Source organism: Sarcophilus harrisii, chromosome 5 (genome assembly GCF_902635505.1).
Source record: "Sarcophilus harrisii chromosome 5, mSarHar1.11, whole genome shotgun sequence".
NCBI classification, from domain to species: Eukaryota; Metazoa; Chordata; class Mammalia; order Dasyuromorphia; family Dasyuridae; genus Sarcophilus; species Sarcophilus harrisii.
The window spans coordinates 124260144-124836859 of record NC_045430.1 but is presented as its reverse complement, the minus strand read 5'-3'; the positions used below and the strand labels follow the sequence as shown (position 1 = coordinate 124836859).

Sequence of the window (576716 nt, the reverse complement as noted above, 5' to 3'; positions counted from 1 at the left end):
GAGCTGTTTTAGTTTTAATTTCTCTAATCAATAGATTTTAAAGCATCTTTTTAATGTAACTATAAATAGCTTTCATTTCCTTGACTGAAAACTGCCTATTCATGTCCTATGACCACTTGTCAATTGGGGGATGACATATTTTTATAAATCTGATTCAGTTCTCTATATATTTGACAAATGAGGCTTTTATCAGAGACACTTGTAAATTTTTTCCTCTGATTTTCTGCTTTTCTTTTACTGGTTCTGTTTGTGCAAAAACTTAAATTTTATATAATAAAAATTATTCATTTTATATTTCATAATGTTCTCTATATCTTCTTTCATCCTAAATTCTTCCCTTAGACCCACATGTATAAAAATGTTTGTGGAACCCTTTTTGTAGTGGCAAGAAACTGGAAACTGATTAGACGTCCATCAGTTGGAGAATGGCTGAATAAGTTTTAGTATATGAATGCTATGGAATATTATTGTTCTATAAGAAATGAACAGCAGGATGATTTCAGAGAGGCCTGGAGAGACTTATATGAACTGATCCTAAATGAAGTAAGCAGATGAGGAAATCATTATATATATATAGCAACAGCAAGATTACATGATGATCATTTCTGATGGACATGGTTCTTTTCAACAATGAGATGATTCAGGCTAGTTCCAATGGTCTTGTGATAAAGAGAGCCATCTGCATCTAGAGGAATATGGGACAGGACTGTGGAAACTGAGTGTGGATCACAACATAGTATTTTCACTCTTTTTGTTGTTGTTTGCTAGCATTTTGTTTTTGTTCTCATTTTTTTCTTTTTTGATCTGATTTTTCTTGTGCAGCATGATAATTGTGGAAATGTGTATAGAAGAATTAGACATGTTTAACATATTGGATTACTTACCATCTAGGGATGGGGGGAAAGGAGGGAAAAAATTTGGAACACAAGGTTTTGCAAGGGTGAATGTCAAAAATTAGCCATGCACATATTTTGAAAATAAGAAGCTTTTAAAATAATAATAATAAATATATAAATTCTTCCTTTATTCATGGATCATAAAAATATTTTTATAAAATATATAAATATATCTATATAGTCCAATATAGAGAACTCAGTCAGATTTATAAAAATACAAGTCATTTTCCAGTTGACAATATATATATGTATATATATATATATAATACATAAATATACAAAAATAAATAATCATATCCATGGCCATAAAATAGCTAAGTTATTCCATATTCTCCTGATTTGCTTATGGTACAATCCTTTATGTATAAGTCATGTACCAATTTTGACCTTATCTTGTTACACAATGTAAGATGTTGATCTTATACCTAGTTTCTACTATAGTGTTTTCCAGTTTTCTCAGCAGCTTTTTGTCAAATAATAAATTTTTGTTCCAAAGATTGGATTTTTGTGCTTATAAAACACTAGATTACTACAATCATTTATTATATAGTATACTATGATATATACTATAGTCATATACAATACTATGGTATTATGTACCAAATCTATTTTCTTGACACACGACTCTATTTCTTAGCCATTACCAGACTGTTTTATATTACTTAAATTCTTAATTATGTTACTAAGTTCTATGGTACCCGGAATGAAGCAGGTCCCACCATAAAGTATGCAGAACTGGTAACAGGAAAAGCTCGGTTTGAACTGTTTTACAAACTGTGTAACTTCTGGAAACTCTCTGGGTTTCAATTTCCTCATCCATAAAAAAAATTAGATGGCTTCCCAAATCCCTGACAACTTTAAGTCTATGAAGCTATAACCAGGAGCAAGTCCAGTGCTTTCTTTTCTGCAAAACAGGGATTATAAATCCTGTCCTATTTACTTCAAATGGTTGTTATGAAAGCCAAATGAGATATCATACATAAAGCACTTTCCAAACACAAAGCGCCATAAAAATGCCCTTTTTGCTGTTGTATCAATATTCCAATATTTGGGGTGTAAATGTGTTCGGAGAGGAATAGCACCTCTAGTGTGATGTGATACCAAGTTCTTTTCAGGGTTGCTCATCTCACTTTGATATCCACCTGATTCATTCACTTCTTACCTGTGGATCCAAGAAACTATGCCATGTACAGTGGCCACACCCCAGTCAAAACTATATTTGCAGATGAACTTAACAAGGTTAAGGGGTATTGAGAGCTCTCAAGCCCTTCCATGAGCTAAAGGGTGTCTCCCTCAAGTAGGTGAAGATTTCTCTCCCCCACTCCAAGTGGACAAATGAGAATAGATTGTTCCAATGACCATGAAGATGGTGAAAGCATGTATTCTGGATAGGTTAGAGTTTTATTACACATTGAAGACACCAAGGTCATCCATTCCATTTTGGACCATCACCAGACTTTTGTTGACTTTTGTCTTGACACTGAAATTTGGCAACTCTGGAGGTGCGATGAGGCTGATGACTTTCCACAACTCTGACTCACTTAAATCCAATTTATATTCAAATCAAAAGATATTATTAAAATATGTATAAACATTGGGTTGTAATATATCCTCCTTGAGGATAGAGACTGTATCACCAGGGCTTAGTACTGTGCTTGAAACATAATAAGCCCTTAATAAATACTTGTTGATTGATTAATTTATAATTTGAGTTGAGTTTCAAATATCTGAAGCTGCTACAGCCTTTGTGGGGGAAAAAAAGAAGACAAAAAAAGAAAAGAAAAGAAAAAATGAAAGAAAAGAAAAGCCCCAGTGTATATAGTAAGTAAAAATACAAAAGAAGTATTATATGTGAATAACATGTAACAAAATTGTTTTCCTGGATTAGAAATCATATAATAAATTCAATGATTTCAGTATTTTTCCCAACTGGATATTGTGGACCACCTTGATACAGTATTGTGGTGGGCTGTTTTTTTTATCTGCATTTTTATATATAAAAATTCAAATTCCAACTTTTATTCATCATATAGTGTGGGTCCACTCATCCTGCTGGGCTGTGAGTCAACACTGGTACTCTCTACATCCCATCCCACAAAGTTCTGAACAACTGTAAGGATCAGGATAGAATCAAACAAACTGTTGTGCCTTCATGGCTAAATAAGTAATAGTAAAAGGGGAAATTGTTCAGCTACCTAAATACACAGAGTAGGAGTCTATACCAATTTAAGACTTTGAGTGGGCAAATGGACTATTGTTGAATATCCAACAAATGAGAAAATTAAGATATTGAAAACTGAAAAACTGATGTCATTATCATAATCTCTATTATCATCATGTTCACTGAATAGTGGTATCATAATAAGAATTTAGCGTTGCAAAACCAAAAGAATATGATACCTCACTCCAAGGAGTGATCTACTAGAGACTAGAAAGATTCAATAAATGTCTGAATTATTGACAACTTTTCTATGGAAAAAAAATCAGAATATAGGAAGGATATCAGAAGATGTCCAAATCATATTTTTATTATTATTAATAGAATTTATAGAGTGCTTTAAAGTTTACAAAATGCTTTACAAATATTCTCTCATTTTATCACCAAAATAGTTCTGGTAGGTAGGTGCTATTTTTGTTGTCATTGCATTCATGTCCAACTCTTCGTGACCCCATTTTGGCATTTTCTTGGCAAAGATTCTGAAATGGGTTGCCATTTCCTTCTCTCATTTTTCACATGAGAAACTGAGGCAAAAAAAAAAAAGTCACAGAGCTAATAAATTTCTAAGGTCAAATTTGAATTCAAGAACATGAGTTTTCCTTATTTCTAGCACATTGCTCTATTTAGTGTTGAGCCACTTCGCTGACCCTTGGGGTTCAGCAGAGCACTTTTTAAAAGTCCCTTCCAGTTTAAGAAGGATGAATTCCCTTAACCTTACATATTCAGAGATTAGACATGCTGAAGAGCCATACTTTTCTAGCACAAGTTGTTATTTTTAAAATAAATAATCAAGAATTCACTGGACTCTAGAGTGCAGTCCTAACGTTATCATGACACCATCATTATTGTTATTATTATTATTATTATTATTTTAACAATTACCTCCAATATGATGGGAAAATTAGCGGCAGTGGATATTAAGGAAGTCATGAGTTGACTGCAGCCTAAAACTTATTCGCTAGCAAGAAAAGAGGAAAAATAGAAGTGTCCAGCTTCCCATTGCTGGGTGAACAGCCCACATGGCTCCTGTCCCACTGTGCACTGGAAGAGCTGCATGCTGCTCACCGGGCTGTGGTTTGGCCACCGTTCAGTGTGGGACAAGGAGGCCAAAACCAGATGAACTGCTTAAAGGGACAGCCTGAGTCCCGAGCCAAGCTGGGACCTTCTCCCGCTGTAGAGCAGCACCCACACAGCAAGACCCGGCCCTTTCGGCCGCAGAATACATGATAACTGGGGAGGCTTTGAAAAGAACAAAGGACACAAGAATAACAAATGAACCTAAAGAAACCAGCACAATATAGAAAGAATGTTATTGCACATTTGCTGACAGAGACTGGAAGAAATTTCCAACATAAACAAGGAAATTTAATCTCTAATTTGCAAAAGCCTCTCCAGTGCTAATTTGTTAACTGCTCATATAGAAACACAGAAGCAAAAGTGTTTTTATCGAGCTTCTTTTCAGGCATTTCTTAAACCAAAGGATATCAGTGAACAGTGTTGACCTGCTCAGCCAGAGTGAACAGAAAGGCCAGGCAGAGCTCGTGCTTCTATAGAGCTCACAGCAGGAGCCCTTGTCTTGACTGGACTGACTGGCCACGTCGGTCAGGAAACATCCATCAAAGGACCTGGGTTCAAGTCCCAGCTCTAACACTCCTTGCGGGATTTGGGCCAAGTTTGTTCCCCTCCTCTGAGTCTCAGTTTCTTTACCAGTAAAACGAGAGGGTTGGATTAAATGATCACAGAGGACCGTTCCAGATGTGATTGGTTGCTGGCTCCATTAATCAATCTAAAAGTATTTATTAAGTAATACTGTGCGTTGGGCACTATGCTAGTTGCTGGGGATTAGAGGACAGAAATTGAAACAGTCTCTGCCCCCAAGGAGCTTACCTCCTACCAGGAAATCAACAGTGACAAGGGAATATATACAAAAGGAATAAAAGACAATGGGGGAGGTGTGGCTTTAGAAAGTGACTAACTATGATGATCTACAATCAAAAACTGTGAAAGAGCAGTTACCCTCTAACCTAAAGTGAATTTAAATCTAAGAGCTATTTGTTTGCTTGCTTATTTATGTATTCATTTATTTTTTAATCCTTCAGTCTGATTCTCTACTATCTAGGTGAAAGGGACAATTGTCACAAACCCACAGAGGAAAACTGTCACCCAACTTCTATGGGGGCGGAGGCGGAAGGGGTAGGGGTGTTCCCCTTCTCTCCGGCTGAAGGAGGAGAAAAAAGAGGCTCTTGCCCTCTGCAGCATCAGAGGGCCTGTCATCACATCCAGCTGAGTCAGAAGGAGAGGCTGAAGCTGAGTGTTCATATGAAAATAATAATTTTGATACCAAGGCTGTCCTGAACACCAAATATGGCCTGCCTGCTGTACCACACAGGGCAATAAGCTTAACCCCAGCCCAGTCAGTCTAAATACTCACTACCCAAACAAACAGGCCCCAGTGATGAGGAAAGACAAATGGTAAAGTGGCAGGTAGGAGGGAGAAACCAGAAAGCTAGCAATCCCTTCGAATTTTTTTTTTTAATTCCCCATATAGTGATTTAATTTTCAAGATCTTCCCTTAAAAACCTTAGGGCTCTTAAACTTCCCCAGCTTTGAATGACCAGTAGCTGTCTGGGGAAAATTGAATAACAATGACAAACTGAGGAGCAAAGGGCCCCTTAGAGCTAAATCCACACCAGTTGCTAGCAGAGGTCTTTAAGGAGGCTTAAGCTAGGCTCCCAGAAAGAAGTCTGTCTGTCTAGAATCTAGATAAAGGAATTAAATTTGGTTTCAAGTGCTGATGCTCTGGGACTCTTGACATGTGGGTCCACAAGCAGAAGGGTCCTGGTGACTGGCGGAGCCTACAAGAAATCTGACGTCTAGCAAGTCAGGGTTTTAATTTGAAATTTAAAATACCTCTGCTGTCCCTAACAGTTCTAAAACTGCTTACCCTAAACATTTTAAAGGAGGGTTAAACAATTCATCTGAAAGATAATTTGGGGCAACTATAAACTATTGAGGCTGATGGGTTTTTTCCTTCTCATTTTTAAATCAAATGTACTATTAGTATAAGTAGTACTATATATTTATGTATATACATATATATTTGTAGTAGTATATATATTTGATATGTATATAGATATATATACATATCAAAATCAGTGCTGTTTTTCAAAGCAGTCACTTAGCCTTATGGCTGGCTCATTGGGAAAATATTTTTTTATTTTATTCAAAATATATGGATAGATATTTGGGGGGATAAAAATTTTTCAATATTAATTATAATCTCATTCTATATTGTAGGTATAAACTAGAAAAATATCATATTTATATTTGTAAATATAAATTATAAATATATAACATTTAAAAGATATATATACACATAAACATACTTATAAGTTTTAGATATATTAGAAATCTATCCTATTTATAAGATTTCTAGAAATTATAAATATCTCATCTTTATAATATAAGTATAACTTATAAAGCTATAATATATATAGAATTAAATTATATATATTTTACATACATATTTTTATACACTTATTCATCCCAGTAAACCAGTCATAGTTCAAAACATTGACAGTTTTTTTAAAAATACGAGAAAATCTCCCCAAAATAACACTATTTGCCATCTCTATTATATTCTATGTAATAGATTAGTGTTCTTCCATTAGACAGATATAAAGAATTCAGGGAAACTCAGAGGGTTCATGAAAACTGATGCAGAACAAAAATGAACAGAAACGGGAGAACATTTCCATAGAGACTCCAATAATATAAAGTAAGACAACATTGAAACATATCTGAACTCTGATCTATGCCATGACTGATTATGATGTTAGTGAGAGAATCTCAGAAAAGGTAGGATAAGCTGAAGAAAGAATGAGGCATACATTACCAGACATTAGAACTGTGATGATATTTGCTGCTTGTCTGTACTTTGTACTTTGTTTTTAAGAAAGGTTCCATGGGGGGGGGGGGGGGGGGGGGGGGGGGGGGGGGTTTTGGTTTGGGAAATGAAAGTGAGACAAAAAAAAAAAAAATCAAAAGAAAATTTACTTTATATTTTTAAATTCCATCAATAAACATTTATTAAACTTCTGCTATGGAAGACCTTCCTCTAAAAAGAAAAGTGGGGACTACTGATATAGAATGCTATATACAAGGTTAGATAAAGTTGCTGACTCAGTTGGTTCTATGTTCTAAGAAAAGAGTCTGGAAGCCAGGTATGTGAAATGAATATGGGGTTTTCTTCATTCCTTGGCTGCACTCTGGACATTATAGACTTTCTCCAAATATGAAATCTCTTCACCTTGGAAACTTATGATTTTTCACATCGGAAGTACCCTCCACTTTGGCCACTTTCTCTGATCCTAGTTCTTCTTAGAATGTCCATCCAAGGAGAGCATCCAACCTAGCTGAGTCTTGATCCTCTCCAAGTAAGCACTCTGGACTTTCTCTCCAACCTCAACCCCCTTTATTCCCCCAAATACCTTCATCACTTCCCAGCTTTTTAGCTTCCTTTTAGGTGTTATCTTCTTGCCAACAATATAGCCCAGCACAAATCCCACCTGATCATTGTTTGGACCCTGATTTCACTGAGAGAATGTAAATAGCAATTATTTGGGCTTTGATCAGAAACTCTGTAGGTCTTAACCCTCCCAGATTGTTGTTCATTTGTTTGTTTGTTTTGATTAAGTAAGAGAAATCTTTCTTTACCTCATTTCTCTTACCTGGCCTTAATCACTGTATGAGTTTTGCCTCAGTCAAACTAAGATCTGGATAAGAACTCAGCTTAAAAAGGTCAAGATTTCCCACTACATCTAAGTATGGCCCTGGAGGGGAAAGTGAGGCAAGTGACCTTACACGGCCCTCCCTCACTTAAATTGAATTCATTTGAATGTCATAGCATCTTCTCCCTGATGTCATGGTAATAGTCTTGGAGAACAAGGACAAACAGTAACAACAGCAAGCTCTCTAAGAACTATCTTTCTGATTCTGATTTATAGTACAAGTAGATAGCCATTAATAAGTGTTTGTAGATTTGATTCACTTGATAATGGTATTTTTTAAATTTAAAAATGAAAAGACTATTAATAGAACTTTTCATATTAAATCAAAAAGTTCCTTGGGGGCTCAGTGGATAAAGTCTGGACCTGAAGTGAGGAAGATCTGAATTCCTATTTCAAACTCTGGCCAAGTCATTCCATGTCTGTTTGCCTCAATTTCTCCATTGGTTAAAATGGGGATAAATTAAAGCACCCACACCCTACAGTTGTTGTGAGGATCAAATGAGATAATATTTATGAACAATACTTGCCACATAGTAGGAGCTACAAACTATTAGCTATAATTATTAACCTTAAAAATGAAGATTTTATAGCACTGAAGATATTGAAAAGAATTTGCCACAGACTCCGAGAGCAAATCCAGAAAAGGTTCTTCACACATGTTTTGAATAATCGTAGCATCACTGGAGTAAATATAATATAAATATACTACCAATAATAACGGCTAGCATTCATATAGCACTTTGAGACTTACAAATCACTTAACATATCATCTCATTAGTTTCCCCAGATTAATATTTTGAAGATTAAAAAGATTATTATTTGGATACATAAATCTGTTTCTCAAAAATCACTTTTTATTAGGCAAGTCTTTTAATATAACTGTCATTCCCTTCCCTGACCTTCTCTTCCCCATGTCAATTCTTGCCAGTTCTTCACTTGTTAAATGAATACATGCTATTTAAAGGTCCTTCTAGCTTCCAAATGCTATGATTCCATTATATGCTACTTGAAAAACGCATGATTTAGAAATTGTTGTGGGTATAGGGAAGTGAAGTCAGAGAAACATTTTTGTGGGACTTAAGTAATGATATTACCAGTGAGTGATGTTGAAACTCACAATTTAATAGAATATGATCTCAGGAAATCAATAAACACAAATTCATGAAGCACATACTATGTGCCAGACATAATGCTAGCGATTTTAGATACAAACACAAAAGTAGAACAATCCCTGTCCTCAAGAAGCTTACATTGTATTTTTAAACTTTTCTGTTATCTTCCAAATAATGCTTGATGATTATCAATCTTGTTGTTATTGAATGATTCAAAAGCATTAAATCAAAGGGACTAATCAGATGGATATATATATATATATATATATATATATATATATATATATATAATACTTTTTTCTTTTCTTTTCCTACATGAAGATGTTAGAGAACATCATTTCCAGGAGTGGAGGGGATCTAAGAGACCATTTGGGAATAAGAATAGGCAATGAGGAAACCAAATTATCACTCTTTGCTGATGACATGATGGTATATTTAGAGAACCCCAGAGATTCTACTAAAAAAAAAGTTATTAGAGACCTTTTGGTTCAACTGCTTGATTTTACAGATGAGGAAACTGAGATCCAGAAAGGTTTAAATGATTTACCCAACATCACCCAGGCAGTAAGTGACATAGTTAGAATTCAGTCTCAATCCAACAGGTCCCAAATCTAGTACTTTCTCCATGTATTAAACTCAGCATTTCCCCTAAATCTATTGATATGCAAACAATAATGATGCCTCTGAAAACACATTATGATGAGGGCACTGAAAATAGAGAAATATAGCACAAGCTAGAGTGGTGGGGTTTTGTTTTTGTTTTTATTAAATGATTGATGTTCTTTATTAAAATCCTTGATAATCTATAGTTATCAGTGGCAAGAGGAGAAATTCTTTGCTCCAGGAATTTAAACTGTATTCCTTCTTTAATCTGCCAAATGATTTTTGTGTTTAGGGTCTGAGTCATCAAAGTTTCTCTCTGTCTTTGTCTCTGTCTGCCTCTCTCTTGCTCCCTCTGACTCTGTCTCTCTGTCTTTCTCCCTCCCTCTGTGTGTGTGTCTCTATCTCTGTCTTTATCTCTATCTCTCTTTCTCCTAAAAGGAAGTTGTGTCACTGTTCAGGGAACAGCAAAGACAGAAGCACAAAACATAGATTTCTTTTTTATTAATTCCTGCACTTCCATCATAACCCTCAACAATCCAGTCTGCCCTCCCCTGACTTAGTTGATGCTAAGGAACCTATTTCTCCACATACAGGATGATAAATTAAGATGGAAGTAAAAAAAAGTCCACCTGAGCACTCTAAAACAGTGTGAAGTCACTGGCTATGAGCAATATCTTAGATTTTAACAAACAGGGTCACTAAAAATGGCAAGAGAAAAGTGATTCAGGTATTTTAGAGTTTTTAAATTCTTAGTGCAAAGAGATTCACAGCAAATAATTTACTGTAGTGAAAAAGGATGGGAACTGTTCCTCAGCAGTATGTCATGGTAGAATGATCCTAGAAACTATGCCCCAGAAGCTACCAAAAAAAGCACATCTTTTGATGCAGCAATATCATTACTAGGTCTATAGCCCTAAAGAGATCAAAGAGAAAAAGTACTCTATGTACAAAAATACTTATAACAATTTCTGTTGTGGAAGCTAAAAAAAAAAAAAAAAAAAGAAAAAAAAAAAAAAAAAAGAAAAGCAAAATGAAGTGTTGTCCATCCATTGGGGAATGGCTTAACAAATTGTGTTGTATGGGGCAGCTAGCTGGTGTAGTGGATAGAGCACCAGCCCTGAAGTCAATAGGACCTGAGTTCAAATTTGACCTCAGACACTTAACACTTCCTAGCTGTGTGACCCTGGGCAAGTCACTTAACCCCAATTGCCGCAGCAAGAAAAATTTTTTAAAAAGAAAAAAATTGTGGTATATGAAAATAAAGGAATATTATTGTGCTATAAGGAATGATGAAGGGAATGATTTCAGGGAAATCTAGGTAGAAAGACATATATGAACTCTTGAAGAATAAAGTGAGCAGAAACAGAAGAGCAATTTATATAATAACAAAAATATTGTAAAGACAACTTTGAAAGGATAACTCCAGAGGGCCAGTGATAAAGTAGGCTGCCTGACAGAGAGGAAATGAACTAAATATGCAGAATCAGACATACATTATTAGACATGGTCAATATAGGGATTTGTTTTGTTTACTTACACATTTTTTTGGTTTTCTTTTCACCCCTTCTATTCTTCCTCTCTCCCTTCTCCCCCGTCCCAGTGAAAGGGGAGAGGGGAAAGAGAGAAATTACTTATTAATTGGAAAAAAATTTAATTTTGTTTCTTTTTTTTTTTTTTAAAGAAATATTCTTTCCCCAACTCCTGGACTTGCCACTAATGGCCTGGGGCTTGAGTCTTAGTTAGTAGTATGACCTTAGACTTGAAGTTTTGTTTTCAGTTTCCTCAACTGTATAAGTTGATGACATATTCAATAAGAGCATATGCAGTCATTACATTATTCCAGATGACATAATTATATTATGGTGCATTCACATATCATATTTTTCAGCCATTTCCCAATTGATGAGTTTCTATTTTGCTTCCAATTCACAAAAATGCAAGAATTGTTTATAAAGAAAGCATTTTGTAAACTGTAAAGTAAAAACTACATTTTAGTTATTGTTATTTATTGTTCTCTTTCTGCAAAGAGTTACATAACACTAGAAATTCAAAGTGGAGGAAGCCAGAAGCAGGCATAGAATCTTCATGGCCCTATAAAATATAATATTTTAAAGTTTTCTTGAGATTTGCCACACCCTAACTTCATGGTCACGCATAATAACTATAATAATAATAACTTTTATATAGCATTTATTATATGCCTGTGTTAAGCACTTTACAATTATTATCTCATTTGAGTTTTTACAACCACCCTAGGAGATAAATGCTATTATTACTTCATTTTACAGATGAGCAAACTGAGGCAAACAGATATTAAGTCACTTGTTCTGGGTCAAAGAGCAAGTATGTGTCTGAATAAAATTTTGAATTTAGGATTTCTTGACTCTAGGTCTAGTGTTCTATTCACTATACCATTTAGTTGCTTCAAGAATATGTTCTTTCCCCATATACAGAAAATATTTCTGGATCTATCCAATTAGCTTTAATTCTTTTATGCCTTTAAAACACTAAATATCAATTTATTTATCAATATCAATAAATATCAAGTATTACTTGGAAGTGAAAAGATAAATTAAAAGCAGAACATCTGACCTTATCTCTAAGGGAAAGGGTACATCCAACTGAAGTGTTATCTTCAGAAATATAGGAAAACTTCTGGGTTTCAGTTCCCAACTATAATCATTTAGTACTTTAGCTAAGAGGTACATTTGATGTAATGCTTGGCCTGAAGTCAAATCCAGCCTCTGACACTTTAATATGTGACTGTCTGCCTCAGTTTTCTCAGCTGTAAAATGGGAATAATAATAGCATTTTTCTTCATCAGGTTGTTGTAAGAATTAAATGAGATCATATCTGACTTATCTTGTGCAGCAAAATTATTGTATATGTATACATATATTGAATTTAGCATATATTTAACATGTTTAATATATATTGGATTACTTGCCATCTAAGGGAGGGGGTGGGGCGGAAGGAGGGAAAAATTTGGAAAACAAGTTTTGTAAGGTTCACTGTTGAAAAACTATCCATGCATATGTTTTGAAAATAAAAATCTTTAATTAAAAAATGAGATCATATTTGTAAAGCACATAGCACAGTGCCTGGTACATAGTAGGTGCTATATAAAAGCTAATTATCATCATTATCATATTATTAATTAATTTAATTAATTGATTGAACAGTGAACCTTAGCACATGGTGTCATGAGAATAAGTTTCCATGTTGAGTCTCCATATGAGCTAGTGAATTCCACAAAAGAAATGAAGAATTCTGTTCCCCATTATAAATTATATCCCCAGCCATAACCAACAATAGGGCACATCTGCATCCCACCATTCCCTGAAACTTTCCCTGACTACCAGGATCTCCCCCTTCCTTGAGTTCCTAGAGTGTTTCTCAACTACATGTCTCATTTACCAATGAATGAAATCCGATCCCTCATCTTACCTCCTACATTATAGTTAGTTTACTGAGGCTATTTAAGTGATATACTCTCTTATGTTCTGATTCCCCAACTAAACTGTAAGTTCCTTTCTGTCTTCTTCTTCAGATCCTACACAATATCTGACACCATAATATGCATATAATGGAAGTTCAATAAATATCTATGGAAATGAATGGATATGCAAGTTACTAGAAGGACTAGGTAAGAGACTGGAAACACCTCAATGAAAAGCTTCCATCAGAACTAAAAAAAAAAAATTCAAAGGTTCATTGTACCACTGGTAGGAGGCCAGTAGCACCTTTGTATGTAGAGCAAAGGGATCATACTAAAAAACTGCCATTCTCTGTTTAGCAGTCAAGCTTCAAAGACTTATTCTATTTTCTGTCAATGAACTTGTGTATTGAGAGAGGCTATTCAGTAATCAGTGTCTCACATGTTAACAGAGAGAATAATAATCTTTCCATCTATCTACCTCATACAGGTGTGTGGGGAGTAATGAGTCTTGTACTTACAAGTGCTTTGAGATCCTTGGATGAAAGGCATCACATAAAAACAGCTCCTTATCTAATGTAGACATAGCAGGACATAAATAACAATCATACTAATAACCTGGGGTATATTTATGAACCAAGCTGGGTTGCTTTGATTTTCTGCCCATTTCAGAAAATGGGAATGGCTAATGAATGAAAAGTGCCACCTCAGTACACATCAGAATGTAGAAAAATTTCAGTGCAGAAAAAGACTTTGAGTCATCTCTGGCTACTGTTGCCCCAAGAAGTAACTTCAACACCTTCCCATCATTATGTGTTTGTTTTTACATATTCTGAATTTACTTATATGTGAACATTTTTGTATCTTCTTAGTAAAGTATAAACTTTTTGAAAACAGATACTATTTTATCTTTATACTTGTATCCCTAGCGCCTAGGACAGTGCCTGGAGTATCATTTGTGTCTAAAAAAATGCTTGTTCATTGATTGAAGAAACTACTGGAATTGATTCAGATTTAACTCAAATGGACACAAGTTGAAACAATTTCTTTTTATATTATATATTATATTCTATTATAGAATAAAAAATGAACTGCATGATTTCTCAAGATCCTTTCTGTTCTAAGAAGTTGAGTTTTCAATATTTTTCTACCCCAACTGGTCTCAAATATAGAGTACAGTATTCCAAAAGCCTTAGTGCACTTTATTTGGAACTCAAAACTTTAGCAAAAGATGAATGTTAAAAATTATTTTAACATGTAATTTGGAGAAAATAATAAAATTTTAAACCTACAATTGCATTAATAGATAGATGCATATTGAACATAATGAAGATATTAGTCCATTTTACTCTCTACTAATTAGGTCACATGAGTATTGAGTACAGTTCTGGACACCATATTTTAGGAAGAAAATTAACTAATTTGAGTACAATGAGAGAACAGAATAATGAGGGCCTTGGAAATCATATCAAATGGAGTAGGAGATATTACTCAGGAGGGGAAATTATAGTAGTCTTCAAGTATTTACATATTGGTCCTATAGAAAAGGAATTACATTTATTCTCTTTGGTATCAGAAGACAAAAGTTAGGACTAATGAGGTCAAGTAAGGAATAATTTGCCAACAGTTAGAGTTATCTCAAGGTGGAAAAGACTACTTTAGGAGAAATTAGATAATCATATGAAGTTCTTCAAATGGAAATTTTGATGGTCAACATCTGGGGATATCCAGGGGAATTCATTCTTCAACTAAGACTTTTTTATTACACTATTTTGCGAAAATTCCTGTTTTATTCCATAAATTTACAATAAAATAAATTAAATTTAAATTTCAAAAGAGTTGGACTATATCACCTCTGAAATCTTCTAACTCTTAGATTATTGGACTCATAGACTGGGATAATTGTTAATAATTCATAATAAGATGGTACTTCATACTTATAGAATTCTTTCTTTACAACAAACCTGTGAGATAGATAGTTCAAAATGTTATTATCACCATCTTTCATATGAGGAAACAAAAGTTCAGCTGGGACATACATCTATCCAGTACTTGGTATAGACCCAATCTTTGATATCTTACTATATCACTTAGGACTCTTGAACACAAAAGTAGTAATGGGAAAGAAAAAAAAATTACTTGAAAACCTGGTGACTTCCAAGAGATGATTCCATCCTTAGGAACCAATAGAAAACTCTGCTTTTGGAAAAAAATTTTTTTTTTTAAGATCTCTGGTTGATTTCACAGCTAACAGAATCAACTGAATTGAACAGAAAACTTGAGATGTCCACAACTCTTCCTTCAAATCAGTCATTCCCAAATTCTAACTCAAGGAAAGCAGTGGGTTCCAGAAGAAATCCCTTGCCTTTGGGAATTCTCCCTTGACCTTTTTGCCAAGAAATTACATGGAGGTTGAGGTCTCATTCCCTTAAAATGTCGCCATCTACTCCCTCTCCCCAACAAATTAGATTGTTACAGTTGCAAACTATTTCCAAACTTGGTAGACACTGGAGCACATAAATGTTAAGAATGTTAAGGAATCTTAACATAAATGTTAAGAATGTTAAGGAATCTTTTGGAAATTTTTCTGTGGAGATAATAAGAGATAGTTCTGAGAAGTCAGTAGTGCTAAATTCAAACCTATTGGAAACTCACTGTGTGTTTGTGTGTGTGTGTGTGTGTGTGTGTGTGTGTATGTATATGTATATATGCATATATATTAATATATGTAATAAAAATATATATTAAAAGAGGAGGTAGCTTTAATTAATTTTTTTTAAAAAGAAAAAACTGTCAATGTGACTTTGATATGGAAATAGGTGAAAGTTCAAGGGTGGGGGTGGGGGGTGGGAGAGAGCATTTTTTCTAAACTAGTTTGCCCATCCCTAGTTGCAACACTCATCTGCTTCTCCCTTAAAAACATTGCAACACTCCACCTCTGAAACTGACCTACTTTGCCCCTCTTGCCAAAAGATAGCCTTGGTTTAGTCCAGGTACAATGAGAAAAAGGGGGAGGGGGAATGTGGGACAGGTGATCAGTACCTACTCCCTGACCTCACAGCCCACAGACAGAAGCCAAACCCCTAATAGGACAAAGTGAAAACCTGGCACTTCTTTGCAAAGTCCCAGAGACAAATGAGAAGATTCTGCATCCTTCCCAGCTGGCGTTGGCAGATGGTTTCCTGGGTCAGAGCTTTATTCTTTGGGGACTCTTCGGTTCTCTTCTCACCTGCACTAAAAGCAGTCTGTCCTCCCTTGGCCTCTGCTTTTTGGCTGGTTCCATCATCTGATACCAGTACAGTGGCATTTTATCTAATCAGTCTGGGCATAGTTACGGTGTGTGAGTGGGAAGGGTATAGTCACACTGTGCCATAGATAGGAATAGACCGTTGTGTTTAGGAAGGTTTTTTGGTACTTTGTGTGTTTGTCTGTGTGTGTGTGTGTGTGTGTGCTTTTTTTTTTTTTTTTTTTTTTTTTTTTTTTAAGTCTAACTCAAGGCTTCATTGGATTAGTTTTGGCTTTTTGTTTTTATCACTTGGCCTCTCCTTTTCCCTTAACCCTCCTCAAAATGCCCCTAGAACCCACCAGGAAGCTGTCAGAAAGCTGCCCTGCCGCAACTGCCTAATATCTTATTAGCTTCAGTTTTCAATCTCACCTCTCCCACCCCCACCCCTGGGGGCTTTTCTCCATACTGTGCAGCCTGAGGAACAACTAAGGCCCCACCCTTTTGTGGATTTTCTCTGCCAGCATCCCCTCCTCCCAGTACACACCTACAGCCTCCCACATCTCCTTTCTTGAAATGACCTGGTTACCCAGGCACCCCTCTGTTTCCAAAATGGGGACTCAGCTTTGACCACTCTTCTAAGTTCGCACTGCAACCACTTCCTCAAATCATAGCTTCTCCAAAAAAGCTACCCAGAGCCCCAGCAATAAATTCCTCCCCACCCACCCATCCATCCCACCACTCTCTTTCCTCTCCTTTGCCAGGCTGACACATGATTCCTCTCAGTAAGCTTATCTAGGTTATATGATTGCCTGAGGCCCCAGCGTCTCTCTGAGTACAGCAACTGGCATAATTCAGGACCTTCCCAGCTCCCACAGAAGAAACTTTCTGTTCCTTACATTACACACAAGAGCCCGGATTCCTGGGCAATTTTCTACCGAAACAATTTTCCCTCTGGGGACACCATCAGTTCTTCAGCCCCCTCCCCCAACTTCGATGCCAACCAGTTGGCAGAATTTTCACTAGGGAGGGATTTTTATTTGCCAAACTTATGTAGGCACCCAAGGAACCACTAATGATCACATCTTTATTTCACTGCCCAAGCAGTGTCCAGTTCAATTGGGCCTGGTTGGCTGTGAAACAAATTGCATTCCAAATGTCCCAGAGATCAAAGAACCATTAGTGTTTTCTCTACCTGGTCCCCATCTCTCCTTTCAAGTCAACCCACTTCTTATATTCATCCAGCCTGGAATGTTCTAAAAAAGAAAAAAAAAATGTTTCATGTAAAGATTCTTACCCTGGGTAGATTTCAGGAGGCTATGAACTTGGATAGGAAAAAATATATCTTTATTTCAATATAATTGGCTTCCTATATATTTTATTTTATGCATTTAAAAACGTAATTATGAGTAAGGGGCCAAAGACTTCCCCTGACTGATAAAAGGTTCCATGATACCAAAAAGGATTTTTTTTTTTTTAATCCTGCTTATAAAGAGAAGAGAGGAATCAGCTGAGAATGCAGGCTCAGGCCCAGGGAGCTCCAGAAGGAGGTGGCTGAGATACCTTGTGCCAACCAGGTCTTTCCCACAAAAAATGGGCATTTCTGATGGCCTCCCTAGATGTCCTAGCCAGTTCTGAGGGTTTCACTACTTCCATTCTTCAATCTCCCCATCCCCACCCCCAGCCAATAAAGAGGCAATTTGTTATCTAAAAGAAAGAGACAGAAGCAGAGAGAGAGAGAGAGAGACAGAGACAGACAGAGCGACAGAGACAGAGAGAAAGAGAGAGAGAGAGAGAGAGAGAGAGAGAGAGAGAGAGAGAGAGAGAGAGAGAGAGAGAGAGAGAGAGAGGAGAAAGGGATCAGCTTCTTGTAGGCAGGTATTTTGTCTTCAATTTTTTTGTGATCCTAGAAGTGAACGCCCTGCCTTATTGTAGGCATTGGTAATGATTTGTTTCTTCTCTAAAGGAAGGATTTGGGAAATGTAGCACAGTATCTGGCACTTGTAGAATTTCTTGGTCAGTGCTTTTTCATTCATCCATTCAGGTGGATATTACAAATGTTTTCTTTATGATCTAAAACAAATCCCCAGAGAAAATCAGCATTCAGGCTCAGTGAGTGTGCCCTGGTAGGCCTGTACATCAGCTCATACTTTGGTATACCTGTTCTTGAGATCTTTCCAGTCATCCATTTCCAAATCAACAGAATGGGGCTCACTTTACTATCACTGGGAGGAATTGATACTAAAAATGATTGTAAAGCTCTTTGTAAACACACACTCTTCTCTATTCCAGTGGTATTAAAGGCATTCTGCTAATTGGCAGATGTTCTGTCATCCCAGATCCATCTGCAGGCCAAGGCTTGGGATATATCTCTGAAACCACTCAGGTTACTGGCCCGTTCCAGTCAGGAAGAGAATCCTTCTCCAACCTGATTAAATCAGCCGTCAAGAGCTAAGTAAGGAAAATAAAAACCAACACTTCCCTCTCCAATTGTTTATTTTTCTTGGATCTCAGCAAGAGAATATTGGTCAGAAAAGGAATGGACCTTGGTGCAACTAGAGCAAAAAGATCTGTAATAAATGGAGAACAGTGAATTATAAGGTCTTTTAAACATAAAGTAACACTAATGAACAAAGAAAGTGGGAGGGGTGGGAAAGTAGGGGAAGAGACTTAAATTTGGTGATGACAGAACTCTAAAGCTAATCTAGGCAAGTCAACCCTATTTCAATTTAACTAACTTGGTTGACTTAGTATGGGGATGAGATGTAGACCCCTGGCTTTTTTCCTGAATTAGCCACTTATCAATTAAACTGCTTAATCCGCTATTTATCAGTTACTCAGAAAGGTTATACTGAGATACCATGACTATCTAACAAGATGTTTAATTCTACAGCAGATAGATGAAGGATAGTGGACTCTGCTCCTTTGAAACCTCACGGTACAATTTTATTCCCACTTGTTAAATGAGGGTACCCCTTTTCCCTTCCTTTTTTCTGATTCCTAATCAATATCCAATCATCTATTTGGGACAGGTAGGAAGAAGAATACTTACCATCCTCAGTGATGCCTTTCCCTTTTTCCTTCCCCCTTCAATTGGGTGACTTCACTGCTTATACAACTTGCTTAAGACGGAATCCAGAAATCAATTCCTTCCATTGAGATGAAGGAAGGGTCTTACCACTTGCCCCACTTCTATGTTGGTACCACCCTAGAACACTGTCATTTGACCTATTGTTTATATAACCTTGGGACCCCTAGGATTACCCACCTTACCCCTGCATCTGCATCCTTAGGACTTCTAGACTTTTTCATTCACTTATGATTGCTGAACTTTCTCTTAGATATTTTCTTCCCCATTACAGGATGAGATCTTTGAGAGAAGGTACTGTCTTGTTTTTTCTGTTTGTGTTCCCCTGGGGATTAGCACAGTGTTTGGCACATAGTAAGTTCTTAATGAATGTGGTTTTTTTTTTTCCTTTGGTTCAAAAGGCATAGAGATTATGGGATCAATAAATAAATCAACAAGCATTTGTATTTAAGCAACTACCACCTGCCAGGCACTGTGCTAGTCACTGGAGATATAATGCCAAAAGAGAGACAGTCCCTACTCTCAAGAAGCTTGGATTCTACTGGGGTGAATACAACATGTTCTCAAATAAATAAATACAGCATATATACAAAATAAATACAATGTGACTGTAATAGGAGAAAAGGTATTATCAATTAGGAAAATCCTGAAAGGTCTCTAAACAAAGCCTAGAAGAGAGAAAAGGATTCTAAGTGAAGGACAGGGACTGAATTTTGACTCTTTTTTGTATCCCCAGCGTAGTACCTGGCACACAGTAAATGCTTGATAAATGTTCATTGATTGATTGAAGCAGCACAGAGAGATGAAAAAACAAGATTCCAGACATTGAGGGGGAGGGGACTGGGAACAAATCAAATATTTCATACAGGTTACAAACAAATAGCAAAATGTGAAGGGGAGGAATGTGCAATCTGGAAGATGCAAGGAAAGAGAATAAGGGCACAGCACTTATTCCGGAAGAGAGAACAGGTTTAAAATTACATAGCTGACGTGGTTTACTTTGTCTTGACGATGTACACAATCTCCAACAGTGGGTGAAATGTGCACAATGAGCCTTGAGCCTTAATCAATTATATTTTGCAGTTACCCAGAGCTTCCCCACCTTATATAAGGAACAAACTTTTCATTCTCCCTGAAACCAGACCTCATGAGACCTTTATTGATGATTCACTGGGTCTGGATCCTTGAGAAGGTAGATCATATGCTCATACTCCCCGACTTATTCTTCTATTTCTGTAAATTATTGGAAAAGGCATGGTACTTTAGCAAAGGAGAGCAAGGGGTGAGAAAGGAGTATGTGTGTATGTGCGCGTGGGGAGGTTGGAAGGTGCCTTGCTATTTCAGGTTAATATAACAAAGAAGTCCAAAGCTCAGGTACCATTGCATGCCAATCTGCCGACACACTATTCAATTAACTTATTGTTTACCCCTGAAACACCAGCACAGTGTGTCTGGAGGAGGAGGAAGTCCCCAGTGCCAAAGTGACAGCCAGGAAGCTATGGGCAAAGATGAAGAGGCTGGTTGTTCCATTTGTTCCTGCATTTGAGGAATGCAGACTTTCTCTTTCTTTCTCTTCCTTTCTCATTTCTCTTCTTGTTCATGCCTTCTTCTTTTCTTGTCACCCTCTAGAACACTAGAGGAGAGGAAATGCTGCCTGCTGAATCATGCTCTCCATTCTCCAGTCACCCTGACAGGTTGGACACTGGTGATGTAGGAATGAACTCTCTTCAGAGACTAGTTGACTCCAAGAAAGGAGAACAACAACCATCTTCTCTACCTGTGATTGTCTCCAAATGATTTCCTATCCTAACCCACCATGAGAGTGATTTTTCTTTTCTTTCTCCCTCACCACTATAAATCATTTCTGTTTCCTTCTCAAGTGGTAAAGTAGCCCAAAAGATAGGGAGAATAAACATCCCAGGGACAGGGGAAAGCATATTCAAGGATAGCTTACATTTCAAATTTAGGAAAAACACACAGCCTGGGCACTCTGGGATCACTTGAATGACAAATTGTTGGAAATTTGAGGCTACTGGGATGGTTTGAACTGATATTCTTTGAAAAAAGGTATAATTCAATATTCCATCTTGCACTATAATGAAGTGGGCTTAATGGTCTTGGATCTAGAACATAAAAACTTAAGCACTAGCTCTCATGCGCACTAGCTCTCATGCACACTAGCTAAGCAACTCATCTGATCTCCCTAAACTTCGGTATCTTTCTCTATAAAATGAGGCCGATAATAAATAATATTCGTACTGCTTGCTTTATAGAATTGTTGGTGAAGAAAGTGTTTTGCCAGATCTGAAGCAATGTAAAAATGTAAGTGATTTTTATCAGCTTTGAAATTCATTCAAAACTGGGTAGTGAAATATTAAACAGCACATAGTAGGGTGTAATATAATTAGCTGAATTGGATTGAAATGACTGCATAAGATATTAAATGTTTTTAATTTATAATGAGGCCATAAATATAAATACAAAGAGAGAGAGAGAGAGAGAGAGAGAGAGAGAGAGAGACAGAGAGAGAGACAGAGACAGAGAGACAGAGAGACAGAGACAGATATATATATCTTTCCTATTTGTATCTCCAGAGCTGAGGACAGTACTTAATAAATTCTTTTTCCCCCAGTCATGTATTTACTCATCCGTTTTTCTCCAAGTAGCCATGTCATTTCAATCTGACCTAGAATGTAAGCTTCAAGAACACTGGGCCTAGAATCCAGAAAACTTGAATTGAAATTTGTCTTTAAATACTAACTAGCAGCAGCATGATTCTAAGCAAGTCATTTGACCTTTCCTTGCCTCCCTATTTTCAACTGTAATAGTAAGGGTAATAACAGTACCTAATTCTCAGGGTTGTCATGAGGATAAAATGAAATAATATTTATAAAGCACTTAGCACAGTCCCTGATATAAAGTAGGCATTATGTAAATGTTAGCTATTGTTATCATCATCTATAACCATAAGACATTTATAGATGACAATACATTGTAGTTTAGTGGAAAATCACTAATCTGGAAGTAAGATAGGCTACATCCCAGGCTTAGCTCTATCAATTACTTGTGATGTAACCTTAGAGGAATAATTAATCTCATTGAACTTCACTTTCTCCCTTAGTTATAAAGTGGGGAATCAATATATGTCCTTTCTACTATTTAAAAAATCAAGTGAAATAACATAAGTGAAAGTGATTTTTAAATTCTAAAGCACTCCGCAAATGTTGTTTATATCATTATTATCACTAGCATTTCTAGAACACTTTAGAGGTAAAATAGTTGGAGAACTAACTTTCTTCAGTTATGAAGTCTGGGTTCAAGTTCACTTGTTACACATATGACTATGTGACCCAGAGTCACAATTTCTCTGTGCCTCAGTTCCCCCATCTATAAAATGAAGGTAGCTCAAATTCAATGGTCTCTCGAATCCTTTCCACCTCTTATCTATGATTCTAGGAACTTACTTAATTTCTTAGTGCTACAGACAACTAAGTCTAAAATTAAAAGTTATAGAGAAGGTACCAATGTAAAGGAAGCTTCTTCATTCAAGAATTCCCTGTTTCAATGAAATCAAACTCCTAAGCCTGTAAAATACTTTCAGGTTTATAGAGCACTTATTTATGCTAACTTGGATGGGAAGGCAATAATATATTATTTATCTCAGGAAGTGTATGAGGTGATCAAAGAGGACAATTAGTACCTCTTGTGTGAGGGCTTGCTGAGCCTTTTCAGGGCTGTTCATCTACCTCTGGTGTCTACTTGGTTCTCTGCTCTCATCTGGGGTTCCAAGAAGCTATAGGATGTGCAGCAGCCACACCAGCAAAACCATCTTGAGAGATCAACTAAACCAGGGCATCATCAAATCCATCAGAGTTAGGAGACATCTACTCCAAGCATGTGAAGACTTCCCCTGGCAGAATGGACAGATGACAACAATTTCTTCCAACAGCCATGAAAAAGGCTGAAGCAGGCACTGTGGAGCACTGAGAGCCTGGTCAACCATCAAAGACATCAAGGTGATCCACTGCATCCTGGGCCATCACCAATCTTCTTGACTTTCATCTTGCCATTGAACTTCCAATGACTCTGGAAGAAAGAGTAAGGCTGAGAACTTTGTGCAACTCTGCTTCACTTTAAATCTACTTCATGCATAAGTCAAAACATCACCCCTTATGGTCAATGGTTCTCTTCAAAAATGAAGGACAAACAACATTGCAAGAAGTTATCTCAGGTCCCTAAAGATCCATTGCCACTTTATGCACCCATTATTCACAGTCAATAGTCAACATCTGAGGGTCCACCTTACTTCCAATCATTCAAAAGAAGTCTCAAATGAATTTTCTTTGACATCCTACTTTTGTTTTCTGCTGATATTTTTGTAACATGATCCATAATTTGTGAATACATATCCTCTCTTTTACCCCAATAAGAGCATCTGAGACTTGAGCATTCTATTTCTGAGATTAGACCATTCTATTTCCATACCATTTTCCATCTAGAGCTCCTTGGTCACTTCCCCTCTTTAAAAGTATCTTGGTACTTTGACAAACCTCAGTAGCCTAGTAACCTGCTGATTACCTTCACATTTCAAACCCCATGTTCCCAAAACATTGGATAAATTCCTTCAGAAAACATGTACTACTCAATTTTTTTATGGTCTTTCTTCAAAGAAAGATATTTTTATTTTTGGTCAGGGCTATTATTTCATTAGCATGAAGAATTTCTAGTAAGGAAATTTCCTCCACCAATACATATCTGCCCTCTACAATTTATCGTTTTGAAAGTCGTCTCAGGCACTGAGATGAGAAGCAGTTTGCCTAATTGTCACAAGACCACTGATGTCAGAGATGGGACCTGAGCCTGAGTTTTTCTGATTCTAAGACTGACTAGAACTCTATTCATTATGTCACTTGTCAATCAGTAAGAAAATGTACTAACACTGTACTAACCACCAGAATGTCAAGAATGATTTCTACTATCAAGAAGCCTCCTTCAAATGAGGGAGACACCTAATTAAGTATATGGAAAGTATATACAAGTAACTAGATATATACAAGTGATGTATAATATTAATGGAAGTGATCTCAGAAGGCAAGATGCAGCAAGGGCTCCGAATGGAACAGAGACCTAGAAAGGCCTCAAGCAAAGATAGGATTTGAGCTGAGACTTGAAAGAAAAAGGGAAAGTGGGAGACCAAGGAGAGGTAAATAAAGCATTCCAGGCCTAGGGGGCAACTGGTTAAAAGATGCAGGATGAGGATATGCAGTGTGGTTTGTGAGGAACAGAAAGTAGGGCAATACAGCTTGTTGGAGAAGGATATATGAGAAAATAAATCAAAGTTAAATTCGTGGCATTCAGTACATGGAATCATAGGATTTTAAAATAGAATAGAAAGAAATTACATTTTCGGGGTTATATTAGAATTTTAGAATAGGAAGAAATAACTTAATCATTTACAATAACTAAATGATTAAGTAAGTAACTTAATTTATTTCACTTTTCAATCATAAGTAAAAATCCCTGAAGAACAGTAAGCCTTATTTCTTAACAGTAAAACCTTATTTCTAGATCAGTTATGTAAAATGTTTGCAAGTTTTTAGATCAATCCTTTAATTCCACTGTTATATTTACAAATTTCTACTCCTCAAATCAAAGAGTATTCAAAAACAAGCAAACCTTAAAGGAACTATGTCTTAGTGTTCACAGCTGTGACTTTTTCAAGGAAATCTATCAGAAATATTATAATTTTGGTATCATAAACAAATGGTAGCAGGGGGTGTTATTCTACCCAGATTGAAAATGTGTCTAAATTAACTTGTGTGGGAATACATAGAGTATATGTACAAAAACAGTCACAGCCTCTCTTTTTTTATTCTTTTTTGGGGTAACAAAAATAAAAAATAAAGAGAGCTCCTATTAAGTAGGGAATGGCTATACATAATATTTCATATGAATGAAATGGAATACTATTGCATTGTAAGAAGTGACAAAAAGGATGGTGTCAAAGAAATCTGGGAAGACATCTACAAAACACTTAGAAGAAAAGTGAATAGAGCAAGGGAAACAATTTATACAATAAACATAGCAATGTAAAAACAACTCTGAAAGGTTTTAAAATTCTGATCAACCGTGAAGCCAGAGAATCCATGATGAAGCCTGTTTCCCACCTCCTGAAAGATGGACTCAAGGTACAGAATAAAACAAACAGTTTTTGGATATGACCGATGTGGCAATGTGTTTTGCTTGACAATACATGTTTATTATAAAGGTTTTGATTTTCTTTTTTTCCATCCCAGTAGGATAAGGGAGGTGGGAGAGAAGAAAAGAATATTTTATTAATTGAAAAACTAAACATTTTAAAAATGTAGTAAATTATGTAAGAAGGCTGTTTACAGTACCTTATTGTAAATTTTGGATTAAGTATTTGGTCAAAGGCTCTGAGTCATCTCCTGGCCCTTGAGTATCTTCTTTAGCTTCCATAAAACTCCCCAAAAATTCCCATTTATTTTCTTATGCTAATCTGTGATATATCAGAAACTGTGTCAAGATGTGAAAGAGATCGCTGTATTCCTGATCTCACATGTTTTTTAACAAATAAAAGAATTAGACCCAATGATGATAATAATACCAAAAATAGTCCATTTAAAGGTTGGAAGATTTAAGATACTTTATAATACACAATAACTATCTAATGGACTCTTCTCTGGACTTGATGTCAAACATAACTGCTCCAATGAGGAAATTGAGAATAAAATTTTATGGTAGGGATGTATCAACACTATTAAGATTTTGGACTACAGGAACTCAATTTATTTAATCCATAACTAAGGTTAAGTCTACCCTAGAGTCCCAAAGACCATTCTAACTCATAACGGTTCCAATTCAGGTGATAATGACCAGCAGAGACCAGTAAATTCTTGTCACACCAAGTGTACTACTGGGTAGATAAATTTTTAATGGATTTAGTTGAAAGTCATGGTCAGAATGTTTCTTGGAGCTCTCAAGCCACTGTGAAAGTATATTTGGCCTTAATACTCCCAGAGTGTTTCTAGATTGAGGTTACTGGAGTTTCCATTCGTGGTTTGCATGAAGACGGTCTGGTTATGTTTCATGTCTGCTTAGAGTTTGAAGTAGGAAGAAAAAAAGGAACTGGAATGTTTCTCACCTCATCAACCCTAACCACATCCCCCTTGCCAATCACCCTGTGGGAAAGAGAAAGAGGAAGAAGACAGAAGGAGAATAAATGATAGACGAAAGAAGAGAAAGTTAGGGAAGAGACAGGAAAGAGAAAGAGAAGAGAAAAAGGTCAGGAAGTGAAATCCAAAAAGGTTGATGTCTTTTTAGATCATTATCATTAATATAATTAATATTATATCATTAATCTTTTCCCCAAATCAGTCTTAAGCCTAGACAATCATCAAAACAATAAATCAAGTCCTGATTTGTAGTGTTTGCCATTTTCCAAAATATAAAGCCATCACACTGAAATGTTAATATTAAGCCCTCAGGATTTATTAAAAGTTGCTTTCAGCATGCCCCTGTAACATTTCAAGTGGAAGGACATCCTTAAAACCTTGAAAAGATCTAGAATGACATCCTCACAGACTTAATCAACACTCATACTCTTAAATTCAACTGTACATAATTTTACAAAGGGAAAAATGGATACTTTGGCAAAAAAGTTGACTCACCATGGATACAGAAATAGTATATGAAAAGTAGATGGGAAAGAAACTACTTTTCTGAATCTTCCATTCTTTCTTCCGGCCATCCAGACTTCAAATTATGATTGATTTCCTAATAGCACCATAAAACTCTATTAGATAGAACACTTTTTATACAAAATGCATATTTTAACACTTTCCCATTTTAATAGTAGCTTCATTGACCCAGATTCGGGTGATTATTACATTGGGGAGTGGCATGGGTAGGAAGAGAGAGTAAAGAAGAAGAATGAATCATAAGCAAAGGAGGAAAAAAAGGCAAAAGCAAGACTAGGACATTCACTTTCATTGTACTTAAAATTTCAAAGTATTTTGCCATATTCCCACATGACCAGTACCTATTATGTTCATCCTCTGCCACAAGTTCTCAGAATGATCACTCTTATCCCAACCATTTATTTCCCTTTTTTATTTCAGGAAACAACGGAGACAGGGAAAAGTTGCAAAATTTGCCTAAGGCCACTCTAGTGGTTGAGTTGGATTTACAGCCCACACTTCCTCATCTTTTATTCTGACCATTCGCCAAGAACATCTTTTCTGATACCACATGAAGACATTTAGCCTGAATCTCTAGGATATTGAAAAAACCAGTTGAAAAAGAAACTGTTTGGTTCACCAAGCAGTTACTTAAGCTATATGATACCACTGATTCAACTGATTTTTTACCTTGAATTGACTGATTTTTTTTCAACTGAAGGAATTGCATAAAACAATTCCTTTGCCATCATATAGGCAATAGCCATGGTGATGTATTAGGGCATCAATCATAGAACAGCTATTCAAAATGGCAACTGGTCAGGACTAGACTCTACTAAGTGTTCTCTGGGCATGGATCTGGTTCCCTGTGGGATTCATGGCAAGAAGACAGAAATGTAGCTCATAAATTATTTCAGCAGCATGTCCCAGAAAGTGAGTAACAATACATGATCAGATTTTCAAACACAAGAGACTGGAAATTCAGAAACGCGGAGACCTCTGAGATCAAGGATAACAAGAATAACCCACAGAAATAAGTCAGGCCAGTGAATTCTCTTGCAGATAAAGGAGAAAGCACAATGAAACAAACATTTATCAGTACCTGCCATGCTATGTGCCAAGCACTTTCAGAGTGTTTTAAAAATATTATCTCATTTGATCCTCATAGCATCTCTAGGAGGTGGGTGCTATGATGAGCCTCATTTTACATTAGTTTCCTAAGGCAGATAGTGTTAAGTGTTTAATACAGGATCATACAGCTAGTGAGTATCCAAGGTAAAATCTGAACTCAGGATTTCCTGATCCTGGGCAGTTAGGTGGTGTAGTGGATAAAGTGCCAAGCCTAAAGTCAGGAAAACTCATTTTTTCCAAATTCAAGACTGGTCTCAAACACTAAAACCCTATTGTATATGATCTTATTCAATCACTTAACCCTGTTTATCTCCATTTTCTCTTTTATAAAATAAGCTGGAGAAAAAAATGTCAAACCACTCTAGTATCCTTGCCAAGAAAACTCCATTTAGGGTCACAAAGAGTCAGTCCCAACTAAAACTACTGAAGAACAACAACTTGCTGACTCCAGGCCTGGCACTCTATTGACCACCTGATTACAAGAGCTAGGGAAGAAGAAGATTTGAAATCTTATAAAGCCAGGCTTTCTTCAGAAAAGGAGCCCCCTTATGAGTTTCATCTATGCGATTCATCTCCTGGGCACTGCTCTCCAATACTTTGTTCTTTCCCACCTATTCCATTGTAGTCTCAGACCTAGAAAATGGGACATATGAGAAGGAAAATTAAAACTTACCCATAATCCAAGATAATAAACTGACTTAAACCCACAAAAGAAAAGACCCACATCTATCGATTCATTTGAAGACAAGGAAATTCACCTCCTTCCCACTAAAGCAGTGAAAAAATGATGGGCTCTCTCTTGTAAATGGCTTTTAAGAATGCATTCTTGTAAAATTTAGACAGAGAAGGAGAGAATAGCATGAATATGCCAAGAAAGATCTGAACAGCATACCAAAACAGAGACGACAAAATTATTTAGAGAGCAGCCCTGGAAACAACCCAAATCATGATTACCCAAGTCCCAAAAGAACCAAAAAAATTCAAGTCTCACTTGGCACCTGTGCATAGGCCACACCTTATACTGCACATACCTAGACCTCACCATACTTGCACAAGGGAGTTTCAGAATGTTTAATAAACCATTTCAAAATAAAATTCCTTAAGCTTCAAAGATTATTTTAGAAGTCTCTTGAACAAAAGTATTTACTAACTTTTTAAAAAATTAGTATAGATCAATAATTGATTGAGTTGAGATACCATTCCAAAAGAAATATTAAACAGGTGGATTTCTATAATATATCTTATGTACAAGGTCCTTATTGCAAGAAAATTTTGCCAAAAGAATGATGACTAATCAAAGAACTATGAAGATGCAAGGGATGCCTAGAGACCAAGCTTGATCATCCTCCTACCTCTAAATTAGATCTCATGATACTCAAAAATCATTCTTTTCTGACATCATTTGAGTCAAAATGGTTCACCATCCTTTCCTCTATCATGATACATGGAAGATCCATGGTCAATCTCATGAACATATACTTTCTTCTTCTGTGCAACTCATTCAAGGCTTAAAGGCATTTATGTCCAAGCCCATACTATAAGTAATTCAACTGGAAAATAAATATCACCTAAGGCAATGAGCCAAATCCTTTAAAAAAAAACAAATGTAAAAATACTGTCTAATGGAAAAAGACAAGTGAAAATATGTTTTTAGGGAAAAAGTTCACTTGTGATTGCTTTGTTAGTAAGATACTCTAAAGAGAATCCAAATGTCTCGATGGTTAAAACATGGAACTGAGTGAAATGTTTTTACTTCTAGCTATATCACTTAGCTGCTGTATGAAACTGAGCCAATCATTTAATAGCTCAATGTATCCATTTCCTCATCTGTAAAAATAAGGATAATAACAGTTGCTCTCTATTTACCCCACAGAAAAGTCTGCAGGAATAGCAAGATAGTGTCTGTAAAGTACTTTGATCTCTTCTGAGATAAATGCTGTGTAAATTCACAGTGCAGTGTTATTATCAGCTTACGACACAAAACCTGAATGGGCACAGATCACAAAAAAGGACTGGTCAACACAAAGTGAATTCAGAAACCAAGAGAGGGGATTAAATGCAATCAAAGAGACATAAATACAAGATATTTTTCTTCCCACACTTTGCACTTCTGACAGTCTGATGGTCTGATCAGAACAAGGTAATGAAGAAAAAATCTATATTTTTTTCAAGGGGGAAAGGGCATAGAGCAAATGAATAAAAAATGGCAGCAGAGCTTCATAGTAGCAAGTTTGGGAAATCTGAAATCAAGATTCCAGAATATAATATATAGAATATCAGAGCTGACAGAAACCTCAGATAGCATCTTTTCTAAGACCCTCTGAGGAAACTGAGGTCCTGAGAGAGGAAGTATCATTATACAGCTAGGAAATGACAAAGTAATGACAAGAGCTTATCAAGCCTGCCATCTTCCAGTCCTATGCCCATTCTACTATATCATGCTAAATCTGCCCAAGTGAACCCAATACGTTTTCAAATAATAAAAATAAGTGATGTGTAGATAGAACATTAAGGCTTGAAAAGCATTTTGCATGTGATATCTCTTTTGTTCTTTGCAACAAAGTGAAATCAATTTCCCTGACCATAGTATGTGGCTTTCCAAGCTACATTATTATATCCCCTACGCCTTATTCCATGTCACATTTGACCCACTGCTTAGAAATAATCACCAGCTCAAAACAAATAATAATAAGAAAGGAATTTACGTGAAAGTAGACCCTAAAATCTTACCTTATCCAGAAAGCCTCCCCTGACTCATTAGCCAAGAAGTAATGAATTTCTCTTGATCACACCCTATGTAATCACATAACTTCCATGACTCTTTCCCTGGTTCACCATTACACAATATGCACTTACTTATTTGCTTCTACATAATATGAATAATTTCCTAATATATTTGTCTTAGATGTACTTGCCTACATTTGCCCTGCTGTGTGTACATGTTCTTCATGTCTATCTTAACCAATATTGACTATCTCAGATGATAAACTCTATTGGGTAGAACAATTTAAATTCAATCTATATATCTGCTCCTGATAAGCAGATAACTACTTAGCAGACATATCATTTTTGAACTACAGTAATTGTCATGAGGATATAATTCACTAAACTTTGTATAAAGTCAAAATATTCCATGTTCACTTGCCAATAAGAGAAAGTCCATTGTGCTGATGCCATACTTCTATGGTACATCAGAATTAGATGTTCCTGGAGGTTCAAAAAGTTAAAATTCACCTATATTCCCTAAGGTGGTTTTATGATTAGTGAGACAGATATTCTGAAACCTCACAAATTGTATATACAGGTTCATCATCAAAAGATGGTGTTGTTCTGGTGACCATAATTCCTTAAACAATCTACTAAGGTATGGAGGATTCCTGATTGCACAGATGGAGAAATTATGCATATCTATAAAATGAAGAATCTTTTGAAATTTTGAAATAAAAAGAGACAAAGTCTAAAACACATTTATTTACCCTCTCAAAGAATTCTAGATGGCATGCTATCAAGTTTTCAAATGATAGACACAAAGCTAGGAGAAATGGCCAATTCTTAAGATTCAAAAACTTCCTGACAGACTAGAAGTTGGGGCAATCTTGTGTAATTAGATTTAATGAGTATAAACTTAAAGTCTTACATGGGTAAAAATCAATAAATAAATCAGCCTCACAAGTACAAGATGGTGTTGGGAGCTGGGGATGGCAGTGTAGCTAGTCAACAATTAGTCTGAAAAATCTGGGGACTTTCAATACAAGTCAACAGTGTAATATGGCAGCCAGAAAAGAGAACAAAATTTCAGGCTACATTAAGAGACCCATCGTATAAAAAAACTTAAAAGGTCTTTTTATCTTCTGTACTGGTCAGACCACATCTGGAGTGTTTTGTGGGTCTAAATTACAGAATCTCTCAATCTCAGAGTTGGAAAGAACTCCATTTGCAATTTAGTTCCTAATCATATAGCTCTCAGTTCAATTCTGGGTACCACAATTTAGAAAGGACATACATAAGCTGGAGATTGGACAGAAAAAGCCAGCCAGGTTGGGGAAAAGCCTTGAGATTGTGGTATAAGAGGATCAATTGAAGAACCCGAGCATGTCTAGCCTGTATAAGAAAAGATTCCAAGGAGACAAAACAACTGAATTCAAATATGTGATACAAGAAGGATAAGATTTGTTCTTCTTAGTCCTGGAACTTAGAATTCGAATAAGAATTTAGAATTAGGAGCAACTTTGGCTTGATATGAAGGAAAACTTCCCTGCCATCAATGTTATTCATGAGTTGTCTTAATAAATGGTGAGATTTCACTTAATGAAGGTCTTCAAATAGAAACTGGTTGAACACAGGCCAAGCATAAGAGTAAAGAGATTCTTATTCCTGCTGAAGTCCCTTCCAAATCTGAAATTCTGTTGTTCAAGCAAAAACAAAACAGAGCCCACTGGCCTGGAGTATTCAGAAAATGGAGATCAATGAGAGGATTTGTCTTAATTTTCTAGATAGTTGCTGTCCACTTCATAGAAAATAGTGGAAACAAATGATAAATCCAGCTGCAAAAAAATAGGCAAAAATCATAAGCCAAAAGAAAAAAAATTCTAACATCTCCAATGTAAGAATAGCATAAGGTTTACAAAGCATTTTTATAACAACACTCCCATGAGATAGATGTAGTATTAAAATGCCCATTTCATTGAGACTTACAGAGATAAAATCATTAAACTAAAGCCCTATACATGTGAAAAGCATTCTACCAAGCTCAAGAATTAATGAACACTCGAGAATTAATACTGGGGAATATGATTGCCATGAATATGGGGAAGTAGTCAACTGAAAGTCAACCTTTATTTCTCATCACAGAATAAATATTGAGGAGAAGACCCATAAGGAAGCCCTTGAGCCTAAGCAGAAATTTATCAGAGAATTCCTTCTGAAACAAAACCTTATAAATGAAAATGCTAAAACTACCAGCAGTCATGTCTTTCTTTAAAAAAAAAAAAAAAAAAGACCATAATAGAAACAAAAAAGATTGTTGCAAATATCTAGGTCTTTTTAAAACAGCTATAAGCTTTCAAAACCTTTTTGGCTCTTCATACACAAACTTACTCATTCACACACTTCAAACACATAATTTTTATGTAAATGTCTATTGATGTTTTTAAATTTTTTTTACATCTATATCATTTCTCAATAATTTCCCCAGAGAAAAGTTCTTCTCTTGTTCTAAAGAAATATTTTCCAAAGAAGTTAAGCAAAACCAGCGTGAATTATATATTAAATACCTGACAATGTAGGCCTTCTTCCACATCAGTAGCACACCACCTCTCTACCTATAGGGTGAGAAGTCAGTTTACTAGAGGCAAGAATCATTATTATCTTGATCAAAATTCTGATATCTTTAAGTTTTCTTTTCTTTCCTTTTATTGTAATCATTGTCGGTATTGTTTTCTTGTTTCTCTCTAATTTGCTATACCATCAATTCAAATAAATCCACCCAATTTTCTCTTTATTCCTTATGTCCATCATTGCTTAGAGCATAATAATATTTCATGACATTCACAGACCATGATATACTTAGCTATACTCCAAATCAATGGCACTTGATGATGATGATGATGATGATGATGAAAATAACTAGCATTATATGAAGACATAAGGTTTGTGAAACACTTTACCAATATTGTGTCATTTTATTCTCATAGCAATTCTGGAAGGTAAGTATTATCTGGAAAGTAAATATAAAACTCCATTTTACAAAGAAGGTAATTAAAGCAAAAAAAAAAAAAAAAAAAAAAAAAAAAAAAAAAAAAAAAAAAAAAAAGGTTAAATGACTAGTAAATGTCTAAGACCAGATTTGAATATAGGTCTTCCTAACTCCTGATCTAGCACACCATTCACCAGTTGCTTCTAATTTTGATTTTAGATGATTATGCTTGATATTGCGAATCTGAAAACAATATTTGAAAACTTCTACGTGGTGTTTCTTGAAAAATAAGACATAAAAATCAACTTTAACACTCTGATTTGTGTACAAGAATTCAAAATACAGCATTCTTTTTGTGTGCCCATTTTTGTGGCCCTAGTACATACTTATCATTGGATTAAGCATTCCAAGTCCATATCCATTCTATCTATACAAGCAAATCAACCATTTTCAGATCAGTAATCAATCAAACAATTATATCTTACATGCTTGATTGGTCTATCAATACAAGTGAATCTACAATTTACTGAAATAAATCAAACACTGGCTGTTCAAACCATCATTCTATGACCAGCCTGAAGGAACCATGGTGTACGAATTTACCACATCAGATTCTACAGATTTAAGTGCATATTACACTTAAGGGGAAGTAGTTCTATCAGAGTTATCAACTTATAGTCTTGTTTTTAAGCAACTTATACAAATAATAAATTAAAGAAGTTTTTCCTATACTTTTTTATGATGCATCAACATTTGGATGGCATAATAGATAAAGAGTTGGCCTGACATCAAGAACACCTTGATCCAAATCTAGGCTCAAACATTAACTGTGTAATCATGGACAAATCACTTATCTTCTGTTTGCTTCAGTTTTCTTAACCGAAAATGGACATAATAATATAGTACCTATTTTTAAAAGATTGTTGCAAGGAATAAATTAAATAATAGTGAGAAAACTCCTGGCACATAGTAGGCATTTAACAAACATAATAGGCATTAACAAAATTTTGTTGCTATTATTCAGTCCTATCTGACTCTTCATAACCCCATGGAACATACTGTCTATGTAGTTTTCTTGGCAGAGATACTGGAGCTGTTTACAATGAATTAGGCAATGGATTCTCCAATGGATTTAGACAAACACAGGTTAAGTGGCAAGTCCAAGGTCACAAAGCTAGTAAGTGTATCTAAGGCTACATTTGAATTTGAATTCTTTCTTTCTCTAAGCCTAGCATTCCATCTATGAACTACCTAACTCTCTGACTTCAAATATAAAAGGAATGGCTTTGTTTGAAATAATATCAGGAGAAAAATAGTACAAGTAGTATTATCCCCATTTTTCCAGATGAGAAAAATGACACTAAGAGAGTGTAAGTGATTTGCCATTGTCCCATATAGGACAAGTGACAGAGAAAGAATTCAAACTCTGACCCTTTGACTCCCAAGTAAGTTTTCCTTCTACTACTGTATCACATTCCCTTTCAATAATCTTTCCTCCTGGCTGAATATTTGGATATAAGCACATCAGCCACCCTATCACTTTGTGTTAAAACACATTAACTAAAGGATGTGCTACTAAAAATTCTTCTTAGCTAACTGAGCATTAAGTGTACTCACATCTGTGGAAATATGAGAAAGTGTTGCCTGACCTCCTAGTGAGTGCCATTGATTTAAAAGCATTTAGAGTGAAAGGATGGCTGATTTGAGTGTGTTGAGGAGTTTGAATAGGAGCTTTGGAAGGCTAGGAAACAGAAGGATCAGTACTGGGGAAACAACTTTAGATAGAGTAGAAATACTATCAAGATGGTTTCCACTTTAAAAATTCACATATATTTAATAGGGTGTTTATATATATATATATATATATACGCATATATATATATAAACACCCTATATAAATATATATAAATATACACATTATATATATATATATACACATTGTATATATATAAATATATATACATATACACATTGTATATATATGGTGTATATGTAAATATATATACATTGTATTCACATATAGTTAAGAGGGTGTTTATATATCTATCTATATATACATTGTATATGTATGTACAATTTAGGAATCTCAGTGACCACAAAAACATTACAAAAGCTGAGGAGGAAGAAGGATATTTTAGGATTAGAGTGTACTCTCAATAGAAGTATGAAACTACTATAGTTTAATCAAATAAGGAAATAATGCCTAAAAGGATCAAGGACTAAAACATGGAGGAATGTTGTTGTTATCATTATTATTATATGAGATCACAGATTCCCTGACTTAAATCTTATCAGCAGAAATTTCTGAAGCCACTTCCCATCAGAATGTAAGCTTCCTGAGGATAGAAACTGCTTGATTTTGCTTTTCTTTTATATCCCCAGCACCTAGAATGGGTTTGAAACATATTAAGTACTTAATAGATGCTTGTTTGTTAATTGATTGATGGACTGAGTAATACTAAGACTGGAAAAAATTCTTTCACAGAAAAAATATTTGTCAACTTTGAAGGTGCAGAATGTTCTCAGAGTTGAGATGCCATATTCCCCAATGCATAGCATATGGAAATCAAGCTGAACAAATCCCTTTATGTTAGGTACACAGAGGAAATATCAACCATTAAGAGAGCACCAACCATGACATAAACTCTCTCAACCAAAAATTACATATGTCTGATTCAGTAATACATGCCATACCCTGAAGAGGTGATACTACGCGTCTCCAGGCTCCTTGTCTGACTCACATTTTGAATTCTTTTGAGATGTTCCTCACCACTGCTTGTAATACCAAGGAATTCATCTGGTTCCACTATGCTCAATGTACTGAATCTCCCTAATTTTAATTCTCTAGAAGATGAGTCATGATTTTGAGATGAAAATCTTCAGACAAAAAAAGAGATTTTGAGAAGAAAAGTTCATGGCACCTCCATTGCCTTCTGTGTGGGAATTTGAGAAGAAGAAATAAATGTGTATATAAACAAACAAATTAATTAATAAGGCAACCTGGGGATAAAAGATTTCATATAATCCCAGGATATAATTGCTATTTGTTATTCTGACTGCTCCCAATGGAATAAACTAAGTAACCATTTATTGGGTTTGGGGAAGAATACAGGTGGGGCTTAAACAATGAGATGCTGAGACTTCAAGAATCTGAAGGGTAGACTGCTACTAAAGCTGTTTTTTTTTTCTTTTTCTTTTTATTATTGTGAACTTGACAGTCAATAACAAACAAACATTTCCTTTAACAAAGAAAAACCAAAAAAGAGAACTGCATATGAAACCATGACTATCTACTTTGGACAGCTTGAGGCTTTTTTTGTGAATTTCAAATTTAACATGGTAATTTCAATAATACCCTTCTTATTTGTGTCCCTTTGTGAACTTCCTGTGGGCTCTCTTCTCTTTATTTTAAAAATGATTTATTGATGCTCTTTTCTTTATTTTCTCCCTTTTTTATGTATCACTATCACTACTTTTCAATTCTTCCTTAATTTTTCAATTATTTTTGAGTTTGTTTGGATTGAGACCAAAACAATCATTTAATTCAGTCATTCCACTTTTAAAAAAATAGCTCAGGTCAATTTAGTAACATCTTGTAAACAAAAACAATCCAACTTAATTTTTTTAACTTGAGCTGCATCATGCAGTATGAGATTTGACTTGAGTCTTCAAAGAAACCAGGAATTCGAAGAGACAGAAGTGAAGAGAGAGCCCATTCCAGGCAATTAGGCATGAAGGACAGCCAATCCAGATACACAGAGAGTGGAGATGGGAATCCTAAATTTCACCTATCTTTCCAAACTTTGCATTTATCATTTGCAATAAGCATTTATTAAACATCTACTATGTATTAGGTGCTGTGGTAGGTGCTAGAAACATAAAGAAAGAAATAATCCTTATGGTAAGGAGTATTTATTCAGCATGTGTGAAAAACAACAAGATATAAATATACTGAATATACAGTACAAGGAGAAGAATGGGTATAGGATGGAAAGGTAGGATAAGTACAACTTGTAAAAAGCTTTAAATGACAAACACTATGTACAAAATTTCTCTCTTGTTTCCTTTATCCTACCTTCAGCTATGAGATTAAATACCTGAATGATGGAATTATTTTGTTTTCATTTTTCATTGAGTTTTAGCATCCTAGATGCACTGCCTTCATAGAAAATCAGAAGTCTGTGTATTCGAGTATCAGAATATTAATGTAGTTGTCAGAAGAATAACAGTCTCTTAGACGTTTTCTCAAATGCCTTTCCCACACAAATGTCTTACAAAAGTAGGGAGCCAAAAAACCTGAATATCACACTTCAGATCACAAAAGGGAAAGATATTGAATCCAATAGAAAGTTTTTTTTTCAAATTTTCAAATGTTAAGTTGCTGTGTGATAATGTAATGAGAATATTGGTCCTAAAGGTAAAGACCTGAGTTCAAATGCCATCTCTGGTATTTACTACTTATGGAGCCTTTGACAAATAATTTCAATTTCCCTAGGCCTCTGTTTCCTTTTTTTTTTAAATAAAATGCTGGTTTTAGCATTCAGCATAGTACCTAGCATATAGAAGGACTTCACCAAGGTTTATTGACTCATTAACTAGATGGTCCCTTAGGTCTCTTTCAGCTTTTCATTTATTTATTTTTCCTTTCCATATCAGCTAATATAACATTTCCCCTCCATATTTTTTCTCCTTCCATTTTTTCATTTTATGAAAATCCCTACTCTTTGAGATCAAAGAAGACTGTGTTCCATGTCTGAAGGCATGCTCCCTTTGTCAAGCAACAGGATAACAGAATGACATTGTAGATTCCTAAAAAAGCTAAGGTTTTTTTCCCCTTTTGGGTTAATAAATGTGTTTTAAAAGACATTGATTACCACAAAAGTGTACTTTTTCAGACCCCCCCAATAACGCTAATAAAAAAATGACAGGATGCTATAAAAAAATACAATGACTTCCCTCCTAGGAGTCTAGCACTTCCTCATCTGATACTGAGACATCATCAAGTCTTCCAAAGGCTGAAGAACTATATATCTAAAAGAAATTATTATATAGAAAAAGCATTCCAATAATTTCAAGTCTCTATTGGACTCTGGAGATTCTATCCAAGGTTAGGGATAGGGCACCCATCTAGGGTTAGATGGATACCCAGATTATGGAAGGCCAATCTGCTGAGAAGACAGATGGGCAATGGCCTGGGAAGTCATAAACTGGAGGAAAAAGATGTTGGGGGGAAGAGATCATCCACCTGTTTCAATATTTTAAAAGATCCTTGATTTCTTCTCTAAAGATACTCCCTCTTTTCATCTGTTAGTTCACATTTATTCAGGACTTGACATAATTATCTCATTTTATCTGCACAACTCTTTGAAGGACACATTATCATCCCCATTCTACACATAAGGTGTAGACATAGTGTTAATATCTTGCCCAAGATCTCACAAGCAGATACAGAACAAAGCTTTTTTTGACTCCAAATCTTGTTCTCTTTCCACTATTCCATAACTGCTTCTATACTCAACAGGCTCATTTTTCACCATTATGGATTATAATTCATGAAAACACCTCATGGCCAGTCTTCTGCTGATGAGGCTTTCTGCTCTTAACTAAACTGTTCCTCAGAAAACAGCTACTTCCTTTACCATTGGGATTGTCTGATTTAAAGCCTCTGTAGCTTGCCAAGACTTGTTAGAATTTGAAACCTGCTGACATAGGCACTGAAAACTCAAGGTCTCCAACTGCTCCAGAATGATGGAAAAGAGTGATGAAACTTTCCATACTCTTTGAACCAGCAATTACTGGGTAGTGTATTAATCCTAGAACATCAAAGATAGAAATAAAAGTCCAATATATGCCAATTGATATTATTCATACTATATTATATATAATGAATGTTATTATATTAAAATATTATTCATAATACATAGTATATCCATATTCATAATAGTGGGGTTTTTGTGATAACAAACCTGGAAACAAAGTGGGTACCCATTGCTGGGGAAATTACTTAAAAATATTGTATATGAATATAATGAAATGCTTTTGTGCAGCAAGAAATTATGGACCCCATACTAATAAAACCATAAAGGAAGAAAGTGAGGAAGGGAGGGAGGGAAGGAATCCAGAATTAGGTCAACTTGACTCTGGTCAATTTACTTGAATTTGGCTACTTTTTATAAAACTGAGATATTATGTATTGGAGTGAGAGAATTCTGGATTTGGAATTCCATAAAACTGGAATTTTGATCCAGAGGAGAGTCGTGGTTTTGCCCTTTGACTTTAGGAAGTGAAGTTAGAAGATTCAGCATTGTGAAGACAAGTATTCCCAATGTCACGAAATCAATGAATCACAGAAGTAATGGGGATTTGTCAGAGGTTGTCATAATATAGAGTAACTTTCTTGAACTGTTTTTCCTTATTAAAAGAGATTGTGAAGTTTTTCTTCCTTCCCAGTAATAATTGTGATACAAAATCAAAAAGAATCAGTGAAGTCTATTTCTAAAAACTTATTTTTTTTCAAAACATCAAGTCATCTCCCACAAAGAAGTATCAGAATAAGAATTTTGTGGAGGGTTTCTACTAGCTAGCATAAAGATTGATTTTCATCTCTTACACTTATAATCAGTCCCTTAATCCCAACCTCTCTCCATCACCAGGCAAAGGGTAAAGTTACCTTTTCCTTCCCCCTTTCACACACTTCCCTCAGGCTCAAGCTACCCTTCTTTGATTTCTTTTCCTGTTCAAGCCTTCCTTGATATTTATTTTAACCTTATTTCACCTCTCCATGCTCTGCTTCCCTATAAGGAGGGCTCTGAGTCATAAACTTGAATTCAACTGAAAGGACATTTTACTCTGGTCTGGAGAACATTTGATCCATAACTTACAGTATAATGTAGACAGGCTGTGGGTGCTTAAGAAACTCAGACAGCAAATACAAAGCTTTATCCTAAAGTAGTATTTTCTTAAATGAAAAACAAAGCAATGATGGTATGTAGTAAAACATGTTCATGACAGTGAAAGCTTTACTATTTGGCCTGCATGGTAGGTTCAGTTGCTGGACAAACTCAAATTCTGGTTAATTGTATGTTTATTTAAATTACCCTCCGTGTTCTCCCTCTTATTTCTTCTCTTATTCTCCTTCATCTGAGCTAAATGTGAAAAAAAAAAATCAATTGACTGACAAAACACAATTCCAGTCAGAAAAAAAAAAAGAATATTTATCCCCCTGAAAACAACTTCTTTACTTAACCATTCAAAAACTCCATAATTATATCTATCAATAAGCATTTTATTAAAGACATACTAGTATGACATATATATCTCCATCCATATATAACTTAGTAAAATGTTTCATGTATAAGCCTGAGGATTTAGAGGAGGTTTTTCATTAGCCACCTATGATTTCATCTAGGTAAGGAGAGGACTTCTGAAGTGGGGAACTCCCTTCACCGATTGACCAGCAACTTCTGTTTCCAAAGAGTTACCCTAGGACATTGGGAGATTAAATGACTAGCACCAACATAGAATTATATGACTTGAACCCAAGTCTTCCTGACTCCAAGACTGACCATCTATCTGTTATACCATGCTCAATGTCTTCATTCAACTCTTCTTATAGAATTTCTCTCTGCCCACTGGCCCTCAATAGCTTCCAAGGCCATTGGACCCGCTTCCAGCTTAGCTACTGCAGCTATTATTGAGAGAAATGCAGAAAAGTTTATGTTCCAGCTTTTGTTTCTCTCTCTTCCTCAGTTCACCATTTTAGGATCATTAGGATCATTCAATTTCTGCCAAAATCAAACTTAAACTCTCAGATATAATGAAAAAGTCTCAGATTTACTTCTGCCATTGGGAAACTCTGACATTCTGGGTATCTCACAACACATTCACTTTGGTAACTAGAAAAGCTAAATGATATGGAGTCTGCAATCAGAAAGTCAATATCTATATGTATATAGGTCTTTGTTGTCTACCTTACTAGAATGTACACTTCCTTAAGGTGAGCATTGTTTTATTCCTTGTATCCCTGGTAGTTAATATTCTTGCTCTGATACAGAGCAAGAATAAATGCTTGTTGATTAGTTGATCTTGTTCTGCTATTATGTCTGAAGCCTCTAAACTAGCACTATCTGGCCAAAGAGATTCAGGAAAGAGCTTTTCAAGGGTCATTTCAACACCCATAAAAAGGATCTTTCAATAGTTCACCCAATTGAGCAAGGAATAGCGATTGGAAGTCAACACAATGCTCTCCGACAGAACAAATGTCTTAGAAAATACTTGTCATTCAAAGCTGCCTAACAAGCAATTATTAGTAACCTCCCATATATGATTTGGTAAAGTCATTAAGCATTTATCAAGCACCTACCATGTTCCAGACACAGTACAAAATTCTGGGTATATATACAAAGAACAGCAAAAAAATTTTAAAGTCCCTGATTCATTCAGCGTGCTAAAAGTTGATGATAAAAAGAAAGGCAAAAATGTTCCCTGCCATCAAAGATCTTATCTTCTGCCCACCAGATCATGAGAAGAATGCTATCAGATTGCTAGTTGGAATATTGTTCATAGTCAGAACTACAATGGTATCTATTGTCTTCAAACCTTCAACTTTAATTCTTCTTATCTGTAAACATTCTCAGTACATGTTATTGCCCTGGTCCATATGGACTGCAATACTCTTATCTTTCCTTCTTTAATGCAAATGGGGGACTCTGATTAATTTACTTGGGGTTTTGGCTACTTTTCAGAAAATTTGAATACTACATATTGGAATGAGAGAATTCTGTATTTGGAATGCCATAAAACTGGAATACTGGTTCAGAGGAGAGTCCTGGTTTTGCCCTTTGACTTTAGGAAGTGGAGGTAGAAGGTTCAGCATTGTGAATGTAAGCATTCCCAATGTCATCAAAGAGAAGAAAAGCATCCTTGTACGTAAAATAAGGAGGGTAAACCAAATGATCCTTTTCAACTCTTACATTCTAGGATTCAATCCTGCTCTTCCACATATAATAAGTAGCAATGGAAGGACTTGTATTCCAGAGTGGACTGTATGAGCACTAGAAAATATTGGCAGGCAATGATCTTGCAATGGCCAAAGGAGAAATTACCTCAGAAGTCTTTTCTTTATGAGTTCAGGAAGGGATTACTACTCCTCAAGGACCTTAAAGGGGTAAAATGGAGCACAGTTCTGTTTGTGTGGGGCCTGAAACAGAGCCACAGCTGGCAAAAGGGATGGGAAAGGAAAAATTGCAAAGCAGGCAAACCCAGTAAAGAAGAAAATTAACTCAGGAAGTGATATGGCCAGCCTTCCAAGCTGCTGATACCAATGACAAGGAAAGGAAAAGGAAAGTTGAAGGGAAAGGGAAAAGGGGAGAGGAGAGAAGATAGGACAGGACAGGATAGGACATGGTACCAAGAAGGCTCCAATTTTAGAGAAGCAGGAACTGGTCCTTTCCTATGCAATGTTCTGTCTTTCTTTGAAAAAAAAAGAGAGAGATCAAAGTAAATAGAAATACAATACAATTGTGTGATGACTAGAACTAGTCAAAAGAATGGGATTTTTTAAAAGACTGGAATTTTCCATTACTAGTCAGTGTTAGATCTTCTACTTCTTAGAGGTCAATCAATAAACATTGATTAAGTGTCTATTATGTGCTAGATACTGTGCTAAGTACTAATGATATTAACTAAGTAATTTCATCTTAGCCTCATTTTCCTTATATGGAAAATGGTTGTATCAAATGATCTCTAAGATCTGTTCCATTTTTAATTCAGTTTCATCCTCCCAGACCTAGGTCTGCTACATCTTCTCTTCCTCACTCCACCAAGGATGCAGATGATAACTCTTAGGGTATTGAGGTGAATCTGTTTTTACTAGTTTTAGGCCCCCACTGACTGTGCTCTTCACCATTTGTTAGGGATCAGTTAGTGGCACTCCAGTTCCCTTTAACTTCTTGACAAAATTTAGCTTCTATAAAGAAGTATTTTTTAAAGATATAAGAAGTACAAAATATAAATATTTTCCTCTTCTCCTTGGAGATGGATTCTTCCCTATACCACTGTAGTCTCTGAATTTAGTTCTTACTGGTCCCATCAAATTAATATCTGAAGATATCATCTCTACCATTATGAATTCTTGTTATCATCTAACACTGAACTGGGATCCTGAAGACAACTTCTCAAGGTTGCTCATTACTCTTTGGACCAAGAATGCTACAATGGTTGCAAACCCATTCCAAGGTCTACCTCCCAGATTTCTATGGCTCCTTCTCCTGATATTCTCAATTCTCAAGATAGAAGATTTCATTTTTTCACCTAAAAGAGAAAAAGAATAAAGGACTGATACTTTTTTCTTGAAGCTATACAGCTTCAGAGAGAGAAAAGAATTGAAGGCCTTTTGCTTCACAGCATGTTCTCTTATCTGATGCTAAGGAGTCACCAAAATCCCACAAGAGCATATGAGAGAAAAGAGCCAATAGATGATACTGAAAGGCTTTTTTGAATATGTGGACAATTTCAGCTATGCAGCTAACTAACTGAAAAAAGTTCCTCTCACCCACATGAAACCAGTTTCACAATGTCTATACCAGCTACAAAGTCTCTCCAAGGAATTTTTTTTACTCTCCTGGAATTCTCCTAAAAATAAATTCTTTTATGTCCCTGTAGAGAGGTCACATTAGTCCAGCAAGTTGATGGATCCACCATGTCTCCATTAAAAATAGTTTTATATCAGACCAGAACTAGAGAATTGATACTTTCAAGGGTCTTTGGGTTACTCTAGGATACCTTTCACAAAAAATCCCTGACTTGTCTGACCTGAGTGGAAACATTCAAATGCATTGACATTAAATTATAAGGGTAATCTTTAACTTCCATAAAGAAAACCAAGAAATTTCCAGTAATAATTCCATGATATATTTGTGTCTATATTACCTGCCTTCAGGTCCATATCTACTTTAATTAATGTCCCATTCATCTGAATTTCTTCCACATGACCATCTACTGTATGATATTACATTATTGGAGTAGAAAAGAACAGTTTAGTTAAATAGAAACTTCACTTCAGAGACATCCCTGATCTATCTATCTTTGCAGAGGCTACCTGATCTTGCTCCTTGTCTTGAAACAGGCAGTCTCTGGTCCTTAAGGAGAATTAAGTAGATCTTGTGAATTCTTCTTGTGACATGAGGTCACTAGAAAATTGTCAGAGATAGTTTCTGTTCCATTTCTAAAAGGACAAAAGGTATATCAGATTCCTCCATAAACCACTAGGCAAGTACTTACCACTTTTCTTAGTAGTCCCCTCCTTTCAGGGAATGTGAAATGGACAATAGCATTGTTTGCTGACAGACAAAACATGTTTTATGATATAATATGTGGTTGTTCCAACCAGAATTTAATTTAGGGTTGAAGTGGAGCAGGATTCTCAAGGAGTTCAGAACCATTACTTTTTCTCTACAACCCAAGTTTGCTTAAATGCCACACAGAATGGTAGTTCAGTTTTCTATATCATTAAAGTCCTGAGAAAAGATTCTCACATTTTTCAAGGTGAGCACAAGGGGAATCAAAGAACAAATTTCTTTGTTGATTTGGAATTAAGATCCTGCTGTTGTTTTGTCATTTTTCTGATTGTTCTAATGTAATACCTGTGTCCAAACCTTCTTCTATATGACTATCATTTGTATTACTGTCATTTTAATAGCCAACTGAAATCTATAAATCTTTGGTTTTAACTATTGGTTTGGAGAAGCTGGTAAAAATAATGTTTTCAAAGAAGCTAAAGATATTTTCCTGCCATGCCAAGAAAAAAACTAGAGAAGACAGAGAAAACAAGTTTGAAGGATTTTTTTTGTTGTTGATAGAATGATTTTATCTTATTTTTGCAGAGAGGATGAATTCTTTTTTTTTTTTTTTGACCTAAATATTCTTTTTTTTTTAATTTAATAGCCTTTTATTTACAGGATATATACATGGGTAACTTTACAGCATTAACAATTGCCAAACCTCTTGTTCCAATTTTTCACCTCTTACCCCCCCCCACCCCCTCCCCTAGATGGCAGGATGACCAGTAGATGCTAAATATATTAAAATATAAATTAGATACACAATAAGTATACATGACCAAAACGTTATTTTGCTGTAGAAAAAGAATCAGATTCTGAAATATTGTACAATTAGCTTGTGAAGGAAATCAAAAATGCAGGTGTGCATAAATATAGGGAATGGGAATTCAATGTAATAGTTTTTAGTCATCTCCCAGAGTTCTTTTTCTGGGCATAGCTAGTTCAGTTCATTACTGCTCCATTAGAAATGATTTGGTTGATCTCGTTGCTGAGGATGGCCTGATCCATCAGAACTGGTCATCATATAGTATTGTTGTTGAAGTATATAATGATCTCCTGGTCCTGCTCATTTCACTCAGCATCAGTTCATGTAAGTCTCTCCAGGCCTTTCTGAAATTATCCTGTTGGTCATTTCTTACAGAACAGTAATATTCCATAATTTTCATATACCACAATTTATTCAACCATTCTCCAACTGATGGACATCCATTCAGTTTCCAGTTTTTAGCCACTACAAAAAGGGCTGCCACAAACATTCGTGCACATACAGGTCCCTTTCCCTTCTTTATAATCTCTTTGGGATATAATCCCAGTAGTAACACTGCTGGATCAAAGGGTATGCACAACTTGATAACTTTTTGAGCATAGTTCCAAACTACTCTCCAAAATGGTTGGATTCATTCACAACTCCACCAACAATGCATCAATGTCCCAGTTTTCCCGCATCCCCTCCAACAATGGATGAATTCTTTTTTAAAAAATATTTCATTTTCCCCAATTACATATGTAAAAGCAAATTTTAATGTTTGTTTGTTTCTTTGAGTTCCAAATTCTTTTCCTTTCCCCATCATCCTTCCTGAGAAAATAAGCAATTTTATATAGGTTAGATATGTGTAATCATATAAAACACATTTCCACATTAGTCAAGTTGTGAAAGAAAATAGAAAGCAAAAACAAAAAACATGGTTTAAAAAAAGTTGAAAATAGCATGCTTTGAACTGCATTCAGACTCTAGCAGTTCTTTCTCTAGAAATAGATAGCATTTTTCTTTTTGTATCCTTTGGATCATTGTTTGTTTTTATTTTTTTTTATTTTGTTTTGTTTTTATTGTTGTTGTTGTTTGGGTTAAACGTGTACAATCTTTTTAAACATTTATCATGTTGTACAAGAAAAATCAGACCAAAAGTGAAAAAACCATGAGAAAAAAAAGCAAGCAGTCAAAGGTAAAAATGCTATGCTTTGATCCACATTCAAACTCAAAAGTTTTCTCTCTGTATGTGAATGGTATTTTTGGATCATTGTATTGATGAGAATATCCAAGTTATTCACAGTTGAACATTGTATAGCATTGCTGGTGCAGTGTATAATGTTCTGGTTCTGCTAACTTTGCCTTGCATCAATTCATGTAAGTCTTTCCAGGTTTTGCTGAAATCATCCTATTCATCACTTCTTATAGAATTATAGTATTTCATTACAATCCCATGCCACAGCTTGAGGTGAAATCAATGATGAGATTTCATTGTCCTAAGTGAAATAAATGATATAGAACTGTGTTCTCAGGAATGAAGCCATTTGCCATTACAGTGAGTCTTTGAGGTAACTCTACTTGTGATGATTCTTACAAATATATTATAAATATCATGGTATATAATCATAATTATTTTATGTATTATATCATAAATTATTATATTATAAAATGTCATGAATAATCATTTATGCTTTTTATTCTTGTAACATTAATGTTTACTTAATCCTAGGAAATTAAGGAACTTATTATATAAAAAGATGCTCATACATAGGGAAATATGAGTAACCACTATTTGGAAAGGAAATTTTCCAGTTTATCATATACATATTTGATAAACTGGTAGTGAACCTAAGCTTAGTTTACCCATTCATACTTAATATTTACATAGTGTTTGCAAGCACCTCACATATCATATTTTACCCCCATGATAATCCTAAGGAATGGATGATATTATTATCCTTATTTTACAGATGAGGAAACTGAGGCAGATAGCAGTTAAGTGATTTCCCTAGTAAACATCTGAGGTAGGATTAAGAGATATGTTAAAATTTTACTAATGAATGATGAAATATACAAACATACCCTTAGATTATTTCAAGTTGATAAGATTAGATATAGAAACAAATCAGATAGGAGGCTGAATGGTAATCTACAAGTGAAGCTGGTAAATACAGACTCTTTAAACTTTGCTAAACTGGCCATCTAGCCTTTTTGTCCACTGCTTCTTATTCACAATTTGGCCCAATTTGTATAAATCTAGCCTCTGTTACAAAACATACAAAACTGGCCAGCATGTACACAAACAAGCTAGCAAAGCTACATCCTAAGGAGGGAAGAGAAAGTGAAGAATGAATAGCACTAGACCTGTTCATACCTCTTGGGTTTGTTGACATGCCTGGTGATAATACCTCTCCAGCTTTGACTTTGCTGTTTTTGCAGGGACTTTGCTGTTTTCTAAATAGAAAAATAAACTCTTAAGAGCAAGTATTTTTTAACCTTCACTAATTTATGTCATTATATATCATTAGAGGTAATTAATTAAAAATCATATAATTAAGATGGACAGAGCAATCATCAGCTGAAAAACATTGCATATTTTAAAAGACATAGACAAAAAGAGAGAAACCAGTACTCAAAGGAAATAGCTTGTCAGTTTTTGTTGCCTCAGTTGTACTATGAATTCATGAAACCTTTCCCAATGTGCCTAATGCCAGTAACTTCCTGCTCTTGATTATTTGAAATTTATCCTTTAAGGAGCTTGTTTGTTTGCTATCTCTCCCACTAGATTGTGACCTCCTTAAGGGAAAGCCCTAACTTTTACTTTCTTTGAACCTCTGGTGCTTAGCACAGTGTCTAGTGCATAGCAGGCACTTAAATGCTTATTGGCTGAGAGTCTTGTTCCTACATACACATATGGAGCCGAACTTGTAAACTCTGACCCTAACACAGATAGTAGATTATCAAATGTCATATATTTCTATCATATGAATTCTTCCTGAATTCAAATCTGGCCTCAGACACTTAGTAGATATATGACCGTGGGCAAGTCAGTTAACCCTGTTTGTCTCAGTTTCCTCATCTGTAAAATGAGATAGAGAATGAAATGGTAAACCATGCTAAAGTCTTTGCTAAAAAGAAACAGAGCCCAAAACAGGGCCATAAGGAATCAGATACAACTGAACAATAACACAGCTACATATCGACAGGAATCTTCTATGTTCTATTGTGTCTCTTTTGTTTTGTTAAATCTTCCCAAATACATTTTAAGCTAGATCAGAGGGTACCCAGTAGAGAGGCATTTTTGATACCTCTGGATAGTGGATGGTAATGCTATAGTATATTCATATACTAACCTATTTACTAGCTATGTGACCCCAAATCTTGTTTGCTTCATCAGTAAAAAAGGAATGATCTTAGTTGCTACCCCACATCTGACTTAAAGTACTACATAAATGTGAACTATTATTAAATAATAAGGATTTATTTTCTTTTGTGTTTCTGAGTAGTGAACACTAATCTTCTTCTGAAGTTAATCCCCAAGTTTGGCTTTATTCAAAACCGGAAGGAAGGACTAGGTACTGGGGTGCTAATCAGTGCAAGCTGGAGAAAGAAATCATGGATGTTTCTTTGTTTTTTAAATGCAGTGTCTTTAAGTCTTCTGAAATGGGGTCTGGGTAGGAAATGAGCACAAGGATATAATGGTTCTAAGGATAGAGAGCAATGAGTTCAGTTCTCCAGGAGATGGTGATGGGAAATTGAGGAGTGCTGGAACAGTTACTTACCAGAGCAGAGAGAGATCTGTTTCATAGAGGGTTCAGGATGGGGAAGGAAAGTAGTAAGAAGCAATGGCAACCCAGCTGGGATGCTAGGCTATTGTTTCCTTTATAGGATAGTTACCTCCTATGCCCTATTTTTTAAAAAAATAGGTGCCGAGTTAAAGGGGAATAAACTTAGTACAAAGGGACTTTTCTTAAGGTAGGTTACTCCCCTACAAGCAAGGATTCCTGGTGTATTTGTACAATACCAAGGATACTGTTTGGGCAAATATTCATTTCATTTCATCATTGCAGACAGTCAAACTGGAAAATTTCTAAGTTTGAAGCCTTAAAGTGAGGGTAGCAAGTAATGCATTTACTGAATTGAATAGTATTGAAATGAATTTTAAAAGTAGGTTCCAGCTTGCTGCTTACTAGATCTGTGTAACTATGGGAAAGTCCCTTAGTGTCCTTGGGATTCCTTTTCCTCAACAGTAAAATGACAGATTTTGAGTAGATGGCCTCTGAGTATTGTTCCTGTTCTTGGCTGCCAGTGCTTAGCAAGTGAACCGTAGAATTGCTCTACTTCACATTGTTCTGTATACACTCTATTTGAATCTTTGAAGGAACATGGCTTCTGATTTTCCATGTGCATCTGGACTAGTTACTTCTGTTTCCTTTACATTGATTTCCTCATCACAACAAAGTTATATCTAAGATTGTCAGGGGTCAATACTCCCTACAATGAAAAGACAGAAGGAAGTGTGCCAAATTAAATATAGCAAAACTTTTGTGGAAGCAAAAACTGGAAATGAAATGCTGATTGCAGAATGGCAGAATAAATTGTCTTATATGAATGTCAAGAAATATTATTTAGTTGTAAGGAATGAGAAATATTAGGTATTAGAAGGGGGTGAACAATAATAACTAACATTTACATGCATTTACTCTGTGCTAGGTATTGTGCTAAGAACTTTATAATTATTATCTCATTTTATTTTCACAACAACCCTGGGAAATAGGTACTGTTATGATCCCCATTTTACAAATGAGGCAAACAGGAATAAGAGTCTGAGGCTATATTTGAACTCAGATCTTCCTAACTCCAAGCCCCAAACTCTATCCAGTACATCACCTAGTTGCTCAGATTTGATGAAAAAGTGGGGAAGGAAAAAGCACAAAGAATAATATATACAATGAACACAATAATAAAAAGGAAAATCATATTAAATGGCATCAGAATTCATGCCATTGGTCAATCTTGGTCCTAGCAGACTGATAAAGGAATAGAATTCCCTCCTCTAGATAGCAAGGTAGTGGACTATAGGTGCAGAATGCTACATAGTTTTCTTTTTTATTAGAAGGAGATATTTCTGGGGCAGGAGTGGAAAAGAAATAAGAAAGGAAAGGAAGGATAGAAGAGTAGCAATATTGGAAAACAATGATGAAAAATCAATAAATATTTCAATTAAAAAGTAAACAAAAATTGGGCAAAAAAGCATAAGTTTTTGTGGGCTTCATTGGATAGAATATCCAAAGAGAGAAGATCACAGCTCTAGTTGAGCCGAAAACTCAGTTCATGGGGATGATTCTAAAACTAACACTAATAGATAAATATAAAGAGCTCTAGTAGAACTAGAAAGCAATTGGAGTATTGGAGGTTAATCTATTGAAAAACTCAGTTTGGAAGATATAAGAGCTCCCCTTAATATTATGTACATATCCTTTAATCTTCATGGTAGGAGATTCTGCTGATAGTTGTATAGTCAGTTCAAGGGTGGATTTACTTTAGAAAATAGATATGAAGCTTTTACTCATTTTTAAAAATACATCTGCCATAAATGATCACACAACTTAGGAAGTGTGCTGATGAATATTTAACAGCCATATCTCTAAGAGGAAAATATGCCTAAGACATACTTTTAAACTTAATATACATTATTAATATTTTCTCCACTTTTATAAGTCTAGATAATCACCATAACAATAAAGCAAGCCTTGAGTTAGAGTATTTGCTGATTTTCTGAGGAGTAAACACTCATGTTGAAACTTTAACAATCAGCTCATGAGTCAGTTTGAGCTGGCTTTAGCACAATTCTGTCCTGTCCAAGTAGTTAAGTGGCTTAGTTTTCCCCAAAATCAAAAATATATATAATAAACATCTCCTATGGGTCTGTCAAGAACTGGGGAAACAAAGACAAAAATGAAACTGGGAGAAAGACCATGCACACAGAAAAGTCTGGAGATCCTCTCTGGGAGTACCATGTCTCTTCATCCCCACATTTGAGGTACAGAATTGTGCTAGAAGTTGAGGAGATACAAAGAAGGAAGGCATAGAACTTGCCTTCAAGAAGTTTACATTCTAAAGGGAAAAAGTACACTTAACAGAAACAAACAAATTAGCAAAGCAATGACCTCTTATAGATTCTAGAAATGTCTTTGAAAAATCTTACTCCCCACAAGCTGACCTAATATATTAATAGAAGTGCTAAGCATTTGAAAAGAATGAAGAAAGAAGAGGAAGGATTCTCTAAAAAGAAAAGTTTGAAAGAGGAAAGGGAATTGGAAGAGAAGGTTGGAAGGATAGTCCAAACAATAGAAAACTTATGTGGGAGAAGTCAGGAGGTAAAGGGTATGTAAAAGGCATGGGATCTATAATATGCCAAGAATAGAATGGAAATCATGATCCCTAAATCTTCATCTCATCTCCTACCAGCATTTGAAAAAGGAATATATGACAAATACATTCAGGAAAATGTCCAGAATGCCATGACTTCCAAAGGATCGCCAGCAATAATGACTCCTCACCCTACCTTCTTTCTCTAAGTTCACAAGGTCCAGGTTGCCTCCACTTCCTCACTTGGAAGTTTGTTCATTGTCCTCTAGGATAGTCAAGCCTTCTCAGAAATGATCATAGAGTCATAGATTTAGTGTCAAAAGGGACCTGAGAGATCATCATTACCAAATATAGCCTCAGACATTTACTAGCTGCATGACTGACAAATCGTTAATTTCTATTAAACTATTTTTATATCCATATCCCAGAGTTGTTGTAAGAATAAAACAAAATAATATTTGTAAGTAATTGGAAAACTTTAAAGTATTATGTAAATGTTGGAGTAGTAATGTAGTAGTGGCAGTAGCTATGATAGTATCAATAGAAAGAGTATCTTTAATAGTAGTTATAGTAGTAGTAGCCACAGTAGCAGTGATAAAAGTAGTACCTATAGTAGTAATAGTAGTAGTAGCAAAGAAGTAGTATCTATAGCAATAATAGTAGCTGTAGAAATAGCAATAGAAGTAGTACCTGTAGTGGTAATAGTAGTAATAGCAAAGAAGTAGTATCTATAGCAGTAGGAGTAGCAATAGAAGTAATACCCCATAGTAGTAATAGTAGTAGTAGTAGCAAAGAAATAGTATATCTATAGTAGTAGTAGTAGATGTAGGAGTAGCAATAGAAGTAGTACCTGTAGTAGTAATAGCAAAGAAGTAGTATCTATAGCAGTAGTAATAGCTGTAGGAGTAGCAATAGAAGTAGTACCTGTAGTAGTAATAGTAGCAGTAGCAGAAGTAGTATCTATAGCAGTAGTAGTAGCTGTGGAAGTAGCAATAAAAATAGTATTTATAGTGGTAGCTATAGTAGTAGTATTAGCAATGGTAGTAGTATTTTTAAAGCAGTAATAGTAGCTGTAGAAGTAGCAATAAAAGTAGTATTTATAGTGGTAGCTATAGTAGTAGTAGCTTTAGTAGTAGCAATAGAAGTAGTAGCTATAGTAGATATAGTAGTATCTATAATAGTAGTAGTAACTATAGTAGCAGTTATAGTAGTAGCAGCAGCGTAGTATAGTAGCAATAATAGCAGCAATAGTAGCAGTATTAGTAGGAGCAGTACAATAGCAGTAACTATAGTAGCAGTTCTAATAGTAGTAGCAGCATCAGTAGTATAGTAGCAATAGTAGCAGCAGCAGTAGCAGCAGTGACGGTAGTAGTATAGTAATAGTAGTAGTAACTATAGTAGTAACTGTAGTAGTAGTATCTAGTTTAAATCCTGTCATCTTACAGATGAGAAAACTGGGTTATAAATGATTCACACAGCTGAGTCAGATTTAAACTTTTGTGCTCTGCCTCCAAATCCATGCTCTTTTTCTACTATGTGGTGAGAGGCTTAGAGTAAGGAAAGGCTGGAGAGAGACTGGTAACCAAAGAAGCTTTTGCCATGATTGTCTAGGATTGTCTAGGAAAAACCTGTCACTCTGGAATTGGAAAGCAAACATCCTTACTGTTTAATATCTATAGCTCTCAGAGCTCTCATTCTTCCCTTCTCAGGCTGGTAATTCAAAACTAATTATTCTTTAAGTTGTAAATGAAATCACCTCACCAGTGTAACACATTAAAAAAAGAGTGAAAGCAGAGGAAAGCTTCCTGTTATGTTCCTATTCCATCAGTCTTTGTGTCGTTGCTGGCCTCCTTACCTGGTCTTGAAACCACAGGTCCCTCCAACCTTCCTAGAGATCCACAGTGAGTAGTCTAGAGAAGGCAAGGGAGATTAAGATATTAAAAAGTGAGAGGTTTTCATGAAACCCTCCAAAATCTTCCTTCCTTATTTAGTCCCACAGAACCTACCCCAACAACCATTGGCCCTTGTTTTCCTCCCTAATGCCCTTGAACTTGCTAGGATCAGGTGCTATTTTTCATCATTCTTGGAAAGAAAATGAAATACATTTTGTTGGGTTTTAACATTTAATACTATCATGTGTCACTCTTTCCAGAGCTTTCAACTCTTAGAAAAGTCTTTTGAAACCTTACCTTTGTAAATAAAATAAAATAAAATAAAATAAAAATCCATTGTTATTCTCCTCTGGGGTGGCAGCCTAGTGTTGTGGTCAATTTAATAATAATAATTAACACTTTAACAGCTGCTTTTATGAGGCTCATCAAAGCCCTTTATGATCATTAACTAATTAAGTCACACCCCCGCCTTGGTGACTGCTGTTATTATTTCCCACTTTATAGATGGGGAAACTGAGGCATAAGTTAAATGATTTGCCTCAGGACACAGACAGAGTCACTCTCTGAGCCAGGACTAGGAGTTGCAGGTGCCAGATTCTAGGTTCTGGCCACTAAGCCCCATACTCATCTCCTTTCTAAATAAATGGTTCCTGGGTGGGTGGGTGGGTGCATTTCACAACTGAAGAGCTCTTTTTGAGGAGTGAGTGAGTCCAGTTCTCCCATCAAGTCTAGCCTGCTCTTCCTGAGCATGCTGTTGGCCACAGTCGAGGTAAGCTTGGATTCTAAAAGGAATAATTAGCACCAAAAAAATAGAACTAAAAATGAATGTTTTCAATGAATTTTGACTCCTGAAAAGCAGTTCTTCCCACATGCATTTTCCATGTGATAGAAACTCCTACTCACAATATGGGAAGACATTACCCATGAGAAGACCAAGCTATCTCCAAGTCCAGATTAGCCTATATGATTGACCCTTCCCTCCTTCCCACAAGCTGCCAGCTACCCTGAGACCTTGATTGCTCCCATTTCCTTTTCTACCACAACTTCTTGGTCATCTAGAGGCATTAAAAAGTTCCAGAAACCTGAGGGGTTAGGCCCTTGGACTTGGTGAATTTCTGAAGCCCATACAAGTAACTTTTCCTTGTCCTGTGCCAGGCATATTTGCATATAAAGACAGGAGAGACCTCAAAGGAGCTTATGTACCTTTGTCTCCTTGTTTACATCTCTGTTGAATTAGGGCAAAGTAAATCTCCTCGTATTAAAGTGTTCAATGATTTTGAAAGGGCTTTCTTTTTGTCTCAATAGGGAACCCTATATGGGAAGGGGCTGATTTTAGAATCACACCTGTGTCATCCTAGAATCTGACATTTATTTTGTAGTTAAGAAAATATCCTTTTCTACATCTGTACCTTTCTCATTTCTGCTTCTGAATACAAAAGATCCCTGTTCTAATTAAATCGTCAATTGGGCTATGTCCATGATGTAGTAAAATTATAAAGTAGTAAAACTGCTCAAATAACATTTTGGCCATAAATTTTAGTCAAAAATAACCAGTGCTAGTCTTCCTGGTAGTGTCCTCATGAGAACAGACACTTTGGAATCTCTACTGACAGTGTGACTTTATAAAAAACCATAGCTAAATGGTTGGGCAGGAAGTTCCAGGGTGTGTTAGCAGTGGTCAAGTAACTTGTCTGATCAAGAAGGAAAATCAGCACAGTAATCACTGAACACAGAGCCCATGTCATAATGCATAGTAAGACTATCCTCTATAGCCAACAAGAGAATTTTTTTTTGTTTACTCAAACCGAACTGACAAATGTTTGGGAAATAATTTTATTTATATATCTCTTGCTCTTCTGTGGTGTTTTACTTCTTTGGTATTTAGACTGGGTGACCTCTAAGATTATTGGGTAAACTCATTTCCAGATCTATCACTTATTTTTAAAAAAAAAAACACATTAAGTGCCCTACTGTGTGTGTATGGATTTAATGATAAGAAGAGGACTGGATTTGTGATTTTATTATTATAAATATATAATATATATATATTATAATAAATATATAATATAATAATAATATTATTATTATTATAGGGAGGGCAGCTAAGTGTCACAGTGAATAGGGAGCTGAGCTTGAAATCAGGAAGATTCATATTTCTGAGTTCAAATCTGGCCCCAAACACTTAGAAGCTATGGTACACTAAGTCACTTAATCCTATTTGCCTCAGTTTACTCATTTGTTTAAAAAAATGAACTGGAGAAGGAAATGGCAATCCACTCTAGTGTCTTTACCAAGAAAACCCCAAATAGGGTCACAAAGAGTTGGACATGACTTAACAACAACATCATTAATGGGGAACTCCCAATGTAGAAAGTCCCTCTGTTAATACAGATTGGCATCTTCTGTGCAGTATACAATTTTAAAAGAGTTGCCTGGAGGCTCAAAGAGATTAAGTGACTGATTTAGGATCATATAGCCACTATTTATCACTGGCATGAGTTGAATCCCAGTCTTCTCCTCTGTGAGATAAGAATGTTTATCTGAGACTTTATTCATCTTTAGTGGATTTGAATTTTATGGAAGATGATCAATTTCAAATTCAAATTTACCATGATTATCAAAGAGTGGGAATGCTCAGGAAAATCCTACAATTTTTTGTGTGACTGAAAGCAAGTTTAGGAGTTCAATTGATAGGAGAGAGAATTTCAAAGCAGGGAAACAGAAGAAAAGATGGGGAGACAAGAACAAACAGGAGGGACGAAGGAAGGGAGGGAGGAGGGAGGAAGAAAGGGAGGGAGAAAGGGAGAGAAGAGGGAGGGAGGAAGGGAGAAAGGGAGGAAGAGAAGAAGGAGGAAGGAGGGAGAGAGGGAGAAAGGGAGGGAAGGAGGGAGAAAGGGAGAGAGGGAGGGAGGGAAAGAGGAAGGAAGGAAGGAAGGTAGGAAAGGAGGAAGGAAGAAAGAAAGGGAGGAAGGGTGAAAGGGAAGAAGGAAAGGAAAGAGGGGGGGGAGAAAGGAAGGGAAGGAGGGAAGGAGGGAGGGAGGAGGAACGAAAGTTCTGAAACCTAAGTATCCTTTATTCCAAGACCCATTGGCTAATTAACCATTCTACCATGCTGCTTCTTACACAGTTATTCTCCTCAAATATCTTACTTAGATGGCTGATATGGTAGCAAGGTAGCCCTGGCCCTCAAAGGCTTTGCCCATGAAGCCTAACACCTGGCACATTATTGTCCCATTCAGTGTGAACAATTCTTTGGGCCTCTGTGAACCATGCTGTCCATGGGATTTTTTTCAGCAAAAATACTGGAGTGGTTTACTATTTCCTTCTCCAGTGAATAAAGGGTAACAAATTGAGTTATCCAGGGTCACACAGTTAGTGTGTAAATCCAGATTTGAACACGTCTTCCTGACTCCTAACCCAGCACTCAATCCACTGAGTCACCTAGTTGCTTCTCCTCAGACTTAATAATTGTTGTTTGAATTGAATTCATAGGTTCTACCCAGCTGGAAAAGCTCTGAGTACCGCAGACCAGGTAACAGTTAGGAAAAGTTCATTAGCTGATGTTGGCTAACAAAAGATGATTTTTTTCCTGCCATGACAATTCATGAAACATCTACTAAGGCATGGAGGGGATGCAATCTGTTTCAGAGGATATATGAAATTATAGTTATTTGAAGTTTAGCAGCCTACTCACAGTCAAAAGATGAATACTTCTATTTACATCTCCCCCAGAGGATATAGCAAAAAATCAAATTAGATGTTCAGCAATATGGTTACTATAATCTCAGAGGAGAGGAAAAAACTCTGCGGCAAAGTTAGTGTTATTCTATGGGTTAGAGTTTAACTTTTTTTCCTGAGATGAATACCAAGTAATAAATATTAAACTGCCAATCCAATTCTCTCATTGAGTGGAGGTGAAAGATGACCATATTTCAACAAGGAACTAAGTTTAGCCTTCTCATGAAGTCAGGCACTGAGAATGAAATAACAAAATGTCTTTAGATTAAGAAGTTTAGTCATTTTGAAGAACTCTTTTCAATGCACTATCTAACCGAGATTCCAGAGGACTAATGGTGAAGAATGCCAGCTACCTCCTGCCACAAGAGTGATGGACTCAGGGTACAGAATGAGACAAACATCTTTAGACATAGTCAATGTAGTAGTTTCTTTTTGCTTGCTATACATATTTGCCACAAGAAAGAAAAGGAAAGGGAAGGGAAGGGGAGACAAGGAAAAGGGAAAAAAGGGAAGATAAGGGGAAGCAAGGGAAGAGAACAAAGGAAGGAAAGAGAAGGGGGGAGGGAAGGAAGGAAAGGAAAGGGAAGGAAGGAAGGGAAGACAAGACAAGGCAAGGAAAGAAAGGAAGGAAAGGCAAGGAAAAGGGAGGCAAGGGAAGGAAAGAAGGCAAGGCAAGGGAATAGAAGGGAACAGAAGAGAAGATAGCAAGGGAAAGCAAGAGAAGAAAAAGTCAGTCTACCAGTTAGTCCTTTTCCCAATCCTCTCACTTCGCACTTAACACTCTTGTGCCATTTTCTGCTCTACATCTTGTTAAACTAACTCTGGCTGAACATAGCCCTCCCACCGGCTGAGGCAGTGGCTCTCAGGGGTATGGTTGATGCCAAAAGAGGCAGAAATCGGGCATGATGTTGGATGTGCATCCAAGGTCCAACCCAACTTGGATTCATAATCACTCCTGGGCATCAGATTTAGGCTATAACAAAGGGCCACTAAACATTTACCTCAAAGTTTATGACATAACCTGCCTGCCTTATATTTTTAGGATAGCGGAGAGAACAGGATAATATAAATTGGTCTTTGAAAGAAAAATGTTAACTGTTATTTCCCACACACACCCCAACACACATACACTCATATATTCTTCCCTCCCTCTCCCACCCTGTGACTTTTTTGAAAGACAATCAAACTAAGAATATACTAGTCTCTCTCAACTCTGAAAACCCCACAAGGGACCCATTCCAATGATCCCTCACCTAATAATGAAAAAATTTCATCTTGAGGGAAAATATAGAAGAAAAAGGTTATATTATATTAGGGCAACTCCCTCACCCTGAGATCTGAGCATTCTACTCCAAAAGGAAACCCATAACATTCGATAATTCAAGACTGCAGCTCAGCCAGAACAAATTCATTGTGCCTGAAAAGAAATTGAGCACTGTAACAAAAACAGATTCTAAGTCACATCAACATGATATGTTCCCAGACATGTAGGAAAAAAGAGTCCACACAAAAATGCTGTAAAGAGCCTGATTCAGCTTAATGACCTAGCATCACAACAGTTTGTCTGATACATTTTCAAACAGATAATGTGGAAACTTATTTTACTTGACTATACATATTTGTTGCAATGATTTTTATTTTTATTTCCCCCCCAGTGATGTGAAGGGTGAAATGGAGAGAAAAATAGATTTGTTGATTTAAAAAGCAACTAAGTCAATATATTTTTTCAGTATAGTACACCTAGTAAATATTAGAAACAGGATTTGAATTCAAGTCTTTTGGACTTTTGAAGTACAGCACTCTATCCACCACATCACAGCCTCTCAAATGAAAGCTACCTCTCATTGTGAACATTGGTAGAAAGACTAGTAATAGGGCTTAGTGGCCCCTGAGAGAATCTTGAACCATAAGGCCCCACCTCAGAGCATCTATAAAACACAGACCTTAGAAACCCCACCCAATAAGCCTATTTAAGCCATCCTTAAGTGACCTTATTCCACCTCTATGCTTTTCTTCCCATCAGGGAATACATCTTGCTGACCAACTCCATTGCTTTAGAAGCCCAGTTGCCATTCCATGCCAGAAAGTGAAGGAACACATTGTTGGCCATATTTTTTTTTCATATCTGGGGTACTCCAAAAAAAAAGCCTAGGGCATCCAAAGATATTGATATTGAAACACTGACGCTCAAAGGCTGTCATTCAAACCAACATCTCTTGTCTTAACTTTGATTCCTTTCAAGCCACACCTAAATATGAAGAACACATTATCTCACCCAGATCAGAGTTTTGGGGAATTGTCAACGTTTTGCTTCCTTCCTCTTTGTTGGCTCAGATAGCAGGGTGCAGGAGAGAGAACCTTATTATTACTCTTCTTGTTGTTGTTATTCTTAATCATCAAGATTATTATTATTGAGGGCCCAAATGCATGATCAGCATAGGCTTGTAACACACAGGAAGACATAGTGTCTACCCCCAAGGTCATTCTCAGGGAGTTTCAACTTGGTCTCCTCTTCTGAAACATCAGATATGGTAGTTAAGATAAGTACCAGCTGCCCCTGGCTGGCACCTCTTCCCATATTTGATCCACTTAAGAGATGTGATTCCCTTCTAATATGGGTTCTCTTTGATGTCCCAGATCCCACTGGGATAAGGGTGGGACCTTGAACATTAGTAGTTTCTATTTTGTCTGAACACCTACCAAACAGAATCTCACACATCTTTTGGCTCTCTTAAATTTCTCAGACTAGCCTTTGACCAGATTTCTTTGGATGACTGAGACATTTCTTCCATCTTTGAGTCCCAGACCACTCATCATGCTAAATAACAGTGAACAAGTTTAATAATTATTCTTTTAATAAAACTCAATAACTAACTTCTACCTACTATGTATGATATGAAAGAGAGAGAGAATAAAATGCATTTTAAGAGACTAAATCTTATAAAATATGGTACATCAGACTTGGTTGAGGTGTTAGTTCATTTTACTGAACTTTTTTTTTCATTTTTTAATTATAAAAGATAGATGACTCACCAGGTAGGGGATGATGGAGGGTTTCATTATGAAAGATGTAAAAACTATATCCATTTAAAAATTAAAAACTAAAAAGAGGAACAAATTGAATACTATAAAATCCTAATTGGTAGATTTGTGAGATCTATAGCTCCTTCATCTTTCCCTTTCTCTCCCTTCCCTCCATGTCTCCCTTTTCCAAAGTGGTCTCTAAATCATTTTGCATCTCTTCTCACTCCCACATTAGGCTGTCTGAATAAAAGCAACAGGTTTTTGGCATAATCAGGAAGAGTGTTATTTGTGTGTGATTTCAAAAAGCAAAGGTTGGAAGTAGCTAATATACTCTTTAGGGATTTGGTATGTAATGGTCAATATTCTGTATCTGATATTTATAAGCTAGGATGTCTGTATTATTCGCTTTTTCAAGTAACTTATTTTAATTTACTTAAATTTGGTTTTGCAAGGGTGAATGTTGAAAACTATCTTTGCATATATTTTGAAAAATAAGAAGCTATTTTTAAAAAATTTTAAGTTAAATTTTAATTTTAATTAAAAGATTCTCCAAGGGGCTGATCACATAGTATAAGCTCATAATATAACTAGGACCAGACTACTAAACCATCAGTTTATTCACTTAAACCCTTGACCGGGACTATGGTACGGTAGAGAGAGAGAGACAATCAGGTGAGAGGAAACCTGGACATACACCCCTCCACCTCTGTCACTTGCAAGCTTCCTGATCCTGGACAGGTCACTTTATGTCTGCATCTGGACTGGACTACAGAGCCTAGAAGTATAAGGAGGGAGCAACATGCTGGAAAAGAATCTCTGCCCCGCCCTTCAAAATTAAAGGCAGCCTTAAAGTCCTGAGAAACTCTGGGGAAGAGCCTCAAAGGAACCTTCGTTTCCCCCCTACATCTCCCCCTACCCCACCCCAACAAAGACCTTCAAAAGTAACTCAGCAACCAGCCTATACCCGCTCCCCTTCCACCTCCACATTTCCTTATTCCCCTAGGGCAGGTAGCAAGCTGGAGATGTCAACTCCGGTCCCTCTTCCCAGGGAAGGGAGGGAGGCTACAGCGGCAGCAGGTGTCTCTGCCTCACCCTTTCTCCTGGGGGCAGGAGGCAGGAGGCAGGTGCCTCCTGCCCCTCCCTCTTACCTCCGAGTGGGCGGCAAGGGAGGTGCCTCAGCCCCTCCCTTTAGCCCCGGGGCTGGTGGTGGTAGTGGGAAGTACCTCAGATTCCAACTCTTCTTTCTCGGAGCAGGAATATGAAGCAGATATCCCCAAACCACACCCTTCTCCTTTTCTCTCCTCTCCCTTCCTAATGGGGTCATCATACACCTTCTCCAAAGGTACTTGGAGTGGGCAAATTAATCGTCCACAACAAATATTTAGGCTGCATGTACTAAAAATAAAGCATAGAAATAGTCATTCTAGACCAGTGGTTCTCAAACTCTTTTTCTCAGTATCTTTACGGTATTAACAACTATTGAGAATATGTCCAAAGAGTTTTTGTTTATATGGATTACATAATAGATATTTATCATAAATAGAAAAAAAATTTTTTGAATTTGTAGACCCTCTGAAAGGATTTCAGAGACCCTCCAGGATTCACTGCACCACACTTTGAGAACCACTGTTCTAGACCATGACCACCTAGGGAAAATCCTGAAAATACTTAGAAACCAGTAAAAAAAAAAAAAAAAAAAAAAAAAAAATCCTGAAGAAGACTTAGATTCAGAGTTAGAGATAGAAGAATGGGGAAATTTGATTTCAAGGTTTTTGTTTTCTGCACTTATTTATTCTTAAATGCATTTATTGATTTATTCATTCTTGCGATTAACTCAGTACATGGCATATAGCAGGTGCTTAATAAATGCTAGTTGGTTAACTAACTAGCCACCTTATGGCATTGTGCTAGACATATCATCTGCCCTGAAGAAGTTTGCAATCTAACTGAAAACCTCACGCTCCATTTGAAAGCACTGTGGTGGAATGCATGATGGAACTGGAGTCCTGGTTTCAAAGCTTCAATTCTGTACTTACTTGTGGAATCTTGGACGAATCGTTTCACTAAAGATGTTTCCTCATTTGTAATTCAGGGATAATAATACTACCAACCTCAGAGTTCTTTTGAGGAAAACACTTTGTAAAGCATGTGAGCTATTATTGTTACTGGTAGATTTACAACCTACCTTAGCATTGATAATATCTAGAAATCCCAGTGACACAACAAGACCTTATGAAGACATACTTCTCTACTGTTAGTTACTCCAGTGGGGGGAGGGAGGGAAGGAAAAAACACAATTATTCAAGGATATATTGAGAACAGGAATCAGCTATTCTCTATTAATACTAAAGGCAAGGCAAGTGTTGTTAAGACTATGATAGATATAATTAGAAAGTATTCCAAATAACTACAAAGGCATAAAATATTTGGGGATCAGATTTGCCAAAGCACACAAAATATTTGTATTAACACAATTACAAAATGTTCCATACAGAAAATTTTAAAACCAACTAAAAAAGCTAGAAAAATATTCAGTGCTCATGACTAGGCTGGGCCTACATGATAAAATGACAATTCCAGCAAAGTTAATTTAATCTTTAAAAGCTATAACAATAATAACAATAAAAGTTTTAAATATGAAAGATCTAGAATATCAAGGAAAAATATAAAAAGAGAGAGGGATAAAGGGAATATAGTGCTTCCAGACCTCAAATGTTATAAAGTTATAACATTAATTGAAATCATTTGTTTTAAAAATAAAAAAGTAGATCACTGGAACAGACTAGATAGTAGGGAATAAAAAAAGTGGAACTCAATAACCTACTGTTAGATAAATTAGAAAACATAAATTACTTAAGAAAGAACAACATATATATATATATACAAAGTTCCCATCATTTTGGGAATAACTGAAGAAATTATAGTACATGAAAGAAATTGCTGTGCTATAAGGAATAACGACGTGATGAATACAGGAAATTATGGAAAGAACTACTTGAATTGATGCAAGGTAAAATAAAGCCATGAAAATCACATATGGCATGACTATCACAATGTACATTTAAAAAGTCAAAAGTCAATATACAAAATTATTAAGGAGAAATATAGTTCAAAGGAAGAGATATGAAAGAAAATTTCACCTCGATGTTTTGAAGAGGAGGTAGTCCACAATTATTATACATGGCTCATATTTTCAGCCTTTTTTTTTTCTGTATCGATCAGTTAAACTGATTTTTTTCCCTGATCTTTTTATTTTGTCTTTAAAAAAATTCTTTTTGTTATATGGGATGGCTCTCTAGAAAAGATAGAGAGCTAATGGGGGGAAATTATGATGATTTTATAAAATATAGCAATCAAAACTCTTTTTTCTAAGAATAGGATAGATAGACAGCCATATCTCTGGAGTAACTTTATTTTTTTCTAATTTGGGGGATAATTTTTTCTTAGAAAGGAGAATGGAGTAAACAACCTGCAGGTGCTTCTTATATCTCCATAATTCTATGAGATGTATTTGTGGATTGTTCTGGTTTCCTAGAAATGGCTGCGATTTGTCTCTGGTCACAGAAATTACTTCTGGGCTGCTCAAGTTCAATCTCCTATTTGCACTGGGTTGACCCATTGTAAAAGAACCCTAATGATGTCGAAGTAAATTCTGGGCTACCTAGAGAAATCCTAAATAAATTGAGATGATGACTGGTCCATGAAAGTACTCATTTTATAATTCTACTTGTGAAAGGACCAGTTCTGCATACCTAATGACTTCCTGTATTTAGAAAAGATGTTTTCAAGACTGGAAAACAAAGCACATAAAGTTAGTGAGCTAGGGTCTGAGATCTTTTTTATATTTTGATAACTGTATTTCAAGATTTTGTTCTCTTTGTGATGCTATTTATCTTATTTATTTAAAAATATCATTCTGAGAAGAGATTTCACTAGGCTGCTGAAGAGATTCATAAGACAAAAAAGTTTAAGAACCCCTGTTCTGTAGGTTCAAAAAAGGATTCCAGGAAATCAATTCTGTTGGAAAAAAGTATCTTTATTCCACCTTCAGGAGGAACTCTACAAAGAAAAGGACATGGGAGGTATCCCAGTCCAGAAAATCAGTAGTTCCCCTAATCATCCCTGCTGGTCAGTTGGATGACACAATAGATACAGTATTAGACTTTAAGGCAGGAAGATATGACTTCAAATCCTGCCTCAGACCCCAATTAGTGTTAGACCACCAACAAGTTATTTAATGTCTTTAAACTTCTCTTTCTTCAATGTAAAAGGAGGGTAATAATAGCACCTATCTCTCAGGGTTGTTGTGAAAATCAACAGTGCTTTGCAAAGTGCTTTGCAATCCAAAGAGCTATATAAATACTACCTCTTCTACCTATTACAAACATAATTACCGCAATATTATAAACGGGAAAACAAGCAAACAAAAAATCCACTGAGCACTGTTTAATTATAAAGACTAAGGTTGGCCCCAAAAAAGCAATGAAGCACTACACTTTCCTCCTTTCTTTGCAGAGATAGGAGATTACAAATCTAGAAATTACATAAATTCTTCAATCAGACTCAGTTTATTTATTAAACTTTGCTAAACTTTTTTTCTTTTTCTTTTTAAGAGGGAAATTATGTTCAAGTAAGATAGATGTGTTCACATGGGTTGCCTAATTGTAAAGACTTGGTCTTAAGTCACATGGATAGATGTGATCTGAGGCCTGGCCTTTCTTTGTGAAGAGGAGGAAAAGCAAGGACAGAACCTATACAACCAGCAAACTAGCTGAAGGAAATGGCAGGTCTCAGAAACCCTATTCTTTTACTAGTCTCTAAGAAGGTTATTCTACTAGAACTATATGTATCTGGAACATCTCAAATATTTGTCTGGTCTAGGAGTAAAAGTCTAGTTCAGAAATAATGTCATATCTCTGATTGATCTTTTCTTAAATTTTGAAATAAAACAAGCATTTCCATAACAGTATAATTTTTTTTAAGATAAGTATACATGAAACTGCAAATCTATTATGCACAACTTGGTATTTCTTTTAAATATATAATAAAAATATTTTGTAAATTTCTTTTATTTCTTCCTTCTCCCTCCCTATACTCTAGAGATGGCTACCAGTAGACACAAATATGTGTGTGTATATGCAAAATCATTCTATACATACTTTTATTTATCAGTTCTTTCTCTGGATGAAGATAGCATCCTTTTCCATATGTTCTTTGGAGTTAATTTGGAGTTGATCATAAGAGGGAAGATAGCCCTTAGTTTATATTCAACAGCTTAGCTATTTCCCAATAAACTGATTACACAAAAGATCGTCACAAATAGTGAATAAGGAGTAAACTTACTTATCTAAGAAAACAGCAATCAGAAAGAGGAACAATCAACCTAATATAATGTACCAAAAAATAAATGAGAGATCAGTTCTTCAATTAGAAGCAAGGGGGAAAGAACACTTTTCAACATAAAAGAGATCATCCTAACAGTTTCCAGAATTTCAAGCACACCTTGAGACATAATAGCAGCTTCTCCTGTTGGTGTGCTACTTCTCTCTACCTTCCTACAAAGTCCTTTATAGATATGTGTGTGTGTGTGTGTGTGTGTGTGTGTGTGTGTGTGTTCCCTAAAGTCTCTAGAACCAACTCCTTAACTCCCTTACTACAGGTAGGTACACTGCCTCAATATTATCTCCATCAATTGAAAGAATCACATTGCCTTCTATGTATACAACAGTAAAACACACCTGACTTCAGTAGAAGCCCAGGTACATTTGTTCCAGGGTTTAACTTTCTAGGTAGGTAAGGTAGAAGACAGTATGTTAAAATGAAGGTGATTTAAAAAAAAAAAAGTTTTAATAATAATTTTAAAAATAAGGTGGCCAATCAGAAGATTGAGTCTCTTTGTCTTTTATTTTAATCAGTGAACTCAAGTGCTTCAGTAAGCCCAAGAAATATCTCATCCCTCCTCACATTCCCTTGTGACATCAATTGGAGATAAATTAAGTCCCATTTTCTGGAAGGAAAAATTGAGGGAAGTAAGGCTTGAAGAAGTGTTTAAAAAGAAAATGTCAACCCAGCAAGTTGGGGGCCTATTTATAGATCTGTTTATAGAATTCTAGAGCTGAAAATTACCTTAAAAATCATCTAGAAGAAAAATATGTAACCTGGGGTAATTATGAATAGATTTCCAAGGTCTATGAACTTAAAAAAAAAAAAAAAAGACCATCTAGAACTAATGTCAGAAAAAGTAATCAAGTCATCCTGTCCTCACTGACTTGCCTTCACATAAGACCCTTAAATTGAATGGCATTCTTTGATGGCAGCTACATGTTCTCTTTAAGTGGGCCTCCTTGCTGGAAGGATGGAAATGCCTTTAATTTTACAACTCACAAGTTAGGTCATTCAAGGGTAAAACCCTCAAAACTGAATGTCCACAGTTGACTTTCTTTAAAGTATCACAATAAAACTGTTCTGTCTCCCCCCACCCCAGTATTATGTTTTTTTATTTCTCTTCTTTCCCCATAGAGGTCCTTAGACTAGCTCTCCCTGGATAGGATAATATCAATGTCCCACATTTTCTCTCTAGAACTCCCCTGAACTCTCTGGCTTTCTCTCTGCACATCTGGACATGATTAGTTACCAGTCACTGAACAACATGTTAGGCATAGGACCAAAGTTAGCTTGGAGGGATGCCTTCTTCATTCATGCCCCACCAGCCTGCACCACTGGACCCTGTAAGCAATATCATCCTTAGGTGGAAAAAACAACAATCCTGAAAGGCCCTGAGCAAATGGGCCTGACCCTAGAGAACAACTCCTTGCCCCAATTCCACCTGGCCCTCCCTTCTTCATCCTGGGTGAGACATCCTGGGGAAGGATGGGCTACTCCACCTACTGACAAATAGGAAAGCATCACCCTGGGGCACCAGCTACTTCTAAACTGATCTTTCCATTCAGGGGGTAAAAAAGACTGGGGGTGAGTCCAAGAGAGGAATTTTCCATTGCTCTACTAGTCATCAGAGAATCTGGCTCTTGGTCAGGAAGAACTAACATAGGGAAAACTGAGCTGAGGTGTTACAGGCAAATTAATAATCTCAGCTCCACCTCCCAGCACTCACCTTCAGCAGCTTTTTGTATCATGGGGATGAAATCTTCCAGCTCCTTTGATGTACGAATTAGAGTATGTGACACATAAACACACCATTCTGTGTGCGGTTTTATAATAAGAAGAATGATAATAATAATCATTGGAATTTACATGGTGCCTTAAAGGTTCACAAAGCACTTTTCTCACAACTCTGTGTGAGACATTACTATGTCTTGTATCTAACATACAATGAAAATGGCAGGCAATCCTGAAGTAGGATGAGAAACATAGAGATCTCCCATCAAAATATCACTACTTTCAAGTACCAGAATATCAGCAATTTAACCATTCCAGATTCATCCCTTTGAAAAGGACACTTTCTTCAACTTGTATGTCTTTTTAAAAATATTCCTTGATGGATAATAATATCAATAGTTGGTAATGAAATAAAAAGCTTCCAAAGTACTCTATAGCCATCACCTTGTTTAATCTTCACAATCACTGAGTGAATTAGACATTATAGATATAATAGACCCTATTTTTACAGATGGGGAAATAGAGGCAGAAAACCGCCAAGTGACTTCCACAGAAATATATAGTTAGGAGGTGATAAAATCAGAATTTGAGCCCAGATGTGCCAACACATGTGCACGATATGGTAGGTCTCCACTACTTTCCAGACTGTTTTCCTTAGTGATAGAAAGGACTAGGACAATATAAGAACACCAGACAGCTATGACTATGTGGGGGAAGAGACAGGAGTTTTAAAAAAAAGTCCAAATTTTGCTTACTTCATAGTTTTTCTTAGGACCAGCCCTAATAGCTCGCGGTATTTATAATTGGGACTTGGATGAACAAGAGATGTTCTTGTGTCTTTGAAGACAGCTTAGGTTTATGATTCTTCTTCTGGAGAAAATAGAAGGATGAAGAGAAAAAAGCTACAAGATATGGCTAATTTTCTCCTCCTAAATGAAAACAAGAACAAAAGGGAAGCCAGAAGGAGATCACAGACAACATGACAATTTTGAAAGTTAAATTTGAATTTATTCCATATTTAAAAAAAAACAACTTTATATAATAGAGAATCACAAGTTAATTTAATTCATATCTGTTCTACTTAGAGGAAGTGCTCATTATTTTTGGAATTTGTTAAGAATTATAAAAAAGAGTAAAGGAAACAACTGAAGGGGGAGGGTTCATGAGAAGAACTTAATTCAGATATGTTATAAATACTAAGGAGAAGAAAAGGAAAAAGAGATTTTCTTAGCACCTACTATGTACCAGGCACCATGCCATTCATTCTACAAATATTATCTCATTGGTGATTCAGGCCAATTCCAATAGACTTGTGATGAAGAGAGCTATCTGTATCTGGAGAGAGGACTATTTTCACCATTTTTGTTGTTATTTGCTTGGTTTTTTTTTTTCACATTTTTTCCCTTTTGATCTGATTTTTCTTGTGCAGCATGATAAATGTAGAAATATGTTTAGAAGAATTGCACATGTTCAACCTACATTGGATCACTTGCTGTCTAAAGGAGGGAGGAGAAAGGGAGGAGGGAGAGAGAAAAATTTGAAACACAAGGTTTGGCAATGATAAATGTTGAAAATTACCTTTGTATGTACTTCGAAAAATAAAAAGCTATTATAAAAAAATAAAATTCTATTTAGTTTAAGAAAACAAATATCTCATTTTAGCCTCATAACCTTGGAAAGTAGGTACTATTATTATTCCTCCTTTACAGTTGAAGAAACTAAGGCAAACAGATTAAATGACTTGCCTATAGTCACAATAGTAAGTGTCTGAGACTGAATATGAACTCAGCTCTTTCAAATTTTAGGCCCAACTATCTATCAAGTGTGCCACGTAACTTCTTCTAGAAGGACTATTTTTAGTGACCAATGAAAAAGGTCAATCTTAAAATCAACTGAAAGGGAAAATATAGATTTGTCATGGAGCTAGATAAATGGATTATGGACCAAAAATAAGGTCAACAGGGAAAGTTGGGCAGAGGTATACATATAGCAAAAATCTTCCCGGTGGTCTATAAAATTGGACAACTCTGTAGTTATCCTATATATGTGAGATGATTGTACTTCTAAATAGACTGTAACTATTTCAAACCCAGTGTCTTACATTATCACACTAAAGACAGGTTTGGTATGTTGCTTACTAATAAAAAGAGTGCCAGGTACTTCATCGGCACATTTCTTAGCCCCTTTAGGCATCAAACTAAATATTTATCTATAAAATGATGGAGTTGAATTAAATGGCTTCTGAGGTTCCTCCCAATTATTGAGATAATATTCCTCTGATTTTCTGAATGGGATCCTCTCAGGTCACAAGATGGAAATGGAATCCCCAGCCTTCCACTGGAGCCTGAGCTAGACCCCTACTTAAGTCCTGATACCTACCCTGGCAATAGACCTAACCTGTAACACAGTCCACGTCTACACTGCTCAGGAAAATGATGGAGATTGGGATATTTATCTTCTCTGCCAGCAAGCAGAAAATAACTGCAGTAGAGTGAGAGAACCTGCATTTGAATCCCAGTTTTGTCATTTAACTCTTCTGGGATTCATTTTCCTCTTCTGTGACATGAAAGAATTAGAATAGACCATCTCTCAGCTTCCTTCCATCTTAAATGGCTCAATCAGAAAGGCCTCTTGGAAAAGATGGGGAGGAAGGGGACCTGAGAGATAGTGTGAGTGAGTTATTTGCACTCAGGGGGTGGGGAGGGAAATGGCTCAGCATCTGAGCTCTCTGAGGCACCTTTTTAAATACCCAAGGACAGAGCTGACATCCAAGAATGCTGTTCTCTTGGGTCTCAGCCGGCACCCAGAGTCCACCTGATTAGCATGGGGCCTTTCTGAGAAATGTGAGTAGAGAGAGGAAGTGGAAAAGGAGGCCAGCTTCTACAGTTGGGGCTGAACACACCTAGACGGAGCTCAACCTGAGGGAGGGGTGGGTACTGGCAGCGTGGGAGGACTTCCACCAAGCTCTCTGGGCAAATTCCCCTGATACCAAGCCGCTAGTCAGAGTTTCCAGGGCAAAAGACCACTTAAATTCCCTCCCCCATCTTTCAAAGGGCCAAGAATACAGGTTTTATCTCAGGACATTGGGCAAATGCCCAGTTATCCTCTGAGACTGGTGCAACCCAGAACACTGAATAAAAAGCCCAGGATGAGACAATCTTTGTGCATTTACCCACTAAGTAATTTCCCAAGCTGACACAAAAGAATATCCACTAATTTGGGGGGGTTTTCCCATAGAGAATGCAGATACTTTTTCACAATAGGATTGTAGTTATGAACCTAATGAGGGGAAAAATATTATTCTTGAAGTGAGAAACATGGGTTCAAATCCATTCCTCAGCAATTTCAAGTTACTTAACTTCTTTTAGCCTCAGTTTCTTCATTTGTAAAACAGGGATAATAATATTTATATTAACCAGCTCACAGATTTCTCAAAAAAGAATTTTGCAAACTGAAAGGGCTATGTAAATCTGAGCTACTAGTAAATCCTATATTGTGTATTTTATTATATTCACGCTGGTACATCACAGCAAAGCTATAAAACTGCACTTGGCCACCCCTCTTGCAGAAAGCTGTCCTTCATTCCTATGCTGATTAAACATCACCTATTAAAGGAACCATAAAGCACTCAGCCTGCTCTGAAATAAAGGAAAGAGAAAAACAAACAATGGGCCAGATTTTCCTCCGTCTCTTGGGAGCCCCACTCTCTCATCTTTCAGAGAAGAAAATTTCATGGAATAAGAACTTGGCACAGTCCTTCAAGTGGGGGGCTACATACAGTCAGAAAAAGTGTTAGAGGAAAGAGAGATGTCTAGAATATAACTCAGGCCTGCAATTTGTCTACTCCAACTCCCACAATAAGCAAGAGAGAAATGAAAAGCAACTCCTTTGCTTCTAAACTCCTGTAATAATTATTATCTGTACTACTCTTCTGGCATGGCGCCATTCATTTTCCACCATACTTCATCAGAATAACTCTCCCTTTTGACCTTCTGCAATGCCAAAAATGATCTGGGTTTTTATAAGCATATGATGGAGTATTGTTGGAGAAAGTTATGAAAATGGATCCATCTTAAGAATTCTGATCAATGCAATGATTAAGTATGATTCCAGGGGACTGATGATGATGTAGAATGGGACATAATGTTGGATTTTATCAAAGTGGGAATTTGCTTTGCTTGACTATTCTTAATAGTTTTGTTTTTCTTTTTTTTTTCAATGAAAGGAGAAAGGCAGGAGAGAGAATAAATGCTTATTAATAGAAAATAAGATCAATTTTAAGTAGATTCATTGCCATAATATTAATGATTAGTTGTGCTCATGTACTGCAATTAGTCTTTTTATTTATCTCTTATTTATCTCTTTTTATCCCTTTACACACAATTTCAAAATTTTTCCACATTCCTGAAACCTCTGACCCAATCTCTATTTCTCTGAATCTCGATTCATCCTGTTTTGCTAAGAATATGAATCTTCTTGGGATTCTTTCAACTTTGCTTCTCTCCATTTCAGTCACCTTCCTCCTACCTTAAACTTAATCTGATTTCACCCATCCTCTCCTCCTCTCCTCCTGTTTCTGAGGAAGAATGGGTTATCATCCTTGCCAAGACTTACATCTCTCCCACTATCCTTAGTCTCATTCCCTTCCATCTTCTCCAGGCATTTTTCCCAGCAGTCATCCCTACTTTCTCTTGTACTTTCAATTTCTCTTCCTGGGCTCTTTCTCCTTGGTCTACAAATATTCTCAGTTTCCTCCCTCCTCAAAAATGTTCTTTCTATGAAATCTGGCTACCATTCTCTCTCTTACTTCTTCCTTTCACCAACAAACTTCTCAAAAGAATAGTCTACATGCCTCCACTTCTTTACTAGCCATTCATTTGCACATTGTAATCTAATAATCTGGTTTCCAACAGCACCACTAAGCTGAAATTGTCCTTTCTAAGATTACCAATGGTTTCCTAATGATGAGCTCCAAAGGTTTTTTTTTTTTTTTTAGCTCTCATCACTAATAACCTTTCAGTAGCATTTTAATGCTGTTGACTACTCCCTCCCTCTTTCTCAGAACATTATCCTTGCTCGTTTTTCATTACATATCCTTATCCTGATTCTCTTCCAACCTCTTTGCTCTACTCTTTTGCCTCCTTTAGTAGCTCTTCCTCCTTCTACACTAGAAATTTGAGTTGTAACCAAAGTTCTGTCCTTTGTCTTCTCTTTTTTTTGTCACACTTTCTTTTGGCAGACTTCCATGGCTATGATGATTATTTCTTTGAATATCATCCCCAAATCTCTATCTCTTGCAACAAGCTTTTTCCAAGACCCTAAATCCCATCATCCCAAATACTTAGTAAATATTTCTAGATGCACTAATCTTTCAGACTTTATAATCTAACATTAAACTCATTATCTTCTCCCCAAACTCAGCCTTCTATCTGACTTCCCTTTTTCTGTTCATGGTACCATTATTTTCCTAATCCCTTAGATTCAAAACATCAATTCCTTCATTCTACCTTGCCCATTCCACCTAATTTTCATATGATCATTGCCAGTCCCTCCACAATCCAAGTCATTTCCATTTGGAAATTCCAGATTTTTTTAATATCCTCCCTAACGTATCGAGAACTTAACATAATATTATGGATGTAATCTGAACATAGTACAGTAGAGAAGGACTTTCATTTGTATAATTTTTATACCTCTTATAATGCAATATAGGACTGAATTGGATTTTTTTTGGTTGTAATGGCACTCCATTCATGTAAACTGAGCATGAAGTCCAATCAAAAAGACAGGATTTTTTTTCAAGAAAATATCTCCTTCCTTCTATAATTGTGAAAATGATTTTTTTAACCCAAGTATACAACTTCATACTTTTCTCCATTGAATTTCATCTAATTATTTTAGATCATAATTGTATAGCCATAATTCTAGATCCTGATACATTAGGTATTCCTCTGAGCTTCCTTCTATTTGCATATTTAATAAGTATGCTAACTATGTCTTCATTCAAGTCATCGATTTTAAAAAAAAACATTTTTTAAAAAGCACAAGGTCAAGGACAGATTACTGGACATTCTTCCCTACTTGATCTTAGTCTCAAAAAGCCATGAAATGATAAGAGCACTCAACTTCAAGTTAACATCAACCCATTTATTAATGACTATACTTTGAATCCAGTCATTCATTGATTTCCAAATCTATTCAGGTGTAGTATTTTTTGACCCACATTTCTATTTTACCCACAAGGATATCACTAGATACTTTTCTTAAATTCTTTGCAGGAACCCCAGGAATACTTTGTCTGCAGCATTCCCCAGATTTACCAACCTAAACTAACCCTGTCAATAAAGAAAATGAGGCTATTCTGGCATGACCTGTTCTTCAGGAAGCCATTCTTGCTCTTGGTGATCACTGCTTCCCTTTCTAAATGTTCTCACACACTATCCTGTTAATAAAACATTCTAGAATTTTTGCCAGGAATGGAAGTCAAGCTCATTAATCCAATTTGTAGAATCTACCTTCTTCCCTTTTTTTGGAAAATTGAGAAGATATTTGCCCTTCTCCATTATTGTAGAATCTTACAGGTATCACTGACAAGAACTCATACTTGCCATATCTGCAATCGTATCTGCCAATTCTTCCAGTAACTCTGTGTGTAATTCGTCTGGACTTGATAACTTGAAAGCAGGACAGTGAGTTGCTCTCTCACCATCTCCTCTATGATCTTAGGTTTCAATTTCCTTTTAACTATTTTTCTTTTATTCTTCCCAATCCAAAGAATGAGAAAATAAAAACAAAATGAGTTGCTTCTGTTTTCTCTTGGTTATCCTTTTCTCATTATCTCTTTCACTCTATCCTTTTTTTGAAATTTATTCTTTCACCCAATTTATGAGAGAGAGGGGGGAGGACCCTTTTTGTTATTTTTAGCATTCATTGGGAACTTTAAGTCATTATCACCTTTAGCACTTCTATTATTATTCTTATAGGACCCATGCTACTCTTTTTCTATTTATCCTCAATTAATTCACTTCCATTTTCTTTACATGTCTTTCTAAAATCTAAGTTGATTGATGAGTTCCCTCTCTACCCACATTGGTCTCTTTAGTCAGCTTCTCCTTTTATTCCTCATAAGAATCTTTTCTATTTATGTCTCCTGAATTCCTTTCTGGGGAATTTAAGAATAAATAGGAAATTCTTCTCTGGGATTTTAGGGCATGGTATTCTATCTACCCTTTTTCTGAACCCATTGAAATCTGTTCTTTCAAAATATAGGTGGAGAGAGGTGTCAGACTATACTCAGCTTTCCTCTCCTTATTTGTCATATATTCTAAGATAAAGGTGTCACTTCTTTCCAAGGATCCTATCATTGTCTTCAGCAGTTAGTCCCTTTAGTAACTATGAAAGTAGCAAGGTGCCCTGAAGGAGAGATATGAGGTAGTAAATGCCACTTGGGTCAAATCACCACCACCTTAAATGCCATCTTTCTTCAGACACAGATGGACATAGTCCAGTACCCTGAACCGAAGAGCCTTGAGAATAGCAGCATGTCCCAAACTGCCAGACCTGCATCCCATAAGTCTCTCAGTTATCATCTGAAAAAGCAACTCCTTTGTAAAAGAGGTTAGTTATCCCCATCAACGTCCAGCTCCTCCTCCTTGGCCAGCATCTCCCCTGGGTCCCAGTAGAGAAAACCTAGGACTCTGAACCTAAGAATCCTTGAAATAGTAATGAAATAGGCAGTTAAGTGTTACAATGGCTAGAGCTCTAGGTCTGGAGATCAGAAGACCCGAGTTCAAATCCACCTTTAGCCTCTTAATTATTAGCTACATGATCCTGGACAAATCACTTCTGTTAACTATAAAATGGAGATAGCACCTATCTTACAATATTTTTGTGAAGATCAAATGAAATAAAAATTGTGTAGTGTCTAGAATATAATAAGTGCTTAATAAATGCTGGTTTCCTTCCCTCCATCTCATTGTCAGTAGCCATCATCCTAGGAAGCAATCCCTATAGAGACATACCCTGTCAATTGCTCCTATAGATGCTATAGTCACCTCTGTTGAAGACTTAAGAAAATTCATAACAACAAAGTCCTAGACATTGTCAAATGATTCAACATTAGAAACTCATAAGATTTTTAGCAGTGAAAGTGACAGTAAAGAAGAGGCATTAACTGCTGCTTTGTTGCTGCCCTTTAGCCACCATGGGACTTTCCATCAGACTTACACCTGAAATCTTCCATCTATGTTATCTCCTTCGATTCAATCTCCTTGAGAAAGTGGACTACCTTTCTTTTCTATTTGAATCAGCAACATTTAGCACAGTGTTTGTACCTAGAAAGTGTTCAATACTTTATTCATTCATCTCTTCATCTGTTAGAATCTATTCCAAAATAATGACTTCCCTTTATTGTTTTTTCCATCTTTTGAAGAATGAAGTGATCATAAAGATAAGAAAGTATCTAAGAATCAGCAGGAAGAGGAGAAGAGTTATATCATGTAATAAAGCCTTGCTGGTAATCAGACCCTCACACAGAAACCAGGCAGGGGCAGTTTCTGTTTGCATTAAAACTTGACAGGAATCTGCTAACTGCCAATTAAATTGGACAGCCCATCGTAAATCAATTAAACCTTGCTCAGAAACCTTCAGCAACTGAGCCTTTTAGAGTAAGGACAGGCATAGTAACTTGTGATAGTTGTTTGCCAGTAGAGTTGGCCAAAGTAACTACCAACAAGAATGGCAAAAGTCTGAGTATCTTTCTTCCAACAAGTCAAATCAATAAGTATTTATTAAGTACCTTCTATGTACCAGGCACTGGGCTAAACAGTGGGAAGACAAAGAAATTCAAAAAACATTCCCAGATTTCAAGAAGCTCATTGTTTGATGGAAGAGACAGCATACAAATAAGTATGTACACAATAAGATATGTAGAGAATAAACTGGAGATAATCAACAAGTACAAGAATAGGACAGATTGTGCAATAACCTTCAGAAATACTCTGTACGATCCTGCCTGCATCAACTCAAAAAATTAATTTGTTAAACATTTAATATTTTTTTACACCAGGAAAGTTAACCTTCTTCATAAATTCGATATCTCTGAAAGAACTGGTCCTCTTTTTACCTAATCAATTCTATTATCTTAACCAATGGACGAGATGAGACAGATAATACAAAAGATGAACAGTGCAAAAATCCCTTACATTTGTCTTTGTAATACAATAAAAAAAATAATCCTCAAGTATACAGACATACTTCCTTAGCCACACACTCAGCCATTCATATTCCTTTTAGACTTTTCTCTCAGATACACATGAATAACATGCAAACAACTAATGCCCATTTCTGCCTCCAGTCTCAACCTTTTTTTGATTTGGTACTACTTTTGGAGTCCCAAGGAGGGGCTGGGCCAGATATTCATCAGTTTGGGGCAGTAATGTACCTCTTTAAACAGCAGGATCTATCTGGGCAATGGGGAAAGAAAAGTCCAGTCACCATAGATAATTCATAATTCACATTGCCAATATATACAGTTATCCCTTCCATATCACTGAGGATTAAGGGAGTGGCACCCTCATAATCTGGAAAATTTGCATAAACTTTTTTGGCTCTTCTTTCAGATCAGAGAAGAAGTTTGAATGTTTTCTTTTTTCTTTTATAGGGTATTTACAGTACCTTATTGTAATATTGTAATATTTAGATTAAGTATGTAATTTGTAATATTTAGATTAAGTATTTAGTCATAGGCTCTGTCTGCTGGCCTCTGAGTCTTGCCTGAAGCTTCTGGAAAACTTCCCCAAAATCCCATTTAACATTTTATGGCTTACCTGTGAAATACTGAAACCGTGATGGCAAAAGTCAAAATGTGGAAGGGATAAATAACTACGCACATATGCTACATAACATTGCCTTTACTAATGTTAATATATTGTAACCAATCCCTAAACTGATGTTTCAACACTCCACTGTCAAATAAAATCTAATGAGATAATATTTGTGAAGCACTTAGCACAATGCTTGGCACAGAACAGGTACCTAGTAACTACTTATTCCCTTCTCCTTAAGTGTCTCATCTGACTGCCCAAGACTCACTTTGGATACTAACACTTGCACTCCAGACACTTTAACTCTATTCTACTTAGAATAGACATACAAGGCACTGTTTGTGTATTCTTCCTATGGAACTAATAATTAGTGATATTAGCAATGATTTAAAGTTAGCAAAGTGTTTTTAGTACATTGTCCCATTTGATCCTTTCAACTTAGAGGTTATTTTTCTGCTCATTTCACAAATGAAGAAACTGAGGTTAGGGGGAAAAAAAGTTACTTCCTCAGGATCCAACACTAATATGTGTCCCAGGCAGAACCCAGATCTTCAAGGTCCACAGATGCTTCTTTATCCATTATGTCACAACTACTCTCATCATATGTTTCCCTTCTCACTGAAAGTCTTGGGCCCTTCCTTTCTAACCCTGATGCCAAAAAGCTCTGGGTATCCCCTCCCAGCATACAGCACTACTCCTTGAAATACTGGGAAAAGGAGGTTTAGGCTAACGAAGTTTAGGTGGTTTGATTTTGCAGTTAGTTATTAGTGGGTAGATGGTTCCACATTCCTACTTGTGACAACGGCGGATATTACCATCCAGCTAGCAACTTCCCTGCTCCACTCCCAGCCACTATTTAAAGACCAACAACCTTCTCCCAGAAGCAGTTGTTTTGATTTCCATTTAGCTTTGGTTTCTTGTGAATTAAGTCCCACCCTCCCCTGATGAATATCATCTGTAGAACTTCGTTATGGATCTACCCATTTGATGCAACATGTAATTGTTGAGGGAGCTCAAGAGTTTCTCTGGTAATTCCCAGGAATGAATCAAAATACCCGCCTTCGCCTTGGGCTTCACTACCAGTAAATAATTAGTTTCAATACCAACCCTGAGAAGGATAGAATTTAGGATGAAAGACCCCTAGTTTGGTCTATGTCTCCCTAAATCCAGACACCTTTTATTCCCCTTTCACTCCTGGCATTATCAGCTTATCCCAGACATTCCATAAGAGATGGTATGGTGCAAAAAGAAAGAATGTTGAATTTGGCATCGGAGGGACTAGGTTCAAATCCCAGCATATTGTGGGAACTCAACCAGCACTCAGATACAAAAAAGTTCTTTGTGTTGATAATGGTTCAAAACAGATGATTTTCATTTCTATTCTGAGTATGGTATAAGGATAGGGATGTGAAGCTGGAGTGGTTAGGAAATACGTGAGAAGAAAGTGGATTCAGATGAAAATGTTGGGAAATAAAGGAACGGAGATGGGGAAGTATGCTAGCAGTTTTCTTTTATCTCTAATTCTATCATAGTTCTATAGTGGGAAGCAACCTGAAAGGTCATCCAGGTCAGCCTCCTTATTGTATAGATGAGGAACTGGAGTCCAAAAATAACTTGCCAAAAGTCACACAGGTAATAAATGTCAGAGTTCACATAATCATGGAAGATGATTTTGAGTGGAATTACTAAGGTTAATTCTCAACAAAATTCAAAATGCTTTGTAAATTTTAAAAAGGCATATAAATGGGCTGCTATTGTTATCACCATTTTTATAAAGGATAAGAAGTTTGTATTAGATGCCCTCCTCCATTAGAATGTTCCTTTCTGCTCTCCAAGAATTCCTCTGGGCATTTGTCCATTCTTGCCCTCAACTAGCTGTCAATTAATCCCTGGCTAATGGCTTAATTAATAATTAAGATATTGGCAAATAAAATCCTACATATCCACAACTCTCAGAGGTATGTGCATGTTGGGAGAATCTTCATTATTCAAAAAAATAAAATTATAATGATGGAAATGAGATCATAATTAACATGATTAAATCACCTGTTCAGTTGGTGGGGCATGGACACTCAAGTGGAACCTTTATTGTTATTCAGTCTCTTTTCAATCATGTCTGGTTCTTTGTGACCCCATTTGGGGTTTTCTTGGCAAAAAATACTAGTGTATGATGCATTGTTGGTGAAATTGTGAACGAATCCAACCATTCTGGAGAGCAATCTGGAATTATGCCCAAAAAGTTATCAAATTGTGCATACCCTTTGATCCAGCAGTGCTACTGCTGGGCTTGTATCCCAAAGAGATACTAAAGAAAGGGAAGGGACCTGTATGAGCCAAAATCTTTGTGGCAGCCCTGTCTGTAGTGGCTAGAAACTGGAAGATGAATGGATGCCCATCAATTGGAGAATGGTTGGGTAAATTGTGGTATATGAATATTATGGAATATTATTGTTCGGTAAGAAATGACCAGCAGGAGGAATACAGAGACGCTTGGAGAGACTTACATGAACTGATGCTGAGTGAAATGAGCAGAACCAGGAGATCATTATATACCCCAACAACGATATTGTATGAGAATGTATTCTGATAGAAGTGGATTTCTTCGACAAAGAGAAGATCTAACTCACTTTCAATTGATGAAGGATGGACAAAAGCAGCTACACCCAAAGAAAGAACACTGGGAAATGAATGTACTGTTTGCATTTTTGTTTTTCTTCCCAGGTTATTTTTGCCTTCTGAATCCAATTCTCCCTGTGCAACAAGAAAACTGTTCGTTTCTGCACACATATATTGTATCTAGGATATACTGTGACATATTTAACATGTATAAGACTGCTTGCCATTTGGGGGAGGGGATTGAGGGAGGGGGGGAGGGGAAAAGTCGGAACAGAAGTGAGTGCAAGGGATAATGTTGTTAAAAAAAAATTACCCTGGCATGGGTTCTGGCAATGAAAAGTTATAATTATTAAAAAAAAAAAAACAAACACTAGTGTAGTTTGCCATTTTCTTCTCCAGCTCATTTTATAGAGGAGGAAACTGAGATAGACAGAGCTAAGTGACTTGTTCAGGCTTACACAACTACTAAGTGTCTGAGGACAGATTTTAACTCAGGAAGGTGAATCTTCGTGACTCCAGGTCTGGATCTCAATCCATTGGACCACACTTTAGCCAAGGTCAAAGAGGAAATGTTGTGATCCCACCTCTCGTTCTGACCCACCAAAAGGAAGCGCCTATAGATTCTTGCATGATGAAAGAGGGAGTTCTCTTGCCCCAGAGAAGTCAACTTTTATTACCTCTTCCAAGTTTTTGCAAATTTTCTCAAATGTGACATTGTCTCTACTGTCAAGGATCCAAATTTTAGGAAGTTCTTCATTGATTTCTCAGAATTAAAAAAAAAAAAAAAAAAAACAGCCTCCATATCACAGTAGCTTCTAAAGGATGCATATTTACCTATAGGAAACAAATAACCTTCTCCTCCAACCTTCACATAAAATACCCCTCCGAAACACACACACATGCACCCCACTAACAGAAAGTGGCACACTATCTCTGAACAATTGCCTCCCCAATTTCACACCGTGCTTACTCTGGTTCCATCTTCCAGGCCACTCTACTGGCAGCAATATCAATGATGGTGAAACTGCCCATTTCAACCAATAGTCCTATCTCAATTCACAGGTGGTCTCCCTAGTCTACTTTGATTCTGTCCCATCATAGTGGTGGGTCAGAATATGGACACATCTATTTAAGTTAAGTTTTCTATCTTAAAAATGTCTGACACATGTTAAGGGCTTAATAAATACTTGTGGATTGATGGGAATATAGGAAATTGCTGTGGTGTAATGGAAAGAGTACTGAATTTTTATACAAATTTATTTGTTGCTAATATTAAGAAAAGCATTTTTTAAAAATATTTTTAATTTCAGAGGACCCGGTTCAAAGTCTGTATCTACCACTTAGTAGACTGTGATAAATGCCTCAGTTTTCCTATCTATAAAATGGAATTAATGGTAAGACTATTTTGAGGACAGAATGATTTAAGAGAGCTATATACATAGCAGCTATCATCATCATCATCATTATTTTTACTGATCTTTCCTCCCCAAAGAAATAAAATTCTCATTTACTCTGCCTATCCCACCAAAGGGAAACTCTAGTTTCTTTCATGCCTTCTGTGAAGATGGAAGTGACAGGACTGAGCCCGGTGGTCAGAGGAAGACGGTCATGGAGGAGACTAGAATTTCTGAGAGTCAAGAAGTCCAGAGTTGGACACTAACTCTTTGGAAAGACTGAATCAAAATTCACTCTTGGACCTTGGTTGAAATACTGCAGGCCTTCCACTCCCAACTTCATTAAGAATAAGCCCCTGAGCATCAAAGCAAAAACAAAAACAAACAAACAAAAAAAGATGAGTTTCCATTTTGAAGATTTCTACTTCTAGCACTTCTGATTTTCTCCAACTTGAGACTGAGAGCCATGTTAATTAGCATTTGCCCATCACCCTCAGATCTCAGATCAAAGGCAGGAGGCTGAATACAAAGTGCCACTATTAATATTATGATTATTACAATAATTACATTTTATGGCAGTTCCTCTCACCTCTACTACTCAGCACTGGTTAATTTTTCCATTGTAAAAAGTGGGTTCCTTTGTTAGACAGAGTATTCTGTGATTAGTCCAGTGGAATTTTACCAGCCTAGACATAATTAAGGGGGGGCAAGTCTCCAAGTAATGTCTAAGCAACAAATAACTTATTTAGAGGATTGACAAGCAAATGATTTGGAAGAGAATGGCTGCCCATCTAAATCTGACATTAATAGATTTCTAATCCTATCAGTCCCAGATTCAAGGTGAGATTCTAAAACTCAAATTTTCTTGCTAAGGCTCACTATGGACTCCTGAAGAAAACCTGGGACCAACAAGCAAGGAATTGCAAAGACAGCCTGCCTCTCTTCAGGAATATTCTCCTAAGAGACATTCAGTTCTGAGTCTCAAGCTGTAAGTTTTCAACTCTGTAGGATTCTGGGCTAGTGACAAACCTCTATGTATTAGCAGGAGGGTAATAGAAATACAAAAAGGTCAAGAATGGTCAATGGGCTGAGCTCAAAGAGCTCTTCAATTCTATTGCAAACACAAAAGTTTTGTTTTGCTTAAACCAGAATATACACATACGTCCTTTATTTCACTATTCTATTTTGTGACCAAAGCTAATTCTGCAAATCAAAAGACATATCAATTAATGCAGAGTGAAACAAACAGAACCAAGAGAACAACTTTTACAATAACAATATCAGGGAGACAAATAACTTTGGAAGACGAATTGGGATCAATATAATCACCAGCCAAGATTCCAAAGGACCAGTGATGAAATATGTTTTCCATATCCTGATATAGAAGTGATGCAGAATTATAAAGAATAACATATATTTTGGGGAATAGTCATCAGGTGAGGGGTGGTTTTTTTTTTTTTGTTTATTTATGCAAAATTGTTACCAAAACATTTTTTCTTTTGTTGGTGGTGTTTTAATTGGGAAGGGACAGAAAAGATTTTCTTGTTCATTAAAAAATAATTTTAAATAAAAAAAAGTAAATATAATCTGACAGATCAGGAAGGCTCCCACAAACTACGAATTTGTCTTCAATTGGCCTTGCCTTAATGCCTCACACTGCCCCATTGCTCAATTCTTCAGTGCCTCTGTTAAAATACAAATGTTGACAAGGCTAATATTAAGCCATTCTCAACAATTATTATTGCCATTCAAATACATTTATCTTATCAGCCCTGGCAGATATCAGGACTCTCATTGAATGGTACACAGGACAAATATAAGATTGTATATTTAAAGCTAGAAATGACCTTGAAAGGTCATCTGATTCAACCCCCTGATTTTACGAATAAGAAAACTAAAGCTGAAGGTCATACATGTAATAAATGAAAACTAGGATTTGAACCCACATCCTCTGATGCCTATTCACAGGCTATACACTGGGAGGTCAAATCCTAAAGCTGAGTTTTAAATACTTTGGCCACATAATGAGAAGATGAGACTAGAAAAGACCCTGACTTTGGAGAAGACTGAAGGCAAAAGGAGAAAGGGATGGCAGAGGGTGAGATGGATTGATAGTGTCATGGAAACAATGAACATGAACCTGGAGAAACTTTGAGAGATAGTGGAGGACAGAAGAGTCTGGTATGCTGTGTTCCATGGGGTCATGAAAAGTCAAACACGACCGAATATCTGAATAACAACCTCTGATACAAAATCCATTATTTTTCTTTTAGCTGCTTCTCAATTAAAAAAATAATAATAATAATGTTCAGGATCCACCAGGAGGGTCTTGTCCAGACAGGGTAAGAGGGAGAAGGATTAAGAACCAGTCAGACCTAATAGAACATTATAATGAGGGATAGGGGTGTATGAAGGGAAGTAGAGGGTGGTACTGTGTTTTAATGGGCATCCAGAGGAAGATGGTCTGGGTCTGAGTCCCTAATCTGCCACCTAATTAGCTGTGTGACTTTGGACAAATCCCTTATTCTGTTGCCTAAAAAATAGTTTTTAGAGTCAGAAGAGAGACCTTAAGAGTTGTCTGGTCCAAATCCTTCATTTGATAGATGAGGAAACTGAGTTGCAACAAAGTGACTTGTTCGCAGTAACACATGTTGCAAGCACCAGACATGTTCACATCCCAATTCCAGTGCTTTTCCCACCACACTGTATAGTCACTCTTTAAGATAATGGTAATTTCACTGCTTATCTCACTAAGCTGCTATGGACAGAACTTTAACTAGGAGTTCTGGTGCCTGAGGTAAGATCTGGGGCTGTGGTGGGAGGAGGGGTGGCAAATCTGGAGGGAGACTTAAGTATAGGGAAGAAGACTCCTGAGGAAGAAGAGAGCCTGGGGCATCACCCAAGGCCAAGGAATGAAATATCACAGATGTGCTACTATGGGCACAGATTCTGGGACACACTCCTGAGGAGAGAGAGGGAGCAGGACGAAGAAAGACCATGATTCTACCTCAGCTGTCACTCCTAGACAAGGTCCCAAAATGTTCACTGTTTGCTCTTCTCTCCACCCATCAAAAAGTTTGACTATGCAGAAAACAGTCCTCTCAGTTGTTCACAGTTGCATTCAGGAAAGGGATAGCCCATTCCCTAGAAAATTTGGTCTGGGGCCCATTTGCGGGGCCAATGACCTCAACTCCTTCCATTCCTCAAATCTCCCTTTCTTTAGCCCCAGAAAGAGGTAGTAAGAGACAAACTTTGGGAAAGGGACACCCTAGATTGCCTCTGAGGAAAAGGGCTGGTGGGCCTGGGACAAAGCCACAGTTACCCCATATTTATTACTGTTCTGGTTGTGAGAATCAAATGAGGAAATATAGATAAAACGTAAACTGGAATGTATTACATAAATAAGAGCTGTTATTGTCATCTCAAAGGCCCAAGAGAAAGTTTGCAGGGAGAGATTGTAGGAGAGTTAGGGGTTTAGTTTAGCTTCCCTAAAACTCACCATTTGCCATTGAAATTTCCAAAAAACTATTTAATTTTCTACAACTCTTGTCCTCAAGACTCCCTAAGAACTCCTCTGCAAATTCCAGTGGGAATCCCTGGTTTTTGAAAAACAAGTCTCATTGTAGATTGCAAATGTATTGGGCAGGGGTCAGACCCATTTTAGTGTTGTATATGAGCATCCAAAAGTTTGTAAAACTCAAGCAATGTTAATGATAGGGCAAAAGGGTTGAGCTGGAGGGTGGATATGGCCTGTGTCTTAAACATTCCATATTTCATGTGGACTAGCTTGATCCATTAAACCTTCAAAATACCCAGAGGGTAAATTGTCAGCACGGTGCACAAGAATTTTGCCCTGAACAGAATGACCTCTGAGTTCTTAACTGGTTTCATATTTTTCAGGGCTACACATACATCTTTTTCAATGGTCACTGCCTAGTGTCTTAAATGTATTTGATGGAGTTCGACCTCTTTGGCTCTCTGCGGCCGATTAACATCTAGTCTGAAAAACATGTAGAAATGTAATCCTGAATAAAATGGGGAAGCTCAGAGCAATCTCACAAGTTGTATCTATTTGCGAATTTTAGTCTGGCCTCCTTGCTCGCCATATTACATTTATCATCAGAGGGAATTCATCTTAAGTATTCAAGTGGTATAAACTCGAGCTAGACAGTCTTCTTGTCTCATCATCATCACATATTAAGTGAATGTCCACTGGGTACATGGCAATGTCCTAAGAAATCTATGCCATCTTTCCCCCTCTTTTACCCTTCACATCTAATTACTTACTTAATCCTGTAGGTTCCACTTCTGAAATATTTTCATGTTTGTTCTCTCCTCTCTATTCCTATAATATCACTTTACTATCATTACCTCACATCATTGTGTTTTGCCGAGTTTTCAGTTGTGTACAATTCTTCATGAGCCCCTTTGAGGGTTTTTTTTTTTTTTTTTTGTAGAAATACCGGAATGGTTTACCATTTCCTTCTCTAGATCATTTTTACAGATGAGGAAACTGAGGCAAAAATTAAGTAACTTGCCCAGGTTCACACTGCTAGTAAGTGTCTGAGACTGGATTTGCACTCAGGTCTTCTTGCTTCCAGGTCCAGCGCTCTATCTACTGTACCATCTAGCAGCTACCCCTACAACTTCCATAGATTGTCACATTAATCCACCATGTCTGCCTTTCTCCATTTTCTCCTTACTCCAATCCATCCATTATTCCACTGTCAAGATAAATCTTTCTTAAGTATAGATCTGACCATGTCACTTCTCTACTAAAAAACCTTCGGGGGTTGTCTTAATGAGTAAAATTCAAACTCGTCTCTAGCACAAATCCTATCACAACCTGCTGTCCCTCTACCTTTCCAAGTTCATCTCCTATAACTGTACTCTGTAAATCCCATGCAAAATGAACTACTCTGACACCTCATTCCACCACTCCCAAGACAAAAGGTTACACAGTGGTTTAGAGTACTGGGCCGCAAAGCAGTGAGACCTGAGTTTAAATCTAGCCTCAGACATTTACTAGCTATGTGACTCTGGGTAAATCATTTAACCTTTCTCAGTTTTCTCAATTATAAGTCGGAGATAATAATAGTACCTGCCTTACCAGATTTGTAAAGTGTTTGGCACAATGCCTGGTATATACTAGATACACTATAAGTGCTTATTTCCTTCCTTTGTCCAGTTTTTTGTTTATATGCTTCTCTATATCTGTAATAGCCTCCTTGTCTTAGCTTTGTTGAATTCCTGTTGTTTTTTAAAGCCTAACTCACATGCTATCATACGGACTTCCCCTATTCCTCCAACCTCCCCTAAAACATTTTGTTTTGTAATGTTTTAATGTACTTCTTTTGTGGCCTGAACCTGTGAGTTCATTAGTATAGATTAAGAACTCCCTGTGAGAAAATTCTTTCTCTCAATGCAGATCACCTGCAACTTATAATTTTAACATTGCCTGGGGAACTCAGCCTTGCCTGAGTGTCACACAATCTTTAAGGTCAGTTCTCTGTCCACTACCCCAGCCTGCCTCTCAAAATGCAATTACTGGTCTGTGCATACCTGTTGGCTCAGCAACTTATAACCCAAAGAGATCAAAGAAAGAAGTAATGAATCTATAGATGCAAACATTTTATAGAACCCTCTTTATTATGGCAAAGAATTTAGATTAGATTATTAATTAGATTAGAAATCAATTTGGGAAAAATTATAAGATATGGAATGTAATGGAATATTATTGTGCTGTAAGAGATGATAAAAGGGATAGTTCCAGAAATACTTTGAAAGACTCCAGACAGAATGAAGTGAGTAAAACCAGGAGAACAATTGGGACAATAACAACATTGCAAAGACATTTTGAAAGACTTAAGAACTCTGATCAAAGCAATGGCTAAACATGACTTAAGAGGATCAATGATAAAACCTACTACTCATTCCTGCACAGAGTGGTGATGTAGAAAGAGATACACATTTTTTGGATATGACCAATGTGCAAATTTGTTTTGATTGATTAAGCATATCTGTTACAAGGATTTTGTTTATCTTTTTTCCTGATAGGAAAGAGGTAGAAATGGGGGAAGGGAACAAATGCTTGTTGCTTGAAAAATAAAATCAAAATTACAGTGAAATATGTCCTTATAACTTTCTATGTTGGTTCATAGACATGTACTCTCCTAATAGCAGGTACTCTAGAACCCAAATTTTGTATCTTTTCTGACATCTAATACAATCCTCTGCATAAAGTAGGCAGTTGATAGTCATTAATATCCATGACTCTAGCCAATTAAAAATAACTTCACACAGACAACACCTCTAGACAAGACTTTATTTTCTATGCTTAAGCAGGGTAGCAAAATATTAAGACTTGAGTATGTTCCCAGCTCTTTATGTGTCCTGTCAACTTCTTTGTGTTTCAATTTCCTAAGGTGTAACAGAGAAAATGCAAGTGATCAGCCTCAACACTAATACATGGAGATAGGAGAAGCTGATTGATGTATCCGTCTTTCCTTCCTCCTCTCCTTTCATCTTTAGTCAGCCAGCTGGCTAGGAAGGGAGACATTCAGTCCACTATCTCCTATCTGTGGTAATGGAGACCCAAGACACCTAATCCGCAAACTTTGTTTTAGCCATGGCTGTAGTTTAAAATACTCATCAGAAGACTACCTTGAAAATAGCCTTCTTTCTGATTCTGTTTTTTTTTTTTCCTATTTTGAAATGCAAGTAGATTTTCAGGTGGGAGCCATGAGTGATTCATTGAATCCTAACTCTTTTATTTACTGTATGACCTTCCACTTTGCAATAACACAGATCCAGCCCGAGATGGCCCTAGAGATCATTCAGATCAACTCCCTTATTTTATTACTGAGGTTCAGGCCCATGGAGCTTAAATGAATTGCTTATGGTCACATAGCTAGGGATGAAAGCACTAACATTCAAACTCATATTTTTATTCCAAATTTGACATTTTTTCCCACTATACTCTTTTTGCTTTACTAGAAACAAAACTCAATGACCAAATGATAATGAATCAGTAGTAGAAGCTGGGCAGCTAAGTGTTGGATAGATAGTCAGACCTGAATCAGAAAAACCTGAATTGAAATCCAATTTCAGATACTTTCTTGCTGATGGGCAAGTCACTAACTCAGTTTGTCTCAGTTTCCTCATTGTAAAAATGAGCTAAAGAAGGAAATGGGAAACTATTCTTGCATTTTTGCCAAGAAAACATAAATTAGGATTATGAAGTTCGAACATGACTGAAACTGACTAAATAACAAAAACAAAGTAGAAGTTTCTTGAAGGCAGAGACTTGCCTAATTCATTGCTTTGCTCCTCTAATAACTAATAGAATGAATTGCATATAATAGACTTTTAATAATTGTTTGATGAATGAATGGACATCTGTATGATGGGCAGCTATTAGTACTGCTAAAAACAGAGAATGATTCATTTCTGCATGAAGTGTACATCTCACTGCAGATCTGGATTAGTCACCTACTCTGTATGACCATAGATTTGTCCTATCTCTGTCTTACATTCTCTTCCTGTAAAATAGAGATAATAATTCCTGCTTCCAACTTCCCCCCATAGAGATGTTGTCAGATTGAAGGCAATCATTACTAATTGATGTTTTCTGTGTCTCCTCTGAGGAAGGGACCTATACATGTTCAAGTTACAAAGATTATCTTATTAGGTAGACACATAAGAATTAAACGTGATGTGGGATTTTTCTTATTATTTCCTGTGGACAGCATAAAGAAAACCCTCCAGACCAGTGGTTTAGCCTGATTTATTCCATAATCCTCTAGTTGGACCCTGAGGGATGGATAGAATAAACACAGGCTTCCCTGTCCTTCTCTGACACATTCATTGTCCCTAACAGCTTCTTAGTGTTAGGAAACCATTTGTTGTGAGTCATTCCATCTTCAGGGGGTGATCCCATTTATCCAGTGGGACCCTTAGAAACCCTCAGAGAGAAGCTCTCCTTGGTGGTCACTTCTAATTTACCTGCTATGGTATGGGGGTGCAGCAAATTTTCATAGCAAAGCTTTGATGAACACATACCTAGGATTTATGAGGGAAAGGTGACTTTTAGATACCAGACTAATGAAGGGTTTGTTGTCACTTTGGTGAGCAAAAAGAGAGCTTCGGGCTTAAGACTAGAAAATAGTCACGTAAGAAAAGTGCAAGGAGCTGTCTAGGGACAGTGAGGGTACCTCATGCCTAAGGCTCTCCACATACTGCACACTGAATTCAGTTTATTGTTAGTGTCGCTTTCTTGCTAAAATCTTACTGTGATTCTTCATTGTAGTGTAGAGCAAAGCCTCTTAAAATGTAGTTTGTGACCCCATATGGGGTTGCATAACTGGATGTAGAGTTTTTGAAATTGTTTTATTATCAGTAAATATTTGATTTGTATACCTATTTATATACCTCTGTATCCTGAGTTGTATAAAAATTTCTTGGACAAAATGGGGTCACAAGTAGAAAACATTTAAGAAACCCTGGTATAGAGATGACCTTGGATTCCAGGGAAATGGAAGTTCTTGCAAATGCTACCAAGATGAAAAAACTTCAAGAACAGAATCTATGTCTGTCATCTAAGAGCCATGTTCAAGTTGCCAGGGTCCTGTACTCCAGCTTTCACCTATGATCCAGAACTCCAAGCTCCTACCTTGAGAGGCTAAGCTTCTGATTAGTGAGAATTCAAATTTTCTAGACCAGCCTCACATCCACCAAGCTATTTCCTTGCACAACTTCATGCCAGTTTATCCTTCTTTCCTTGTATATCTTCCCCATTCATTTCCAACTCCATCCCTGAGAACTGTAATCAACCCAACATTACCACTCCTGAAAGAGAATATTAATCAATCACTTTATGACCATAAATACTATCTCTGTGACTTCCCTGTACAAAACTCTTCTTCCCTGCCAATGCTTTCCTATGAATGTTGCCTTTTCCTGTTTATAGATAAGATTCTTGAGGACAGGGACTGTTTTTTCTGAATTGTATTTAAATCACCAGGACTTCACACAGTAAATAAAGGTTTTTTTCATCCATTCATTCATCACCAGGAAGTTTAACACCAAGTAATGCATGATCACATGTCCCAGAGACCATATATAAAGGTATAGCAGAGTTCCCAGCCTCAAAGTGTGGTTGAACCATGTATTAGAGCTATGGTAATTTAAAAGTCAGCTAGTTATAGGATCATGGGATCAGAGAAGAAGGCACCTCAGAAGCTATCCTTAAAGCCATTATTAAATGTGAACAGACAGAATTCGAATCCAGATTTATGGCTCCAAATATAATGAGGACCCTCATCAGTGTAAGTACTAGACATAGATAAAATCATAGATTTTTGAAGTATTACGATTCCCACCAGAAAGTAAGTTTCTTGAGAATAGGGATCATTTCCCTCAAATTTATGTCCCCACTACATAGAACAGTGCCTGGCACATAGTAGATACTTAATAAATATTTGTCAAGCAATGAATAGGAAGGGTAATTGGCCTAGCCCCGCCAATTAGTTGGAAGTCAGTTGGTTTCTTATTTCATTACTTCCTTGCACTAAATCACATCTTAGTAGCTGTACTATAGTGATTGCAAGAGATCCTCTGACCAATATGATCATGGCAAGTAGCCAAATATAGTCAAGTTCATCCATTATAATTTTCAAAATAAATTAGCCAATAAACTGTGCATGAATATAAGAATAGTTCAAAACTAGCCAATTATTATCTGGATATTAAATGTATACATAGGCTTACATTTAGTTTGCCTGACTTTTTGATCCAACTACCCAAGTATTTTGGTGTGTGTTTCTACAGAACATCCCCTCTCAGACAGTTTCAGTCTATGGTCACATTACAATGAATGGGCCATGTTTTTAAAATTATTCCCCAACTATTCCTTATATTTCCACCCACTAATTTGTGGCCAAAGAAGAACCAAAGATCATTACTGATCACAAAATTTTGCTTATATTAAGTTAAAAAGTTTTGTACAAACAAAACTAATGCAGACAAGATTACAAGGGAAGCAGTAAACTGGGAAAACATTTTTACATTCAAATTTACACTCATTTACATTTACATTTATACTCATTACTCATTTCTAAAATAAAAAAGAATTAACTCAAATTTATAAGAATTCAAGCCATTCTCCAATTGATAAATGGTCAAAGGATATAAATAGATTTTCAGATGAAGAAATTGAAACCATTTGTAGTCATATGAAAAGGTGGTCCAAATCACTATTGATCAGAGAAATGCAAATTAAGACAACTCTGAGATACCATACACACCTGTCAGATTGGTTAAGATGACAGGAAAAGATAATGACAAATGTTAGAGGTGATGTAGGAAAACTAGGACACTGATGCATTGTAATCCAACCATTCTGGAGAGCAATTTGGAACTACGCTCAAAAAGTTATCAAAATATATTTACCCTTTGATCTAGCTGTGTTTTTACTGGTTTTATATCCCAAAGAGATCTTAAAGGAGGGAAAGGGATCCACATGTGCAAGAATGTTTGTGGCAGCCCTCTTTGTAGTGGCAAGAAACTGGAAACTGAATGGTTGCCCATCAGTTGGAGAATGACTGAATAAATTATGGTATACGAATGTTATGGAATATTGTTCTATAAGAAACAACCAACAGGATGATTTCAGAGTGGCCTGAAGAGATGTACATGAATTGATGCTAAGTGAAGTGAGTAGAACCAGGAGATCATCATACATGGCAACAAAAAGATTATACGATAATCAATTCTGATGGACATGACTTTCTTCAACAGTGAGGTGGTTCAAATCAGTTCCATTTGTTCAGTGATGAAGAGAGCCATCTACACCCAGAGAGAGGACTGTAGGAACTGAATGTGAACTACAACATAGCATTCTCACTTTTTTCTGTTGATGTTTGCTTATAATTCAGGGGTCCTCAAACTTTTTAAATAGGGGGCCAGTCACTGTCCCTCAGACTGTTGGAGGACTGGACTATAGTAAAAACAAAAACTTTGTTTTGTGGTTCTTTAAATAAAGAAACTTCATAGCCCTGGGTGAGGGGGATAAATGTCCTCAGCTGTTGCATCTGGCTGCGGGCCATAGTTTGAGGACCCCTGGTTACATTATGTTTTCTTTCTCAGGGTTTTTTTTTTCCTTCTTGATCCAATTTTTCTTGTGCAGCAAGATAACTGTATAAATATGTATACATATATTGGATTTAACACATATTTTTAACATATTTAACATGTATTGGACTACTTGCCATCTAGGGCAGGGGTTGGGAGAAGGAAGGAAAAATTTGGAACAGAAAGTTTTGTAAGGGTCAATGTTGAAAAATTACCCAAGCATATGTTTTGTAAATAAGAAAAAATATTTCCATCCACTATGTTTCTAAGGGACCTAATTCCAAGCCCCAAATTCTAAGCCCAGAGTATTCTTTCTGTCTCCCCATATCCTCACAGAAAATCAAGTACCTAGAATAAGAGCAGGACAGTAGAATATATTACAATGCATGCCTTTTGTTCAGTTTAAGACCAGTAGGAGAGGCCTGGGATCACTGTCCAAATCCTCACTCCAGTGTGCAGTCTGCCAAACTGTGCACACAGACATGACAGGGGATTTTAAAAATGCACCAGAGACAATGTACCTAATGGACCAGAGGTTCCCTGTTGAGGAAATCTGGGGAGAGATAGAAAGATCTCTGAATCTGAACAAAGTGCTGTGGGAGGAAGCATCTCATTGAGTGGGAATCTACTTTTTTCCATTTTTTGCTTTCTTCCAGAAAAGGAGGAGGAGGAAGAAGAAGAAGAAAAAAGGAGGAGAAGGAGCAAGGAGGAGGAGGAAGAAGAAAAAGGAAGGAGGAGAGATGAGGATGGAGAAGGAAGAGGAAGAGAAGGAGGAGAAGGAGAAAAGAATGAAAAGAAAAAAGGATGAAAGAACAAAAGAAGGAAGGAAGGAAAGAAGGGAAGGAAGGAAGAAGGAAAAGAGGAAGGAAGGAAGGGAGGAAGGAAGGGAGGGAGGGAGGAAGAAGAGAAAGAAAGAAAGAAAGAAAGAAAGAAAGAAAGAAAGAAAGAAAGAAAGAAAGAAAGAAAGAAAGAAAGAAAGAAAGAAAGAAAGAAAGAAACTGTGTAGTCTGGCTCTATCCCTAGAAAAGCCTGTAAGCAATTCAGGTAGTATTTCTTTACACAATGGATGAGTGAAATATGAGCCATGGTGCCAAAATCAGCAAGAGGAGCAAGTGATGCGCATTCATCTCAGAAGGAGTCTGGATACCTTTCAGAAAGAACAGGGGATCTAAAAACAGAGACACCAGCTCCCATTCTGGGATGACAGTCATAAAATACAAGTTAATTTGTGTTTCACAAGATAATGTTAAGGACAGATGTTCATGGAATTTACCCCTGGCCTAGTTGTAAGCCTGTGAACTACCATCACTCTAGGCATATAATAGTGTCCTGGTCAAAATTCTGACAGAGGAAAGTTCTAATCTGTCAAGGGTTGAAAACTCCCTTCCCTTCCCCCCCTCAAAAAAAAAAAAAAAAATCCAGTAGAGTCCTGAATTTCTTAGACCTGGCCACTTAAGTGATCATCAGTTCTACTTTTATCAACAGATCCCAAAAGTACTGAGTGAATTACCTAAGGCCCTTGAACCAAGAATAGAACCTATGACCCCTGACTCCCACATCAGTGTTTCTTGTTCTATATCACATGAAAGTGCCCCAGGACTTGAAGTTTGAGGACCTGAGTTTCCCTCTTGTAATCTGCCAGGATATGTGACTCAGATCAGAGTCTGAGTCCCACACTCCTCATCTATAAAGAGGAAGGAAGAGAGGAAGGAGGAAGGAATAATCCATGTGCTAATTAGTGACCAGAGTTGTTTTGAGGATCAATGAAATAATGTTGTGAATCATAAAAAATAGCTATTTTAGTCATTATTAATAATAATAATCAATTAAAGATTTTTGATTTCTTGGTTTCTCTTTGCCATTGTCTTAGGGAAAAAAAACCTAGTCAAATTCAATTCAAGGATTTATCCATGCTCTTTTCGGTGATCTCCCCAATAAGACAGGCAAAAAGCTTGCTAAAAGAAAATCTTATTTGATCATACTCCCAAATGTAGAAATGTAAGAATGATATAATCTTGGAAACAGGCTACTGGTTCATCATATACTTCCATTTTAGGGTAATTTTTACTCTCAGAAAACATGTTCCAAGAGGAAATTATAAATAACCTCCTTACTTTAAAATACACCATAATTCAGATGTCTTGCCTCTTTTTTTATTTTATTTTTTTAAAGATGAGATATCCCTCTCTCTCCCAGTCAATCTTGGGCTGAGTCACTGCTGATCAGCAGAGAAGTTTTAACTTCCTTCATTTTCAATCTGGATCAGTTTGCCCTTCTCAGAGGGGCTCTGGGCCACTCCACCCCCACCCTTCTGGCACCAATATGGTGCCAGACACTGCAGATACCTGATCATATTGTATTTCTCAGAAATCCCAAGCTCAAGCAATTAACAATCCATACATAACCTTCTCAGTACAATGGACTCCCTTCAGACAGGCTCCCACCATATCCAGAGCCACATAATATTTTAACCCCATTATTATTCTTTCTTAGCAATTAAATTGTAAAAAAATTATTTGGGGAAGATGATAATTAAATAAGCAAGTGTAAGATCCACCAAAACCAAAACCACTTTGGTTTGTTGTTTATTTTTGTTTGTTTTTGTGGAACATGGAAGGGATGAGGGATTTAAGATGATATTTTTCTGTCCTAGGGAAGTAGCATAATGTGGTGCTGAACACAGCAGGCTTAGAGTAAGAATGACCTGGGATGAATTCCCTCCTCAGACAATCAATAGTTCCATGATCCTAAGCAAGTCAACCTCAGTTTATTCATCTGTTAAAATGGGATATGAATAGCACCTATCTCACTGTTTGAAGGATCAAATGAGATAGTACATGTAATTCACTTTGCAAACTTTGAAGTGATTTAAATGTAAAATAGTGTAATCTTGAAAATAATCCTTTTTAAGGAAATTTCAGTGGTGTGGGGAAAACATGAACAATCTACAGTTTTGTTCAGGGCATGTCAGAATTCAGGTGTTTCACCACAAACCTTCTGGTCTGTCAAGCCTCGAGATATTAAAGAGCACTCCTTGTTCTCAGTTTCAGGCTCACGAAAGACGGGCCAAAATGAAGGCTAACGATGAGAAGCACGTTAAACTGAAACCAATCCAAACTTTGGGAACTTTTCCAAGAGGTTGATTGATTTGGGGATGTAGGTTCTGGGAGTTCCTACTTCCTCTCCTCAAGTTTATCCAACTGCTAGCTACTTTTCTGAAGGTGGAATATGAGCATTATCAAAATGCTTAAAACCATTTTTAAAAATCCAAAATGTCAATAAGAGCCAAGGTCTATTGATTTCTCCATTTCTTATTCAGTCATAAAAATGTGTCTGAGGGGTCATAAGCTAAAGTCAAAATCCTGAATATATGAATTCATTATTAAAAGAGTTTAGAAATCTTAATACTATGCAGTAATTCCCCCATGTGTTTTTTCCCTATGGTTTGGACTTTAAAAGAAAAAAATAGATAAATAAACCACCCATCCCCGGTTACACTTTTTGCTTCTCAGTTATTTCCCCTGAATATAAATATAACTGATATTTCAAAAATGAGACAAGACAGACAGAAAATTAATTAGGGATACAGTTTACTCAGAAACATTGTAGCAATACATTGGTCAACAGCACTTAGTCTGGCTTTTTTCTGGATTAAACCCCTCTCTAGTATTGCTCTCTGAGGTGCTTTATCGAAAACAGAAAAACTGAAAATGTTAAGATAATATTCTAAAGAACAAGCTGACTCATTGTCACCATGATCTTTATATTAAAAATAAAAACCAACCCTTTGCATCATCTAGAAACACCTTAGTATGTTAACACAATATACAGAATGATGAAATGACGTTTTTCTGAGGAAGGAATATGGTCAAATGCGTCAATACAGCTATATTATTTAAGACTCAAAGTTGTTGGGGTGTTGCTGTGTTGGGTTTTTTTTTCCCAAAGAATGTAAAGAATTTGAACTCCCTGTTCTCAAGGTGAAAGGGCATTTACTCAAATCTACTCATGAAGAAAAGAGGTGGCAAGTCCTGAGACATTGTGACTATGACAAAATTTACCAAGTTTAATATGGCAAAAGGTGAGATTATTCCTTTGGTGCTTCAAAAGTAATCAAAAACAACATTGTAGATGGTTAATTAGGAGCCAATAAGATCTCCTTTTGCATCTCAGCAATTCTCTACTCCTTTATTTCAACATTGAGTTTTAGGTTTAAGATATTTAAGAAAGCAGAGAGGTGATTAACATAGATTTTTCAATGTGCACCATAGTTACACATTCTGTCAACAGAGTAAAAGGGAAATATACAGCTTTACAAAATGCTTATTTCATGTCTCGCAAACATTCCAATAAATCCTTCACTGCGGTGTTATTCCATTCAACAGTAGAAAAGCAAAACAGAAATGAAACCCAAGAGCCAGCCCAGTTCATTTACATCTTGAACATTACCACAAGGAATCCATCTGCAGCAGTCTCATCTTGTGGGTTTTAGACAGGGAAAGGTCCCATTTTCTCCTGTGGGAACTTTGCCTACCCAGGTCCCACAGGGATTTAAAAGGAAAAAAAAGGGAAAAAAAAGGAGGCAAGTCAAGGAAACTCAAGCTTGGTGGCCATGAGAGTTGCCTCAGCCACAAAATAAACTCTTCTGGGACAAACTCAGACCCCCACATACACCCAAACAATTCCCCGTAGGAATAGATCATGAATGTGGAGGGTTAAAATTACCTCCTTGTGGATACAACTTACATTAGTTTTTTCAAAAAGCTTCATATATTTAAATAAGCTACAGCTACCATATTCTATGAGAGCTTGGCCATCGCTTCGATGACATGTTATCTTGTGGTTTAAAAAAAAAAAAAAAAAACAACTTGCAGCTTTTTTTTTTCCCCAACAGACTGTATTAAGGCAGTGACAACTAGCACAGAACACAAAGGGATCTAATAAATCAGCCAGGCTGCTCTCAGAAGGACTTGGGCCAATGAAGGCCTCAGTGGCTAACATGCATGTTGGTAGCTCATACACTGCTACCCGCATTAGCACAGGCCGCAAGAGGAGTGAGTGAAAAGACAGATGCCGCTGTACCCGTGGAAGCTATTTAATAAATATCAACAAAAAACAAAATGGAAAATAAACCCTCTAGAGCACAACCACCTTAGGTCAACTGAATGTAATCTAGTTTATTCAACCAAAAAATAGAGAGAGGAAAAAAATATTAAAACAAAAAAAGCAGTTCTTAACACTAGCAGTAAATAAATTTATACAATTCAGTCTGTATAATATGATGAAATAAATCTACATCTTTTCTTATTTTGGTACTTTGAATTATACATACAAACAACAATTACAGGGACTTGTTCACAATGCATATAGGTCTGGAGAATGGCTATCTGAAAACCCTCCGTGGCAATATCGGAATGTTAACACTGATTGCCTGGAATTGATTGTGTTTCTTCCTATGCAGAGGCCCACAGCCTTGAATGAATGATCTGCCTATGACTTATTGTTTTTCTTCTTTTTTTTAATGTATCAAACAACTGTGGCCAGTAAAAGAAAACACAACTGGCAGTTTGTCCATGTGGGTATTAGACCTAGTTTCTTCTTACTTCCGCACTTTTTTCTCCCCATATTCTTTAAATTTCTCGGTGTCCTTCATGCCCTTCTTACAGCTACCCAGATGCAATAAAGTCTTCCTCAAATGTACAGTATTTCTTACAATATAAGTTATATGCAATGTTCAGCATTTTTTTTTCACAGCACTAGAGACCCTGTTAAATAGGGAATATGAGTCTGAATGGCTTATTCACAAATGGGATCCAGATTCAGTGGTTGAGAACATAGACACCACAGTGAGCTCCTTTTAAAAAGTGGCAAACATCACTTTGCTTTCTGCCTTCAAATAACATATTTCCATCATTTTTAGGCTTCATGATACTGCTCCTGCAAAAATGCAAGTATAAAGGGGAGGGGGAGAAATCTCACTTTGAGACCTTTAAGCATTGAACAGGAAGTCTAACCCATGGCAGTGACCATGCTGGATGGATGGTGAGGTCCAAAAGAGAGGCTGGATGGTGGGTGCATCGGTGTTGGAGTAGTCAGCATGTGACTGGAGTGGCTAAAAGGTGAAATATGACTGAGAGAAGACATATGTCTGGAGAGGGCGGCCGGATTAAACGAGCTGCTTTTGGGGAAGTCCTCCAGGCTGTCGTGAACCTTTTTGCATTTTTTGGATTTGCTAGACATTTTTCGGTTTCTGGTCTGGATGCCTTCCTTCTTCATAGTCAGGGGTCTGTTAATCTAAACAAAGATTAATTATATATATTTTTTTGCTTTCATACTAGCTCCAAAATGGCCAAAGGCTCTCATACATCATCACTACCACCACCGTGCTATAGATCTCTCTATGCTATGCTCTTCCCCTCCTTCCTTCCCACTTCTCACCCTTCCCCTTTCTTCAGGAAACTCTGGGGATATACAATTCCATTCTCATTCTCAGGGACCAAGAGTTACAAGTTATTATACATGAAGTAGAGTTTTTCAGTCAGTTTTGTTAGTATTATTTTAGGGAAATTTCCTCAAGAAACCGGGGTTCCAAAAGAGCTCATTTTAGGGACCTAATCACGATGGCTTCATATCTATAGTTTTTTTCCTTAATTCTTCTTTTTGACATTTCACCCAATGCCATTTTGCTTATATGATGATCAAAACAGAATCATAATTTGTGACATCAAAAGATAAATCCATTCTTACTCTGAGCTGACCCAGGCAAGTACTGATGAAGAAAGAGTAGTTATCTCAGAAACTCTGGTATTGAGTCACTCTTAAGCAATTTTTGGTTCCGTCCTGACCTTTTCAGAATGAGCCTTACACTAAAATGTCCCTTTGGCATGTACATTTTCCTCATTTTATAGGTTGTTTTCAGCTCTACAGACTTTTTTTAGAAAGGAATTGCTCCCCTCATACTCTCCACTAAAACTAAAACCCTTACAAGTTGTTAATTTGGCCTTGTATCCACTAGTCTTCGGATCTGCTGATCCTAATAAATAGTCAACAATCAATCAATCTACCTAAGCCAAGCCCCATTTGGTCCATGTTTGGGAACTGGTAGACTCAGATTAAATGTAAATAGCAATCATTTCTGCTTTGGTAGAAATTCTGAGGGTCTTCCCCTCGCAGATTTATTTATTTATTCATTTGTTTATATTTTTTTTGGACTAAATAAAAGAGGAGATCCTTTGCCTCAATTGCTAACTACCCTTAATCACTGAATGGGTGCAGCCTCAGTCAAACAGACCAGTTGAAGCCCTTAGCTTAAAAAGTCCAAGGTCTCCCATTACATACAGGGTCAGCTCTAGTCATCCTGATCCATATCTTGCCACTGGACCCAGATGGCTCTGGAGGGGAAACTGGGGCAGGTGACCTTAAATAACCCTCCCTGACTTAAATCCAAGTCACTAGCATGTCATGGCATCAGCTCCCTGATACTTATACTTATATACTTAGAATTTTTTGTTGAAAGTTGAGGACAAACAACAATCTATAAGTAAAGAATAAATGACTTAAAAGACAATTTGTTAGATACCGAAATAATCCCAGACTAAGGATGAAAGGTCAAGCATGGCAGGTATTGAAAGTCTATAGCAAAGCAAGGTAAACCTCAGTTACTGCTCCCCCCACACTACCCTGCTCTGAGAAGCATGCTACATTTTAGCCTCAGAGACTTCCATCTCTTCTGAACTCATCTCATTTCTTCTTTAAAAGAGATTTAAGTATATATAAGATATATATATCTTAGTATATATAAGATATATAAGTATATATGACATATATGTATATATAAGATATATATATATCTGTATATATAATATATATATAAGATAATGCCAGGAGAGAAATATAATTCTTTGACTGTTATTTCCCATACCTGGTCAAGGTCAGGTGAATACAAATCATGGTCAAGCATATATCCATCAACCTGTAGGGCCTGAACTTAGGCAAGTCACTTAATAATTGCAGCTCAATCCATTTTGTATTATTTCCAAGGAAAAGGAGGTGAAAAGGAGTAAGGAGTTAATGGTAAAGTTTGAATCTGAAGCTTTGGTATCCCAAGAACCTGCTCAATCTTCCTAATGTACCTTGGGGCAGAAACTGCCCTTTCCAATTCTGCTTCTTGTGTCAGAAGAGATGATATCTTCCAAAGCTCAAGGATATCCCCAGTTCCTTTTACAACTAGAAAATGGACACTGAGGAAAATAATCATTAAATACCAAACAGGTTCCTAGAACTAGCACTATTTCAGCTGGTAGCATTAAGGACAAAAATTCCTAAGAGGATCTCGGAGTTAAGATTTGAAAAATAAACAGGAATCTAGATCCAAAAGTTGGTATGACCTCCAGGATATAGGACATAGAGCTCATTTTCTCGTTGCTTTGGAAGGGCTAGGACACTTGCAGCAGCATAAATAAAAAGGCCATTCCCAAAATTAAATCTATGCGCTCTCTTTCATCAGCTTTTATATCATGGTCAACCCTGAAGTCTCCAAAGATGACAGCTCCCTCCTATTCCTTCTATCATCTATTGTCATCTCTAGCTAGGTAAGAAACTAGGTGTACAGTGATATCCAGAGAGTAAAATCTACAAAGGCACATCTCCATATGCTGATATCTTGATATTCAAGCAACAGTACATAGCCAGAATCTAAGTACAATATCAAGATCCCCAGATAACATAAACCTAGATAACTAACTACAATGTCACCTTGATCCAGTGATGTAGATATGCAGGTAGCTGAACACCTAGATAACTAACTAGCAAGAAACTCATTGCTGCTATTCACAGGTATCTAGATGGGCAGGAGAAACATCAAAGACCATGAAAAGGAGAACTGATTATTTTCTCTAGTTGCTAACTTGTATACCAACAGTTATCTCAGGATGGATTCTTTTTATCACTACACAAAGTAAAAAAGCTAGTCATAGTCATAAATTCCACAGCGGCTAAACTTCCCCCATTGAGAGGATTCTTCTGTTAAGAATGGAATGGGAATAAAGAGAGAAGTTCCCTGGGAAGTGTCAAAAATGGCCAACTTTTTTCAAACCAAAAAGCACTATTTTAAGGTCACCTACTACTATTACTATTACTACTACTACTACTACTACTTATCTTTGTGACAATCTTTCTCTGTTTTCTCAGCTATAAAATGAGAGAATTAGATTGAATGGCTTCTGGGTCCCTTTTAGTTCTAAGTCTAAGACGCTATGATTTTTACATTTATTCTACAGGAAAGTTACTTTGTTGAAAGTTGAAATTTGTGTGGTTAACTTCATATAACTGTTAAATCTCAATCTGTATGGGAAAGAAACATATTTACATAATAATGAAATATCAGACTCCAGCAAAAAAAAAAAAAAAAAAAACTTAGTGAACATCTAATCCAAGCTTTCTGTTAAGTCTGAATATTTTAGTGATTTGCTCAGACCAGAGCTGGAACCCAAATGGAACTTTTAGTTTTCCCACCTTTCTGAGCTACCTTTGAGAAAATCAAATAACTTAAAAAAAAAAAAAAAAAAAAAAAAAAAAGGAGATAGTTTTCTTGTACATCTCCTATTGGTCCTGATCCTACTAACTTTAGACAAGCAAGCTTTGAGTCCAAATTGGTAGAGAGCCAGATCATATAACAATTGAGAAGTGACATCTCTGAGTCAAACAGGGAACAAGAGCAAAATGAAATCTACTTTTCTGTCTGAGATAGAAGTGCCCATCTTATACCCAATACCCTGGATTCCTGATTTGTCGAGGAGTGTCAATTAAAATCTGACAATTGTTTTTGAAAGATTTTTCTTTTAATTGGCATTATATATATGGCAGACTGAAAGTATGTGTGCATATACCCAGAGATACATATTTTTGTCCTCTGAATAATTCTGAAGGAGAAAAAAAACCTGGAAACCACTCCGGCAGGGCCTAGAATTACCAAGACAGCCCAAGATGATATCATAGATTCATCAAATGGGGCTCCCTAAAGCCTTACCCTCAGGGCAGCATTTCCCCCAACTGAATTCCATGAAACTGGCAATCTGTATGATGTGAACAGAAGTGCCAAGAGAACAATTTGATTTTATTAATCCCTTCTCATTTGAAATATTAAGTCTGAAATAATATATGTAAATAAAACACTATACTTAGAATTTTTCAATATGAAAGCAAGCTTAATTTCCTTTCTTTTGTTAAAAATTTTTCCTAGGTTCTTTTTTATCCCAGGGGCATTCTATAACCCCAGATTCCATAGAAGAGCATTTAAGGGTTCCATCAATTTATTACAAGCCCAAAAATGTCTCACAGCCAAATCAGTTTAGGAAATGCTGCCCTGGGCAAATACCAAAGGAATGGGCTGAGCATTCCTCACAGAATATTCTGCATTTCTTCATCTCCTTGCTTCTATTAGGCAGGGATTGGTCCACTGGCAAATTGTGAAACAACTGAGAGAACTGAGAGGGTAGAGACCTTCTCCAGAAGTCTTTACAAGGACGTCTACCTCTCCCACAGAAAACTAAAGTCACTACTAATCGTGCCTTTGCCTCTCCTCCTTTCTCACTTTTCTCTTTTTATTCCATGGAAATCCTCAACATAAATGCTCATCCCCACTCTGCCAAACCCTGAAGAAGGGAGCTCTTACCAGTGGTATCAATAATAAAGATAGCAATAAATCTATCTACATTGAACCTCCCAGAAATTAAGCACGCATCTTTAGCTCTCTCTCCACTCAATGGGCAACAGAATTCCCCTCAAGTTAAAAAAAAGGGGGGCCTTCTTCTAAATTGCTTAAAAATGAGCACCCATTTACACTTGAGTACAATAACAAATGGGAACCATATGAAGAGAGCAAAAATCACAGGTTTTACAAAAAGAATCTGAAAATACTTAAAAATTCCTTCCTAAATGGAGAGTAGTTCTTTCGGCAGAGGGAAGGTCCATGAAGGCTGGGGTGTTTTCATTATCCTTGAACAATGTCAGAAGAACCCAAGATATTTTGCAGGAAAAAACTAAGGAGAAGGACTTTCCTCTCCAAATCCCAAGTTTTCTTGGTTGAGGTGGAGATTTTGCCAGAAGAGCCCTTGGGCAAAAAAAAAAAAAAAATTGTCTTTCCTTTCCTTCCCACCAGATTTAGACAAGGTCAGAGTGGTCAAGAATCTTGAGGGGGAGGGATGAGAGAGACTAAAATGTCTTCATTCCAAAGCTTGGTTTTTTAAAAGATTTACTTTACTAAGGTGGTCCATGGCACTAAAGTAAAGGTCATGGCCCTGAGGGAAAAAAAATGGAAATAGATTTTAAAAAAGAAGAAGGGAAAAACAGTGGGAAATATAGGAGAAGCCAATAATAAAAATGAAAATAAACACAGCTATCCCCCGGAAGAAAAAAAAAAGTGGAAATTATGAGTATTGTGAATATTATTATTAGTGATTCTTCTGTCAATAAGATTTGAGAAAGCACTTGAGTCTTTCTTTTGCTGCCTTCCTCAGGGTTTCTATGCATGTGCAAGCTAGTTAGAACAAAAACATAAATGAAATTTCTAAGACATTTCATTTCAGATCTCATAGATGGACTCCATTGAAAATATGAAGCAAATAGTTAGCCATGTCTTTTTCTAACACCTTCCCACCACTAGCCCCCTTCACTCCTCAGTCATATAACCTTTCCTCTTGGCTTTAGAGATTGAAGCCATACATTATAATTCTACTTCTCTTTTCCTCTCTTTGGAGGAAGGGGGGGGGGGGGGGGGGGAAGGAAGGAAGGAAGGAAGGAAGAGAGAGAGAGAGAGAGAGAGAGAGAGAGAGAGAGAGAGAAGGAAAGAAAAAAAGAAACAGAAAAGGAAAAAAAAGGAAAAACAAGGAAATATCAAAAATATAATTGCTGACTTCTTTTTTGTTTTCTAAATTTTTTTTTCTTGTAAAACCAAACCAGGAATACTTAGCCATATCACATTTCAACATTGCATGTTGTGTTTTCCAAATCAGGTTAAGCGGATAATGTTGTTCTGTGTGTTTAAATCTCTCTCAACTTAGCACTTATATGGCTAAACTATATTGCTACTAATACAAGGATCTTAAAAAAAAATTAGTAAAAACAGGAATGCTCCAAAGTGACTCCTGGTACATTCATTATATTTTTAAATATTTGAAATATCTATGATGTCATTCACATGAGAACGCCTACTGATGCAGTTCATGGCCCCTCCACCCCCAGTAGATGATATTCATGAGTTGCTACGACCTCAAAAATCATAACCTAGTGACTGCCCTTCTTTGGACATTAATTATAATTAAACAGTGACCTGGGGCCAATACTTGCCCAAATAAAGTCAGTTCCATTAACTGGGAAGTCAGAAAAGAAGCAAGAAAGCTTTAAGTGTAGAATCACGGCTGCCCTAGTAGATTCTTTGAAGCTACATTTACACTTACATTGTGTAGCTTGTAGTAGAGTCCACAGGCGTTACACACGGGATCTCCATTGGCATTTCTCCTCCACAGAGTTGTAGTGGTGGTCTGACAGTTTGCACAGGACGTACCAGCTCTTCTGGCTGCAGACTGGGGTGGAGGGAGTGGGTAGAGAAAGGAGAGAAAAGAGGTAAAAATACGTTAAGACTTTGAAAAAAAAAAGAAAGGAAGAAAGAAATCGTCATTGAAATCAAAACTAGCAAGTAGCCCACATGAAAGTGATGATCCCCAAAATCGGCTTAGACAAACCTAAGCAGAGCTAATTCATACATATTAGAATACATGGGTCTGACTATTTTAACTTTAACCTCATATTTGGTCTGAGGTAAGTGAGTGGGGGCTGGGGATTGAAGGAGTAACCTTACAGGGGAAATAAAAAGCTATCCTTAACACTTGGAGGATAGCCACTCTCCCTCCAGACACCCCCAGAACACACTGGGAAATTACTTTTTTGAGGCCTACAGGCCACAGCATGAAGTTTCACATCCCCCCCAGGCTAGTAGTTCCACTTCTTGGGTCCCGGCCTAAAGAGCTGCTTTCACGGCAGAGTTTCCAGTTAAAATCAATATAAACAAATGCTACTAAGCAAATGGGAACAGTGACAATGAGAGAAACCTAAAGCCACAATTCCATCAAACTTGGGATATACAAAATAAAGGAACAGAAATGGAAAAAGTCCAAGTAACAAAAGGACACAATTACCCAAAACAAACAAACAAAATACAAGATGCAAATAATATATGAAAGAATATCGGATGTATTTGGATGAAAGTAGTTTATCCTTCAATAACTTGTCAGTTAAAATTCAGAATATTTTGAGATCACTGTTGAAAGAGGTATATCATGCAGCCTATGCTTCCAAACTTTATTCCTTGCTACTCAGGAAAAACAACCAACTCTCTCATACCTCAATTGCTTCAAGCCAACGACACAAACTAAAAACAAGGAAATTTGTTACTCAATTAAAACATTAGATCTTCGTCAGCCAAATAATCTGATTTTTTTTCCTCTTCCTCCCCTTCTTCCCATATTTCTTCCCTTTTCTCCTTCCTCCTCAGCCCTCCCCCCATTCCCAAACACCTTGACATACGCTTAATCGTGCCAAAACATTAAGTAAACCAATCGAACCATCCCCTACTCCACAGAGTGGTAAAGTATCAGAGGCAATGCCCATGTTATCTATTTGTCTGTATCAAATGAGATATCTGTAATGCATTGAAGCACAATGCTTGGCACATAGTAGGAGTTTAATAAATGCTTGTTACCTTTCCTGGACTTCCTGATTATGTCATTACATTTATCTTTCTTTAAAAGGATAGAGTGCTGGATCTAGAGTCAGGAAGTCTCATTTTTCTGAGTTCAAATTTGGCCCTAAACATTTAGAGCCTGTATGCCTCAGTTTCCAAATCAATAAAATTAGCTGGAGAAGGAAATGACAAACTACTCTGGTATCTTTGTCAAAAAAAATCCCCAAATGGGGTCATGAAGAGGTGGACATGGCTGAAAAATATGACTGAACAGCAACCATTATTTCAACCATTTTTTAAGTTCCTAAAACTATTTATCTGCTTTATTTTTCATTTCTAACTCCTTAATAGTACTGGAAAATTATTATTTTCTCTCTGTGGCAAAATTTTATTTCTTTACAATTTTCATCACTTTCTGCATCTTTAAAAGAAATTGTGGGGGGGGGAGAAACTAAACTATACACTTGAAAAAAAAATCTATTATATATTCAATGTCTCCCTCTCACTTAAAGATGCTACCACCTTTCTCCTAAAAAAAAAAAAAAAAAAAAAAAAAAAAAGGCAGGGAAAAGACATGGAACATAACCATTAATCAAGTAGCTTGTGTTTCAGGAAAATCAAATACGATATAATAACCAGAAAGTGAAGTTAGATTGGCTCTGTTTAATATTACACTAGGAGAAAAATTAAACCAAGCATATGAAATTGCCTCCTCAAAATTGATAAATCAGTAACAATAATGTTTCAGACTCACTAAATTCCTTAATTCCCAAATATCAATCACACAATTTTTAGAAATGTGATTTTGCTCTCTAGACAATACTGATTTAGAAATTAAGTTTAAAAAATACCATCCCTGAGGAACCTTGGTGATCTATTGCTAACCAACTTGTGGACTATTTATCACATCCAACAGCACTAATACCTAATTCTACATAACTTGAAGTCTTTTAAAACTGTCACCTCATAAAGGACCACAGTTAACAGTGAAATTCCCAAGAAATCATTTCATATATACATTCTTAAAACGAAAGCTACTAAACAAATCAAAAGTATTATTTTTCATAATTACTATAAACTTCCCTTGATTATTTTAAATAATCAGTATTTATCAATATCAATAAACTTGATTATTTTAAAAATGATTCTCAGATGTTATTACTTTTCCCAAACCACCATATATTATATACTCTTATATGGATGTAAGTATTATATTTTGTAAAAATATAATGCTAGTTCAAAAAACCCAAAAGTTTTGTTATTATGGTATGGATATAAATATTTTATTTTACAGATATATAGAGCTACCTCAAAAAAACCACAAAAGTTTTACTATATTTTATCATAGGAATATAAGTATTATATTTTACATATGCATAAAGCCAGCTCAAAGCAACAAACACAAAATAAAACAAACTTCAAACCCAAACCAAGGCTAATGTGAATAATGGCATGAATTCAAACAGACTGCAAAAATGTCTTCTGTCTTGCAGGCTTTACACTATTTATGTAGAATCTCTTTCAAAAGCCATATTCTTCAGCCTATTGACAGGAGGCAAACTGCAATAATATTGCAAGTAGTTCAACTACTTTCTGGTTATAAGAAATTCTGAAAACCCTGATGGCATTAAGAAGGGGAAAAAAAAACACTACTTTTCTCCCTTAAGAGATTATTTATATGTCCTGTATTAGTTTATTTAATGGTAGATACATATCTTTCAGAAATGCTCTATTATAAACTCACGTATATTTCTCCAAATCTCAAATTATCTGAGGCAGGAAGAGAAAATAGTAAGCTAAGGACACTATAGAGTTGGAGGAAAGAGCTTTATGGAAGAGAAGAAAACAGAGGTTCCATAACTCTAGCAGTTAAAATGTCACTGAAAGATAAGTAAAATCTGAATAGATTTCAAGTATATTTCATTTCTAAGGAACTAAAGGTATACATTTCTCCAGAAAGGATGATTAAGAAATGAATGACAGATGAAAATGCAATAACAACTGAACTTTAAAATGAAAATCATTTATTACTCAGAGTTCCTGTGCTTTCTTGGGAAAGCTGAGTCAAGGCATAATGGTTAAAAAAAAAAAAAAAAAAAAAAAAAAAAAAGTGTCTTCCCTATCTGCAGTTGGTACAGACAATAAGTCAAGAAAAAACATATCATTTGCAGGTAGCCCCTGTATGTGTGTATACGAAATCCCCCTATAGTTACATACATGCACCCGTGTGCACCAGCACACATGCATGCACACACACACAATGTTTTCTTCCTTTTTTCTTACTTTCTGCACCTTAAGGGCATTAAAACATTTTAGGACAAGAGGGTTTTTTTTAAACCAAGACCAGGTTTTGGGTGATTCAAAACATTCTTCTATGGTGTGATCACCCTCATTTTAAGCTAACACCTCCAGCTGCTTTTTTCAAGTCCTTCTAGTTTTGATCCGTTCTAACATCTTAATGTTTGAGTTGGGGAAGCAGAGCTGTTGTTTATGAGTTATCTCCAGTGCTCAGATATCCGGCAGCTTTTTCCTAGGAAGTTAGCTTTGCACATAAGAGAAAGGAAAAAAAACAACAAACCTGTATGTGGGGGGTTGAAAGAGTTGAAGAGAAGACTGACAGAAAAGAGAAAAAAGCATGGAGATCTATGACTTGCCAAACAATCAAAGCCTTGTGAGCACTTCCATCCCTAGAAAGTTTTTCCTTCTTCTAGAGAGGATGTGAAAGGTGTTGGTTGATGGGAAGTGCAACTACTTCTTTAAAAAACATTACTGAAACCATTTTTCCCTTAGATTTTGGTGGATGCTAATTCATCTATTGCTCTACAAGGGGAAATTCCTCCTCCTCCTCCCTTTTTGAGTCTTCAGTGTTCATTGAATGTCATCATCACTACACCCATAAAAAAAAAAAAAATGGTCCCTCGTCTATCTATTTTTCTGTGGCTAAAGTTTATCATTTGCTAAGCCATCTTTATCTTTCCTATATGGATCTAATCAATTTTGTCTTTAGATTCAGTCAGCACTACAAACAAACATCCCTGAGATATTTTTCTGGGTCATGTGTCTCAGTTTCAACACTTACAAATGGTGACTCTGGACAAATTACTCAACCTACATAATCCTCTGTCTTTTTATAGGAAAGGATTTTATAAATCTAAACAGAACATAGAAATGAAAACTATTATTAATTAGGGGTGGGAAGGATATTGGCACAGGTCTACTTTCTGTAATATTCCTAATGGGCAAGAAGTTAAAACAGAAGAAGAACCAACATATTAATGATCCTTTAAATTTCTCCACTTTTCCTAGTCATGAAAGTTCGGGGGGAAGTAATAAAATTTCTCTCAGAGGAATTTCTCCAGTGAAGAATCTTCAATTCTTAGTTCCAAAGAGGAAGAAAGAGACCATTTCGGTTTTGATAACCCGTTGATTATTTACTTACAATCCAACTAACAGACAAATTGACTTTGAATTCATTACATTTATGACTATGATTAAGTATTATCTTTGGGATTTCTAACTCAAAATTATTCTACTTGCTATTCTTTCAGTAACGAAACCCTCTTTGGAAGAAATACACCTTATAAAGAATTCTTCCCAGTGGGGAAAAGCATAATATTGAGTTTCTAGTATATTTTAAAATCAACCAGTTTGGTGGTGTAAAAGCAATCCTCCTAATAAGGCACAGACCCAAATTTAGTATCCTGTCAGACACATTCTTAATAAATCTGATGTGGGGATCTAAAGAGAAAAAAAACAAAAAGACGGAGAAACCCTTCTCCTGAACAATCTGACATGATTTGGGGTTGTCCTGCCAATTTCCTGGAAAAAAAAAAAAAACCTCCCCTTTCCTGAAGGGAGGAAATTAAAAACACAGAAAGGTTAGTGATTGGATCAGTGCTTCTCAAGAACTTACCAGCCTTCGCTTGGGTTTAATGAGGGGTCGGTTCTGTCCATTCATTTTGTGGTAGAGTCCACACGCATTACACAGGTAGTGACCAGTACCATCTCTCCTCCACAATGGGGTTGAGGTTGCCCCGCAGTTTACACACTCCCTGCCTTCTGGAAACAAGATTACATATAAGTCACTTATGGAAAACACACATGAAGGCTGAGTAAACTAGGGTGTGGGCTGTAAAGGGAAAATTGGAAAAAAGGAAGGGTTTTTTTCCCCCTCTTACGGAGGGAATTTCCCCCAATTCTTGTTGAAAATATTGATTATCTGTTCCTTCCTTGTATAACTCCTATTTCACTCACACGTACAAATACTTCTCAAACTTACATATGGCTAAAAAAGTAACAAAATTTTGCCCTCTTTGGGGGGGAGAGGAAGGTGTTAAGGAACTTGATGGGGAAAAATTGAGTCTCTACAAAGAGCAAAGCTGATTTCAAACTTAAACTATTTCTCTGAGAAAATATTAAATCCAAGGAAAATTTAAAAACTTAGCTGCAATGTCTCAAAATAAAAGGAAGAGAAAACGGGATGACCTATTTTCATTTCTTGTTTTCAGATTAGTGTAAATGTTTCTACATATTGATTAGACAGCACATATTAAGAGAAAATATAAAGATGGATGCATAGATAAATGGATAATAGATTTATCTATTGATTGATCAGTTGGAGTAGTTGAGAGAAATTAAATAGACCTTTAGATTCATATTCCAACTAAATTGTAAATTCCATTGGATAGGGGTCAGTAAATTAAGAGACTATCCCATCCCTAGTAATATTATTTATCTATAGACATTCCAGTGTTAAGATTTTCACTGGTTTTTATTTAACTGGACTCAGAAATAGCTGGACTTTAACTCAAAATCAAATAGGAAAAAGACAAATTTTGATTAAGGGGGACAGAGAAGTTTCAAAATGGAGTTAATGAAGAAGAAAAAGAAAACTCATGAGAAAAAGGGAATGCTAAGAGAGAAATCCAAAAGGAAGGAGATGAAAACCAGAAAAATTGTTGTCAGAGCAAACTGCTGAAGGGGAAGAAGGGCCATAGGAGTAACTGGTTAATTGTAGTAGGCTAAAGGGGCAAAGACTTCTTTGTTGTTGTTGTTTGTGGAAAACTAAGCCAAGCAAAGCCATGTTTTCATTGTTGACCGAATGAGAGCCCAGAAGAGAGACAAGAACATGGAGACCGGTGTAATAGGAGAGTTTGTAGAGCAATTTCTTTCTAGCTAAGTTGCAACATGACCTTTTAAATTATTTTTACTAGAGTGACTCTAGCACTTTGCTCTCTTGGTGACTTTGGTGAATTTTCCTGCCCATTTCTCTCACCCCTTCTTGTTGACCTCTCTGACCCTATTCCTATCCTTGCCCTGGGTTCTTCTTGTTCCCTTTGGATATCTGACCCTGGCAGCCAATTCCCTTATAGGACTTGAGGATTAATCATCAGTGATCCCAAGTGTCTTCAAAGGTCAAGATGATTAAACTTGAATTATTTGGAAGAAAGGGAAGTAGGGAGAACCTCCGAGGGTCAAAAGGTTTTGTTTCAAGAAAGAAATAAACAAATTGAAGAAAAAAGTACATCAGGAAAGTATGAAGTAGAAGCTAAAGGAAAATTTAGGAAAACTGGATCCCTGAAAGAGGAGAAAAGATGATTTGGCTTCTGCTCTTTGGAAAGAGCACAGTCCGAACCTGGGGAAAAAGGGAGAATGTACCTGTGAGGGTTTCTATTTCATTCACTTTCAATTCCAGTTCCAAACTGATGGGGGAAGGGACAAACGTATAGAAAACTAAAAACCATTTGTCCTTTTTTAATCAGCTTAAAAGGATTTTATTGTTAACTGTTGTGTTGTTTGCTTGTGTTTATACTTTTTTGCATTGACTGGTTTAAGAGGGATTGGACTGTAGGAGGTAGCTGAGTTTGTTGAAGACTTCATTTCTAAGCTTCTTTCTATATCTAAAATTCTACACTCAGCAAGTCTTTGGGTGAGTGGGTGGGAGTTGTGAGGAGTTCCCCCTTTGGATGTTATATCCTAAAGTTTCTAAAGAATGTTTGAGTTAGGCATTTTATTTTGGGTCCTATCTAAAAGGAATGGAAAAAATAGATTTGTATAAAGAAAAAAAAAAAAAAGGAGGAATGGAAAGAGTTAGAGTACAATGAGTCCTGGAGCTACCCCAATAGTCCCCTGAGAGGCAAGGGACCTTCCTGAGCCTACAACACAACCTAGATCCCTTTGGCTTTTTCTTGTGGTCTGTCCCTGGACCATTAAGTCTTCTGGCACAGAAAAGACCCGATACAAGTATCTGTCTCTGCAGACAATCTCTCTACAATTTAACTCACTAAAGTAGTGGTCAAGGAGATGATTGTTGCAAAGACCCACTTAATTTCTGGTCCTGTGATAGGAAGTAAAAGGCTAAGTCTAGCCTATCACCTCCTCACGTCTTCAAGTTTGAGCCCACCCCCAACTCAGCCCCAATAGGAGTCTGTGATCTCTGAAAATCCAAGTTTACCAGGCAGAATGGTTCCGTGAAAGGAATCTCTGACAGGTTTTGTCTGTTTTACTTTATTTTCCCGGAAAAGGAAAGATGACAGCTTCCTTTTCAGGGGGAACTGCTGAGTGTTAAATCAGGGGAGCAGCTGATTACTTGTACCACATTAAGCCTGGGTCTAGGCACTAGCGGGCAATTCATTCTTAATTCATTAGGGGTACAGGGTGTGTTGGGGTTTTTCTGGTTGCTGTTGCTTATTTCAAGTCTGTGGCTTCTTGCAAGTTATCAACTTTTTTTTTTTTTTAATAGATGATGAGACTCTCTGGCATTCTCTCTCTCTCTCTCTTTTTCCCTCTTTCTCTGTTTCTTTTTTCCTGTGCTTTGGGTGAGCAGCTCACAATGACACCTCCCTTTAGGTGTCAGAACCACAGAGCTGTGAGGCCTCTTGACATTCAACAGCCAGTTTCAAACACCACTTGCTTCTTGGTTTGGTTGTTCGGGAGCCAGCGGCCATCAAACCAAAATCAGAGAGGACTGGAAATAGAGCTGGGATGGGGGTGGGGTTGGAGATGGAGGGAACCGCAGGCTGCTTTGCCCAGGGAGAGGGATACTAGAAATGACCCTATACAAAAGGGTTTAGTTCTTTTTCCCCTTAAAGGTGTATTTGAGCACAAACACCCAGGCGTTAAAAAAAAAAAAAAAAAAAAAAAAAAAAAAGCCATAGCCACTCTAACCACAACTTCAACCGTTCTTCCAAAATGCTTCAGCCCCTCTTTCTCTTCTCTTCATTTAGTAATCAAATTGACTTTATGGTGATATTTTTTAATGATAATAACAGCAACACTAAAGCTGCATGAATTCCCTTCCCACTTGCCTCAGAGGACCTTCCTTTCCACCAAATCGTCCTTTTGAAACAACCTTTCTCTCCAACATTGTCCCCTAACACCCACATGCCCAGGGTTGTTATTGGGGGGGAGGGAGAAAAGGGGGAGTTGTGATGTGGAAATGGGAGAAAGGGGGAGGGAGTAAGGAGTAAAAAAAATCAGGTTGAAATTGAACCAGGATACCAAAAAAAAAAAAAAAAAAGTAGGTGTTCCTAGTTTTGGTTTATGTTAACCACAGCCTTCTTTTCTACATAATCAGATAGTCCTTAGACAGGCATACACAAAAATGAGGTGGGGGTGGGGAACAAAACTAGGGAGAAGAGATCAGGAAGAAAAAGGGTGTTTTTTGGAAATGTTTCTCTCCCCAGTCTTTTCCTCCAACCACCACCACGACCATCACCACCACCACCACCACCAAGGTAGGCTGGGGCACTACCTACAATTATCTATCTCTCCTTCTTCCCTCTAGAGTGAGGACTTCTATATCACTCCCTAAAATACAAGAACCTTGCTATCATTAAAAATCAGCTCACAAACTTAGCTCCTCTTCCTCACGATTTCTAGTATCCCAAATTAAAATTTCTTCTAATAAGCTCCCTCCCCTCCCAACAACCTGACCTCAAAAATAGCCCTTTTCCAAAGCACAATAGGTCTCTCTCTCTCTCTCTCTCTCTCTCTCTCTCTCTCTCTCTCTCTCTCTTTTCTGTCTCTCTGTCTCTCCCCTCCTTTCTCTTGCTTTTTGTCTGTCTCCATCTACCCTCCCTCCCTTTTCTCCCTCTCATCTACTTTCATGTACAGAACATGCAGGTCTGAGTTTTTTTGTCAGCCTAACCGCATCCGGACTCTATTAAAGTTCCTGGCGCGGGATAAACAATGCAACTGTCGCGTGCAGCAGTCTGAAAATAATTGGATTAGCTAAAACATATCAACTAAATAGAGACAGTCCTGCTCAGACAGTCGGAGTAAATGTCACCCTGGAAAAAGCCCTGAAAACTGATCTCATGGTTCCTGGGCTCCCAAGCCCCTACCTACACAGTAGGGGGAGGAAAACCACCAGAGGCCTTGGAAACTCTGGTTTGAGGCTGCTCTTCTCACCCACACAAGGCAGTGGGATTTCACTTTTTCTTTTTTTACAGAGAACCCACTCAGGTTGCAAAGTCAAGAAATGTAGGCTTTTCTGAAGAAGAATCTAGCCTTAAACAGCAGAATCTAAAGGCAATATCACACACTTCACAAAAATCAATCAATAAATAGAACTTGAAAAACCTTTCTCCAGAATTCTCTCTGACTCAAATTGCTCTGATGGGAGACAAAATTGGTGAGGCTTTTATTTTATTACTTTGAGGCAAAATTCCTAATTCAATTGTTTATTTTTACTTTTTATAATTTGGCTTTGGTTCAATCAGGTGGCTGCACCAATAAAATAAATATGCCCTATTTTCGCCTTAGACTTGATTTGTGTGAATGAGAAAATGTATGAGAGAAGATCACACCTGAAAAATCTTTCTATGTTCTTTTCTATTCTTTAAGACTTGCATGTCAAACTTAAGGCATTTTCCCTCTTACTAAATTGAGAGGACAGGGAGAAAGAAGGCACAGAAAGAGTGTAAGAAATTAATAATAAGATATAGCTTTTGATTTCAAATTCAATATTGTCTTCCCCTTGCTATCCTGGTCATTCCTCCTTTATTCTCACATGGAGCCCTATCAGGCAAGGTTTTTCCTCCTATTTTATGAATTTATTATTTTCATTAGGGTCTTCCTCCCTGCCCCCCCCCCAAGAGTTAAGACTCTCCTGCTATAGACTCAATCTATCTTTTTTTAAACTGGGATGAAGTCAGGAAACCAAACTAAACAGATAGTACCCGGTATTACAGGGTAATTCGAGTTTTACATTCAGGAGTTTTAATTTTTATATTAGACATTAAAGATTTTTCTTTTGGACTCCCATTTCAGCTTGGAAAGTGATTAAATGTCATTTTCAGCATACAAAAATTCTGGTTTTTGAAGAACAGGAGTATTATTTCGGCTTTAGATTTCTTCTTTTCCCATCTACTCTTTAATTGCAAAGGCCTTACACTGAATCAGTTTTTCTCTTAGATTTTAAAGACCAGAGGGATAAGATCGGACATGTTTCAAAAGTAGTCCCTGGTTTGGAAGAAAGAGAGACTAAAGCAGTAATACTTAGAAGAGTTTAAAAAAAAAACCAAACCCTCTGCTGTTTTTCCCATGCAAGGTAGTGAGCCCTCTAATCACTTCCCTAATCTAAAGGGAAAGACACGAAGATTAGGTTCCAGGGCAGAGGAGAGAAAAGAGGGGGGAAAAAGAGGTCCGGCAGAGACCAAGACAGATCCTACCTGTGCTGGATCTTGCTTTTGGCCTCGACTTACATCCGAACCCTGTGGGCGATCCTCCCAGCAGGGTACTGGGAGGGAAGAGTCCAGGGCTATATTCGGGGACGTAGGGAGGATAAGTGGTGATGGGATGATGGGCAGATGAGGAGGCTCCCCCAAGTGTAGCCATGCTGCTCCGAGAGTGAGATGACTCCAGCTTCATGGTGTCAGGAAGGGACACCTGGTATTTAATGCACTCCTTCTCATCCTGCCGAGCTGAACCGGCTGAGCCTGGTGTGGAAAGGGACGGGTCCGGGGAAACATCCTTAGGAGGGGTGGGTGGGAAGGTGAAGAGATGTGGGCTAGAGTGACCGCCGGACAGTGAAGAAGATGAAGCCGGCGGGTAGACCGAGAGGGGTCCCGGGGAGCCGTGGTGGATGGAGGTCTTGGAAAAGGGACTGAGGTTCCAGGGCGAAGCACTGTGGTGACTCCCCAGGGCCTTGCCACCGTCCAGCCAGGGCAGGGATCCGTGAAGAAGAGGAGGGCGGCAAACTTGACTCCCTGCAGTGAAGGGGAATGGGGGGACAGATGAAGAAAAAAAGGGCAAAAAAGAGAAGCGGGATTGAAATCACACTGCTGCAATATAGTGAAGGACTCAAACATATCAGGGCTGCTCTGAAACTTCCTCCACCTCTCTACAAAGAGCGGCACAATCTATGCTAACAAGTGTGAAAGCAAGGTGGGATTTCCTTCCACGTTTTGAATGGTACCTAGGGGGTGGATCCCGACCCAAGATTTCTTTAGAAAAGGTGAAAGAGATCCTTGCTGCTGTTTCCTAGTCTTTATTCGTGGACATTTGGGCCTATAATTTCGTGGATAGACAGGGTCTCATACTTTACTTAATGTGTCCTAAAGTCCTTCCTAAATCACATCCCCTCTTATCTTTTCCCTAAAATCTAGTTTGTTTCTTTTTAATAGATTTCTCCGCTAATCCCAGATTCTTTAATATCTTCTTATACCACTCTGATCCCATGATTGATCAGGTATGAGTACTGGAAACAACCAAGTTACATAGGGACAAGAATTTCCCTCCAAGTCCTTCCTTCTCTTTACCTCCTTCCTTCCTTCCTTCCTTCCTTCCTTCCTTCCTTCCTTCCTTCCTTCCTTTCTTCCTTCCTTCTTTCCTTCCTTCCTTCCTTCCTTCCTTCCTTCTTTCCTTCTTTCTTCCCTCCCTCCCTTTCCCCCCTTCCTTTCTTCCATTTTAAAATGGAAGTATTTTCAGTACATTTAAATTCTTTAACATCACAATCACACCTCACTCTGCCTGTATATAAGCCCCTGGCTGAGAACTGTAGAAACAGGAAGGGGAAAAAATGGTTTTGGAAATAGGATAGGGGAAATTTGAGGGTTATTTCTTGGCTAGCTGAATGCCATACTTGCTGATGGCAACCTGGCTACTTCCAAAAGGACTTGGATGTCTTTTGCTAAAAGCTTTAAAATGTTCTATCAGAGAAAGTGTCCGAGGAGGTAAGCTGGGGATAGCAGGCTCTCTGCTTTGCTCCCCCTTCCAAGACAGGTCAGATGAAAATAAAATGAGCCCCAGATGGACTCTCAAAACAAAGACTGAATTGTAACTTGGAATAAGTATTAGATATTTATCACCTAGGATGACTTTGGGGTAACACATATCTCACTTTAAATACACATAAACCTGAGTTAGATATAGCTGAACTCAAAGTGAAATGTACACATTAGAATTGTACCTACATCGATCGACACATCTATTAATCTTTTAATCCAACATTCACATTAATGTTTACTATTCTAATAACCATTAAAAACAATACTGAAACTAAAATCAGAGAGAGGAAGGGGAGGGGATGTGGAAAGGGAGTTCTTTGAACATAAAGGGTCAAGATTCATTATTATCCAGGAAGTAGTATAGTAAATAACATTAAGTCTGCATCGATTGTATTTCCACTTAACTGCTGATATGCACTGAGTAAGGGCAAAGAGCGCCCCATCGGCAGAAACAATTGTTTTAAAATCTGGTAACTGCAGACCCCAGAAGTCTGGTACTGAGGAACTCTGTCAACAATATATAGAAGGAATCTGGGGGTAGAAGGTGGGGAACCATTCTTGGCATAGAAACCCCATGTTTTGGTCTGTCTCCGTTTTGCTTCTTTCTTTTACAGAAATCGATTTGTTTTAAAATCTTAGAGTTTTTATTTAGAGACTGTTATGTCCAGGTTGTTTTTTTTTAAATATACTTCTAAACTTCTCAGAGGAAGAAAAAACAGTGTAGCAACTTGAATTTTTCCCTAAATTAAAAAAAAATGGAAATTTAATTCTTAATCTTTAAAGGGACTTCAGTGAATAATAGTAGGCCTTAAAGAGGGAATTAGGAAAGTATATCTTCAAAGAAAGATTGAGAGTGAAAGCGATTCCCAAGAATTCTGAAGCAAAGTTGTCAGGAAAATTCCATGGAGCCGGGAATCTAAGAAACCTTGAATCCTTAAAAGTAATATTCAGTCTTTCTATAAAATGTCTTGCTTGCTTTCCAGTCTACAAATATGAATTATATTTCCCTAATACCAAGGAATCAAGAAAGCTGCAGGGATCTGAATATTCTGCCTTTTAGGCAAAGGCCAGAAGAGTCATACATAATAAATAAATTTCTTGGACTGCTGAAAGTTTGCCTGAAGTTGCAAATACAGAGATGCTTCCACAAATCAGTTGCCCCTACTCAGAAAGAATTTCCAAAATATAAAAGTGCCAGAAAAAAGTTCTCTTAGATAGTTCCCTCTCTTTCAGTTCTCACCCATGCTTGAAATACAAGCTGTCTGGGATCCTCAGCTACGGAGACATTCACAGTTGGGGGTGTCACAGCCTAGCTGAGGCAAACTAGGTGGTCCCCCTAAATCCCTGCCCCTTCCTCTACTCTGAGTTTCCAAGATGCCCAAATCTAGAACTCAGCCTGAAGAAAATCAACTCTGGCCAGGTAGAGGGCTTGCTAGACCCCTATTGTGTATTCCTAGTAGAACCTACACCTTTGGATCAAAGGACCACTCATTGCAAAGCCTACATCGTTGGATCAGAGGGCAAATCATTAGCCCTTTTACTGTTATTCACACCACTCAGGTAAAGTTTTTTTTGTTTTGTTTTGTTTTTTTACAAAATAGATGGCCTTTGCCCTTTCTGTTCTGAAGATTCTATTTAGCCCCTAACCAGAAGGAGCAAAGGAAATCAAATTTACTTATCCTTCTCCCCAACCCCTCCAACGTTCCTACGCTTCCTTCATGTGAAACTGTCTCTTCATCAAAGCTTAGGAGAGGTAGGGAGGATAGGCTGGGGTGTCTAGAAATTTGGGCCCAAGGAAGGAAAAGAGAAAAGAAAGAGATCAAACGTACTCACCATGATGGGTCGGAGGATATCTCTGAACGGTGGCCCTTACAGAGTTTCCGTAGTAAGACGGGACGTGGTTGCCTTGTCCGTCGATGTTAAAAAGTACATCCACTTCCTCTGGCAGAGGGTACTGTGAGGGGTCCATGTAAGAGTGGCTGAGCCCCGGGTGATGAGTGTCTGGATGCTGGCCATTCAGAACTGCCGGGTGATGGTGACTGACCCAGCGAGGTTGGTCCGTAGTCACCTCCATCTCCTCAATCACGCTCTTGCGCACGGTCTTCCCCGGAAAGACAGCTCAAAATTTTGGAGGTGTTCGGATTTTAGTTAGGGGCTGAATTTGGGGGTGGGTGGTGGTGGGTTTTTTTTTTCAGTTGCTCTTGTCGGTGGTGGGGGATTTGTCTTGTGTTTCAGCGAGGAAGTTGTGGGGAATAGGGAGAATGGAAAAGAAGAGGAAGGGAATTGGTTTTTGTCTTTTGGAATTGTTTCAGAGAAGGGAGAAAGGGAAAAATAATAAATTCCAAATAAATGGGGGAAAGGGGAAGGAAGGAATTTTTATGGTGATGATTTAAATTTTTAGAAATAAAATTCTCCACGGATTTTCCTCAGCTCTTCCAAGATGAGTCTCTCTTCGAGTCACCTGCAATGGAAAGAAAGGGAGAAAACTGGATGAGCCCTTAAGTACTTTAGCGCCTGAGTTTTATGAATTGGCAACACCTCCCATACAGACAGATCACAAGCATGCACACACACGGGCACATACATAGAACAGAGGCGTTTATAGCTTGCAAAACTCGGCATAGATACACACGCATGACTTCTAAGACATTAGCTGCAAACTATATCAACAATGGTTTTTCTTTCCTTTTAACACACACACACCCCACCGCCACCCCCCGCCACCCAAGTCCAGTGGATTCCTGCCTCCGAAAAAAAAAAGTCAGTTTTTTTTTTGTTTTTTTTTTGTTTTAAAGAGCTCAAAGGGACAAAAATTTATCCCAGGCATATTACAAGAGCCCCTGGTCTGTGAAACTCTAACACAGCAGTGTAAATGTTCAAGCCTGTAAAAATCCACTCCTTAAAGAAACCTTTCAACAGAAGAATGAAGAGAGGAGTAGGGAGGAGAGCAGAAGAAAGGAAAGGAGAGATCCTTCCACATATAGAAAAATAAGAAACTTTGAAAAAAATGCAGATACAGTACCAACCTCGGTAGTGGGGAGCAGAAAAGTGTGACCCGAGAGAGAAGCAGAAACTGCTTGATCAGATTCTCTCTCTCTCTCTCTCTCTCTCTCTCTCTCTCTCTCTCTTTCTCTCTCTCTCTCTCTCCCCTTTCTTTTCTTTTCTTTTTTTTTTTTTTTTTTTTTTTCTTTTTTTTTTTTTACAGGGAATGCATTCTTTCTGAAAGTATCAGGACGGCGCCAGGCAGCTCAGTGTTCTCAGACAGCTGTGGCGCGACGCAACTTAAGGAGGTTCTAGTGTCATCAGCGCTGGAGGGGAGGAGCCTGTCATTGGATAAGGAGGGGACAGGATACTGAATACAAGGAAACTGCAACTCAAACCTACTCCTTTACTTTGCCACCATCCCCTCCCCCCACCACCCCCGCACCACCCTTCTCCAAAATTCCCTCCTCCCCACTCCGGTGACCGGAAAGTATAAACTGAATAGAATCCACAAACTGAAAGTACACGGTAAAGAGTTTTTAATCTACGTTAATGTTGTAAGGGTGAGAGACGGGGTGTGTGGGGGGGGGGGTGGTAAAAAAAATTGGTGCTCTGGCTCTTTAAATGTATGGCATCGGATCCTGCTAATCCAAAAGTGGGTTGTTAGTTTTATTAGTACCAGTGAAACCTGCCTATCCCATTCATAAAGTTAACTTATTTGAGAAAGGGCGAGATGTAGTTAAATTTGGGGTGATTCACTACTGGAAATGTATATTCACGTAAAATTGATGAGGAAATTAAAATTTTCAGTACGTTTTGGTTTGCAATTCCTAAAGTATCCAGATATCATCAAATGTGTTCTTCTACTTCTATTTTCCTAATCTTCGTGTTACAAAAGATATTTTCAGTAAGAAGCCCTTCAAATTAGCACCGGATCAGTTGTTGCAGATATACTCTCCAAACTTTGTGTTTATAATAAATGTTTTCGTTTGCTTTACCTAACAATATACCTGGATACAAACAGTGCGCAGGAGTAGAAATATTTCCTTTATTCAATAGAATTGATGTGTGTGGGTGTGTGGGTGTGTTGTGTGTGTGTGTGTGCAAGTGCAAAACAGCTGAGGGAGTACGGTTCCTGACATTTGTTACAGAACTTTCCCCATTTTTTGCAGTATTGTTTGTACCTAAACTGCTCCTAATGCCTGCATATCTAACCAAAAGTAGGAAGAGAGATGAGAAAGATCTCCCCCCCCAAAAAAATAATACTCCGCAACTTGATCCTCCAGCTGTAAGACTGTCAGTGGAGTGAGGATCGGTCAGCCACACAGCGCAGCAAACTTTGAAGGCTTTTAGCTACTGGTCTAAGAGCTAGCGAACGAGAGGGAGGCGCGGGTGGGACAGTGTTAGGAGTTGGGGGTGGGGCGAGGAGAAGAGCGGAGGGCAGGGGCGGAGTGAAGGGGAGAAAGGGAGGCCGAGGCCAATAGAGAAAATGCAAGCTGAGGGGACTGGAGATAGATTCCAGTGATTGGCTGGAAGGGAAGAGTTCGAACCACCTTTGCCTCTACTCAGTCCATTGAGCCACTGCATCCCCTAGTGGTACTAAAACACCAGCCCAGAGCTCAAATTGAGTAAAATGATGCTTAAGTTTAAAAGCTAAGAGGGGATTGGGGGGGGGGGGGGCCCCCTTCAGAAAACTACAGGAGTAGTATAAAAAAGTTAAAAGAAAAAAAAAAGTTTCCTAGTCTTCTTACTTCCGAAAGAGATGTTTATATATATAAACTCCAAATACACACAAAAATGTATATTTATCAATTGAGTAAGAGATAAAAATAATTACACATACTTCATATGTGAAATAGATGAGAGTGAAAGTAAATTCAGAAAGAATGACTTTCTGCTAGACTACAGAAAGGTCTATTTGGGAGAGGGAAACACCAATTTTCAGCTTTTATATTATGTTTCAAACTTTCCTGTAGTTTTCTGAAGGGGGAAGTTTAAAAGTGGGTCAGCCAGATCTAGAGATTTGGTGTTTCTTTGCCTTACATCTATAATTCTCCAATCAAATTCCTGCTTAAAACTGGGATTCAATTTTAGCCCGACACAGAAGAAGGTCTTTAAAATTAATTAGCAAAGCAAAGGACCCTCTAGGTTTCTCCCGAGTCCAGTTACCGCCTCTGTTTTATAACATTGGCCCAGTAAAGGAACATCGATTTTCCTCTCATTCTTTGACTCGTTCTCTCTAGGGCCAGTCAAGTTGCCAGCATCTCCTGTTCACTGCGTTCTCCGAAGCGTTTAATTATTTAGTATATGTCTAACATACACCGGAAATCATTCCATAAACAAGAGGAGAAGTATAGACCCACATCCATTCCGTTAGTATTTAAAATTAGAAATGTAGGGGGAAGTACCAAAGTTTCAAAAACAGTTTCTGGACATAAATTCACTGGACGTAGGGTGGGGGTGGGAGATGCTGGTATCTCATCGTAGCACAAAACCACTCAAAAAATAAACAAACAAACAAACCCAGGCATGGAAATTCTGTCCCCTTTAGAGACGATCTGCAGCTTCTCAAAAATGCACAAACACTATCCAGGAGATTGCTCCGGGGAAGAAAAGTGCTGAATCACAGATTTTAAAAAATGTTTAATCCTAATACGGGATATATTATAAAATTTCATTCAGGTGATGGTGTGGGAGAACCTGGCTAACAGGAGAAACCAGAGTATCCGGAAGTTTCTCCGCTCTCCCACCCCCCACCCCCAGCCTTGATGAGGGGAAAATGTAGAAAATGCATGCTGAGGGAACTGGCTCCGTCCTTTCGTCGTGCTTTAATAGCACGCCTCAGATGGATACCCAACCCACAAAATGTGGCCCTAAGTCTCCCGCTTTACATCCAGGTAGATAGGCTACAAATTGGTTGGGGCGGCTGGAGAAGGAGTGGGGGAAGTGGGAGGTAGATGCTCTCGGTAATGGAGCCAGCCTGTAGGGGGGTATTTAACATCGAATTCCCAGCCTGTCCGCCCCCTGTTCCCGGACTGACAGTGGGTAATTGGGGAAGAGGACGTTGCTCTTTTGATGGCCCGCGCCGGCCAGTCTAGCCGACGCCACACTGAGTTTGACGTCACAGGCCCAACCCCAGAGCCAGGAGCAAGGGGCAGGGTGGGAAGGGGAGAAGCTGGGTGGATAAAGAGAAGGAAGGCCGAAGTCTGGGACGGGTCGGGGAGGTGGGGGTTGGAAGAGGGGAGGGGGGAAGGGAGGTAATGAGCAGGGGCCAAAGGGAGGACTACAGAGCGTGGCCTGAGGCTGGGAGCGGGGTTGAGGGGGTCTGGGCTACGCCAGGCGCCGGCCTGGCACGCTTCAGCTGCTGCGGCAGGCCCTAGTTTCCTTAAGGGAGGGGGGAGGTGAAAGACGGAGAAGAAGGGGGAACGGGAATCCAGAGGCAGAAGGGTGGTCTTAGCTTTGCTTTTTTATTTATTTTTTTTTTTTAACCAGATTCAATTTCTAGAACTTCCATATATACGCGCGCCCCCACCCATCCCCAAAAGGTTGATACTTCTCAGCGTTGCGTGCTCTGCTCCCTCTCACTCAGGCCAGGCGTCCCCACCTCCAACCGCCCCCCTCCTCCCAGCCACCCAGGCTGTCTCAGGCTAGACTCGCCTTTTCCCTAGCAGCAGCCTGCATGGGGGAAGGAGCAGCACCGGGGAAGGAGGATGCTACTGCTGTTGCCGCTTTGCCTCGGCTCTTGGGAACCAGGCCTTTCAGCTAGGGTAAGGGGGCTTTGCCGTGGGAATAAGATTCACTGGACGCTTTGCCTAAACCCACATCGGAAACACAGGGTTCCAGAGGGAGGGAGCTTCACGTTGTCTTTGCTAGAAAGACAGTATGAAGATCCGGACATCTGACGAGCAAGAGAAATTAGGTGTACTCCTCCTAAAGTGTATTTGCAAGGGCCAAACGTGTCCTTTCGGGAAAAGGAGTTGAATAATTCTTTTGAAGACCAGCTTTATTTTTTGGGTGGGGATGAAGTGAAATATTCCCCCTTTCCACTACTCTCCCCACGGCTTCTGATCCAGAACAAGGGAGCGGAGAAGGGTCGGAAGGATGTAGGGGTTTTGCAGAGAAACCCGACCTGAAGAGGAAGAGGGAGAGAAAAGCATCTCTCTATTTAGGAGGCTGGACCGGGAAAGAGGAGATAACCATTGGCGGAATTGCTCAGCCCGAGTGGGCCAAATAAGTCATTCGAACTTTGGTTTGGTGCAGGACATACTGGGAAAGGGTTAAGGGATGGGCCGGGCTGGTGAACTCGGAAAGCTGGAGTCTCCCAGTCGAAAGTAAAAAAGTTACAGTTAGAGAAAGAGGGGAATTATGGTAGCCTCAGACTGCCTGGGGCTATCATTGAAAGTGTTTACCTAAGGACTCAGGAAGGGGAGAAAGCACGAGAAATATTTCGATTTTTTTCAAAACAGCAAAAATGTAAGTGAGAGAAAAAAATTAAGCCGGGCAATTTGGCTTTTGTGTCACTCCTATCTCTCCACTCGCAACCTCACCATCTGCGCCTGGAGGGCGTTCTTTTTAAAAAGAAAAGAAAAAAAAAAAAAAAAAAACCAAGGTTGGGAGCAAGCCCCAAAGAGAGCTTAAGAGTGAAGTAAGATCAAAAGCAGAAATTGGGGGAAGCGGCAAAAGGAAAAGGCCGAAATGAGGCTGGGGAGAGGAGCTGAGGAAATAGGGGAAGTCCCTTTAAGGGTTTAAATCAATCATCATTTACTGTTACCCATCAATAAAAATGGTGTGAACTGTCCTCTGTGGTTGTCTTAGAAGAAAACGGTTTTCAACCAGTCTCTGGTGCCCTATGCTGCCCCGATATGGCCAGGTTCGGTTCCTATACTCTCCCCTCTACTCCTTCGGCTCCCTTTTCTTGCTACTTAAGTGAGCCGGAGTCAAGCCACCTCGGCTTCTAATTGAGCATCTAGGGTTTTAATAGAGGCCATTGTTGAAGCAATTAGCTAGAGACAATAACCTGAGAAGAGCGTTTAATTCGATTTTAAGGCGTGCTAAGGCCTCGGTCCCTACCAGGGTTGTTCGAGAGTTGGTTAAGCAAACTGAGTAAGCATATAGAAAGAAGGGTGGGAGCGTTGGAAACACGTATACTTTGACTTCCATGGACTTTCAATAATTTCTAGGTCAGCCGAAGGCCTTTTTCATTGATTTCAGACCCCTCTTCTCATCTTTTTTCATTGGGAGTTTGGGAGGTGAGGGAATGGAACAACTCTTATCCTTGGGAATTTGAAGGAGGCGGGGGGTGGGGTGGGGAGGAAGACGAGATAGACTCAAACTTTGGGGGAAGAAGGGAAAAATCGGTCCCAGTGGAGAATGCGATGGGTTATTGTAGTTCAGGGAACCATTCTATCCTGCTTGGAAACGGGGCTTGTCACTCTGTCGTGGAAGTGATTTACACTCACTCTACTTGGAGGGGGAGGAGATGGATACTGCTGTCCTGGATAGCTCGGTGTTACTAAGATGGTCACCCGCACCTGGTCTGAATTTCGTTCAGTCCCGAGGGGTTGAGAAGAGAAACCCCTTTCTGGCACACACCCCTACTCTCTCCGTTCCAAGCCTTAACTCCCTACCCCCATCCGCAACGAGCGGATTAGGTTACGGTTGCCCGGCTGGGATTTTTTACAGGGTACTAGAATAGTACAGGTAAAGCTGTATAAACAGCCTCCGGGCTGTCGAGCAGGAGGGTTATACAGGGGACACGGCCCAGAGCACCGACGGACGCGGCTTCTGCAAGGTCGGGCGCGCGCATACGAAGCTAATACGCGTCTGTATGGAGAGTGGCCGCCCAGTTCAACTCGGAGGGGGACAATAAAGGGAGACCAAATTTTTGAGGCGTCTTTCCCTTTTTTTCTTTCCCGGTTAAGCAGCAGACACCCGACTGGAGGAGTTAAATCAAGGGGACACAGCTCGCTGCGTATGGGTGGGTAACAGTGGCTTGGAGATTTTAAATAGAACCAGGCAGCTTTATTATATTTCTATCCGAGGGGGTCGCGGAGATGACTTTTAAAAAGTGGTGGAAAATGGAAGATGATCTCGTGTGTCTATGTGTGAGCGCGTGAGTCAAATGGAACCGAGACCAGGAGAGGAAAAAAATTACCAAGTACACTAGTTTCTGCTTCCCCAAAACTACTCCCGTATCCTTCCTCGCTCTGAAATTAGCTATTGGTTTGGGGCGGTGTGCGGTTTTATTTACTCTACTTTTTGCTTATTCATCTATCGCTGTTTGAAACTCGGAAGGAAACCCACCAGTGTAAGGAGGGGCGGCAAGAGGCGGGGAGATTCAGAGAGAAGATGCGCTCCGAGATTACTTCGCTCACCACCCACCAGCACCTACCTCCTCCCTCCCCCGCGCCCCAGCTAACTCCCGGGATGTCGTTCTTTCTAGCCTTCCCTCCTCCTTCCTCAACCGAGAAAGCCCATAACTTAAGAAGATAAATACGAAGTCGGGGTGTAGCAGAAAAGTGTGGAAAGAAGAGGGGCAGAAAGGTTCTGCTTCAGGTTTGATAATGCACATTTAAAGAGGGAGAAAAGAAACGAAGCAGAAGAGGTCATTGAAGCTGGACCACGAGCGAAAAAAATTTCCCTTGTGTAGGTTAGCGGGAGAGATCCGAACGTTTCCACTAACCCCCAAACCTTCCGTCTTGGTGAAGATAGCTTGGAACAAGTCGGAGCGGATGAGAAAGCAGCTGCAGGGAAAGGCCGAGTGAGGCAGAGTTGGATTTCGTTCAGAGCAAGCCCTAGGTTAGTGGGTAGGGGGTCATTCTCCTTTGGTTCCAACAGCAACACTTGTAACCACCAGAGATTGATGTGAAGAAAGCGAAAGCCCTGGATAGTCTATCACCCAACTTCTTCGTCGCCCTCTTTCTAGTGGGAGCTTTAATACCAAAACTGACCTCCAGAACAATCGGCTGACAGAGAAGGGACCGATCCGCGTGTTTTATTAATTACCCTCCCAAAATGACACCTATATCACAGTTTCCCTCATTTTCTTTCCTCGCTTTCTTTCCGCACTTCCAGACCGATATTTGGAGATATCAGGAAAAGGAAAAAAATCGACCCCTGCTTTTTTTATATTCTTTTCCCCTATGTCTCTTCACCACCACCACCATCAAAAAACAAAACATAACAAAACAAAAAACCGCCAGCGGTCTTCCGACAATGAAGTCAGAGAACTCTTCTATCCTCATCCCCATCATTTTCCCCTGTCTATTCTCCTCTACTCCACACCTCTCACCCTCTCCATTCCTGCTCCAGAGAAAAATGGGCTAAATTAAACTGCCATATGACCAGCACATCTCTGGGATCACTGGTAAAATGGGGGGGGGGGGGAGTGGGGAGTCGGGACAGAGAAGGTGAAGTGTTATTTCTTTAGAGTCATTTAGGAGAAAAATGTTCTTACCAGGATGATAAAAAGTCAAATATCTTTCAAATACAAAGGAGATTTCAGTTTGGATTTTTTAAAATATATTTTTTTAAAATTTCAGAATGGTTATATATCCCTTCCCTGAATCCTCTGCGAGGATGTCTATTTATGTGTGTCCATGTAGAAGAGTACAGGTGGTATGTTTGTCTAAGCTAGAACATATGACCACCAAGTGCTTCATCATCATCATTATCATCTTTTTCTTCTTCTCCTCTTCCTCTTCCTCCACCTTCTTTTTCTTCTCTTTTCTCCTATTGCTGCCTGACACCATTCAGCTGTATGGCCAGTTTTCACAGCCAGGGGCTGAAGGTTCTAAGACAGTGGCTAATCTGTGTCTTCAGCTACCACCTCAGAATAATAGAGACCCCCACCCCAGCAATTTGTTTTTTTTTTTTTTTTAAACTGTTGGCTCTTCTTGGGAACTCCAGGCAGGACTTCAGTCCACTATCCAAGCGAAGCCCAATTTCCTTCTTTTCAAATGGCTCTCCAAAAATCCCACCAAACCCCAGACCACCTCTAACCCATTGTCTCCGTCACAGAAGCTCCTGGAAGAAGACTAGATGCAGAGAACGAGCCACAGTATGTGGGCAAGAGAAATCATCCACAGAGAAGGGGAAAAAAAAGAGAACTGAAATTACCTTCATTTAGCCACCTTTATTTGCTCTCAGCACAGCAGTTGACCTTAAAACTACTTAAACTGTTCAAGAAAACAGTTTCAATGATGTGTACTTCGTGAAATAAGCATTGCTAGAATAATAGTGTATTAATCAATATGCATGCAAATTTGACACCTGGTATAATACTCTGACTGGAGCAGAGCTTAAATTTCTGCCTTTTTGTAGTTACCTGGGTTGCTCCATCCTTCCCATTTATTGAACCAGTTGGCCTATAGGTTCCTACATTCCAGAGGTCAAAATTTTGCTTTGTATTAGTTTCTCTTGAGATTTTCCATTAAGAAGTACCTGAGGAGTTTAATAGTTCTCTAATCACTTCTCCTTCTGTGCTTCCCCTCGCTTTTTCCCTATATTTTCAATATCTCACGTTTCAGGAGGATACATAGCTTGAATGACCTGAACACGGATCCATCCTGGTTGTCAGAGTCTATAACTGGTAGCACTGAGATTAGGGAAGAAAAAAAGGCATGTGTGTGGAAGGAAAAACTATAAAGTATGAGTGGTGCTTCTGTCACAGGCATTTCTAAACTCCCTCAATGAATTTGAAGTCTAAATCTCAACAAGATCCAGTCCCACACAAACATTCACACAGAAAACCTAATGTCTGTCTTCATTCAGTTTACTTCCATTTGTCTCTCCTCCTGACCTGATTTGGCTTGAGTTACCCTAACTGGCCCTATCCTTCACAGACACATTCACCTCCACAATTTTATTCACAACTTCTAATACCAAGAACCACACCCAATATGAATCCTCAACCATCCGATCCCTTCACAGTCCAGCAGAGACACATATATAAAACAGAAGGTTCCAATGAATATACCTTGAGATTGAACTCAGAAACAGAATGCTAGGTCACACCCACTTTTAGTTATGCCCCTATTCACTCCCCCTTCAAACTTCTTCTAATAAAGTGGCCCAAACTCCTACCCTCAGGCTGACCAGCTGCTGTCCATCAGTAAGTTGACAGAGCTGGGGGTGGTGATAGGTAATTGTCCCGTTAAATGTTTATAACCTGGAGCCAACAAACCAGGCTCCCTGGTGCGTGTATGTATATATGTGTTTGGAAAGGGGTGGATTAGGAGGGATCTTATTTCTTCGCCAAGTTGAGAGAAAACTAGTCATATATTTTGACAGCAGTTTTGTCTAGTTTAGTTGTCATCCTGTTCTCAAAGGTAATCACTTTTGGAGGCAGGAGTTTTGTGTGTAAGAGTATGTAAAAAATAATGCCATCCTCAAATAAACTGGAATTAGGTTAAATATCTTGAAATCATCTACACTCCTCTAGAATACTAGCCTGGTATCACTCCACTTTTCTAAGGGTTAGTTCAAGTCACATCTGTCTCAGGAGAAAGAAGCAACCTTGAGCCCTTGCTCCACTAAGGCTGTAATCTTTTTACACACTCTCCCCCAAACTGTTTTTTTCTCACTAGTGGTTGTTTTGTCCTGGGTTTGTAACTGGTAATTTGTGCCTTAAAAAATCTTCCTAATGCCCTTGTACCTGACAGAATACAGATGCCAACACATCTAAGGATCAAAGATTTTCTTCTTAATACGTATCTTTTTCTTGTATCACATACCAAGGAAATGTGTCTAAAGTTACCCCATATAGGCTTAACACAGAACACTAAAATACATACACGCAAGTGAAAAATAGATGCACCAGCTCCATGGTTTTACAACAAGCAAAATTTTGTGAGCTCTTTCAAATCCAGTCTTAGTGGTAAGAAAGCTGTGATACTCCCAGGGGAACAGATTATCATTTCCCTTCTCTTCTCTCTCTCTCCCACCTATCACCTCCTTCTTCCCTGATAATTCCGTCTACTTCGAAGGCAAATACATACATAGAAGGAAAATTCCCTTCCAAAAGTAGCAATGTATCCTCGGGTTTAGCTCAGGACTTTAAGGCTGTCTTCTTCCCCCATTACACACACACACACACACACACACACACACACACACACACACACAAGGTCATCATAGAAAGTCGGAGATCCAGAATGTTTAAAAAGAACAATAAGAATTAGGAGTAGGGTAGAGTTTCCTCCAAAGACAGCTGCCCCTTTGAATTCAGAATCTCCTTCTAATTTTCTCCACGTGGAGAAGGGAAAGAGAACGCGATGTTAGAAAGCAGGGGATTGCGGTATTCACTGACCTGGACAGCTTCCTCAGACTGGCCAGCTGCTTTTTATTTTTTCTTGATTCGCTGGAGACCTGAAGATAGAAATGACAGATTTTGCTGCTGCTGCTGCCGCTGCTGCCACCACAGTCGCCTCCTCCTTCTATACTGCCGCTGCTGCTCACGGCATCTCACAGGGGCTCCCAGTGAAAAGTAAAACCTCGGTGATCTGCATCCTTCCTAGCAACCCATTCTCCTCCTCTTTCTCCTCCTCCTCCTTCTCCTCGTCCTCCTCCTCCTCCTCGCTGTAGAGATCTGAGTTCTTCCGGGTTGAAAAAGGGGAACGGGGGAAGGAGAGAGGGGAAGAGAAGAGGAGAGAGAGAGAGAGAGAGAGAGAGAGAGAGTCATTTAATTACACCCCTCTTCATGCAAACCACAGGACGTGAGGGGGTGAGGGGAGTGTGAAGCTGACAGCAACTGGGGAACTAAAGACAGTACTGTAATGTGACCTAATCCACACCACATGCCTAAAGAGTTTGTAATTTTTATAGTAGGATTGGAATTAGAACTAGACGTATTGTCATTTTTGTTAACGAGGTTATTATTATAAATGCATTTTCCCCCGTGTCAGAGAAGTGAGCATCAAGTTGAAGCCATCCAGCTGTGCCCCACAGTGTCAATTCCAAGACCAATTCTCTCTCTCTCTCTCTCTCTCTCTCTCTCTCTCTCTCTCTCTCCCCCCCCCCCCCTCCCTCCCCCCCTCCCCCCCTCTCTCTCCCCCCCCCCCCCGTGTATGTGTCTCTCTCTGTCTGTCTCTGTGTGTCTCTCTGTCTCTTTCTCTTTTCCTTCCTTTCTCTTCCCCTCCCTCCCTCCCTGTGTATGTGTGTCTTCTACACATACATATCCCTTTATGTGGCTTTTTCTCTTCTTTCTTATTATACTATTGTTTGTGACTTATGCTGGGTATTGAAAAGTCCGAGTATATTTATTCAGCTAAAGCTGGAGGACAAAAAAGTTGTGAGGAGCTGATATTCAGCTCTGTGTATTGGTTGTCAAGCTCCTGGCACATTTCATGGTTGGAATCAAATCTTTGGAGACACATACATACATTAGAAGCTTCTTTGAATATGGAAAACATTGGGCTCAGCAACTGTGGACAAGGGCTACCGCAAGAGGATAACTGAGGAAAAGTTGCTTTCAAAGGATGCGCTCTGATGAAATATCTACAGAGGAAAAAGAAAACAAAAAGAAAAGGTTTTCCTACCCCCTTTCTCACCTCTTTAAGTTTTCCTCTTCCTTCTTTCCCCAGACCTAGAAAAGCTCAAACATAATTCTAGTAAGAGGATGTCACGAATATATTTCTGCAAAAGTAAATCGAAACTTTATAAACCCTCCAGTGAAAGGGTCAGGGTCCCATTGTTTTGACAGATATGGTCCTCGCCCCTAGAATATTTATACAACAAAAATATGGTCACTGAGTACTTTAAAAAATAGTATGGAGGCGGGGATAAGAAAATGCATTTTTTAAAATTAGGAAGTGAAATGCCTCTGAGAGTGTTTCTAATCACTTGCGGAGTAAAATGAGGATAAAGCGCTACACCATCCAGTAGTCCATTCAGCCTGGAAAGATCATGGTTGTTTATGCCAAGGTCATTTTGATTTGAAGAAGAGTATTGATGAGTGGGGGCGGGAGGAGCGGGACCGTGAGAGAGCAATTGCTTGGTCTGTTTATGAGCAAACCCAAAGGCTCTCATAGAGCGAATAGACTTGTTATCAACTTGAAGGACGAAACCTGTAACTCCGAGTTTTATTCCTATATGATAAATGAGCTATTTAAAACTGCCTTCCAGGTAGATTTGATTTTCCCTTCTCATTCCTATTTCTCTATATACTCTCCCCCTTCCCAACATTTTAAGTCATTCTCCTTGTCGTCCCCAAAGATTAAACGCTGAACTCTGTCCTGACTCAAACATTTGCCTCTCTTTTTCTACATTTGGATGTTGGTTTAAATCGAGTGTTTTCTTTGAAAGGGACCTAGCGGTTGCAACCCACTCCCAGAAACTCATGCTTTCTTCCTATGGGTCTCCTTTCTTAGTTCGCCTTAGATCTCATTCTGAAGCTGATTCTACCAAGAGAAGTTCACTTGGAGTTAGAGGCTAGTTTCTGAAGAAGTTAAGTTGAGAGAGGTTTTTTTGGAAGGAGAAGGGTTTAAAGGTCAGTCATTTCACAGAGTTTACCCTCAACCTGTTGACCTAACACTGCTGGTATTTCTTCTCTGCTGCCCCTGGCTCTGGACATTACAGTTTAGCTACTGTCTTCTCTCAAGGGCCGAGAAAACAACAGTGGTCTCCAAGCTTCCCAGGAGAGGGGAGCAGGTTAGCCTCCCCCTATATCCAGGACTCGGGAGCTGGGTCAGCGCAACCTAGATCTTGGTAGTTCTACAGGAAACGTAGGCCAATGGATCAACTAGAGAGACTCATAGACCTCACCTCTAATTTTTTATCCTACTACATGAATGCCAATTTATTTGCTCCTTCTGTCTTATTTCTCCCCAACATCTTACTTCTCAACCCTTTATCTCTCTTCTCTTTTTTTTTCTGTCTGTCGATATCAGACATTAAACTCATTCCCCTTCCAGGAATCAATGTTGTTTCATACGTGTCACATATTTCCATTTCTTTATTCACTTTTTTTTCTCTCTCCCTTCCTATTCTCTATCCCTACTTCCTATGCAGAGTTCTTACTGGCGACCCTCTAGTGGATTCTGTCGAGTCTGACTGACTTTCTCTCTTCCTTTTCTGCTGACTCTGGGGAGTTTGGATATCTCCGGGTTTAGTGTAACTTCTTGTTAAAGTGATGGAGAAATTTGATCTTTCCTTCTTCCTCCTTCCTTCCATCATCTCAATTTTTTTCTTTAGCAAACAAAGCCAATTCAGGTAAGAAGGAAAGTAAGCTGTCAGAGACTCGACTTTTTTTTTTCTTCCAGAAAACTCCCACACAAATGAATTAAAATCTAGTTATTTTAAATTTTTAAAGGACGTCACATTAAAGACTTTTTATTCCAACCGGGTATGTGAATTCTATTTCTTTGCACCCACACTGGCCTTTAGGGCTTAGAAAGCTGCTACTTTGAAACAAATAAAAGAGTAGAAATAGTCCCAGGTTATTCCGATCTTTAGATTTATTTGCTGGTCCAGAGAAGCCAAGATGGAGTGGCATGAAAAAGGAGAATTTATAAGGAATAAGCAAAACGAAATAGGTGATAAGAAGGAGAAATAACGAAGTCACTCAGTCTCTTTCCTAGAGGAACTGTAGAAATACAAAAGGGTTATTCCTGATCAATACACGTGTTGGCGAACGCACCCAAACCCTTAAATATGACTTTAATGAAGCCACAAGTCATTCTATGAATGTTAAAAGCTTTTTGTCTCACTCTGATTCGAAGTTTTGGTCAAGTTGTGCGCCTGGGTATGGCAGGCATTTGTGACAGAGAGATAGAAACACAAGTAGAGAGGGGAAAGGGTGGGAGTGAGGGGGGAGAATACCCAACACTCCGTTATTTGGAGTCGATGTTTGTATATATTTCAAACTTTACTGAAAGAATCTTATATCCAGTTGGCTAGAGCCCATTTTGCCTTACTCGTGGGGAGAGAGCCACTTGTAAAGTTTTAGGAATACCCTTCAAGAAGGATGCTGACCATACACATACACACAACACACATTCTCAAACGAATTATTTTCTCATGTCTTCTCACAATTACTGCAGTGGTTACCCTGGCTTTTTCACATCACTGAATGGATGTGGTCTCCTCTATTAACCTCAGGAATAGCTGATATTAGGAGTGGGGATCCTGCTGTTGAATGAGTGGTAACAAATGTGGTCATAAATGGGATAAATTGGAGGGCCCTTCTCAACGGGGTTGTGCCGGGAAAGGAGTGTATTTTCTGAACATCACTATAGTTGATTGCTTATATTTTTTAATACATTCAGTTAAATTTCAGAACCCACAATCCTCCGAAATCAGATGGATTTAAATAAAAGAAACCCATCTTTATGTAGTGGTTTTTTAAAAAGGGATTGATTGGTAGAAAAATAATACATCATATCAGAGTCTCTTTTATTTCTGCATAGATATGAAATTCATATGTTGCAGAGAGTCAAAAAGGGACATATAGCTAGAAATGATCGCTTTCAGAATTGTAATCTAATCTATCAATGAATATAGTAGTTGGGGGAACATTTGTTTATTCACGGTTGTTCACAACTTCTCTATTTTTATTTCATTCAAACGCTAACTGAAATTTCTTTACTTTTTTTGTTTGTTTTGTTTTTTTGGTTTTTTAAGAGGGCTCTAGTGGGCAGGCGAGTACATTTAATTGGATTCGTATAAGAGTTCAAATCTTCAGGTCAGATTCAGTGAGTTATTTATTTTTTGGATCGAGGAAGGAAAATGTGTGTATTTGGGGAAACCTAGTCTATCACTACCCTCCCCCCATAAAAAAAAAAAAAAGGCAGAACATTTCTATTAAATTCAACTTTTAGGTCAGTGATTTCAACTATGTATCACTGACAAAGCTACAAGGATGAAGGGGGGTAGCGGTGAGCGGATGAGCATCTCAAATGAAGGTTTCAAAAATCAACTACTCGAAATGAAAAATACAGTCGGACCTATTCCACCCGGGCGCCCTAAACAAATAGCCCCGTTTGCAAATTCCTATCAATTATTACGTGATGGGAAAAAACCTTATATGAAAATAAAGCACGTGAACGGGGAGAATTTTAATTAAATCTTACTGTGGATATAATAACATGGAAGTGATTTTTCATTCGGCGCTTGCCTGCTCACCAGTGTTTTATGGCGTTTTCTTGCCTCTGACTTTATTTTAAAATATTAGACGAGGTGGAGAATTATAAACGACTCCCTCCTTATCTGTGCTGCTCACATATCCAGGATCAGAGGAGCTGATTAAGAAAGAAGTCAGAGGCAACGTTGGATTCATAATGATTTGGAATAATGAATCCTTATCTCTGCTTTCCAGATTATCTGCCTTTCAGCTCCCAATGTTTTGTTACATGGGATAATTTATTGCATCTAATACATCACAATGAATCTGATGGTAGAAAGTGATGGCCGACGTTGTGAAAAGGGGGCCCTTATTTTTTATCCCGGGGCAATGAAACTGCTTTTTGCAGTTTTTAATTGGGAAAATATAAGGTAGATCTGATAATAATAAAAAAAAAAAAGAGGGGGGTATAATCTTGCCTGCTCGTGCTTTACCACGCTGCTCTTTAATTAGTGTGTCAATTTCAGGCTGAAATTAACAAGATCGACCTGAAACCGGTGCTTATTTTCTCTCAAGCTCCGAGATCCTAATTTTTAACATGATTTATTTTTATGAAAAAGGAGATAATTAATCATAAACACTGACTAAAGCACAGAGCCAAGTTAAGATAAAATGCCATTTGCATCTTTATATAAAAAGATACCAATAATGTTAATTTTCTCTGCAGCCTCCTCCCTCTTTCCTCTTCTTTCCCCTCCTGTGCATTTTCCTCTCCAGTTCTACTCTCTTTTCAAACAAACTAGAAAGAAATCATTTCGATGTTCTTGTTCTCTCTCTCTCTCTCTCTCTCTCTCTCTCTCTCTCTCTCTCTCTCTCTCTCTCTCTCTTTCTCTCCACCCCTTACCCCCTGCGTCCCAAGCGACATTTATCATTCACTGTATTGAAGAAATTGTATTCGTGCCTTTGTTTGAACATGCATGACTTTAATACACTCCCTTCTCTCCAAGGATAGGTTCCCCAGCCTAGAGCTTCAGCTTCATCTCTCTCTCAAACTTCACCTAGACCCCTGTGCACTGATTACAGTATTTCAGTGAGAGGTAGGTATGGGATATGGGGGAAGTGGGAGAACCTACTTTAGGTATTTAATGAATTACAAGTAATCCTTTTCAGTAATGAGAAGCCAGGAGAGCAAATTCTCATTAGTGGGAGGAAGAGCTGAGTTCAAATTCGGTCTCTTATCCAAACTCATCATTTAACTTCTCAATACTTATAGACAATTCTTTAAAATTAGAAAGCTCAAAATAGCATTGATAGAGAGAGTTTTCCTGTCTGGATTTACTAACTGCACACAGAATCTCCTTGGATTATTTATTTTCTAAGAAAATTTTCCATTCTAAAGACAGTAGACATATAATTAGAATAGTTTACCAATCTAGATTATTCTGGATTCTGGAAGCAGAAATCTGTAAATCTGTGGTCTCCCTGTTGATTGGTTACATTCTGCTTTGTACTAAATGATCAATGCAAAGTGCTCTCTCTCTCTCTCTCTCTCTCTCCCTCGATCCTTCTTTCCTCTTCTTTCCCTTCCTTCCTCTTTCCCCCATCCTCTCCTTGCCCTTTCTTTTCTTCCCTCCTTCTTGTTCATCCTTACATCAATTCACAATTTCCTGTAAATTGGCCGAGTTTCATCAAAATTATCAGAAATCCCCTCCCCCCCCTTTCCCCAGATTGCAATTGAACTTGGACTTTGAAAAAGATTTGATGTTTTCTTCTCCCTTTCCTATTCAAGGTGCCTGTTCAATACCTCTCTGTACTGGTATCTACGCATTTGAACATATCTACAGGGGTGTGAGGATATGACTTATTTTAGAGGAAAGAAAATCTCCACCTTTTGATAATCTATCTCTTGAAGGATACTGGAGTATCATTGTGGTTGTAGTTGTGATATGATTGAAGAGGGACCTAATTTGGTGAGAAGGTTGCCTCTTGGGTCATTTCTACCTCACTCTCATCCCAGGAAACAAAATTTCAGACTATACTTTCATTCCTTTTTCCAGATCTATATCTCATTCCTTATCATGTAATTTCAGAGAATACATCAAGAGCCACCCCTCTCCATCTTGAGATCCCAATTTCAGGCCAATCCAGGAAGTGCAAACAATAAAACAAATAGTTGTAATGGAAAATTAAAGACCCTTGACTCAGTTATGAACACATGCCATATTATATCATAGTAGATACTCAATAAATGGTTTATGAATATTTCAAGTGATTGGAGAAGGAATAATGGTGGTGGAACAAATAATCTGGATAAATTTCCTGACTATTTCACCCTACTTTTGGCATTCGTGGTCTCAAGGGTTCTGGTTCCATTGATGTAATTTCATTCTTTTCTCAATCTCTCTTCCTCTTTCTCTCCCTCCCTCCCTTCCTCCTCCTCCTCCTCCTTCTTCTTCTTCTCCTTCTCTCTCTCTCTCTCTCTCTCTCTCTCTCTCTCTCTCTCTCCCTCTCTCTCTCTTTCTCTCTTTCCTCCCTCTTTCTCCACCTCCTCCCTTTCTTTTAACAGCTTCCCTCTCTTTATGATATACTGCTCTAGGAATTTCAAGTATCAATTATAAGAAATATTAATTTCCCAGCCCCCAACCAGTGAAGTACAGATGATCTGATAGGAATATAAAAATGGTGCTTCCCTAGATGAAACAGACCAGTGGAGCTTATTGGGCCGTTTCCCATGCCCAGATGAACATTCAATTTTCCGGCATTATCTCCATACTTAAACTCGCTTTCTCCATTTCGGTGCCAAGATAAATTTGCATAATATTTGCAGCTGTAATTAGCTGATGAGCATCTCCCAGACTCCCCCTTTTGTTTCTTCATGCATTTGGTCTTCCATTGATGCCATTTTTGATCTTTAATATTACAGGATTCCCGATAGAGAATTTCATATCTTATCTGTCCTGCTCCAAAAATCTGTTAGAAACAGAGAGGGATGGAGGGGAGGGGGAAGAAAGGGGAGAAAAGTAAGGGTGGGGGAGAGATGGAGACTGGATGGAGAGGCAGAGGCAAGGAGGGATAGCGAAAAATGAAGCTTCACTAATCAGAGTTTGAAAAGGTTACATTGGAAACGGCATCTGTAGTAACAGAGCAAATAAGATAAATGGAAAAATTTGAGAAAGATGGTTATTTTTATGGACCACAATGAAGGACAGTATTTCCATTTATTATATATAATAATCCATTATTATTGAGGATTGGGGGAAGGGGGAGATCGTGAAAAGTAAGTTGAGCAAATAGTTGTCACCAACATCACACCTTCTTCTTCTTCTCTTCCTCCTCCTCCTCCTCCTCTTTCTCCTCCTCTTCCTCCTCCTCTCCTTCCTCCTCCTCCTCCTCCTTCTTTTCCTCCTCCTTCTCTTCCTCCTCTTCCTTTTTCTTCTTCTCCTTCTCTCCTTCCAACTCCTCCTTTTTCTCCTCCTCTTCCTCCTCCTTCTCCTCTTCCCCTCTTTTCTCCTTTACCTCTTCTCTTCCTTCCCCTCCCCCCTCCTTTTTCCTCCTTCCCCCCTTCCTCCTCTTCTTCTTCACCCTCCTCCTCCACTTCTTCCCTCTTCTGTTCCTGCTCCTCCTCCTTTTCCTCCTCAGATAGTGGTGGAGAATGGCTGGCAATTACAGCTGTTTTAAGTGGCACATATTTGTTCTTTAGGGTCCCTAAGCGGAAGCTGGAACTTTTAAAACCAGTTGACTCCTCTTTATCTGTGGATCTGTTTGCGTCTTGTTAATAAGGAACATCAAATTCCCCGAATCTTGAAAATGCTACAGACATTCCTCATTCAGTCTAAAGACATTTCGGTGTTTAAGAAAGAGAGAGAGATAGGGACAAGGACAGAGACAGACAAACGGCAGAGAGAGATTTAGATCACTTTTAGTGAGAGACTTAGCGAAATAAGAAAAAGTTTTAGTTCCTGGGTTCTTCGATTCTGTTATTATAATTTCTTTCGAAATCGAGTGTTTGATGATTTTAGACAGAAGGAAGTGTTAGAAAATATTCCATGAGAAGGAATATTTGTGAGAATATGAAGAACTAAGAAAGAGGGAGAAGGGGAGGCGGGGGTGGGGAAAATGAGGGGAGAGACGAGAAAGACTTGATTTTCATGCCAATCACTGGAACAAATAGCTAACATTTAACGTTTACACCCTAACTGGCGGCGCCCTGGCGCTCCAAGGACTCGTGAGCCGGGCTAAAATGTCCAGAAAGCCTTTGGAGAAAGCGAGTTTCCAGCTATCAGGTTCTCCTGATCTCCCCCCTTTCACAGGGCTTCGGTTTCAGGCTGGACTTGGCCAATGTCTGCTTTACTGCTGTGAGCTCCTAAATGAGTGTCAAGGAGGCAAATATCAAATAGCACTGAGGTCAAGGCGATTTGGTTAAACCATTCGGGACGCTTAGGATTTTAAACCTGTGTGGGACTGGGGGGGGGGGGGGGGGGGGGGGGGGGGGGGGGGGGGGGGGGGGGGGGGGGGGGGGGGGGGGGGGGGGGGGGGGGTGTGTGTGAAGAGGTGGAGGAGCAAGCAGAGGATGAATGAAGCCTGGCTGGGGAAGGATGAAAACCATTCCAAAGCCTGAGACAGAGACAGTGAGAGATTCAAACTCTCCCCACCCCCACACATTACACTAGAGCAGGGGGTGGGGTTGATTTTAAAGTTCCTAGATCCAAAATAAAAAGTTCCTGAAAAACTTAAAATGTAATCAGTTTCCTTAATCCTAGAGCCAAGATGGGTCTTGGGGAGCCTTCTGTAGATTTGAGGGGGTGGGGAACTGGGATTGAGGATGATTCCTCGATGACCCTTCCCCCACTCTTCACTTTCTCCCAAATCCAGGTGTTAAAGCCCAGCAGATTCTCAGAAGAAATCCGAAAAGATTCCTTCATCATCACTGAAACTAGAAATCCTTTATCTCACATTTTAAGAACCACTAGTGCTGCGATCCACTTGGTGGAGAGCTGGTTAGGTAATCTGAGGTAAATGTCCTGACTCCTTATTTAAGCGTGATTTATCTCCTGCTGAGGCAGTCATAGTACACAACTAACCAAACTTCTCCCAAACTTTAGTTCTCACTCTTCAGGTCACTATCCTTCCTTCCTTCATTTATTCATCTGTGTATTTATTCATTCATTCATTCAAGAAAGGTGACATTTGGTTTTTTTTTTTTTTTTTTTTTTTTTTTTTTTTTTTTTTTTTTTTTTTTGTCTTTTTTAAGACTCCCAAGGAATGTAAAAGCAACTTTTATCCAAAGAGATGGAGACTTTTTTTTAGAGTCAAAGTGTTAAAGATAGGGAAGAGATTGACGTCAATTAATGAAACAAAACGCTTTGGGGTTTGTTGGTTTGTTTAGTTTTTAAAGTTCAAGAGTAGGCACATGTACAGCAATTCATCCCAAGACGGTTTGTTTCATCCTGTATGAATCTATGTGAGAGATTAAGGTATGTGACTAGATGTAATTGCGTGTATGATAGTCTGTGTGAGTATACGTGGATGTATTATTGGGTTTACTTTCTCCAAATTGCTTTAAGGACAGGATCAAGCCAGGAAACCATGGTCCTGAAGAACAGGAAAAAAGCCCCCCCCCTTTTTTCCCCTAGTTCATCTCATGTCTTTTAACTGTTTGGATCCATTTTCTCATTTGCCCACCCCAAGAGCAGCCCGTGTTCTCCGCACAGCCCCTAATTCTCAGGGAGAGTTGTGCTTCGTGCTGAAATAAACCCTCACCTCCCCCACTGCTTTAGAGACTGGCACCTGCGAAGCTCAGGGGTCAGTATAGACGCTAGTGTCAGAAATAAAGAGGGAGGGAGCAGGGATCCCCCCCAAAGACCAAGGGACCAAGTGACTGGAGAGGTTGTTCAGGGTGTGTTTTCTTCAATAAATGCGATTTTTCCCCACCCCATGGTGTTCTTAATGATAGTGGGAAAGAATAATCATGATGTGATTTTATTTTTCTTCCCCTCTCAAATTAAAAAAAAATTGGGGGGGGGGGGAACCACCCAAACCCCACCACCGTTTGGTTTCCGGAGAAATTCTCAAATAGAGCAGTGTAATTTCTCAGTTGATTTTGATTGACATACTGTCCCTGGGATCATGTGTTAATCCCTTCTTCACTCAAGCCTTTTCATAACTCATTTCTCTCTTGCTAGATGGGGACTCTGATGGTTACCGAGGCAACGATGATAGCACTAAGCTATTTCCCTCTCTGCAAGGAGACCATTATTCCGCATGCATAGGCCATTTGCAACAAAGGTCGTCACAAAGTCATCCACAACACAGCACACGTTTATTAAACTTTTATTCTTCTTTTTCTTTCTCTCTTTCCCCTCTTCCTTTCTCTTTTTTCTTTTCTTTATTTCCTTCCTTTTTTTCTTTCATTTTTTTGTTGCTTCACACAAAATCTGGTTCTTGTATAGCATACTTGTAGAAGCAGGGGTATCATTGTTCTGTACTGATTCAATAATAACTGTATTACAGAACATTATCCGCATCCACCCACCACCTCATGTAAGAGCATCTCCCCATTTTATCCCATCTTTGGGATAGGTGGTATATTCATCCCCATCTTCCATTTGTCTTTGGGGTTTTTTGATGATTTGGACATAGGTGAAACTGATTATTTTGGAAAAGGACATGCCATGGCAACAAAAGGTGAGAGTTCTATTACTATGGATTATGGAGAACCCAACATCAATCACATTTCTGCTAATGGGAGCTTTTTGACAGACTCATCTTCTTCAAAAGTCCTCAAAAATAAAATTCTAAATCCCACCCCCACCCCTTTGTCCCAATGCTCCTAGATTCTATTCCTATTTCTTCTCTTAATCTTATCCCTCTATCCCAATCCCATGCCTCCAACTCCCACTCCAAGGTCTGCTCTCACTAGGTCCAAGATATAGAATACAGTATCCCCTCCCTTTCCCTTCTCTCTTTTTAATTGTATTGCACTATCCAGGCAGCAGTAGCTAGAACTACCGTGCCTTCAGATTCAGGGGTCCAGAAAAAGTCATCAAATAGGCAAAGTTTACTCAAGTCAATTTAACTCCTCCTTCCAACTTTCCTCCTTCCCCCAAATTTGTCCAAAAATCATGCCTTCTTAGAATCTACTTTTACACAATTTATGTTATTGTCTATATTCACCATCAATCATCACTTATCATAGTTTTAAAGTGAACTATGTCCAATGTCCAATGAAAAAGAGGATTTTCCCAATCTCCAATTCCATCGAAAGAAAAGATAAAACTGATGGAATCCTATACGCCATCCTCTATTGGTTTAGTTTTTATTAGGTTTTTGTTTTGTTTTGTTTTTTGCGACGAAGGAGGAAATATTTCATCTATTTTGGTTGCTTACTGACCAGGTTTTTCCTGAGAACTTCTGAATAGCTCCTGTTTGAGCATATCTTGGGCAGTAAGACTGAGGGAGGAATCAGACCACCACAGCAATCCAAGTGGTCTAGGTGCCTCTTCACAACTCCCTTCCTTTCATTTGCCTTGACAAAGTATACAGTTAAATGTCCTTCCTTTGCTTCTTAATACTTGTATGGCTTTGGTTGGACTAACTTTGCTTCTAGGATAAAATGTTAATTCCACTGCTTAGCTTTCCCTAACCTATCTTTTCAGATTGATAGACCATTACTTCTCCTTCCTGAATTCTGCAGTACAAACAAATCAATCTCTTTCTGTTCCCCAAACAGGACACTCTAGCCTTAAATCTTTTGGTGGACAACTCTCATCCCTGGATAACACTTTTTTGCCACCATCTCACAGTGTCCCTCTGTTACTATAGTATTCAGCTTAGGCACCAAATGCTACTTCTATCAAGCCTTTCCTGATTCCCTAACCATTCATTCTCTCCCAATCAATCTTCCTGGAATATATTTCCATCAATTCATCTTATATTTATGTTGTATATATATTGTATGTGTATTTGTCTCCTCAATTAAAATGCAAGCTCATTGTGGATAGGAAGTTTCATTCTCTCTACTTGAATTCACTGCATAGTGGATATAGCACCAGGCCTGGGGTCAAAAAGATCTGAGTTAAAGGCCAGCCTCATATACTTAGAATAGTTCTGTGACCCTGAGCAAGTCACTTAACCTTTTTGCCTCAATTTCTTCATCTATAAAATTAACTGGAGAAGAAAATGACAAACTACTCCAATATCTTTGCCAAGAAACCCCCAAAAGGTCTTTGAAATAATTGAACAACAAAAGTAAAAAGCCCTATATGTAATGTAATGTAATATAATAGGTTAATAGTTTTTGATCGGTTGATCAAATGGCCTTGGAGGTCTCTTTCAGTTCTAAATCTATTATTCCAAGATATTCATCTTCCAGGTATGCTGATCTTCAAATTTCAGACTGATGAAGTGGTAAGCAGTAGCAGTAATTATAATAGCTCACATTTATTTTAGGATTTGTAAAGCACTTTCCTCATACTTAACCTAAGAATTATTGCAAAGATTATTATCCTAATTTTGCTCAGAGGTGATATGATTTGCTTGTTTCACCACTAAACACATCAAAGCTAAACTTGACTCCTATTTTCCTATCTACAAGTCCAGTTATACCAAATTCAGTTAGGCATGCCCACAGATCCTTGCTATTTACTGGTTCCTGGAGCAATCTGCTCTGAAAACCATCTTGCCTGGAGCTAGGCTAGTCAGACTGCCTAAGGATATTTCCCAAGTCTTTAAAGAAGGGCACTTTTAAAAGTAATCTTATTCAGCACTTAGCCCAAAGCCACCTACTAAGCTAGTCCGGTCTGGGAAACTGCCACTTTTTTCCCCTAATAAGGGAGGACTTTTTTCAGATGGGGTTGGGGGTGGGGGAGAAAATGAGAAGCTGGAAAGGGATAGAGGAGGGGGTGTCAGTATTAAGAGAATAAGTTTTCAGGTCAGCAGGTGTAATATGGCCTAGAGAGAGCTCTCAGGCTAAAACGTTCCTGCCCTGATAATGGGCACCCGGCTCCTGGAGAAGAGCAATCTAAACCCCCGGATCATCTGTCAGCACTGGGTAGTAACGGCGCCCTTAGGGAACACCGGAGGCCACTAAGGACTGGTTTGTCACTTGCAGATTCCAATTTCCCCCATCCCTGGTCCCAGTGAGACAGTGGGAGGGCTCTTTGTTCAACTGCTGAGTAAGCAGCTCTGTCTTAATCGGAGCACTTCGTACTCTGGGCAACCAGCAGCAGCACTGGCCCTCATGATTTAAGGCATCCTGTTGGGTGATCCCAGTGTGAGGTACAGCCCAAGGGAGATGTAGACCCTCACAACGCAGGTGTATGTTCTTAGGATGAGAAAAGAGAAATCCTTCTTAAAGAAATTAGCTAGGGCTTTGCTTACAACTTTTTAGCTACCCAGCTTTTTCTTGGGTCTCATGCAAATTGGGATAAAACTGAGAGAGTAGGAAAAGACGGGGAAAAGAAGAGAAGAATGAGTCAATCTTTTTCTTTTTTCATTTTTTTAGTACCTATAGTACCCTATAGGGAATTTTTCTGTTGGTAAAAGGAAGGGAATAGGAGGGGGCCAGGGGGGAAAAATATTGGCATCAAACCCAGTCAATTTGTGGTACAAAATATAATTTTTCCCACAATGACTGAGGTAGGTGATGCAAGTGTATTGTCTTTATTTTATAGATAGGTAAAACTACTTCCCAGGAGGAGTGATTTTTTTTTTCCCATTGTCACACTAGGGATGTTAAGAATGGGGATTTGAATGTGGGGTCATCTAAATAATTCCTAGACTTTTTTTTAACTTCTTGGTATATCTAGGGTGAACCAATCAGAAATCTGGTTCTAGAGATTCATGCACAGTAATCCCAGGAAATGTGCTCTTCCTGACTCTCAAAGCACAGGAAATATAGAGAAAATGAAAGAAAAAATAAATGGAGGGAGGCAATGGGAGCTGGCAGATGCCACAGTACAGAGTAAGGAAGGAGGGAATTGGATGAATGTGGATTTCTCTAAAAGTTTAAATAAGTTTTTATTAACATCTTTGGTTTTTTGCCTCATCTAAATTTCTCCCACTATCCTCCTCTCCCTAGCCACCCCATATAATAAAGAATATTTTTAAAAGAGAAAAAAAGGAAGAGAAAAATAAACAAAACCAATCTATACATTGAAAAAAAAATGTTAAATATGTGCAATGTTCCACATCCATGGACCTTCCATCTTCGCAAAGGAGTGAGAGGTGAAGGGAGAAGGGGAATATCTCAACTCTCTTTTTTGGGGCCATCTTGTTCTTTGTAATTCTGCAGCATTTGCTTTCAATTGTTTTGTGGTTAATTTTTCAAATGGGGGTATGTGTTTGTTTTTGTTTTTTAAAAAAGGGAAACTGACTTTACCTAAATCAGGAGGACACTCTGGAATTGTCCAGGGAAAGGGAAGGAATAAGTTGCAGTATTCCATTTTTTCAGAGTAATTATTGTAGCATATCAGACTCTCAGGAAAATAGAACAGATCTTTAATATATTACTTCTATTACCTAAGGTCTTACCTAAGCCTTTCTCCTGACTATTCCTTTTTCCAAAGCACGCAGAGAAGTTCTCTTTCAGCAGATACAAGTATATTCTATAGAAAGTTCTACCAAAAGAAAGGAGGAAGAGTTCCTGCTGAGGTCTCAATCCTTTACAGAAGAGTTAGAGGATCTAAGAAAAAGGGAAAGTCATTGACTATGAAGATTGGTTATTTTATAAGGCAGGAGAGGGGAGCTTTAGAGCCTGAGGTCTCAATCCTTTACAGAAAAGTTAGAGGATCTAAGAAAAGGGAAAGTCATTGACTATGAAGATTGGTTATTTTATAAGGCAGGAGAGGGGAGCTTTTAGAGCCTACAGAAATTGGGGGCCTTAAAAATCATATTAAGCTTGGGAGGATAACAGTATCTCATCTGAGATAACAGGGATTGATAGGTGAAAGGGGCTGAATGGTTTGTGGTGAAATGGAGAAAATAGAGTAAAAGAAGAATCGGGGAAAGGTTCTGACTCAGGATCAAATTTAGACCTGAAAGAGAAGCTTAAAACTCATCTAGTCCAAGTTTTTACAGAAGAGGAAACCGAGGCCTAAGAGATAAAGTGACTCACCTAAAACTCACACAGAAGCAGAGTTCCTGAAATACAAATCCAGATCTTGCTTAATTATACATCCAATGTTTTTTAGGGACTTAGTTGGGGGGCACAGTGGATATAGAACTGGAGTTAGAGTCAAGAAAATCTGAGTTCAGAATAAGCTTCAGGTGCTAATTAGCATTGTGGACTTGGACAAATCCTTAACCTCAGTTTCTTTCATGTGTAAAATAGGAATAATAGTAGCATTTATCTCCCAGAGTTATTGAGAGGATCAAATGAGAATAAATTTGTAAAATGTATTTAGCACAGTACCTGGCTATAGAGTAGGTGCTAAATAGCTATCATCATCATTATTAGCAAGTGACTGGTCCATATCTGGAAGTATTTGGGGGGCCCTGTAGCACTTTGTAGTTTTGGATATTTTCTACTCTGAGCCAGTTTTAGCTCTATCAAATCTGACCATAAGATACATACTGTAGGGTCCCTTCCAGTTAGGGCTGTGTTGGTAAATCATATCTTTGAGGGGGGGAAATGTACACAGAACACACTTTTAAATTTAATCTGTACTATTAACATTTTCTATATTTCTCATGTCTAGACAATCAATAAAAGAGTATATTGAACCCTAATTTGTAGGGTTTTTTTTTTTCTGACTTAAGAGGTATAAAGGCTCAGTCTGCAAATTTAAAAATCGACTTGGTACAAGCTGGCTCCAGCTCATCTTACAGAGTTCCAAAATAGGGTGATGGTGGGAAAACAAACCTGAAGAATGTTTTTCTGAAGGAGAAAAGCCTTCTAGAAATTATTTGAAACTACATAAACCATGCTGCCTTGAATTACAGTATATAATACTGAGATGAAAGGAAAGCAATGGAAGAAGCAATGGAGTAAGCAATAGTAGAAAACTGGATTCTAAATCTTATTCGAATCTACAACCCCAACCAATGTGTTTGGTCTTAGTTTCCTCTCACAAAAAGGGTAGATAATATTGTTGACTTACAAGTTCTTAATTGAAAGGCACCAATGTTCTGGTTAAGTATCTGATTAGGCATGTGGCAGCTACTTTGAAAATTTCTTGAAACCACAGAAGTCCTGAATTTTAGTGTTTCTGTATGGGAACTTAATTTTTTAATATGATTTGGTAGGAAATGCTGAACCCTGTCCCTATCTCCCACTCCCACCTCAAAGAAAACAATCCAACAAAACAAAGAACAGAGTTTTACCCAAAGTCAGAGCTTTGCTTGTCCAGAATATGTTCTTCTGGTGTACAAATGAACTAAATTCAGATATGCTGTGATGCTACTTTAAAAAAACTTGAAATGCTTTTGTAACATGAAAGAGAAAGAACATCCCTATGAATGAATATATGGCAGGTATCTAAAAACTCTTTACACTAATTGATGGATCCTCTATATATCAACCTAGATAAAGGGCTCAGAGTAGTAAATGCTGATATTTAGAACATCCTGATAATGCTTTGTTAACAAGAAGATAACAGAAGAGCAAGATATGCTTGTTTAGCTGCCTATAGATAAACCCAATAGGTCTTTGTTAACTTTTCTTGACTGATGGCAACCACTAACCATGATAAATAACACTGGAGCCCAGAACTTTACTTTCAGTACAAGGAGTATGAATGAATTGCAATTTTCAGTTTATGAAAAGGAATGGATTTTTTTTGGAGTGTGATCATATTTTTAAAATCTTAAAAAGCAGGGCATATTATGTCAACAATGGCTGGCCTGTAAATATTTTAAATCATCAGCCAAACCTGTGAAACAACCTAACTTTTGCTGCTTTTTTGAAAGGGTATGTTATGCCCACTCATGACACCCAAGTAAGCTTAAATTCTGGAGCTTTCACAAAAATCTGACAAACATCTTGATAAATCAATACAAATTGATTAGTAGCTGGAAATCAGAAAAAAAAAAATGTCCTCCAATAACCAATAAAGTATATGTATGGCTGCCAAGGAAGTCAGTTAACATCGAGACACATTTTTTACCCCCTTCTTCAATTTTCCTAGCCTCTCCTTGATCTCCCTCCTCCCAATCCATCCTAATAGTTGTAAAGTCAATTTCCAAGATAATTAGAATTGTTCTTAAAGGTGAATTTGCTTTTGAAAGTTCAATAGGTGATGATTACATTATGCTTTAAAATTTATCTGCCATATGTGTGTGCAAATCAACTCTGGGCACTTTATTATTCTAAATATATGGGGGAAAGAACATATGAACCTATAAAATCAAGAAGTGGTGCTATGTGGTACTATGTCCCAAACCTATGAAAATTTATAAACACAAAGTATATTGCTGAAGGCAACTTCCTAAATCCAGTTGAAGACTAACCTCTTTAAGCTGTTAAAAGAAACTTTTACTGCAGTATTATCTTTAATGCAATCTTTAAAATAAAGCAGTCATTTTTTTTTTTTTTTTTTTTACTGAAAACATCATTTGAATTTTTATCATGCTGAAAGGCAAAAATGGAGAAGAGTTTGACCTGATCATACAGTCTTTCTTAACCTCCAGACTAATCAATTTTGATGGAAGAAGTGATATCGGGCTTATAAAGCTAACCAGATTTGCCAACAGTAATGGAGGTGTCCTGGGTGAAATGATATTTGAGTCAGTTTTTCAAAATGAAAAAGAATACAATTTTAATATGTAAAAATTATTATTTTCAAAAGTCACAGGTTAAATGTATTTTAATAGAGAGCTAGATTTTTTTTCCCTTTTCTTTCAAGACACAAAATTACGAGGTACCATTTTTTAGTTTTACTTTTTGGTTCTAAGAGAAAATATTTTAGCTCTTATAGATGGTAGCTTAGTACTGAATTCATCAAATTTGGTTATATGGATTTCTTGGAACCAAAAGTTCACATCCCAAAAGAATTAGGTTCAACCAGAGATTTCCCCTAGACTTAAAAGAGCACAAGTACTTGCAAAAACAGGAGGAGTTTATTCTAGTAATAGCTTAACTCCTGGTATAAACTGTTGGCATCTAAATGTCTTGAGAAATATTTAAACATTGATAGTCGAATAGTTCATTTATGGGCTTCTGAAAGATTGCATAAGGAAATTTCAGTTATATAAAATCATTATGTAGTTCTATTACCTTAGCTAGGGAAGGTTCAGAAAATTTGATATATATATTTTCATATTCAGCATTATTTATCACCTCTCACTTGGACTATTACAACAGATTGCTAGTTGGGCTTTCTGATTCTCCCCACTCCTTACACTGCCAAGTTAGTTATTTTCTTAATGCATAGGTCTAACCACATCACATCTAGACTCAATACATTTCAGTGCTGCTCATTTACCCCTAGGATCAATATAAATTCCTGTTTGGCATTTAAAGCCCTCACAACCTGGTCTCAACCAACCATAAGCATTTCAAACTTATTTGAAACTTCATTCACCAAACTAAACACACTGTCCCCCTTACACTCTACTTCATCTTGCCACTTTCTTCGAATTTCGACTTTCCTTCAAAACTTGGTTACTGTCTACACGAAACTTTTCCTGATCTACATCACCCTTAGATGCTAGTACCTGCCTCTGTTCCTCCCTCCCAATTGTCTTGTATTTGTGTGTATATATGTTCATGCTGTTTCTATTAATTAAATTATAAATCCTTAGGAAAAACCTTTCACTTTTGTCTTTGCATCCCCATTATGTAGCACAGACTAGCACTTGTAGTCACTGAATAAATGCTTGTGATTTAATGCACATAGCTAAGACAAAAATAGGATGGATTAACTACAATGTGGATGAATCGGTCTCTCCTCTTCTTCCCCCCCCTCCCCCACCCCCCCCCTCCCCCCCCCTCCTCCCATCTTTAACTGGGACTTCATTTATTTGGGGAACTTCTCTTGGAAAAAAAAAAAACAAAAAACAAAAAAACTTTTCTTTTCCAAGGCAGATCAGCTATTGTTATGCACCTTGAGTTTTAGAGCATAGCTTAGGGAACTGAGAATTAAATGTCTTGCCAGAGGCACACAAGCAGGCTAAAGCTAACTAAACCCAAGTCTTCTGCATTTTTTTTTTTTTTTTTTTTGTGAGCTCTCAATCTTCTATTCAAGGCAGCAGAGATAAATATGAATTCACACATATGTGGATATACAAATGCATATGAATGATATAAACACATGCACAGATATCTTAGCAGATATCAGAAATCTAGATAAAAGCCACATAATTGAAATACTATACAGGTTTTTTAAATCTTCCACACTTTTTAAATAAGGTCAACTGTTTCTTGAGACTTCACATATATTGCATATATAATTTCTGATATTTCTCCATTTAACATGAAGGAGCCGTTTCTCTTGTAGTGAAAAAAAGATTAGCCAATGGCAACCAAGACAAGGAAACCTTTGCATTAGGATTTATTTATTTTAATGATGTGATCATGATCACATCTAAACAGATGCTGAAGAGAGGAGGGAAGAGAAAGAAGGCAGGGAAAGGAGGGGTGTTTTCCAATTGTTTCAATGCTTTTCACTTCTCTCTTGTTCTACATTTCTTATTGGATAGCATTCGACAACTTAATGCAAAAAAAAAAAAAAATTGCAATCTTCCAATCATGATATTTTGTGAGGTATATAACATAGAAAAATCTATTACTAATGTTATGTTCTGTAAATTACAACGTGTACAGATTATATATGAGTATATACATATAAACATGAGAGTGTGGGGGAAGTTTGTATAAACCACAGATTAGTTTTAATGTTTATTTGAACCTTCATGCACAAACTCAAAGATCATTTCTGAAAGCAGTGGCAACTGTTCATTGTTTGGGGAGAAAACTGAATAAATTCCACATCTTTTCCCCCACAATCACAATGTTCTTGGATTCTTCCCCCATAAAAGACAATTGCATTTAATTAGAACATTATCTATGATTACTAATTGGGGGAACAAATGGGAGGACTAAGATTTTGCACTCAAGCAGATTTCTGCAACTTGCAATCACTGAGCATATCTTTCATTATATTTATTTTTTCCGAACTGGTTTAAGAACAAAGTAATGATTTGGGTACAAAGTCTTCCCCTTCGTCCCTCCTCCCCCAAAGAAAATCCTCAGCATTGAGTTCCAGTTGTTAGCATTTCCATCAGTGTATTTACTTTTCTGTGAGTATAAGGCATTCTCTTTAACAGAATATAAGCTTCTTGACAGTAAAGGACTTTATCACTTTGATATTTGTATCATGAATGCTTAGCACAATGCCTCATAGATAGAAAGTGCTTAATAAGTATTTACTGATCAATTGATAGTGCCAAGAGTTATACAAGAGGAATTCAATGTAGAAAAGATATTTTAAAAAGTAATTATCTTATTTTGGTTTATTTCTATATAGATTCTTTATGCAATATTTATAAGCCGTTGTCATTTTATTTCATGAACCTAATGATAGCATCTTTCTGATTGTTCTATGTATGATGATTAAAGAACTTCCCTCTTCCATTCACTAATTTTGTCCGTTGGATTTGGAAGGAACTGATTCACTAGTTTGACCCTCTCGTTTTACATATGAAATAACTTAGTGATTTGTCCAATGTTATGTAGCTAGTTAGTGGCAGCACCAGTTAAAAGGGGCAGCTAGGTGGCACAGTGGATAGAGCACCAGCCCTGAAGTTAGGAGGATCCGAGTTCAAATATGACTTCAGACACCTAACATCTAATTGTGTGGTCCGAGTTCAAATCAGACTTCAGACACTTGACATCTAATTGTGTGGTCCGAGTTCAAATTTGGCTTCAAACACTTAACATCTAGTTGTGTGGTCCTGGGCAAGGACTTATAAACTTATAAAATCTCTTACATTTTTACTTTCACAGAAATGTGGAAGTTGCTATCATATTCTAATGGGAAAAGATGTGAATGTAAGTTACAAAGCTACAAGATGGCATAATTTGAAGGTCTGGAAACATACTATAAGGGAAAAACACAATTCAGAACATTCAGTTCAAGCTCTGGCATTGATGCTATATAACTATGAACAAGACACTTCACCTTGATGAGTTTTGTTTTCTCACTTGTTATTTAGTTGTTCTTTAGACCTTTCCATCTCTTTGTGACCTCTTTTGGATTTCCTTGGCTAAGACACTGGAGTGGTTTGCCATTTCTTTCTCCAGTTCATTTTACAGATGAGGAAACTGAGGCAAGCAAGGTTCAGTGACTTTCCCAGGGTCACACAGCTAGTGTCTGAGGCCAGATCTGAACTTAGAAAGTGTCTTCCTGAATGCAGATCTGGCAGTCTGTCCACTGACACATAGCTGCCCCTTCCTCATCTACAAGATCCCTTTTAGCACTAACATTTTCTGATTCTAGGTAGATGCTATTAATTTTATGATTCTTGAATTTCCACTAGGGGATGCTCTGTAGCAATAAGTCAACCCATCCCTAGAGCAAAAAGCTCTTAGGAAAGATAAGAGCTTTAGCACCATTTATCTATGGTTTGTTCACATAATAGAATGTTATTGCTGAACATGGAGGACTGTCAGCAGGGCTCACCTTAGCTGTTTATTCTTAGAATAAACACTGGGTCCTTAGTTCCAGATTACTTTTAGATCTTGTTTCTCCTTAGTTATCAGTGCCATATCTTTACTCTTCTAACAAATTTTAGGTAGCACTTAGGTGTGCTATCCACTGAAAGGAAAAGAAGGGAGAATAGGGAGAAAATTTTTATTCTAATGAAACCCTATGAGAAAAGATGATAAAACATCTTGTTAGTAAACACCAGTTACTTTTTTGCAATGACTGTGAAAGCCTTTATTATATGACTAGAATTCTTGTCGTTGCAGTATGCTTAAATGTTTTAGATGGGTGTTGACATCCAGAACCTAGGATCCATACAAACTACAAAGTCAGAGAAACACTATTTCCTCATCTATCCAAAAAATATGTATAGGACTGAATTGAGCAAAATGATAGAATCCTTAAGGTCACAGAATATAAAAACAGAATATAATAGATGAGCAAGAAACTTAAAACACGAAGAATGTCAGTGTATGAAGTCCTATCCTTTCATCAGTCTGTAGTGTAGGTCTAAGCAATACTGTTGTATCAGTTATAAGAGAGTTGTGATTTTATCAGTATGGGAATTTTTCATTTATGCAAATAATAACTCTTCCATATTATACTGGTACTGCTAACAATTCAATACCTAGAAACCAACCTTATGAAATGTACTTTAGATAGGTTGCTTTTTTATTCACAATTAAGTTATCATCATCATCATCACTACCTCCACCACCATCATTACTATCTCACATTTACATTGTACTTTAAGGTTTATGTAGCATTTTAAGGTTTACAAAACATTTCCCCATAACAACCTTGTGGATTAGAAAATACTAAAGTGTCCTAATTTAGTAGATAAGAAAACAAACTCAAGAGAGGTTTGTTGACTTGCTTATTTATGATTGCACAACTAGAAAATCTGGAACCTTACTTCCTAATTCTCAGAACTGTCTTATTTCTGTTATACCAAAGCCATGCCCATCTTATAAGAAATAATAAGAGCTTGTGGCCTAACTGGCATGACTTTTTGGAGCCCATAATCACTTTCAAAACATATTGAAGCATCAGGATATTCCTGGTCAATATAAATTGTTAGTACTTTTAATAAGTGGTAGACTTTTAGCAATAGATATCTTGACTCAAAAAAAAAAAAGTCCCATATTCAAGTATATTACTCTGATATTATTACTACTATCATCATAATCCCATTTATGTCTACAATTTAGAGGGTTAATTCCTATAATCCTGTTACCAAAGGAATGCCATTCAAAGTATAGCTCATATATAATTAGCTGAACCTCAGCCAAATGTTTCCTTTCTCTAAAATCCAGTAGCAACAGACTAATACTAGAATACAAGTTATTTCCCTTAAACCATTTGTCTTGACAATAGTTAACTTACTAAGGGCAATAATCTTATCGATGCCATTTTTTTTTTGATGTTCCCACTATAAATTTTTTTAACCTAATAAAATAATTTTAATAGACTAATGCTGACTAGGATTCAAGGATAGAGCAGTAAATTATTGCCTAGGGCTGAAGCAGTTTGTAAATTATGCTTTTATTGTTAAACTTAACTATTTTAACTACTGAATAGGCTGCAGTAACTATCTTTAATAATTTACATGCTTATAAAGTTACTCTCATGGGTTAATGAAAACATTTTAATCTAGTGCATGATTTAAACAAACAAACATTTCAAATCACAGTCATAGCAAAACCACTGCAATATGAGGTCACCAGACTGTTTTAAAGTCAAAAAAGGAAGAAATATGTACATGAAACATACACCCTGACTAAATTATGAAGCTAAATGTTCTTTATATATTCATTTTAAGAAAAGAATCATAACACTGGGATTTAGAAGACAAATTACTGAGAAAGATTAATGTCCAGGAGCCCTCAGAGATCAGGTCATCATAAAAATTTATCTAAAAACCAAGTTCCAAAGATTGGATTACAATATCTGGGTTGTTCATGGTGAAAAGAGCCTAAAAGTTGCTCACAATACTTTATATTTAAATTAAACCCTTATGCTTAAATCAAATTGGGAACAAGCTGTTCAGCTGTTCCTCCTACTCTCCTGTTACAACACTTTCTATTGGACTATACACACGGATTAATAGTTGCTTTATGCTTTTTAGGTTACAAGTGATCCAAGATTCCCAACGAAATAGATAGTTTCCTAACAATGTCTGATACAATTGTGGAGAGAGACTTTATTCAGAACATTATCTAATTCATTCTACAGGCAAGGAAACTCATCTACTTTTAGACTTAAACTTCTAAAGAAAATTGCTATGATCTAAAGAGATTGGCTATAAAACTATTTATATTGAAAACTTAGCCAGCATGCCTTTAGTGAACTTCATTCATTAGCATTCTTACTGGCAAGGTTTCCATATCTCAGTGTTCATTTTATACTTTAATTTGGTTACTAGGTCTTTGTTTAATCGTCCTATTGAAAGGAGAACAAAGGCGGTTTAGGTGATACAGTGGAGTAATGCACTATATTTTATCTCTGAAAAAGCCAGACAAAGTCAGAATACTCAGATACCCTCTGATTTTTTTTCAGGACATTTGGAATCACAAATCATTTGGAGGATAAAGATCCTCGCTGTACTTAACTGCAGACACCTTTAGAAGAGAAACACCTTGTCAACCATAGAAATTATGCTTTGTGAGCTACACATGGTTCTGAAGACAGATTATCTCACTGAAAGAGCTTCTCAGTTACCTGTAAATGAGGGTTTCTCTTTGAGTTTCTTAAATCCCCTCCAATAAGAGCACTAGCCAGGACAATTTCTTTCCCAACTTTATACTGGCTTCGGTCTTGCTAAAGTCACCTGATTTCCCGGAATGCAGAAGCCACTGAAACATTTCATAATTCATGATTTTTTGCTATATCTGGGAAACTATTAACCACCTGTGGATGGGGGTGAGAGTGGGGGCAAGGCAGGAGTGGAGATATTTTCATTTCAACGCTACAGAAACATCTATCATTAAATAATAAGTGGTGGATTCAACTAAACATATTCACTGGGATTTCGATTGCCACTGTGGTTCCCCTAATTCTTCTCTACTCCCTCTTTCTTTCAAAAGCCAACAATCTTTCTTTTGCTGTGAGATTTCTGGTCTGACCCCAGTAAAGTTTCCTGCAATAAGTGTATCTTTTTTTTTTTTTTTAAATGTAACATAAGCTTTCTTTTTCTTGTTCTGTTCTTCACTAAATAGGGTAAATTAGTACATACTTTTTTTTTTTTTTTTTTTTTAAAGCATGCTTTAGAATTTCTATATTACTAATTTTTTTAAGCGGTCTTAAACGAGAGATGCCCAACTTTTCCAACTTAGCCTTATACTGGTAGTGTTTCATTCTCTTAAACCCATTTTCTTTGCATTTTCCTGAATTCTTTGGTTAGTGATATGGACAGTTGTCCACTAGAGACTGAGACTGAGCTCATTTCACACAGGCCACTGCACTGCATAGGATGTTAACGGCTTTTGGTCTCTAGTGACCTGGGCTGGATTCAACTCAGTGACCTAGAGGTGAAAGGCTCCGTATTCCATTACTAATCCCTTGAGCTATCCAGCCCCCTGAAAATGATTCTTTGGTTTTATTACTGCAAAGACCATTTATAAAATCATGAACTGGATTTAGGAAAGCAACCATGAAATAGCAAGGGACAACAAACTGATTGAAATTCCTTAAATGTAGTAATGTAGTATGGACTAAAGTCTCTCAGTCAGTATGATTGGCAAAAAAAAAAAAAGTTATATAGATACTAGCATGACCTGTTTCCTTAAATATGGCAACTTGGAGTCCACTATCCATGTCTCAGGGAACAAACTCCTAAAGGAAATAGAAAAGCAAACTAAGAAACAGCCAGCAATCTTTATTTGACCTCCCTCCCCCACACACGAAAAAAAAAAAAAAAAGGCCTAATATGTGAATTTGCATATGTGTGAAAATGTTACAAAAAGAAGTAATAAAACACAGAAAGATCCCAAATAATAAAAAACAAAACACATTCTCATGAACAAGATTAGTTGGGTATTTGCAGGGATGGAACAATCTTTAGGAGCAGCATTAAACAAAGAGAGAAATGCAATATTACTCTCTAAATTAACCAACTCTATCTCTACTAATTTGCAATTTAACAGTCATGAGAGAAAAAAGGTATTTTTCTAGATAGATTTTATGTTTTAAAAATAAAATAAATTCACATCCTAATATCAATTAACTTGACCTTTAAAAGGTTTATTATATTTGTGTAACAGGTTGAAATCCCGTTTGCTAGAATTCAAGATATATATCACTTCACAGCCCAAAGATTATTTCAAAATTAAATAACAAAGCCTGCCTTTATTCCAAAGTCTCCAAAACATAAATACTATTCAAATTAAGTTCAATGTTCTATATTAAATTACTTGCTTTACTGCCAAGATATTCAAATATTACCCCATAATCAATGCTATAATAAAGTTTTGACATCCTGCAATTTGATTTTCTTCTTTAAAAATATTCATAGGATACTTTATTTTAGTCTCAAATTATAAAACCAGTTAACAGGTTTGCAGAAACAAAACAGTAGAAACACAAACTGCTACAGCATTGGTTTTCTGACCTTTAATAAATCTACATGTTCTTTTTCATAAAATTAAGTAAAAACATTGGATAGTAACAAAAGTTGACAAATAAAACAATTTTAAAGCATATGCTAGAGATTTAGATCTCCTTGCTATTCTTCCAACTGCTAGGGCTTTCCTCCTTCACAATGCTATTATAGGGTGGCTGCTCAGTTACTTCTTAACCTAAATTGTTTTGAAAAATAGTTCTTTCCTCTTCTGGGTTCATGGAAAACAGTAATTAGAGACATGGCTGAAATCACAGTGGATTTCAAAGACAGCTAGAATTAAACACGATAAAAAAATTTAAAAATAAGTACTTCATAAATATTCAATATTTACATTAAGGGAAGTCTTTTAATTTGAAGTATTTTTATACAAATTGATGAAATGTACAAGCAATGAGAAGAGACACCAGCAGCTTAAAGATCAACAAAATTATGAAACAACCAAAAATATAAAATATATTACAATTAACATAAAACAATCTGCACAAAAGAAAACTGGTCACAATAGAAACCTTTCTTTTAAAAAAATAAGATATTTCACAAAAAGCACGAACATGTTTACATGTAAGTACTAAAAACTGTGTGTGTGTGGGGAAAATCATATATTCTTATCACAAAAATATTTACCAGCATCCCAACTGGAATTTTCTTTCATGTTATTACGATTATTTGACTATGCAGAAAAAAAGGCAGAAAACTATATTCAGACTAATGAAATCACTCCTTAAATTACAGTCAAAGCCATTTACACATTATCCTCTCATCTAACACCTTAATGAAAAGGCTCTGGAGAGAAAAAAAAGAAAATCAAAAGGGAAGAAAGATGATTTTTTTATTTACAACACTTGTCACTGCTACTGTAGAAATGTAAGAGTGGAAGTTGGATCATCAACTCATTTAGCCCTCATGCCACTCTATTTGAGTTTATCTTCAGGAGATGAAAACTTGAGATCATACGAAAAATGTATCCCATGGGGGCCAAATGCATTCAGAAGATAACAGTCCAAGGTGGACCGTTTATTCTTGTTACTGAATCTTTCAAGATTCACAATCTCTGTAACATAAAGGCGGCATGAGACAGAAGAACTGCACCAAAATCTCTCTTAAAGACATCAGAGAAGCCCAAATGTGACACTCAGCAGCTGAGACCATGCCCATCATGGAAACTTCAGTGTGCTCGGTGCTTCCTCTTCTTATGCTTTTTGTCTTTCTTTTTGTTGGCACACATGGGACAGAACCATTGCATTTCTTCTGGGGGTGCAGCCATTATTCCAACACAGGGCCTAAATTTTTACAGACAACCCACAAAATCTCAGTTAAACAATTTACTACTAAGTCAAAATTCCTTTTCTACATTCTTAAGGATGATATATTTCTAACTTATAATTCAAGTTACAAAATTTTAAAAAGTCAAATGGTTGTTTATATGTAATTTTATAGCCAAGACTATTATTTTGTTCTTTTCTTAGTATATACAGAAAAGAGCTGACCAAATGTTTTTCCTAACAAATTATTTTTTTCTATAAGGATTTTTGAGATGTTATATTAATATTTGCATATTTTTTTAGAATAAAAATACTTCAAAGTTCAATCCTACTTTTTAAGATCTTCAGCTATGACTCCTTCAAGAACAATGAGATATTTTGGCAAGATTTCTATCACAATCTTAATAATTTATAGCATTTGTTAAATTAGTTATAAGATGCCTAATTATTATTTAGTAAATGACTACAATAGTAAGGAGACAATTTTTCTAGGAAACACAACAAATATTTATTCCAGTAATTCTCTCTTTTTTTTTGGTGAAGAAAATGTCAGGATTCTTTCCATAAATTTTAAACTCTGAACTCTGAATGATGGAACTTATAAGTTCCTTTTTAGTAGTCTTGGTAACATCAAAAACTATATGAACAGTGGAACAGTAGTTAAATTAAAAAAAAAATAAGCAAATAAAGTCACTCAAGCACCTTCAAGTGCTTTTTTAAAAATTAAATTTCTTATGAAAATTTTAGTTCATATCACACAAACATTAAAATTTCTAAGAAAAAATATTCTTTGTATGGGGAGTGAAGCTGGGATAGGGAGGAGAATTAGGAGATGAAATAGAATAAAAACTGTATATTTCCTTCTTTACCAAAAGATCCATTTTGGTAAACAGAATATGCCATAAGCTGTTCAAGAAATATCTGTAACAATTCAAAGTCCCATTTCTGACATTTACTTCATGTGTAACTTTTAGTAAGTCATGCCCCTCCCTCCACCCTGGCCTCAATTTTTCTTCTGTAAAATGAGGGGAATGGACAAGAAAGCCTCTGAGTTTCCTTCCACTTCTATATCAATGAATCTCTGAGCTTTCTGTAATTCAGTAGAGGAATTTCAGTAAGACTATGTAATTATACAGCACCTTCATTTATTAATCTCCAGGAGGTACTCAGAAATAATCTTAACAGCTGTTATTTCTACTGAGCTTTACACTCTTCATGATATAATTTGACAATACCTTGGCATAATATCTGGGAACACTTAAGTTCAGGTTTATATGACTTGGTAGGAGAGATGGGCACAAATCTAGGCTTGTTAATTCCTGTTACTGTAAGGGAATTTATAGACATTATGGTTTTTTCCCGTATGATATTATGCTAGTCATTTTGGACCTCATTTTTTTGTGAGAAGATGATAGTAATATTTGTTGTGTTTCAATGGTGAGGGGCATGTCTGATGAGAATATTCTCTGTCTCATTGTGGATCATTACCTGTTGTATAACTTGTATTCAATTTTTAAAAACAAAATTTTTTGAACATCCATTTTAAAAAAACTTTTGAGTTCCAAATGCCCTCTCTATCTCCTGACTCTCTTCTTTATCCCTTGAAAACAAAATTTATATTCTTAAAAAGTTGCCTGGATACTGAAAGATCACATCACTTGGTCCAGAGCTTTCTAAATCTCTGTCAAATGTGGGATTTGAGACCACGACTAACTCTCAAGTCACTCTACCACACACACTTCTCAAGTAATCATTGATAGGCAATATCTTTCAAATGGGAAGGGGATGCTAGAAGGAGTTTTCTTTTTCTCTTTAAAAATGTGAAGGGGCAACTTACCAATGGTACCAGTCATCACAGTCATCACAGCCAATCATTGGACTGCCGTCATCTGGCTTGTTACACCCAGGACAGATCCAGATCTGATTGCCCCATTCATCTCTGATCTGGTGTTTTTTCAATAAGGAAGAGTGAGAACAAAAGTACAAAAAGGAACAAAGAGAATAATCATTATTTTATATCTTAAATCAAATGGAGAGAAAAATAAAACTGAAACCAAAAATAAGACATTTTTAATTAAAAGCATGACCCTTCTCACTCTTCTTGTGCTAGACAGAAAATAACTAATAGGTGCTTAAATGTTATTACCATTCAAAACGAATCCTGCCTTTCTAAAGGCATAAAGCAAAACAATATTTAAAACAGTATTTGGCACTTAATAAAATGTTTGTTGGTTCTCTTTCTCTCTCTCCACGTGAATATACCTGTGAACAATAACATCTGAAATTGACTTCATCCTAGAGAACATTTTAACATATATACAGGCCTTTGGATTACAACCTTTACAGCCATTACAGCTAACAAAGCTATGTAGCTCAACTAATATAGAATTTTCTGCATGAGATACATGGATTTAATATACATAGAGAAACATGCATGTATTACTTTATTACTTATTAGCCAAACCCTTCTCCTGAACTGGCTGATAAGATCAAGGATATAAAAGAGTTGTTACTAAGTAACTTTCCATTCCCATTATGACATTTATAGTACAGTACAATCTACTAAAGGCCAAATGAAAAAATGCTAAGGAGGCCAAACATTTACCCATTCAAACACTGGTTTGCTATATCTATCATATCCTCTCAATTTTATTTTAATCAACTTTACAGTTCTAAACAGTTTATTTTTATTAGGAATTTCTCAGAGCTCCACAGAATGAAACCATTTTTAGGAAATAGTTCTATGTTCCTTTCAAAAAGACACAAAAAAGCAAGAGGAAAGATTTATAATTTTTATAATGGGATAGCTTATAATTTCATCTAGTTAATTTTGCAAGAATTTATCTATTCTTCTAACAATATTCTATTTTTATAGGAGCTTCATATATCAAAAGGGGGAAGTTCTCTTCTTTTTCTGACCTGTTAACATGTTTTTCACATAAGGTTTATTTAAAACTCATCAGTTTTGAAGAACTTGGAAAGCTGGGTTTTTTTTTGCACAGTATATAAAGGCACATCGTGCTGTCATTAAATATTTTTGTAGGCTCTTTTATGATTTTACCTCACTTAGTGATTTCAAAGGAAGACATAAAGTAAGATTACAATTGCCAATCTCTGAAACAGTACTAAGTTTAACTCTTGCTGCCTAGCTATCATGAAGTTCCTGGGTACATCTCATTGTAAGTTAGCTATTCTATTGATCTGTTCCCAAATGCATTTATAATAAAATATTTTGAATTTTAGTTTCGCACTTGTATTTTATTTCCTTACTACAGTATAATTTCTGTAACAACAAGGATAGACAATGAGCTATTTCTAATTATTTGCAATTTGCAAAAAATGCTGCTTGAAATATTTTAATTTATTTGGAGCCTTTCTTTTTGTCACTAATTTTCTAGCAGTATCAATCTAGCACTGGAATCTGTTGATTCAGATATGAAGTGTTAGGAAAACATTTTATTGGCATAATTTCAAATTATTTTCCAGAATGGCTATATTAATCCACAGATCCAATAGGCATGATAATACATGCCTATTTTTCATAATTCCTCCAAAATAAAGTATTCTTATCTTTTGTCATCTCTGTCAATTTATTGAGTGTTAGATGAACTTTTAAGGTTTTAAAAAAAAAATTCACTCCTCTTATTAGTGATTTAAAACATTTTATTATATGGCTGCTAGTTTGCAATTCTCTTTTGAAAACTGCTTATTCAACTTTTGCTCATTTACTTAAAGGAAGCTGGTGATAAGAGCACTAGGCCTGGAATCAGGAAGACCCTGAGTTTAAATCTAGTCTCAGACATCTACTAGCTGTATGAATTTCGGCAAGTCACTATGTTTGCCTCAATATCCTCAAAGAGGGATAATAATAGCACATACCTCCCAAGATTATTGTAAGGATAAAATAAGATTGTGCTTAAACAGTGACTTGCACCTAATATATGTTATATTAATGCTCACTCCCTTCGTTTCTCTTTATTTACTGAGGAGTGGGCTTTTTTCTCTACATTTGTGGATATCAGATTCTCATCACAGATATTTGATACAAGGATTTTTCCTCATTATTCTAGATGCATTAATGTTGTCTGTATAAAAGTTTTTCAAATTCATTATATATTTTCATTTTTTATAATGTTCTCTATTTCTTGCTTGGTTAAGAAATTATACCCCATTTGTAATTATAGAAGGCATATGACTTGCTTCAATTCTTTTTTAAAAATGTTATATTTAACATTCAAATCATATATATTTTTAAACTTATTAAGGAATATATTATAAGACATTGCTATAAATATAGTTTCTGAAAACATGCCTGAATAGCTAGATAGCTGTGGTTTTTAGAGGGCATATTTCCATTTAGTTATGCAAATGCTTTTATAGTGGTACTTAGCTAATGGAGTGAAGTCAAATCAAGTAGTATTGTTAAGTGCTTACTGTATGCCAGGCACTGTGCTAACCACTGGTGTTACAAAGATTGTTAAAAACAACCCTTGCACTCCAGGAGCTCACATTCTAAGAAGGAAAATACGCAAACAATTACACAATACTATACACACATGTGAGTACACATGAACATGCATGTATATGTATATATATATATACATACACACACACATACATACATAGAGAGAGAGAAAGAGAGGAAGGAAGGGGGAGGAGAGGGGGGGGGAGAGAGGGAGAGAGAGAGAGAGAGAGAGAGAGAGAGAGAGAGAGAGAAGGAGAATGAATATGCATGGATGTAAAGAGAGACAGTGCATTTACTTATTCATTCATTCATTAATGGGCTTTGTGAAGCTTGTATTCTATTGTCCTCCCCTTCAAAACTCATGCACTCTAAGATGAAGAATTGGTAAATAAATGCTTGTGTATTGATTTCACCAGTAATATCTGGTAGCCAAAAATCTACCTGCAAAAGAAAATCAGCAATAACAAAAACAGAAACAAAAACAAACCCTGCCTAGAAGTCATAATGGTATTAGTGTGACCACAAAGAATTGTTTATAATGGTAAAAGTCAACATCAGGGCACGTGAAAAGCAGTTAAACCAAATCTTTAAAGACCTGATATTCTACTTTTTGTTCTAGTGATTTCCAAAAGGTGCCAAATAACTGGGCCAAACTGCTTTTTGATCCCCTGCTTGTTCTTTCTCTGTAGAAAAATCATTTAGAGGCTTTTGCTATATAATGACATCATTTCCCCTGTAAATCTTAATTATGAACACCAAATATCAGAAATGTGGTTTAGCTTTTAACACTTTTCAGAAATGACATTGTGATGGTGTTTCTGTTTCCTCAGGTTTTGTTCTCACTCTGCTGTGTCCTACTTGGCAGAGGCTTGGCAGAATAGGCATTTGTCAATCAACAGCTTTCCACCAATGATTTCTAGCTTATCTAATACCTTCAGTAGTTTCTTCTTCTGTTCTTCCAATGTCTTCCCCTAAATACAGTGAAATCATTTAGATAAAGCAACAATTCCAAGTAATTCATGCCACTAACCATGAGCTACTAAAGAGTAGGAAGGTGGATCCCCCCCCCCCCCTTTTGTGACATGTTTAAATTGATAGACTCATACTGGACAAAAAACTTCAGATATTTAAGCTTTATTAGCTTAAAACTGCATTAAGATTTTTGGGACACCTGTACAGGACAAGTGACTAAAGTGTCCATTCCTTTTTTTCCTAGTAATCTCAATTTGGTCAAATACTTCAAAGTCAAAGAGAAATAAAAATCAAAAGTATGCCAAAATATTCACAGCAACACTCTTTATAGTAGCAAAACAACCAAAGCAAAACTTTCTTTGGTAAAGAAATCAAATGGCATCAAATGATGAAAGGCAGGGAGAAAAACTGTCATGCAATTATGCGATATCTCTGTACACTAAGGTATAACAAACATGAAAAATTCAGAGACATATGGGAAAATTAGCATGAACTGATACAGAGCAAAATAAACAGACCAAGCAAACAATACGCACAACTATAACAAAGTAAATGGAAGGAAAAAAAAAATCACTAAAACATTAGGTCTTGAGGAACTTAAAAAAAAAAAAAAAAACCACAATTAAGAGACCTGGAGAATAGATAATGACATGTTCTTCTCCTTCCTGGCAAGAAAAGAGGAAATAATTAGAACAGAAATGCTGCACGTGCTGTCCTAAGAGGTTCCTGGATCAAATGTTTTTATGCATTGTCCTTTGTCGTCACAAAGGATGGTTTAGAGGTAGGAGAAGAAATGGTTGTGATGTAACAACAAAAAGATTCAACGAAACATTGAACATAACATCTAGACTTCCTCTTTGCCTTTCTCATCAGAATAATTTCTTGTTTCTTTAGAATTTCATTCTTGAAAGCCATCTGTTGTTTTAAAATATGACCAATGCATTTATTTTTGTTTTTTTACTATATATCTTTGTTATAACAGAGTTTTCTATAGGAGAAGAATTGCAGAGTCAATGGGAAGGTATTTTAATAAACATACATACATATCCATACAGGGTGTTCCTAAAGTCTGAGTGCAGTTTTAACATGTAAAAGTTTGAACTTTTAATCAGATCTTAATGGTGGCCTAGATGATGGTAAAATTAGGTGAATTAAGCACTTGCCTTGTCAAAACTAAAGAATTGTCATTAATATTTATGCCAACTTGGATAAAGGCACAGAGAGCTTGATTAACAAATTTTCAGGGGAAGTTGGTGGGGAAAATAGGCATTATTTTTTTCCTAGCTCTTAGTCTAACTGACATAGTATTGAATAAATTAACTTATGATTTATGTGGGAATAATTTAAGTAACACTTTCAATTTTATTAAATTAGTATGGTCCAAATAAGAACATTTAATAACACCCCTATTGTTCTGACAATGTGAGGGTATTCAGATTTCATCAGTTCTGTCTCTAAAAGTGGATGGCATTTTTTATCATGGGTGCTTTAGAAATGTCTTTAAAGGGATATCATTATGTACAGTGACAAGTCTTTCACAGTTGGCCATCCTTACAATAGTGTTGTTACTGTGTACAATGTTCTCTTGGTTCCGTTTACTTCATTTGGCCTCAGTTTATATAAATCTTCCCAGGTTTTTCTAAAATCATCCTTTTATACCACAATAAAATTCCATTACAATCATATATCATAATTTGTTCAGCCACTCCCTAGTTCATTGATATCCCTTCAATTTTAATTCTTTGACACTACAAAAAAGAGATGCTATGAATATTTGTGTAAAAATCTTTGTATAGGGGGTAGCCAGGTGGCGCAATAGATAGAACACCAGCCCCAAGTCAGGAAGACCCGAGTTCAGTCTGGTCTCAGACACTTAACACTTCCTAGTTGTGTGACCCGGGGAAGTCACTTAACCGCAATTATCTCAGGAAAAAAAAAAATCTTTTCATAAAATTTTTTTTTCATATTTATGGAAAACACACCTAGTGCTGGTATTGGTGGGTCAAAAGGTAAGCCCAATTTGATAGCCCCTAGTGAATAGTTATACATTGTTCTCCAGAATAGCTATATTACTTCACCCACTCCATCAACAATGCATTAGCATCCCCCTTTTCCCACAGCTCTTCTAACATTTGTCTTTTCCTTTTCTATTATATTAGCAAATCTGATAAAAGGTATCTATTTGCATTTTTTCATGTGACTTGATAGTTTTAATTCTTCTTTTAAAAAAATGAACATTTATATCCTTTGACCATTTATCGAATGGGAAATGACTCCCTACATATTTAAGAAACGAGACCATAATCAGAGAAAATTGCTATAAAATTTACCATTGCTTTCCCTCTAATTTTCACTGCATTATCTTTGTGTAAAGCTTTATAATTTATGCAATCAAAATGTTCTGTTTTACTTTTCATGATCCTCTCTTATCTAGTCATAAATTCTTCACTTATCCATAAACCTGATAGTTACATTTTTCCATACTGCCCTAATTTACTTACTAATGATATCACTCTATATGTCTAAATCACTGATTCGTTTTATTTAATTTATTATTTATTTATTCATTTAGACCTTATCTTGGTACATGGTGTGAGATGCTGGTATATGCTGAGTTTTTGCCAAATTGCTTTTCAGGGTTGCCAGAAATTTTTGTCAAAAGTTGAATTCACATCCCAAAATCTTGGATTTCTGGATTTATTAAACTAGACTACTATGTCATTTACTACTGTGTATCAAATATCTAATCTATTTTATATATCAACCACTCTATTTCTTAACCAGTAAGAATACTGCTTTGTAATATAGTCTGAAATCTGGAACTGCTAGACTGTTTTTTAAAAAATTTTGTTTTCATTGATTCCCTTACTATTTTTTATCTTTTGTTCTAATAGATGAATTGATACTATTTTTTCCTAGCTCTCTAAACAATTCTTTGGCAGTTCAGTATAGTTTTGAATGTGTTAGATAAAATTGTTATTTTAATTATATTGGCTCAGCCTAGCTAAAAGTAATAAATATTTCTTCAGGTGTTAGGTCTGTCTTTATTGTAGGAAAAGTATTTTGTAATTGTGTTCATATGATTGAACTTTTCTTGGCAGGAAGACTCACAATATTTTAAAGAGAAATCTTACTGCTGGGTTTTGATAATAGTATATAGAAATGTTGATTCATATGGTGTTGTTTTATATTCTGCAATTCTGATACATTTGTATATGTTTCAACTAATTTTTTAGATGATTCTCTAGCTGGTATCATATCATAAGCACATCATCTGCAGAGTGATAGTTTTGTTTTCATTTTCCATTTTTATTCCTTCAATTTCTTTTTTCTTGTCTTACTGCTATTGCTACCATTTCTCATACAATATTAAGTAACGGTGATAATAATACATTCTTACTTCATTCCTGATCTTATTAGGAAGGCTTCAAACTTAATTGTGTTACAGATAATGTTTATTTTCAGATATATAATACTTATTGTAAGCAATACCTGTTATTTTTATTCTTTTTGGTATTTTTAATGGGAATGGCTATTACAGTTTTTCAATGGCCTTTTTTCTATCTTTTGATATAATTATAAAATTTTTTGGTTACTAATATAGTCAATTTTTGCCAATTATTGTTCTAATATGATCTTTGTAATATATTGCTGTAATTTCCTTAGTAGTATTTAATTTAAAATTTTTGCACTGATTTTCACTACAAAATTAGTTAGCTCAAAGTTTTTTTTCTCTTTCTGTTCTCCCTAATTAAGGTATCAAACCCATATCTATGTCATAAAAGGAATTTAGTAGAACATCTTTATTTTTTCAAATACCTTATTGTTAGCTGATTAAATAATCAAAGAATTGATTGTTTCTTACATTTTTTTTTAGAATTCACTTGTAAATCCATCTGGTCCTAAGGATTTTTTCTTAGGGAGCTCACTAATAATTTGTTTAATTTCTTTTTCTAAGATAGGGTTAAGTATTCTATTTTTCTCTTCTGTTAATCTAAGCAATTTATATTTTTGTAAATATTCATTCATTTCACTTAGATTGTCAATTTTACTAGCACATAACTGGGTAAAATCACTCTTTATGTGTAATGTTCTCTTCTCTAAAATACAATGTTCTCTGGGAGCAGGTTTCTTGAGAGGCTTCTTAAGGCAGCCTTAGTTTCAGTTCTAAATAATAATCATCTCAAATGCAGCCAGCTGTTAAAGTCCAGTTCCTTTATTTTCTCTTTCCTTTACTTGGAGCTCAGCTAGCTTTATGGAAGACTTTCGGTTCTTGGTTTCAATGTTCTCCACAGGACAGCCTGCCACCTGTTCTCTGTCTTCCTTCGTTCTGCCCAACTGAATCCTGGCTTCTCAATCTCCCAGAAGTGCTCTTTGGACCCTGAGAGCTTCTTGCTTATATGCTGCACACTAAGTATACTCCAATCATTACATCACTAGGAAATCATTATTTGTTGTAGGATTAAATCAATGCTAAATTAGATTTAACCATTGTCTCCTCAATTCCACTAATATAGCACCTTGTAAGAATTCTAACATCTGCTTTCTTTTGATTTAGAACATAGGTGGTCATGACCTCCCTGACTTCTCAAGAGGGTGAGAACCCCAAAAAAGAAGGTGATCATGCCCTCCCTGACTGTTCAGGAAGGGAGATGAAAACACCAAAGGAAAGGGGAAATCAAACCAGATTAGAGGGTTTCTAAAGGGGCTCACTCTTAAAACAGGTATACACAAATCCATCAATATGGAAGGTATTACACATAATTACATAAATTACATAAACACATAGTAACATAACACAGGTAGAAGTGATATAATAAATAACATGAATCAACATGAGAATTTATACATGTCCATAAGTCCTAGAAATAGTCCAAAAGAAATCTACTGTCCATTAGTTCATGTGCCAGGAATCCAATAATTCCTGCAAGCTTTAAAGTCCTGCAATAGTTTCATCAACAACTTTTCATCTCAAGGAATCCAATGATTCCTGCTGGTTTTCAAGTCCTGAAACAGTCTTATCCTTGTGTTGGGGAATCCAATAATTCCTGCAGATTTTGTTCTTAGGTCTTCTCCTTTGTTTTCAGATTTTTCTCTTTTCTGTCTCTCTCCAGGTGCTCGTTGCCACCCATCTGTTTCCTTCTCCATCTGTAGGAATTCAAGCAAACCCTCTCTCCCAGCCAGTTAACCTATCTAATTTCCTTCTATTTACCACTTTCTAAATCTCTCCTCATCATCTGGCAATTACAATGGAGTTGTTTGCACTGGACACTGCCCTGTTTAAAAAGCCTGGATTCTCCCTAGTTGTAATCCCTTTCTGCCATCTGATGCTTTTTGGCTGATAGATCGATAGTCAGATACATCAGAGTCCTGACCTTCTAAAGACTCTCTGGGTGTAACCTCAGATGCCATCATGCCCCATTTGTATTTTGTATGATATCTTGGAGCTGGGCCCTCCCTCTCATTTCTCTGGGTCAATCTACATTCAGAGGCCCAGTGGAAGCCCTTGTGGCATTTTGGAAATGGGGTTTTGGGTTTTCTCTCATTCTGTCCTCTCACTATCTCTGTATCTACACTGGACTCTTAGATGTCCAACTTTTCCACACTGAAAACATCAGTGAGTTTCTCTAGAAGTCCCTTGCCAAGAGGGACCCTGTCTTCCCAGGTTCATCATAGTCTGTGTATAATAAGCATTTGTGCCCACTGTGGCACAGCGTCTTATGATCTCCTCTAAAGGAGCATCTTTGTCTAGTTCGCATATAATTCTTTTGCAAACCTCATTGACATTTTCCTTAGCCAGATATCTGGTCATTATTTCTGTAGCTGCATTATCTCCAATGGTTCTTGTGACAGCTGTTTGCAAACGTCCCACAAAATCCGCAAAGAGTTCATTGGGACCTTGCTCTATTTTTGTGAAGGCTTCCCCTCGATCATTTTGTCTGGGGAGGGAACCCCAAGCTTTTATTGCTGCAGTTGCGATCTGCTCATAAGCTGTTGTGGGATAATTAATCTGTTCTGAATTCTCTCCATACTGACCTTCACCAACTAGCTGGTCAAAAGTGACTTGTATGTTAACTCCTGTTTGCCTATTGCATCTGGCTTGAATCCTACATAATTCATGATACTCTGAAAGCCACAACAAGTTTTGTCCAGGTTCTAAACATGTCCTTGCTATGGATTTCCAATCACTTGGGGTTAAGATTTCATAAGCCAAACTATGTAGTAACATTTTAACATGAGGACGTAGCCCCATAAAGAGTGCAACCCTTTCTCAAATCCTTAATTTTTTCCAAATCAAAAGGAGTGTATCTTCTCCTTTGTTTACCTGAAGAGTCAATCTCTTCAATCACAGAGTATGCATTTATAAAATCAGATATATCCTGTCCTTCATTTTTTGCCTTAACTAATGCCTTTTCTAATCTTGTCACAGGCTGCTTCATAGGTGGTGCTGAATGTGTTTCTGCCTCTCCCCGTCCTCTTTCTCCCTCCACCCATGAAGGGTTAATTGAGGGAAGTAGGTGAGGGGATTGAGAATGATCTGATTTCTCCTGCTGTGAATTATCTGATTTTTTAATCTTTTTCACCTAGTTTAGTTGGCACCTCCCCCTCCTGCTTTTTCTTCTTTTTCCTTATTCTAACACTTATATAATTTCCTAAAGCCAGTTGTATTAAATTATATGTATTAAGTGTGTCTTTGGAAATTGAGTCAGGTCCATTTTTATTGTAGAATTGACAAAGTTCCTCTCCTACTAACTTCCACTTGTTTAGATCCAATTCTTTTTCCATAGAGAACCAAGGAGATATGTGCTGTACAGTTTCTAAAAGTTCAGTGATCTGCTCCCAAATTATAATCAAACCTTGGCTTTTCATAACCCTGACAATGCTCTCTAAATATTTTCCTTGAGGAGAAACAGAAGGCTGTTTTCTAAATATGTGTCCCATTTCAGCTGAAATATTACTTTTTATCCTTTAACAAAGTTTCCTTGTACTCAACCCTAATTTCTGGGTCACAGATGAAGGTTCTTGGTCCCACATTCAGGAGTCAAAATGTAATGTTCTCTTCTCTAAAATATAATGTTCTCTGGGAGCAGGTTTCTTGGGGACCTTCTGGAGGCAGCCTTAGTTTCAGTTCTAAGTAATAATCACCTCAAATGCAGCCAGCTATTAAAGTCCAGATCCTTTATTTTCTCTTTCCTTCACTTGGAGCTTGGCTAGCTAGTTTTCTGGAAGCCTTCCGGATCTTGATTTCAGTGTTCTCCACAGGACAGCCTGACACCTGTTCTCTGTCTTCCTTCGTTCTGTCCAACTGAATCCTGGCTTCTCAATCTCCCAGAGTGCTCTTTGGCCCCTGAGAGCTTCTTGCTTATATGCTGCACACTAAGTATATGCCAATCATTACATCACTAGAAAACCATTATTTGTTGTAGGATTAAATCAATGCTAAATTAGATTTAACCATTGTCTCCTCAATTCCACTAACTTAGCACCTTGTAAGAATTCTAACATTTATGTGTATCTCTTATTTTTATGTTTCCTGAAAACAACATATTGTTGAATTCAAATGTTTAGTTTCGTATTCATTTCCATTTTATGAGTAAATTTATCCCATTCACATTCTAAGCTACAATTACTTATGTATTTTCTGCCTTCCTATTTTTCTGCACTATTCTTCTCATCCTATTTACCTTATCCTTTCTCATTCCTCTGTTTTACTTTTCCCACTACCTTGCCCTCCAATTCCTTAGCCTACCCACCTCTTTGAGTCCTTCTCTTATTGTCTTCCCCACCCTGTCACCTTGTCCTCTTATTTTGTTCTGAATTGAGAAGACTTTTGTATCTTTCTAGATATATAAATATATGTTGGTTCTTCTTTAATACATTCCCAATAAGGTAAGATTCCAGCACTGTTCACCTCCCCCCATTTCTTCTATATCAACTGTTCTTTTTATGCCTCATTTGTATGAAATAATTACTACTTTTTATCTCTTCCCACAGGTTTTTTTCCCCCAAAGCAACTGGAGTTAAGTGACTTGCCCAGGTCACACAGCTAGGAAGCATTAAGTGTTTGAGACCAGATCTGAACTTCAAGGTTGGTGATCTATCCATTGTGCCACCTAGCTGCCCCCAGTTTTATTTTTTTAGAATCGTATCACTGTACTCAGCTCAGCTCATACTTTTCTTTCAAACTTTTCAAACAATAATCATAAGAGTTCTGCTAATATTTTCACACACATGAAGTAAACAATTTGGCCTTATTGAGTCCCTTAAAGACCAATTGGTCTTTAACATCTACATTATATTTCTCCTGAATGTTATGTGTTGAATTTTCTTTTTTTTTTTTTCTTTTCTTTTCTTTTTTTTTCTTTTCTTTTCTTCCCCTTCTCTCCTCCTCCATTCAGAATTATACTTGACTTTGCTGAGTCCCTACCATCCTCTTAACCCCAGCTCTTTTATTCTGTGGAATAGAATATTTCAAGACCTATCATTCTTCAATACAGTAGCTGCTAGGTCTTGGTAATACTTATTGTATTTCCATGACATATAAATTGGTGTTTGTTTTTTCTTTTGTTGCTTCCAATGTTTCTTCCTTGATTTGGGAGCTCTAACACATGGCTATGATATTCTTGTAAGTTTTCTTCCTTGGGATTACTTCCTAGATTTTTTTCCTATTTCCACTTTTGTCTTCTTGTTCTAGAACTTCAGAGCAATTTTCCTTGAAAATTTCCTATAATAGGACTGCTTGCCATCTAGGGGAGGGGATGGAGGGAGAGAGGGGAAAAATCGGAACAGAAGTGAGTGCAAAGAATAATGTTGTAAAAAATTACCCTGGCATGGGTTCTGTCAATAAAAAGTTATTATAATAAAAAAAAAAAAAGAAAAAAATTTCCTATAATAATATATTAAGATTATTTTTATTGCAATTTTTAGACACTATTCTTAGGTTATTTCTCTTTCATCTGTCCTCCATCTCCAGTATAGATGTTTCTCCTCCATCTCCAAATATGATGAGATGTTTCATTTTTTTTTTTTTTTTGTATTTTGCCATTCTTTTAATTTTATGATTTCTTAGATTGTCAATAGCTTCCCCTTGCCCAGTTTTAGTTTTCAAGGAAGTATTTTCTTCCTTAAGTTTTTGATTCTCTATTTCTGGTTGGTTGGCTTTTTTTCATAATCTTTTTGCTTTTCTTAGATTGCTCTTATTTTTAAAAATTTTTTTCCTTAATGTCTCTTATTTGAATTTTAAAGTCCTTTTTAAGTACTTCTGAGAACTCTTTTTGTGTTTGAGATCTTTAATGTTTCTCACTGAAGAGGAGTGACAATTTTAGCTCCATTTTCTTTTCTAATATGAACACAGATCTTCTCTATCCCCACAACAACTATCTTATGGTTGGGTTTTTCCTCCTTTACTTACTCATTTTTATTAATTTGTTTATTTTGTTTTTAGTAGCTATCAGTGTAATCAAGTTGTAGTCTTGGAGTATGGGGAATGATGCCTGAAGCATTAGGTGCTTCTTACTGTCATTTTCTGATGTCAGTCTTAGGACCCAAACTTTGTTATGCCACAGTTCTTTTTTATTGTCCTGACTCAGTTTCCCTAATTATCCTGCCTCAGTTTCCCTAATTGTTCTGCCTCAGTTTATAATTGTTCTGCTCAACCATCCCTCCCTCCTAATCATTATGATCCAGATAAGAAGAAAGACCTTCTATCTTAGGCATCATCAGAATATTGGGTGCCTCTCCCCATTCTGTAATCCCAATTATCAGATATCCCCCATTCCTCCCCTCACCCTGTCAGAACTGGCTTGTTAGTCCCGTGTTCCTGCTCTCAGCACCCTGACTCCACCCTTTCTTGCTCTACCCCTGTCAGAGCCATATGTATATAGGTCACTGAGAACTCAGATTGTTTGCTGGATTCTTGGAGATGATAGTCTTTCATTAAGCCCTGGGACCAAACCACAGATCCATTTGGTCCCAGTAAATCTCTCTCTTTTAAATAAATTATTAAATACTCTCTAATCTCTATCTTTCCTCAGTTTCTCCGGCATTACAACTTAAGCTCTCCTCTCCTATGCCATGGTTAGGCCCTCAGCCATGGTATCTCACAAAAGTTCCTGCTTCTTGCATTTCTCCAAAGGCTACAAACCAGAGTTGCCTTCTCTCCCCTGGAACTGAACCTATGAATTTAAGTACCCAGAGCCAACAGTCTTCCTGCCCTTCACAACTGCACTCATTAGGTATGTACTAGCTCCTTCTCCCTGCAGCCACAGTCCATGATGAACCTGGTCTGCACAGCTGTGCTTGGGGACCCTTGACAAAGGAAGATCTCTCAATCTTTTCTTACTCAGCTGTTAGACTCCAACAAAGTTAGTGAGATTAAAGTTTCTAAAACTGAGGTTGCCTTACAATCCAGTTGCCCCTAGGGCTTGCAGTTTGTTGACTCTACTCAATCAGTCTGGAGACATTTGCAATTCCCTTAGGTTGAACCTACACATTAGGAAATCAGATCTTTCCAGAGGTATTCTCAATTGTCTCAGGAGGACAATTACTTTAAACCCATGTTTATTTCTGCTGTTCTAAGGCAAAGTTCTGTCTTTTTTTGTGGAGGAAATTTAGAGCTGAAAGTTTTCTGACTTATTTTGCCACCTGCATAGAATCCTTTCCCAATAATTTTTTGAACTATGATTTCTAGGTACTACTTCTGATAATGGCTTGTAAGTAATCCAGGAATTCTTAAATATCTCTCCTTGATCTATTTTTGAGGTCAGCTGTTTTTCTGAAGATAAATTTCACATTTTCTTTTGTTTTTTCCCCTCCAATTCTTTTGGTTTTGTTTTATTATTTCTTGATGTCTCATGGAGTCATTAACTTTCACTTGCCCAATTCTAGTTTTTAAGAAATAATTTTTGAACTTTTGCACTTCTTTTTTTTTCCACTTATCCAATTCTGCTTTTTAAGAAGTTATTTAAATCATTGAATTTTTGTATCTCTTCTTCCATTTGGTCAATTTTTTTTGTAAGGTGTTATTTTCTTCAATTTTTTTTTGGTGGGTTTTTTTCCTAATCTAGCTGTTAATTGCCTTTTTATAATTTTCTTTGTTTGCTTTCATTTCTTTACCCATCTTTTCCTCTACCACTGTTACTTCATTTTGAAAATAAAGTTTGTAAGCTCTTCCAGAAATTCCTGTTGGGTTTGTGTCCAATTTATTATTATTTTTCTTCCTTTAAGGCTTTCCTTGTTTAACTTTGTTATCTTCTGAGTTTGTGTCTTGATCTTTCATCAAAATAGTCTTTTGATTTTTACCATTTGTTCTTTTTTCCACTCTATATCTTGATTTGGAACTTTGTGCTAATATTGGATTCTGTGAATGGTGTGAATGATGAAGGGGCACTACCTTGAGTTTCAGACTTTTCTGCATTGCTGTTTTCAGAGATAGTTCTGAAGGATTGGAATTTGCTGGTATTTTCACCGTAGTATGTTCTGGGAAGAGGTGTGGTCGCTGCTTTTCTGTTTTGTACTCTGGTCCTTACCTAGAAAGGATCCCTGGTTCTCTCTCAGAACTTATACTTCCTCTTGACTGAAAGTGCTCCTCCCTGCTCCTGAACTATGACCCAGAAATAAATATAAGCAATGAAGTTGTCATACAGTGTCTGGTCTTGCAAATAATGCTAGCACACTAGATTATTAGGGATCCTAAAAATCTCTTTCTTACCATTTGCAAGGTCCCATTACTATCTCTGTGAGATTCATGAAATTCTTACCTTTTCTGCCAGTTTTGTTTATTATTCTTCTTTGCATACTAATTATAAGAAATACAAAGTCCCACCTCCTTCTTTCCTAGTATATTTCTCATTCTTTTTAAAAAAAAGAAAACCTGTGATGCATGGAAAAGTTGTTGGGGATATAAAGACAAGAAAATGCCTCGTCTTCAAGATTACATTCTATTGAGGAAAAACAACACCTAGAGTATACAGATAAATAAGCACAAAATATAATAAAAGTAAAAGTATCTCGGGGGGTAGGAATAACAGTTAAATCTAAGGCACAGAAAAAGGCTTAATGGAAGAGATGACAGGAGTTAGCCCTGGAATGGTACTCAATGGGTTGGAGAGGTTGTGACTTATACCTCTGGAATAATTACCTAAATCAATGAAATCACAAATCTATTTAAGCACTAAAGTTTAACTGGGAAAGCATGTTTGGAATTTTAAAATTTGGCTTTATACCATCAAGGAAGGAAGACCTTTACATTATTAATATGCTGAATCTGAATCTGAAATAGCAACAAAGCATCTGTATGTCTTTTACCCTTTACACATTTACTTATTTATATATCATGATTGTATCCAAGGATTCTTAAGACCCTAAAAAGAGAGTCTTGCAATAAATGTATTGTGACATAGAAGAAAGAACATCAGACTTGAAGTCTCAGAACCTGATCTGAATTCTAGTTTTTTCAGTGACTTCTTCTGTGACTCGTGAGGGAACTTTTCTAGACCTGCTTATTGATTTATGAAATGAGAGGGTAGGACTGTATGACACTGAACGTCACTTCTACCTTTACATATATGATCCTATGGTCAGGCATATACAAATTACCTTTGAAATATAATAACTTTTATTCAAAATTTCCATTGTAATAAAATAAGCTAAAGCTTATTAGTTTATAATAATTTACCTTCAAATAAAAACAAATGTTACAGGTCCAGCCATTCTGCAAAGAAATTTGGAACATACCCAAAAAGATATTAAACTCTATATAACTTTTGACTCAGTAATAATACCTTTACCAGGTATAACTCCAAAGAGATCAAAGAGAAAAAAAGATTAATCTGTACAAAAATATTTATAGAAGCTCTTTTTGTGTGGCAAAAAATTGAAAACTGATGGGGTGTTCATTAATTGGAGAATGGCTAAACAAATTATTATTTGAACATGATAGAACAGTATTGTGCTATAAGAAATGATGAAGGAAATAGCTTCAGAAAAACCTGGTTAGACTTTTATGAGCTGATACAGAGTGAATACATCAGGAGAATGATTTATACAATAATATAATTATTATGAAGATAATTATCTCTGGAAGACTTAGATATTCTGATCAACACAACGATCAACCACAATTCCAAAGGACTCATTAAAAAACACTATCTACTGCTTTTCTGAAAGAAAGGTTATGAACTCAAGAATACAGATTGAAATATACATACATATACACATATCTATATGTGTACATATCTATATATGTATGTATTTTGGACATGTTTAATCAGGGAATTTGTTTGGCTTGTCTATGCATATTTGTAACAAGTTTTGTTTTTCTTACCTTTTCAAAAGGTAGAAAAGAGGGAAGGAGAGAATACAGAATTGTAAATACAATAAAAAAAAATTTTAAAAAAGCAAATGTTACATACCACATAATTACTGACTGTTTCTGTCACAACACTACGGACAGGTGCTTTGGAGCCTCCTGGTACTGCGATAGCAGGAGAAGGTGGAGGAATCATGGCAGGTGATATAGAAGCTTGTGGTGGAGGTGGTATAGGCACTGGAGGCGGAGTCATGTGAACAGGTACAGGTGCTGGGGATGGTACAGGTGGTGGTGATTTGGGTCTAGTAAGAGACGGAGATGGTTTAGCCTCTGGCGCTGGAACCACCTTGCTGATGACACTGTTAACACAAAGGAAGAAATGTATTTAAGAATAAAACTGAATATAATTCAACAAACATTAAGTACCTACAATGTTCAAGGGACTGTATGCTAGATGTTAGAAATACAAAGAAGAAAATAAAATACTTTTTGCCATCAAAAAATTTATATTCCATTAGAGGGATATAATATGTACAAAAAGAAAGTCAATACAAAGAATTTTAAGAGGTGGAGTACAAAGACATCTGAGGGAATTAAAGAAAGGTCTCAAATAGGAGATGGTGCCTCAATCAGGCCTTGAAAAATGAGAGGAATCATAAGAGGTGGAAGTGAGGAAAATATATGTTCTGGCACGATGTGATAAATAATTTAGCAAATTCATTTTACTCATATTTTAACAAATTATTTTTAAGTTTTTTTAAGTCTTTTTAAGTTTTGATTTAGAAAGAGAAGAAAATCAAAGGTTTACATTAGTTTCTATTATCATCTAACCAAAATAATTTTTATTATCATTATTTATTTATATATCTTATATATATTATACATAATATATAAAACATATTATATATCATTATTATTCTCCAAAAAAACATAGAATAAATATCAATCAGGGTTCTTTCCCAAAGTTCTCAGTTCTGTATGTATGTTAACTTACTTCTTTCTCTAAAAGGCTACGAAGCTGTCTCCAAGATTGATTGGCCCAGAAAATTATGGTGTAAACCAAGTTTCTATAACTTGGCTTCTCAGCACCATGTCCCTTCTTAAGGTACATGGAATCTATAGAGTCTCAAAACTCCATCCAGATTTGTAGTATGTCTCAAGAACACATAAGTTAACACTGCCCTGAGTCACACTATTCCTTAGCCTGCTGACCAGGGATGTTTTCCTTATAACACCAAAAGTTTGTTCCTTTACTGAAGAGTAAAGTATTGAAGCTAAGAGACAAATCCTTGTTAAGTATCCTTTCTAGCTACAGCTAAAATAAACTTCCTTAAAAAAACTGTCCTAGAAATGGCTACCATTAGACAAAAATATATATGTAAGTATGTATACACAATCACACACACATATGCAAAAGCATACTATACATATTTTTATTTACCAGTCCTTTCTCTGGATGCAGATAACTTTTTCTCTAGTTCTTTGTATGGATATTTATAATAATCAAAATGACTTACTTGCTTAAAATTGTTCTTAAAACAATATTGCTATTACCATATACGAAATAATGAAGAGTAGAACCAAGAAAAAATCATATATGGTAATAGCAATAGGACAGACTGGGGAAGAAAAGGGAAAAAAGAAAGTTACACAATAACTTATCAATTTAAAAGAAAAAGCAAGTTGTACATAATAGATTTGTAGTTTCGTTTGCAATACTCTTTTTTTTCTAATTTATTATGGAAATGCATGTTTTATCTCATAAATTCAGTTTTTGTTTTTGTTTTTTTAAGGAAGTTTTTAAATCTTTACTGTCTTCTTCTGAATAGGAATCTATATCTTCTCTTATCCCCATAATAGCTGTCTATGATTGGGTTCCTTCTCTTTGCTTACTCATGATTATTTTATTTTTTAAACACATTTTTGTAATAAGGTTCTAATCCCAAGGTATGGGTACTGTGTCTGAGCCTCAGGTCCTTCTTAGAATTATTTTCTGAACTTTGCCTGGGGACCCAAATTTGGGCATTCCTCTCTACTTCCAAGCCACACAAGTCATGCTCTTGTTCCCTCTAGCAGCTGCTAACTTCAGCTCTCCCCTCTGCCTGGAACAGAAACCAGGAATTCTACTCGTCTGCAAGTGCCCACAGCTAGCTGGATCCCTGCTACTGTACTCACCAGGTATGTGCTACCTCTTAGTCACTCACAGTCAACACAGTTCTGCTGGAGTCCCAAGACAACAAAGGGTCTTTCAATCTTCTCCTACTCAGCCATCAAACCCCCTGACCCAGTACTGTCCAACTTTCAGTATCCATAGGTGAAAGCTCCTGAAGCTGAGGTAACTTCCCACCCAGCTGCCCCTAGGACTTCCTGTCTATAGATTCAACTGAGTCAACTTGGAGGTGTTTGCACTACAATCGGTCAAACCTTTACCTCAGGAAAAGTCTTTTTTGAGATCCTATCAAGTTGTTTTAGGAAGAAAATTTTACCCCTACTTTTGTTTATTTTTTGCGGCTCAACTTCACGTTAAGGTACTGTTCTGTCTCATTTGTGGAGAAAATTTGGAGAGCCTGGAATTTTCTGGCTTTTTCTCAAGCCTTTTCCTTTTGTTTTGTATGACCTACAATGTTTCATTTCCGGCTAATATTTGGCCTACTTCTGAAACTACCAGAAGAATTAGCTTGAATCCGGTTAAGCCCACCACATCCATTAACACACTACCGTATAAAACAATGATATTAAAGACATTCTTTAATCAACACAGTTATATATTAGCACTCCGATTAAATTTAAAATAATTTGATTAATTTTTTTTCCATTTTTCAACATCATTATTTTCAAATTTCTAAAATTATGCATGATGCTTAAAAAAAGTAATCTCCTAGACCAAGCTGGATTTTTGCTAAGGAATCCAATGTCATAAAAGAAATTGGGACCAGAAAAGGGAGATGAAGGTGTGAGGGGCAATGTTTAATATTAGATTTACCTTAGTGAGGTTACAGATCCTTCTTCAAAGATATTACTAATAATAAATGCTGTTGATTTCATACTCTTGCTACAAAAATGGCAAAAGAAATTTACAAAGTACTTTATCAAGTGTTCCCACAACTCTGTAATCTAATTTTTCCTTATAATTCTTCAGAATAACCCCCTTACTGTACATACAGACCTCCATCAATAAATTCAATAAAGGCTGTTCTTCACCTTCTTTCCTCTCATTCACTCCTTTACCTTTTGCAATCTGGTTTCAAACCTCACCACAGAAGTGAAATTGTCTCTCCCAAATTACTAATATTTCAATCACAAAATAGGATGGTCATTTCTCAGTCTTCATTCACTGCTGCATTTTACCTTCTTGATCACCTCCTGCTCCTAGATATTTTCTCTTGTTTTTGTGCTACTCTCTCCTTTAACTGCTCTTCTTCAGTTCTCCTAGATGGTTGACTACCATCTATGTCATATGTTATAACTGTTTCCCAAAGCTGTTTTGAAACCTCTTCTTAATATTTTAGCTTGGTAATGTTATCAGTTTCCTTGATTTTAATTATCACCTCCTTGCAAAAGATTCACAGATTTTTTTTCCTAAAGTTCAGTCACACATAGCCCCTTGGATATTGAGCATATCAAACTGTCCTTTTCACTGTTATATTACTGTTAGTTTCTAATATTCAACAATTTGACATACATGAACTTTCTTATCTGGGTCTTCAATGTGTGCCTGCAGCACAGATAGGAGTAGTTACCAGGTTGCATTTGCACAGGAACTGCTTCTTAGGATAAGAGTTCTAGGTTGGAAATGTTATTACCAAGATTTTTGAGATCAAAGTTCTTGGTCTACATCAAGATCTAGGGGTTAAGGTAATGGTGGTTGCCTCTCCCATTAGAAGAAATGTCCCCTTGAGAATAAGTTTGGATCATTCTTTGTATTTGCATCCTTACTACCTAGCTCAGTGACTGGCACAAAGTTTTCATTTAGCAGCTTTTCAGTCCTGCCCAGTTCTTCATTATCACTTTTTGGGTTTTTCTTCCCCCAAATATAGAATGATTTACCATTTCCTTCTGGACCTCACTTTTATTGTTTTGTCATTTCAATTATATACAACCCTTTGTGACTTTTTCTGGGGTTTTCCTGGCAAAACTTCCATTTCCTCCTCCAGTTCATTTTACAGATGAGGAACTGAGGCAAACAAGATTAAGTGACTTACCCAAGGTCACACAGCTAGTAAATCTGAGGACAGATTTGAATTTATGATTTCCAATTTCTAGGGCTATACTCTACTGACTTCTGATACCTAGAGTAAGTTATTAATAAATGCCTGCTTGCTTGATGGATTGCTTATTTAACTTTTCCTTTCAAAGATGACTTTAAACCTCATTTTTTGCCAACTTAGTACTTTTACTCATCTTAACTCTTAGCTCAAGAACTGCGTCCCTCAAGAAGTACAACAGAGGATGGCCGAGTGGAAAAAATAATAATTCTAGAGTCAAAGGACTTAGTCTCAAAAAATGCTTCTGACATCTGCTACCTGCTAGATCTTTCTGAGCTTTTGTTACCTCAACCATAAAAAGAGGAAGTAAGCCTAGACTGCCTTGGATTCCCTTTCACTTCTTAGCTCCCATTTACTTTATATAAAACCTGTATGTACCTAGTAATTTAGATGATGTCCTGAAAATATCTGTATTTTAAAGGTGGGGGATCATTTTTGGCTTTCTCTATATTCCTAGCACTTAGCACAGTACCTGCATATACTAAGCACTTAAATCAATTTGTTAACAACTTTCCTTTTTTTTTTTAAACCAATGAAATTATCATATATTTCCTTAGTAAACTGATAGATTAGAGCAATAAATGCTAGAAACACATCATGTTTGTTTTTAAGTGTATACTGAATTTAAAAACTAAGTAATAAGTAATAAGTTTACTTATTTAGATGGCAAAATTTTCATTAAAATGGGAAAAATATTCTTTAATATAACATAGACTCCCAATTATAAGAATATTACATAACAGTACAATGAAGTAATTCGCAGACAATTTTCAAAATACGTCAGGTAATTTTTAGCATCATTGCCACATTAATCAAGTAAGAAAAGTTATGTTAATAGCAAGATTTGAAACTGAAAAACCGCTTATCTTTTTATGAAAAACCGCTTATCTTTTTATGATTAAATAATCTACAAAGTACTTATTTAATTTAGAATAATAGTGGAAAAGATAACAGTAAAAATCATTTTTATTATATGTAAAAACATATATATAACACAAAAAAGTAGTTTTGTTTAGTTACTACCATTAATCTTTGCTAACAGGGCCCTTCAAAAGATATATTTAGTAATACAGAAAAGGAATATACTAATAAAAACCAATTCTCAATTATTCATACACATGAAATAAATCATGGAAAAGAAAAGAAATTAGCAGTTATAACATCTAACTGGTATGGGAAGGAAGCTTACTCTCAGAACCCAGCTTTTTGTTTTTCCTAGAAGTAAGGAATGAATCCAGATTCAACTGTAATGATTTCAATTAGACTCTTAGAACACAATATGTTATTTACCTTGATGTAAAAATAAGGCTGAAATTTACTTTTCAATTTAATAAACATTTAATTAAAGTCTATTTTTGCAAAATATTGTGCTAGGTGCCAGAAAATAAAAGGGAAAATGGTTTCTATGCTCAAGAAACTTATATTATATGAAGGAAAGGAGGATATAACATGCAGATAGATCAGTACAGTATTCAGTTTTAAAGATATAATTAGGGATTATGCTATGGAGAGGTATAAAAAAATGTTACATTATCCCAAAGGTACTACCCACCTATTTTTTTTTACTGATTCTGCTCACCTGATCCTTGTTCTCTAATTTTTTCTAATGTCTTCACTTTCCTTTATTAAGTCCCTTTTCCTTATGTACATGTTAATATTTCAGGTCTCCTGAGTTTAAGAATATACTTTCACAAACAAGAGTTTAAAAATGTACTTTAAACATCCACTTATTTCCTTTTTTGTGCCTATGAGAAAGAAGCCTATTTTTTTTTAATTTAAAAGTTAGAAATATTGTAGCCATACGATTGAATCAAAAGATGAGTTTATAGCATTAGTGACCCAGCAAATGGTAGTATTTAAGATAAGAATTTTTTTTATTAACCATTTGGGAGTTGTGATATTTTACTGTTTGTTTAAGGAGGTCATTTCTCCTTTCCACCAAAGAATGTGTCATGGAATACACTTTTTAAAAAAATCATTAATATCTCTGGGATAACTCAAGTCATCTTAGGCTTTTCAGTACGGTGAATCATGTTGTACAAAGTATAATCTTTGTTAAAATATATAATTCTATATAATACTTACAAGGAAAAGTGTTTTAGTAGGAAAAAAATATATGGTCTTAGAATGAGAAGACATGGGTTTCAAGTATGGGTCTATCAGCTATGTGATTTAAGGCAAATTATGTAGTATGTAATAATTAATTAAGGACTGGAACTTCTGGGAGTAGAGTAAAGATGGCTGAATGAAGTCAGGAAGCTGCTCAAGCTCTCTCAATTTCCCTGAAAAACTACATGAAACCAAACCTCTTTACAGTCTGGAAATGACAAAGCCTATGAAGAGACAGAATGAAACTATTTTCCAACTCAAAATAAGTTGGAAGGACTTCAAAAAAGGTTAGTCCCACCAGAGTGAAGGGTGTAAAGCCTAGCTCAGATGATGTTTTGGGGAAAGCCAAGTGGGAAGGTCTTAATCACAACAGATCAGCAAACTGGGATTCTCCCTTGGTTTTGATTCAATAAATCAGACTAGACCAGTGAAGTGGCCTCTAGTCCCAGCAAAAAGGAAAACTGCCAGCCCAGGAAACCAGGCAACAACAGGCAGGAGTAGGTCAGGCTACCCCCCCAGCCCTGTGAGCAATATACCAAACACAGAGGGTTCCTATGCTCAAAGCCAAGACTCAAAGTTGTACAAGAAAATTGGGACAGGAGTCCCTATGCTCCAGAAGCAGAGCTTAACTTTAAAAGTCATGAAATGAGTGGGAGGAGGGAGGGAAGAAGGGAGAAGAAAGAAAAAAAGCAAGAAGCAAAAAAGAACCTTAATCATATAAAGTTACTATGGTCACTGGGAAGATCAAACACCAACTCAGAAAAGGACAAAATGCCCCATATGTGAAACCTCAAAGAGGAATATGAATTAATCTCAAGTCCAAAGAGCCTTTGTGGAAGAACTCATAAAAGATTTAAAAAATCAAATAAGAGAGGTACAAGAAAAACTGGGAAAAGAAACAAGTGGTATGGAAGAGAGAGAGAAAGGCAACAGCTTGTTAAAGAAAAATAATTTCTTAAAAAATATAATTGGTCAAATTTTTAAAAATTAACTGAAGAAAACAACACCTTTAAAAGTAAAATTAATCAAATGGAAAAGATGTAAAAGTTAACTGAAGAAAATCTACATTTAAAAACTAAAACCGGGCAAATGGAGGCTAGAGACTCTGAAGACATCTAGAATCAAACTAAAAAGAATGGAAAAAATAGAAGCAAATGTAAAATATATTGGAAAAGCAACTGACCTGGAAAACAGATTCAGGGGAGACAATTTAAAAATCATTGGACTACTTACTACTTGAAAGCCATGGCAAAAAAAAAATTTTTTTAAAGCACTTGAGCAGTATTCTACAAGAAATTATCAAGAAAATACTCTGATAAACTAGAACTAGCTGGCAAAACTGTCATTGAAAAAATCCACTGATCATTTCTTGAGAGAGATATCCCAAGGAAAACTCCAAAAAATATTGTTGCAAATATGGAGAAGCCTTGGTCAGAAATATATAATATAATAAAGGATTGGAGGGCCTGGAATACCATATAATACCATATTCCAGAAGGTGAAGGATTTTAGATTACAACCAAGTATCAACTATCTAGCAAGAATGAGTATCATCTTTAAGGGGAGGATATAAACTCTTCAATGAAGTAGGGGGCTTTCAATTATTTCTATTAAAAAGACCAGAACCAAATAGAAATTTGATCTATAAATAAATCTCAAAAGAAGAATAAAAAGGTAAAAAACAAAGGGGAAAAAAAACCCACATTATTTAAAAGTTAAATGGTTTACATCCCTACATGGGAAAATATCATTTATAACTTTTGAGAACTATATCTTTCATTAGGGCAGTTAGAAGGGACATATATAGGCAGAGGATATGGGCATAAATTGACCCTGACATGAGGTGATGTGATATTAAAAAAAAAAAAAAAAGACATTAAGGAGGATTCTGGGGAGATGGTGGAGTAGGTCAGTACATTTCCAAGCTCTCCAGATTTTCCTCACAAACAGAACAAATTTGTGTCTCAGGGCAAACACAGACTGGTGAAAAATTAAGATGACTTGGGGCAGAACTGGGTCTTCCTGGAGCAAGCCAGGATTAACCGGTGAAGTGCAAACACCACTAGGATAACTCTGTAAGAAACACCAACTGAGGAGCCCTAGAGCTAGATGAGTTTGGATGGAGTCTCAGCAGGAACCACAGAAACTTTCACCTCCTGAACTGCATGTGGAGTTTGAATCCCAGAAGACTGAGTGAAGCTTGTCTGATTAGGAACATTAGGCCCAGCTGTGCAGCAGAGATGCAGCCTTGGGCTAGAAGGAACCAGCACACCAGTGAGTGCAGAGACACTTGGAGGAGGGTGAAGTTTTTGGTTTGGGGTTCCAGGTCAGAGGACAGAGCTGAAGTGAAGCTAGAGGTACCATACCCTTGCCCCTATGATTAGAGGTGTTTGTATTAATACTTCTCATTTAAAAAAAAAAAAAAATGAACCACCACAGAAGAAAAAACCCATACACAGAAACTTACTATGGGAATAGGGAAGATCAGGGTTCATATTCAGAAGAGGACACTGAAATGCAAAAAAAAAAAAAAAAAAACTTCTACCCCAGACTATCATTATATGGCTTTCTGCCCAGAGAGAATTTATAGAAGGACACAAAAAAGAAATTTGAAAATCAAATGAGAGACACTGAGGAAAACAAAACAAAAATCAAAAAAAAAAAATTGAGAAGATTATGGGAAAAAAATTACTAACTAGAAAAGGAGCTGTAGAATCAAAAACCAAAATAATTCTGTGAAAATTAGAACTGACAAGGGAAAGTCAGTGAAGCTATAAGAGATCAAGAAATAACAAAATAGAGTATGAAGAATGAAAAATTAGAACAGAATGTGAAACTTAAACAACAAATTGTTTAACAACAACAAACAAAAACAAAATGTTAAAAACAACAAATCTGGAGAACAGAGCAAGAAGAAAAAACGTAAGAATAATGGGACTAATGGAAAGCAGTGACTAAAAAAAAAAAGTTTGACACAATAATGCAAAAAATCACCCAAGAAAATTATCCTGAACTTAAGAGGAAAGTAAAAATAGAAAAAAATCTACTAGACACCACCTCAAAGATATTATTGCCAAATTTCAAAATCCCTAGGTCAAAGAGAAAATACTGCAAGAAACAAGGGGGGGGGGGGGAAATCAAACTATTCAAATATGCTAGAGTTGCAATTAGAATTGTACAGGCCTTATCAACAGCCACAAGAAAAGACCGCAGATTCTAGAATCATCTATACTGGCAATCAAAAGAACCAGACCTGCAGCCAAAAATATCACATCCAGAAAAATTGCCCATAATATTGAATGAAACAAACAACCAAAAAAAAGACATTCAACAGATTGCAGATTTTCAGGACTTTCAACCAAACCTGAGCTCCATACAAAATTTAATATATAGAGCCAAAATCAAACATCGATTTCAAGGAACTTAATATGGACAATTTGTTTATATTTTTTTACATGGAAATGTATATCATTTGTTCAATACTGATATCAGTAACTGGAAAGCTCAAAAGAAAGACTGGGCAAGTATTGAGTATGATTTGATTCCAAACACAAAGTTGCCTAAGAAAAAGTAAAAATAGTAATTATGTTATACAAATGAGATACAGAGGAAGAACAGACATAGTGCTTTAGAGGGTGGAGGAGGGCTAGTAGTTCTGAAAACCTACTCACATTAGGAATAGGTCAAATAGGTAACACTACATATATACAATGAAGTAAGGTATAGCACCTTCCTAAATCTATAAAGAAATAAGTGGGGAGGAATGGGTGAAGGGGGAAGGAAAAGGGGGGGGGGGGGAAGAAGACAAAGGAGGGAATCTATGAATGGGGTGGAGATTAAGTAATAGCAAGACAAGTTCAGGAGAATTAAAGAAGGAAGACTTAGCAGCAATAGGAAAGAAGATATATATACAAACACTATAATCAGGATCAAGTGTAGAATTTATTTGGGGGAAAAGAGGGCTAGTAATCACTGATCTTAGACAAGAGTTGAACTTTAGATTCAATCAAGATCACAAAATAGAAAATTTTGATTACATCAAATTAAAAAGCCTTTATACAAACAAAACTAATGCAAACAAGATTAGAAGGGAAGCAACAAACTGGGAAAACATCTTCACAGTTAAAGGTTCTGATAAAGGCCTCATTTCCAAAATATATAGAGAATTGACTCTAATTTATAAGAAATCAAGCCATTCTCCAATTGATAAATGGTCAAAGGATATGAATAGACAATTTTCAGATGATGAAATTGAAACTATTTCCAGTCATGAAAGAGTGTTCCAAATCACTATTGATCAGAGAAATGCAAATTTAAGACAACTCTGAGATACTACTACACACCTGCCAGATTGGCTAAGATGACAGGAAAAAATAATGAATGTTGGAGGGGATGCAGGAAAACTGGGACACTGATGCATTGTTGGTGGTGTTGTGAACAAATCCAACCATTCTGGAGAGCAATCTAGAATTATGCCCAAGAAGTTATCAAACTGTGCATACCCTTTGATCCAGCAGTGTTACTACTGGGCTTATACCCCAAAGAGATACTAAAGAAGGGAAAGGGACTTGTATGTGCCAAAATGTTTGTGGCAGCCCTGTTTGTAGTGGCTAGAAACTGGAAAATGAATGGATGCCCATCAATTGGCGAATGACTGGGTAAATTGTGGTATATGAATGCTATGGAATATTATTGTTCTGTAAGAAATGAACAGCAGGATGAATACAGAGAGGTTTGGAGAGACTTACATGAACTGATGCTGAGTGAAATGAGCAGAACCGGGAGATCATTATATACCTCAACAATGATACTGTATGAGGATGTATTCTGATGGAAGTGGATTGATCAATGATGGACAGAAGCAGCTACACCCAAAGAAAGAACACTGGGAAATGAATGTAAATTGTTTGCATTTTTGTTTTTCTTCCCGGGTTATTTTTACCTTCTGAATCCAATTCTTCCCGTGCAACAAGAGAACTGTTCAGTTCTGCCCACATATATTGTATCTAGGATATACTGTGACATATTTAACATGGATAGGACTGCTTGCCATCTGGGGGAGGGGGTGGAGGGAGGAAGGGGAAAAATTGGAACAGAAGTGAATACAAGGGATAATGTTGTAAAAAATTACCCTGACATGGGTTCTGTCAATAAAAAGTTATAATTATTAAAAAAAAAAAAGATTCAATCAAAAGATAATATAATACATTATATATCAGCCATACTAATATTGTTTTAGATGCATGTTTTCCTACAGGTAAATGCACATGTGTATATATTTATGTGTGTGTATCTCTGAATATATATAGAAATGTATGCATGTTCTCTCTGTATGTGTGTGTGTATACACACACACACTTGTGAGTGAGAATGTATTTGTACATATATATATTGGGAGGGCAGTGTGTGTGTGTGTATATGAATATATAAGTGCTTAATTATTGCCTTGTAGTTAGTGAGGAGAATGAAAGGGGAAAAAAGAATAAAGTAAAAAAAAAGTGTGCAGTAGAGAGAACAAAAGAGCAACCTACAAGGAAGCAAGGAAAAAAAAGGAATTATATAGAAAACAGAATGGACATAGAAAGGATCATACCTTTTTCTTAGTGGTACATGGTATCTACATAAAAATTAACCATGTATCAGGGCATAAAATCCTATCAAATGCAGTAATACTAAATGTATCCATTTCAGATCACAATGCAATAAAAATTGTATTAAATAAGGGGCCAGGAAAGGTAGATTAAAAACCAATTGGAAATTAAATAATCTAGTCCTAAAGAATGAATGGGTTATACAACAAATCATAAAAGCAATCAATAATTTCATCCAAGAGAATGACAATAATGAGACTACACATCAAAACTTAGGGGATGCAGCCAAAGCAATTCTGTGGGGAAGTTTTATCCCAATAAAATGTTTACATGAATGAAATAGAGAAAGAAGAGTTCAATGAATTAGCATGCAATTTAAAAAAGGTTTAAAAAGAACAAATTTAAAACCACCAATTAAATGCCAAATTAGAAATTCTGAAAACCAAGGGAGAAATTAATAGAACTGGAAGAAAATTATTAAACTAATAAATAAAACTAAGACTTGATTTAAAAAACCCAATAAATAAACCTTTGGTTAATTTCATTGGAAAAAGAAAAGTAAACAAAATTATCAGCAGCAAAAATGCAGAGTGAACTTACCCCCAATGAAAAAAAAAATTAAAGCAATAATTAGGAGTTATTTTGTTCAATTGTATGCCAACAAATCTGACAATCTAATTGAAATAGACACCTATTTACAGAAATATAAATTGTCCAGAATAATAGAAGAGAAAATAAAATATTTAAATAACGCATTTAAAAAAAAAAATTTAACAAATCATCAGGAAACTTCCTAAGACAAAATCTCCAGGACCAGATAGATTTAAGTAGTGAATTATACCAAACATTTACAGAACTACTAATTCCAATATTATATAAACTATTTGAAAAAATAGCAAAAGAATCCTGCCAAATTCTTTCTGTGACAGAAATATGAAGCTGATCCGAAACCAGGAAGAGGCAAAATAGAGGAAGAAAATTATAGACCAATCTTCCTAATGAATACTGATGCAAACATTTTATTTTGTTTTGAATTTTTGAAAAAATTTAATTTTTTTATTATTTTTCTCTTTATAGGTCTCAGTTTCCCTCTTTTTTAGCTTTTTATATTCAAAATAAATCCATAGTTTTCAACATTTACCCTTTGCAAAACCTAATGTTTTTCTTCTCTTATTTGTTAAAGATAATATTTCTAGTACAATATTGAATAATGGTAGTGATATGGGCATTCTGGTTTCACCCCTAATCTTATTTGGGGAATGCTTCTAGCTTCTCCCCATTACATATAATGGTTACTAATGGTTTCAGATAAATGATGCTTATTATTTTAAAGAAAACTCCATTTATTTCTGTGCTCTCTAGTGTTTTTAGTAGAAATGGGTGCTGTATTTTGCCAATGGCTTTTTCTGTATCGAGATTACCATTTGATCACTGTTAATTTGTTTATTGATATGGTCATTTATGTCAGTACTTTTCCTTATACTGAATTCCTAGTATAAATCTTATTTGGTCATAGTGTGGCAATAAGACAAAAAAAAAAGAGAGATTTAAAGAATTAGAGTAGGTAATGAGGAAACCAAATTATCACTCTTTGCAGATGATATGATAGTAAACTTAGAGAACTAAACTAAGTATCTTTTTCAACTAAAAAACTACTAAAAATAATCCACAACTTTAGCAAAGTTGCAGGATAAAATAAACCCACATAAATCATCAGTATTTTTATACATCACTAACAAAATCCAACAGCAAGAGATACAAAGAGAAATTCCATTTAATATAACTGTTGATATTATAAAATATTCGGCAATCGATCTGCTAAGGCAAAGTCAGGAACTATATGAGCAAAACTACAACTTTCCATACAAATAAAGTCAGATCTAAACAAATGGAAAAATATCAAGTGCTCTTGGTCGAGCGGATGTAACAAAGATGACAATACTACCTAAACTAATCTATTTATTTAGTGCTATATCAATCAAACTCCCAAAAAACTATTTTACTGACCTAAAAAAAATAACGACAAAATTCATTTGGAAGGACAAAAGGTCAAAAATTTCAAGAGAATTAATGAAAAAAATGCAAATGAAGGTGGCCTAGCTGTACCTGATCTAAAACTATATTATAAAGCAGCAGTCATCAAAATCACTTGGTACTGGCTAAAAAACAGACTAGCTGATCAGTGGAATAGGTTAGGTTCACAGGACAAAATAGTTAATAACTATAGCAATCTAGTGTTTGACAAACCCAAAGACACCAGATTTTGGGATAAGAATTCACTATTTGCCAAAAACTGCTTGGAAAATTGTAAACTAGTATAGCAGAAACTAAACATTGACCCACATCTAACACTTTATACTAAGATAAGGTGATGATCTAGACATAAAGAATGAGATTACAAACAAATTAGAAGAACCTATTTGCCTCTCAAATCTGTGGAGGAGGAAGAATTTGTGACCAAAAAAGAACTAAAGATCATTGTTGATCACAAAATAGGTAATTTTGTTTATATCAAGTTAAAAAGTTTTTGTACAAACAAAACCAATGCAGACAAGATTAGAAGGGAAGCAATAAACCAGGAAAAATTTTTACAATCAAATGTTCTGATAAAGGCCTCATTTCTAAAATATTAGAGAACTGACTCAAATTTATAAGAATTTAAGACATTCTCCAATTGATAAATGGTCAAATGATATGAATAGACAATTTTCAGATGAAGAAATTGAAACTATTTCTAGTGATATGAAAAGTTGCTCTAAATCACTATTGATCAGAGAAGTGCAAATTAAGACAACTCTGAGATACCACTACACACCTCTCAGATTGGCTAAGACGACAGGAAAAGATAATGACGAATGTTGGAGGAGATGGGGGAAAACTGGGACATTGATAGATTGTTGGTGGAACTGAATGGATCCAAACATTCTGGAGAGCAATTTGGAACTATGCTCAAAAAGTTATCAAACTGTGCATACCCTTTGATCCAGCAGTGTTTCTAATTGGGCTTATATCCCAAAGAGATCCTAAAGGAGGGAAAGGGATTCACATGTGCAAAATGTCTGTGGCAGCCCTTTTTGTAGTGGCAAAAGACTGGAAACTGAGTGGCTGCCCATCAGTTGGAGAACAGCTGAATAAATTATGGTATATGAATGTTATGGAATATTATTGTTCTGTAAGAAATGACCAGCAGGATGATTTCTGAAAGGCCTGGAGAGATTTACATGAACTGATGCTGAGTGAAATAAGCAGAACCTGGAGATCATTATACACGGCAACAAGAAGACTATATGTTGATTAATTCTGATGGACATGACTCTTTCCAGCAATGAGATGATTCAAACCAGTGTCACTTGTTCAGTCATGAAGAGAGCCATCTACACCAGAGAGAAGACTGTGGGAACTGAGTGTGGTTTACAACACAACATTTTTTCATTTTTGTTGTCGTTTGCTTGAATTTTATTTTGCTTTACTTTTTCTCTTGTGTGGCAAGATAACTGTTTAAATAGGTAGGCATATACTGGATTTAACATATATTTCTACCATGTTCAACATATATTGGACTACATGCCACCTAAGGGAGGGTATAGGAGAAAGGGGGGAAAACTGGAACACAGGGTTTTACAAGGGCTAATGTTGAAGAATTGTCCACACATATGTTTTGAAAAATAAATAGCAAGATAAAAAAAAAACAGAATTATGCAAGGAAACACTTATTAAATGTTTATTATGTGCCAAACCCTAGGCTAGGTGCTGGGGAATAAAAAGAAAAATAGGATAATCCCTTTATTGGAGCTTATATTCTCTTTAGGGAAATGTATATACATATAAATATATATAAGAAATAGCATGGTGTAATGGCTAAACACATTGTGTGACCCCCGGGTGAATTACCTCTCATTTCTCTAAGCCAGGGCATCTTCAACTTTTTTTTTTTCCTTGTGACCTCTTTTTGCCCCAGACATTTTTACTTGACTCCAAGTATATAAGTTTATAAAAACAATATATAAATAAAATACTTACTGTTAATAAACCATAAAGATATTTCAAATCTCTGGTTTATATATAATTTTATCATATATTAATGCGATGAATGTACTTGTTTATTTTTATATAAAGAATTAAATCTTGACTGAATATTTGATACCTTTTACTGTTGCCAAATTTTTCAAAGACCCCCCCCCCACTAACAATTAATTACATGACCATATATAGATTCATGACCCACAGTTTAAGAAGTTTTGCTCTAAGTATCAATTTAATACCATAAATGGCATGGGAAGCACCCAAGTGAACCATGTCCTTACACTAATGAAGATTAGTAGGAAAAGAATTCTGAGTTTGTGTGTATGTATGCGTGTATGTATGTATGTATGTGTGTGTATTTAGATACATATTTATATAAACATACAGAGAGATATGGTATGCAAAATTTGGCATTGTTACAGTTATAAAAGAAGATTTAAAATATATTTTCGTTAAAAAGATATATACAATTCTTTTTTTTATGCTTTTTTTTGGGGGGGGCTTGTTTTTGCTGAGGCAATTGGGGTTAAGTGACTTGCCCAGGGTCACACAGTTAGGAAGTGTTAAGAGTCTGAGGCCATATTTGAACTCAGATTCTCCAGACTTCAGGCCTGGTGCTCTATATACTGCACCATATAGCCACCCCAAAATTCTTTTTTTAATAAATTACTTATAACATATTAACTAGTTCACATATAGATTCTAAGAAATTCTGCAATTCTATAAAGATTTCAAATCATTTTTAGTAAGTCATAAACTAAAAATGGGATAAAGATTTTGGCAATACTACTGATTATTGTCTAACCCTAGCCTTTCCCTTCTTATAATTTTTATTTTTGTGGTTGTGTTTTTTTTTAACCAAAGCTTTACATTGCTATTGTTCAGTCATTTCAGTCATGTCGGATTCTTTGTAACCCCTTCTGGGGTTTTCTTGGTGAAGCTACTTTTGCCATTTCTTACTCCTGCCCATTTTATAATTAAGGAAAGTGAAGCACAACTATTAAGTGTCTGAGATCACAAGTGAATTCAGGTCTTCTTGACTCTAGGCTGAGCACTCTATTCACTATGCCATCTAGCTGCCCATAGGGTTAAACTAATATCTTGATTAAATTTATCTTAATAGATTCAGGCCAAAATTTCTAGTCTGTAAAGATGTTTGAATCTTGACAGTTACTAAATTCTTTAGTTTTATATTATCTACAAATCTGATAATTATGTCATTTATGCTGTTCTACAAGTCACTGATAAAAATGTTAAATAACAGTGTCAATTCCACTTCAGATTTTTCAGGCTGACTATGAATAAGACTCTATGTTATTTAGCTAGTTCTGAATTGACTTTCTTAAACCATCAGGCTCAGTAGCCTAGTATGTGAATATTGCACATCTTTCTTTTTTTTTTAAAGAGGGGGGAGGAAAGAAAAGAGAAGAAGGGAGAGAAGAGGAGCTGTATTGTCCAATTGTCCTACTCACATAAGTTGTTGTTTATTCTTTTTTCTCTAAGAGGACCATGAAACATTGAGGTGACTCCATGACATGCAAATCAATTGAATTTAAGTAATTTTTTTTAACTAGGTAAAAGCAACCATTATCTGCCTAATTAAAAAAAATTAATATTAATATTATTAATATTATCCCCAGTTGCAATATGCAATCCTCAGTTACATTTAAAAACTAATGTGAAAGTTGCTTTTCAACTTTAAGTTCTAGATTCTCTTCCTTCTTCTTCATCCTCCCCCTCCCCCCAATTAAGGCATGTGTGAAGTTACACAAAACATTTCCATAAAAGTTGTGTTGTTAAAGAAAACAGATATCCCCCCCCCCAAGAAGTAAAAATAAAGAGTTTGCTTCAATTTCTATTCAGACACAATCAATTCTTTTTCTGGGTAGAGCTAGGATTTTTCATCACAAGTCCTTCATAGCAGTCTTGGATCATTGTTTTGCTGAGAATAGCCAAGTCATTCATAGCTGATCATCCCACAAGATTTCTATTACTATCTACATAATACATTTCACTTTGCTTGAGCTCATAGAAGCCTTTCTTGGTTTTTCTTAGAGCATCATTTCCTATAGAACTATAATATTTCATCATAATCACATACAATTTATTCAACCATTCCTCAAGTGATGGGCATCCCCTCAATTTCCAAATCTTTGCCCTAAAAAAGAGCTGCTATAAATATTTTTGTACATACAGATCCTTTTCCTTTAAAAAAAAAATCGCTTTGGGATTCTTGTCTAGTAGGTCAAATGATATGCATGATTTTTATAACCTTTTGGGTACAGTTCATATCTTTTGACCTTTTGTCAACCAGAGAATGGCTTTTTAAAAAAAATAAGTTTGACTCAGTTCTCTATACGTTTGAGAAATGAGGCCTTCAACAGGGAAAATTGCTATCACTATCTATTAACACTGTCCTTGCAATTGGGAATTGCAGTACTGTTCCTTCTTGGATATTTTTGTTTTCTATACTATGACTAAAAACCTCCTATTCTGTTGGCCTTGGGATTTCCTTACCAGCCTCAAATCAATGTGTCCTAGAACTCTTCTTCTTACATGGTGTGCCACATCTCTATATACATGCTACTTAATCTTGTGTACTAAAAAAAAAAAAAAGTTAATTGATGAATTTCACATATATTCACATGAATCTTCTTAGAAGATTCCCTATTCTCTCTCATGACAACTGCTTTTCTTTTTGTCCTTTATTATTCTTGAGAACCTTCAATTGATTCTTTTATAGAATATGTTTATGAGATCTGAATTTTTTTGAAAATTTCTTCTCCAAAAATATAGGAGATCAATAGAACCATCACCAGCATTTCCTTCTTCTCTACCACTTCCCTGTTTCCATTAGCCTCCAATTTACTCTATTCTTATTTCTGCTTGTCAAAATTCTTTTCTTTCTTCAAGTTCCAACTTTAAGAGAGCTAGCTGCTAAATGAATATATGACTGATTTATATAGCTGAAAGTAATCATTCAGAATCATTGAATTCAGAGTTTAAAACTCTGGACCTAGTCAAATCTAATACATACCCATATGGAATTTTCACATTTCCTGAGATGTTGTCGATGTAATTTAAAAGTCATCAACTTCCAAGGTGGTGCATTCTACTTCTGGAAAGCTCCTTGCAATTGTTATCCTTTGTACTTGCTCTGATACTGCATGTGTGTGTGTGTGTGTGTGTGTGTGTGTGTGTGTGTGTCTCTTTTTAAATGTCTGTTGATGGTTGAGCAACTCTTATGTGACAGTATAAGGGTGAATAGGAAATAAACAGGTTTATTAAATTTTAACTCCAAGATTCACAGTAAGCATGGACTCATCTGTTTCTTGGAAAGGAACATAACCAGAATCTTTAGTTCAACCTCAGGTGAATCATTAAAGAGTCCCTATCCAAAGAAGTAGTTTAGTGGTAGGAAAAAATGCCAAAACTGCTATTATTCCACCGTACCTCAGAACACTAGATTTCAGGTATTTAGGCAATGTTTTAATGCCTCTATGAGAGTAAACTAGAGAATTCATCATATTCGCTCCCTTTAAGTCAAGATCAGTCTTCACTCCCCCAGCCAGTGCTGGGGAGACATTGTTCTTCTTTAGTCACAAATTCCTTCCTTTTCCACAAATCTGAGAGGTAAACTGTCCTATGTTCCTCTAATTTATTTATAAGCTCATTCTTTATGCCTAAATCATGGACCCATTTTGATCTTGGTGTACAGTGTTAAGTGTGGATCCATGCCTAGTTTCTGCCATACTAATTTCCAGTTTTCCCAGCAGTTTTTGTCAAATAGTGAATTCTTATCCCAACTCATAAAATTTTTCTCTTCATTCAAGATGAAATTTATGCATCACCTTTTTAACATGAAGACTTTCCTGATTCCCCTCAACTGCTGGTGCTCTTCAACCTTGCAGTTTGCTCCTTTGTAATTATTTTCTAGTTTATCAATGTCTTTCTTAAACTGTGATTTCCAGAAGGAAATACAACATGCCAAAAGTGTCCTGAGGGTAGAGTGAAGAGAGGCTTCTTACATTTACATTACTTCTCATAACCCAGAGAGATCAGAGGCACCATGACTCTTAATTCCACCTATGACTCAAAGTTTTGGCTGCCATATCATAACAATGACTCATATGTGGCTTAAACCAATAGGATGATATCCAATTGTCTATTTCTATGGAACAATTTTTTTTTTAACTCATGTATAAAGATTTTTCTTTAAATCTCCTAGATTTCACTTTATTAAATTCACCTCAATGTTAAGATCTGTTTTGATCCCCGATTTTGTCATCCAACATGTTAGCTATCCTTCCCAGCTTTGTTCCTCCTTCAGATATAACTGATAAAAAATGTGAAACAGCATAATGCCAAGCACATTTTCCTAAGTCATTCCATTAGAGATTTCCAGACAAAATGAGAAGGGCCCATTAGTACCTACTTTTTGAATCTATTCAACTGTTTCCAAATCTATCAATTACGTATTATATAATCCATATTTAGTTTTTCCATAAGGATGGTATGAGATATTTATGACTTGCTAAACCCAGGCAAACTATACCTACAGTATTCCTGATCTCTGGTTTAGTAATCCTGTCCAGAAAAAAGGAAATGAGGTTAGTTTGGCATGAATGCTTCCTGATAAAGTTGTGCCGGCTCTAAGTAATCACCATTTCCTTTTCTTGATGTTTAATAACTATTTCTTTAATGACTCTTTCTAGGATTTTCCACAGAATTGAGGGCAAGTTAACCGGTGTATAGGTTGTGGTATCACTAGGTCAATCTATAATGTTCTTTTTGAAAATTAGGACACATACCATTGTTCAGCCCTACAGTGGTTTTTTTTTTTTTAATATAATGTTCCAAATATTATTGACAGTAACCCAACAATCACATTCATTAAATCTTTTAATACCCATAAATATAACTTAAAAATAAGCCAGCTAACTTGAATTATTCATCAAGGTCATTCATCAATTAGGTCTTTTATTTATCTTGGGTAACAACTCTGTTGGTCATTGTTATGTGATTCTTTCTTGTACAGACAAAACAAAAACAAAATAAAAATAAAAAAAATCAGGTGAGTGGTTCTTTAGCTTCTCTGTTGTCAGGTATCCCATTCCTTCTTTGATCTTCTCTTCCTGATTATGATAAGACCATTTTTGGTGTCTTGATCTGATGAGAACCAATCTCAGCCTATTCTGATCTCTAGCACTATAGAAGTTATCTTTATAACACTGTACAATATTTATTTATATTTGCCTTTCTTGTTTGCCCTCGTTTCTAATATTTGCTGACAGGATCACACATTTGGACCTGAAAGGGGCCCGACACACAATCTAATACCAACCCCTTTACACAAAAGAAAATTGAGATTTGGAGAGATGACGTGATTGTCCAAGTTCACACAAGTTAAATAAACCCTAGCGGTAGGATTTTTAGCCAGTACCTTTGACTCCAAAGCTAAAACTGTTTCCGATGTATCATTCTGCCTTTTAAAAGTCTAAGTCTATTGGTGAATTTCACATACATCAATACCAATGTGTTAAAACAAGCCCCACTTTTACTCTTTGATATCATACACACATAGTTTTAAGATTTACAAGACACTTTAAATGTTAACTTATTAGTTTCTCATGACAACCCTGGCGGGTAAATGCCATTATCTTAATTTTATAAATAAGAAAGTTGAGGCATAAAGAGGTTAAGGCTCCCAGCTAGCAAAGCTCTGAGGTGGGATTTGAATACTTTTAAGTTGGATACTGTTCACTGTGCCACAGAGTTCTGAAGCTGTTTGCATTAGTGTCTTGAGATTTTAATTTTTGAATTTCTCCCTCTTGTTTGACTTCTATGGAATCTGAGTTCATAGGATCTTATCTCCTTCCTCTTACTTCCTAAATCTAGGGGGTGTATGTCAGACCATCTCTGGTTTTCCTCTCTTTTATCATAACCTTTATGACTGTCATTTCCTCACAGTGCTCCTATCATTTATTACTGAGAGTCAAATCTAATATGAAATCTAATACATTCCCTTTGCCTTCATGATATTCTCCACTGTACTTATTTACTTATAGGTACCATCCACTGTACTTTATTTAATTTGAAAATGAGGGGCTGTCATTCTTCATCTTTGTAACACAATTCCTCATAGCGCCTGGAATATAAAAGCTGTCTCAATAAATGCTGATTTAATTAACACATTTATTTCTTTGATTTCTTTGGGACTTGTAGTGGTGTCACTAGGTCAAATGGTATGGAAAATTAAGTAACTTTTTGGACATGTTCCAAATTGCCTTCCAGAATGGCAGTGCTAATTCTCAGCTTCATCAAGTGCATCATGTGACTGTTTTCCTGTAGTTCCTCCATTATTTGGCATTTTCCATTTTTGTGAGCTTTGCTAATCTGATGGGTATGAGATGAAACCATGATTTTTGTAGTGAAAAACACTGGGTTTTTTTGGCTGCCACATCACATCACTGATTCATCTTCAGTCTGGATACTATCCCCTTCTTTCTTTTGAGTTTGGACACTACCTTTTCAATCTCCTCCAAATATCCTTCATTTGAACTATTGTTTAGGTATAACTTCTTCATTCTGTTCTTCTGAAATTGATTATTTAAACCCATATAAAGAATTCTATATTATATGTTCACTAGGCTATTTCCCTAATTTATAGTCATATTTACAATTTGTTAACGTAGCTCATGAACTCTACTAGTAGGCTTCCCACTAACAACTAGCCATAATTAACTCATATCAAAAACATTTACTAAAGTAATATAGCAAAAACAGTTGTTATAAATCATTCTCTACCACTACTTGCCTTTCTAAACGCTCTTAAATCATGCCATATATTCCTGGATTCTGTTAGGAATCAAAATCAAGCTCAATAGCATATAATTTGCAGAATTAACCTTCTTTCCTTTACTAAAAATAGGGATATTTGTGCTTTACTAGTTCTACAATATCTTTTCTATTTTCTATAATATTCCATCATGATCAATAACAACAGCTTAGCATTCACAACCACCAGTAATTTTAGTATCCCACAATGCAGTTAATCTGATCCCACTGATTCAAAATCACTGAAATAAGTTAGTTCCTTTCTTACAATCATCTTACCTAGGTTGGGTTTTAAATTTTGATTCATTATTTGGTTCATTTTTGTCCTTCCCAATGCAAAAGTCATTCTCTTTGGAAGAGAAAGCATTAGCAAAATAAAAGGTGAGTAATTCTATTTTTTCAACATAGGTAAGTCCTGTCATTTTTCCATCCATTCCAAACAGCAATTCTATTCCTTCTCTGCTCCTTCTTTGATCCTCTTTTTTGCACTCCCAACTTTTTTTTGGAGGGGAAACCTTTTTTTGCTTTCTTAACATTCATTGCCTACTTCAGTTGATCACAGGCTCAGTGCTCTTGACACGGTGTTCTCTCTTTATAACTTGTCATTATTTCCATCTTCTATACAAATTTTTGAAAAATTCAAGTCAATAACCTGTAGAGAAAATCTAACTCTTTAAGATGCTCCCCCTTTTCTCCTTAGACGGATTTTCTTTTTGTTTGGGTCTGTAGAATTTAATTCTTTCCTCCTTGAAGCAACTTTTCCCACTAAAATTTACTCCTGGAATTTACTACTGTCCAAAAGTTTCAAAATCTGCTTGTAAATTCTTGAATGTATGTACATATACCATCTTTTCATTCCTTCTCTCTTACTAATATGAAGAGAAAATGGACACTTCCCGTGAAGTTACCATCACCTTTATTTTAGTAGCAAATTCTTTGCTGTTGGCTAGACTCAGGACTACAATAGTAATAGTTAGAATCTTTTCTCTAACCAAGCATGTCTTTTTAAGTATACATTACTCTACTGCCTTTTTGAATAAAGTTACCTTTCAGAACCACAGTCTAGTCATAAGCATCATCCAATCAAGTCGCAATAATACTTAAATATATCTTATTTTTTATTAAAAGTTGTAGATGTCTGTAAATCATATTTTGTGAATCTACATTGACACCTAAGGTCTTGCATCTTTCTTCTCAGATAAAATGAGTAAATTTCTGGCCTCTTCTCTACTGTTATTTCTATTTGTACTCTTTATGGTCTTTCTAGTCAAGATAGAGGAATATATATATATATATATATATATATATGAAAAAATAACAACAAAATTCATATGGAAGAACAAAAGGTCAAGAATTTCAAGGGAATCAATGAAAAAAAAATCAAATGAAGGTGGCCTAGCTGTACCTGATCTAAAACTATATTATAAAGCAGCAGTCACCAAAACGATTTGGTATTGGCTAAGAAATAGATTAGTTGATCAGTGGAATAGATTAGGTTCACAGGACAAAATAGTCAATAACCATAGCAATCTAGTGTTTGACAAACCCAAAGATCCCAACTTTTGGGATAAGAATTCACTATTTGACAAAAACTGCTGGGAAAACTGGAAATTAGTATGGCAGAAACTAGGCATGGATCCACACTTAACATCGTACACCAAGATAAGATCAAAATGGGTCCGTGATTTAAGCATAAAGAATGAGCTTATAAATAAATTAGAGGAACATAGGACAGTTTACCTCTCAGATTTGTGGAAAAGGAAGGAATTTGTGACCAAAGAAGAACTAGAGATCATTATTGATCACAAAATAGAAAATTTTGATTATATCAAATTAAAAAGCCTTTGTACAACAAAACTAATGCAAACAAGATTAGAAGGGAAGCAATAAACTGGGAAAGCATTTTTACAGTTAAAGGTTCTGAAAAAGGCCTCATTTCCAAAATATAAAGAGAATTGACTCTAATTTATAAGAAATCAAGCCATTTTCCAATTGATAAATGGTCGAAGGATATGAACAGACAATTTTCAGATAATGAAATTGAAACTATTTCTACTCATATGAAAGGGTGTTCCAAATCACTATTGATAAGAGAAATGCAAATTAAGACAACTCTGAGATACCACTACACACCTGCCAGATTGGCTAAGATGACAGGAAAAAATAATGATGAATGTTGGAGAGGATGCAGGAAAACTGGGACACTGATGCATTGTTGCTGAAGTTGTAAACGAATCCAACCATTCTGGAGAGCAATCTAGAATTATGCCCAAGAAGTTATCAAACTGTGCATACCCTTTGATCCAGCAGTGCTACTACTGGGCTTATACTTATACCCCAAAGAGATACTAAAGAAGGGAAAGGGACCTGTATGTGCTATTATGTTTGTGGCAGCCCTGTTTGTAGTGGCTAGAAACTGGAAAATGAATGGATGCCCATCAATTGGAGAATGCTGGGTAAATTGTGGTATATGAATGTTATGGAATATTATTGTTCTGTAAGAAACGACCAGCAGGATGAATACAGAGAGGCTTGAAGAGACTTACATGAACTGATGCTGTGTGAAATGAGCAGAACCAGGAGATCATTATATACTTCAACAATGATACTGTATGAGGATGTAATCTGATGGAAGTGGATATCTTTGACAAAGAAGATCTAATTCAGTTCCAATTGATCAATGATGGACAGAATCAACTACACCCAGAGAAGGAACACTGGGAAATGAATGTGGATTACTTGCATTTTTGTTTTTCTTCCCAGATTATTTTTACCTTCTGAATCCAATTCTTCTTGTGCAACAAGAGAACTGTATGGTTCTGCATACATATATTGTATCTAGGATATACTATAACATATTTAACATATATAAGACTGCCTACCATCTAGGGGAGGGGAGGAGGAAGGGAATGGAAAAATCGGAACAGAAGTAAGTGCAAGGGACAATGTTGTAAAAAAAGTACCCATGCATATGTTCTGTCAATAAAAAGTTATAATAAAAAAAAATACTATACTTTTTATACTACTGATTGATTACAAAAAAAAGAATCCCTCACATTGAAGAGACCATATAACCATTTTGGATCAATGAAGTTAGAAACCCAGAAATGCATTCGAATGGAATGAAGTTATGGGATTTTCATTTTGCAAAACAAAATATGGCAGGTTCTAAAATGGTATGGTTTAAAGACAAAGAAAGCTAATATCAACAGAAAGCTGAGATAATCTCTTAAGATGCCAGAATCTAGAAAGTCCGAAGGAAAGTTGGATTCTATAAAATAAGCAAGGAATAAAAGGAAGTATGAACATACACACACACACACATGTGCATGAGAAAGAGGTTAAGAATTCAGAACTGATATTCCTTGAGCTGTATTAGCTTGCTTTTTCTCAATTATTATTAAAAGACAGTAATTTAAAAATTTTAAAACAGTATTCAAAGAAAATCTCCTTGAGTTCCATTTTAATCTTTTTTGAAAAATGTTTTCATTTCTTTTTGTGTCTTCTGAACAATGTGATAATTGAGACATTTATTTTCCTTCAAAATAGGGAGCTCTTAACCTTTTTTTTTGTGTGTCATAGACCCTTCTGGCAATCTGGTAAAGTTTAAGGATATTTTCTTAGAAGAATATTTATTTTAAAGAAATGCTAAACTTAAGTTAGATATTAATGAAAATATATGGTGGCTTTTTTTTTTTTTCATCCAAGTTCATAACTCCCTTCCCTAGAAATCCATCCAAAGATGCTCTAAATTCTGTAGATCCTAGACTGTACTAAGGATATAAAACTTCATTAGATATTACACTCTTTGCAACACAATGCAATTCAATGCACAACTGCAATGTGCAATGTAATAGAAAACATATTTATTAAATATTAAGTTTCAAGCAGTGTGCTAAACCCTGGGTAAACAAATTTAAAAAAAAAAAAAAGGAAAGGAAAGGTGATAGAAAGGGAAGGGGAAAGGGAAAAAGGGAGGAGGAGGCAGAGGGGGATAGCAGAGGCAGGGGGTAGGGAAAGGAGAGAAAGGCCTTCACTTTTGTAGAAATGTTTTGTATAACTTCATATATGCCTTTTCAATGTGGGGAGGGAGGAAAGGAGAAAATCTAAAACTCAAAGTTTTAAAAATAAATGTTAAAAATTATTTTACATATAACTGGGGGGAAATAAAATATAAATTAAAATGCCCCCCCCAAAGGCAGTCACTTGCCCACAACCTAACAAGGGAAGACAACATTCAAAAGGAAGCTGAAAGGAGGAAAGGGGGCAGTTTCTTCATCTAAAGCATAAATCTTTGTGTTTACCAAGAAGAAGGATTGTGGAAACACAATTTTGAGCCCAAAATTAAGCAGGAGACCACTTGGAGGAGGGGAGATATTCAATATGATCTAAACCCTTAAGTATAAATGTATTACTTAATTAAGTGATTTGAACTTTTGTAGTTCACACACAACTGCTTCATCTAAAGCATATCTAAAGCATAAAATGAACTGGAGAAGGTAATGGCAAACTTCTTTAACATCTTTGTCAAGAAAATCCCAAATGGGGTGATGAAAACTTGGATAGGACTAAACAACAAAATACCAATCCCTTCCTAGTAACAAAGAAAAACATTTAAAGAAAGCCAACAGTGTTATTCTTTCTTTCTAGACTTAGTACATATTATTGTCCTTCATCCTCTCTCCAATTCAAACAGGCCTTATTGCAGACCCTTACATTTGACATTAAAATGTAATCCTTTTTCATCTCCACCTCTTAGAATCCCTAGTTTCCTTCAAAGCTCATTTCAAATACTACCTCCAACTTGGAAGTCTTTCCTAGTCCTCCTAGCTGTGCGTTCCCTACCTCCTCAAACCAATTTCAGGGATGTACTAAAGCTATATTGAATCAGTTTTCTATAGTTAACTGTTAAATTTCTGTGTAGGAATTTGCACCTGGGTAATCAGCAAATACTATATATCAGAACTTGATTTACTGTTTCATTGATTGTCTAGATTTACTAAAGTCATGGAGAAAATGGTAATAATGCAGATTAAACTTAAATACATCATGTGTATTTTTTTTTCCTATAAGAGTTGATTGTTAACATTTAGGAGCATATCCCTGATTATCTTCTATTTATTTTTTATGACCAGATATGTGCACATATTGTCTCTTTCTATAATGTGCTGCTTGAAATAAGTTTTTATTTTTGTTTTTATATACCGGATTCATGCAGCATGGAAGATATTCCCATTCTTAATTGGTATGAAGTGGGTTTTCACACTGATCAAAACTAAATTGATTCATTTAAATGTCTTCCAAACTACATGTTATTAAATAACCATTCACCCACACAGGTCTTAATCATGGTCACAGCATTACAAAGTATCTAAAAATAAATGTAAAGCAATTTAACTAAAGTCTTATCAAAGTCCAATAAGAGTTAGTTAAGTTAAAGTTAAGTCAGGAAACCTGACACTTTAATAAACATATTTCAAACAGAGTTTGATATTAGATATGGATGTCAATTTATACAATAATTAAAAATAGGTAATATGTACAATATTTAAATTTGTGGTGACAAGTTTTTATCTAGGCAATCAGCTAAAATTAAATGTCTAACTGCTGGATTCAGCATTATAGTGAGAATTAAGATTAATATCACCTTCTAAATGGGACATGAAAAATCGCAATTACTAAATAAAAACTGTTTATGTAACAACCCTGATTTACCAGTTAAAAAAATGCAATTATGCTGCCTTTAAAAAGCCTTAAAAACATTTCAGATAGACTATACTTTTCATATAGTCCTTTCTTCAAGTTAACATGACACAATATTCCATATAAACAAAGAGGAAAATAATTGTTTATTAGCACAGCTCCTTATTATATGCTATCAATGGCTATTACAGAACACCAAAAGAAAAGTTGTTTGTTTGTTTAAAGAACATCTGAGATAAGAGGAAATTTTTATGAGTTTTGTAACTCAGAAAATCTTTGAGAAGATTATGAGTGGATAAGTTAGTTACCCTGGGGGGAAGAGGAGAAAAAGCTTATCAAATTAAACAGGTAGAACCTAATTAATTAGTTAGTCAAACAACAAACTTTAATTTAGTGCTAATTATGTGCCCGACACTGTGCTAAGCACTGTATATACAAAGGTCAATATACAGTCCCTGACCTTAGGAAGTTGACCCTTATTTCTAACATGTTTATAACTATGAACATAGAATGCTGTTTGTCTTTCATTCTCAAAGAGGTCCAATGACATTGGGAAGCTGATGTCTTGACTTGAAGGTGAACTGGATTTAAGTGAGACAGGGTTACTCAAAATGACCAATCTCATTCTCTCCCCTGGAGACATATATACTGAAGGCATTAAGAATGAGGACGATAGGAAAAGATCTCTTTCAGAAAGTGGGATTTGAAGTGACTCTTAGAGGAAACTAGGAAAGTTATAAAGTAGAGGAGAAAGAAGCATAACAGAAGCAGTAAAAAAGCATGGAATTGTGAGATGCAGAATCAAGTGAGAAATAGTAACAAGACAGGTGATGCTGAATTAGGAAGCATGGGGAAGGGAGTTTTTTCCAAACCTTTTCTAGCCTTCTTAAAATTAAGAAGGCTAGAAAAGTAGGAAGTAGGTTGAGAAGGACTTTAAAAGCCAAACAGAAGATTCTGTATTTGATCTTAGAGGTAAGAGAAAAACTGGGGATGAGTGGGAAAGTGGGGAAAGAGAATTTGGTTAGCCCTGTACTTCAGTAAGGTTGCTGTGGCAACTGAGTAGAGAGTTTATTAGGATGGGATGAGATTTGATGGAGACTAGCCAGAAGGTGACTGACGTATCCAGGACTGAGGTCACAAATGTCTACCCCAAGATGGTGTTTTTAATGGAAAGAAGAAATGTACATGGGATGTGAAGAAAGAAAGGACAAAATCTGGCAACACACTGGTTATCCAGAAGCAAGTACAAAACAGGAGTCAAGGTCACCAAACCTGGGTGACTGGGACAACAATGGCTTCCTTCATATTAAAATCTCATATTCTACAGAAAGCCTTTCCTGCTACTCCTTAATTCTGTTTTCACTCTGTTGATGATCTCCAATTTATCTTGCATATAACTTGTACACAGTGTTTACATATTGTCTCCTCCATTAGACTGTCTTTTGCCTTTCTTGGTACTGCTAGAATTTAATGCAATGCTTATCCCATAGTAGGCATTTCACTGACTGATTGAAACATCTGGTAGCAATGCTCAAAACAGTTTGCATCTCTGTGGCTGTTACAGTCATGTGGAAGAGATCACTGATCTACTAGACTATCATTCCCAAATGTAATCTTTCTACTTGTTTCGATTTAAGCATTACCTATTACATGGGGTAGCTAGTTTTGCTTCAAATCACTTAAAGAATTAAGTAATACATTTATGGCTAAGGAGTTAGATTATATTGAATAGCTCCCCTCCTCCAAGTGGTCTCCTGCTTAATTTTGGGCTCAAAATTGTGTTTCCACAATCCCTCTTCTTGGTAAACACAAAGAACTACTTTTAAATTGTCCAAAATCCAATCTTATTTTGTTACTAATGCAGATGTATATAAGCTTCTAGAATGAAGATCGTCTAATTTAAAGTATGGTTCAATAGTTGTGATTATAGTAAAGCAAGCTGTTCTCTTCTAGACTCCAGAAATAAATAGCTTTGTTGTATGGGCAGGAATACACATAGTTGTGCTCATACTCTATTCAGAGAGTTTATAGAATTATAGCTAAACACTGAGTTTTTACCCAACACTTTTAGGTGCAGAACTGAGTGACTGAATTAGAGGAATACAGCAAACTGTAAAAAATGGTACTATGCCACAAAGCATCTACCTTATGAGCAGAATGCCTAAAGAAAAACAATCAATTTTCTAATGCTCCAGAAACCTTTCATTTAAATATTCTTACTTAATTTTAAGTATCAGGTGTTATCAGGAAATCAGGAATGAAAGAATACAATTTAAAGTTTTTATGTTGATTGCAGTATTAAGAAGAGTACTTAAGTATTTTCATCAATAGGTAAGTATTCTTTTTTAAAAACTGAAAGTGAGAGTAGTTGGATCTATTGGGAGGGGGAGTGGGGGGTGGGGAGAGACACAGAGGGAGAATAACCAAAGAATAATCTAAAAGCCACAGCAATATTGCTGAATTATCTGTCCATCACAGGTTAGAGGACATTAAAATTCAGGAAGTCTACATCAGCTTCCTCTAGATAACAAATCTTAAGTACTTTCCCATAGTCACTCAATTAGTGATTCTGTGCCTTGATAACAGGGAAGAGAAAAACTTTCTAACAATCATTCAAATCATATCTAAAAAAGGTGGTCATAAATATTTTAAAACCTAAGTGAACTAATAAGAGTTAGACCCATTAAGGATAAGATCTTTTACAACAAATTAAATAAAACAATTTATTGAAGCCTGGACTAAAGATAAGCTAGATTTACTAGGTGACCTTTTATTCATTTAAAGAACAAAATTAGCTCTAATTGCATTAGAATGGAATCTAGTAAATTTTCCCAAGTCTTCTAATGTGGCATCCATGCAAGAACTGCTGTAATTGTTTACAACTAAGATGGAAAAGCTTTGATTATAATCTTTCCACTTCTTTTTACTAACAGCACTAAAAGTACTAATAGCTCTCCTCAAAACCTAAAGCTATTTTTCCTGATATTTTCTTACTGAAAATACTGCATCTTTTGTGTCATTTATTTTGTTGTAGTATCATATACATAAATTGCAAAATTTCATCAAAATTCAAGTGATATGAGGTAATATCTCAAATGGAAATAACAGTAGAATGGCTAAGATCTCTAAATGAAATTACTTGAGATAATGGTATATTCTACAAAGTTAGAAATTGAATCTGTTTATACAAGAAATATAAAGGAATAAGGTAATATAAAGAACTTGCAAAATTATAATATGATACGGTTCAGGTTAATAGCTATATTCAAACTTACATCTTCATGGCTTCAAGGCCAACTCTTGACCACTATGTCTTGGTGTTTCTCTCTGTAGAACTTTTAATGAACTTAGAAATCAAAAGATTTATGGAATCTTAGAATTAAAAAAAATCATCTAGTCCAATCTCTCTAACAAAAATGTGAAATTCCTCCACAGGAAGACAGCTTATCATACAATGGGAACAGCACTTGGAACCAAAAGGCCTGGGTTTGAGATTCTGGGTCTGCTGCTCACCATTTGTGTAGCTTTAGGTGATTTAACCTTTGGAATTCCACATCTGTAAACCAAGGCAACTGGATTAGTGATTCTTAATCTTAAAAATTCTTAAAAAAAAAACACAAATATTTGAGTGGACCATGGATCATAGGATTATAGATTAATAGGCAGATGCTGTAGAGGCCTGACCACCCTATCTTGCAGATAAGTTATACAAATGATAAGTAGCAGAGCTAGAATCTGAACCTAGGTCTCTAACTCCAAATGCAGTGCATTTTCCCACTGTACCCATGCTGTCTCCCCATTCTTAGAAGGGATCTTAATTTTTCTTCAAAGACCTCCTTTGGGAAATGTCACTGATATAAACTGTCCTCCTGATCTTTGGGAGGGGGGGAGGGATGGAAAGGCCCTGATGTAAATGGTGTCCCCTTTAATCTTTGGGGGAGACTGGTCCTGGGTCTCAAATCCTCCCGGCTTCTGGGAGGGGCCCCACTCTCCTGTTCATAGGAAAAACTCCCAGATAGTAATCTCCTATTCAATTGGAGATCTTGGACAGGATCATAATCACCACCCTCTATTGAAAGGTCTCCACTCTGGGCCAAAAGAATCCAAAAAAATCAAACGCTGTATGCCCAGACTTTTGCAAAAGTCCTAACAGGATTTTGCCTGCCGATGAAGATATTTTCTTCTCAGTGTAATAAACCCACTTTTTGCCACAAACCTTGCCTTTTTCATGCAGGTTTGCGAATTCTTTCACAAAGCTTGTGGCTAGGCTAGGGGACCCCATTGCTGTGAGAGGATCTCTCAACCCTCATTTCTCACATTTCAACATCACAACCTACTACTATGTTGCTTTTAAGCCAAGATTACTGACACAACTTGTCACTTATTTGAAAAGAAATGAGTGAGAAATCAAACCAAACTCTACTCTTTCCATTTGAATAAACAGGTAACCTTAAAATAGAATAATCTACAGAGAAAAAAATTCTGCAAAAAGGGTGTTCAGGGTTAGATGAATTAATACTCTAAATCGTATTTAAAGTTCACTTCCTTGCATATTGGTAATTACAGCATAGTATATATAGTTTGTTCATCTGCAAAATAGAAATAATGACAACACCTACCTCACAGGATTGCTCTAAAGATTAAATGATAAAGTTCTGTGCAAACCTAAAGGAGCTTTATAAAATATTTTTGTCTCAAATAAATTTGATTCAACAATGTCCTTTAGTCTAAATATATTTTATTATAAGTTTGCTCTTAATTACAAATTCAATGTCACTTCATGAAGACATAAAATAACCTTGTTATATTATAACTAGTAACCACGGTAAAATTTTAAAACTTGGTTGCAACACCATTTTTGGTCTGCGTTCCTTTTATACTAGTTATTACGGAACTAAACGTCCCTGATAATGTCATTTCATCCAAGATGATTTTCAACAATTCAACAAGTGACACTAGTTAAGGGTACACTTGTATACCATATTTCTAAAATGACCAGATCTTCTCATCATTAAGTTGAAGATTTATGGGACATTGAATTTTGAGTGAAATAAAGTAAATGGAAATCACACTTTTTTGACTTAGAGGTTATCTAGTTTAAGAACTCATTCATTTAATAGATTCAATAAGTGTTCATTAAGCATCTATTTCACTAGGCCCTGTGCTTTACAGACTGGAGATGTAAGGAGGAAAATAAAAGAAACCCATCTCTATCTAAAGAACTAAAGATTTTAGCTTCCTCATTTATAAAATGAGAGATTTGGATTTGATGAATTTTTAAGATGCCTTCCTCCTCTCAAAGAAATCTATAATTCTAGTATTAGATATTACTTATCATTTAGAAACAATGACTATTATCATTAATTTCTCATAGAATAACCTTGAAGTGATCTTATTACATAATTTATAAAATTATCTTTAATTGTGCAAAAATGATGTACTTTAATTAGTTAATAAATTAAGCTGCAAAGTTGCTCTAAGGAACTTAGATAATTCAGGGATCCTATGTACCTTCATTTCATCTCTTGTTACTGGCTTCTACATAGAAGGCCCTAAATTCCTTATAATATGTGTTATGGCTAACTTTTGACAAAAGCTAATATAACAACATGTGATCAAAACTCAACAGAGTAACAGTAGGTTAAAATTTCATTTTTGTTAAGCAAAATTTTTACATTTCAATGAACTAACTGCTCAATGTTTTCTTCTTTTAGCTAAGAGACACTAAAAACAACCTTTGGGTAAGAAAGACAGTAACAAGTGTTAAGTAACAGGAAAAAAAGATTTTTTAAACAAAATAAGCCTGAATATGAAATTAGATTACTGATTTTTATATTAATTAAAATTGGATCCACATTTCCAGCATCAGAATTAGCAAGTTTTTTATTTTTAAATGCAAGAAAAAGTACTAAACCAGAGGCATCACACTTAAATAAAAATAGGGATCTAATCTATCTATCTAAGGATCTCTGTGGATCATATATTGACTTAGTTTTAAAATATGTTATGATTCATTACATTATTTTTCATTTTATTAAATATTTCCCAATTACATTTTAATCTGGTTCTAGTTGCACTCAAGAATATTGTGGGCAACAGGATCAAATGTCTGACAGATCTAGATTAAACAATGTCACTGGAAGGCCTGAAGCACATGGAGTGTGATAAAAGGAGAAAGAATAAAAGAAGAGATGGGGGAAAGAAAAAAAGATAGTATGGTGATAGAGTTCCAACAAAAACTGTTGACACACCAGCACTTATGTCATAGTTTATTTTGTCCCAAGGATTGTTATTTATATAACTGGAATAGCAGGGAAGATTAAGACAAATAATTTTAATATCAGAGTTCTAGATATCTTCAATATATTTTCAACATCATTTTTGCTTTGTGACATAGATTGTAAAACTATTATTTTGAGAATTGTTATTAATGTAACTATTTTCTTATTTTTTTCAGTTATTTTCTTATGCGAATTAAAATTCACTTGTTAGGTGTACCATTAATTTACTTATTAAACTCAGCTAACTAGTTCCTAACTAAGCTAAACATTACTGATAAAGAACTGGTCATTAATAATTTATTAAATTATTCCTCTCCAAAGTAATGATCTATCAGTGAAAATGTTAGGTAGCCACAATATAATGACAGGAACATAGTGGCAAAGAGAAAAGGATACTTTACTATACTCAACACAGGACCAGAACCTTTAAAACCAAAAAGGATCGTTATGGTAACCTAATTTAAGAGAGGGATCTGAAAGATGAAATGCCTTGGTCATCATGCAAGTGGGAACATAGCTGAGATTTTCAACATCCTGACTCCAAATACATTGCTCTTTCCATCATATAATATATCTGCCAATATTGATCCAAAACCCAGACTGGTCTCATTTCCAAAATTTTATACATCTTATCCTCCTCAAAATGATTTCCTAACCTAAGTCTTACTGCAGTTATCTATCCAGGGTTATTACTTCCTCTGCAAATTAATGTTTCTAAAATCCATTCTAATAGTCAGTATCGTTGACTGAGAACACTATTGAATGGGAAGTTAGCTCTGGGTTAATCCCTAGTAAAGCAATTATATTTTACATATTATATAAATTTGGCTTCTGCCTAACTTTTTATATAATGTATAATTCACTATAGAGAAGATAATAAAATAATAGAAAAATCAAGGACTATATCAATATTTTTTTAAAAAGTAAAATAAAAACTATAGAAAACAATTACAAAAATATTTTAAAATATGATCTATATGTGTATCAATAGTATCCTTGATGGAAATATGAAAAAAGAGCTAACAAGCTTTTATAAATGGTATTCTATAGGAGACATAAGCATGGCTTATATCAAGAAGACAAATGTTCCACAAAGGTAGTCATCATTGTGATGAAGATGTTTTATTTGAGATCCTAAAAGAAGCAGGAATCTCTAAATATGGTGAGTGAGATACTTCTGGTATTGCTGTCGGCAAGATATAGGACTTATACTGCATCAAACCTTAGAATATTAGAATATCTCTTCAATAAGATGCTTATAATTACTTAAAACAATCCACATAGGAAACATAGTAAATATTTAAATGCTTGTTGAATTTAATCAAAAGGATGTAAACTATCTAGAGTCCTATTTATGACAAGTAGTTGGATAGGCACTATCAACTATATAATCATAAATTAGTAGAAATATCTGAGATAGACACTGCAGATGGACTGCAAACAACGCAGACAATGACTTAAGTCTAGAATGGAATAAAAGGAAGTACACTGGATTTCATCTGGTAAATTACAAGTTTCAATGATCATCAGTTCTCCTACTTAGTACCTGTGCGACCCTGGGCACCTTGCTGGGTGGGTCTCAGTTTTCTCAACTCTAAAATAAGGTGGCAGAATGTTAGGGTCCCTTCTCTAGGATCCTAAATACTCATTGTTTAAACATAAAACTTCTCTCAATTATACAATACCAGAATCTTTTAGCTGAGATAAGGAATGTATATGAGTGATGTGAAAGCAGAAATGATAAGACTTGGCAACAGATTGGATAGATTGCATAAATATTAGAGAGAAATCATAGCAGATTTCAAGGTTTTGAGTCAAACTGACTGGCAGGATAGTTATCACTAAGATTGACAGGACATGAACAAAAGGACATAGCATTGAAAATGAATCAAAGATGAAAAATAATACATGGTTGAATTAATTAATGAGAATATCAAAAAGACCATAAAGTTAGAACAAGGGAGATGGCTTGAGAGAACAGGAAAGGATATAGGGATTAGATGGATGTATTGAGCAGAAGTGAGGCAGATATATAGATGAAAAACCAGAAGATTATGGAGAAGGAAGTAGCAGCATTCAAAATCATGGAGGTGAAACAGTTATGAGCTAATCTCTTAATCTCTCAACTTTAGCTTTCTCATTTGTAAAATAAAGGATTCTCATTTCTGCCTCAGAGAGGCAGAATTAGAACAATTTTCCTGAGCCACCCAACCAGGGTCTCATATCATCTTTGGAGTCAAAAAGACTGCAAACTAAGGAAAGGCCAAGGCTTCAAGGACCAAATTTAATTCCAGAAGATCTAGCACCTTTGACACTTAGTATAATACAACACAAAGAAACAAATAGTATTAAGTATTTTTTTTTCCAGCGACCATATCATTCTTGTACTCAATCCCCAACTCTACCTCCAGGAATACGTACTTTTCTAGCTTTTAAAGACTTTCATAATCTGGATCCAACCTACCTTTTCAATCTTATTATGCATACTTCTCCATCCATACACAGTCTATGAGCAGCCAAATTGTCTGCCTCGCTGTTCCTCACACAATGCCCCATTTCCCATCTCCCTTCTTTAGCACTGGTTGTCTCCACTGTCTGGAGAGTACTCAAACCTTTAGTTTGGGGATTCCTTTGTTTAAAAAACAACAACAACACTGTTTAAGTATCAGCTTCTATATGCAACCTTTCCTGAAACCCCCAGCTATGATTATTTTTGTACATGGTGCCATCTCTATGTAAGATCCTTTGGGGCATGAACTGGTTGATTTTTGTCTTTGTATTTGTAACATTTAGCAGAATGCTTATAGCACATAGTAGATGTGCACTTTCTGTCTCTGTCTCTGTCTTTGTCTGCCTCTCTCTTTCTCTCTCTCTCTTTTTATGTGTGTGTGTGTGTGTGTGTGTGTGTGTGTGTGTATATGTATATATGCTTATTCTCTTTCTCTTTCCTTCTACCCACTCCTTTCACAGGACAAGGATGATTTACAGATGATATCTGGGGGAAAAAATGGTTTTCCTGAATGACTCTGAGGCTACCTCTCTACCCAATATATCATCCTGTTTCTTTTCTCAGGCTGTATTGCTGCAAGATATGAAAGTTAACTTTTATTTATTTTATGCAAAGAAACAGAAATACATGATAAATATGATGGCTTTAAGAAATTTAATTATGGTGAATTGCTAGGTAAATAACAAAAATATCTCACTGATCATATTTAACTGGTATACTTTTTTTTTTGAACATCAAAATGTCTTTAAATCCTCTATAAAATATCTCACATTTGTAGAAATCTTATAACTGAAACCACAAGAATATTTAATATATGCAAAGATTTAATTTTCAGATTCCTACTGACATGCAGAAAAGGAGATTTTATCTTTTGGTATATATGCTGGTCATCTAGTTTAAAAAACACAATTTAAAAAAAAAAAAACAACACAATAGCTGTACTTGACATCTATTTTTGGAAGCTAAAATAAAACTTGGTAACATTCAGATTTTTAAGGAATACTTTATAGGCAAAGAGGAAATAAAATTATTGCTTTTTGTAAATAATATAGTATAATATACTTATAGAAAACTCAGATTCAGTAAAACCATTGACTAATACAGCCACACAATAAGATGTAAAATAAGTTATCTAAATTATCAGCATCATTATATAGTATCAATAAAACCCAGCATGAAGAGCAAGACTGAGACATTTCATTCAAAATAATTGCAGAAGATAAAAAAAAGTTTGGGATTGTGCCTCATCCGGAAATATTGAAGAACTTTATTGAGGAATACATTTATTAAGGTTTTTTTTTTTCAGAAATAAAGAGATTTAAATAATTGGAGAAATATCAACTGCTAATAGATAGATTTAGTCAAAAGTATTATGTAAAATATTTATAGAGTGCTATACCAAAATACCAAAGATTATTTTGTAGCTAGAAAAAAAAAAAAGAATAATGAAATTATGGAGCCACAAAAGAATAAGAATTTTAAGGTAATAATGAAAACAACTAACAAGGAGAGGACTCTAATAGTACCAGAGCTCTAACTGTATTATAAACTAGCAATTATATAAGTGCTTTGGAACTAATTAAAAAATAAATTCATCTGTAGATCAGATTAAGTATGCAATACACAGAAGCAAGTAATTTGGCAGAAAGTGGGTACAGACAAATATTGCATACCATATGCCAAAATAAACTCCAAATACATACAGGGTTGAAACATAAATGGTGACATCATGAGAAAATTATAAGAGAAAGTAAATTTTCTTTCAGATTTATGAAGAGGTGAAGGGTTTGTGATATACTTTCAAAAGATAAAGAAGATCACCGAAAATAAAATGGCCAATTTTGATTAAAATTGAAAATGTTCTGTAAAAACAAATCTAATGCAGTTAAAATTAGAAAATTTGTTAACTGAGGAAAATAATCTTTGCAATAAGTTTCTCTAATAAAGGTTTCCTATATTAAGATGTATAAATAATTTATTCAAATTCATAAGACTACGAAGCACTTCCCAATAGATAAATGGTCAAAGGAAATAAACAGAAGTAGATAATGTAATAAAAAGAAATCCAAGCTAACAGTAATCATGTAAAAGTGCTTTAAATTACTAATAATTAGAGAAATTCAAATTAAAAGTCTGAGGTTCCATTTACACTTACCAGAAAGGCAAAGATGACGAAAGAGGAACATGAAAACTAGTGGAAGGACTTTGGGAAAATGAGAATTAATGCACTGCTGGTAGAGTTGTGAATTTGATCAACCATTTTGGAATCAAACCCAGAAAGCTGCTGAACTGTGCACGTCTTTTGACCCAACTATACCATTATTAAGACCCCCAAATATCAAAAAAAAAAAGGGGCCTCATCTGAACAAAATATTTATAGTAGCTCTTTTTATGGCATATGAATATAACAGAATATTATTGTGCCATAAGAAATGATGAAATGGACAGTTTCAGAGGAAACTTGGAAGATTTCTATGATCTGATGTAAAATGAAGTGAGCAGATTTAGAAGTTCAATTTAAACAATGACAACAACATTACAGAGAAAATAAATTTTAAAGGAGTTAAGAATTCTCATTAATGTATTGATAAACCATGGGTCCAGAGAGTTGAAGATAAATAATGCCTCCCACCACCTGTCAGAGAGGTGACAGACTTGAAATAACACCTTATTTTTCATCACTTAAAAAAATCCGATTTGTACAAAGAACCATGCTATCAAAATATATTTGGCTTATTGGTTTATTTATCTCTCCACAGAAAAACAACTGGTACAATCACTGAAGGAGTTTTCTTTATTTGTCCTTGATTAAATACTTCAAGTCTCATATGAAATGAGGGAGTAAGTCACTAACAACATTGGTTCTCCAAATGGGAAAGTACTATAGTAATATATTATTGAGGTGACTATGAATGGTCCAACTGCTCTAGCTGCTCTGGATATCAATTTGGAATGAATCAGGCAAGAAAATAAAAATGTCTAAAAATCATTCACATTCCACATCAAAAATCCTACAAGTTGGAAAAGAAATCAAAGAAAGGTATTTTTTTGTACATGTATGTGGGTCCATGTGTATATGTGTTTATGCATATATAGATACAATTATATTACTATATATGTATATATATATATATATATATATATATATATATATATATTCATAAAAACAATTCTTTCTATGCAAAAAAACTGGAGGAAAAGCTATTTTTTTTTCCTTTATCTGTTTAACTGGGGATAGCTGAAAACTTATGCATATGAATGCAATGGAATATTATTATGTAGAAATGACAGATATGAAGAATTCAGAGAAACATAGGAAGATCTTCATGAAATGATGTAGTGAAATAAAAAGGCAGTACACAAAAAAATACAAAAATATAAATGAAATGATTACTAAAAGGAAGCAACTGAACTTGCTCAGCAAACTAAGCAACTAAAAAAACACTGAAGGTCCCTTCAAGTCTTTGACGGGCTTGAAAACAAGCCCCATCAGTACAAGGTAAAGGACTACAAGGTCAGAATGACAGGGGTGAACCCTGAAACTGTACCCCTTGACTTTTGGGGGGAGGCAATGGGGGTAAACTCTGAAATTCTCCTCTAACAGACCTATCCTTCAGGGCACTTAAGTGGTTTCATTCTGTTGGAAATCTTGGTGGGGAGTAGCTGCACCCTCTGTTAAGTTGAAGATTAGCCCAGGACCACTCCCAGTAGCTCTAACATAAGTGGTCTCATTCAGTTGGAGATCTGGGCCTGATATTTCTATTGAGTAGCTGGAAACTCAAGATAAGTACTCTTTTTTCAACTGGAAATATAGGCCCAGGGGTTTTGAATCTCATACAATAGAAGCTCCAGCCACAAACTTCTTATAAAAAGACAATTTTGAACTCCAAATCTCTGTAGAAGTCCAAAGCAGGATTATGCTTTGCCAAGAGACATCTCTTCTTGGCACAGCCGCCTGCCAGGACTCCTGCCCTCTGTGAAGACATTCTCTAAAGGAAATAACCTTTATTTCCCTGACAGGAATCTCTTGCCACTAAGAAGTTTGTCTTCCTAGCAAAGCTGGCTTCTCAGTGCCAATAAAAATTCCTTTTGGCATTCAGACTTTTTGGGTTCACGAATTCTTTCATGTTGGACCTCTGTGCCGACCAGAGGGGATTCCCACCTCAATTCTCTACCACTAGACCCACATCAAGAATGCTGTATAACCCACTAAATTTCTTTGTTACAAGGAATGGTCCAACATGGGAGAAGGAAATATCTCAAGGTATGATAGTAATTTTTAAAAAAGTATCAATAATTTTTTTACAAGTGTGCTTATAGGTAGAATCCTAATGCTGTCGTAAGTACTAGAATTCCAAGAGAAATGTGGCTATAGAATTCTTGGGAATTCTCAATTCTGACAGGGAACTGAGAGGTGTCCAGTATCACTGGCAAGTAGTGACTTACTGAAGAAGAGAGAAAAAACGTTTCAGTAACATCAAAAGAGCAATAGATATTCTTAATATTGAAGACCAACCTCAGATGATTTTCCATGGCAAATACATTTCTGCCTTTTTTCTCTAATGAGAATGATAATCTAAATGATCTATCATATATATTTAAATATCAAGTATGTGCACGAATGTTTGTGGCAGCCCTCTTTGTAGTGGCTAGAAACTGGAAACTGAGTGGATGCCCATCAGTTGGAGAATGGCTGAATAAATTGTGGTATATGACTATTATGGAATATTACTGTTCTGTAAGAAATGACCAACAGGATGATTTCAGAAAGGCCTGGAGAGACTTACACGAACTGATGCTGAGTGAAATGAGCAGGACCAGGAGATCATTATATACTTCAACAACAATACTATATGATGACCAGTTCTGATGGACCAGGCCATCCTCAGCAACGAGATCAACCAAATCATTTCCAATGGAGCAGTAATGAACTGAACCAGCTACGCCCAGAGAAAGAACTCTGGGAGATGACTAAAAACCATTACATGGAATTCCCAATCCCTATATTCATGCCCACCTGCATTTTTGATTTCCTTCACAAGCTAATTGTACAATATTTCAGAGTCCGATTCTTTTTGTACAGCAAAATAACAGTTTGGTCATGTATACTTACTGTGTATCTAATTTATATATTAATATATTTAACATCTACTGGTCATCCTGCCATCTGGGGGAGGAGGTGGGGGGTAAGAAGTGAAAAACTGGAACAAGAGGTCTGGCAATTGTTAATGCTGTAAAGTTACCCATACATATAATCTGTAAATAAAAAGCTATTAAATAAAAATAAATAAATAAATATCAAGTGCAAAATTATTTCAAAAGTTAGAATGTGAATTATCTGTTGAATAAATGAACAGGAAATAGTTTCCTTTTTGAGAAGAAAGTCTAGTACAGAAGATAACAGTGAGTAGTAGTTCTTTAGTGTGCTATTTGTAGAACTGCTTCCTTGTTCCTTTGTCCTCCAATGAGTTGAGAACTATAGATAGTGCTTCACTTTATGAAGAGGGAAGAACACTGTACATTTCAGGATCTTTCTGGAAAGAGGTTCAGTGCATAATAAAATATAATGAAAAGTTGTACATGGACAATGCAGGAACTGGTCTGACTTAATTGCATATTTGTTTAAATAAAAAATAAAAAAAAAAAAAAAAAAAAAAAAGATTTCTTTCTCTCCCCCGGCCTGCTTGCTTTCTTTCCCTCTTTTTAACTAGGGTAAGAAAACAGATTTTTGTTGAAAAATTGGTTTTAAACAAAAAGAGCCTTTGTCCCATGGAGCCACTTTTCTCCACACTGTAGTACTTTAGTGCATATTACTGGGAAATGGAAAAGGAACTAGCAAAAAACTGCAAAATACATTTTAGATGAAATGAGCCAGTGAGAACATGAGAAGGCCAAATTTCTGCTCCTTTTCTAATCTAAGTAAATTCTTGGGTCCAAAATACAAAAGATTGCAAAGGAAACCAAAGGTTACTAAACTTTTCTCATCAGTTTATGGATTTCTTATAAATATATCAGATTAGATTTTAAATTCTATTTTAAAAGTGTCATACACCAGTATTGAAATAAGAGTCCTATAAATCAAAATGAGTGAAAGTAGCTATATACCAAGAAGCAAATATTTTTTTAAATGAAACACACCAAAAAAATACCAAAAGGTATTTGCAAATCCAAACTTTAGATAAAATTTGAAAAAGTTTAGGTTTTTAAAAATTAAGAAAAAATATTTTTCTTTCTTGGATTCAAAACTCGATGTACTTACATTTTGTCTTGGCCAGCACCTACTCTTAGTGTCAATCTGGGAATAACTGGTGATGGGGCTGGAACAACTGGTTCTACTTTTATCTGTTCAAGAAAGCACATTAGAAATTAAACATTGTTTTCAATAAAATATTCTAGTCCTCCCTCTCTATCCCACCTCTTAAGAACTATATAAACACATTCAAGATGCAATTATGACTAACTTGGAGAGAAGGGAAGAGAAAAAGCATTTATATAGTACCTATTATGTGCCAGGGACTGGGCTAAGTGATTTACAAATTACTTTGTTATTTTATTTTATTATTATATATCATAAATATGACAACTTATATTATATTACAATAAATCAATTTAGGTTAATTTCTTGAATTTGGAAAGAATTGTCAAATAGTAAATGATATATTGTATCACATAAAAATAGGTAAGTAATATAGTGCATAGAGCACTGGGTCCGAAATCAGAAAGACACAAGTTCAAATTTTGCCTCCAATACTTATTAACTTTGTGACTGAGCAAATCATGCCTCAGTTTTCTCAAATGCAATTTAACTTCTCTAGGTTATTCTGAGCTTCCAAGGAGATAAAGCACTTAGCATCATCCATAGTTCCTGGAATATAGGAAGCAATAAATAGCATTTAATAAAGATCTGTTTCTTTTCTTTCCTTTCTTATATAAATCCAATGAAGACGATTCATTCACCTGGAGAGGTTTTTGTTTGTTTTTTAAGATAGAATTTATTCTTTCAGTTTAAACCTAGGCTATATTTTGCTCTGGCATACTTGAAATAAATTTCAATAAGATGACATATTTCTAGCTTGGGTAGGCAATAGTTATATTGTTAACAACAGTTGGGTGTTTGATGAGGTTACTCAAGCCTTCCAACTTTCTTTTTTGTCATTTCAGTGCTCAGAATAGCTTCTGTGAGGCAATGCCCATAGTTGACTAGAGAGAAATGTGTAAACATGCATATGTTACAGGTCTGGGATATAATGAGACAAATTTCCAATGTAATGTGTGTGCTGTGTTAAGATTGGGGGTAGGAGAGATAATGGAATGTCTGAGAAATGAAACAGATTTTTCACAATTCTAGTATCATTGGAGAATGAATAAATTACTGATTAAGGGGACAAAAATTTCAGGAAGATTACATTTTCTGCTGATCAAACATGTAGTAATGTATACAGCTGAGGGCACCTCACTTTAAGAACAATAGGAAGCCAAAACACATCTAAAGGCATGACTAGGATGACCAGAAGGATCTGAGATCATGCTACCCGAGGATGTGATGAAAGAATAGGATGGTTTAATTTTGAGAAGACTCAGGGACTCAGAGGGTGATATGTTGTTACTTGTCGTTAAATACTTGCAAAGGTCTCTGAAAAACAGGAAAGGCACTACTGTTCTGCTTGGCTCCAATCAATAGCCCTACAAACACTGGGTAGAAGTTGTCTAGAAGAAAATCTCAGCTTAATCAAAGGAAAAACTCTTCATAAGTAGAGTTGTCGAAAAGTAGAATGGGCTGCCTCTGGAAGAAGTAGATAGCTTCTGACTAGAGATATTCAAGCAAAGACTAAATGATTATTTGTTAAGCTTGCTGCACTAGAAATTACTGTTCAGGTACAGACTGGCCTAGATAAGTCTCCAAAGGTCCTTTCTAAGGTAGAGATTTTGGGAAATGTGTAAAATATTGTAAATGTATAGTAGTAGGCAGCATTGAAATGTCCAGCATATATGGTACAATTCATCTGAATAATCTTTTTTTTTTCCTGAAGCAAGTGGTTGATACAGATTACATGTGACTGGATAATAATAATTAGTGTTCGGCAATAGAGTAAGAGCTTCATACATAGTTCCATTTTGTATTGTTGCTTGACACAATGGGGTACTAAAGAGACTCCAAAGTAAAGAATACAGTTTGTCAGCCTGGTCAGTCAGGGAGCTCATCTTCCAAATATGGAATACTAAAAGTTAGATACTTATTAAATACATACTTGATCCCATTCTTCCCACAACTACAAAATAATTTTCCTCAGGAAGAGATTTAACCACTTCACTCTCACGCTCAAAAAATAACAATGGTTCCCTAGTTCTCTAGGTTAAAATACAAAATTCTCAGGCTGTAATCTGACAACTTTCAAAATCCAACTCCAACCTACACTTCCAGTAAAATTTCTGGGGTATGAGACATTTGAGCTCAAATCTGGTCTCAGACACTTACTGGCTCTCAGAGCTGGTCACTTAATTTTTGTTTGTCTCAGTTTTCTCAATTGTAAAATAGGAATAATAATAGCCCCTATCTTGCAGGGTTTTTGTGAACAACAAACAGGATTATATTTGTACAGCACTTAGCAGAAGGCCTGGTACACGGTAGGCACTTAAAAAATGTTTATTCTTTGCTCATCCTGCTTCTTTCTTTCTCATTAGTTTCCTTCATAAACTTTATATTATAGTAAAATTAGACTATCAGCTATTTTTCAGACTTATTAGTCTAATTCCTGCACAGATGCATTTAAACAAACTGTTCCCAATATCTAGAATATTTCCTTCCTAGTGAAAGAACTCTGGGAAATGAGTGTGAACCACTACATAGCATTTCCAATCCCTCTGTTTTTATCTGCCTGCATTTTTGATTTCCTTCACAGGTTAATTGTACATTATTTCAAAGTCCAATTCTTCATGTGCAGCAAAATAACTGTATGGCTATGTATACATATATTGTATTTAACTTATACTTTAACATATTTAACATATATTGGTCTATCTGACATCTGGAGGAGGGTGTGGGAGGAAGGAGGGAAAAAATTGGAACAAAAGGTCTTGCAATTGTCAAAGCTAAAAAATTACTCATGTATATATGTTGTAAGTAAAAAGCTATAATAATAATAATTTTAAAAAGAATATTTCCTTCCTCCTCCTCTCCATCTCCCCAAAGATTCAACTAAAAATGTAATGGAAATAATGAATCGCTTCAAGAAAGTAGAATATATTAACTCCACAAAAATCAATATCCATTCTATATGTTACTTAGCAGAATGATTTAGAAAATCAAATCCCATAATTCATAAAATATCTGGGAGTCCACTTACTAAAACATACATAATAATTGTAAGACTACAACTATGAAGCAGTATTTATAACAATAAAGGAAGACTAAAAATTGGAGATAAATTAGTTACTTATGGTTAGGCTGCTAACATAACAAAATCACAATACTACCTAATTTATAGATACATTGTCACATCAATCATACAACCAAAGGATTTCTTTATAAAACTAATAAAATTCACATAATGGCATAAAACATCAAAGACATCAAGGCAAATCATGAATAATATAAGAAGGAAGAGTTGGCTAATATTATTAGACCTCAAAATATATAATAAAATAGTAGTTATTAAAATAATTTAGTATTATTTTTAAAAATAGACAAGTTGATTAATGGAATAGAGTTGGTACACATGACCCAGAAGGATGTGAACAAAGTAGGAGAATAATGGATAAAGCCAACAATACAAACTACTAAGTTGAGAACTCGGTATTTCACAAAAACTGTTAGAAAAAAATGAAAGGTATCTCAAAGAAATTAGGCTTAAATAAACACTTCATACCATATGGCACAACAAGTTCCAGATGGACACATACAAAAAGTCATATTAAACAGAAATTAGAAAAAGGAAAGAAAGAGTTTTCCAACTATAGAGAGGGAAAGAGTTCTTGACCAAACAATAGATAAAAAGGAGATAAAATGGGCAACTTTGAATACATAAAAACTGAAAAGATTCAGAACAAAGGCAATGTAGTTTGAATAAAAGAAGGAAAAAAGTGAACTGGGAGAAAATATTTGAGGTGAATTTCACTGATAAAAATTTGAAATATTTTTTTAAAAAAGAAAAGACAAAGATTTATATATATATTTATTTATTTTGCCACTGTAAACAAGGGAAGAGTTTTTGATCAAAAAGTGAATAAAAAACCATCAAAGGTGATAAAATTGGTCATTCTGATTACATAAAATTAAAAAGGCTCTGCATAAAGGCAATGCAATTAGAAAAAGAGGGAAAAGTGAATTGTGAAAAAAAATTTTAATGAATTTCATTGATATCAAAGTCTGAAATTGAAACTACATAGAGAATTGATCCATTAAGAATTTAGTGTCTAAAGAATAGAAATAGGAAGTACCGAAAAGAAGAAAGCCAAGTTTTGATCTACCATAATTTTAAAAAATGATCCAGATCTCTTATAAGAGAAATGAAAATTAAGACTGAGGTTCTTCCTCACACCAGATTTTCAAAGATAACAAATAAGAAAAATGACAATTATTTTTTCCTTATATTTACTTTTCGCATTTAATAGTAGTTTATCTTTTCCCAATTTCATGTATAGTTTTCAACTTTCATGTTTGTAAGATTTTGAGTTTCAAAATTTTTTCCCTCTCCTTTGCCCTTTTCCCAAAATAGCAAGAATCTGATATATATTATACATGTACAATCACGTCAAACATATTTCCACATTAGACATAGTGTGAAAGAAGAATGAGAGCAAAAGGAAAAACCACAAAAAAAAAAAAAAAGAAAGAAAAAAAAATAGCATGCTTCTATCCACATTCAGATTAGATAATCACATGCAGATTGGATAATTACTTCTCTGGATGAAAAAGTTAGCCATCATAAGTATTTTCCATCATGAGTTTTTTGGAAATGTCTTGGATCACTGTTATTACTGAGAAGACCTAAGTCTATCATAATAAATCATCACACACTATTGTTGTTATTGTGTATAATGTTCATCTGATTCTGTACACTTTACCCAGTTTCAGTTTATATATGTCTTTCCAGGTTTTCCTGAAATCTGTCTCATTATCATTTCTTATAGAACAACAGTATTATATTATTATAGTATATTATATTCACATATCACAACTTGTTTAGTCATTCCCCAATTAATCCATATCTCCTCAATTTCCAATTTTTTGCCACTACAAAAAGAACCACTTTAAACATTTTTATACATGTGGGTCCTTTTCCCTTTTTAATGATTTCTTTGGGACAGAAACCTAGTAGTGATATTGCTGGATCACAGTTTTATAGCCCTTCAGGCCTAGCTCTAAATTGCAATTCAGAATGGTTACAATGCTAATTTTACCACCAACCTCTACCAGTAATGCTAATTTTACCTCTTCTCCAACATTTATTACAGAAAATGACAATTAGAAGAGCTATGATAGAACAGGCATATTAATACACTACTGATGAAGTTGTGAGCTGATCAGGCCATTCTAGGAAGCAAATTGGAAATGTGCACCCTAAGTTGCTATATTGTGTATTTTTCTTTGACCTAGCAATACTACCAGTAGGCATATATTCCAAAACTGATAAAAAGAAAAAAGGACCCATATGTATAAAAATATATACAGTGGCACTCATTGTAGTATAGAATTGTTTAAAAAAAAAAAAAAAAGAAAGCACCCATCAATTGGGAAATGGCTGAATTATGTTACATGAATGTAATGAAATATCATATTCCCTTAATTAGAAATGATTAAACAGAGAGTTTCAGAAAAGCCTTATATGGGGGACAGCTAAGATGGCAGAGAAAAATCAATAACTGTCCTGAATAGAAAGGTATCTGTGTATTGTGTTCCTCAAAGTAGAATGTAAGTTGTTTGAGAGCAAAAACTGTTTCTCTATGTCCCCCACACCTAGCACAGTGCCTTAAATATAGAAAATATTTTATTATTTGAAGTTTAAGTACTGATTAACAATACAGCAACATGATTTGGGGCTTTACTGTAATTCTAAACTTAAATATCTTTTTTGTACAACTTAAAATTTTTTTATTATGAACTAGAAAATACTAATACTAATAAAAAAAAACTTAAACATTTCTATTTACAGGGGGAAAAAAGCATGCCTCAATCTGTATTCAGACAGCATTTTTCATCATACATCCTTCAGAGTAATCTTGGATCACTGTATTGCTGTGAATAGCAAAATCATTTACAACTAAATCATCCCACAACATTGCTATTACTTTGTACCCAGTACATTTCACTTTGCTTGAATTCATGGAGGACTTTCCAGGTTTTTCTGAAAGCACCTGTCTCATCATTTCTTATATAACAATAATATTCCATCATAACATATAACACAACTTTTTGAGTCAGCCCCCAATTGATGGGCATCCCCTCAATGACCAATTCTTTGCCCTGAGAGCTGTTAAAAACATTTTTCATGCAAGTCCTTTTCCTCCTTATTTTCCCCCCTTTCATCTTTTAGATTCAAGCCTAGTAGTGATAGTTTGGTCAAAGGATATACATGATTTTATAGCCCTTTGGGCACAGCTCATATCTTTTGATCATTTATCAACTGGAATATTGTGGGGAGCCAGCACTAATCTACAGCCACATAAGGCCAACCTTGAATACGTTGAATCTCCTAATCACATTATACCAAAGACTTCCTGAATAGGAATCTCCTAATCACATCCTAACTTTGAATAAGTAGATATCTAGGCATCCCCTAATCACATCATAGAGCTTCCTGCCACCAGAAACATCTGAGCAGCTCATCCTTGGGCGGGATACCAACCCTTTGTCTAGGACCCCCACCCTGTACTGTGTTTGTACAACCCTGCCTTCTTTCCTACTGCTATATATATATCTGTACTATTGCACCCATTAAAATGATGCTTGATCAGATGGATTTGTCTTGCTTCCATTTTGCGGGTCCCCTCTCTCTTGCCCTTATCTCTTTTCTTCTAGGGTCCACACACTCTGCCGAGGCAGAATATGGCTTTTATTTTTTTATAAATTTGACTCGGTTTCCTATACATTTGAGAAATGAGGCCTTCATCAGAGAAATTTGCTTCAAAATTCTTTTCACAATTACCTATTGCTAACTATATTTCCCCCATCTATTCTATTCTCCCTCTCCTTTCACCCTGACTCTCCTCAAAAGTGTTTTGCTTCTGACTACCCCCTCTGCTCATATGTCCTCTCTTCTATCACCTTTCCTCTTCTGCTAGAAGAAATGAAGAGCAGGATGCTCTCAGAAAAACCTGGAAAGACTTATATGAACTGATCCAAAATATAATGAACAGAACTAGGGGAACACTATATATAAGTAATAGTAAAATAACATGATAACTAACTGTAAATAACTTAGCTATTCTCAGAAATACAGTGATCTTACTTTCCTGCAGTTTAAGACAGATTTCTATACTCATACTGAGCGCATTTATTATTTCATCTTTGAGCCAATTCTAATGAAAGGTCACTTAGTTCCCTTCCCCTCCACAATCATTGTGAATATGGATGATAATTTATGTCATTCCACCTCTCCCTTTCTTTCAGTACATTCCTCTCACCCTTCAATTTTATTTTTTAAAAGATATTATCCCTTCATATTCATACCTGTGCGTGCGCGCTCGCGCTCTCTCTCTCTCACTGTCTCTCTCTCTCTATATATATATACATACACACACTCCTTTTAGCTTTCCTAATGAGAAAGTTCTTATGAGTTACAAGTATCCTCCTCCCATGTAGGAATGTAAACAGATAAACCTTATTAAGTCCCTTATGATATTCCTTTCCTCATTACCTCCTTATGTTTCTCCTGCATCCTATATTTAAAAAATCAAATTTTCTATTCAGCTCTGGTCTTTCCATCATGAATGTTTGTCTTATAATGTCTTATATTCACTGAATATTATTCACCTTTTCCTCTGAAGGATTATATTCTGTTTTGCTGGGTAGGTGATTCCTGGTTGTAATCCTGGCCCCAATGCTCACTGCAATATCATATTCCAAGTCCTCCAATCTTTTAATGTTGAAGCTGCTAAATCTTGTGTTATCCTGACTATGGTTCATTATACTTGAATTGTTTCTTTCTGGATATTTGAAACATTTTCTCTTAGGTTTCACCTTGGAATCCCTTTCAGGAGGTGATTGGTGGATTCTTTCAATTTCTTTTTTAATCCTCTGATTCTAGAAATTAGGACAATTCAGAAATTAACTTTTAAGAATCAGTGGCTATTGGAGAATGGCTGAATAAATTGTGGTATATGAATATTATTGTTCAGTAAGAAATGACCAGCAGGATGATTTCAGAAAGGCCTGGAGAGACTTACATGAACTGATGCTGAGTGAAATGAGCAGGACCAGGAGATTATTATATACTTCAACAACAGTACTATAGGATGATCAATTCTGACGGATGTGGTCCTCTCCAGCAATGAGATGAACCAAATCAGTTCCAATAGAGCAGTAATGAATTGAACCAGCTACACCCAGCGAAAGAACTCTGGGAGATGACTATGAACCATTACATAGAATTTCCAATCCCTATATTTTTGTCCACCTGCATTTTTGATTTCCTTCATAGGCTAATTGTACACTATTTCAAAGTCCAATTCTTTTTGTACAGCAAAATAACTATTAGGACATGTATACTTGTATTTAATTTATACTTTAACATATTTAACATGTATTGATCAATCTGCCATTGGGGGGGAGGGGATGGGGAGGGGAAAGAGATGGAGGGGAAGGAGGGGAAAAGTTGGAACAAAAGGTTTGGCAATTATCAATGCTATAAAATTATCCATGCATATAACTTGTAAATAAAAAGCTTTAATAAAAAGAAAAAAAGGAAAACTATCAAATAAAAAAAAAAGAATCAGTGGCTAAAGACATTGTGCTGATTATTAAATTTTTTTAAAAAAATAGGCTCTGTTTGAAGTTCACTTTACAAAGGTATTATGTCTGAAGCTGGTTACTACTGTGTGTGTCCATAATAACATGTATATAATAACATATTGTATATGTAACATGTATAATAATAACATGTCCATAATAATGAGTCTCCTTTCCCTCATTAGATGTATTATTTATATGAATCAATCTCTTCACATTTGGAAAATATAAGAACTAATTATAAGCATACATATTATAATGTAAACCCTATTGCTTGCTAGACTTTCTGTCCTGTCTAAATTTGAAATTGTTTTTAAAAAAAAAATTTTTTTTTTTGGCCAAATAAGACTTGGCATAAAGAATAGCCCTTTCCCCAAAATATTACTTCTATCAATTCCTGATAGAAACTACAACTGAGACATCATTATCAATTAATATATTATTATATATTTTACTTTCCTAAAAGCCTCCCAGTTATAAGCATATTTAATGGTTAAGATAGAAGTATTCCAACTCTCTCTACTCCCCCTTTGAATAGTCAACTTAATGTTCTCTCTTTCCTGCTTAAAAATCCTTTTGATTTAATTATTTTCTTAGTATGTAAGATAAAAATCCTAGCCATCAGAAAAGAATTTTTATAAAATTATTTCTATACTATTCACAAATAAACATCTCAAAGCTTGACATCTTTATGTAATATCTTATATTTTCTATTCTTTCAATCTTATGGCTTTGTTTTAATATTTTTTGCCATCTCACAGAATCGATTTTCAAAATTTTTCTTCTGCAACTCTCATTTCTTTTTCAGTTCTTTTTTCTAGCATTCTCATTTCATTTTAAAATCATTTTTAACTCTCAAAAAAAAAAAAAAAAAAACCCAAACTCATTTCTTCTAGGAATTCTTGAACTTGTGACCAAGGTGCATTCTTCTTTAAGGTTTTTCTCCTGTGTGTATGTCTTAGACAATCTCTGTCACCACAATAACTCTTTATGGTAGGTCTCTTTTTTGTTTCTGTATTCTTTCAGATTTACTTTAGACTTCAAACTTTATATTAGGGACAGGTTCTGTGCTCTTTTGGAGGAAATGCCCAAGCTCTGCTTAGTCTTGTTTTGCATCCTTTTGGGTCCTGCTCCTACTTCCTCTGGATATTAAGTGTTATGTTATTCTAGGATCTTTGGAATATCTCAGGCTAGGGACCTGCATTGCTTTCAGAGCATCCAAAGTAGCCTGTCTGATCCTGGGTGAAATGTGATCACTGACCTCATGATCTGAGCTCTGAAAACTCCTGACCTCAGTTTTGATCTGAGCTTTCCTTAATAGAAGCTTCAATAAAGTGCTGCCAAACAATGCCACAACCAGCCAGTTGGAAAGTTCTTCAGGTTCTGAGTGACAGAACTTCAGCCTTCCCTTGGATCTGAGTTCTCAGCCATGGTACTCCCACTAAAGACTTTATATAAACTGGGGTCTAGAGTGGAGACTCTAAAGCTGCTCTGGGAATCTGAGCTACATAAACTGTTAATCTCTTTTGTTCCTGATCCTCCCTTGTATACAGCCTCAGGGCTAGGTACACTGGTGACCATCATTTGGGATTAAATAGTCTAGCTATCTGCCCTCCTGACAATGATAATCAAACTAACATTATAATTGGTATTACATAGGATGTGACAAACTACTGCCCTATAGATCCACTTGGAATTCCTAAGATTTAAAACTGAAGGCTACTCAGAAAGAAGTTCCCTTCCTTAGCAACCACCATCTTCTCTGTCATAAGCATTATGCAGCCTTGCTTATGCTTTGTCCTATCCTACTCTACCTTCCCTCTGTATTTAAATTTGTATATTCATATTATTTCCTTAGAAAAGAGTTTAGGTTCTTTGAGGGCAAGGACTATTTCAACAGTCCTCCAACAGTAAGCACAAAGTAGGTGTTTAATAAATGCTAAAAGGGTGAATTCTCCATCCTCCTAGTTTATTATATTCTTTTTCTTTCTCTTTAGGATTAATTTACCTAATCTCCCCTTTCCTCCAATAATTCTCCTACCTTGATATTTTACTCCAGTTTATCCTTTCCAGTCTAATACAACTTCCTCAAGGCTGGGGGAATGGGAGGGGAGCATTTTATTTTTTGCTTACATTCCCAGAACCTAATACAGTGCCTTGCACAAAGTAGATATTACTTGAATGGAACTTGAAGGGCCTAGGTGACTTAACTGGACACATGTGAGGACCAGGAATAAGCTTGCAACTCTGTCAGAGACAGAGGCATCAAAAAAAGCACAGGTTTATGGGAAAAGATGGTCAGTCAGCTTCATGCATGTTCTGGTTTTGGCATCAGGGAATATCTAAGTGACATGTCCAAAAGTCTATTAGAAATTCTAGAGAGGTCAGAGTTTTAGTTCAAATAAAGATGAAGTAGATGAGATAGGTAAAGAACAACCAGAATGGCAAGGAGAAGGCTGAAAACCTATCCACATTAAACAAATGGGGGGCTGGGAGGGAAACTAGCAAAGGGATAGGAATTAATTACTTTGAAATTGCTAATAACGCATAATTGTTAGAATATGACATATAAATTTATAAATAAATATTGACATATTTATGCAGTACTTGCCCTAATAGCAATTAAAATGTCATCTCTTAGAAATATAACTTCTCTCTTACATGTACCTTATTATTTCTGAGATAAATTTTAAAAATTTAAAATGTTAAATTAAACACCCAATCACAAATAACACTCGTGAATAGACTGTATCCTTTGCAGACACGTGAAGAAATATTTATCAGGAAATTGTGCTTGTAGGGGTTAAAATAAAAGAGCAGAACTCTGAAGTAATACTGAGAATTGGGGCCAGCAGAAGAGCATTTACAGTGGATTACTAAGCTTCCCAAATCACCAAAGAGGTAAAGTCCAGCAATATAAGACTCCTTTGTAGCTAACTAAAAATACATTGTCAGTGGATTTGTCCAGTTTTATGTATAAGCAATACTTCTTTCACCTGAACTAATACTAGTAGTCATATAAGCCCCTTATTGCCATGTGCTGCATTTTTTTTGCTAATCTTCAAGGATTTAGCTTCTTTTCCACATACCTCAGGGCACCAACTGATAAAGCTCTAACTCTCCATTTTTCCAGGACACCAGCAGTGCGGCCTTGCAAAAAATGAAAATCGCTCAGGAGATTTAAGGGGGAAATTTATTTTTAAAATCCTGACTTGCAGCAAAGAGGTGGATTTAAAAAAAGCTTATCTATCAAGAATCAGTTTAAATTTTAATTCTATCTGGGAACTCTTTCATGCATTCTAGCTTTAAAGTTTATCTTTTGACAGGGACTTTTTGCCAAGGTAATGGGCAGCTTTGTCAATATAATCTGTCTATTTTTTTTTTTTAATGTTAAATTCCTTTCCTTACAACTAAAAACACACAGGCACGCAAGAGCGCGCAGGGGAGGGGGAGCAACAAATATTTGATAGATCTAATGTCTTTGCATGCAAATATATCCAAAAAGATAATTGAATTAACAGAAAAAATTAATAACTTGTTATCTTGAATTGTAAATATGAGCAAGTAATTATTCTATTGCTGTCCATCAGGTATCATAGTAAGTAGACTTTATTTTCAAATAGAAATATTTTCTGATCACAAAATATTTCAAATAAGAAAAAAGTAAATTGTATCATTACACTATAATGGCACATTTCTTAGTCAATACAGGTATGAGATTAGCTTCTATTATATCTGGCAAGTAATTCTTACATTGGAATATAAACTTGTAGAAAACATTTTTTTTAATACTGAAGACAAAATAAAAGTTTGAGATGACTCCTTATTTTTAAGAGACTTAAGAAGACGAACCCCCCCCCCCCCAAGAAATTATAGTCACAGAGGGAAACCCTACCTCCCAACCTCCAACAAATTTATTTTAGAAAGAGAAGTAGCCAAAATATACAACACAGAGAGTGAAATGTTACCAGGAATATTTTCTTGGGCTTTTTTTGGTTATTCTGAATCCCTATATTTCACCACCTGATTACCATTCAAGGGAAAGCTAGATATAAGTCCAAATTCAACCTCAGAATGATTTTACAACCATGGGCAAATCAACTTGGTGCTGAAAAATTTTCCCAGATCTGACTTCTGAAGACCTTACAAATAAATAACAAAACCATATCTCTGACACATTCACATAATTGACAGCAAATCAAAGTGATTGCTTTTTATGGAGGTGGAGGAGAAGATAGTTTATTCAATGAACAATATCAATTTATCTTTATTATTGGAAAATAATGACTACTCTCACAGTATCTATGACTATGACCTCATTCCCCCAACAGAAAGTAAGCTCTTTGTGTCAGGTCTCACTTTTATATTCTTAGCACAATGACACATCATAGGCTCTTAATAGGAGCTTGTTCATTCATTCATTCATATAAAATTAAAATATCAATAACTATGATCAAAATTTAGGAATTTTCCCCAGAAATTTACACATTAAAAAAAAAAAATACAGAGAAGAGAACCAAAAAAAAGGCCAGAAGGAAACAAACAAGCAGGACAACTTTAACAGTTACAAGTTGAATTTATCATATGCTTAAAAGGAAAAGCAGATTGTACATGTTAGAGATTTATGTTTCATATGCAACTCTCTTTTTTCTCTAATACTTTTGTTTATGAAAATGTTCATTTTATTTTGCTTCAAGTTCAAAATTTAAAAAAAAAAAAAAAAAACACAAACCCCAGTATTGTAGTTCACTGCTATTTTTTTTTCTGGTCTACTTCTCTATGTCTTTGCTTAAGCCATTCCACCAAGTTTGAACTTATTCCTTCTCTCTTCTCCCTCAACTCTATATTGCTTATATCCTTCCCTTCCTTCAAGGCTGAACTTGAACATTTATAATTTTAAATAAATTAGGTTAGTACTAAAAGAAATATTAATCTCTAGAAAAAGAAGAATACTCACAAATATGGGGAAATGGTCTTTACTATACTAACTTTATACCTACTGAATTTAGTAAAATTAACACTATGGCATTGGAACATCATGTGAAAGAGGTCAAAATTCATGTGTGTGGACCAGTTAGCTTTTATTATATTTTATGACCAGCATCTGGGCCTCTTAACTTTAGCTAGTTGTACTGTAAAAAACACATTTTTGCTCATAAATGAACTACCTATCAGGTATATTCAAAAGAGATCAAAGGAAAAGGATATAGCTCCTTTTGTGGAAAAATGCTAATTTTTGTGGTAGCAAAGACGTGGAAACTAAAGAGATGCTTATCAACTGGGGAATGGATGAACAAGTAATGGCATAAGATTGTGATGGAATATTATTGTACTTTAAAAAATGATAGAGTGGATGGTTTCAGAAAGACTTGCAAAGATGGATATGAAATGATCCAATGTGCAGAAGAACAATGTACACAGTAACAACAATACTATAGAGATAATCAAATGTGAAAGACTTAGCCACTCTGATCAATAAAATGGTCCATGGCAATGTCCAAGGACTCCTGATTAAAAATGCTATCCATCTTCAAAAAGACAACTGATGGGCTCTGAATGCAGAATTAAATACATTTTTCTCTTTTTATTCTTTTTTCTTTTATCCCACAACATGGCTAATGTGGAAATGTTTTGTGTGACCTCATACATACAGTGGGTATCATATTTTTGTACTTTCTTAATGAGTGGGGAAGGAATGGAAAAGAAAAAAAAAAATAAAAATGTTCTGGGTCATAAGAATTTCTTGAGAATATATTGATGGAACAACATGTGTATTTCATCATTATCTAAAAACAATTCAAAGAATATGTTCTATTAACAAAGGAATAGTCATTATCTTTATGGATGAAGAACAACTTTACTGTCATTGATAAATTTAATTAGAGCTGATAAATATTAATCTTGGTGAATAAATAGTTTTATAAGCCAGTTTTTGAAAAATGCTTTCTTGATGACTGAAGTCAATGTTTGAATGATTGTGTGCTCCTATGAGTAAATTAGATGGTGATACTTTTACTCCCATAACAACGTATAGTAAATGCAATTTAGATACGACCATTCTTTCATTTATACAAAATAACCTAGTGTTGGCTTTATAATATAGCGTCTCTGAATACCATCTTCCCATGTTTGTGGCTCTACATCTCTTATCATGTATCACTATTTAGTAAAATTTGAATACGTACCCTCATATAGTTATATTTACTAATTAACAAAACATATAAACGACTTTTATTAGTAATTGTGTACACCATAAAATATGCACCCCAATATATGCATATTTACTTATTAACAAAGTATACATATACTATTTTGTTAATAATCACATACATTATAAAACTTACACAAAAAAAAGAAATTAAAGAACAAAATGTAGATAAAATGATACTTGCTCCTAGAGTCACTTGGAGGCTACTGGAGTTGAGCAGGGTAGTAAAAAGTTAGATTTGCATTTCAGAAATATCAACTTGGCAGCTATATGAAAACAGGCTAGAATGGGAATAGAGGACTGAGGCAGGTTCACCAGTCAGGATGTTATTTTAATAGTCTAAGAAAGAAGAGATGAGAATGATTGTTCTATAAATGAAGAGAATGCAACAAGAAGGGGATACACTAATGAAGTAGAAACAAGGAGACTTGGAAAACAATCATTTATATAGAATGAGTGAAAATGAGAAGTTAAGTCAAGCATGACAGTGAGATGGGAAAACTGGGTGACTGAAAAAGATGATGATTTCTTCAGTAGAAATATGGAAGTTTGGTTAAGTTGGGGGAAGAAAGAAAATATAATGAAAACTGCAGTATAGGAAACAACTCATCCATGCCAGCTCACCTTAAATAAAACTCACTTTCCTCCATAAAACAGAGAGAGGAAGAACTCTTACAAACAATTGCTCTGAACAATAAGACTCATCTCTGCACTGATAAGGTAAACAGGGATTTTCCCTAAGTAATTATTTCAATGCCTGTTCAGTTAGATTACATATGTCCCTCTATGCTACACAAACTGAAAAGCCAAATAGAACCAAATGGCCAAAGGTGGAAGGGGACAGAATGCAACTGTAAAGTGATCCATAAAACATATGATGCAGTAGAGTTGGAGATTTAGATCACATGGGCTATTGTGGGAGAGGATTGAATATGATCCATCTTCCCACCCTCCAAATTATTCATCAAAAACCCTTGGGGGTCATTCCATGATTTTCACTTTGGAAAACAGTGCTCTAGATCCAACTCAGGTGAGAAGTACAACTCTTGCCCCATTTCCTGTATACCTAGAATTTCTTTTAAATGATATTTACCTTACTACTTGAAGCAACAATAATTTTGTCAGTATGTGTATCCTTTCTGATAACGTAGATCTTAATCCCTTTATAACTTATGATCACAGGTTCCTAGAATCATCAGTTTAAAACTGAAAAGGATCTGAGAGGTTATCAGTCTAACAGTCCCTGCCCCCACCACCAATTTTACATATGAGGTAAGTAAGGCCCAAGAAAGTGAAGTCATCTGTCACTGTCACCTAGCTAGCCAGTGTCAGAGGCAGGATTTGAATCCATGCCTTTCTAATTCTAAGTCTAAATCTTTATCCACTGTGCAATGTAGTCCTGAGAGTCTCTAGTTCCATGAACTTCCCATCTTAGACAACATATACTACCCATCACTAGGTCGACTACTCAAAGAGTTTTCAGCCTCTTCAGCACTTTTCAAAAGTGCTCATAGCCCAGGCTAATCTATACATCATGATGAGGCATTTAAGTAGATCTAGTGGTAAATAGAATAGGAGAATAAACAAGGTTGGAAAGGTAAGAACAGCAATCATAGTAATGCTCCAAATGAATGCCCTATGTATCATTTTTTTCAAGGATACTAACAAATTTTCCATGTATCCTATTTGGGTTTTTTCCTTCTGCATAAAGACTAGGATGTAAGGATGGCAAGGTGGCAAATAAGATTAAAAGGCAAATTTTAAAAACACAGTTGATTCAGGTAAACACACAAGAGAGAAACTTACTGGGGAAAATGTCCATGTTTCTGTAGGATCTGAAACTGCTTAGTGTGAAAACTGAAAAGTAGTTAAACAAATTTTGTCATTTCCCCCCAATTTTTAGAGTGGGTAAGTGGAGAGAAAAAGTGGGGAGAGGAATAAAACATTATAAAATATTTATCAAGATTCATGAATCTTTAGAAATTACTCTGATATCTGTCCTAAAATGGTATTTTTATCTCACATTTATTTATGCCTTACAGACCTGGCCTATTCAAATGTATTTATTATGTGAAACTTTGCTTAAATTATGAAAGTCTATGGGATAAACATGAGGATAATGATAATGACAAAATAATAGTTCAAATGTATATAGTATTTTATGGTTTCCACTCTTTTTTGAGTAAAAGCATGAAGAGGTAAAAAACTACTGAATCCCATTTAGAGACTAGTATCAAAACTACATTCAAAATGGCTATTCATACGCCTTAACATAAAGCAGAGTTGAGTATCTTGCTTGATATTCCCATAAGTTTATTGGCCAGAAAAAGCCATATGACTAACAAAAGACCAATAAATTTCATCCAAGATGACTGGGAACTAAGATACGTAAAAAGTATAACCAAATTATACAGAAGTAAAATGTAAAACTTTAACAGGCTAATTGGAATAATTAAATAATAAATAAAATGAAACCAACTGTGTTAGCCACCAAGTCAAGAGACTTTTTTCCATCAGAGTTCTTCCCTATCAAGAAGTTTAATGCAAAAATTTACTATGAAAAAACTTGCCTTAATAATCTCCATATGCCCAGATATTAACACCAAAATCTAATATTTTGTCTTGTTTCAGAGGTAAATGATAGGATAATGCAGATAAGCAAGAAAAGAGATATAAAATGAACATAAACATATAAAATATAAATTAATTTAAGGATTGATGGAGTACTAACAACTAGAGCTCTCAGGAAAAGTTTCAAGAAAGAAGTGATACCTGAACTGAGTCTTGAAAAAAGAATTTTGACCCAAGGCAACGTAGAATATAATGCCAGGTATGACACTTCATAAATGAAAGGAGGTAGGAGATGGACCACTGAATTTTGGAAACAATTAACAGACCTATTTGGCTAGAATACAAATTTTGGGAAGGGAAATAATATGGAATAACTGGAAAAATTGCCAGAACCTAGCTTTGGTGAGCCTAAAATGTTAGACTAAGGTTTTGGGATTTTGTTTTTTGTTTTTGTTTTTTTTTTAATTTTAACCTAGAAACAAGTTGATCCATTATTTCTGTAATGTTGCTCAATATGCTTTATGAATTTTAATGTATCTTTCAATGATGGTTCCAATCACAAAGTAATATGTATAAAGCTGAAAAGGGATCACAGAGGCTAATTTATCCTCTTCATTCTGAAGAAGAGGAAACTGAAGCACAGGAATGTTAAATGACTTGTCCAAGAACATACAGTAATCACAATGATACTGTTTTCAAATGTTCAGTAGGTGAACCTAAAAATAAATTGTGAACTGATTTTCCCCCCTATTTTAAAACCAACCCTTCTGGTAAGGATAACTAGTTTAAAACCAAGTAAATATATATATATGTGAAATTTACACATAAATACCCATGTCTGTATGTGTATATCAATATGCATATATATCTAGGAGAGAGAGAGAGAGAGAGAGAGAGAGAGAGAGAGAGAGAGAGAGAGAGAGAAATTATTGTGACTGTTTATCTGCAGGGTTTCGGTTTTTTTTTTTAAATGCTGAGGCAATTGGGGTTAAGTGACTTGCCCAGGGTCACACAGCTAGGAAATAATAAGTGTCTGAGGCCACATTTGAACTCAGGTTCTCCTAACTTCAGGACTGGTGCTCTATCCACTGTACCACCTAGCTGTCCCCTTATCTGCAGTTTTAAATAGATTTTTGTCTAGATAATTTATAAGATGATAAAAATGGCTTACCTTTTCATGTTTGTGTTTTTCCTTTTCCTTTTCTTTTTTCTCCTTTTCTTTTTTCTCTTTTTCCTTCTCTTTCTTCTCCTTTTCCTTCTCTTTCTCCTTCTCCTTCTTTTTCTTCTTCTCCTTTTTGTCTTTCTTCTTATCTTTCTCTTTAGGCTTCTCTTTTTCCTCAAACAATTTTTCAGGAAGAATTGGGGACAAGGAAGGCAACATTGATGGTAGCCTCATTGCTGCTGCAGGACTGAACATGGGCAAAGCCATTTCTTTAGGAGGTAATACAAGTGGAGTTGATGGAGCTTTTATCTTATCTTCCTTTCCTTTTTCTTTCACTTTTTCTTTCTCCTTCTTTTCTTTCTCCTTTTTGCCTTTCTCCTTTTCTTTCTTCTTATCTTTGTGCTTCTCTTTCTCCCTCTTCATGATGCCGTCCTTTAACCTTACTTTTGCATCAACATCATCAAAGTCTTTTATTTTGAATTTGTAGGGATCTGAGTCTTCATCCTTAATAAGGTCCTTCCAAGGAAATTTTGTTTCCCGATTGACTTCTTTCTCTTTCTCCTTGATTTTTTCTTTCTCTTTGCTTTTCTCCCTGAATTTTTCTTTCTCTTTCTCCTTGTCTCTTTCTTTTTGTTTGTCTTTCTTTCTCATTTTTGTCCTAAGTTCCTTTTTCAATTTCTTTTTCACTTCTACTGAAGCCAGTTTCGTTTTTTCTTCATATACTTTGAGAAGAGGTTCTGGGGTAGGGGGAGAAGCAGATGGAGAAGAGAAATAAGGAAAATTGGTGGGGACATTTGAAGGAGTTCCCATGTTTGCTTTTCGAATAACCTCATCAATGGAATCATCCATTGTCCATGAAATATCTGAGCTTGAAGTTCCCCCTGAAGGAGGGATAGGTGTGGATCCGGCCTTATTGAAACTGTTGGAAGATACTGAGGGTTTGGGAGTGGTAGTCTCTGAAACAGAAATCCTTTTAGGACTAGTAAAAATTTCTCCTTCTGATTCTGAACCTGAGGAAAATTCAAAGGGATCTGGTTCACGTTCAGCACAAGCTCTAGCAATCACAGCATCAATTGAATCATCAATAGTTTTATCAGTTACAACAACCTTTTTAGATTGATTCTCACTGTTCAGTTTCCCAGAATCAGGTGGCGTTTGAATTTGTTTTACTTGGATATTCTCTTTACCAATTTTGTCACTTAATGCAGCCAAAGGAGTTCTGTTTGGTGTTTCAGCTTTGACTGGTGCTTGAGAAGTATGAATTAGAGCTTTGGGACTCTTGGGACTCTTGGGACTCTTAGCACGTCCAGGTGATTTTTTCTCTTTGGATACAGGTTTTGGTGAGCGGATAGGACTTCCAACCATTGCTGGTGATTGAGAGGTTTTAGGTGATTTTGTTTTTTGTCCAGGAGAGCTAGTTTTGGCCTTGGTTTTGGGTGTTAATGGTTTTGTTTCTAATGTTTTTGGAGTTGGCATCTGTGATTTTGCAACTGGAGCCAACATTGGTGGTTCTGGGGAAGGAGGGGCTAAATCTGCACTGTCCTGTACATGAACTGGAGAAAGCATTGGTGGAACCTTTTGAGTATTTATTGAACTAAGTGGTTCTCGTGGTTCCAGCACTATATCCAGGGTATCTCCTTTAGTACTTGCCAGCCTAGGTCGTTTCATAGCAGGCATTTCTTCAGCTTCAGGACTATCTAATGGTCTCTTGCTCAAGAAATTCTCATCATTAATGGTCTCATCCTCCTCCATCTCTCCTTCCTCTTCCAAAGGAACCTGCATAGCTTCTGCTGATGTGCCCCCATCAGTAGGCACCTGCTCCTCTTCTTCCTCTGTTATAAAGCAGAAAAACAGAAATTGCTTTTGGAATTTGCCTAATGCATAATAACAGTGCCTCAAAGTTATAAAATTAATAGACATATTGCTTACATAACAGGTAAAGTACTATGATAGAATTCAAAAGCAGACCTGAGAGAGAGAAAAATAGGGAATATGCAAATATAAGGAACAATATAAAAATAATCAAATTCTATCACCAACTAATAGCATTATTACTACTGGATGTCTTAGAGCCTGTTACAAAGCTAGCTACAAAATTCCTTATAAATATGTGTCAAAATAAAAACCTCATGTTTTAGGATAACTACAAAAATGCATTGAAATAAGGTAGAATTAAAAAAAAAAAAAAACCTTGAATTGATACAGTAAGTTAAAGTAGTAGAAGTGATCCTAATAATCATTTATTTAAAATTTTTCCTTTGCACATCTTTATGTATAATAATTATTAGGTGATACTTAACTATAGGAAAAGGACATATAACATTACAAATTCTGTTTTTACCTTTCCCATAAATGCAGCATGCATTACTTTTTAATCCAGTACTTTTCAAAATCAGAGAAATTTATTATAAAGCAATTAGCACAAAGTTAGATCATAAATTTATCACATTCAGATAAGATTCTCCAAAAAGCTGAATGTGTGAATAGACTTTAGGGGGGGTCTTATATAAAAAACAAAAAGAAACAAAACACAAGTATTATTTTTACTAACCTCTAACTGAAATTTAGCATTTCCTTCAATTATGAATGTGGGCAATAAATATTATTTTGAGAAGGGTCCTTAGATTTTAAGAAATTGCCAAGGATATCTATGATACACAAAAAAATTAAGAACCCCTATTAGAAAGAATCAGTGAATCTAATTATCCTAAGACATAGTATTTATTGAATTGAATTACTGAAAGACATAAACTCAATTTTTAAAAAAAGAGACTGAAAAAAGGTGAAGTAATTAATATAAATGAATAATTGGGAGGGCAGAGTTGAAAATACACATAAACTGAATATAAACTTGCAAGACAAAAAAAACCCTATAACTTAAGTATAATCGTTAAAAAAATTTCCCCCCCATCCATGAAAAATTGAGTAAAATACTTTACTCAATATAATATATTATTCTTGCTACTCAAAAGTTCAGTAGCAACTCTACTGTAGAAGTACAATTGTGAGAGTTATGCTTTTTGGAGAATCTCATCTGAATGTGCTAAGTCTGATAGGCACCCTGACAAAATGAAGGGAACTTTGGATGTGGGGACTGGGAAATGTGAGTTAATCTCCTAGCTTAGTTGCTTAATAATACTTTAAATATGAGCTAATAACATTTAAGAGCCTCAGTTTCTTTATCTGCAAATGACAATAAAATTGACACTTCTAACCTCATAGGGTGGACTATGTAAGAAAAGTGCTTGACAAAATTTGAAGTATCATAGAAATGTGAGCTAGACAATAAAGTGAACGGCACCTTGTTTTTCTAACCTAGATATTGATCTGGTTTTTGTTTCATCATTATATGAATCTCATAATGCTATTAAATGCATAATTACTGAGTAATAATTAGTGAGCATCATTCTTTTTCCCTAAGTATACAATTTTTTATATTTCTTTAAAAGCTTTATTGCTCTAACCTGTCTCCTAACCTCCAGACTCACATCTCCAACAGTCTATGGGACACCCCATAGATTCAATGTGTCGAAAACTGAACTTATCTCCACCACCTCTCTCCTCTAAAGGCCTCTTCTTTTCCAAACTTCCATTATCATTTTCAAGAACATCACAATCATTCCAGCTACCCAGACTCAAAATCTAGGTCTTATCTTTGATTCCTTGCTCTTGCTCATATTCAATCTGTTGCCAAGGCCTGATAATTTTGCCTTCAGAACATCTCTCTTATATGCCCCCTTCTCTCCTCTGATAGTGCCACTATCCTGGTGTAGTCCCTCATCAGCTCAGGTTCACTCACTTTCACCCAAGTATCTAATCAGTTGCCAAATCTTGTTTCTATCTTCACAATATTTCTTACATCTAATCCTTTTTCTATGTCCGTGGCTAATATCCTTGTTTTGGGGCCTTGGCACCTCTTGCCTAGACAACCACAATAATCTCATTATTTTCCCAGTCTCAAAGCTCTCAGCTCGCCAAACCACAGAAGATGCTAAAGTGATTTTTCCTAAAGTTCACATCTGACTATGTCACTCCTCTATTCAATAAACTCCAATGTTTCTCATTGCCTCTCAGATGGGATACAAACTCTTCTGTTTGACAACCTGAACAAAACCTACCTTTTAGGCATCATTACTTATTATTTCTTCTTCTACATTCTACAGTCTATCCAAACAGATCTATTTGCAGTTTTTCATGAATAACCCTCCATCTCTGTCTCTTTGCACTGACTCTCCCTCAATCCTGGAATGCATTCTCACCTCAAATTCACCTCTTAGAATCAATATCTTGTTTCTTTTCAAAACTCTGTTCAAGTGTCAGCTTCTACATGAAGCCGTTCCTGATGCCAACATCCTTCCCCTTCCTCCAAACCACAATGCTTTTGTTTTGTACATACTTGTTTATGTATACATCATCCTCTCAAATTAATAAGTTCCCTGAAGATGGATACTATATCACTTTTGAGTCTAAACATCCTAACATAATTTTTGGCATATGTTAGGTGCTTAATAAATGCTTGTTGGCTGACTGAAAAATAATTGGAGGATGATTGGAAAAGGTTGGATGATCATATTTTCTTTTAGTAGACTCAACTTTTTGGATTCTATGAATTATACTTTATTTTACAATATTAAGCCAAGAGATTAAAAATAGAATAAGAAATCAAGCCTTTGGTAGAAAAAAATTGTGTTGATAGGTATGCAAAGAATTAGAGAATTAGTTTTAATCTATCGTTCCTATGAAAAATCTCATTTCTGTGCTCTAGAAAACAAATAAAAAGTGAATATTTGACAGCGATTGGCTATTACCTGAATAATTTTTTTTATCTTCAGCAATATGCCCATTTAAATTTGATTTTTTTGAAACAATAACATAAAACCTAAATAGCTATGGTTGAGCAATATTTTAATATTAAAAACATTTTGTTTTGACATGCTGCACAAAAAAGAGAATGTAAACAGGGCATGTAAAGCTCATTTCTGAGTCACTGCGACTTTTTACACAAAGCAAGGGAAAGTCTGTATGATCAATAATCAAAAAAGGACAAACTTACAGATTTTAAGTCCATAAGAATACAACCCAATTGAAGTGATATTTGTCATTTAAAATGCCTTCTATTGCCTGGACTCTATTCTCTCTTTTTCTTCCCCAATATCACATTTCAGAAGTTCACATTTCAGAATTCAGACCTTTCTATAAAAAAAAAGACCTGGATAGTATTTTTCAGGAAATAATCATTGAAAACTGCCCAGATATATTAAAAGCAGACAGCAAAATCAAGATAGAAAGAATCCACTGATTACTTTCTAAAAGAGAGCCAAGAAAGAATAATCCTAAGGATGTCAGAACCAAAATCCAAAATAAAAAAAGATATAGTCAAAATTCCATATCAAACAAAATATAGTACAAACATCCAAAGGGATGTAGTTTAAGTTCCAAGGAACAACAAGTAACAGCAGAATTAAAGTTATCCCACATCAGGAATTAGGGGAGAGACATTCCTGAGAGCTGGAAAATCCCTTAAAGTTTTTTGGCCCTTCCTTCATACTAGAGAAGTCTGAATTTTTTTTCTTTTTCTTTTATGGGGGTGTTTACAGTACCTTATTGTAAAAGTTGGGTTAAGTATTTGGTCATAGGTTTTTTTGTCATCTGCTTGCCTTCAAGTGCCATATGTGGCTTCCACCAAAGTCCCAAAAAATTGCCATTTAATTTCTTATGATGACCCACAATATACTGAAACCAGGGTAATTGTACATAAAACCTGAAACCTGAGGATACCTTAGAATATATTTCAAAAGGCAAAAGCTATTGGCCCATAGTCAGGAATACTTTACCCTCCAAAGTTGACTATTTCCCTAGGTAGGATAATGGATCTTTACTGGAACAAAAGATTTTCAATTATTTCTGAAGAAATGCAGAGTTGCACAGGAATTCTGAAACAGACACAAGAGTAGAAACCTAGAAAAGTAAATTTAGTTGAACAAGTGGACAGAGTTATATGATGACATAGTTGCTAACATTCTAATGATGGGAGAAAAAATAAGTCTCTTCAGAAGAACAGAGTACCTGGAGTATTCCCTGGAGGGGACTGGTTCTATTTCAATGGTCTTAAGATGTGGAAAAGAAAGGAGGTAAAAGGAGAGATATACTAGTGCAGAAGGTAGATCTTTATACTTGACATAAATGGAATGTGTGAGACTAGTATACAAACATGAAGGAGGGGACAGGGAGAGTGGTTATCAGGTGAACTTCATTCTTATTTGAAATTGGCAAACACATCACTGGCAACTTGGTAAAAAAATGCATCAAACTCAACAAAGAGACAAATGGGAATGGGGGAGGAGGGTAAGAGGTAAAAAGTACTAGAGAGGGAACAGTCACAAGAAAACCAAACTTACTATCTTTAAAGGGAGATTTTTTTGGAGGTGAAGGCTAGAGGTAGGGAGGAAGAACTAGAACTGAATGGAATGTCTTAGATTTTCTCTTAACCAACTGGGGAATGACAATACATTACAAAACTATAATGGAATATTATTGTGCCATAAGAAATGATAAAAGAGAATTTCAGAATATTTTGGAAAGTATGAAATGATACAGAGTAAAAGTAAGCAGAATCAGAACTATTTATATAAAAAGAATACTGTAAAGCAAAACAAAGATGAAAATTTTGAGAACCCAAAATTCAAATATCTACCATATCTCTAGAGAATCTATGATGAAGCACGTAATCTATCTCCAAACATTTGTCTGCATCTTGTATTTTTTGACATGGCCACTGACTGGTTTGCTTTTGCTTGACAATGTTTATTTGTTAGATAAAAGTGCTTTCTCCTTTTTTATTCCCAGTTTGGGGAGGGGGCAGGGGCAGGGGCAGGGGCAGGGACAGGGTAGGTGGGGATAGTCAAGAGAGTGAAAGAGGAATGAGAATGCACAAAAGAGAGGTTCAGAAAAAAGCACAAACATACAAGACAGATTGAAAGTAATATACAGAATTTATTTTATACTTTTAAAAAATAGTCATGGTTTCATAGAGAATCCTTTTTGTGTTGTATGTATAGAACTTACTCTTTTTTGATGTGTCTGTTCAGAATTTTTTTAAAGTCTCACAAAACCATCTTTACAATTATAGCTCTCCTTAGCTGTGATGTTTGCTCTTATACTTTCAATGGGGGAAAAAAGAATCCACTAACTTATAGAAAGATGTTCCCCCAAAAAAGCCAATTTGGGAAGTACATAATTATGTAAAAAAATATTCTTTATTATAAATAATAAGAACATTAATGGGATCAATTAAACTTGTTTTGCAACTATTTACATTCAGAATAATAAGATTCAATACACAAAATTCTATACCAACTTTTCAGCCACTGCCTCCATATTTTCATCAAGATTCTTATACGATATTTTAAAATTTGTATTTAGATTTATTTAATGATTTTTTAAAATGGGGGACAAATAAACAGCATTGGACTTGAATCTACTATCAGCAACTTATTTGGTTCATTCAAATGGAGGAAGGTCTACAAGAATAATGTATAGATTACTCACAAATAAATTACTCACTCTCCCTGTCCCCTCCTTCATGTTTGTATACTAGTGTCACACATTCCATTTATGTCAAGTATTAAGATCTACCTTCTGCACTAGTATCTCTCTCCTTTTCTTTAACTTCATAGTTTAAACTATATAGCTAATAAAAGCCCAAATCAGGGCTTTATTTCCCCCAAAAAGTTAGTTTGTTTCATGGAACTGAAATTGCATAAAAAGATTTATATACTTAATTCTGGCTTACTGTTCCCCATTCAAGTAACACTTCCCCATTGATGAGAGAATATGGATAGTTCATCATAGATCCATTACCAGTTAGAAATATAATACAAATGAGAGTTTCTTTTGAAGGTAGATGAGTAACATCAGTATATGACGATTATGTGAAATTTGTACCAAATAAACAATCTGCTTTTAAATTAGAGTGGTGCCTCTGGAATCAAAAGATCTGAGTTCAAATCATACTTCTGAAATTCACTACCTTTATGAGTTTTCAGCTAGTGATTTCACTTCTTTGGTCTCACCTTTCTCATATATAAAATGAAGAGATTGGACTAGGTAGCCCTGAGATCCTTTCTAGCTCTACATTTGTGATCCTACTCTGTAAAACTCATAAAATGGAGACATCTTCTATATGCTCCACTGACTATTCCTTCTTTACTTTCTAAAACAGCTACTCAAATGCTCCCCATTTTTATATACATGAAATATGTGTATATGTATATAAAAATATACAGACACATTTATATGTATTCACATAGACATATATATATATATATATATACTCATACACACAAATATAAACACTTGTATATTCTATAATTCCATATAAATAAAATCATGAAAATGAAAACAAAACAAAGATATGGTAAAGCATAAAAAGTTTCAACTCCAAGAGGTAGCTTGAGGGTTAAATTCTAAGCTAGTGTAAATATTGACTTAAAACAAAATATTTTCTTAACCAAAATTCTAAGTATACTTAAAGCAACACTATAATCTAAAAAGCTTCTGGACATAAAAAAGGGAAATTGTTTTCATATGGCATGAAAGCTTTTTATCTCCTTAACTACACAGATGCATGCAACTCTCAAAAGCAATGGCAGTTCCCCAAAATAAACAGAAAAAGTACTTACAAATCCAATCCTAACTTGTATCCCTAAAGACTAAACATACAGGAAAAAATACTATTTACCCATATTCATCAGAATCAAATATAAATTTCTTTCTTTGGTGCTATTTCTTATGATTTTAAAACTACATGAGATCTTTCTAAATTGAGATTTCAAGCCTTCATTCATATAAATAAATGCTTACAATTGGCAAGTGGTGACTAATATTTTGCACTGTTAAAAGTCCTCATTAGTTTATGCTTCATATTATCTTTATGCCATATTCTCTTTTGTATATGAAAAGGCTCATATGTCAAAACAAATATATTTGTAGCATCTTAATCTCAAGTGATTTAGTCCGATGACATTTAAGGTATTAACTAGACTATGTCATCAGACCATCTAGTTAATACAGAATGCTAGTATAATCAATGACAATTTAGTGCCGTGGAAAGGATACCAGATAGGTTCTAGAAAATCTGAGCTCAAAGTCCATTAGGCCATTAACTTAATTTTATAACTTTTATTTAACTGAGTATTTGTTTCTTCACTTGTTAAAAAGGAGCTATGAAATAATGGATCAAGATCAGAAAGATGGTGAACATAGATTATCTTAAGTTTCTTTCAAGGCTGAGAAGATGATGAATTGTTTACATTATAATTGGGAAGAAGAAAGAGACAAGTGTCCTCTCAGAAGCCTAATGTCTTTAAAAGTCACAGAGAAAATTAAATAAGCTATCTGGCCAGTCAGGGAGTGGTTTCATTTATCTATTTTACTGAAAAAAGAAGAAAATTAGAGGAAAAGATTACAATAGGAAGAAAAAGGAGATCTCAATGGGACCAGAGCTTCAGCCCCCGAGGCGGTTCGCACTGGGAACCACATCCCGGAATCTTAGGCTTCAAGACCTTTGTACTTCCTGATTGCACCGTGCATGGCTCCTCCCCTGACCCTTATAAACAATGATATGTTGAGATAAACAACATACATACACAGAAGGCATGATGGAAGAATAGGCATGGCCCATGAACCTGAGCTTCATATGAATCAGACTAAGAAGAATTGAAGCTAGTTAGGCATTAACATCCTTTCAGTCCTGATAATCTATGACTCTACACTCTTCAAGAAAGTAAAGCCAATCATTAAAAAGCCAAGTGGTATGTGACCTGAAGGGCAGAGAACAAGACACTTTTGAAATGTCTACTAAAATAATTTTTAACTGTCTCCATAGGGCTCCAATCGGATTACCTGAGAGAGGAAATGTTAACAAATGAGCATACAAACAAGGTGCAATAGATGATAGTGAAAGAAGACTGGCTCTGGAGTAAGAGTAGTGTTCAGTCATTTCAGTTGAGTCTTTGTGACTACATTTAGGATTTTCTTGGCAAAGATACTGAGGGGATTTGCCATTTCCTTTTCCAGTTCATTTTACAGATGAGAAAAATGAGGAAACAGTCTTTCCCAGGGTCACATTGCTAGTAAGTATCTCAGGCCAGATTTGAACTCAGAAAGAGGAGTCTTCCTGATTCCAGGTCTGGTGCTTTATCTACTGAGATACTCTGGAGTTTTCAAATTGGGTTCCTGGGTTTTCAAACCCTAGCTCTGCCTGCGTGAATTTGAAATAACTTCTGGGACTTGAGCTTCCTCATCTGAAAAAAATTGGATGAGATAACTTTAGAAATCCTTCCAATTCAAGTTCTATTATACTATGATTCTACATAGGATCCTGTGAACACTTGTGAATGTCACCTAGCATGAACACATGAGTTCTGAAGAAATGAAAGTCAAAGAATGTAAATTTTAATAAGCAAGCACAGAGATCTGGAAGTCTGGGAAGTAGGACAGAATATTAGTTTAATACTTTGTTTAGGGCTATTTTTCAAATAGGGAAAAAAGTGAAATATCAATTATGGTGCAATTTCGCAAGCTTTTTATAATTTTCTAAAAAATCTGTCATATCACTATTATATCAAATTAATCAAGCATTCAACAGGTATTTATTAAGTGGCTACTGTGTTGCAGAAACTCTACTTGGCACTAAGATTACAAAAACAACTAAGATACTTAGATACAAAGACAAATTAGATGCTTAGCACTCTATGTACAGGTTACAGTTTTTCAAATGAACCTATCTGACTTTTAAAAATGAAATTATAGGCAAAGACAAGATAATTAGGCAATGACAATTCATACAATACAACCAATCAATAACACAGTATATTAAGAATACTGACAGAAGTATGAAGATGATGATGTGCTATAAATAGCTAGATATATACTGACCTGAAAAAACACACTGTTTTCCTTAACATTCTGCACAATGAAAAACTAAAATGCTATATAAGCAAGCCAACCTGAAATGACACCTAGTATTATAAATGGCCTAATCTATATGTTAATACTGTTGTATCACATAACTGCAGCAAGACTAAGATAACAATATGACTTTGGGGTTTCTATGGCTACATCCTGGGCTAGCGTGCCTGAAAGGGTTTAGCTGCTGACACCACACACACATTCTGAGTGCTTCTCTTTTGGTTATTTATGATATGATTTATGATAACGACAACATCTCCTATTTTCTCTCCTCGTCAGATACAATAAATTGCTATCGTTAATCACCCTTCTTGGTTCAGCTATGATTACAATAATATAATAGGACTTACCTATGGGTAATATCATATATTAATTTTTTTAAAAGAAATACACAAAAGTAGACTTCTTTGGACAGTGTCATGAATTATTTTAAAATTTTTCCTTTAATTACTTTTGAATAAATTCTATTAATTGAGATTATATCCAAGATTCTACAGTTACAATCCTCTATATATGTAAATTCATGATTAAGTGACACAAATCATTACTATTTCATACTTTCTTAAATTTACTATAAATAGCACATTTTCCCTTTGAATTAAAAAAAAAAGGCAAATTTTTTTATATTGCCTTAATGTAGTTAAGTCTGATTGCCAATTTTTTCTTTAACACAGAGGCAAAAATACAAGTTCCTATTACAAGTGGCATCAAATATTTTTTGCATGTAACTGTTTTAAAATGAAAATCACAGGAATTATTTCCAGGGCTTGATCATTTAATGTATATAAAATGAATGGGGAGACAGAGGAATGATATTAAGGACTCTACTTTCAAATCTCATTTTCATAAATCAAACTGAATATATTTATTTAAGAATCACAGAATTTGTAATTTACCTAAATTTACCTAAGAAAATTTCTGAACTTCTTAAATTTTCATGTTTTGATTTTTGATATTTTCTTACCTACCAACAAATTTTATAGTTATAAAATTCAGTCACTGCTGTCATTTCAATTACACCAAGACAGCCAACCAGTTTAAAGCACAGATCTCCAATTATTGTTCAAGTTATAAACTGTAATTTCACTTGGTGATACAATGCAAAATGTTTTTATTTTAATTAAAATTAATTAAAATAACTAAACGGCTATGCACTAAACTATAAGAATGAAGAAAAGGGCCTTTTGAGCTCTATGAAATAATGGAAACTAAAATATAGCTAACACAAGGAGAAATCCAAACTGTTACTACTGTTAATCACTTTTATGCCCCCTTTATAGTCCTGAATTCTACTTTTTTTCCCTCTTTCATTCTGCATATCTATACAGAAAAGATGGTTCACCAAATAATGATACTTGTATAGTCAGTTTTTTCCCCACTGAACCTGGTTATTCTGTCACTGGATTTGGAATAAGACTTATAAGAATAAAGCTTTTAATTTTAAGAATTTCCTCAAAATCATACCATTAGTGGCACTTCTCATTTCCTACTATTGCTCCATGTATTTATTTATTGGTACAGTGGATAGGATGCAGGATGTGGAGTCAGGAAGATTCATCTTCCTGAGTTCAAATTCTACCCTAAACATTTATCAGCTGGGTAATGCCAGACAAAGTCATTTAATCCTGTTTGCCTCAGTTTCCTCATCTGTAAAAATTAGATGGAGAATGAAATGGCAAATCACTCTAGCATCCTTGCCAAGAAAACCACAAACGGGGTTACAAAGAATTGCATATTACTGAAAAACAAACAAAAATTACTGAACTAGTACCATAATATAATTTTTAAGACATCTTACAAAAAATGGAGGAACATGAAAACTCATGTGATCACTTAAACCGAAGTAAAAGTGGTTTGAAAAAAGGTCCATTTTTAGAATGACAATAGTCTAAAGTACTAATACATAAGGCAAAAGTATGTATGTACAATATGCCTTCCCATGAAGTTTCTATAGTAATCAAGCTTTGCACATAAAAATTAATAGTTAACTCAGATGGGGGAAAAACAGAATTTTAAGCCTCTGTTCTTAGTATAGTTATTTCTGTGCTGTGCTCTAAACTCTTGAACTCACAACCCTCAAGAGATGGTCTATAAAATATTCTTTTGGCTCACTTATTGATCATGAAAATATTTTCAAATTTTAACATTCAATGTTGCCACTCACATAGGTAAAGTACAAAATGAACATTCATATGAGTTTCATAAGTTGTGATTAAGAAAACATTTGAAATTATTAAAAATTCTTATCTGTCATAACATAGTCAGACAAGGAGAAATTCTGGTTAATCAAACCTGAAATTGAATGACTTTTTTTAAACAAAGGAATAAAATATGATAACATTAAACTACATAACCTTTCACAGATAAAGTCATAGCATAAGCCACTGTTACAATTATAATGTTGTTTTATTTATGTGTAACTTAATAGAGAATTCTAGGAAAAAGAACATCTGATAAAGGAGTTTGCTGCTGGGATCAAGCTAGAAATCACATTTTTGATATGGGAAATTAAGACTGGACTAACAAGTAAATGTGGTACTCTGTAGGATCAAGCACCTGACATAGAAAACTCAATAACAACATGAGGTAACTTACACAGCACTTTTTTTTTTCTGAATGGACTTATGATTTCATTTTTGAAGGGATTGAAAGTCATTTTATCTTTTCTGCAACTGAGCTTTAGAACTTGTTCAGGGCACTGATTCATTGTGACTAGTCTAGGGTCATGCAGCCAGTATTATGTCAGAAGTGGAATTTGAATCTAAGTTTCTGTACTATAAGACCAACTTTATAATCACTAAATCTCTATAGAATTTGAATATTTGTAAAGTACTTCTGACTCAGGATTGCATTTGAGCCTTACAACAATTATTTCTGGTAATAGATTTTATAACCCTAATTTTGCAAATGGAGAAAATGAGACTCAAATACATTAATTGACTTGTCCAAAAAGATTAATAAATATTAGAGGAAGGAATTGAATCCAGGTCTTTCTTCACTTCAAGCTCAGGAATCTTTCCATTATACATCACACATCTATCAACAAGTATATAGTAATTCAGAGGAGAAAGCAACAGAAACAAAGGTCGGAAAAATATTTTTGATCTCAGATGTCTGTCTCTAGACATTATATGATATAAACTAAGTCAAATTGAAAATGTTAATACAAGAAGATAAATATGAAATTATGTGTATCATTGGGTCTTGGGATGACAATGATGTCTGAAAAACAGTATCAACAATATGCTGATTTGTTTTGCTTAACCATCTGCATTTTTTAGTAGGGAGGTCTTGATTTGGAGGAATGAGACTTAACAAGTAGTGAAAAATATGTAACAACAAAAAAAAAAAGGAAATAAAATGTACAGAAGAAAACAAAAAGAAGCCCATTAAAGGACCATAAATAACATCTTTGTTACTACCTTACTAAAATTTTAATATATAAAATTTATTATGTATATCTCTTTAAAAAAAACCCATATGGAAAATAAATTCAGTTCCTTTTTACAATCCTATTTCTTGTTCTTTATATACTGAAATTTTGAATTTGTTTATAATGAATTAGTAATTAAAAATGTCAAAGATGAAAATGCTGTGTAAGAGGTTTGCTAGTTAAAAGAAATAAAGCTAACAGAATGAATAAGAAAGCAGTATTAGATTTGGGGAAGAACCCTGGGCATTCTATACCTCACTCTGACTTTACCATATTCCTGATGCACCAACTTCTCTTCAGCTACTACAATAAGGTCCCAAAGCCTTCATCCCCTCATTAATGATCCCCACTAAAGACGCCAACCAGCTGGGTTTCATTCTAGCTTTGTTTCTCTCTAGACTCTACCTCCTTCTCTTTTCCTGAAGCACAGTCAATGGAGGCATTCTTCTCTCCCATTACTCCTCTACATGCTGTCTTTCCCCATTAAAATGTAAGCTCCCTAGCTTCTATTGTGGTAGCAAAGAATTGGAAAATGAGTAGATGCCCATCAATTGGGGAATGGCTGAACAAGTTGTGGTATATGAAGGTAATGGGATATTATTTTTCTTTAAAAAATAATCAACAAGTTGATTTTAGAAAGACTTGGAAAGATTTATATGAACTGATGCTCAGCGAAACAAACATTACCAGGAATACACTGTGTACAATAACAGCAAGAATGTGTGATGATCAACTATGAAAGATTTGGTTCTTCTCATTGGTTCAGTGATTCAAGGCAATCTCAAAAGACTTTGGGCAGAAAATACCATCTACATCCAGAGAAAGAACTATGGAGACTGAATGTAAATCAACATATGCTATGTTCATTTATTTTTTTTTCTGTTTTCTCTTTTTTTCTCCCATGGTTTTTCTCTTTTGTTTTGATTTTCCTCTCCCAAAATGATTCATAAAGCAATCTATATTAAATTAATTAAAAAATAAAGAAACAGATAACTATATCACCTAACTTTAAATAGTCAAACAGATTCATGATTTCAAGATATAGTTGTTTAATTATTTTAGTCCTGTTTGACTCTTCGTGACCTCCTTTGGAGTTTCTTTGGCAAAGATTCTGAAATGGTTTGCCAATTCCTTCTCCAGCTCATTTTACAAATGAGGAAACTGAGGCAAACAAGGATAAATGACTTGCCCAGGGTCACATGCTAGGAACTGTCTGAGGCCAAATTTGAAATCAGGCCTTCTTGACTCCAGACCTGATGTTCTATTCACTATACCACCTACCTGCCCCTCATTGATACAAGCATTCCCTCAGTTGATTCAGAAGATAACCCATGTATATACTTGCTCATTCTGTTTAACTTGTCCATGTCCTCCCAAAGAGATGGTATAATACAGAGGGAAGATCTGGAATCAAACCCTGCCTCTGCAACTTACAACTGTTGTCACCTTAGACAACTCATTAATAATCTCTCTGATTCTCTTTATCTGTAAAATGAGGAAGTTGGACTAGATAATCTCATAAGTCCCATGTAGTTCTTGATCTGTGATTGTAAGTTCACCACACAGAATTCATAAAACTTGGTTTAGGGGTGGGAAGAGAGAGGGCTGAAACAGATGAGCCTGAGAAAGAACAAGGAAAGAATAAGAATTCATCAATTAAAGTTTGAGCTGGAATAAAATAAGACACTTTTAAGTTATTCAACATTTAACAAAAGTCTTAACACTGAAAGAATACACAAGAGTAGAGTAGTACTTAGCTCTGGACCTCTTTCCTAATGAAACAAACAGGGTTCATCTAAATGGCCTCACCAACTTATGGGTGGATCTTTTATTCCCTTAGATAATCAGAAAGACACCAGGGTCAATCTGGCCAGAGTAAACTGCATCAAGATATACTCTACTTAAGCCTTAATTGCCTAAACCAATCATGTCCCAGGGTCAGCTTTGTTCCCTTTAAAGGGGAAAAATAATCTAATTCTCCTTAGGGGGTGAGGGGACCCTGATAGAAGGTAGTCCAATAGGAGCCTTCTTCACTTTCTTTATGACTTGACTTTTTCTTTGTAATCACTAGCGTCTAAGCACAGTATCTAGAATGTTGTATGTAGTATTTAGTAAGTGCTTGTTGATTCATTATAAGGCTACATAGCAATGAAGCTTCCAAATTGTTCACTATTTCTCATTCATTCTTATATGAAGAGTTCATCTTTTCTGATCTTGCATTTCTTTGATGCTATAAATTATATATCACCTTAGATTATATATTAATCAAATATTGGAATGACAGTAAGACACATACCTAACAATTTTTAAGAAAAAAAGATTCTAAATGTTTAGAGAAAAGCAACTCAAGTGACAATGAAGCTACACAGGAGTCTTACTGATGAGTGAAAATGTAAGACTTCTCCAGTAATATTTGATAAGATTCTATCACTGGGCCTGGATAGTTATAGATTTTTAACAGTGACTTGATAAAGACATAACAGAGAATCATCAGATTTTAGGGTAATCCAAAACTATACAGAATAACTTGTGCTAGATGATAGAATCTGAATCCAAAAATATCATGAACATCTAACGTTAAAAAAAAAAAGAAATTTAATGGAAAAAATATAAACTTCTAGCAGGTTTTGAAAAAAAGTTAAATGAAAAGGGATAAAATGGATGGAAAAAATCTAAATAGGAATTCAAAAGAAAAAGACCTAGGAATTTCTATTAACCAAAAATTCTGTAAGAGAAGGCAGCATCACATAATAAATAGAGCTTATCTTGGGGTCTAGTAGACCTGGGTTCAAGTTTTGACTAAAACCATATGGGCTTTGTAGCTCTGGACAAGTTGCTTAATCCCTCAGGGCTCTAGGTAACAACATTCCAAGACTATAATTGCTGTTCAGCTGCAAAGGTTACCTCAGCAAGTATTACCAATACCAATGAAATCACTGATGAAGAACATCCCCCATTCCCCTCCACACAATGCTAGTAATCATCAATAATATGGCTTGAGTTCTTTAAAAGCCTAAATTAATCATAGGCTACATTACTAGAACGATGGCATCAAGAACAAAAGTCCCACTGATCCAATTATACTTTGGAATATGTTCAATTAAAGGTTCAACATTTTCAGTATGGCATTTATTGACTGATACATAACTAGAGAAAAGTAAGGAGTCTGGAAAACATGTTGCTTAAAGAAGGATTGAAGGAACTGAGAAAAGAGGCCAGGAAAGAGAACCAAGGAAAAAATATGACAATCATGAACATCTTAAGGGTTTTTAATCATATAAAGGAGGACATAGACTGCTTGTTCTAGCGGGCAGATCTAGAACCAATGAGTAGAAATTATAAGTAGACAGATTCTAACTCAACACATGAAAGAATTTTCTTACAATCAAAAAACTAAATTGGTTTACTTAGTTTTAACTACCTGTTAAAAATTTAGATAAAAAAGGTGGTGAGCATGTCAGGAACAGTGAAGAAGTGATTCTTGCCCTGGACAGGAGCTACCATGGTGCAGTTAGGAAAAAACTAAACTCGCAGTCAAAATAGAGCTATATTCTAGTTCTTCATCTATAAAATAAGAGTATTAGAATAAAAGATCTTTAAAGTCAATTCCAACTCTAAAACTGAACATAATTTAATTTTTTTCTACTCTATGCCAGAAAAAATGACTTCTAAAATCCTTTAGTTCATTAAAAAAAATTATGTAAAAAAATTTCCATGATGATAATGACAAATTTTGACAGGTTTCAAACTAATTTCTTAATAATCTGAACTGATTAAACAGACATTAAAAATAAGACAGTCATATAGTAACAGAATAAGAAAAATGTCCACAAATTGTTAGGGGGAAAAAATACTAACAAATGGAAAAAAAAAAACCCAACCCCAAACTGTCATTCTATCAATGCAAAAATATTTACATAACAAAAGGAAGCTTAAAGTAACAATAAAATAATCACCACTGAAATAGCCAAGATTTTTTAAAAGTTCAGTATAGGGTTGCTAGATCCTACAGCACAAAGTAAATCAACTGTTATATAAAATACAATCCACATAAAATACACTAAACATGCATGACCAACACCACTATCCAACAGTTGCACAGTAAGGTAAATACTCAACTACAAAAACTTCCAAACCATTCTGCTAATGCTGTATAAAAAGCCTGAGGCCATGCACGAAGGAATTTAGATCCAGAGAATTTGTTTATCTTTGAGAAAATATTTCTATTCTATTCTGCACAAGTCTCACCACCATGAAAATGAATATAAAATGAAGAATTGACAAATACTGTTATGATGTTTGATGTTACATTATCATATTGCACTTTCTCTTAGGCATATACTAACATTTACTTTTACCCAAACCTCTTCATTCCAATGCAAGATTTTCCCCAGTGCTATGAATGACCTTGACAAAATTCTAGAAAAAAATACCTCAGGACCTGCGGCTGTGAAGCTATTTTAGAATTAGCTCTGAATAATTGTCCCACAATATGAGTTTCTTGATTAATTGCTTAAGATAAGGTCTCATTTTCCTTGCTGGCCTCCAGTGGCTCCCCCTACTTCCCATAATCACTTTTGTCTCATTCTTCAGTACACTAGAAGACTAAGAGAAAAATCTGAGATAGGGCAATTCCCTTACTTGAGGATTAACTAAGAGATAACCCTTTGTGTTCCATTACTGACCATTATTTGAGTAATTATTCAATCAAGTTTTATACATTTTTAAGATGCACTAATTGTTTTCTAAAGCTTATTCTAACTATAACAACCTGAAAATAGTAAGTCCTTTAATACTATAAAACTACATTTAAGTTACAAAAGAAATACAGGCAGTAGTTTTTATCCAGTACTTTTATTTAGTTTGGTTAGTTTAGGTTTTTTTTTTTTTTTTTTTTTTTTAACGCAAAAAGTAAAAACCAAACCAACCATGAATAAACTGCTGAAAATCTCACTGCCTAACTAGAAAGGTGGGACTCTTAAGATTTATGCCTTATGAGGGTCATATTTCTGCATAATAAAGACAGAAAATGGGCAAGAGACAGCTATTTCATTTAATTTCAACAAAATTATTATTCAACCACTGAATTTTGGCAGAATTCCAGGATATATATACATCCAGGAAGCGAAACAGTAGATTGAAAGTGGGAAACTGGTAATCATGCCTAAATAGTTAATTTTCACAATCTTTTAATAACAACAACAAAAACACTTTACATTTAAACACCCCAAATATTTAAATGAATGATTATATAATGCCTTACTTCTCCTTACTGGATCATAGACTAAGAGCTGAAAAGGGTCTTAGACTATTTAATCCAATTTCTTTATTTTAAAGATAGAAAAACTAAGGCCTGGACAGGATTACTCCAACTGTGGCAAAGACGGCACCAGACTTATCAGCTGTTGCTTTGAAATGTGTTGCAGAAGACTGAAAAATTGACATGATTAAAATCTTCAACATTCAAAAACCTTTTCAATTCTATACATTCAAAGGGTATTTTTCAAGTATGTAGCATGATCACAGTATTAGGTTAGGTCTGGTGATACAAACACAGAAACAAAACAGTTCCTGTCCTCAAGTTAGTTACACTCTATTTGGGGGATTTCACCTGTACACAGATTAATAAATATAAAGAAAAGAAGAGTAGGAAGGGGGAAAGCAGGTGAACATAGGAAGAAGCTTAGAGAAGATAGCTAACCCCTTAATTTTCCAAATGAGGAAATTGAGATCCAGAAATGAGGCCCAAGAGGTACATGAGGAAGGGAGAAGAAGGACAGTACTGTGGACTTCCTCTCATTTGCTACCCCCAAAAAAGCTGAGACAAAAATGTGATGCTGCTCTAGGGCAAAATCTTGGCCCAGTTTAAAAAAATGATCAAAATTCCAAAATTGTATTGTTATTTGGATCTAAGTCTCCCACTATACATGCTTTTGCAGCAGATAAGAATATTTAATTACATTTTATTTAAGGTAAAAAAAACAAACAAAACCCAACTTATATTGCAATCTTAGCAGCTCAATAAGTGAGCAGAATGGACTCAAAAAACTAACTGGGTGCAACATAGAATTATAGTCTAATAAAATAATTAATTTGTTGAGAGTGACTGTACCAACATTACTTCTTTTGTATATCTGGTCATTGTGGTAACTCTAGGGATAGAAAAAAAAGCTAAAAACAGTCTAGTGGGAGAAACAACATGCAAACAAATGTATACAAACAAGCTACATACAGGATAAACAGAAATTAACAGAAGGGAAGACATTGAAATTGAGAAGGGGTGGGAAATTTTTCCTTTAGGAGATGGGATTTTATCACCAAAACCATTTGGTATTGGCTAAGAAATAGACTAGTTGATCAGTGGAATATATTAGGTTCACAGGACAAAATAGTCAATAACTATAGCAATCTAGTGTTTGACACACCCAAAGACCCCAGCTTTTGGGATAATTCACACTATTTGACAAAAACTGCTGGGAAAATTGGAAATTAGTATGGCAGAAACTAGGCATAGATCCATACTTAACACTGTACACCAAGATAAGATAAAATGGGTTCATGATTTAATAAAGAATGAGATTATAAATAAATTAGAAGAACATAGGATAGTTTACCTCTCAGACCTGGGGAGGAGGAAGGAATTTAAAAAAAAAATTTTTTATTACAGCTTTTTATTCACAAGATATATGCATGGGTAATTTTTCAGCACTGACAATTGCAAAACCTTTTGTTCCAATTTTCCCCCTCCTTCCCCTTACCCCATCCCCCAGATGGCAGGTAGACCAATACATGTTAAAGTATATGTTAAATACAATATATGCATACATATCCATACAATTATTTTGCTGCTCAAGAAGAATCGGAGTTTGAAATAGTGTACAATAAACCTGTGAAGTAAATCAAAAATGCAGGCAGATAAAAGCAGAGGGATTGGAAATGCTATGTAGTGGTTCCCACTCATTTCCCAGAGTTCTTTCTCTGGGTATAGCTGGTTCTATTCATTATTGAACAAATGGAACTTATTTGGTTCATCTCATTGTTGAAGAGAGCCATGTCCATCAGAATTGATCATTATACAGTATTGTTGTTAAAGTATATAATGATCTCCTGGTCCTGCTCATTTCACTCAGCATCAGTTCGTGTAAGTCTCTCCAGGCCTTTCTGAAATCATCCTGCTGGTCATTTCTTAATAGAAGAATATTCCATAACATTCATATACCACAATTTATTCAGCCATTCTCCAATTGATGGGCATCCACTCTGTCCCGTCCACCGGGACTCAGTTATTCGTGGGGAACCGAGGGGGACCCAGCCTGAAAGAGAAACGGGCGGGAAGGAGGAGGGAGACGGCATACGGTTGAAGCAAGTCTCATTTATTGCTGGAAACAGCTCAGGTTATATAGGGTGGAGCTAGGTGTGATACGTGAGGACAAAATCTGGCAGGGGAGAGCGAAGCTATGTGTGTTGCATGGGAGAAAAGGTATGGGAGGGGGCTACAGGAGGGAACAGATGTTCCGGGAGGAGAAGGAAGGACATCCTGTGGTTATTGTTCTTATCTGAGTTTCCAGGGTCGTTACGCCCCGAGACATCTCTGTGGCTGACACAATACCATAGATATATGTTCTGAGGTGCGGGGGTCGTTCCGCTTTCCTGGCCATTTGGCCGCCATCTGTTGCTTGATGCAAGGTCTGCAGTCTGGTAATTTTCCATGACTATGGTCCGGTCACCAACACCACTCAGTTTTCAATTTCTGGTCACTATAAAAAGGGCTGCTGCAAACATTCTTGCACATACAGATCCCTTTCCCTTCTTTAAAATCTCTTTGGAATATAAGCCCAGTAGTAACACTGCTGATCAACTTTTTGAGCATGGTTCCAAATTGCTCTCTATAATGGCTGGATGTAGTCACAATTCCACCAACAATGTATCAGTGTCCCGGTTTTCCCACATCCCTCCTTCATTACCTTTTCCTGTCATCTTAGCCAATTTGAGAGGTGTGTATCTCAGAGTTGTCTTAATTTGCATTTCTCTGATTAATAATGACTTGAAGCATCTTTTCATATGGCTAGAAATAGTTTCAATTTCTTCATCTGAAAATTGTTTATTCATATCCTTTGACCATTTATCAATTGGAGAGTGGCTTGATTTCTTATAAATTAGAATCAATTCTCTATATATTTTGGAAATGAGGCCTTTATCAGAACCTTTCACTGTAAAAATGTTTTCCCAGTTTATTGCTTCCCTTCTAATCTTGTCTGCATTAGTTTTGTTTGTACAAAAGCTTTTCAACTTGATATAATCAAAATTGTCTATTTTGTGATCAATAATGCAGAAAACATTTTTACAGTGAAAGGTTCTGATAAAGGCCTCATTTCCAAAATGAAAGAATGAAGAATGTTGGAGGGATGTGGGAAAAGTGGGACACTGATACATTGTTGGTAGAATTGTGACTACATCCAGCCATTATAGAGTGATTTGGAACTATGCTCAAAAAGTTACTAAACTATGCATATCCTTTGATCCAGCAGTGTTACTACTGGGCTTATAGCCCAAAGAAATCTTAAAGAAGGGAAGGGGACCTATATGTGCAAAAATGTTTGTGGCAGCCCTTTTTGTAATGACCAGAAACTGGAAGCTGAGTGGATGCCTATCAATTGAAGAATGGCTGAATAAATTGTGGTATATGAATGTTTATGGAATATTATTGTTCTGTAAGAAATGACCAGCAGGATGATTTCAAAAAGGCCTGGAGAGATTTACATGAATTGATGCTGAGTAAAATGAGCAGGACCAGGAGATCATTATACACTTCAATGACAACATTAAATAATGATCCATTCTGATAGAAGTGGCTATCTCTGGCAAAGAGAGGATCCAATTCAGTTCCAATTGATCAGTGATGAGTAGAACCAGCTACACCCAGAGAAAGAACACTGGGAAATGAGTGTGGACTGCTTGCATTTTTGTTTTTCTTCCCAGGGTATTTTTAATCTTTCTAAATCCATTTTTTCTTGTGCAACAAGAGAACTGTATAAATATATACACATCTATGGTATTTAAGATATACTTTAACATGTTTAACATGAGAAAAAAAAGAAAAAAGAAGATGGGATTTTAGTTAGCACTTGAAGTTAGGGAAGCAAGGAGGCAAAGATTAGAAGGGAGACCATTTCCAGGCACAGGGGACAATTACAGAAAAAGTTTGGGACAGAAATCTACCTTATTCATGGAACAGCCAGAAGTCACATGTCTCTGGATTGAAGAGTATATGGCAAGGTATAAGAAAATGGGAGGGGTAAGGAGAAAGAGGGATAAATTATTAAGGGTTTTGAATGCAAAATATTTCATATTTGATCCTGGGTACAACAGGGAGCCACAGAAGTCACTGAGTAAGATGATGACATGGTAAAACCTGTGTTTTGGGGAAAATCACTTTAGAAATTGAATGGAGAATGGATTGGAATGGAGAGAAGCTGGAAGAAGGCAGACTCATTAAGCAGTCTACTGCAATAAATCCAAGTTTGAGGTAATGAAACCCATTTCCATCACAGTGCTACTGACACTTAGAAAACAGTATATATTCATGAGATGTTGCAAAGGTAAAACAATGTATATGTATGTACATTTACTTTCCTTGCACATCTCCTTACAGAATCAGTCTGATAGTTTCACTTAAAAGTGGTAGTAGTTGGGGGCGGGGGGTGTATGTATGTATGTGTGTGTGTGTGTGTGTGTGCGCGCCTATCAGTGGTCAATAGGACTCAATCACTCTCAACTTTCTTATCCCTCTTCAACCCATTCCTTGTCATTGGATGCCATGAGTTCCCCATAACATCTTATAAACAGCAAGGACATATTCCATAATTTTATGTGCTATCTCTATTATAACAAAATATGGCCTTTATAGTTAATATGTAGAAGGAAATGGGCATTATTTTGCCTAGTTTTCTCAACCAAGAGCTATGTTCTGCAATACAATTACTAACACAATTAAGAATGTTTTCTCCTTCATTCATTTTAATTCTTAAAACACAACAGACCTCATCCACAAGTAAACCATGATTCAAAAATCCTAATAATATTGGACATTATATTTAAAATATTGCCTTGGCTGAATAGTAAATAATTCATCCTAACTTAGAAAAGGTAATCAGAAAAAGAAAAGAAAATATCAAATTTTCAACAAACTTTCCTGTTACTTTATTTATATTTTTTATGTTATTTTAATATCTTTGCATTCAATTTACCTAGTACATAATAAGCCCACAAGATAGGGGCAGTGTCTATTCTAAATATTTTTTGACATTCAATACATTTTAAGTAATTGGTAAGATTCCATGGCTGGATATATTACTATTTGCATGTATGAAGATAGACATTTCAAAAGGTAAATCAAATTGGTAAAGAGAATTTTGTCACATTTCATATTTAACAATATTTCTATTTGTTAAAGGTTATTTATAAATTTATAAATTATTTGCTAATGAAAATAAAACATCATATATAACAATGTACATCAAAATATTTATAGCTAAACTTTTTGTGAAAGCAAAGAACTGAAATCAAAGTAGGTACCCACCCGCTGATCAGGGAATGGCTAAACTAACACACGAATTTAACAGAATATTACTATTAAAAAAGATAAAAACAAATACAAAGAAGCACAGAAAAATTTTAAAAATCTGATCCAGAGTGAAATAAACAGAGTCAAGGAAACAATATAAACAATGACTACAACAAAATAAATAAATGGAAAGAATAACAACAAAACAACAAAAGTATATCTTGCAAAATTACAAAGAACAAATAGGGCTCCAAAGAAGAGATGAGGAGACCTCTACTTTGCCTACCTTTATTCCTTTACAAAGATAGAAGATCCAGAGATATAGCATAGCAAACAATCAATAAATTAATAAACATCTCTTGTGTGCCTACCAGGCATTTCCAGGCACTGTGCTAAATCCTGGGGGACACAAAAAGAGGCAAAATACAATCCCTGCAATCTGATGGGTAGACAACATGCAAAGATATATAGATAGACACACACACACAAAGCAAGTTATATATAGAATAGGAGATAATTAATGAAAGGAAGGCGCTGGAATTAAGACGGGTTGGGGACAACTTCCTATAGAAGGTTGAATTTTAGATGTTCCATAAAAAGAAAACCAGGGAGGTGTATGCAGAGAAGGGAGAACATTCTAATCATGGGGAACAATCAAAGAAAATGCCCAAAGGTGAGATGGAGTCAGGTGATGATGGAGAGTAAGGTATAAGAAGACTAGAAAGGTAGTAGTGGACTAGGTTACAAAGGGCTTTGAATAGCAAATATAACATTTTTCATTTGATCTTGGAGATAAGAGGAATCCACTGGCATTTGGGAGGGCAAGGAGAGGGAATGTGAAACATGATAGGACCTGAGCTTTAGGAATATCACTTCAGTGGCTGAATGGAGGATGAATTGGAATGGAGAGAGACTTGAGGCAGTTAGGCAGACTCACTAGTAAACCATAGCAATAATCCAAGCATGTGGGGGATGAGAGTCTGCACCAGTGTTGATGGTGTCAAAGAAGAGAAAGGAGTATACGAGAGATATTGCAAAGGTTAAATCGGCAGACCTTCATAACAGGATGGACATGGTGGTGGTAGATTTAAGCGATAGTAAGGCATATAGGATGATTTGGTTTCAAGCCTGAGTGAAGGTTAGATGATGTTTTCTTGTATAGAAAACAAGAGAAGTAAATAGTGAAGAGGGTTTAGGGGCAAAAATAATAAGTTCAGTTTTGGACATCTAAATTTAAAATGTCTTCTGGATCGTTTGAGATATCTGAAAGATAGTTAGAGATGCTATGTTGAGAGTCAATAAAAATTCTGAGTTAGGACAGATAGATTTGAAAATCATTAGCAAATACATGGAAATTAAATCCATAGGAGCTGATGAGATCACAAAGTAAAAAGAGAGATTAAAAAGGATCCAGATCAGAACTTGTAAGTTACCTACAGTTAAGAGATTGGGAGAGGAAGAAGCATCCTCAGAGAAATATTTGATCTTTTGAAAACTATGCATCAGTATAAATGTATAAACAACAAAAGAAAATACTGTTAGTGGAGTTGTAAATTAGTCCAACTGTTCAAGAGAACAATTTGGAATTATGGGAAAAAAGGCAACAAAAATGTCTTAATTACAAAATCCAATAATCTTTTCTCATTCTTGATCCTCTTAGATGGCTCTGCTCACTACTTTTGGCACTATTGATCACCCTAAACTTCTAGATACTTCCCTTTCTTCAAATTTTCGCACAGTACTGTTTCCTGGTTCCTTTCTTATCTATCCCCTGCTCCTTCTCAGGCTCCATTGCTTATATCTATATCCTAATTAGATGATCCTAATATGCTTAATACACATCCTATGAAGGATTTATGGACAAGAGACAAAGTATAGATAGATTCAGACAATTGCTATGGGAAGAACACCCACACTGATCTGATGATTACACACGTATTAAGGCACCAAAGTACAATTCTTCTTCAAAATGAGAATTAAGGATAGTATTAAGAATAATATTTTGGGAAATACACTAAAACACCTTTTCAGAAATAAAAGTACTAAAACAATATGTCCAAGTAAAATACAGGTTTTTACTTTATGAGAATTCAACTTTAAAGAATTCTGAAAGAAATCTTACATTCTACAAAAACATGTATGCTAATTTTACTGAATTGTGCTACATGTTCTCTGAATCTCCCCCCCCCCTTCTATTTTTCTCCTCCTACCTCATTCAATGGCTTGCTACTCCATACTCTCCTCCCAAAGAAATGATCATTGAAATCATGAAAACCGATTAAATCACAAAATTAGAAATTGTTGTAATTCATCCATGGCCAATTCTTCATGATCTCTATAGACCATAGCAGATTAGGCCCTTCTATCCTCCACTATCTCTTGAAGTCTGTCCAAGTTCATCTTTCTTTCCATGACACTATTTCATTCTATCCTTTTTCTTTTGTCTTTAATCTTTCTCAAAATCAGGGTCTTTTCCAAAGAGTCCTGTCCTCTTATTATGTGGCCAGAATATTTAAGCTTCTGCTTCAGTACTTGACTTTCCAGTGTATAGCCTGAAATAATTTCTTTAAGTATTGACTTATTTGATCTCCTTGTCCAAAGGATATTATTGTGTCCTGCTTTCTAGAGCCCCCAAGTTGGGGTGACAAAATGTACCATGCTTGACCCCAAGTCAGGGTGATTAAAACATACCATGTTAGTGGAGAAGTGATGAGACAGGACTCCTGAAGGTGGTGGAAATATGGAGTTCATTTATTCCTAGTTCTTTCCCCTTTTTATACCCTCATACTCTTATGTAACCAAAACAACACTGGACCTGTGCCAAGTATATACTATGTACGTGAGACCACATAAACAACTTGCTGTTGTACATAGTTTACCACCTGGTATCACCCTTCTACCTGGTATCACTCTGCTTCAATCTCAACATAGGTTGTCACTGCCTGACTTCTCAGGAAGACTGAGAGCCCTTAGGGGAGATGGGGAGCCAAACCAGACATTGTTAGCAGATTCCCTCTGGGCTGAAGGGTCTTATACCTCACCCAAAGTTCCCCCACTATCTGTGGCTCTCTACAAAGGGACTCTCAAAAAATGTTTTCTAGGGAGCAGCTATATGGTGCAATGAACAGAGGACCAGCCCTGAAGTCAGGAGGACCTGAGTTCAAATCTGCTCTCAGACACTTAATATTTCCTAGCTGTGTGACCCTAGGCAAGTCACTTAACCTCAAATGCCTCAGCCAAAAAAAAAAAAAAAAAGTCTTTTCTAGCATCACTATTTGAAAGCATCAATTCTGCAGCAAACAGCTTTCCTAAACTCTCACAGCCACACACAGCTACTAGAAAAATTATGGTTTTGGTTATATGGATCTTTGTTGTTAAGGTGACAATTCTGCTTTTTAGTATGCAGTCTAGATATGCCACAGCTTTCCTTCTAAGGAGTAAGCACAACTTTTAATTTCATGGCTATAGTCACTGTCTGCAGTGACCTTGGAGTAGCAATGCTTCCATTTCTTCTCTCATTTTCCAGGAAATGATGGAAGCAGTTACCAAGATCTTAGTTTATGTTGAGCTTCAAGCCAGCTTTTATACTTTACTTTTTTTTTAATCACTTCCATCTTTCATCAAGAGGCTTCTTAATTTCTCTTCACTTTCTATCATCAGTGTGTTGTCATTTGCATATCTGAGATTGCTGATTCTTTTCTGACATCCTTAATTTACATTATGATACATCCAGCTTAATATTTCACATGATATACTCTGAATATATTAAATACATAAGGTGACAATATACAGCTTTGTCATTTTCCTTTTCCAATCTTAAACTAACCAGTTGCTCCATGTTCAGTTCTCACTGTTGCTTCTTGGCCCACACATAGGTTCCTCAGGAGATGAGGAAGGCAATCCGATACCCCCATCTCTCTGAGGACTTGACCACATCTTATTGCAATACACACAAAGACCTTAGTGAAGGTCAAAGAAACAGAAGCATATGTTATTCTGGAATTCCCTTACTCTCCATAGTCTAGCAAATGCTGGCAATTTGGTTTCTAGTTCCTCTGCCTCTCTGAAAATCATCCTGCTCTTGTGGTAATTAAAAAAAGAGAAGAGGGCCCAAGACAGAGGGTTTGAAATACTCCTAATTATCAGATGCAATATGGATGAAAAACCAGCAAAGTTAGCAGAAAATAACCCATCAGGGAGAGGAAAGGAAAAGTGTGGAGAGTGAAAGAAAAAAATAGGACAGTGAATGAAAACTCAGGAAGAATAAAGTATTCAGGAGATGACCACAAGTTACAATAGCATTATATATAATGAAAAAATAATGAAAACTTTCCAAATAAGGTCAACAATGAAGCAAGGATTCCCATTGTTATCACTGTTGCTTGACACAAAAATGTCATAATCTGGGAGTTAGCAAAACATGCAAAGGATTTACATAAATATGAGTATAAAACAACTTTCTTGGAAATACTTATTTTAAATAAAGAGAGATTCAGTGTTCATGGATAAATTGAACCCACATAAGAAAAATTATACTACCCTATTTAATCTACAGATTATACAGTAATCAATTTACTTATAGGTTAGTTCATAGCATTATCACTATACAGTAATCAATTTACTTAGAGGATAGTTCATAGCATTATCACCATAGCATGGAATAGATAACAAGAAGAATTTGGAGAAACATGGAAAAATGAAACAATTGAAAGTGCTGCAAGCAAAAACACATTCACAAAGACTATATTACCATAAATAAAGTCAAGAATAAGAGTTAATCAGATTTATTAGGCACCAATTATGTAACAGACATTGAGGACAAAATAAAAGGCAAAAAGCAAAGCAGTCTCTGCTCTCAAGTAGTTTATATTCACCTGGGTGATATAACATGTATACAGATAAAGAAATATAAAAAAGTAAAAACAAAGTGATTTTGAGGAAGGAAGCTAGCTAACACTTGGAGGAAAGCAGCAGAAGTCTATTAAAGGAGGTTGTACTTCAGTTGAATATTAACCTGAAATAGGGTCTTCCAAGAAGCAGAGATAGGAAAAAAAAAAAAAACAACAACATACCAAGCATAGAAAATTCAGACACCAAAGAAGGAGATGGAAAGTGGTCTATGAAGAATAGCAAATAGACTAGTTTAGCTTATCTGTAAGGGAACCATGTGTAATCCAAATGAAAGGGAGGTTAGAGATAGATTGTAAAAGGTTTTAAATGCCCAACAGGGGTTTGTATTCCATCTTAAAAACAATAGGAACCAAATAGAACTTCTTGAGAAGAGTAGTAACATGATTAGAACTGTGATTTAGAAATATGAATTCGGCAGCTTTATAGAGGATAGTCTGGAGAAAGTATGGCAAAGCTCAATCAGAAGACTATTGCAGGAGTCCACGAGAGAGGTGACAACCTAGGCTAAGATGACTGTGGTGTGAATAGTCAAAAGAAGAAAGATGCAAAAGATATTGGAAAATAATATGAGATAAAGCCAGAAAAGTATACTAGAAGAGAATGTACCATCTTCTTCCTCAGCATCAATTCATCCAAGTCACTCTACCTATGTAAACCTTGACAAGTCCTAAAGGCTGAACTTAAGTCTGGGCTCTGCTAAACTACTCCACAACAGAAAATTATGGATTTTATTCATTGTTTCCATACATCTAAGTGTTGTCTCTGCTCTACAAGTCTTTGCTAGTCTAAGTGATCCTTTTTCTTCTTTGAATTCTAGCAGTGTTTATTGTCTATGTCACTATGTCAGAAATTAATTAAATAGCTTATACAAATACAATCAGTTATGCTATAACATCACAAATGCATTCTTAAAAAATCACAATGCTATGCAAAAATCATGTATTCAAAACCACAAGGCTGATGGGAAAATAGGAGGGGCACAACACTCAAAAAACTTCATCAGTGATATGAAAAAAAACACAGGAGTGTAATAAAAATCTTAGCATAGTTTTATATATTCTAAATGATGATAAACAATGTCAATGTTTGTAGTCTTGGGATGCTACTTGGCATTCACCATGGTTCCCAAAGTCCCAGCCTCAACGAGTAGACAACAAAAGGTGGTGGCTTCAGTCCTGTTTCCATCCACATCTCCCACTGTATCGAGGGCTGTCTCCAGTTATTCTGATCTTATATTTTGCCACGGGACCCAAATGACTCCAGAAGAGAAAGTGAGGCTGGTGCCTCTGCACAGTACTTGCTCACATAAATCCAACTCACTTGCATGTCATGGCATGACCTCCCCTGATGTCATGGTTCTCTTCCAGAATGAAGGATAAACAATAACTTCAACAACTCCTACTACGCTAGAAGATATGCAATAAATATAGCATTTTATTTTGAAAAAGACCTTAAATTTGCTTGTAGAAGTGAACATAGGAAAGGATGCTTGTGAGTTATTGTGAATGTAGTTTCCTGTGTGATGAAATCATGCACAAATGAGAATTTGCGTTATGCTAAAATTATTCCCTAATGCATCAATTGTGTTGGAACAAATTCTAATTTTCAAGTGTTACAGCAGAAATGGTTGTATTTAGCTTTTTATTAATATAATTCTTGTTCTCTAAATATTGTACAAGTTTAAGGACAGAAAATATTAGGTATCTAGGTGTTCAATAAAAATATGCTGAATGAATTAATTTCAATTAAGTTGTAGTCCACATCGTCCTCACAAGAATATTGCCACTTTTAAATTTTATTTATCACAATTCTGTGAAATAAGAATAATCAAAACTATCTGTCACTGCATATTAGTCATATAGCCTTTCTAAAACATGAATTTATTATCTGGTTTAATCTTATTTTTACTACAAATGCAGGAAAACTGAAAATATAACTTCCCTTCAAGTTAATATATCACCTAATAAAAATGTTGGTATTAAGTAAATGATTAGTAGTTGTATTAATGCAACAAAACTTCACAATGACTTTTTGTTGTTAAAGCATAATATCCAATGAATGAATGTTTTCTTTATTGCAGCTATTGGCCCAAAAGCCATGTTGGGAGACAGAGTATTTTTGCTATATATAACTATTTTTTATGGGATTTCCTTTTCTTTGTTCTGTTGAAGACTATAGCAGAAAGAATCACTAACTTTGAAGACTCATAAAAGATAGCATTTAGGGGAGTAGGAATGCTGAAGAAGTTTTTACTATCACTTCATCTTCATGAATGGTATAATAGTTTTCTTTTTTTTTTTTCCCTGAAAGGAAACCGAGCATAGATATTCTCTTTGAAGATATTATTAGTATCAGAAAAGTTACTTTTTGAAAACAAAAAACAGTACTGATATATAAGGTGTATCACAACTGTCAACAAACAACTGGCTCTACATTGGATACCTCAATTTCTTGAGAGGGTTCAAGAAAAGTGCTGAGAATTATAAGAACGAAGTGATGGAGAGTGATGGAGTCTTTCCATTCTGTACTTACATACTGGAATTACATTCTGACATTGTCAGCATAACTGACACTTTACATAATAAGAAAGGCTACTGTGCAAAAATCCAAAATTTGATTTTTTTAATGTAATTTGTTTTACTTTTCTATTTGCTTTTACAACAGTTTGAAGTCCAAATATACTTCAGTTCTTCTGTTCATCATTGAAACATCCCTTATAACAAAGAAAGGAGAGGGAAAGAAAGAGAAAAGGGGGGGGGGGGAAGAGAGAAAAGGAGAGGGAAAAGGAAAAGGACAGGAAGAAAGGAGAGGAAAAGAAGGAGAGGAGAAAGAGGGAGAGAGAGGGAGAGAGAGGAGAGAGAGGAGAGAGAGAAGAGGAGAGGGGGGAGAGGGAGGTAAAGGGAGGAGGAGATGAGGGAAGGGGAGAGAGAGGGGGAGAGGAGAAGGAGGGAAAGGGAGGAAAAAGGGGAGAAAAAGAGAAAGAGAGGGGGGAGGGAGAAAGACAAAAGTACAGGTTCTCATCTCATCCTTAAAGTCAAATGGTGTCACTATAATTACCTTTATTATAAAGTATAAGTTTGCAACACTCCATAAAAAAGTGAAAGACACCTTGAAGAGATAACTGCATTGTCTTATTTATTCACAGTAACAATTCTGTATTATTCAGCAACTTAATTTTCACGTTCAAACTATATTCCTTTTAAGTCAAACACAGTCATTAATTAAAGCATAATCCCATAAGAAGATGAGTTCTAAGCATTCACTAACTAGTTGACCTCGGGGAAGTCATTTAACCTCTCTCTTTTGTTTCAGTTTCCCCAAATGGAAAATGAGGATAATAGCACCTAACTTTCAGGGCTTCTGTGAGGATCAAATGATCTTCAATCCTCTATCAAATGAAACAATATAAGCGAAACACTTAGTATAATGCCTGACACATGGTATACACCAGCCAAATGCTTATTCCTTTCCTCCTCTTCTTGTCTTTTAGTACTAAGAGTAGTTTATTAATACTTAATTCTCAACAAGCCTCCTTACTTTTTGAATTGCTTTAGGAGCTAGATTTAACTGTAAAATATACTTTTCTTTAAAAAGCCTTCCTTATTTTAATTATAACATAACTCATTCCTAATTCTGTTTTATATATTTATGTGAATAACTTGAATGTGGTCACTGAATATACTGGCAATCTGAGAATTTCTTTAATCTTATGGAATACTGACCAGTTGAAATGTGCAAAGTTAGAGAATGCACTCCAAAAGTTCATAGGGACTATGTGTGTCTGATCTGTGCCAGAGCATTTAGAGCTCATATTGATCTAATCAGCCATAGTCAGACACACTAACTTGACTTTAACATAGAAATGTCATTTTAGTTCTCTCAAGAACAAAGGACGACAACCAACTGAGATACCATTCCCAATAGAAGAAGTAATGCCAGATTATCCAATCCATTAAATGAGCTATGCTCTTTAGAGAGAACAAAAAAGAGATTGTCCTGTCCAGGTAAAAAATAATAGTTTTTTTGGGGAAAAAATTCATTTAAGTATGAGTTAGTTGTTATATTGTCCAACATCAGTAATTTGTCCTTACCAAAAAAATATGAACATTTCAGGACCTACACAAGGAGGAATATAGAGCCAAAAAAGTGAAGTCAATGCCTTACTTTTAACTTGGTCTATTTATCATACTTTGCTTTTCAAAATCTTGACTATTCTTCTAAAAATGAATGTGGTTTTTAAAAGAAGATCCTCTTCACTTTACTTTTGAGTAAGCACTACAATATGAATCCATTAGACTGTGAGCTCTTTGAAAGCCAAAATTGTCTTCTGCCTGATGGAAAATTGTCTTCTACTTTAATATCTCTACCCCTTAGCACAGTGCTTGTCAATAGCAGATATATAATAAATGTTTTATTAACTGGCTGCCTAACTAAATCCATGAAAAATCCTTTCCTTCCTTTTTCATTCTCCTGTATAGATTCAATTCCCATTGATATTTAACAATTAAAGTCTGTAAGAAATAAAAAATTCTACATAAAAATACACAAAATAAAAAAATTCTACATTTAGAAAAACTTCTCTGCATCTGTTTTGAAGGTCAATTTGAAGCTTGTAATTTAATGTTTTTGTATATCAAAATATATATGCCCTGGTATATTTAAGAACTCACTGAGTGTCCCATCAACTGGTATTAATCACAATTCATGCATATCTTGTCATCCTCTGCAAAGTAATCTGAAAAACTCTCAATTAATGATATAGGCTTTCTTGAAGATCTTTATTACACAATTTGCATAAATTAGTTTTATATTTAGTCTGGATTATCTGTTTATTCTTTACTCTTACATATATCTATGCTAACAATTTTTACACACACATTTGATGGGTATCTGTTGATATTCTAAGTTTAATATGTAAAGTATGTTCAATCAAAATTTCAGAGTTTACCCTATCATTATCAGAAACCCTAGAGTAATAAAACTTTTTTTTCCCTTCATTCCCTTGTTTCATATAAACCATCTAAAAAGAAAAAAGGAAAAAAAAAGATCATGGAAGAAAGCCTATATATTTTTTTCTATCACTACTAACTTCAACAACACTTGTTTATTCTATCTTCACAATTTTTAGAGAATAAATTGTTGTCTTATTTCTTATAGAGGTCTTATTTGTGTAGCTACATTGTAAACTCCTTTAGGATAGAGGAAATGTATTGTTATCTTACAAAGATGCCTTATATGATCTGCTTATGTCTATTAAAGTACAGAGTGCAAAATTCTATGCCTAATCAAATATGTCATAACTGATCAAAAATAATTCTCTTTAACAAACATTTATTAACCTTTAACCATGATAGAGATATAGTAGGAAAAGATTTAATCAATTTAAAACTTTCTCTTATTAGGTCATAAATTTATGACCTAGTAAGAAAGATAAAACACAAATTCTTATAATACCCAAATTTTTTATATGCTTATCAAATAAAAAATCAAAAATGTTATGAATATGAAATCATAGTTGATGTGTGATATGTGCAATCCTATATAATATCAATTAAAATTCTGAGAATAAACACTTGTTATTCAATAACTCATCTTAAGTCTTCAACTTTGTTATTAGAACCTTCATACTAAGATACAGCATTGAATAGTGAATAGAGATCTAATATTAGAGCCAGGAAAACATGGATTTGAGTCTCATTTCTCACATATATTGGCTCTGGGAGCCTGGACAGGTCACTGAACTGGAAGCACTCTAATGCAAGTATCCAAAACTATAAGTTGCAGAAAATGTGCTGACCTCCATTAGTGAAGTAAGTTCCTAAGAATTTTCTTTACTGATGAAATCAAATGTTCTAATCCTAGCCCTCTTCTTATCATCAAAATCTTATTTCCTATAATCAGTGTTCCAAACCTTCTCTTCTTTTATTCAGCCATCTACAACATCCCTATACTACTCTCTGTGTGCAGAGAATATTACATTATATTTTACTTAAAATACTCACGGGTATTCATTTCAAGTTTCATTTCCTCAGTTCCTCACCTCATATCACCCTATTCATTCTTCCTTTGCTCTTGTTTCATAGAAGGGAACTACTTTTTTCTTAGATGTCATCTATTCCTTAACTTCTGCTTCTCTATCCTTTGGAAATGTGAACCTTTTTATCATTTCCCTCTTCTTAATTTTCAGCCTCTCCTTAAACTTGGTTCTATACCTAATGCACAATTTAATGACATACCCAAAAATAATCCAAACAAAATAATCAAAAAACTTTCATTAGACCATGCCAATCCTCTAAACCATTACCTTATATCACTACATCCTTTCAAAGTCAAATTCATAGAAGGAAAAAGTTGTCATAATTTGTCACCTTTACTCTGTCAACTCCCATTAATTTCTCAAACCCTTTCAATTTGTCTTCACCCTTGACTGAAATAACTATCTCTAAGGCCCTAACCTGAACCACATTCTCTTTTCTCTAAACTATCATTTGATGATTTCATCAGCTTCCATAGATTCAATTATCACATTATATAGATGATTCTCATCTACTTGTATAGCCCTAACTTCTCTCCTGAACTCCAGTCTTATATCTCCAAGTACTTTACAAACATCTTGAACTGGATGACCTATAGACATGTTGAAAACTCAACTTATTATCTTTTCCCCAATACTTTCCACTCTTCCTAATTTCCCTATTACAGTCAAGGATACCACCATTCTTCTAATCACTCAAGCTTTGCAACCAAGACATCAGTTTCAACTTTTTTCTTTCACACCTCCACATCCAATTTGTTCCAAGTCTTCGGATTTCTATCTTCAGAATATATTTCTTACACCCCCCTGATCTTCCTGATGCAGATCATAATCACTTCACATATGGACTACTGCAGGAGGCTGCTTGTTTGGGATCCCTGCCACAAATCTCTTCTCATTACAATCTATCTAGCTGTCAAATGAATTTTCCTAAAGCCCAGGTTTGTCTTACACACACACACACACACACACACACACACACACACACACACACACACACACACACAGTCTTTATTAAACAAACTCAAAAACTTACCATAATCTCTAACTCCATAAAGATTCACACAGGATTAAAATAAAGAGCTGATATAAAATCTATTATGATACAGTTAAACTTAAAAAAAGCAGGAGTAGTAACTATCATTCCCAAGAAGAAAAAAGAGATTTGATTTAAAGAGGAAAACAAGTTAACTATATTGTGCTTATTAATACCAATATTTACATATATGAACTCAAATGATTTATCATTTAAATACTTAAAAAAAAGTTAAACAAATTAGAAGGAGAAATATATAATATTGTGGGGTGAGAGAGAGGCGGGAAGTAAGGGAGGGAAGGAGGGAAGGAGAGAAGGAGGGAGAAAGGGAGGGAGGGAGGGAGGGAGGAAAGAAAGATTTGAATTTTATTTTAGGAATGATTCCCCACAAAAAGAATACTTAATTTTAATCAGAAATAAATTTTGTGCTAAGAAAGCAACAAGGTTATAGGCAACACATTCATATTAAAATGTATAAATGATCTATAAATTTGAGTTCTATTTTTAATACTATTTGATAGGCTGGGTGTCACACTTAACAAACAAAGCTTACAGGGACTCCAAAACATTACAAAATAAACTGGGACATAATTTACTTCATTATTGACTTCATTACAAACTACTGATGCATGCAATTTAGAAAAATCAGCTAGACAGAAACCCTAAGGAAAAAAAGTCTTAATTAGTTGAAAGTGGTTTATTTTTTTCTTTTAATATAACAAAGAAACATTAATTCCCACAGTACTACATATGTAATAAATATATCCTAACTAATTTTTCTAGAACAAAACAAATCTGGTACATTTCTCTAACAATCAGTTTGGATTCTTGTTTCCTCAATACATTCTTCCAAATATCATGGTACCAAACACAGAATGGTAAATAAGCACTTGTCAGTGATAGCTATCTCCACACTTATAAACATCTTGAATTATTATTTTTTACATTTTATGACAATTAGTGCTCAAGAGGAATTTTGTTTTATATCTATGGGACATTCAATATGTTTTAAAGTTTAAAACTTTTGTAAACAGCTGTACTCTACTTCTTTTTAATGGTGTTAAATTATAGCAAATCCAAGAATCACACTTTAGAGCTTTATTGGTATTGGTCAAAATGAAAACTTTTTCAGTTTTACTTTATATCAAATCCTAACTCTACTCAGATGTCTAACTTTAGTTACCTATATTAAAAAGTCAATTATGTTTGCAAAAAATTCAGTATTTCTCCCAACTATTCTAATACAATAGAATACCGTCTATATTGGATCTCAAAAATATTTTTTATAAACCTTGACTTATATTTAAAGCAACTAAAATACTTTATTTTTAAAATATAATACATAGGTCACTGCCTAATGAATGAGATTAAATCAGTAAGAATGAAGAAAAACAAACACTTTGCTGACTAAGAAACAGAACTACTTTTGTCCAAATTGAAATATTTAAAGATATCAAAATGTGGCCAATACTGGATCATACAAATAAATTTTTCTGCAAAATTAAAACCAATGTACTTATGTATTTATCAATGAAATGTAAAAAACTCTACCAAACAGCTGATTTTAATATTGCTGAAAAATCCCCAAATTAGAAGTGTTAAACACAAAAAATATTATTTTCTGTAACTATCTGTGTAAGATAAGCACCTAAAAATCGTGGCTGATGTCATATTCTTATAATATTCCACTGTACATTTTGAGCAAGTGCCATGCATTAAGGAGAGTTTCAACCATCAATATGAATATTTGTAGATTTCTATCTTAACAGTACTTACGAGTTAATTGTTCACATTTCAATGGATTTTTTAAAAAGAGCTTCCTTAAAACACATGTGTATGTAGATATATCAGAATAGGTTTTATTCATTTTTATTTACATTAATAGATCCAAGCACTTAGTACATAAAAATGTAAAAGTTAGATTATACATATATGCTACCAAGGTTATTATTTATTTGGGAAAAAAAATTAATTCATTAAATTCTTTTCCTGCTTTCTCCACTCAGATATGGCTAATGATAAAATTAAGTAGTACTTTGTTATGAATGACTATTTAAGATCTAAAGTTACAACTTTATTAGCTTATAACTGAAAATAAAATGCCATTTACAAAATTATCATGTGATAGTTAAAATACATTCATAACTACTTATAACTGGTATAAATATGCTCAAGTGATTCATGTAATCTGCTTTTAAAACCTATGACTTAAGAAGGAGCAGAGTAGGCCTACTGTTTTGTATCAACAATAAAATCTGAATTTCATGGAAGTAAAAGAAAGTACTCTGTATATCTATTAAAAAACTAAATTTTATTAATCAGCAGAGTTTAATGTATAGTTTCTTAGGATCTTAAAAGATATCTAATTTATTGTCTTTTTAACATCCCTGTACTTATTATCTTTATTTTACAGATGAAGAAACAGAAATCTAGAAATATTAAGAAATTAGATATTATAGGCCTGAATAACTGCACAGAAGAAAAACAAATTTCCAAATGTCAATTTATACCCTACATAATTTTACAATAACTACTAATTGAGTTATTTACTATAGTTAGAACCTAAGGACAAAGGCTTTCCAAAGTACCTTACTAACTAATAATGTTACTAAATAATTTAAATGAGTCAAGATAGAATCAAAATGTAAGGGATGAGGGAAGAAAAAGAAGAGTTTACATCTAATGAACAGACATCAATTAGAAAGAAATCTTCAGAAATGGATCACTTTACAAAGATTAAATATAATTTTTAAAGATTCTAAGGATTAATTTTTATCTGAAAGTTTCCTATGCATTTAAGAGAAATAACAGTACCATGATGACAAATTTTAAAGGAAAAGAAATACTAAGATACACTACCAATGCTCATGTATTCCGTGTTCATAAATGAATGATAGAATGGAGCCAAGAGGGCAGAGTAGAAACAGCAACCCAGCAATGTTTGAGTCGTTAGCTGCCACTTGCCCTCCAAATAGCTTTAAAATAAAGTCTCAAGTCGAATTCTGGAGCAGCAGAGCTAAGAAAAGGTCAGAATGACATATCCCAGTTGAAGACAACTTAGGAAACTGACAAGAAAGGTCTGTGGAGCCAAGATGGGGACTGGCCTAGAGTACAACATCAGCACCAGGAGTGGGCCTTGAAGGTAATGCCAGAGCTGCAGCAGCAGCTTCAGGAGCTCCCAGCCCAGAAAAGATAAGGCGAAATGCATAACTTAGAGATTATAGGCTGTTGGAATCTTTACAAACTGTTAAGCCATTAGAGTTGATAGAGACAATAATTATCTAATTTAGCATGGTTCGATATGATTGATTTGATCTTAGGAGATATTTTGGGCCAGAACTTGAAACAAGGTACTAACTGATTGCTTTGTTTTTTGGCTGAGGTAACTGGGGTTAAATGACTTGCCCAGGGTCACACAGATAGGAAGTGTTATGTGTCTAAGGCCAGATTTGAACTCAGGTTCTTCTGACTACAGGTCTGGTGCTCTTATCTACTGAGCAGATGATTCATTTTAACTCTTGAGAACTTTATCTTTGTCAAGGTTATACTTAGAGGGTATAGATGCTTGTGTTCACACCTTTAGAGAGCTCATAGAAGCAAGAAATATTTAAGTACTCATTGGAGTTCACATGTTTGGGAGATTTCAGGGTTTAGAAAGAGATATCTGAATTCACACCTCCCTTAATCCCTGCCTCCAGAAGGTTCAGTCAGCCTTTTACACTCAGCATAAATACAGCTCCAGTGAGGCGCTTGGGAGAGTTACGTGGGAACATTCCCAGGGGTTGGAGAGGAGCACTCTGGGAGGAAGCCCACAAACCTTCTCTCCGAGGCAAGAGAGATTCATTGCATTTTCCACCTTGGTGCTTGCTGGAGGCTGAAGAAGGCAGAGGCAAAGGACAAAGCTGCAAGAGCTCTTGGAACCAAGCAGAGAGAAATAGGCTTCTGAGGTAACTAGGCTATATTGAAGGACACAATAAAAGATCTGAACTTTTATCAGCTGGCTGCGATTTTGGGTGATTATTTACTTGTAACTGAAACTAAGGCTGCCTCCAGAAAACCTCCCCAAGAAACCCTCTTCCCCAGAGAGAACTCATCTTATTATTTTAAAGAAGAAAAACACCAACAACCTTGAACGGACACTATACACAGGACCCTGCTGCATTGCTCACATACAGTTTCAGGACCCAGTTCCAGGGCAGTTGGTCACAAGGGAGCACAAGTCCTGATTGCAGTTGCAGGGCCAAGAGGAATACTAACATTTGCAGCTGCATGGTGGCAGCCACGCCCATTTTTGGATTAAGACCAGAGCACAGACAAGGAAAGCAGTGACCATAACTTTCCCCAGATCATACAACTTTGGAAACACCAAAAACTTCCAGAACCTCAGAGCTAGCTCTGGAAATAGCAACGCAAAGAAAGTCTAAACCTTGGGCCTGTGCCCTCCCACTCCCAGATGAGCAGAACCCAACTTACCATAAACTATAAAGTCAAGAAGTAGGAAGAGAAAATGAGTAAACAACAAGAGAAAACTTTGACCATATAAAACTTCATCTTTTATGAATAGCAGGGAAGATCAAGACACAAACTTAAAAGAAAATAACAATGTGTGGGGCAGCTAGATGGCTCAGTGAATAGAGCACCAGTCCTGAAGTCAGGAGGATCTGAGTTCAAATCTGACCTCAGTCACTTAACACTTCCTAGCTGTGACCCTGGGCAAGTCACTTACTCCAACTGCCTCAGCAAAAAGAAAAGAAAACAAGAAAATAATAAAGTGCAAATAGCTACAAGCAAAGTCTCAAAGAAAAAAAATGAACTGAACAACAATTCCTAGAAAGCTAAAGAAAGAGCTAAGAGTAATAGAAGAAAATTGGGAAAATAAATGAGAGTGAGAAAAGAGAAATTATGAAAAGTCCATTTACAGATTGGTAAAAAGAGAATAAGATGGAAGATAATACTTAGTAATAATAATCTGTGAATGTGATGAGCTCAACCATAAAACAGAAATGGTTAGCAGAATGGATTACAAATTAGAATCTAACAATTTTCTGTTTTTAGTAAATATACTTGAAACAGAACAATACAAAAAATAAAAATTTGGAATAGAATCTATTATGCTTCACCTGAAGTAAAAAAGGCAAGATGCCCTACAATCATCAATTCCAAAGCAAAAGTAAAATAAATAGGCCTAATTAAAAGACAATCTGGGAAACTACATTTTGTTAAAAGATGCCCATAGACAATGAAATAATATTAGAAATTTTGACAGCAAATTTCTCTGATAAAGATTTTATTTTTCAAATATGTATGGGAACTGTCACATTTTTAAAAATAAAAGTCATTCCAGAATAGATAATCAAAGGATAGTAATAAGCAGTGTTCAGAAGAAATCAAAGCTACTTATAGTCAAATAAAAAAATGCTCTAAGTCACTACTGATTATAGAAATGCAAATTAAAACAAGTTAGAGGTCCTACCTCACACCTATTAGAAATGGCAAATGGGGGGTAGAGTCACAATGGCAGAGAGTAGACAAGACTTTGAATGAGCTCAATAGTCAATGAATCAATAGTCTCAATGAGTCAATAGCTCAGAGTCAATACTAGATGAAATCTCTGAAAGGATTTTGGAGTAACAGAATCGACAAATATTTGGAGTATAACAATTTTCCAGCATAAGACATCTTGGAAGTACTTCAGGAAAGATCTCAACTGGGCAGGAGAGAATGTGGCCCAGCGCAGATGTGGGCTCATGCCAGACAGGGGCCCAAGGCAGAGTAACCTGAGTGGGAATCTTTTGGGAGGCTCTTAGCCAAAATATAACAGAAATGGCTATTCTGACCTAGTAAAGAAGGCCAGTGGATCAGCAGACTAGCTGTGAGATTTCCAATGTAACTACAGAAGATAAACAGCAAGCCCATGAATTTCAACACAGTAAGCAAGATGTAGCCAGACCCACTCAGTGCAGTGGGAAAAGACTGTGGCACCACCAGCCACAGCAATCAGTGAGAAGCCCTTGTCCCTCTGCAGAGGAAGAATCTCCTCTATGACCCAGGAGCAGATTTCAACCTTTAAAAATGAATTTAAAAAAAAAAAAAAAAAAAAAAGGTCTAAGGATAGATAGCTACTATGGAGATAGGGAAGAAAAGAACCCAAATACCTCCAGATGAAGCCAACTCAAAAGGCTCTCTTTGAAGAGTTCCATAAAGAACCTTAAAAGAGAGCTAGAAGAAAAATGGAGAAAGGAAATGAGATCTTTGCAGGAAAATTTGGAAAAGGAAACAAAAATTGACTAAAGAAAACATCTTAAAAATACATTTGGTGAAATGTGGGAAAAAATACACTGAAGAAAACAATTTCTTAAAAAACTGGTGAAATGAAAAAAGAAAACAACTTCTTGAAAAATAGAATTGGTGAAATGTAAAAAAAAATTCCAAAGAACAAAACAACTCCTTTAAAACGTACAATTGGGTAAAATTAAAAGAAAGTAAAATATAGCTAACTGAAGAAAATAATTCACTAAAAATTAGAATTGACAAAGAAAAATTAGTGATTCAATGAGACATCAAGTACCAGTCAAACAAAACCAAAAAAAAAAAAAAAAAAAAAGCCAGAAGAAAATGTAAAATATCTTATTGAAGGGAAGAGTGGGGAAAATGACCTAGAAAATAGATACAGGAGAGACATTTAAGAATTACTGCATTACCTGAAAGCCATAATGGAAAAAAAAAAGAACCCAGACAACATCTTTCAAGAAGTCATCAAGGAAAATTGCGCTAATATCCTAGAACCAGAGGGTAAAAACAGTCATTGAAAGAATCCACTAATCACCTCCTGAAAGAGACCCCAAAATGAAAACGCCAAGGAATACTGTGCTATATTATCAGATTTATCAGATCAAGGAGAAAATAATGCAAGGAGCCAGAAAGAAACAATTCAAATATTGAGGAGCCATAATCAGGATTACCCAGGACCTAGAAGTTTACATTTTAAAGAGGCTAGATATGATACTCCAGAAGACAAAGTGGCTTAAAATACAACCCAAAATCAACTATCCAGCAAAACTAAGCATTATCTTTCAGGGGAAAAGATGAACATTCAATGAAATAGGTGATTTTCAATCATTTTTGATGCAAAGATCAAAGCTAAATAATTGGTCTTCAAATATAAGACTCAAGAGAAGCATAAGAATGTAGAAAGAGAAAAAAAAATTTTTTAAAGATTAAAAATGTACATGGGAAGATGATTCAAGTTTTTTTTGTTTGTTTGTTTGCTTTGTTTTTTGGCTGAGGCAACTGGGGTTAAATGACTTGCCCAGGGTCACACAGATAGGAAGCGTTATGTGTCTAAGGACAGATGTGAACTCAGGTTCTCCTGACTACAGGTCTGGTGATCTATCTACTGCGCAGATGATTCATTTTAACTCTTGAGAACTTTATCTTTGTCAAGGTTATACTTAGAGGGTATAGGTATAAGTTGACTTTAATGTGAGGATATAAAAAAAGAAACTAAAGGTGAAAAAGGGATTGTACTGGGAGAAGAGGAGAGGGGAGGTAAAATGGGGTGAATTATATCACATGAAGAGGCAAAAAAAGACCTATCATAATAGAGGGAAAGGGAAGATAGAGAAATTTAGGTAGAGAAAATTTGGTAGAGAAACTTTTCTCACCCTACAGAGAAATAAGAGGGGAAAAGGGAAAGAAAAAGCGGAGGCTAACAGAAGGAAGGACAGAAGCACAAGGAGAAAGAGGGGAAAGACTGAAAAAAGGGAGAACAAATTGGAGAAAGTTGGTGATAAGAAGTAAAACACCAGTGAAGAAGGAAAAGGTGAAAGGAGAGGGGAAAGTATAACCTAGGGGAAAATAGGATGATGGCAAATAGAGTTAGTAATTTTAACTATGAATTTGAATGGGATGAACTCTCCCATAAAACAGAAGCAGATAGCAGAGTAGATTAAAAGGCAGAATCCCACAATATTTACTTGACAAGAAACACATTTGAAGCAAAGAGACATATACATAAAGGTTAAAAAAAAAAAAAAAAAAAGACTGCAACAGGATCTATTTTGTTTCAGCTGAAGTTAAAAAAAAAAAAAAAAAAAAAAGGCAAGGTAACAATCCTGATCTCAGATCAAATAAAAAATAGATCTAATTAGAAGAGATAAGGAAGGAAACTATATCATGTTAAAGGGTATCATAGATAATGAAGTAATCAATATTAAACATATAGCATCCAAATTCCTAGAGAAAAATTTAAGTAAGTTGCAAGAAAAATTAGACTGCAAAACTACTAGTGGGGGACCTCAACATCTCTCTATAGGAACTAGATAAATCTAACCACAAAAAAAAAAAAAAAAAAAAAAAAAAGTTAAGGGGGTGAATAGAACTTTAGAAAACAGGTATAATAGCTCTCTGGAGAAAACCGAATAGGGGTAGAAAGGAATATACTTTTTTTTCAGTAGTACATTGAACCTATGAACTTCAGCAGCACCTACACAAAAATGAACCATATATTAGAGCATCAAAAAAACCTCACAATCAAATCCAGAAAGGGAGAAATAATAAATGCATTCTTTTCAGATAATGATGCAAAAAACTTACTTACAATAAAGGATCATGGAAAAATAGGTCAAAATTAATTGGAAACTAAATAATCTAATCCTAAAGAATGAGTACATGAAACAACAAACCACAGAAACAATAATTCCAAGAGAATGACAATGAGACAACATACCAATGCAGTCAAAGCAGTTCTTATTTTATATCTCTAGAGGTTTACACAAATAAAATAAGAGAAAGAGGAGATCAATGAATTGGGTATGTAATTTTATAAGCTAAAAAAAAGAACAAATTAAAAACCAAATTTTGAAATTCTGAAAATAAAAGAGATTAATAAAACTTCGAGTAAGAAAACTATTGAATTAATAAAACTAAGAGTTGGTTTTATAAAAAAGCCCAACAAAATAGGTATACCTTTGGTTAATTTGTTTAGGAAAAGGAAAGAAGAAAAATAAATTACCAGTATCAAAAATGAAGAGTGAATTTATCACTAATGAAGATGGAATTAAAGCAATAATTAGGAGCTATTTTTGCTTAATTGTATGCTAATATATCTGATAATCTAAGTGAAATAGAGGAATACTTACAAAAATATTGGTTGCACAGATTAACAGAGAAAATAAATTACTTAAATAGTCCAATTTTAGAAAAAGAAATTGAACAAGCTATTAATGAACTCCCTAAGAAAAACTCTCCAGAGACAGATAGATTTACAAATGAATTCTACAAAACATTTAAAGAACAATTAATTCCAATACTATACAAAGTATTAAGAAAAATAGGGGAAGAAGGAATCCTATCAAATTCCTTTTATAACACAGATATAGTACTGATACCTAAACCATGAAGGACCAAACAGAGAAAGAAGATTATAGACCAATTTCCCTAATGAACATTGATGCAAAAATCTTAAATAAAATATTAGCAAAGAGATTACAGCAACTTTTATCACCAGCATAATATACTACAACCAAGTAGGACTTATACCAGGAATTCAGGAAAATTATTAACATAACTGGCTATATCAATAACCAAACTAATAGAAATCATATGATTATCTCGATAGATGCAGAAAAAGCATTTTATGAATTACAACACCCATTCTTATTTAAAAAACTAGAGAGCAGAAAAATTATAGTCCAATTTCCCTAATGAACATTGATGCAAAAAATCTTAAATAAAATATAAGCAAAGAGATTACAGCAAGTTATCACCAGGATAATACACCATGACCAAGCAGAATTTACACCAGAAATATGTAATGGGGATAAATTAGAATCATTCCCAATAACATCAGGAGTGAAACTAGGTTGCCCCCTATCACTATTACTATTCAATATTGCATTAGAAATGTTTGCTTTAGCAATAAGAGAAGAAAAAAGAAATTAAAAGAATTAGAGTAGGTAGGAAGGAAACCGAATTATCATTCTCTGCATTATGATATAATGGTATACTTAGAGAATCCTAGAGAATCAATTAGAATGTATTAAAACCAATTCACAACTTTAGCAAAGTTGTAGTATACAAAATAAATCCACATAAATCATCAGCATTTCTATATGTTACCAACAAAATCCAGGAGCAAGAGATACAAAGAGAAGTTCCATTTGAAATAACTGTAGATAATATAAATATTTGGAAGTCTATCTCCCAAAACAAAACCAGGAACTATATCAACACAATTACTTTTCACACAAATAAGGTTAGATCTAAATAATTGAAAGAATATCAAGGGCTCATAGGTAGGTTGACCTAATGCAATAAATATGATATATATAAAAATGACAATTCTACCTAAGTAAATCTACTCATTCAGTGTCATGTCAATCAAACTGCCAAGAAATTACTTTATAGAGCGAGGGAAAAAAAAAATAAAAAATCACCTAGAAGAATAAAAGTTCAAGAATTTCATGGGAATTAATGAAAAAAATGCAAAGGAAGGTAGTCTAACCATATCAGACCTCAAACTATATTATAAAACAGTGATCATCAAAACCCATTTGGTACCAGCCAAGAAACGGAGAACAATGTATCAGTGAAATAGGTTAGGTTTACAAGAAACAATAGTCAATGACTATAGTAATCTAGTGTTTGATAAATCCAAAGACTCCAGCTACTGAGATAAGAACTCACTATTTGACAAAAATTGCTTGGAAAATTAGAAAATAGTATGGTAGAGACGAGACATTGACTAGCACTTAAGAACCTATACCAAGATAAGGTTGAAATGGGCTCATGATTGAGCCATAAAGGGCAATACTATAAGCAAATAAGGAGAACAAGGGATAATCTGCCTCTCAGATCTGTGAAGAATGAAGAAATTTACGACCAAAAAAGAACTAGAGAACATTATGAAATGCAAAGTGGATAATTTTGATTATATTAAATTGAGAAGGTTTTGTATAAATCAAACCAAAGTCAAGATTAAAAGGGAAGCAGAAAGCTGGGGGGGGGGAATTATATCCAAAGATTCTGATTAAGGCCTTGTTTCTAAAATATATAGAGAATTGACTCAAATTTATAATAATACAAGCCATTCTTCAATTGATAAATGGTCAAAGGATATAAACAGACAACTTTCAGATGAAGAAATTAAAGCTATTTCTAATCATATGAAAACTGCTCCAAATTACTACTGATTAGAGAAATGCAAATTAAGACAACTTTGAAGTACCACTTCATACCTTTCAGATTGTCCAAAATGACCCAGAAAGATAATGATAAATGTTGGAAGGAATGTGGGAAAATTGTTGGTGGAGTTGTGAATTGATCCAATCATTCTGGAGAGCAATTTGGAACTATGCCCAAAGCACTATCAAATTGTGTATACTCTTTGATCCAGCAGTGCCATTATTGGATCTGTATCCCAAAGAGTTCATAATAAAGGAAAAAGCACCCATATGTGGAAAAATATTTGTGGCAGGCAAGGAACTAAAAACTGAGTGGATGCCCATCAGTTGGGAAATGGCTGAATAAGTTATAGTATATGAATGTTACAGAATATTATTGTTTTATAAGAAAAGATCAGCAGGATGATTTCAGAAAAGTCTGGAAAGATTTACATGAACATATGCTAAGTGAGGTGAATAGAACCAAGAGAACCTTGTATACAGCAACAAGATTTTGTGATGATCAACTCTGATGAATGTCTCTTTTCAACCTTTTCAAAGGTAAATTCAAGGCAATTCCAATAGGTTTGTGATGGAAAGAGTCATCCCCATCCAGAGAGAAGATTACAGAGACTGAATGTAGATCACAGCATAGTATTTTCATTTTTTGTTATTGTTGCTTTGCATGTTTTTTCTTTCTCACCCCCCCCTTTTGATCTCATTTTTCTTGCACAGCATGATAAATATGGACATATATTTAGAAGAACTGTACATGTATTGGATTAATGGAGAGAGAAAAAGTTGGAACACAAGGTTTTTCAAGAGTGAATGTTCAAAACTATCTTTCAACCTATTTTGAAAAATAAAGCTATTATTATTATAAAAAATCAAAATTATATTTTTAAAAATTAAGTAAATAACAAATGTTGCAAGAGATGTGAAAAAATAGTTATACTAATGAACTACTGGTAAAATTGTATATTGGTCCAATAATTCTGCAAAACATTTTGAAACCTTGCCCAAAGGTTTATAAAATTGTGCATACCATCTTTGATACAACAATATCCTTACTAGATCAGTATCTCAAAGCCTTTAAAGAAAAGGGGAAAGAACTTATAAATACAAGAATATATATACAGCAGCTCTTTTTAGCATGGCAAAATACTGGAAATTGAAAGGACGGCCATCATTTGGAGAATGATTGAACAAGCTTATGCCATATGATTCTGATAGAATACTACTGTGCTATAAGAAATGATGAGAGGGATGACTTCAGAAAAACATGTAAGATCTATATGAAACAATAAAAAATGAAATGAGCAAAATCAGGACATCATTGTTCACAATAAGAGCAATGTTGTAATGATGATCAACTGAAAGACTTGGCAATTCTGATCAACGGAATGAAACAATACAATTCCAAAAGATTAATAATGAAAAATGCTATATACTTACAGAGGGAGAATTGATAAATTCTGAGTACGAAGTGAAGTATAATTTTTCTCACTTTTTTTTAACTTTTTTGTGATATGGCTAATATGGAAATGTTTTACATGATATCACATACATGACTGATATACTGTTTACCTTCTCAGTGGACAGAACAGGGGAGGGAGTGAGGGAGAGGACTCAAATTTTTTTTAAAATGCTAAAAATGAATAATACAAAAAACTTAAAATAAGTTAATAATAAGAGTAGGAAAACAAAAATATACCTCAGATCTTTGAAAAATATAATTCCTAAAAGCTCAACTCCTCAGAACTTTCTTTTATATCCCTTCAAAATAATTTGGTCATGACAATAAAACCATCATGTTTTTAGAAGCCTAATATTTTGAGTGAAAACTACTTAAAGTCTACATATAGAATATTTAAACCTTTTGACTTGAAAAGAATTAACATATATAAAGAAGCATTTTTAGAAGTTCCAAAATGAATAGCTTTAGGTCTCATGTGTTTTAATATACTATTCAGAAACAAACAAAAGAATTTCCACAAGAAATGGCAATGAGATATGAACTATAAAAGTATGATATTGTAACAATAATTAAATTTTTTATTATTTATTTATTTAATAGCCTTTTATTTACAGGTTATATGCATGGGTAACTTTACAGCATTAACAATTGCCAAACCTCTTGTTCCAATTTTTCACCTCTTACCCCCCACCCCCCTCCCCCAGATGGCAGGATGACCAGTAGATGGTAAATATATTAAAATATAAATTAGATACACAATAAGTATACATGACCAAACCGTTATTTTGCTGTACAAAAAGAATCAGACTCTAAAATATTGTAACAATAATTAAAAAAAAAAAAACGGATTAAGGAGGTGAGAGAAAGATGGGAAAATTATTCAGATCCACTATTTTATTCCCATTTCTTTTACTCAGTTGTTTTATTAATCACATTTTCCAAAAAAAAAAAAAAAAAACCATAGCAAATATTACCCCCCAAATCAAAGATTAATATAAAAACTAACAAAAATAAACCAATTTTTAAGGTTAAGTCTTGGAAAGGAGCACTTGAGAATTATCCAGGGAGTCAAACTTTCCTTAAATGGAACACTACTAATATTCTCCAGATTTGCTGGCCCTGCCTGGAACCATCTAGTGAAAATGTTTACCTTAGAACTGGGTTCAAATGGAAGGTCACCTAATTTGAAAAACTTAGAAAACAACAGTAACTTTTAAACTATAATATGAAATAGATCCTGTAGAAAAGAAGTAATTAATTCTATGTACCAATGAAAACTAATTTCATTTTATTTCCAAATCATTAAGTTCCTGTTTTCCCTCCCAAACATCTTTTGATAAAATACCAACTACATTTCCAAAAAGGGTTCACCTACATATCAGAAAGTCTTTTGGGTCCACTCACTTTCCTCCTCTAGAACTATAAGGAAAATAATAGGCAATCTTGCACAATTAGCTGTGATTTTTATCTTCTTTCTGACTTTGAAACTGCACATGTATATCAAGTGAACAAGATAAGGCATTTATATTACACAAATTTATACACTATTCTTTAAAAATTGCCTCTGTGACCAATACAGACTAGACAACAGGAGATTATTTCCTATTTCATTACATACTATACAAAAATCAATAAAAGTTCATTTTATTTGGACAATACTGTTAGATAAGCATTTTATCATCTATATCTTAGGACTAAAAGGACAACACTAAAAGTGTAACATTTTATATAAAGATTGAGATTGTGTAATTCATCTAATCACACTGCAAAGCAAACATCTAAAGAACAGAAAATACATGATATAGAAAACATGAAAAAGAATTCTCAAGGAAAGTAAAAAATTAAGTCATTCAGTTGATTAACATTTTTTAAAAATTATTTAGAGTAGAAAAAAAGGAAAGGTCAAAAAGGAATCCAAGCTTATAAGCAGTAAAATTTTTGAACACAGACAATTTTATAAATAAGTCCTAATTTAATAAGACAATTTCATTTCTTCAGTCATCCATTCACAAATCATTTACTAAATATTTGCATGCAAAGTATTTTAAATACTTAAATTTAAAGCTGTGCTAATGAAACATTTATCTGTGCAGTTTAAACATGTTTAAGAATAAGAATTCATAATGTGCTGGGTTACTTTAGAAGTCTTAAATTCATGAAAATAATGTAACAAATGAAAAAATCATGAGTGAATTGTTAACTTTAGTTTTTATCCCAAAAAATAAACGTTGTGTAGATCTAAACAAAACTTTTCAAGTAAATTTTTAAAACTGCATTGAAACAATTTAAAGGTGTTTATATTTTTGCTACAAAGGAAAGAGCAAATTAATCTAAGAGAGCTTTTTTAGTTATATTTTATTATTAAGCTGAGCCAAGAAAACTAATTTCATAAGAGCTAAAAAACAAAACAAAACAAAATAAATCACTCTAAAAGGAATGCATCATAATGCATCTTATAACATAGGAAACACACACACACACACACACAATTAAAAGCTGTCTAAGCTTTTGAGGGCTATGTATATAAGACCTAGTCAGAAAACTTGGGTTTTAAGTACTAGTTCTGCTATTTAGTATCTGTTCGGGTATGGGCAAGTATAACCTTGCTAAGATGCAGTTTCCTAATCAATGAATTAAAACCCAGAGCTTAAAAATCAAGGAACCAAAGTCAGAATCATACCAGACCTAACAGTCTTTTACAATACTTGTAAGAGCTTATAATAAATTATCCCAAAAGCCAACAGATAGACTTACAGCCACAAATACTCAGAATAACTGAGTATAATCATATAGTAGAGATTCTGAACGTGAAATCCACAGACCCTCTACCCAAACTCTCAAAGGAGTACACAATCAAAACTTCAAGAGTTCTATAAACTTGGGTAGGAAAAAAAAAAATTATGTTTATTTCAATGTAACTGGGCTTTACCAGAGTGCTAAAAGAGTCCATAACCGAAAATAAAAAATAAAAACCCCTATACTATTGGGGCAAGGGGAGCAGGGAAGAGAGTAATTCATTAATAGGATAAAGGCTCTTCAAGAATATCTGACAAAAACATATAAGTCCAGAGAAACTTAGAAAGGTACATTTCAGCATTTGGAAGGGGCTATTATATGATGACATCTCTAACATTCTAAGAGGAGAGAAAAAATAAATATTCTTCCTGAACTTTAATTTACAAAGAATTCTGAAAAAGCTGAATAAAAAAACTAGAATGGGGAAGAGAATTAGAATGTTATATTTTAAGAAAGAGTGTGACTTAATATTTGAATAATGTGTAAGAAGAGTATACATAGAAGAAGTGATGAGGGGAACAAGCATCATATAAACCTTATTATTAGAAATAGATTGAAAACACATACATACACATAGATGGTATATAAATACATTAAGATGATTGAGGAAAAATGAAAAGAAGCTATATGTTCTAAAATGTTTATAGCAATTTTCTTTGGAATATCAAAGAACTAGAAATTGCAGAGATGCCTGTGAAATGGAGAATGACTAAAAATTCTGTAGAATATGATTATAATGGAATACTATTGTGCTATAAGAAATGATGAGCTTGATGGTGTTAGAAAAACATGGATAAACTTGCATGAAATAATAAAAAGCAAAATGAGCAGAACCAAGAAGAAAACACCTTGAAAAATAGAATTAATCAAAAAGAAAATGAGATATAAAAGCAAAGTGAAGAAATTTACACATTTAAAAACATTGCATTTAACAAGGCAAATGGAAGCTAACAATTCTGAGATATCTAAGAATCAGTCAAACTAAAAAGAATGGGGGGGAGGGGGAAAGGAACAAAATGTAATACACCCCCACTGGAAAAACAGTTGACCTAGAAAACAGATCCAGGAGAGGCAACTTAAAAATTACTGGTCTACCTGAAAGCCATGACCAAAAAAAGAGCAAGGAGAGCATTCCTGAAGAGATCATCAAGGAAAACTTCCTTGATATACTAGAAGTAGACAGTAAAATAATTACTGAAAGAATCCATTGATTACCTCTGGGAAAAGATCTCACAAGAAAAACACCAAAGAACATTAAAAATCCAGAAATACAATCTCAAGGAAAAAAATGCTTCAAGATGCCCCCCCCCCCAAAAATCAAGAATTGAGAAGCAAAGGAGAGAGAGAGAGAGAGAGAGAGAGAGAGAGAGAGAGAGAGAGAGAGAGAGAGAGAGAGAGAGAGAGAGAAGGAGGGAGGGAGAGAGAGAAACAGAAATCTGATCTTCAAACACAGAACTTAAAAGAAGCAAAGAAAGATAAATAAGGGGAAATATTTATTATTTAAAGGTTAAACTCTTTATATCCTTAGATGGCAAAATAATAACTCATGAGAACTGTTATCTGTTATTGGAACAGTTGGAGAGAGCATAGATGGATAGAGGATGTGGTTATGAATGGACTCTGATGTGGTGATATCTAAGAAAAAATTTTAAGGGGTGGGGAAAAGATTGGACTGGGAATAAAAGAAATGGGAGGTGAAATGTGATAAATTAGATCACAAAGAGGGACAAAAGATCTATTACAATAGAGGTAAAAAGAAGGGAGGGTGATGAGCATTATTTGATTATAGAACTTCATTTCTCTATAAGGAGGAGGAAGGGAAAAGAAAAAGGAGGGGCTGGATAGAAGGGAAGGGAGAAACGCTAGGAAAAAGGGGTAACAAAAAGGAGAGACAATAGAAGATAGAAGATGTTGAAGGCAGGGTGGGTTAAAAACAAAACATTACTAAGGAGTAATGTTTCCTAAAAAAAAAAAAGGAAGGGGTAGCAATTCTGATCTAAAATAAAGTAAAGTAGATCTAATTTAAAAAAATAAGGAAGGAAACGACATCTTGTTAAAAGTTACCACATGTATATGCATCAAGTGGTAGAGCATTCAAATTTTTAGAAAAGAAGTTAAGGGGCAGCTAGGTGGCACAGTGGATAGAACACCAGCCCTGAAGTCAGGAGGACCTGAGTTCAGATCTAACCTTAGATACTTAACACTTCCTAGCTGTGTGTCTCTGGACAAATCACTTAATCCCAATTGCCTCAATTAAAAAAAAAAAAAAAAAAAAAAGTTAAGCCAGTTATGAGTTTAACTGTTTCTTCTCATAAACAGACAGCAAAACTATATAAGTGGGGATCTCAACTCCCCCTCTCAAAATTAGATAAATCTAACGACAAAATAAACAAGAAAGAAACTAGGGAGGTTAATAAAATCCTAGAAAACTTAGATATGATAGACCTCTGGAGAAAACTGAATAGGAATAGAAAGGAATACACCTTTTTCTCAGCAGTACATGACACCTACACAAAAACTGACAATGTGTTAGGGTATAAAAGCCTTACAATCAAATGCAAAAAAACAAAAATATAAACAGTTCCTTTTCAGACCATGATGCAATAAAAAGTATTCCCAATAAAGGACCAGGGATAGATAGACTAAAAACCAATGGAAAATTAAATAATCTAATTCTAAAGGATGAGTGGGTCAAACAACAAATCATAGAAAGAATCAATAATTTCATCCAAGAAAATGACAACAATGAGACAACATGCTAAACTTATGGGATGCAGCCAAAGCAGTTCTAAGGGAAATTTTACATCTCTAAATAGTCATATGAATAAAATAAAGAGGAGATCAACAAATTGTGCATGCAATTAAAAAAGCTAGAAAAAGAACAAATTAAGATTCCCAATTAAAATTCTGAAACACAAAAAAGAGATTAATAAAACTGAAACTAAGAAAACTATTGAATAAAAATTGAGTTGTTTTATGAAAAAAACAACAAAATAGATACATGTTTTGGCTACTTTGATTAGAAAAAGGAAAGAAAAGAAAATTACCAGCACTGAAAATGAAAAGGTGAACTTACCACCAATGAAAAAGAAATTAAAGTAATAAATACGAGGAATTTTGCCTAAATGTATGCCAGCAAATCTGACAATGTAATTGAAATAGATGAATGTTTACAAAAATATAAATTTCCTAGATTAACAGAAGAGAATAAAAATTACTTAAGCAACTTCATTTTAGAAAAAGAAATTGAACAAGACATCAACAAACTCACTAAGAAAAAATCTCCAGGGCCAGATGAGATTTAGAAGTGAATTCTATCAAAAATTTAAAAAACAATTAATTCAATTAATTCTAGCTATGTGAACCTAGACTGCTCCAATGTCTTTTTGTCTTCAAGGCCCAGTGCATAGTAGAGATTGTATAAACATTTGTGGAATGAATGAATAAGTGATATAAGTCCAAATATATACAAAAATAAAAAAAGTAATATTTCTGGAGAAGCACTATTTGATAGGAAAAATCAGAAAAAAAGAAAAATGAGGAGGAGGAACTTAACCTGAATTATCAAAGATACTAGGGATTTTAAAGGGCAGGTGTAAAGAATTCAGGAATGGGATGCATCCTTTGCAGAGACATAGAGACAGGAGATGGATTGTCATGTACAAGTAACAACAAGTAGAATAGTTTGGCAAAAACACAAATTGCATGTAGGAAAATAATATGTAGTAATTCTGGAAAGATAGCCTACAGGCAGACTGTGAAATGCTTTAAATGACAAAATTATGAGTTTGCAATTTATAACAGAAGAAAGAGAGAGCAAACTAGAATTTTTTGAACAGAGGAATGGAGTACTCAGACCATTATTTTAGGAATTTCATTTTGGCAGTTCTAGGATAGACAGATTGGAAAGATAAGAGTTATAAGGACAGCAGGACAATTATGAAATAACTGCAGCAGTCCAAACAAGAGGTAATGAGAAAACCAAACTAAGGTTTTGGCTGTAAGAAGAGAGAGAAAGGTGAAGGATGAAAAGGGTTCTAGACACAACATTTGCCAATATTTATAGATTAACTGGATATGCAAATATTATTACTATTTCTTGTAGCATATTCCATGTGACTTCCTAAAAGAGGTAATCCAGCAAAACAATAAATACTTACAATATGTTACTACAATATTTTATATTAAATTATTTTATGAATTGTTAAAAATAAGTAATATTTTGGGGCAGCTAGATGGCGCAGTGGGTAGAGCACCAGCCCTGACGTCAGGAAGACCTGAGTTCAAATCTGATCTCAGACAATTACCACTTCTAGCCGTGTGACCTTGGACAAGTCACTTAACCCCAATTGCCTCAGGGGAAAACAAACAAACAAATATATAAATAAGTGGAATTTTGACTAAATGAGTTACAATTCTGAAGATGTGTAACATAATATAGTAATCATGTATGCACTTAACTTCAACATAGGACTTTATTTGACTTAATACTAGATAAACACAATCTTAAATCTTGGTTTCAGAGCCAGATTTTTTTCTCTATTTTGATTTAAGACAAAAGTAAAATAAAAATACAGTCGATCCTTAATTTTGACAGTGGTAACATTCCTAGAAAATATCATTAAAATATAAAACAGAAATGCTGAAATATTTTGAACCTATGGAAAATGGGGGGGTTAAATTCCCATGTTAATTTTTGTTTTTGGTTGGAGATTGTTGGAAATACATTTTTCTACATACAATTTTTTATAACAAAACATTAATTTTTATAATATGCATTTTCCCTAACATGCTAACCATGAAATAACCCATAAAATACAGTGTACAAAATAAAACTGGTAACATGCAAAAATCATTTTTCTCTCTGGTAATTCCTTAGAATTCCATAATCTTTTGTGCTAATATCCCAATTTTTTCAAATAAAACAATTTCAAATAATATTCACTTTTTATAAAATGAAATCTACAGGACCATAAATGTTATGTTATGTTATGTTATGTTATGTTATGTTATGTTATGTTATGTTATGTTAGGTTATATTATATTACATTGTATTATATTAACCATATTGCTGTGAATTTAGAGGCCACCCTCTAAAAACCAGGAGAGAAATTGCTAGGAGTTTAGCTGCTGCTGAAGGCTTCTTCAACATTACCTCCAACACTTTGTACTTTATGGCTAGTGGATATGTCAGAAATTGAAAGATGCACTAGTTTGAAATAATCCATCAATGACATCATTTAAGATCATTAAGGGTCTCCTTACTGAGAGCAGGTGCAGACATACCAGGCACAAAGTTTACTTTATTTATTTGTTTGTTTATTGATTTATTGATTGACTGATTGCTGGGACACATCACCAGCCATGCTAATAACTTTCCTTTGAGATTGCAAACTAAGAAATTTGTGATTGTGTCCTCAGGCTTGACCTATTGCCTTTCAGTCATTGCTGAACAAAAGGGTCCTCCATGCCCAAAGGCTATAAAACTGTACATACCCCTTATTCCAGTAATATCTTTACTATGTCTGTATACCGAAGAGATAATAAAAAATGGAAAAGGACCCACATGTTCAAAAATATTTATAGTCACTCTTCTTTGTGGTGGCAAAGAATTGGAAATTAAGGGGATGCCCATTAATTAAGGAATGGCTGAACAGATTGTGGTAGATAAATGTAATAGAATACTATTGTTCTGTGAGAAATGATGAGCAGATAGATTTTAGAAAATCCTGGAAAGACTTACATGAATTGATGCTAAGTAAAAGTGAGCAGAATCAGAATAACTCTATACAGAGTGTGTGGAATCTAGAGATATAAGGTGAAGAACTTACAGGAATATGTGAATTCTTTTTCTATATTTTATTTTCATTATTTCCCCTATGACCTGTATAATAGGTGCAAGCCCATATTTACTTGAGCCTTGGCCAGCTATAAACATATTTACTTAATCTGAGCTGATGGCATTTATCAGTATTTGACATTTATCGATATTTAGTCTATTAGCTTGACCACTGTCTATCTGAAACCAGAAGGCCTGATTTTCTGTTTCCTAGAAATCAGGTGATTTCAGGGAAAAAGAAATCTTCCATTCCAATCTCTTCGGATAGCAACAACCAATTAGATGCCTCCCCCCCCCTTCCCCTTCTCAATGCTCTCTTACTTGTGATGTAATCTCTTGTATAAAAGCTGTGTGTCTTTACTTTTTTAGCTCTCCTACCACGAGCTTCTACTTTCTTATCTCGTGATAGGATAGCTCATCCTCCCGAGGTTTTAATAAACAACCTTTCTGCTTTCTACTGAGTGATCTCTGAATACTCATTTTGGCTAAGAGTCTTCTACATCCCACACACAGAGTAATATAGCAACATTGTGTGGATGGTCAAATTTGACCATGATTTTCTCAGCAAAGCAAAGATTTAAGACAATTCGTAAAGGCTTATAATGGAAAACGCTATCTCATGTTTCTTCCCTTTTATTTGGATTCTCCTTTCACATCATGATTAATGTGGACATACGTTTAACAATATTGTACATGTATAACCTATATCAGATTGATTGCCATCTTGGGGAGCGGTCAAGGGATGAAAGACTTCCATCCTTCCATTTTTAGAGAAAAAATGGAAATCAAAATCTTGTAAATGTCAAAAATTAATAAAAAAAATTTTTTTTAAAGAAAGGAATTCTGAGCTGCAGCATTATAACTTTACGCTCTTCAAGCAACTGTCTTTCAAATGACAAATGAAGAAAATATTGTACCGAACTAAGATTTCCACAGACTCAATGGTAGAACTAACATACCAGCATCTTAATTCTCTTCTAAAAGGGAAAAGCCAGTATCTAAACATCAGGACCATTTCAGAAAACAAAAACCTCTTAATATCTTGGAATAAGCAAAAAGAAGCAGAAGATACTCCATGTTGTATCCTTTGTTACCTCTGAACACTGGTCTAGTTCTCAACAAGACTTCCTTCTTATAGGTTTTGATTATCACCATCAAGCTTTTCAGAAGCACAATTTAATTCTTGAATGATGTGAAACTGTTTCAGTCTGGAGGCAAAGTGGTTGCCACAATATTGAATATGTTGATTTGAAATGATCATTAAGCAGATGTTTCAAAATAATAATATCTACAATTTTGAAGTATTTTATCAATACGGAAAAAATTTTGCATCTCTGCTTCTTGGAAGTTGTCCACTCTAGTCTATCATGTAGGTCCTTACTATATCTGTGTATTCCCACTTGGTAAAAAGCCAAAAGCCTCTTTCTTACTATCATTTCAGATTTATAACTTCTGTAATTGCAGTAGCAGCCACACCTGCTATTCCTACTACTAGCTACTGCTCCAGCCAAGACAGAAATAAAGGAAAAGTAGGAGGAATCTGATTAAAGCATAAGTTTTTTTTCCCTATTTAATTAGCACACAGGAAACAACTATTTCATCTGGATTTGTTTGTGTGTGTGTGTAGGGAAAAAATAAAGTGCTCATTTATCTCTGCAAAAAAAAAAAAAAAGGAAGAAAGGGAGGGACAGAGGACAGAGAGAGAAAGAAAAGGAAAGAAAGAGAGGAAGGAAGGAAGGAAGGGAGGGACAGAGGACAGAGAGAGAAAGAAAAGGGAGAAAGGGGGGGAAAAGGAAAGAAAGGGAGGGAGGGAGGGAGGGAGGAAGGAAGGAAGGAAGGAAGGAAGGAAGGAAGGAAGGGAGGGAAGGAGGGAGGGAAGGGATACAGAGAGAGAGGGAAGAAGGAAGAAAGGAAATGCAGTAGGACATTGGCTTGGTCCTTCAAATAAACAGTTTCCAATAATCCCCCAACTAGATTAACTGGCTATAATGATGTTTAATAAAAGTGCTTAATTGCTGGTTTTAAAGGATAGTAAGCTTAAAAGGAAAGAAATTTGTTTTTTGTGATGTTAATAAAGTAACTAAGAAAAAGTGATTGGGAATGAATGGGCAGAGTATCAATGGAAATTTGGCATTTGTCTAAATCTCTGAAGTCAAGATGATGAGTTCAACTCCTACTTCTGATATACATCAGTTGTGTGAACATATGCTTAACCTTTTAAAATTCAGCCAGACAATTCTCTGACACCATAAGGTACAGATGAGCTGCCATTTTCTTCATATGAAAGGAAGGATTTCCACATTAGGATTTACCTATAACATAGAATCAAAGATCCAGACTACCATTATTCCTCAACCCACCAAAAAGAAATCCAAAAAACCAACCACCTTCATTAAGGTTTCCAATCACTCAACTCCTTCTAATTCACCCAATTCCTTAATTTCTTTCTGACTACTTGATGACTTGCTACCCAAGCTGGAATTTGGGGTCTGCTAATTGCTATTATCCTTACTAACATTCTAGACAACTTAGACTTCATGAATCTTATGATGAACTGATATTCCTTGGTCTGAATTATTCTTACCAGCTGCTTTCTTCTTTCTGACAAAAAATTATCTATCCAGCTTTAAAGTTTCTTCTCAAATTCCACTTTTTTTTTTGCCTTATCTAACCACATCTCAGCCTTTAAAAGTGGTTTTTCACTACTGTTAAACCTTTTTAAAAGTACTTAATGCCTTTTCACTTATTTTTGTTCTAAAAAAGACCTACAGGTCTTGGTGGCTGATATCTTTTGGAAGTAGTGGGAAAAAAGGTGACAGAAAAAAAGAGTCAAAGATTATTTACTGATGTCGGATCTAGATGATTATAGGAGTTTTAGTGCTATTTACCAAAATGGAAGGAAGTATGGAGAGAAATTACTAGTTTGGGGTTGGAGAATGATATCCAAATATAAAAGTCTAAAGTCAAGACTAGAAGGAAAAACCTAACTGAACTGATGCTGAGTGAAGCGAGCAGAAACAGGAAAACATTATGTGATGATTAACTAAGATAGACTTGGCTCTTTCTCATCAATTCAGTCATTCAAGGCAATTCCAATAAACTTTGGATGAAAAATGCCACCCACATCCAGAGAGAAACCACGGAGACTGAATGAGGATCAAAGCATACTGTTTTCACTTTTTTGTTTTTCTTGGTTTTTTCTTTCTTTCTCTTGGTTTTTCCTTTTTGCTGATTTTTCTCCCAACATGACTCATAGAAATAAGTTTTTTTTTTTTTTTAAAAGAGAATGTACATGTATAGCCTTAAAAAAAATTTATTTAAGTAAAAACTAAAAGGCCTCTTTCAGGAATGTCTTAATTAATGTTTAAAAAACAGGTTTTAGGAGATAGATTGAAAAGGAATGAATGCATGAAACTATTCTAAGTTTGACCTAGAGTATTAATATTTTCTCCATCACTTTCTTAATCTAGACAATGAGTAAAATAATAAATAAAATAAAATAAAGTCAAGGCTAAAGATAGTCTTAAGAATTATCCACATAGAAATGCTAATTGAATCTGTGACTATATTAACTCTCTAAAGCAAGGGTCCTCAAACTACGGCCTGCGGGCCAGATGCGGCAACTGTGGATGTTTATCCCCCTCACCCAGGGCTATGAAGTTTCTTTATTTAAAGGCCCACAAAACAAAGTTTTTGTTTTTACTATCGTCAGGCCTTCCAACAGTCTGAGGGACAGTGAATTGGCCCCCTACTTAAAAAGTTTGAGGACCCCTGCAAAGGATAAACTACAAAAATAGGGAGCAGACTATTGAGAACTAAGTTTTAAAGTACATAATTATAGCACAAAAAAAAAAAAAAAAAAAAAAAAAGATACAGGGCTATAGGAGGAGAACCACAGACTAGTATAGTGTCACATAAACCCAGGAACTTTTCAGAAGAAACTACCATATGATGCATGGAAATTTCAGGGAATGAACAGTGAAAAGGTGATATTAAAAGATGTAATTATGTTCAATAAAACTATCAGGGTAGGAAACAAATTGTTGGTGTTTCCTGGGATATTGTTGATGAAGAGGAAATGGGAGTCGAACATTAGTTTAAAAATTTAATAGGTAAGTTAGGTTAAAAAAAAATCCTGATCCTCTCAGGAAGAGCACTTTGGAAATCTTCGGCCAAGATGTAGTTAAGACCAGCAATCAGCATGATGGCCACAGTGGTCCTATCAGAACAGATGAAATACTCTGAACTTCTAAGATCCAAAAGGGCTGAACTCTCTTTGGGGGAGATGCCCAGCCTAAGGGACTGAAGATGGCCCCAAGCGGGGGTCACTATTACCTCAAAATTCTGCAAAGGACAAGTGCCTAGCCATGATACAAAGATCTAATTCAAGAACTAAAGATATAAAGATGATTAAAGTAAAAAAAAAAAAAAAAATCAACTGGTATCAAAAATTAATGCAAATCTAGAATTCCCCAAATAGGAAAGAGCAACTCCATTAAAAACTGCAAAAGAGAAAAATGGATTTCCCATACCAGTATGATCTTTTTATGTAAATACCAAGAGGAAATAACAAAAGATTTTTTAAATGAATTAACTGAAAGAAGAATAAATATTTTAGAAGAAAAAAAGTATGACCCTTACATAAGAAATGGATTTGAAAATTACATTAGACTAAGCACAAATCAGTGATTCCATATGAGAACAAGAAATATTTGAATAATATCAAAAGATTGGAGAGGGGGGGAGAAAGAATATATCTAATATTTTAAAAAACTGATCTAGAAAACAAGCAAAGGAACAGACAATTTAGTAAACATTTGAACTCCTTGATGGTCATAATTTTTTTTTTAGCTTTTTATTTTCAAAATATATGAATAGTTTCCAACATTCACCCTTGCAAAACCTGGTATTCCAAATTTTTTCTTCCTCCCTTACTCCACCCTCTCCCTTAGACAGCAAATAACCCAATAGGTGTCAAACATGTGCAGTTCTACACATATTTAAACACATTTATCATGCTGCATAAGAAAAATCAGATCAAAAAGGAAAGACAATAAAAAAACAAGCAAACAACAAAAAAGATGAAAATACTCTGTTGTGATCCACATTCAATCCCAACAATCCTCTTTATAAGTGCAAATGGCTGTCTCCATCACAAGTCTATTGTAATTGGCCTGAACCACTTCATTGTTGAAAAGAGCCACATCCATCAGAATTGATCATTGCACAATCTTGTTGCTGTATACAATGTTCTCTTGGATAACCATAATTAAAAAAAAAAAAGGTCTGAACACTATGTTACTGGAAATCACAAATGAAAACTACTCTGATCTGTTACACCCAGTGGACAAAGTAGGTTGAAGCAATACAATAAAATGACAACATCTATTAAATTAATTTATTCAAAGCTGTACAAATCAAAAGTCAATCACTACCAGATCTCAGACTGTACTATAAGACAATAATCACAAAAACAATCGATTAATGGAATAGATTAGAGCAAACCTGAAGGGAAACATAGCATTCAATAAACTCAAATATCTCAGTTACTGATAAAAACTGACAAAAGACAAAAACTGTTAAAAAAAAAAAATTATACAGCATTCTGACAAAAATTAGGTTTAGAACACTTCAAATTATAAACCAATATAAACTCTAAATGAATAATTGGCATTAAAAAAATACTTCAAAAACATCGGAATAAGAAGGAATTATTTTTTGGATCTACAAATAAGGGAAGAAATCATGCTATAACAATTATTCATGGAGAAGACTAAAACGATCATTTTGATTGTTAAAAAAAGTTTTACACAAACAAATATGAAAATTAGAAAGAAAATAGGTAATTAAAACATCTTTGCAGTAATTCTCTGACAAGATCTCACAAGTAATTATTCAAATTTATAAAACTAAGAACTATTCTACAAATGATAAATAATCAAAGGATTATGAAAAAGATTTGGAAAGGAAAAAAATATAAGCTCACAACAATTATATGAAAAAATATGTCAATCACTAATAGAGAAATGTAAATTACAGCAACTCAGAGGTCCCACTTCACATGTATCAGAATGGCAAAGATCCACACCCCCCCCCCCCAAAAAAAGGAAGATGGGAAATGTTAGTAAGCTATGAGAAAATTGGTATACTAGGGAAGTGTTGGCAGAATTGTGAATTAGTCTAACCACTTTGGAAAGCAATTTGCAAGTAAAGCTAGATACTTATCAAATTATATATACTCTGATTCAGCTATATTGTTACTAGGCCTATTCCTCAAAGAAATCAAAGAATGAAGAAAAAAGATCTACCTGCATAAAAATAAGTATAAGCAGTTTTCTCATAGCAACCATAAAAAATGGAAAATAAAAAGTGTCCTGTTGGGGAATAACTGAAAAAAAATTGTGATAACATGAATTTAAAAAAAGAGATGAAATACGTATTTTCAGAGGACATTGAGAAAATCTCTGTGAACTAATGAAGAATAAAACAAAAACCTCATACACTATAGAGGAAACTAAATTTTGGTCGATTTTAGAACTCTGATTAATGCAGTCACAAACTATGAGTCTAAAATAATGAAGATAAAACAAGTCATTTACCTCCTGACAAATGATAAACTTAAAAAGCAGAAAAAGACACAGGTTTCTGACTTGACTAATGAGCAATTTTAATTTTGGTTTTGCTTTGTTTTCTCCAATTTATTCAACTATATATTGGGAGTTTAATTTTTCAAGGTCTGTTTAAAAAATTCATTGGGGAGGAGAGAAGTGAGCTAGCTTAAGTTTTAAAATTCTTTCTAATAAAAAGATAAACTTTTAAAAACAGTGATGTTAAAGGGGGCTATTGCAGCATTTTTTAAAAACTTAACTGAGCTTTCAAAATAATCTCTACAAAGCACAGCTTCCAAACATGTAAATTCAGCCCACCCTTCTCATTAAAATCCAGTGGTTCCTTAAAATCTTCAATACCAAATATAAAATCACCCGTTTGGTGTTGAAAGCCCTTCATAACTTGCTGTCCCCCCCCCCCCCCCGGTCTTCTTATATGTCTTTCTTCCTTTTACCTTCTACATCGACTCTGGGCTGCAGTAATACCTGTCTCCTCACTATTCTTCCAATAACTCACCCCATCTCCCAAGTCCATATACTGTCTCTAGCTGACCGCATGCTTGGAATGCTCTTTCTCTTATTTCTTTATTTTCAGGCTTAACTGGCTTCCTTTAAGACCCAGCTAAAACCTTACCTTTTGTAGGAAACCTTTCCCAATCTCACTTAAATCTGGGGCCTTCTCCCTCTATGTCACTTGTCTGTACATAGTTGTTTATGCCTTGTCTTCCCTTTTAGATTGTGAGCTCCTTGAAGGTAAGGACTGTCTTTTAGGCTTCTTTATATCCTAGCACCCAGCAAGAAAATTGTGCTAATCTCTGGGCATACAAATAAGAAAAAGAAAACTAGTCCCTACCCTCAAGGACCTTACTGTCTAACGGGAAACATAACATCCTGGTGGAAACTGGGAAAGGAGTGGGCAGAAGGTTGTGACAAGCTGATGAGGTGAGGAGGGCAAACATCAAGGTGGTAACTATGTCAGAAGAGAGAAGACATATATGATCTCATATATGAGAGTTGTTACAAGGACAAAATATGGTGTTTAAGTTAAAAAATAAAACTAAAAAAATTGCTGGGATGAATAAGAACACAGTTTAAAGTGCTATGTGATGAATCTGCAAGCAGATAATAGACAGGCAGTGAGATAGAGTGGGTAAAAACTTGGAGCTCAGTTGGATATTGCCTAGTTATATGAAATTGCTATTCCTATAACCTCTTGGCTTCAGTTTTCTAATTTATAAAATTAGGGCAATGTTTACCACCTATATTTCTAATACTTGTTCTTAAGTTCTAGTATACTCCAACAACAGGAGTTCGAATCATAGACAGATCTTTAGCTTTGTTCCCTTATTCCCATATAAGGGACTTATTGTAACAGAGATCGAGAATTTATGCTATTAAGCTGACACTCGGCTGACTTTAACCCAAACATAGGCTTTTGGTAAATACTTTTTGGTTGACTGACTGATTGGGAAGGGCAAACAAATTGATCCTAAGCAACCACAAGTCATACACATCAATGCTCATTAAGTGGTACTCAAACTGCAAATACAACAGTCCCAAGAAGTAAATAGTTTTGGAAGGGAGAGCCTGGCAAATCAAAATCAACTGTATTAAGTATAAGTCATATCAAATACCACACATTTAAAAGGTTTTAAGATATCAAAACTGGGAAAACTAAGGAAATTTTTGTCAGGCCTCCATTGGTTTCCCTAATTTTAAAAAGTAGAAAAGCAGTTACCAGAAATCTTTTAAGTTCCATACAACAACTGTAAACTTATACAACAAAACAATTCAAGTAAGCCAAGAATCTTAATGAAGTCATCATATGTTGTTACCAAATACAGATCCCTGTCTAAGAATATACAACTGCCAACAAGTTGTTCAACTATTTTATCTCTACATGAAAGAAAATAGTGGTACACTGAATGCAATTAACCCATCTTAGTTCTTTGCAGTTTAGGTATTAGCTATCTAGCTTTGCTATTATCTGTTATTTTGCTGATAAGGTAGTCATATCACTAATTAAGCAGAATGTCATCTTTCAAAACTGAAATTAAAGGTACTATGTTATAAAACAATAACCACTGCCAAAATAAAAGAAGAATAGGAAAGGTATTGAAAAGGAAACAAGAATTACAAAAGCAAGGGGAAAATATCACATACAAAACTGCTAAAGCAGCTACTGAAATGATTTAAAAGAAAAATGGTCATCATAATTTCTAGGAGTGTCTTTAGTCATTCTTAATGCCACTTTATTAAATCAAACACTATTTAAATTCCCTATATTTAACTAAGCAGCAATGCAATGGCACTAACTGGTCACTTTCTATTCTTCATCAAACTCACTCACTCCCAAGAATTTATCTGTGCATGTGTCACAGCATTTCCAAAAAAGTACCTGCTCTATGATGGAGAATGTTAAATTCAACAATTTTCATCAGAACAAACTTTTCATTTTCCACTTTAATAATTTTCTTTTTCCAAGAGATCAGTAAATTACTTTGCAGACTCATTAAAAGGTGCTATCAGTTTATACTGTGTACATTTTGAGAGTTTCTAAAATATTAAAGTTGATTGTAGTTTTCTCAACCTAACATTTTAATTTCAGAACAACTTTGGAATATAGCAATTGACTAAATATAACACATTTAATGATTTCTCTGGCATTTTGGCACTGAAGAGGAGGCACTAGAATCAGCTCAGACCTTGATTGGATTCCTGTCTGTCATCTCTTAGCCGTGAGATGGACAAGTGACTAACCTCTCTGTGCTTTAGATTCCTAATCTATAAAACTGTAGTAGTAATAATAACTGATTTATTATCTCACAGAGGTCTTGTAAGAAAGCTTTTATCAAACTTAAAATGGCATATAAATTTGAACTATTATTATCTGAAGGAAATGGAACATTTTAATGCCAAAAACTTGAAATGAATAATTATAGGACAAAGCATCATAAAAATGTTGATTTTAATGGTGGAAAAAAGATTCCTAAAATTACAGAATGTTTCTGTAAATACAAGTGTATGATAAAACCTAATTTTGAAAAAAGATTATTATAAAAGTAGCAACACGTCATACATACGAATTATGTATCACCAAACTGATTCACTCAACAAGCATTTACTGAGCACTTTCTAGGTATCCTTATAAATCCATGTAATGACATCATTAATATTTACATATGGGAAATTATTAATAAAAATATTAGAATTACATTTACTTGCAAAATGAAGTTATAAAGTGTCCTTTTTAAAAAAGGAATTTAGAAATTACTACTTTTGTTTTTTTTTTTAAAGGCATGAAGATGAACAAATGAGGAAAATCTTCAGAAATGAAATAAAAATGAAACTGGAAAGATTTTTGAAAGAAAAAAATATTTTGAAAGTAATTGTTCTTTCTCCCTCCTTCAGTTAATCAGGTATGGAAGTTCATATTATCATGTTTTTGCAATATCTTGACGTGGAGTTATTGATTTAAAACTATTCAGTCTGCCAATAACAAATTGCTGAGGCTAATTCTGCTCTATGTAAAATGTCCATAAATTAGCCATCCCAAATGTATGACATCTTACAATGAGTATAAAATATAATTAATTGCTGAACTCAAAGATCATGGGAAAAATGTTGATGGCCAACAGTAACTGACCATCCAAACAGATTCAATACAATAAATACTGTGCCACTTAAGACCAGTTTCAAAGGAAAGTAATTTTCAATGGTTGGCTGGTCAAACACAACATTAAATAGCAAACACTAAAAAGTTAATTGAATGTTTGCCAGGAAAAGTATGACCCATTTTTATACTGGATAATTAATTTCTTTGTTTTTATAAGAATTTTAAAGAGTGACCAACATGCACCCTGAGGCTAATTAGCTTCATTCAAGGGAAACTTCTGACTTGCCTCCTTTACATTTGGAAATATTCCAAGAATAAATTCATGTGAGCATTTGTTTTTATCAACTTACACCTTGTAATATCTATTTTATCTTCTGTTATCTTAAGGAATACATTATTTTGATCTAGTCTTTAAATTCAATTCTCACTTATAAATCATTTTCAAATTATTCCTGTCAGCCTCATGTAAAACATACAAAGATAAACAAGAATATATTTTAAAATACTATCACTGAGGAGAAAGAACATTATAAATTAAATACATTCAAAAAGAAACAATATTTCTCAACGCACAATATAATGGTTTACTTTATGCAACTGTTATACTCTTTGAAAATGATAGAAGGGGCTAAATTGAAAAAGTCTTTTAATACCAAATAAAACATTTCCCATTTAATTCTAAAGGTAACAGGGACCATTAGTTTACTGAGTAAAGGTTGATTTGGTCAGCTCCATGACTTGAGAAAATCACTTTGGCAACTGACTTTGAGATTCCTAAGGGTAGGGTATCTATGTCTACAAGGCAATTAATTGATAATATGAGAAGAGAACTCATGAGAGTGATTAGGATTAGATATATATATCTAATATATATTAAATGCTATATATTATCTCAGCTTCAGCTGAGGCTCAGTCAAAAACAAAACAAAGCAAAACAACAACAAAACTCAACAGTATTTTATTTTTCCAATTACCTGTAAAGATAATTTTCAACATTCATTTTTGTAAGATTTTGAGTTCCAAAGTTTTTTCTCCCTCTCCCCCTTACCTCTCTCCTCCCCAAGAGAGCAAGCAATCTGAAATAGGTTATACATGTACAATGCTTTTAAATATATTCACATATTAATCATTTTGTGAAAGAAAAATCAAAACAAAAGGGAAAAACTATGAGAAAGAAAAAGCAAACAACAACAACAACAAAAGGTGAAAATAGTATATTTCCATCTACATTTAGTTTCTGTGGTTTTCTCTCTGGATGCAGATGGTATTTTCCATCCCAGGTTTATTGGAATTATTTGAATCAATGTATTGCTGAAAAGAGCTGAGTTGACCATAATTGACCATCACATAATCTTGTTGTTACTATGTACAATGTTCTCCTGGTTCTGCTCACCTCACTCAGCATCAATTCATATTTGTCTTTCTAGGCTTTTCTGAAATCAGTCTGTTCATCACTTCTTATAGAAAATAATACTCCATTACATTCATATACTAGATTACGAGCATTTTTAAAAGACCACCGTGAATATAACTGCTGCTTATATGCAAAAAAAAAATTGTAAAGAATGAGGAGATAGCATATGAAAATCCTCTCTCATTTTTCTCATGCCTAAATATCATGATTTTTTTTGGAGAAAGATTATTGGGAGGTACTATATGAATATGTCAACCATCAAATATAACCTCTCCAAAATGAAAATGACTCAGACAAGAAAAAACTACTTAGGAATGTGAGAGTCATTTTTAAAATCAATTATAGAGTCAGGGCACCAACTGATTAGAACAAAGACCAAAATCAATACTTCCCTAATTGAGCTTTTTCAAAAAGTTTTGTTCATTTCATTCTTCATCAGTTTTTATACGTCTTCAAAATTGTACATTTTATAATATCTATCTTATAGTATAATTTGGTAGTTCTTCTCACCTCACTCTTCATCAGTTCATATATCTATATCTCTTATGAAATCATCTACTTCTTCATTTTTTACAGATCTTCAACATTACATTTATACATCAAAATTTATTAAGACATTCCCCAAATGATGGCATACCCTTTATTTCCTGTTTTTGTCTCCACAAAGAGCTGCTATAAATATTCTAAATGAGAACTTTTCCTTTTTCTTTGATTTCTTTTGGATATATGATTCGCAATTATATAGCTGGATTAAAGTATATGTTCAGTTCAGTACAAGTTCAGTTGAGTATGCTTTCCAGAAGGTTTAGACACATTCACAGATAGGGCATCAATGTACCTATGATCTACAACAAATCACTACATCTTTCTTAGCTTTTTTCTTCCATTTGTAAAATAAGGAGGTTGAACTATAACCTCTAATGTACTGTCCAGCTCTAAACCTATAATCATTATAATGGCACTACAAAGCTGGAAACTTTAAGATATAGCTTAACATGAGGTTTGATCATGTCACAAGATTGCTTTTTCATCTTAAAAGTTGACTTATCTCAGTAATACCAAAATCAATCCAATAAACATGTATTAAATACCTACTACATGAAGATAACTAAGTTAGATCTGACACAGAAAGTACCCCTCTCCAAAATCAGTCTCTCCCTGCCCTTATATTTTAATAGGGAACATAACATGTATAAAAATGAATAAATGCAAAACATAATTTAAGGAATAAAAGAACACAAACATCTAGTGGGAGGCTGAAAGGTTGGGTGAGGAGGTGAAAAAGGGAAAGCTCTTCCTTCATGTCCAATCACTCTGCAACTTTTTTTTTTCATATTCATAATCCTTATTACACTCAAAATGCAGGTGGTGCTCTCTTCCTTCTATACTTTCTTTCTTGGTAACCTCATCAGTTCTCATGGATTAACTATCATCTCTATGCAAATGACTCCAAAATCTATACAGAGAGCTTCAATCTGGTGTGAGCTTTGGAATTGTATCAACCAATACATGTTGGACATTCTAAATTGGACATCCCAGAGACAGAATGCATTATCTTGCCTTCAAAATCTTCCCCTCTCTTCAAATTTTTCCTGTCAAAGACACCATCATCTTAGATTTATAACTTCAGAATTATTCTGGAATACTTACCCTCCCTCACCCCCATATGTCCAATTAATAGCCAAATTTCTTATTTCCATCTTCTCAATATTTCTCAGATCTGACCCTTTTCTTTGTCACACTCTATAATCCAGTCAGGCAGTCAATAGGCATTTAATAGGTATGTGTCATATGCCAGGGTCCATTATAAATGTTGGATTTACAAAAAAAGACAAAAGGCGACTACTATTCTCAAAAATCTCACATTCAAATAGGAGAGGCAATGTGCAAACAACTATGTTCAAGTAAGATAAACACAGGATAAGCTGGAGATAAACAACAGAGGCAGGGTACTACTAGCATTAGAGCAATCAGGAAAGTCTCTTCATATAAGGGCAGGAGTTGGGGAGAAGAGAAAGACTGGGGCAGGCACTACACACATTAAGAAAAGAAGCAGATCTAAAGATCTGTAGAATTTTGATGGGCAGGTAGATATGGAGTGAGTGAAATTCAAAGAAAGAGAGATTATTGAGCGAAGATGGTAGAAGGTGAGCCTGGAAAGTGACAAAGGAAATAAAATAAATAAAAGGACATTCCAATTCCCCTACATTAAGTCAAAGCATAACCAGTGCTGGAAAAGATGATCAAAGAACCTATCTTCAGAAGGAAGTTAAGTATCAGTAAAAAACAAAATGAAGAAAGGAATGGGAAAGGAAAATATTTAAGCTCAAAGAAAGGTTGTTACCAATGGAGCAAGCATTCCAGAGAATACAGTTTAGAATGGGACATTTGGGAGAAAGGAGGGATAAGATACAGGCTGGGGGTGAAGGAAAATCAGGTTTGAAAAATGACAGCCTGAGGTTCAGAATCACTGGAGTGGAGAGGGTAGGTTAATCACTGACAAATGAGTTCAAGTGGGCTATTAATATAATTAGGGGCTTAAAGCAGGGTAGAATTCTCTCAGGGTGTTAAACAGCTCAGATGAGGGGACCAGTGGGAGGAACCGATGAAATGATATTTCTCTCCTTTTCTGGAAGACAAGTCTGACCAAACTAGATTAGAAGATAGTAAAAGCGGGATGGAATGATATCTCTGCCTCCATAAGAAGGTTTATAGGAAGAGATCAGTCTAGGAAATTGGCTGGTGATAAAAGGTCAAACTGGCTGTCTGTATTCTTCACATATAACACTATTTTCTGTCTGTGCCTTTTTATTGGCTGCCTCACACGCCTAGAATTCACCTCTTTTCCTTAGTAACTTCTACTTCACAGTGCCTCTCTACCCTAAAGGATACAGTTCAGGCGCCCTTCTGAATAAATTCCTTCCTGATTCCCTACCTGCTAGTGATCTCCCCCCTAGACTATATTGTATATACTTTGAACATATTTTTATGTATTCACTTTACATTTATGCTGTATATATTTGTATACATACTTGTCTCTCTCATTAGAATGTAATTACACTGGAAGAGATCTTAAAGATTATTAAAATTAACCTAAATCAATAAAAAAAAAAAAAACCAAAAAAACCACTTATAAAAAAGAAACAACCCCCAACCACAAGGCTCTAATATGGTTAGACATTGGGGATACAAAGACAAAAATAGAACAGTCCTTATTAACAAGAACTAATAAAACTGATTAAAGGTTTTACAAAGGTTTACAAAAGTCCTATCGAGTCCTCAGTGGGGCAGCTCCTACTCGCAGAAATTTTGTCTTTCATTCTCGAAGACAATAACCCATGACGTGATGTCATGACTTGCAAGTGCATTGGATTTCAGGGAGAAAGAAATGTGCAAAGTCACCAGCTTCACTTTCTCCTCTGGAGCCAGCTGGGTTCAGTGGCAAGATACATCCAGACAACTAGAGGCCTTTTTAAACTAAAGTCTTTAACCTGACTCAAGTTTGCTTGAGGCAAAGACCCACTCAGAGATTAAGGAACCAAGCTTTAAACCCAAAGCACTCTGGCTCTTCTCAAGGATTAGTCAACTAAAGGTCCCAGGCCAAGCCCTAATAGTTTGGGATCCATTGGCTCAAAATGAATATAAATAGCAATTGTTCCTGTTTTGGGAAGAAATCTAGTCTTCCAGTCTGATTTTTTGGGGAGGGGGAAGGGTGAGGAGGGAGATTAGGTAAAAAGGGCTATTCTTCTCCTCTTTTCTAATTTACCTTAATCACTAATTGGGTATTGCCCCCATTCAAACTGAGACCTGTTAAAGGCTTTAGTTTTAAAAGGTCAAGATCTCCCACTGCATCCAGGGTATCTCCAGATAAGTTCCCTATCTATATCTGGCCATTAGATTCAGATGGCTCAGGAGGAGAAAGTGAGGCCGGTGACTTTACATAGCTTCCCTCATAGAAATGCAATTCATTTGTATCACCTCTCTGATGACATGATCATCTTCAAAAATGAAGGATAAACAAAAACAAGGTGTTTTCCATTAACTTTTAAAAGATCACTCCCAAAGTATTTACAGTACAGTTTCAATATATATAGTTTCATATTCAATAGGGGAAAGTTTGCTCAATGATTGTATGACTATCAATATGAATAAAAGTATAAAAAAGTCACATGGCTGCTGAAAGTGTTCACCATATTCATGAAGGATATCTTTTAAGCAGGGGTCCTCAAACTATGGCCTGCAAGCCAGATGCGGCAGCTGAGGACAATTATCCCCCTCATCCAGGGCTATGAAGTTTCTTTATTTAAAGACCCACAAAACAAAGTTTTTGTTTTTACTCTAGTCCAGCCCTCCAACAGTCTGAGGGACAGTGAACTGGCCCCCTATTTAAAAAGTTTTGAGGACCCCTGCTTTAAAGTATCCAAAGGGAAGAGACATTTCCTATAGATAATGAAGTCCTCTAGATATTTATTTCTGTTTTGTGTATAATCTAGGAGCTATATAATCTCTTTAATGAGAAACAAAATAAAAAGGACTAGAAATTCCCACTGGAAAAAAAATAAAAAATAAGCACTGTCCAAATTGTGAACATAAAGATGATCACTCTAATAAATTAAGTCTATCAATACATATATTTTAGGCAAGCCTTATAGACAGACACTATTTGAATGACAGATCTGAACAGGAAGAAAATAATTTAGAACTAGAATTGAGGATATTTGCTAAATATCAGTATGGACCCTGCAAAAGAAAATAAGCTAAAATTACAGTAGTAGACAGAAAAGAAAACCATGGTAAAAAGTATAATATGTAGATTGAAACACAATACTAAATCAGGCAAGTCAAATAGAAAATGGCAACACAGGAAAAGTTGACCAGGCAAGAGAGATGAAGAAAAGAGGGATAAATACTGTCTCTGACAAAAAGAAAAATAACTATTAAGTAACAGATGACCTAAGAGTCACAATGAACAGAGAACTTTTGAGAGTAATATGATACAACAAAGAATGGCAAAGTAACATGATAAACTGGTGAAGAAAAGTACTTTTTGGAATGTCAGAATAGGTGAGTTTGAGTTCTGGTTCCTATTAAACTTTTTGATACTGGAAAATTTTAATCGCTTTGTGCCTCAGTTTCTTGTTCTGAAAGATGGGGTTACACTTAAATTACTTAGTACTGCAGGGCTTTGGTGAGAAAAGTGGTAAACATTAACTCATATTACTGTCAATGGACACTGAAAGAGCTTTTTACAAGATTCCCATTCCTGCTAAAAGCACTAGCATGTATAGAAATAAACAGATCTTTTCCTAATATAAATAGTATCTATCTAAAACTAAGGCCCAGAATTATATATGTCATAGACAAATAAGAAGCCTTTCCAATAAGATGAAAATTTTAAAAAGAAATTCCATTAATACCATTACTATTTGATACAGTTCTTAAAATGCTGGCTATAATAAGATAAGAGAAATTAATTGGGGGAATAAGCACAGGCAAAGAAGAAACAAAATTTTCATTTTGGGCAGATGATAAGGTAGCTTACTTATAGGAGACTTAAATGAAAATTAACTGAAGTAATTAAAACCAGCAAAGTTGCAGTATATAAATTAAACCCATATAGATCATAAACATTTCTATATATTACCAACAGAACCCAGCAGGAGATGGAAAAAAATTTCACTTAAAATAAGTACAGAAAACATAACATACTTGACAGTTTATCTGCTAACACAAATATATACTTGCACATAAAGTTTCTCTGATAAAGGTCTCTTTTCTAAGGTACATAACGAACTGATTCAGATTTACCAAAATAAGAGCCATTCCCTAAATGATAAATGGCTAAAGCATATGAACAGGTAATTTCTAGAAGAAGAAATTTAAGCTATCAATAGCCATATGGGGAAAAATGCTCTAAATCAGTAATAATTTTTTAAAAGAAAGTATGACATGGATATAATGGAATATTATTGTCTCTAAGAACTGATGGAGAAGACATTTTGAGAGAAGACTAGGAAGCTGATGAATGAAATTAGCAGAACAAGGAAAGTAATTCATACAATAACAACTTAAAAAAACTTAGAATTTTAAATAATGTAATAACCAACCATGACTCCAGAGGACTCATGATGAAACATGTTATCCACCTCAGAGAGGTGATAGACCTAGAATCCCGACTGAGACAAAACTCTTTTTTAAACATGGCCAATGAAAGAATTTACTTGGCTTGACTATAGCATTTTGTTTTAATTTCTTTTCCAAAGGAAAGAAATGAGACTCATAAACTGAAAAAAATTTAATTGATTTCTTAAAAATAAAATACTTTAATAAACTCTTAATGTACAATATAAATTAGTACTAATACTAGCAAATGCTTGCATTTCTCAACAGAAAATATTAGTGGAAGAAAAGTAAAATTTGTATAGTTCTTCCTGACTTCATGCTTATCTTCCCCCTCTCCCCCCCCCCCCCCCCCCCCCGAAGCAATTGGGGTTAAGTGACTTGCCCAAAGTCAAACAATTAGGAAATGTTAAGTGTCTGAAACAAGATTTGAACTCAGGTCTTCCTAACTTCAAGGTTGGTGCTCTATCCACTGTACCACAGAGCTGCCCCTCATGCTTATTTTTTCCAAAAATAACATGCAAATAGAACAACCTGGAAAAAAATTTTTTATAAGTTAACATAGCATCTTTGGAATGAAATACCTTTAATATGGTAGGCAGCTATATCTACAGAATTTAAATAAGTTTCCTAGTTAAACTCCTTCTCTTTTCCTTATTTACTATATGCCTATATATTTCTTGATAGTTATATAGTGTTTTCTTACTAGATATATAACAAATAATTTTTTCAAATTAAAAGTATCTAAAATATCAACAAATTGTATACTTAAATTTTATTAAGATAAAGGCCTCCTATTTTATGAATATCTTGTTCATCGTTGAGGCTGTGGATAATAGAGCCAGAGCACAGGAAGAGTATTGCTTGTGTACAATAAAGAAGGTATGTGTACAGATATGGAGGAATGCCAAGTGCGGTTGTTTAAGGCCAAGTGTGACTATTATTAGGCAAAACTGGCTGAATGTGGAAAAACCTACAATTTTTTTTTATGTCATTTTGTGTAATGGCACAGATGGTGGTGAACAGGGCTGTAATGCTTCCTAAGCAGAGTATAATGGTTAGGGCAGTTTGGTTAGTCTCTATTAAGGGACTAAAGCGGATTAAGAGGAAGTATGGACTATGTCTAGAAATAATCCTTTAGGGAAAGAGACTCATTCACTCTGCATATCTGAAATTCTACTATACAAGAGTTTTAAAAAATAAATAGGTTGAAAATATTGCTGCAACCAAGAACAAAAACTGTGCATACTACATATGCATAATGTGTACATAGTAGCCATTCAATACATTTTTATGGAATAAATAGTTAGGATTAAAGAATTTAATGGTAAGATATTTGTTTTGTTCTTTTAAATGAGATCACAAAACATAAACTTTGCAATTTCTTATAAGTAATTCTCAGTAAATACATATATAATGCCATGTAATGCTACTGTTCTGAATTAACAAAGCAGATATTCTATTTTTATTGGCAATATTCCACACACAACAAAGAAAAGTCCAATAGATGCAACATTTTAGAAATGCATGTAAACTATTTAGATGAATTCTTTCTACTCACAATCCCAAGAGAGAGAAGAGAAAATGAAGTATTTTACCCTCAGAACTCAACATTCTCTTGGGAAGTAATTCAATTGAAATTGTACATTCAGTCTAGCCAGGTAGTGATAAACAGATGCTTAAATCAGCACTATTATACCATAATCAAATATCTTTTAAAAATAAGTTTCCAATAAACAAACACAATTGGAAAAGAGAAAAAGAAAGGGTTCCTGATATTTTTAAGGAAATAGTTTTCACATCTCCTCTCAGAAATATAATTTCTTAAATTATAATTCTTAACGAATCCAACCATTTTGGAGAGTAGTTTGGAACTATGCTCAAAAAGTTATCAAACTGTGCATACCCTTTGATCCAGCAGTGTTACTACTGGGCTTATATCCCAAAGAGATTATAAAGAAGGGAAAGGGACCTGTATATGCATGAATGTTTGTGGCAGCCCTTTTTGTAATGGCTAGAAACTGGAAACTGAATGAATGTCCATCAACTGGAGAATGGCTGAAAAAATTGTGGTATATGAATATTATGGAATATTACTGTTCTGTAAGAAATGACCAACAGGATGATTTCAGAAAGGCCTGGAGAGACTTACACGAACTGATGCTGAGTGAAATGAGCAGGACCAGGAGATCATTATATACTTCAACAACAATACTAGATGATGACCAGTTCTGATGGATCAGGCCATCCTCAGCAACGAGATCAACCAAATCATTTCTAAATGGAGCAGTAATGAACTGAACCAACTATGCCCAGAGAAAGAACTTTGGGAGATAACTAAAAACCATTACATTGAATTCCCAATCCCTATATTTATGCCCACCTGCATTTTTGATTTCCTTCACAAGCTAATTGTACAATATTTCAGAGTCTGATTCTTTTTATACAGAAAAATAATGTTTTGGTCATGTATACTTACTGTGTATCTAATTTATATTTTAATGTATTTAACATCTACTGGTCATCCTGCCATCTAGGGGAGGGGGTGGGAGGTAAGAGGTGAAAAATTGGAACAAGAGGTTTGGTAATTGTTAACGCTGTAAAGTTATCCATACATATAACCTGTAAATAAAAGGCTATTAAATAAAATAAAATAAATAAATAAATAAATTATAATTCTTCTGAAGATATAATTTATTTGATGGCTGATTGATTTATTTCTAAGATTCCATTGTTTTAGTACACATGGTAATGAACCCCCCCCCATCCCATCATTTGCTAGTAAACTTTTACATCACAATCCATTTCTTTTAAAAATATATATTTGAATTCTACCACCTTCTTTTAAAAACGACTATATATAACATGAAAATTTCATACCCAGGGAGAAAAAAATTACTTCATATTAGTTGTATATAAGATGAAATACTTGAAAAGTTTCTCTCATTGTGTATATTGTTCACTTGTTTAATTGGGCATTCTTTGTTGTCTAATGTGTAATAGTCTAAAAAAAACTTATTAGAGATAAATAAATTTCAGAATTCCTTTAGCAGGATGCTACATATAATGTTGCCAAAACTGATTTGGGGAGTATTGTTTTGTGCTTTGGCAAAAATGTGTGTGTGTGTGTGTGTGTACATATATATTTTTAAAAGAAAATTTAAAAGCAGAAACCAAAGATTTTATTACATCAGTCTCATAATGAATTACACATATAGAAAGTATTTATCAGAAAAATCTGTTAACATACTTTGAAAATTATTTTCATTGTAAGCAATAAGTCTGTAACAAAGAATGTAAAAGTCCAATCTATTTTTAAGTTCTTTTCTCCAAAGTATACTCCTCAATTTTTTCTATTATAGATCATCTCCTAATAACAAATTAGAAATAACATGTTAAGTATCGTTCCAATTAGTCACTCAACAAGCAAAACCACAATTGTCCCTATCTTCAAGAAGTTCACATTCTATAATTAGGGAGATAATATACAAAGAACTATGTATAGATAAAATATATACAAAAGAGATGGCACTATGGGGGAGGTGGAAAAATGTAGGAAAGGGCACCTACTTCTTCTTTTTTTTTTTTTTTATTTAATAGCCTTTTATTTACAGGATATATACATGGGTAACTTTACAGCATTAACAATTGCCAAACCTCTTGTTCCAATTTTTCACCTCTTACCCCACCCCCACCCCCTCCCCTAGATGGCAGGATGACCAGTAGATGTTAAATATATTAAAATAGAACTTAGATACACAATAAGTATACATGACCAAAACATTATTTTGCTGTACAAAAAGAATCAGGCTCTGAATTATTGTACAATTAGCTTGTGAAGGAAATCAAAAATGCATGTGGGGCACCTACTTCTAAAACAATCCATTAATTACAGAATTAAACAATCATTAAAAAGCAACTTAACTTAAAAAATCTAGGGCTTCCCATAATCAGCTCTTCTTCACCCAACTCCTTCCTCCCCTTCCAGCATATATTCTACAATCCAGCCCCGCTGTCCTTCCTTGTCTATGACAGTCCATCTGCCATTTCTGTGCCTTTGTACCAGTTGTTGCTCAGGTGTTGAATGTTCCTCCTCCCAACCCTTAAAAACCCTAGCTTCTTTCAAAACTCTCATGCTCCCTTCTTCAGAAGTATTTTCCTGGTCCTCCTAGCAGTGTCATCCCCTCTAAAATTACCTTCCATCTACTTTGCATTTATCTTGTATGATTTGATTTATATATATATTTCATCCCCAATTAGAACACAAGCTCCTTCAGAGCAAGACATGATTTGTGGTTTTTGTTTGTTTTGTTTTGTTTCTTTTGCAGAATGCCTAAGAGATAGTAAGAGTTTAATAAATGCCAATTGTCTTATAGACATCTCCTTCCCACCCCAACTCTTACCTCCTGGAGTTATCTAAATTTCTCACATTTATAATCTTATTAAATTTTAGCAACCATCTAAACAATAACAAATCAGTAAATTTATCAAATAAAAATATTTTCTAAATCCCCATTATGTGCTGAACAATGTAGGAAGCTCTGAGAGAGATAACAAATGGAGTTTATGGTCCAGTAGGGAAATGAAAAATAAGTACAAATGCCTCTGTGATGGTCCAGTAGGAAAATGAAAAATAAGTACAAATGCCTCTGTGACCACAGCCAACATGCTAGTGCTATCTGAATAGTGCTACAAAGGAGAAAGACTTCCTGGAGGAACTAGTACTTGAGTAGGATTTTCAAGGATGGACCAGAATTTAAATTGTGGATCTGAAGGAGTGAAGGGACAGGAGAAAGAGGGAGAGAGAACATAAATATCACATGAGCACAGCAAAGTAAAACAAATTATCACATTTACCATACTGAAAAAAGGAATTCTTATTTTGCATATGAGTCTTATTATTTTTCTGTCATGAAATGCACGTTATTTTTTTTTTAAACAATTTCTTTGGAATCTGGTTTTTCATTCAGTTGGCCAGAATTCTCAAACCTTTCAAAATTATCTATTTAAAAAATTCTGATATTTACATAATAAATTATTTTGGTCTGCTCATTTCCCTCTGCACTCATGGTTCTTTGGAATCATTTTTTCCTTATTTCTTATAGCACAACAATATTCCATTACATTCATATGTCGCAATTTACTTGGTTATTCCCTAACTGATGAGCTTCTGATTAATTTCCAATTTTTTGTCCCTATGAAAAGGACATATAGATCCCTTTCCTGTTTCTTTAATCTCTTCTGAGCATAGAGTTATATCTTTTGAGGAGCAGGTCTAGTCATGGGATAGCTGAGTCAAAAGACATGCACTGTTTAATAATATTTTGTGAATAATTTCAAACTGTTTCTAGAATGGTTATTCCACAAACACTACATCAGGGTACTCATTTCCCATCAACATGTGTCTTTTTCCTTTTTTTTTTTTTTTTTTTTTTTTGTTATCTTTCCAATCTGATGGGTTTGAGAGAAAACCTCAGAATTGCGTTAATTTGCATTTTTCAAGATTTGGAATATTTTTTTTTTTGATAGCTTCTCCCCCCCAATAATATAAAAACTATATTTAATTTATTGTGCAAAACATTTTGAGTTCCCAAAGACCCCAGTCTGCGATTAGAACTCACTATTTGACAAAAATTGCTAGGAAAACTGGAAAATAGCATGGCAGAAACTAGACATTGATCAATATCTAACACCCTATACCAAGATAAGCCCAAAATTGGTTCATGATTTAGACATAAAGCGTGATGCTATAAGCAAATTAGGAGAACAACAAATAATCTACCTCTCAAATCTGTAGAGAAAGAAGGAATTTATAACCAAAAAAGACTAAAGAACATTATGAAATGAAAAAATGGATACATTTGATTACATTAAAAGGCTTTTGCACAAACAAAACCAATGCAGCCAAGATAATTTTATATCCAGTGTTTCTGATAAAGACCTCATTTCTGAAATAGAGAATTGATTCAAACTAATAAGAAATCAAGCCATTTCCCGATTAATAAATGGTCAAAGAATATGAAAAGAAAATTTTCAGATGAAGAAATTGAAACTATTTCTAGTTATATGAAAAGGTGCTCCAAGTCATTACTAATCAGAGAAATGCAAATTAAGACACCCCCAAGATATCACTACACACCCGTCAGATTGGCTAAAATGACAGGAAAAGATGATGAATATTGGAGGGGATATGGAGAAACTAGAATATTGATGCATTGTTGATGGAGTTGTGAACAGATACAACCATTCTGGAGAATAATTTTGAACTATGCTCAAAGGGTTATCAAACTGTCCATACTGTTTGACCCAGCAGTGTTTCTACTGGGCTTATATTCCAAAGAGATCTTAAGGGAGGGAAAGGGACCACATGTGCAAAAAATGTTTTCATAATGGCAAGAAACTGGAAACTGAGTGGATGCCCATCAATGGAGAATGGCTGAATAAATTGTGAAATATGAATGTTATGGAATATTATTGTTTTGTAAGAAATAACAAGCAGGATGATTTCAGAAAGGTCTGGAGAGACTTAACATGAACTGATGCTGAGTGAAATGAGCAGGACCAGGAGATCATTATACCCAGCAACAACAAGACTATACGATGATCAATTCTGATTGACATGGCTCTCTTCAACAATGAGAAGATTCAAACCAGTGCCACTTGTTCAGTGATGAAGAGAGCCATCTACACCTAGAGAGAGGACCATGGAAACGGAGTTGGACCAACATAGCATTCTCACTCTCTCTGTTGTTGTTGGTTTGCATTTTGTTTTCCTTCTCAAGTTTTTTTCTTTCTAGGTCCTATTTTTCTTGTGCAGCAAGATAATTGTATACATATGTATACATATATTAGATTTAACACATATTTTAACATGTTTAACATGTATTGGACTACCTGCTATCTAGGGGAGGAGGTGAGAGGAAAGAGGGAAAAAATCTGGAATAGAAAGTTTTGCAAGGATCAGTGTTGATGTTTTGTAAATAAAAAGCTTTAATTAAAAAAAAGAAAGAAAGAAATTAAAGTCAATTCAGTCATGATAAAAAAAATGCTCTAAATCACTATTGATTAGAGAAATGCAAATTAAGACAACTCTGAGGTAATACTTCATACCTCTCAGATTGGCAAAAATGACAGGAAAAGATAATGATAAATGTTGGAATAGATGTGGGAGAACTGGGACACAAAAACATTGTTGGGAAGTTATGAACTGATTCCAACCATTCTGGAGAGCAATTTGCAACCATGCCCAAAGGGCTATCAAACCCTTTGATCCAGCAGTGTCTTTATTGGGTCTGTATCCTAACAAGATCATAAAAAAGGGAAAAAGAACTCACATGTGCAAAAGTATTTGTAGCAGTCCTTTTTTGTAGTAGCAAGGAAATAGAAATTGAGTGGATGCCCATCAGATGCTGTATAAATTATAGTATGTGAATGTAATAGATTATCAGTGTCCTATAAGAAACAAAAAAACAAAACTAAAAGAATGAAAAAATAGAAAACTATGTGAAACATCTCACTGGAAAAATAACTCACCTGGAAAATAGATTCAAGAGAGATCATTTGAAAGTATCAGACTAACTGAAAGAGCCATGATTTAAAAAAGTGTCTAGACATCATCTTTCAAGAAACTGTCAAGGAAAATTGCCCCAATAGTCTGGAACCAGATGGTAATATAAAAATTGAAAAACTCCACTGATCAAAGAGATCCCAAAATAAAACCCCCAAGAATAGGATAGCCAAATTCCAGAGCCCCCAAATCAAAGAGAAAATATTGCAAGCAGCCAGAAAGAAACAATTCAAGTGTCAGGAGCCACAGTGAGGATAACATAGCTTCTACATTAATGCACCAGACAGCTTGGAATATGACATTCTGAAGGGCAAAGGAGCTAGGATTATAACCAAGAATCATCTATCTAGAAAAACTGAGTATAATCTTTCAGGGGAAAAAATGTACATTCAATGAAATAGAGAATTTTCAAGCATTCTTAAATGCAGTTAATCTTTTTTTTTCCCTGGAAAATTATGGGCATAAGTAGCAAGGATTTCTGTACATAACAATTCTAACATCTTCCTATATTTTAAATTTCCCATTGAGTTTAATGGAAATTGTACCTAGATTAATAATGGGAAACAAGCTATTGTGAATCAGATCACACATAACATATTCAGACATTCAAATAAGTACATAGACCATACCAACTCAATACTTTTTTTTTTACACACAATATACATTTTAATAGAAAAAATATATAGGATTTTAATTTGTGTTTATAATTTGTACGTGCCATTAGAAAAAATAATAATTACTTTTTTAAAAAGTAAGCAAGTTCTTTCCTATGCAAAATGGTTTTTTTCACTAGTTTTACATGCATTTTTGTAATGAAATGCTTATGAATTAGTTGCATTTAGACTACTGGTTATAAAGGCATCCAATATTTTAATTATATCCAGGTTTGTTAAAATATAATATGTAATGCAGAAGTCTCAAATAATATTTTTCTCCTATTTTATAGTCATGAATAAAAGATGAACTAAAGAAAAAGTAAGTTTTACTTCCATTTTTAAAGTCCATAAAGTTAGTGTCATCTGAAATCCTAAATATGTTTATATATCATTAAAATCAAAATGCTATCCATTTTAGTCTTTAAAATATCAGATAGGAATTTGTATTTTATCCTAGAGGTAAAAGAAAACCAATGGTATTTATTTATTAAGGGAACTGCAGAATTAAGGATATCACTTTGGCAGTTATATGAAACAGAGGTGCCAAACATGGCAATGTATACCCAACCAGATTAAAATATATTTGGGAAATATTTAACAAAATAAATAAATACAATGAAACATGAATAATATTACATTTTAAGACTAAATTACTATGCAGCCTGCAGGAATTGTTATATGTATACTCTCCCAATTAGATTTGAATTTGATCCCACTGATATGGATGGAAGATGGAATGAAGAAAATGAGACATAAGGCTAAGAAATCAATTAAGAAGCTATTGTAATAGTTTAAGTGAAAAGTAATGACACTGTTACAAAAATGGGGGGAGGATGCAGGTTATATTAGTTGATGATTTCTTTGAGTTTTTGTACTGTATTTTAAACATTCAACATTTTTATTTTGTGCTATGGAAAACATCCAGGAAACAGAGGAATAGAATCCAAATTTCCAGTGGGATGGAGATAGTTGGACAGACTTTTTGAGAGGTCATTAGTTTTTTCTTTCCCATTAAAATATGAGCAACTCATCATTGTAGACTCCCTTCCAATTAATCAAGTTATTAATCTTTCTCAGTTTCTCTTGACTCCTTCATTTGCATTTCAAAATTTCTATAATGTCCAGGCTTTTTCATCAGGAATATTTGGAAGTCCTCTATTTTATTAAACTTCCATTTTTCCCCCCTGTAGAATCATACTTTTTTTTTTTTGGCTGAGGCAATTGGGGTTAAGTAACTTACCCAGGGTCACAAATTAGGAAGTGTTAAATGTCTGAGACCAGATTTGAACTCAGGTCCTCTTGACTGCAGGGCTGGTGCTCTATCCACTGCACCACTTCGCTGCCCCAAATCATACTTATTTTTAATGGAAAGTATATTCTTTGGTCGTATCTTTATTTTTTACCTTTTAAAATATTGTATTTTAAACTTTTTTTTCCTCTGTACTGAGAGGTATCAAGTCCTATGTAATCTGTTTGTAGTTCCCTGGAACTTGAACTCATTCTTTTCTGCTGCTTGCAGTTTCTTCATTGACCTGGAAATTCTGGATTTTTTTTTTTTTTTGGGGGGGGGGGGGCGGGGAGAGTTACAAATTTCTTAATTGTGATTACTTAAACCTTTTTTTTAAGGAGGGTTATAAGTTTCTAACAGTATAGTGTTTCTTAGATAATTTCTCCATCTGTTTTCCACATTGGTTGTTTTTTAATAGCATATACTTGACATATATATAAAATCACTTTGAAAACTGACTGAAGGAGGGACTGGAATAGGGAGAGAATTCATTTTGAAACTCAACCAGTAAACTACTACAATAGGATAGGAATAGGATGGAAAAGGGAAGCTTAGTGAGAAAGACAATGAGCTCAGTTTTGGATATATTGAGTTTAAGCTATCTCTCTATAGAACATCCAGTCTGAGATGTCAAACAGACAATTAGCCAAGGAGACTGGCAGAGAGGTTAAGGGTAAATAAGTGGATTTGAGAATTATTATTCAGAGATGTTAAATTGTATCCATGAGATCATCAAATGAAGGAGTTATAGAGCATAAAAAGAATAGAACCAAGGTCAGATGCCTGAAAACAATCATAGTTAACTGGAAAAAGCAAAAAAGACTGGGGAAAAAGCATTCAGATAGGAAGGAGAATCAGAAGACAGTAATACAAAAATCTAGAGGAAAAAAAAAGTATCAAGAAGAAGATGATCACCATTGTTAAAGGCTTCAGAGGAAGCAATAAGAATGAGATACAAAAATGATTTTTAGATTAATTCCTTTGGGAAAAAATAGTTTCACTTGAAGGATGAGATTGGAAATCATCCTGCAGAGAATTAAGAAGAGAATGAGAGAAAGGAAGAGGATGAAGTGATTGTAGTTGGCTTCCAAGTTCACTCACAGAAGGGATTAGAGATCAAAGAATTAGCAAGGATGGATGGGTTAAGTCAGGATTTTATGAAGATAAGGGAACATGTTTATAGGCAGTTGGAAGAAGTCAGTAGACAGCAGGAGACTGAAAACTGACAATTTGAACTGGATCTAGTCAACATAGTTTTGTGATTTTTCTAAAATTTCATTTGCAACATAAGAAAAGAAGCAAGGGTGACAAGTGGTGAAAGTAATACAAAACTAAGCCTTGATAGGGCAAGATTATTGACTGGATGAGGAAGCAAGAGGCATCAGTGTAAAACTGAAGTGGCTCAAGTGGTCAGGATGGGGAGAAGAGAGAGGCTACTGTAGTGATGATGGTCTCAGAAAGAATTGAGGCCATCAGAGGACTGGAAGTTGTAGAGGGCCACAGATAGTGGGGGAACTCTGGATTCCCTTCAGCCCAGAGGTAATCTGCTGACAATGTCTGGTTTGGCTCCTACCTCCCTTTGGTGCTTTTACATATTAATAGCAGGCTGCTTATAGTTAGCACTTGCTCAATGTGATGTGATGATATAAATGGTCCTCTAGTTGGCACACACTTAGTGTACTGTAATGATGTAATCATATCAAGGTATTTAAAAGGCTGAGAGGACTTGAAATAAAAGGATCATCCTCCCGGTGGCTCTCCTGCTTCCTTCACCCCTCCACTAAGAGACCAAGGTTGGTCCCAAGATCCTCCAGAGAGAACTAGTCTGCATGGTATATTTTGGCACCCCAATTTGGGGGCTCTAGAAAACACACAACATAGGAAGTCAAAGTGTGAACAAAGAACAGAACTTAAAGTTGCAACGAGTAAAGTGACTATCAGATAAGTTCACGAACATAGTAGCAGTGCATTTGTAGACAATAACAACATCAAGGATTTGACACATCTTTGTGTGTAGCTGAAAGAGGATAGAAGGATAGATCATATGACACAAATAAGCTGAGAACTATGATGTTAGAATACTTGAGGGATGTTAAAATCCCCTAGTATGAGGGAGGAGTTGAAGTGGAGAAAAAGACTAGGAATCAGGCACAAGTCGAAAGAGGAAAGAAGGGGAGTGTCCTGGAGATCAGAAGTCAACAGCTATCAGAATTGTAATTGGGAAGTAGCTATAGATTGATTGAGTCTCAAAGGAGGAGGGATTACTGAATGATAGTGATAGAAAAACCTGAACATGGCAGTGGGAAGCAAGATCTATTCATACTCCCTTAGTGGTTGAAGTGCTGGGGCAGGAGGAAGAGAGGTAATGAAAAAATGACTGAAAGAGCAATCAATGCTGAAAAGAAAGGCCAAGGAGGCTGAATCATCAAGAGGGAGCCAAATGTTGGTAAGAACCAGAAAACAGAAGGAGTAGAAATGGAAAAGATTCAAACAAAGGCAAATCTATTACCTTTAGATCACAACTCTGAATTCTAGAAAGTGTAAGGGAAGGATAGACGGCAGAGGTTCATTACGTCACACTTAAACTAGAGTTGGCTTCCCTAACTCAAGCTTCTCTCTACTCCAACCCATCTTTCATTCAGCTGTCATAGTGATATTTCTAAAGTACACATTTGACTATGGATAATAAACTCCAGTGGCTCCCTGGGTCTCTCCTGGCCCAAATATAAAATCCTAACTATGCCCAAAGGGCTATCAAACTGTCCATACCCTTTGATCTAGCAGTGTTTCTCCTGGGCTTATACCCCAAAGAGATACTAAAGAAGGGAAAGGGACTCACGTGTGCAAAACTAGGGCCCAAATCTTGTAAATTGAGGCCTGCATCAGGGCCTACTTGCCAAATCCCATATGTAAGTTTGAAATAGTGAGAAAAAAATCATTCTTAAAGAAATGCTTAAGACTTTTCACATGACGTGAAGAAGGCCACTGGGAACTTCGCCATGTGAATTTTTTTTTTTCTTTTGCTGAGGCAATTGGGGTTAAGTGACTTGCCCAGGGTCACACAGCCAGGAAATGTTATGTTAAGTGTCTGAGGTCACATTTGAACTCAGGTCCTCCTAACTTCAGGATTGGTGCTCTATTTACTGTGCCACCTAGCTGCCCCCCCAAGTGATTTTTTTTAAAGTACTTGAAAAGAAATTGCTTGATTCTTCCCCCAGAGAAGTATAGAGACCTTTCTAGAATTGGGGATGCAAACAAATGTGCCAAGTGCATCCAAAACAATTTGCTGAAGACAGAGAGAAATACATCAGAGACAATTTTTTGCTCTCCTCCCCCGAAACTGGCAGCTATGGCTACTGCTTATACATGACAGAGCACCTATTTTGGCTTAGAGGAGTCTCTGATTTTTTAGTTTAGTTTTGTTTTTTTGTTGTTGGATTTCTTGGGGGTGAGGGGACGAAGGGGGTTGCAACAGGCTATAAGAAAAGGGAATTGCCTTGTTTTGTTTTAACGTTTCTCTGTCTCAGAGAAGAGAACAGAGGCCCACAAATCATTTAATATTTACTGGAACTTAAATTAAATGTGAGGAAACTGAGTTTTCTCAACTATGAAACAGGAATAATAACAGCACCTACCTCAAAGGGCTATTATTGTGAGGGTAAAAAGAGATACTATTAACATGATGCCTGAAACATAATATTTATTCCTCTGCCCCCTCCCTCATTTTCTTCAATCCATTTTCCACAAAGTTGCCAAAATAATCTTCCTAAGGCATAATGCTGACCATGTCACCCTCCTACTCCAAAAACTCAAAAGAGTCTGCCTATTGAATATAGAATAAAATGCAAATTCCTTAGCCTTGAGATTTAAGGAACTTTATAATCTGGGACCAATATACTTTTTCAATCTTCATAACACTTACTTTCAGGATTCCCACATTTACAACTACTAGATTACTGGATTACCAGTAGTTCTCTAAAATGCAATACTCCATCTCCTACTTCTTTATATTCGCAGAAAATACTGCTATGTCTAGGATGCCTTTTTCCTAATTTTCTTCTCTCAGAATTCTTTCTTCCTTCAAGGGTCAGCTCTGATGTCATTTTCTCAGTGAAAAAACTCTTGATCTCTCCCCACCAAAATCTAACACCCCACCATGGATGTCTCTCTCATCTCTATTTCTAAAGGAGAAGGGATTAGAGAAAGGAAGAAAATAACTGTTTTGTTTCTGCCTTATCTCTAAGGCACCAAGGAAAATGCCCTTAATGTAGTAAGGAATTAATAAATGATCATTAAATGAAACACACAGAGATGCTTTTTTCAGTCATTTGGAGAAATGGAACTCAAAATAACAATGTGAAATAAAAACAACAGATATCTTTAACAAGTCCCAAAATTACATCACAGAAAAAAGTAGACCAAATATTCACACAAACCTATCTTTCACATCCCAAATATTTCAGAATTAAATAGCAAAGTATTTCAACAGTAATTTTACTATTTACTCCAGGAAATAGTACAACTTAAATTTTATATATGTATACACACACACACACTCTAATTAAAGCTTTAAACACAGTCATAAAAACAGTGACAAGAACAAAGTTCAACAGGTTTACAGGTAGAAAGTCCTCAGGTGTGTGCCTAACAAATTTCTAGTTTTTCAAAAGTTGGCTGTTCTGGTACCCTATTAATTTCTTAAAAAGAAAAGCAACATTATAGGTGTGATTTATAACCTAAAACTGAAGATTTTTACTTATATCATTTACCAGTTTCCCCTAAAAATCCTTTCCAACTAAGCGAAGCTTATATTATTATATAAAATTCATCATGATTACACATTTTAAGGAAAATGAAGAAAACTGAAAAACCTGTGAAGAAAGATTTAATATAGATGGGTAAAGTTTGGAAGAGAATCACAAAAGAAATCCAAAGAAGAGAAAAAAATTCTAGATTTTAATTCATAGTTTTTTTTAAAGTGTTATATTAAGACACAATTTAAATAAAAGATTTTTCCAAAAGGAGATTGGAAAATGAGATGAGTTTTATTTAAATTAATGAGAAAAGGATCAAAGAAACACATCATATTAAGATGGTCAAAAAGAAGACTAAAGTTTAGATAAACTATAGAAGAACAGAATTATTCTGTGGATAAAAATAAATAGATTTGACCATGTTCCAACGTTAAAGATAAGGTTACTTTTATGAAAATGAAAAAATATTTTCACCACACTTGATGAGAATAAACACATGAATACAATAAAATATATTTAACTACTTATTTCTTTTATTTGGATTAATTACTCACTTATAGAACTGTTAAGTGATTATTGATATAAGTAAATTAGTTGTTTTCAGATTAACTCCAAAAGCAATCTTCTGACCAGTGATTTAAAACGTATAAGGAATAAGGATGTAGGGAATCCATTCCATCTATATAGATCAACAGCTCCTGCTTAACTTATAGTATGATACAGCTTCCCGAGGCACTGAATAGTTAAATTACCGCTCTGGTTCACAAGACCTGACTCCATTGCTTGCCCTCTATCCATTATACTCTTACTATTTACATAAACCAAAAATTAGTATAAAAACTTTCAGAAAAAAAAAAATACTAATTTTTAAAATGTTTGCAAAATAGCATATTTCTCTTCAAATAAGACAAAATATTAACCACATGCCTAGGTGTTAATATAATAAAAAATGAAATGTTAATACAATAGAATAAAATATCCTTGAAGGTAGGCCCTGCTTTGTTTTATACTTGTATGTTCTGCACTAGCCCAGTGCATAGGAAAAAAACTGGCATTTAATGAATACTTGATGAATTGAACTGGGACTGAACTAAAGTCTGAAATGAAAGAGCTACCTTTCACTTTGTAACTTTAAAATAAAGCTTCTTTTTTGGGTAAAAAGAAAACATTTATTAAAACAAGATAAACCCATTACATGCCTTCATTTAGGAAAGCAAAAGTATATAAATGGCAGTGTTAGTTATAACTAATCTTTTTGAGATTTCCTGTATTTGACATTTTTCCCTCCTATGGCTATTTAGGCAGCAATATAACAATATAAAATATATGAAAAGAATATAATACAAGATTATTTGTAACATTTTAATTTTGCTTTTGAAAATAATTGTTTCTTATCCCCTTTTGGAAGGCTATTATGAAGAGTAACAAACAATTAATAGGATAATTTTTTTAAAAAAGTATAGGTTTCATTATACTATAAATTAAAAAGCTAAGGCTTTAACCAGCACAAGTCTTTTCACCTCTGGAGGCAGTTTTGAATGATTGATTTCACTCTTATGAGCAGTATATTTTTGTTTCCTTTTGAAAGCCACATATTTTTATTGCCTTGATGATTAAATATAATGAATTAAAGCCTTCTCCATGATTCTCCATGATATATTTGAGATAAAAATTTGTAACTTCTTTTTGCCCCATACTTTTTCTTTTAGTTGATAAGTGCCGCGTCCCCCCTCCCTTCTTTCCCCCTTCCCTTTTCATTTTTAAATCACGGACACCAGATACTTTGGAGGAGGAGGGGTTTGGGGAAGGAGAGCAAATTAACCAAACTAGTAACATTTTTTAAAAGAACCATTGTTCTATTTTTAAAGCTCTAATTTTCTGAATATTGGATTAGGACTGCCTTACAAAGATAACCTTTGAAAACAGACAGCCAATTTTTATTTCACATTACTTTTCAACTTAGATTCCAGCAAGCTTTCTAAGTCTACTCCAGGAAAAAGTTCTATAGTAGATGCCCCCCCCAAAGTATGATATCCCACCCTTTATTTGTTTTATTCTTCTCATCCAACTAACTCACAAATAAAAAATAAATAAAAAAGTAACCCAGTACTAAATGGAACTTTCATTTTTTTGTAGAGGGAAAAATGGACAAACTGAAATGTAAACACCCTTGTCACAAATGCATTTAAGAGCAATTCAAAGCATAAAAATATATAAAAGCAATTTAAATTCTAGCATAAAACATTTTTTAAAATTTGATGGTCTCTGGAAAAAGTGCTAGATGTTTAAAATCACTTTCAATTTCACCTGTTAAACAAGAATGGAGAACAAAATTATGCAGAGAGTTATAAAATTCATAACTCTGAGATACAGTATTTACTTACTACCTTAAATGAAACAAAAAGTAGTAACCCTTTCTTAGTTCAGTTAAAAGCTTCTGGTACCAAACTTCACTAGTAATTTGTAAGTAATTCACTTAAAAAATAACCATCCAAGTGCTCACACTGTTTCTGGGAATACAATAACATAAAAGTCTGCAAATGCAGGACAACTTGAGACTCTAACTATATTAGTTAAATTTATGCCATCTTACAATTTTTAAATTGCAGTATTAAGTAAAGAATAAAATCTGATACATATTGCATAAATTATAGATATTATGTAAAATAATTATTTCATGGGAACTAGTCTCAAGAAGTATTTCTTCATAATCTAAAGTTGAAGATCAAAGAAATTTAAATCAACAAACCTGCTAATATTTTTTGGATGCTATGTTTCCTCATTTTAAAATGAGGGGAAAATAAACAGAACACAGAAAAAATAGAGCACTGAAAATGTTTCCTTTGCACAATGCACACACACATACACACACTTCAATATAACCACGAAGTTTATCCTATTATTCTACCAATAAAAAAAAAAATTGATGAAAACTTTTTAAAAAACACTTATCAACTCTAACTACATTAACAAAGAATAGGTTTACATTTCAAATGCAAGTAATTTGAAAATGTTTTTTAAAACACTATAAAAATATGCCAATAAATTAAGAATATTAATTGCCTTTAAATAGCATCTCTGCATAGTCAGTCAATTTTGGCCAAACAGAAAAATTGGCATACAAAAAAAGACATGCATGATACAGTAACCATAACTGATAAATATAAATTTCATTTATAAAAGAGTGATCTTACCTTTCAAATAGTATAAAACCACCACTACATTTGCAAAAATCAAATTAACATTCCTTTTTAAACTATCTATTAGTAGTGCTCACTTTGTAATTCTTCTGAAAATGTGGGATCTAATACTATGTGGGTGTATGTTTAAATCTAAAGAAATGGATCTATTTTATAATTAGGGTTTTACAAAATGTTGTTTTAATGCAATACCAGATTTTTTCAGAATTTCTACAAAACTAAGAGCACTCATACAGAATTCTAAACATTTTATTTAACAATCACATAACCTCTAAAAATTCATTTAGAGTTTGGTAATAAATATTATGAATATATATTTTACTGCAACCTATTAATCCTAATGTACTTGACTTATCTGTAGTGATAAAATGTATCTTGACCTTGTTGAATACAAATAGCCTGAACTAAAAACCTGTGATAGCCTCTAGAGGATAAACCATTGTGATAACAGAGAGATGATATAAGAACAGTAGTTATTAATGCTTCAAACAAAACAGAAATGTTTCAATACTGCTTTAAGGATGAGAAATAATAATATCTATACCCCAAATATTTTCGGATAAATTTGCAATGATTTTAATGAATCATGAAATAAATCAGTTCCTCATTCTTTATAAAATGTCACAAGGGATAGGCAAAGAGGCACTGTACCAATAAAGGAAAAAAGCACTATATAGTTTTAATTTTTTATAACAATTACATTAACATAATCAGACTGACAAAAACAACACGATAAAAAATACAAGCAATTTTGCCTTTCCTGAGTTACAATAAAAAATTAACATCAGAATTTCTCATTTTAAATTCCTCTAAAATTTCATTTCACAATATTTTGTATTAATACTTTCAAAGATTCTAATTTAGAGGCTGCTATAAAAATGCCACAAAGTACTATCATATTCTATTCTTATTTTATTATGAAGAGTTATATAAATTTTAATAATCACTTTCCACTTTCACAGATCTAAGAAATATAAGACCAGCTGAATACCTCTCTATGAAGCAAAGTTGTATCACAGTAAAAGTAAATACATCATCACAAGAGTTACCTAGAACCTTAACTTTAAATATCAGAAACTAAGTTGTGAAAGAAATTGGTAATAACTGGGGCAAACTGGGCAAAACTACTAATACGCCTAACTCTCCAAAAATATGTTATGTAGGAAATAACTTTTAAAATTAGAATTAATTAATTAAATTATTAGAAAGGATAATGAAATGTTTTGAATAAAATAGTTCAGTGACAACAAAATTTTACTAAAATGAATTATTTGTACACATATCTGGATATCTGGATAAATCATAAATTTGTTTAAAAAAAAAAAACCTTTCTTAACTTTAGATTTAATGGTTTAATTCATTCTATCCCAAATTACTCAATAATAGGTAAAAAGGGAGGGCAGTAAAGAGTATAATTTTAATCAGGTTTTATAACCTATTTTTCAGTGACTATATCGGGATGGTTTTTGAAAGAACACAGAAGAAATTATATAGAAAGAAATTTACTAAGAAAAATGAATCAGTTTCTCAACCATAGAATTGATGCAGAGTTTTTTGTTGTTGTTGTTGTTGTTATTGTTGTGTTTTGTTTTGTTTTGTTTTGTTTTCAAACAATCTGCAAGAATTAGTTGTTCTCTATTATTATTCAGGGCACCTGAACACAAGATATTATTACTATGGCACATTAACTCTGCTATTTCTCAGCCAGAACTCAGAATTTTAAACATTCTCTATCAAACAATTTGCTCAGAGCAACTAAGTGAAACAGACTGCAATTTTATATATTTCTATCTATAAATATTACTAAGCTTTGATAAACAGCAATATAACTTTCTATATTTAATAGGCAATAGTCTTTGGCATTAACTATAGGCAAGTACAGACTGAAAAATAATGTTATCCACAAATTGTGCCACAAAGAATAAGGCTCCATTGCTAATTATACAGGGAACTGAATTTAATTACATGGAGAACATTACTTTTAAAAACACTTTCCAAAATGCAAGGGAGAGGAAAAAAAAACACACACACAAACCGGAAAAGAATTCTTTCACGTTACAACAGTGCCCTCCACCGTAAAATGCATTAATGTGCAGCTAAAGTAACATACCTGAAGGAAGAGAAAATATAGTGAAATAGGAAAGTTCTTTAATCAGTGAAATTTCATTGGTTTCTTTATGATGGAAAAACGTTTAAGTTTTAAAATCTGAAAAACTTCCCTGTGGTTTTTTTTTTTAAATGTAAAACTCGAGAAACATGGTTTCCAAATAACTTTCTAGTATATATATATATATATATATATATATATATATATATATATATATATAATTTATAAAAATCAATTGATCTAAATGTAGCCAAATCTATGACTAATTTAATACTGTGACCTTTGCAATATGAGTTCATTTACGATTACATATTACAAAACTAATTTTTATTGCTTAATACAAAATATATATATATGGCAAAAATGAAAATATCTGTAATATTCTAGATATTTCTCTGAATTCTTAACCCTATATTTACACATCAATTTCCAAATGATAATTAGCTTTAATTAATAAAAATTTAGAGAAAATTATGGAACCTATACACATATATAGGTGCTAACATTATCACCTACAAGAAGCTATAGAATGAGCTGTCCTAGGAAATAATTAATGGGTTTCCCTCCATTAGAAATCTTCAAGCAAAGGCTGAATGACCATGTTTTAGAGGAGATTCTTTTTTTTTCAGGTGATTCTATGATTGATTTCATCTTTACTGCAGTGACAACCCCAAATGCACTTAGTACTTTTCAGAACAAAATAATATTACATATATTGATAATGTCACCAGCCTTCATTTTCATTAAACACGGTACACTAAGTGAACTATAAAACTTACAAGAACTATCAGCCAAGGGTCCCTGTATACGTTTTCATAATTCCAAATTCATGATAGACATAATTTATAACTAAAAGGTTAAAATGAATTTATTCAAGTTTAAAACATCTATATCTCACAACTGTAGTAGCAATAGAAATAGTAATGAATTTGATCTCAGAGAACCTAGCTTGTAGTCCTTGCTATGTGTCTACTATTTCAAGCAAGTTATATTCTCTAAACCTGTTTCTTCATATGTAAAATGATAGACTTAACTATGTAATTCTAAAAGTCATTTCCAAATTTAAAACATGATTTTATTTATCTTATGGGTATGTATTCTCTCTCTCTCTTTCTCACACACACCACACCACACCACACCACACCACACCACACCACACCACACCACACCACACCGGAACTATGTCTTATGATTGGTAAACTTAACTGTGGGGGCAAAAATTCCATCTACTTTTATCACTTTATAAAGTTTCCAGTAGTTATACAACTCATGAATATTTAAAAATTTGAACTGTACAAGGACTTTATGACAAAATGTTATGGGGAACCTACTTGCTCTCCAAATTAAAGAATTTTAATCCTAAGTATACATTATGTTACTATTATCAACTACTATCACTCATAATATAGTGTGGAAGTAACCCTGAATTCCGGCAAACTATGCTGAAAGTTGTGACAGCCTAGGTAGAAAGACTTTGATTATGGGTCTGGGGTATTAGGCTATTGTCAGCTTAAGTTATAAGCAACTCATTGCCAAAAATCTGGTCTTGAAAAAATATATGTTTTGGCCATAGCAATATGTGAAACCATCTGTTAAAATGCAGCGGGATGGTGAAAGATTTGTGAATGTGTACAGAGAGTACCCACATTGATGAAATTACAGTTCTTCTGAAGTAATCAAGTATTTTATCAACAACTGATAACATGATATTACAGTCTAGAACAAGCAGACACAAATTTGCAGTGAAATCAGAAAGTTTGAAGGCAAGGTAAATTCTACTTTTCTTTAGTTTTTTGAGGAAGAAGAAAAAAATGGAACTTAGGAAAGAAAAACAAAAAAAAAAAAAAAAAAAAAAACGAAAGGCAAACAAAACTGTACCAAACTCTGCTATAGCAGAAAAATGTGTTTAAAATCTCTAAACTGGTGAAGTGATTCTCATGCTCCATGACACCATAACTTTTCACTGCAATGGTCGTCATTTGAGCTTCTGTCTTCCCTAATTTTCCCAACTTGTCTCTCGCCACCCTTCCTACCCCTAAAAGTAAATTTGCAAGTTTATAATGGTAGTTTGGCTAATGCAAAATTTGCTTAATGGATATTCATTTTATGACTATTTTTTGTAATATAACTATTTTTAAAAGCAAAAGAAACTTGGCCAAAGCAGCGACATTCAGACTGGTAACTGACTGGTCATTAAGAGAAGGATAGATGAAATCAAAGTAATGAGAAAAGCAGGAGAAAACTGCCAGAAGTAAGCATAGAGAAAAACCAATCTAGACAGACTTACATATTCTTTTTAAGATCAAAAGGAATAGAAAAAAAAAAAATTGGGGGCTTTTTTTTTTTTCCAGTTATAAAAATGGATACACATCTCTTTTTTCCATTCACTACATAGTGGTCAAAAAGAAAACAGGTTAAATTATCAAAGTAGATGCTGTAACTGGCATTACATTTGTCCTCAATGACTTGGCTACAGAGATTAACCAAGGATGTTGTCTTGGATCTCATTAAATGTAAAATCAGGGCAAATGCAACTATATGGTTTCCCACAAAGAACTCACCTTTCTAAACTGTTTGCTGCCTTCTTACCTGGGTCGAACAAAGCTTATATAGAAGGCATCAGGACATAATATATGCTGAAATCTTTGGAATAATGAACAGACTAAAGAGTGGAATAAGTAAAGAACAGGAGAAAAATTGATGGTCATCTGATGATATTTTAAACTCAGAGACCAAAGTATTTTTATTTAAGTTGCCCAATGAAAAAGAATCTATCTTCTGCTTTGGCTTACAGCTTAAAACAAGGAGGATGATAAATGAACAAATCCTTTCTCCTACTTTAAGTTGTAAAAGAAAAACAACTCTTACCCTTAAAGACTCTTTAGCTGTCTTTTCTCCACTGTATTTATATTCCAAGAGGATGGTGCATCTACCTTTCTCTCTATTTTGTACAATATCTAGCATAATTCAGGATACATAAAAGTTGAACTACAATAAATAATCTGCACAGAATAAAAGGAAGTTCATCAGGAAAAAGTATAACATCTTTGAAAAAAATGTGCCAATTATGTGGAAAAGAAAAAAGAAAATTAAACTATATATAATACACATAGCTTCATTCTATTTTCTATTCTATTATGTTATAGCTTAGTCTATTCTTTGTGAATGGTAATGTTTACCTTATTTATTAAGTTTAGAAAAAGAAAAAATAATAAAAGCATTGTATATAGCTATAAATCATGAGTCATCATAATCTCCAAATAATTATGAGTAATCTAAAAAAAAAAAAGTATCCATGTTAGGCATAAATAGTGATCTGGGTTTAAGGAATGATCTTTAAAAAGAAGTCTAGCTGTAAATCCCAAGATATCTTGTGAGGTTTTAGCCATCAAAATTTATATACACTTGGGCAGAGCATTGGCAGGCAAATTCTCTATATGGAAAGAGGGAAAGAAGTGAGAGAGAAGAGGGAGGGAGGGAAAAGAAGGAAGGAAAAGAGTATAGGAACAAGATACATCTTCAAAGATAACTTGTGAGCCAGTGGAATAAAAAATATTATCCAGGAATACTGTAATCAGAAAAGATGCAAGACCAGTAACAGAATATGAAGAAGGAATAATAGCTAGAGAGCCAAGTGCTAGTCCTAGCACTAGTCCTAGTAAAAACACAGATGAAGTCATTCAGTGCCTTGAGTAAATTTTCTTATTTATGGAGAGATATGAACAATAAAAACTAGAAGGGAAAGATGTGGACAAGGAGTTCCCATGCAATGATATCACAGTTCCATGAAGGTAAATGACATGTAAACAAGCCCCACTTTCCAGTTTCACCTAAAGCCAAGAGAAATGCAATTAATTAATAATATTATTATTACACGGGCAACTAGGTGATACAGTGGATAGAGCACCAGCCTTGGTATCAAGAGGACCTGAATTCAAATCTTACCTCAGACACTTAACATTTACTAGCTCTTGTAACCCTGGGCAAGTCACTTACCTTCAATTGCCACACACTCAAAAAAATAAATAATATTAATGATAATAATATGAGCATTACCCTTTGAGGAAATGCCCTCTGAATCAGCAGAGGTAATCAAACTTTTCCTAAGGTGTAAAATAGGAATGATAATGATAAGTCTTAAGGAATTCTGGATCATAATAAGCAACAAGATAAGAGAACTATACATTTTCTCTATCTTCCGAAACTTCTCCAAAATAGAAATTATGCCAAAGATAAAGCAACTTTATTTATCTCCACAGTCTAGGATACCCAGAATCCAAATGAAGGTTTAAAAAACCCAACCACTCATAAACTGATGCTCATTGCCCCTGAAGCTCACTCAGTATTCCTCATTACGGGTGAGGTAATCTCTCTCTATCAGGTGCACTAGCAGAATCAAGAAACTGACACAAAGCCCAGTCCCATACCTGCAGTCCTCTTTACAAAGTGCCATGGAAAGCATTAGAGCCTGGCTCTAGGCTGCTGAAATTTGCTTGGACAGTGGCAATCAGTGTGGTAAGAAACAGTCTTTCAAGGACAAAAGTCTGCTGGGAACCCACGTACCTATAGCATGAATTGTCAGCACCAAGATTGAAGGAACAACATCTAAAACACTAGATGGCTCAGATGAGAAAGTGAGGTTGGTGACTTTGAACAGCCCTGCCTCACTTAAATCCAATTCACTTACAAGATATGACATCACCTTCCTGATATCATGGTCCTCTACAGGAACAAAGGAGCAGTAGGACTTGCCCCACTGAGGACCCAAATGGCCAGTTCCAATTGGCATTCAGGGCCATTTACTGATCTGTATCTTGCTATTGGACCCAGATGGTTCCAGAGGAAAGAGACTAGTAACTTTGTATAGTTCAGTCTCATTTAAGTTCAATTCACTTGCAAGTCATGACATTATCTTCCTAATATCATGGTTCTTTTCAAGAATGAAGGACAAACAACAACTAATTTTGAAGAAAAAGCACAATATCCACTTGGGGCCAGTTCTAACCACCAAACTCCCCTGGGGCAGACTTAGACTGGTGAACCATATGTTGCCTAACAAGAGAAAAAGATGTCATACTTTCAGATCCAATCTCTAAGGATACTAAGAGAAAGGAAAAAGTCAGAAAGGGGAAAAATCAAAAGTTTGGTTTTTTTAAAACAAAAATTACCAAAAGACTTCAGGAAGAAGGGGGGGGGGGAGATTTTTAATATGTGCAGATAAATCAACAGGGAAATCAACAGAAAGAAAATAGCTTTCAGTGATATTAAAAACAAATGAGAACATAGGATAGTTTACCTCTCAGATTTGTGGAGGAGGAAGGAATTTGTGACCAAAGAAGAACTAAAGATCATTATTGATCACAAAATAGATCATTTTGATTATATTAAGTTAAAAAAGGTTTTGTACAAACAAAACTAATGCAGACAAGATTAGAAGGGAAGCAATAAACTGGGAAAACATTTTTACATCCAAAGGATCTGATAAAGGGCTCATTTCTAAAATATATAGAGAATTGACTCTAATTTATAAGAAATCAAGCCATTCTCCAATTGATAAATGGTCAAAGGACAGACAATTTTCAGATGAAGAAATTGAAACTATTTGTAGCCACATGAAAGGGTGATTCAAGTCACTATTGATCTGAGAAATGCAAATTAAGACAACTCTGAGATACCTCCCCTCAGATTGATAAAATGACAAGAAAAGATAATGACGAATGTTGGAGGGGATGTAGGAAAACTGGGACACTGATACATTGTTGGTGGAATCGTGAATGGATCCAAACATTTTGGAAAGCAGTTTGGAATTATGCTCAAAAAGTTATCAAACTATGCATATCCTTTGACCCAGCAGTGTTTCTACTGGGCTTATATCCCAAAGAGATCTTAAAGGAGTGAAGGGGACCCACATGTGCAAAAATGTTTGTGGTAGCCCTTTTTGTAGTGGCAAGAAACTGGCCCATCAATTGGAGAATGGCTAAATAAATTATGGTATATGTATGTTATGGAATACTATTGTTCTATAAGAAAAGATCAGCAGGAGGATTTCAGAGAGGTGGAGAGACTTATATGAACTGATGCTGAGTGAAAATGAGCAGAACCATGAGATTATTATTCACAGCAACAACAAGACTATACAATAGTCAATTCTGATGGACGTGGCTCTCTTCAACAATGAGATGATTCAAACCAGTTCCAATTGTACAGAGCCCATCTACACCCAGAGAGAAAACCATGGAAACAGAGTGTGGAATACAACATAGCATTCTCACTCTCTCTGTTGTTATATGCTTGCATTTGTTTTCTTTCTCTGTTTTTCTTTTTCTTCCCTTTTGATCTGATTTTGCTTGTGCAACATGATAACTGTATAAATATGTATACATATATTGGATTTAATATGTATTTCAACATATTAAAATGTATTGGACTACCTGCCAGCTGGGGAGGGGGTGGGAAGGAGGGGAAAATTTGGAACAAAAGGTTTTGCAACATTGTCAATGTTGGAAAAATTACTCATGCATATGCTTTGTAAATAAAAAGCTTTAAAAAAAAAGAAAAATGAAAATAGCTTTCAGTTTGGTAAATGAATCTAGACACTTATGAATATAAATACTAAACAAAGAAAAATGATCCAACACTGGATAAAGCAGAGGATCCTATGGAAAGTAAACAGGAAACCATAACACACTATTCCTAGTTGGTTTTTTAAAAAAAGCAAAATTATGAAAGCAGAATTTACAGCTTGAAATACAAAAATAATTGGCAAAATGGAAAAACTGGAATCTGAGATGGCAAGTCTCACCAAGAAATAAGAGAGATAACAATATGTTATGGGCCAGAACTCTGAACTTGAAACAAAGGATTCTTACAAGGTACTAAGTCCCTGGAATTGATAGAGACAACAGTTATCTAATTTAGCATGGTTCAATATGATTGATTTATTTCTACAAGGAGATGTTATGAGCCAGAACTTCAAACAAGGTACTAAGTGGAAATGAGGAGACAATGGTTAAATCTAGTTTAACATTGATTTAATCCTACAATAAATAAAGGTTTCCTAGTGATATAATGATTGGTGTATACTCAGTGTGGAGCATATAAGGGAGAAGCTCTCAGGGCGAGAGAGGGATAAGCACACTAGAAGCTCTCAGAGGCTGAGACAGATTCATTCCATCATCCACCTTCCTGGTGGCTGCAGGTTGAAGCACAAACCCTTGGAATTCAGAGAGATTCAGAGGCCAGAGAAGGAGGCAGGAGCTCAAGCTCGGAACCAAGATTATAAAAGGCCTCCAACAAAGCTAGCAGAAGACCCAGGAAAAGAGACAAGACTTTGAAGGAGATAATAAAGGATTTGGACTTTAACCCCTGGCTACTTGTGTGATGATTACTGAACTGAAACGAAGACTGCTCCCAGAGACCCCAAGAAAACCTCAAAAGAGAATGTTACATTTTAGAGAGAATATTACAACAATAGATTGGAAAAGCAAATATACAGACATGAAGGATAATCCAGAAGAAGAAAGGGGGGGAAGGGAAATGACATTAAAAGAAAATATAATCACTATGCAAGCAAAACATACTAATTTCAAAGACAAGGATGCATAGAAAATTTAGCAATTATAGGCTTCCCAGAAAAATACAACAAGACCAAAAATCTTAACACTATAAAGCAGGAAATAATGGGAGAGAATTGCCCAGAACTTCTAAACATAGAAAATGAAACATCAACTGAAAGAATCTGGAGATTACTTCCCAGAAAAAAACAAAAACAAAAACAAAATAAAGGTTGCAAATTCTAAGATACACAGCAGCTACATTTAACGATTCAATTCAGAAATTTAGCACTGCACCTCACTACCATTCCTCTCCTTCTCTACTTAGAATGTGCAGTCATAAATTCCAAACTTCTATTTAAGAGGAGAGCTTAGCTGAGACATCTCCAAATTTTTCAAATAGCTGTACCTGATTCTTTGGTGTCTGACTCTCCACCATGCGCCCAAGTCAATAACTTCTCATTTTTTTCCTCTCCCCACTTTTCAATGTTCTTATGTTTGTTGTCTTCCCCTAAGCTCCTTAAGGGGAGGGACCATCTTTTTTATATATATTTGTATCTCAGCACTTATTACAGTGCCTTCTGGCACATTGTAAGGGCTTTAAAATGTTTATTGATTACTGACTATTGAAAAACATTAAATGATTAAGACTTTCAAATACAAAGGAAAAAAATTCAAATAACATAATGAACCCACTAGGGAAAAAAGGAGAGAATAGGATAATGTGTCCTGAAGAGCAACATAACATTTGAAATATTTTTAGGGGGAAAAAAAATCACAACTGCAAATAATACTTCTTGAATGCTCCAAATAACAGAAACACAGCAGTCAAGGACAGCAACAGCAAGGATAGCAAAAGGACCAGTAAGAAACCTCTTTCTAAAAGTACAAAAGCAAATAGAAGTGAAGGCAGAAGTCTAGTGGAGATAACAGGGAGAGACAGACTTAAGCATTATGGATAGAACCTGGCAACATGCGGCCTCCAAGTGAAGGAATATTGTTTGTTTTTATGGGACTACTTTACAACATTATAAATGTACATGAAAGTGGGGAGGGGAGCAGAGTGAAAGAAATATATGATGTACCAGGGATAATAATGACAAATGACCCCTATTTTCTCAAAACTAAGAGTCTTCAGGAGAGTGAAGAGAAGGGAGGAACTGAAAAAGGAAGGAAAGAAAGACTTAGGTGTGGTGGTGTGAGGAAGTTCAATTGATAAATTCTCCCAAAGAAGAGATGGTTTGGGAAGGGAGAAAAGGACCTTGTTCTTGGGCAAATTGTGAAGAGAGTTCTGTGAAGGGGAACTCCTGGGGACAACTGACAACTGAGGGAGTGGGAAAGAACTGAGTCTAGAAAGAGATTTTAAGGCAAATGGGGAAGAAAAAGAATAATTACAGGAGCGTATTATAGATTACTGGTGGGGTGCATAATCTAGTATGTATTGAGGGAGGGCCCCCTACAATGGGGCAGTGTCCTCCTTGATACCTGAAATAGCTTATTTTGGGTTCTCAGCAAGATACAATGGAAAACGAGAATCTACTAGGTGATAGCAGAAACTGCCTAGAGGAGAAAGCCTAGAATGGATACTTGGGAAGTTTTGATTACATGAAAAATTCAGAAGAGGGAAAGAACAGGTAATTATAGAGTTCATAAATCAAAGAATAAAGATCTAGAGTAAACAGAGAAGATAAATATAAATAATGAAAGGAGTAAGAAAATTTCATTTTGAAAAGGAGTGCAAAGAAATGAAAATTTTAAAACTAATGAATTGGCAAAGAAACAAGAGGAAAAACTGACAGGAAAAAAAGGAGAGGGAAGAATTATATAATCAGATAAAATCAGAAAAAAATTAAAAAAGAACAAATAAGCAAAATTCCAAAGGGAAATAAGTAACAAATGAGAGGCAATGAGGAAAGGAACATGGGACTCTTTAAAGGAGAAGGGAAAAAAAAATCCTAATTGAAAAAAAATGAGAGAGAGATTGAGGAAAAGGTATACCTAACTTACAACTTTAAATGTGAACAGATTAAATAACTGAATAAACAAAAAAAAAGGATCAGATTGGATTTAAAAAAGAAACAAACCTACAATTTGCTACTTATAAGAAATACTAAAGAATGAAGACATACAAGAAATAAAACTGAGAGGAAAATTTTTTTTACTATGTTTCTAGTAAATCAAAACCAGCAAGAATTGTAATTATGCTAACTGACAAAGCAAAAAGTCCAAAAAATAAAAATAGATGAATAAGGAAACTATTATGTTGAAAGAAACCATGGACAATAGACCAATTTTAGGAATAAAATCAAATTCTCCAAATACCTCAGCATTCAAATTCATTAAGGGAACACTGAGTTGTAAGAAAAGATAGTTACACAAGAGTGATAGTTACACAAGAGTGACATGTGACTTCAATATCTCTCTCCTAGTTTTAGATAATCTAAAAGAAAGACAAAATACAAAAGTGAACAAAATCTGAGAGAAACTATTTAACAGTGTCTTCTAATATACATATTGTAAATATACAATACATATGTGAAATATGTAATGTATACATAGTTATATATAAATATACATTATATATAGTGAATAAATGTAAAAAGGCCAAAAAGTTAATACACAATTTGTAGACCATAATAAAAACAATCATTAATTCAGGGACCACAAACAAATGACAAAGAAACAAAAGATACAGATGGAGATACAGAGACTTAACAATGAAATCCTAACCAACAAGTGGGTCAAAGAACAAATCACAGAAATAATAATTATGTAAAAAAATATGATAATAATGACAATATCCTAAAATTTCTGGATTGTAGATGAAGCAGCCCTTGAAAGGAAAAATAATAAAACTAATCAATATGCTAACAAATAGAAAAAAAGAAAAGATTAATGAACTAAATATGCATTTTTAAAGAATTAGAAAGTCAACAAATAAACAAATATAAAATAAGCACAAAAAGAGGAAACATTAAAAATTAAAGAAGTACATAGAATCCAAAAGAACCACAGAAATGATAAACAAATTTTAAAATTGGTTCTTTTAAAAGACTAATAAAATTAATAAACCCTTAGCTAACTCAATTAAAAAAGAAGAGAGCAGAAAATCAAATCAAAATAACAAATAATCAAGGTGAAATCACAGCACAACCCAAAGAAATAAAAAGAAGTTATAAGCTAACCAAACTGAGAACACAAAAGAAATATCTTCAAAAATATAAAATACTCAGATAATAAGAAACCCAGTTAGAAAAACTAAATAACCCAATCTCAGAAAAAAGAAATAGATGTAGCTGTGAAGGAAATATTGAAGGAAAAAACAATTTCTGATGTATTGATTCACAAGAGAATTCTATCAACATTTTAGAGAATAGTTAGTACCCATACCTCACAAATTATTCTCAAAAACTGAGAAAGCACTCTATCAGAATTCTTTTATGAAACAAAAGACCTAAACTTGTTAAAGATAAAACAAAGAAGAAAACTGTAGACTTTTATCATTAATGAACACTGTCACAAAATTCTGTCAAATAAACTACAGCAATTTATCCAAGAAATGATTCATTTTAATCAAGTAGGATTTTATACCAGACAGGCAAGGATGGCCCAACAGCATGAAAACATTTAACATAATCACAAAAACAAACAAACAAAAAAACATTATATCTAAAAACCATGTGATCACCTGAACAGATGCAGAAAAAAGGATTGACACAATACATCTCTTTTATGCTAAAAACCCTATAAAGAATAAGCATATGGCAATCCTGTTTGTAGTGGCAAGAAATTGGAAACCGAGTGGATGCCCATCAGTTGGGAAATGGCTGCATAAGTTATGGTATATGAATGTTATGGAATATTATTGTTCTGTAAGAAATGACAGGATGATTTCAGAGAAGCTTAGAGAGACTTACATGAACTGATGCTAAGTGAAGTGAGCAGAACCGGGAGGACATTATACAGAGCAACAACAGGATTATATGATGGATCAATTCTGACAAACGTGGCTCTCTTCAACAATGAGATCATTCAAACCAATTCCAATTGTTTAGTGATGAAGAGAGCCATACATACCCAGAGAGAGGACTATGGAAACTGAGTGTGATTCACTGTAGAGGGCTACAGATAGTGGGGAAACTCTAAGTAAGGTATAAGACCATTCAGCACAGAGGGAACCTGCTGACAATGTCTGGTTTGGCTTCCCACCTCTCTTTGGTGTTTTCAACTTTCCTAAGAATTCAAAGAGGGTGTGACCACCTGTGTCATACTTGAAACAAGGATACTTGTAACAAGGTGTTAACTCAGTGGAATTGATTAAACAATGGTTATTTAATTCACATATATATTTAGTACTTAGTATGGTGATGTAATGGCTCTCTAGTTCACACATATTTAGTATGCTGTAATGATGGAATTACAATAAGGTATGTAAGGGCTAAGGAGGACTGGAAATGGGACATTCTATCTTTGACCATCCTCCTGGTGGCTGGCTCTCCTGCCTCCTGCACTGCTGCACTAAGATCACGGCTGGTCCTAATGACCTCCAGAAAGTTAGTCCAAACATTATAGTTCTCAAATAGTATTTTCACTCTTTTTGTTGTTGTTTGCTTGCATTTTATTTTGCTCTTTTTTTTTCCTGGTTTGATTTGATTTTTCTTGTGCAGCAAGATAATTGTATAAGTATGTATGTATATATTGGATTTAACAAATATTTCTATCATATTTAACATATATTGGACTACTTGCCATCTAGGGAAGGGTATGGGAGGAGGGGAAAAAATGCACCACGAGATTTTGCATCTCTTTTATGCTAAAAACCCTGAAAATTGTCCATGCATATATTTTGAAAAATAAAAAGCTTTAATAAAGAAAAAAAAAAAAAAAGAATAGCCATAGGGGGACCTTTTGTAACATCATAAAAAGCAAAGGGGATACACTTGAAGCATGCCAATTCTCCTCTCCATAATTATTTGATATAGTTCAGGAGATGCTAGCAATAGCAGTAAGCCCCTCTTCCCAAAAGAAATTAAAGCACAGCTACTTCTATAAGTTCTATTTTTAAGCAATTTTTCTAATTTTAAGTCTATTTCAGCAATACAATGACTCAAGACAATTCCAAAGGACTTGGGATGAAAATGCTGTCTACCTCCAGAGAAGGAACATATGGAGTTTGAATGAAGATCAAAACATTCTATTTTTTACTTTATTCTTTTCATAGTTCTTTTTTTGTTGTTGTTGTTCTCTTTTCTTTTGCAACATGACTAATATAGGGAACATTTTACATGATTGCACATATATAACCTATAACCAATCACTTGCCCTCTCAAGGAGGGAAGGGCAGGGAAGAAGGGAATTTGGAACTCAAATTTTAAAAACCAAATATTAGAAAAGTTTTGACATGTAATTGGGAAAGAAAATATTTTCAAAACAGAAATAAAAATAATTAAAAGGAATTTAAATTATTTGGGGATTTTACTATCATCATTGAAAATTATACTATTATACTATGAACTCTGAATCATATTCTGAGGCTGTAATTGAAGCTACAGAATGTGGGAGTGGATAAAACTGGCCATTTACTTCCTTCTCTACTTAGATGAGGCATGGGCTCTTCTTTTAACAAGAAAAAAGTGGCTCCTCAATTGCTCATGGATGGGTGGATCTGATATAATAAAAATGACAATTCTGCCTAAATTAATTTACTCATTTAGTGCCATACCAAGCAAACCATCAAAAAAAAAATTTTACAGAGCTAGAAAAATATTATCTGGAAGAACAAAAGTTCAAGAATATCAAGGAAAGTAATGGGGGGAAAAATGCAAAGAAAAGGGGCCTAGTCATACCAGATCTAAAATTATATTACAAAATGGTAATCATCAAAACTAGTTGGTACTAAGAAACATAGTAGTGAATCAGTAGAATAGGTTAGGCACACAAGACATAATAGTCAATTACCATAGTTACCTAATGTTTTATAAACTCAAAGAGTAGCTTCTGGGATAAGAACTTACGATTTGACAAAAACTGCTGGGAAAACTAATAGTATGGCAGAAACTAAGCATTAACCAAATATAATACCCTATACCAAGATAAAGTTGAAACGGGTTCATGATCTAAACATAAAGAGTGATACCATAAGCAAAATGGGAGAGCGAGGAATAGTTTACCTGTCAGATCTATGGAGAAGGGAAAAATTTATGACTAAACATGAGATATCTCAAAGAATATTATGAAATACAAGATGGATAATTTCAATTATATTAAATTTAAAAGGTTTATGCAAATAAAGCCTCTATAACCAAGATCAGAAAAAAAGTAGAAAGCTGAGAAATAAATTTTACTGCCAGTATTTCTAATAAAGGTTTTATTTCTAAAATATATGGAGAATTGAGTCAAATTCATAAAAATACAAGTCATTTCCCAATTGATAAATGGTCAAAGGATATGAAAGAGTAGCTTGCAAATGAAGAAATTAAAGTCATTTATGGTCATATAAAAATGCCTTAACTCACTATTAATTAGAAATGCAAATTAAAACAACTATGAGATATCACTTCACAAAAAGTGATTTGTATGTGTGATTTAATAATCACACTGTTAGATTGGTTAATATGACAGAAAAAGAAAATTATATATGTTACAGAGGATGTAAGAAAATTGGAACACCAATGCATTGTTGGTGGAGTTGTGAACTGATCCAAACATTCTGGAGAACAATTTGGAACAATGCCCAAAGGGCATATGCTTTGATCCAGCAACACCACTCCTAGGTTTATATCCCAAATAGATCATAAAAAATGGAAAAGGAACCACATGTACCAAAAAATATTTACAGCAGCTTTCTTTGTGATAGCAAGTACTAGAAACCAAGGGAATGCCCATCAATTGGAGATGCTGAACAAACTGTGGTATATGAATGTAATGGAACATTACTGTACTTGAAGAAATGAGAGCAGGCAGATTTCAGAAAAACTTGTAAAAATATACATGAACTGATGCTGAGTGGAGTGGCAGAACTGGGAAAACATTTTACGCAGTAACATCAACCTTGTGTAGGTGATTAACTTTCATAGACTTGTGTTCTTCTCAGCAATACAGTGATCCAGGATGATTTCACAAGATTCATGATGGAAAATTCTATCCACATCCAGAGTAGAACTATGGAGTCTGAATGAATGTAGATTGATGCACATTATTTTCACTTTGTTTTTTTCCCTTGTTTTTCCCTTCTTATTCCTCATTCGTCTTTCATAAGGTGATTAATGTGTGAATATGTTTAATATTATTGTACAAATATAACCTATATCAGATTGCTTACCATCTTGGAGAGGGTGAGAAGCAGGAAGAGAGACAAAATGAAAATCAAATTATAATATACATTTTTAAAAAACGAATTTTTTTTAAAGAAAGAAAACAGTGACTTTTAATTCTCTCATTCATTATAGGCAGAATTGAAGAAAACCATTTTAATCTACATAGTGGTAGTGAGTTGCAACAGGAACTACTAGGGATTTAAAAAAAAAAAAGAGTTAAGTGACTGGTACCAATCTTACAGCTTTACTCTAAAACTTAAAAATATAGACAGAATATTTCTCAAGTATGAGCTAGATACTTGAGAAGATTTCTCAAGTATGAGATGAGATAGTAGTGTAAACTTTCTTCTGTCTGAAATCAGGTCTTCCCAATTAGCTAATGTACAGAGATGACTACAGGTTAAAATCTGTGGCAAAAAAATTCCAAGTTATTTTTTTATGCTAGCATTTTATGGAGGCCTATTGTTTAAAATAAGTGGGTCACTAACTAGATCTGGGCAATTTTTGGTTAGGGCAGCTGAGTCAAAGAAGAGGGGAAGAAAGTGAGTAAGGTTTTTTTCTCTTACATAACTAGTAGTAGCTTAAATGAGTTTAGGATTAAGAAATTATTTCTACTTCTTTTCTTCTTAATACATAAAGATGTTCTTTATTCCAAACATCTTTTCTTTGAAATTAAGTTGGTTTCAGAGAAGTTATAAACACTTAAGCAGCTGTGATCATCATTAACTCTTTGCCTGTCCTGATGATAGATTGCTTCAGAGATTTCCTAAATATTCCCTAAATAAATTTCCTAAATATTCCTAAATATGGAATGGACAAGAAAATATAAATGTTAATAAAGGACGAGTCTTTACATGAAACAGATAATATAAATGAATAGATTTAAATATCCCAAACCACAAAACCAGAAGACAATTCAGTAATTAATTTTAAATTGTCTGACTACAATGTACCCTTGTCAACACCTCAAATGTAACATAAATGTGTTTAATGTTTGTTGGATAGGACTGAATCTTAGCTAGCCTAACATAACTAAGAATGGAGAAAAATTATCTGAAATTAAGTCTATATCAAGAAAGCTACATCCAAAAACAAAATGAACTTGCCAATGACTGATGCTGTCAAGCTAGAGGTTCTAAAAAGCTTCATTAAAGTAATGTCATACAGAATAAGAATTAGAATTCTAATACTAATTATAAAAAGCAATTTGGTTTCCTGAAAAGTGCTTATCTAATCACTTCTATATTTAAAGACCTGTGAAGTCAAATGTAACATTTTGTAATAGATATGTAAGTTTCACTAATCTACTTTTAACACTCTGGGGCCAACAAACACATAGAAAGGACAGTGTAGTTTTATGGCAAGAGTAAATTTAAGGGGAAAAATTAGTATGTGATATAGCTTGGAGTTGTTGTAAGTACTAAAATAAAACATCTAAAATATCCCAAAATTTAATTTTATGGTCAAATCATTCAAATCTATTTGTAACAATGCATAAATACTGTCTTGTTTTCTTCTCTTTTTCTCCCTTCCTCCCATCAAACTGACAGAAAATTATTTGGAATAGATAATTATAAAAGTTTGAGGGAAGTACCAAAAGAAGAATTTTTTAAAATGTGACCATACAAGGAATGAAGACTGGGGTATACAATATCAAACAACCAGAACTTTATCCAATGCAATAACACCTTTATAACTTCTCTAACTTTGTCTTTTTTTACCTCTCTTTTTAAAAAATTCCTCAACAAAACATCAAACAAGATACTGAAGTAAACAACCATGATTAAAAGCTGAGAAACTAAGAGGCTTTGGTAGAATGACATTTATACCTGTGTGAAAGTAAAAACTCATTATTTCCCTCAAATAAAAATACAATTACCCTTTCATGAAATAACCTACAAATAGAATGAAGAATTCAACATAAAATTGAAATGCCTTTTTAAATTTGGAAAAGGAATGAGTAGAGTCCTGTGACATTCTACCAAATAATGCACTATCCAGTGTCTACTTTAATACTCCAAGGACTTTCAGGCACCAACATTCCTACACCTTAAGAGTAGCCATTGCTGTGAAGCTGGCATAATGCCATATTCTCTAATTCTACAGAATTCATTTCTGTGCTATCTTCTGAGAGACTAATGGTGCTAACCAGCTCTAATTTGTAAAATGGGATAGCCACATGACAAATGATAAGAAGGAACCAGCTTCAAAAAAACCCTGTATGAGGCTGATCCCACAGATCCTGAAATTTAATTCAGTTATTATTTATTCATCCCTTTCCATTTACTCCCTTCACAATAATTTATATGAGGAACCACTTGGACTAACAAGACAGGCCACATCAGAAACAAAAGTGAGCTCAAAAGAATATATCTGATTCCACTCTTCCAAAGTACACTAAGAAGAAATTCCAGAACTCTAGTCATAAAAATTCAGACTTCAGGGTGTTCTTTTTATAAATCAAGAGGCTATAGTATCCTTACCAGAATTAAGACATTTCTTTACAAAATTTTACATTCTCATACTCTTCTTTGAAAGGGAGAGGTTCAAAAATCATCTGTATGATAACTGAAGTCAGCAGAGTGGACAAATTTACCTACAGAATGGGAACAGAATAAATGCAGAAGTCTGAAGACAAAGAAAAGAGCTTGTGGGGAAAAGGGGATCAAGGATCTACAACTGAGAGATTGGAAAAAGGAAGTCAGGAAACTGAATTCATATATAGCAAAAGAATTAAAAATCATGGAATTCTTTTCCTAGCCATTTGTTCAGACAAGAATAATCAGGAACATAAAGGAGAACTAGGAAAGTACATTATCCTAGGAAAGGGAGGCAAGAAAGAAGCAAAGAATCAAGCAGTGAGTAAATCAATACAGGTAATATAAAATATCACAAGAGAAATCATGAAAGACTGGCGTTCAACTAAGCAGATATAATTAACAAATTACATTTAATTCAAATTTTAAGACTTTTTTAGAGGAAAAATTATAGATATACCCTAGTCCAGATTAGGATTGCTTCTGAAAACATCATTTCATGATGTTAACATATTATAACTACTTTCTCTATAGAACTGCAAAATCTTAATGAAATGTCAAGTCATCCAAACATCTACTCATAACATTATTCATGTCTACATCATTTAATCTAACCAGATTTTTATGGAATTTATTTAATTAAATTGATTAAATGTGGTAAATCTCTATAGGAAATACATAAACACCCAATTTTTATAGGAAATAAAACTGAAGCCTCCCCCCCAAAACAAGAAAGAAAAAGTTATGAGAAAAGTAATTTATAATCCTAAAGCACTATTTAAATGTTATAATATATTCACCATACTAGTCAATAAATATTTTATATAGAGGAAGGGAATAAACATTAAAAACCAAATACATGCCAAGCAACGTGCTAAACAGTTTACACATATTATCTCATTTGATCATCACAAGAACCTTTTGAGTTAATTCCTATTATTATCCCCATTTCACAGATGAGTAAACTGAAGATGAAAAGTTAAACGACAGTGTTTAAGACTAAGTTAAATAACAAAGCTATCCATATCAATCAACAAAGAAAATCTAAATCTCTATTAAAAAAGATAATTTATATCGACTAAAGACTAAATAAAATCTTTAATAAGTAATACGAATATGATTTAGATACAAAAGTTTATAATAAAATGACAATTACAATGTATGTTTCATCACAATTTTTCTATGCTAAATACTTATTCCAGGAAATAGAGATTTTCAAAAATAAATACTATAAACTCTCCAACCTCAAGAAACTAAAAATCTAACAAAGAAATAAGACATGCACAAATAACTTTAAAAATGTTGGAATGTGAAAATACCCAAGATAGATTAAACAGCAAGATAAGTGAAGAAGAGATTGTTTCAGGAGAAGGAAAGGGAAAGAGAATCAAGGAAAGTTTCATGGAGAACTGTACATGTTTAATCTTTATTGGATTACTTGCTGTCTAGGAGAAGGGAGAGGAAGGGAGAAAAATTTGGAACACAAAATTATGTAAGAGTGAATGTTGAAAACTATCTTTGCATTTATTTTGAAAAATAAAAAGCTATTATTAACCAAAAAAAAAAAAAAGGAAAGCTTTATGGAAAAGAGCAGGTGAGCTAAGCCTTAAAGAAAGAGAAGCATTTCAACTGATAGATAATAAGAAAAGATAAGATAAGATAATAGATAGAATCTGCCCCAGGCTAACCCATGGAAATGAGGAAGGATACCAACAGTAAAGTTAGTTTTGATAAAACAGTTTGTTTGGAAATTAGAATGCCTCCCTCCCCAAAAAAGTGATGTGAAACAAGGAGAGAAAAAACAAAGAGAAAAGAAAAAAGGAAGAAATTAGGAAAGGGTAGATTAACAATCATGAGGTACCCCTCCGCCCCCCCAAAAAGACAGAGCCATTGTAACATTTTTAAAATGCACAGAAAACAGAAGGAAGTTCAGAAGAAAACAAACAAGCAGAATGGTTTTTTAAAGTAATACAGAATAAGAATGACAGGGAAAGATGATGCAGAAAGATGGAGGGGATGTGGGAAAACAGGGACACAGATACATTGTTGGTGGAATTATGAATACATCCAACCATTCTGGAGAGCAATTTGGAACTAAGCTCAAAAAGTTCATCAAACCTGTGCATACCCTTTCATCCAGCAGTGTTTCTACTGGGCTTATATCTCAAAGAGATTTTAAAGAAGGGAAAGGGACCTGTATGTGCAAGAATGTTTATGGCAGCCCTTTTTGTAGTGGCCAGAAATTGGAAACTGAGTGGATGCCCATCAATTGGAGAATGGCTGAATAAATTGTGGTACGTGAATATTATAGAATATTATTGTTCAGTAAGAAATAACCAACAGGATAATTTCAGAAAGACCTGGAGAGACTTACATGAACTGATGCTGAGTAGAATGAGCAGGAGTAGGAGCATTATATACTTCAACAACAATACTATATGATGATCAATTCTGATGAAATCATTTCCAATAGGATAATAATGAATTGAACCAGCTACACCCAGCGAAAGAACTCTGGGAGTTGACTAAGAACGAATCCCTATATTTTTATCCACCTGCATTTTTAATTTCTTTCACAGGCTAATTGTACACTATTTCAGAGTCCAATTCGTTTTATACAGCAAAATAACTGTTTGGACATGTATAATTAATTTGTATTTAATTTATACTTTAACATATTTAACATTCATTGGTCAATCTGCCATCTGAGGGAGTAGGTGGGGGGCAGGAGGGGAAAAATTGGAACAAAAGGTTTGGCAATTGTCAATGCTGTAAAATTACCCATGCATATAACTTGTAAATAAAAAACTGTAATAAAAAAAAAGGGGGGAGGGGAGGTTAAAATAAATAAATAAAATTTTAAAAGTAATATATAATATTTATTATATATTTCTTTTTAAAAAGGAAAGCATGTAAAATGGAGATTCATTATTTTGTATAGAATCTTTTAATGTATTGCCACACATATAGGAAATACCTATTTTTTGGTTTTTAAATTCAGAATAAAAAAGGATCTACTCTTTAAAGTTATATAGGATATTGTTTAAAAGAAGAAAAGAGATCTATGGAACAAACCTAATGATCAAAAAACAGGAATGATCAAATTCAATAATGTTTGATACAACTAAGTGTTAGATAAATCCAAGAATATACTGTACTTGGAGAAGATCTCCTTATTTGATTTTTTTTTAATCTGGTAAAACTAGGATGTAATTTAAAAGAAAATAGGCTTAGACCAACAACTTATGCCACTAACAACAATAAGTATCAAATGGTACTTGATCAAACTATAAAAAGGTCACATTTTTTTTTAAAGGGGGTTAAAGGTAGGAGTAGGTAAGAGAAACAAATGGATACCTTTTCACAACTATGACTAGGAGGAATTTTTTTTGTTAAAGCTTTATAATTTTCAAAAGATATATATAGGTAATTTTTCAACATTAACCCTTGCAAAAACCTGTGTTCCAATTCCCCCCCCCCTTTTCCCCACCCCCTCCTCAGATAGCAAATAATCCAATATATGTTAAACATGGTAAAAATATATGTTAAGTCTAATATATGCATACATATTTATACAATTATTTTGCTGCACAAGAAAAACGAAATCAAAAAGGGAAAAAAAGAGAAAGAAAATAAAATACAAGCAAACAACCACAAAAGTTGTGAGAATGCTATATTGTGATCCACTCAGTTCCCACAGTCCTCTCTCTGAGTATACATGGCTATTTTCATCACAAGATCATTGGCACTGGTCTGAATGATAGGAGGAAAAAAATTTTTTTAACACAAAAGAGATACTGTAGAAATCAGTAGTATCAAACTCAAATAGAATCAGATCTCCCTATTGGCTCCACATTGATTTAGAAAACCACAAATTAACATTTTATATACTGTATTGCATTTTTATTTATTTTACTAAACATTTGTCAATTACATTTTAATCTAGTTGGTTATGTACTAGGGAGTTTTACTGTAAGAGTGACACCTCTATTATGGATCACAAAATACAATTTTGATAGTATGAAATTAACAAACTTGGACAGCTTGGTGGTGCTATTTTTGAATTTGTATACCCTCTAAAAGGGTTTCAGAGATCCCCAGAATTCTCTAGACCATACTTTGAGAACCACTGGAGACATTACATCTCAAGAAATCATAAAAGAAAACTACCCAGATCTTTTCAAACCAAAGAGCAAAATGAAAACAAAATCTCCCAGATCATTTTGGAAAAAAATTTCAAAATGAAAACATGATAGTCAAAATCCTGAGTTTAAACATTAAGAGAAAAATATTGAAAATACAAAAAAAAAAAAAAAAAAAAAAAGAATTCAAGTACCAAGAAACCACAGTTACAATCACACATGATTTAGCAATCATCACTATAAGGGAGCAGAGAATACAATATTACAAATGGCTTATAATCAATAATTTGTTGAACAAAAGTAAGCATAATCCTACATTGGGGAAAAAAAAAAATGGATCTTTAATGAAATAAGAGGCTCTCCAAGAATTTCTGATGAAAAGACCAGAATTTTATAGAAAACTTGAAGTTCAAACACAAAAATGTAAAAAAAAATAATAAGAGACTAAAACAAGGATAAACTGCTGACATTCAGCAGGAAATGATACATAGATCCCTCTATAATCATCAGGGTCATAGAAGAAGCCTAATTAGAAAAGGGCTGGGCAAACTTTTTTGACCTTAAGAGATGAATGGAAAACAAAAGGAAGAATACACTGGCAGGCTGGAAGGGAGAAACAGAAGAGAAAGGAAGGTTGGGGGAAATTGTCTCACAAAATCAAGATGTATAAGTAGACATCTATATCAAGAAGGAAGGAATATGCTTGCCATCTAGGGGAGGGAAAAATCGGAACAGATGTGAGTGCAAGGGATAATGTTGTAAAAAAAATTACCCTGGCATGGATTCTGTCAATAAAAAGTTACTATAATAAAAATAAATAAATAAACAAACAAACAAACAAACAAATAAATAAAAGAAGGAAGGAATAGGGGGCACAGCTGACATTTCAACCTCACTCTCATCTGAAGTGGTCAAAGGAAAGAAGAATAAATAAATATAAATAGATAAATACCCACATAGTTGGGTGCAGAAATACATTTCACATTTTACTGAGGAAGGAAAAAGGAGATGAGGTGACAAAAAAATAGGAATCTAAGGGAGTTCCCATAAAATGTAAGAAATGATAAAGGGAGTGATTTCAGAGGAACATGGAAAGACTTGCATGAACTGAAGCAGAATGAAATAACCAGCACCAAAAGGAAAATGTATATAATGATGACAATATGGTAAAGATCAACAATTTTGAAAAAAATCTAAGAACTCTGATAGATATAATTGTTCAATCACAATAACAGAAGACTAAAGATAAAACATGCTACCCACCATCATAGAGAGCTGAAAGATTTAGAGTGCAAATTTAGATATAGTTTTGGGACATAGACAATGTGGAACTTTGTTTTGTTTAAGTGTACATATTTATAACAAAGCTTTGGTTTTTGTTTTGCTCTCAAATGGGGGAAGGAAGACAGGCTGAGTAAATTTCTGCAGACTGAATAAAAGAAAATGTAATTGTTTTAAAAAGCAAGAAGAAAACACACTAAATACAGTAGCAGGAGGAAATTTTGAAGGGAAAACAGAAGCAAAGCAAAACTGACACTATGACATTAAACATATATCGATACATGTGTGTGTGTGTTAACATACACACACACACACACACACACACATATATATATATACACGTGTCAGTAAATATATATAACCTGTATTATAACTGTATTATATAATATAAACCAAAATATATGTGTATATATATTTTAAATGTATGTGATACATTATGATTTCATATACAATCATCACTTTCTGTTCTTTTATGTAGATATACCCCTACCTACTAATGATTTTCAAGTTTATAATTTTCAAAAAATTTTAATCATTATAAAGAATGATGGTGGTACTCTTCCATAAAATGTTTACTGATAGCACTATCTAAGATTTTGAAATTGGACTAGATAGATGTGAATTCATATAATTAAAAAAACTACAAAATAGCCTATCTATTATCTACCTCCAAAACTTTTAAGTCAAAAAATACACTAATTTAGTTGGCATCATCTTTATGATTCTTGAAGTATTTAGGCAAATTTTAGCAGCCACTATAAAGTATAATCAATAGGAATTTTATATCTGATTTAGTTCTACATATCTTATTTGTAATGTACCTCTTTTTAAAAAAGAGTTCATTGCAACAATACTTAGAAGAATCTATTATGTCCTATATCAACAATGACAATGATTCATCAATTTACAGTGTATCTTAGGGACTCTGGTTACTATTATCCCCCAATTCTGCAAGTTAAGCCAACTGTAAAAAAAAGAAAGCTGAGAAAAATTTAAGCATAGATCTAATTGATACAATCAACTGGTCTTTCATGAAAATCTATGAAAGAAAAAGAGGGATTCTAGGAGAAAGACAAAGATACTTGGAATACTACTCAATCATTTAGTTCTAAAAGCAAACCCAATAACATTTGAAAAAATAACTTTAAAAAAACTACAATATTAACTAACTATATGAATTTTCAAACTGTAACAAGTAATTCAAGTTAATATAAGTGCTTTCAAGTTTTTGTATGGAGAGACAGAAGTCTTTTTACAAATAGTTCATCTTGATCCCCAGTTAGCACTATGTTTTATAACAATGCGACATATTATGTAAGTGAAGCAAATGAAATTTTATTAACAAAATTTAAGTTGGGAATGGTTAACTGCTTATCAGTTATGTATAAGTTGATTGTTTCAAAAGAAAAGAAGTTTTAAAAATAATGGAAACAGAATTCATTACTATTACTCACATATACCACTGTCACATTAATCTAAGGGCTAATATATAAACCCATGCATTTAAGGTAAATAATTTACTTTTCTTCAAGCAGATCATTCTAATTGATGATTGCTCTCTTAAACCTTTCTTAAAAACTCAGTATGTACTTTGAAACAATCAAGAACTCTGATCAATAGTGAAAGGAGAAAGAATAAAATAAATGGGGGAAATACAGTTAGCAGTAATAATTATAAAAATGAATTTTGAAGCGAGTTTCTCTGATAAGACCCCATTTCTCAAACATAGAGAGAACAGAACCAAATTTATAAATAAGAGCCATGCCCCAATTGATAAATGCTCAAAAGATATGATCTATGTCCAAAGAGCTATAAATTAATATATATATATATCCTTTGACCTAACAATACCACAGCTGGGCATAATCCTTAAAGAGATTAAAAAAAGAAAAAACGAAAAGGGCTTACATGTACAAAAATATTTATAGCAGCTTTCTTAGAACAAAAAATTGGAAATGGAGGCAACACCCATCAATTGGGGAATGGCTAAATAAACTATGGTATATAGTTATGATGGAATGTTATTTTTCTATGGGGAATGATGAACAGTATGTTCCAAGAAAAAATCCTGGATTAAAGTCCTCTTTGAACTCAAGCAAAGTGAAATGTATTGCATACAAAGTAATAATAAAGCTCTGGGATGATCAGCTGTTAATAATTGCTACAGCAGTACAATGATCCACGACTACTCTGAAGGACTTATAATGAAAAATTCTATCCATACCCAAAGAAGGAACTGTGTCTGAATACAGATTGAATCATTCTCTCTCTCTCTCTCTCTGTCTCTGTCTCTGTCTCTCTCTGTGTGTCTCTCTTTCTCTCTCTTTCTTGAGGTAATTTTTTAAGGGTAGGAGATCTAAGTTTTCTTTCACAACATGACTTTTATGGAAATGTTTTGCATAATTTAATATGTGGATTCTTAATAGGGGCTAGAGGTGGGGATAAGGGAAAGAACCTATTGAACTCAAAAGTTTTAAAATTAAATGTTTAAAAAATTGTTTTAAATGTCACTGACAGAAAATAATTAATTTAAAAAATATATTTTTAAATATATGGAATAAACAAAAAAAAAAAACTGATCAACATGATCAACCATAATTTCAAAAGACTCTTGATGACATATGCTATCTACCTAAAGATAGAGAACAACCTGAAAAATATTATATTTTCTTTCTTTCTTTTATTTTTTGACATGGCTAATGCAAAAATTTATTTTATATAACAATACATAATGGGTTGTGATGGGTTTTGCTTTTTTAGTTTTGGAGGAGATGAGGGAATTGGGGTTAAGTGACTTGCCCAGGGTCACATAGCTAGGAAGTGTTAAGTGTCTGGGGCCACATTTGAATTCAGGCCCTCCTGACTTAAGGGCTGGTGCTCTATCCATTGCATCACCTAGCTGTCTCAGGTTTTGCTTTTCTTACCTTCTTAATGGGTAGGGAAAGGAGAACAGAGAAGGAAAGAATTCAGAATTGAAAATAATGCTGAACTAAAAAAAAAAAAAAAAAAAACTATGTGCTTGAACAACAAACACTGCATCTACCAACCAACACAGATGTGTGCCATTCAAATAAAATCTCTGAATAATTTAAATGAATAAACTAGCTGAAAGCAATAAGGTTTAATTCATACTAATACAAATGATGAAGGGAAAGGCAGATTTTGTTCATCTTTATGTTTCAAGTTTTCTTGCTGGATTACTCTTTAGTCTATTTTTACATGATAAATTATTTTAAATATATTTTTATTTGGCCACATTTTGTTCTCCCTCAACTACTGATATCAAAATAAATAATACCTCATTAGGAATAACTTTGGTCACAGAAATGGCAATCAGCAGTTTGCATTTAGTTTTGGGTATGTGGTTACTGGTATGATTAATAACATTAAAATATGCTTTCTACATTTCTAAATTTGTACTTCAGCAAAACAGTTGAAGACTATTATATTCAGAAATTATGATAAGAAAACAAAGTGTGATTTTAAGAAAAAAATGATGACATGTGCCAGCTAGACGGCACAGTACACAGAGTACTAGCCAAGGAATCAAAAGGACCTTAATTCCAATTTGGTTTCAAACACTTACTAGCCATACGACCCTGGGAAAGTCACTTAATCTCAATTGCCTTCCCCTCAAAAGAAGTTAAGAAATTCACTAAATGTTTTAAGCTTATAAAAATAAGAATATAGAGCTAAGACCAAAAATTTTCATACCTTCTTGAGAAGAGACAATAGGTGGCATATAATCAGGAATATATTCTTTTCTTTCTTCTGCATCTTTGCTCCCAGGTTGAGGAAATTGAAGTACATTGTTCTTGCTGACAGGAAATGAAGGAATTTGATGTGGAAAAGTGACAGGTTCAATATTGTGAATATAATCTTCTAATTCATGAAGATTGACCCCCATGAGTTGGAAGGCTTCACTGACATCATCCAAAATTGGGTCTGTCCGGCCATCTGAAAGGAAATCAGATCAAATGCATTGTCACATACTTTTGAAATAATAAGTATGCAGATTAGAATCACATCACCTAAAAGCAGTGGACATGGAATTAGTAGCCCTTTGTTCAAGACTAGCTCTACTACTCGTAATCCACATATAGATGATATACAAATCTGTGAAGACAATTTTATTGTTGCAATCTTTCCCTCTTTGAAGTACCATGAATTACAATTTTTTGTGCACAAATTCTATTCCTTCTATAGAATGGAAGCTCTCTGAGTGCAGGGTTAGTTTCACTTTTTGTTCTGGTGTCTCCAAAGACTAGCACAAAGTCTGCATATACCTGAGTTGTGAGTGCATAAAATGGGTTGTCTTGGCTATAAGAGTATTATGATTATTTGACATATCAACACCTTGTTTATATCTTTGAAATCTTTGGATTACATGCCTAGCAGTGACATCTTTGGATCAAAGAATGTGGACATTTTAGGCACTTTGTAAATGTAAGATCAAGCTAGCTAGGTGGTGCAGTGGTAGAGCACTGGGGTTTGGAAACAGGACAGCATCTTCATGAGTTCAAATTGGCCTCAGAAATTTTCTACTTGTGTGACCCCAGGCAAGTCACTTAACCTTGTTCACCTCACTTCTTTATCTGTAAAATGAGCTAGAGGAGGAAATGGCAAACCATTCCAATATCTTTGCCAAGAAAATTCTCAAAAGGGGTCACAAAAAAAACAGCACACAATTAAATTGACTCAACAACAACAAACAATTCCAAGTTGTTTCCCAGAAAGGTTAGAACAATTTCAGGTCCTCCAACAATATATTGGTATGTTTATCTCGCCTCAGCTTCACCTATGCTCACTGGTTCCATCTTTTGTCATTACTGCCTATTTACTAAATGTATGGGTTATCTTAATTTGCATTTCTCTTCTTATTCCTAATGTGGACAATCTATTATATGGTTATTAATAATCTGTAATCTTTTGAGGACTATTAGTTAGTAAACTGACTATCTACAGGGGATTAGTTCATGACCTTATATATTTGTATTCATTACACATGTTCAAATGGGGTCACAAAAAGTCAGGTACAATCGAAATGATTAAATTTATTCATATCTTATGTATCTTTAATATTAACTCCTTACCAGATTTTGACTTGGGAATGGAAGGGGAGAAGTCAAAATGGTTTAAGAAGAAACATTTTTACCTAGCTCACTCACATACCACCTCCACAGTCAAGAAAACATGCCACACCCAAATTCTAATTGGAAAAGCCAATAAAAAGACAGTCACTATTCTATAGCAGCTTAGGAAAACAGAAAGGTCTACAGTCACTAGAGTGGGTGCCGGCCTAAGGCCAGCATAGAGGCAGTGGGAGTGGTGTATTCCAGCACCCAGGGACAAAAAAGAAGTAGAGCCAGAGAAGGAAAGAAAAGAGATCTCAAGGAAACCCTGAAACTCTTACTGAGAACAAACAAAAATGGATACTATTTAGAAGCTCTGTCCTGTTACCCAGTTCTAGATCATAGTTCCAGGGCAGAGAGGAGTGGTCCCAAAGGCGTACCTGGGAGTCCAGCTGTTTACTGATGAGTACGGAATAAGTTCCAAAAACTTAACCGTGTGGCTCTGTGCCCAATAGCAAAGTTAACAGTTCTAACCTGTAACCCAACACATAAACCTGCAATGAAATAACCAGGGCAGGAGACCAAGACTAAGGGAGAGTGACCATCCAGTTGTTCTGGATCTACAGAATCTCTCACTGGGCTCAGAGTACTTGATACTTGAGTCTAGTAGCATTCTATGGAAACTCAACTACACATAAAGCAAAAGACTCAATTTGGATCAGAAACTTGCAGAACTCAGAGCAAGAGGGCAGTGAACAGATCTCTCCCTAAATCATACTACATCAGAAGCAATGGAAACTTGGAGGGCTCAGGCTGAGCTGAAAAAGCAGGAGGACATAAAAGACAGAATCTCAAACCAGATATCTCCCATCCTCAGAAGTAAGTAGAGCCTAACACTAACTTAAAGTTCAAAGTCAAGTAGTCTGGAAGAATGAGCATAAGGAGCTTCTCTAGTGACAGGGAAGCTCAAGACAAACACAGAAGAGATTGCATAGGAAATGAGGGCTTGCAATGGTATTCCAGAAGGCAAAGAATCTAGGATTACAACTAAAAATAACCTACCCTGTAAAACTGAACATAATCCTACAGGGGGGAAATGAAATAAAGGATTTTCAAGCATTCCTAATCAGAGCTGAATAGAAAATCTAACATTCAAACACAGGACTCAGTAGAAATACAAAAATAAAATAAAATAAACAAGAATGGGAAATCATAAGGGACTAAATAAAGTTAGTGTTTTCATTCCCATATGAGGAGATGATACCTGTGAACCCTCAGAACTTAAACATCACTAGGAGTCTAAGAGGGAGAAAAGAATGGAAAAGTAAACAAAAGGAATGCATGGGAAAAGAAGGAAGGAGAGAAAGAATGAGGAAAAGTATTTCACATAAAAGAGGATCACAAAGAAGAGTTTATATAATCAAGAGGGAAATATGGGAGAAAAATACTTGAACCCCTCTCATCTGAAGTGGTACAAAGAAGGAAGACTACATCACAGTTGGGAAACTTATCTTACCCAATAGAAAAATTGGAAGAAAGGGGCTTAAGAGAAAGAAAGATAGAAGAATAAAAGGGAGAGTAGATTAAGGAAGGCAGTGAGAACAAAACAGGCTCAAAACAGAGACAAAGTAAAATAGAAGATAAATATAAGAGAATAAAATGGAGGGAAATGAATAGTCAGCCATCATAACCATAGATGTGAGTACAATAAACTCACTCATAAAACACAAGTGGATATAAAATGGATTAGAAACCAGAACCCAACAATGTTGTTTTATTAAAAAAAAAAAAAAAAAAAACATACTTGAAACAGAATGAAATACACAGAGTTAAAATAAGATCTGGAACAGAATCTATTTTGTTTTAGCTGAAGTAAAAAGGGCAAAAGTGGTACTCTCTATTTCAGACAAAGCAACAGCAAAAATAAACCTAGTTAAAAAAAATAAATTGGGAAACTACATTTTGTTGAAAAGCAACCATAAACAATGAAATAAAATCAATACTGAACATATGTATACCACACAGTATAGCTTCTACATTCTTAAGGGAATTATTAGATGAGTTACAAGAGAAAATTGCAAGTAAACTATAAATAGTGGAGGACCTAATTTTATCCCTCAGCCTTAGATGAATATAATCAGAAGCTAGGGAAATGAAAAGAATTTTTAAAAACTTAAAAATGATAGCCCTCTGGACAATACTGAATGGAAACAGAAAGGAGCATACCTACCTTCTCAACGATGTATGACACCTTTACAAAAACTGGTCATAGGAACAACAAAAAAAACTTTCATTTAAAAAGAATCAGAAAATATTAAGTACATTTTTTTCTGATAATGAAAAAATTGCATTCAATGAAGAGCCTTTGAAGCATAGATTAAAAATTAATTGGAAATTAATTAATCTGAAAGAATAAGTGGTCAAAGAATAAATCACAGAAACAATCAACAATTTCCTTAAAGATAAAGATGAGACAACATACTAAAATTTGAGGTATGCATCTGAAGCCGTTCTTGAAGAGGAAATTTATATCTCTAAATACTTGCATCAATAAAAGAAAGATCAATGAATTTGGCATACAACCAAAAAAAAACCCTCAAAACCCAACAAATTTCAAATCTCCAATTAAATATCAAACTAGAATCACAAAATCAAAGGAGATGTTAACAAAATTAAAAATACAAGAGTCAATGAATTAGTAAATAAAAACAAGGAGCATTAAAAATGAATGAATGAATGAATGAATAGGCCATTGGAAAATTTGATTTTTAAAAAGGCAACTAAATTACCAGTATCAAAAATGAAAAAAAGTAAATTCACAACAAATGAAGAAGAAATAAAAGTAATTATTAGGAGTTATTTTTCCTAATATGTGCCAATAAAACTGATAATCTAAATTAAATGGATGAATATTTTACAAAATACTTAAACCTCTATTAGGAAAAAAATATTTTGAACAAGCCATAAATGAACTAACTCCCTGAGAAAAAAATTCTAAGAACAAATGGATTTACAAGTGACTATTTCCAAACATTTAAAGAACAATTAATTCCAGTACTACATAACAAGAGACAGAGAGGATTACAGATGGCAAAATGAACAATTTTGATTATATAAAACTGCAAATTTTTTGCATAAACAAAACAAATATAGCTAAAATTAGAAGAGAAGCAGGTAAATGAAGGGGTGAAATCTTTACAACTAGTTTCTCTGATTAAAGTCTCCATTCTAAGATTTATAGGGAACCAATTCAAAGATATAAAAATAAACTATTTCTAAAATGACAAATGATAAAAGGACACAGATAATTTTCAGAAAAAGAAATCAAAGTTATCAATAACTGTATCAAAAAATTTTCTAAATCACTGAGAACAAAACAAATTAAAATTACAAGGTTTCACTTCATACCCATTAGATTAGCAAAGCTGACAAAAAAAAAAAAAAAAAAAAAAAGACAAATACTGGAGGAGCTATGAGAAAACAGGCTCAGTAATTCACTGTTGATGGAGCAGTGAAGTGGAAGCAATTTGGAACTATGCCCCAGAAGATATCAAACTGAATATACCTTTTGGCCTAGCAACACCATTTCTAAGTATATATCTCAAAAAGATTAAAAAAAAAAAAAAAAAGAATAAAACACACGAACAAAAAATAGCAATAGCAGCTATTTTTCATAATGGCAAAGAATTGGAAACTCAGGGAATATTCAATCATTGAGGAATGGCTAAACTTATAGTGTGTGTTATATACATGTCTGTATGAATGTATGTATATATGTACTAGAATATTATTTATGTTGTAAGACATGACTAAGGGATAATTTCAGAAAAACACAGGAAGACTTCTACAAAATGATGCTGAGTGATTTTTTTACAATAACGTCAGCATTATAAAGACAAATAGTTTTGAAAGATTTAGAAACTTTGATCAAAACAATGACCAAGCACAATTCCAGAAGACACAAGATGAAACATGGTACCCACCTCCTGAAAGAAGAGGGGGATAGACTCATACTACAGATAAAAAAAATTTTTTGGACATGGTCAATGGAGAAATTTGTTTTACTTAACCATACATATTTATAATAGGATTTCTCATTTTCTCAATTATGAAGGCATTAGGGAGAGAATGCTGATCTGAAAATAAAATTAAAATCACATTTTTAAAAGTGTAAAACAAAAAAAAAATGCATAGAACTGTTTTAACATGTAATTTCGGAAATAAATAACATATTATTTTAATTAAATTTCAGAAACAGTCAGAACTAAGGTCTTGACAGGCAATATTTAATGTTACAATACACTACAAAATTAATCTTTGACACCTGGATTGATTAAACCATATAGAATTATTCATGGTCTAAATACTATTTTATCCTGATTTTGCACAGCATTTTCAATATTATTTAAGAACCGGAGACCATAACAGAAGTCAAAGCAAAATAAAAATGAAACACATCTCCTGATTGTTTATTATCTTCCTGAGTCAGATGAATGTATTTTTCTTTTATACTTCTTACTTAGGACTCTGGGTATAACAAAAATCAAATTAATTTAAACCTACTACTGGAAACATTCAATGCCCACTATAAGAAATCAAATATGATTATTTAGAGCCTGCCATTAAAGAGCCATGAAATTATATATTTCTGAATAACTTAAATCATAACTAAAATGCCTGGAGAACAATTTGGAACTATGCTCAAAAAGTTATCAAACTGTGCATACCCTTTGAACCAGCAGTGCTACTACTGGGCTTATACCCCAAAGAGATTTTAAAGGAGGGAAAAGGACCCTCATGGGCAAAAATGTCTGTGGCAGTTCTTTTTATAGTAGCTAGAAACTGGAAATTGAATGGATGCCCATCAATTGGAGAATGGCTGAATAAATTGTGGTATATGAATGTTATGGAATATTATTGTTCTGTAAGAAAACGACCAGCCGGATGATTGTTCAGAGAGGCCTGGAATTACATGAACTGATGCTAAGTGAAATAAGCAGAACCAGGAGATCATTGTACATGGCAACAAGAAGACTATATGATGTTCAATTCTGATGGTCATGGCTGTCTTCAACAATGAATTGATTCAGACCAGTTCCAATTGTTCAGCAATGAAGAGAGCCATCGACATCCAGGGAGAGGACTGTGGGAAATGAGTGTGGACCACAACACAGCATTCTCACTCTTTCTGATGTTGTTTGTTTGCATTTTTGTTTTCCTTCTCAGATTTTTTTTCTTTTTAGATCCAATGTTTCTTGTGCAGCAAGATAACTGTATGGATATGTATACATATGTTGGATTTAACATTTATTTTAACATGTATTGGAATACCTGCCATCTACGGGAGGGAGTGAGGGGAAGAAGGGGAAAATTTGGAACAGAAGGTTTTGCAAGGGTCAGTGTTGAAAAATTACCCATGCATATGTTTTGTACATAAAAAGCTATAATAAAAAATAAAAATAAAGAAAAAAAATAACAACTAGAAAGCATTACAAATGGTAATGAAAAACAATGCAAAATCAATTTTAATGTCATAAACATAAACAACAAATGAAGATTCCTATGAAGATTTTACAAGTAGAATAATCTTCCCATAAATTCTTATTGTATAAGATGTTGAACTGAACAGATAGATTACATAGCATAAGGACAAGGAGATCATTATATACTTCAACAACAATACTATATGATGACCAGTTCTGATGGACCTGGCCATCCTCAGCAACGAGATCAAACAAATCATTTCCAATGGAGCAGTAATGAACTGAACCAGCTACGCCCAGAGAAAGAACTCTGGGTGATGACTAAAAACCATTACATTGAACTCCCAATCCCTATATTTATGCCCACCTGCATTTTTGATTATCTTCACAAGCTAATTGTACAATATTTCAGAGTCTGATTCTTTTTGTACAGCAAAATAACATTTTGGTCATGTATACTTATTGTGTATCTAATTTATATTTTAATGTATTTAACATCTACTGGTCATCCTGCCATCTAGGGGAGGGGGTAGCGGGGTAAGAGGGGAAAAAATTGGAACAAGAGATTTGGCAATTGTTAATGCTGTAAAGTTACCCATGCATATAAGCTGTAAATTAAAAAAAAAAAAAAAAAAAAAAAAAAAAAAGATTACATAGCATAATTCTGACAGTCTTGACAAAAAGGTATCATCTTTTAAAAGGGAAACTTTTTCTACCTTTAACAGATACTAGGAGTTGAAAAATTAGGATTGAAATTAAGATTGAAAAAAGGTTCTATATCACCAACCATAATTTTTCATTTTACCTCCAGTCCTATACTATCAACTGTCTAAAGAACATTTTTATTTGGGTATTTGATCATTACCTTAAAATCAAACTGTTTTAATTGATCTCCTTTCTACCCACCGCAATGCAAAAATGCTTATCTACCCTTTTGAATTTAACTATATTACTAGCCCAACTATCATTCCAATACAAAAAAGGTGGGCTCATTCTTATTTTTATTAATAGCTTTTTATTTACAAGTTATATGCATGGGTGCCAAACCTTTTGTTCCAATTTTTCCCCTCCTTCCCTGCACCCTCCTCCCCTAGATGGCAGGATGACCAATACATGTTAAATATATTAAAGTATAAATTAAATACAAATTAAGTATACATGACCAAACCGTTATTTTGCTGTACAAAAAGAATTGGACTCTGAAATATTGTACAATTAGCCTGTGTAGGAAATCCAAAATGCCGGGAGCCAAAAATATAGGGATTGGGAATTCAATGTAATGGTTCTTAGTCATCTCCCAGAGTTCTTTCGCTGGGTGTAGCTGGTTCAATTCGTTACTGCTCCATTGGAACTGATTTGGTTCATCTTATTGCTGAAAATGGCCAGGTCCATCAGAATTGATCATCATGTAGTATTGTTGTTGAAATATATAATAATCTCCTAGCCCTGCTCATTTCACTCAGCATCAGTTCATGTAAGTCTCTCCAGGCCTTTCTGAAATCATCCTGTTGGTCATTTCTTACCAAACAATAATATTCCATAATATTCATGTACCACAATTTATTCAGCCATTCTCCAATTGATGGGCATCTACTCAGTTTCCAGTTTCTGGCCACTACAAAGAGGGCTGCCACAAATATTCTTGCATATACAGGTCCCTTTCCCTTTTTTAAAAATCTCTTTGAGATATAAGCCCAATAGTAACACTGCTGGATCAAAGGATATGCACAGTTTGATAACTTTTTGAGCATAGTTCTAAAGTGCTCTCCAGAATGGCTGGATGCATTCATAATTCCACCAACAATGATTATTAATGTCCCTATTTTCAGTGGGCTCATTTTTAAATCATTTCTTTTTTGCCCTCAGCCAATGAACTAAACATACATTGTTTGAAATGTGTTCAAATTTATTCTAACATGAACTGATGTTGAGTGAAGTGAATAGAACCAGAAGAACATTGTACACAGTAACAACGCTGTGCACATAGGTCAACTTTCATGGACTTTGCTCTTCTCAGGAACACAATGATCTAAGATAACTTTAAAAGACTTGTGACAGAAGCCTTGTGATGGAAAATGTTATCCACATCTAGAGAAAGAACTGTGGAACCTGAATGCAGATTGAAGCATACTATTCACTTTGTTGTTGTTTTTTTCTTTCTCATGGTTTTTCCCTTTTGTTCTGATTTTTCTTTCACAACATGACTAATGGGAAAATGTTTAATATGATTATACATGCATAACCTATATCATATTGACTGTTATGTTTAAGAAGTATGAGAGAAGGGAGAAAAAATGGAAGTCAAAATCTTATAAAAGCAAATGCCACCAAGATGTCGCAGTGGATGGAGCACCAGCCCTGAAGTCAGGAAAACCTGAGTTCAAATCTGCTCTCAGACACTTAACACTTCCTAGTTGTGTGACCCTGGGCAAGTCACTTACTTGCCTCAGACAAAAAAAAAGTAAATGTTAAAAACTAATGAATACATTTTTTTTTTTAAACAATGTATTCTTTCCTCTTCATTCCTAAAAGATACAAACCTAGCTAATTCCAGGATTTTCCTTCTTGAACATATTTTCACACTACATATTTCACACTGGATTAACTTTCCCAAAACGCACAATGTGTTATTCTTTTGCTCTAGAAATCAATAGCCCATAATGCTTCATATTGATGACTACTTTGAGCCAAGTTTTAGCCAAACTTAAATATTCACAGTATCTCATTGTTGTCTTCCCACTGTCGCCTTCATGCCCCTGATTCAGTCTCCCATTCCCAGAATGGGACTTTCCTTGCCCAGCCCCTATCTCTTACCTGCTGAGATTGTCACCCCTTAAAAATCCGACTTTAAAAGTTCAATTTTAATTACCTCTTGCATGAAGTCTTCCCCATTAAATTTAATTGTTGTGGGGGTACCCACAGCAATCGAACTTTTAATTCTCTTCAAAATTCATATAAAAAGTCTTTTCAGATCACTCTTTTGCTCTTTTCATAGTTTATCCTAAATTATAGTTGTGTATATATGTCTTATTAAATTACATCTTCCCCTACAAATTGACCCAATTAGAAAAAAAAAAAACAAAATGTCTTTTGATTCTAAGGTCCCATTGGTAGGTATATAGAAAGATCCCATGTACATTAAAATCCCTCCAGCGTAATCTTTTGTAATAGCAAAGAATTAGAAGCAAAGTCAAAGTCCATTGATTGGACAGTGACAAAAAGAAAAGTAAAGTAAAAGTAATGCAGTAATATTTCATTACATTTACTTTTCTTCCTCATGAAATTGTGACTGGTCATTCTGTTGATCACTTAGTATATTTAGTAATAAGTTGATAATTTTGACAATATTGCTGTTACTATACCAATTGTTCTCCTGATTTTGCTCACTTCATACTGTATCAGTTCATATAAATCTACCCAAGTTTTTCTAAAACCAACCCCTTCAGCATTTCTACTATAATAGTATTTCATAACATTCATATACTATAACTTGTTCAACCATTCCCCAAATGATGGACATCCCCTCAATTTCTAATTCTTCACCAACCACAAACAGAACTGCTATAAATATTCCTATATAAATGGGTCATTTTCTAGTTCCTTGATTTCTTTGGGGTATAGAACAAATAAGTTGTATTACTGGGTCAAAAGATATATACAATTTAGTAGCTTTGGGGACATATCTCCAAATTGCTATCCAGAATGGTTAGATGAATTCAAAGTTCTATCAGAATTGCATTAGTGTATCTATTTCATTGCATCCCTGTCAACATTTGTCAAGTTCCTTTTCTCTGATAATTGTATATTTAATATGTTTGATTGATCAACCTCTAAAATCAAGAGCAAGCATTCTCTGTAACTGAGATATGCTAGCAGCCTTCCCAATATGATCAGACGTGGAAAGATGACCAAAACCAGATTGTAGAGAGCTTTAATGCTGAACAGAGGTGTTTTCAATTATTTTAATGGTAATACAGAGCCAACGAAGTTTCTAAAACAATCAAGCAATAAGCCTTTATTACAGCAACTTCAATTAAGTCTTTAGACTAGGAGCACTTTGAAAGCAAGGAACGTCTTTTGCCTTGCTTTATATCCCCAGCATTTAATACAATACCTGAAATATAAAAGGCACATTCTAAATGTTTACTAATTGACAATAAAGGGCCAAGTATTGTATTAGGATGCAAAGAAAAAAAAAGCTTATCCTCAAGGAGCTTACATTTTAAATATATACCTAAGTATATATAGAAAAAAACTATCAAGTATTTTGCTTGGGAAGGCTTTAGGAGCTGGAGGATCAATAAGGGTTTCATGTAGATGGTAAACTACTTAAAATGAATACTGAAGAAAAAACAGATTCTGAGAGAGGAGGAAGGAAAGAATTCTAGGTATGTGGGACAGGAAGTCCAATCTAGAGTTAAAGATGGAGTGTCCTCTGAAAAGAAAAGAAAGAATCCAATTCGACCAGACTGTAGAATGTAAGAAGTAGAATTATGTATAATAAACAAGGAAAGAAAAATTAGGGCCAAGCCTTAAATGAAAAGTAACAATATTTAGATCTAATCCTAGAGGTGAAAGAGAGCCATTGGAGTAAACTAAGAAATCTCAGTAGAGAGAGACAATAAGGCTCTGAACAATATAATGGAGAGTAAGCATCAGTTTTGAGATATGTCAAATGACAAAATTTGGCAACTGAACAGATATGAAGGGTAAGGGCAAGATAATGGAGGGTATACGGGACAGATATGGATGGCAAGAATGAGAAATAAAGGATACTGCTGAGATTGTGAACTAAGAAGATAGGAAAGTTGGTGAGAGAAATTAAAAAGTTGGGAAGAATAGGTTTAGGGTAAAGGATAATAATTTCTGTTTTAGACATGTTGAGTTTGAGATTTTTATGGGCTATCTGATGGGAAATGTTTGAAATGAGAAAAGAACACCTAAAATGGTGTATTACCATTACCATTTTGCCCAATAGAGGGCAAAATACATATGAAAAGCAGGGGAGTGACAGTGTCTGAACTGTGTAGAATAATTATTTGCCAATTCTGTGCAGGATGGATTAAAAAAGATTAGATTCAAGAACCAATGAAGAGGGCCAATTAGGAGATGGCAGAGAAGTAATGAATATCTAGATTAAGACAGGTGTAGTATGAATAGAAAGGAAAAAGACAGATGCAAAAGATTTTAAGAGGATCAGTTAATCAATAAACATTTAAGTGCCTATAATGTACCAGGTTATGCTAAGCACTAGGCATACAAAAAGAGGCAAAAGAAGTTGCTCTCAAGTAGCTTACAATTAAGAGTTACAAGCAAATATGTAAAAACAAGCTACATATAGGACAAACAAGAAAAAATTAAGAAGGGAGCTACTAGAATTAAAAGATTGGGAAAGGCTTACTCTACAAAAACGGAATTTTAGTTGGGATTTAAAAGGAAACAAGGAGACAGAGATGAAGAACATTCTAGAAATGGAGAGAGTCAGATACAATGCCCAAAACCAAGAGATGGAATGAACTGTTCTTAAAACAACAAAGAAGCCAGCATCACTGGACCAAAAAATATATGGCAGAGAATAATGTATAAGAAAACAGGAATGGCAAATGGGGCTAGGTTATAAGTTTTGAATGCCAGAGGATTTTGTATTTGATTCTGTAGGTAACAGAAAGCCCTTTTAGAGGAAAAGGAGAATGGTCAGAAAAATCACTTTAATGGCTAAATGGAGGAAAGATTAAAGTACAGAAAGTCTGGGGACAGGCTAATCTGCCAGTAAGCTACAGCAACAGTAAGAGCATGAAGTGAAAAGAGCCCATCCCGTGGGGTAGCAGTATCAGAGAGGGAGTATATTGCACACATCTTTCAAAGGTGAAAAGCAATATGGTGAGTGAGAGACAGGATGACTCCTAGATTATCAGCCTGAAAAACAGAGGAGACAATTTTGCCCTCAAAGGTAACAGGAAAGTTAGGGGATTGAGGAGAAGGACTAGAGGGAAAGATGAGCTCTATTTGGGGCATACCGAATTGAAGATGTCTACTAGGCATGCAGTTTGAGATGTCAGAAAAGAAGTCTGAGATGTTAGACTAGAGGTGTCAGCAGAGACTAAGGCAAAATAGGTAGAACTAAGAATATCAGCATAGATGTAAAAATGAAACACAAGAGTTGATGAGATAGTCAAGTAAAGCAGTATATAGAGGGAGAAGAGAAGAGGTCCCAGGACAGAGCGGAGGAACACATATAATTGGAGGATGTAACCTGAAGGAAGACCCAACAAAGGTGAGTCAGACAGCCAAGTGGAGGATCAGAAGACTGCAGATAGAAACAAGATAGCATCAAGAAGAGGGTGGTCCAAAAAAAGGGAAGAGGGTGATCAACAGTGTCAAAGGGCACAAAGAAGTGGAGAAGAATGAGGAATGAGAAAAGATTACTAGATTTAGCAAATAAAAGGAATCCACTCCACTTACAGTCAAGAAGTCAATCCTCTGGGGCAGCTAGATGGAGCAGTGGATAGAGCACCACCAGCCCTGAAGTCAGGAGGATCTGAGTTCAAATATGACTCAGACACTTACCACTTCCTACCAGTGTGACCCTGGGCAAGACACTTAACCCTAATTGCCCTCGGAGGGGGAGGAGGGAGAGGAGAAGAGGGAGAGGATGGGAAGGAAAGAAAGAAGAAAAAAAAATCAACCCTCAATCTGTCTCTCTGCAATGTCCATCTACTGAACCTGATTCTGTTCTCTAGTCAACAACAAATCTAATCCCTGGTCCAGATAATCCTTCAAATAATTGGAAAAGAGCTACCAAGTTCCTCTGAGTCATCTTTTCTATAAAATTAACATTCCCAATTTCTTCAACTAATATGACATTTACTCATGTCTCTTCACCATCATGACTATTCTTCAACTATCAATATCAATTATAGCACCCAGGGAAGAATACAAGGTGATGTGTTGAATATTTTGACTACTTAAATGTTAGGGGATAGCTTTGGTTCTTACGTATTTCTATTCTTATCCTAATTTTGTTGCTAATGCTGATCTACCTCTACATACTTGCATCTGTATACTCTGACCTTTAATGAATTTCTAAGGGGTGGAGGATGGAGTGGTGAACAGTGATTAGAAAGAACCACTGGAAGGCAAAGAAAAAGGAAAATATGGTCACTCAATGGAACAGAAAAATCTCAAGCTTTCAAAGACCAGAATGAAACCAAAAATTTGACCTCAAATATTAAGACCCACGAGAAGCATAAATAAGTACAATGGAGAAAAAAAAGATAAGGGACTCAATAGAGCTAATCTGTTTACATCCTTAACAGGAGAATGGTACTTGTAATTCTTAAAAAAACTATCACTAATAGTACAGTTAGAAGGAATACAGATAAGCAGTATGGTTATAAGATGAATTTGAGGGAATAACATTTTTAAAATGACATCAAGGGTTGAGAAAGAAAAGTATACTGAGTGGAGTGGAGAGATAGAATGGTATAAATTATTTCATATGAAGAGGCCTGAAAAGACCAATGAAAAGGAAGATGGGAGGATGAGCAAAGAGCATCACCTGAACCTTACTCTCAGAACTGGCTCAAAAAGGAAATCATATAGACAATCAATTGAATATAGACATCTATTTTATCTAACAGGGAAGTAAGAGGGGAAGAGATTAAGTAAAATAGCTAAGAGGTGGAGACTGACAGGAGAGGGCAGAGCAGGGGAAGTGGTAGACAAAAGCACAATACTGGTGAGGAGGGAAATAGTGAAAGGAGAGAGTGGACAAACAGAAGGAAGAATATAATGAAGGAAAATACATATGAAATAATCATAAATGTGAATGTGCAAATTAGAAGAGCAAGGAATAGTTTACCTGTCAAATCTATAGGATGGGGAAGAATTCATGACCAAACAAGAGATGGCCTTACAAAATACAAAATATATAAATTGGATCATGTTAAACTAAAATGCTTTTTTTTTTTTTTTTTTTTGTACAAACAAAACCAATGGAACCAAGATTAGAAGGAAAACAGAAAGGTGAGAAACAATTTATATTTCTGATGAAGACTCAAATCTTTATCAAATTTCTCAAATATAGATAGAGAACTGAGTCAGATTAACAAGAAAACAAGCTATTTCTCAACTGATAGTCAAAGGATTTTAACAGGCAGTTTTCAGATGAAGAAATTAAAGGTATTTATAGGCATATAAAGAAGTGTTCTAAATCATTTTGATTAGATACATGCAAATTAAAACAACCTTGAGATACTACTTCAGATTGGCTAATATGGCAAAAAAGGGAATAGTGTAAGTGAGAAAACGGAGATACTAATGCACTATTGGTGGAGTTGTGAATTGATCCAGCCATCCTGGAGAGCAATTATGCCTAAAGGACAACCAAATTGTGCATACCCTTTGACTCAGCAATACCACTACTGTATCTGTATCCCAAAAAGATCATAAAAAAGGGAAAAGGACCTATATGTGCAAAAAGATTTGTAGTAGACTTTTTCATGGTAGCAAAATATTGGAAATTAAAAGGATGCCCATCGATTGGGGAATGGCTTAACAGGCTGTGGTATATGAATGAAATGGAATATTATTTTGCAATAAGAAATGATAAGCAGATTTCAGAAAAACCTGTAAAGACTTGGATGAACTGGTGCAAAGTAAAATGAGCAGAAGCAAGAAAACATTGTACACAGTATCAGCAACATTGACAATTAACTATAAGTGACTCAGCTCTTTTCAGTAATACAATGATCCAAAACAAGTACAAAGGACTCATGAAGGACAATGCTATCTATATCCAAATAAAAAACTGATGGACTCTGAATGTAGATTGAAGCATATTTTTTTCACTCACTTCATTACTTAATGTGTTTCTTTTTCTTTTTCACCTATTTTCTCTTTCACAACTGTGACTAATATAGAAAATATATATGTGTAAACTATATCAAATTGCCTACCATCTTCAGAAGAGGACAGAGGAGGGAGAGAGAAAAGTTTGGAATTCAAAATCTTGCAAAAAAAAAGAACATTAAAAATTTTATTGATATATAATTGAGGGGAAAATACTACTGAAAAGCAAAAAAAAAAAAAAAAAGGAATGGCTTCATCAAAAACAATTTATGACAACCTGACCTTCCAGCATTTGATAAATCTGAGAAAAACAATTAATGGGGGAGGGGGAAATCTTTGCTACACCACTTGGTGAATATATGTTTAATATTGATATTACTTCATAATCTACTCTCCCTTATCTCTTTTAATTAGATCTATCTTTGCTTTTATTTGATCTGAGATCAGGATTGCTACCCTTGCTTTTTTTACTTTACCTGAAACATAATAGATTTTGCTCCAGCCCTGTACCTTCATTCTGTATGTATCATGCTTTAATGTATTTCTTGTATACATCATATTATAGGATTCTGTCTTTTAATCTAGTCTGCCATTTGCTTCCATTTTATGGGAGAGTTCATTCCATTCACATTCACAGTTAAAATAATTAATTCTGTATTTCCTGCCATGTTATTTACCCTAAGTTACACTTTTCTCTTTCCTTTCCCCCTTCTCTCCTCCCCAGTATTTTGCTTTTGAAGGCTACCTCCCACAAAATAGTGCTTCCTCTCCCTTTAGAGCCCCTCCTCCTTTTCACACCTTTCCCCTAATACTTCTGTTTTCTCTTCTATTCGTCTTTCTCTTTCTTTTCCCACTTTCCCTCCCACTATCCTATAAGGTGAGACAAGTTTCTCTGTGAAACCAAATATATGTAATATTTTTTCTTAAAGGCAAATCTGATGAGACCAAGATTCACACAATGCTTATCTCCCTCCCTTCTTTCCCTCAATTACAATAGGTTTTCTTTGCCTCTTCATGAAATGTAATTTCCCTTATTTTACCTCCTTTTTCCCCTTTTTCCATTGAGGGAGAAATCTTTGACATAAAAAGTTTTTTATTAAAAATCTGACACCCAAAATATACAAGAAATTGCAATATATGTTTAAGAATTAGAGCTATTTCCTATCATTTAAGTGGTCAAAGTATAAGGACAAGATTCTCAAAAGAAGAAATACAACAATGTTCCAAATTATTAATAAGAGAAATGCCAATAAGACAATTCTGAAGTTCCTCATCACACCTATTAAATTGGCAAAGGCAGCAAATCAGGAAAATGGCAGCTGCTAAAGAGGCTATGGTAAGATAGGCATACTAATGCACTTTTTGTGGCACTATGAATTAGTCTAGGCATTCTGGAAAGCAATTTGGAACTATATTTCAAAGCCACTAAACTCTACATACCTCTTGATCCAAAGATACATATACTTCAAAGACACACAGGACACAAACACACAAAAATATTGATGGCAGAGCTTTAAGTTATAACATGAAACTAAAAGTGGTAACCTATCAAATGGGGAATAGCAGAACAAACTGAAGCTATGAATGTAATGAAACATTATAACACTATAAGAAATGACAAAGAAGAAAGATTCTAAGAAATTCTGGGAGATCCATATTGAACTAAAACAAAGTAAAATAGGAACAATGTGCACTATTATAATAATGTAAAGGAAAATACACAACTCAGATAATGAAATGAATAATCAGGACTTCATGGGGGGAAGAGGAAGGGAACAAGTATTTATTAATATGTGCCAGGCACTAGATTAAAAATGCTTTATCAAAAAAAAGTTCTTTACAAATATTTCATATTTTATTTCAGAAAACCAATCATGAAAGTTTCCCTTCCTCTCATTAACTTCCCCTCCCCCCTCATAGAGGTGATGAACTAGAGAAAAAAAATAAAATGAACATGTCCAGACATGACCAATGTGTTGATGAATTTGCTAGACTATACTTATTTATTATAAGACTATGAGGATTTCAATTTGGAAGTAGTATGGAAAAATAAATGGCTCTAAATTCAAAGGACATGGATTCATATCCCAGCTCTGATTGATGTTGACTGCCTGTATGATTATAGATAAATCACTTAACTTTCCTGAGCCTCAGTTTTCTCTTCTATAAAATGAGAGATTCAGACTAGATGTCCTCTAAAATCTTTTCCAATTCTATAGCTATAATTCCATAATTGATCTATGATGATGTGAAAAAAAATTTTTAAGTCAATAAAACATTTTAAAATATACAGGAAGAAAAAATTCAGAAGAGGACAAATTGCAATTTTGTTATTAATTTAATGTACATTTTTAAATAAACTGTACATAACAGAATTTTATAGCTTTATATACAATCCTCTTTTTATTCTTTGATATTGAAACATTTCTTTCAATTAATGATTAGGTTCATAATAAAGAAAACATTTTTAAGAGATATAAAAAACCTCAGTGAATTAATACACCAAAAGATCAGTTAGATTTGAAAAGTTATCAAATATGATGGGAAGTAGTGATCAAAGAAAATGTAAAACATAGCTACAATCTTAATATAAAGGCAAGATTTGTCAAATTGAATTGAATTAGAGATCCACATGAATACACACATGTCTAAATATGTATATATCTAGGTAAATCACATATACATGATAGATACATGTATGTTTATGCATATGTGCACATATTTATTTATATATACATGCTCTATTATGAAGGAAGGAAAAAAAACCTTTATCATTTTCTACCTGTGTAACATTAGATAAGTAATAACCTGCATCTCGGTTTCCTCATTTGTAAAATGTGGGAATTGTACCACATGGTCTCTGAGGTCCTTATCTAAAGTGCTCTTTTACTAATCCCAGGCACTTCACTCCCTGCCCCAGGCAGAGGAGTTGGAATACTTCTTACTCCCCAGTTCTACTTCCATGCTCTTTCTTTACATATATTACTCAATAACCTTTCCCACTTTCTTGAATGTGATTCAATCAATATGTCCAACCCAATCAAAATTTAAGTAACTGTTATCTAACAACTTAAAGGGAACTGTCTTTCAACAATTTCAATACCTGGCTCACAATCTTTCTTACCTCTTCAACTCCTGTCCTCATGCTAGGGGACTTCAATATAAATACTGATACCTCCCTCAAATACCCAAACCTACCAATTCTTCAGCTCACTCATTTCCCATATAACCTACTCCTCCACCCCACTTCAGTGATATAGACAGTCATACCCTTGATATTACCATTACCCACAAATAGTCCTCTTCAGCATTTATGAATGACATTCCCCATCTGATCAGTCTATCATTATTCCACCTTGTCCTCCTGCCAGAACAACTCCAAACCTCATTCCTCATCCTTACCATGACCTCCAAAATCCTTCAACCCTATAGTTATTCCCAGACTATTACTCCTGCACTAGTAACACTCTCCTCCCTACCCAATCATGTGCCTTTGGTGAACCAGTTCAACACTCGCTGAACTCTCTTAAATGCTTTACCCTCTTATCTCACCATCAATCTTGCCCTGCCAAATCTCAAACTTGGATTACTCCCACCATCCAATATCTTCCTTTTCTCTTATTCACATGCTGCTAAGCGAAGCCACAGAAAAACATGAACCATGCTGACTAGGTCCACTACAAATCGGTTACATGATCTCACCTGGGCTCTTACTATGGCAAAGAAATTGTTTATATCTCTTTAATCCATTCACTATCTCACAGCTCCTTTTCCAAATTTTTCCATTACTTTTAAAACCTCCCATCGTTCCCTCAGTCCCAGCTCTGAGCTGAGAACTTTTCCTCATATTTCACTGAAAAAATTGAGGTCCTTTGCTAAGAACTCCCTCTTCTTCCCTCTTCCTCATCTCACATCATTCAAATAATTGTCTTTCCATTGACTCACATGAAGAGATAGTCCTTCTCCTTGCCCAAGCAAGTCCCTCTACAACCACAAGTGATCTCTTCAGTTGTTCTTGTCTTCTCCTACAGAGTATCCCTTCTATTATCCCTAAATTCTCATTAATCTTCAATCTCTGTCCACTGGCTGTGTCCCTATTGATAACAAATAGACCCATACCTCCCATAACCTCGAAAAACCCTCACTTGAGCCATCAGCCCCACTAACTAATGTCTCATATCACTCTCTCTGCCCTTTTTAAGGCTAAATTCCTTGAAAAGGCCATCTAAAAGAGCTGCCTCCATTTTCTTTTTTCTCACTTTCTTCTTAACTCTCTAAAGACTGGCTGAAGTCTAATTTTCAACATCATCATTGAATTGAATCTGCTCTTTCCAAAGTTGCTTATCATAAAATTGAAATGATCACCTTCTGGCCTAGCTGTACCTGATCTAAAACTATATTATAAAGCAGCAGTCACCAAAACCATTTGGTATTGGCTAAGAAATAGATTAGTTGGTCAGTGGAACAGGTTAGGTTCACAAGACAGAATAGTCAACTATAGCAATTTAGTGTTTGACAAACCCACTTTTGGGATAAGAATTCATTATTTGACAAAAACTGCTGGGATAACTGGAAATTAGTATGGCAGAAATTAGGCATGGACCCACAACTTAACACCATATACCAAGATAAGATCAAAATGGGTCCATGATTTAGACATAAAGAACGAGATTATAAACAAAACAAACAAAACTAATGTAAACAAGATTAGAAGGGGAGCAACAAACTGGGAAAACATCTTCACAGTTAAAGGTTCTGATAAAGGCCTCATTTCCAAAATATATAGAGAGCTGACTCTAATTTATAAGAAACCAAGCCATTCTCCAATTGATAAATGGTCAAAGGATATGAACAATTTTCAGATGATGAAATTGAAATCATTACCACTCATATGAAAGAGTGTTCCAAATCATTATTAATCAGAGAAATGCAAATTAAGACAACTCTGAGATACCACTACACACCTGTCAGATTGGCTAAGATGACAGGAAAAAATAATGATGAGTGTTGGAGGGGATGCGGGAAAACTGGGACACTGATACATTGTTGGTGGAGCTGTGAACGAATCCACCCATTCTGGAGAACAATCTGGAATTGTGCCCAAAAAGTTATCAAACTGTGCATACCCTTTGATCCAGCAGTGTTTCTACTGGGCTTATACCCCAAGAAGATACTAAAGAAGGGAAAGGGATCAGTATGTGCCAAAATGTTTGTGGCAGCCCTGTTTGTAGTAGCTAGAAGCTGGAAACTGAATGGATGCCCATCAATTGGAGAATGGTTGGATAAATTGTGGTATATGAATGTTATGGAATATTATTGTTCTGTAAGAAATGACCAGCAGGATGAATACAGAGAGGCTTAGAGAGAATTACATGAACTGATGCTAAGTGAAATGAGCAGAACCAGGAGATCATTATATACCTCAACAACGATACTGTATGATGATGTAATCTGATGGAAGTGGATTTCTTTGACAAAGAAGACCTAATTCAGTTTCAATTGATCAATGATGGACAGAAGCAGCTACACCCAAAGAAAAAAACACTGGGAAATGAATGTAAACTGTTTGCATTTTTGTTTTTCTTCCCGGGTTTATTTCTACCTTCTGAATCCAATTCTCCCTGTGCAACAAGAAAACTGTTTGGTTCTGCACACATACATTGTATCTAGGATATACTACGACATATTCAACATATATAGGACTACTTGCCATCTAGGGGAGGGGGTGGAGGGTGGGAGGGAAAAATCAGAACAGAAGTGAGTGCAAGGGATAATGTTGTAAAAAAAAATTACCCTGGCATGGATTCTGTCAATAAAAAGTTACTATAATAAAAAAAAAAAAAAAAAAAAGAAAGAAATGATCACCTTCATAAAATTCCTGAGTGTCCTCTTCTCTTCTGACAATACAACCACCCAAGACAACTGGACTGCTGCAACTGTACATCTAGTTTTTTCTTTATTCCAATCCATGCCTGACTTCAGCTTTCAAACTGATCTTCCTAAAAACTTAAGTCTGACCATATTATCCCCTCTCCCATTCAATAAATTCTAGTGGCTCCCTTCAGAGTGAAATATAGAATGCTGTCTTTTAAAGTTCATAAACTTGCAACACCTTAATCACCACTGTGTCATCTTCAATTCTGAGACATGGATCTCTTGGCTGTGTCCTGGATAGTCCTATCTCCCAACTCTAAACATTTTCACTGGCTATCTCCTCAGGTCTGGAAAGTCTCCCTCTTTATTTCAGTGGCTTCCTTCAAATCTCAGCTAAATCCCCACATTATAAGAAGCCTTTCCCATTCTTAGGGTCTTCCCTCCCTGGGGGTATACACGATACCCCCAATTTATCCTATCTATCTATATATATCTTGATTACATCTTCCTTTGAGCATAGACTGTCTTCTGGATCTTCTGCCTTTCTTCATATCCCTAGTGTTTAGTATCTGGCATAGCAGTCACTTTATAAATCCAAGTGGGAGCATGAATCTGGCATAGAAATCAATCAGTAATTTCTAGTTGTCTAAAATAACATCATAAGTTAGAATAGGGAGTTATCAGGAGTGGACTAGAGGAAATTAAGAGACTACAAAAAGCTATTTTTCAGGCTCATTTTGACAGCAAAAGGACCTGTAGCATTTACTAAATAACAAATTACTAACTTATGCCAAAAACAAAAGACTACACCTAGACAAGGATCTAATGTTAACCCTAGAAAAATGGGCTGCAGAGTACTTGAAGGACCCTAACACCTCACTCTGAACTACCTCTTTACTCTGAACCCTTAGTAGAAGGAAGGTAACCAATCCCTCACCTGGACGAAGATGAGCATGGAAAGAAGGGGTTAAGGCATGGCGTGAAATGGACAAGCCGCACCGAAAGAGGTCGGGCACCGCAACGTGTTTAGGAAAGGGAGGAAAAAAAGGAAGCATTGAGGAAGGGCCAGTAAAGACTTCGCGGACATCGGGCTGTCCCCGAGCGTGGCGTTTCCCGAGAGAGAAGGAAGGCCGGCAAGTCTAAGAAACTGTCAGCAGATGGGGCGCCTGTGACAAGTGAGCGCGCTAGTTTGCTGATCCCGGAGGGAAAGGGATCAAGGTACAGCTTTGCGAGGGCAGGGCGCGGGAAAAAGGTTAGGAAACAGAACTATCCGCAAGCGTTAAAGGAAAGAGGCAGAGGAGAAAACAAGGGGTGCGTGTGCGGCGGCGGCAGGGACTCGGGATGTCAAGAGGGTGCTGGCGGGAAGTTGGCACCTGAGAGGGATGCCCCGAGAGGTAAGGAAGTGTTCCGGGGTAACAGGCGGTGAGGAGCACGGGGTGGGAGATTCAGGGGTCGGAGGTCACACCGAGAGAAGAGCGGGGTCGGGGGCAGAGGGCAGGGGTCAGGGGCAACCCTCCCGCCTCGGCCCTCGACTCACACAGCTCGGAGTAGCGATGGCAGCCCCGGCCGAGCTGCTGCAGGTACCGCTGCAGGACGTCCGTGAGGAGGTGGCAGGCGCTGAGCTGCACCGAGTCCCAGCCCAGCGCCTGGCAGATCTGCGCCACCGACACCCGCAGCAGCGACCGCGAGTAGCTCTCGCACATCCCGCTCCACGGACTCCCGCGCCGCCTCCGTCTTCGCCGCTGCCCCACTCCCACTCGTGCTTCCAACCTCAGCGGGCCTCCTGGGCCATCGTCCGGGACTCCCCTCCACCGCCACCACGTAGGGGAAACCGTTTCCCGGACTCCCGGCGTCTACCTCAGAGCCTCAGCTCCGCCGGGCGCGCCAGCCTGAGAGCAGCCATTTTGGATTCGCCCCGCCTCCGTTTGGGGGCGGTCTCTTCGGCGAGGCAGCACTAAACTGCTGCCGAAAGCATCGATAAGCAGCAATTCCCACCCCGCCCTCTGCCCATTGATGATTCCGGCTGTCTTCCTGGTCCCACGGACTGCCGGGGCCGCCACTCACATGGACTTGGGGCTTCGCTATTTGCCGGGCGCTTCCCTCCGCTCCGCAGCCCGGCCCCGGGCTTGGGGGGGAGGGAGCCGTAACAAAGTCATACATTTCCATTCTGCCGACGAAGCCGAACCACCGGCCCTGATTCCCACCCTCGCTTTCTGTAGGGTCAAACGCGGGATCGGAGGGGGCTGGGGGAGGGGGCGGTTTCCCGCGGCCGGGGAACCCACGTGAGAACGCGGCTGCTCGCGGACACATCCAAGCTGGCTGAGCCAAGTTACAGCGCAGGCACAATCACGTACGCCTTCTCCGCACAAGCTCTCACCGTGCCGGGGAAACATGCGTTAAGCCGTTGTGGTCGCTTAACTTTCTTTCCAATTAGCAAACGCCCATCTTGCCCAATACTCGCGCGCGCTCACGCCTACGCACGGAGAAGCAATACGCGTAGTAGAAAAAGATCTCCACACTGGCCGCAGTCCCCTCCGAGCTTTCCATTCTTCTTAGACATTACTCCCCACTCTGTACTTTGCAGTCCAACGACAATGGCCTCCTGGCCGCCCGTCCCACGGAACGAAACACTCCCTCTGCGGAGTCTGAGCATTTTTTTCTGGCAGTCACCCACGCCTGCAGTGACTTTTTTTTCCTTCTTTATCTCTGCCAACCGGCTTCTCTGGCTTTTAAGTTCTGTCTTTTACAGGAATTCTTCTCCAATTCCTTTTTTTTTTTTTATCTAATAGCCTTTTATTTCCAGGATTTATACATGGATAACTTTACAGCATTAACAATTGCCAAACCTCTTGTTCCAATTTTTCCCCTCCTCCCCACCCCCTCCCCCAGATGGCAGGATGACCAGTAGATGTTAAATATATTAAAATATAAATGAGATACACAATAAGTATACATGACCAAAACGTTGTTTTGCTGTACAAAAAGAATCGGACTCTGAAATTCCAATTCCTCTTAATTCTAGTATCTACCCCCTTAAGTTTTCTTGAGCTTTGCTTTATTGAATTTTGCAGATAATGCCTTTTTAAAACAAATCAATTGAAGATCTGTGGCAAGCCTGTGTAGTTACCATTTTTCCAACAGACCCGAGTTCACATTTTATCTGTATTACATTTTTGGTGATTTTCATATTTTAAACTTCATTATTATTATGTATACCTCCTATGATGATGTGTAATCAGGGTTTTTTGATGTTATTGTTGTAATTGTTTGGCAAACCAAATTTTTAATTGATAAATGTGTATTCTACCTACATATGGGTCCACTGTCCCTCTCTTCAGGTTTCCCTATTCCCTAAGACACAACAATTTTGTGCAGTGTTACATACACTTAATTGATAAAGCAGTTGCAGATTTGAGAGGACTGGCTCCAATTTTGAAAGTTCCATTGTGTTCAAAACGCCATTAAAAAGCATCACATGAATGAGCAGGACCAGGAGATCATTATATACTTCAACAACAATACTATATGATGACCAGTTCTGATGGACCTGGCCATCCTCAGCAATGAGATCAACCAAATCATTTCTAATGGAGCAGTAATGAACTGAACCAGCTACACCCAGAGAAAGAACTCTGGGTGATGACTAAAAACCATTACATTGAATTCCCAATCCCTATATTTATGCCCACCTGCATTTTTGATTTCATTCACAGGCTAACTGTACAATATTTCAGAGTCTGATTCTTTTTGTACAGCAAAATAACGGTTTAGTCATGTATACTTATTGTGTATCTAATTTATATTTCAATGTATTTAACATCTACTGGTCATCCTGCCATCTGGGGGAGTGAATGGGGGGTAAGAGGTGAAAAATTGGAACAAGAGGTTTGGCAATTGTTAATGCTGTAAAGTTACCCATGCATATAACCTGTAAATAAAAGGCTATTAAAAAATAAAAATAAAATAAAATAAAAAAGCACCACATGCCAGAAATCAATCAATATGGCAAACTTCATTATCTTATTTTAAGAAATTGCCACATCCACCCCGACCTTCAGCAACCACCACTCTTAGTTAGTAGTTATCTACACTGAAGGAAGATCCTCCAGCAACAGAGACTCACTGAAATTTGAAGATGATGATTAGCATTTTTTAGTAATGAAGTACTTTTAAGTGAAGTGTGTACATTTTTTTAGGCATGATAATATTGCACCCCTAGTAGATTACAATCTGGTGAAAACATAAGTTTATTGATGTGATCTGGAGCCAAACCCTCAGTATGTCTAAGAATGCTTGTATTTCCAATGTATCATGCATGTTCACCTTTCATATATTTGGTTGCGTGTTGTCTTCTCCCATTAGAGTGTAAGCTTCTTATCAGCTATGAAAAGCTGGTTCTTCTCAGTAGTTCTGCGATCCAAATTAGACTGCACAGAAAAAACCATCTGCATACAGAAAAAGAACTAAGGAAACTGAATGTAAATCAGCCACATGCTATGTTCACTTTTTTCTGGTTTTTTTTTTTCTCTCTCCCATGGTTTTTCCCTTTTGCTCTGATTTTTCTCTCCCAACATAATTCATAAAACAATGTGTATTAAAAATAAATAAACAAAAAAATTAAAAAGTTCTGGGGAAAAAAGATTGTTAAGTTTCTTGAAAGCAGTCTGAGTTTCGTGACCTAAAACAAATTTCCAAGGCTAAAAAGTATGAATGAATTAATTTAAGGTGTTTCCACTGGGGAAATCCTTTACACTAATGAAATCACAGGTATGAACAATTCCTTACTCAAGTCACGCAAAGTCTACAAGCCTTTATTTAGATACAAGCAAAAAAAAAAAAAAAAAAAAAAAATCCCTCTTCTCAAAGAGTTAACATTTTAATGAAGGCAGGGTAGGCTACAGTAAAACAAAGCAGAAAACTTGTTAAGACAGGGAAGATATCTAACACAGGAGCAAAATTGATCCAAGTCCAGGCAACCCTCTTCAATAGAGGTTCTGGGAGGAGCCTTATAATCAGAGGGTGGGGCTCACCAGGGCTAAGGATACTTAGGAGACATGAGTTCTAAGGCTGAAATGATGGAGGAATGATTACAGCCTCTTAAGAAATGGAGGTGTAAAAACTACTCTCCTTAATTAAGACTTTGGCAAATTTTCTAGATGTTAGGGACAAGTAAAGACAGAGATTTAAGGATCTATCTTGGAGTAAGTAGATTTAGGCATATCTAGTAAAGCATGTGTGGAGGTAGATAATTTGAATATGAAAACATCAGTAAAGCAGGTGAAGAAGACTATAGAATTGCTTGCTTCTTTTCCTCATCTATTCATTTGCATGGACAATAGGAGGGATTTAGAGTTTTAAAAAGCTGAGGAATCCTGAACCCCAGTTCCTTAGTGATTATTAGACAGATGGACATTGTCTATGCCCTAGTCTTTAGAAATAAAGATTTGGAAAATATACCGCATCTTAATCTATCTCCTATCTCTAACAATGTCGACTACCCTCCCCTCTCTGGATTTTCATAGCACTGCTCTTTTCTTTGTTTTCCTCCTAGCTGTATAATTACTTCTTAGTAGCCTTTGCTGGTTCATTACCTGTACTTGGCCATCTTCTCTTCCCTCTTTCTTGATAACCTAATCAACTATTATTATCTGTGCAGATGATTCACAGATCTATATCCAGCCCTAGTCCCCAACTTGAGTCCTGCATCATCAGTTGCCCATTAGGCATTTCAAATTGGATATCCTAGAGATATCTTAAACTGAATATGCCCAAACTTTTACTCCTTATCACTCCCTAAAAAACCTCCACCCTTCTTTCAAATTTCCATGATCATCCTTCCAATCTCACATTTAAAATCTTTTTTTTTTTAAATGCCTCGTATTTTTATTTATTTATTTTAAATAACTTTTTATTGACAGAACCCATGCCAGGGTAATTTTTTACAACATTATCCCTTGCACTCACTTCTGTTCCGATTTTTCCCCTCCCTCCCTCCACCTCCTCCCCCAGATGGCAAGCAGTCCTATACATGTTAAATAGGTTACAGTAGATATTCGATACAATATATGTATGCAGAACCGAACAGTTCTCTTGTTGCTCAGGGAGAATTGGATTTAGAAAGTATAAATAATCTGGGAAGAAGAACAAAAATGCAAGCAGTTTACATTCATTTCCTAGTGTTCTTTCTTTGGGTGTAGCTGCTTCTGTCCATCCTTTATCACTTGAAACTAAGTTAGATCTTCTCTTTGTCGAAGAAATCCACTTCCATCAGAATACATCCTCATACAGTATCGTTGTTGAGGTATATAATGATCTCCTGGTTCTGCTCATTTCACTTGGCATCAGTTCATGTAAGTCTCACCAATCCTCTCTGTATTCATCCTGCTGGTCATTTCTTACAGAACAATAATATTCCATAACATTCATATACCACAATTTACTCAACCATTCTCCCATTTATAGGCATCCATTCATTTTCCAGCTTGTAGCCACTACAAACAGGGCTGCCACAAACATTTTGGCATATGCAGGTCCCTTTCCCTTCTTTAGTATCTCTTTGGGATATAAGCCCAGTAGAAAACTGCTGGATCCAAGGGTATGCACAGTTTGATAACTTTTTGAGCAGAGTTCCAAATTGCTCTTCAGAATGGCTGGATGTATTCACAATTCCACCAACAATGTATTAGTGTCCCTGTTTTCCCACATCCCCTCCAAAATTCCGCATTATCTTTCCCTGTCATTCTAGCCAGTCTGACAGGTGTGTGGTGGTATCTCAGAGTTGTCTTAATTTGCATTTCTCTGATCAATAATGATTTGGAATACTCTTTCATATGAATGGTAATAGTTTCAATTTCATCATCTGAAAATTATCTGTTCACTTCCTTTGACCATTTATCAATTGGAGAATGGCTTCATTTCTTATAAATTAGAGTCAATTCTCTATATATTTTGGAAATGAGTCCTTTATCAGAACCTTTGACTGGAAAAATGTTTTCCCAGTTTATTATTTCCCTTCTAATCTTGCCTGCATTAGTTTTGTTTGTACAAAACCTTTTCAATTTGATATAATAAAAATTTTCTATTTTGTAATCAATAGTGATCTCTAGTTCTTCTTTGGTCATAAATTCCTTTCACATTTAAAATCTTGAAATTATCTTCAACTCCTAGTACTTCCTCATCCTACATATCCAATCCATTGCTAAATCTATAAATCTCTAAAATCCAACCCTTTTTCTTCAGTCACAAAGTAAGAAGCTTAATTCTGACCTTCACCACCTCTCACAAAGATTATTGCAAAAGCTTTCCTAATGTCTCCCTGCCTCAAGTGTTTTACCACTCTTGTATATCCTATATACTGCTGCCAAAGTAATTTTCCTAAGTGCAGATCTGATTATGCCATTCTCTTTGTCAAGTAATCAATCAGTAACTTCCAATTGCCTGTAGGATAAAATGTAAACTCCTCTCTTTAGCTTTTAAAGGGTTATATCTATTGGCCCCAGTCTATATCATTGGACTTTGTTCTCCTTACTGTACACTGTAAGTCAGCCAAACTAGGTTTCTCTCTTTCTTATAAATGAAACTCATCTCCCATCTGGAATTATTTGCACTGGCCAAACAGCATGCTTGGAATTCACTTCCTCTTTCCTTTTCCTTCAGTGTCCCCTCTTCCTTTAGAATATGTTCAAGTACCATCTTCTGAATGAAATCTTTCCTGATTTCCCCCAATTGTAAGTATCCACATATATTCCACATGGATTTTTCTAAACACTGCTTGCAGGGAGGTGCAGAAATATTCTTAGACTCTCAATCACCTCTCTCTAATGGAAACTGATTTTTTTTACTTGGAGAACAAAATTCATGCCACCATTTAGGTCACTCTGCTCTTCTCAAAGAGGGTCGATTGAAAAAGAATTACACCCGTCTTCCTAATATTACTTTTATTGTTGTTCATTTATTTCAGTCATGTCCAACTCTTCGTGACCCCATTTGGGGTTTTCTTTACAAAGCTACTAGTTTTCCATTTTCTTCTTCAGCTCATTTTACAAATAAGGGATCTGAGGCAAACAGGATTAAGTGACTTGCCTTGGGTCATACAGCCAGTAAATGTCTGAAACTCAGAGATATTAGTCTTCCTGAACCCAGGTTCAGCACTGTCCTCTCTGCTGCCTAGTGACCTCAATTGCTAGTCTAGAGGAAATGATTTTTAGGATCGAGTCACTCTTCTAATAGATATCCCTTAATAAAGAAGGAATGCCCCAAACTATAATTAAAGGCGTGACTCCCTTCCCACCAAATAGTTACATAATGGCCATCACAATAGTACATGGCAAATAAACCCATTTACTAAAGTCAATAACAAACAGAAATCAGAGAAGTCATATATTTTGGAATATACCAGACAATATACAGATTATATATCCTTTCCCACTAGAATGATATCTGGACTGAGACAAAGTCCTCAGTTCATCCAAGAGAAAATTCTCCAAAGGCTCTGTAGCAAATTGGGAGGCTAGGGCATGTTGAGGCAACTTCTACGCGTTGACTTCTTCCCAAAGTCTTTCTCTCCCTTCAGGGTCCTCTCCCTGAAGAGAATCTAGACTTGACAACTTTTAAGGTCCTTAGTCATGCAGGAGCAGCTAGCTGGTGCAATGGTCAGAGCACTGCGCCTGGAATCAGGAAGAATTGAGTTTAAATCCAACCTCAGACACTAGCTGTGTCACCCTGGACAGGTCACTTAGGCTTGTCTACCCCATTTTCCTCAGTTGTAACGTGGAGATAATAATAGAACCTATCCCCCAGAGTTGTTGTGAGCATCAAATGAGACAATATTTGGAAAGTGACTAACACAGTTGCTGGCACATAATAGTCTCTAAATAAATAATTGTTTCCTTGTTTTCTTCCTTTAAATTCTAAACTTGTGATTTTAAGTCATCACTTCTCTAGGAAAATAGTTATGCTCCTTTTCAAAGACTGAGAAACTGAAGTAGAGAGATCTAAGAAAGAGTTTGATAAGAGCAAAGTCACAGGGCTTCAGCTATTAAACTTCGTTTTCTAAGACATTAATTATAAAATACAATAACTTATGAGAGATCTGATGAATGATGCTTTCACAAGTACTTAATTATAAATTTATCTTCTATAATAACAATGTTCAAACTCTTCTGCCTGTAGGCCATTTAAGGTAGTTTAGTTGAAAGATTTTGGAGTGAAGATATTTGGATTTGCTTCCTAGTGTAGTATAGTTAAAATAGACTTGGATTTGGAATCAGAGGACCTGCTACTTTCTTGTGCCTTTCTAGTACTCAATTTCCTCATCTGTAACATGGGAAGACTGAAGCAGATTATTTCTGTAGTTTATTCTAATTTAATCATTTTGGTTCTAAATAAAGTAAAATATTTCACTTGAAACCACAGCACTTTGACTCTCATTTTGTGATGTAGAAGAGGATAGAGGAAAAACTATAGAGCTGGGAAAAGGAAAAGAAGAAGGAATAAAATCAATGTAACCTGTCAGTATAATCTCTTTCAAATGGACTTAAAAAAATTTAAATTTGGGGGGCAACTAGTTAGTGCAGTAGATAGAGCACCAACCCTAAAGTCAGGAGGATCTGAGTTCAAATGTGACCTCAGACACTTAACACTTACTTCCTAGCTATCTAATTTTAATTTTAACAATTGTATAAATTTTTATATGAAAATCTTGTGTTTTTATATCACTTTCACATCTGAATATAACTTTCTTTTCCTCCTCCCTATCTATTCATTCCCTATAATAAAGAATTTGAAATCAAAGAGAAAAATAAGCAATTTAACAAAATCAACCATACAGCATTTATTAAACACCAACTTTAACTTCTCTACCAACCTCTAGTCTCATATTTCCAATTCCCTTTTAGACATCTTGAATTAGATGTTTTTTAGTTACCTTAAACTTCATATGTCCAAAAATGAATTAATTATCTGTACTTCCAAAGCTTCTCCTCTTCCTGACTTCCCTTTTTATTGTCAAAGGTACCACCACTATTCTCCTAGTTCCTAGCCTTGGGACATAGGTGACTTTCTAGACTCCATATCCAGCCAGTTGTCAAATTCTATCATTTCCACCTTTGTTACATCTCGGATGTCTTCTTCTCTCATTAAACATTGTCACCATCCTAATGAAGGTATCTATGCTTCAAGTTTCTCCCCATCATAATCCATACTCCACTGAGCTATCAAATTTATTTTCCTAAAAATACAATTCCAACATTATATTCTGGTAGTTCCCTATCATTCCAGTATCAAAAATAATTTAGTTTTGATAATCCCTCCTTAACTCTTCCTATCTGTCCAGTCTTCACCTACCTTATTCTGCTCTCTCTATATTGTTTGATCATGTAATACTGGTTTCCTTGCTATTCCTGGAACTTGACACCCCATCTTCAGACTCCAAATGTTTTCAATTCCCTAAGACTTGGAACACTGTACCTCATCATCTCTGCCTCCTGGTTTCCTTCAAGTCTCAGCTAAAGTCGTACCTTCTGCAAGAAGCCTTTCCCTATCCTCCTTCATTAGTCATTGAGCAGTCTAATGAGGAACATTTCAATGTTCATTTCGGTAAGATTTTGTATTCCAAATTTTTTTCTTTGCCTGCCTTCTCCCCAAGACAGCAAGCAATCTAATATAGGTTATACATATACAATACTTTTAAACATATTTCCATATTTGTCATGGAACAGTTTTAGATCACCTCGTTGCTTAAGAAGAGCTAAGTCGATCATAGGTGATCATTATATAATCTTGCTGCATACAATGTTCTCCTGATTCTGCTCATTTCATTTAGTATTAGTTCATGTAAGTCTTTCCAGGCATTTCTGAAACCAGCCTGCTCATCATTTCTTAAAGAACAACAATATTCCATTGCATTCATATACCATAATTTATTCAGTCATTCTCTAATTGATGGGCATCCATTCAGTTTCCTGTTTCTTGCCACTACAAAAAGAGCTGCCACAAACATTTTTGCACATGTGGGTCCTTTTCCCTCATTTAAGATCTCTTTGGGATATAAGCCCAGTAGAAATAATGCTAGATCAAAGGGTAGGCACAGTTTGATAACTTTTTGAGCATAGTTCCAAATTGCTCTTTAGAATGGTTAGATCAGTTCACAACTCCACCAACAATGTATATGTGTCCCAATTTTCCCATATCCTCTCCAACATTCATCATTATCTTTTCCTGTCATCTTAACCAATCTGAGAAGTGTGTAATGGTATCTCAGAGTTGTCTTTATTTACATTTCTCTGATCAATAATGATTTAGAGCATCTTTTCATATGACTAGAAATGGTTTCAATTTCTTCATCTGAAAATTGTTCATATTCTTTAACCATTTATCAATTGGAGAATGGCTTGAATTCTTATAAATTTGAGATGGATGTCTTTTTAACTAACAGCAGAGAATATTTGCATTTGCCAAGAATTGAACCATGAGTTGACTAACCTAAATCTTGTCAATATCTTTTTTGAAATATTTTATATTTCAGAAAAAAATCAAAATAAGCATGTTAACTCCATTCCTAGGTTTTTCAAGCTGTATACTCCAATTGTTAGATCACTAAAAAGCTATCTACCTACCCTATTTATTTTTGTTTCCTGCAGAAACTGCTTTGCTGAGCTAAGATTTAATGTTATGTCTTAAGTTTTTATAGAGGATCACTAAAACATAAATCCACTTGATGTCTTTTGAAAATACTTGTTGGAAATACTTGATGGTGTTAATATTCAATATTCTTTACATAATAATCTATGTGATGAATAACAACTAAAATTTAGTAGCAGAAAAGTTTGCTCTGAGATGAGATGTTTTCTTTGATCAGGTGACATCTGAATAGTCCAGCACTTTTACCTTTTTTTTGCCCTACCTGCCAAAAAGCTCACAAGTAAACTAATTCACCTCAAGTTTCTAATATCTGAAATTTGAGGTAAGTTCGTTTACTTTTTAAACTGGCATATATTCCCAAGGATCTGTTGTATATGTTCTTTTCTTTCTTTGCCTTGGTGAAATCATCAACCCATTAGCTACATAGATGTGTACATATTAGCCTAGTCTTTTTCTAAGTCCACTTCCAATTGAATGTTTCAAACTGGATATCCTCTTGGAATTTTAAACTCAACTTTTCTAAAACAAAACTATCCATATCAGTTGTCACCTACAACAAAGCTTCTTAAACTGTGGGTCATGACTGATGCTGAGCCAAATGAGCAGAACCAGGAAATCATTACATACCTCATAACGATACTGTATGAGGATGTATTCTGATGGAAGTGGATTTCTTCAACAAAGACAAGATCTAACTTAGTTTCAATTGATAAAGGATGGACAGAAGCAGCTACACCCAAAGAAAGAACACTAGGAAATGAATGTAAACTGCTTGCATTTTTGTTCTTCTTCCCAGGTTATTTATACCTTCTAAATCCAATTCTCCCTGAGCAACAAGAAAACTGTTCGGTTCTGCACACATATATTGTATCCAAGATCTACTGTAATCTATTTAACATGTATAGGACTGCTTGCCATCTTTGGGGAGAGGGCGGAGGGAGGGAGGGGAAAAATTGGAACAGAAGTGAGTGCAAGGGATAATGTTGTAAAAAATTACCTACCCTGGCATAGGTTCTGTCAATAAAAAGTTATTTAATAAAAAACAAAACCAAAAACAAAACAAAACAAAAAAAAAACAACTGTGCATCATGTAACTGAATGTGGGCATCATGGATTTATGATTTGTTATCAGTAAATTTAGATTTATATACTTATTTAATATTACCTATATACCCAGGGTCACATAAAAATTTCTCAGGCAAAAAGGGGCCATGACTGGAAAAAGTTTAAGAAGCCCTGACCTAGACCACTTTAATGACTTTTTTTTGGTTTCTAGTTTCTGGTTTTCCTTCCTCACTTCATGTCTTCTTCCATATACTTGTCAAAGTAATTTGCTTTTAGCAGATATCTGACCATATTACTAGCCTACTTAATACATTCCCGTGGTTCCTTATTGTCTCGAAGGTAAATTATAAACTTCTCTTGCTTTAAAAACCCTTCATATCCTAGCCTCAATTTAACTTTCCAGTTTTATTATATTTTTCTTCTCTCTTGAAAACTAAGATCCAGCCAATATGGCTTTTTCCCTCTTCCTCAAATAAGATACTCTATTTTTTTGTGTCTTTGTATTAGTTATCTTCCATGCCTGGAATATACTTCCTTGTAAACATGACCTCCTAGAATCCTGTTTCCTTCAAAATTCAGCTCAAGTATATCATCTATTTAATTCCTTTCTTGATTCTCCAAGTGCTAATATCATCCCTCATTTGTACTTGTTTTGCATATATCTGCTGTGTGTAACTAGGGGTTGGTTAATAAAGCCCAGTCCTTCACAAATCCATTGTTAGTGGAGTTATGAACTGATCCATCATTCTGGAGAGCAATTTGGAACTATGCTCAAAAAGTTATCAAATTGTGTTACTCTTTGACCCCGCAGTGTTTCTACTGGGCTTATATCCCAAAGAGATCTTAAAGGAGAGAAAGGGACCCACATGTGTAAAAATGTTTGTGGCAGCCCTTTTTGTAGTGGCAAGAAACTGGAAAATGAATGGATGCCCATCAATTGGAGAATGACTGAATAAATTATGGTATATGAATGTTATGGAATATTATTGTTCTATAAGAAACAACCAGTAGGATGATTTCAGAGAGACCTGGAGAGACTTACATATACTGATGCTGAGTGAAATGAGCAGAACCAGGAGATCATTATACAAGCAACAAGAAGATTATATGATGATCAATTCTGATGAAAGTGCCTCTCTTCAACAATGAGATGATTCAGGCTAGTTCCAATGATTTTGTGAAGGAGAAAGCCATCTGCCTCAGAGAGAGGAATGTGGGAACTGAGTGTGGATCACAATATAGTATTTTTCACTCTTTTTTGTTGTTGTTTGCTTGCATTTTGTTTTCTTTCTCATTTTTTCTTTTTTGATCACATTTTTCTTGTGCAGCATGACATTTGTGGAAATACGTATAGAAGAATTGCACATATTTAACATATATTGTATTACTTGCTTTCTAGGGGAGGGAGTGGGGGAAAGAGAGAGAAAAAATTTAGAACACAAGATTTTGTAAGGGCGAATGTTGAAAATTATCTATGTATATATTTTGAAAACAAAAAGCTTTAATTAAAAAATTAAAAAGTCGCCTGGGGAGGCCATGGGGAAAAAAATGTCCATGTACTTTCTTCAAGGAAAAAAAAGATTATTCTGAACTAGAAAAATAATAGACATGAACATTTCCATATTAAAATAAAAGCCAGGGGCAGCTAGGTGGTACAGTGGATAGAGCACCAACCCTGAAGTCAGGAGGACTTGAGTTTAAATCAGGTGTCAGACACTTAACACTTCCTACCTGTGTGACCCTGGGCAAGTCACTTAACTCCAAGTTAAATGAATAAAAGCCAATCTTCTCAATAATGATACAATTCAGACCAGTTCCAATGACCTTGTGATAAAGAGATTTCTATACCCAGAGAAAGAACTGTGGGAACTGAGTATGGATCACAGCATGGCATTCTTACTCTTTTTGTGGTTGTTTGCTTGCATTTTATTTTCTTTCTCATTTTTTTTCCTTTATGATTTGATTTTTCTTGTGCAGCAAGATAATTGAATAAATTTGTTATGGGCTAGAACTCTGTACTTGAAACAAGGATTCTTACAAGGTGTTAAGTCAGTGGAATCTATCTAGTTTAACATGGTAATTAATAACAGTTCTCTAGTTCAGTATAATTGAATTAATCTTACAACAAATAATGGTGCCCTGGTGATATAATGATTGGTTTATACTCGGTATATAGCATATAAGCTGGAACAAACTCAGCTAAGAGAGATTCATTCCATCTTACACCATTGTGGTGGCTAGCCTGTCCTCCTGCATCTCCTCCATTGAGACCAAGCTAGCCCGGGCCTCAGAGAAGGAGACAATAAAGAATTTGGACTTTATCCCTGGCTATTCAGCAGATTAATCTGCTGAAACGAAGACTGGTCCAAAGACCTCTAGAAAACCAGCCGGAATACTACAAATATGGATGCATATGTTGAACTTAATATGTATTTTTACCCTGTTTAACATATATTGGATTACTTGCTATCTAGGGGAGGCGGTAGGGAGAAGGGGGGAAACTGGAACACAGGGTTTTGCAAGGATTAATGCTGAAAAATTATCTATGCATATCTTTTGAAAATTAAAAAGCTTTGATAAAAATTAATTAAAAAATAAAATAAAACATCAAAAAAATTAATCCAAAAGGAAGGGAGGAGGTCCCTTTGTTAAATTCTAGGATTAAAGGGAGTAGTCTAGGAGCAATGAATTGTGACAAAGATCCCTATAAATGTTACCTGAAATTATCTTAGAGCAGACAAGTCATATTGGAGGGCATGGGTGTCTATGCTAGTTTAGACCTCTCTCTGTCTCTCTCTCTGTCTCTGTCTGTCTGTCTGTCTGTTTTTCTTTCTTTGTGTCTCTCTCTGTGTCTGTCTGTCTGTCTGTTTTTCTTTCTCTGTGTCTCTCTCTTTGTGTCTGTCTTTGTGCTTGTCCATCTGTCCGTCTCCCTCTCCAAGCTAGAAATGTCTTGGAAATAGATTCATATAAATTAAATAAAAATGTTTCTGGCAAATTCAAACCTAAATCACAGAGAATAGTATTAATATTTTTTTTCTTTTGGCATTAATAACAAATTAAGGATATCTGAATGTCAAAATTTTGTAGATCTACAAGACCATAGGATTTTATCATCAAGGGGTGTGGTATGATAGAAGCAATATCTCCTAAGGTCCCTGTCATAGAGACTAATTTTTTTCTCTAAAAGGAAAGAAAGTTCTTTTTTTTTAAAAATAGTATTTTATTTTTCCAAACATACATAAAGATACTTTTTTAATGTTCATTTTTGTCAAAACTTTATGTTCTAAATTTCTCTCCCTGGGGCAGCTAGGTGGTGCAGAGGATAGAACACCAACCCTAAAGTCAGGAGGACCTGACTTCAAATTTGCTCTCAGACACTTAAACACTTCCTGACTTTGTGATGTAATGTCCAGACTAGCTTTCTCAAGGATCTCTCTAGAGATTGAACACACTCTTACTGGAGTCTCTCTCGAGTCTGATTATTTCAAGTCCTTTTAGCCCTTATATACCTTAGTACAATTACACTACTACAGCACATTAAGCATGTGTCAGCTGTAGAACAATTGCATCACCACACTAAGTACTAAGTATATGTAAACTAGAGATCCATTATCTCAGTAATCACACTGAGTAAACACCTGTTGTAGGTATCCTTGTTTCAAGTATACTTTTCCAGAGTTCCTGCCCTCTATAGTGTGACCCTGGATAAGTCACTTAACCCCAAGAGCCTCAGCAAAAAAATTAAAAATTAAATTAGCTAATAAATTTCTCTTTCCTTACTTCCCTCTTCCCCAAACAGCAGGCAATCTAATATAGGTTAAATATATGCAATTGTTTTACACATAATTTCTATATTTGTCATGCATAAGAAAAGTCAGACTAAAAAAAGATTTAAAAAACCCATAAATAGGGAACAAACAAAAAGGTGAAAATACTATGCTTCAATCCCCATTTGGTTTCTATAGTTCTCTTTGGATGTGATTGGCCTTTTCCATACTAATCACTACATTGTTGAGAAAAGCCAAATCCATCACAGTTGATCATCACATAATATTGTTACTGTGTACAATGTTCTCCTAGTTCTGCTCACTTTAGTCATCATCAGTACATGTAAGTCTTTCCAGGCTTTTCTGAAATCAGCCTGTTCCTCATTTATTATCAAAAAATAATACTCCATTCTATTCACATACCATAACTTCAGTCATACTGCAACTGATAGGCATCCCCTCAGGATCCAGTTCTTTGCCACAAGGAACTGCTTACTGCTACAAACATTTTTTGCACATATGGGTCCCTTTCCCTTTTTTATTATCTCTTTGGGATACAGATGTACTAGTGAGATTACAGGCTCAAAGGGGTATGCTCTTTGGGCATAGTTCCAAATTGCTCTCAAGAATAGTTGGATCATTAGTGTCCCAGTTTCCCACATCCCCTCCAACATTTATCATCATTTTTATCTGTCATCTTAGCCAATCTGAGAGCTGTGAAGTGTTACCTCAGAGCCATCTTAATTTGCATTTCTCTGATCAATAGTGATTTAGAGCATTTTTTCTTATCATTAGAAGTGACTTTAATTTCTTCATCTGAAAATTGTCTGTTCATATCCTTTGACTATTTATCAATTGAAGAATGATTTGTATTCTTATAAATTTTTATTTTATTTTGCTGAGGCAATAAGGGACTTGTCCAGGGTCACACATCTGGAAAAGCATTCTTATAAATTTGAAAAATTTCTACACATATTTTAGGAATGAGGCTTTTGTCAGAAACAATAGATGTAAAAATTTTTTCCCAGCAGAAAGCTCTTGAGACTTGATAGAGTTAAAGGGCTCAGGTTTGAGCCATTTATATGATTTCCTAGGTGTAAACAACATAGCTTAGGAGCTTCAGTGGTCTCTTAGATTTGCAGATGACTCACTGCCATGGAAGTACCATAAATATAACCACACCCATATGACTCAATATACCCTGCTATTATAAGTTTCTATAAAGAAACAGGACCCTGTGTTTACCTGAACCATAGCTTTACTGAGTGTCTTTTCCATATTGTTTTTAAACATTAAGTGTATGTATATTTAATTTCATTACAATTCTAAGCCTGAACCACTGGAATGGGGTCCCTGAATATATACATACATACATACATATATATATATAACATATATATATATATATATATATATATATATATATATATAAATATAGGGAAGTTTGGAGGAGGGATGGCTTTGGAAGAAGCTGTGAGTTTCATTTTGGATGTGTTGACTTTCAGATGCCTATGAAACATTCAGAAGTCAAATAGGTAGTTGTTACCATATGACAAAAATTCAAGAAAGAAATTAAGGCCGGATACGCAGATATTGGAGTCTTCTATATAGAACTTTGACTGAATCTAAAGTAATTGAAGAGATCATCATTGAAAAGTATTGAGGGCCCAGGGTCTCAAGGAATACCCATAATCTGTATTAGCATGATCATCTAGCAAAGGAGACTAGAAGAATTTTACAATTAGGAAAACCAATGGAGAGCAATGTCACAGAATCAAAGGAAGAAAAAGTGTACAGGAGGGGAAAGCTGATCAAAAGCTACATAAAGTCAAGTAGATAGGGTTGAAAACAGGTCATTATATAGAGCTATTAAAAGATCTTAGAGAGAGTAGCTTCAGTTTAAGTAGAGATAGAGTGTTAGAAGTCACACTACAAGGAATTAAAACATGACTGGGAAATAAATCTAAAAAAAATGTAGATCACCTTTTCTAAGAGTTTAGCTGTAGGGAGCAAGAATAAAATCAATTGGGGCAGCTGGGTGGTGCAGTGGATAGAGCATCAGCCCCTGAAGTCAGGAGGACCCGAGTTCAAATTTGATCTCAGACACTTAACACTTCCTGGCTGTGTGACCCTGGGCAAGTCACTTAACCCCAATTGTTCAGCAAAAAAAAAAAAGAAAAAAGAAAAAGAATAGAATTGATTACTCTAGGATAGCAGTATCAAATTTAAATAGAAAAAGGGGCCACTAATATGTATTTAGAAATATCCCTTCCAGCTGAATACTTATTTAGAAAATCAAATTTTAACATTATCTATGTTTTATTGTATTTTTATTTTGTTAACTATTTCTCAATTACATTTTAATCCAGGTCTTGTCCAGTAGGGTAGATGGCTGCAGGATACCTTTGTCCTAGGAGACATCTGCTGTGTGATCAGGTTACATGCTATAATCTTCTATTTTGGGTAATAAATATTTTCTAATTAAGTACTTTAGTAAGCTAATAGGCAAACTATATAGCCAGTTACCTCATCGATGGTTCATACAGCTATATCCAGGTAGTAAGAATTGGTTTGTGGACAAGTAACAAGTAAAGTTTAAAATACTTCTGAGGAAGCCTTCAACTATTTCACAGACTCACAGAGCTCTATCTTTTTCGTGCTGCTTCACTGGGATCTTAGCTTCTATGGGAATGAGTGAATGGAATGGAAAAACATTTATTAAATATTTACTATATACCAAGTACTGTGCTAAGCTCTGGGAATAAGAATAGAAAAGCAAAACATTTCTTGCACTCAGAGTTCACATTCTTATTATAGGAGATTAAATATACATATGAGAGTTCAGCTACAAGATGGGTGGAAAGACTTGGTAGTCCTTAGATTGAAACAGCTGACAAACTGAAAGTCTGAGTCCTTAGGGTACAGTTCAGCTTAATCAGAAGCATTGTAATAATAATAATAATAATAATAATAGCTAACATTTATACAGAATTTATTGTCAGGCATTGTGCAAAGCACTTTACAATTATTATCTCATTTGATCCTCAAACAAACCCTGGGTTCTGTTATGCTGTTATGATTTCCCCTTCACTTAAAGTATTTATTTTTTCTAAATACATGTAAAGACAGTTTCCACCTTAGTCTTGCTATGAAAGAAGAATTACAATAAAAGGGAAGAACCACGAGAAAGAAAAAAAAGTAAAAATGGCATGCTTCAGTCTGCATTTCTTTTTCTGAACATGACTAGTATTTTCCATCATGAATCTTTAGAATTTTCTTAGGTCATTGTAGTGCTGAGAAGAGCAGTTCATGAAAGTTGATCATTCACACAATGTTGCAGTTACTGTGTACAATGTTCTGGTTCTGTTCTGTTCACTTCACTCAGCATCAGTACATGTAAATTTTTTCAGATTTTTCTGAAATCTGCTTGCTTATCAATGCTTACAGAGCAGCATCCATTATATTCATATTACACACAATTTGTTCAGCCATCCCCCAATTGATAGGCATACCTTCAACTTCCATTTCGCTGGTACCACAAAAAGAAGTTCTAGATATATTTTTGTTCACATGGGTCCTTTTCCCTGGGTTCCAACTGAACTTGTGTTCCTGACTTCAGTCTAGCACTTTATTGTGCCATTTAGCTGCCTGCTAATAGTGTTCATCAAATTAGTTTGTGAAGTCATATTTGTCCCAAAGCAAGGGATTAAACCCACAACTGTTGGGGAGATTCTGATGGACTATAACTAGGAGACACTGGGGAAAGGCTCTGGGTAGATGGAAGTTTGGTTAGGATCATTTTGAAAATGGGTCATACCCCAGGCCTCAGACCATGGTTATCTTTATCCCTCTTCAGGCTCATCTTCACTGATCTTTCCCTGTCATGCTCTGGAAACCTCTTCACTCTGGAAGGTCACTCCACATCTGGACTACTTCTTACATGGGAGGTAATTTCTTCTCTGAACTCACTTTCAACTTTGTTGGTTCTTCCAGAACCTCCAATTTAAAGCCCTTTCTAGGTGATACTGCTGATTTACCTCCACAGGACTTAATCATGTTTCAGTAACTGGTACCTTCCTCCTCCCTCATTTTTAGCTCCCTTTTATGTGTTATCTTTCCCCATGAATACCTAAGCTTCTTAAGGACAAGAGACTTATCTCTTTTTGTACTCCCAATGCTAGCACATGGGAAGTGCTTAATAAATGCTTGGGGACTGACTGATCAATGGAAGAGAACAAGAAAATAGGAAAAATGTGTCAGTTTACTGAGCTCTTCCAACCAATCTTTTAAAAATTATTTATTCTTTCTCATATAAGCTCTACTAAGAGAAACCAGGAGGAGAGATGAAAGGAGATCTAGCTAGAGAGTTGTTTTAGGTCTGAATTGTGAAGGTATAGGTTCAATTTGATGGGCAGAACAATATGAGCATTTTTGTATATGAATGAAATGAAAATGGAAGAGTTCAAGTTGGAAGGCACAGTATTTTCATTGTATAAATTGAAGTTCCCAAGAAGATGGTACAGACTGAGGATGGAGAAGAAAACATAATTAAGTTCTGAACTTCTAGAGTTGAGAGAATGACTTGAATATTAAGAGATGACTAAAGCAAGGATTTGGACTGCTTGCTAAAAGCAGGATGGAGTGAATCTCAAGGGGATGTTGATTAGTGATGACTGCATAGAGGACAATCTAGGAGAGAATAAAGAGCAAAAATGATTCACAGGGCATGAGAAGAGCATCCATTATCAGAAAGATCAAAATGAGGTTAAATATATAATGTGCTTTGCAAACCTTAAAGCATTATATAAATGTTGTTCTGGGTAGAGCCAGGTTTCTATTTGCCACAAAATGGAGAGAATAAAGTGAAGAGATCCAGGATAAAGAGTAATTTGTTAACAATAGGGTAGGACTTCCATAGTGTATAATGGAATAGGAAGGTAGAGATATAAACTGTGGAAGTGCAAGGTTGAAGTGGATAAGAATGAAAGCTTGAGGAAAAAATGATGGGGGATTTTGCTAATTGACATTGACCCAATATCAGGGAAAAGGGGGCAATTTTTTGAACTTAAAGAGCTTATACTATTGAGTGGAGCTGGAGTTCCTATTTTCTAATGTCTTCCATGACTGAGGAGTCAGAATAGACCTTGGATTCTTTTTTTTTTTTTTATTTAATAGCCTTTTATTTACAGGATATATACATGGGTAACTTTACAGCATTAACAATTGCCAAACCTCTTGTTCCAATTTCACCTCACCCCCCCACCCCCTCCCCTAAATGGGCAGGATGACCAGTAGATGTTAAATATATTAAAATATAACTTAGATACACAATAAGTATACATGACCAAAACATTATTTTGCTGTACAAAAAGAATCAGGCTCTGAATTATTGTACAATTAGCTTGTGAAGGAAATCAAAAATGCATGTGTGCATAAATATAGGGATTGGGAATTTAATGTAATGGTTTTTAGTCATCTCCCAGAGTTCTTTTTCTGGGCATAGCTAGTTCAGTTCATTACTGCTCCATTAGAAATGATTTGGTTGATCTCGTTGCTGAGGATGGCCTGATCCATCAGAACTGGTCATCATCTAGTATTGTTGTTGAAGTATATAATGATCTCCTGGTCCTGCTCATTTCACTCAGCATCAGTTCGTGTAAGTCTCTCCAGGCCTTTCTGAAATCATCCTGTTAGACCTTGGATTCTGATACTGCTGTTAATAGAGGAAGGATAACATGTTGATTGAATCCCTGGGACTGGGCTGAGTTGAAGCTTTACATCTTTCTCAAAGGTGAGTGATGAGTCACAAGAAAAACCCCTGGTTCAGGAAATCTGGCTCACACTCTCTGCAAACCTTATACCCTGTCTTTGATGAACTAAAGTTCAAAATCTGTGATCTTTGAGATCTCAAATAGCCTCAAGTGCAGATTATCTACTGCCTTAACATTTGAATCATAAAACTTTACTGGGAATAGGTACAGTGAAGAAGCACATTCTTTGAATTTCAAAGACACATCTGTGAAAAAGAACACAAAGCATTTATTATCCTGACTGAAAAACATTAGTTTTATGTTTCTAGAAGTTAGGGACTACTTGTTGTCTTTGTATTGTTATTGCTTAACAAATCATCTGACACTTAGAAGGTACTTAAAAAAATGCTTGTTTATGATAGGTGATTAAAAGGTATTCGTTAAGAGTATATAGCTTATATGATCAGTCAACACTTATGTGCCAGGTACTGTGCTAAGTGCTGAGAATATAAAGGCAAAAGATAGAGCTCACAATCAAACAAAAGAATCAATGTACAAACTATAGACAGGATAATTAAAAGTAATTAAAAGAAGTTACTAGAATTAAAGGGGAATTAGGGAATGACTTCCTAAAGGTGGGATTTTAACTGAGAATTCCAATTATGGGGGACACCTATTGAAAAAACTGGAGTTGGGAGATGAATTTCTTGTTGGAGGAGCAAGGTTATTGTTATTGAATAGCAGAATGTGTTTGTAGGGGTTTATGGTTGTAAAGTTTGCAAAGATTGTAAAAATTAGTAGAGGGAGCAGTTTTTAAAGACTTTGTGTATTAGTGGATCTTTTATTTGATCCTGGAGTTGACTGGGAACTAATGTAGTTTTGACTATGTGTGGAGGGGGTGACATAGTTGGACTTATGCTTCAGAAAGATCATTTTGACAATGAGGGGTGGAGGGGATTAATATGGAAGGGGTGCAGGGGTCCTCAAACTTTTTAAATAGGGGGCCAGTTCACTGTCCCTCAGACTGTTGGAGGGTCGGACTATAGTAAAAACAAAACCTTTGTTTTGTGGGCCTTTAAATAAAGAAACTTCATAGCCCTGGGTGAGGGGGATAAATGTCCTCAGCTGCCGCATCTGGCCTACAGGACGTAGTTTGAGGACTCCTGGGGTAGAGATTTGTAGAAGGGAGACCAACCCAGGAGCCTTTAGAACAGTTCAGGCATGAAGAGATGAGGGCTTGCCCCAGGGAGACGGCACTGTCACAGGAAAAAAAGGAGCAAATATATTCATAAAGCCTTTGGCAACAGAATGGATATGGGGAATTAGGGATGAAGTCTCATCTCATCTCAAGATGGCAACTAGGTTATAGGCCTAGGTGACGGAATGGTGGAGCCCTTGACAAAATATGGGGAAGTTAGAAAAGCTTTGTTGTGAAAAGTATTTTGGACATGTTGAGTTTAATGTCTATAGGATATCCAGTTGAAAATGTCTAATATATGCAAGAGATATGAAAAAATTCTTTATTCTTCCAATTTAGTTTTCCACATTGCACAAATAATCATATAGACAGAGTTCATTTCTGTTCAAATGAGGCTTAAACTCACAAGGACTTATGTGTTTCAGATACATTTTCCCAATGTTTGCTGAAGCCATATGGCTAACAGCATTTTAAAGAGGTCTTGGCAAATCAAAGATAGAAGCACAGGTCAACCAAATTAGCCTAAAATCAGTGTGCAGACTGAGAGACAGGAAGCAGCACATACAGGCAAGTCAACCTTCCATTACTTTGACCCACATATCTCCTCAGAATTTGATAGCATAGAATCCTGAATCCAAGAGTCTTGCGAGTATACCAGGACACTCCAAACCATGAGCACTGCTTCCAGTCCAATCCTTCTTGTAATCAAAGGGGACAGTCTCTGTGGAGAAATGACCCATTCCCCTCCTTACCGCTAGGAATGACTGCTAACCAATCAATAAACCTAAGGCACGAGCCCCAGGAGTGGCAACACCCACCCAGACCTAGTCCTACTTTCATCCCCTCCTAAACTATCATTTAGGGAAATAACTCTTAGGAAAGGGCCAGCCAATACAGCAAGGGACTCTGGGGAGGAGACAGCATATGCAAGTCAAATCAGTCTGCCACCACTATTTCCCCTCATAATCTAATGGGGCCATCCCAGGAGCCCATGCCTCAAAAATTCATACTTTCAGATCAGTGTGTAAAACCATATTAGAAACTAAATTCTGACACCTGCTCTATCAAATGGTACATTCACAGCTACCTAAAGCCCAAACGATAAAGCTTTTGCTCTCATCAAATAGTTCAATATCAGAAAGCACTATTTTTTTTAATAGTTGGAATAACATTAAAGAAGAAACGTTATTATCGGTTCTGCTGGTAGTTCAGGATGATAGGAACCTTCCATGTGTCGTCTTTTCTCTCAGAATGAACCCTTTGAGGAGTGACTTATTTTTCTGTACCCCCAGTACTTAGCACAAAGTAATTGCTCCATCCATCCTCTTTCATACCAATAAAGAATATTCAGAAGGTTATATTCTTTCATTATTTTGGTCTTGCTAAATATTACTCATTCTTGAGTCAATAAGCTACAAGTTAGAGAACATCTTAAAAAAAGGGGGTGAAAGAGTAGGAAAGTTCATCTTTATCTTACTACTAACATTGTTTTAAAAAATAATCTCAATGAGGTTCCTTTCATAACATTTTACTCTGAATTGTTAGTGTTTATACAACAGCAGTCTATTATACAGACTAATATTTTCTAGTTAAAAAAAGTGTAAATTTTGCAACACTGTAATTCTACAAGATGATAAAGGAAAAAAAACATTGTTTTCACATAATTTCTTTATTGTAAGATAATTTACAAATATTTTGTCTTCTATGGTACACAATGGACCATGTATACAAAGGAGTTCTTCTGACAGACAAAAGTAGGCTAAACTAATTTTCTTTGCTTCATATTTCATGTCTTTATCTGAAAAAATAAAATAAATTTAATTAGTTAATTAGGAAGATAAAGTATCTTAGAGGATATACCCTAGCTTCTTTTAAAGAATAACATATTATTGTTCTAGGGAAGCTAGGTGGCCAAGTGGAAAGAATGCTAAGCCTAATTAATAAGGAAGATTCATCTTTTTAAGATCAAATCTGGCCTCAGATAAGGCCTTAGTCAAGTCACTCAACCCTGTCTGGCTTAGTTCCTCATCTATAAAATGAGCTGGAGAAGGAAATTGCAAACCAGTTCAGTATTTCTGCCAAAAAAACCACCCCCAAGTTGGACACTACTGAAACAAAATACTATTGTTGCAAACTGTTCTAATCAGCACCTGAAATTTAATGAAATTTTATGACATGTGTTTTCTATTACTAGGTCAAAGTCCCTATCTGATAAATCTTTCTCTCCCCCACCTCCCCTTTAAAGTCTCCTTATACTGTATGCCTATTTTGATAATTCAAGTATCTGCCATTTTTGTGTGTAGTTAGTTATATATATGTAGCTCATAACCCTTCTACCACTTGAAAGATGAATACCTGCTAGGGCGATTCATCAACAGGTGTCTAAATTGGTGACAAATCTCTCCATTTCTAGCTAGGCTCTCATTGCCTACCAGAAAATCTGGGCTCTACAGATATTGCCCAGGAGAACCTAGAGTCGTTGTTGATCAAAACTTCAGTAGATTTGTCTAACCTAACTTCACCTTCAAACATCTTGGAATCTTCTATTAGGCTATACTTTATAAAAATCATTCTCACAGCTTTTAAAATACCTGTAATTTGTTGCATTAATTAAATTTGGATTTTTTTTCTTTCAGGGGTTAACAGAGATGGGAAGATAGGTCAAGTGTCACCACTTTACCTCGAATTTGGATAATACTTGGATCCATTAGTTCCTGGTTATTAGGTTAAAGAAGAAAAAAAAACAAAACAAGCAGATCAAGAAGCATTCCATGCAATTCAACCATCCACATTATTTTAGACAAAAAAAGCACAATTCTTTACCTATAAAGTTAAATATATCAAAGTAATATTCAAACAATAATTTATACATATAAGTTATGAAAATTTACTAAGGTATATTTAGAAACTATAAGCTTTTTCCATGCAAACTATGTAAAGCACAAAAATTAATAAAAAACCTTTTTATCCACAGGCAACACTCAGAATCAATAAATGCTGTAGTTTATTCACATTTTACTGTTAAGCCTACAAATGTACACAGGCAATAAAAACTAAAAATTCTGTTCAGAATAACCAAAATATTTCCTGGTTCTGTGCAAGCTAATTTGTCAAGTATACAATCTATCTTTACCTATACAAATCCTATTTTTTCCACACAAAGTAAAAACATATACTTCACAAAACTGAAAAAGCCTTATACTTCTCTTTGTACCTCCTTGGTAGTATTGTTTCTTTGGTCTAAGGACACATACACTGTTCTTTACCTAACCACTACTCTTTTAAAGCTCAGCTCAAAACCCACTTCTTTCATGAAGTATTCTCATCTCACTCTGAGCAGGTATGAGGGTTATGGAAGTAATAATTCTTGTTTCTTAGAGCACATATCAAAATCTGTCTTGTATTTAATTCTATAATACACAAGTATCTTCCTTATAAGACTAGAGGAGTGTTTTTTGCTAATTTGTAAGGAAGGGGTTGCTACTTCTTGCAAAGGCTAATCTCTTCATTAGACATCTTGATCCCATCCCCTTTCTTCCCGTTTTATCTAGAGGCATGTGCATTTGAGCTTTTTCCATCTCCAGTATGGAATTCACTGGTGCTATCCCACTGTCTTCAAGCACGATTAGACATATCCCATTCCTAAAAAAAAATTCTCCACTTGATACTGACACCGTAAAATTATTACCTTATATTGGTTCCATTTCAGAGCCACATTCACAGAAAGAGCCCATATTCTTTGTGTATTTCTTTATTTCACTCATTTCTTCCTTTTTTTTCTTTTCAAAGACTGGGTTTCATTCTCTCACTCATGCTGAATATGCAATGGCTACTCACAAACCCAGTCTCACTAGTGACTGGCATATAAGATTTCACTAGCTCTATTTCTATTTGGGCTTGTAAGCCCCCCCTAGACAGTATACAGTCTTATTCTTATTGATAAGCCTATTACTTGAAATATTATTTTAAAAAAAATGATTCTTCCTCTCCTTCTCCCACTGTTAATTTATCACACGGGAGAGTAATATTAGCCAGAACAGACTGAAGAAAAAAACTCATCTTAAATAGGTGTCTTACTGTCACTCTCAAATTTCAGTACCCAGATACTAAAACAAGCAGAAACAGGGGATGCAAGAACTAAATCAATATAAAATCTAAACAAATACTTACAGAGCTGCAGCACCAGAGATGATTTCAATCAACTCTTTTGTGATAACAGCTTGGCGAGTACGGTTAAATGTCAAAGTCAACTTGTCAATCATTTCAGCTACAAAAAACACCCCCCACAAACCATTATTTTAAATTATTACACATTATACATATATGCACACACACAAACATTATTAAGCTAGCTTTGAAAAATAGATACTTAAGACAGAACCCTAAAAAGAGGACATTATTAGTATCAAAGCATTAGTTATTTTTTTAAATGATTAAGTACAGGTTTCTGTTCTTATTCAGGGTGATCATTTCCAACATCCCAAAGTATATCATTATTCCCTAAACAAGACAGATATACGCTTGCAATGGTAAACTTCCAATTGCATTGTACTTTTCTAACATACTTTCACATTTATAATTTCATTTCTTATAATCAGTCAGAAAGATACATAGGCCATACAGTGGTATTAAGCTCCTTTTGTAAATTAAAAAATTGGGCACAAGATCTGATATTACAGGATTATTATTACAAAACAATATCAATAGAGAAGATTAAACTACCACTGTCACTAATCGAGATGTCACATGTTAAAACAAGATTTAATGTTATTAACACTCAAAAAAAACTATAAATATGGTATTTTAATAACTTCTTTACATTGCTCAGCTATTAAATTAGCAAAATATAGGGTTCTTACAGGCATTCTTGCTAGCATTATCCATAGCTGTCATTCTTGCACTCTGCTCACTGGTGGTAGACTCCTTTAGAGTATAGTAGATGATGTTTGCCAGGCTATACTCTTGATAGTTTTGCAACACATCAGCATCAATGTCATCATAAATACTCATACTCTCTGTTAAGACAAATTAGTTTTAAAAACAAAGTTGATAATAAATTAGGTCAAAATTCTGTTCCAGCCTTTTTACTTCTAATAGTAATACTGAACAGATATCTTAATTATTAAATAATTACATATAAAATAAATGTGTTAATAATATATTAATATTTTAATGGATTATAACATGCAAGTAATATACTTTAAACCCTTTCAGAGCTATTTAAAGAGTGATATCTGAAAGAACCTAATTAAAAAGTTAATGCTAAATCCCATAGGCAAAAGTCCTTTGACTTTGTGATGTTATCAGTTAAAAAACATTTATAGATCACTCCTACTCTATGAGAGGTTTCTTGTAACAAAGTAAAAAGTTAAGTAAAACTAACACTAATGTCCTCAACTGAAAGTACATGTAACATTTCACATCTGTAGCAACCAAAGTTTTTTAAGAATAAGTTTTATTGATGCCACCTGTTTCTTACACCAGTTATTTCTAGTATCCTTCCTTTTCCCCCTCCCCCTACCAAAGAGTCATTTCATATAATGAGTAGTATTTTTTAAAGAAGGGAAAAAATCAGTAACCAACTCTGTTTAAAATAAAAATCTAATTTATTTTCTTCTTCTCAGTCCATGTTCCATTGGAGGAATTTTTTTTTTTAAATGAGTAGTTAATCAAAATAAATTTCCCCAATGTTGTATATAAAAACATCCCATTATACATTTAAATCAACACCTTTCTGTTATCAAAGAATAGAAATGAGTTATCATTTAAAGGGTAAGAGAAGCCACTAATAGGTAATTACTGAAGCAACTAAAGGTCACACAGACTGAAAAACTATGTATAGAAATATGATTTATAAAGATTTCATTGAGTAGTTAAACAAAAAAGACAATGGACACTTAAAAAGAGCAAGGGACAATCTGTGTGATCCTCTGGTATTTTCATGTTAGAAGAAAGCAAGTCAGACCCCCAAATGTTGAGTGGACTCCTTGTGAACTTGTGGAGAGGCAATGGACAAGAATCCCAGAGGTATAGGTTGTCTATAATCTCAATTAATGGAATATCCATCTGAGTATTTAGATAAGTAAAACAAAACTTAATGTTAGAGTAGTTACAGCAAAGAGGATGGTCTGAGATTTTACCAAGGCAAATGAATCTCTCAAATTGGCTCCAAATGGCCTTAACTCAGTGCTCATTCTGTTATATTTTTTTGGGATCTTTTTCTTCCCTTGCTGTCTGGAAGATAAACTGAACTGTCCCTTCTTACAAAGAAAAATAATTTAGCAAAAATATTCAATACAATGTCCACACAGTACAGTGTTTGCAGTTTTTCTTAGTAGTCCTTTGCCTCTACCATGAGAAGATTTCTTTTTCTTTTATTATTTAACATAAATCTCTACTCAATGGTAGAGGACGGGGGCAAGGATGATATCTATCTCCACTAATTCTAGGTATATAGTAAAATGATTAAATAAATGCCTGTTGAATGACAAGATAGATTATATCTCTCTGAAAACACTCTTATGTAAATTTTTAAATTTTAGTACTTACCAGCACTTGCAATTGTATTTAGGGAAAAGATCGGTTTTTCTTCTGTCTTATAAGAGATAACAGACCTAAAGAAAATGAAAATATAATTTTCAAAATAATTTAAGACATGTCTCCATGTATTTGTGATATGTTTGTATTAAATAAAAATAATTCCGTTCACACTGACATACTTTAAAATAATCTTACCTGAATCGATTAAAAATAATAGATCCTTCATCAAATTCATATCCAGAATTTAATAGTTCAAGGGCAATGACTGAAGCATCTCCAAAGGTAGGGGGCTTCCTTCCCACTTCTTTAAATGACACCAAGAAGTGGTCAGAATGAGTCCTAAAATAAAATCATGTCTCTATTAAAGTCACAGTGTTAGATTTAATGAAATAATATAGATTGAAAGAGACACTGTGGGTAAAAAAAAAAAAAAAAAAAAAAAAAAAAAAAAAAAAAAAAAAAAAAAAAAAAAAAAAAAAAAAAAAAAAAAAAAAATCACACAGAGCTCTCTATGGGTTTTTCTGAAGTTCATCAATTATTCTTAACACATTTCCTCCTATTTTTCTAGATAATTGTAAATGGCTAATATAGAAGTAGTAAGGGAATATCTTTTTTGTTTACAAATGACTTAGGCCTTCTGATAAATCCAGTAGAATCATTCTCAGAACAACATTTTTAAAAATGCATAAAAGAAAATATGCAGAATTATAAAGGAAAAGTTATACAAAAATAATGACTTACTGAAATAATTTTTAAAAAGTTCACAGATCCCAGGTTAAGTACCTTGGCTTAAGTATTATACTTTGTCCTTTTCATTTCATTTCTCCCTTTTCTTGGTTTTCTCTTTTATAGGATCATAGGACTGGAAGAGACCTAAGAGATCATCTTTGTAACTCACAAATCAGTGCTATTAGCTACTGACAGGATTTGTTTTATTTACTTAATGGTGATGAGGAAGAAAAAGCAGAAAGTGAAGTGAAAAAGTGTATTCTGAGTTACACCATGGAAAACAATTAACATAAAATCCCATCTAAAATAAATGCCAATTTATAAAGCACTTTCTTTAGTCATAATTTGAACTCAGATCTTCTTAATTTAAATTTAATGCCTTCCTTTTTGACTGTTATTTTAAATATATATATATATATATTTATTTATTTCTATTTTTGACCAAAGTCTACAACAAACACGTACCTATTAAGTATGCCTCTGATTTTGTCACCAACTCCAACAATCATAACTTCCTTCCCAGCTGCTGTGAGGGTAGCAACCTCATTTTTTATCAGTTTGGCAACTGAGGAATGGATAGCACCACAAAGGCCTCGATCTGAGGATACACCAATAAGGAGGTGTTTCTTCATGTCTTCTGCAGCCTTAATATCAGCTTTTTCATAAAGAGCTTAAAAAAAAGAAAAAAAAATAGATTTAATGATGAATAACAGAAACAAAGGAAAAATTGGCTGATTTAAGAAATATCCAATAAAATTCAAGCAACGGCAATTTTAAAGAATGCCTGTATTTCAATCCCTCTTATAATATAGGTCAAATTAAACAAAATCTTCACATAAATAATTCTGAGCTCTCATCCAAAGATCTTCTATCACCAAAGAGAACTCAATAGAACTTAAGTCTAGTAAATAAGGAAACTTGAACAGTTGCATTTATCAATTTGATTAAAAGAGAGGTCTGTAATCTTTCAGAAGCATGCATCTAAGACATAAGAGAGCAACATCCCAAACATCTGTCAAAATAGATGACTACTGCTCATTTGTATTAATTCACAGAGATACACATGATACTAGAATCTAGAGAAAATATACTAGGGATTATAAAAGTCTAAAGCAAAAAAAAAGTGTAGTTGGTGTCTTTATCATTATTACTCATGTCAGGATGGGCAGAAGAAAAAAGAAGAGTTGGGAATTGTATAAATAGTTGGCTAAGAAGATGTAGTATTCAACAGGTTCTGGCCAGGGAGCTAATGCAACCAGCAAATTTTGGTTTAAGAATATTTTGCCTATATTCAGGACACAAGAGAACAGATAGAAATTTGCAACTCTGCAGTTCATTCTCACTAGACTTGCAATGGCAGCCCTTCCTAGCAGTTAGACCCAGCTCCAGCTTTCTGTACTCTGAAGTGTGCTGTGGACTCTATTAATTGAAACTAAACAAGAATAAGGAGGACAGTTTGGATGTCAAACTGGTGGAACTAATGCCATGTAGAAAAGCATGCTAAATGTCAGTCTATTCTTCCCAGAGATGTGGTAGACAGGAACTTGTGCCCCAAGGTGTTGGGGAAAATGTATATTTGGTTTTGCTGTTCATTTGAAATAAATAACACTTTATAAAAGGTGGGAAAAAAGTTTTTGCCTGTTGTCTTAAAACACCCAACCTCTGCAGGAAATAGTTTCAGAATTCAAGATCTTGGTCCCATGCTCAAAAGGATTTTAGGTCCCATTAGTTTGAAGGAGAAAATGTTGAGGGTGGAATCCCAGATCTTAGATAGTTCAGCAACATATTAAAGAGTGACATAATCAGGAGAAAGTATGAATTTTAGAGCCTAAGCATCTTCCATTGGTAGACAAAATTTTTGATCTTAATTGGACCTTTCTATTCTTTAAGTGGGTCTTTATAGTCCTATACCTTAGGTTGGAATCTGTTAGAATTCTTAGCTTTGAAAACCACCATTAAGTCTGCTGTATCTAACCAGAAAGCCAAGATATGATACCAACCCTGCTCCCCCTTATTTCCTCTATAAAAGGTCTTAACTGTACCTCACTAACTTGCTAACTCTTTTTAAGGTGCTAAGTCCTCCTGATTATTGCTACCCCTTTCCTTGCTAAAAACCCTTGTTTTAGCCTGCTTTTAATAGCATAATTAAATCTCTGGTTCTTGAAAAGAATAAAACAAAATCCCCAAATCTTTTCTAACTTAAAAAACATAAAAAGGTGGAAGGGTAAAACTGCCTAGCTATCTTCACTAAACTTCCTATTATAGCAAATAATTTGCAGGAAGAAAAAAAACAAAAACAAAAAAAAACAACCCAAGAATTAAGACTATTAAAACTGCTGATCTTAAATGCCTATATAAAGAATCCAAAATTTAGGAAATTTAACAAGATAGAATTTGGTCCTAACACAAGGATGCAAATTTGATTCCACTGGGAGATTTTGGTGGGCTAAACTAATGATAGGAAATCTATGATTCTGTATAGGTAACTTTTCAAAATAAAGACAAGTGAAAGGGGAAAGGTAGAGTTGGTAGTATCTATTAAGACAACATGCTCATGTGAAAAAAAAATCCAGAGTCTAGAGGAAAGAAGTATGTCTGACAGAATATAGGTAAAATGAAAATGATTTTTATAAGAGTATAAATACTACACAGCACGTGAAGCTACAAAGCATTGTGGACAGAAAAGTGCCCTCAAAATCAAGAACATGCAGATACATTTGGTTCTGTCACTCTAAGTCATGTAAGCTCTCAAACTTAAAGCATCTTTAACTCTTAAAGACTCAAGTTTCAGAGAAGTTGTCAATGTGCATGAGTGTTGTGTCCTGCTTTCTAGAGCTGGGGTGATTAAAATATACCATCCTAGTGGAGAAGTGATGAGGCAGGACTCCTGAGGATGGTGGAAATATGGAATTCATTACAAAGTCTTTCCCCGCTTTTATGTAACAAAAACAACACTGAGCCTGTGCAAAGTATATAGTGCGCACATGGGATCACATAAACAACTTGCTATTATATGTAGATTGCTACCTGGTATCACTCTGCTTCAATCACAACACAGGTTGTCATTGCCCTCTCTCTGAGAGCCCTCAGAGGAAATGGGGAGCCGAACCAGACATTGTTAGCAGGTTCTCTCTAGGCTGAAGGGTCTTATACCTCACTCAGAGTTTCTCCACTGTCTGTGACCCTCTAGATCTCACCCTTTCTTTTATTCCAACTGAAACAGGTATATATTGGTGGCTAAATCCATTACCATGGGAGGAATCACATAGGCAAGTTGTAATATATAAGAAAGTGGTAACATTAACGATATGAATAAACAAAATACTATAAATATTTCCATGAGTTCCAGAAGGTATAGAAGAAAACTATCAATTCACAATGTGGTTACACATACACCTCCTTCATATGAGAAGGCCTTTTATGTTCTCTTTCCCTCCTGAATGAAAAAATTTAATTTTCCCTATATCATTAGCAAAAGACCTCCCTTTGATAAACTGGAAAAGATCCTAAGAAGGCAACCACTATGATAAAAGGTAAAGCACATGCCATATGAAAATCAGATAAAGGAACCAAGGATAAATCACATGGAAGAGTACTTTATTATACATAATCCTGACCCCTTGCAGAAGCAATTATAAATAATATATAATGAAATGCTAAATTTTGTAGTATAAAACATAGCAAGGAAATAATCAAGGACTAGCTTGGCATTTTGAAGATACAGGTTTTAGGTCAAGCTCTGCTGTAAACTACTACCTCAATGATAGGTAAGTTACTTATTTTTCCTACTTTTATGTTTCCTCATCCATCAAATTAGGAAGAATAGATAAATTAACTGGAGTGGAGAGGAAAATTTGAGCCAGACACTTAATTCCTTGAAAATGGAGGGAAAATACTTTAGCAATTGGTAGATAGATAATAAGCACCAGGATTTATATTGAGTTTGGTTCAGTAAATGACAAGGCTGAAAATGGCAATAAGAAGCAAAAAGTATTTCAAGTCTTTCACTTGAGATCGGCAAGTTGGGAGGTATGAGGCACGGTGAAACTAGTAATGGAAAAGATTGGCCTCCATATATTGTCATTCAAAGAAAACTCATCTCAGTGGCAGAAGATGGAAGGAACTGATACAAATATGTACCAAGAGCTATTCCTTAATAAGTGGCCAAAAAATACAACACTTCTTCCCAAAAAGCAAACTATGCACCAAAATATAAATAAGAGAAATATGAAACCAACTCTAATCTTTCATTTAATATCATGTGAAATAGCAAAAATGAAAAAAAAAAAAAAAAAAAAAAAAAAAAAAAAGGGGGAAAGGGGGGGGGGGGGGGGGGGGGGGGGAGAAAGGCCCTTTTGGGAACACAGGCTATCTAATAAATTACTGATTTGAGTCAAAAAATGGTCCAGCTTTTTGGACTATCAATTTGGAAAGATCCAAGAAAAATTACTATCGACTCATACCCTCTGACCTGTGAATTCTATATAGAGCATAAATTGAAGGAAATAAGGAAAAAAAAAAGTTCATAACAGAAGGAAAGCTCCATTTGTAGCCTTGGAAATATAAAGTTAAAATCTTCCATCATAAGGGCATGAACAGACTATGATCTGTACACTCTGAGGGATCATTATTGATTAGATCATAGCTCTGTTGGTATATAGAAAAAAAATGAACCTTCAAACAAATAGAAGAAAAGTAATAGTCTAGAAGGCTAGTGTTAGGCTTTTGGTGGAAAGCTACTGCTAATTGCCAATCAAATTAATTGGGCAGACTAGACTCACTTCCTCAGAAAATATTATATTACAAGTAAATAAAATAGTTTAGGCATTTCTATGAAGATGTTAGCTAGCCAGCATTTTCCTCCAAGAGGTAGCCCCAGGAAATACTACAAAAGAAACTGAGAATTTGGTTTCATTAAGAATGAAAGACAGGAAATTTTGCAGTGACCCAAGAGTTCATGCCGTTTTAATGTCATGATCAAATAAATGCTTCACACAAAGTATAGGCTATTTTCTCTCCTTAAGAGGAGAAAAACTACTGAGATTACTACAGAGATGAAACATTCCTTCTAAAAACACGAATGTTTTACTGTTAAAAATAAAAGGAAAAAAATATATAGCAGAGGTAGCAGTAAGAAAGACAACATCCACTAATGGTCAGAGGAATGTTATAGTATTGAAGACAAATTTATAATGTTTCATAAACTCATCTACTTTTTCCTCTGCCTGGGGAGTTAGTAGTATATTCCTATAATAGTCACTTCTGTTTTTCCCTTTATTGATCTTTACCAATGCTATTCTTTTCTATTTTCCCCAACATCACTTTAGCTTATTATGCAATGCCATCTCACAGACTCCTTATTTATATAGTTTTCTTTTAAAAATTTAAATGTGACTCCAAGTTCAGTGCTTTTCTGCAGTATTCCTAAAGAATGTTTTTAATTTGTTAATTTAAGTCATTTCTCTTTAAAGTACTCTTTTCTGTGAAGTATCAATTTCACTCTTCTCTTACCCAAAGAGCCAACTCCATATATTCTGGCTGGTTTCAGCTCTCGCTCAGCACGGGCATACTTTGCAGCTGCCACCATTTTCATAGACTTGGTGATTTTCTGGATGTTTTTGATTGACTTCAATCTCCTGGTAACTGAAGATTACCAGAAGTTAGAACAATTAAAAATTTCAAATAAATAATCAGTTGTGTAGAAGTACATTGGAAACCCCAAACATTTCTAATCCTCAGTTAAGTCATAAAAAAACACAAGATTTCAGGCTCCCAAAGGACCACATAGATAATTTAGTCCAATCCCTTATTTAAAAATCTGAGAAAATGAGACATAGAGGCACAGTCAGGACGAGAAACAAAATTTCCTAAATACCATTTCACTGTACTTTCTGTGGAACATGGTTGTCTCCCATGCAGTCACCTTAAAGTACTAAATTAGTTCAGAAATGTCATGAATTAAGTACTAAGTTTAAGGGACCTTCGAGATAATCTAGCCTAACTGGCTCATTTTATAGATAAGTAACATGATAGGCAAAGTGACTTGCCCAAGGACACAAAAGAATTAAAATAATCTTTTGGAACTAACATTTCTCCTTAAAACACAGACATACAAAATACTTACTATCTTTTAAAGTTGCCATATTCCTGACTTGAATCCTGAAAATAAAAAGAAAACTTTTAATTAACATTTTACCTCCATTTGAACAGGTTCCAAATTATCTGTGGCCCACCCCCCTTGCCATTTCTATGAACAGCAGAACCATGAGTCTTGAAGTATATTTTGGTTTCACTGACTCATAAATATATAAATCCCTCCATAATTTCTCATTCTTTGTGAATTTTCTGCACATTTTCCTTTAAACCTTCTATAGGGGATTTCCTGCACATATTGGAAGACTCTTTCAATACACTATTGAAAATACACTTTAACTCCTGATATAAAACTATCATTTAATTTTTTCCATCAAATAGCTCTATTTTATATGTCTTACTATTCCACAAAATGAAACCAGTGGTAGGCAAGACTCCATGAGTCCCTAATACATTAATTCTGTTACATTTTCCCAGTTGTGACAAAGTACATGAGCACCTGCACAAATATACATACTCAGAAACTGTTAAGAGAATGTTAAGAATCAACTAGATTATAAACTTCTCAAGGGAGGTGGAGGAAAGGCAGGAACTAAGGCACAACCTCTCCCCCAAACCACTCCAAATTCCTTTAAGTGATGACTCTATATAAACAGGGTGGGGGGCAGAGCCCACAATCCCAGTGTAGCATGAGGCAGCTGTGCTGGAAGGTTAGTAGAAAGGTCTGTGGCAGCAAAGTAGGAGTCTAGCATGTAGTTCCAGCACAGATCAATCCCACCACTTATAGCTACAGAGGAGGGGAGACACACCTAACAGCTCCAGGGCAGAAAAGTGCTTGTGGTCAGATTCCTAGAAGAATCTGAAAACAGGGGCACAAAGCTTGAAGAAGCTTGGGAGAGTGTATCTTTCAATCTGGAGCCCTACTTAAGAGAGTTAAAAGAGTAATAGGCTAGGAAAATGAGCCAACAGAAGAAATTTCTGAGTACTGAAAGCGTGAAAGTGAATAGTGTGCTATTCTAGTCATAAAATGAACCACTAATAAAGCCAACCATTTTATCTATTAACTTATATAAATAAATCTGATCACAAATGATGTTTCTATTTAATTTCACTTTTATAATCACAATTTAACAGTAATGGCTTACTTTCAAACTATTTTAGATTAATTTTGTAGCTATATTAAAAAAAAAAAAAGACTGAATGGCAATTCACCAAGGCTAAAGGATCCCCTCTCCCTGCTTGTTGGTTCTTAGTCCATATCTTTCTAGACAGCTCCCTAAAGCTTTTCTGTATTGCTGACCCTCCTAAATACTTGCATTTTTCTTAGCCTCTGAGACATCAGTTCCTTTTTCTGACAAGATATTTCAACCACTTCACTTGTCCCTTAAGCAAGTATGTTCCTAAAGAGTCTCAGTCTACTTTTTTATTCTAACTCTTCCTTCAGGGTGATTTCACCTACTGCTAAGGGTTTGCTATCTGAGTAGATAGTGTCCAAGTCTAATTATTTACTAATAATTATTACTAAATTATTATAGTGATAATTAATCTCAAATTCGAATCCCACCTTTCTATTTGGCTATAACAGTATCTCAAACTCGACATACCCCGTTATCTCAATACATCCTTCCCCAAATTTCTCTTATTTTTCTTGGGTACTTATACTTATGCCTTACTATCACTCAAGTTCTCAAATGTGGACTCATCTTCAACTTACCCCTATTCACTGTCCAAACCCTTTTCCTTACACACAGCCACCCCTTAAAACACGCTTTCATCAAATGGACTTTCTCAAGAGCTTCTTAATCGGTCTTCCAGGATCCTAGTCTTTCCTCTCTCCAACTCAGCTCTCCCTCAAAACAATTTCCCAAAAAACCTTCTAAGATAGAATATGTAACTGTCTTACTTGAGTGGCTCTATGCACCTGAAATAAAATATTTAGCACTTAAAGCTGTCCTTAACTTACTTTTCCAGATTTACTCTCTACCCAACATGTCATATCCTATTTATGCCAAAATGACTTCCTTTCACATGTCAATTTAGGTATTACCACCTACAGGAAACCTGAAACCTTTAGGTATTGGTGCTTTCCCTCTTCAAACTGCCATCACCACCATTACCACTAACTTCTTTTTTTCCCTCTTCCCTCATATACATGTTTTTACAAATTATCAAAATGTATTTTAGATGTTGATTCCTGCTTCATTTCTCAACACTACTATTACTTGCCAGTGATTCCCTTGACAACTCAACTTTGCATTTTGCTTATGTTCCAGGCCTAAATGAGCTTTTTGAAAGAACTTCCTTTGCTCTTTTGAAAAAAACAAAAAGATTTATTAAATGCTTACCCTAACTAAAGCACTGAGTACACAAGAAAAGCAGAGGCAGCAAATGCTCCTGAGAAGTATGTAAATCCAGCTGCTATACATCCCATGAACATAGCAAAGACTTAAAACTGCTGACCCGACTTTGAATCAGGCTAACCCTTTGGGTGGTTGTTAAGCATAAGAAGCTAAAGAGATGGAAAAGGTGTGAGACCTTGAAGAGAAGCAGATGAGAAGGAGCAAGATGGCATTTTTCAGAGAGCCTCAACTTTCTGACGTGTGTTACCATATCATATCACAGATTCATTTATTGAACTGTGGGTTACATACTGTTATACTTCACAATCAAAGATACTCAATCACCTGAAATTAATGATTTTATTTTTTTCTCTAAAAATTCTTAAAAAAAAAAAGTAGAGCATTAAACATCAAGGGCTAACAAAATGGGGCCTAATATATTTACAAATTGTGATACTACCTTCTTTATATGGTTATTATGATGAAATGTGTAGCACTAAATGTTATGTTTTAATTTGGGTATCACTCATTAACAGTCATAAATAGCAAATGTTGCTTTATGAAGAATAGCAACCATTTAGTAGAATAATGTGTTTGTGTCTTTCAAGAAAAAAAAGTAATGATAAAGTAGAAAGTGTCTACAATAGCTAACAGTAAAAAAGTAATTTAAAATGAAATTCAGCTTATCATCATTTGTTTGGTGTTTACTTATACTTCATATTTCTGTAAGGTAGCTTTCCCCCCTTAAAATCTACCTAAAGTGTACACACACACACACACACACACACTTAAAAGTTTTAAATCCAAAAAACACGTTAATAATAAGAAAAAACAAATTAAAACGTGGCAGGAGAAGAGTTGAAATAAACAGGATTATGACATGAAGAGTTTTGTGTAACAGTGGTGCTTAGTGAGCGCATGACTTCCAAGTAGACCTCAAGACAGGCTTCTAGACTTTTGAAGCTGTAGGATAATCCACAGAATAGCCTTAAAAATCTGAAGCATGAAGTTAGAACTTGGGTTTGAATCCCACCTCTTCCACTTACTTCCTTTGTGAGTTTGGGCAAAACATTTAACTTCCCTGAGCCTGTTTCCTTATCTGTTAAATGAAGATATTGGACAAGATGATTTCAAAAGTTTCTTTCAACTCTTAAGTCCATCATTCTATGATTTAATTAGGGTTCTAAGTGAGGGTCCTAGTTTAAATTAGACTGTACAAAATATTCTCTTGGTTATAAAATCAAGGATTTCTTTTGTACATTTTGACCTTGGTTTCAGAAGAGCTTTCATTTCCACTTAACTATGGTAACCACTTAAAAATTTCATACTTTCTGTGTGACCCTGGGCAAATCACTTAACCCCAATTGCCTCAGCAAAAAAAAAAAAAAAAAAAAAAAAAAAAAAAAAAAAAATATATATATATATATATATATATATATATATATATATAAATAAATTTAGATAGGGGATATTAATACACTACAATGAATATGTTTTTCTTATTTTTTTGGTTCTAAAATCCACACTAATAATATTTTACCAAAATATGTTTTAGATTGCACATATTTAACATATATAGGATTACTTGCCATCTAAGAGAGGGGATAGGGAAGGGAGGGAAAAAATTTGGAACACAAGGTTTTTACAAGGGTGAATGTCGAAAATTATCCATGCATGTTTTGAAAATAAAGCTTTAATAAAATTTTTTTTCTAGATTGAAAAAAATTATTTTCTAATCTTGAGATTAAGTCAAACAAAACCTACAAATTTATTCAGCTTTAATAATAATGATCTATTCTGATACTGTCTCACATCTCTTATTACATATTAGGTGCTTAACAAGATTAAAAAATTACCACTATCTCCCCCCTCATTTGTTTCAGACACCCAATAATGCAGCATTACTCATTCTCCTAAAAACACCACTGTAAAATAAGCCTTCCCTTGCGTTCTAGTACCTCTATTTTATGACCTCCAAATAGTTTGCCCAAGTCTCCCAATAGCCCTAATCTGTGTAGCAGCAAAGAATGGCACAAATCTATTCTGCTCCCAGATTTTAGGACATAACTGCCTTAGTACTACTATGTGACCTTTCTTTTTTTTTTTTTTTTTTTTTTTAAATTTAATAGCCTTTTATTTACAGGTTATATGCATGGGTAACTTTACAGCATTAACAATTGCCAAACCTCTTGTTCCAATTTTTCACCTCTTACCCCCCCACCCCCTCCCCGGGATGGCAAGATGACCAGTAGATGTTAAATACATTAAAATATAAATTAGATACACAATAAGTATACATGACCAAACCGTTATTTTGCTGTACAAAAAGAATCAGACTCTGAAATATTGTACAGTTAGCTTGTGAAGGAAATCAAAAATGCAGGTGTGCATAAATATAGGGACTGGGAATTCAATGTAATGGTTTTTAGTCATCTCCCAGAGTTCTACTATGTGACCTTTCTAAGGAAGTCTTCTAAATAATTTTCTGCAAAAGCCCAATTCTTTCATTTTTCCCTCTTTGGGTACTTAGCTTAATTCAATGAGCACATATTTTATGCATTCTACCTTACACAAGAATCCTTTTAAAAAACATGTTTTTTTTCTTCCTTTATAGACTTTCACTTATGTAAAAATCCTTAAAAAAAAAAACACAGTTTGAGTCTCTTTTGGCATATTTAAATCTTCATTCACTTAGCAAAAAATTTAAGCATAATTTCTTACACAAGAGTCCCTGAACGGGAGCGTTTGTCCCTTTGGGAAAATTAACCCTTAATTCGATATGCATATCACTATAGGACCTACTACGTTCCAGGGGCAAAGTCATGGGGTCACTAGCGCCCATGAACTTCCTTTGCGCTCCAGGTAGCTAGTGCACTTTTGACCCTTCGGAGTTTGAGGCTTTCCGAGCCCCGGCGGCGGCCTCACCCCTACTGCCCTTAAAGCCTGACATTCAGGGTCATCCGTTCCCCCACCCCCCCGGACAAACTCTCGGCCTAGCTGGACCGGCTTCGGCCCTGAGACCCCAAGGGCGCAGTCCCCTTGGGTGACTTTCCTCTCTTCCTGGCCATCTTGCAGGTCCGAGCTTTCCCGGGCCTCCTCGCCTCAGAGGAAGAGGCCTAGCCCGGGCCCGCGACCCTTTCCCACCCTCCCCCTGCCACGTCCTCCAAACCACTGCCCCAGCGTCCAAACCTATCCAGTCAATCCCCTGATCATTCCCCGTGCTGTCCGGGGGGGTCGCGTACCATTGCGGCTGCAGAGCCCAGGCGGAGGAGCCAGCGATTGCAGCCCGACAGAACATGGTGGTGCCGGTCCTGCTGAAGGTCGGACAGACAGACCTCACCGCGCTTGCGCCGAATGTTCCTCCCGCCCTCTTTGTCGGGCTTCCCCCTCCAAAGCCTCGCGAGATTTAGATTTGGGTTGTGTGTGACTTTTTTTTTTCCAATTCTTCCCGAGTTTTTTTTCTTTTCTGTCTCTCACTGACATACGCGACCGCCCGTCGTTCCCCGTTCCCCGCCCCCCCTCCCTCTCTGCTTCCGGTTGACCCTGCTTCCGGTTTATATACGGGAGGGGGTGGGCGCAGAGAGCAGAAGAGGCTTCTCGGTGGTCGCTGTTGTTTGTTACAATGGGGAAATCCGATTTCCTTACCCCCAAGGCCATCGCTAACCGGATCAAATCCAAGGGGCTCCAGAAGCTGCGATGGTATTGCCAGATGTGTCAGAAGCAGTGCCGGGATGAGGTGAGTGTGCGGTGAGAGTGCTTCCTAAGGGGTTATTTCGCGATCCTCGCCCTCCGAGGGGCCTTAAGGACCCGGGGTTCGAGTCCCGGCGCCTCGGTCCTGCTGCAGAGAGATCGCAAAATGAGTGGTGCGGGGGAGAAGCTGGTTTGGAGAGCCCTCTAACTCCTCAGGAAACGGAGACGCCTGCTGTGTGTCTGACACTGAAGGAAGCGGGGGGCACTGCCCGTAAGGAGCTTAGGGTCTGAGGGGAAGACTACGTGCAAACAAATAAGTACCAAGAAAGTTATAGACAGCGAGGCTTCTTAGATTTTCCCACTCCCGACCGCTCTTCGCCGGGGAAATTTTGTGGGGCCTTGAATGTATAGGTCAGTAAATGTTAGTTCTATTTGCTTATTTTATGCACCTTGGGCATATAAGTGAATAAAATAGGTAAATAAATGTTAGTTCTATTTGCTTATTTTATGCACCTTGGGCATATAAGTGAATAAAATAGGTAAATAAATGTTAGTTCTATTTGCTTATTTTATACACCTTGGGCATATAGGTGAATAAAATAGGTAGATAAATGTTAGTTCTATTTGCTTATTTTATACACCTTGGGCATATAGGTGAATAAAATAGGTAGATAAATGTTAGTTCTATTTGCTTATTTTATACACCTTTGGCATATAAGTGAATAAAATAGGTAGATAAATGTTAGTTCTATTTGCTTATTTTATACACCTTTGGCATATAGGTGAATAAAATAGGTAGATAAATGTTAGTTCTATTTGCTTATTTTATACACCTTGGGCATATAAGTGAATAAAATAGGTAGACAAATGTTAGTTCTATTTGCTTATTTTATAATCTTGGGTATAGGTGAATAAATAGGAAATAAATGTTAGTTCATTTGCTTATTTTATAACCTTTATAGGGAATAAAATAGGTAAATAAATGTTAGTTCTATTTGCTTATTTTATATACCTTTGGGCATATAGGGAATAAAATAGGTAAATAAATGTTAGTTCTATTTGCTTATTTTATACACACTTGGGCATATAGGTGAATTAAAATAGGTAAAAAAATGTTAGTTCTATTTGCTTATTTTATACACCTTTGGGCATATAGGTGAATAAAATAGGTAAATAAATGTTAGTTCTATTTGCTTATTTTATACACCTTGGGCATATAGGTGAATAAAATAGGTAGATAAATGTTAGTTCTATTTGCTTATTTTATACACCTTGGGCATATAGGTGAATAAAATAGGTAGATAAATGTTAGTTCTATTTGCTTATTTTATACACCTTTGGCATATAAGTGAATAAAATAGGTAGATAAATGTTAGTTCTATTTGCTTATTTTATACACCTTTGGCATATAGGTGAATAAAATAGGTAGATAAATGTTAGTTCTATTTGCTTATTTTATACACCTTGGGCATATAGGTGAATAAAATAGGTAGATAAATGTTAGTTCTATTTGCTTATTTTATACATCTTGGGCATATAGGTGAATTAAATAGGTAAATAAATGTTAGTTCTATTTGCTTATTTTATACACCTTTGGGCATATAGGTGAATAAAATAGGTAAATAAATGTTAGTTCTATTTGCTTATTTTATATACCTTTGGGCATATAAGTGAATAAAATAGGTAAATAAATGTTAGTTCCATTTGCTTATTTTATACACCTTTGGCATATAGGTGAATAAAATAGGTAAATAAATGTTAGTTCTATTTGCTTATTTTATACACCTTGGGCATATAGGTGAATTAAATAGGTAAATAAAACTAACATTTACTGATCATAATTTCGAGACCCTCCCTCCCCCACATTCAGTTATGCAACCCCCATATGGGAGTGAAAGCTTTAAGATTGAATAGGAAATGGGAAATAATTAAGTGAAGGAAGGCATTAGAATTAAGAGGGACTGAGGAAGGCTTCCCGTAACAGGTGGGATTTTAGTTAAATCTTCAAGCTAGTCAGTAACAGAGGAAAGCATTCCAAGCTTTGGGACAGCCAGAGAAAATGCCTGGCGTCAAAAGATAGAAATGATTTAAGATTAAACATTATTCCTTTCTGCTTCCCCCTCCCCATTTTTTTTTTTATTCTGAACTCCATAAACATCTATTTACCGGAGTACCGCTTATATATAAAGAGCAGAACAGAAAGAATTGTACTTGAAACTGCGAATCTCAACTACATAGAGCCTTATTTTCTTTTTAATTATATAATAAACAATAAAATTGTTGTGCTTGTCTGTAAGCATTGTTGTAATGACTCTCCTTTTTCTTTTTGGCAATCCTATCTCCAGCTCTTTTCTCCACCAAATTGAGAAGAAAAAAACCCATAACTTTCTAATACAGTAAAGCCAAGCAATTTCTCACCTTGATTCTGTTGGAAAACTTATGGCTTATTGTGCAATTAAGTCCATCACCTCTCTGATAGGAGGTGGAGAGCATATACCATTGGTTTTTGGAATCGTGGTGGTAGATGAAATCATTTCTTCTAGCTCTATCTCAAGTAAGAAACCAAACAACATTTCTGCAAAAGGTGTTAACTATGTAATAGGGGAAAGATTGCTGGATTTGGAGTCATAAGACCTTGGTTCATATCACTGGAGTTTTTCAACTAATTTGCTGATAGTTTTTTTATACTGTGTTCCCCCCAGAAGTCTGAAATAGTCTGAGGGCAAAAGTATAATTTTCTAACTCTTTTATATATCTGCAGTATGGAAATAGTATACTTTCCTCTGCAGAGGACTCTCATATTTTTAGACAAATTTTATAGCTGAAAACTTTTAGAGATCATATTGTCTAGTGTCCTTACCTTCCTTCCCCTTTCCATTCTCCTTCCTCTTTCCCTTCTCCTTTCCTTTTCTTCCTTCCTTCCTCCTTTTTCTTTCTTTCTTTCTTTTTTTTAATTATAATAACTTTTTATTGACCGAACCCATGCCAGGATAATTTTTTACAACATTATCCCTTGCACCCACTTCTGTTCCGATTTTTTCCCCTCTCTCCCTTCACCTCCTCCCCTAGATGGCAAGCAGTCCTATACATGTTAATATGTCGCAGTATATCCTAGATACAATATATGTGTTCAGAACCAAACAGTTCTCTTGTTGCACAGGAAGAATTGGATTCAGAAGGTAAAAATAATCTGGGAAGAAAAACAAAAAATGCAAACGGTTTACATTCATTTCCCAGTGTTCTTTCTTTGGGTGTAGCTGCTTCTGTCCATCATTGATCAATTGAAACTGAATTAGGTCTCTTTGTCAAAGAAATCCACTTCCATCAGAATACATCCTCATACGGTATCATTGTTGAAGTATATAATGATCTCCTGGTTCTGCTCATTTCATTTAGCATCAGTTCATGTAAGTCTCTCCAAGCCTCTCTGTATTCATCCTGCTGGTCATTTCTTACAGAACAATAATATTCCATAACATTCATATACCACAATTTACCCAACCGTTCTCCAATTGAAGGGCATCCATTTATTTTCCAATTTCTAGCCACTACAAACAGGGCTGCCACAAACATTTTGGCACCTACATGTCCCTTTCCCTTCTTTAGTATCTCCTTGGGGTATAAGCCCAGTAGTAGCACTGCTGGGTCAAAGGGCATGCACAGTTTGATAACTTTTTGAGCATAGTTCCAGATTGCTCTCCAGAATGGCTGGATGTGTTCACAATTCCACCAACAATGAATCAGCGTCCCAGTTTTCCTGCATCCCCTCCAACATTTATCATTATTTTTTCCTGTGATCTTAGCCAATCTGACAGGTGTGTAGTGGTATCTCAGAGTTGTCTTAATTTGCATTTCTCTGATCAATAATGATTTGGAACACTCTTTCATATGAGTGTTTTCAATTTCATCATCTGAAAATTGTCTGTTCATATCCTTTGACCATTTATCAATTCTTCCTCCTTTTTCAATTGAGGAATATTTTTCTTATGATATTTTCAGTATTTTAGAAGAAGTTGAGATTTCAGAGCAAGTCCCAAGAAGCATGGTGTGGTGGAACAACCACTGAGATGGGAAGGACAAGTTTTGAATATTATCTTTGTGATGTTGAGCTGGTTTTTAAACTTTACTTAGTCTCAGTTTTCTCATCTATAAAATGAAGGGGTTGAATGAGGTAAACTCTGAGATCTCTTTTTTCACTCTAAATCTTATAATGCTAGGCCTAACCAAGAATAAATTCCTCAAGTGTAGTTTGGGGAGATGAGTCTAAATAATATTTCTTTTGAAAAAGACTGGAGGATTTTAGTGGAATGAAATGTAGGTCATCAGTTACCTGAAAGTCAAATAAAATATATTATTATTTTAGATTGTTTAGAGAATGCATAATGCTGAGATTGAAGATCCCATTTTAATTAAATGTCTGCTGTGTGCCAGACACTATGCTAAATATTAGGGATAAAGAATAACCAAAAAGAGTCCCATCCCTCAAAAGACATTTTAATGGGGGAGATAAATGTGTGTATGTATGTATGTTAATCATGCCTAGAGTTTTAATTTCTTCAACTGTAAAATGAAGGCAATAAAGCATTTATTTCCCAGAATTGTTGTGAGGATCAAAGGAGATAATGTTTGTAAACTAGTTAATGCAATTCTTGATACATAGTAGGTGCTTGATACATGCTTCTTCCCCTATTCTACCCTATATAGGGTTGGTTCTGGGACCAGTATTTTAGGATGGACATTGATAAGCTGCAAGGTATCCAGAGGATGGCTACTTAGATGAGGCTAGAGGACTGGAAAAGAGGGACTTTTTATTCTAAGTCTGGTAGGAATGTGGGTCAGATATTTAGAATTCAGTATGGTGAATTTAAAAAAAAAATTTAAATTAACTATCATCTTTTCTGTTTTATAGAATGGTTTTAAGTGCCACTGCATGTCAGAGTCTCATCAGAGACAACTCCTTCTGGCTTCAGAAGATCCTCAGCAATTTATGGATTATTTTTCAGAGTGAGTATCTCAATTTTTGTAATTGAGACATTATTCAGTTGAGCAACTGGTTGTTGCAGAGGGTGGAAAGCTGTGCATGGAAACCAAGAAGACCTGAGTTCTTATGCTGTCTGAGATAATAGCTGGATGACCCTGGGCAAGTTACCTAATCCTGTTTGTCTTGGTTTCCTCATCTTTAAATTGAAAATTTACTGGAGAAGGAAATGGCAAACCACTCCAGTAATCTTTGTTAAGAAAATCCCAAATGGGATAATAGAGAGTCAGACACAACTCAACAATAACATTCAATTGATTTTTCTTCTTTTAGAAAAAAATCAGTTTTTATTGATACCTTTTTTTTTTTTAAACGTCATCATACTTTCCCCCTAACATTCTTTCATCTCCCAGAGAGCCAATTATTGTACAATTCTTGTGAATTGATTATCTCTGCAAAAGTAGGCTGGAAATGACTTCTATACTTTTTTTTTTGAGCCATCCTTGTTCTTTATAATTTTGCAACATTCACATTTTTTGAATTTTTGGTGATTATAATTGTACTTTTCATTTATTTTTGTTGTTGCATTGCGTCATTGTGTATATTTTACCTTGGCTCTGCTTATTTTATTCTGTACCAGTTCACATAGACCTTTCCATGATTCTGTGTATTCATGACAGTCACATTTCTTATATTATAGGAACATTTTACTGCATTCATGTACCACAACTTATTTAGCTATTTCCCCAGTTGATGGGCATCTACTTTGTTTCCGATTAAACATTGTAACTAATGATTTCCTTTTGAAAAATAGAGAGTTCTATCATTGTTCATGTTGTAATAGGGCAGATTGTTTCTACAAATAGCTATAAAAACTTACAAAACTTTTGGGACACAGTGTATCATAGGATTTAGGAGTTAGGAGGGACTTTAGTAATCATCTAGCCCAGCATACTAGTTATAGATGAGGAAGCTGGGGGTAAGTGCCTTGTTCAAAGTTACATAATAAGTATTGACATAAGTAGTTTTATTTGGGGGAGTAGTGGGGAGGAATTCAGTGTCTTTTCTGTTTGAGTCTTGTGATTTTATTTGGTCCTTTCAGTGTCTAAATCTTTCTTTTTTTTTTTTTTATTTAATAGCCTTTTATTTATAGGTTATATGCATGGGTAACTTTACAGCATTAACAATTGCCAAACCTCTTGTTCCAATTTTTCACCTCTTACCCTCCACCCCCTCCCCCAGATGGCAGGATGACCAGTAGATGTTTAATATATTAAATCTTTCTTTATAAGAACACGTTTTGTCAGACTAGCCTTATTTCTTTTTTTGACATGATTATTAGATTGATGAATCAGAGGACCATCCCAGGAGAACTTAACCTCCTTCCCTCTTTCCTTTTTTCCCCTTCCTTTCCTTCCTTCTTACTTATCACTTAGTTCCTACCTACTCATTCATAAAACTCAATTAGAAAACATTCATCAGGCTCCTATTATATGTCAAGCAGTGTGCTAAGTGCTGAGATACAAAGAAGGGTAAATAAAAAACCTTGCCTTCAAGGAGCTTATCATCCAGTGGGAGAGATAATCACATCAAATTAAAACAAACCACAAATATATCCACACATAGACCAACTATATGCAGAATATAATGAGGTAAATAGTTAATAAAGTGAAGACACTAGAATTAAGCACGGTTGGGAAAGACTTCTGGTGAAAATGGGATTTTAGTTGAACCTTACAGGAAGACAGGGAAAGTAGAATTGAGGAAAGAGAATCTTTTAGAGATAGGGGAGCAGCCTAAAAAAACTGAAGTGAAAAAAGTACAACCCTTGTTACAAATTTGCCTAATTAGGCAAAAAAAAATCTCCAATTGGCCACTTCTGAAAATGTATGTTTTACTCTATATCTTGAATCTGTAGTAACAAATTACTCCTTATTTCACATTGGTTTTTTAAAATTATGATTGATCATCACATTGATTGGTATTATATGCTATTTTTGTGGAGATGAGATATAGGCATGTGAACTAAACCATAATTTAGTCAGATGAACTTATATATAGGATTTGTAAAAGCATTTGTTAATGATTTAATGCCAGTGCAGCATGAAGACTTTTTTGGAGTACCTATGAATCTGCATTAACATTTTTCTTTAACATTTTTATTAATGATTTGATAGTGACATAGATGATATACTCATCAAAACGACAAATGCCACAAATTGAGGATTAGCTTATTAGATAGTAGTAGTATTAGCTAGTAGTAGATGACAATCGGGATCCAAAGGGTTCTTTAACTCTCTTGATCACAATTTCTTCTAGGTTTTTTGGACACCATTCTCTTCTGATTCTTCTCCCTCCTCTCAGACTTCCTTTTCTCAGTGTCCTTTGCTAGATGCTCCTCCAGATCACACTTTTTTATAAGAGCTTTTAAAAAAAATTTCCTTTGCATTAGCAATCTTGAATATGCATTACTTTTTTTTTTTTCTCAATTGTAGAAGGCCGCAGATAGTGGGGGAACTCGGAGTAAGGTTTAAGACCCTTTAGCCCATAGGGAACCTGCTGACAATGTTTGGTTTGGCTCCCCACCTCCCTTTGGTGTTCTCACCCTTCCTGAGAAGTCAGGGAGGGTGTGACCACCTGTGTTTTACTTGAAGCAAGAGTAAGAGGCATTTATGTAGCTGGGTGCTTATAGTTAACACATGCCAATGTATTGTGGTGATGTAATGCTACTATAGTTAATACTTGCTCTGTGTGCTGTGATGATGTAATCGTTCTACAGTTGTTATATGCTCAGTGTGCTGTAATGATATAATCCTTTTAGGTATTTAAGGGCCGAGAGGACTTGAAATAAATGAAATCCACCTTTGACCATCCTTGTGAGTCTCCTGCCTTCTTCACTCCTCCATTAAGACCAAGGACTCCAGCTGGGGGTTCAGAGATCCTCCAGAGAGCTAGTCTGGATGGCATATTTTGGCACCCCAGTGTGGGAGCTCTAGAAAGCATAGTAAATTTTGGCACCCCAATTTGGGGGCTCTAAAAAGCCCACTACACTCAATAGTATTTTATTTTTCCAAATACATGTTAAGATAGTTAAGATAGCATTCATTTTTGTTAAACTTTGTGTTCCAAATTTTTCCTCCTTCATCTTTTATCTCCTCCTTACAAGACAGCAAGCAATCTGATATAAGTTAAATATATATATATAATACTTTTAAATATATTTTTGTATTTGTCAAGTTGTGCAAGAAATATCAAACAAAAAGGGAAAAACCCCCACAAGTGAAAAAGCAAATAAACAAACAACAAAAATAGTAAAAATATTAAGTTTCAATCTGCATTCAGCCACTATAGTTCTCTCTCTTGAGATGGCATTTTCTATCCCAAGTCTATTGGAATTGTGTTGAACCACTTCATTGCTTAGAAGAACCACATTCTTCACAGTTGATTGTCAGATAACCTTTTTGTTACTGTGCACAATGTTCTCTTAGTTCTGCTCATTTCACTTGGCTTTTCTGAAATCAGCCTACTTAGTATTTCTTATAGAATAATAATCCATTACATTCATATACCATAACTTATTTAGCCATTCCTCAATTGATGGGCATCCACTCAGTTTCCAGTTCCTTGCCATTATAAAAAGAGCTATTACAGATATTTTTGTATATGTGGGTCCTTTTCCTTCTTTTATGATAACTTTGGGATATAGACCCAGTAGATCTGTATCTGGATCAAAAGGTGTGTACAGTTTGATAGCCTTTTGGGCATAGTTTCTTTCTTTTTTTTTTTTTTCCCTCAATTTCTTTTTTATTTGGGGTGAAATTAAAAGTTGTTTTAGACTGGAGTCATTGGTAGAAGTGAATATATAGTTTCAATATTTTCATGATTGAAGTCAAATATAGCACCTCCAAAATTTCTTAAAGTAGGAAGTGAAAAGAAAGACATTTAAAAGCAGTAATAGAAGACAGACTTTTTAAAAAACACATATAGGATCAATCTTATAGCTGAAATCTAGAATTCCTTAAGCCGACTATATCTTTTTTTTTTTTTTAATAGCTTTTTATTGACAGAACATATGCTTGGGTAATTTTTCAACATTGACCCTTGCAATCACTTCTGTTCCAACTTTTCTCTTCCTTCTCTCCATCCTCTCCCCTATATGGCAGGCAGTCTCATACATGTTAAACATGTTAAAGGATATCTTAAATACAATGTATGTGTACATATTTATACAGTTTTCTTGTTGCACAAGAAAAATCGGATTTAGAAAGGTAAAAATAACCTGGGAAGAAAAAACAAAAATGCATGCAGTCCACACTCATTTCCCAGTGTTCTTTCGCTGGGTGTAGCTGGTTCTGTTCATCACTGATCAATTGGAACTGAATTGAATCCTCTCATTGCCAAAGATAGCCACTTCCATCAGAATTGATCCTCATATGGTATTGTTGAAGTGTATAATGATCCCCTGGTTCTGCTCATTTCACTTAGCATCAGTTCATGTAAGTCTCTCCAAACCTCTCTGTATTTATCCTGCCAGTCATTTCTTACAGAACAATAATATTCCATAACATTCACTCAGCTGTTCTCCAATTGATGGGCATCCATGCATTTTCCAGTTTCTAGCCACTACGAAAAGGGCTACCACAAACATTTTTGCACATGCAGGGGCCTTTCCCTTCTTTAGAATCTCTTTGGGATATAAGCCCAGTAGTAGCACTGCTGGATCAAAGGGTATGCACAGTTTGATAACTTTTTGAGCATAGTTCCAAATTGCTTTTCAGAATGGTTGGATCTGTTCACAGCTCCACCAACAATGCATCAGTGATAGTCCCAGTTTTCCCACATCTCCTCCAATATTCATCATTATCTTTTCCTGTCATCTTAGCCAATCTGACAGATGTGTAGTGGTATCTCAAAGTTGTCTTTGCATTTCTCTGATCAATAATGATTTGGAACACCTTTTTATATGAGTAGAAATAGTTTCAGTTTCATCATCTGAAAATTGTCTGTTCATATCCTTTGATCATTTATCAATTGGAGAATGGCTTGGTTTCTTATAAATTAGAGTCAATTCTCTATATATTTTAGAAATGAGACCTTTATCAGATCCTTTGAATGTAAAAATGTTTTCCCAGTTTGTTGCTTCCCTTCTAATCTTGTTTGCATTAGTTTTGTTTGTACAAAAACTTTTTAACTTGATATAATCAAAATTTTCTATTTTGTGATCAGTAATGATTTCTAGTTCTTCTTTGGTCATAAATTCCTTCCTCCTCCCCAGGTCTGAGAGGTAAACTATCCTATGTTCTTCTAATTTATTTATAATCTCATTCTTTATGCCTAAATCATGAAGCCATTTTGATCTTATTTTGGTGTAGGGTGTTAAGTGTGGGTCTATGCCTAGTTTCTGCCATACTAATTTCCAGTTTTCCCAGCAGTTTTTGTTGGGATCTTTGGGTTTGTCAAACACTACATTGCTATAGTTATCGACTGTTCTGTCTTTTGAACCTAACCTATTCCACTGATCAACTAGTCTTTTCTTAGCCAATACCAAATGGTTTTGGTGACTGCTGCTTTATAATATAGTTTTACATCAGGTACGGCTAGGCCGCCTTCATTTGATTTTTTTTTTTTCATTAGTTCCCTTGAGATTCTTGACTTTTGTTCTTCCATATGAATTTTGTTGTTATTTTTTCTAGGTTGGTCATAGTTTTAAATTGTTCTCCAGAATGTTTGTCTCTTTTCATAATTCCACTAACAATACATTAGTATCCCAGTTTTTCCACATGACTCCTAATATTTCAAATCACACTTTCTAACCTTAGATATCCTTCAGTGTTCTATCCTGGATTCTCTTTTCTTCTCCTCCTACTTCACTTATCTCATCAATTACCATGGATTTAATTGCCATTAATTTTGGTTGATTCTCAAATATACCTCTCCTTTCCCATTCTTTCTGCTGACTTTCAATCTTGCATTTCCAGTTGCCATTCTGATACTTTGAACTAGATGTTCATTACATATTTTAAACTAAAAATGTTCAAAACTGAACTCATAAATCTTTTCCTCCAAATCTTCCCCCACTCCTACCTTCCCTCATAGTGTAAAGGATTATATCTTTCCATGCCTTCAGACTCACATCTTAATTGTCTTTCTGAATTCATCACTATCTCACCTTTCTCCACCCCACCATGTCCAATCTTGCCAATGCTTATTGATTTTACCTTTGCAATATCTCTTGAATATATCCCCATTTCATCTCTGATACTATCACTACTTTAGTGCAAGCCTTCATCACCTCACACTTGGACTATTGCAATAACCTCCTGGTGGCTCTGCCTGCTTTGGGTCTTTCCCTACTCCAAATCATTCCTTAGCCACTAAAGTGATTTTCATAAAGCTGAGGCTGATAGAGTCACCTCCCTACTCAGTAGATTGCAAAGTTTTTCCTAATCTAGCTTCCTGTTGCCTTATTTTACAACAACACACCACATCTCTTGGCTCTGGGCATTTTCTCTTGACTCCCATTCCCCAAATACTCTTTCTTCTTCCTCACTTTTGCCTACTAAGTTCCATGGTTTCCTTTAATTTAAGTCCCACTAAAATCCCACCTTCAACTGGAAGTTTTTCACAACTTTTTTTACTTCTGGTGCCTTCCTTCTGTTACTTATTTCTTATTTTGGCTGATCTAGCTTGCTTTATTTATATTTGTATGTATCTTGTCTCCCCTATTAAACTGGGAACTCCTTTAGAGCAGGGACAGTCTTTTGCCTCTTTTTTTGTACTTACCTCTGTAGTATCAGGTGGTGTTTAATTAATATTTATTGATTAATTGTCAAGCTAGAGCATTGAGCTGAACCTAATAAGATAAAAGTCACTAGGAATAAACAAAAAAATATTGTGCTTGGGGAATAAATTTTAAACTTGACAAATATAAGATGAAGGAGAGGTGGTTAGGTAGCAGTTATTCTGAAGAAGATCTGAGGGTTTAGAGGTTGACTAACTCCACATGAGATAACAGTGTGATATAGCAACTAACTAAGCTTAATTTGGGACTTAATTTTGTGCTATATTTTCTTGTCTGCAGTTTTGTATTCTGTCCTAGGCACTACTATTTAAGAAGGATATCTATAAGCTGGAGAGTGTTCATAGTAGGACAAAGACTTTGAATCTTCCTGTAAAGGTTAGGTAAAGGAATTGGGCTTGTCTAGCATGGAGAAGAGAAGTTTTGGGAAGGAGGTAGTCTTGGGGAAGAGAGGGTATATATATTCCTAAAAGTGGAAGGGCCACCTGATGGCTTACATATTCTTAGAGGTCTTCAAGCATTATTTGCAAAATCATTTGTTGGGCATTATAGTGAGAATTACTTTTTATAAAATTAAGAATAGGTGGTCACTAAATTCTCTTCCAACTCTCAAATTTTTTCTATATCCATGCACTATAGACGTTGGCCTAATATATAGTCTGAAAACCTCTAGTTTTTCTTATTTCTTATTCTTGGTATGACATATGACATGAAATGCAAACCATTAATGTACAAGTGTTTACTTCTAAACCAACAATAAAAAGAGATAAAGGTACCATATTTTTTTGAGTAGAAAATAATTTCTGGGAGGTAATTTTGTGTACTTTTAAGACTGCCTCTAAAAGGTAATTTTTAATTGTGGAATTAAGGATGATGTCAGAAATGAGATTTATGCATTGGCCAAACATGATAGATTAGGTATAGATGAGACTTCTAGATGGGATCAACCAATTTCTACATTTTATTGAATTTTTTCATTTCACAAAGTTTTTTTTCTTCCACCCCACTTCTAGGATGTATTATAACCTTTTGATACAAATAGAGAGCCATGTAATTAATTTATGACTTCACCTTTAATACTTTGCTTGGTCTTGCCTAAAGATTGCAATCTTTTATAGACTTTTTACTCCACCTAAATTCTCTGATTTGACCACTGCATTTACAGTTATTATTAACACATTTCATTTACTATATCTTATAGTTGTGTTATATATTTTAATGGGATTTATTTAGTTTTTTTCTAATAAGTTTTAGGAAGGTATTACAATGCATCATATGTATGGATATTACCAAATTTGCCTAAATATTTTCCTTTATTTTTCCCCAAGGGAATTCCGAAATGACTTTTTAGAACTTCTCAGAAGACGATTTGGTAGGTAACGTTATTCAAATTACTTTCTTATTATAATTTGATTATCTCCACATTTAACTGTTTTGTGTTCTTTGCTTTGCTTTTAGGCACAAAGAGAGTCCACAATAACATTGTATATAATGAGTATATCAGTCATCGAGAGCATATTCATATGAATGCTACCCAGTGGGAAACACTAACTGATTTTACCAAATGGTTAGGCAGAGAAGGTAAGTTTTTTTTTTTTAATGTTTAGAATTTTTCTTTCTTTTCTTTTCTTTTTTTAAATTAAAGTTTTTGATTTTCAAAACATGCATGGATAATTTTTCAACATTGACCCTTGCATAGCTTTGTGTTCCAAATTTTCCCCTCCTTCCCCTTCCCCTAGACAGCAAGCAATCCAATATATGTTATACATGTTAAAATATATGTTAAATCCAATATATGTAAACATATTTATACAGTTATCTTGCTGCACAAGAAAAATCAGATCAAAAAGGAAAGAAAATGAATAAGAAAACAAAATGCAACCAAACAACAAAAACTGAGTGTTGTGATCCACACTTAGTTCCCACAGTCCTCTCTCTGGGTACAGATGCTCTCTTCATCATAAGATCATTGAAACTGGCCTCAATCATTTCATTGTTGGAAAGAGTAATGTCCATCAGAATTGCTTGTCGTAGTGTTGTTGTTGGTGTATATAATGGTCTCCTGGTTCTGCTCATTTCACTTAGCATCAGTTCATGTAAGTCTCTCCGGGTCTCTCTAAAATCATCCTGCCGATTGTTTCTTACAGAACAATAATATTCCCTAACATTCATGTACTATAGAGAAGGTAACTTTTAAAGAGTAAAAAGTATAATTATTGTATGTTTCCTTTAAAAAGGACAATAGTATAATTTATTAATGTATTTGTGAAATTAATAGGTAAATGGGGCATTGAAAAAGCTAAGGCAAATTTTTAAGGAGCATAATGGAGCAAGACTTTCTATTGAAGGGTTTTTTTTTTTTTCTCTTTTAAACCATCCTCCCTTAGGATTTGCTACCACCTTTAATAATTCTTATTCTTCTTGCTCAATCCTCTTCAGTCTTTTTCTAGCTAAGTGGATTTTCTATTTGTTTTCCCCTTTTTACTTTTAATCTTTGAAGGATTAGAATGTGGTTTTCTTGAGAGCAGTGACTGTCTTACTTTTTTGTATTTATATCCCCAGGGCTTAGCACAGTGCTTTGTGCTGCGGGCTTCATTGTTTATTAGTTAGGACTAGATTGAAAGGGAGAAGTCTCATTTTTTTTCATTCATAGAGGTTTAGAGCTGGAAGGCCCCTAAAACCCCTAAAAAATAGAGTCCAAATTTTTATTGTTAGATGTAGAAACCCAATCCCAGGGAGTTGAAGTTATTTTTCCAGTATCACACAGCTAGCTGATTACAAAGCAGAAGCCAGAACCCAGGTTTTTTGAACCTGGTTCAGTGCTCATTCTGTATCTTTCTATTTTCCACATAATTGAGTAGCTATCTTAAAGAACATTTCCCCTATCTTGGAAGCAATAAAAAAAAGAGTCTCAAGACTTAATAGTTTTCTTTAGAATGGCAGAATGCTTGTAGTAGCATTTGATGTGGCTTGTAAAGAAAATTACTTTGTATGGGGTAAAGAGCTACATAAATGTAACTTGCTCTTGTTATTATTATTTTAGGGATCTGTGATTTCAACTTTGTTGATTCTCTCATTAATGAGACTCCTCTCAGCCTCTCCCAGGTTTAGTCAACAATTATTTTTTGAGTTGCTATAGCCATAAAGTTTATTACTCAGTGGCCAATCCCCTGGAATGAGTTTCTCTGAAGTTAGGGAGGCCTCTCTTTGGGGGACTGACAAATTTTTATTGAGAAACTAGAATGTTGGACCTGTCAGAAATTGTTTTTCATTGGTCTAGCTTTTCAAGACATCAGTTACTCCAGTGATACAGTGAGGTATTAGTTGGATTTTGTATCATTTTTATATTAAGTATAATTAAATATTTGTCTTATGTTCTATCTCTTAACTTAAAGTGAGTATATATTACAACAATTCTCCCTATTAGACTGCATATTCTTCAAGGGCAGGTGTTTTTTCATATTTGTCTTTCTACTGCCTAACATAATACCATATATTAACTATTTTATTTAATGTTTGTTGAATGTAATTGCTAATCATCTTTCATTTCCAATTATATTTTGGTTTTAAGTCAAAATTTGATTATATATTTGTGGATTTATTTTTTTAAGGTTTATGTAAAGTGGATGAGACGCCCAAAGGATGGTATATTCAGTACATTGATAGAGACCCAGAAACTATCCGTAGACAACAAGAACAGGAAAAAAAAAAGAAGCAGGACCTTGATGATGAAGAAAAAACTGCCAAGTTTATTGAAGAACAAGTAAGAAGAGGTTTAGAAGGAAAAGAACAGGTAAGACACTATTTTTACAAGAGAAAAAAGAGACATTATTTCCCATTTATTTTATTTTTTAAATTTTTATTTTTATTTAAAAAAAAATAATTATAACTTTTTATTGACAGAACCCATGCCCGGGTAATTTTTTATATTATCCCTTGCACTCACTTCTGTTCTGACTTTTCCCCTCCTTCCCTTCACCCCCTCCCCCAGATGGCAAGCAGTCCTATACATGTTAAATATGTCACAGTATATCCTAGATACAATATATGTGTGCAGAACTGAACAGTTCTTTTGTTGCACAGGAAGAATTGGATTCAGAAGGTAAAAATAACCTGATAAGAAAAACAAAAATGCAAACAGTTTATATTCACTTCCCAGTGTTCTTTCTTTGGGTGTAGCTGCTTCTATCCATCATTGATAAATTGGAACTGAGTTAGATCTTCTCTTTGTCGAAGAAATTCACTTCCATCAGAATACATCCTCATACAGTATCATTGTTGAAGTATATAATGACCCCCGGGTTCTGCTCATTTCACTTAGCATCAGTTCATGTAAGTCTCTCCAAGCCTTTCTGTATTCATCCTGCTGGTCATTTCTTACAGACCAATAATATTCCATAACATTCATATACCACAATTTATCTAACCATTCTCCAATTGTTGGGCATCCATTCATTTTCCAGTTTCTAGCCACTATAAATAGGGCTGCCACAAACATTCTTGCATACTTGGGTCCCTTTCCCTCCTTTAAGATCTCTTTGGGATATAAGCCCAGTAGTAACACTGCTGGATCAAACGATATGCACAGTTTGATAACTTTTTGGGCATAATTCCAGATTGCTCTCTAGAACGGTTGGATTTGTTCACAACTCCACCAACAATGCATCAATGTTCCAGTTTTCCCACATCCCCTCCAACATTTATCATTTTTTCTTGTCATCTTAGCCAATCTGACAGGTGTGTAGTGGTATCCCATTTATTTTTTGATAGTGCTTCTAGGAAACTTCTGTAAATTTATATTTGAACAAATAATTTTCATATATTAAAATGTCATAATAACTTTCACTCATTCCAGGTTTCCATTAGGATTCTTTGTCCAGTTATTCCTGCTTACTTTTCTCTTTGTTTGGATCTTGTTAGTTCTGCTTTTTAGCTTTGGATTATTTCATAAAAGGACTATAAACTTTTTTTTTGTTCTTATCTATTTTAATTTCATTAAAATATTCTGATTCATTAATGTAACACAATTTACAGAACCATTCCTTTTCCTAGATATTGGTTATTTGCAGTTTTTTGCAATTAGAAATAATGCTGTTTTTCTTCTCCATGGCTTCTCTTGAATTGATATTGATAACCAGAAATTAAAAGAAGAGACTTTTCCCATCTTGCCTACAATAAATCCTAGAGAATTCCCTTTCCTTCAAGCTCCCCTTCCCTGAGGGTGAGGAAATAACCTATTCTTTCTGCTTCCCCCTTTCCCTCCCCTCCAAAAAAATACCTAATAAAACTTAATTTCCTCTTCCTTTCATGTAAACCACAGTTTGATTGTATTCCTTTCCTTGAGCCTCAATAGAGCCTCTCACTTGAAGTACTGCTTTATTGCCTCCTTTTACCTTTGTCTCTTTTGCTCTTGAATTCTCATTTGCTAAGACTGTTTCTTCTAGAACTCCCATCTTCAGACTCAACAAAAGACTTCTCTTAAGGCCTGTTTCATTGCCTGTATAGGGGAAAAGCTATCTTATGTAGCAAAGACCTTTCAGTCATCTTATTAGTAATAATTTTTATTTATTTCATGCTTCATCAGGCAAAGCATTCCTGCTGTCTTTAAATAATTATTCTGTGGCATGATAGTGTTTAGACTAAATGGCTTTAGACTAGATGGCTTTTGAGGTCTCTTCTAGCTTTAGCTCTATAATCCTGTCGTAGAAACCCTTTTCTATCCTGCTTTTCTTCTTTTGAACAGTTTTTAAAGTCATGTTGCACTTTTGTAGCTATTGGCATAAATAGTTTCCTTGGTTATTTGCACCAGAGACCAGATGCATAAATAAAAAGCTGATTCTGCTTCATTGGCTCATGTCTATCTTTGGTTAAAACAATAGACCTAGACAAACTCATGTTCCTTGAAACATTGTAGAGTAACTTTTGAACTATCACAGTCTTGTATGGAAAAGTTTTTAGTTTTTTACTTAAAGCGATTTATAACCTATAATTTCTGAAGGTAATATTCTTGTTTTATTTTTTATTGTTTAACTTAAGGCATATAGACTGTAGAACAGTTTGTAAAGCTAGTGAAAAGATTAGGTTGTTTAGAAAAGCTGCTATTGACTGCTTGCCATCAAGGGGAGAGGGTGGAGGGAGAGAGGGGAAAAATCGGAACAGAAGTGAGTGCAAGGGATAATGTTGTAAAAAATTATCCTGGCATGGGTTCTGTCAATAAAAAGTTATTATAATATTTAAAAAAAAATTAAAAAAAAAGAAAAGCTGCTATTAATAAAGGGATTATCATTAAGAAAGTGATTTTTATTTTTTAGACTCCTAATTTAGGGTTAATTTTTTTTTTCTTTTGCTGAGGCAAGTGGGGTTAAGCAACTTGTCCAGGGTCACAGAGCTAGGCAGTGTTAAGTGTCTGAGGCCATATTTGAACTCAGGTCCTCCTGACTTCAGGGCTGGTGCTCTATCCACTATACTACCTAGCAGCCCCTTTAGGGTTAAATATTAAGCTTAATTAGTCACATTGGGATGGTATTAAAGTATGATTCATATCTGTGATTTTATTTATGTGTTGGGAACTTGAGGAAAACTCCTTCAAGATGTGTAGATCAACAACTTTTGGACAGTTTTGTAGTCTCACAAAGCCTGAGGCTTTGAGGGATTAGGTGACTTGTCCAAAATTATACAGCCTTATATGGTGGGACTTTTAACCAGGTTTTCTTAAATCTAAGTGTCAGCAGGCAATCACAGCTTCGCAAAAGTTATGTGAAAACTAGGTTTATTACAAGAGAAACTAACATGCATGTGGAATCTGAGTTCACAACCCATACAAAAATTTGCATATTTATATCAGCAGGACAAAGATGGAAGGAGAAGACACAAAATTTCATTCAAGGGGGCATGGCATGGGAGAGAAAAAAGTTCAGTAAAAATGGGAAAAAGGACAAAATCCTCCTGATAGGGAGGGGCAAGGCAATGGCAAAAGTCAAATTCTTCAAGAAGATAGGAAGATCCACTTAACATCATGAGACCCAGCTGCACGAAGATTATTCCAGTCTGGCATTGACTGGCTGGCATCTTGGACACAGAGGGAGCCTTGCTTGGGATACTAAAAAAAAATTATATTACTTTGGGGGAGGGAGGGTCATCCTTGACATGCATGCTGCATGTTTCTGAAAAATATGGCAACTCAAAAGGACAAGTTCAGAGGACTTCTTAACATAGGTCATATCTCTTATGCCACATTTCCTCTGATATTAAAATAAAGAGCTAATTTGAAGCAGTTTAATATTCTGGATAAATCAAATGATGAACCTAAAATCTTGGAATTCTTTTCTTTCCAGGAATGTCCAGTTTTCACTGAATTAAGTAGGGAAAATGATGAAGAAAAAGGTAAGGGGGTATATACTTTATTTTACATACATGCTTTGCATTCTTGTAAAATGAGTTATTAGAAGCAATTTAGTTCTTAATTTAGTTCAAATAGATTTAATTTCTTGATTTGTTTGAAATTTATTTAAAAAACTCCCAACACTTTTATTGTCACCTTCCTGATGCATATTTTGATTTCTTTTTTTCTTTTTTTTTTGGGGGGGTTGTCACTAGTTGCCTTCAATTTGAATAAAGGAGCAAGTACTTCAGGTGCTTCTTCCAAAGCAAGGTTAGTAACATTTACAATTACTTAATTAAGGATATAGAATCTTTTTGTGAAATATGTGTAGGGAAGAAAATTCTTATTCTTTAATAATAATGTGTGAATAAAATAATGTGTGAAAACAATATATGAAATAAATTATTTAGGTGGAATTTTTTTTTTTTGTCTTCTTGAAGTTGTCATGACATTATTCTGGGTTGAATTTTGGGGTATCTTTAGAACTGAGAAGATTTTTTTTTTTTTCTGTGAAGGAATTCTTTGTCTTGGTCAATGTGTTACATATCTCTTCAACTTTAGTTCCTGAATTGGGCCTTTGTGCGAGGGCCAGACTTTGCTCTCTACCATACTTTTTGATAGAATATTTTCCCCCTTGTTCATGACCTGGGTCATTTGGATTCTTATTTTGACTTCTGTCTTTGGAAATGTATCTATAATTAGATGGTGGTAGGTTTTAGGCCTTCTGTGGGTCTATGAGGTTCAATGTACTATATCTTTAGGTAGGGCCTTCTGTAGTGTCTCAGGACAGAGTATTATGGACCATGGATTTTTGGGGCTAAGGGTGTCCTAGTTCCAAATACTTTTGCATTTATACTGATCACTACTGTTCCAGGTCGCTTGTAGTTTATGTTGTAAGTTTCTTCCATTCTGTAGCTTTTTTATACTAATTCTTCTCTGTTGCTGTCTCCAGGTACATAGTCTTATAGTCAACAAATGTCAATATTCATTAGGAAATTGATCTATAATTTTCTTTCTCTGTGTTCGCCCTTCCTGGTTTAGGTATCGGTATCATATCTCTATCATAAAAGGAATTTGGTAGGATTCCTTCCTCTTCTGTTTTTCCAAATAGTTTATATAGTACTGTAATTAATTGTTCCTTAAATGTTTGGTAGAATTCACATGTAAGTCCATCTGACTTAGAGATTTTTTTTTTTTTTTTTTTTTTTTTTTTTGCTGAGACAATTGGGGTTAAGTGACTTGCCCAGGGTCTTACAGCTGGGAAGTGTTAAGTGTCTGAGACCAGGAGGACTCAGATCCTCCTGACTACAGGGCTGGTGCTCTATCCACTGTGCCACCTAGCTACCCTGAGATATTTTCTTAAGGAGTTCATTGATGGCTTTTTCAGTTTCATTTTCTAAAATGGGACTATTTAAGTATTTTATTTCCTCTTCTGTTAATTTGGGCAATCTACATTTTTGTAACTATTTGTCCATTTCACTTAGATTGCCAAATTTTTTGACATATAGTTGGGTAAAATATCTCCTAATTATTGCTTTAATTTCCTCTTCATTGGTGGTAAGTTGATTCTTTTCATTTTTGATATAGTAATTTTTTTCTCTCCTTTTTCTAATCTAATAACCAAAGGTTTATCAACTTGTTTTTTTCATAAAACCAACTCTTGAGTTTTATTTATGAGTTCAGTAGTTTTCTTACTTTCAATTTTATTAATCTTTGATTTTCAGAATTTCTGATTTGATGTTTATTTGGAGATTTTTAATTTGTTCTGACTTTTTTAGTTGTATGCCCAATTCATCGGTCTCCTCTTTCTCTTCAACAGTTGTCTTTAACTTGACTTTGGTCATTGAGAAGCTTTTATTTTATTTATTCAGGCTGCTCTTGGCTTTTTCAGGGGCTCATTTTTAGCTTGGTCTTCTGGATGATTTTTGAAAATACTATTCTAAAGAGGATAAAATGAAAAACCATAGTTTCTCATTTGATTGCTTGATCATTATTTGGTTTGGTACTAATTTTGTTTTTTTTTTATTAAGTATGGGAGCTTGGCTACCTTTTTCTCCTTCTGCAGCTTTCTTAACCAGTAATGATGTTAGCTTGAAAGGAGAACCCTAAAAAAGAATTGTATTTTTGGCCATCTAGTACTTAACATTTTTATCAGAGACTTAAATAAAGACATAAATAGTACACTTCTCTAATTTCTAGATGACACAAAGTTTGTAGGGCTAGCCTAAGGTTAGGTGACAGATCAGGATTTTTATAAGGTTCAAAAAGAGCTCTGTTGTCTAAAGCATTTGTGTCAAATCCAAATAGAAATGGGGTCTCTAGACCGTATTGTAAGGATCCCTGCAGGCTTCATATTGATTCAGAAAATTATATGTTAGCATTATGCATTTTCTATTGTATTTTAAATTTATTTTGTGAAATATTCCCCAGTTACATTTTAATCTAGTACAGGCCTGAGTGTTGTGACTGTACTTTTGACACCAGTGACAGAACCTAATGAAATGAAATTTAATGGGGAAAATGTAAAATCTTTTTTTAAAACTTAAGAAATCATCTTCATAAGTCATAAATCATTTTCATAAGATGAAGATGGAATATCTAGATTGTTTTGGAAAGTACATCTTGGTACTATATTAGGACTATAAACATTATATGAGTTAGCAGTATAGGATAGCAACTAGAAGTTTACCATAAGATGTAAACCTCTGTTACATAGAAAGACATAGTGTGCAGGACTAGAGAGAGAGTATTTTTGTTCTATTTTGTCTTGGTAAGATCTGAGTGCCATATTTTAGGAATGATAATAGTGAACTGGAGAGTATCCAAAGGATGGTGACCAAGACAGTGAAAATCATCAAGATCATACCAAGAGAGGCTCTCTGAAAGGAATTAAAAATGTCTAAACTGGAAAAAGATTTATTGGGGACATGATAGCTATCTTCAAAAATCTGAAAAGTTGTGTGGATGAGGGATCAGAATTGTTCTACTTGGATCCCCAAATTCCTATATAGGATCATTAGATAGAAGTTTCAGAGTCAGATTTTGAATGGAACAATGGAAGAATTGCCTAACAAAGCTACCCAAAAGTAGAATGAACTCCCTCATAAAGGGGAATCCATTGCCTCTTAATTCTTCAGTTCTTTAAAAAAGATTGAGTGACTGCTTGGAATCTTATTTAGATATGTGATGGACTAGATGCTTTCTTTGTTTTTATTTTCAATTTCTGAGAGCTGTGAAAAATTTAAATGAAAAGTTAATGCCTCTACAGTGAGTAAGAACCTTGTAAATCCCTGCCTAAATTTGTTATCCTGTAAAACATTGTACCTTCTTTGTTTTTTTGATTGATTTAAATTCTTATAAATCAGAGGTGCTATCAAATATGATTGCCTTGTTACTCTTTATTGTAAAAATTTTCAGCAAGCATCCAAGTGCTATATGTTAGGCATTGTGGTAAGTGTTGGACTTAAAAAGAAAGGTAAAAGACAGTCCCTGATCTCAAGGAACTCAAAGTTAACTGCCTTGGTTTTTCTTTCTATCAGCTCTCTGGGTCCTAGTGCATTAAAAATGGTGGGGACTGCAGCATCAGTGAAACGGAAAGACTCATCCCACAGCTCATCTCAGTCAAAAGAAAAGAAGAAGAAGAAATCTGCACTTGATGAAATCATGGAGGTATAGTTAATAGAGCATATCTTATAAAATAATGACTCTTAAGTGGGGATAAAGTAGGAAATAATTATATACTTCAAAGCTAATAAAACTCCAAAGAGAGCTCAAAGAATATTGTAGTATATTATATAAATATATATCCATCTTGAGTACAAGTTATACATGCTGTTTTATGAGAAGTGATTGTTAGTTGTATTCATCTGTGAAATTAATTAGAAAACCAAAACTTTTGGTACAGAATTAGAAAAAATCAGCAATAATAAATTATCAGTCAAAGCTTTATATTCAGAAGGTTATTAAAGCCAACATGGTTATTTTTTCCCTTTGTCTTTGAATTGATTTTTTTCCAGTATGCTTGTGCTTTCCTGTTGCTTTTAGCCTTGAACATCTTGATAAGTGATTGAAGATATTTAGATGAGACATTTTTATGGTTTTGATGGAGCTCATAATGTTGACTCTTTGGTAAAGTAATTTATATAGTTGAAAACATTTAACTAATGAGGGTCAATTTATGGCTCTAAAGTTAATTGAGACTTTGCATATATTGTAATAAATATTTGTCCCTGTAATCCCCAGACCTTAGCTTTACCCTACTAAAAAAGGGAGGAGAAGGCCTAGAAGCAAATTGAACACTTCTTTTGTTAAAGTAAAGCAACTAAAATAGTTGCTGTATTTTTTCCTTTCCATGATCAAAGAAACTTGCTTCTTTGTTTCTAGCCTTCAAAAGATTGACACAAATTATTTTTGAGGTCATTTAATGTGATCACTTTGGTTCTATGTGCTACTGTATTGTCTGCTGTTGTCCTTCAGGGATGCATTTTTGTCTATGGACTTAGAAATTTCATCCCATAAAAAATTTAGGTAGTACTGATAAAATAAAATTCCTAGTGCTTTTATCTGTTGTTGTTTCTTTTTTCTCTTGTTCAGTCTCCTTTGATGCTGAAAATTCACCCGGTATAGGACAAACTGACAGTGTGATCTAAAAGCAGCAGATTAAGTCGTTGTTTAAATGGCATATGCACCAGATTAATTTCTTTCAATTGTGTTAGAATACATGGGAGAGCTGTTGGAATACACAGGAGCCACCTGATAGTGGCTACTGGAGATCCAACCCAGACCCGCAGAATGGATTGCCTCTTGTGAGAGGATGATACAAGGAGACTGAGAGGCAGTTGCTGTTCTCTGATCTTTCTGACTGAGAGGCTATTGCGTTATCTGATCTCCCTCCTCTTCTTTCTGCCTCCAATTTATTTCATTCCCATCCGCAACACCTGTGTCAGCAAAGGCTGCCTTGCAAATCCTTCAGATGTTATGATTCACAGCTGTGGAGGCTCTCAGAGAATTGACCTGTCCCTTAACACAATTGTAATTTGGAATCTTGGTTGCCTTTGAAATGAAAAGTTCATGTGAAAAGTTGTAGACTGTAGAATTAGATTTCAGCTGGAGATATAATATTCTCATTTATTCCCAAGGAAAGTTGGAAAATCGGCGTTAGCTTTAAGTTAACTTTTAAGAAAGATCTGAGTATGTGACCATAATAATAGAACAGAGTTTTGTTATCTATTCATCTGTTCCCTCCTCTGGTTATTTGTAATTTTTAGTTCTCTTTTCCTCTGGCTTTATTATCATATTAAAATAATTTCATCAGCTTCTTGTGTTTAAAACTTGCTCTGACACTGGAGTGTAATTCTATTTTCACTTTGAATAAACATTTTTATCTTTAACAGTGGCAAAGATGGACAAAATAGTTTCAGCAGGTTCTGAAGACAGTTGTAATTGTTGCATTCCTCTTTAAAAATTAACAAGATGAGAAATTTTAGAAATACTACTTTTTAACAGTTATTAGTCCATAGCTTACAGTCAGCTACTCAATAAGCATTTATGGGCCAGGCATTCTTCTGAACCCTAGGAATGTAGAGAAAGGCCAAAATAGATCTTGCTTTTAACAAATTCACATTCTACTGGGGGAAACAACATGTAAAATAACTAGGAACATATGAGATGAATACAGAATAAATAAAAAGCAATTTAAAATGAAAAACCACTAGCAGTTGGAGGAAGTCAGTGAAAACCTCTTATAAAAGGTAGACTTTTAGCTGAGAAGGAAGCTAGGGAAGCGAAGAGGGGGAAATGATGAAATAGAACATTCCAGGAATGGTGCAAAGGTCCTGACATGGGAAATTATCTCTTCTGTGGGAAACATTGAGAAGTCCAGTATAACTGCAAAAAGTTTGTGGAAAGAAATGAGAGATTCAAAAGGTCTGACACTGGCGGTGAATCAGGGGAGGTCATTCTTATCTTGGGATTTTTCCAGTTCATGATATACCATGATCTTTGATTCTCAACTTCCTGACCATAATTTTTTTTCTTCTTTTCTCCCTTCCCTCCCCATTCCAAGTTATCCCTATCTTTTGGGATGCATTTTCTGTAATTTTCTCTAAAATTAAAAAAAAATTATGACAAACTTCACCAAACAGGAAAATTTCCATATACAAAAAAGGCCAGATAGAGAATCATATGTAAAGTAGTGAATCTTTATAGTTTTTTTTTTTCATAGTATCTTCTTGGTAATTAAAAATTATATTTACACTTATTAAGGATTTTCTGGGAACATTATTATAAATATCTTACTTGTTTTGTAGCTCGAAGAACAAAAGAAAAAAACTGCTCGAACAGATTATTGGCTGCACCCTGTAAGTATTATTTTTTAAGTAAGCATTAGTTTTTAAGGATCAAATTTGTCTTTATGTGAAATTTTTTTCTGTTTGGATTTATCACAAATATCTAAATTTCCAAATACATACTTCCTTTAGTTAGTTCTGTACAATATATTTGTTAATTTTCATAGGGAAGTGCCAAATCTAGCAAAAGATACTTTAAATTGAAGATTGTAAGTATCTCTTTGAATATAAGAATTTTTTTCTACCTTTTTCTAAGAGAATTAGGACTAGTCAGGTTTTTATATCTGAGATTGAAGATAATTTTTAACTTCCTGGATTAGAATGTTCCTGGATTACAGAAGAAATCTGATCTGAATCTGGCAGATCAAGGATGAGCATTTGTATTTATTTATTGATGTACCTATTCTGAATTTACTAAGCTGAAAAGATTTCACAAAACTTTTTTTCCCTTTAAAGTGAAGGTTCAATCTTCTAAGGAGGTAATTCTTAGAAGAAAGAAATGTGCCAATTACAAAATGAAAGTATTTAAATTAGGAGATGGGAAATCTGATGTCATTGGTATGTTGTATCTACCCCATCTTTGAAAATCCATTGCATCTTTATTTTAGCCTTTATGTCTTGATTTTTACCTCTGTAAAATGGAGGTAATTCCCACAAGTGGTGGCAGTAAGGATTAATTCAGAAAATCATTGTTTCTAAGAAGAAAATTCTTCCTGTCGTAACGTAAGAAATTAATGCAATTTGTAGAACCATTCTAGTTAACTCTTATTCGATAATTTGGGAATATGTAATTTATTTGTCTAATTTGTGGGTTGAAATTTAAGGATATTGTAAACCTTTTGGAGGCAACATCTGGGTTTATGTGAGTTTGAGGGTTTATTTTTCCTTTCTCTCTTACAGGAGCAAAGAGATTTTCTTCCCCACCTACCCAATGGAGAATGTTATTGCATCCTGTAGGAGGGGAAAATCAACCTAGTTGTTTTAGAAATACTTTTTTTTCCTTAGGATAGGTGGTTTTTGAAAATTGGTAGGTTTTATATTTTCTTTAGATATTTTTGTCATCCAGAGTTTTGCATAATAAAAGCTATAATGAGACTAAAACTGATTCAATCAGATGAATTTCATAGGTTTATGAGTATATTGTTGAAGGAGATCTTAAAGCTTATCCAGTAAATCTTTCCAATTTGTAAGGAAAATGAGATTTAGAAAGTTTAAGTGATTTGCTTAGGGATACCCAGGGAATAAGTGATAGAAACAGAATCTGAATCCAGGGTTTTTGGTCAGATGCTCTTTTAATCTAGGACTCTTTCCACTATGCCACTAAATCTTATTGGTGATAATAAATTATAGTACAAAAGGCCATTATTCCTAGAATGTGACTTCTAGTTGTATTTTACCAAAAATTTCACATGGCTTTCATATATAGAGTTAAAATAACTAATATATTAATGCTACTGTTAAGGTTTTTCAGCTAGGAAGGTATATTAGATATTTTGAACTATTTTAGAAATTAATTTTGTATTCTCTTTTTACTGTGAAAGTTTGTCCAACTGTATGAACTTTTCAAAACTTTATAAAAAAAACAATTGCATAACAAGTAAAATTTCTTCAAGTAACCTCATTTTATAGCCTTTGGTAAACTCAGCCTATTTCTTTATAGCATATAGTAGTACTCAGAAAAAAACTGGTTGTCCTGACATTAATTTTTTTTTTTTTTTTTTTTTTTAGAAATTTCAGGATAGTCTTGGATTAATAAAATTCAAATATTTTCATAAGGAATACAAAGAGTTCTAGTATTAAAAGACTCTTTTTGCTGCTTTGCATCTTTTCCTCCCATACCAGCCTTTTAAATTTTTAAAAAAATTTAGTATTTTGCTTAATGTAGGACTGATATCTAGCTATTCTTTTTAAAAATAAATATTTGAAATAACATGTATGAAGTGATTGCACTGAATATAGCAATAAATGAAGCAACTGAGTTTTCATTACTAACATTTGGAAAGCTTATCAGAATCAGGAAGACAGAAGAAATGAGTCCAACTTCTATTTATACAAAGTATGTAGTTGCAATTTTTTTCTACCACTTGAAAATTAGATTCTCAGTGATAAGAATTAATCTGAAAATTCCTAGTGAATTAAAAATTAAAAGTCATAATGAGCTACTTTTGAACTAATTTGACTACAATATATGAGTTTACAGGCTTTTTGTGATTTTTCTAGGAATCTTTGCTAATCCCGAAATCTATCAAGAGAGAACACTCGTTTATCTCATTTTTTAGAAGTTTCTTAAACTTTAATAATAAATGATGAAACTTTACATTTTTCTGTATAGTCTTTTTGTGAGTGTTAGAATATTTGAGTATGTTTAGTTAAGTGTATTTTTTTTTAAAGAATTAAATCAACAGAACAGTTCCTATTTACTGTAGCATAGCAATTACTTAGAAATAAAGCTCTTCCATGAATTAATATTAACTTAAAAGAACATTATAGAAAGGAATTCACTCTTTTTTTTAAAAAAAAACATAACTTCTTTTTCTTTGTTTTTCTTAAAGGATATTATTGTGAAAATTATAACCAAAAAACTTGGAGAGAAATATCATAAGAAAAAAGGAATTGTCCAGGTAAGCCTATAAAAATGTTGTCAGGCAAAATATTTGGAGGAATTAGGTAAATAGTTTCTGTAGTGAAGCATCAGTATTTTGACCAATTATAACTTGATTGTTTGGTGTTGCTTTGGAGGCCAAAATTTCCTTTTTGAATTCTTTAAGAGTAGGAAACATTTTTAAGTAATTTCTTACATTTCCTGTATTTCTCTCCATTCAGCTACTTACCAAATCCTCTCAATTCTTTTCATATTAATTCCCTTTTTTCTGTTCTTACTGTTTCCCTTGTAGTATAGCACTATAATAGCATTTACTAGGACTCCTCTCATAATCTTCTAACTAGTCTCCCTATTTCTAATCCCTTACTTGTTCTGTCTTTTATATCATTCTGAAGAATCTTTCTAATGTGTGGCTCTGATACATTAACACCCTCTTGCTCTTATTCCCTTCCATTTATGTTTAGACTATTCATTGTTTCCCAATTTCTTTCTGTCTTTTTTTGCTTCTATGCCCTTGTTCATCTCATCCCTCTATCCATGTCTTCCTCTACCCATGTATTAAAATCCTTTGTAATTTTTTAACTCGCACTAAATACCTCATCCTTCCTAAAGCCTTCCTTTGTCCTTTACCTCCTCTTTTCCTGCTCAACTCCTACCTTGCAGATGGAAGCAATATCTTCAACTCTCAATCTCTCAAACTCTCAATACTTTGTTGGGAGCATGCCTTTTTATTTAAGAAAAATTATAAAATTGATACCTCTTTTTTTATATCACCTTTCTGTACATATGTATCCACTTTTCTTGTAAGAAAGGTTTAAAAATTTTTTTTTTAAATTTAACAAACCAACTAATATATTTGTGTGTCTGATAACATAGGAAATAATCCACATCCTTAGGTCCCCATCTCTTCATTGAAGATAGTAATGATGATGGTGGTGGTAGTGGTGGTGATGATGATGCTGATGCTGATAATGATTTGTGTAACACTTTAGAGAGGTACTTCTTTTCATCTCTTTTTCAGGACCAGTGTTCATGATGATGCAGCATTATATAGTGCTTTAAAGTTTGAAAAGCACTTCTCTCATTTGATTCTGTTAGATCAGTCAAATAATCATAGTTTCACATTCCCTTTCTATCATTTTAATGTCACATAGGTATTAAATGATATTTCAAACTTGTTTTTAATTTCTATTTCTTTAATCAATAATCATTTAGAGCATTTTTTCACATGACTATAAGTGTTTTGATTTCTTCATTGAAAAATTACCTATTTATATCCTTTAAACATTTATCAATTGAGGAATAAGAAGGATATTATATTCTGAGATCACAAAGATTTTTTAATTTTAGTGGCACTCTAGAGTATTATTAACAGATTATATGTACTTAAATTATATGCTCTACTTTTTTTCTTTTAACTAACTATATATTAGCAGTCTGCCTCATAAGTGAATAAACATTATCTTCATGTTGGACACAGTGAGCCCTTATACTTTATTTTTGAAAATTATCTCAATTTTTCCAACTTGTTTTCTTTAGGGGATAAAAATCTTAGATAAGCTTTGAGGGTTTGTTTTTGGAAACCATACATTTGAAGACATTTTTGGACCTTAGAAAACACTGAAATTTGTAGATTGATTTTATTGTTCCTCTGATATAGCCAATATTTATTTTTTGCCTTTGTTTTTCAAAATTGGTTTGCTAAAATGTTAATTTTGTGCACAGGAAGTAATTGACAAATATACAGCAGTGGTAAAGACGATCGATTCTGGAGACAAACTAAAACTTGACCAGACTCATTTAGAGACAGTTATACCAGCACCAGGTAAATTTCTTCACAAATCTGTAACTTTTCTGCTATCAAAATGATTCATTTCATTCTTAGAATCACATTTTCATTTAAGAATCATGAATGAGATTTTCTTTTTAGATTTTGTTTTTGTCAGTTTATAGAGCATAATACAGTATCACAAATGAATAAAATTTGAGTAGTTTTGTGGATATACATGACCAAACCGTTATTTTGCTGTACAAAAAGAATCAGACTCTGAAATATTGTTCAATTAGCTTGTGAAGGAAATAAAAAATGCAGGTGGGCATAAATATAGGGATTGGGAATTCAATGTAATGGTTTTTAGTCATCACCCAGAGTTCTTTCTCTGGGCGTAGCTGGTTCAGTTCATTACTGCTCCATTGGAAATGATTTGGTTGAATTCATTGCTGAGGATGGCCAGGTCCATCAGAACTGGTCATCATATGGTATTGTTGTTGAAGTATATAATGATCTCCTGGTCCTGCTCATTTCACTCAGCATCAGTTCGTGTAAGTCTCTCCAGGCCTTTCTGAAATCATCCTGTTGATTATTTCTTACCAAACAATAATATTCCATAATATTCATATACCATAATTTATTTAGCCATTCTCCAACTGATGGGCATCCATTCAGTTTCCAGTTTCTAGCCACTACAAAAAGGGCTGCCACAAACATTCGTGCACATACAGGTCCCTTTCCCTTCTTTATGATCTCTTTGGGATATAAGCCCAGTAGTAATACTGCTGGATCAGAGGGTATGCACAGTTTGATAACTTTTTGAGCATAGTTCCAAACTACTCTCCAGAATGGTTTGATTCATTCTCAACTCCACCAACAATCCTGCCCTCCTTTCTAATCAGCCCCTCCTCTTTCTTTTCCTCTTTCTCCTCCTCCTTTTTTAGAGGATAAGATAAATTTCTGTACCTCACTGAGTAAATGTTATTCTCTTTTTGAGGTAAAACTGATGAGATTAAATTTCACACACTGTTCATTCCCCTCCCTTCTTTTCCTGTGTTATAATAGGACTTTTGTGCCTCTTCATGTAATCTTTTTTTTTTTTCTTTTTTATTATAATAACTTTTTATTGACAAAACCCATGCCAGGATAATTTTTTACAACATTATCCCTTGCACTCACTTCTGTTCCGATTTTTCCCTTCTTTCCCTCCCCCCCTCCCCCCCCAGATGGAAAGCAGTCCTATATATGTTGAATATATTGCAATATATCCTAGATACAATATATGTGTGCAGAACCAAACAGTTCTCTTGTTGCACAGGGAGAATTGGATTCAGAAGGTAAAAATAACCTGGGGAGAAAAACAAAAAGGCAAATAGTTTACATTCATTTCCCAGTGTTCTTTCTTTGGGGTGTAGCTGCTTCTGTCCATCATTGATCGACTGAAACTGAATTAAGTCTCTTTGTTAAAGAAATCCACTTCCATCAGAATACATCCTCATACAGTATCATTGTTGAAATATATAATGATCTCCTGGTTCTATTCATTTCACTTAGCATCAGTTCATGTAAGTCTCTCCAAGCCTCTCTGTATTCATCCTGCTGGTTATTTCTTACAGAACAATAATATTCCATAACACTCATATCACAATTTACCCAACCATTCTCCAATTGAAGGGTATCTATTCATTCTCTTCATGTAATCTAATTTATCCCCTTTGATTCCCCTTTCCTCTTCTTCTAAAACAGTCTTTTTTCCATCCCTTAATGATTTTTTCTTTGATATCATCACATCAGAGTCAATTTATAGCCACATACTCCATCCAGGGATGTCTCCTCTAACTACCCCCAATAAAAGATACAGTTTTTAAGAATTACAGAAATAATTTTTCCTTTTAGGGATTTATATAGTTTTACCTTTAAATGTTTTTTTTTTTTTCCTTTCCTGTTTATCTTTTTGTTTTTATTTTGAATCCTCTGTTTAAAGATCAAATTTTCTCTTTAGTTCTGGTCTTTTCAATAGAAATGAGTAAAAGTCCTTTTCTTCATTGAAGATCCATTTTGTCCCATGAAAAGTTTGCTCAGTCTCATTGGGTATTTGAATCTTGGTTGTAATCCCAAGTCCTTTGCCTTCCAGAATATGATATTGCAGGCTCTTTCGATCCTTTATTGTAGAAGCTGCCAGATCCTGAGTAATCCTGACAGTGGCTCCTTTATATTTGAATTATTTTTTTTACTGGCGGCTTGCAATATTTTTTCCTTGAGATTATAGTGCTGGAGTTTTAAGACAATGTTTTTGTAGTTTTTCTTGTGCGGCCTTTAATCTCTTTCCAGAGGTAATTGAGAGATTCATTCAATGACTATTTTGCCCTCTGTTTCTAGTATATTAGGATAGTTTTTCTTGATAATCTATTGAAGAATGCTATCTAAAATTTGTTGTTGTTGTTGTTGTTTGTTTTTTTGTTATCGCTTTCCGGGAGACCAATAATTTTTAAATTGTCTCTCCTGGATCTATTTTCCAGGTCAGCTGTTTTTTCAATGAAGTATTTTACATTTTCTTCCATTTTTTCCCATTCTTTTTAGTTTGTTTGAGTGATTCTTCATGTCTCATAGAGTCATTAGATTCCATTTACCTGATTCTAGTTTTTAGTGTATCATTTTCTTCAGTTAGTTTTTGTGTTTCTTTTTCATTTGATTAATTCTACTTTTAAGGTGGTGTTTTTTCCAGTGGACTTTAAAAAAAAAATTTGGACAATTATATTTTTTAATGAATTAATTTCTTCAGTGGATTTTTCTCCTTCCTTTTCCAAGCTGTTGACTCTTTTGCATATCTCATTTCCTTTTCCTTATTTTTCTTCTACCTCTCTTATTTTCCTTTTAAAATCTTTTATGATAGATGCTGCTCATTATTTTAAGAAAAATTCCTTTATTCTTATGCTCCTTAGTGTTTTTAATAGGAATGGGTGCTATATTTTGTCAAAAGCCTTTTCTGTATCTATTGAGATTATTATATAATTTGTTTTGTTATTGATATGGTCAATTATGGTAATAGTTCTCCTGATATTGAACTAGCCTTAAAGACCAATCTCCCTAATGAACATTGATGCAAAATTTTAAATAGAATATTAGCAAAGATATTACAAGTTATCATCAGGATAATATATTATGACTAAGTGGGATTTATATCAGGAATGCACGTCTGGCTCAATATCAGGAAAACTATTGCTATAATTGATCATTTCAATAATAAAATCAACAGAAATCATATGATAATCTCAATAGATGTGGAAAAAGCTTTTGCAAATGCAGCACTCATTCTTATTAAAAACACTAGAGAGCATAGGATAAAGGAATTTTCCTTAAAATAATAAGCAGCATCTATCTAGAACCATCAACAAATATTATTTGTAATGTGGAGAAGCTGGACGCATTCCCAATAAGATCAGAAGTGAAACAAGGATGGCCATTATTACCATTATTATTCAAAATTGTATTAGAAATGTAGAACAAATAATAACAAACTTAATTTGGAAGAACCAAATCTAAAACTCTAATATAAAGCAGCAGTCATCAAAATCATTTGGTACTGGCTAAGAAATAGCACGATGGATCAGTGGAATAGATTAAATGTACATGACACAGTAATCAAGATTATAGTAATCCAATATTTAATAGACCCAAAGACTCCAACTTCTGAGATAAGAACACATTATTTGACAAAAATTGCTAGAAAAACAGGAAAATAATATGTTAAACTTGGCATAGACCTACATTTCACAACCCCATAGTAAAAATAAGGTTAAAATGGGTCCATGATTTGGGAGTAAAGGGTGATATCATAAGCAGATTTGGAGAGTAAGGGTTAGTTTATTTTATTAGCTGTTTGGAGAAGAGAGGAATTCATGACCAAAGAAGTAGTAGAGAACATTAGAAAATGCAAAATAGACAAGTTTGTTTACATTAAATTAAAAAGCTTTCACACAAAAACAAAACCAATGTAGTATTTTTGATAAAGGCTTTATTTCATATATATATAGAGAGAGAATTGAGTCAAATTTATAAGAATGCACTCATTCCACAGTTGATAAATTGTCAAGAACATGAACAGACAATTTTCAGATGATGAAATTAAAGCCATCATTTAGTCATAGGAAAAAATGCTCTATATCACTATTGACTAGAGAGATGCAAATTAAGACAGTTCTGAGGAAGCACCTCACACCTCAGATTGGCTAAAATGACAGGAAAAGATGATGATAAATGTTGGACAGGCTAATTGGAAAACTGTATTGTTGCTGGAATTGTGAAAGGATCTAACCATTCTGGAGAGCACTTTTGAACTATACCCAAAGCACTATAAAACTTGCCTACCCTTTGATCCAGCAGTACCAATACTGGATATCTCACAAGGAAATCATAAAGGAGGGAAAAGGACCCACATGTGCAAAAATGTTTGTAGCAGCTTTTTTTGTGGGTAACAAAGATTTGAAAAATGAGTAGATGCCTGATATTTGGGGAAAGTTATGGTATATGAAAGTAATGGAATATTATTGTTCTATAAAAGATTTTAGAAAGGACTGGAAAGATTTACATGAACTGATGTTGAGAGAAACAAGCAGAACCAGCAGTATATTGTACAAAGTAACAGCAAGATTGTGTGATGATCAACTATGAAAGACTTGGTTCTTTTCAGCAGTTAAGTGTTCCAAGACAATCCCAATAAACTTTGCATAGAAAAGTCCATCTGCATCCAGAAAGAGAACTATGGAGATTGAATGTAAATCAACACATGTTATATTCACTTTTTTTCCTGTTTTTTTCCTCTTATGGTTTTCCCTTTTGTTGTGATGTTTCTTTCCCAACATGATTGATAAAGAAATGTGTATTTAAAGAAAGGAATATATATATATCACCAGAAAAAATAAAACAATTATAAAAATAAAATAAAATCCGTTATAAGCTCTTTCAAGAAGCCTCTTTGGGCTTGAGACCAATTCTTTTCATCCTTTGAGATTTCTCATGTAGGCATTTTGTTCTCTTCTGAGTTGTTGTTTTGGTCTTCCCTGTTACCATAGTAGCTTTCTTATAGTTAAGGTTCTTTTCTGTTTCTCACTCATTTTCTTTTTTCTTTGTATTTTGTGACTTCTAAGGTCAAGCTCTACTCCTGTGATACACAGGGCACTCTCCCAAGCTTCTTGTGTAATCCTGAGCCTTGGCGTTGAGCATAAACACCTTTGTATTTGGTGTCTTGCTTTCAGCAGCGTTTAGCCCTTTCTGATCTTTCCAGGTGACAGTCTGGTTTCCTGGGTTGGCAGTTTACCTTCTGTGCTGAGACTGGAGGCTGCCCCATTGATCTGCTCTGCTACTGAGCCTGGACCAAGCATTTTAGTTGCTGATCTGCTGATTGCTCTCACTGGCTTTTCTGGACATTGCCTGAGCTGGGCTAAGCACCTTTTTCACCCCATTGGAATTGACCTTTCTTGAAGTCCTTCTAATCTGTCTTGAGGTAGAGAGTGCTCATTCCATCAGACTCAGTTTGAGGCTTGGTGTCCCTGTGGTTTTCAAAGGAAGTTGGGAGAACTGGAGCAGCTTCCTGGCTTCACTGTGCCATTACTCTGCCATCTTGGCTCTGCCTCATTGGAAGGGATTTTAAAAGTCATCCAGGCCAGTGATCTCCAAAGGGCTGGCTTTACCAGTCTGAAGATAGGTGTCATGTTATCCTCACTAAAATAATCAATAGCCTCTGTATGATAGGTAATCATATGGCTTATCTCCAGCTATTTTTATCCTCTAACACTTCCTTCTGGTGTGCAAACTCTTCCATATTCTTAGCCTAGCATCAGTTCCTTATTGCACTTAGAACTTATCCACTACTCACTGAACGTGTGCAGGTGTTGTTGGGAAAGTTCTATCTTTATTCTCTCTCCTCCAGATCACCTGATCTTCAGCGGGCATTCCTCAGGGGGCAGGCCCTGTGCCTCAGGGCAGTGGCTAATGGTTGTCTTGCCTTACTGTTTTCATTTTTAGTGGGACAAAGTGAACCACAGTAGATGAGCAGGCATAGATGAATTATGGTAGAGGCTACAGCTATCATTACATTTTCTTTGCCTCCAAACCCACCCATTTTCATACTTTGCTGCTTTACTGGTTAGGCCACCTCATCTTTTACCCAGGTTTTTACAGTCTTAGTATTGTCTTCAACTCTTCACATTCCCTTATCCTACATCTATGTTTCTAATCAGTTGCCAAATATTGTCATTTCTACTGCCACACTTCTTCCATGTGTCATCTTCTTTCTACTCAGATAGCCACAACCTTATTTCAGGTCCTCATTAACCTCTAACCTGGATTATTACAATAGTTTCTTGATTGGTCTCTTTATTTCAGGTTTTCTTTGAACCTCAGTGTATCCCTTATATAGCTGCAAAAATCAATTTTTCCAAAATGCAGGTCTTTAGGGAAGAAAACAATCATTTACTTATCACTTTTTGGAAAAAAAAACTTTTTTTGAATCCCCAGTTCTCTTCCTCCCTTCAGCTTTTTCTTCACTCAATAAGAAGGCAAGCAATATGATATCAATTATTTGTGAAATTAATCGAAAACATTTCCATATCAAACATGTTGCCAAAAAAAAAAAGTGAAAAAATTATACTTTATTTTTTATTCAGTGTTCATCACTTTTTTCTGGAGGTGAATAGGTTTTTTTCATCATAGATTCTTTGGAATTGTTCTGGATCATTGTATTGATTAGTGTAGTCATAGTTGGTCATTCTTATTTCTGGGTCTGCTAACTTTACTTGGCATGAGTTCATGAAGGACGTCCTAGGTTTTCTGAAACCATTCTCCTCATCATTTATTTTAGGATAATAGTATTCTATCACAATCATATAACTTTTTTAGCCATTCTTCAATTAATGGGTATCCCCTCAAATTCCAATTCTTTTCTACCACAAAAGAAGCTGCTATGAATATTTTTGTACATGTAGGTCTGTTTCTTAGATCCTTTGGGATACAGACCTAATGGTGGTATTGTTGGGTCAGAAGGTATTCATTGTTTGATAGTCCTATGGTATATTTCCAAATCGTTCTCCAGAATAATTGAACCAGTTTACAACTCCACCCACAGCAAATTAGTTTTCCTATTTTTTTCATATCCTCTCCAGCTTTTGTCATTTTCCTTTTCTGTCATGTTAGCCAACCTCATAGGTGTGAGATGGTACCTTAGAATTGTTTTAATTTGCCTTGTTCTAATTATTAGTGATATAGAGTTTTTTTTATGTGACTATGGATAAACTTTGATTTTTTTCTTTTATCTGAAAACTCCTTGTTTATATCTTTTAACCATTTATTAGTTGAGGAATGACCCCCCCCCCTTTTTTTTTTTTTTTTTTTTTTTTTTACGAATTTAGCTCAGTTCTCTCTATTTTTAAGAAATGAGGTCTTTATTGGAAAAACTTGCTAGAAATTCCTTCCGTTCTGTATTTTTTTGTTTTCTATCTAATTTTGACTGCATCGGTTTTGTTTATGCAAAATCTTTTTAATTTTATGTAATCAAAATTATTCATTCTACTTGTCATGATCCTTTCTCTTACCCTCTTCTGTCTTACAGATAAATTTTCCATTTTGCCCTAACTTGCTCATTATGTCACCCTTATTTCTAAATCATATCTCATTTTGAGTATATGATATAGTATGAGAATTTGGTTTATGTCTATTTTCTGACACAGTTTCCTCAGCACTTTTTATCAATAATGATTTTTGCCCCCAAAGCTTGGATTTTTGGGTTTATCAAATACTAGATTAGTGTGATCATTTATTAATGAGTAGTGTCCCTAACTATTTGAATGATTTAATACGCTTTCTTAGTCGATACCAGATTATTTTAATGATTACCTCTTTTTAATATTTGATACTGATACTGATTTGATACTGATACAAATTTGAAATTTGATACTGTTAGACTGCCTTCCTTCACATTTTTAAAAATTGATTTCCTTGATGTTCTTTTGATCTTCATATAAACTTTGATATTATTCTAGATCTATAATATATTTCTATGGGCTTGAATTGGTATGGCATTATATAAGTAAATTAGTTTAGGTAGAATTGTCATTTTTATTTTATTGGCTTTATATATATATGTATATACATGAATATATATTTTGCTAATTATTTAAATCTTTATGTATGTGAAAAGTATTTTGTAATTGCTCATAAAGTCCTTGCATTTGTCTTGTCATACTCCTAAGTATTTTATATTGTCTTCAGTTATTTTCAGTGGAATTTCTCTTAATTTCTTCTTTCTGGGTTTTGTTGTAATATATGCTGATGAATTTATGTGCTACAGTACAAGTTTTGATAAGGATCACTCTCCAATAGCACCTATTGCCTCTGAACTAATTATTTTGTCCATTTAAAATTTAGTTATTAGTGTTGTAGTCCACATATATTATTTATAAATAAACAAACACAGAGGTGTGTTCAAAAATTGTCTGTTGATCAGTTTTGTGTTTAACATTTTTTACTGATAGAGGTATATAACTGAAAAATGTTTAGAGAAAGATGATTGTTGTAGCCAGCACAACACAAATGGGCTAGTGGCATTTGAAAATAAGGAGTCAGGGTTGCTGATAATGACAGAGTTGTTTGAGAGAAATAATGTTACTTATATATATCATAATAACCATATGTTATTATGAAAGGCATTGTTCTGTAATTAACCCTGGTTTCTGTTTTCTGTGATCTAATTTTCTGAAGCATGTTGTTAGTTTCTAGGGATTCAGTCTTATTTAAAATTCACAATGCCCTGGAAATTGTACTAGAATTTTATGTTTTCCCATGTTTTCAAGCTTAAATGCACTCTTGATTAATCTCAGGAGGAGGGGAACATCCCAGTTACTGAAGTTTCTAGCTTTGGGGGAGTTTTCTACAGATGATCTTAAGTAAGGTCTCTTATTTGATAGGTGAGGGGTAGGCAGGCCTAGAGAAGTTAAATAACCCACCTTTGCTATATTCTGGGGGCTTGAACTGAGGTCCTTGGATCCAAATCCACCATTTTTTCCTACTATATTATGTTCTACCTATTATATTCTGTAGTTGACCTTTGTAAGAAAAATGTCTCTCCACAAATTACGTTTTGGGATATTTCAGTGTTTGATCAGACCAGCTATTTCTACTTTAAGATAAAATTATTATTGTTAGCAATATGGTGCCAGGCCAAAGCAATTCCTTGACTAGGAATTGGGGCCTGACCTCTGCCATTTATCAGATCTGTGACTTTAGTTAAGTCACTATATATTTTTGGGCCTCAGTTTCTGCATTTGTAATAAATGAGCTCTGAAATACTGTAATCTACCTGATGAAATTACATTTTGCTCTCATAGATGGATAATATGAAAATGAATATTTTCTTTGTGTGAAGTTTCCTTTTCTTTTTTTTTAAGGAAAAAGAGTTTTGGTTTTGAATGGAGGCTACAGGGGAAATGAAGCAACTCTAGAATCCATCAATGAAAAAACTTTTTCTGCCACTGTCATAATTGAAACTGTAAGTATATTTTGTATAGAAACAGTCATTTTAAAATGTTCAAAGAATATGAAGTGAATTCTTTAGTTATTAATAACTTTTTATACGTTCTAGAAATAATCCACAATGAAAATTTTTACAAATATAGCAAAACAGGAAACTATAATGTGGATTTTAAGACAATTTGGAGAATAAAGAAGATTGAAATAAATAAAATGAGAGAAATTAACTCCCTTCAGACTACTCTCTATTTAATTATAAGACATTTGGTTCATTTGACAGAAAAAAAGCTAATAATTCAGGGGTATCTGATACAATAAATGGGGAAAGATGATGATAAAAGACCATTAAGTTTGCCTCACTAATTCACTTAGGACCCTAAAGAGATACATTAAAGTAATTTTCTTATCAAACTCTGGGTACTGATATTCCAAATTTATCTCCTTCCCCACATTGTACCCCCTTCCTCTCCTCTCTTCTAAGAGTCACAAAATATTTTTTAAAAGGGATACATGTATATTTGCTGAATTTTTTTAATTCTCAGAACCCAATAATAGTACCAACAACGTTTTTTGATAGTAGTCATAATTGTTCTTCTCTTGGTTAACAACATTGTTGTCAGATAATATCATGTAATATATTATGTTACATTCTGTTATGTTATATTATTCCTGGAGTGTTCCAATTTATTTTTTGTGCAAGTTCTTTTTTGAAAAAGAAAATTTAATTGTCTTGAAGCAAAATTATTAATATAACTATCCATTTTTTTCCTGTTTTGAATTAATACAACTTTGGTTTATAGTTTTGGACTTTTTTTTTTTTTTTTCATTAAAAGCTGATCTCTCCCCTTTTAATTTGTCATTCTGTCTCTTTTCTAATGTTTTTATTGCTAATTACTAAATGTCACTTTCAGATTCTCTCTCTATTACTACTGAATGTTTCTTTCCTCCTTTGAGTTTTGTTTTATCATCCACTTATATCATTCAGTCAGATTATGGTAGGTCTTCTTCAATGAATTCAGTGCCTATTAACTGTGTATCTCTCCATTTCAACTCCTACCTTCATACTGGGGGAATTCAACTTACATATTTATATGCAAATATCTGAACTTCCTTGTTTCTGTCTTTTATTCATTTTCCATGAACGGCTCTATTCTATAGCTACACAAAGAGATGGTTATAGACTTCGTTTTACCATTACATATATGTTCCACTTTTATGTTCAAAACTCTTGACATTTTTATCTGATCTTTTTTATGGTTCCATTTTCCTTTCTGCTTTATGACCTCTAAACCTGTCCTTTTTTCTTATTATAACTTCCAAATCTCTCTATCCCTTCTTTATTTCACAAGTTTTTTTCTCAAAAAAGAAATATTTTGTAATCAGTGATCAGACTCTTTCAGTTCCTTTTATAGGCCTTGGGGGTCTTTTATTAATGATCTTTTTGTATATATATGTCCTTATCCTTTTCCTTTTTTTTTTTTTTTTTTTTTCTCAAGCTCTTTGGGATACGGATCGATTAGTGGTATTAAGTGGTGAAAAGGAATCCATGGTTTTATAAGCACTTTGGGCATAGTCCCACATTGCTCCTCAGAATGGTTGAGTCACTTCACAACTTTACCAATAGTGTATTAGTGTCCTAGTTTTCCAATACACCTTCCAACATTTATCACTTTTCTTTCTTGTTATATCACCCTATTTGATAGGTGTGAAGTTGTATCTTAAGAGTTGTTTAAATTTGCATTTCTTTAACCAGTAATTTAGAACATTTTTTTCATGATGATAGATAGTTTTGTGTAATGGTCTGGTTAGCTCTCTGGAGGCCCTCTGAATGGGCCTTGGTTTCAGGAGAATAATCAGTCACCACAAGAATAGCCACAAGAATAGTTCCATAATACTTTATCTTTTGTTTTGTCATAAATTCTTCCCTTATGCATAGATCTAACAATTCTTTGTTCCCCTAATGTGCTTAGGGTATCATCCCTTATGTTTACATCATGCACTCATTTGACCATATCTTGGTATATGGTGTGAGATGTTGATGTATACCTAGTTTTTGCCAAATTCATTTCCAGTTTTCCCAGAAGTTATTGTCATATAGTGAATTCTTGTCCCAAAAGTTCGGATCTTTGAGTTTATCAAAAACTAAATTACTATGGCCATTTACTACTATATATTGTGTCTCTATTATATTCCACTGGACTACCACTCTATTTCTTAGCTAGTAGCAGATAGTTTTGATGATTACCACTTTATAATGTATTTTTATATCTGGTATGCTTAGGCTACCTTCTATTGCATGTTTTTAATTAATTTCCTTTCTTGGCTTTTTGTTCTTTCAGATAACTTTTGTTTTATTTTTTCTAGCTCTTTAAAATAACTTTTTGGTAGTTTGATTGGCATGTCATTGAATAAATAGATAAATTCAGGTAAAATTGTCATTTTTATTATGTGGGATCAGCCATAGACAATATTTCTCCAGTTGTTTAGATTTAGTTTGTGTGAAAGGCGTTTTGTAATTGGGTTCATGTAGTTTCTGTGTTTGTCTTGACAGGTAAATCCCCAAGTATTTTATATTGTCTATAGTTATTTTAAGTGGAATTTCTCTTTCTATTGCTTGCTGCTAGACTTTGTTGTTAGTATATAGAAATGCTGATGATTGGTACTTTATTGAAGTTCTTAATTATTTCAATTAGATTTTTGCTACTTCCGTTTTTATCCAAATATTCCATACCACATATCATCTGTAAAAGTGATAGTTTTGTTTCCTCAATGCCTTCTCTTATTGCTATAGCTAATATTTCTAATATAATATGAAGTAACAGTTGTAATTACATTGGGAAGACTTCTTGCTTATCCTCATTATAAGTAATGACTGCTGAAGGACTTAGATATTACTTATCATTTTAAGGTCAGCTCCATTTATTCCTATGCTCTCTAGTGTTTTTAATAAGAATGGGGATAGTGTTTTGTTTTCTTGCATGACTATTGAAATAGTCATATAGTTTTTATAGGGTTAACAGTGATATAATCAATTATGCTACTGATATTCCTATTATTTAATTAGCTTTGCATTCCTGGTATAGTCCTACCTGATCATATTGTGCAATAATTGTGATATATTTTTATAATCTCCTTGCCGGTATATTATTTAAATTTTTTGGCACCAATTTGTTCATTAGGGAAATTGGTCTGTTGTCTTTCTCGTTTTTTCTCTTTCTAATGTAGGTATTGGCAAAATATTTGTGTCATAAAAAGAATTAGATAGGAATCTTTTTTCCCCATTTTTTCCAGATTATTTATATGGTATTGGAATCAATTGTTCTTTAAATATCTGCTAATATTCACTTGTCCTTCATTACCTTACCTTTTCTTACTTTTTTAGCCTCCTTATACTTTATTAAATCCCAGCAAGTTCTGTGATACAGGGACACTGGTGTTGTCTTTCTGTTTGTACATGATACTTCATTTCTCTATAAAAGCAAGACTTTTGCGTTAGTTGCCATATGTGCTTAGAATGCTTTCCCTTCTCATCCTTTTTCTTGTCTTTGACTTTCATCAAGACTCGGTGCAAAAGTTATCTTCACATGTTTACTCCCTTTCTCTCAGCTCTTTTCTTCCCCCTAACTGCCTCCCCTCTGAAATTAATTTGTTTACACTTAAACATGTTGTCTTTGCATATGCAGAATTTACAGTGCTGGCAAATAGTAAGTACTTAATATCTTTCTTTTTTACCTGAATGAATTTACTATTACATATTATAGTTGGAAAAGGAAGGAACTGGACTTTTCTTTTTGCTGTCTTTTTCTTATTTCTCTTCCAGATATACTTACATTTTTTATTTTTAATTTCTAGGGCCCTTTAAAGGGACGCAGAGTTGAAGGTATTCAGTATGAAGATATCTCTAAACTTGCCTGAAGATGGAAGTTGGTAAAAAGCCCTTTAAAATCCCCAAGCATCAAATTGGTGTTTTTAGAACAACATATGACTCTACCATGTTAGGGTGCTCCTTTTGTATATGACAGAAGAATCTATTTAAATACTGCTGTATATCTTTAAAATATTTGGAATTCATTCAGACTTATTAATATCTTAAGTTGTACAATTTTTAAATTTTGTCCTTGTTTTTATTTCCTTTTGTAATATGCTTTGGAACGTTGTACCTTTTATTAAAAGAATGACATTCTAAAATGTTTTCTATAAAGAAGTTGATAGTTATTTCTTCTGGAACCTCATATGACATTATAGTAGAGTCCTCTCCAGGCTAAGGAGAGTTTATAGATTATGTGATTTCTACTTTCTCATTTTTACATATAGGAAAACAGTAGCCTAAAGGGATGAATATTTTTCTGAAGGACATGAGGTGGTCAAGCTGGGACTCAAACTGAGATCTCATTTTCCATACTTTTTCTTTCTACTGTATGCCACATGCAGTACATGGGGCTTTGAATGCAAGTAGAGAGAGGACAAAAGGAAGAATAGCATTAGTCTAATGATAATCATTTTACTAAAATTTTTTCTTCCATGATTTGTTATGATATAGTTAAATTTTATTAATTTCATCTAGTGACATTTATGCTTTTTCAAAGTAGTAAACCTATTGGCACATTTGCACAATTAATTTCTCTTCTTAAGACTGGATATGAGTGTTGCTTATTGACAAATTCATTAGAGACTGACTTTCCCTAATATGTGTTGTTATAATTGTAACTTGTTAATTGACATATTTCCTCCCAAAGACCTTTACCACAATGCAGTAGAAGGAATACTGGGATTTTAGTCAGAAGACCCCTCTTGGAGTTCCAATCTCAGAATCACTTGTGAGAGTGTAAAGTCTCCCTTCTCCGACTTTATTTCTGTCTGTAAAATGAGGGCAATTATCCGACTCATTTAAAATATATGAAGCCTCTACTATTCTGAGCACTGTGAATACAAAAATGAAAGCAGTCCCTCAGGGTGTACAGTTAATTTAAAACATTTTAAAAAGAAAGCAAGAACTAAAATGAGGAAGGGGAACAGAAAAGAAACTCAAGCAGTGGTGGCCCCAGGCTATTCTTTGAAGGAAGTTAGGGATTTCATGAGGCAAAGGTGAGTGAGGGGAGGAAAGAATTCCCAATGTGGGGGCCCAACCATGTAAATATTCAGGGGATGGAAATGGAAAGTTATGTATGAGTTTGCTTGAACACTTTCAGTTGTCACCTCCCAGTTTTGTGTGGTTCAAATATGATAATGTAAAGCACTTTGTAAAATGCTTTATTAGAGGAAATGTAAAAAATATGGATGTACCACTTTGGGATTTTTTCTCCTCCCCTCCCCCCCCCGGGCATTTAAAAGAAAACAAAAATATTACTATGTTCCATAAGCCTGTAAATGAAGCAGCTCATATCTTTAACTCTAATTGAGTGAGCTCTGTGTCACTATGAGGATAATTGTTTTCTTAATCAAAATAACTTACTTAAGACATCAGTCTTTCTCAAACTGCTTCCCACTCCCAATCAGTTATGAAGTCTTATTCAGTCTACTTCCATAATGTATTTAATGTTTGTCCCTTTCTCTACACTTACATGGCTATCCACCTGAAAGTTCTCATATTCTGATTCTTGCCTACTTTTCAAAATGTATTTCATTCTTCTTCATTCACTCCATGGTTTAACCAAACTGGCCCTCTTACTGTCTCATTTATACTAGACACAGTGTTTCCCATCTCCATGGGTTTTACCCAGACTATCTCCAGCCCTGGAGACAGCCTCCTCTTCAATACTATTTAGGATTTCTAGTTTCTTGGCAGTTAAGTCCAAGTACCCTTGTGGCCCCAGCTACTAGTATCTCCTATCAGCTATCACTATATACTCATATATATATTTTGTGTAAACACTATGTGTTATTTCTAGGTAATATGTAAGTTTTTAGATGACAGGGACAGTTTTATTTTCATCTTCGTATTTTGAAGGCTAGTACACTACCTGGCATATAGAATACTTAACAAATATTTGTTGATTGGTTGATGCAGATACCTGAAGACAAGTTTTGTATTCACTAGTGTACTTAAAAGCATTGCAAAATGTTCCCTTCCATCTGACTTCGTGACTTCCTCAAGAATATTCATTATTTTACTAATATTGCTAAACTAAAAGACCTAAATATCTTAAGATTTTTAAGTTTAATTTTTTATTATGAATTTAAATCAAAGATAATATTCATTTACATAGAATACAAAGATGATTGTACATGAAATCATGAGTTTCAATTTCAGAACTGCATTTTAAAAATAATTAATAAATTTCACATTTTCAAACCTATTCTGCTTGTATTTTTAGCCCCCTGAACTTCCTTCTGTTTATTCCTGTGCATTTAAAAATGTTTCAAAGATTTTTGTTTTGACATTACTATTGGTAACCTCATCTTTTCTTTTTGAATATCCTTCCCTCCAAATTAAAAACTTAGCTAGTGGGGCAGGTAGATGTTGCAATGGATAGAGCCCCAGCCCTGAAGTCAGGAGGACCGGAGTTCAAATGTGGCCTCAGACACTTAACACTTCCTAGCTGTGTGACCCTGGACAAATCATTTAAACCCAATTGCCTCAGCAAAACAAAACTTAAGTAGGAAATAAAAAATCAGTATAGCAAACCAGATCTACGCAGTACTAAATCTACAAATATATATATATCTGCTTCTTGAATCTATTAATTCTGTCATGTAATGTGCTTCGTCATTGTTCCTCTAGAGCCTTCTTAAACTTTTTCCTTTCATGATTGCTTTTTGTTCAAGAAATTTTTATGTGACTCTAGGTATGTAAAATAGATATATAACTCCAAACATTTACTGATAGTAAATCATAATTTTGCAACCCCTACATTAAGTTAAAAGACTTTATTTGGAGTTGTGACTCACAGTTTAAGAAGCTGGACTTTAGAGAGATGATTGGTCATTGCATTGGTTTAGAGTACTAAAGTCTTTTAATGCTGCTTTTCTTTACAGTATTGCTGTCTGTATCAATTGTACTGGTTTTGTTCGCTTCATACTGCATTAATTTTTATTCAGCTGTAATGATGGCTGTCCCAGCCTGATGAGAACTTCCAATGATTCCCCCTCTTTTAATCTCTCCCTTAATTCCTCCTTTTTTATTCCTGTTTATTTCCTTTGACTTTGAACTGTTCCTTCAATAAATGGTGTCTTTGTATGATTTCAGCTTCATCCATTTCGGTTAAGTGAAGCTTATCTGACTTTTACTCTCCCTACCTCCTTCTTCTATATGTGTATTTTCACTCATCCCAATTATTATAAGAATCAAATTATACTCCTTCATTTCTCTTTTTCACACTTATGTTTCCCTTTTACCCTCTATTTTCTTTCCCTTCTGAAAACTCTTAATCCATAAGCCAAAGAAAAGGTAGTAGGATGAAAATTTTAATTTCAAAGTAAAATTATATTTTTTTAGTGTTAAAAGTCTCTTTTTTCCCTCTGTAATATTAAATTCAGCTTTGCAAGGTCTTGTTTTAACCTGGCTATTTTATAGACCTCTGAAAGCATTGCTCTTTATATCAAAAAAAAATTTTTTTTTAAACTTTTTGAGAGCGTAGTAAATATACCACTCTTTCTACTATACCATGAAATGGTGGGAGTATTTCAGGTTTGGGATTTGCAAAGATATAATAAGCACTGAACAAGAAAAGAAGTCAAAGAGTTTGGCTGGTAGTGAGGTGTAAGTTGTCCCTTAGAGTGACAGATAGAGATGGAGATCATGCAAATTGGGAAGTGTGATGAATGCTAAGGCCAAGAATTGAAAGAGACGTTAACTGAATTTTGAAGAGCAGATTATGAGAGCAGACATTGGGGAATATGAAATGTTTCCCAATATGGGGGGACATGAAAATGTGAACTAGATAATTGTTTTTGAGAGAGGAATGAGTAGCTGAAACCTTAATAGATGGTACATTGGTGAATGGAATGAATATCAAAGAAGAAAAGATTGCTGAGTGGTGACAGAAGAGATCTAGAAATGGCAGTAGGGTCCAAGGGGTATAAAGTCTTCTAGTTTATTTGTGTCGGGAAAGAAGAAGCAAGAAGAAGCAATTGCCACAAGTATGTTTTCAAGAAATGAAATATCTTGAAAAGAGAAGTTTTTGTGAGCACCAAAGAATGGAAAGAATATGAAAAGAAAAGACATAAGATGAAGGGGAGTTTTAATTCAATTTTTAAGGAAGCAAAGTGTTACTTAAGACTGGGGATACAGAAATATTAAAACTTCATGAAGTGTTTGAGTGTAGAGAAGGGAATGGATTTGAGAAATGTTGGCAATGAGAGGGAAAGGACGAGGAAAAGGGAAGCATCAGAGATGACTGTTGTTAATCTAGGTGGCTGAAAGGATGATGGTGCCCTCAATAGAAATAGCAGATTTCAGAAGAACAATAACTTTTTTCTCCCCTACTAGCTAAATTTGACATCCATAATATCTCTAGCATGGGTATTCCACAATTTAGAAATGACCCATATTTACAAATGATATCACCCCAATCTGGTAGTGCCATTGCATGATGTTGGCATAGGACCAATATTTATTAGACTGAGCCAGTTTTTACCCTAAAGGCTTGGAAGTGGTCCCTGAGACTTGATTAGTCCAGGAATAGGCCTCCATTCTTTGATGGGACTTTCAAGTCATTTTAGGCTTGAAAAGCACAGCTTCAGATTTGATAGCTATCCACTGCCATATGAGTCAAAATGTCTTTCTGATCCAATATGCTCTGCTGATTATACTAATTTTTAAATGGAGATGAAGTAGGGCTGCTTCTATTTAAACAAATGCTGTATCCTTGCTTAGTATCATTTTCTTTTTTTTTTTTCTCTAAAAAGTGCCGTGTTTTAAAATGTATCATATATACCCATGTTTTTTTTTTTTTTTTTTTTTTTTTTAATAATTATAACTTTTTATTGACAGAACCCATGCCTGGGTAATTTTTTTACAACATTATCCCTTGCACTCACTTCTGTTCCTACTTTTCCCCTCCCTCCCTCCACCCCCTCCCCCAGATGGCAAACAGTCCTATACATGTTAAATATGTCACAGTATATCCTAAATACAGTATATGTGTGTATAACCGAACAGTTCTCTTGTTTCACAGGAAGAATTGGATTCAGAAGGTAAAAATAACCTGGTAAGAAAAACAAAAATGCAAACAGCTTACCTTCATTTCCCAGTGTTCTTTCTTTGGATGTAGCTGCTTCTGTCCATCATTGGTTAATTGAAATTGAGTTAGATCTTCTCTTTGTCGAAGAAATCCACTTCCATCAGAATACATCTTCATACAGTATCATTGTTGAAGTATATAATGATCTCCTGGTTCTGCTCATTTCACTCAGCATCAGTTCATGTGAGTCTCTCCAAGTCTCTCTGTATTCATCCTGCTGGTCATTTCTTACAGAACAATAATATTCCATAATATTCATATACCACAATTTACCCAACCATTCTTCAATTGATGGGCATCCATTCATTTTCCAGTTTCTAGCCACTACAAACAGGGCTGCCACAAACATTTTGGCACACATAGGTCCCTTTCCCTTCTTTAGTATCTCTTTGGGATATGAGCCCAGTAGTAGCACTGCTGGGTCAAAGGGTATGCACAGTTTGATAACTTTTTGGGTGCAATTCCAGATTGCTTTCCAGAATGGTTGGATTCGTTCATAACTCCACCAATAATGCATCAGTGTCCCAGTTTTCCCGCATCCCCTCCAACATTCATCATTATTTTTTCCTGTCATCTTAGCCAATCTGACAAGTGTGAAGTGGTATCTCAAGAGTTATCTTAATTTGCATTTCTCTGATCAATAGTGATTTGGAATACTCTTTCATATGAGTGGGAATAGTTTCAATTTCATCATCTGAAAATTGTACGTATCCTTTGACCATTTATCAATTGGAGAATGGCTTGATTTCTTATAAATTAGAGTCAATTCTCTATATATTTTGGAAATGAGGCCTTTATCAGAACCTTTAACTGTGAAGATGTTTTCCCAGTTTGTTGCTTCCCTTCTAATCTTGTTTGCATTAGTTTTGTTTGTACAAAGGCTTTTTAATTTGATATAATCAAAATTTTCTATTTTGTGACCAATAATGGTCTCTAGTTCATCTTTGGTCACAAATTTCTTCCTCCTCCACAAGTCTGAGAGGTAAACTATCCTATGTTCCTCTAATTTATTTATAATCTCATTCTTTATGCCTAAATCATGGATCCATTTTGATATTATTTTGGTGTACGGTGTTAAGTGTGGGTCTATGCCTAATTTCTGCCATACTAATTTCCAGTTTTCCCAGCAGTTTTTGTCAAATAATGAATTCTTATCCCAAAAGTTGGGATCTTTGGGTTTGTCAAACACTAGATTGCTATAGTTATTGACTATTTTGTCTTGTGAAACTAATTTATTCCACTGATCAACTAATCTATTTCTTAGCCAGTACTAAATGGTTTTGGTGACTGCTGCTTTATAATATAGTTTTAGATCAAGTACTGCGAGGCCACCTTCATTTGATTTTTTTTTTCACTAATTCCCTTGAGATTTTCGACCTTTTGTTCTTCCATATGAATTTTGTTGTTATTTTTTCTAGATCATTAAAATATTTTCTTGGGAGTCTGATTCGTATAGCACTAAATAAATAGATTTGTTTAAGGAGTCTTGTCATCTTATATTCGCTTGGCCTATCCAAGAGCAGTTAATCTTTTTCCAATTATTTAAATCTGATTTTATTTGTATGGAAAGTGTTTTGTAATTTTGCTCATATAATTCCTGATTATCCTTTGGTAGATAGGTTCCCAAATATTTTATGCTATCGACAGTTATTTTGAATGGAATTTCTCTTTGTATCTCTTGCTGTTGCATTTTCTTGGTGATGTATAAAAATGCTGAGGATTTATGTGGATTTATTTTGTATCCTGCAACTTTGCTAAAGTTATGAATTATTTCTAGTAGCTTTTTAGTAGAATCTCTGGGATTCTCTAAGTATACCATCATATCATCTGCAAAGAGTGATAGTTTGGTTTCCTCATTACTTACTCTAATTCCTTTAATTTCTTTCTCAACTCTTACTGCTGAGGGCTGAGTATCATTTTCATGCTTTTGTTAAGTAAATTTTTTTTTGTTAAGATAAAATTAGATAGTATTTATAAAGTGCTTAGCACAGTGCCATGATACATAATAGGTGCTATATAAATGCTTATTTCCTTAAATGTTAGATGATCTATAATTGTCTCATTTCATTCCAGTCTGCAGTATCAGACTGTCCTGAGTAAGATTTGTCTAGAACAACCTACTTTCCAGGTATAGGAGCTATTGTTAAAAAACAAAACCAAAAAATATTGGAACTCTAGGAGACTGGTGTATTCTAGGTGGAGAAACAGAAAGGTCTTTTATCTTTGGAGGAAATGTAATGGTTTGGACATATTAAGATAGAGATGCCAATGGCTCATGTAGGTTGAGCTGTCTGATAGATCTAGAGAACTTCTATAGTTCAAAAGAGGAATAAAGGCTGAACATATTGTTTGTATAGCGTTTATGAAAGATAAGACTTGAGATTCCAGGTAGAACATTTGAAGGAGATGACTGAAGATTGGGGAGGGATAGGATGGAGCCGGATAAGAATGATAGTGCAGTGTGTGATGATTGCAGGGAAAGGAGTTTTAACCTTGCCAGAAAACAATTCTGAATCATGGGACTTAGATTAGTGAAAGTTGAGAATTTGTCAGCATAGAATAGGGAAAGGTGGGTCAGGGCTAGTGTGACACAATGAAAGGACCCTGGATTTGGAATCAGAAGGCCAGGATTCAAATATCTGTGTCTATAACTTATCTATGTGACATTGGCCAAGTTATTTAATCTCTGTGTCTCTGTCTTCTGAGCTCTAAAATGAAACAGATGACCTTTAAATTCTTTTCTGATTCTCATTCCTTGGTCTGATACTCAGTTGATTGGAGCAGGGGCTTGAAGAGTTGATTGTAAGGGCCAGAGGTGTTGAAGAGTCTACCATTTCATCACTGTAGTCTTCAGGTTCCTCATCTATAAAATGGTAACCTTGGAATAGGGAAATTTTGAGATCCCTTTTAGCTCTGAATCTTCTATTCTGGCTCTCTAATTTTGCATTAACATTATTCTCAATCTAAAGGGAAAACTGGGTCAGAATGTCAGTAATGAAATTTCATAAGATAAAGGTAGAGTCCTGGAGCCCAAGATCTTCAGTGGACCTCTTTTTTTTTAGCTCTCATATGTATGCTGTTAAAAATCAAGTGGTGCTAGAAAAGTGTTGAGGATAGATTAGATAAATGCAGAAGAATACTAGTATTTAGTCCAAAGAATGATGATGCCCAATTTGACGTTAAATCAAATTATATCCTTGTGTTTGTATATTCTCTCTCTCTGTCTCTTTCTCTCTCTCTCTCTCTCTCACGTACATATGTCTATGTTAAAAAAACAGGTTTCTAAAAGCATTTTAAAATTGTTTAAATCAAAGACTGATCAAGTGATTTTTGACCATTACATTGATCTTAGTTTATTTCTTTAATTAATGGCTTTTAATTTTTCTTTTCCTTTGTTTAAAACTTCCAGTTGGTCATTTTTGCAGTGAGCATGAACTCATGGTCTCCTAGGGACACCTGCAGGCAAAAGGACAGATTGCACCCTTCTCTTTGTTTAGAGTTTTTAGAGTTGTTTAGAGTATCTTATCAGATATTCATATATCTGATAAATGAAAACCAAAAATAAAAGCAATTGGAATCTAGACCAATGTTGTCAAACTCAAATAGACACAGAGACCACTGACCTACACATAAGGATCCCTTGTTGACTTGTTGACTTAATTTAAAAATGTATTGTTAGATATGTTTTGTTGTATTTTTATTTTGTTAAATAATTTCCAGTTATATTTTCATTTGATGTGGACACACTTGAGAGTTGTGGCCTGCATTTGCAGCTTCCTGGACTCTGTGTGACATCTCTAGTTTAGACTGTTCAGTATTTTGTTTTGGAGTTAAGAAGACTTGAGTTTAAATCCTGCCTCAAATATTAAATTATCTGTATGATCCTGGGTAGGTCACTTAAACTCTTTCAGCTTCAGTTTTCTCATCTGTAAAATAGGGATAATAAGAGTGTCTGCTTCCTAGGTTTGTTGTGAAAATCAAATAATATAAGTAAGTATAAGTAAATTAAAAATTTAAAAAATACAAACATCAAAATGCTATATAAATTTTTATTATTCATTGTGCTCCGATTGAGGATGGAGAGGAAGAAAAGAAATGTGAAGGAGAATTTAACTCATCCTCATAGCTAATTTATGATCTTGGATCTCAGTCAATCAACAAGTATTTGTTTAATAACTACTATGTTCCAGATATTGTGCTAAGTATTAAGATTACAAGTACAAAGAATGAAATAATCCTTTCTCTAAAGGAATTAATACACACACACACACACACAAACAAACATACATAAATATAAATTGAATAAATACAAATGTATAGCAAATAATATTAAATACAGTTTGAGAGAAAAGGCACTGATAATTGAGGAAAACAGAAAGAGCTCTATTAAGAGAAGATGGTTCTTTTTTTTTTTTTTTTTTTTTTATTTAATAGCCTTTTATTTACAGGATATATGCATGGGTAACTTTACAGTATTAACAATTGCCAAACCTCTTTTTCCAATTTTTCACCTCTTACCCCCCCACCCCCTCCTCTAGATGGCAGGATGACCAGTAGATGTTAAATATATAAAAATATAAATGAGATACACAATAAGTATACATGACCAAAACGTTATTTTGCTGTACAAAAAGAATCAGACTGAAATATTGTACAATTAGCTTGTGAAGGAAATCAAAAATGCAGGTGTGCATAAATATAGGGATTGGGAAGAGAAGATGTTTCTTAAGCAAAAAGAGAGACCCTTTGAGGAGAGTCAAGAAAGGAGTGAGTATATTTGAGGCATGTGGGATGACTAGTTCAAAGATATGAATGGACTATTAAGAGAGGAACAGAGAGAAGGACATTCTGAATGGATCAGAGAATGCAGGGTGGTGAGCAGTGTCCAATGAGACTGGTAAAATGGTTGTGGTCAGGTTGTATAGACTTCAAAAACTAAGCAAAGGAGTTCAAAAGTTAGCCTTGAAACAGGAAGAAGCCACTTGAGTTGATTGAATGGGAGAGGAAAACCCCCACAACTTGATTCACCTTTTTTTTTCTTCCTTTTCTGGTTTATCTCCTAGAAAAAGTTGTTTACAGTCAATACCTTTGCTTTTTTTCCTCTTACTCCCTTCTTAATTCTCTGAACTTTGGCTTTCAGTCTTATTGTTCATTTGAAACTGTTTTCTCCAAAGTTACTAATGATCTCTTATTTGCCAGATCTAACAACTTTTTCACAGTCTTCATCTTCTTGACCTCCTTGCAGCCTTTTACATTGTTGATCACTTTCTTCCTGATTCTCTTCCTTTCTAGGTTTTTGTGACACTGTGCTCTCCTGTTTCTCTTCCTACTTGTCTGATCTACTCCTCACTTTATTTTGTTGAATCTTTATCCAGGTCCTATCCTCATTTGTGGCTGCCCCCCAAGACTCTGCCCTCTCTTTTTCCTCCGTGCTATTTCACTTGATGATCTCATCAGCTCTTATGGTTTCAACTGTCATCTCTGTGCACATGATTCTCAATAGGACCATCACCAGTTATCTTGATTTTTTTTCTTCCACTGAACTCAGAGCCACTGAACTTAAATCTATTCACACACAAGTCCAAGTCATCACACTCTTGATGTGTTCTCTTAGAGAACAAAAGATGAACAGCATATAATCCTTAAATCTACTTTTCCATCCCTATCTTCTGGAGAATTGCATTTCTACCTGCCTGTTGGACATTTTAAACTGGATATTCCCCATTAGATTGTGAGCTCTTTAATAACAAGGATTGTCTTTTATCTTTCTTTGTGTCCCCAATGGTTAGTATATACCTGACATTTAGAAGGCCTTTAATAAATAATTATTGACCAACTGACTGGATGAATGTCTGAAATCTTGAACTCAATATATCCAAAACAAAATTTATTATCTTTTCCCTCCAAACTCTTCCCTGTTACTGTGAAAGATATCACTATCCTCAGGATCACCTGAGTTCACAACCTACATGTCATCCTCCACTCATCATGTTCTTCCTTTCCCTCCAGTTCAATTAGTTTGCCTTCATAATATCTCTTGTATGGCTTCTTCTCTCCTATGACACTGCAATCACTTTGGTAAATCCCTAATCGATGATCTCAGTGCCTGAACTCGTTTTCAGTCAGCCATCAAAATGATTTTCCTGAAGTACAAATTTGACTATGGATACCCTCCCCCTTTCCATTCTCCCATCTTACTTTGCTTCAATCAATTCCAGTGGCTCCATATTACTTCTAGAATCAAACATAATATACTCTGACTTTTAAAGCCTTTCATAATCATTTCCCTTACTACCTTTCAAGTCTTTCTCCTCATATCCTCTCCATCTTCTGATATATACTGTGCAATTCAGTGACATTGACTTCCCTTTGCTTGTTGTTCCCCATGTACCTCACAACTTCCCTGACTTCAAGTCTTGGCTAAAATCTCATCTTCATCAAAAATCCTTTCCCAATCCCTCTTAATTCTAGTTTCTTCTCTCTGTTGGTTGTCTCCAATTTATTTTATATAATATTTGATTTGTACATAGTTGTTTGCATATTGTCTCCTCCATTAGACTGTGAGCTCCTGAAGAGCCGGGACTGTGTTCCTGTTTCTTTGTATCCCCAGCCCTTAGTATAGATCAGGAAAAGTACAAACTATTCACTATCATATTTTAAAAAATACTCTGTCCCCGTAAACAACTCTTAAGGAAACATCTCACATCTAGCAAATTGACAAAGATGACAGAAAACAAAAACCTGAGGAGAAACTTTGTATGAAGTTTATTGATGCAAATAAAGAAACAGATGAACCATTGATCAATTGATAAGTGGTCAAGGGTATAAAAAGTTCTGAAGACAAGAAGTCTAACTATTCCCATATGAAAAAAAAAATGCTCCAAATCATTAATAATTGAAGAAATGCAAATTAAAATATCCCATGGGATATCGCCTCATACTGATCAACATGAACAAACTTGACGAAAAATGAAAATGACAGACGTTTGAGGAGTTACATGAAAACAGGCATATTAATATACTCTTGGTGGAATTGTGAATTGGTAGAGCAATTCTGGAAAACAATTTGGAATTATGCCTCCAAATTGTACATTTCCTTTGACGCACTGATATTACTATTAATTCCATACCTTAGAGAAAAAAGAAAGAAGACAAAGTTCTATTTGTTCAAAAATGTTTATGGCAGCATTTTTTTGGTAATATGAAAAAAGGGAACTAAGGGTTGGAGAAAGATGGAACAAATTATGGTATATGAATGTAATGGAATTCTTGTTATATTCTAAGAAATGATGAAGAGGATGGTTTCAGGGGAAATTGGTGAGACTTGTAGGAGATTGTGCAGAGCAAAGTGAGCAGAACAAGAAAAAAAGTTCCTATTCTAAAAACATCTTTGTGAAAACAAACAATTTTGAAACTTGGGAATTCTGATCAACAGAGTGATCAACCATGATTTTAGAGGACCAATTAAGAAGAATGCTACCTGCTAGAGAAATAGTGGACTAGATATGTAGACCTAGCCATACATTTTTAGGCATGGGAACAAATATGGGAATTTGTTTTTCTTGACTGCATATTTTTTACAAGAACTATTTATCTTTTCTTTTTTGGGGGGGAGGGGAGGGTAAGGGGACTGAGGCCAATATAGGTGGGAGAAAAATACAAATGTTTGGTAATTGGAAAATAAATAAAATTTAATTAAAAAAAACTTTTAAAACAGTGTCCAATTTTTGTGTACTCAATGAGGTTGCTTCCTTTAATTCTATCAGGGAATTCTATTCACACTTCATAATGAAGTTCTTGGATATCAACACTTCATTAGCATATTAACACCTCATTATCTCTATTATTTATTCTTTGTTTTCTGTACCTATATCAACAAAAAGAGGAAACCAAATCTTCCCTTCCTCATATGTATGTGTGAATGCATGTGTGAATTTTTTTTTCCATCAGGCCTTGATGTAAGGAACTTTTCAAGAGGAAATTCCCTTTATAAAGCAGGTGACTTTACTCTTTTATACATACATACATACATACATATTTATGTATATAATAAAACATTAACAAAGAAAAATGTTCACTTTGGAAATATATCCATCGTGGAGAAGGATTTTGTTTGGAAATTACTAAAGTGGTGAAAAATTTAGTCCTAACTAATATATATTTTTATTTTTTCAATAAAATATTAGTAACTCGGAGGACTATAATGGAGGTTTAAAAATTGTATTTTTTGAAATAATCAGTTTAATCAGACTTTATTTTGACCACAACTTGGTAATTCAATTTATTGAAAAAAAAACCAATGTCCAACAATACTTTTAAAGACATATTAACAATATTATTCTTTATCTTGTATAAAAATTATGTTGCAAAAAAAAGGACCAACACAAAGAGTTTGTTCCAAATATTCTGATGACTATTTTTTCCATTTAAAACCCTGAAATTTCTTTGAAAGATAATTCTTTTTCTTCAACTTTCATTAGTTTGTACAATTTTAGTGACAGGTTTGACTATTTTTGATATTCCAAAATGTAAAAAAATTTTTTAAAGATGACAAAAATTAGGGATGGGAAGAAATTTTTACCTCTTTATATAATATTCAAGCTTTTATTTAGACATTTTTAAAAGGTACTTTGAGGAAGCTATATAGCTGAGGGACAAGGTAATCCTTATAATGTCCATCAAGGAAACCTTTTCCACTGTTGTGCACAAACCAGCAGGGAACATCTGTTCCCAGCACCATATCAGTTCTGTAGTCTTTCTGCAAACCCCTGTAAAGAGAGACATTAATTGCAGTTAGGTAAGGGATCAGAGAAATCAAGAGACATTTCTGCCATGCTTGATGCTAATTGGAAAATGCCCTTATTTCTATTGTCACCCTGGTGATATAGGGCATCTGAGCATGGGGTAAAAGTGAGGGATTGAGGGATGGGGAAGATGAAAAGGCAAAGAAAAATTAAGTGCCCAACTGATTTGTTTATATTTTTGACACAGAGACGTATGGATGTGAACCTTTCCAGTAAAGGTAGGAAGAGTAAATAAACAGGAGAAATAAAATTTCAAGGAATTATGGACCAGCTCTTTATGAATTTTAAGAATAAATCTGAGGCCTTGTACTTTTTTCATTCTTTCTCTTGTAAGTAGGTATAAAAGAGCTAATGGCTCAAATTCACTGATAAGACAGTGAACAAATTCAGGAGTTATTTGTAAGGAAGATAAATATGAATCACATTCTTAAAGGTTAAGTCTTGATTATTGCTAGTTTTCATGCTTAATGAAACAATTTGCATTTTATAAATAGGTTGAATTTTATGGCCTGCGCAAGTCACTGTTCAGTCAGTTTTCTAATATAGGAAAAAAAAGAAACAAAATCCCAAATCCTTATGGACAAATAAGGCAGAATTTAAACTAGCTTTTACCCTGTGAAGAAAGAATAATTGAATAATTTGCTAACTGTTCTTGTTATTTTATAATGTACAAATATATCTAGTCACTCAAAGGTGAGCTGTCAGTGATTCTCATAACTGCCACAATTTTAAGCTTGTGCGCTCTCTCTCTCTCTCTCTCTCTCTCTCTCTCTATATATATATATATATATATTTTTTTTTTTGGTGAGATTTGGTCAGTTTGAGGCAAGAAAAGTCTGATACTCTTTTGTTGCCTCTACTTTATTTTGGAGTGGAATTCAATTCTATTAGGGCCCAAAGTGGTTCAATCCAAAAGCCTACCTGGTAACAGTTAGTTTGTGTCCTTTCACTTCCATGCTAGCTTCTGGCTTCCCAGGGTGTTGACCAGGTCTCTCATTGAAGATCCGTACTTTTGGCTCATGCATGAACTGACCTAAAGAAACAAATGTCAAAGTCTTATGTGTTTAGCTAATCCTTGTTGTGCTTTTTCAGACTTCATCAGCTTGGATTGCTATATGTGAGTCCTTTTAGTTTGCCTCATTCCTTCCAAAGTTTTTAGGGCAGAAAATGACCGCTTGGCAAAGAAAGGAGTAATACTGGGGAAAGGAGGTGACAGGTATTATTTAACAGAGAGCTTCCCTTTTGTACTTACCTCATGACAGATCTGAATATAAAATAGGTTTGTGAGGTCACAAGTGAAAAGTAAAGCATTGATGGGTACATGAAATTTAGGGCGCCAAAGAAAGGTGTAAGAGAGTCTGCAAAATACAGATTTCTGCAGCCTGAGAAACAGAAACAAATTTTCTTTAGGACATGAAATGTAGAGGATCATTGAAAAGCTAAAGGAAAACAGCCAATCTCATTAGCAATTGTTCCTAACATAGCCTTAATTGTCTTTTTGAGCTAGCTTATCTAACTGTTAAATGAGCAGCAGCAGACAGAACAGTCACCCTGGAGTTAGGAAGATCTCAGTTCAAATCTAGCCTCAGACACTAGCTGTGTCATGTGGACAAGTTATTTAACTCTGCCTCAGTTTCCTCATCTGTAAAATAAGCTGGAGCAGGAAATGACAAACCACTCCGGTATCTTTGCCAAGAAAATCCCAAATGGGGTCACAAAGAGTCAGACATAAATGAAAAACCTGAACAACCTGTTAAATACTTTCAGTGTAAAACTGTAAGCTTTAATATTAAAATTCTACCTGTCCTTTGAAAAGAGTCAAATCTCAGGGATAGAGAGGACTTTAGGGATCATTTAATCCAACCAGTACTTTGGTAGTAATATCTTCAACAATAGTTCTGATCAATGAACATCCAGCTGAAAGATATCCAGTGATGAGGTATGTAGCATTTCTCAGGCAACTCATGCCATTTTAGGACTGCTCTAATTGTTAGGAAATTTTCCTGAATGACCAAAATCTGCCTTTTTTGCAACTTTCATTCATGGCTCCTATTTCTTCCCTTTAAGGCCAAGATTATGATGATTCTAATTTAATAAATTTAATACCTTTGTCACAAGGGATCATAAATTTGTAGCAAGAAGGGAACTTGGAGATCACCTAGTCTAATCTCCACTTAAATATTATTTAATTTTTCATTTGTGGAATAAAACAAGTATTTCCAAAACAAGTTATATAAAAAAAGATGTTTTCACACAAAGCTGCAAATGTGTTATGTACAATTTGTTATTCCTTTTAGATTTATAATAAAGTTATCATGTAAATTTCTTTTTTTCTTTCCCTTACATGCACCTTTCTCCCCACCTTATTAAGAATATTTAATAATAATATTTTCAAAAAGAGTTGCAGCCTTTGTTTGAATGGGATGAGTTTTGGGGATCCCACTGTTTCCCAAGGCAACCTGTTGTCCTTTTAGTAAGTTTTCTCACATCAAGCCTAAATTTAGTAATTTTCATCTTTAATTTTCATCATCTCTATTATGATCAATAATTAGTTTTTGGTCTTCTCCAATTACAGCTTCTAACTTAGAGAAGAAAGCCATTTAAAGTCTTAATAATCCCTAGAGACTTGGTGGTAGCTGCCATTTTCTGACAAATACTTTACCTATTAGTCCATGGGCATTCGGTGAAAACTTATTTGTAGGAGGAATATAAATACCCAAGAAGTCTACATTAATGGGATGTTTCTTCCAAACTCGATGCAGTAAGACTGAAAAGGACATATCTCCATCCAGGGTAATGTTCACAGTCTTTTCTTTTTTCATTGAGACAAACAACCTAAGACAGGAGTAAGGACAAATAAGATTAATTTTATTTCTGGACAGACCTAGAGAGCAGCTCTCTCAACTACCCAACAGCCATGAGCATTTCTCCCCACTGATCCTCATAGTTTTTGTGTTAAAAAATATTAGTAAGACATTGCTAATGTAGTTGTTACTTAGGTCATTATTTCACATTTAGGTCATTGAGACATCAATACATTGGTTTTGATTTCCAAAGTGAAGCATAAATGAAAAAAAAATTGGGATACAGGGATACTTACTTCTTATGAACAATGTGAACTGTGTCCAACCATGACAAAATGGTAGTATGGAGACCATTTTTCAAGGTGATTGTCTCTGTACTAATTTCAATTTTTATGTCGTGGTTTTGGAAATAAAATGCTAATTTTCCAAAATAGGTACTTAATTTTTTATTCTTAAGCCTCTTAGCACCAATGAGCTCTCCATTTACCAATACACCTATAAAAAGAAAAATATTTTTCTATTATATATGTTTTCTATTACGTATATTATATACATATATAATATATATTAAAAGTAATATTCCCTTTATTTTCCTTCTTTTCTATAAACATTTAATAGAAAGAAAGAATATTTGTTAAGTGTGTAGTATATACTTGGCACTGTGTTAAGTGCTTCAAATACAAGTACAAGACAACAAAACAGTCCCTATTCTTGAGGAATTAACATTGTAATATGAGAGAAAGAGACCTAAAAAAGGTCAGTTAGAAGCTGTATGTGATGGGCGTATCTGCTAGGGAGGAGCAGAGAAGGTAGTGAAACTTAGAGAGCCATTGAGTAGCAGAGAAATGAGCATGGCTGGAGTCTCTTATGTAACTGGTCTGAATGAGAAAGTCAGCAGGTAGGAGAGTCTCAGGGCAGAGGTTTCTCCAGGTTGGCTGGTGAGGAGGCAAAGCAATGAAGAAATTTGGAGAGTGAGTTAAGTAGAGGGAATAAAAGAGTGATTGGCTGGGACTCTTCGAGAAGTTGTGTTCCAGGTGAAGGAGAGCAGGGCCTCAGGGCAGAGATTTCTTCAAAGTGGGAAGACTACTGATTAGGAGATAAAGTCTGGATAAAGCTGTTGAAATTGCTAATTTAGGGACTTTCCCCCTCTTTATTACAAACATTTAATATTCTTTATAAGTAATGTCTCCTCTCATAAAATCTTTTTCCAATGCTTTCTTGTGGTGCAGAGGTAATCCTGCTTGGAGCAGAAGGTCTGGCAAGTTCTGCCGTAGTGAAAAAGGCTTCAGGTATGGTTTTAGGAACAGAATGCGTAAGCTATTCATCAGCTCAATTAAGGAAAGAGAGGCTCATCATCAGGGTGAGAGGTAGGTGCTGAAGTCTGATCAAAGCAATCCATGAAACAACTAAATAAGTTAAAACTGCCCTCATCCTATACAGCCACTTTCCATTTATGCAATGATGATAGGGAAATGGGTCCAGAGGGTCCAGAGAAGGTGCTAAGAATTACATCATGTTTTAGAATCTATTAATTATTGAGAGTATAGATGTAGAATAAAAAGAATAGCAGCATTTATACCACAGGTTTTTGTGATGATCAAATGTGATAATATATATAAAATGCTTCACAAATCTTTAAATGTTATATGTTAATTAATTAATAAATATTAATAAATAAACACACATATTTGACCTGAAAAAGAAAAGTTACATATCATATGCAATTATAGTTTAAGTGCTTCATAGATATCTAGATAGGTATATATAAATATGTTCTTATTGTTAATAAGTATAATTATTAATATATAACAATATTAGCGATAAGATACACATCCATATTTTACTTGAATAAGAAGTGTCATATAGGCTATATGAAATTATGTTCCAAATCACAGATAGAATAAATGTAAATTTACAATAACTCTGAATTGTCACATTCCTGAGACTCGACTGAGCCAAATTGTTCCAAATATTTATAAAGAGAGAAAAAGAGGACAACAAATATAGGCAAAGTTGTCAGCATTTTTATAAGGATATTTTTTTATAATTAGTAACAAAAGAAACTATATTTCAATTCTAGTATTTTAATCTTTAATGAGCTATATGAAGAAGATAAAATATCACTTAAAAGAATGAAATCAAGAAGAATGGATGGATTAGGGCAAGTATACACTAAAGAAGAAGTCTGTGCTATAAACAACACAATTCTGAAAGTCTTAAAGGCAGCTAGGTGGCACAGTCTGTTGTGTTGGGCTTGGATTCTGGAAGATGTGAATTCAAATCCAGATAAATTAAACAGTTGCTACTTGTGTGATGCTGGGAAAGTCACTTAACCCTGCTTGCTTCAATTTCCTCATCTGTAAAATGGGCATAATAACACTTACTTCCCAGGGTTGTTGTGAGGATCAAACAAGATAATAATTATAAAGTATTTAGTATATCACCTGGCACAAAGTAAGCATTATAAATTTTATTATTAGTAATCTATAAATGTGTATGAAGTTATCAAAAGATACACATAAGGTATCTTTAATAGGAAAAAAAAAACAGGAAGGCAACAAAGAATTTGGCTTTTGTAAACCATTTTCTACAGCCGATTTTATCTTTGTAGTCATACAAGTGACTGAAAGTTTTAAAGAATACAAAATCCCAAATGGGTTTGGTCATTATAAAAAAGGTTAGAACAAAAATGGAGTCTGAAAAGTTCTCCATCCTGAAAGGTGAAATCTCTAAAGCTCATTACCCATAATTTGATATTTGAAAATGATAAAAAAGTTTTTTTTCCAGTATTAATTAAAGTTAATGGAATTGATTATATGGTTCTCAGAATGTTTTTCCTTCTAAAACCTCAAAATTTTTTGCAATGTAATTGAAACAACGGTGAATTTTGAATTCTAATTACGATTCCTATTATTAACCATATGACCTTGAACATATACCAGTCTCGCTAAGCTTCTATAAAACAGGGACAAATATACCTCAGACAGACAGGTATGCTATGCTAGCTAGCATACATTATTTCATTTGAAATGAAGTATGAAAAAATGATTTGGAAACTATAAACTGTATGTTAGGATCAGATAAGAATCTTAGATTGGATAGATTTGATAAGTCTAGTACTAATGATTTAACATGATAGATTTAATACTAATGTTGTCAAGTGGGCTGTCCTTATTTGTGGGTGAAATTGTGGTGATGGCATCCAGCTGCAGAATATTATAAGGTCTTTTCATTGAGATACCTGATTACTCAAGAGATCAACAGAGAGAGGAAAAAAAAAAAAACTAGATGGGTGAAAAATGCTTATTGTCCAGATGAGAACAGCTACTAAGTGTCTGAAGCCAAATTTGAACTCAGGAAAAGGAGTCTTCCTAATTCCAGCATTCATCCTCTGGACCAACTAGCTGCCCAAAATTACAAGCCTCCTTCGAGTGATGCTATATGCCTATGAATCTTGGAACATGTCAAAGACTAAGAGAAAAAAGTTAAAGATGTTCAAGGGTGGGTGTAAGTAGGTTTCATTATTGATGCCCTTTGGGAAATGCAAGATTGGAAGATAGGTAGCTCATTTTATATGAGAGGGAGGACAGCAGAGGAACAGTGCAAGTGTGGTCCTAGTATCCTTTGGGAAATCGTGTGTAAGAATTGTCCAGGATGAGAAGCCATACTTATGTTGGGATTTTTACCAATCCATACCAATACATACTGATTAGTTTCACTAATACATTTAAGCATAGAAAAAGGTGAAATCTCTAAAGCTCATTATCCATAACTTGATATTTGAAAATGATAAAAAAAGTTTTTTTCCAGTATTAATTAAAGTTAATGGAATTGATTACACAGTTTTCAGAATGTTTATCCTTCTAAAACCTCAAAATTTTTAGCAATGTAATTGGAATAATGGTGAATTTTGAATTCTAATTATGATTCCTATTATTAACCATATGACCTTGAACATATACCAGTCTCGCTAAGCTTCTATAAAAGAGGGACAAATATACCTCAGACAAACAGGTATGCTATGCTAGCTAGCATACATTATTTCATTTGAAATGAAGTATGAAAAAATGATTTGGAAACTATAAAGTACTATATATAAAGATAAGGCATTACCATCAATAAATCAATGAACAAGAATTAATTAAGAACCTTTTATGTGCCAGATACTCTGTTAAGTACAGCTGTACATGCAGGTGATTTAAAGAATGATACAGTTCCTTCCTTGGGGAACTTATGTTCTATTATGTTCTATCATGTGCACATATAAATGGATGTAAAATATATGCAAAATAATTTCCCAATAATTCTGTGAGCTAGGGAAATATGAAGTTTCTATAATGGTGGCATAAAGAAAATGATTATTGAGTAATGGTGATGAAGTATAAGAAATGCAGCATTTAGTTTGACTGACTTAAATGTAATTTATTTATCACTTACCTGTCTTTGGATCAGAAACCAAGTTGAGAATTTTACCAGGTTCTGAATCAATATTGAAGCAAATGTTTTTTTGACTCTTTGGGAGGTAAATGATGAAATGTGGGTCGTTTTCAACTGAAAAATAAACATAGAAAGTAAAAAAGCAAATAGGAAAGGAGTAACACTAAAACTGTGTTTAGTATCTTCCCAAATAGTTTCACTTATGCTTTATAAACAAATTATTATCTAAAGCATTTTTTTAAGTAAAAAAATTAAATATGTCTAACGCCTTTTAATACTGCATCATAGGAGATAGAGGATTCCGGGTAATTTGACTTCTGGCAACCTCTTTATAGAACTTGATAGATTATATTCCTATTGTCTATGAAATAGCCTTGAATTTGGAGAGGCTCATCTCCAGGTTGTCCAAAGGTGATATTGACTTTGTCTCAAAGTCTATCTACTATGTTATATAGCAGTTGTAGTTTTTTTTTTTTTTGTAAAAAGAATAACTATACCAAAATATTTAAGTACTTGCCAAAATAAGTAGAAAATGTGTATCATTAAATAAGTTATTATGACCTCACTTGCAGTTTAAAGTATGTACAAGAACAGAAATGAGGAAACTACATTGACAGGACTTTTTCTGTTTTAGGCTGTTCTCTATTATACTACATTGGTTTTATATCTACCTTTTTGACTACTTCTTGTCCATCTCCATTTCTTCCCATAAGCCCCTCCTCTCATCTATGGACATTTCCCAAGATTTTGATTTTTGTCATCTGTCGTCTTTATAAACTGTTCTCAAGAGAATTTATTATCCTCTTAGCTTTAATTCAATCAATAACTACTACTTACAAGTATAAAATATTTCCTGCCTTCAAGAAGCTCACAATATAATTAAGGAGATAAGATGTAAACACATACACAAAATTAATGATACAAGAGATAATTGTCAATTCAGTACAACTGCACACAAAATATCACAAGATATTACCATATATAATTGATTGCCAAATAATGATACAAATGTTATCTATACTAATGTAGTCAACATTAAAAAAAAGAAGGAATCATTGTATTCTGAGAAAATTCCAAAAAAAGTAGTTTAACTTTGAATTGGAGCTTGAAGTATGAATTGAATTTGTATGGGGAAGAAGAAAAGGACACTTTTACAAAAGTAGTAGTGCAGGGGCAGCTAGGTGGTGTAGTGGATAGAGCACCAGCCCTGAAGTGAGGAGGACCTGAATTCAAATCTGGACTCAGACACTTAACACTTCCTAGCTTTGTGACCCTGAGCAAGTCACTTAACCCCAATTGCCTCAGGGGGAAAAAGTAGTAGTGAAAAAGGATAAAACATATTGATAAAATATATTAAAGAGATGATAAATTATCTCTGTCTAGTTAGATGAGGGTACTGAGAAATGGAAGTAGTTGGAAAGGAGAAAAATTGGGCTTTTGTTGGTTAAGATCTTGAATATATGGATAAAAAAAAAATCTGTATTTTATTTTATAGGTGATGGAGAGCAATTGATTGATGGTGGTTATAATCTTTTTTATCTTGCTATATAGACAAAAAAGTAGGAATAGGAGGGGAGATTTGGTTTTTTTTTTTCCCCTCTAGGTAATTTCTTCCTTGTTTTATTTGAAACAGAATGCACTGGGTAGAATGTTAGCAAGAGAACTGAAAAATCTTTGGTTAAATAGTCCATGTCTATGGAAATCACAAAATTCTTGATAGGGAAATTGTAACAACAGTAAAAATAATAATAGCTAACATTTATATTGTGCTTAGTATATGCTAGGCACTGTGCTAAGCACTTTATAATTACTTTGATTCTTACAAATGAACTCCAAGAGATGGGGGCCATTACTGTCAACATTTACAGATGAAGAAACTGAGACAAACAGAAGTTAAGTGACTTGTCCAGGATGACACAACTATTAAGTGTCTGAAATCACATTTTAACTCAGGTCTTTCTGACTTGAAGCATGATAAACTACCTACTGTGCCAGGTTAGAAGTAGAATTTAAGGAAGTACTCCCTCTGGGGCACTTTCTTAGCTTTATCCACACTTTGAGTTTGAGTCCATAGATGGTGGTTATTACTCTGGATTCTAGAATTCTAGATCCTGTAGGTTTGCTGTTAATTCTAATTCTCCACAAGCCTCCACTTGTGTGCTTCCCATTAGTGATATCACTAGTGATATCAGGAAGATGTGAGTTCAAATCCAGTCACACATACTTTCTTTTTTTATTTATCTATCTTTTTATCTATATATTTTTTTGCTGAGACAATTGGGGTTAAATGACTTGCCCAAAGTCACACAGCTAGGAAGTGTTAAATGTCTGAGATCAGATTTGAATTTAGGTCCTCCTTACTTCAGGGCTGATGGTCTATCCACTGTGCCACTTAACTGTCTCTCACACATGCTTTCTAACTACATTGTCTCTGAGCAAGTCACTTGACCTCTGTTTGCCTCAGTTTCCTAATTTGTAAAATGGGGATAATAGCATCTACTTCACAAGTTGTGAAGCTCAAATGAGATAATATTTGTAATGTGTTTGTTGTAGTGTTTGGCACATAGTATGCTCTGTCAAAATGTTAACTATTATTATTAGTAGTATGATAATAATAATAATAATATTCCAGCTGAGGTGGACTTTTCTGTCTCCTATATAAATTCCATGTTTTTGCTAAGTGATTCGGTGGATAGAGCATGGGGCTTTGAATTAGAATGATCTGAGTTCAAGTCTAGTCTGATACTTACTAACAGTGTGACCCTATTACTCATTTTCTGTCTGCTTAATTTTCCTCAACTGTAAAATAGGGCTAAAAATAGCACTTATTTCACATTATTATATTAAACGACATAATATTTAAAATGTGCTTAGTGTAATGTTTGATACAGTAGGTTCTAGGTAAATGCTCATTCCCTTTCCTTACATATTTCTCCTAATATCTGGAATGTTCTTCTTTTCATGTAGTTCTATTGAAATCTTGTCAATTATTTAAGGCCTAATTCAAGTGTTTTATGGTCTATGAAGCCTTCTTTGATCCTTCAGACTGTAATGATCTTTCCTACACAGGAGCTTTTTTCGTACTTCCTCTATGTTTTTAGATATTATTTTGTATTACAGTTATTTGTGTATGTGTCATGTCTCCCTTCTAAATAGTTTCCTGAGAGATTCAATTAGACTCTGATTTATTTAATTTTTCTATCTTCCCTATTGCCTATTATACTCATCTGCTCATAGTAGATGATTAATCAATGTGTCTTGAAGTCTACTGAATTGCATTTATCTTCAGATCAGAAAACTTAATAACCCTAGATTTTTGAGTTAAAGGGCAGCTATTTCTGCTTCAAAAAATCACTACATTGTTATGTATTTGGCATAGAATTTATCTCCTTTGTTTTCTAGAAGTAAGTCATGTTGAATTAAAAAAAAAAACTTCTAGTTTTTTGGAATATGAATCCTTGCAAAATAGAAAAGTTTTATAAGATTGAAATGCTCTCTAGGAAGTGAAGAGAAGAGACCAAAGATATTTTACCTCTCATTACGTGAGGAGGAGGAGTTGCTACAAGCACTTGACCTTGCTTCATACTCATTGGACCCATTGTTGGTGAAGGTTTGGCCCAAGATGGAATTGAACTTTGAGCAGTCTTCTTGCCACTCGATAATAAGACACCTGTATAGATAGAAAAATGGATTCTAGTTACCAAGGAACACACTCCAAGAATACACTATAAATCTTCTCTATTTAATTTGCAGTATCCCTTAGTTATAGACCCTCTCTTTTCATTTTTACTTCTCTATTCTTTTCCTTTTTCAATCATGTTCATGTGTGCCCAGCAACTATAGTATTTTTAAAATTATCATTTTATTATTAGATGTAGTTATATAAATAAATATAAATAACTACATCTAATAATAATCTTCCAATAAAGATGATAATATGAAGTCATTAAACCAAATTATTCAAAGGGCCTTTGTTTCTTTAAGATTCTATGATTCTACAATTCTAAAAAGATCATTCATTGTTGGACCTCAGCAAAAGTTAAAGCCAGTTATCCAAGTATGCATATTTAAGTAAGATGATACATAGGTTCTTCTTGCAGCTGGTGCTATTGGGAGTTGTCATGTCCTAAGATCTTGAGCCTCAACTATTGCATTTTCTACATGAAGGTTTTTCCAATCCCTCTTAATTTTAATAACTTTCCTCTGTTGATTATTTCCGATTTATCCTGTATATATATCTTGTTTGTACACGTTTGTTTGCATGTCATTTCCCCCATTAAACTATGAGTCCTTTATTCAGGGGCTATCTTTTGACTGTCTCTGTAACCCCAGTACTTAAAACAATATCTGGCACATAGTAGGTACTTGAGTGAGTGAGATTACAAGATCTCTTCTTGAATATCAAACTGCTACCTGTCATTTAGCACTAACAAGGATGAAAACATAGATTGCATTTACTATGATCTGTGCAGAGTTTCTCAAATGTGTTTCACAGATATCAATCACTAAGGAGGGGAAAAAAAAGGAGCAATAGAATGACTATTCCAAAGTTCACCCCATTGAACAGCTAGAGCAGTGGTTCTCAAAGTATGGTCTAGAGAATCCTGGGGATCTCTGAAATCCTTTTAGAAGGTCTACAAATTCAAAAATAGTTTTTATTTCCAATATGGTAAATGTCTATAAATATAATCCAGATTAAAAAAACACTTTGGAGAGATCCTCAATAATTTTTAATAGGATAAAGATACTGAAAACAAAAGTTTTGATAACCACTGAGCTAGAGAATCTATTGACATAGGCCAAAAATTGCAACAGTGGAGCTGAGCCTTGTAGTGACACAGGATGCCCTAGTCTTTGATCCAGGATCAAAGACAGAATCTGTATGCTTCTGGACTAAATGGAAATACTAACCCTGACAGCAAGGTCTTCGTTGGTCCATTGGAGAGTCTGCCAGCATTCTCTCATCCCCATCAGCACTTTCAATCAGCATGGCAGTAAGTGGACTTACAACATGGTGGTCCAAAGACATCTGCAGGATGGTTCTTGTTATTTTCTTTTTGTCAATATTTGTGGTAGCCAGACTCCTATATCCAATGGATAGGGGGAAAATCCAAACAAACCATCACCAAAACATACCAGATTGAATTAGAAAATTGTTTTGGGGATCCAAATCTGGACCCAAGTTGGCATCTATGTTTGTGGGGAAATGCTCAGTTGATTACTGTCATAATATAATGATATAATGTTGTATCAAAATAGTCAAAATTCTATATGTGCTACAAATTTATTGGTTAAAATTAAGAAAATTTAATTGCTGTTTTCTTTTGTTATATCATCATAGTTATCTCCAGTATTCTTCTTCTTCTCTCTTGTAGACAGACATTCCATATAACAAATGGTACTTTTTTAAAAGAAGAAAACAATCAACACAGTTGAATAATACTTTTTAAAATTCCCCAAACATGGGGAAACACAGCCACAAAGGGGTAGGATTAGGGATGTTATCAATTTTTTTTTTAAATTTGAGTCCTGCTTGTTCTTTAAAATTTTATTATGTTAATTTTTTGGGGGGGTATTTGGTGATTCTTTCTATTTATAATTGTAGCTATTTGATATATTGTTTTCTTGGCTTTGCTTAGTTCATCAATTTATCAGATCTTTTCATGCTTCTCTGTATTCATCAAATACATAATTTTTTAAAAGACAGTATTACTCCATTAAATTCATGTAATTTGTTTAGTCATTCCCCAATCAAAGGGCATCTACTTTGTTTCCAATTCTTTGCTATCACATAAAATGCTTTATAAATATTTTTGGTATATATGGGTATTTTCTTCTTACCCATACCTTTCTTGGAGTATAAACTCAGCAATGGAGTCTCTGGCTCAAAAATGAACATTTTAATTATCTTATTTGCATAATTACAAATTGCTTTCCAAATGATTGTACCATTTTACAGCTTCACAACAACATATTAGTGCCCTCCAAGATTGATTGTTGATATCTTGTATTATCTTTGCCAATTTGCCAATTTACATGGTATAATATTTATTAATCTTCAGTCAGATCATTTTGCCTTTATAAAAGTGTTCTTCACCTTGATTTCATCAAGCTTGTGATTCATAACTTTACCTTTATCACAGAGTTACTCTATAGTGCTTTAGTCAAAGAACTTCCAATTTGCCTGAGTTATTTCCTATATACTAATTCATTTTCACTTTGACTATTGATAATGGCAATATTTAGAAACAAATATATGCATTATAAATTTATAGATTGAATGACATACCATTCCAACTACCAAAGGGTTATTTTGTAGACCTAAATAAATAATAATGACATTCATGTGGAAAAGCAAAAGGTCAAGGGTTCTCAAGGGAAATAATGGGAAAAAAAGTACAAAGGAAGCCAATCATCAATCAGATCTTAAATTATATAATTCAAAGTCTTAATTATAAAAACTATTTGGTAACATTAGTAATAGGTAACATTTACATGCTGCTTTTTATGTACTGAGCACTGTGCTAAATAATGTCATGATATAATGACATTACATAAAAACAAAAACAACAGCCCAAACTAGAAAAGTTGATTGGTGGAACAGGTTAGAAAAATAAGATCCTGAAGCAAACATAGCAGCAAAGTTCTTGATAAATCAAATGTCTCTACTTTTGACAAAAACTGCTAGAAAATCTGGAAAACTATCTGAAAGAAATCAGGTTTAGTTAAAAAAATTTACACAGCATACTGTAATCAATAGTAAATGGATATATGACTTAAATAAAAAAAAGGTCATATAAAATTTGGAGTAGAAGGAATGATGCCTTTCACAATTATGGTTGGGGATAAAATTCTTCCCTAAACAAAGGAATAAAGAAATCATAAATAGCAAAGTGGATAGATTAGATTATATAAAATTGAAAGTTTTTGCACAAGCAGAATAAATGTAATTAGAAATAGAAAGGAAATAATTATTTGGAAAAAATCTTGCAGCAATTTCTGATAAAGTCCTAATAGCAAAAATAAAGAATTGATGCAAATATACAGAAGAACCATATCCCTGTAGATAAGTGGTTAAAAGAGATAAACAGGGAATTCTTAAATAAAGAGAGGAAAATTTTCAATACATAAGGAAAAAAAATGTTCCAAGTCATTGATACGAGAAATGCAAGTTAAAAAAACCCCAAAGTTTCCATTTCATACCCATCAGATTGAAAAAGTATGACAAGAGAAAAAGAGAAATCAGAGACACTTTGAGGATGCAGATATGGTAATAAACTTGTTGAAGATGTGAATTGGTTCAATTTCTGTGGGAAATAATTTTGATTACCTTAAAAAGTTAAGAATCTATATAAACTCCTTGACCTATAATTCTTATTAGTCACATCCCAGTGAGGTTAAGGACAGAGTAAAAGGACATATGTGTACAAGAATACTTATAGAAGCACATTTTATTATAGCAAAAAACTGGCAACAAAATTGATACAATAGCCTGTGGGAACTTTTGAAGTCATGATCGGTCTTTGCTTTTGTCAGAATTCTGAATATAGCAATTTTATTACTATTACCAATTGAGAAAATGCATGTCCTTCTCATTTTTGCAAAAGTGGGAGAATATAAGTATGGAAAATTATATGTGTTGTATGATATATATTAATTAAAATTTTTTCCCTTCTTTTAAAAACAAATTATTTATTGTAAGGGATAGCTTGCTGGTTAGAAGAGTGAGTGGGAATATATTCAGAAGTTAAGGTGATGTTAAAAAATCAAAGATATAAGTAGAAATGTGATTAAAATGGAATTGAATGGGAGTAGCCATTAAGATAAGATTATAATAGTATAATGTGGGTTTGTAGACTCTCCTTCCCTGGTCAACTCCAAGACTACGGCAGATGCTCATATGTATGGATTGGAGAGTGCAGGTATAGGCCAAAATGAGGGCTGAGTAGCAGATTAGGTGAACACTGGATACCCTGCCAATCTTGACCAATAATTTTCTGTTATCAGAATCCTATGTCTTTAATATCATATAGAGGGGAAGAGTCCAAGGTGCAAAGTTTGATGATTTGGGTTCAAATCCCTACTCTGACTCTTCTATTTGACCATAAATAGAACACTTCGCCTCACTCACTGAGTTTTAATTTACTCATGTGCAAAATGAAGACAATAAAATTTATTCTACCCATCTCACCAAGTTGTTCTAAGGAATATACTTTGTAAATTGTAAAGTGCTGTATAAATATTAGTATTCAAGAATGAATTCAACTCAGTAGTAGTTTGGGGTTTAGCTTCAACCATCCACAACCATTTGTTAGACTCCTATGTGTTATGTGCCATACACTGTGTTGTTAAGTGCTAGGGGAAACACTTATCCAAACTGATTTTAACCTGCAATTTTCCTGTTTACCTTCTTCTTGGGAATCACTGAAAATTTCTGATCTGTATGTCAGGAAAGTACCCTAAGAAAAAGCAAATTCATTTTGAAGATGCTCTTTCTTGCTTACCTTTCAGCTAGAAGTTGGTTTATGGTTAGATAAGCCCATAATTTCCTGGTGAAATCAGGGTCTGCATGCTTGTCCTTTGACAAAAAGGCATCCAAGTCATCCATTTCTGCGAGAGTGTCCATGACTAACTGGGCATTGGCCTAAAGAACAAAAAGTTCCATTGAAATAAGTCTAAGAAGTCGATCCATCAGTTGACATTTCAGTGTCTATGGTGTGTAGAGTCACTATGGGTGGTGGTAGTGGAAGTAATATTCTTTTTTAAGGGAAGTCTTTAAAGGGAGCAAATATAATCAACCATCTCCTACCCCATTAAGAAATATTGAAAATGCTATATCAGTAAATTAATAGATCAGGATGCTAGAAGCTAGAAAATGCTAGATCAGGATTAGTGAGAATGCTAGATCAGTAAATGTTAATTTAAAAAACTTCCCTAAATTTTGAGTACCCATTTTAGGTTTTCTGTTCTTCTCACAAGTATCAAATAGCAGCACTGGTCCTTTGGCTCAGACCTGTCATTTCAGTAAGAGTTGGAATTCCAGGTGAGGAAACTCCCTCTACCAATAGTAATCAATAATTATTCTGGAATTATGGATTTAGGGGGAGCTAGATGGTGCAGTGGATAGAGAACCAGCCCTGAAGTGAGCACCTGAGTTCAAATCTGAGCTCAGACACTTAACATGTGATGGCTGTGTGACCCTGAGCAAGTCAATTAACCCCAAATGCCTCAAGGAGAAAAAAAGGGAATTGCTTGGGAAAGCAAGAGGTTAAATCACTTGCCCAGGGGAACAAAGCTTGTATGAGCCTGAAGAAAGACTGAAACGCAGATAGTCCTGACTCAGAGATGGGCTTTCCATTTTCCATCATAATCAATCACTGAATCCTAGGAACCCTGAGAACTTTCTCAGGTGAGTCTTGATGATTCAATTAAACAGTTATGTTAATCAGGTGTGAACTGGACTGTTTAAATAACTAGGGGCATATATTAAAGTAGGAGTTTGGAATCAGAGAAAAGTTCTGGTAGAAGAGAGAGTACTTCAAGAGCTGAACCAGAAAGAACTGGTAGCCCAAGGGTCTCAGACAAAAGGAGAGAAAATGAAGAAGGAGATGTGGCAGATAAGGGAGAAATCAAGGAGGGCCAAACCAAGCCAGAAATAGGTAAAAATAATTTTGAGGGTTCAGATTTTTACAAAGTCCCCTGGGGGCAGGAAGAGATTAGCTGTCTATGTTCTAGGAAGGGGAGGAGAAAAGTGGAGTGCTTTACTGGATACCAACTAGGTGGTAAAGTGAATAGATCACCGGATTTGGAATAGGAACACCTGAGTTTAAATATTGCCTCAGATACTTGCTATAGTGTGACCCTGGGCAAATGACTTAACCTTTAACTCAATTTCCTCATCTATGAAGTGAAGACAATAATAAAGGACTTAGCCCCAGGATTGTTCTGAAGATCAAATAATGATTATAGAACTTAGTAGAGTACCTGGCACATACATACAGATATGTACATATATTAGCTACTACTATTATTACTTAGAAACATTATCTGAGTATGTCTTGAGGAGCAGTGCTACTAGTAGATGCTAACTAATGATCCACACTTGTTTTTGGAATTGTAGCAGTGTTTTACCACAGATGCAATCTCTATCTTCAAGTGAGTCTACTTTATTTTCAGTGTCACTTTCTATGAATTCATTTGTGGCTACTTTAGGACCTTTGTGACATCTTCTATAAGCTCATTCTAGACTACTTTCAGAGGATCAGTAGTCACCAGGAAAATATAGCCCACTGACTCTCGAGCCAGAGGATCTGGGTTCAAATCCTAACTAGGAGCATCTTGCTTGTGTGACCCTGGGCCTTTAACCTTCATTTTCCTCCTCTGTAAAATGAAGATCATTGATTGAATGGCCTCAGAGCCTCTTCTGTCCTTTGATTTATGAGGAACTAGCTCAGTATCCAACACTACAACACTTGCAATTCCTGTCACCTATTAATAGTCTTTCTACTAAAGGTAGTGCAGTTTTGAGAAGTCTGTTTTCTAGACTAAGCAACTTTTCTCCTCACCCCCACCCCATAAATGTGAATTATCAAAATTTAATTTAGGTGGCTCATTGGTTTGACTCCATACTCTACTTGGACAAAGAAGCTAATGGTTACCACTCCTTTTTAGTCAAGATGTGCTGCTCAAATAACTAGTAATTCCTTTAGGGTGGTGCAAAAACAAGACCATTTCTAATAAGAATTTGTTATACATCAATTCTTTCTCAAGCTTTGCAGAAACTTTCATAATGTCACAGAATGACAGAATTTTAGAGTTGGAAGAGGTCTCCATGACTAATTAATCCAACCTGTATTCAAAAATTCAAAAGGAGTTTATCTTTGCCAGACATATCTGACAAATGATCAGCCTTTGTGTGAAGTCTTTCACTGAGAATAAGCTTACCACTTCCTGAAACAACCTATTCTCCTCTTTGATAGATAGCTTATTTGTTAGGAAGTTTTTCATCATTTTGTCTCCAGTTTGCTTCTTGGTGACTTTAATCCATTGCTTTTGATTTTACTTACTAGGGAATAAACTAAAGGAAACTAATTCCTCTTCCATATGACAATCTTTCAAATACTTGAGGACAGGTATCACATTTATTCTGAGTTTTTTCCTCTTTAGGGTAAAATGCCCCTTCAACTTTCATTGGAATGAACTTTTATATGATCATAAAATTTCTGTCTTTTGTTCTATGGTTTACTAATGAACTTTAAACAAAAGACAAATATTTTTAAAAGTCTGCATCATAGATTAAACATCAGGTAATGTGTATAAAACATATGACTGGCAACAACTTTTAACATGTGAATTGGCTCAAAAAATGGTGGTTAAAATTGGTTAATAAGTAATTGCAATATGCAATCTATCACATATGCTGTTGTATCATCTACATTTTTTCTTGGAAATTAATTTTTTTGTGAATATCAATGTCTATTACTTTTACATTGTTATATGAGAAATATTATTGGGAAATAGATTGGTCAATTTAAGGTGTCATTATATCTCTTGGTATTATGAATAAACTAAATTATTTTATCTATTGTTCCTGGAAATTATAAAAGTAACTGGAAGGTTTTATTTATACTCCAGTTTTTCTTTTCTTTGCTAAGGAGATTTTCTAATAATACAATTCAAAGTTTTAAAAAATGTAGTGGAATACTCTTTTGTTTAGTAAGCTGACCATCTTTTGTTATAGTTTAGGTGAAAAAAAATTGGGAAAAGATGGATAATATCTCTTTAGATGTTGGGATTGCTGTTTCATGGAAGGATTGACAAGAAGGTATGTATATTCTTGTTCCTTTTTTCAGTTCTGGATGGGGAAGGGTATTAATTAGTCAATCAATCAATCAACAAGTATTTATCAGGTGTGTACTATATGCCAGGCACTGGGGATACAAAGACAAGAGAGACAGTTTCTTTCCTCGGTTGTGTTCTGAGGAGATAGGATAGACACATGTATATGTAAAATAATATTGGGGAGTTAGGTGGGGTACTAGCAGCTAGGAAAATCAGGAAACATCATGCATAGAAGGTGGTACTCAAACTGAGTCTTGAAGGCAATTTGGGATTCTAACAAAAACTTTAGCATCATATCAAAGAAAACATACCGATGTCGCTGTGATGATACTTTCCACATGGTCCAATTTATCAGGCTCCACTTTTCCTGCTACCACTATTTCTGAGCCTCCAAAATAGTTATGGAAACTGTTCTGAGTAACATCTGTCACGGACTCCTGGGGATAGTTAAACTGAACATTTCGTAGCAATGGTGTAGAGACCTGGTTGTAGAATTGCTGAAAATTAAAAAAAAGAAAGAAAAAAATCATTACTTTCATATGTCTATAGCAGATTTTCTGAGGACTTTAAAACAATATCATCTTATTTACATTCCCACAGCTCTTTCCCTGCTTCTATCTCTGTGACATGAGTAGGGTTTGAAGAAATACATATAATATTATACCTATATCATCTACTATGAGAAGCTGCTTGGCGTGGTAGCTTAGACTCAAAACCAGGCTTTGGGTTCAAAGCCTTTATAATAATTTCTAGGAGCAATGGATGAAATAATAAAATAACTTGGCTCATTCGCAATACCAAGAAAAATGATGATACCCTAAATGGATTGCTCATTTCCCAGGAATATTTCTCATATAAGTCTGTTTCATCTCTGACACATACTGACTGGGACTGGGCAAATTACATTATTTTTATGCTCTAAGCCAGGGCTTCTTAAACTTTTTCCACTAGTGATCCCTTTTCACCCAAAAATTTTTTGGGAGCTGATCTGCATTTATAAAGGGAATTTCCTTTTTTGGAATTTCCCTAACTGATGAAGTCACAGATCCAGTTCTTATTTCTGGGGACAATCTTATGTTTGATATTAAAACTGAGCTATAGGAAGGGAGATGATGAGACTTAATAGGGAATATACTATAGAATAAATGATAAAGATTTGATGAGAACCTTATCTCCCATTTACCATCTCAGGATTGACTGTTGAACCAAACACAGGAAACTATTGACATGCTAGCATGTATAAAAGGAAAATCATCTGGAAAAAATATCTCCCTAAATGGATACATTTTTATTTTTTCCAAAATGGAAAATAATTTAGGGCTTGAAACTGGACATTGCTAAGGAAAGGTATTTTCTTTGTTTTGTCAGTCAGTTTAATTTTAGTAGTAATCTCCAAAAAGCTTTACTCCAGAATAAACAAGGAGCTGCATTTTTTATGCTTAAAAGATTTGACAAATCAAAATTTCATCTCTTTTATATTGACCTTAATAGTAACATGGCCTTTGAATAAGAACCATGGCTTTCTCATCATTGATCTAGAATTGCAAGGGACCTCAGAGGCCATTTAGTCCAATTTTTCCATTTTACAGCTGAAAAGCTGACCACTAGGGATTTTTAGCAACTTGCCCAATTAATTTTCCTTTAATTTTCTTTTCCTGGATTGTGATGATGTAAAAGATATAGGAGCAAGAAACAATACTTTTATCTCTAATAGGATTCTTTTTTTTTAGATGTTTTCTTTCTACACTTATTTTAGAAACTTAATATGTTACTGAAAGGTGAAGAGACATAGGAGTGTGCCAGAAGCTGCAGGTTTCAGCAGTTCTTTTGGACTGCTTAGGAGCAGCAGGAAACAGCCTTAACCTGGTAGAGCAATATATGCAAAATGCTTTCTGAATTTTATGAATAAAGTGCTATTGATGTTATCTATTATTTTAGATTTCATGAATTTGACAAAAAATATGGAATATTAAGAGTTCCATTTGATTCTTTTCTATTAGGTATGGGTTGTTTCTTCTTCAACAGACAAGATTACTGAGGAAAGAAAATGGGATCAAAGGGTACCTTGAGCTGTATAGAAGTATCCTGGTTTCCATAAATCCTTTGAGCAACTCCATGGTTTTCTTGAGACAGTCTTTCCAAGAAGTCATAGTCAACATCAAAACCAATCCCCAGACTGAATAGGGAGATGTTATCTTGCATGCTTGCCTTAACATTCTTTTGGATGTTGGACAATTTTAACTCTCCTGAAATTGAGAGTGTGAAAGAGGGAAGAGAGAGATGAAATAGCTTTATTGAGTCATGAATTTTGTTTTAAAAATATAGATTATAAATTAAACCAAAAACATTGTAATTACTCATTTTAATCTCACCATAAGGAAATGTTTTATTTTTTCATATTATCTTTTTTTGTTTAATTTTTTTTCTTTTTCAAATGACAAATTTAAGAAAAATTAATCTTGATTGCACATGTTTAACATATTTTGGATCATTTGCCATCTAGGAGAGGGAATAAGGGGAAAGGAGGGAAAAAAATTAGAACACAGGGTTTTGTAAGGGTGGATGTTGAAAATTATCCATGTATATATTTTGAAAATAAAAAAACTTTAATTAAAAAAAACTTAATCTTGAGCAAAAAAAATCCCAAATAAACCCAACCCTCAAATCTTTCGATACATATCTATATTTTCTGGCAAAACAAAATTTTAAATTGGCCATGAGAGGAAAATAATGTCTTTTTCTACATCTCAAATTCATCATCTTTTTGTCAGAAAGTGATTGGCTTATTTTATCCTCATTCTTTTGGACTCCTAAGTTATCATTGCATTGAATAGAGTTCTAAAGTCTTTATCCTAGTTCTATTCACAACAACATCTTTTCTATGATTTTCTCCATGACCTCTACTGTCATTGAAAGCCATTATTTTTAGTCTTTTATTCTTCATCTCAGGTATGTGGGAAGTAGAAGTGGTAATCTTATTTTGAAAGTAAGTGACCTTAACTATACTATCTAGAAGCCTCAAATCTAGAAATCAAGAACTTCTGTTTTCTCTATCTAATATACTTATTGTAGGATTTTCATTCCTCTCCTAACTTTACCCCAGAGCTGCTGGGGGGTAATTGGATGGAGTGCCAGGCTTGGAGTCAGGAAGACTCGTCTTCCTGAGTTCAATCTGACCTCAGACACTTATTAGTTGTATGACTCTGGGCAAGTCACTTAACCCTGTTTACCTCAATTTTCACATCTGTAAAATGAGCTGGAAAAGGAAATGGCAATCCATTATAGTATCTTTGCTAATTAAACCCCAGATGGAGTCATGAAGAGTGAAATGACTGAATAAAAGACCTTTACCACATTTACACTTTGACATTGTTGGCATGGTATTATAAAATGTAAGGCCATAAAGTATTTATCATTCATTAGAGAGACAGCTTTATAGATATGAGAGAAGACATATACATAAACAACTATTGTATCATTGTCTCAAAGCTCAGTGTCTTGTATTCAGCAAATGAAGAAGCTCCCTCCAATACTGCAGTTTGGCTTTTTATTTGCAATTTATACTCTTAATGGTTAGGGAACCTAGGGATTAAATGATTTCCTCAGAATCTGGGAGCCATTTGAAGCAAGATTTGAACTTAGTTCTTCTTTGCTTCAAGTCTTACTCTCTAGCCCCATATGCCAAACTGTCCTGAATTTCATAATTCAGTTCAACAAATATTTATTAAAAACTCTACAGCTTAAATTTAATAAATGTTGAACTCAATTGAACAGTATTAGTTGAAAAAAGGCAAATGCCATCAGAATTTCTCAATTCCAGTACTTTGCTCATTCTAGAAAGTTTGATACGACCATCAGTGAAAATATTCATCATCATAGAGCTCCCATTGGGACTTACCTACTGTTGGATCTCCATCAGAAACCAAAATAATCAAAGAGACTGAGTTGGGGTCCAACATCCTTAGGTTGCTGGCTTCATTCAAAATAAAAATTGCTCTCAAAAGAGCTTCATTAATATTTGTGCCTGTTAAAAAAGACAAAAACAAAAACACTGTTTAGTTGTATACTCTCCCTCACTCAAAAGCAAGTACACTATTGATTCTAGTTTTCTTTTGTGATTATTCATGAATAACTTATCCATTGTTCAAATCATATCTGTTTGCTTTCCAACTGCCTCCAATTTCAGAAGCTGGGCAAACTTCCACTTGAGAAGGGAATTCTCCACGTCTTTGTATTTTCTCATAGCTTTAGAATTTCAGTAACCCCTAATGGGCCACTTTTTACCATGTAAAGTACCCTAAATCAGAGATCTCAACAATTTCCTCTTAACCCCCTATTCCCACTCTTAATAGAAATTGTGTAGATCTTTTGTTCAGATTACTATATAATGGCTTCAAAAGGCTTTTGTGAAGAATCAAAATATAGATCGCAGTAGTGAAAATAGATGAATGTTGTAAGTACTTAAAAAAACCCCATAAAATTCAGATCCAAAACCACTGATAATTTCTAAATTTTCACCTTTCTGAAAGGAGTAACATTTTTCATGTTGGATTAAGGATTGCAATTTCATTTATTATACTATTTACACAGAAGAGTTAGTTCCTCCCTCTTTCTATCATACCTGTGAGACTTCAGTCAAAGTTGAAGGTCTGAAGGAGGGCCAAAGGACAATTATTAATATAAAGTGGATATGGAATTGAGCTTTTCAAGCTTTAGCTCCTTCCTAGGGTGGAGAATGTCTATTTTGCTTCTGAAGATCTCTTTACATTTCAATGTTTCTGTTCTTTAACTTCCTGGGATACATACACATACACATACACACGTAATATGTGTGTGTGTGTATATATGTATGCGTTGTCTATATATGTGGGTGGATATATATACATATATATATAATATGTATTTGTGTGTGTATATACACATACATTATATATGTGTATATGTTCTTTTTGAGAAAAGATCATATTTATTAAATATTTTAATAAACTAGTATATTTGTTCATTCTAGATAATTATAGACTGTATTTTAGTACTCCATTGTTGAAATACAAAATAAGGCATTATTTTGCCTATATAGACTATGTATATAGTCTATATATAGACTATAGATAAAAGAAATGTATGTATAATGTTCCACAATGCCCTCTGAATCCTCTAGAATTTAGATTTTGTTGCTATTTTTCACAAGTCATTGGGTCAAATGCACATACCCCCATTGGGTTGGATCTTCTCAATGTACTTCTTAGCATCAGTGATCTGTGCTTTAGTGGCTGGAACTAGCTCATCTCTCCAGCTTCTGACATTGTGATTGAAATCCACCACTGAGAATTGGTCTTCAGCTCTTAGGTCATCCAATATAGTTTTCATTGCTTCAACAGTCTATTAAAAATAAGAATGAGAAATTTCCATCATATAAGTAAAAAACCTGGGTGACACTAAATCCCTTTCTGCCTGTCCTTTGAGAAGCTTTTTATGACAACTCCAACAATCTTTTTCCCTGAGTAATTATCTATACTGTTTATTATAGTATTGTTTCATCTGTATGTAACTTAACTATCCATGTAGACAGTATACAGATTTTGCAGTCAAAAGACCCAAGTTCAAATCTTGACTCAGATTCTCCTAACTTTGTGACTTTGGACAAATCACTTAACCTTTGCAGTTTTTAGTTTTTACAGTTCCTTGTAAAATAAGAAGCTTGGTTGTCTTGATCTAAATCTGTGATCCTGAGAGACTTTTGGGGATAGCCCTCTTTTTGCCAAATTTAATGTTAAGCATATGATTAATGAACAATTAATAGATATATAAATTAATGAATTTTACAAATCTAAATTTTCTTCTTTGCAAATTTCACACATGTTTTAGACTGCATCAGCTTGCACTTGTTCATATTATTAAATAACTATTCTCTGATTGTTTCTAGTATATATATGTGTTTTTTTTCCTCCAGTTAAATTGCTATCTTTGAGAGGCAATATAGGAGAAAGAGCCCTAGACTTGGAGACAGTAGACCTGAGATCCTATTCCAGTCTTACCATTAATCTGTAAGGTGACTTTAAGGAAATTATATATGCACTCCAAATCTTCATTTTCTCTTTTGTAAAATGGGGGAAATATTTGTATTAGTTCATAAGGTTGGAGTGGAGCTTAAATGAAATAATATATGTAAGTTGCTTTAAAAAAGCTTATAGATGTAATAATAATTAGAATTTATATAGCACACATACCACTAGAATTTATATATCACTTTAAAGTTTGCCATAGTAAGCTTGTTGTGAGGAAAACTTCCTAATAATATGATGTATTCAAAACTGGAATCATTTGCCTTGGGAGGTAATAAGTTCCTCATCAGTTAAAGTTATTATAGGCTGGATGACCATTAGTTGAACAAATGAACTTGGAGATCTATTTAACATTGAAATTCTATAATTCTGAATTCTTACTAAGTGTGAGGGGAAGTAGAATAAAAGAAGATAAGTTAAATGGAGTTATTTGGGGATAACGTTTTAGAGAAGATGAATTTTGAGCTTGGGAAAGGTTAGTGAAGACGAAAAAATATTTAGGTGGAGGAAATTATTTGAAAATTGGCCTGGCTACAACAGAAGTGTTTTATAATCTGAAGAAAACAATTAACTAATTTTATTCTTAAAGTTTTTCAAGGAACAGAATTTGCATATTCACATATTTGCAGTGATTGAATCTCAGTGTCCAATAGCCATTTTTGGATGTGTGTGTGTGTGTGTGTGTGTGTGTATGTTACTCCTTATAGAGATGGGACAATGAAGGGCAGAGATATGTCCTTGCCCACACACCCATGATTTGCCTTGTAGTCACTATCTATAAAATACTCACCTGTTTCATTTTAATTCCCCACATTGATCCACTGACATCAATGACAAAAAGAATGTTTTTAGGAATTGGATCCAAGTTTTCAGGAGCAAAGAAGTGAACAAAATAACCATTGAAGACCTATAAAAGAATGAAGTCCAGTCATGCGGCCTGTTTTCAGGGATAAATAATGATCATATCAACAATTCTGAAACACTCAGTTCAGTTCAGCGGGAAACAGTCTTTAGGAGGAAAAGCCACATGCCTTTGGAATAATTCCCCCCCCCCCCCCCCCCCCCCCCCAACTAGGAAGTAAATGTGTTCTGGTCTAGGGTCAATGAATTGTTTTTTCTTAAGGAGCTATAAATATAATAAGTAATAGAATGAGAAAGGATTTTGAGTTTTTATGTGGGTCTGATCACTCTATAAAGATAAAATCTGCATAATTGCATTGCATTCTGTTTTTCAGATAAATGTCTATTGCTTCCTTTTGAAATTAAAAAAAGCTTATGTATAAGAAATGGACATATTGGGAGAAATGGACCATTATTCATTAATCTTCTCAGCAATTCTGTGAAGTATTACTTAAAATGTTAATATATTGCATACTTATCGTAATCTTTATTGCTTTAGATTTAATACAAATCTCCTTTATGATAGGTGCTACCCACTCTGTTTTGATCTAGTACTCAAGGAGCCTTTTTCATTATTACTTACCCTAGTTAAAAAAAAATCCTTAAATGAACTAAATTCCACATTTTCACAAGTAGCCATGCTACCTCTTCTATGTTAAGTCTCTTGGTACTCAGAAAGACTCCTCGGGAAATCCCATCATCTACCAAGTATTATTTTGTGAATGTCTCTCCCCCATCACTTTTCTGAAACCTTTTTTCAACAGTGACCTCCTCATTGCAAAGACCAATGACTCTAATTAAAATGAGTTCATCAGATTAATTTCTATTCCATTCCATTCTATACAACAAAGGTCCATTAAATCCTTACTTTTTATAATGAATTCTTGACCACTCTTTAAAACCCAAGTCAAAAGCTCCCTCTTCCAAAAAACCTCTCCTGATCCCTATAGTCAGTAATGACTTTTCCCACCTAAAGCTTCACAGAACCTCACTTTGTATTTTGATGATCAAGAGGCCATCAGTGGGAAGTTACTTCACCCTATCCCACATTTCATGACAGAAACTAGATTGTCCAGAGCATGGGACTAAATCTAATCTGTTGAAACTTAATAAAGACAAATGTAAAGTCTTGCCCTTGGGTACAATCAACTTTATAAGTAAGAGGTGAGGTAGGTATGTCTAGATTGCAATTCTGAACAATATCAGGGGTTTTAGTGGATTACAAACTCAATACGAATCAGCAATCTGATATGGCAGCCCCAAATTTTAGCTAATGTAATCTTGGGCTACAGCAAGAGGAATGTGGCTCCTAGGAATAGGAAGGAGATATTTATCCTCTAACTTCATTATACAGCATAGAGGGGCAGCTAGTGGATAGAGCTCTGGAGTCAGGAGGATCTGAGTTCATATGTGGCCCCAGATGCCTACTAGCTGTATGACTTTAGGCAAGTCACTTAACCCTGATTGCCTCCAAAAAAACCCAACAAAACAAATCCAAGCTGAATATAATGTATTGTGTTTAATTCTGGGGGATCATAGGTTAAGAAGGATATTTGTAAGAGTGTGTCCAAAGGAAGGCACCCAGGATAGTGATATATTAAGATCAGTTAAAAGAACTGGGTACATTTAGCTAGGGGATAAATAGGAGACATAATTGCTGTTTTCAAGTAGAATGTCATGTGGATGAAAGAACAGATTTTCTTCTGTTTGACCCCACAGAGTATAACTAAAAGGAATATATAGAAGTTTCCAAAAACAGATTTAGGCTTGATGTGAGGAAAAACACTTTTTTTTTTTTTTTTAAGATTTTTCTTTTTTCTTTTTTTCTTTTTTTTTATTTAATAGCCTTTTATTTACAGGATATATACGTGGGTAACTTCACAGGATTAACAATTGCCAAACCTCTTGTTCCAATTTTTCACCTCTTACCCCCCCCCACCCCCTCCCCTAGATGGCAGGATGACCAGTAGATGTTAAATATATTAAAATATAACTTAGATACACAATAAGTATACATGACCAAAACATTATTTTGCTGTACAAGAAGAATCAGACTCTGAATTGAAAAACACTTCTTAAAAAGAAAAGACATTAAGAATAGAATGGTACATCTTGAAAAGTTATGGGGTTTTCCTCTTTGGAAATTTTCTATCAGAGGCTGAACAATAACTTGTTGGGAATATCACAGTGAAGATACCTTTCATGTATGTGTTGAACTAAATGAGTGCTGAGGTCACCTCCTGCTCTCAGATTCTGATTTCTTCATGTGCTTACCATGTATTGTGTATTATCCTAATGTATATGCCTACCTCTTAGAATGTGAATTCCATGAGAGTAAGTACCAAACTTCATCTAAACTTTTTACCATCCCTAATGCTTAATAAACAGTGAGAATATGCATATATTAGACATTAGGTAGATCTTTCTTTATTCAACTGAATTGGATTTGATGAATTATCATTTTAAATTTTGTTACCTAATTTGACCTTTATCTTATACTCTATAACCTGATTCCTTCATCTTTACAGCATCCTATAAAGAATATTATAAAGAATATAAAGACCCTCATTATCTTCAGCTATAACCTTCTGTCTCTATTATATTTCCTTCAGAACTCACATTAGCAAATCTCTTAATATGAAAAATCTTATTTAAGAACCATAATAGAGAAATGCAACTCTAGACCTTTCTCTAAAGCCTATGGACCCGGTAATTCTTTGAAATGGAATTTAAGTCACTAAATCTGTAGTCTTTTTATATTGTAAGAAATTTATTGATTTATTATTTCTAGAAATTTCCCAAGATAGAAGAATTGTTATATACTTACTTCAAGTTCACCAGCTTTCTTTTCTCTAGTCACATCATACTTGATGACCAGTTGTCCATCGACTGCAGTCTCAGAACAGCTGGGGCATTTTCTTTGTTGAGCTATTGTTGGTTTAAAGGAAACATGTGCCTAGGGAAGAACAGCAACATAAATGTAAAGTCCTTCCTAACCTGGACTTTTGCTACCTATTTTACCCACCTTCTTCTATGTACTTTGCATTTCAGTGACACTTTCTTCTTTGCTCCTATAGCATTTCATCTCCTGATTCTGAGCATTTTCTTTGGTTGTCCATCATGTCTAGAATGTACTTTCTTTCTTATTACTTCCACTTTTTGACTTCCCTGGATTCCTTTAAATTTCACCTAAAGTCCCACCTTCTGCAAGAATTTCTTCCCCATCCTTCTTAATATTAGTGCCTTTCCTCTAAGATCATCTCCAAGTAATTTTGTATGTTATGTTTATTTGTATATAGTTGTTTGCATGTCGTCTCATTAGACTATGAGCTCTGTAAGCTCATTTGACTGTTTTTGTGGTTGTTGCTATTGTTTTTTTCCCTCTCTTTGTATCCTCAACACTTAGTACAATGTCTGACACATAATAGATGACTGATAAGAGTTGATGGAGGATCACTCCTTGTAGCTTGCATGAGTGGTGTGGTTCTGTTTAGTGACCATTCCACATATGAAGTAGAAATAATGTTGGACTTTGAGTCAGAAGAACTGAATTTGAATCTTGGTTCTGACACTCATTAGCTGATTGATTATAGGTAAACTACTTAACCTCTCTGAGCCTCAGTTTCCTTATATGTAAAATGTGGAAAATGTTTATATTACCTACATCACAAAGTAACAAACCCTGAACTTGTAAGAAAGCACTTTGTAAATCTTAAAGAAGTAAATAGATGTTACTATCATAGCTATGATACCCCTGCATAAATTCTCTAAAATGCTGTGTATAGGGAATATGTACAAATATATATCAGTTTTCTCCATCATCTTCTAAATGGTGTATGAAAACTGTTTTTACTGATGACTATATTGTCTTTTTGAGAGATGTTTTTTTCTGCTGACTATACTGGGGGAGAAGCAAATTGCATGACTGCTATAGTAGTTGAAAATCAATCACATTTTCAAGACAATTTTAAGTTTTATTAAAGCTATAGTCAGTCCACTGATAGGAATATCCTATTGGGGAAAACTGAGACCCCCAAATAGAGTGATATTGGAAATAGATTTCTGGGGATTCTGTTCTTAATTTCCCATTGTGATCTAGACTAGACTATAGTCATACCTCATTTATTCACATTAGGCAATTCACAGTGCCTAGAGGAAGAAAAATGACATTTAAATATTATCTTGCCTTGCCTTGCCTTGAACTTTTCTTATTTTTTTCAGGGCACAAGAAGATAGACAACAGATAAACTAATAGGCACTTAGGTTATTTGATACCAATGCAATGTTTAACTTACCTTTTGTTTGCCTTTAGTTATAACTGGAATGCCATCAAAATGGTCTCCAAGATTTTCTGGAACATGAAGGAAACGAAGCCCTTGTGGCTCAACAATCCATATATCTACCTAGAAGCATGAAGGAAGGGCATTTAAAACATTAAAAATACTTTAAGAAAACTTTTAAGAGAATTTTCAGAAGATGGCAGAATAATTTGGAAGAGACACTGTTCCTCAAAATCCTCCTACAAAAGAGCCATAGACATACAAAAAAAAAAAAATACAAAAACCTCAGAGTAATAAGTATTAAGTTTTGAAGGTAAATTGGCTCCCAGAAAATGAAAATGAACAATTTGAGAAATGAGTAAAAAAATAAAAGTTCAAATACAATGAATTGAAATTGAAGGAAAGAGACAAATACAAAATATCAGGAATTAAACTATGGCATCAGAAGTGAGACTGAGCAAGACACATCAACGTGGATAAGTAAAAAGCCAAAGAACCAAAAAAGGAACAAGACAAGATAATGACAAATCTTGACAATGGGGAAATATTCATGAACAATATAAATAAAACTGACTTCACTGATAAATACTTTTATGCTGGAGAACAAAATTGTGGAAATGGTGGGAGAAATGGCAAAACAAGTAAAAAAATTACCAAGGTGGAATAATGTTTGGAAGCTTTGCCAACAAAGCTGATGGATCTGGAGGACAGAACCGAGGGAAATAATCTAAAGGTTGTCTAATTCTCCTAAAAATACAGAGAAAGTGTTTGACTACTACATATTAGGAAATCACATCAGAAAAGTACCTAGAAAAATAAATCAATGAAAGACTGCAGATTGATAAAATTCATAGTATGCTAACAGATATGAATCCTAGATTCAGTTCATCACAGAATAATAGCATCTCAGAAGTAAAAGATATCCTGCAGGTTATTTAGTCCAATCCTTACTGGACCCCTTTAAAAAATGCCTCTAAAGCTGTCATTCACCATTTGCCTGAAAACTTTTGGTAAAGAAGAACTCATTATTTCCCGAGCTATTTTCCTCCTACTTTTGTTTAGCTCTAATTTTTAGGAAATTTATGCTTGTATCAAACCTAAATCTGCCTCTTTATTCTTATTCTTCCCTCTAAAACCAAGCAGAACAAATTTAATGTGGCTGGCAAGTCTGCCTTCCATATGATAACCCTTCAAATGCTTGATCTTTTCTTCTTGAGACTAGGTATGTCTGGTTTCATCAAGTGATTCTCTTATGCATAATCTCAAAGTATGATGATGAATCCTCTTGGGGTTCTTTTCTTGGCTTCCTAATTAATATTTCCCAATCATACTCTTTGAAAAAGCACTCAGGTCTCAAAATGAATGAAGTTTAAGATATTAAATCTTTAAAAATTTCACGAAGGCTTTTTGGGCATTATGTGTCTATAATGTGAATAAGCTCTTACCTCTAAGTGTTTGGCTAATCGACCAGGCTTCAGATAGAGCCTATGTTCATAGGATCCCAATTTCCTCCATTTCACTTCTTGGTAATGAAGCTCAAACTGCACATTAGATCCTGGGAGGACATTTACTTCGATTTTGAAATTCTCCATATCAAGAGTGTTACTGCTGAAAGTGTTATCCATAAAAATAAACATTATTCCAAGGGCTGCAACACAGGATGTTTCTTCAACTTGGTGCCATTATGGATAGAGTTCTGGGCCCAGAGTCAGGAGGACATGATTTCAAATCTGATCTCAGATACTTACTAGCTATATAATTCTGAGCAAATCACTTAAGCTCTGTTTGCCTCAGTTTTTTTTTTTTTTATCTATGAAATGGGGATAATAATAATACCAACTAAGAGCACTTACTTCTCAGAGTTGTTGTGAGGATTAAGTGAAATAATATTTGTACTTAACAGCACAATGTCTGCACATAGTAGTTACTTTAAAAGTTCAAATTTTCTTCCTGAAATAGACCACTTTACAGAAAAAGGAAATAGATGAGGAACTTGGGAAACTAATCACAAGCTTAGCAGAAAGACAGGACCTATTAGTGATAGAACAATTCAATCATCTGCTGGATCTCTGTCAGAAGTAGAGTAGGTAGGACCCTGAGATAAAGAGGATGCTGACAGTACTTTGCTCTTCAGAGGAGTTAAGCTTAGCATATGGCCAGTAAGAATAATTTATTAAAATAGGAATTTAATAAAACATGTTTTCTCCCAGTAGGGCTGGACCCCAGTTTAATTCTACCCTATTTGATCTATTTTGATCTTATTTTTACTCAGGTAAGAATATTGTGAAAAGCCAGCAGGCTTTCCTGGTTTTGATACCTTATTCCACTGGGTATTTCAATCTTTTGAATTGGTTCTGTCTTTCTTGACTGCCTTGTATTGGGTGTGTCATATTTATTGTTCAGTCCTTTCATTAAATTTGACTTTCATGTCCTCATTTGGGGTTTTCTTGGCAGAGATACTGGAGTGCTTTGTCATTTCCTTCTCTAGCTCATTTTACAGATGAGGAAATGGAGGCAAACGGGTTAAGTGACTTGCTTAGGGTCATAGCTAATAAGTGTCTGAGGCTGGACTTGTATTCAGGAAGAGAAGTCTTCTGGAGTCCAGGCTTGGCACTCTATCCACTGCACTACTTAGCTTCCCCATATTGAAAATATTTTCTCTCAACAAAGTTTGTTTGCTTCATTTTCCCTGTATTAGTTTCTATATTGTACTGTGTTTTGTCTTGTGATTTTCTGCCTCTCAGTCACATCAGTATTCGTTTAGAAGCATTATCTATTGACCAGATTTGGGGCCAAGGGCCTTGACAGATACCCTTATATTCTAAGCCATGGCCAAAAAAAAATATATATAGAATGCTATAGCTAGGATCAAGAACCCAGTATCCCAACTAGAGGGTCTTCCTCCTTCTGGGTATCAAAGCTATGAGAAGAGGCATTCCCCCAGATTTCTATGTAGCAAATGAGGAAAATTGCTGGTCCCTCCTTGTACTGTGTCCTAGAATATAAAATTTCACTCAAAATCCATTAAGACAGGCATATTCTCCCATGGGGTCCGTGTCCCAAACTCTGATATCCAAGATCTCTGAGGTATTTTTAGGGTTTTACTCCCTTTCTCATCAATTGCATTTATTTTAGAAAATTGATTTGGGAACACCGTTTATGCTGCTTGCCTCTGGTGACCCAGTTAGTTCAGGTATATCTATGCCCACTTTTGGAGCAGACAATGGAGAGATTTAATGACATATGTGAGAAATAGGAGAATATGATATTCTCCTATATAATAAGGGGTATAATTCCCTTTAAGGATCACATAATTTGTAACTGAAGAAGAGGATAATCCTAAGAATAGGATAACAGAAAGAATTTTATAACAAGGGATAAGAGAAAGACATGAGCTCTTGCCCTGCCCTTACCTCACCCATCCAGCAATTTTGCCTTTGGCTCTTGCTTGAGCATAGAGTCCCCGAGCCACAGTCCTTTCTCTAATGGTACTGGTAAATGGTACTCCATTCACAATCCTAGAAAAGAAGAGGAAAAAAATATAGTTAGGAAACAGATACAATGAGACCAACCTAATAATAACTACTTTACATTTTTCATCTCTGATTATTTTAATCTAGCAGGTGCTATCCTAGGTCTTGGAGTTAAAAGACAACAATGAAACCATATCTTGCTCTCAAAGGAAGTTAAAGGGGAAAGAGCATATGTGTACGTATATAAACATATGCAAAATATGTGAGGATGGCAATTGCATCTGAGGGAACCAAAAAAGTCTTAAAATAGTTGTTGCTTGAGTTGAATTTTTAAGGAAACCAGGCATTTTAGGAGGTATAGCGAGCAGGTAGTGCATGTCAGGCATATGGGACAGGTAAAGGCAAGATGTTAGAAGACAGAGAATAGTGGGTGAAAAACAGCAAAAAGTGAAGTCTGATTTAATAAACAAGTGCATAACAAACCATAAGAGCCAAGGCTTGGGGAGAACATTTTATGTCTAGTGTGATTTTAGAGACACTGAAAGGTCCCCTCCCAAAAAGCCCAAACCCTTTAATGCCCTATTTTATTGCACTGTCTTCTTGAAGATACCTGAAAGCCAACTACTGGATTTCTTGCTATTTTACAAAATGTCAATATGCCTGGGAGGAATTATTAAATCCTCAACTATTAATTTTGAATTTATTAGGTTCCCTAAGGTTCTAGAGGAACATAGAGTAGCATGGGAGCATTGGATGCTTGAACTGGAGGGAAAGGGGCTTTGGAAGGGTTGTATGGGGAACTAGTACAGAAAATGTGTGTACAAATAACTGAGCTAAATGTAGGCTAAGTTTATCTTTTGCTGTCCTCCCTTTTAATCTAACTTCTTCCACTTATTGATCCCTTTGAGATTATAAAGGACTTCTTTACCTCCACCTCCTGAAACTGTTCTAAGCCTTATCCAGAACTCCTTAAATCTCAATAAATAGGTAGCCAACTTGTAAATCCAGCTTTGCATTCAAAATTAATTTTGTCTACTTCACAATTTGCCCTAGAGTCATCCATCCCTTAGAAAAAAGGATGATTTCTTAAAGGTATAATCATATTTGAGTTTTTCACTACTCAATAGGGTACGAGTATAGGTTTAGTAAACATAAGAACTGATCATTCTACACTCTCCTGGATAGCTAGGTGGCTCAGTGGCTACAGTGCCAAGTCTGGAATTAGTTAAATCTAGCCTTTAACACTTACTAGCTATGTGACCCTGGACAAATCACTTTACCCTATTTACCTCATTTTCCTCATCTATAAAATGATCTGGAGAAGGAAATGGTAAAATCACTTCAGTATCTTTGCTAAGAAAATCCCAAATGGTGGAGTCTATGAAAAATCAGATAGGATAGAAAATGACTGAACAAGAACACTTGTTACTTTTTTCTTTCTTTAAATAAATGGACCATTGGCTTAATCAGTAATATGATTTCTAGTATGTATTTAACTTTAAAAATTTTCTTCCATTTTGATTTTAAAAAATTGTAGAGGTGGAGGGCTAAAATAATTTAAAGGGTTTCATGGATCATTTTGGGCTATGAAATAATTTTAGAACTTGTTTGAGGGAAATGCATCTTATACAAAGTCATATTTTTTGATATGGGAATTTATAATAAGAGCCAATATAATGAAATGGGGAAAGAAAGGCAATATGAGACAAGAGAAATTGATTCAAAAACATGCTTTGCTACTAAGTTACTGTTTCACCCTAGGCAAGCCACTTTTATCTCTCTTAGGCTTGGTTTAAATCTCTGTCAAGTCAATACTATGTTTCTATGGTAATTGATTTTTCTTTTTTAGCATTCTCTTCTTCTCATCATTGGTTACCTTGTTATATGAGAGAACTAAGTTTCATTAAAGTCTATGGGAAGTAAATAATCTTTCTGTCTTATTCCATATGGAGCCATAGAATAGAGGAAATAGGAAGTCCTGGTGAAGGTTTACTCACATGGAGAAGTTGGTAACAAAGGCTCCTTTGGGTATCTGAACTTCTAACTCTACATTCTGTGGATCTGGAGAATTATTCACCACTTTGCTTTGGACAACAGTGTTGGCCACTCGGGATGTAACAGTAGATTTAACTTTATAACTGTAAAGGGTTATTTGGTCATCAGCATTTTCCTGTGGTTGAGAAAAAAGATGATAAATATTTGAAATGATTAAGAATGAAATAATCATACTTATAGGAAAAGCACATAGTATTACTATAATTATTTACATAGTGTTTAACTATGGTTTATTAAGATAAATTTTAAATAATTAATATAAAAGACATTAAAAAACAATTGCAAAACAATCTGATGCAGCCTACAGACGTCTTTTCAGAATAATTTGTTAAATGCATAAAATATAATGCATAGGATTATATTAAAAAGCAACTATCAAAAATATTTTTTATAAAGTTCATGGACCCTAGGTTAAGAATGCCTATGAGAAAGTTTTACCTGTGACAAGGAGAGGTAGAGGAGGATAACTTGAAGAGCTCCTTGAGCTAAAGGGAAGTTTTTTTTTTTTTTTTTGAAGATAGAGAAGAACAAGTCAAATTTGTAGGAAGTTAAAAAGGAGGCAGTAGATAAAGAGAAATTGCTGAGGAGAGATAGGGCAATTAGGAGAAAATTGCCAAAGCAATTGCAAAAGGATAGTATCAAGGATACAAGTTGAATGGTTGTTCCCCGCCCCCCCCTTCTCTGGGGGAATAAAATAAAGAAATGGTCAGTTTTAACCAGAGTTCTTGTACATAATGTGATAGACCATTAAGCTCCTTGGAACAAGGACTATTTTATTTTCATGTTAAAGCTTATTACATATACTATATGCTTAATAAGTGCTTGTTAGTCGTAGAGACTATGGTAATCTTGTTGTATGAGAGAACTAGATGTGACCAGAATAGATAGGAAATAAATAATTCTTTAATCTTATTTAATATGGTGAATTAGAGGAAATGGGAAATACTACTCACAGTTAAATTTTATTTACATGGAGAAGTTAATGTGAGCTATTTAATGTGAGCTATTCTCACACACAAAAATCTCTTAATGAATTCTTGCTGACTGATTGGTGACAACTTTCAGTCATTTGATTACTATAAGCAGTGGGTCCCTAGACTACAAGTACTGAAAAAAAAATTCTCATGATTTTAATTTTTATTTCATATCCTACAAAGGGCTTCTCTAGGTATCCTTCTAGATCAGAGCTTTGAGAATAATTGAAGCAATTTTCTTTTGAAGTCTTCTTATCTTTTTAGGGCACTGGGCTACTTAATATTAAAAAATACTATTCCTATATGAAGCTCTTGTCCTTCCAGGTAACTGGTGCTCTTTTCATTTAAATCAAAACCATCAGTTAAGTTGGAAAATAAGCACAAATACATCCAAAGAATATTTGGGTCATTGGCAAACCTGAAGATATTAAACATATTACTAGCATTTCTCATACTCACAAATTTCTCACACTATATAATTTAGCACTAAATTTTATAATCTTTCTCCCAGGTTATGAAAGGAAACATTTCAAAAGTCAGATAAATACCCTGTCAGTAATAAAGACAAAGAAAACAACAGAATTGATTTCCACATAATAATTTCCAGCAAAGTCATTCTGTATCTGATTCCTAATGTACTTCTGTGGAAGTAAGGTGAACTTACCATTACTTCATCCAATTCATGATCATTAAATATGCTTCTCTGGGAAAAGAAGTTAGAAAAGAAGTTACATTTCAATAATATATTAATTAAACAGGTCTCTAAGTATAAGAATGATTGCTCTGATATAATTCTCTGGTATGTTAAGTAGAAGAACCTCATTCATTGTCAGCCAAGCAATAGATATTAGCTTAGATGAGCACTGGATAGATTTCTCAGCCTCTTTGTGATCAGTTATCCATGATTCCAAAACTAATGGCTGAAGAATGAAAATACAGTAGAACAAATTGATACCAAACAGCCAATCTGATTAAGGACTCTTTCCCCATCCCTTTCTGATTTGAATAGTTGCTTTGGAGGACCAGGTTTCAAATGCCATCTTTGATACTTTAAATCCATGTGGTCTTGGACTGATCATTTAAATTCTTTGAATTTCAGTTTCCTCATTTGTAAAATGGACCTATACTAGGTGATATCTTTTCCAGCTCTAAATCTATGCTCTCTTCATCCTTGACCCAGAGAGTGTCTCAGTTCACTCAACTGTGGCATTGGGTCAGTGGGTCAGGTTTAATGGTTGACTAATTGGCACGTTTAGTATGTCAGATCACCGAAGTAAAGTGAGGAATTTAATTTGTTCCACCACATCTTGAAGTAATGCACAAGATCTGCCAAATTCTCAGTCTTCCTTGCCTCACTGCATGGGACTTTTGACCATCCATTTTTAGAAATCTGCTATTCCATCTGTCGTTTTTTAAGAGAACCATACTATCTTGTATTTTCAAACATCTACTGGATCCTGATGCTGGGACTTAAACAAATCTTGTTTCTAACTTCACATTGTCTCTTGTATATACCCACTTATCTCTACCACAACAATAGTTCAGGCTTATCACTTCTTGCCTGGACAATTGCACTAGCTTTCTGTTTGGTCTTCCTATTTCAATTCTCTCCCTACTCCAGTCTGTCTACCACTCAATTGCCAAAGTGATTTTCAAAAAGCTGGTCTGACCATATCATCCTGTACTCTCTGGCTCTCGCATTCCATTGATCCTAGAGTGTTCCTGCTACCCAACCAATCAAATATAAATCTCTATGTTTGATATTTAAAGAAAAACCTCCCTAACCTGGACTCTTTCCATCTTTCAAGAGTCTAATACTGTATTTCTTTCCACATATTTTGTGATCCAGTTATATTGGCCTAATTTGCTTTCTTCACATGAGACATCTTGTCACCTGCTTTTGGACATGAAATGTTCTTTTTTATCAACTTCCTTGACTTTCTTTAGGACTTTACTCAAATTTCAATGAATTCTTTCTTGATCCATCCTTCTGCTAGTCCCTTCCTGCTGCAATTACCTTCCATTTATACTGTACAGATTTTTATGTGTAAATAATTACTTATCCATTGCCTCTCCTAATAGAATATGAGCTCTTTGAGGGCAGGAACTATGTTTTTGCCTTTATTTATAGCTCTGTGTCTGCCTAAATCATAGTATGTACTTAATAAGTGTTTATTGGCTAACTGACTGACTTGAGGACGTTTTCTGTGATGCTGTCATTTGCTCCAGAACTACAGCTCCCATTAGAGTAGTTTCATGAGAATACATAGAAAATGGGTTAGGTATACTTAACTATGGTGAAATACTTTTAGGCAAGTATGACTTTTGCTCCTTCCTTTTCTCATCAGTCCTACATTCTATGTATTTCTATAGATGGATGCTTCCTGCCACTAGCTACAAGTCAAGTCATTTCCATTTCTAACACAGTAAGAATGACAAAAAGATAGTATTACGGGGAAGCTTTGGGAATGACAAGAGATCCCTATTATTACAGTGCTTCTGTGACCAGTAGCAGTGGAAAAGGGGGACACTTCATCCTGGATGTTAGGAAATCCTTCATTTTAAGGCATGAAAAAAGTCTTTGAAAATTTAAATGCCCCCAAATAGTAATTAATCGCATATATTTTATTTTTTTAATAACAAAAGGCATTTTGAAGGAAATGAAAAGTAACAGGTATCTTCTTTTTTAACCTTATATATAAATACTAGAAATAGAATGCTGGAGTCTAGGCTTTGTGATAGTAGAGGGCAAATAAGAAATAGAGTGGAAGCTAGAATTAACCATTCAGTAATTCCATTCAACAAACTTGTATTAAAAATCAATTATGTATAAGGATGGTTATAAATGGGCAGCTAGGTGCCACAGTGGATAGAACTAAGTTTGACATCAAGAAAACTCATTTTTGCGAGTTCAGATCTGACTTCTGACATTTAACTATTTTTTGTGATCCTGGGTAAGTCCTCTGCCCCTGTTTGCCTAAGTTTTCTTATCTGTAAAATAAACTGGAGAAGGAAATGGCAGATTATTATAGTTTCTTTGCCAAGAAAACCCCAAATGGGGTCACAAAGAATCTAACATGACCGAAAATAACTCAACAGTGTTGGTGATAGATGGATGCTATAATATTTACTTTCAAGGAGCCTAAATCTGCTTCAGAGTTCTCTAGTGAATTAAAAGGTGATTATTATCTCTTTCATTGGTTTTCTTATTTGATTTCACATTTATTGTACCTGATATCTTCTATTTTCAGTAGGGAAAAAGGATTTTCCAGGATCCAGTTCCACCAAATCTTCATAGTCCATGAACTGAAAGAGAGTTTAGGAAATACTTCAAAAGTTGAGTCACTGACAACAGATAAGACAGTTCTAATAGGGACTAGATGGGGAAATAGCTTCTAGACTAGACTACTGAGGAAGGTTTTGAACTCTCAAGAATAAAATAAAGGACAATTAATTTTTAGTGTTACAATATGAGATTATATAGAGTCAGCAGTCTGTACTAATTGACTTCTTGAGAGCCCTTAAAACATAAAATCTCACAATTATGACATTACAAGAATCTTCCACACCATCATTGGTGCTTTAAACTTTAAAGTGCTATACAGATATCAGACATTATTGTTAGAAAGCTTTAAGTGGTTCATCCTTAGTTAAAGAAAAATCTTTATTGATATTGTAATTTCCTATGAAAGTCTAGGAATAATTGGAAACTATATTAGAGAAAGTCCATATAATGTTAGAATTGGAAAACTTCTAGTCCAAACTCCTCATTTATAGATGAGCAAACCAAGATCTAGAAAGTCTGTTTTTTCCATGATTATATAACAAAGGAATGGTGTGATCTCCTAGGTAATCATACCTGCCTTGGTCATATAATCACATCCCTAGTCTGTGCATAGCTTGTTATTTCCAATCTATACTTTCCCTGGCATTCTGGCCTACTCAGTCCGCACTCAGTTTGCAGTAATTCGTGTCATTTTGACCTGGCACAAACCCCTATTCCAGTCTGCTCATTGGCTGGCAGAGGCCAGGAAGCTTCAGGACTACTGAGATGTTATGAGAACAGAATTTACAGGAATGATAAGCTATTTGCCCAGACAGGAGGAGAGACAGTTTGAGAATGCTAAAGTTTCTCCTTAAACCCAACTTTCTCATAGTCCCTTCATATACTGATTTATCTCCTTTTTGTTTTCATATATGTTTTCTTAGCAACATTGTGGTTAGAAAGCATTTAAGGGCGCAATTAATAAAGGTCTCTATTCTCTTCTTGGGAGAACTTTCATTTTGGAAGAACACTAGCGTCTGTCTTTTCTCTCACTTTTCATGGTCTCTGTGAGAGCCATAACAGCTGGTCTGATTTCTACGACAAGATCGTAGGTCTTCTAGGATGATGTGTTTGAGGATACTCCATCATAAAAGGAAGGTGAATAGATAAACATGGCAATTGTCTTAGTTGTCTGCCTAAAAAATTTATTGCTTGCCAGAAAATCAGTTGGAGCCAAAATTTTCTAAAGACTGGGGGGTGGATCTCAGGAAAATTAGATATTTTAAATTGTGTCTAAACTGTACATATCTGTCTATGAATTGACTCCAAATCAAATGTACATTATTGACCGGAACAATGAGTTTCCAAGAAATTTAAAATGTTATTGTGACTGTCTGCAATAGGAACAAATGGGAAAACAATTAATTGGGAATCCTGACTTCTTTACCTAAGCTATAAATATTTTCTTATAGATACAAGTTCTTTTCTTTTTTCTTTCTCTCTCTCTCTCTCTTTTTTTTTTTTTTTTTTTTGCTTTGATCTCTTTGAGTTATAGGTCTAGTATTACTGGGTCAAAGGTATGTGGTAAAAGAAATGATAAAGTGTTAGTTTTAGAGAAATCCAGGAAAAAAGATGAAGTGATACAGAATAAAGTGAACAGAAACAAGGAATTATTATTATTGTTATTTTTACTATCATAATAACATTATAAAAAATGAACAATTCTGAAAGAAAAGAATTCTGATCCATGAAATAGCCAACAATGATTCCAGAGGACCAGTGATGAAGAAAGCTACCCATCTCCTGATGGGGAGATGATGATCTACACATGCAGAAAGAGACACATTTTTGGCTAAAACCCTCCAATTTAGGATTTTGTTTGTTTGACTATGCATATCTGAAGGGTAAGAGGGTGGGGAGGTCAGAAGAAGAGAAAATAAATACTTTTAATTGAAAAAAAATCAATTAAAAATCCTTAGCTCTGCCATATTTTCCAAGTATATTTTGAAAATTGATCATTTCTAAACAGGTAGTGAATTAGTTGCAAAACTACCAGAATAGTATTTTTAGCAGATAAAAACTTTTGTAGCTGATGTACTCTGTCAATATAGAAAGCTGTGAAGAGAGCCTCAGTTGGTTGAAAATAGCTTCAGTCCTCTGCCAGCCTGCTCCCCCTGCTCAATGTCCCCACATGCCACTTAAGGTGCAGAGGGCCTGGAACTTTGGACCACAGCTTTTCCTTACAGATGAAAAACACTGGTGCTTTGAAAATGGATTTTCCTAGCACATTTCTCTTTCATCACTTAGTGTATGAATGAGAACAATGCATTTCATTCGGCTTACCTCTCATGCAAAGCATTTTAATGTTTTAAGATATAAAATTCTCCATAGTAATCATGAGACAGTCTGAGAATGTGGACTGAATTTTACGAGAAAGCTTCACTCCACACAGAATTCAGTTAATGAATAGCAAGAGCAGGAGGCAATTTAGAGAGCAGAGCCTCAGATGTTCAGAAAGGTACTCTGGAAATACTCACATGAGGGAGTCCATTTGTAGGGAGACCCAGGCTTCGTGCTTCGGAAAGTAATAAAAAGAGAAGGAAGCCCATGAGCCGTTTCATTTTGTTCGCCTGCTTCGCCCAGAGCGGCCAGTGTGGGAAGAACTACACTCCTATGTACTCTGCCAAGTTCAAAGGAGAGACAGGGAGGTGTTGCTCTATTTAAAAAAAAAATTAAAAAAGAAGAAAGGGGAAAAATTCAAACTTTGTTCAGAAGTGGAACAAATATTTGTTCTAGAGCTGAAATCTGAACTGTGGGGGTGAAGGAGACATCCAGGGGTTATTCAAACAGCAAAACTCTGCCCTGCACCTTGTGATAACAGGTCAGCTTTGGATGGGTGTTCTTTGTTGATTTTAGGCAGGGAGCCTTTGGATCCCTCTTCATTTGTTCTGAAATCCTGATGTAGAATTACTTAGGAAAAAGGAGGAGACCAAAGTGAAAAGTTTCTGGGAATAAAGTGCATCAGTACTAAATGAAGCCAAGCAAACAAGCATTTATGATAATAATAATAATAATAATTATTATTATTATTAAGCATACTCCAGAGACTGTGCTAATACAAGCACAAAGAATCTGTCTTCAGAAAGCTTATAATCTAAGAAGGAAAAAAAAAGAAAGATAAAATACAGTTTGGAAAGACAGGGGGTGAGGAAGGTACCTGGTATAGTGATATGGTAGAAAAAGTCCAGATAGTCAGGGGAACAGCTTGGAGAGAAATAAAGACATGGCTCTGTAGGATGTCCTACTTAAAATGGTAATTCTGAGAGGAAACATTCAATTGGAGGGAAAGACTTTAGAGGTGGCAGATACTTCCAAAGAGTATTGTGCAGAATGAAACTTCCAGGGGAGAGAGATTTCTGGGGCATGGCACAGAAAGTCTAGAGGATCTGGAGTGCTGCCTGGAGAGGAAGCAAAGCTTGGCCGTGCTCCTTAAAATGGAGGATTTGAAAACAAGTCTGATTTGAAATAAATTATTGAGCAAGGGACTGGCCCTTCTACTCTCTCCTCTACCTCTACCCCAACCCCTACCCCTCAGGATTAATTCAGCAGCATGGCACAGCAGATAGAGAGCAGGCTTTCCATTCAGCTACCCATAGATTCAAATCTCACCTTGTCTATGGTGCTGGAGTCTGGATAAGTTTCAATCTGTATCACTGAACACCTACCAGACATTTCAAACTGGGTTTCCTAGAGACATCTCTAACTCAATTGTCCAAAGCAGAACTCATTTTCTTTTCCCTTAACCTCCTCTTTTAAACTTCTCTATTTCTGTTGAAGGTTCATAATCCTTTTAATCTCCTAAATTATCTCAGCATTATCCTGGACTTGTCACCTTTCTTCCTCACCTATTCATTTGCTAAATTGCTTTTTCTATCTTCATAACATCTCTTGCCTAAGGCCCTCTTCCTCCATGAATACAGCTTTCAGATTCATATTAAATCTCTCAGATTATTGGAACAGTTCCCCTAATTGAGATCCTTTCTTCCAGTCTTTTGCCATTCCATTCCATCTTCTAGCAGCTGTCTAAGGAATTTTTCTTAAGCACACATGTGCCCGTGATTCCTCTTCTTAGTCAATTCTAGTGACTTCCCATAGTTCCCAACTCACCTAGCACTGTGTCTGGCACTTGTAAGCACCTAATAAATACTTCAATGATTGATTAAATAAAATAATTATAGACTTTGAGAGATAACCAAATCCCCCCCTCTCCTTTTAACCCCATGATTCAACTATATGAGAATCTATTCCCCTTCCCCCCCAGAGGATATATTTTATGTAGAAAATACAAAAGGATTAACAAAACAATTACTTGAAATAATGAATAGCTTTTAGCAAAATAACAGGTCATAAAATAACTCTAAATCATGAATACTTCTATAAAATCCAGAAGAGACATAAGAAACACAGAGCAATATAACTTAGAATGACAATATGTTAAAATACAGATTCTAAAAGACTATATAATGCATTCCAGATGTAACAAATTAATGACAACACCCTCATAAGGTGACCACTCCTCTCTTGAAGTGCTACTTAGCTTATTAACTTATTAATTTTCATCCCAGATAGAATCTGTTCTTTAAAGAAAATTTGAATTAAATTAAATTTTATATTCTTAATTTATTTTATTTTCAAAATTTAAATTTTAATTAAAAAAAAATTAACCAAAATCTGTTTTCTCTCCCTTTCATCTCCCCTGGCCAAATGATAAAGATAGAAAAATAAAGCCCTGTAACAAATTTGTGTAGTTACAAATATTTAACACAAATATGTGTTACAAATATTTGTAACATATTTGTTACAAATATATAACAAAAACATGTAGTGTGGTCACAGTTTTAGGGCAGAAAAGAGTCCTTGTGATCAATCACAGAGCAGAGCACAGACAGGACAACAATGACCATATCTCTCCTTAGATCATAACATCTTGGAAGAACTGAAAACATAGATCTCTAGAACTAGCTCTGCAAATAGCTGCACAAAACAATCAACCTACCTGATCACACTAATGATGGTCAATAGCAGTTTTGCTAGTCTAGAATTGTTGGTTTTTTTCCTTCAGTTTTGGAATCTATTATATAATTCATGTAGTAATGCTTTATTTTGTTCTGAACTAAATGTCCATATCATTTGCTTATTATTTTCAAATCATGATACCATGTGTATCCTCTCTCCTTTTTTATGTTTTATTTCCCTCAATCAGAATGTTTCTTTTTTAAAACAACTATTTATATATTTATGTATATATATATTTTAAACACAATTGCTTTATGAATTATGTTGACAGAGAAAAATTAGAACAAAAGAAATCATGGGAAAGATAAAAAACAGAAAAAAGAAGTAAACATAGTATGTATTGATTTATGGAATGTTCCTTTCTTATAGAGACTGTTTTATTTGTATTTGTATCACTTAGAAACAATGTTTCACACACAGAAAGCCCTCAAAATATTTTTCATTTATTCAGGGTGATTCACTTTCTCTATATTGTTAAGGAAGGAGGCAAGGATATATTCAGAAATGAATTCAATTTTCTTAAAGTGATATGTAAAGAAAACATTTTAAAAACAAAGTGAACAAAAACAATTCACACTCCAAATTATGGTTGTTTAGATAATTGAAAGGAGTTTGCATTTAGTGAAATACCACAACCTGATGGGTGAGGATGGCCTCAAAATAATATAATTTTGCATTGGTATAGAACTGTGTACTTTTTTCTTTCATTTCAATTCAACAATCATTTTTTTAAATAAATGGCAACTGTGTGCCAGGGGATGGGAAATAAAGATAAAAATGAAGAAGCCTACTCACAATATATTCTATTGCAAAGAAATATGTATCTAGATAACTAAATACAAAAGGCAGAAAAAAAGTGATTTCCAGGTTTGTCTGGGTTTAGGATAGAATGGAGGGGAAATCAGGATAGGCTGCTTGTAGGAGGTATCAGAAATTGACTTTTAAAGGAAACTCAAGATTCTATGAGACTGAGGTGAGCACATTTCAAAGCACATTCACATTCATTACCTCATTGTGTGCACTTGAATTTGACCACATGAATCTCTCTTACATTATACCTATGTCCTGGATATGAAGAGAAGCCAGTTTGGGAATTAAAATGTCATATAAAAATATAAAGTTGAAAATTAACTGTGCTCTTTAGTCTGATTATTCCTCCTATCTTGAGAATTTCATGGTAACATGATAATATATGTACATATATTTAACATGAATTGAGGAAGAAAACTGATTCCCTTTAGACCACTTGGACTTTAGGCGAAAACTTGACTGATGGTGGTGCTAGAGTGCACTTATAACTTTCTTCAATTAGAGCTGATTTTTACATAGGGCTTTAAAAACTTTATTTTTAAAATGTTTTCTTTACATATCACTTTAAGAAAATTGAATTCATTTCTGAATATATCCCTGCCTCCTTCCTTAACAATATAGAGAAAGTGAATCACCATGAATAAATGAAAAATACTTTGAGGGCTTTCTATGTATGAAACATGTTTCTAAGTGATACAAATACAAACCACTACATTGATTATCTAGTGGTTTGCAAAGTGTTTTACAAATATCATCTCATTTAATCCTCACAACAACATTGGTAGATAGTAACTGTTATTATTCCCATTTTACATATGAGGAAATTGAGTTAGTAGTGACTTGCCCAGTTACTATTTATACAGCTAGTAAATATCTGAGGCAGGATTTGAACTCAGGACACGGGAGACTCCAAGTCCAAAACTTTATCCATTTTTTCCAACAAAGTGCCATTTTTTTCTGCAGGAACTATTTTCTTTCCCCTTTAATTGCTAGGGCCTTCTCCTCTAAGATCACTTTCCATCATCTTTATGTATATCTTCTATGTACCTATTTACACAGATATTTTCTCCTTCATTAGAATGTAAACTCTTTGAGGACAGGAACTATTTTTGCTTTACTTTGCAAAACAGTACCTGGCACTTAGTAATAGGGATAGAGATTGGATTTGTGATTTCATTGGTATAGGGAATTTCCTCTACCAATGCAGATTACCCTGCAATATGGAGAATTGTTAAACGAGAGTTTAAGTAAATTGCTCACAGTCACATAATCAGTCTGTGTTAGAGGCAAGATTTGAACCCAGGTCTTCCTCCTCTGGAGGTTAGCTCTCTATGCACTCCACCACCCTACCATGTATCACTGGTATATGTCATTTCAGTAGTGTCTGACTCTCCATGACTCCAGTGGGGGGTTTTTCTTGGCAGAGATACTGGAGTGGTTTGCCATTTCCTTCTTCAGTTCATTTTATAGATAAGAAAACTAAGATAAACTAGGTTTAAGTGAATAAACACAATAAATGCTTGTTGATTGATAGTAATTAGGTACATAGATACCTCATAACAATTATCTCCATAATATATCCTTGGTACAGCCTAAATAACTTTTTTTTAGACAAAGTATAGAGAATTGTTATATCAATTCTCTGAATATTTTTCCTCACACATGATTATGAATATTTATCAGTAGGTTATTTTAAGTGACAAAGCCATTGTCACAGCATAAAATAAGGAAGGATTCCTGTTCTCTTTAGAATGAACACTGAATTTCAATTGATCAATGATGGATAGAAGCAGCTATACCCAAAGAAAGAACACTGGGAAATGAATGTAAACTGTTTTTTACATTATTGTTTTTCTTCCTGGGTTATTTCTACCTTCTGAATCCAATTCTCCCTGTGCAACAAAAGAACTGTTTGGTTCTGCACACATATATTGTATCTAGGATATACTGTGACATATTTAACATATCTAGGACTGCTTGCCATCTAGGGGAGAGGGTGGAGGGAGAGAGGGGAAACATCAGAACAGAAGTGAGTGCAAGGGATAATGTTGTAAAAAATTTCCCTGACATGAGTTCTGTCAATAAAAAGTTATTATAATAATAAAAAAACAGAATATTAAAAAAAAAGAATGAACACCGAAGAAATGAAGCAAAAGATCAGTTTGGGTTACATTTCTCTCTTCATTTGATTAGCATGTCATCTTTCATTCCTGGGGTCTTTGAAAATACATCTGATTTGACCTCTCTCTTCAAAAGGTCCAGTTGCTCCCTATCAGTTTGTGTATTCAGGTCAGAGGATTTTGTACTATGTTATCCTTCTGTATGTCTACTCTTTGATGAACTGTATCTTCTAGTGTTTACTTTTCAGTTCAGTTAAGATGAAATACCCCATTAACACAGTAAAAAAAAAAAAACTTGGTTAACTATTCACTTTTTTTTTTTTACATAAGCAAATAGAGTAGTGGGCCATCCACAAAGGAAAAAACCATCATAACTTATTTTTTATTATGATGATTATATATCCATTTCTCACTTTAAGAGCAAATTTGAGAAGTATTCATTCATATGAACCTCAGATGTTCAGGGGAGCTGGAATTCAGCTATATCATAAGCTGAATTTTGTATATATCTCATCTTTTATGATATAGCTATGGTCATACCTTTTTTGGTAATAAAAATGTTTACATAAATCTATAGCTTGAGAGGTATAATGGTAGGGACTAGAATTGTGATTTCATTATTATAGATATTTCTAGGAGGGAAAACTCTCCAATTGATGTACATTGGCATCTTTCCTGCAATTTACAGTCTTAGAGGGTTGGCTTGAATACTGAGATGTAAGTGATTTGTCTAGAGTTATGTAACTAAGATGTATCTGAAGTGGGATTTTAAGCTGGCTTTTTGGCTTCAAGGCTGACTTAGACAAGATGACATTAAAGGTAGTGAAATAGAAACAAGGATGACCTCAAAGACCATGTCTATGTCTTTTCATAACCAGCTTTACTCCATGGATGAAAAACAGTTAGTTTCTTTGGGCAGATCTGCTACATTGACTTTATCTCATTTGAGTCTTTGTTGTCTTAAAACATGGAGGAATTGAAATTGCTTAATTTTTGTGCATAATGCTTATTTTGGACAATTTTGAGAGGTTGAAAGAATTGGAGTAAATGTCTAGTCTTCCATCTTGTTTGTCACATCCACATTGATTTAGATTCAACTGAATATTCTTCAAAATCTTGGCAGTTCTTTTTATTGGGGAAAAATGTGATGGCTAAACCCAAAAATTATTAAGAGGTCTTAAAAATTTGCATAGTTTTTTGGGGGGTTGTTATCCCACAATATTGACTTTTAGAGTTTATAGAACATTAGACTCCTTCAGATCATTTTCAAGTGGATAGTCACCACTATCTTCATAGCCACCCACTATACCTTCCTCATATGTAGTGGATAGAGTATTTTGAATGGTGTCAAACCTGAGTTAAAATTTGGCCCTGGGCAAGCTACTCAAACTCTACCTGCTTCAGTTTCTTTCATTATAAACTAGGGATAATAATAGAGCCTACTTCTAGAGGTGTTGTGAGAAATAGTTGTGAAACACTTAGCACAGTGTCTGACACGTGTTGTTATTCAGTCATGAGTGACTCTTTGTAACTCCATCTGGGGTTTTCGTAGCAAAGATATTGGAGGATTTGCCATTGTCTTCTCCGACTCATTTTAAAGAGGAAGAAAATGAGGCAAACAGGGCTAAGTGACTTGCTCAGGGTCACACAGCTAGGAAGCATCTGAAGTAATGAAGATGAATCTTTCTGACTCTAGTTCTAATTCTCTATCTATTGTACCATCTAGCTGCCTTGTTTTTCCCATCTTGTATTTGTTTTAGAGTTAATCTATCCCCTACTTATTTGAGGTGAAGAGTGCTTTTCTTTAATATTGTATGTGTGTATGTATGTATGTTTATATGCACCTATACACATACATATATAAAATTATATATATAAACATACATGTACATAATATACAATATATATGTGTAAAATACCACTTCTTAACTTAGCAAGCAGATATATATATATATGTGTGTGTGTATACGTATATATATATATATATATATATATATATATATATCGTTTCCTTGACATACACACACATATTTCTTTAACCTAAATGAAGTATGTGTGTGTATAAATGTATGTATATGCATATATATAAAACCAAATATATATAAACACATATATTTGAAAGTACCACTCCTTATCTCTGACAAACATAATGATATATATGTATATATATAAAGAAAGAAGAAAGGAAAAAGAGGAAGAAAAATATTTTTCTTCCTTTCTTCCTTCCTTCCTTCCTTCCTTCCTTCCTTCCTTCCTTCCTTCCTTCCTTCCTTCCTTCCTTCCTTCCTTCCTTCCTTCCTTCCTTCCTTCGTTCCTTTGTATGTATGTATGCATGTATCATCTGTCTATTTTCCAGTGCTTTCCGGGGCTTTAGCAGGCCCTAAAATCAATGCTTATTGGCTGATCAGTGAGGTGAGATGACTATGTCTCAGTCATTCCATTCTAAACTAACTTAAGGATCACTTGATTTCCCAGCACAATCCTCATTGCTTTCCTTATTGGGATTCCTCATGCCAATTTCCAGAACTTTTTACTTTGTAAAAACCTAATAAAAATTAATTGGACTGAATTGCTAAGCAATCTGTGCTTTTTGCCTGTGTTTCTGAGACATCATTGCAAGTCAGTATCATTTAAGGCTAGAGGCTGGAAAGAACTTTGAAGACTTTCAAAGTTGTAGAAATCCAATGCAAGTAAAAAAAATATGGAAGAGAATAGTGTTGAACTTTTTTTTAGCAGTTCAAACATAGGCACTTGACTTCATTATTGGGTCTTTTTTTTTTTTTTTTTTTTTTGTCATGCTGTCTTTTATTTGTTCCATCTTGATGATGTCTTTCTTAGGACTAAGCTGATGGAAATATTTATTAATAGGGATGTTGATGGTGATATTGTAGACAGGGCTTTCGAATCAACCTGCAAATAGCTCAACTTGGTTTTCTACAAGACAATGACTTTTAGTAGGATCCTCAGCTAAAGCCTGCAAACATTTCTGGGGAGGGAGGATATCAGAAGATCGTTATGAAGATCAGTATTTTAATGATAACTAGTAGCTAACAATTCTATTGTATTTTAAGGTTTGCAAAGTGCTTTAAGTTTGTTATTTCCTTTGGTCCTCTCTACCACACTGTGAAATGCTGCTTATTATTATGTTCACTTTACAAATCAGGAAACTGAGAAGGAGAGAGGCTGAATGTCTTGCCTGTGGCAGAGGTTTACTACAACCAGCTCATTCTTGCAGCTGAATTGTCAGTGTATTTACATCTCCTAAATCAGCAAAGGCTTTCAATTAGGGCTTGATTTATTGTCTTATTTTTTTGTCTAGACTTAAAAAGTGATGGAGAAAATGTTTCTAAGCTTAAAGGTAGGTATATCTTTTTTCTTTAGAGGGAGAATCAGGGGTACATCTGTTGTCCCACTGCTGGGCTTTGGTTCGAATAGATAGCATCTGATGCTTGATATGAAATCAGCTTGTTCTAATGGTTGAAGAACAGGCAATCATTTCCCCTTATCTCCTTCGCAAATTTCTTGCATTTCTTCATCCTTCTTCCCCGCTACTTCACATATTGATTGGCTTTTTTTTTTTTTTTTTTTTTAGGAATAGTAGATTCTTTCCCCAAAAAGGCTAGGGAAAGGGATGGCTTTGGGTTAAAAACGTTACAGTTTTAAATTATCACTCTACCTAGAAGTCAAAGCCAATAATTTTCTTTGAAAGCTCCATAATTTCTTGAGATGGTATTCTTGAATAAATCCCTTCTAAAAAATATCACCTTCACTTGGGCAAAAACATTAATCATCATGAGAACTATGTCCCATGAAAAAGTTGAGAATTATGCCTCAAAAACCCTTAGGTCCATGAATGAAAATATATCATATAAAAACATCACAGAACACACACACATACTCTCTCTCTGTGTATTTATATATATATGTATAAATACACATGCATGCATCTATATGTATATCAATATCTATATCTATCAGGGGAACTACTTTGACTAACTTGCAGTTTGTACAGCAATAAGCAATTTCACACTCAAAAATTTTACAATAGAAAATGTATGTAACCTTTGTTCCAAAGTCTCTAAGAATCTGCTCTTACATGAACCTAGTCTGATACTGAGGGTTGACCCCCCGAATACTCTTTTTTGCTTTATTGTCCCCTCAGGAGTCTTCTTAGGGAAAGTCCCCAAATATAATAAATAATGAAACATTTCTAAGTTTCCACAAATGTAGCTTATTTGTTCCCAATTTGTGAATGAAATCTTAAAGTAAAAATATATTTTAGATTCAGAATAGCTTTTATTTCACCACTTAGATTATAATTACTATTGTAGTTGATCTTCACAACAATTCTGGAAGGTAGGTGCTATTAATATCCCCATTTTACAGATGAATAATTGAGGTAAACAGTTAAATGACTTGCCCAGGGTCACACATTTAGCAAATGTCTGAGACTGGATTTGAACTCAAATCTTTCTTACTCCAAGCCTGGTGTTCTATTCGCTGTAACCATCTTTTTGTCCCTATTCATTTTGATTTGCAGTTCAGTCATTTCAGTTGCATTTGACTCTTTGTGACACCATTTTGGGATTTTCTTGGCAAAGATACTGGAGCAAGTTACCATTTCTTTCTACAGCTCATTTTATAGATGAGGAAACTGAGGCAATTTGGTTTAAGTGGCTTGCTCTAGAGTCACACAGCTAGTAAGTATCTGAGGTCAGTTTTGAACTCATGGAGATCAGAAATTCTTGATTCCAAGCCCAATGCTCCATCCACTGATGTGGTCCAGAGAGATTAAATTCACATAATTAGGAAGTAGAAGAACTATGAGCTGAAGTCAAGATCCTTTGATTCCAAATTCAGCACATTTTTCCGTTGAACTGCATTGATCCTGCAACATAAGACACTTTGTAAAATGCTTTCCTAAAATTCAGATAAATTATATCAGTGACAATCCCTTGCTCTATGGCATAGTAACTGAGTCACAAAAAAGGAAATGAAGTTAGATTGATTGAGCTGTTCTTAAATAAAGATATACTCATCTCTTTGATTTCCTTTAGATATTTGCTAAAAACTCTTTTAATAATAGACTTTAGGATTCTGTTAGGAATTAATGGAACTCATAGCTTGTGAACTAAATTCTCTTTCATTTTTTAAAAACTTGGACATTTCCCCTTCTATAATCCCATTCTCTTTCAGATATTAAGAACAGTAACTCAGCAATTACATTTTTTAATATATAGGTTATCTGAGCTTGTTAATTTGAACTCAACCAGAGTATGTAAGTGCTCTCTACTTATGTTGGATATCAATTCATTATTAGCCATATTTTATTCTGGCTTTTCCAGTCCAAAATTCATTTTACTTTGCAGAGAAAATAAAAGTAAAATATGAATTGATTGGGTCTGTCATTAGTTATCATCATCCTACCTCCTCAAAAAGTGCTCCAAGTTTTTCTTTGACCTTCTTTGTTGAAAAGGACCATGACATCAGGGAGGTGATGCCAGGACATGCAAATGAATTGGATTTAAGTGAAGGAGGGCTGGGAGAAGTCACCACTCTCACTTTCTCCTTGATGCATCTGGATCCATGGCTTTGAAGAGATGGCTTTGGATATAGTGGGAAAGCTTGGCCCTTTTCTCAATAGTGTTTTATTTTTCCAACTACACATAAAGATAATTTTCAACATTCATTTTTATAAGATTTTGTGTTTCAAATTTTTTCTCCTTCCCTTCTTTCCCTTCCTTTCCCCAAGGCTTTAAGCAATCTGATATAGGTTCTTTGGCTAAAACAGGAACAATTGCTATTTACATTCTATCCAATAGAGCCAGTCCTTATGAGCCTGCAAAAAAGTGCATTAGTATACTTGGCTGATGCAACTCCCCATGTAGAAGAGGAGAGAGAGCCTGTTTCTGAGAGAAAGTGGTAAAGACATTTAATAGAAGTGCCTTAGAAAAATTTTGGAGCCTTTGTAGACATTCTTGAACTAGTTCTATTCTGCTAACCATATGTTGAATAGCAACCTATTTGATTAGCTACAGTTGAGGAACTAAAATTGGGGTCCCTTCAAAAATGCATTAGTTGTCCTTGGCTTTCTCTGGGTTGGGTTTTTTCTATGACTTTGAGTCTGTTGATGATGGTGTCCTATGAGAGGGGAGAAACTGTAGAGGACCAATATACTTGAAACAAGTAATCTTACAACAAGGTGTGAAGAAAGAGGGAGATGTAGAGGGCCAAGTATATTTGAAATAAGTAATCTTACAAGAAACCTCAGACCTTTTCCCTATTCAAGATTAATGTGTGAATACGGACTTTGATTCTTTTCTGGCCTTGGTTTTTTGAACTTTTATTTTAAGTAGAGGATTAAAAATCACAACTTTGTGAGTTTCAAAAGGTTGGGTGAAAAAGCCATCTAGGAATCTAGGAGTCCAGTAAGTTGGCTTTTGCAGCTATCCCTATATTGATAATCCAAGGAGTGAAAAGTCAACTTTAGGACCCTCTATAGTAATAGTTGGGAGGACCATCTATCAACAATGGCACATTTGAATGTGAACTGGGTGGGAGCAATGCTATGCAGAGATTATGCTATGTCTGAATCAACTCTCTTCAGAGACTGAAGAAGTAAAGAGGAAAATGTGCTTCTAAGACACTGGGGTGATATGTGTATACTTCTGTTCTTGCTATATACTTGAAATAAACATCCTTTTGTAAAAGCTAATTGATGCTAATTAGTTAAATGGATGGGAGCTCTAGTCACTGGCAGCTAATAGTGAAAGGATCACATCTGTAATCAGTGTTTAGCTTGAGTTGATTGCGATAGAAAAGATACCTCAACCTCTTAGCGGTAGCCCTAGAAGCCTGGAGGGAAGACAAAATTGGCCAGACTTTAGGAAAGCTAGGCCAAAGAATACTAGGCATTTCTTCCCAGATGAAGCTTATTGAAAATATAAGCAAGCACTTCTGATACTTCTTACAGGACCAAAAAGACATCTTTTCATCCATCTTTTGTTATCTGATCTCATTTCCATCTTCTGTAGATGCCTTTTGAAAATTTAAGCTAGAACCCTTTATAGTGGCAAGGAACTGGAAACTGAGTGGATGTCCATCAGTTGGAGAATGGCTGAATAAGTTATGGTATATGAATGTTATGGAATATTATTGTTCTATAAGAAACGATCAGCAGGATGATTTCAGAAAGGCCTAGAGAGATTTAGATTAACTAATGGTAAGTAAACTGAGTAGAACCAGGATATCATTGTAGCATAGCAAGAGCAAGACTATATAATGATCAGTTCTAATGGACGTGGTTCTTTTCAACAGCGAGGTGATTTCAGGCCAGTTCCAATGGTCTTGTGGTGGACAAAGCCATCTGCACGCAGAGAGAAAACTGTGGGGACTGAGTATGGATCACAATAGAATATTTTCACTTTTTTTGTTGTCTATCCATTGTGCTGCATAGGGATTTCCTCAGTCACAGGCTGAAGGATGCTTGGAAGGTTTTATCTTTAGCCTCATTTTGGTCCTTAATGGAGTTCATAATTATCATAGCCATACATATGGTCATATAGCTTTATGTTTTGGGTTTATATGTGGTGCAATCATAATAGAAAAAATCATCTCCTAACTAATAAAGGTCTTAGTCCTAAAGAATGTGAGAAATATCTGACAGATTTGCTTTTTTCATCTAAAATGAGGGAGTCAGAGTAAATAATAGCTAAAGTTCTTTATAATTCTAGATTTATGATCCTATGAAAAAGAATAATTTCTTTTCTAGAAGGGCAACAGAATTATCTCCTTTAGTTATCCATTCATTATTATTTCTATGTATGTAGTGTCATGCAATCCTATCTTCTATCACAAAGATTCATTCATTCAACAAGGATATTTTTGACTTCTAAAGTTGACTCTCTCTGAATACTTCTCTTTTGTCATACTATAATTCAAATCCTTAGTTTTGGCACTTTTATAGTGGTGCATGTAATTCAACGCCAATACTAATACTTAAAAATATCCTTGTTTTTAAATCAACAACCACTAGATGGCATAAAGCGTTCATCTATTCTGAATCAGTCTAGTGGACACCGTGTTAGAGTGACTGATGAGGGACACAATATATGTATGTCACTTCCAAGCATATTATGAACTGATTAGATAAAAATTTGTGGCAAACTTGCAGAAGCAGAAATGAGAATTGATACTGTAGAAATGTAAACAAAGCTATAAATAATATTACAGAATCAAGGTCTTAATGGTATTGAAAAATCTAAATTAGGGAGTTTTCTTCAACATATTCATTTGTTAATGTAATCATTAACTATTGATGAACCTCGCTGAAAGAAATTCAATGTTATTGCCTTTGTCAGCCTGATACTTAAAGCCCTTCATTCTCTGGCTTATTCCTCTAAATGTCTGGAAATGAAATTTCACTCATTCTACTTTCCAATCAAACTGGCTTACAAGTTTTCCTATGAATTTTACTTATCACCTTTACATCCATGTCTTTTGCATAGGACTGGCTGTCTTCAGTGTGCCTCACTCCTCCTTATTCTGCCTCTTGGAATACCTAAGTTTCCTTCAAGATCTAACTTAAATGCTATCTCCTACCTAAGGCTTTTCTGCTCCCACAGCTCCTTGAAACTCATTTGCATTTTCTTATCTGGGTACATGTTGTATTGCCCCTAGTAGAATGTAAGCAGCTTCCCTTTTATGTATGTGTGTGCCTCTAACCCTTGGCATACCTCCTTGTATATAATAGCTGCTTAATATGCATTTGCTGAAATAATGAATTGGTTATATATGAAGTATTGAATCAAAGAATTTGGAGTTGAAAAATACTTTAGAGAATAATTAGGCTAAACCCTTCATATTAGAGATGGAAAACTGAAGCCCAGAGAAGACCTGACTGAGGTCATACAGATATAATTTATTTGATGGTAAATAAGATATTGGTGTGGATTATCTAAAAGTATAGATGACTTATAGATGGCATGAATAAATATCATCTGGGGTCTAGCCTGTCTCTGCTTCCCTTCTCTCTGGAAGGGAAGATGAGACAAAGTCCAGAGACCAAAGTTATGTAAATCTCTCCTCGAGTCTCCAAGAAGGGTATAAAGTTAGGATTATATCTCTATGACATCCCTTAGATATCTGTGCTCTAGAGCTAAAATTAGACTCATAAAGAAAGCTGCTTCCCTTATCTGTCTTAAAGAGAAGGCACTCCTTACATTTTCTAGATTAGCTCCTTTATGCCAAAGTTCTGGTTATACAAAAGATGACTACAAATAGCAAAAGTGAGCAAACCCATTTATCCAAGCAAACAGCAAACCAAAATCAAAGACTTTAGACAGATTATATTGTATCACAGAATTATTGTTTGTCCTTCATGCTTGAAGAAGACCAAAATCACAGTGTATGTTAGAGACAATGTACATTGTATCCAGCTGTGACTGATCATACCAATATGAGCTCAGAAGGTTCTCCCACAGGTTGGGTACAAATAATATGACTATTTGGAAGAGAGATGTCTAAGTTTGTGTGTCTTGTTTCTTTTAACCTACTGTAATTCTACTTTGCTCATAAAGCACAGTTCTTTCTTTAATGTGGGCACACCATGCTGGGTGGTCTTGTGGCAGTGTCTTCCCCATCTTGCAGTCGATACCAAAGTTCTACAGAGAAACTTTGAGAACAAAACCTTCTTTTGACCAGGATATGACCATTCATCTTATGTGAGTTTTCCATAAAATAATCAAATGTACATGTAGCTTTCAGACATCATAGTCAATGCTCTCTGTTATAGAATTTGAATGTTTAGCAGCTCAACTTGAGAAAGGACCTCAATCTCTGGTACTTATCTTTCCAGGTGATCTTCAGAATCTTCCACAGACAATTTGAAAGGAAGCAGTTCAGTTTTCTGGCATGATGCTGTAGAATATTCAGGTTTTATAGGTATACAACAATGAGGTCAGCACAATGATTCTGTATACTGAAACTACTCTTTTGGAGCCTCCCAAACACTGAGCTAGTTCAGGCAGTGTGTGTGTCAACCTCATCATATATCTCCCTGGAAAAATATAGCTATGGCAAGTGAATTTATCTATATCAGGAGAGAAAGGAAATTCTTACCCAGAAGAGGTTCAATCTAGCAGCCTCTACAATATCAAGCAAGTCCAAAAACATCATGGGTCAGCTTCCTAGGTTTACTGTCTTTCTCTTGTCTCCTTGTATTATCTTTCTCTATATGCCTCTCTAGAAAAGTTTAGGGCCAATTCATCAAATTCATTATGTAGTAATGCAGGATTGTACTCAGTATTCTTTTTGCTAATCAACGAGTTGTTTTCCTCCTACATAATGTACACCAGGATACAAAACCTTTCAAGCTTGAATGGAGAGGTAATAGGTGGCTTCTGAGAGATTCAAACTCAGGTCCTCTGATCCTAAAATTCAGTTACCTCCAATAAAGCAAAATCTTAGGGCAAAAATATTTAGAACTAGGAGGGCAAGAGAGATAGCTCACTGCATAGTGGTCAAGGCTGTGTCCTGCTTGGGAAAATGGTAGATTTTTTTAACTTTGTAGATGAGAGGCAGAGGCAGCTAATGATGTGGGATATGCTGCCTTCTAAAGCTGAAAAGGCTGACTAGGTGGTGGGCCTCTCTGTTGGTAGTTGAGAGTTGAAGTTAGTCACAGACAGCAAGGGATGTTATGTCCCTCTTGAGACCATATGGACCCTAAAAATCTCACATCCTCTGGGGCACCTTCACCTGCTTTGTGAGATAGGCCATCAAAGATGCTATCAGGGCTGTCATAGGCTCTTGTGTAGGGCACTGAATCAGGATGCCATTCATGTAGTGTTACTTTTACACTCTAGGAGGCTGGCTAAATAGTTCTAAGATCTGCTGGCCTAAACTACAGGCAATTGAGGATCTATTCAAGTAACCCTAAGGGAGGTGGATAAAAATACATTGAGCTCCTTCAAAAGTAAAATCGAATTGGGATTGGCTGGCTTCAGCAATAGTGACAGAATAAAACATATTGCTGAGGTCGATAATACATACCAGCTCCACCCTGCATTGGGCTGAATGTCTACTGTAAGTGTAATCATGTTTGGGAGTAGGCTCTAAAAAAAGAAGAGGAATTGCAGAGTTCAATGACAATAATTGACAGTGAATGAAGCTCATGTCCACTGGCCGTAAGGATAGGCCAAATTGGAGAGTTATAGAGGGAGATGTTCCTTTCCAACACACTAGAAAGGAAATTGTCCCCTTGTCACCATGTCAGGGGACTACCTGACCTGTATAGCATATACATTTTTGTAGGTTTAGGATTAGGAAGGTTACATGGGCTTAGTCACATCTTCCTCAAAGAGCTGCCAGAGAAAGCTAGGGGCCTTATCTAAAATGAACCAATTTTGGTACATCCTTTCCATGAAAATTTCAGTGAAGCTGCAATTGCTTATTATCCCGGTTCTTTGGTGAGGTTTTTTTTTTTTTTTTTTTTATAGCTTTTTATTGACAAAAAAAATATTTTATTTATAGCTACCCATGATAGCATGGGTAATTTTTCAACATTGACCCTTGCTAAAACTTCTGTTCCAACTTTTCCTCTCCTTTCCTCCACCTCCTCCCCTATATGGCAGGTAGTCCCATACATGTTAAAGTATATGTTAAATATAATAAATAAATATAAATATGTTAAATATATAAATAAATATGTTAAATAAATAAATATGTATTCATTTTTATATAGTTATCTTGCTGCACAAGAAAAATCGGATTTAGAAAGAAGGTAAAAATAATCTGGGAAGAAAACAAAAATGCAAGCAAACAATAATAGAAAGAGTGTAAATGATATGTTGTGGTTCACACTCATTTCCCAGTGTTCATTCCCTGGGTGTAGCTGGTTCTGTTCATTATTGATCAATTGGGACTGATTTGGATCCTCTCATTGTTGAAGAGGGCCACATCCTTAAGAATTGATCATCATATAGTATTGTTGTTAAAGTGTATAATGATCTCCTGGTTCTGCTCATTTCACTTAGCGTTAGTACATATAAGTCTTTCTTTGGGGAGTTTTTGTTCAGAACCTGAAGAGACTGCTGATATTTTTGTTTTTGTTTATAGAGGGAAGACTTGTGATCATGAAGGTCTGGGTACCCTGACAGGTAAATACTTTGGATGTTGTGTTCTTCTCATTGTTTTTAATGAGATCTAGACAGTTTAATAGGAATTGGTCAGTTTCAATCTGGAACCTTATGGGAAGGAAGATGGCATTCAATTTCCCACTGGGCTTTGGGCTAAGCTGAAGCTCTTCTCTAATAAGAAACAAATGATATAATCAAGAAGTGACTTTTTCTCTTGGCCATTGCTGGAGATTTTTTAAAAGGACCCAAAATTCTAGCCATGTCATAGGTTCAATCTCATCAGGAGTTTCAATAATTGGGGAAGGAGAGCAATTAGAAGGTAAGCCCTCCCCACTCATTGCATCTTACTGTTCCTTTGGTGATCATGTTGTATTTCTATCATGGAACAGGTGAATATTTCCTCTTCAGGACTTTCTCATCTTATTCTAGTCTACATCTTCAGTTCTGGGGTCAAGGGCAAGTCTCTGGTTCTTCAGGAGAGATGGTAAAGAGGGTCACTTCCAAGGATTTGGGGCAGAGATGATGATGAACTTCTGGTAGTCTTAATGAGCAGCTGTTTAAAGGCAGAGCCATCAGGCATACTGTGGTGATGGTGTCCTTGTGCAGGTACCTTTTCTAACTCTTCAGGACTATGAGGGGGAACTGGGACAAAATATTCTTTTTGTATATTTTCTCGGACAGGTTCTAACTGGGCCAATAGCCAGAAGGACTGGTAGAGTGGGGCCAGCAGTGAAGAAAACATGATAGACAACAGGACATCAATAACTACCTTATCTATACTTAGAGCACCAGGGCTTCTCCACTGGGTGCTCATTTTAATAATGGGAATATGGGGAAGGAAGCATATCTCCAAAGGGCCATCTTTTCTACCCCAAAGCTTTCCTTGACAAGGGAGTCTCTTTTTTTGGTCATTTTGTTTCTAAGGGTCCTCTGATCAGCAGTGTGGACTTCCCACCCCTCAAAACACTGGCAACATCCCTTAAAATATCCCTAGTACCACTCACAGGTCTTAGGAAAAAGAACCCGGAAAACCCAATGAAAGCAAAATAAACAACAATACATAGCCCAAACCATCCAGATGTCTCAGAATATGTCCCATGTCCAGTTAAGTCCTGATTTGATCAAGTCTCCTAGCTTTTGCCCAAGTTAGTCAGAAGTCAGTCATTTCAAGGGAATTCCATTCGTTGTCATTGTTTTAGAAATATCTGGTCAGGGTCTGAAATTTCTGTAAAACGAATCTAGTCTCTTCAATCAATCAATACATCAGAAACTCACTATGTGCCCAGCACTGTGCTGAGGGCAGAGATCCCAAAGAAAAGAGCCAAATAGTCCTAATTCTTCATCTCCAATTGCTCACTAGACATTTTTACTTTCATAACTTGCTGTCATTTGAAATTCAACATATTATGGACTAAACAAGCTCTTTCCCCAGTACATTATTATTTTTGTGGTTATAAATTTTTATTTTCTTTTTTAAATAATAACTTTTTATTTTCAAAATACATGCAAAGATAGTTTGTGTTCCAAATTTTTCTCCCTCCCTTCTCCCCACTCCCCTCCCTTAGATAAAAAGTAATCCAATACAGGTTAAACATGTACAGTTCTTAAAAATATTTTCACATTTATCATGCTGCACAAGAAAAATCAGATCAAAAAGAAAAAATGAGAAAAAAAGTAAGCAAACAACAAAAAAGCAAAAATACTATGTTGTGATCCATATTTAGTCCTTCTTTATAGATACAGATGATTTCTCTCCATCACAGATCTATTGGAACTGACCTGAATCACATCCTTGGTGAAAAGAGCCATGTCCATCAGAGTTAATCCTCACATAATCTTGTTGTTTTTGTATGCAATGTTCTCTTAATTCTACTCACTTCACTTACTATCATTTCATGTAAATCTCTCCAGGCCTTTCTGAAATTATCCTGCTGATTGGTTCTTATATGACAATAATATTCCATTACATTCATATATGTAGTTATGCATTTTTGAGACTATCTTTGATAGCCTACATTGTATCCTAACATCTAACTACTTACCCTCAATTATCCCTCTTTTTCTTTTTAAATTGTTTATATCCATTTCCATTACCCAAAAATCATTATCTGGGCTTTAATACTTTGTAGTAGCACTATGTATTTCCATAGCATTCATGAGATATCTGTCATCTACTTATTGTCACCAAATCTTCTTATTCCTATCTATCCTGTATATAGTTTCTTGGCCTTTTATTGAATGTAATTTTTATTGAATTATGATCTGAAAAAAATGGATTTACTATTTCTGCCTTTCTGCATTTGATTTTGAGGATTTTATACCCTAATACATGGTCAATTTCTGTATAGGTTCCATATATTACCAAGAAAAAAAGTATATTCTAGGGCAGCTAGTTGGTGCAGTGATAGAGTACTGGCTCTGAAGTCAGGAGGACCTGAGTTCAAATCTGCTTTCAGACACTTAATACTTCCTGGCTATGTGACCCTGGGCAAGTCACTTAACCCCAATTGCCTCTAAAAAAAGAAAAGAAAAAAAGTATATTCCTTCGTGTTTCCATTCAATTTTCTCCAAATATCTATCATTCCTAACTTTTCTAGGATTCTATTTACCTGCTTAATTCTTATTTATTTTGTGGTTTGATTTATCTAGTTCTGAAAGAGTTGAGATCCCTCACTAGTATAATTTTGCTATCTAATTCTTGCAGTTCTCTTAACTTCTCTAGGAATTTGGATGCTATGCCACTTGGTGCATATATGTTTAGTATTGACATTACTTCATTATCTATAGTATCTTTAAGTAGGATGTAATTTCCTTCCTTATCTCTTTTAATTAAATCTATTTTTTTCTTTTGCTTTATCTGAGATCAGAATTGCTACCTCTGCTTTTTTTTTTTTTTTTTTTTTTTTTAACTTTAGCTAAAGCATAATGGATTCTGCTTCAGCCTTTGACCTTTGATCTATATGTATCAATCCGCTTTAAATGATTTTCTTGTAAACAACAAATTGTAGGATTCTGGCTTTTAATCCAGTCTGCTATCTGCTTCTATTTAGTGGGAGAGTTCATCCCATTCACATTCACAGATAAAATTACTAACTGTACTTCTTGATATCTTATATACCCCCACTTACATTTTTCTCTTCCGTTTCCCCCTTTCCCTCCCCCTTAGTATTTTGTCACTGATTAGCCCCTCTCTCAAACAGCCCTCTCCCTTCATAGTCCCTCCCTCTTTCTTATATCTTTCCCCTTCTACTTCTGTTCTCCCTTCTGTTAGCCGTCCCGATTCTTTTCCCTCTTCCCCTTTTATTTCCCTATAGTGTGAAGACTGTGTTAGCACCCTGGATACTTTAGAATCAGCCGGAGTCAGAATCAGCAAAAGTCCTTGATCTTTATTCTTTTTGGACATGAACAGAATGGAGGTACAAAGTGACAGCAATCGCAACACAAATTCGGCCAGGAGTGACTCTGGCTTTTTCACTCCACCCTCTCAATCTTCCACTCAATCTCCTATACAACAGATCAAACTTGCACAGAGTAGTGGGCAGAGCTATTCTTCCTCTAAGCATATACTAATAGAATATTGTCCAATTGGTAATTAGCCTTAAGTACTTGGATCTCAGTGCATAAATTGAGTTTCACCCCATTACATTATAGTGTGAAACAAGTTTCTCTGTGAAGCTAAATGTGTCTGATATTTTCTCTTTGAGCTAAATCTGATGAGAGTAGGATTTGCACAATGCTCATCCCCCTCCCCTCTCTCCCCTCTTTCCCTCAATTGTAGTGTTCTTTTTTTTTGCCTCCTCATGAGATGTAATTTCCCCCATTTTAACTTCAATTTCCTCTTTTTTCCAGTAGAATCACCTTTCTTCCTCTAGTTTCTTTTTAAAATCATCACTAAGTATACGCATAACAGAGATACAGATCTCAAGAGTTAAACATATCATCTTTCCATATAGAGATATAAGATTTTTAACTTTAAAAAAAAAAGTTATTTTTTATTTTCTTTTTACCATTTTATGCTTCTCCTGAGTTAGAATAGGTAGCTTTGGAAAACAAAGTGCTACATAAATGTGTCAATTTTTGTAACAGTGAAGGACTACTATAGTTACTGAACTATTGGTTAATGTAAAAGCTTTGGAAAAATGGTTTTGATATTGAATCAAAGCTAAAAAAGATTAATTGTAAAACTAAATGACAAAAGTGATATATAAATATTGCTTTAATGTTATTCTTATTTTGCTCTTCAGTTTTCTCAAACTTTGAACCCCTTAAAAATACCATTGATTTCTTGAAGCCTGTGCATAGTTGATGCATATCTAGCATGAAAGTCTGCTGGCTCTATATTCAAAGCTTAAGGGACCACTTTAGATAATTCAGATGTTATTTATACTTAATTCTTATTGCACAATCTCTGAAGACTTGAATTTTGTTGTTGTTTTTTTTGTTCAGGCATTTCAGTCATTATTAATATGAATCTAACATGTTAATGTAATTGTCTATTATTGTGTCATAAGAAATGGCATTTATGAACTATTACATTTGGATTTTAATACTGTAGCATCTGACATTGCACATAATGAGATAGAAATAGTCTTTACAAAAATAGTCAGGACATGTAGAGGAAAAATCAATGTCTATGGAATCAGACATCTTGGGTTCAAATCTCACCTGTAACATTGAGTAACCTTGGGCAAATTATGTCAAATCTATTGTACAATGTGAGAAAGTCTAATGTCTTCATTCACTCTTATATTCTTGTATAACTGATGTTCAAATTTAATTTCAATTGAAGTACCAAGATGAGAATGCTTGAGATGAGAATGACCTATGACTGTCACTAAATGCTGGGAATTAACTTTCTTAACAGGGTAATTAGGACAATATTAAGGCTAATAATTTTGCAGCTAGGATTATGGGTATATGTGTGTGAAAGTCTGATATAAATAAATGCTTGAAGTGCTTGAAGATTTCATCCCTCAATTAATGAATATTTCATAGACCCAGTAAATCACCAATATGCACACAACACATTTCAGAGACATAACCTGAGGAAATTGCTCCGAAGACAGACTTGCTCTGTTTCCTTATTGATTCTATAACTTCAACCCAACATGATTACAGCAAGCTTATATCTCCAAGTGTCAGAAGTCAAGGCAAGATACTTTGCAAAGACATTGTTAGTACAATGCCACAAATTAATATTGTTTGGACTAGAAAGTTGGGGAAGACAAATGATATTTTTGTCAGTACTTATGGCTCCCCTCTATAGAATGCTCTTTCTACCATGATGCTGCTACCAGGGACTCCTTTCTTCACTTCCAACCCCTTTGTATTCCCCCTCCTCTGCCTGTCCTCCCCCAACTTCAGATCTCTGCTTTTAAGACTATTCCTATCTTCCAAGACTGTTTTTGAAGTTCATATTTTAAATAAACTTTGTCTTGACCTATTAAAACTTCTATTTTTCTTTGACAGCTTGGATCATGCAAAAGAGAGCATCCCTTGGTAATGTAATTGTCCTTCTAAAGGGCAGAAATCCTTTGATTTCCCTAAGAAGATATATTTCCATGTATTCTTCCCCTTTCTAATATTTCCTAATTAATTTTCAATTATAAATTTATTTTAATACACTTTACTATTGTCACAGTTCAATTGGTCATTTCTTTGCAGAATTCTGTTATTTATTTTAGCTTACTCTTTTAGCCCATCACAAAATTCCTTTTGTAACCTTGAACTTATAATTGTCCCCTGCCCAGTGTAACTGGGATAGTCTAGGTGCTATATTTTTTCAGCACTATGGTGGGGTAGGAGCTTTGATTTCTCTTTGTTCTTCATGCACAAAATAAAAATACATTAATATTGTAAGTATGAAATATAGTAATATTATAGATGGACTACCTTGGCTCAGCAGACTGTGCAAATTCCTACACACCAAGAAACTGGGTGGATCTTACAGCTCAGTGATTTAGGAGTGAGATGGTAAGTTTCATATGCTGTTTTTAGATAATAGGGTTTCAGATAGTAAAAGAGATGGCTTCTCTTTTCCATCTTCTCTAGCTAAAAGTGTAAAATTTCCTTGATGATATTAGACACATCCTTGAAAGACTTCTTACATCCTATGACTGACAGCAATAAATGTTGTGGTTTCCCTTGGAAAGGCAGCCTTAGTATCAGTTGCAATCAATAATTAATCCAAAATCGCAGCTATCTGGTAAAAGTGCAAACGTTTATTTCTCCTTACAAATTAGCCCGGTTAGTTGAGGCCTATCTCTCTGCCTGGCTCCAAGAGATCTTGTAGCTTTGTCCTTGGCTTCTGCCTCTGCTTTCTTCAGCCTCCAGCCAGCTCCGACTCGTGGCTTCTCAATCTCCAGTCTGTGGCGAGTAGTCTTTTCTTCCAGAGTGTTCTGTCTCAGAGCCCTGTTGATGTTCAGGAGAAAATCCTCCTTCGCTCCAGGAGCTTCCTTCATTTATGTGATCTCCCAAAGGTTAACTCCGCCTTCTCGAGGCAGGGATTATGGGTTATCTCCCAGAGTGCTCTCTGGTCCTAAGGGAGATGTGAATTCAGCTCTCATATTAGCCCTGAACTCTCATGTGAACTCCATTGAGTACTTATATACTTGAGCTCTCTAAAGGTGTGAACACAAGCATTGTTCAATCAGTTCTACTTAATACCTTGTTTCAAGTTCTGGCCCAAAATCAGATCAAATCAACTCCATTGTCTTCACACTTTGTAAAAGATTCCAACAATAAATATTAAGTAAATTGTCCCATGACATTTTCAGCAGTTCTTAAAAATAATAGCTAAGACTATCATATATAGCACTGACATATTGTAGACAAACTATTTTATTGATTTCAAAAATTTAGACAATTAGAACCTAGAATATTAATAAGAAAAGCATTACTTGGCGGGAGAAATATGTTGGAACATGTGAACATCTGAATGAAGACCAAATGACAAAAATTACATTGGGCATATTTTATAGCCTAATTCTACAGAGAAAATGAAGATGAGTTTCTGAAGGAAATAAAGTTTGTGGAGGGGAAAGGTATATTAGATGGAATGCTGGGCCTGTAGTCAGAAAGTTGTTGTTTAGTAGAGTATTTATGTTTAATTCTTCATGACCCCATGGACCATCTCCAGAAGTCTGTCCAAGTTAATTTCATTGTTTCCATGACTGTCTATATATCTCATCCTTTCATCTCATCTCATCCTTTTCTATTTGCCTTTAGTTTTTCCCAATATCAGGGAAGTCCAGTCTTTCCAGTGAATCCTGTCTTTTCATTATGTGGCCAATGGAGTCAGGAAGACCTCAGTTCAAATCTTGCCTGAGACATTTACCAGCTGTATGATCTTGGGCAAGTTACTTAATCTCTGTTAAAATTACTTTAGTTTCCTTATCTATAAAATGGGAATAGCAACAGTGTCTACTTCCTTGTGTTATGCTAGGATCAAATGAGATAATATTTTATGATATCATTCTATATTGATAATATTAAATAACAAATATTAATTATAATATTATCAATATTATTAACTATCCAGACACTGGTTTGTAAATCTCTGTGTGAAAAACTAAGAGTTAAGAAATGTCAACTTGAATTTTTCTTTCTATTTTTTTCTCTTAAAGAATTGTATTGAGATCTTTTATTTTGATATGACCTTCATTTCCAAATATATTCTTCCTGTTCCCTGTACCTAGAGAGCCATTCCTTTGAAGCATATCTTTTCCACTCATCACCGAATTCTAGTTACAACCTAATCTCCCATCTGTTCCCTGCATGGTATAATTGTGGCAGTTCAGGTAACTAAAAATAAAAAGAAAGAGAGAAAAAATTAACTTGGCAAAAGTAGTTAATGCGTCACTGGGGTCTGATGGTATATGTAACTGCCACATCTGTAGAATCTCTATCTCCAAAGAAAGGAGGGGAAAAATTTTAAATGCTTAAGTTTTTTATAGTTTTCATAATTGGTAACAGTTCTGTTCTTTGGGGCCAAATAAAATAAGCTTTATTTACTTTTTATAGTTTTATATTTAATAAATAGAATCAGCAATAAGGAGGAGAGAACAGTAAGAAAAATATTGTCTATTATGCTAAACACTGTACTAAATACTTAGTAAATATTATCTCATTTGATCTTTATTATAAGCTTGAGAGACAGGGACTGTTATTACCCCAATTTTACAGATAAGGAAACTGAGGCAGACAAAAATTAAATGACTTGCCCGGAATCACATAGCTATTAGGTATATGATCACCTCCCAAAAGAGATCCCAAAATGCAATTTCTGGGAACATTATAGACCCAATCCAAAACTTCCAAGTCAAAGAAAAAATACTACAAGAAGTCAGAAATAATTCAAGTGCCAAGAAGTCACAGAGTCACACATAATTTACATAGCCACCATTATACAGAAGCAGAGAACTGGTAATGCAGTATTCCAGGATAATTTTCCCAGAAAAAACAGTATAATTTAAGAGGGGAAAATGGAACTTTAGGATCTCCAGGCATTTCTGATGAAAACAGAATCTTTCAAGTTCAAACATAGAAGCTAAGAGGAACATAAAAAGATAAACAAAATTTAGCAATTATAGGAGACTAAATAGGAATCTGCTGTTTACATTCAAATTTTTGTTGCTCAGTCATTTTTTTTTTTTCAATCCTATCTGACTCTTTGATTCCTTCTGGGGTTTTCTTGGCAAAGACATTGGAGTAGTTTTCCATTTACTTCTTCAACTCATTTTATAGATAACAAATTGAAGTAAATGACTTGTCCAGGCTCACACAGCTAATTAGTGTCTGAACCCAGATTTGAACTCAGAAAAATAAGTATCCCCTTACTCTAGACCCAGTACTCTATCTACTGCACCACCCATGCAGAAACAATACATACTTACCCTTTGATCTTTATCATCATTGGAATTCAAAAACTTCCAAGAAAGATAGTGAGAGATCATTTAATTTTGTCTGTACCCTCACTTCTAACTCCTCAGCCAGATTCTTCATTGTCACAATGCTAGACTTTCAGTTACTTATAGTCTGGAAAAGGCTACTCATACTTCATTCAACATACCCCAACTAAGTAGGGAATATTGCTAATGCTGTGTATAATTTAGCAAGAAAGGCAAATCCTTATCTGCTCTAAGACCTAGACTCTCAATGACCACTATCCCCAGGGTAGTAGGCTTGTGTTTGGACAATAATCTGTTGTTGGAACTATTCTTTTTTCATTTTGTAAGCACTTTTCTTTTTTTCTTTTTTTTTTTTTTTTTATAATAGCTTTTTAATTTTTCAGAATACATGCAAAGAGAGTTTTCAACTTGCAAAACCTTGTGTTTCATATTTTTCTCCCTTTCTCCCCATCTCCCTCTTCCCCCAGATAGCAAGTAATCCAGTATAAGATAAGCATATGCAATTCTTCTAAACATATTTGCTGGAACTATTCTTAAGGCCTTGGCAACTGGTTGATAGAAACTTTTGAGAACCAGGATTGCCTGAACTCCAACATAAGATTTTGAAGCAATATTTTTGGGGAAGTTGCAAGACTCAAGAGAGAAAATTAAGGAGAAATTAAATTGCTTCATCAATTCCTGAATAAAAGGGGAGTGCTCTTTCCAATACGGGATTATCCTCCTAGTTTTTGTAGAGAAAGAACTTCAATATTTATGGTTATCTTGCATAAAACTAAATTTAGTAGAGTTCTATTAAAGTTGAAGAGCAATAGTAGCTGCCATTGTGGCAAGCTTTTGTGAGGCTAGAGATGACTATTATCAGTTGTTTCAGAGAGGAAAAGCACTCAGTATACCTGCAATGTAGGAATCACGGGGCCACCCTGCCCCCATTCCAATTTCCAAGATAATAAAATTGATTTTAGCATGGGGCTTTGAGAGCAATTCCTGGCCATATTTATTGGGAGAGATGATAACTGAAGAAGGAGTCATGATGAAGAACAATACTTATGTGCTGGAATCCTAGTGTCAACTCAACTTGAAACAAGGTGAAAATTCAAGGGTGATGTCAGGGTCCTGGTGTTAACTCAATAGAATTGATACAGTGCTTGTTGGTTCACACCTTAGAGCGATCCTTGCAGGGTGATGGGTTGCTAATACTGATAGACAATAATGCTTGTGTTCACATCTTTAGAGAGCTCATAGAAGCAAGAAATATTTAAGTACTCATTGGAGTTCACACGGTTTAGTATGAGATATCCGAATTTACACCTCCCTTAAGCCCTGCCTCCAGAAGGAGGAGTTAACCTTTGGGAGAGCATATATATGGAGGAAGCTCTTGGAGCTTAAAAGGATTACTCCAGAACATTGACTGGCGTCCGAGAGGAGCACTCTGGAAGGAAGCCCACAAGCTCTCTCTTCGAGGCAAGAGAGATTCATTGCATCTTCCACCTTGGTGCTGGCAGGAGGCTGAAGAAAGCAGAGGCAGAAGTCAAGGACAAAGCTGCAAGATCTCTTGGAACCAAGCAGAGAGATAGGCCTGTAAGCCCACCGGGTTATACTGAAGGACAATAAAAGATCTGAACTTTTATCAGCTAGTTGCGATTTGGGGTGATTCTTTACTTGTAACTGAAACTAAAGCTGCCTCCAGAAAACCTCCCTGAGAAACCAACCTTCTCCCAGAGAGAACGATCTTATTTTAAAGAAAAAAAAAAACACCACATTTTGGCGCCTGAACAGGAACTGACAGGCCCTTCAGTGGATTTCAGTGGAAAAGCTTCCGATGCTGATTTCAGTAGAAAAGCCTCTGATCCTGAATCCAGTGGAAAAGTCTCCTCAATCCAGAAATTAGGAGGAGTGGATTGGCCCTAAACCCAAAGCCTATTGTACATCAGAAACTAAATAGGAGTCTTTAAAGAGATCTCGAATGAGAAAATCATTGTGAAGCAGAGTGACAGGAAATAACAATTACAAAACAAAAGATGAGCAAGAACAAAGAAGATGCTCCCCAAGAGTTGGAAAGCCAATTCATATTACGTTTACCTCCAGAACATGCTTCTACTGTGAGAAGGGCAATACAGTCTGGAAGTGTCAACCTGAAAGATAAATTAACCATTGAATTACATGCAGATGGACGTCATGGCATTGTCCGAGTAGACCGTGTCCCATTAGCGGCTAAGGTGGTTGACCTGCCCTGCATTACTGAATCCTTGAAAACCATAGATAAAAAAACCTTTTACAAGACAGCAGATATCTTCCAGATGCTAGTGTGCAGTGTGGATGGGGATCTTTACCCACCTCCAGAAGAACCAGTTGCTACTACTGATCCAAAAGCAAGCAAGAAAAAAGATAAGGACAGGGAGAGGAAATTCATCTGGAACCATGGTATCACTCTGCCACTTAAGAATGTCAGAAAGAGAAGGTTCCGTAAAACAGCCAAGAAGAAGTACATTGAATCACCAGATGTGGAAAAAGAAGTAAAGAGGCTTCTCAGTACAGATGCAGAAGCTGTCAGTGCCCGATGGGAGGTAATTGCAGAAGATGAAACAAAGGAAGCAGACAACCAGGTTTCCTTAGCAGGTCTAGATATTTCCTCTCCAGGAATGAGTGGCCATAAGCAGGGGCATAGCTCTTCAGAACATGATGAACTTTGGGAGTTATTTAATGATATTAGCAACAGTAGTGATGAAGAAGATGAAAGAGACCCTCATGATGATGAAGATATAAACATTATTGACACTGAAGAAGACCTAGAGAGGCAACTACAAGACAAGCTTAATGAATCTGATGAGCAGTGCCAAGAAAATGAGGAAACAAATCAGATGGTTGTGGGAATTCAGAAGCAGATTAATATAATGAATGGTAAACTCCAAGAGACCCAAGTGAGAGCAAATGACAAGAAGACCTCATCATTAAAGTAGAAAATCTGGCACTCAAGCCCCAGGATACAGCTGTGCTTGCAGCTCAAGAGGTGAGGAGGGAGGGAAGAGCCAAAAGGGGCAGATCAAGGACAGAGACTGATGGGAGAGAATGACCGGGACTCAGTGTGGGGTTAGAGATGGAGAAGGTGGTTCCAGAAAACCCTGGGCAAGTTATGGAACCCCAATTACTTCCCTTTGCATTTGCTCATATGTGACTTCTCAGGGCGCCCATGTTGGGCGCCAAAATGTTGGTGTTCTTTCTTCTTTAAAATATAAGCGTTCTCTCTGGGAGAAAGTGGGGAGGTTTTCTGGAGGCAGTCTTGGTTTTAGTTGAAAGTAAATAATCACCCAAAATTGCAGCCAGCTGATAAAAGTTCAGATCTTTTATTGTGTCCTTTAATATAGACCGGTTAGCTCAGGCCTCTCTCTCTCCTTGGTTCCAAGAGCTCTTGCAGCTTTGTCCTTTGCTTCTGCCTCTGCTTTCTTCAGCTTCCAGCCAGCACCAAGGTGGAAGATGCAATGAATCTCTCTTGTCTCAGAGAAAGGGCTTGTGGGCTTCCTCCCAGAGTGCTCCTCTCCGATCCCTGGGAATGTTCCCAAGTAACTCTTAAGTGACTTACTGGAGCTGTATTTATGCTGATTCTTCGAGAGTGGGATTGTGGGATATCTCCCAGCATGCTCTCTGGCCCTAAGAGCTTCAAGGGAGGTGTGAATTCAGATATCTCTTTCTAAACCCTGAAATCTCCCAAACATGTGAACTCCAATGAGTACTTAAATATTTCTTGCTTCTATGAGCTCTCTAAAGGTGTGAACACAAGTATTGTTTCTATCAGTTGTACTTAGTACCTTGTTTCAAGTTCTGGGCCCAAATATCTCCTTCTAAAATCAAATCAATCATATTGAACCATGCTAAATTAGATAATTATTGTCTCTATCAACTCTAATGGCTTAACAATTTATAAAGATTCCAACACTTATGTCACTTGTAGGGATCATCTTTAGAAAAGGCAACCTGACAACACCTGATGGAAGCAGTATGGAGAGGGAACTGTATGTTTAAGACTATAGGTAGCTGGGAATCTATATTGCTCTTTTGGAAAGTGTAGCTTATGGTAAGTGATTTTTTTCTAAAGTTCCTGTTTGGAACCTTTCCCTTTTGCTTTTGCAAAGCAATTGAGGTTAAGTGACTTAACTGGGGTCATACAGTTATTAAGTGTCAAGTGTTTCTGAGGCAGAATTTGAACTCAGATCCTCTTGATTCCAAGCCTGTGCTTTATTATCTGTGGCACCTAGGTGCCCCTCTTTAATTTTCTTGATAGTGGATATGATCTAACTACATGGTATTGAGTTTCATAGTGATGAAACTCTGAAGGCTAATTTGAACACTTGGTATTATAGGAATGTGATATCAATTTTTATTAATCCTCATTAGATATAATCAATTCTTGACCATGATTCTTATATATGAGGCACTTATCCCCAAATCCAAATATTGTTCTTTGGCACGCTTACCAGTTGTTCTTTCCCTATGTCTTCTTTTCTCTTCTGAATTTCCTGTTTTCCATCAGCAATAGTGATTAATTAAAACCACATTTGTGCCTATGATCTTCGGTTTTTTCTTGGATTTCATTATTCCCAGCTATTTCTCATGGTTCTTCTCAGTAATATCATTTATCTTCATGCCAACCATTCAATGTAGGTGTTAGTCATTTGGTTGATCAATTCTTGGATTTTTCTACAACGTGATCTTCTGAAAGATAAGGTGCCTTTTATATCCATCTGTGGGTAGTAAAAGACCATCTTGGTACTCCTTATAAGAACCACTAGCCACCATGACTTGTCAAATATTTTTCTAATCAACACTGGATTTTTTTTTCTCTCTTGGCAATAGCTGTGAATATTTATTATACTTTTGTGGAGAAACTGCTTCCTCTTTAGAGACAAGAGCTCCACAGTCTATGGGAAGAGCCTCAATTCTATTGTATAACAAAAAAGACCCACTGGCTTTTCTTCCTTCTTTTCTTTTTTAAATGTTTAAAGTTCTTCTATTCTGGATTCTCCTCTGCTTCTTCAGATTCTTTTCTCTCTTTACTATCCCTTTGAAGCACTTCTGTTACCCTTCTGAGGAATATTTCATTCTCACCGATAAGAAGGAGAGAAAATAGAGGTATTATACAAAGCCTTCTATCCATCATCTCCTCTCATAGGGACTAACCTACATTTTGAGCACAAATAATTGCTCCTTGGCACTGGCCAAAACAGAATCATAATGCATTTTCTTCAGGTTAAGGGATATTCCATTTCCCCTGCATATCTACTAAAATTGAATTCTTTAGCTCCTGATCATTTTTTTTTTCTGGGCTAACTTTCATAATGAAATGCCACAGTAAGCTTCCTTGTTCCCATGTCTGTAAATTGCAGCAAAAGTTTTATCATTGGATGCTAGTTAATGGGGAGTTTTATAAAGGGAGATGTCATGCCCTTTCTCTTACTATCTGATTCTACATATTCACATATGTTTGACCAATAATTAATTATATATAAAATAAATCTCTAGTGGGGTAGATCTACTCATTGGCCAATGTCAATTTGAGAAAACACTAAATGGATTTTTAGGGATGGTCTAAAAATTGTGTAATTCTTACTGTCTTCCGTTCTTTTTTCAACAGTATCGTCACTATAGAAGTAGGAAGACACATAGAATTGAGGCCCACTTTGTATTTTACTCTGTTTCACAGGTTGTTTCAGCCAAATAATTTATCTTTAATGAGTCTCTCTATATTTACCTAGGTTGGGTTTTGTGGAAAGTACACTTGATCTGGTGTTTGGACAACAGATGGATCCTTTCTGGAATGGTAGGGACCCAGCATAGGTTATGCAACACTAGAATATCTTTCAAAAACTCAAGGATACCTCTATGACAAAATGGGGATTGGAGTAGGAAACCGTCAATGTTAAAGTAGAGAAATTCTTTGAAGAACTTATCAAATCCCTCCAAATTACATCAACATATATTTTAAAAATTGATGACTTCAATAAAAGAGTGGGTATAGGGGAGGATTACCAAATATAGGATTTAAGAGTAAGAAGTGAAGGGAAAAAAGTTTGTAGACTTCAACATTCAAGCCTAAATATCATGAATACTTTCTTCAAAAAGAGTCAGTCATTGGATGCTTCCAGGATAAAAGGCCATCATCATAAATGAAATTGATTATATTTTAACAAATAGAAAGTGACTGGCTTATGCAAAGGAATTTGACTATTAATTTTTTAGATCAAAGATAAAAATCAACACCACATTAAATGAAAAAAATTAAAAATAAAATATGATGTAGAATTAAGCTAATTTATTCAAATGAACTATTTTCTCTATTCAGATGAGTTATTGATGTCAAAATATTGAGAATGAGAAAAGAAAAAATGTCAATAGAAACTATCACCATTTCCAAAGGAAGTTAGCCAATTTAAATTAGTTACTACACAAAGAGAGCCTATAAATTGCCTCAAGGAGCAAACATTTGGGTTGTTTTGCTAAACAGAGGGAGATGACAATTTAAAAATTCACTTGTAAAATTTCATAGAAGAGGATAATGGAAGATTTTAATTAGAATTGTTTCAATTCTATCTTTCAAATTATCAAAAAGAAATAGAAGGAGGAATAAATTTGTAGAAATATTTAGTAGAGCCCCAACTAAGCCAGATCATCCTAATGGAAATAGAAATGGCACCAAACTGCAGAGTGTGTGTATGCATACAAAGAAAACATGCTAGAGGTGATAGCAGCTTTGGAAACTTTGAAGATTCAATTAAGATATTTGAAAGATGAGAAGATACAAAAGTTCAGAAAAAAAAATCCTAGACCTTATTATTGGCCAAAAAAGAGAGCTGAAAAGGGTATTAAAACAATTCCGAGTCATATGACTTCTTTTTAATTTCTAGAAATTAAGGGCATTCTTTTAAACTTTTTTAAAAAATTAAATTAATTTTTTTCAGTAAACACAAATCCATTTTCTTTTCTTTCCACCTTGCTTCACCCCTCATTGGAAAAAAATAAAAGAAAAACATAACTCTTTTTTTAAACAAATAGTAATGGTCAAGTAAAAAAAATAAATTCAGAATTGTCCATGTCCAAAAAAACATGCTTCAATTTGGATATTGTGTTTATTATCTCTCTGTTAGGACATGGTTAGCTAATGTCAACTAATTGTCCATTCAAAGAATCCATCCAACATAAATGTACTGTTGGACCATCTTTTTGGGTTATCTTTCCAATTGGATATTATTATCAAAGAAATAGATATTCTTCATTTGTTTGGTTTTTCCAGTGGAGATAGTTAAGCCAAATTCTTTTGAATGGTTATGGATTTCATTTAATAGACTAAAATATTCTGGAAGCTTAATGCAACTTGCAGAGTATCACCCCCAAACAGGAGCATGTAGAAGATCTTATGAGCCTGGGGATTATTTGTCCACTTGTAATGCGAGCTGAAAAACCTGCATGAAAACTGCAGATGACTTTGACAAGCATACATCTCCCTATGTTATGTTTTACATGATATTAATATTCATAGTATCATAACAGACACAGATGAAAGATGCTATCCACATTTAGATAGTGAAGTCATGGACTCAGAGTAGAAATTGAACCACAATCAACTTTCTAATATTCTAATATTCTTTAGTGTATATTATATATATATATATATATATATATATATATATATATGTAATAGTTTTCGTTTTGCCTTTTTAAGGACAAAGAAGGGAGATAAGGGAGGGGAGAGAATTAGAACAAAAAACAAAATAAAGCACATTAAAAATAATCTGTCATCATGCAAATTTGTCTATATCATTAGATATTTCAAATAATTTTTATGATTTATACATAGATATGGAGGAGAATGTAAGGTTCTAAACAAAACAAATATTTATTTGGGCTTTTAAAAAAATAGGCAATAAGCACATTGGGGTCTTATAGTCACTATCATAAAATATCATTAATCAAAGATTGTCCCTATCTCAAATTTCCAACTCATGTTGGACAATTAGCTGGTCTCAGAAATAAAAAGGAGTATAATAGTTGTTAAGATCGTGTATTTTAAGATCAGCACGAGACAGGAATTCAGGTTAGGGGAAAATCGTCAGTCTTTATTCTCAGTGAAGAAGGATCGGAGGTGGAAGAGAATCGGCGATAGCAATGAATGCAGCTGAGTCAAGAAGCTAGCTCCACCAGCAGCCACACAACCAGCAGCTCGGAGTCTCGAACCCAGCCCAATCTCCCCCCACTTGTCTTCCTCGCTCTCTCTCTGCCTCCATCCACCAAAATCGTCATTTCCTATACAACACATCAGGACTTGCACGGAGAGTGGGCAGGGACCATTCTTTATCCAATCATGTATATTAATAGAGTATAGCCCAATTACTATCTAGCCTCATGTACTTGGGACCTCAGTGCATCAGCTCAAAACTCAGCCCATTTCAAATAGTCTGGAATGTGGTTGGAAACTTCTGCAGTCTTTTCAATTATCTTAAATTTTTTGCCAAAACAAAGTCCCATATTTTAAATATAAATATTCTTCTAGCCATGAATCATAATATATGATATTCTCCAAAGAAAAGTTGGGGTCACCCAAAGTCAATGAAGGTGAGAATCAGTAGGCTGTAACATATTACTAATGAAGAATTTCTCAAAGGAAGTGCCATAACAGCTTTCATTAGAGAAATAGAGACTAGGAAAAAAACAAGTGGATTAACCATGTACCCATAGTGGGAGAAAACCAAAGAATAGTCTAAACGATTCATCGGTATTTATATGACTTCAAGAAATCTAGCAGAATGGTTCTTAGTATCTTGGTTGAGTAGAACTCTTTATGAAAGATTCATGTGAGGACATGAACAAAAGTTAAACAGGATAAGAAAGCATGATTTGGTTTCAATCTGCAATGTTAGTGAGTAAATCCTCCTAGATGAGATTCATCAAAGTATCAAAATAAGTGTTGATAAGTTGGGATGTATACAGAGAACAGTAAAAGTGAAGGGATTGAAACTATTAAACAATCAGTAGAAAATATTCATTAAGTGCTACTATTTGCCAAACACTGTGTGCTACATGTTGAAGATACAAATACCCATATATAGAGTGCATATATAGTATATAATGAGGTTGGGGGCCAGGTTATAAAGAACTTTAAATGCTGAACAGATAGTTTCTATTTTATCCTAGAGGCAATAAGGGACTATTGGAGTTTATTGAGTAAAAGAGTGATATGGTCAGTCTTGGGATTAAGAAAAATTACTTTGGCAGTTGTGTGGAGACTGAATTGGAGAGGGGTTATATCTGAGGTAGGTAGATCAATTAAGGAGGATATTGTAATAGTCCAGGTAAGATAATGAGGGCGTGAACAAAGGAAATGATTGTGAGTAGTGAGAAGGGGCTGGTCATGGTGATGTTATTGAGATAGAAATGGACAAAATTTGACCACCAATTGGTTATGTGTATTGAATGAGAATGAGGAGTCTGGGATAATGCTAAGGGTGTGAAACTGGGTTATTAGAGGGATAATGATGTGTTCAAATGGAATGGAAACATTTGGAAGAAGATTGAATTTTGGGAGAAAAGATGAATTGTGCTTTTTAGAATGTCTTTTCCATAAGTAACAAATTTGCTTTCAGTTTAAACTTTTCCCTTTTCTATTCCTTCTATCTTCTTTCACTCACTGGAACCCAATTCCTTCCTGAGGACACAGCTTTCCTGGCCACCATGTATCGAACTGATTGCACTCATGGGTGGAAGTGCTGGAAATTATCACTGTGCTTCCTATGACCACTTCCAGGATCATTTTCTACTTCCATTATTCAATAGCCTCTTCTCCTTTGAGGTTTATTTAATCTATGTTTATCACCCAATCATAATTCTGCTAACTTAACTAACCTTGAGAACACTTTCCTTTCCTCTATAAGTTCTGTGCTTGGCTCACAGTTTTTTTCTCATCCCCAAGTCTTTCCCTTATTCTAAGGGATTTCAATATATATATAGATATATATGTATATATATCTATATATATACATATGTATGTATATTTATAGATATATATGTATGTATATACATATATGTATACACACACACACCTATATACTCTCTCCAACTCTAACTCCCAGTTCCTCAATTTACTAATTTCTCATGACTTAACTTCTCCAATCCATTGTAAACAGAATTGGTAATCTCCTTGATCTTTTTCACCAAAAGCATTCCACTTCCATGTTCATGAAAACTGAAATTCACTTATACAATCTCAACTTGTTGATATTCCAATCCTAACTATACTTTACTATTCCAAATCCTGTTCTTCATCCATACACTAGTCTTTAATTCCCCCCCCCCCCTTAGTTCTTTTCTAAATTATCACCCTTGTATTAGTTGCACTTTCCTCCCATTCGTATTTTGACCCTTTGGTGAATCAGTTTAACTTAAAACTTTCCTTTTCTCTTGAGTGCCTTGTCTTAATATGGTATAAAAAAACATTTTTTGCCATAGTTTAATCTTGGATTACTTTCCCTCCTATTGATGTGTTGTTGAATGAAGCTGGAGAAAATCAGAAAACTGTGTTGAATTGGCTTTACTACAAATTGTTACTTATGTAATTTCACTTGACACACAGAATATTTTATATAACCCTATTTATTCCACTATCCCACTTACTATGAGGCCTATTCTAAATCTTTCTGTCTCTCCTCAAATTTCCCATGGCTTTGAAACCCAATTTATCAAGTTCCCATTTGCCAAGAAGTTCCTCTTATTCCCTTCTCCTCATCTCATATCACTCAAATGCTTTCTGCAACTATCTCACATCAACTCCTATCTTACATAGAGGAACGGTTCTTTTCCTTGCCAAGTCTAACTCCTCTAAGTGCACAGGTGTTTCCACTCTATTCTTCTTCTTTAGCAGATTTCCCTCGCTATTGTCCTTACTCAATCACCAATCTTCAATATCCCCCCATCTCTACTGGTTGCTTCTCTACTGTTAAGAAACAGTCTTGTATTTCTCCATGCTTTAAACACTGCCACTTGATCTATTCATCTCTACTAGCTTTTGTTCTTTATCTCTCTTCCTTTTTGTGGCTAAACTTGGAAAGGCTTTGTATAATTTATACTTGCACTTTTCCTTTTACTTTTTTCCTAATTCTCTGAAGCCTATCTTCTGACTTGATCATTCAACTCAGACTGTGTTTTCCAAGGTTGCCAGTGATCTCAAAATTATTAAACACAATAATTTTTTTTCAACCCTTATCCTTGTTGAACTGTCTATGGCCTTTAATATTGTTGATCATTCTCCCCATAAAACTTTCTCTCCTCTAGATTTTCTTGACACTGCTCTATCTTAGTTCTCCTCCTACCTGTTTAATTGCTCCTTTTCTATATCTTTAATTACTCCTTTTCCATCTCTTTTATGAATCTTCATCTAGGTCATGCACACTAACCACTTTTGCTATCCCAAGATTTTATCTTCTCTTTTCTTCTCATCTCTATACTAGTTCACTTGGCAACTTTAACTCCTATGGATTCAATGATCATCTCTATGTAGATGTTTTTTATATCACTTGTCTATTCTTAAATTTTTCCCCAGACTTCTTATGTTGCTTCTCCATCTGTCTATTAAACACCTCAAACTGAATTCCCCAACCTGTAAGCTTCTTAAATTCAACATATCAAAACTGAACCAATTTTTTCTCCCCCCAACTGTCTAGTTCTCCTCTCTTCCTATTTTCCATATTATTGTTGAAGACACTACCATCCTCCTAGTCACCTAGGCTTACGACTTAGCTATTATCCTTAGTACGTTGCTTTCATCCCTTTTTCTAATCTGTGGCCAAGTTCTCTCCATCTACTTTTAAAATATTTGTCATACATGCTCATTTCTCTCTGACATTATCACCCTTCTAGGGCAGGTCCTTATCACCTCATACTTGTCCTATTGCAACAGCCTTTTGATTGATTCCCTGCTTTGTCTCTCCTTTCTCCAGTCTATCCTCCATCCAGCTTTTGACATGATCTTTCTAAAACCCAGGTTTGAGTATATTATACCTCCTGCCCATTTAAGAAACTTTAATGACTCCATATTACCTTTAGGATCAAATATTGAATCCTCTGTTTGGCATTCAGAACCCTTCATAATAATTGGGAAAAAAACCTTACTCTGTTTCTGCCTAAGAAAAAAGTCTTGACAAGTTGGAAGAATTTTTTTACAACTTATTTCCCCTATCTTGCCCAAGTACACTGCCATCAAAGTCTTCTTGGTGTTCCTTGCACAGAATACTCTATCTCTTTTTGAAGGTCACTTTCATTGTCTGTTCCCTATTCAAGAAATTCTTTCCTATTTCCAACTCCTGTTCTCCCTGACTTCCTTTGAGTCCCAGCTAAACTTTCTTCTTGATTTCCCTTAATGCTAGTGCCTTCCCTCTTTTGATTATTTCTAATTTATCTTATCTTATTTGTACCTAGTTCTTTGTATGTTGGTTCCCTTATTAGATTGTGAGTGTCTTGAGCATAGGGACTATTTTGTGGACTTTGGGGGGGGTGTCTTTTTTGCACCTCTAGTGCTTAGTAAAATGCCTGGCACATAATAAGCATTTAATAATGCTCATTGACTTGATTTAATTTGGGAAATACAGGAAAATGGAGTGTGTGGATTGTGTGTTTCTAGAAGTGGTAAGAAAATATTTTGTGTGATACAGTAGAGCACTTGGGTTAAAAGAGGTAGGGGTGGAGGAAGACAATATGGGCTTGAAGTCACATTATACTTGAATCCATACATACAATGATATACAATTTTGTTTTTCCTTTGCAAAAATATTTTTATAGAATTTTTTTTTTTTTGGCTAAGGTAATTGGGGTTAAGTGACTTGCCCAGGGTCACACAGCTAGGAAGCGTTAAGTGTCTTGAGACCATATTTGAATTCAGATCCTCCTGACTTCAGGGCTGGTGCTCTAACCATTGTGCCACCTAGCTGCCCCTTGATATAATCTTATATCCAAGAAGATATTTAACAATTTTAAAAGTATAATTTAAAAACATATATAAAAAGTATTCTGAACTCAATAGGACTTTTAATATCACGGGACTTCAAAATTGGAAGCAGGAGCTCAGAGATCATTTAGTTTAAACTGTAGCAGAATAATACCAAAAAAAAAAAAAAATGATATCCTACCTTTGCTTGAAAACCTCAGCCATTTCACTTTTGAATAGAAAGTTTTCCTTTATCTTGCGACTATATCTGTCTTGCTGAAGGTAATGATAATTGTTCATAGTTCTGTCTCTATGAGATCAAGTCTAATGTTCTATTAATACAACAATATATAAAATAGGTAAAAGCAACTATCACGTTACATGATTATAGATTTAGAGCTTCTAGACCCTATTCCTCTCTTAGTATAGACTGTTCACACTAGTTTTTCTGAATAGATGAGATTGAGCTTGGAATTCATTAAAGTCCTCAGATCTTTTTCAAATGGACATCTATCTAGTCACTCATCCATAATCTTACATTTGTAAAAATGGATTTTTTAAGCCATGGGTAAGATTTTAAAATTAATATTTATCTAATTTTATCTTACTAGACTTGACCTTATATTCCCACCTGTTGAGATCTTGATGAAGGGAGCCCCAAACTCTAAAACTCCTTGAAGGACAAATTCTCCTTGAATCCTGCCTCTGTAGAAGACCCCGCCCAAGGACACAAAGCTTCCTTCCGTTATCTAGATGGAGCTGATTGAGTTCAGAGTTGGAGATACCAATCCTATTGAATTGAAGAGAACACCATTCAAATCCAAGATTGTCTATTCTGAGTCCAGCTCAAACTCCACCCACTAGCCCCCACTAACCCCCTTGGCTTGTAGTCAGAGGCTTCTATTATAAAAGAGCCAATTTTAAACTTAATCCTCGCAGAGGAGCTAATATGCCATGCCAAGGAAACTCTGTTCTTGGTATAGCAGCCTCTGCCTGCTGGAATAATATTCTCTTTAAGCATTACCCTCTCTTTATCTCCCTCACCTATTTCCCTAATGAGACTTTATATCTCTCTGCTGGGATTTCTCTGCTAGAAACTTTACTTCTTTGTCAAACCTTATCTCCAAGGAATTCAGCCTTTCTATTCATGCACAGCAAAGGCTGACTTCCTAATGCCTATAATAAACTTCTTCTTATCAGTCTAGCTTTTCGGGTTCGTAAATTCCTTTGCAAAGGACCTCTGCACCACCAGAAGGGGGTTCCTACAACTCAGTACCTTGTGCCAAATCCTAACGGGATTTAGGGGAGCCAAACCTCTTCATTTGCTTCCCTGAACCCTGCCACTAACCTCATCATTTAACTCCCTGACCACCAGGAACCTTAATCTCATTATTTTGGTTCCCTGAATCTAATCTCATCATTTGGTTCCCTGACTGGGAACCCCCAAAATCTAAATCTCATCAATCTTACTGGATCTTGACTCAGGAATGCTAGAGATAGATCTAATGATAGATAAAGATCTAAAGAGAGAAAGCCTTCAACTTTGTATCATCTGCACATTTGATAACCCTCCATCTATTCTTCAAATCATTCACTGCACAGGTGTCAACCTGTTAACCTGCACAGGACTTAGGACAGACTCTTAGGGAATACCACTATAAACCTCCTTTCAAGTTGATATGGGTCTATATATCTGCTTTTTGGTTTTGTTCATTTAAATAATTGCAAACTCACTTAAATGCATCATTTTTAGTCTAGTGGTATCAAACTCAAATAGAAACAGATCATACATTGATTTAGAAAACTAGAAATTAACATTATATAGGTTGTATTGTGTTTTAATTTATTTTGTTAAACATTTTATTGTTGGAGTCCAGGTCCTATAGTGAATTTAGGGTGTGAATTTACCAGGACCAGGAAGAGAGAGTCTCAAATGTGAATTCTTCAAAGATTACAGATCAAAGACAAATACATATACCTCAAATGCTCATAGATTTGATACAAAGTACACTCTTTGAAGTTCCTATAGTTTTCTCTAACAAACGAGATCTACTGAAATGTAAATGATTAAGCCCAGGATCTTGGCCAATTAGAGATGCAAATAGTCGAGACACATATCAGGGTAAAGTTTATCATACCATTGTCTCAAGTATCTTTCTCCCAAATGCCTTTAGTCTCTATTGTGAGCTCTTTTTCCTGTCCTAAGTTCAAAGGTTTGCCTTTAATCCAAAAAGTAGTGTTTAAATTTTGCTTCAGTTGCTAGTTATTAATTTATTACACTGACAAGAAGTCTCTGCTATTTCAATAAGAAAAGGGAGTTTTGGTGAGCCAAGTTACTGTAAGATTTAAGACCTGGAATGAATTCTTACCTCCTGGCTCTCTACATTTTGTAATTATATTTTAATTTGATTTGGGCTCTATTCTGGAGTTTTGTGGGCTCTGAGTTTGACACCTCTGATCTAACCTATACCTCTCTATTTTCCCACAAAGATAACATGAAAAATTTTGTCAAATGCTTTGCTGTTATCTAAATAAACTATATCTTTGGTGTTCCTCTGATCTACAACCCCAGGGCTTTGCCAAAAAAGGAAATGGGGTTAATCTGTTCAGCAATCTAGAAAAATTATCTGATTTTTTGGGGTCTAGCTTTTTTTCATTTTTTCTTCCTTTCCCTCCCTCCACATTTCCCTTCTTCCCTTTCTTCCTTTCCCTTTCCCTTCTCCCCCTATAATTCCCTCTCTCCCTCCCTTACTTGCTTCCTTCTTTCCTTCCTTGTTTTCTTTTCTCTTTTTTTGTGATAGACTGTCTCTGTTCCTCCTGCCTGGTTCTCCCTCCCTCCCAATTCTGGAATCTGCTATGCCTGGCACCTTGAAAAGTTGTCATGTGGAAGAGGGATTAGGTTTCTTTTGTCTGATCAAAGAGGCCAGAACTGGATGGAGCAATGAACAGAAGTTGCAAAAAGGCACATTTAGGTTGATGTAAAAAAACCCCTAACAATCAGGGTCACATCCAAAAATGGAATAGAACACTGTAGATAATACTAGGCTCCCTACTACATGAGGACTTCAAAGGCTAGATGACCAATGATCAATTGTGCTGTTGGGATTACTTTTCTAGTTGTTAAATGGACTAGGAGGCTATTGACAACTCTTACAACCCCAGAATTCTGTGCCATGGTAGAAACTCTTATCTTCCAGGTAGGTTTACTTATTTTTGTCTCTGTGCCTGAGGTGATAGTGATAGGAAATCAGTTAGACTCATTTTGGTTATTCAGTCAGTTCATAAACATTTATTAAGTGCCTACTATATTCCAGACATGGTGCTAAGTACTAAGATGGTCTCTGTTCTCAAGGATCTCATAGTCTCGTGGGAGAGATAACATATAAACAATTATACACAATGAATCTCTATTTAGGATAAACTGAAAATAACCAACAGCATTAAAATTAAGGAAGATTAGGAAAGGCTTCCTGTTTAAAGTATTATTTTAGCTGAGACATGGAGAACTCTAGGTAAGTCAGGAGGTAGAGATGAAGAGGAAGAACATTTTAGGGATGGAGGACAACCGATGAAAATCTCTGGAGTTGGACATGGAGTGTTTTACTCAAGAAACAGCAAAGATATTAGTGTCACTGGATTGTAGAATTAATACAGTATTACATATAAGAAGTCTGAAGATGCAATAAAGAACAAATAATGAAGGGCTTTGAATATCAAATACACATATTTTATATACCCCCCTCCATATAATTCACTCACATATACATATGTACATAAACACATGTATGCATGCACACATACATGTTTGCAAACTTTAACGCACTGTATATATGTGTCTATATATATACATATATATATGTATGTTAGCTATTATAATAGCCTTAGCTAACCCCCTTTTCTTCCTCCTCTCACACACTCTGTAGTGTTGATCATTGTACTCAAGGCCCAGACCTTACGCATCTTCCCCCCTCTGGATTATGGTTTTATCCTTGTCCCACCAGGAAAAATAATCTAAACATATATTTGTTCTCTATTGCCTATTCCCAACCCCATGCCCTAAGTTGTCCAATGTTAAGCCAAAAAACACCCATTGTAAATTAAGATTTGCCCCTATGGTATGCTGCTGTGTATGAATCATCAGACTAATTCTTTTGCAAAAATCTCCTTAAGACTTTGCAGTCAAGTATGATCTGTTCTTGATGAAACACTTCTGGTTGGCTGTTTTCTTTTCTAGAAATTCAGAAACTATCTCTTTAATAATACATTCTAGATTTTGACCAGGAATTGAAGCTCACTAGCATAGACTTTGTTATGAAGAAATTCTGTGAGCCTCTGTTTAAAAGTATGTATTTTAGCTGATTTCCCCTATTTGATTAATTAATTTTTATTTTTTGAAACTTTAAAACTCATTTTGATTTCCTTCCCTCACCTCTTTCTTCATTGAAATTATTATCTTTCCAGTCCAGGATTTGATGTTTTTGTTTCCCATTAGTATTCCCTCAAGTGAGCATTCCTTTTGATCTCCACTGTATCATTGGTTAGAGCAGTATTACTGGTATTTATATGTACTTCTTAGAATCATGTAATATTGACTGTATACATAGCTGTCTTGTTGATTTCAGTAATATTAAAAGTTTTATTCTATGCTAATTGTCTTTATGCTTTTTAATCCTAATTTTTATATGATATAGGAGAAGAACTAAGGAGTTAAGTTTCTTGTCTAAGGTCCCACAGCTTGTATATGTTTAAAACTTGCACATGTGTCTACCTGATCTATCTAGTATACTATGTTTCTTCTAAAGTATGCTACCTATATATTATTTATTTGTATCTGCACTATTACTTTGCAGAGTACATTTCTTAATTAAAATTTGAGCAAAATGAGGCTAAAATAGAATCAGTTCCTGAGCATAAAAACAAAGATGTTATAAAAATATTGAAAAGTATTATAAAAGATTTTGGAAAATACAAAGTAATCATTTATAGGTAGGTTTTCCATTTCCCACTTTCTAAGGAAGTGCTTAAAATTACACTGTATAAGTGGGTAGATGTTTGCTATTAAAGGAAGCTGACAGTACATCTAGCTAGTGCAATGGGGACTTACACATTTTTTAAAAATATGTATATTTTATTTCCTCCTTATTTACATGTTAAAACAATTTTTAAACATATGAGTTTTTTCTTTAAGTTTTGAGTTCCACATTCTATCCTTCCTTTCCTTTCCCCTTCCCTGAGAAGGTAAGCAATCAGATATATGTTACATGTTTATTCATGTAAAACATTTCCATATTAGTCATTCATATGAGAAGATTGAAAAAAAAAACAAAAAAGAATAAAAGAAAATTAAAATAACATATTTCGGTTTTTCTTCAAACAATATCAGTTCTTTCTCTGGAGGCTGATAGTAAACTTTAGCATTAGTCCTTTAGGATTGTCTTAGATCATCGTATTGTTGAAAAAGCTAAGTCATTCATGGTTCTTCATTGAACAATACTATTACTACTGTGTATAATCTTCTGGTTCTGCTCACTTCATGTTTCGAGTTTTTCCAGGTTTTTCTAAAATCATTTCATTTGTAATTTTGTATAGCACAGTAATATTCCATTACAGTTATATACCACAGCTTGTTTAGCCATTTCCCAACTAATGGCCATCCTTTTGTTTTTCAATTCTTAGCCAGCCAAAAAGAATTATAAATATTTTTCAAATATGTCCTTCCCCCACCTTTTTGATGTCTTTGGGACATAGGCCTAGCAATGGTATTGGCTGGATCAAAGAGTATAAATAGTTTTATAGCCCTTTGGGCTTAGTTCCAAATTGTTCTCCAAAGTAATTGGATCAGTTCACAACTCCATAAACACTGCATTAGTGTCCCAGTTTTCCCTTCCAACATTAATCATTTTACTTTTTTGACCTATTAGCAAAGCTGATAGGAAATCACATATTTTTTAAAAATTGTATTCTCAGCACTTAGCATAGAGTCTGACATAATTTAAATGCTTAAAAATAATATTATATATATATAATATAAATATAAAAATAATAATAATAAATGATTGTTGATTGATTGAATAACATACTGGAGTCTGTTTCCTGGAGTGTTCCAGCAACAAATACAAAAAAATACAAAATGTTTAACATTCAAGGCCAGTATTTTTACAACTTATTCCCTGACATACATTCTTCAGTCCAGTGATACAGACCTCCTGACTGTTTTGTGAACAAGATGCTCTATCTCTTAGCTCTGGGTTTTCTCTCTGACTTTTCCCCATGGTTGGAAACTTCCTCCTCTGCTCTGATTTCTGATGTCCCTGGCTTTCTTTAAGTCCCAACTCAAATCCACTTTCTATATGAAGTCTTCCTCAAGATATTTTAATTCTAGTGCTTTTCCTCTATTAATTTTTTATTTGTCCTGCATATCCAGATCTCTTTGTATATAAATGTATATATACTTTTATTTGTCTTCTCCATTAAATTGTAAACTCCTTGAGGTCAAAAATTGTCTTTTGTCTCTTTTTATATCACCAGCTCTTAGTACAGCGCCCAGCACATAATAGACACTTATTAAATGTTAATAGATTAATTGAATGACATTTAATGAAAGTACAATGGAAGTGCATGTAAGCATTCTATAGTTGTTTCTGGTCTGCTAACTATGGAGTAAGAAGTGCTTTTTGTTGTCTTTGTAGCCAGAGCAGGGGGATGTCTTAAAAAGGTGATCAGAAATTCAATCATTCTTTTTAAATTTATTTATTTTTAATATGTATTGCTTTATGAATCATGTTGGGAGAGAAAAAAAATCAGAACAAAAGGGAAAAACATTGGAGAGAGGAAAAAAAAGCAGAAAAAAGAAGTGAACATAGCATGTGTTGATTTATATTCAGTCTCTGTAGTTCTTTTTCTGGATGCAGATGCTATTTTCTGTCCAAAGTCTATTGGGATTGCTTTAATCACTGAACTACTTAGAAAAACCAAGTCTTTCTTAGTGGATCTCTCACTGCACATTCTTGCTGTTATTGTACACAATGTATTCCTGGTTCTGCTCGTTTCCCTCAGCAGCATTTCATGTAAATCTTTCCAAGCCTTTCTAAAATCAGCTTGTTCATCATTTTTTAGAACAATAATATTACATTATCTTTATATATCACCAATCATTCTTTTTAGCTGATATATTTCTTGGTTTGACTTCTTCACTGTTGTTATCTGGCAAGAGACAATATTATAAAGGATGTTGCCTTGTTCTTTATTCCCTCTGAGGCCAGGTGTGTTGTTCAATTGTATATGACTTTTTGTTATTTGGAGGACCATATCATGCCAATACTATCCATAAGGTTTTCTTGGAAAGGATATGGGAATGGTTTGCCATTTTCTTCTCTAGTAGATCAAGGCACACAGAGATTACATGACTTGACCAGAGTCACACAGCTAGCAAATATCTGAGGCTAGATTTGAACTCACATTTTACTGACTTTAGGCCCATCTAGTTGCTAGGCAGCATCAGGAAAATAGAATTTTTTGCTTGTATTGGTTTTCTTCTGTTGAGATTTAGGTGAAATAAATTAATTTGGAGGATATGATCTTGAGGGTTTTGAAAGAACAGGAGAGCAATCCTCTGAGAGCCTAGCAAACTAAGCTCATATCAAGGGAGGGGGAATGAACTTCAGAACCCAGCCCACACTAGCTGAGATGAGGATTTATCTGGTACCAATGCTGCCTTTGAATGTGAATTTGGACGGACCAATCCCATGTTGGAACTTAGCTAAGTTTGAGCCCATTTTCCCCAAATACTGAAGTGGAAAAGGAAAGAAGTGTTGTTTTTGTTATATATTTACATTAAATATTCTTTTGCAAAAGCTAACGATATTAAGTTGTTAAATGAAATTGAATTGCTAGTCAGTCACTGGCACCTAACAACATATGGGAGGAGGAGAGGGTACAGAGAAGATCACAACTAATGGCTTCTTGAGCCAATGACAAATCTTCAAGGGACTCCAGGAACTTTGAGGGGAAGATGTAGTCAGAGATACATTGCTATTAAGGATGGAAAGAAATAACTGAATCATTTTTGTAATTGCTTTTGTTGAGTTGTTTTTCAATTATGTCAGACATTACCCCATTTGGAGTTTTCTTGGCAAAGATAAAGGAGTGGTTTGCCATTTCTTCTGCTAGCTCATTTTACAGACAAGGAAATTGAGGCAATCAGGGTTAAGAGACTTGCCAGGGGGTCACACAGCTAGTGTCTGAATAGTCAATAGTTTTCAGTATGCCATCCTGGAATAAACTCTCTCTTCATCTCTCCCTAATAAATTTCCTCTCTTCCTTTGCTCAGCTCAGGTGCCACTTCATCTGCTCTTTCCTGACTGCTCCCCATAGTCTCCAGGTGAAAGTGATTTCTTTGATTTCAAATTTTCCTACAGCAATTTGTTTGTATCTCTATTTTCACACTATACTTATCTGTCTTCATGTTGGGCCACCCAATAGATTATAAGCTCCTTGAGGGAAGGGACTATGCTATTTCATCTTCATATCTTCATTGATTAGATCAGTATCTTTATTAAGTACTTAAAATTTATTTGCTAAATGATGAAAAAGTTTTGAATTCATCTTACAACTGGATACCGATAAGAACTACTGGTAAGAGGATTTTCAAAGGACTTTGTAAACTGGTTTTGAATAGATTATTGAATATGACCCCTTCCTTCTTTAAAAGAAAAGGGCATGGAGACAGGAAAACCCTAGATACAATTCTAAGCTTAGTAAAGGGAAAGGGTTGAAGCAACAGTTGCAGTTGTCTGTATTTTACTTGTTTAACTTCATAGTTGCAAACATTAAGAAGGGGATGGGTGAGTAGAGGAAGAGGGTTGTGGAGCAGGTTGCTCCCAGATCTATATCTCTATATATAACTATGTCAATCTAGCTTTATTAGATAATCCTTAAGGACAAGGTGTGTCACTTATTTATATTCCATAAAGCATCCAAAGTAGTATGCCATTTTCCCTGCAGTCAGACATTCATTTAATTTGTAAGCTTAACATATTTGCAATAAGAAATATTTGACACTAAGATAAGTCATTAATTAATAATCTGCCACCACTGACATCTTGCAGTTGCTGCTGTCGCTGTATTTTATTTAATGGCTTTTAATTTATTTTAAATAATTACTACTTAGAAAGAAAAATAAAGAATTGGTATATAATTGGAAAGGGTGAAATTTTCCCTACTATGGTAGAGATATCAGTAAGCAGTTTGCAAATATTCCTATTGTAACACCATTGGCCATTATTATTAATCATGTCCTGAATTCCACATATCTTGTCAGGGCTAACCTACGATACTAAATCTCCCACTGTTTGAAGAACTGGTGTTTTATTAGGGACAGTAAGGGAAGAATTTTGGCATTATCTATTGGATTAGGAGTTTGTTTTTCTAATACTCTGCATTCTAGGTTTGGGTGCCAGATGGTGAAGGGAAGGAAAAGGACTACATCCCAGGGTAAAATGGCATTTGCCCATCTTGGATGGGAGAAAGGGAAAGTATGTTGTATTGGATTCAGTAACAGTGAATGGAGGGAATAGGTTAAAAAAAAAAGTAGAAAAAGGGTGGCCAGGTTAATTGCCAGCAGATGAAGAAGCAGCAGGATATATTGAAAAGCATTTTTTTTCTGTCATCAGAAGAGCTCTGATTTGAACATCAACTTCAACATTATGGGCAAATCATTTCATCTCTCCAAATCTGTTTTACCTTAGCTCTAAAAATGGGGATTTTAATATTTATCCTATATCCTTTACAAGGTTATTGTAGTGAAGGTATGAGCTTCCACTCCCTTTCTTTTTTTTTTTCCTTTTTCTCTTTGAACTCAGATATGGAATTTGATTGACTTAAAGAACTCCTGGTGATGAATTGGTAGAGCTTTCAAACAGCAACACTTCTGTAATTTTTAGTCTTAGAAAGTTGTCTTGGAAAACTAAGAAGATAAGTAATTTTTGATGGGAAAACCATTTAATTGCTGCCAGTGGTGGTAGAGATCTGGAAGGAAAGAAAGGAAGGAAGGGAGGAAGAAAGAAGGAAAAAAGAGGAAGGGAGAGAAAAAAAAGAAAAAAGACAGGAAGAGAGAGAGAAAGGAAGGAAGGGAGGAAGAAAGAAGGAAAAAAAGAGGAAGGGAGAGAAAAAAAAAGAAAAAAGACAG

General features: G+C 35.0%; 6 protein-coding genes across 10 annotated transcripts; 2 read left to right on the top strand and 4 right to left on the bottom strand.

Moving 5' to 3' along the window:
- Positions 1 to 96658: 96658 nt before the first annotated feature.
- On the bottom strand, positions 96659 to 120389 carry GATA3 (GATA binding protein 3). Of its 2 annotated transcripts, none has more exons than XM_003771407.3 (5): positions 119888 to 120389; positions 116498 to 117034; positions 110737 to 110882; positions 105541 to 105666; positions 96659 to 99379 (listed from the first exon to the last, which is right to left on the bottom strand). In XM_003771407.3, exons 1-5 carry the CDS (start codon positions 120126 to 120128, stop codon positions 99095 to 99097), a joined length of 1335 nt encoding a protein of 444 aa, XP_003771455.1. In that variant the 5' UTR covers positions 120129 to 120389; the 3' UTR covers positions 96659 to 99094. The 2 variants fall into 2 exon arrangements, with proteins under 2 accessions (XP_003771455.1, XP_012406327.1); XM_012550873.2 differs by having other exon boundaries at positions 110737 to 110879.
- A 36502-nt stretch (positions 120390 to 156891) lies between these two features.
- Positions 156892 to 386141, bottom strand: TAF3 (TATA-box binding protein associated factor 3). The gene is made up of 7 exons (XM_031938510.1): positions 385770 to 386141; positions 362668 to 362910; positions 240581 to 242403; positions 221943 to 222025; positions 178469 to 178724; positions 161457 to 161563; positions 156892 to 159637 (listed from the first exon to the last, which is right to left on the bottom strand). The coding sequence occupies exons 1-7, from the start codon at positions 385933 to 385935 to the stop codon at positions 159523 to 159525; spliced, it is 2793 nt and encodes a 930-aa protein (XP_031794370.1). The 5' UTR covers positions 385936 to 386141; the 3' UTR covers positions 156892 to 159522.
- Positions 386142 to 409302: 23161 nt separating this feature from the next.
- ATP5F1C (ATP synthase F1 subunit gamma) lies at positions 409303 to 426773 on the bottom strand. 3 transcript variants are annotated; one of them, XM_003771406.4, is made up of 10 exons: positions 426596 to 426773; positions 421046 to 421080; positions 420433 to 420564; positions 415387 to 415591; positions 414388 to 414531; positions 414202 to 414266; positions 412512 to 412667; positions 411823 to 411919; positions 410333 to 410366; positions 409303 to 409450 (listed from the first exon to the last, which is right to left on the bottom strand). In XM_003771406.4, exons 1-9 carry the CDS (start codon positions 426649 to 426651, stop codon positions 410360 to 410362), a joined length of 897 nt encoding a protein of 298 aa, XP_003771454.1. In that variant the 5' UTR covers positions 426652 to 426773; the 3' UTR covers positions 409303 to 409450; positions 410333 to 410359. The 3 variants fall into 3 exon arrangements, with proteins under 3 accessions (XP_003771454.1, XP_031794369.1, XP_012406326.1); XM_031938509.1 differs by lacking the exon at positions 410333 to 410366 and having other exon boundaries at positions 426596 to 426766; XM_012550872.1 differs by lacking the exons at positions 409303 to 409450; positions 410333 to 410366 and having other exon boundaries at positions 411819 to 411919; positions 426596 to 426766.
- An 11-nt stretch (positions 426774 to 426784) lies between these two features.
- On the top strand, positions 426785 to 470647 carry KIN (Kin17 DNA and RNA binding protein). Its single transcript, XM_003771405.3, has 13 exons — positions 426785 to 427089; positions 431953 to 432047; positions 440149 to 440192; positions 440279 to 440401; positions 442432 to 442613; positions 446155 to 446203; positions 446417 to 446471; positions 449741 to 449870; positions 452510 to 452560; positions 455101 to 455169; positions 456876 to 456975; positions 466362 to 466462; positions 470296 to 470647. The coding sequence occupies exons 1-13, from the start codon at positions 426976 to 426978 to the stop codon at positions 470356 to 470358; spliced, it is 1176 nt and encodes a 391-aa protein (XP_003771453.1). The 5' UTR covers positions 426785 to 426975; the 3' UTR covers positions 470359 to 470647.
- A 13182-nt stretch (positions 470648 to 483829) lies between these two features.
- On the bottom strand, positions 483830 to 527227 carry ITIH2 (inter-alpha-trypsin inhibitor heavy chain 2). 2 transcript variants are annotated; one of them, XM_023504689.2, is made up of 21 exons: positions 527058 to 527227; positions 524487 to 524561; positions 521920 to 521958; positions 520224 to 520396; positions 518167 to 518271; positions 516199 to 516358; positions 514769 to 514876; positions 513301 to 513429; positions 510364 to 510480; positions 508722 to 508890; positions 507410 to 507535; positions 505576 to 505757; positions 503823 to 504008; positions 500175 to 500314; positions 496582 to 496754; positions 495203 to 495340; positions 491671 to 491784; positions 487530 to 487728; positions 487092 to 487264; positions 485351 to 485462; positions 483830 to 484393 (listed from the first exon to the last, which is right to left on the bottom strand). In XM_023504689.2, exons 1-21 carry the CDS (start codon positions 527139 to 527141, stop codon positions 484234 to 484236), a joined length of 2862 nt encoding a protein of 953 aa, XP_023360457.1. In that variant the 5' UTR covers positions 527142 to 527227; the 3' UTR covers positions 483830 to 484233. The 2 variants fall into 2 exon arrangements, with proteins under 2 accessions (XP_023360457.1, XP_023360456.1); XM_023504688.2 differs by having other exon boundaries at positions 516199 to 516361; positions 527058 to 527226.
- Positions 527228 to 555463: 28236 nt separating this feature from the next.
- Positions 555464 to 556639, top strand: LOC100923095 (transcription initiation factor TFIID subunit 7-like). Its single transcript, XM_031940201.1, is given in 2 exon segments — positions 555464 to 556497; positions 556500 to 556639. Coding segments are annotated over 2 exon segments (1050 nt in total). The 5' UTR covers positions 555464 to 555587.
- The last annotated feature ends 20077 nt before the right edge of the window (positions 556640 to 576716 follow it).

What these genes read in the sequence shown, in the direction of transcription:
- GATA3 (XM_003771407.3), bottom strand. Translation starts at nt 120,128, where the DNA reads ATGGAGGTGACTACGGACCAACCTCGCTGGGTCAGTCACCATCACCCG. An exon ending in AAAAGCAAGATCCAGCACAG is followed by an intron (nt 110,883 to 116,497) that starts GTAGGATCTGTC and finishes TCTTGTTTCCAG; the next exon opens with AAGGCAGGGAGTGTGTAAAC. An exon ending in TTAAACCCAAGCGAAGGCTG is followed by an intron (nt 105,667 to 110,736) that starts GTAAGTTCTTGA and finishes CCTCCACCCCAG; the next exon opens with TCTGCAGCCAGAAGAGCTGG.
- TAF3 (XM_031938510.1), bottom strand. Translation starts at nt 385,935, where the DNA reads ATGTGCGAGAGCTACTCGCGGTCGCTGCTGCGGGTGTCGGTGGCGCAG. An exon ending in TATTGTCTCTTCTCAAGAAG is followed by an intron (nt 242,404 to 362,667) that starts GTATGAAAATTT and finishes GCTTTATAACAG; the next exon opens with AGGAAGAAGAGGAGCAGGTG. An exon ending in GGTGCTGGCCAAGACAAAAT is followed by an intron (nt 178,725 to 221,942) that starts GTAAGTACATCG and finishes TTGTGTTAACAG; the next exon opens with TGTCATCAGCAAGGTGGTTC.
- ATP5F1C (XM_003771406.4), bottom strand. Translation starts at nt 426,651, where the DNA reads ATGTTCTGTCGGGCTGCAATCGCTGGCTCCTCCGCCTGGGCTCTGCAG. An exon ending in ATCAGAGGCATACTTAATAG is followed by an intron (nt 414,532 to 415,386) that starts GTACGTGTTTGT and finishes ATTTTATTTTAG; the next exon opens with GACTCATTCTGACCACTTCT. An exon ending in ATTATTTTTAATCGATTCAG is followed by an intron (nt 414,267 to 414,387) that starts GTAAGATTATTT and finishes CATTTTCTTTAG; the next exon opens with GTCTGTTATCTCTTATAAGA.
- KIN (XM_003771405.3), top strand. Translation starts at nt 426,976, where the DNA reads ATGGGGAAATCCGATTTCCTTACCCCCAAGGCCATCGCTAACCGGATC. An exon ending in ACTTCTCAGAAGACGATTTG is followed by an intron (nt 440,193 to 440,278) that starts GTAGGTAACGTT and finishes CTTTGCTTTTAG; the next exon opens with GCACAAAGAGAGTCCACAAT. An exon ending in GGTGCTTCTTCCAAAGCAAG is followed by an intron (nt 446,472 to 449,740) that starts GTTAGTAACATT and finishes TCTTTCTATCAG; the next exon opens with CTCTCTGGGTCCTAGTGCAT.
- ITIH2 (XM_023504688.2), bottom strand. Translation starts at nt 527,141, where the DNA reads ATGAAACGGCTCATGGGCTTCCTTCTCTTTTTATTACTTTCCGAAGCA. An exon ending in TGATGGAGATCCAACAGTAG is followed by an intron (nt 505,758 to 507,409) that starts GTAAGTCCCAAT and finishes TCTCAATTTCAG; the next exon opens with GAGAGTTAAAATTGTCCAAC. An exon ending in GTTCACATTGTTCATAAGAA is followed by an intron (nt 487,265 to 487,529) that starts GTAAGTATCCCT and finishes CTCCTGTCTTAG; the next exon opens with GTTGTTTGTCTCAATGAAAA.